Source organism: Bos javanicus, chromosome 12, assembly GCF_032452875.1.
Source record: "Bos javanicus breed banteng chromosome 12, ARS-OSU_banteng_1.0, whole genome shotgun sequence".
In the NCBI taxonomy this organism is placed as follows: domain Eukaryota; kingdom Metazoa; phylum Chordata; class Mammalia; order Artiodactyla; family Bovidae; genus Bos; species Bos javanicus.
The window spans coordinates 19,923,485-20,445,935 of NC_083879.1; the positions used below are offsets into that span (position 1 = coordinate 19,923,485).

The following is a 522,451-nucleotide window of genomic DNA, read 5'->3' on the forward strand; positions in this document are numbered from 1 at the left end:
GATTCCACATATAAGTAAAATCATACAATATTTGTCTTTCTCTGTCTGACTTATTTCACTTAACATAATACCCTCTAGTCCATAATATCCTCTAGTCCAACAAATGGCAAGATTTCATTTTTTCCTATTGCTGAGTATAAATTTCATTCTTTATACATATGTGTGTATATATATTTATATGTGTGTGTGTATATATATATATATAGGCAGCATATGTGTAAGTCTTTTGTATCCATTCAGCTGCTCTGTGTCTTTTGACTGGAGCATTTAGTCCATTTACATTGATTATTGATAGATGTGTACTGTTACCATTTTTTAAGTTGTTTTTGGGTTCTTTTGTGTAGTTCTTTTTTGTTCCTTCTTCTTTCAGTGTCTTCCCTTGTGATTTGATGACTATCTTTAGTGCTATGTTTGGATTCATTTCTCTTTTTTTGTGTGTGTATTTATTATAGGTTTTTGGTCTGTGGTTACCATGGGGTTTATATATAGCAATCTATATATACGTGATTATTTTAAGTTGCTGATCTCTTAAGTCCAAATGCATTTTAACGACTCTGACTTTTTACTCCCCTCCTCGCATTTTTACCATTCTTGACATCATATTTTACATCTTTTTGTTTTATGTCTCAACTGTCTAATGTGGATATAGATGATTTTGTTCCTTTTGCCTTTCAACCTTCCTACTAGCTTTATACGTGGTTGTTTCACTACCTTTACTGTGTGTTTGTCTTTACCAGTGAAATTTTTCCTTTTATAATATTCATGTTTCTAGTTGTGTCCTTTTCTTTTTCACTTAGACAAGTCCCTTTAACATTTCTTGTAAAACTGGTTTGGTGGTGCTGAACTCTTTCCGCTTTTACTTGTCTGTAAAACTTTTGTTCTCTCTATTAAATCTGAGTGAAAGCCTTGCTGGGAAGAGTATTCTTGGTTGTAGGTTTTTCTTTTTCATTACTTTATTTATTTTAAATTAATTTTTTTGGAGTATAGTTGATTTACAATGTTGTGTTAATTTCTGTTGTACAGCCCAGTGAATCAGTTATACATACACATATATCTGTTCTTTTTTAGATTCTATTCCCTTATAGGTTGTTACAGAGTATTGAGTTCCCTATGCTATACAGTAGGTTCTTATTACTTATCTATTTTACTATAGTAGTGTGTATATGTTAATCCCACTCTTCCCTTTCATCACTTTAAATGTATTGTGCCATTTCCTTCTGGCCTTCAGAGTGTCTGCTGAAAAATCAGCTGATATCCTTATAGGAGTTCCCTTGTATGTAACTTGTTGATATCTGTTTCATTTTCAAGGTTAAAGAAGTTTTCAGCTATTATGGTCTCCAATATGTTCTCTCCCTCTTTCTCTCTCTCTCTTCTCCTTCTGGGACCCCCTAAAATGAGAATGTTATTATGCTTTATGTTGTCTCAGAGGTTCTTAAATGGTTCTCATATCTTTTTATTCTTTTTTATTTTCAGCTTCAGTGATTTCCACTACTCAGTCTTCCAGCTTGCTGATTTGTTTCTCTTTATCACGTAATCTACTGTTGATCCCTTCTAGTTTATTTTTTATTTCAGTTATTGTATTCTTCACTTCTGTTTTGTTCTTTATATTTTTTGCTTGTTAAAAAATTCTGACTTCCTACTCTGTTCATTCATTCCTCTCCTCAGTTCTTTAAACATATTTACATTCATTATCTAGAACTCAGATAAATTGCCTGTCCCCACTTCTTTTAGTTCTTCTGTTTGGAACATATTCCTTTGTCCTCTCATTTGGCCTAATTTGCTATTTCTATTTCTGTGTATTTGGGAAGTTAGTTATGTTTCCTGAGAGAAGTGGCCTTTTGTAGATGTCTTCTGTGTTTCCTTGGAGAAGTGGCCTTTTGTAGGAGATGTCTTCTGTGTCCCAGCGGTGGACCCCTCTCTCATCACCAGAGCCGTATATGATAGGGGTGCACTCCATGTGGGCTGCATGGGTCCTTCTGTTGTAGCAGGCTGCCTACTGTGGGCAGCCTGGCAGGTGTGGATGATGCTCCACTTGGTTGGTTGCCAGGCCCTGCCTTGTATGGAGGCTGCCTGCAACTGGTTGATAGGGTTGGTCCTTTGCTGCTAGTCTTGTGGTTTTTTTCCATTAATAGTTTCTCTGTAAACGGTTGTAATTTTGGTGTGCCCATCAGAGGAGGTAACCTCTGGGTCTTCCTATTCTGCATTATTGACCACTCTTGGGTTGCAATTTCAAATGTATGGTTTGGGCTGGCTTCATTGAGGAGACTTGTGATCAACAACTTGAAGGAGATCCAGCAGAGATATTTAGTGACTACAGAATATTGTGCTTCCCTATGTTTCCCAGCCCCCTGCAATTAGGCAGCACCCTGGGACTAATTTTGATCAATGGACTGTTGATGATGATTGGGGATGATTTGGGCAGAAATACTTGAGAGTTGGTAAATGACACCCTCTTTTATTCCCTGCTGTGGCAACTGCAGAAGCCTCAAATGACGATAGCAGAACCCTAAGATGAAGCAGCCCCAACTCTTTGGCTACCACTTGAAAGAATGCCATCTTTATGAACAGTCTACATAGAAATTTTATGTGTTTAAACCACTGAGATTTTGAGGTTTGTTTGTAATTGCAGTCTAGCCAACCCTCATGAATTCAGGAGATGAGGGAGTTAGCCATGTGTATATCTCAGGGAAGGGCATTTTAGGAAGATGGGAACAGCCAGAGTCAAGGCCTCAAGGCAGGAGAATGCCTGGATGGTCTAGTGATTTACACAAGTTTAAGAAGCACTGTTTCAGTAGCAGAAGATTGGAAAAAAACTAAATGTTGTTTGCTAGGGGATTTTGAAGAAATTATGGCACATCCATTCAAGGAAATACTAAACAGCTAATATTATAAGGTAGCTTTGTAATTAATTAACAATATAACATCATCATTTGTAACTAATATTAAAAATAATTAGGTGGCCCTTTATGCAATGATCTCCAAGCTATGTAATTAAGTAAAAAATGTAAGACTAGAATGGTGTAAATAACATATTATAGTTTAAAACAAATGCCCTATTTATTAAAAAATACGGGTGTACACATCTGTATGTAATTGTTTTAGAGCAAGGTTTTGAATGTTAGAAACTCACCTCCTCGGAAATAATAAGATGTGTCACATGCAAGGAATGGAAGAGTGTCAAGGTTCTCAGCTGGGGATGACTTTGCCTCCCCAGGATCTGGAGACATTTTTGGTTATTGTGACTGGAAAGGAGATGCTACTGCATTTAATGGGTATCAGCCAGGAATGTTGCTAACATCTTACAATGCACAAGAACATCCCCCATAACAAAGAATTATCTACCCTCCAAAATTTATGGTGCTGAGGTTGTGAAACCTTGGTTTAGTGGGCTTTGAGTAAAAGATTTCAAGTGAGCTACTCTGAAATGGTGAAATATACTAGTGTGTATTCAGTTCAGTTCAGTCACTCAGTTGTGTCCGACTCTTTGCGATGCCATGAATTGCAGCATGCCAGGCCTCCCTGTCCATCACCAACTCCCGGAGTTCACTCAAACTCACATCCATCGAGTTGGTGATGCTATCCAGCCATCTCATCCTCTGTTGTCCCCTTCTCCTCCTGCCCGTAATCCCTCCCAGCATCAGAGTCTTTTCCAATGAGTCAACTCTTCACATGAGGTGGCCAAAGTACTGGAGTTTCAGCTTTAGCATCATTCCTTCCAAAGAACACCCAGGACTGATCTCCTTTAGAATGGACTGGTTGGATCTCCTTGCAGTCCAAGGGACTCTCAAGAGTCTTGTCCAACACCACAGTTCAAAAGCATCGATTCTTCAGCGCTCAGCTTTCTTCACTGTCCAACTTTCACATCCATACATGATTACTGGAAAAACCATATCCTTGACTAGATGGACCTTTGTTGGCAAAGTAATGTCTCTGCTCTTGAATATGCTATCTAGGTTGGTCATAACTTTCCTTCCAAGGAGTAAGCATCTCTTAACTTCATGGCTGCAGTCACCATCTGCAGTGATTTTGGAGCCCAGAAAAATAAAGTCTGACACTATTTCCACTGTTTCCCCATCTATTTCCCATGAAGTGATGGGACCAGATGCCATGATCTTCATTTTCTGAATGTTGAGCTTTAAGCCAACTTTTTCACCCTCCTCTTTCATTTTCATCAAGAGGCTTTTTAGTTCCTCTTCACTTTCTGCCGTAAGGGTGGTGTCATCTGCATATCTGAGGTTTTTGGTATTTCTCCCGGCAATCTTGATTCTAGCTTGTGCTTCTTCCAGCCCAGAGTTTCTCATGATGTACACTGCATATAAGTTAAATAAGCAGGGTGACAATATACAGCCTTGACGTACTCCTTTTCCTATTTGGAACCCGTCTGTTGTTCCATGTCCAGTTCTAACTGTTGCTTCCTGACCTGCATATAGGTTTCTCAAGCGGCAGATCAGGTGGTCTGGTATTCCCATCTCTTTCAGAATTTTCCACAGTTTATTGTGATCCACACAGTCAAAGGCTTTGGCATAGTCAATAAAGCAGAAATAGATGTTTTTTTGGAACTCTCTCACTTTTTCGATGATCCAGCAGATGTTGGCAATTTGATCTCTGGTTCCTCTGCCTTTTCTAAACCCAGCTTGAACATCACGAAGTTCACGGTTCACATATTGCTGAAGCCTGGCTTGGAGAATTTTGAGCATTACTTTACTAGCGTGTGAAATGAGTGCAATTGTGCAGTAGTTTGAGCATTCTTTGGCATTGCCTTTCTTTGGGATTGGAATGAAAATTGACCTTTTCCAAATTTGCTGGCACTTTCACAGCATCATCTTTCAGGATTTGAAATAGCTCAACTGGAATTCCATCACCTCCACTAGCTTTGTTCGTAGTGATGCTTTCTAAGGCCCACTTGACTTCACATTCCAGGATGTCTGGCTCTAGGTAAGTGATCACACCATCATGATTATCTTGGTTGTGAAGATCTTTTTTGTACAGGTCTTCTGTGTATTCTTGCCACCTCTTCTTAATATCTTCAGTTTCTGTTAGGTCCATACCATTTCTGTCCTTTATCGATCCCATCTTTGCATGAAATGTTCCCTTGGTATCTCTAATTTTCTTGACGAGATCTCTAGTCTTTCCCATTCTGTTGTTTTCCCCTGTTTCTTTGCATTGATCGCTGAGGAAGGCTTTCTTATCTCTCCTTGCTATTCTTTGGGACTCTGCATTCAGATGCTTATATCTTTCCTTTTCTCCTTTGCTTTTTGCTTCTCTTCTTTTCACAGCTATTTGTAAGGCCTCCCCAAACAGCCATTTTGCTTTTTTGCATTTCTTTTCCATGGGGATGGTCTTGATCCCTGTCTAGTGTGTATTACCAGTACTTTAAAGTGTCTATTTTTATATGCATCATATCAGCTAAGTTCTTCACAGGCCCAGCTGCTGGGCAGAGAACAATTGAACAAGAAATTCTCATTAGTTTCTTTTAACCAGATCCTTTTTTTTTTTCTTTTTGCTGGTTGGAAGGAAAAAAAGTACGTTTCTATTTTCTACCAAAAGCTCCATCTGTATTTGAATGTACTCTTATGGTTATAACAAATAATGTGCTTCAACAAATGGAAAAAGTGTCGTAAATGACAACAGATGTAGCTTAGTGCTGACTTTAGATGGTGGCAAGGCCTCCTATAGGACAAGTGATGCTGCGTCCTTCCCACTCAGAACCATCAAACACAGGAGTTACAAATTAGAAAGTAATGGCTATTGCTCTGCTTGTTATGATCAACCAGAAAAACAGGCTTTGGCTTATTGACTCTATTATTGAGCCCTAATTAGCTGTGGTATTTGGACATTCTGAGGCCTATGGTAAGATAAATAATATTTATGGTTTCTTCAATGTATCAAATCATTGTTTATGAAATGCAGTGTAGGATAAAATACTCGCCTTTTTCAGAGTTTAGACCACAGAGTGACCAAGAACTCATTCTGGGGTTGCGATTGAAGCACTGGAGCCCAGTGTGGGTAATCTTCGTGTAGACACTCTAACCACACATGTCAGAGTGCTCAGCAGCGTCTCGGGCCCACTCAGACTCCTCGACGGGTCCTTAACCAATGCCCTTAACATCGCCACGTGAGCTTTGGGTGGAATTGAGGAAGGGTAGCATTAAATACACTGAGTAATCTGAAAATGAAGGGTGGGGGAATTAAAAACAAGTTCATCTGGGTTCAAAAAATTTTCTGAGAATGTCAGCACTTTCTGTTTAGGGGAAAAAAGATGTCTTTAAAAACTTTTCTGTAGGAGAACTTGCTAAACTCTTATTAGTGCATATATTGATATGAACTGAAATAGGGTAGAGAAAAAAGTAAACAAAAAAGCAAAGTCTCAAAGACCTCAAATGAAATACCAGGATAACTGCACGAAGACAAATAGATCTCAGTTTCCTTATCCATAAAACAGGGAGAAAAAATATAAAATTCTTGGAACCAGATGAGTTTCAGAGTTCAGTATATTTAATATTCTATAAAAGTTATAAGATAAACGTGCATGCATGCTCAGTCGCTCAGTCGTGTCTGACTGTTTGCGATGCTATGGACTGTGGTCCATCAGGCTCCTCTGTCCATGGGATTTTCCAGACAAGAATATTGGAATGGGTTGCCATTTCTTCCTCCAGGGGATCTTCTCTACCCAGGATCCAACTTGCGTCTCCTGCGTCTCCTGCATTGGCAGGTGGGTTCTTTACCACTGTACTACCTGGGGAGCCCAAAGTAAACATACCATTTGTATATGGACCCTGAGAGGGTCTGGGGAGCTGTTCCTTCATGAAATGCATTAATATTTCTGTAATGCAATGTGTACCAAATGGGTTGAAGACTATAAGGTGCCTCACATTAGGTTATGTCAGTTGTTGCTGCTGAGTCAGTTTGCTCTAGACTTAGAAAACACTTTGAGTGTTCAGAACTTTTAAATTTATGAACTACAAATGAAGTGTAATAAAAATAAAAGGCTGTAATGGGCAAACTGTGCATAAACTGTGTATAGTGCTAGGGTACAGTAAGCATGCAGTAACAGTGGCTATTTTTAATTATTAGATTGAGTTGTATGAAATTTTTGTTTTTATAGGTAAAAGACAATCAGATACTTTAATTATAATATTATGTCACCATTGGAAGTCTTTGAGTTGATACTGATTTGGCTCTATTACTACTCCATTTCTTTTCTTTCCTTCCTTTCTGTACCTTTCCCTCCCGACCTTAAAATCCTTGCACGTAAAAAGTGATGTGAGCAGTCACCTTTGGTTGAGTTACTAAACAGGCTCTTTAAGCTTCATCTACTTATATAAGGGTAGAAGGGCTTTGCTTAAAGAATATAAAAACCAAAACAAAAATAGTAAAGCAAGCAGCAGGCATTTTACTTGTCTTAGATTTCCATGCCCTTTTTTCTCAGCACACCGTAAGTGTTCTAACCACAGTGACTCTGATGACCAGAGTTTCCAGAGAAACCTGGGACTGAGCTGAGTCAGAAGGATTTGAGTTGGGGCAGCACAGAGTCCAGGCCAAAGTCATGGTGAGCTGGTGTGAACACACAAACAGACAAAAACAACCTACAGCACAAAGCAGCCAGCTGCCAACCACTTCAGAATTGTACCAAAGTGACCTGCTGTTCATGAGTCTGTTTCTTTGCATTCCTTTCTAACTGTAGACCTCGGCCACTCAAATCACTCTCAATCTTATATAACATTATGGACCATCCACGGGGGCAGAAGAGTCAGCAAACTCATGCATTGCATTACATTATGTTTACAAGTGTATTTCCAAGGTTGATTATTTATTTGTTTGATTAAGAATTTCTCCTGGTGGCTCATGGGTAAAAACATCCACCTACAATGCAGTAGATGTGGGTTCAATCCCTGAGTTGGGAAGATCCCCTGGAGGAGGAAATGGCAATCCACTGCAGTATTCTTGCCTGGAAAATTCCATGGACAGAGGAGCCTGGCAGCTATAGTCCATGGGATCCCAAAGAGTCAGACATGACTGAGCGACTGGCCACCCACACGAAGAGAACCTTAGTAATTGAAAGCTTCTTTTATTTTACTAATTTGTAAATACTCCTGATTTTTATGGTAGAAATGAATCTAGGCTTGTCAAATATTTTCATGGTAATTCCTCTAATGAAGATCTTAATTAACCAAGTAATTTATGATGAATGTAAAGGCATCTTAATTAACTGAATTATTTTTGGTGAGTAACCTCACCCCTGCAGCAACGTGGGACCTTCCAATTGCTTTGGCTAGACTGGGATGTGCCCCTTAATGGGCTCCTCAAGATAGTCCTGGACCTGTTTCCTGTGACTTCCACTGTTTGTAAGCCTCCTCGTTATCCAGTGCATTCTCATAAGAAATTCCATCCTAATTTGAAGTAAACTGACCACTCTGCACCTTCCATCCTAAAAAAGTCCAATGTGCTCTTCTGCTTTATTCCAAAGGCTACTTTTTTCCTATAAAAAATAGTTTTATTTCTCCCAGCAAAATTGATGCATAGAAAAATTAAAAACTCAATTAAGCACAAAGCAGAAAATAAAAATTACTGGTAATCCCCCCACTTGGATAATCACTATTAAATTTTGATGTATATCCATGTAGCACTCTCTCTTTTTACAAAAGTGGGAGTACCCTGTTATGCAATTTTGTGAGTTATTTTTGCTTAATTGTTGTAAATACCTTTCCCATTTTATCTCAACAAATTTAATGATTAAACTATATTTCTATTGTGTGTATAATTAATCACCAGTGTTGGACATTTTGGTTGCTTACGTTTTTCACCACTATAAGTACTTCTGTGATAAACAACTTTGTAGCTAAATTTTTGCACACATGTGTGATTATCTCTCAGGTGAAGTTTTAGAACTGGAGTTATTGGATCAAAGTGTAAGCACCTTTTTGAGGAGTTTGATTCTTAGGGACAAATTACCTTCCAGAAAATTTGTGCATATCAAACCAACAGTCTCTGACAGTCAGTCTCTCTTTTCTGTGGCTTCTCTCTGGGAGTTTTTCACTGCTTCTGCCTCAAAATTGCTTGTCCTAAGTTTGTCAGTGCTGGCCCTGGCCATTTTGTCTCAGAATACTGCCTCAATCTCCCCTTTCTTTTTCTGCCTTTGGATCTCCCTCGATTGAATTGTCTATTGAGCAGTAGAGGGGAAGAAAAATGAGCCCGATATGTTTTTTGTTTATTTGTTTGCATCCTATCCAGCCTATGGGAGGCAGCAGTAGCAGCAAATTAAACTCAAGCCTTGCAAGATTTGCTTTCCACTGGGAAATGAAAGACCCACGAAGTTCAAGGAGCCCATTAGTGGCAAGAAAATTAAGAGCATAAACCCAAAGAATGCCCACAACTTGCTGCTTGGTATTACACAGATGCTTATGGTTCATATAATCTCTCATTGCTCAAGTGTGTTTAAAGACAGTAACAACTCTGATTACATTCCTAATATAGTCACCAGGGAAGCCCCGGGATATACTAGCTAGGGTCAACCACCTGTGGCCCTAGTCAACAATCAAAGATGGTTGTGACAAATACTCCGTGAGACAGTAACAGAGGGGAATAGAAACATCAGTGCTGCTTTTTATTCTGTAACTTTTCATCTTAAGTGTTTTGGGGGAACAGGGACTGAGACTCCTGTTTATGGGCTGAGACTCTTTCTGTGCTCTTGGTGATCAAAAGGGCTGTTGGGGGCCAGCGTGAGGCACTCTGCCCGTGGCAAAGGTCATGAGGAAGGAGGCTCGACATACGCAAAGGCGGGATCGAGCCTCAGGAGTCCCCCTGGAAATCCTCGAGCATCTACCCCCATAACCAGAGCCTGCCTACTTTACTACTTTGTGCTCTCACCTACACCTCTGACTTTACCGGGGGCTGTCCCCCACCACCTCTTTCGGAGAAGGAGTTAACCTAGAGCTCCAGTTAGTAATAATTCCTGGGCGTGATAGGAGTGTTTCAACCTACAAACTCCTCTGAAGGTTCTCTAGCCTGCCTGACAGGCTTGTCCAGCCACATGTGATTGCTCACAGCCTCCCAACCATGAGAGGCACGAGATGCTTTAAACCTTCTAAAAACAGGTTCTTTAGAGAAGTTAGAAAATTATTAGTATAAGTATAATGGGCTGATTAGAAATTGTATTGGTGAAGGGTTTTTCATTTGTTGAGCCAATGCTTACTGCTAAGTCACCACATCCCCTGCCCTTACACACATTAATGAATATATAGAAGAAATAAGTATTAACTTTTTATATTAATCACATTAGACCTTAGGCTAAGTAAATTCCTTCCTTAATTAAAACCCACTACACCCTCACCCTATAGGAATGTAACTGTATCTGGTACCTTCGGAAGGTGGCGTCTGTTTCAAAAATAATCACCCCTGGAGAAATAAGTGTTCTGGTTGACTGACCACTGTGACAAGGAGAGGGTCATAAATTGTCAGAAGGCCCCCCTGGCCAGAAGATGATGTAACACCCCTAAGACCTCTGTATACATTTGTATGAAGCACCTGACTTTGATAAAAGTTAGGACTGCTGACCTCACGTGACTTTTGCATAACATCTCGGTGTATAAAAGTAGACCATGGAAAATAAAGAATTGGGATCAGTTCCTCGAAATACTGGTCTCCCCATCTCTCTCTCTCTCTCAAACTCTGGCTGAGTCTCCGTCTGGAGCGCGGAGCCCGCCATGCTTACTAATTATGCCTGGGCTTCTAAAATCCGACCGGGGAGGCCTCAGTGTCTCCTCTCCTTTGGGAGAATGGAAGGACGCCTGCGGCCTACGTAAGTGGTGCAAGCTTCTTGTCTTGAAGTTTTATTGGTTTCCCGCGTAAACCAAGCTACTCAGCCTCTTTTCTCCACTGAATTTTCCTGCTGAGCTATCCTCATTCTATTACTCTTTATATCTTTAATGAATGTTTAAATTAAGTCGCTGACGCTGTCTCCCCTTCGACTACACTGAATCAGCCAGGGCTGGACCCCAGCAAAGGGCATTTGGGGAATTTTGCTGTTTCTTGGCAGTTCTTACAGGCAAAGGCAAAGGCAGGCTGAAGGGATAGCTATTTTTTCTGCCTGTTTGTCTCTATTGTAGGAACTTAAGAAAACTTTGAGAAGTTTGAGGCTACCTATTAAAATGTGTACATTGGCTTTTGTGGATTACCATTTTTAGCTATGTATGTTCTCCCTGACCAACTCTGTCCATGCCGTTGAGAATAAACTGCATTTTTCGTACATTTATTTATTCACTCGCTCTTTCCTTGGGCAAAAGACTTGAGGAAGAAAAGGGTTGGAGAGAGTGCTCTTTGATTAAGTAAAAAGACAAGAGTCCTACTCTCATATGTGATAGAAAGATCAGAACCTCACCCAGTATTCCCAAGAGGGTTTTTTGTGAGGATGGAAGCATGGGGACTCATACTGCAACCATGTCTTTGCTGTCACTTAGCTCCGTGGTCTCTCCTACTTCACGAGGAGCATTCTTATGTTTGCGTGGCCTTCCTCCATACTGCGTATCATCTCTTTTCCTTTATTTGCCCCAAACACAGCTAATATAAGACTGTGGCATGAAGTAGATTTTTTCTGGAAACTTATTGGTTAATCTTAAATATCATTAACTGGGGCCACACTCCCTTATTTTTTCTCTCTCTTTTTTGTTTTATTCTCTCTTTTTTTTTTAAATTATGGTTGATTTACAGTGTTGTGCCAGTCTCTGATGTACAACAAAGTGACTCAGTTATACACATACAGACATTCTTTTTTATCTTATTTCCCATTATGGTTTGTCACAGGGTATTATGTATAGTTCCCTGTGCTCTACATTGTTGTTATTGTTTAGTCACTAAGTCCTGTCCAACTGTTTGCGACCCCATGGACTGTAGCCCACCAGGCTCCTCTCTCCATGGGATTTCCCAGGCAAGAATAGTGGAGTGAATTGCCATTTCCTTCCCCAGGGGACCTTCCTGACCCAGGGGTCGGCCCTTGCTATACCTTGTTGTTTATCCATTGTAAATGTAATGGCTTGTGTCTGCCAACTCTAAACTCCAAGTCCATCCCTCTCTCTCCTTCGGAACGGCCACAAGTCTGTTCTCTACATCTATGAGTCTGTTTCTGTCTTGTAGATAGGTTCATTGGTGTGATATTTTAGATTCCACATATAAGTGATATCATATTTGTCTTTCTCTGACTGACTTCACTTAGTATGATAATTTCTAGTTGCATCCATGGTACTGCAAATGGCATTATTTTATTCTTTCTCAAGAAAATTAGAGATACCAAGGGAACATTTCATGCAAAGATGGGCACAATAAAGGACAGAAATGCTATGGACCTAACAGAAGCAGAAGATATTAAGAAGAGGTGGCAAGAATACACAGAAGAACTGTACAAAAAGATCTTCATGACCCAGATAATCATGATGGTATGATCACTCACCTAGAGCCAGACATCCTGGAATGCGAAGTCAAGCGGGTCTTAGGAAGCATTACTACGAACAAAGCTAGTGGAGGTGATGGAATTCCAGTTGAGCTTTTTCAAATCCTAAAAGATGATTCTGTGAAAGTGCTGCACTTAATATGCCAGCAAATTTGGAAAACTCAGCAGTGGCTGGAAAAAGTCAGGTTTCATTCTAATCCCAAAGAAAGGCAATGCCAAAAAATGCTCAAACTACCACACAATTGTAAAGTAATGTTCAAAATTCTCCAAGCCAGGGTTCCACAGTACATGAACCATGAACTTCCATATGTTCAAGCTGGATTTAGAAAAGGCAGAGGAACCAGAGATCAAATTGCCAACATCTGCTGGATCATTGAAAAAGTGAGAGAATTCGAGAAAAACATCTACTTCTTCTTTATTGACTACACCAAAGCCTTTGACTGTGTGGATCACAACAAACTGTGGAAAATTCTGAAAGAGATGGAAATACCAGATCACCTGACCTGCCTCCTGAGAAATTTGTATGCAGGTCAGGAAGCAACAGTTAGAACTGGACATGGAACAACAGACTGGTTCCAAATAGGGAAAGGAGTACATCAAGGCTGTACATTGTCACCCTGCTTATTTAACTTCTATGCAGAGTACATCATGAGAAATGCTGGGCTGGATTAAGCACAAGCTGGAATCAACATTTCCAGGAGAAATATAAATAACCTCAGATATGCAGATGACACTACCCTTATGGCAGAAAGTGAAGAAGAACTAAAGAGCCTCTTGATGAAAGTGAGAGAGGAAAGTGAAAAAGCTGGCTTAAAACTCAACATTCAGAAAGCTAAGATTATTGCATCTGGTCCCATCACTTCATGGCAAATATATGGGGAAACAGTGGAAATAGTGACAGACTTTGTCTTTTTGGGCTCCAAAATCACTGCAGATGGTGACTACAACCATGAAATTAAAAGATGCTTGTTCCTTGGAAGAAAAGCTATGACCAACCTAGATAGCATATAAAAGGTAGAGACATTTCTCTGCCAACAAAGGTGTGTCTAGTCAAAGCTGTGGTTTTTCCAATAGTCATGTATGGATGTGAGAGCTGGACTATAAAGAAAGCTGAGCACAGAAGAATTGATGCTTTTGAACTGTGGTGTTGGAGAAGACTCTTGAGAGTCCCTTGGCCTGCACGGAGATCCAGCCAGTCCATCCTAAAGGAGATCAGTCCTGAATATTCTTTGGAAGGACTGATGCTGGAGCTGAAACTAATACTTTGGCCACCTGATGCAAAGAACTGACTCATTGGAAAAGACCCTGATGCTGGGAAAGATTGAAGGCGGGAGGAGAAGGGGTCAACAGAGGATGAGATGGTTGGATGGCATCACCAACTCAATAGACATGAATTTGAGTAAACTCTGGGAGTTAGTGGTGGACAGGGAAGCCTAGTGTACTGCAGTCCATGGGGTCGCAAAGAGTTGGACATGACTGAGTGACTGAACTGAACTGACAGATAACAGAGTAATACTCCATTGTATATAACTGCTGTATCTTCTTGTTCTATTTCTGCTTTATTGACTATGCCAAAGCCTTTGACTGTGTGGATCACAATAAACTGTGGAAAATTCTGAAAGAGATGGGAATACCAGACCACCTGATCTGCCTCTTGAGAAATTTGTATGCAGGTCAGGAAGCAACAGTTAGAACTGGACATGTAACAACAGACTGGTTCCAAATAGGAAAAGGAGTACGTCAAGGCTGTATATTGTCACCCTCTTTATTTAACTTCTATGCAGAGTACATCATGAGAAACGCTGGACTGGAAGAAACACAAGCTGGAATCAAGATTGCCGGGAGAAATATCAATAACCTCAGATATGCAGATGACACCACCCTTATGGCAGAAAGTGAAGAGGAACTAAAAAGCCTCTTGATGAAGGTGAAAGTCGAGAGTGAAAAAGTTGGCTTAAAGCTCAACATTCAGAAAATGAAGATCATGGCATCCGGTCCCATCGCTTCATGGGAAATAGATGGGGAAACAGTGGAAATAGTGTCAGACTTTATTTTTCTGGGCTCCAAAATCACTGCAGATGGTGACTGCAGCCATGAAATTAAAAGACGCTTACTCCTTGGAAGGAAAGTTATGACCAACCTAGATAGCATATTCAAAAGCAGGGACGTTACTTTGCCAACAAAGGTCTGTCTAGTCAAGGCTATGGTTTTTCCAGTGGTCATGTATGGATGTGAGAGTTGGACTGTGAAGAAGGCTGAGCACTGAAGAATTGATGCTTTTGAATTGTGGTGTTGGAGAAGACTCTTGAGAGTCCCTTGGACTGCAAGGAGATCCAACCAGTCCATTCTAAAGGAGATCAGTCCTGGGTGTTCTTTGGAAGGAATGATGCTAAAGCTGAAACTCCAGTACTTTGGCCACCTCATGTGAAGAGCTGACTCATTGGAAAAGACTCTGATGCTGGGAGGGATTGGGGGCAATAGGAGAAGGGGACAACAGAAGATGAGATGGCTGGATGGCATCACTGACTCGATGGACATGAGTCTGAGTGAACTCCGGGAGTTGGTGATGGACAGGGAGGCCTGGCATGCTGTGATTCATGGGGTTGCAAAGAGTTGGACACAACTGAGCGACTGATCTGATCTGATCTGATCTGATCTTGTTCATTCATCTGTTGATGGACATGTAGGTCATTTCCATGTCTTGGTTATTGTGAACAGTGCTGCTGTGAACATAGGGGTGCATGTATCTTTTTGAATTATCGTTTTGTCTGTATATTCTCAGGAGTGGGATTGCTGGATCATGTGTTAATTCTATTTTTAGTTTTCTGAGGAATCTCCATACTGTTTTCCGTAGTAGCTGTACCAACTTACATTCCCACCAGCAAAGTAGGAGGATTTCCTTTTCTCCATACTCATTTCAGCATTTATTGTTTGTAGACTTTTTGATGATGACCATGCTGATTGGTATGAGGTGATACCTCATTGTAATTTTGATTTGCAGTTCTCTAATAGTTAATGATGTTGAGCATCTTTTCATGTGCTTTTTGGCCATCTGTATGTCTTCTTTGGGGAAATATCTATCTAGATATTCTGCCCATTTTTTGATTCAATTGTTTTTTGATACTGAACTTCATGAACTGTTTGTATATTTTAAAATTATAAAAGTAATGCAAGGGTATATGTTTGTTGTTCAAAGATACATTTTCCCCTCCTGCGAATCCTCCACTTAGAATTCTGGTTCTGATTCTATTCCTTGTGTCAGCCCCTTGAACATGCTCCCTTGTTCTTTTGGATCCCTCAAAGCAGCTCTACTACTACCCATAGCTAAAAGGACTGAAAGGAAAGATAGACTCCCCATCACAGAATATTTGAAGTGGTTACTCACTAGGCCTGTATATGCATATTAAAATTCTCTGAGTTGTTATAGCAGCTGTTACAACTGAAAATAATTCAGCAACTAGCATCATTTTCTGTATAGTTTATGGGCTCAGGAATGGTCCAGAAGCGCTGGTATTTGAGTTACCGTTAGTCTGCCCAGCCCATCTCCACATGTCACAGGCTGGTAATTTGATCTACAGCTCCCTTGAAGTGAGTTTGCATTAAACACAGAAAGCTCTTTTTTTTTTTTTTCCTCCCTTTTTTGCCCAACATTAAACGGACTTTTATGTGTGTCCTTTTTTCCCCTTGCAAAATCATGATTGATTCAACAAAAATATTACACACCTTCCTGAGGGTTTCGTATCCTTTTCCCACAGCCGCACATTTTCTGCAGCTGCCTGCTCTCTGTCACCAAAAGGCCTGAGTACCTAAGACGGGGAGAGACTGGCTTTGAATTACAGCTGGGCCTAAGAAAACACAGACAGCGGTGAGAAAAAATATCTTCCAGTGACCTTTCCTTTCAAGGCTCAGGAAGTTGGCTGCTTCTCAGTGCGCTTATCATTGCTGCGAACTTTTGATTTTTCCAGTCTCCAGTGGTGGTTTTCCAGGCAAATGATCAGGATGGAAGCAGTCCCACCTGGCCTCTCCTGACCACCTTCCGGCAGCCAGGGCCAGGGACGTGTCTGATGATGGAGACATTTGTAGCCATTTCAGCAGTGGCAGCTGGCACTGTGTTCATTCCATCTGCTGATATGCAGATTGTGGTGGGTGGGGCGAAGGTGAGTGACGCAATTGACTCACCACCTTGCAACAGGTAGCCTGCTTTCCAGCTACTTTGCATGATATCCAGACTTCCTGGCAGGAAGGTTGATGGTTCACAGAGCCTGAGGCAGCACCTCTGAGTTCAGTAGCTTCCGATTTTTAATGATACCCTAACCAGTGGTTGAAATACCTAAGATAATAGTAGCCACAGTGGTGTGCTATTTTGGGTTACTGAAAACTGAAATTCTTTTTTTTTTTTCCTTTTTAGCTGAAGACAGACAATTTAGTGACTTTTATATCAGTAATGTGAGGAGTCTTGTCCATCTAATCAGCCAGTTAGTTGTACTGCAAGGAAAGATTAAATATCTGTCTTCAGAGTCACTGAGTTCTTATAACATTTTAAGTTAGAAACCCAATACTTTCTTACCCAGAGATGTATAAACTTTTTTGGTCCCAGTTCGGGGATGCCAGAAGTCATTGCCGTTTAGATGATACCTGTTTATGATGGACACAAACAAACAGTCACAAGTGTACAGAATCTTGAGTTGTGGGATCTTGCTGTCTGTCTGAAAGGCCGTAGCATAAATCAGAAGTTTGTGCTTGTCTGGGGCACCCAAGGGGAGGGAAGTGGGGGGTTTGGATTAGGATAGATAAATTGAAGGGTTTCAGCCATATTGCACACTATACCCCAATACACAAAAGTACCTACTTTTTGATTTTTCAGAACAGAAATTGATTATGAAGAAGGCGAAGGGAAAAAAATGGAGGAAAGAAAGAAAAAAATCAACTCAGAAAACCAACCAAACAAAAAACCCAACCAGATATATATATGTATATATTTTCCATTTCAGTACTTTAATAGTATTTTGAGCATTTGCCTCTACTGCCTGGTAGGCAGAGCTCACTCCAGAGTAAAGGGTCTCTTCCTGGTGGGACCCATTTATAGCTCCCAAGGCCACTGGCATTGTTCCAATGTAATCCCCTTGCCAGCTCTGTGTGGGGGCATTTCCCCTATAGCCCGGCAGTCCCTGTCTTTCTTGTTGACAGAATGGTTCTTGTGCCTGGCATTTTGTGCCTCTCAGGGTGCAAGAGGAAGATGTCTAGATTCAACCCATCTCTGCATCGCTGCAGCCCCCCACACCCACTCATTTCATGGACCCAGGAGGCCATCCCAAGAGAGTGCACCAAATGGTCCAGTTGGTCCAACCAGATATTTGATTAAAATATTAATTTTGTGATCATGTCAATAAAAGTGTGTGAGACATTGTGAGTGATGTGTGAAAGTCACTCAGTTATATCTGACTCTCGCACACATTAACTAGGTCCTAACTGTGGAACAGACAAGTCTTTGGCTTTGAACTCAACTCTGCAAGATGATGTCCCCCAGGAAGGTTTGCTTGTGCCTTGACTCTTGACAGCCAACAACTCAGGGTAGGTTTTTCTGAAACTCTCCATGGGCAGAGCTTGGAGATCAGGCTCAGTGATCCTGACCTTGCTCATGCCCTTCTCCTGAACACTTTATAGAATTTTGGGATAAAATATTTAAAAGGTTAAAAAGCCTTTATAAGGGAGGAATTTCTGGTCTTTCTGTGGAAGATGACCAAATCCATATTAAAATATTCCCGTTTCTGGTAAGTTAATCAATCCCCCCAAATATATAACAGGCCTTCCATGATCAAAATCTGGATCCAGAATTGCTCATTAGAACAATTTTATCTACAGAAAGAACTCATCTATGTCACATGGCAAGGTCGTAACCATATACACAAGCAGGCTGCCACAGATGTAGGAAACAAGCTTGTGATTACCAAGAGGGAGGGAGTAAGGGTGGGATGAGGTAGGAGATTGGGACTGACATATATACATAGCACAGGGAACATGGTGCTCTGTGGTGACCTAAATGGGAAAGAAATATAAAAAAGACTGGATATCTATATATGCATAGGGGTTTCCCAAGTGACGAAATTCGCCTGCCAATGCGGGAGATGCAAGAGACTCAGGTTCAATCCCTGGGTCAAGAAGATACCCTGGAGGAGGAAATGGCAACCCACTCCAGTATTCTTGGCTGAAAAATCCCATGGACAAAGGAGTTTGGCAGGCTACTGTCCATGGGATCACAAACAGTTGGATCCAACTGAGTGACTGTGCATGCATGTATATGTATAATGTATTCACTTTGCTGTATAGCAGAAACTAACACAACATTGTAAAGCAACTATATTCCAATAAAATTAATTAAAAAATAAAATGCACTTGACAATTAGATAGTAAAAGAGAAAAAAGTACAATTGGATAATAAAAGAAGAAAAAAAAATGGAGCAAACTGCACAGCCCCAGTTTGCAGTTTGCTGTGGGAAGGAGTAGCCTCCAGTCCAGACTCTATAGTATGAAGTCAGGTAATTCAATGACAATAATAATTTTATTAATAGCTGAAGCTTAAGGGAAGTTTATAGCTTTTGAAACAGGAAATGGAAAACAATAAGTAAGAAACTATAAAATAAATTGAACACACAGCTTTCTGTTACATTTTATACCCAGTGGTACATTGCATTTACTTTAGGAAATGACAGGCTTATTTAGAAGTCCGGGGACTTCTAGAGTCTCTCTCTTTCTCTCTCTTTTTTTATTGAAATGTAAGTGGGAACAATGTTAGATACACTTAAGGCTTATTTTTTCATTTTCTTTTTGAGTTTCTAATTAGGGAGTGTTAGTATGTGTCTAAGTTTGTTTTTACCTTTAATATTTATATGCCATGTTGTGGCAAAATAAATCTTTATTGTGAATTTGAATCTGGGTATTATTAGCCATGTTTTATTAAATGATTATAGTGAGCCAGGCCCTGTATTAAATACTACAGTGCTTTAGCTTATTTAATTAATTTAACATTATGATGTGGGTACCATTATTACTTGCCTTTTACAGATGAGAAAACTGAGAATCAGAAAAGTTAAGCAACTTGCCTAGGACACAGCTACTAGGAAGAATTGTACTGGAAACTCGGATCTGACTGTCCCCAGAGCCCGAGATCTCAATCTGTTCTTCTAACTCTTAGTCTATATCATGACTTTCACAGCTGAAATTTGGGAACTCTTGGGGAGCCATGGGACAATGTTTAAGACATATTTAAGGGTGCTGTATACATTGCAGCTCCAATATTAAATCATAATTTCTTTTAAATAAATGAAAGAGGAGTCTCTGACTACTAAACTAACAAACTGATAAACTCCAAACTACCTGAAATTGTTATGTGCTATTTCTCCACCTCCTTTCCCTGGACTTCAAGGACTTTAAAAATGTCCTCCCTGCCCTCAAAATTAGAGAACTCTGAATTTCAGCATTGCTGGTGTGTATGTGTTATCTGAATAGTAAGGGTCAGGGTGTAAGGGGAAGATGATAGGAATTATAGTCTAAAGAAAATCAGGGAATCCAGTGACCCCATTTCCTTAGAGTCTTAGTATTCTCACTTTTAATGGAAATGATGTCAATACCTTTGAAATCAGAGTGTTGTTAGCATTAAATTAGACAATGCATGTGAGTAAAATTTATGGGTTACTTATTTTAGATGTAGTGAAGGTCTCCTTCCCTGTTTGACAACTTGTAGGCTGGTACTTTACCATCGTCTGTTTCTAAGACCTGTTAAAGTCATTTTTTTCTGGGAGTGCTCTATTCGTCAGGAGCTTGGCAGGAAACAGATGGTGCATTCATGCTGGGAAGAGTTTAATAAAAGAACTGTTTACAAAGGTGTGTGCTGGATTTAGAAAAAGTACCAAGGGACAAGGGACCTCTCGGTACCCCAGTGGGGCGCTATTACCTATGCTAGGTTTGAAGAGGCAAGCAGAGGGAGTGTTTATCAGAGCCTGGAGACTTTGGAGAAAGCCACCTGGCAAGAACTGCAGCCTTTGGTGGAGGGATGCAGTCAAGCCACAGAAACCTACCAGGGAGAGATCCTGGGAAAAAAATTTCCTGACCTCACATTTTTCCCTTGCTTTGATCTCTTGCAGGGACTCACACTGGCAGAATCCAAATGGAAGCCGGAAGGGAAGGGAGCTCTTGATGTGGTCCAAAGAGGTCGGCCCCCAGGGCAGAGAGCAGGTGGAGAAGAGTGGAAAGTGGATCTGGGTAAGCAGAAGGTATGGAGCACGGCCTCACGGTTTTCCAAACATGTTAACCAATAACCTCTATCCCTTTGGTCAGGTGTGGTTGAATCAATGGTGATGCAAAAATTATGTTGTCTGCCTCCCCTTCTGTATTTTCTCCGCATTTAGAAATGTTTACTCTTCACTTCCAAGCTGTCTCGTGTTCTTTCATTCCTCTAGATCTTCTTGTGAAAAAATTAACACCAGAAGTTAATTCCCACACTTAGGTGTCTTATGCCTAATTGTTGTTTGTTAAAATACATGCTGATTTTGACTCCTGGGATAGCTAAGTTGCTACCAGACTGACCTCAGATGAAAAATGCAAAGAACTACCTGAAGGCCCTGGAACGTGAACTAATGCAAGGAGATTATGAAGGGTGGTTGACATTCGATGAAAGGACAAAACAAGGAATTCCTTCCCTTATCATTTTTTTTTTTTAGCTTAAGAATTGTCTGTGGACAATGTCCATAGGTTTTCTGACCTAAAGAACTAGGAAAAAGTGTTGAGAGCAGCTACAGACATTGAAAAGTGAGGGGGCAATCTCCAAAAGGAGAGTCAGAGAGGAGAGCCCCCAATTTTGTGTAAAAACTTCCCCAATTCCTGGCTGATCCTTGAACCATGAATGTATGTGTCAGACTACAAGCAGCTCAGGAAAGGTCAATGAACTAAACTCAAGATACGAGATATTGCCCAAGAAACAGGATACTTTTTTTTTGGCAGTACTGCTGAAAGAAAGATATCATACTCTTTGGGAGATGTATAATAGAATTCAGAGTTCTCATGAGCAGTTATCCACAGTGCCCAGGATCCTGTCCAAAGTTGTGCTGTGCTTAGTCGCTCAGTCGTGTGCGTCTCTTTGTGACCCCTTGGACTATAGCCCGCCAGTCTCCTCTGTCCATGGGATTTTCCAGGCAAGAATACTAGAGTGGGTTGCCACTTTCTTCTCCAGCCATCCAAAGTTACTTGACACACAAAGAACAAAAATGAAGTTCTTGACCTATTCTCTAATATATTGAGAAAATATAATCAATATAGATCAATCCTGAGGCAACTCAGATATTAGAATTATCAGACATAGATTTTAAAGCAGCTGTTCTAACAATAACTCGGGGAAATTTTATATCTATAAGGGCCTGTATTAGAAAAGAAGAAACTTATAAATTAATGATCTAGGATATGGACTTCCTAGGTGGCATGGAGTAGGCGATGGCACCCCACTCCAGTTCTCTTGCCTAGAAAATCCCATGGACGGAGGAGCCGGGTAGGCTGCAGTCCATGGGGTTGCTTAGAGTCAGACAGGACTGAGTGACTTCACTTTCACTTTTCACCTTCATGCACTGGAGAAGGAAATGGCAACCCACTCCAGTATTCTTGCCTGGAGAATCCCAGGGATGGGGGAGCCTGGTGGGCTGCCGTCTATGGGGTCGAACAGAGTTGGACACGACTGAAGCGACTCAGCAGCAGCAGCAGCAGGTGGCACTAGTTGTAAAGAACCTGCCTGCCAGTGCAGGAGATGTAAGAGACTCTGGTTCGATCCCTGGGTTGGGAAAATCCCCTGGAGGAGGAAATGGCAACCCACTCCAGTATTCTTGTCTGGAGAATCCCCCTGGACCGAGAAGCCTAGAGGGCTACAGTCCATAGGGTTGCAAAGAGTCAGACATGATTGAAGTGACTTAGTACAAGGTACCTTAGAAATTTAGAAAGATAGAGCAAATTAAATCCCCATTCAGTAAAAAAGATGGAACTGATTAAGCAATCGATGAAGCTATGTTGGTTTCATAAAGTGCATAAAGAGATGCACTTTAAAGACAGATTAAAGTTAACTTTTGAAAAGATAAAGAAAATAGATAGACCCATAGCTAGAGTGATTAAGAAAAAAAGAACACAAATTACCAATATCAGGAATGAAAAAGAGAATGTAACTGCAGATTCCGTGGAGATATAATAATAAGACAATATGCTGACTACTGTCTTCCTTTGCGCTGCTGGGCTCTCGGAGGCCACAGTGCCTTTCAGTAGTCAGAACTGTTAGTTCAGTGGGACTCCTGCTATTTGTCTCCTGACATGAATGTACTCTTCAAGGGCTGAAACCTTCAACTCTCAGAGCCCAGAATTTTGGGGAAGGGAAGGACATTTGCAGTGATATCAAATGGGGTCTCTCTGATTTCACCCCTTTGTTACACATTTGGAACACAGAAACATTTCAGAGCTTTTTGGTTGTGGATATTTGGGTAAGGAATATTGTCATTGAGAATTCTACTTTGAAATCCCTTCCATAGATACTGATCCATCTTCCTCATCACTATGACCTGATTTCCATCTCTTTTTTCATGCTGCCACTTAACACACCTCAAAACAGACCCCTTGCTTAAATAGTTTATCTACCTACTTCCCTACCAGTTCTGGAGGGGAGAAAGGGAGTGGAGTGGGAGAAAGAACTGGCTTTATGTGCATGAATATAGTAAATGCTCACTACATTGCTTGCTCCCCTGTATTGCCCGGTCATCTTTGCAGTTAGTCATGGGCCATGTGACTGGGCTGTGTGATTAGTTCTGCTCCATGGACTGTGGGTGGATCTTCTGAGGTGAAGCAGTTAAGAGCCAGTGTATCTCCTTCATGGTGCTCTCGCCTTGGTGTGGCAACTTTGGAGGCCACATGTTAGAGACTGTGCAGCAATTAGTTGAAAGAGGCCTACCAATACATATCAACGCAACCTTTATTGTGCTAAGCTTCTAAGATTCTGGTTTATTTGTTGTGAGTGCAAGTGCTAATTACCTTGATTAAGAAATATACTCTCTCCACACCCACCAATCAGTCAACATTTTAGGACCCTAATTGTAAATGTGTTTATTCTCAGAAAAAGATTGGTCAGTCAAAACTGTATTTGCGGTTACATGCACTTAGCATTATGGCAGGTGTTCCACTATCGAGTGCCCACTCTGGGTAGGTGGAACCCTCTTTTCTGTGGTTGTGGTGTGGCCTTTCTTGCCCAGATAGAGGTTCAGATATTTTAAAAGCATGCCAGGTCCAGCTTTGTTCAGTTCTTACCAGGGCTTGGTGAAGGTTATAACTTGCCCAGATATGCAGAGAATGTACAGTGCTAAACACTCAGGGTTCTTCTCTGGCCGACTATCTAATCCCTTCTAAGTTCTATTCCTTAACTGGAACATCACCAGTTAATCTCTTAATATATGTGCACACAGCAGATTTCTTACTATGCATTTTCTGTGTAGCCATGAGTGTTAATGCTGTCATAACAGCACCTCATTTAGTTATCTGAGTCTTGGGGTAATTCGTGTGCAGCACCTACTGTGGTCTTTGGCTCTTTCTTTAGTCTCTATCTTATCAGTTTAGATGTCTTTTGCTTTGCATCCACACTTTGTGGCCTCATCCTGACAACTCTTCTAATTTCCTCTTTATCCTGTTATTAAATAAAAGTTAACAACTCTATAATCAGACCAGTAGGATTTAGCAGCAGGCACAGATACTGGGTGATTTACAGGTGTGATTTTATGTCCAACTGTGAAGTAGACTTTTAAAAATTCCCTCTTTGCAGATGAGGAAGTGGAAGTTCAGTGAAGACTCAAGAGAAATGTGATTCTCTTAGATATAATCTAGATAGAGAAATAATATGGGTATAAGAGAAGTTTTTACTAATAGCAATATTTATATACTATAAACAACTAAATCTTGCTAAGAGAAATTAGGGAGGACCTAAGAAAATGTGGATATATATTGAATTCCTGGAATGGGAGACTCAGTATTTTTAAGTTGTTAATTTTCCCAAAATTTATCTATATATTCAAAGCAGACTTGTTTTAAGCATAAATTAAAGAAGCTGATTCTAAAATTCATATAGAAATGCAAGAGACTCAGAATAGTCAAACAACTTTGCAAAAGAACAAAGTTGGAGGACTCACATTATCTAATTCCAAGACTTACTATAAAGCTACTATGATCTGGATAGAGTGGTAATGGTGTCAAGATGGACAAATGTGTCAAAGGATATAGTGGAAAAACAAATCCACGTGTATACGGTCCATTGATTTTTGATAAAGATGCACAGGATTCGGTAGAAAAAGGGTAGCCTTTTCAACAATTGCTGCTGGAACAATCGGATATCCATGTGCAAAAAAAGAAAAAAAAATCTTTGATCTGAATCTTGCAACACATACCGACCAAAAAAGGATCATAGACTTAAATGTAAAATCTAAAAGAATAGAATTTCTAGAAGGAAACATAAAAGAAAACCATAGTGATCTGATAATAGGCAAAAACTTCTTAAATTTCATATCAAAAGCATGATCCATAAAATAAAAACATAAAAATTGGACTTCACCAAAATTAAGAACCTCTACTCTTTATAAAAAGACTGTGAGGAGAATAAAAAGTTTAGCTATTGGAAGAAAATATTTACAAATCACATATCTCATAAAAGATTTGCAAACAATACATAAAGTAGTAAGAGAAAAAGCAGTCCAATTAAAAATAAGCAAAAGATTTGAACTGACACTTTACCAGAGAAAACATACAGATGGCAAATGCATATACTAAAAATGCTCAATACCAAGATTTGTTCTGAGCAAACTAAAACCGTCATGAGATACTGTTACACACCAATTATTAATAGAATAAAGACTGACCATGGCAAGTTGAGGATGTGGAGCAACTGGGAGCCTTCTTACACTGATGGTGAATATGTAAATTGTACAACCATTTTGAAAAATAGTTTGGCAGTTTCTTTAAAAGCTAGGATATACCTACCATATGACCAGCCATTTTACTCCTGGAAATTTACTGAAGAGAAATGAAAGTATTTGTCTATATAAACACTTGTACATGATTAATCATAGCAGCTTTATTATAAGAGTAAAACACAAAAGTCAACTGAAATGTCCATCAGTAGATGAATGGACAAATTATGGTGTATCTACTATACAATGGGAATGCTTAGCAATAGAAAGGAATGAACTATTGATACATGCAATGTCATGAATGAAATTTGAAGTAACAGATAAAAATGAGTCCATACTGTATAATTCTATTTGTATAAAAATCTGGAAAACTCAGACTGATCCATAGTCACAGAAAGCAGATAGGTAGTTACCCAGAAACATGGGAAGTAGTGATGGGAGGAAAGGATTACCAAGGGGCTTCAGGAAGCTCTTGGGGGTGATGGATATGTCCATTCCTTGGTTGTGGGGACAGTTTCACAGGTGTATAATATGTCATAACTTATCATATTGTACATCTGAAATATGTGCAGTAGCTCAATTATACACCCGCAAACATGTTAAGATAACAATAACAATAGGGAATATTTATTGAGAGGCGGGAGGTGATAGTGGAGAGATTGAGTTCTGGAGCCAGAATGCCTAAAGTGCCAATTCTAGCTTTTCCACTTATTAGTTGTATGACTTTGGATGGGTCAACTCTGGACTGTTTATCAGTATATACAGTGGAGAAAGTTCCTGCCTAGTGTTGCTGTGAGCATTGTTAGTTTATTAATGGAAAGCCCCTGTATTCCCTGGAATATAGGAATTATTTAACAAAGGTCAAGAAATCTTGTGCTGGGCTCTATGCTGGATGTTTTATAAGAATTATCTCATTTAAACTTCATAGTCCTGTGAGACAAGTACCAATAGTCTTATTTTACAAGTGAGGAAACTGAGGTTCCAAGAGGATATATAACCTTGCATAGGAGGCAAGTAACAGAATCTGGCTTTGAATAAAGGCAATCAAATTCTGCACATTTTTAATCCTATGAATAAGTTTTAACAGATGAGGCACTGACTCAAGTGCTAATAAGAAGGTTGTCCAGACACTGCCCCTGTTTTCTAGGATGTTATTATCTGAGACATGTAAAACTATTGAAGACCAACATGTTTGGGCAGCTTTCTGTGAGTTCTTCATGTGATTACTCTTGGCAACTGGCCCCATGCTCGCCAAACCTGTTTCTTTGTCCTGGGCACATGGTCAGATTGTGTTTCCTGGTCCTCCTGTATCTATCGAGGTCATGTGACTAGTTCTTGCCCATGAGATTTCAGCAACACTGGTGTTGTCACTTCTAGGCCAAGGCAAGCAGGAATGGGTCGGCTTTTTCTATCTCCAGTCTCCCTATTGCCGTGAACTAGTATGTGTTTAAGGTGCTAGAGCCATTACGTTGGGAGGAGCCTGATTTCTGAAAAACACCGGAAGCCGTGGTCTCACTGCTGAGCTGCAGTGAACCACTTTTGCTGCGTTAAGCCACGGACACGAAACCCTATTGGCTTTTGCTGTGTATGCTCCCTGTTTCCTGGGGCTTCCCTCATGGGCATCAACTCTAGGTATTCCAAGACTCACTAGAAACTGAGTCATTTATGGCCCTCTAAGATGCATTAATTATCTTCCTCGGTTGTTTTAAAATCTTCCATTCACATCTCAGAAACCTATTTAAAGGGACAGGTTGCTACCATCTGTTTTTCAACTGCCATTTTTACCCCCTCCTTCTTGCTCATTGGAAGGTCTGACTTGCACTCACTTTACCGACTTCCACATCTGTGCTGTGTCTTCTTTCATACTGTGTCCTGTCTGAACTATGACAATTCATGGTCTGCTGACAGTCTTCTGGTTCCTGGCCAATTACAGCTGGTTCATGACTCCATTAATCCCCTGGCACAAGAGGCTTCTCTCCATTTCTTAGGGCTTCTGAATGAGAGGAAAGAAAAGGAACACCTACTTACCCTGGCTTGAGGACCATCTGTGGCAGCCTGAACATGTGGCATTACTTTTATTATTTAGTATGTTATTATTATTTAATTTAATATTACTTAATATGTTTTATTTCTTCCTTTTCTAGTTCTGGATTAGGAAAAAAAGAAGCCTGGAGACAGTACCCTTTGTTCTGCTTGCATTTGGGAGGCTTTGGGAGAGAACATTGACATTGACAAGTTGCTCAGTCATGTCCGACTCTTTGTGACCCTATGGACTGTAGCCTACCAGGCTCCTCTGTCCATGGGATTTTTCAGGCAAGAGTACTGAAGTGGGTTGCCATTTCCTTCTCTAGGGGATCTTCCTGACCCAGGGATTGAACCCTGGTCTCCTGCATTGTAGGCAGACGCTTTACCATCTGAACCATGAGGGAATCTGGGAGAGAACAGTTGTTTGCAAAACTGGACAATGAGTACCTTGTGCCATTGTCATGGAGAAAGGGCTTGGTTCTGGGCATCTGGTTCTGTGAATCTGCTGTTTTTGGCAGAAGGTGATGACTTATCATAGCATTGCAGGGGCTATCTACAGAAGGACCATGGATGGGAAATTGGATCTTCTGATCTCACACCCTCATTTTACTGATAAGAATAAATGGGCATACTGGTGCCCATCTGAGAACCACTTACTACTGGTTGGTGGCACTATGGGTACAGAAGCGAAAGTAAGAAGCATTTTGTTAAAATACATAAGGTAAAAGGATATATTGTACAGCAGTATAGCCAATATTTTATAATAACTTTATTTATTTATTTTTTTGCATAATTCTCCCACTCTGTTGTTTTTTTTTTTTTAAACTTTACATATGGAGTATAATCTATAAAAATTTTGGGTTACATTGTACAGCTGATATTAATTTAAATTATAAGTTGACCATACCTCAAAAATAAAGAAAAATGGAAAAAAGAAGCATTTAGAAACTTTTATAATAATTTGACAGAAGAATTTTAAGTCGATTGAGACTGATAATTTAAAAAACTAGGCTTATATTATGTATATCTCTTTAAAAATTCATGTATATTTAATTCATTTTATTTTTTATGATAAGGTTATTTTTATAACAATTTTAAACTTACAGAAATATTGAGAAGATAGTACAGAGGGTTTTCATATCCTCTGTCCAAATTTCCCATATGTTTAATATATTACATTAGTATGGTACATTCATTACAATTAACAAACTCATATTGACACATAATTAACTAAAGTTCATATTTTATTTATACTTCCTCAGTTTTAAACCTAATATCCCTTTTCTATCCCAGGATCCCATCTAAGATCCCACATTACCTTTTGTTGTCATGTCTCCTTAAGCTCCTCTTGGTTGTGACAGTTTCTCAGACATTTGTTGGTTTTGGTGACTTTGCCAGCTTTGAGGAGTAGTGGTCAGAAATTTTGTGGAGTGTCCTTTGATTGGGATTTCTCTGATACGTTCTCATGATTCAACTGAGCGTGTGGGTTTTAGGGAGGTATACCAGAGAGGTGAACGGCATTTTCATCACATCATATCAAGGCTATATATGATCAACGTGACTTATTACTGTTTATGTTGAGCTTGGTCATGTGGCTGAGGTGGTGACTGTCAGTGTTCTCTACTGTGAAGCGTCTTCCCACATCCCCTTCCATGTACTCTTTTGAAGGAAGTCACTATGGGCAGCCGACACTTAGGGAGTGGAGAGTTGTAATTTATTTTATTGTGCTTTATAAAAACATAGTTTGTGATATATATGAAATATATAGAGTGTGATATAAAAAATATAGTTGGTTTGTGATAGATTGAAAATGAAAAAGGTCTTTCACCGCTGCTCATTTGAGAAGCACTGCTCTAAAAACCTGCTTAAGGGTACACAGAAGAAGAACTGGAACTGAGCCCAAGATGTGTTGGCTCCAATCCCAGCTCTTTTCATTCCCCAGAGCCCTACTTGCATATCCATCTTATTGTGGAGCCAAGAGACAAGCTGGCTGTGGAATACCATAGACTGCTCCATGATATTTCCACGGCTCTTAAGAAAGGCTTCAAGTCTTGGTGAAGTTTCTGGAATACTGGACTCACTGCGCTTTGAAATGTTAGCCTGTCTGAACTATCATTTTAAATCATGCTCCATGGCAAACAGATACTGAGATGGAGCTTTGCACTCAGGCTGTTTATTATTAGAAGTGATGAGAATGGTGCTGGGCAGAAGGAGATGTTGAAGGGCAGTGCAGTCCAAACAAAGGCTCTTATCAGTGGTACGGCTGGACCCGGGGTGGCCATGCAGTGTGTGTTAGTTGCTCAGTCATGTCCTTCTTTGCAACCCCATGGATTGTAGCCCGCCAGGCTCCTCTGTCCATGGGATTTTCCAGGAAAGAATACTGGAATGGGTTGCCATTTCCTACTACAGGGGATCTTCCTGACCCAGAGATCGAACTTGCATCTCCCGTGTCTCCTGCATTGACAGGTGGATTCTTTACCACTGTGCCACCTGGGAAGCCCATAGATACCTTTACATTCTAGAAAATTTCTTTTGCCTTTGTGTTGGGTCTAGATTCTAGGAATCAGAAGGTTGTTTGCTACACTCCTCCTTGCATTGTTAACTGTCTCTAGTGCCTGAATGCAGTAATTATACTTTGGGTATGGATGAGGTAATCCAGGAAGGGATTCTGGGAAGAGAGGCCATGTGAGAAGGTTGGTGTGGGTGTGGACACAGTGCAGAGGATTTATATTTGTGCAATCTGCCTGCTTCTGTGATTCATCTGGGTCTGTGCACCCTCATAAACAGTGGGCTCCAGTGAACTAAGTGTTGCTTTCTAAAGAAAAATTAGAGCTGGGATTTCAGCAGGGAGGAAAGTATATGCCCAATGGTAATGAGAACAAACACACAACACCAAGGAAACCACATAGAATAAAGCTGCAGGAAGATTTTTTAGAATTTTTTTCAAGGGAAAGGGATATAAGCAACAGAATTGTTTTAATTGGTCAAGAATTTGTCTGTTCAGTCTCTCGTCTCTCATAGGATCTCAAGCATGCTCTTTCTCACCATTTTTGAATGGGAGTGAGACCAGAAGAATTTTAATTACAGGGCAAAAGATGGAATTTGAAAGCAGAGCAAATTTGACAAAATTAATTCTTATGTAAAAAAAAAATGCTTCCTGTACTTGGCATCCTGTTTTCCTGACTGCTTGATGTTCATCTCTTTTATTCCTTGTGGTTTGAAATCAGACATGCATCTTCTCTTTCAGCTTTTCCCTGGATTGGAGGGTGCTCAGCATAAATGAACTCAACCTGGTTGATAGGATGATCTTACACTTAGATGAAGATGTTAGTCGCTCAGTCATTTCTGACTCTTTGTGGTCCCATGGACTGTAGCCTGCCAGGCTCCTCTGCCCATGGGATTTTCCAGGCAAGAATACTGGAGTGGTTTGCCATTTCCTTCTCCAGGGGATTTTGCTGACCCAGGGATCGAACCCAGGTGTTCTGCATTACAGGCAGATTCTTTACTGTCTGAGCCACCAGAAAAGACCAGGGAACTCGAGAGAGAGAGAAAAAAAGCTCATTTTCTTCAAAGAGGCTTTTCCACCAGCAGCCTCATGACATGACATCTACCATTTGGATTATCTGTAGCTGTGGGGCAGGAAAGGGTTAAAGGACTTAGAAAGCATTAAAAACATTTTTTTCCCCATCTTGAGATAGAAGAATGGGAACAACCACTTTTGCATAATAACCACAGACATATACTAATAGCTAACTGAGCTCTTTCTAAATGCTGGGCACTGTGCTAACACTTTATAGGCATCATCTCATTTATGTTCCTAATGATGTGACTATTATTATGAATCCCTCAACACAGATATGAAACTAAGAGTTGGAGAGATTAGATACATCGCTCAAGTGTGGAAATGGGATTCAAATCTAGGTGCCAGATTCCTGTGTACCACATCCTGAATTGCTTCAGCAGCCATGAAATTGGGAAGGGGGAGTGGTTTGAATAGGAAAACAGGAAGTGTGCTCAGAATGACTTCCTAGGTAAAAGGTCTTCTGAGGAACATCCTACTGTAAGCTCCTTCTTGTAGCTCAGGTCATTTTCTTTCAGTCCTAAATGAGAGACCAGGGGACAGTTGAGATCTGAGTCAGGACCTTAAACTAAATTTGGAAACTCTTATATTGATCTGTCAGGTTGTGACATGAAGGTGGTGATGGAGGCCCTTGGGTGTGGATGAGATTGTCCAAGGAGAGAAGGTGCAATAAAGAGGTTAAAGGGCACACGCTGGATTCCGAGAAACCAACATTTAAGGGGAATATAGAGGAAGACAAGCTAATAAGGAAGGTGCAAAAATAAGAGTCAGTTTTTCTGCCATCATTTAGGACAGGGTGGTATGGTCATTCAGGAGAGTGTGGTATGTGGTTGCCCAGCAGAGGATGGGCTAACATCTTCCAGAAGAGGATGGCATGTGGTCATCCGGAACAGAGTGCTATGTGGTCATCCAGGAGACAGGAGGCATCAGAGTGGAACGATGCAAAACTCTCAGGTTAGGTGACATCTCATCCTCTAAGAGAGTAGAGGAAGAAGGGAAGATAGGAGGAAAGGCAGATACATTAGAAAGTGTAGAGAAGGCAATGTTAAGGAAGGTTATGCCAGGGCCCGTATATTCTTATGGGGCTTCCCCGGTGGCTCAGCAAGGAATCTGCCCACAATGTGGGAAACGTGGGTTCATCTGGGTTGGGAAGATCTCCTGGAGAAGGGAGTGGCTATCCATTCCAGTATTCTTGCTGGAGAATCCCATGGACAGAGGAGCCTGGTGGGCTACTGTCCATGGGGTTGCAAAGAGTTGAACATGATTGAGTGAGTAACACTTTGATACATTATTACGGAAGTAGAATGTTCTTTTGGTTTTTCTGGCTTGATTCCTGCCTTCTTTCCCAAAACATCCTGTTAATAGTTCCTATCATGTTGTGCATGAGCAGGGTCACTTCAACTACAGGGTAACCTGCTGCCAAAATCATGGTCCCTTGTCAGGGAGGGGTGTATCTGAGCCTCTGCTAGGCCACTGGTGGCTGTAGTTGTGCTGCTGCTAGTACTCACTTGGCCCTCTTGGGTGGTTTCTCATTCCCTGAGGATGTTCTTCAAACTTTCTTGGAAACTAAAATGGGTTGATGTCACCTTTTGTCTTGGATAGAACTCCTTTCTATCCAAGTTTGGGTTCAAGTGTTTTCTGGTTGCATCCTGCCAGTGGAACATCTAGGGACAGGTGGCATGTGGATATTCAGCCGACCTCTCTTTTACGTGAGAACCTGGGCTGAAGGCAACTCTGAATGCTAAGGTGGTCAAGGGTTGGCAAACTCATGGTAAACACTGTCTAAGATCAGACTCCTGTGAGCTATTTGAGACCTGTGCTTCCTGAGCGCTTCCCTCCCAGGAAGGTCTTCCTTGCTCTTCAGTGCTCTGATGCCTAACGGAACCTTCTTGCTTCATTTGTGTGACTGTTAATTGAATATTTTGTACTTTGAAAAGATGTGGAACACACAAGTCAGTGTAGTAGGATCTTTCTCATTCTTTTTACCAGATTTCTCTCTCTTGCCTCTAGTAATTGAGGTTGTTATTGACTTTGTCTCTCCAGGGAAGGGGTCTCATAGGTTCATCCCCTTGGCTAAAATGTGTCTTTGATAATTACAACATGATTCTTGAAGTTTTAAAATTAGTGAACAAAGCTCTTCTTTCTGCAGCTAGAGAGATACCCATAAAACAACTGTCCTGGAGAAATTCAACTTATATTTGAAGCAAATTATAAAATATAAGATGTTTTCCTGGGAGCCATCTTTTAATGGAAGTGGAAAAAGATTATGGTAGTGGCTTAGTGCTGGGTATTTTGCATACTGTATTCCAAGTCTATAACAACACCGGGAATTGTTCCATTTTACTGCTCAGGAAACTGGGTCATAAAGAAGAAATTAACCCAGGTCCCTCAGGGTTCATTATGTTAATTAAGTGGCAGTACTGAATTTCAGATCTTGGTTTATCGGCCTATGCTCTTTCTACTATCCAATAGTTCTCTAACTTGACATAATTTTTTGTTTGTTTGTTTTATCGGCCTATGCTCTTTCTACTACCCAAAAGTTCTCTAATTTGACATAAATTTTTTTTTTTGAGAGATTTGTTTAAAAAGCAAATTCTACCCAATCCAAGGATTGGGTTCAGCAATTAATTAAATCCAAGGATTTAATTCAGCAAGAGTGGAGTAGGGTCAGGAATCTGTGTTTTTAAAAAGTGCCTTCACTGATTCTGGTGTGCAGCTTGTTTGGAAATACTGGAGGGAAAAATAAGAAAGAAAATGGGGTGCAATAAGGATAGATGGTGGGTTCCCCACTTTGATAGTCTGGGGCAAGCCCACTCACCCTCTGAGGCTCACAGCCTCTCTAGATCTGACCAGTGTTCTCCAACTCCAAGGACAGTGGTTTCTTCTCTGCTAGAGGAACTTGTACCAAGGCAAGGCTTCTAAGCATGGAGTTCAAAGCTGGCACAGAAGTTCCAAGTTAGAAATGTAGTTCCTATTGTCTTCTTCCAAAGGAAGGACCACTCACAATTGTACTCTAAGCCCAGAAATGGGATCTTCTTCATCTCTGGGTTCTTAGGGTCTGGCACAAGTGTGTATGGTGCACAGTGGGTGCTCAGTGTACACTGGGTCAAGAAGGGTGGCAGGCATGCTGAGTGTCCAGTCCTTGTGAGTAGGGCTAAGGGGTTACATTTTTCAGTATGGCCTGTTTGGAGGCTACACTCTGTCTGAGGGGCCAGCCCTCTGGCATGTAACTGAGGAGGGCATAGTGAGAGTCCAGATGAGCCAGATTTCTAAGGTACGCAGTGATGAGGGTGTGATAGCTTGTTTTCCTTCATGATGTTTTATAAGCTGGATCTCATTTACCTGTGGGAAAGTCCTGTGGAGATTAGATTTCTAATCTAGTCAGCCTGTAATTATTTCTTTCCTTTGGACAATTACTGATATTTCAGGTGGCTTCCTCCCAATTCAGAGTCAGCAGTGAGTACCATTGACTTGCCTTCTAGCATTTCTCCCAGATCATTAGTATGAGATGAACAATCAGGAGATTCCAAGAGCCTGAAGCTTAATCAAAGAGTCATGTCTTCTGGTTCCAAGATAGCATCCTCCATGGCTCTAATTTCCCATGCCTGCCAACCTCAAGAACTCAAGTGAAAGCCTTTGATGATTTTCAATAATGTGATTCCATGTTTTATAGGATCCTATGCCTGCCTCCTGGCTCCAGCTGTACACTAAATTTAAAGCAAGCCACTCATGCAGAGCTGACGTGAGATAACTCACCAACTTGATATTCAAAACTTTATCATTTGTACAGACTCCAGACTTGCCTCCTAGCCCATGTTGTCCAGAAAACTGAAAACAGTCCAGGCACAAATTACTGAAGGAGTTGGATGAAAGGCAACAGGAAGTTGTAGTAGCTACAGTGGCCTGGCAGGGACCCCAGAGGAGGCTGTAGTAATATTTTAGCAAAATAGGGGCTCCAAAGAGACTGGCTGTCTTCCTCCCTCCCTTTCTTCCTTCCTTTCTCTCACAAAAAATTCTTAAACTGCCCCCCTCCATATTCCAGCCGCTGTCCTTGGCCCCTGAGAATACAAAGAGGTAAATGACATGGTTTTCACATTTCGAGAGTTTAAACAGGGCTGTGAATGAAGCAGAGCGCATGTTTTCTGAGCCATCGTTTCTCATTGACTCTGAGAGTCTGCAAAGCCTGGAGGCTGCTCTGATGCATTCTGAAGCTACTGCTTGAGTGCTGCTCTCCTTATCACATGTCCCCCTCCCTGCAGCCCTTTCTATCCAAATATTTCCTCATTTATATCTGAACTAATTCTCAGTTTATGGGAGCATAGCAGAGGGAAGGGGGTTCAGAAAGGTCTCACTTCAGAGTCACTTTCCTTGGGGACAATTGGACCTCGGTTGCTGTGCAGTCAAAACAACTACAGCTCTGAGCAGCCATGGGTTTGCGCATGTGTAGCCACTGATTCTGTAACGTGGCCACTGGTGGCTAGTGTGGATAGGAACAAAGAGAGAAGAAGCCTTCATGTTGGGAAATGGAATATTTGTAATTAAAAAAAAGACCTTTTAATATTTCTAAGAAATTTCCAGGTGAGTGAGATATTCAGTTAACCGTGTGCTAGTTTGGTCCACATGACGCCGGTTGGTTCATTCACTCATCAGCCATCTGTCATGGTGGGCACTGAGTTTGGAGCTGGGTGGGCATGAACTGCAGGGCATGTTCAGTCTGGTGACTGGGAAATTGATGTTTCCAAACACTAGATCTGAGTGTCTTGGCATCATGAAGAACGGACTTGTGGCTGCATATGTCTGGTGGGTAGAGTAGATGGCTCTTGGCATTTAATCTATGCTAAAATCCTTTTCTAATACCATTTTACCAGCACCTTAGAACTGTGAAATATGTTATGAAATTTAAAAGAGAAAAATCAGAGAAGAAACTATTAAAATGTAGAGTATTTTAGCTGAAAAACTTGGACATTAAAAAAAAAAAAAGATACCCCAAATTTTAACTTGGGTCTACTTTGTCTCAAAGGAGGTTTAAAAATCTTAAAAATAATAGGAACTTCAGAGTAGGTGGTCACTTACTATATACAGGGCTTTCTTTATGCTTATAAACTTATAATGTTTGGTAATTTTTAAACGCTCCTTATTTTGGGATAGAAAAAAAAAGTCTATTTGTTCCTCAACCCAGTTGCTCAAAAGCAGGGTATGGATTCTGCTCCCATCTTCCAATGCAAGTGAGTTTCTCCTGGGTTGAGACCAAACATGGACACTTACAGCCTGAAACGATTACTTTCTGGAAATTTGCAGTGAGTGGAAACAGTTATGTAGAGGTGTGGATCTTGCTACCTGGATCAATAACTTTAGCTAGTTAAGATTCTTGCCAAGGTAAGGCAAGGAAGATCAAATTTCATAGACCTAGCAAACCCCTGGAAACTTCTTGCATGTGTGTGTTCAAGGAGCACCTTTTATGATTTATAGAAACCAAAGAACTCATTGGAATATGAGTAATAGCTACCTTTATTTGTCATTTATTATGCTGGCCACTATGCCAAGTACTTTATATACATCGACTCATTTAATACTAATGACAACCCATGAGCAGGTACTATTGTTTTTCCTACTTTACAGATGAGAAGAGGCACAAAAAGCCTATTAAATTATAAAGTAGGATCAATGTGTTGTTCACTTGGAAAATGACTCAAATATATGTGTGAATAAGTGTGAAAATTCCTATTTCCTTGTCTTCTCAAGTTTGGTGTGTTTTCTCTGTCTTTAAAGGACATTAGTGACTTCTTAGTCCTTTGAAGAAAAGTCAAAATTTGAGTGCAGAAGACAGTTTTGAAACCTGTGGCATTAACTCATGAAGCTAAAAGAAAATTTAACTCCACAAATAGGATACTAGCAAATTGGAAAAATTCATTGTGTTTGTGGACCTTTATCTTTCTGAACACCCCTTACATTTCCTTCTCAGATAAGAGATAATGAGATTCAAGCAACTAACTCATTTCCTAAGCAAATGACACATTTATCTACTCTTACATGTTTAGTCGCTCAGTCATGTCCAACTCTTTGTGACTCCATGGACTGCAGCCCACCAGGCGTCTGTGTCCTTGGGGATTCTCCAGGCAAGAATACTGGAGTGGGCTGCCATGCCCTCCTCTAGGGGGTCTTCTGAACCCAGGGATAGAGCCCAGGTCTCCCGCATTGCAGGCGGATTCTTTACTGACTGGGTCATCAGGGCTTTACCAACTGAAGTCCACCTACTCTTATAAGTCTAGGCGATTTCCTAAAGTTTAGGACACATGATATGGAATTTTCTCTTCCTACAAGATCTAGCCTTCTCCATCATGGTTTTCCACAACTCATTCTTGACAATGCTCAGGCATTACCTGACTCCTGTATTGAGGAAGTTTTCTGGGAAGTTCTTTGAAAATGGTGTTCAATCCACCCTTGACTGATATCTCAGCTCCAGCCTTTCCCCATCATGTTGTCTTCACCTACACTTTTCTGAATGACTCCAGTACTGGGCTGATAATCACTGCACTTCATTACTGAATCAATTCTGGCCACCGGTGTTCCAGTCACAATGCCCCCAGAGCTTGGACCTGCAGGAAAAATATCTATGAAGCTTCTGGTTCTGGCCCTAAGCCATGGAACCTTGGTGAATGGTACCATTTCTCTGAGACTCAGAGAAGGCACTTTGTAAATTTTAAGGCATTAACCAATTGACAGGAGAGTTCAAGGGGTTCTGCTTTACACTTGTGGGTAGGTGTCTTATTTCTTTGTGATAGCCATCATCCCTGACTTAACTGGTAGCTCAGTGGTAAAGAATCCGCCTGCCAGTGCAGGAGACATAAGAGACATGGGTTCAATTCCTAGGTCAGGAAGATCCCCTGGAGGAGGGCATGGCAACCCACTCCAGTGTTCTTGCCTGGAGAATCCCATGGACAGAGGAGCCTGGTGGGCTACAGTCCATGGAGTCACAAAGAATTGAATGTGACTGCACTACTGAGCACACAGCTATCATTGCTAGAAACGTGCCTGAGATACATGCCCCTGGACATGCTTGGGCCTTCAGGAACATGTGTCTGAAGCCAGTGTCAACAGCGTCAGCTGGATGAACATGGTTAAGGGGCTAAGGCAGCTGGAAATTAACACTATGTTACATGTCCCTTTAAACTCCTCCCCTTATAGTAAAGTCAGAGCAGAGAACTGGATGGATTTGCCCTTGGCTGCAGGATCAAGCAGTCGAGTAAATGGAAGGAGAATAATCGTACATGTTAAGGGCTGTCCACATTTGCCAAACCGTGGTCTTTTAAAAATATATACATATATTGCACAAAGGGTTTGGCATTATAAAATGGACCTTGTAAGTACCATAGTCTTTTATCCAGAATATTATTAAGAACTTTTTATTAAAAATTAAGATGCCTTAGAAACCACATAAAAATTTAAAAGGCTTTTCAAGGGCATCTCAGGAGAGAAGGCAGAATTCTCAAACGGTTGGAGAGCTCTGCAGAGGGACTCTCCACTCAGCCAATTTGTCTCCATACTGGCCCAGGGCAGCCATTCACCTCCTTGTTTTTGGGTATTTCAGCTGCTGTTAGGCATTCTCTATATGCACCTGCATCAGAGCAAGCAGAGCTCTGTATGTTCCTGTGAGCTGTGGACGTGGGACCCCCAGCCCTGTGTTGCACCTCTGTCTGACCTCGCCTAGCTCTCCTCAAGTTTTCTGTGTTTTGTATGAATCTCTTCTACATTGTCAACTTAAGTACAGGATCAGCCTCCTATTAATTCAGTGCAGTTTTCTTTGTTCAGCTCGACTCAGCACAAGTTGGGGTCACTTTGTTTTGCCGGCCTCAAGCAATCTACCCTCCTATCCCCTTTTTTTATCTACTAACATAGGGACAGTCTTTCGAAGTTTTTCCTGGACCAATAGACCCTTCTCACATCCAGGAAACTCTTTGCTGTTCTAGGATGCTGGAATTATAAGTCTTATATCCCTCCCCATCTTTGCTCATTCTACTTACCGCCTTCCTGGGTTCCTCACCTTGCTCCTATCTTTTCAGCTTTTGTTTTTCTCAGAGTGAAGAGCACTCACTGTTTGGTCTACTATAACCCCTTAAATTCCCTTTTCTTGACTGCTCTTCCATGTCTTTTTGTATTTCTCTAATTCTAACAACTAGCTTGCAGGCGCAGATTGTAAAGGCATATGTTTCCCTTCTTAATTTCCATGTGATCCCTTGGATTTGCCTTACCGTTAGCTCTTTGATTGAAGACCTGAAGACCCTGAGTTTGCCCTTTCCTGAGATTCTCTTTCTTGCTTATGGAAAAACAATAGAAGCTGAATTTTGTGGCCTTCTGCTATTGTTCTTTCATGCAGGAAATATTTAAAGACTCCCTTCCTTTTTTTTTTTATTTTTAAATTTTTAAAAACTTTTGATTGTGCTGAGTCTTTGTTGCAGCATGTGGGCTTAGTTGCCTTGCAGCACGTGGGATCTTAATTCCCCTCCTGGGAACCGAACCCTCGTCCCCTGCATTGGAAGAGAAGTTCTTAACCACTGGACCACCACCAGTAGGGATGTCCCTGGAGTCACTTCTTTATGCAAGAGTGTATTCGGTGCTGGGGATACAGAGGTCCTGTCCAGAAGGGGCTTGCCTGCTGGGGTGGAAGATAGACGTAATGACACAAGCTACCCTCTGTTGAATACCTTTATGGTAGGGTGGAGTTGGAGGAGGGTTGTATGGGATGTTCCATTCCACACAGAGACTAGACAGTCTAATTCAGCAAGGGTTGGGGTGTTAGGGAAAGTGTTACCCAAAAGTCCTCGTTGAACTGAGTTCTGAAGCATGATGAGGTGTTCACCAGGCAGTCAGCCAGGGCCTTCATGGTGGAAGGAGCAGCACAAGCAAAGGCTCAGAAAGAAGTGTGAAAGAAAATTGATGATGTCCGAGCTGTTTATGAACCTTGTCCAACATCAAAATAGTCTTGCCTTTCTGCATTTCTTGCCAGCCCTGAGAGCAGAATGTGCTTTTAGTGGGTTATCATGAGAGGTCAAAGCCTTTATAGCCAATGTGAGGGACTGGGGTAGAGCTGGGTGAATCACTTGAAAGTTTTGTGTGCTAAGACAAAGCTCTTAAAGGAGCCCTGGGTTTTTGCAGAGGAGAAAGTGCTTAAAGGCAGATTTTGCAGCCAACAGTCAGCCAGTAAAAGGTTTCACTGGGGCCAATTCTGGGACATTTTGGCAGCCCTCTTTATTAGGCTTGGGGCTCTTTGGCTGTCCAATGCCTTTGTGACTCTCCTTTCAAATGCCTGTGAGGGGGTTAGGGTGAAAATATAGAGCCTTTGAGCATTTGAATGTGATTTCAATTGCTTTTTAATTTTTAATAAAATTTTTAATAAAGTTCTGCTTTCAGAGCCACAGGGATCAAAAGATTCCATTTAATAGGGAGTCCGACATTATAGTACTGGGAGATAGATGGGTTTAACAAGCCTGTGGTACATCTCTTCAAATAAGTGCAATAAATGGTTCTGTTGGAATGGGAAGAAAGGGAGGGTGCCTACACACATGCATATATCTTTTTATTTTTCTGTGCAGCCAGTAATTTCACTCTTTGGAAGTAATTGCAGAGCTTCTGGCATCTTTGACTAATACCCTTCTCATGTAATAGTTACACGGCTCCAAAGACAGTACAGGAATCTGAGCCAAACATTTTTCTCTTTCGTTTGCAAGAATTGAACTGACAGATATACCTGTCTTTTTGGTTCCAAGAAAACTTCTTGTTAGAAATGTGTGAAAATATATTATATGACAGTCGCTGAAAATGTTTCAGATGCAGCAATAAATTAATTGTGGTTTTGGGGACCAGATGTGCACCATGTTTAGACGCATTTATTGTGCGTCTCCATATTCTAGATCCGTGCTTAAGTAAACAGAAAGAAGTACTTGGCTTTTCAGTGGAACTCCTTGTGTGAATGGATGGCATTTTTTTTCCCCATTTAGTGATGGGAAATGATAGAAATCATGTAAAATGGAAATACTCACTCTCCTTACACCCATTGTGTAATTGGTAGGACTCAAATTGTTTTGTTCTGACTCCTGTAGTCAACAGTGAGACTTTACCAGCAATGTGGCTGTTGTTGGTTAGTTGCTAATTCGTGTTCTGCTCATTTGTGACCCCTGTCCATGGGATTTTCCAGGCAAGAATACTGGAGTGGGGTGCCATTTCCTACCCCAGGGGATCTTCCTGACCCAGGGACTGAACCTGCGTCTCCTGCATTGCAGGTGGATTTTTTATTGCTGAGCAACTGGGGAAGCTCTAACTATGTAGCACTTTTGAGCTCACAAACAGACTAAAGAAATGTTCTTCCTATCTTATGATAGTATTTTAGATCCTGTCTTGTGATTGAATGTGTGATAGGACCTAATCAGCACTTGGTTAGTTAGAAAGGCTGAAGGGGACATCTGTTTGTTGCATATCCCTACAAGACTCAAGGCAGCCCTTGTTCAAGGTGTTAGAGACAGGACATTTAATTTTCCATCTGTGTCCTATAAATTATCTTTCTTATATGGAAATGGTCTGTGCATTGTGACTGATCTGCTATTTTATGCTTTCTCATTTTCCAGTTCAATCTAGAGGTATGTCTTATTTCCTCACCAACTGAGATTATGTTTCCAGCTTTTTCTTAATTCTAGGCATTTCAACAATTGCTACTGATAAGACCCCTAGTGCCTGGCACAGTTGGTAAAGAATCCACCTGCCAATGTAGGAGACATAGGAGGTGCAACTTTGATCCCTGGGTCGGGAAGATGCCCTGGAGGAGGAAATGGCAACCCACTTCAGTATTCTTGCTTGGAAAATCCCATGGACAGAGGAGCCTGGTGGGTTACAGTCCAAGGAGTCACAGAGAGTCAATCACAGCTGAATGCACACACACACACACACACACACACACACACCCCTAGTCACTGTGCTAGGCAACCAGTAGATCTGGGAACTGGTGTAGGACTTGGTCCTGCCCTCAGGAAAGCCCTAAGAGGGTTCATGAAGATCAGGAAGGCAGAGCGCTTCATATTGGAGACCTCATTTAACGCATGGCAACCCTCAACTTTGGGCTCCCCTGGTGGCTCAGTCGGTAAAGAATTCACCTGCTATGCAGGAGACCCAGGTTTGATCCCAAGGTGAGGAAGATCCCCTGGGGAAGGAAATGGCAACCCACTCCAGTATTTTTGCCTGAGAAACCCCATGGACAGAGGAGCCTAGCAGGCTGAAGTCCATGGAGTTGGAAGAGTACGGCACAACTTAGTGACTAAACTGCCAACCAACCTTCAACGTTGCTGGGGCTGTTTATTTCTTCATTTTGCAAATAATATAACTAGACCTTGGGCTTCCCTGGTGGCTCAGTGGTAAAGTTTCCACCTGCCAATGCAGAAGACATGGGCTCAATCCCTGATCTAGAAGATCCCACACCAGAATTTAAAAAAAAAGAAAACAAAAATCTAGACCTCTCTGAGCTCAAAAATTAAGCTCCTGAGCCAGAGGATGCTGGACTTTAGAGCCCACACCTTCCTTCTAGCTTACTGGCTGGCTGGTTAAAGAGTCAAGACATAACAATGAATACCAGGCTAGAAAAATTTTGAATAAGGCTAATAAAGATGCTATAGAAATAAAATACCATGTGGATTTGAGAAGGATCACTGTGAACCCCATAGTCAGTGAAAGCTTCCTGGAGGATCATCTGAGTTGTGATTGGAAGCCTGGAAAGATGAGGGTGGAAATCATGGATACAAAAGTATTTAGGGGATGAGCTTGTCATGGTGTTGACAAGCCTTATCAGATCGCTGTAGAGCTAGGGTGCAGTGGGCATGCAGGAAAGGTGTAGGATGGGAGCAGATGAAAAAGGACCCTGGATACAAATTGGAGGTGTTTAGACCCTTCTAAGAAACTGTGTGTGTGCACATTTTCATGCTAGAGAAGGTTTTAAAATGTGGAGGAAAATGCCATTTAACTAAAAACTTCAGCATTTGGGGATTGTACAATGTTAAAATTTCGCTTTGCATCAAGAAAACAAGTAGTGTTTAACAATTTGAAGAGAATGTCACTTTCCGCCCCCCGCCCCCAACCAGGGAATAAAATAAGTCAGCCTCTTTGCTGAATTGAAAGTATCTGAGAATTGTTGGCAACGTGAACAAATTTTCTTCAAGTCTCAGTGGGAGAAGGAGGAAACTGGAGAAGGGGCAAGTGGGCCCAAGAAGGAGGACAGGAGTGCAGACCACCCTGGTCTGGGCAGTTCTTCTGATGTCCTGGGGATGCCTGAACACTAGGAGGCAGACAAAAATATTAATATGAAAGAAAGAAAATCCAGGGGGAAAGGCTGATGAGCCCAGGGAACAGCAGGGAGTGTGTGGGTCTGCTCTGTGGACTTGGAGGAGAACTGGCATTTGGGAGGAGCTTATTTTCTCTCTGAGAGAATATAACTTTCTATATGTTTCCAACAAATATTTTTTGTGTGGCCAGGCACTATAGCACAAAGCTCCTGTTTTCTGTTTATAGAAAGATACAGGGCAGTATTTTGTACAAATTTAAAAATGATTATGACATATGATTTTATAATTGGGCAGAAGAAAAAGAATCTAAGACATAATGGGTGATCTAAGGGTCCCTTTGTACTAGTCATGGTAAGACTATTGGTAAGAACCCTGTTTCAAATGGGGAATCTAAATTAAAGAGAAAGGGTCACACTGAATTCACACCTGTATTTTTCTGGTGGTTTGAAAGAAAATGAAGGAATTTCATCAAGTGTTTGAAGATGATATGAAATTTGCAGTGTATATGCAATCATTTATGTGATGGAAGATTGGCTAAATGTTGGGGGTAAAAAGAGGAAGTCCAAAAAACCTGTTTTCTATTGAGAGAGGCAGAGAAATATATATACAGAGTGATTGGTGCTGTAGTACAGAGTGGTAGAAATATATTAATAGAAGAAGAGTGAGTCACACAGTCTGGGTAGATCAGGGAAGGCACTATTGATAAGATGACAGTTGAGTGGGTTTTTCAGTATTAATAGGAGTCCAGGTGAAGAGAGATGAAGTAAAGGAGAATGGTGGGGAGCAACATAACTGGAGAAATACACAAATTAAAACTGAAGCATGTTAAAGTGTACCATCTACGTAGAGAACTAACAGCCAGGCAACAAGGGTTGTACAAGATGTACAGGAAGGAAGGAATGATAGGAAATGGGCTGTAGGAATAAATTAGAGACAAATGGCAACAACTGTAAGTACGGTGCTGGTAAGTTTGAACTTTGTTCCTTAGACTAGTGGTTTTTCAGGTTTTTTGTTTGTTTGGTTTTGTTTATTAGGTGGGGTTCTCTCTCTCTCTTTCTCAATGCTAGTTGTGCAAGATGCCTTGGAAGAAAAGGGTTCCCTGGTCTTAACTTTGGAAGAGATGCTATAAATATGCATCCTTTCTCTTCAGTCAGTTCAGTTGCTCAGTCCTGTTTGACTCTTTGCGACCCCATGGACTGCAGCACGCCAGACCTCCCTATCCATCACCAAGTCCTGGAGCTTGCTCAAACTCATGTCCATCAAGTCGGTGATGCCATCCAACCATCTGTTGCCCCCTTGTCCTCCTGCCTTCAGTCTTTTCCAGCATCAGGGTCTTTTCCAATGAATCAGTTCTTTGCATCAGGTGGGCCAAAGTATTGGAGTTTCAACTTCAGGATCAGTCCTTCCAATGAATATTCAGGACTGGTTTCCTTGAAGATTGACTGGTTTGATCTCCTTACAGTCCAAGGGACTCTCAAGAGTCTTCTCCAACACCACAGTTCAAAAATATCAGTTCCTCAGCACTCAGCTTTCTTTATGGTCCGACTCTCACATCCATATATTACTACTGGAAAAACATAGCTTTGACTAGACGGACCTTTGTCGGCAAAGTGATGTCTCTGCTTTTTAATATACTATCTAGGTTGGTCATAGCTTTTCTTCCAAGGAGCAAGCGTCTTTTGATTTCATGGCTGCAGTCACCATCTGCAGTGATTTTGGAGCCCAAGAAAATAAAGTCCCTCACTGCTTCCACTGTTTCCCCATCTATTTGCCGTGAAGTGATGGGGCCAGATGCCATGATCTTAGTTTTTTGAATGTTGAGTTTTAAGCCAACTTTTCCACTCTCCTCTTTCACTTTCATCAAGAGGCTCTTTAGTTCTTCTTCACTTTCTGCCATAAGGGTGGTGTCATCTGCATATCTGAGGTTATTGATATTGAGAAAATATCAGTGACCTCAAATATCTTTCCTCTTGGATATGCACAATATTTTCCTTACACTAATGCATTTTAGCATTGCTGAAAGCTAGATATGCTTGAATAACAAGCTCTGAGAATTCCTGAGAAAGCAACACAACCAAATGGTCTAACTCTGTTTTAACCGTTGTTTCCCTTTTATGTTACCACAAGGTCCCCTTTTTGTGTAATACCTTCTCAGATTGGTATACCTGAAACTAATATCCCCCAACTTAGACTGGGAAATTACACTGGGGAGCCACTGAGACTTTTTTAGCAGGAGGGGGATTTAATCTGGAATGCACTGAAAGAAGGGAACTGGTGCTAGTGTGTAGGCTGGAATGGTGGTAGATCCCACACTGGGACACAATGCAGAAAACTGAACCTAGTCCTAGTAAGTTCTATGTCATAAGAACTTACTTTGCACTCTAATTTCCATCTCCTCCACTGACCTGTGACCTCCTTGTATCAGTTATTTTGCAGCATCCCATGCCCAGTACACAGTAGAATTAAAATAAATCTGTGTTAAAGGAGTCAAGAGAAGAGTGAGGTACAGTACTTGTTTGTTAAGAAATGTTGTTTAGTTAAGGTATGAGCCTCTTAGGGAAAGTTAGAAAAGGTGATATTCTTTGAGACTAGAAAATAAGAAAAATAAAATGCCTAAGTCAGGTTTAGACATAACTCTTAACTTCTGATATTGATTCTGATAAAGCAGTATGACTATTTGTTTTCTTAATTTTTATTAAATGTGGTATTCCATGCAGATGTATTTTCTGTAAACCACCAATTAGTTCTTTTGTCTACATTAAAATGTTTTTCCTATTATTATGAGACAATAAAATATAAAAGGGAAAGTTATTTGATATTTTTACAAAGATGGAGAAGTATCTTAAGGAGGATAAGTTATGAGACTTTTGGTAGGGACTGGACAGTTATTTAAGCAGGTAAAAAGACAAGTTTTCTTAATGTTTATCACAACTTTTATAGAAAAGGTGAAACAAGGAAAGAGGGCACATCTTCATTTACAATTTACTTTCTCCCAGATTTCACAATGTGAGACTCACTCTAAAGACAAATGTCTTTTTAAAATGTAATTAACTTATTTAATTATTTATTATTTACTTTTGACTGTACTGGGTCTTCATTACTGCATGGGATTTTCTCTATTTGTGGTGCATGGGTTTCTCATTGTGGCAGCTTCTCTTGCTCTGGAGCGTGGGTTCTAGGGTGTGCAGGCTTCAGTAGTTGGGGCATGTGGCTCAGTAGCTGTGGCTTCTGGGTTCTAGAACACAAGCTAAATAGCTGTGGCACACGGACTCAGTTGTTCTTTGGCATGCCTGTGTCTCCTGCTTGGCAGGCAGATTCTTTACCACTGTACCACCAAAGAAGCCCCTAAAGACAAATCTTAAACAAAGCTGGATAAGTGGTTCATCACACATCATCACTATTTTCACATGCGAAATGGCAGAATCACAGAGCCATCAATTTAGCTGAAGATGAAGTATACCACTGCAGCTTGGCCAGCATCATCTAGGGGAAATGGATAGTGAAATCAAGGCCTATGGCCAGAAGAAAGCTTTCTGTGGCTGTAGGGTTCTCGTGCATTGTGGCAGGGCAATATTTTAAAATATCAACTGAGGATTTTTCTAGTTTTTCCTGAGGTTGCTTGGCTTTGGCTTCCATTTAGTAACTAAGCTGGTCTAGTTTTATTGCCTTAGGGAAGTTAGGTCATAGGGTAAGCACAAGTTATGAAGTCAATCTCAGTTTTTGGGTTCTAAAATCCTAGCTCCCTCGGAAGAGAGAAGAACCTCAGGGCATGAGTAGTTGATGAGCTAGAATATCACGGGACTGAGGGTCAGCTGCACACCTGGAGGGGGACAGGAGTCCATGGATCAGGAAGCATTAGGGAGTTGTGGGGGTGGGGTGGCATTTGAAATCTTTGGTGTGGAAAACTCCTGAGAAAGAAGACCGGTATCCAGCCATTACTCAGGTCAAGCCCTGGGAAGGGGTGACTACAGAGCCTCAAGATAGATCTGTGGGAACTAGCTGCACACAGGATGTGCACTTTGCTGGTGGTGCTCAGAGGAGAATTGAATGTGTGGGAGGAAGCACCTGAGCATTAGCTTCCTATGGCCCTATGGATGATGAGAAGAATGATTCTCTGAGCCAAGTGGATGGGTTCTTGGATGACCTCACAGTGTTTCTCTGCCCAGCATGGCATGGAGTGGTAAGTGAATCCCTGGGCACAAGAGAGGAGCACAGGAGAAGCAAAAGGAGAAGCATAGATGGGAATGTGGGCTGGGAAGCAGTGAGCTTGTTGAATGATACCCAGGGCCAGGCATCTCAGAGATGCCACTGTGGATAGCTAATGATGGTGACCGGAACTCAAGGTCCACCACCTGCTTCCCTTGTCTCCTAGTTACTACTCAGCACCCCCTAGAATTCTGAAATGTGTGGACTGAGCTTCTGCCACCCCTTCAGCAAGGGCTCTCAAAACAGAAATTCAGTGTGGAGATTCCTTAACAAGCTGGAAATAGAACTGCCTTATGACCCAGCAATCCCATTGCTGGGCATATACACTGAGGAAAGCAGAATTGAAAGACACGTGTACCCCAATGTTCATCGCAGCACTGTTTATAATAACCAGGACATGGAAGCAACCCAGATGTCCATCAGCAGACGAACGGATAAGAAAGCTGTGGTACATATACACAATGGAGTATTACACAACCATTAAAAAGAATACATTTGAATCAGTTCTAATGAGGATGAAACTGGAGCCGATTATACAGAGTGAATTAAGCCAGAAAGAAAAACACCAATACAGTATACTAACGCATATATATGGAATTTAGAAAGATGGTAATGATAACCCTGTATGCGAGACAGCAAAAGAGACACAGATGTATAAAACAGTCTTTTGGACTCTGTGGGAGAGGGCGAGGGTGGGATGATTTGGGAGAAGGGCATTGAAACATGTATAATATCATATAAGAAACGAATTGCCAGTCTAGGTTCGATGCACGATACTGGATGCTTGGGGCTGGTGCACTGAGACGACCCAGAGGGATGGTACAGGGAGGGAGGAGGGAGGGGGTTTGGGATGGGGAACACGTGTATACCTGTGGCGGATTCATGTTGATGTATGGCAAAACCAATACAATATTGTAAAGTAATTAACCTCCAACTTAAATAAATTTGTATTTTTAAAAAAACACAGAAATTCAGTTGTGTGTAGAAAAATAAAGTCACATTTCTTACACACATGAATCTGGGGATCAGAATTAAACCCTGCTTTTTGTATAAAAAGGAAAAATTCCATTTGATAATGTCTAGTCAAGAATGGGCACTTCTCTGTCCTGCAAAGATCAGAATGCACTTAAACTCAAGCCAATACAAAGAAGGGTTTGTTGAAAGGATATACAAAAGTCTCTTAGAAACCAAGGGCAAAGAAGTATAGCTGGGTCCTTGGAAAGTGGAAAATGAAGTGTGTGTGTGTTTTTTTTTTAACTGTCTCTAAGTGGCTACATGAGGGCTTTCATGTCTCCCTGAGTGCCCTTCCCCTCTCTTTTAATTTCTTGCTTTGCATGCCATGCCCCCCACCCCCTAACCTGGACAATCTGTGTTGGCCCCATCCCAGATCTCTTACTAAGTTACCTACTAAGGAGTTCACAGTTCAGTGTCTGCGCAGCAAGAATCTGATTGACTCTCCTTAATCAGGTGTCTACCGTTGGTCCAATCACTGGCTGGCTATTAGTGAAGAATCACAAGCCACATTCAGAGCATCAAGGGCAGGGATGCCATATCAGATGTTCATGGTGATCAGAAAGAGGTTATCTTGTCAACTTGGGTTGTTCCTGGTTAGTACAGTGGTTTAGAGGATGTTCTTTGATGTCCAACAGACTGCATTCAAATCTCAACTCTGCTTATAAAATGCAGTACTGGTAAAATTACTTGATTTCTCCAAGTCTTGGTGTCTTCGTTAATAAAATGGGAGTGATCATTTTTATTATAAGGACTACAAGATCCAGTTCATTTAGGGAATTCAGGCTGGTATCTGGTGCTTCATAAATACCCTATGAGTTCCAGATACCATCAATTCTATTATTAGTGATTATAAACCATATAAATTATACAGTCATGAAATGTTGACACATTATATGATAAACACTTACCTGCATTCAAGGTAATTAGTATGTGTTTGGTTAAGGTCTGTGGAGTTAAAATTAAAATCAGAATCATAGTTTTATACCAAAATTGATTAACAATGACAGTTACAATGATATTGATGATGATGAAGGAATGAACCTGGATAAAATTTTGTTTCAGGATTGTGTGGTGTAGGTATGCACATATATATGATATCTGATTTGAATTTTATTTAAAATTTTTTGTTCTAATGGCTTTTTTATTTTCATCTTGACCCTATTTTGACATCTAGCAATATGTGATTTTTTTTCAAGATACATGTTTCATAAACAAAATATATGTTTATATGTGACTGTACCCAAGCTGCTAATTATGGGCATCTCTTTCTATAGCTCACTATTAAACACTCATGTCTTTGGGGTTATATAGAAAACAATTTATGTTACAAAATAAAATCCTCCCTCAAAAATGTTTGCCCTGTGAGTGAGGAGGGAGGAAATCACAAACTGTTATTATTTTCCCTTAGACGGATCTAAATATTAACATTCCCTTAGCTTTAAAGATTATTTTTATGCCGCTCCTTTATAAACAATCAAAGTACACTAACTCTTCTGTTGCCTTGGGTTCTGTCTGCAGCATACCCAAACAACCAAGCTGAAAAAATGAGAAAATCAGTTCAACAGGTTATTTGGCATTACATGCAGAAAATAAAAATGTTTGAATAGCTTAAAACATTTTAAAAAGCACAGCATATAGTAAATTGATTTGAATGTTAAACACAGCCTAAGGATCCTTTGCTCAGTGGAAGAAATTGTTTCTAGGTTTTCTTGCAGCTGTGTTAACTAGCCAACTTCCAGAAAGCCCGCAGCAGCAGTAATAGGAAGAATAGGAGAAGGAGGAGAAAGCTAGTCTGATAACAACAGCAGAAATAGTGGTCATAGTAGTAGTTGCAATAGTAGTAGTTAACACCTCAGGCAGGCAGTGATCTAGGCACTTGGTAACATTTACTCTTCACAGCAGCCTTGAGAGATAGCACTGTTAATTTCTCATGTTAACAGAAAACTGAGACTTCAAGGAGTGAAGTACCTCGTGGAGGAACCAAGAGCGAAAGAACAAGAGCAATGGCTGACACTGACGGCATGTTTTGAGTTTCTTAGTTCTTCCTGTGCATGGCCTCCACTGAATTCTCACAGCAGTCCTAGGAAGCAGCCTTCTCTATTATGCCCAGTGAACACAGGAGGAAAGGGAATCTGGGAGGCTTGACTAATCGAATGGCAGACAAGGGACCAAGACCAGAGATCCAAAGCCACAACTGCAGCCTTGCCATTTATCTTGGGGTTTAGAAGTGATGTCTTGTTGGTTCTGCTTGGACTGATTTGTTGAGAGTGAAGAACAGTCCTCTACTCTTAGAGATTCTCCCAGGATGCCACTCTCCCTGATAACGCGTTTTTCTTGAGCTGCTCTCTTCTTACCGCCTGGCTTGGAAAGCAGGTGCTCTTCTGCTGAGGGACCCTGATGGACCCCCCTTGCCCTTCACAGTAATAGGTGAGGCAGTAGGGTAGGGCAAGTGAGGCACTTGCTTGGGGCACAAAATTTAAGGGCCCACCAAAGAATTTAATCATCAAGAAAATAATACTTTTATGTATTTATTAAATATTAACAGAAATAGCTTTGAAAAATCTACATCTGAACATATTATCAATGTTTAAGATAAAGACGTGATCAATGTGGTTCTGGGTCATCTGGATGGAGACAGGATGGTGAGCCCCATGCTGGCTGTCTACTCATGGCCGCCCCTCTGGTCCTTACTCCCAAGGTCTTCTTGGGCCCTTCATAACATTTTGGCCTCTCAGTCCACCCCTCTACAGGAGTACATACACAAGCCTCCCATACAGAGTCACCGTGAAAGAGTAGAGCCTGTATGGTGGTACTTCTGTAGGCATCACCAAAACAGTACATCTTCACTCAGTGCTGTTAAAAAAAATGAGGACGGCATTTCCCAGTGATATGCTAAAAAAATTTAACCTCTTCTTTGTAGCTCAGCTGGTAAAGAATCTGCCCACAATGCCGGAGACCTGGGTTCTATCCCTGGGTTGGGAAGATCCCCTGGAGAAGGGAAAGGCTACCCACTCCAGTATTCTGGCCTGGAGAATTCCATGGACTGTATAGTCCATGGGGTTGCAAAGACTTGAACACAACTGAGTGACTTTCACTTCACTTCTTCTACCTTTTCTCTCCAAAAGTCAACTAATAGAGCTGTTTTAAAAAGAGGTAGTCAGTGCCTTTCCAATTTTAGATTTATGTATTGGGCCAGTCTTGGTTTCTTTTTTCTTATGTGCTACTTGGGGTGTCAGCTTAAGAAAACACTGGCTCCCCTGCCGGCATGTCAGCTGGGACACATGTGTCCTGCTGACCTCTTCTAGAAGCATTGAGGAATTGTCTGGTCCCAGAGGCCTTGGGCTTTGAGGACTCAACCCAGCATTCATGCTTTTGAATACGAATATGACTGCTTCCCACCCCAAAAGACATTTTATTTATTATTTTAAAAATATTTTCTTTGGGCTTCTTTAATCCTAGGGGACATTTGCTTGATGAATAGCAAATAAGTTTCCTAACCAGACTGTTGTTATAAATATCCATGGCATTAATTCAAACCATTTGCATCGGAAACTTTTCTTTTTTTTTCTGGAGGAAAAAGGGTGACTGACTTAACCTCAACATTTGGGACATGATTTTCCCTAAAATAACCACAACATCCATCATTTTTTTTTCCTGCTGGTGTGTCAATTTTTTAATGAGAGTCTGGGTCCCTCCAGTACCTTTGGTCTCCATGGTAACAATTCTACTTGTTTATTTTGGCTTACTGAAATAAAACACTGAGGAAAAGGTCAGTGACTCATTTTTGATTGGGGGTTACTCTAATTAGAGGATGATTATTTAAAAGCTGATCACTAACACAAAGTTACTATGTGTGTAGAAATAAGATCCACAGCAAGTATTTTAAATGACAAATTGTAAAACTTTTAGACGGTTGTTTCCAAACTCTGCCTGTTTATTCACAGGTGCAGGTGTTTTTAAGATTATTATTGTTTCACCCATGTATAACTAACTTTGACTTCCTGCCATTCCCTCCTGGTACCAGGATCTGAGTAATGCATTAAGTAATGGATTAAAGTGTCTAGAGTGACTAATGCAGTTATAGGAGTCTATTTGGACCTATGGTCTATACATCTGAGATGAACTGAATCAATACAGTAAAGTCTTTCTGAGGTGGCTGCATTGCTGGAGTTCCAGCCTTTTTTTTTTTGTTGGAGTATAATTGGTTTATAATGTTGTGTTAGTTTCTGCTATACAAAGAAGTGAATCAGCCATATGTAAACATATATCCCTCCCTCTTGATCTCCCCTCCCCCCACCATCCCACCCCTCTCGGTCAGCCCAGAGCAGCTAGCTGAGCTTCTGTGCTGTGCAGCAGCTTCGCACTGTCTGTCTGTTTTGCGCACGGTCGCGTGTATCTGTCAGTGCTGCCCTCTGAACTCGTCTCACCCTTTGCTTCCCCTCTCTGTGTCCACTGTCCGCTGTCTACGTCTGCGTCTCTATTCCTGCCCGGCAAACAGGAGTTTTAGTCTTGTCATCTCCTCTGTCTCTTCAAGTTGGGTTTTGAATCGGTGAGAAGGGACCTGCCATTGCTTTCTGATTGTTGCCTTGGGTTGCCACTGTTTGATTTAGCATGCCTCTCTTTCCTCACCTCTAAAAGGGGAGCGACAGAGAGTCTGCATCATACTGTGTATGAGGGGATTGATAATAAGAATAATGACGAATGCCTGGTGTTTAGCAAAGTGCAGGCTCTTAGTAAACACAAAGTTAATGTTGGCTGTTAAATTACTCTTTACTTTCATTATTAAATCAGCCCTCTGGCCTTTGGATTGAGCTCCTTGTTCACAATTAATTTAAGGCACATGAAATGTTCACTTTAAGAAGCAAGAAATCATTCTGAACAGTGAGGATATGTTTGTCTGTGAGGAATTTTACTCCCCTGAGTCTCCATGAAGCTGCTTTAACTCTCTCCTATTTAAGAAGAATGGGGTATTTTCTCCTCTTGAACCCAGGCTCTTGTGGACTGGCTGCTAGGCCTAAGGGCAAGGCTCAGGGGAGAACCTGGCCTTGGTGCCCACAGTGGTTGAATCTCTATCAGTACATACAATATAAAAATATGAGGAACTAAAAAAAAGTCAAGCTCCAAAAGTAGAACCAGAGAGTAGAAGAGTTGTTGCCAGGGGCTGGGGGTGTCAAATGGGAAGATGTTGGCACAAGGGTTCAAACTTTCAGCTATGAGTTGAATAAGCTCTGGGGATCTAATGGTGACTATATTTAATAATATTATATTGTTCTTTTTAAAAACGATTTATTTGTTTGTTTATTTTGTGGCTGTGCTGGGTTTTCGGTGCTGCTTGGGCCTTCTCCAGTTGCGGAGAACGGGGACTCCTCTCTAGTTTCAGTGGGCAGGTTTCTCGTTGCAGTGGTTTCTCTTGTTATGGAGCAGAGGCTCTAGGGTGTGCGGGCTTAAGCAGTAGTGGCACATAGGCTCAATCGTTGTCTTGTCTCCCACGAAAATAGGGGAAATACCTAAGGGTGTTAAACACAGAGGAATCTAACAATTAGGTGTTGTTTCAGTTACCTTTTATTTTGTAAACTTACTGTAGCAATTGGGGAATTTGGGTTTAATAATAAATAGCCTTTCAGGGTCTGAGAGAAGGCTTGAAGTTGTCCAGAGATGGGTTGTTGGAACTGAGGCCTCACCCTACACAAGCCTGAAGCTGAAAGTGAAGTGAAAGTGTTAGTCGCTCAGTTGTGTCTGACTCTTGGCGACCCCATGGACTGTAGCCTCACCAGGCTCCTCTGTCCATGGGATTCTCCAGGCAAGAATACTGGAAAGAGTGGCCATGCCCTCCTCCAGAGGATCTTCCCAACCCAGAGACTGAACCCAGGTCTCCTGCACTGCAGGCAGATTCCACACAGGCCTAAATCTGAGACCCTCAAATTCTTGTTCCCAACTCTGACCCTCACCCTTCTTTCACCTATTCTGTGTTTATTCAGTAAATATTTATTCAGTGTCTCCTCTGTGTCAGAACACAGCATTGGGCATGGCAAAGAAAAGACTCTGGTTATTCTCAGGTCAACCAATTCAGTGCATGGCACAATGTTCTGTAGACTGATTTCCGTCCCAACTTGTCGTTTTGGTCCTGTGAGAGTCACCTGGAGGAAGTGCTGGCCTCAGCCCTGCCACCCCTGGTCAGGCCTGGGTACACTTCCTTAGCTTCTGCTGTTTCCTCTCCTGGAAACACACCAGCGAGAGCTGCTCAGTTCCTGATAGTAGGCACACGCACTTCAGCCCTAGGAAACAGCTCTTTTAACACCCGCTTCCTGTCTCAACGCCCACCCTCCCATCCCCAAGAACAGCATGAAAAGCCTTGGAGACCCCAGCAGAGAGGGTGGGCTTTCCACACAGGTTGGCCCTGGGGTGAGAGGGTCCCAAATGTCCTGGTTCATCCTCTCAGGAGCGGCCCCCTCCATCCACTCAGGGGTCTGCAGGATATCATGGAGAACCCTCCAGAGAACCACCCCCTGAGGTAGTTTTTCAGACCCGTGAACAGTACCACACCTAAAACTGGAGGTAGAATGGAGCCCTGAGACAAAGGAAAAGAGTGGGAGCAGGAAGAACTCCATGAGCCAGAGTGTTTGCACAGCCACCCCCAGACAAGGGTTAGTAAAGTCCCCAGCTTGATGCTTTTTAAGAGAAAGACACAGAACAGTAGAACACATTCCCTCCCACTGCAGAAAGTCTCATAAAGCTGAATATAGTCCAGGGCTTACCATTGTGGGTGCAGGGGCCTGCTGGCCCTGATTCCGTGATCCCAGATTCTGCATGCCTGCTTTGCTTTGAGGCAGAGTGAAGAACTAGGAACTTTGGGGAGCAGTTCACTAACTCCACCTCCTCAGGCCCAGGAATGGAGTTTCTTCCCACAGGTGCCTTGCTGTTGGATTCCCTGAGAGTTGAACCCAAGGCCAAATTTTGCCTCTGGTGTAATTATTCATGAGCCACTGTTTATTGGTAAAAGTATAAAGGGCAGAGCTTGCCTCTCATTTCTGGGGCTGCTGGGTGTTTGGAGCATCGCCATTTACATCCTGTTTTCAAAGCTTAGGAAATTGAGCTGGTTGATAGGCTTTGTTGGAGTTTGGGTCATTGGGAGCCTTTGTTGACAACTATTTACTGTCCAGTCAAGAATATGTTTTCAGGTCATTTGTTCAGCAAAGTGGATCCCCTTTGAGATATGGGCTCATACATGAAAAGTATATTATATATTAACACATATATGTGGAATCTAGAAAAAAGGTACAGGTGAACCTACTTGCAAAGTAGAAATAGAGACCCAGATGTAGAGAATAAACATATGGATACTAAGAGGGGAGGAGAGAGTTGGGATGAATTGGGAGATTGGGATTGATATACATATATATACCCTACTGTGTATAAAACAGATAAGAAATGAGAACCTAACTGCATAGCATAGGGAACTCTACTCAGTGCTCTGTGGTGATTTAAATGGGAAGGAAATCCAAAAAAGAGGCGATAATATGTATACATGTAGCCGATTCACTTTGCTGTACAACAGAAACTCAAACAACATTATAAAACAATTATACTCCAATAAAAGTTTTTAAAAAGTTGATAGGAAAGTCCATTTTCCTTTAAAGACTGGCATCCTCTTTTTTTGTTGTTGTTGTTTTTAAAGAAGGTAGCATAGATTTTGGTGTCAGAGAGATCATATCTCTAAGTCTGGGTACTACCACTTCTTAGTTGTATGAACGTAGACCTGTTCCTTAAACTCAAGATATTGAAATTACCTCACCCTAAAGCTGAGAATGCTTGGCTTGCTCCAGTAGAAGTCAGATATGTTGGGATTTCTGTGACTTCTCTTTGTGTGTTTGTGTGCTTTTTCAGGACATTTTCATAGAAAGTGCAAAATCACATTTACTCTTAGTCTCTTTATCATCTCTGATTACACATACACAGTGATAAAGTTCAAAAGCAGACAAGGACCCTCGGGTCTGTGCCATGAGGCTGGAGGAAGTTCTTCCTAGAGAATCTTGACTGTTGAGAATCCATACTTGGAGTTTGTCTTCAAGACACTGCCCACTGATAATGTTCAATACACCTAGAAGGTAGGACAGCAATCAGAAGAAAATGGAAATATGGTTTGGCAGGGTTAAAAGTAGTACTCATTACCATCAGGCTTGTTATCATCTACAAATCACTTGTTCAAGTGATGTTCAAATGTGGAGTGAATAAATATTAGTGAGCCAGAGGCTAAGACTCATTCACTCATTCACTCATTCATCGGGATTTTGCTAAACCACTGCCAGGCAAGACTGTTAGAGGTGGCGGTGTCAGTGAAGACAGCAAAGTGCTGCACTTTCAGAGCACAATTCCAGCCTGACAGTACATGTGAGGAATTGAAATGTGACATAAACGTTAAGTAGTGACAAGGCATTTGGAAAGAGAAAAGTAAGGCAGGGAGAGGAGACAGAGTCATTTTTTTAATATCAATATCAAGGAAGATCTCTCTGAGAAGATGATGTTTGATCAGAGACCTGGATCAAGCGAGGGCATGGACCCTAGGAATACGGGGGAGCATTTTATTAGCCCATAAACCAGGATTGTCACCAAAAAACTAAAACCTTTGATTACTCTCTTGGCCCCAGTGAAGACTTTGGATTTTAGTCCAAGTTCAAAGAGAAGCTATTAAGGAGAGACATGATCTAATTTTTTTGTTTTTAAAAGATCACTCTTCCTGCCATATGAACATGGACCTTAGGAAGGCTGGAGTGGAAACAGTGAGACCCGTTTGGAGGCCATTGGAAAAGTCCAGATGTTGAAGCTGTATTTAGAAAAGGCGGAGGAACCAGAGATCAAATTGCCAACATCCATTGGATCATCAAAAAAGCAACAGAATTCGAGAAAAACATCTACTTCTGCGTTATTGATTATGCCAAAGCCTTTGACTGTGTGGATCAAAACAAACTGTGGAAAATTCTGAAAGAGATAGGAATACCAGACCACCTTACCTGCCTTCTGAGAAATCTGTATGCAGGTCAAGAAGCAACAGTTAGAACCAGACATGGAACAACAGACTGGTTCCAAATCGGGAAAGGGGTACGTCAAGGTTGTATATTGTCACCTTGCTTATTTAACTTATATGCAGAGGACATCACAAGACACGCTGGGCTGGATGAAGCACAGCTGGAATCAAGATTGCTGGGAGAAATATCAATAACCTCAGATATGCAGATGACACCACACTTATGGCAGAAAGCGAAGAAGAACTAAAGAGCCACTTGGTGAAAGAGAGTGAAAAAGTTGGCTTAAAACTCAACATTCAGAAAACTAAGATCATGGCATCCAGTCCCATCACTTCATGGCATCCAGTCCCATCACTTCATGGCAAATAGATGGGGAAACAGTGGAAACAGACAGACTTTATTTTTAGGGGCTCCAAAATCACTGCAGATGGTGACTGCAGCCATGAAATTAAGAGACGCTTGCTTCTTGGAAGAAAAACTATGACCAAATTAGACAGCATATTAAAAAGCAAAGACATTACTTTACCAACAAAGGTCCATCTAGTCAAGGCTATGGTTTTTCCAGTAGTCATGTATGGTTGTGAGAGTTGGACTATAGAGAAAGCTGAGTGCCGAGGGATTGATGGTTTTGAACTGTGGTGTTGGGGAAAACTCTTGAGAGTCCCTTGGACTGGAAGGTGATCCAACCAGTCCATCCTAAAGGAAATCAGTCCTGAATATTCATTGGAAGGACTGATGCTGAAGCTGAAACTCCAATACTTTGGCCACCTGATACAAAGAACTGACTCATTGGAAAAGACCCTGATGCTGGGAAAGATTGAAGCCAGGAGGAGAAGGGGACAACAACAGAGGATGAGATGGTTGGATGGCATCACTGACTTGATGGACATGAGTTTGAGTAAAGTCCAGAAGTTGATGATGGACAGGGAAGCCTGGCGTGCTGTGGTCCATGGGGTTGCAAGGAGTTGGACACGACTGAGCAACTGAACTGTGGTGTTGGAGAAGACTCCTGAGAGTCCCTTGGACTGCAAGGAGATCCAACCAGTCCATTCTGAAGGAGATCAGCCCTGGGTGTTCTTTGGAGGGAATGATGCTAAAGCTGAAGCTCCAGTACTTTGGTCACCTCCTGTGAAGAGCTGACTCATTGGAAAAGACTCTGATGCTGGGAGGGATTGGGGGCAGGAGGAGAAGGGGACGACAGAGGATGAGATGGCTGGATGGCATCACCGACTTGATGGACGTGAGTTTGAGTGAACTCCGGGAGTTGGTGATGGACAGGGAGGCCTGGCGTGCTGTGATTCATGGGGTTGCAAAGAGTTGGACACGACTGAGCGACTGAACTGATTGAACTGACTGACTGAGCAACTGAACCGAACTGAAGTGAACTGGAAAAACCCAGATGGAAGATGATAGTTCAGTTTTAAATGGCTCACAGCAGTTTTATTTGACTCCACCCTGAACTCATCCTGAGCATTCAGCCCTCTTATTATTCATGAAACAGTTCACTTATTCTCAATATTAAAGAAACTCTGAGGGATCAGTGATCCTCATCATCTCCCTTGCAAGAATGGTGCTGGGCTGGTGGATGTACACATATGCTCCCTCCAACATTTCACTGTCCTCCCCACTTTGCTCTTCCAGAGGAGAAAGGAGATATCAATCTCTCTTCTTGCTCTTCGTTTTTTTCATGGTTTTTGGTTCCAGAACTGAATGTCCTCTCCTCCTTTTCACTTTCCATCTTTGAATCAAAAATTTCCATTAGTCTTCTGAAGTAATTTTGAGCATGCACCAATTGCATCCATAAACAGTCCCATGAGGGACATTTTGTATTTCGTTGAAGTTGGTCCAAAGGTTATGATATATGGATTTGGAATTGTCAATAAAACTTGGAAAAGTTTTATTAGGTACATGGTGGACCTGGGAAAACGTGTTGGAACTTGTATGTTATGTAACTCTAATAGCTTAATTGCTAGAATTCTTGGGACTCTTACCAATGACTTCATTTCTCCTGAATGTGGGTTTCATGCATCTGGTTGCTTGGCTATTTTCAGAAAATAGGGGTAATAGTCACATTAATGTATCATCTTTTCCATGATTAGGAAAGAAACCTGAGAATGCTTTCCTAGCAAATATGTAGACACAGTTTCCTCCAACACCTGTTCTCTTAAGTCATGAGATGTTTGAAAATAACCACACAAGTTTCAGTATCTGATCCAGTCTTTCGAATATGTACTAGGGCAACATAAAAATTTTGCTAGTGTGAGCAAATGTCAGCATGCCCCATCTCTTGCACCCCTGCCCATGGATTTAAGGAGAGTAAATACCTATTGATTTGGAATCACCAGTGGGTGGGTTATTTTGTTTCCATGTAATTAATCAGCAGATGAAAAAACATGTTTTTAAAAAGTTAAGTACATAATGTCACATTGCTATTAAAATAAGGAGCTGGAATTCCGTACTCCAGATACTTATCCACCCTACATGCTTTTGAAAAGTTTAAAAATTATACAGAAATACTTTCTCATTGTGGAAAAATTAGGAAACACAGATGGATTAAAAAACGAACCTCAGAAAACATTTCCACAGTTCAGAGATAACCAGTGTTATCCTTTTGTTTCGCTTATTTCCAGACATTTTTGTACACAAATATAATTACAAATATCTTTTCAAAGATGGATACTGCTTTACAAATTCATTTCACCTTTAATATTGAATAATACCTTGTGCTGTGTTAATGTCTTTCTATGGCATGAATATGGGTCTGCCTGTAATTTTTAAAACTCACATTGTTTTCCATGCCAGGATGCTAGTAGTGTTTATTAAATATTTCATTATCTCTTTCCTCTTCTGAATTGGACTACAACTTGATTAACCAATCTTCCTTACTTAGGACATTTACTGAGTGCTAATGATATTTGAAGTGTACATTACATATGTGTTACATATTTGGACTTTCCTGGTGGCTCAGACGGTAAAGTGTCTGCCTATAAGGTGGGAGACCTGGGTTCGATCCTTGGGTCGGGAAGATCCCCTGGAGAAGGCAATGGCAACCCACTCCAGTATTCTTGTCTGGAAAATCCCACAGACGGAGAAGCCTGGTTGGCTATTGTCCATGGGGTCGCAAAGAGTCGGACACGACTGAGCGACTTCACTATCTATCTATCACTACCTATCTATCTTACATATGTATTTATTTCATTTATTTAACTTGCTTCCAATTTCTTAACATTACTGACAGTGATCACTTTTTATGTACATTTCTGTATGATTCAGTTCAGTTTAGCCACTTAGGTGTGTCCAATTCTTTGCGACCCTATGGACTGCAACACGCCAGGCCTCCCTGTCCATCACTAACTCCCAGAGTTTACTCAAACTCATGTCCATTGAGTCAGTGATGCCATCCAACCATCTCATCCTCTGTTGTCCCCTTCTCTTCCTGCCTTCAATCCTACCCAGCATCAGGTCTTTTCCAATGAGTCAATTCTTCGCATCAAGTGGTCAAAGTATTGGAGCTTCAGCTTCAGCATCAATCTTTTCAATGAATATTCAGGACTGATTTCCTTTAGGATTCACTGGTTGGATCACCTTCCAGTCCAAGGGACTCTCAAGAGTTTTCTCCAACATCACAGTTCAAAACCATCAATCCCTCGGCACTCAGCTTTCTCTGTAGTCCAACTCTCACATCCATATATGACTACTGGAAAAACCATAGCCTTGACTAGATGGACCTTTTTTGGTAAAGTAATGTCTCTGCTTTTTAATATGCTGTCTAGTTGGTCATAGCTTTTCTTCCAAGAAGCAAGCGTCTCTTAATTTCATGGCTGCAGTCACCATCTGCAATGATTTTGAAGCCCCTAAAAATAAAGTCTCTCACTGTTTCCATTGTTTCTCCATCTATTTGCCACGAAGTGCTGAGACCAGATGCCATGATCTTAGTTTTCTGAATGTTGAGTTTTAAGCCAACTTTTTCACTCTCTTCCTTCACTTTCATCAAGAGGCTCCTTAGTTCTTCTTTGCTTTCTGCCATAAGCGTGGTGTCATCTGCGTATCTGAGGTTATTGATATTTCTCCTGGCAATCTTGATTCCAGCTTGTGTTCTATCCAGCCTGGCATTTTGCATGATGTACTCTGCATATAAGTTAAATAAGCAGGGTGACAATATACAGCCTTGACGTACTCCTTTCCCAAATTAAAACCGATCTGTTGTTCCATGTCCAGTTCTAACTGTTGCTTCTTGACCTGCATACAGGTTTCTCAGGAGGCAGGTAAGATGGTCTGGTATTCCCATCTCTTTCAGAATTTTCCACAGTTTGTTGTGATCCACACAGTCAAAGGCTTTCGCATAGTCAATAAAGCAGAAGTTTTTCTGGAATTCTGCTTTTTCTATGATCCAGTGGATGTTGGCAATTTGATCTCTGGTTCCTCTGCCTTTTCTAAATCTAGCTTGAACATCTGGAAGTTCACAGTTCACGTATTGTTGAAGCCTGGCTTGGAGAATTTTGAGCATTACTTTACTAGTGTGTGAGATGAGTGCAATTGTGCGGTAGCTTGAGCATTCTTTGGCATTGCCTTTCTTTGGGATTGGAATGAAAACTAACCTTTTCCAGTCCTGTGGCCACTGCTGAGTTTTCCAAATCTGCTGGCATATTGAGTGCAGCACTTTAACAGCATCATCTTTTAGGATTTGAAGTAGCCCAACTGGAATGTATGATTATGCAGTGGTTATTTAAAAGTTTTTCTTAAATATTGCCAAAGGATCATTCAGAAATGCTCTCACAGTTTATGTTCACAGAGCATTGAGCATTGCAAGTGTTTATTTCTTCACCTGTACATAACCAGTAGGAGTTACCAACTTTATCAATCTTTTCTAGACTTACAGGGAAAAATGATTATCATTATTTTAGCTTTGATTTCTTTGATAGCTGAAGAAGCAAAATATTTTTTTATTGGTATGTTCATCTTTTTCCTTAAAATATTTTAAATCTAACATATTTTAAATAATAAGTATCTTAACTATATGTACCCACATGTACATAATTTGGTCAAATGCAAACCTTTAAAATTATCAGGTGCTCTTTTACTGTAAGTTTTTCTTTTTTCTTTGCTTCATCCTCTTGCTTCCTTTCACAACAGCCTCTCTACCTCCCAAGTAGCCTCTAAAACAGCATCACATGCATCTTTTCTGCACATTTTATCTATCCTCCATATAATCTTCTGTGATATATAATATGCATGCATAGGCATGTTTTATGTGTTTTTTATGGGTGTAGGATCATATATTATATGTTTTTCTACATCTTGCTTTTCTCACTCAACAATATCTCATTTGAAAATCCTCCAAGTCATCTGGTAGAGCTCCAACTCATTATTTTTAACGACTGGAATTTTTTAAAAGTCATTCTCCTATTGGTCAACATTGCTTTTTTTTCTAGTTCTTTTTTTTTTCCTACCATGACTAACCATGCTGCAACCAATATCTTTTTATATACATCTTTGTAAAGAAATGCTTTTATTTTATTGGAATATCCATGAATATTATTGCTGGGTGGGTCTGTGAGTATGTGTTTTAATTATAATACATGATGCCAGATTGCTTTTGCCAAAGGATGTAACACTTCATATTTCCACCAGCAATATATGTGAGAGAATACTTTTCATTATATCCCAGCCAGCAATAGATATTGTGGCTCTTTGTAATTTTTGTTACTCTGATGGGTATAAAGTGATAATCACTTAGTTACTGTAATCTGCATATTTATGGTTACTCCTTGTGAATTTGTATATCTTTTCATTTGTACCTTACCACAGGATTTATTTATCTGAGTTATCTTTGCCCACTATTTTATTTGGTTACCTATCTCTTTCTTGTTAATTTGTAAAATATTTTTGCATATTATTAACTTAAAATTTTATCATCTGTGTTACAAATATTTTTTCCACATGTATTCTTAGTACATTATATTTGTATATGAGATTCATTGTTATACAAAAGCTTTTCATTTTTATTTAGTCAAATGTATCACACTTTAGCTTCTGAATTTCTAGTCAGAGTTAAGAGTCGTGAATTCTAGACAATACGGAATTGTGAAGTCTCAGATTTTCATGTTTATCTCCTTCTAGATATGTATCTAGGATACTAGTACCAAACATTTTTCTTCCAGTTTTACTGAGGTGTAATAGACATACAGCACTGTGTAAGGGTATAGAATGATGATGTGAGTTATATACCCCATGAAATAAGTTAGTGAACATCCATCACAATAAGTTAGTGAGCATCCATCATCTCATACAGATATAAAATTGAAAAAATAATCTTTTTTCCCTTGTGATGAGAGCTCTTAGGATTGACTCTCATAAAAATTTTCATGTGTAACATACATCAGTGTTAATTATATTAATTGTATTGTACATTACATAGCCAGTAATTATTTATTTTATATCTGGAAGTTTGTACCTTTTGACCTTCATCCAATTCCCCCCTCTTCCCACTCTTGCCTCTACTAACTAAAAATCTGATCTCTTTTTGTATGAGATATTAGTATCTCATATGCTAATATTAGGATATTAATACCAGTCATTAAACAATCTAAAATTTTTCTATTAAAAATGTACCAGGTTTATATTAACTCATCTACACTGGGATTTATTTCTGAAGATCTACCATGTTTTACTGCTCCATTTACTTCCTCCTATTGGATTATAATGACTTTATGATATATTCTGATAATTGTTAAGGCAAATCTTCTCATATCATTTTTTCATAAGTATATATTTTTTCACATACAACTTTAAAATCATGTATCTAATTAAAAATTTATTGGGATACTCACTGAAATTTCATTTAATTTGTAGATTAATTTTTGGAGAATAACACATTTTTCTGTTATTCCCTTATAAGAGATGGAATGCATCTTCATATTTTCATAATTACATATTTTAATAAGATTCTATTTATCCTGTGACTTTTTAATTAAATTACTTAAAAGTATTTTATGGTTTTTGTCACTATTGTAAAAAGATTGGACTTTTCATTTCTTGATGTTAATTGTTAGAAAAAAGCTGTTAGAATTCTACCAAAAATTTAGAGAAGAGCTAACACCTACCCTACTCAAACTCTTCCAGAGACTGCAGAGGAAAGTAAACCTCCAAACTCATTCTATGAGGCCACCATCACCCTAATACCAAAACCTGACCAATATGCCCCCCAAAAATAAAACTACAGGCCAACATCACTGATGAACATAGATGCAAAAATCCTTAACAAAATTCTAGCAATCAGAATCCAACAACACATTCAAAAGATCATACATCATGATCAAGTGGGCTTTATCCCAGGGATGCAAGGATTCTTCAATATCTGCAAATCAATCAGTGTAATACACCACATTAACAAATTGAAAAAATAAAAGCCATATGATTATTTCAATGCTACTGCTAATGCTAAGTCGCTTCAGTCATGTCTGACTCTGTGCAACCCCATAGACGGCAGCCCACCAGGCTCCCCCATCCCTGGGATTCTCCAGGCAAGAACACTGGAGTGGGTTGCCATTTCCTTCTCCTGCAGAGAAAACCTTTGACAAAATTCAACATCCATTTATGATAAAAACTCTCCAGAAAGCAGGGATTGAAGGAACATAACCTCAACATAATAAAAGCTACATATGACAAACCCACAGCAAATATTATCCTCAATGGTGAAAAACTGAAAGCATTTCTGCCAAAGTCAGGAATAAGAAAAGGGTGCCCACTTTTACCACTACTATTCAACATAGTTTTGGAAGTTTTGGCCACAGCAGTCAGAGGAGAAAAAGAAATAAAAGGAATCCAAATTGGAAAAGAAGAAGTAAAACTCTCACTGTTTGCAGATGACATGATCCTCTACATAGAAAACCCTAAAGACTCCACCAGAAAATTACTAGAGCTAATCAATGAATATAGTAAAGTTGCAAGATATAAAATCAACACACAGAAATCCCTTGCATTCCTGTACACTAATAATGAGAAAATAGAGAAATTAAGGAAACAATTCCATTCACCATTGCAATGAAAAGAATAAAATACTTAGGAATATATCTACCTAAAGAAACTAATATACTTCCCTGGTGGCTCAGATGGTAAAGCGTCTGTATACAATGTGAGAGACCTGGGTTCAGTCCCTGGGTTGGGAAGATGCCCTGGAGAAGGAAATGGCAGTCCACTTCAGTACTATTGCCTGGAAAATTCCATGGACAGAGGAGCCTGGTAGGCTACAGTTCATGGGGTCGCAAAGAGTAGGACACGACTGAGTGACTTCACTTTCAAAGTAACTAAAGACCTATATATAGAAAACTATAAAACACTGGTGAAAGAAATCAAAGAGGACACTAATAGATGGAGAAATACACCATGTTCATGGATCGGAAGAATCAATATAGTGAAAATGAGTATACTACCCAAAGCAATCTATTAGATTAATGCAATCCCTATCAAGCTACCAATGGTATTTTTCACAGAGCTAGAACAAATAATTTCACAATTTGTATGGAAATACAAAAAACCTCGAATAGCCAAAGCAATCTTGAGAAAGAAGAATGGAACTGGAGGAATCAACCTGCATGACTTAAGGCTCTACTACAAAGCCACAATCATCAAGACAGTATGGTACTGGCACAAAGACAGAAATATAGATCAATGGAACAAAATAGAAAGCCAGGAGATAAACCCATGCACCTTTGGTCACCTTATCTTTGACAAAGGAGGCAAAAATATACAATGGAGAAAAGACAATCTCTTTAACAAGTGGTGCTGGGAAAACTGGTCACCCACTGGTAAAAGAATGAAACTAGAACACTTTCTAACACCATACACAAAAATAAACTCAAAATGGATTAAAGATCTAAACCTAAGACCAGAAACTATAAAACTCCTAGAGGAGAACATAGGCAAAACACTCTCTGACATAAATCACATCAGGATCCTCTATGACCCACCTCCCAGAATATTGGAAATAAAAGCAAAAATAAACAAATGGGGATCTAATTAAAATTAAAAGCTTCTGCACAACAAAGGAAACTATAAGCAAGGTGAAAAGACAGCCTTCAGAATGGGAGAAAATAATAGCAAATGAAGCAACTGACAAAGAATTAATCTCAAAAATATACAAGGAACCCCTGCAGCTCAATTCCAGAAAAAAAACGACCCAATCAAAAAATGGGCCAAAGAACTAAACAGACATTTCTCCAAAGAAGACATGCAGATGGCTAACAAACACATGAAAAGATGCTCAGTATCACTCATTATCAGAGAATTGCAAATCAAAACCACAATGATGTACCATTTCACAATGGTCAGAATGGCTGCTATCCAAAAGTCTACAAGCAATAAATGCTGGAGAGGGTGTGGAGAAAAGGGAACCCTCTTACACTGTTGTTGGGAATGCAAACTAGTTCAGCCACTATGGAGAACAGTGTGGAGATTCCTTAAAAAACTGGAAATAGAACTGCCACATGACCCAGCAATCCCACTGCTGGGCATACACACTGAGGAAACCAGAATTGAAAGAGACATGTGTACCCCAGTGTTCATCGCAGCACTGTTTATGATAGCCAGGACATGGAAGCAACCTAGATGTCCATCAGCAGATGAATGGATAAGAAAGCTGTGATACATATTACTCAGTATTACTAGCCATTAAAAAGAATACATTTGAATCAATTCTAATGAGGATGAAACTGGAGCCGATTATACAGAGTGAATTAAGCCAGAAGGAAAAACACCAATACAGTATACTAATGCATATATATGGAATTTAGAAAGATGGTAATGATAACCCTGTATGCGAGACAGCAAAAGAGACACAGATGTATAGAACAGTCTTTTGGACTCTGTGGGAGAGGGCGAGGGTGGGATGATTTGGGAGAATGGCATTGAAACATGTATAGTATCATATGTGAAACAAATCACCAGTCCAGGTTCGATGCATGATACAGGGTGCTTGGGGCTGGTGCACTGGGATGACCCAGAGGGATAGTATGGGGACGGAGGTGGGAGGGGGGTTCAGGATTAGGAACATGTGTACACCGTGGCGGATTCATGTTGATGTATGGCAAAACCAATACAATATTGTAAAGTAATTAGCCTCCAATTAAATAAATTTATATTAAAAAAGAAAAAGGCTGTTAATTAAAAATATTTTTTTAATCCAAAAACTAGAACAAACTATTTTATTATCCTTAGAATGTTTTGTATTAGAATTTTTTGAGTTTTCTGCTTATAAAAGTGCACAGTTATCAGCGAAAGAGATAGTTTTTGCTTTTTCCAATGTTTTTTTGCCTGATATTTCATTTGCTTCAGTATCTACTATAATACTATAAAAGTGTTATCATTAATGTGACATGGGTCATCTTTGATTTTGATTTTAGAATTTACTGCTAGTTTTTGAAAAATTATTGTTATTGGTTTCATAAGTTTTTTGTAGTGCTTTTTAAAATTAGAACTGACTATTGAATTTTGTCAAATGCCTTTTTAAGTATCTGTTGTAAGACATCTTTCACATTTTTTGCTGTACTGGTTTCAGTGGATACATTTCCTGATATTAAGCACTCTATTCTTGAAATATATACATCCTTTGATATATTGACCGATTCTCTTTGTTAATATTTTATTTAGAGTTACTGTTTTTACAGAAATAAGCCAAACTGGCTTGCAGTTTTATATTTTGCTTCTATTTTTATTAAATTTGGGCATGAAAAGTTGACATCATTAAGGAGCTTTATATATATTTCGATGGCTTATTTTAAACAATATAGGAATTTTCTGTTATTTAAAAGCCAGGTTAAAGTCAGTTATGAAGCATATGGTCCTGGTGTCTTTTTAAATGATACATTCTTAACTATCTTATGGATTATTTGGTAATTGATTAAAATTGTCTACTTCCTGTTGGGTTGGTTTTGTGATTGATATTCTGCTAGGAAATAATTCATTCTTTTGGGCTTTCAAATATTTAAAAAAATTTTATTGGAGTATTGTTGATTTACAATGTTGAATTACATTTAATGTTCTTATGTCATTCTTCAGTCTTTCCTGACTCAATGGTCATGTTTCTTTTCTCATTCGTAAACTGTATTTACTTTGTACTTTTTGTTTTTTACTGTATCAGGCTTAGAAAACATTTTCTTTATTTTACTGGTCTTTTCAATGAATCCACTTTTGGGTTTAATTATCCTTTCTTTTATTTTTTTGTTGTTTATCGTTTTATGAATTTTACCTTTTATGTTTATAAATGCTATCTTCCCAGCTTATTTTTATTAATTTTATTTTCTTATTTACTAATACAAAGTTCCTTTATAGTTTCTGCTTTTTAAAACAACTCAAGGCATTTAAAGCTATATATTCTGCCTTGAGTATAGCTTTTATTTGTGTCCTATAGGTGGTTTTACTATAAAGTGTTTTCCTTTTTATTGCCTCCAATGATTTTCTAGCAGTTTATATTTCTTTTCTTTTAGTACACATTTTTGATCACCTTCTTATTTATTCTTAATTTTTTGCTTTTATTTTAAATTGAGGTTTTTAGATTCCACATATAATTGAGATTGTATGTATTATCTTTCTTTGTCTGACTTATTTCACTTAGCACAATGCCCTCAGCGTCCATCCATGTTGTCACAAATAGCAAAGTAGCATTCCTTTTTACAGCAGAATAGTAGTTCAGTGTATATATAAACAATAATTTCTTTATGCATTCGTCAATTGATGAACATTTAGATTATTCCCATATCTTGATTATTGTAAATAATGCTGCAAATGACATGGGGGGGGGGCGGTGCTTGTATATTTATGAGTTGATGTTTTTATTTTCTTCAGATAAATACCCTGAAGTGGAATATTTGGATCTTATGGTAGTTCTTCTGTTTTTAATTTCTTGAGGAACCTTCGTATTGTTTTCCATAGTGGCTGGACCAGTTTACATTCCCACCAACAGTGCACAAGAGTTTCCCTTTCTCCACACCCTTACCAATACTGGTTATTTGTTTTCTTTTTGGTAATAGCCATTCTAACAGGTATGGGGTGATACCTCATTGTTGTTTTGATTTGAATTTCCCCGATGATCAATGATATTGAGCATCTTTTCATCTATCTTTTGTTCTTCTGTATGTCTTTTTTTTGGGAAAATGTCTGTTCATATCTTTTGCCGATTTTTTAGGTCTTCTCTGGTAGCTTAGCTGGTAAAGAATCTGCCTGCAATACAGGAGATCTCGGTTCAATTCCTGGTTCAGGAAGATCCACTGGAGAAGGGAATAGCTACCCACTCCAGTATTCTTGCCTGTAGAACCATGGACAGACCATGGAGTTGCAAAGAGTGGGCATGACTGAGTGATTTTCACTTTCACTGCCTTTTTTTTTTCATGATGGTTTTTTTACAGAGCTAGAGCAAAATTTTTTTTAATTTGCATGAAAACATAAGAATCCTCAAATAGCCAAAGCAATCTTGAGAAAAATGGAACTGCAGGTATCAGTCTCTCCAACTTCAGACTATGTAAAGAAACTATAGTTGTCAAAGCAGTATGGTTCTGACATGAAAACAGACATGTAGATCAATGGAACAGAATGGGGAGCCCAGAAATAAACCCATGTACTTATGGTCAATTAATCTATGACAAAGAAGGACAGAATATACCATGGAGAAAAGATAATCTCATCAATAAGTGGTGTTGGGAAAACTGGACAACTCTATGTAAAGGAATGAAATTAGAACACTCACTAACCCTTTATATAAAAATAAATTTAAAAATGGATTAAAGACCTAAATGTAAGACCAGATACTATAAAATTCCTTGAGGAAAACAGGTACAACACTCTTTGACATAAATCACAGCAGTATTTTTTTAATCTGTCTTCTAAAGTAAAGGAAATAAAAGCAAAAATAAACAAATGGGAACCAACTAAACTTAAAAGCTTTTGCACAGCAAAGGAAACCATAAACAAAATGAAATGACAGCCTACTAGATGGAGGAAAGTATTAGCAAATGACATGACTGATACGAGATTAATATCCAACATATATAAGCAATGCTTACAGCTCAATATTATAAAAAAAAAAAAGAATACAAATAGCATTTGTTGGCAAGAATGTGGAGAAAAGGGAACTCTAGTACACTGTTGGTGGGAATGTAAATTGATATAGTCACTATAGAGGACAGCATACACTTTTCTCAAAAAACTAAAAATAGTAAGGTTTTTAAATATAAAACTCTAGCTTTCCTTTTGTTGCGCTTCCCTTGTAGCTCAGCTGGTAAAGAATCCGCCTGCAATGTGGGAGACCTGGGTTTGATCCCTGGGTTGGGAAGATCCCCTGGAGAAGGGAAAGGCTACCCACTCCAGTATTCTGGCCTGGAGAATTCTATGGACTATACAGTCCATGGCACTGCAAAGAGTCAGACGCGACTGAGTGACTTTCACTTTCACTTTTTGTTTTGCAGGGTGTTCAGTTTTTCATTCTTTTACTTTATGTCTTTCTATCTTTTTATATTTTAGGTGTTTCTTGAAAATGTCATACAGTTAATTTTTTATCATCCAGTTTGATAATATTGTCCTTTAAAATAGAGCATTTAGTCAATTTAAATTTTAGGTGATTATTTCTACAGTTAAATTTACATCTTACCATCATATCCTTTGCTATTTGCTCCCATTTCACCATATCCCTGCTTTTAGGTAAATTGCTTTTTCTAATTCTGTTTTTCTTCTAGTTGTTTGCAAGTTAACTACTCTCTTTCTGTTATTTTAGTGATTATCTAGAAATACCATGTGCATATTTAACTTGTCAAGGTTTAAAATTAATCAACACCTTTTCCCACCTGCCAACAAACACAAAAACCTGTTAACTCCATATACCCTCTCTCAACTTATAGGTTATGGTTTTATTTTCTATTATATCTTGCATTAGAAAAACCTCACAAGATATTATTACTATTGAGTTATTATCACTACTACTACTGCTACTAGTAGTATTATACTCTATGGTTGTTTAGAATTGCCCACATATTAATTTCTCTGCTCTTCATTTTTCCTTGCATCTCAGGATTGCTTTCCTATTGCTTGGAATACATCTCTTAGAATTTTCATAAGTAAAGATTAGATAATACCAAACTTTCTTAGCTTCCCCCCACCCAATAATATCTATTTTAGTATTATTTTTGAAAGATATTTTTTACTAACTTTATGATTTGGGTCAGCTAATTTCCTTTAGCTTATCAAATATGTCCTTTCACTGGTCTATGGCTTCTATTGGGTCTTCAGTTCAGTTCAGTTCAGTCGCTCAGTCGTGTCCGACTCTTTGTGACCCCATGAATCGCAGCACGCCAGGCCTCTCTGTCCATCACCAAGTCCCGGAGTTCACTCAAACTCACGTCCATCAAGTCGGTGATGCCATCCAGCCATCTCATCCTCTGTCGTCCCCTTCTCCTCCTGCCCTCAATCCCTCCCAACGTCAGGGTCTTTTCCAATGAGTCAACTCTTCGCATGAGGTGGCCAAAGTACTGGAGTTTCAGCTTTAGCATCATTCCTTCCAAAGAACACCCAGGACCGAACTCCTTTAGAATGGACTGGTTGGACGTCCTTGTAGTCCAAGGGACTCTCAAGAGTCTTCTCCAACACCACAGTTCAAAAGCATCAATTCTTCAGTGCTCAGCTTTCTTCACAGTCCAACTCTCACATCCATACATGACTACTGGAAAAACCATAGCCTTGACTAGATGGACCTTTGTTGGCAAAGTAATGTCCCTGCTTTTGAATATGCTCTCTAGGTTGGTCATAACTTTCCTTCCAAGGAGTAAGCGTCTTTTAATTTCATGGCTGCAGTCACCATCTGCAGTGATTTTGGAACCCCCAAAAATAAAGTCTGACACTGTTTCCACTGTTTCCCCATCTATTTCCCATGAAATGATGGGACCAGATGCCATGATCTTCGTTTTCTGAATGTTGAGCTGTAAGCCAACTTTTTCACTCTCCTCTTTCACTTTCATTTGGAAAACTTTCCCTCACCTTTTTCTCTACAGCATTCCCACCCCGCATACCACTTTCTCTAATCTCACCAACTCATTTTCAGTAGTATGCGTGGGCCAGGAACTGGGCCAGTCTTTCCCAGCAATGTTAAGAGACGTCTGTTCTTGTGTCTAATAGCCCTGACATTTTATTTTCTTGAAGTAAAAGATCTTTTAAAGGCCTTGGAGCTGTAATTTCCTGCACCCAAAGGCTAGATCACTAAATCCAAATACTCTATGGCTCCTAGCCTGAGAAGTAAAGTTTTTTCCTGTCTGATACTAAGGTAAAAGCAAAAGCTGTGTTACTCTTTGACCTTTATTAATTTGCACAGTTTTAGTAGATGGTGAGGTCAAAACTTTAATTTCTCAATATAATCAGAATCTACTACACCATGCACCACCGAAATTTTCTTTTTCTTTTTTTTCCTTTCTTTTTTTTTTTTTTAAGAAAGTGAGCTTATTGTAGCACAAGTCCCACAATGCCCTCAGGTAGGGGGCCAGCCACTCCCGTTGGAATTGGAGTAACCGGCTCGTCAGGGGTTAATATTGTTGCTAAATCCTCTTACTGTTAGGCTTTTCTCAGCCTGGGTGAGACCCCGCTGAGGGCGTTTTCTCCAAGGAGCACGCTCTGCATATTGTGTACCCAGTCTGTTTTAAAAGCTCCACTGTTTAAAAAACTTTTTATCTTTTTCAGGCTTAGCAACACTTTGAAGGGCTTTGGGGGCAAAGTGGGGAACTTTTGGGCCCTGGAAGGCGCAAACGGAGGCAGCGGCTATTGCCCCAAATCAGAAAGTGGTGAATAAGTTTTTTTTAAAAAGTTTGCGCAGAGGGGGAGGTAGCTCGCCAGGGCGTCTGGCCACAGTGTCCTGTAAGTCCTCTCCTCTCTCCTCTGCTGGTTTTTTCTTCCTTTTTCTCTTTAAATCTTTCTCAAGTTTTCTTTCCCTCACTCTATCTTTTTTCCTTCCTCTTCTCTTCTCTTTTACTTTCTATCATTTCCTTCTTGTTTCCCTCTTTCATTCTCCCTTCTTCCTTCTTACTGTCCCTCTCTCTCTCTCCCTCTCTTCCTGAGTTTCTCACTTTTCTCTCCCCCTTCCTTTCTCGATACCTTCTCTTTCCTTCGTTTCTTTCCCTTTACCCTCTTTCTCTCTTTTTTTTTCCTCCTCCCTCTCTTTCTCTCTGTATCTCTTTTTCTAATTTCCTTTCTTCCTTTTTCTGTCTTGCTGCGTCCCCTGGTTCCTTCCTCCTCCGTTCCTCTCTCCTTTTCACTCTTTAGTTCTTTTTCTATCTTTAGATCTTTCTCTATTTTCTTTCCTTTTTTCTTTTTCTTTCTCTCTCTCTCTCTTCTTTTTTTTTTTTTTGCTTGGGTGAAGCCCCCCTGAGGGGGTTTTTCTGCAAGGAGCAGGCTCCATATATTGTGTATTTTTTAAAAGCTCCTTTCTTTAAAAAGAAAACTTTTTTATCTTTTTCAGCCTTAGGCAATGCTCTGGGAGGCTTTGGCTGTAAACTGGAGAATTCCTAGGCCCTGGGAGGTGCAAGCGGAGGTGGGGTAGTCGCCTTAAATCAGAAATTGTTGGATAAATTTTTAAAGGTTTGTGTAGAGGGAGAGGGGGCTCACCAGGGCGCCCGGCCACAGCATCCTGTAAACCCTCTCACTCCTCGGGAGGTAGAGCACAGTCTCCCTCCTTTTCTTCGTCAATGGCAGAAAATATGATCTGTGCAGAAGGTGGAGACCAACTACCATCCACCGCTATAGCCTCTCCCATAGGTTATCCCACAGCCTCATGACGAGGGTCCAGAACATTTTTAATCATATTTATAGGATAAGTTTTTAGTTGTGTTTTTTTTTTTTTTTTTTTTACCTTCACCCAAGTATCTAAATTAACAGTACCCTCTTTAAGTTTCAAGATTACTTGTATAAAGAGTTGCCGTTCTTAGTTTCAGTGTTATCCATGTCAGAAAATTAAATATAATAGAAGATAAAGCTTTTAGCTTTCAAAAGATCAGGCTTTTCTTTGGCCTTTTAACTTCAGAAACCGTTTTTTCTCTCTAACTCTAACTCTTTAACACTTTCAACACTTCCCACTCCTACTCGCCCTGTCTATCCTACAGGGGGGTCCGCGGCACCCTGAGTGGGGTCCTATCCGTCCCTAAAATTCAACACTGGGGGAAAGGGTTGGGGACCTACCTTTGAAGTCCCTGTTCGGGCGCCACCTGCTGGGGTCCAGCCCCGGCTGATCCAGGGTATTTGAAGCGGGGACGGCGTCGGCGAGGATCAGGATACAATAGCTTCAATTATATATTAATTAGAGATGTAAAGAGTAATAGAATGAGGATAGCTCAGTAGGAAAATTCAGTGGAGAAAAGAGGCTGAGTAGCTTGGTATACGCAGGAGACCAATAAAACTTCAAGACAAGAAGTTTGCACCACTTACGTAGGCCGCAGGCATCCTTCTGTTCTCCCAAAGGAGAGGAGACACTGAGGCCTCCCCAGTCAGATCTTAGAAGCCCAGGCATAATTAGTAAGCATGGCGGGTTCCACGCTCCAAATGGAGACTCAGCCAGAGTGAGAGAGAGAGCGACATGGGGAGACCAGTATTTTGAGAAACTGATCCCAATTCTTTATTTTCCATGGTCTACTTTTATACACTGAGATGTTATGCAAAAGTCACGCGGGGTCAGCAGTCTTGACTTTTATCAAAGTCAGGTGCTTCATACAAATGTATACAGAGGTCTTAGGGGTGTTACATCATCTTCTGGCCAGGGGGCCTGCTGACAATTTATGACCCTCTCCTTGTGACAGCGGTCAGTCAACCAGGACACTTATTTCTCCAGGGATGATTATTCTTAAAACAGACGCCACCCAAATAAATTTACATTCCTATAGGGTGAGGGTGTAGTGGGTTTTAGTTAAGGAAAGAATTTACTTAGCCTAAGGTCTAACGTGATTAATATCAAAAGTTAATACTTATTTCTTCTATATATTCATTAATGTGTGTAAGGGCAGGGGATATGGAGACTTAGCAACAAACATTGGCTCAACAAATGAAAAACCCTTCACCAATACAATTTCTAATCAGCCCATTATACTTATACTAATAGTTTTCTAACTTTTCTAAGGAATCTGTTTTTAGAAGGTTTAAAGCATCTCGTGCCTCTCACGGTTGGGAGGCTGTGAGCAATCACCTGTGGCCGGACAAGCCTGTCAGGCAGGCTAGAGAACCTTCAGAGGAGTTTGTAGGTTAAAACACTCTTGTCACGCCCAGGAGTTTTTATTAACTGGAGCTCTAGGTTAACTCCTTCTCCGAAAGAGGTGGTGGGGGACAGCCCCCCGTAAAGTCAGAGGTGTAGGTGGGAGCACAAAGTAGTAGTGGTTATGGGGGTAGATGCTCGAGGATTTCCAGGGGGCTCCTGAGGCTCGATCCCGCCTTTGCGTATGTCGAGCCTCCTTCCTCATGACCTTTGCCACGGGCGGAGTGCCTCACTCTGGCCCCCAACAAAGAGGCTTTTTAGTTCCTCTTCAGTTGCTGCCATAAGGGTGGTGTCATCTGCATATCTGAGGTTATTGATATTTCTCCCCGCAATCTTGATTCCAGCTTGTGCTTCTTCCAGCCCAGCGTTTCTCATGAAGTACTCTTCATATAGGTTAAATAAGCAGGGTGACAATGTACCGCCTTGACGTACTCCTTTTCCTATTTGGTCTTACTTTCCTATTGGGTCTTACTTTTAAGCTATTGAGAAGTTAGTCTATAATCTGCTGCTGCTGCTAAGTCGCTTCAGTTGTGTCCGACTCTGTGTGACCCCATAGACGGCAGCCTGCCAGGCTCAGCCATCCCTGGGATTCTCCAGGCAAGAACACCGGAGTGGGTTGCCATTTCCTTCTCCAATGCATGAAAGTGAAAGGTGAAAGTGAAGTCGCTCAGTCGTGTCTGACTCTTAGCGACCCCATGGACTGCAGCCTACCAGGCTCCTCCATCCATGGGATTTTCCAAGCAAGAGTACTGGAGTGGGGTGCCATTGCCTTCTCCAAGTCTATAATCTAGTACCTCTTTAATATTAAATACTTTGTTTATATACAATTATCTGAAGATTCCTTTTGGTTATCTTCTGTTTTCTTAATGGTGTCTTTGAAAAGAAAGAAGTTTTTAATTTTTGATGAAGTCCATTTTATGAGTTTTGTTTCATGAAACATTCTTTTGGTGTTTTATCTGAGAAATGTATACCAACCTAAGATCATTTATTTTCTCCTATTTTCATCGTGATGTTTTCATTTTAGGTTTTACATTTAGGACATAATTCAGTTGAGTTACTTTTTGTTTGTGGTTTGAGGTGTAAATGAAAGCTTTTTAATTTTATTCTTGTGTATGGATATCCAATTCTTACAAACACCATTTATTGAAAGACTATTGTTTCTTTATTGAATTGTCTTTGTACTTTTGTAAAAAATAAACCATCCATATATGTGTGGATCTGTTTCTGGATTTCATTCCTTGGTCTATTTTTGTACCCAAAGCATCCTGTTTTGCTCACTGGAACTTATTATATTAAGTCATGAAACTTGAGATTAGTTCTCTAATTTTGTTCTTTTAAAAAGTTGCATTTTGATGTGACTTTTAGAATTAAAACTTGTCAATTTCTAACAAAAAGGTCTATTGGGAAGTTGTTTTGGATTACATTGATCATACAGATCAATTTGGGGAGAATTGACATCTTCATAATATTGAGTCTTCCAACAAAGGGCATAGTATATTTCTCCAATTATGTAGATAATTTTTATCTTCAATTTTCCTCAGCAATGTTCTATAGTTTTCTGTGTATAAATCTTGTATATTATTTGTTAGAAGAATATACAAGTACTTTATATATTTTGATGCCATTATGAGTTATATTAAAATTTGTTTTTGTTGCTACATAGAAATATAATTTATTTTTTTGGTATATTGACTTTGTTTGTTACAGACTTACTAAATTTACTTATTAGTTCTAGTAGATTTTTTTTTATAGGTTCAATTGGATTTTCTATGTAGATGGTCTTGTTATTTACAAATAACATCAGATTTACTCTCTTTTCAATCTGAATACCTTTTCTGAAAGAATTTCTGTTGAATTTATATCACTCCTCTTAAATGTCTGTAGAATTCACCAGTGAAAGCATCTGGGCCAGTAGTTTACTTTCTAGTTTTTAAACTACAAAATTCAACTTTTGATATAGATATAGGATTATTCAGGTTATCTTTTTTTTTTCCCTTGAGTAAACTTTACTAATTTGTATGTTTCATGGAATTTACCCTTTTTAACCTATGTTTTTGAATTTGATGGCATAAAATTGCTTGTAACATTTCCTTATTATTGTCTTAATAGCTGTTAAATTTATAATGATGTCACTTTTCTCATTCCTGATATTGTTAATTTGCTAAAGTATATTTCTTGTAAGTGGTATGTAGTTGAGTTCTTTTGTCCAATATGACAGTCTTTGCTTTTTAATAAGGGTGTTTAGCTCCTTTACTTTTAATATGATTATTGTGGTTAGAGGTATATCTGTTATATTGCTGTTTGTTTTCTGTTTGCTCCATCTTTTTTGTTCCCTTTTCCTCATTTTGATCGTTAAGATACTGCCAAGCTTTAAAAGTCTTGTCTAGGCAACACGAGAATTTCAATTTTATGTTGAATCTAAAGCTTCTCCCCTCTCTCTGCACAGATCTGACCCATGGTTCAAGGGCCCTTTTATGTTCTTTGTTGCTCTTTTACTTTTTTTTTTTTTCTTTTACTTTTCTTCCCCTGCTCTTTCTGATCCTTTTGCACTTCTCCATGGTTGAGGTAGGGTGAAGCTAGATTAGAGTAAAAAAGACCATGAGTCTTTTATTCAATGGTAGCAATAGCCACCAAAATCTTTGTTTTATCTTATTTATGGAGGTCTTTGGTGTTTAGTCCATAGAAAGCTTTAGATATTGAAAAGTATACTCTGGTATTAGTCCATTTACAACTTTTGCAAGCCTGTTGGATTTAAACACAGAAGATAATGGATGTTAGAGATTGGTATACAGTTGCTTACCTTAAACAGTTATTAGTAACAATTATTCATTGAGTCTTATCATTCAGAACTAAGATAGGATGTTTATTAAGACAATAGGAGCTACTATAACAAAAAATCTTAAAAATGGTTTATTTTATCATCTAAAGTTGTCTACCTTTTAAAAGATGTCTGTCTTTTAAATAATAATCCAGGGCTCCTTCCATCTGGAGCTCTGCCACCTTTGACATCTTTCCTCTAAGGCTTCATACCCATCCACATCAAGCTGGCATTGCTTGGGGAGATGTTTTTATATACTAAAGCCTAAGGGTGGCAAACAGTACTTCTGCTCACATTGCAGTGGCTGTGTTACACTTAGCCACTGTAACAGGGCTTAGTTAGGGTGGCTGGAAATGTAGTGTGTGCCAAATGAGAACAGAAAAGATTTGGTAAAAAGCTAGCTAGTTTCTGTGTAGGGTAACTTTCCTTATTACAAAGTGTCCCATGTATTTAAACTTGAAATTAAAGCTCAATGAACCTTGGTCTCTTTCCCTTCTTCTGTGGCAGTGTGTTAACATCATGCAGCTAGGTCAGATCAGATCAGATCAGATCAATCCCTCAGTCGTGTCCGACTCTTTGCGACCCCATAAATCGCAGCACACCAGGCCTCCCTGTCCATCACCGACTCTCAGAGTTCACTCAAAACTCATGTCCATCCAGTTGGTGATGCCATCCAACCATCTCATCCTCTGTCGTCCCCTTCTTCGCTTGCCCCCAATCCCTCCCAGCATCAAAGTCTTTTCCAATGAGTCAACTCTTTGCATGAGGTGGCCAAAGTACTGGAGTTTCAGCTTTAGCATCATTCCTTCCAAAGAAATCCCAGGGCTGATCTCCTTCAGAATGGACTGGTTGGATCTCCTTGCAGTCCAAGGGACTCTCAAGAGTCTTCTCCAACACCACAGTTCAAAAGCATCAATTCTTCGGCGCTCAGCCTTCTTCACAGTCCAACTCTCACATCCATACATGACCACAGGAAAAACCATAGCCTTGACTAGACGGACCTTTGTTGACAAAGTAATGTCTCTGCTTTTCAGTATGCTATCTAGGTTGGTCATAACTTTCCTTCCAAGGAGTAAGCGTCTTTTAATTTCATGGCTGCAGCCACCATCTGCAGTGATTTTGCAGCCCCCAAAATAAAGTCTGACACTGTTTCCACAATTTCCCCATCTATTTGCCATGAAGTGATGGGACTGGATGCCATGATCTTCGTTTTCTGAATGTTGAGCTTTAAGCCAACTTTTTCACCTCTAATTCAGCCTTCAAATGGACATATCTTATAAAAATGATCACCCATCACACTAACACTAAAGCTTCTCGAAATTTCTGAACTTGAATTTTTAAGAAAATGTTTTAGAGGGACTAGGTCTTTATAATGATCATTTAAAACAGAACACTTATTAAAGTCAACTGTGATACCTTCATACTTCATCTTCAGAGGATTTTCTTTTTAAAAAGTAATTATTGAAAGTCTTTCTAAAGACATTTTTCATTTAAAAGTAACAACTTAAAGTTCTGATTTTGGGTGTTTTGATTTTGGACAAAAAGTCATTTGTATAAAGAATCTCGTAGAGTGTTTACACTTGTCTCTGTGTTTAGTATTTTTCTTGCAAATCCCAGTCCTCTGGAGTCATGGGGTACTCTGGGCGCAGGGACTCCAGTTTAACATTCATTTAATGGTTTTGACCCCTGCTCTGAAGTGGATTTATACAGAGGAGTCATGCTTTGCATGTCCTGAAGTCATTAGTTTGGCATGAAATGGTCCCGCTGCTTGTGTTGTCATAATAGTAAACAATTATTTCTGACTTGGGTTTCTGTAAAATGACCATGTCTATTTGAAGACCTAAATTATTTAAGAGCAAACTGCTTGTGGGGATGACAGTGCTTGAGGGCCAGTGACCATCTGATCTTCCATGTAGGAGTAACTCTTTCTTACCATTTAGTTACCTAGGTGCTAATCACTTAATTTGAATGGCATCCCTTTGTAAGAAAGCTAAGTATTTCCCAACATGGCTCTGGATATGGTTCTGCATGTTTTCCAATCTAACTCTGGATAATCCGTTGGGAACTTAGCATGCTTATTTTATTGTTGAATATGTTGTTTATGAAACAATAACAAATAACAAATATGAATTTGGGGTCCTAAATGTGTCTCAGGTTTTTAATATGTATTTTTCAGTTGTGATAAGATAGCTATCTTAATTTATATTCTAGGAGTCAAGACTTTTAATTGCTACTGTTTTCTCAATACAATATGGAGCAAAGCTGTCATCTGAGAGTGGGAATGGACTTTTGGAGCTTTGAGGAAAGAAGGTGTGATGTGGTTGTCTAGAAGAGAAGAGGATGGAATGGAGCAAGGAAGAGTCCAGTGATTGCTGGGTAGCATTTTGCTGCCATAGATACAGAGGACTTGAGAGGTAAGAACTGTGGTCTGTGAGATGAGTTGGGGTCAGAATGAATTTGGATTTTGTTCAAAGTGAAGTGCGCCACCATTGGAGGGTTTGTGCAGTGTCATGACACTATCAGAGTTTAAAAGAATCACTTTGATCACTCTGTGCAGAATATTCAGAGGCAGGAAGAGATTTATTCAGCAGTCTAAATGAAAGATGCTAGTAGCTTTGAACTGTGGTGGAAGTGGTGGAGGTGAAGAAAAGGGGTTGAATTTGAGTTATATTTTGAAGCTAGATCTGATGGGATTTGCCCATTAAAAGTAGAATGTGAGAAAAAGGCATCAAAGAAGAATTTAAGGTTTAATCCTAAGTAGTGCGTGGATGCTGGTGTCAAATAGATATCAGGTTTCTCAGCTCCAAATAAACGCATAAGATCAATGCCAACTACGTTGATATCCTCAGCCAAGCAGCAGAATAATCTCCATATAGACTGAGGCAACAGTGCCATTTAGGTTAATGTGGCCAATAGCCTCACATTTCAGACAAAAAGGAGGAAAATTTCTGCATGAACACACCAGACAGGCAATCTAAGACGTGTAGTTTTTTAAGTGTGTTAGCATATTTTCTTCTAATTTATAATTCAAGATTAATTAAGTAGACTAATTTAAGCTAACTTCTGGAAATATGTGGGAATTTCCTTTTTCAAAATATGACAGAATTCAGTTAGTATTCTGCAGCTTGTTAGGCTTTTCCAAACAATAAAACAAAATGCATTTATTTTAATGAGAAGCTCTGCTCTCCATTTAGTATTTTAATATTTTTACTTTTTCCTTCTTTAAGACTGAAATAAAACTATAAAAGTATGAAAGATGAGTGTGCCATTAACTTTAAAGAGAGAGATGACACTTTGTTCTTCCCTTTTAAAGAGTAGCTTGTCCCAATGTTTCCAGTCTTTATTTTTTTTGTTTTAAAATTTTATTGGCTTTTTGACTGGGCCAATCTCATTTCATACCCTTGCTACTGGAGCTACTTCATTCCTTTTTTATCAGCTCATCAGCACACTTTTTCTGGACAACTGAAAACCAACTGTCTTCATTTCCGTCCCTTAAATGTGAAGACTTCAAAAGTTTCCATAACTGCTCACTCTCCAGGAAAAACCAAACTAAAGGATGCTATTTCCCCCCAAAGTGCAGTTTAGTCATTTTCTTTATTGTGTTTGCAAACGATGTCACTGGGACTGAGGGAGGAAATGAATGTATTGCATAGGAATCTTTGTTTTGTGATTTGGGGAGATCAAGAAGAAAAATAGTACCTGGATCTTTCAGTTATGTCTTCAATTTGTTCCTTCTGGTCTTCTTATTGGGTGAATGGTTAATTTCAGGTGACAGGAAGCAAGTCCTTTAGAGCCTGTCCCCTGAATTAGAGGACTTGATGGCTACGATTGTCAGTGCTTTGCAGTGTAAACAGTTGTCAGGTTTGTGGATTGATGCCGTGGTGGGAAGCCCACTGTTATTTCAGTATCAATAAAAGCAATAAAAGTATCAATAAAATTAATGTTGAGAGCCTAGACTCTGGAATTCAACTTGGGTACAGATTCTAGTCTCACCACTCTCTAAATGGCTGGGTCGTTTAACTTCTCTGAGGCTCAACTTATTCTATGTCAAATAGGGGTAATAGTGCTTACCTTACAGAGTAGTTGGGAAGAGTAAAATAAATAACGGGTCTTATGCAGTTATAGTATAGTGCCTTGCATATAATAAATATTTAGTAGTTGGCAGCTATTATTACTTTTCAGTTTTATTAATTTGTAATTTAAGGAGAATACTAAGATTGTTATAGATCTATTATTGTATTTTATTTATATCTTATTTTAAGATAATCATACCTTATTTTATAGTATCATAAATTACTTTATTATATGTATGTATACTATTACATATGTGTGTGTGTGTGTGTTAGTCCCTCAGTTGTGTCTGATTCTTTGCAGCCCCATGGGCTATAGCCTGTCAGGCTCCTCTGTCCATGCAATTCTCCAGGCAAGAATGCTGGAGTGGGTTACCATTCTCTTCTCCAGGGAAACTTCCTGGCACAGGGATCGAACATATGAATGCATGCATGTGTGTGTGTATATATTGTCTATATATGAATAAGAAAAGGTTTAGATTAGAGAAAATAGTACTTTACTTTCTCTAGGTAGGTACCCCTATAGGTATAGACCAATAGTTATTAAAATGTAGGCTCCAGACCATGGCGTCACCTTCAACTGGGAACTTCCTTGAAAATCAGTTTCTGAGTTCCACTCTAGAAACTCAGGAAGTAGGGCTCAGCAATCAGTGTTTGAGTGAATTTTCCCAGTAATCTTGATGCCTCGTAAAGTTTGAACACTTGGAATAGAAGTGTCACCACTCTAAGTTAATGATTTTCAGTCTGGAACATACTTGGTTTAGCTGGTATTTTATTTCACGTAGTAAGTTTTAAGCAACCTGTAAATGCTGAACTGAAATCAGATGGTAATATTACAAACACAAGTGCTGGTTGAGTGCTTCCTAGATGCCAGGCATTGTACGCACATGCTTTAATGCACATTTCGTATCACAGTGTTTGACATAGCAAGCAAATGTAGGACCCAGAAGTACCATTTCTTTCTTTGTTGCTTGAAGGGTAGTGTGGGCAAGACTTTCTCCCTCTCCTGTCAAGAAGTTGTAATTGGAAGTGTTTGGGGCCAGCACCGTCAGGTTCCCCAAAACTCAAGGCATGAGACAGAAAACTGATGGTGGTGTCAGTCCTGTTGGGCCTTTACTGGCTGGACAGCAAAGGGAGACCCTGTAGGAGGCAGGGCGTGTCTGCCAGTTCCCCCGGCTTCCTAGTGGCATCCTGTGTGACCTCATCAGGTTGCACAAGGTCCCTCTTCCCCCACCAAAACCTTAATTCAGCAACATGTAAAATTTTATAACTTCCTGGGAAGAGTTGGTTCTGTATCATTATTTTTAGTATGACTAAAATGGCTAATGTTCCCTTGTATCATCTGTCAGATTAAACAATGACTACACATGTGACAGAAATATTTAGAATGAAGTAAAAAGCTCAGCGCCTAGTATAACACACTCCTATACAGTCACCATTTAGATTTAACAACTGCTAATGTTTTGACATTGTGTTAGTCAGCTGAGGTTGCTGTAATAGAATACTGTACCAGGGGTCCCCCGCCTCCGGGATCCAATGCCTAATGATCTGAGGTGGAGATGATCTAATAATAGTAGAAAAAAGTGCACAATAAAGGTAATGTGCTTGAGTCATCCCGAAACACCCTCCACCCCCAGTCTGTGGAAAAATTGTCTTTCACAAAACTAATCCCTGGTGCCAAAACGGTTGGGGACCGTATGACTTAAGAACAGAAATTTATTTTTTCACAGTTCTGAAGGCTACAAGTCCCAGATCAACAGGCTAGTTGGTTTGTTTCTGGTGACAGCTCTCTTCCTGGCCTGCAGACTTCTTGCTGTGCCTCACCTGGCCTTTCTTCAACTTGTGTGCATGAAGAGAGAGTGAGATCTCTGGTGTCTATCCTTATAAAGACACTACTTCTACTGGACAGGGCCATGACGTTATGGCTCATTGAATCTTCATTGCTTCCTTAGAGGCCCTCTGTCTCAAAACAGCCACACTGGTGATTAGAGCCTCAATGTTTTGAGTTTTAGGGAGACACAGTTCTACCTATAACAGCTAGTGGCATCAACCTTACCTGGGAACTTGCTTGAAATTCTCATTTTACCCTCCTTGACCCCATTCTTCCTTCTTCCTCCTCACAGGTAGACTTTTTGGAAGTTAGCTTGTGTTGTTCCTTTCCTTACATTACACATTTACTATATACATACACGCACATATTTTTTTCCTCCGTGAGGACTTTTATTTGAATGTATTGAAACTACATTGATTTTAGGGGCAACTGGCATCTTAGAAATACTGTTATTGCATCTTTCAATCCAAGAACATGTTTTTCTCTCCATATAAATTTATCCAAATGGCTATCTATTACGTTTCTTCAAAATTTATTTAGAAGCCTATCTTATACTTACAGATTTGCCATGCCAACAGGTCATGCCATGCTTTATCATAGACTACACTGCCTTATGTACTTGCATTCTTTCTGGGTTATCTCTGACTATTCCACTGATCCATCTTTTAGAGCCCAAACTGCACTGTTTTAATTAGAGAGGCTTCATAATGTATGTGCATGGCTTGTATCTATAGACATTATATAACTTCATATAATTTGCTTCACGCACATGCATGTGCTAAGTCACTTCAGTCGTGTTCAACTCATTGTGACCCTGTGGACCGTAGCCCACCAGCCTTCTCTGTCCATGGGATTCTCCAGGCAAGAGTACTGGAGTGCGTTGCCATGCCCTCCCTCCAGGGGATCTTCCTACCCAGGGATTGAACCTGTGTCTCCTGCACTGGCAGGTGGGCTCTTTACTACTAGCACCACTTGGGAAGCCTAATTTGCTTCATATCTGAATGATATTTGCTTTTATTCTCTCACCATTCTGTTTCTGACATTTATCCATGTTGACGCTTGTGGATTTAGTTGATTTATTTTAGCTGCTAATTGATGCATTATAGAACGAATCTATCATGATTTATCTGTCCAGAAGTAATAACAGTAGTTTCCGTTTTTTTCACCGCCATAAGTGATGCTGCATTGAGTATCCTTGTGTGTGGTTCCAAGTGCACATGTGCTGGAGTCTCTTCAGGGGATATACAGAGGTTTGGAACTCCTGGGTGGTAGGGTATATACACCATCAATTTTATTAGATATTGCCAATTTATGCTCTTAGTGAAAGTTGATGCAAATTTTAATTTCCACCAGTAGAGTTTTAATTTTACATATCCTTCATAACTCTTGTCAGGCTTCTTAATTTTTGTTTACTTCATGAGTATAAAACACTATTTTATTGCTATTTTTAAATGTACATGTCCCTGATAATTCAGGGGCTTCCCTCGTGGCTCAAGTGGTATGGAATCTGTCTGCAACACAGGAGCTACAGGTTCGATCCTTGGGTCAGGAAGATCCCTTGGAGGAGGGAATGGCAACCCACTCCAGTATTCCTGCCTGAAGAATCCCATGGACAGAAGAACCTGGTGGCGTACAGTCCATGGGGTCCCAAAGAGTCAGACATGACTGAAGTGACTTAGCATGCACACACTGATAATTCATGAGGTTAATAATCTTTCATATGTGTATTGGTCAGGCACATGGTTCCTTGGGAACTGACTGTTTGCATCTTTGTCTACTTTCTATTGGGTTGGTTGTCTTAATGTAAGTTCTTTATATAATTTTATTATTGAAATAAAATTTTTATTTATTTGTAGTGATTGTAACCATCTTCTCCTTGTCTGTAGCTTGATTTTTTTACTTCTAAAAAATAATGTTCTAATTAAATAGAAAGTGTATATTTAAACATAATTGAATGTATCATTTTTTTCTTTTATGATTTGAGCTAATTATGTCTTATTTAAGAAACTATTTCCTACCTAAGGCCATAAAAGTATTGTTTTTGACAAGTTTTAATTTCTGAGCTCTCCATTCTTTTCCATTGGTATGTCAGTCTTTTTGCATATTGCTTTAATTACTATACCTTTATATATATGAGATACCAAAGCATGAGCTTTGGTATCTCATGCACCATAGATCAAGCTTGTTCTGTTGTTTGAATCTTTCGTAACTTTATTTTTTTCCAATTTATTTTAGGAATGTCAAAATCTTTCATGTGGATGTGATTTGTCAGATTCTCTTTGTATTTCATCAACTTATGGTTTATATATTTTGAAATTATCTTGTTAAGTGAATATAGCCAAGTGGATATCAGGATGGGTCCATAGAATTAGAGCATAAGGATTTGGCAGATGTAAAATACCAGAGATAAAAACCAGAGGAGCTGGAGAAGAAAAGCTTTTTCTCAAACCCTAAGCCAAGGGTTGACATAAAAGTGCCAGGTTATGTCTGCCAAGTTCATGGGAAAAAGACTCATATCAGGGACCTTGTGCTAGATGAGCAGTGAAAGCATAAGAAGGGGGGGTCCAAGATGAAGTCAGTTGGATGTAACTCATAGCCAACTGTTTTTAACTGCTGCCATACCTGTGTATTTGAAGGAGACTAGCATTGAAGGTTGTTACTTGTCACTGAATCTTGGCAGGATGAAATTCTTTTGGTTGATTAAAACATATCAGAGCAACTTCTAACATTTAATCAATTCCCACCCACACTTTTATTTTGGAAGGATATTCCTCACTTTTGTATTCTTCATTTTAAAGTCTTAATATCACATTTCATATTCCTCCTTGCATTTTGAACTCCAGGAGGATGAATTATTCCAATTGTCTTACTTCACTGGCTGTTATTGTCTGGAGGAAGCTTAAGAGAGTTCAGTTTACCTGGTAGCCTTTCCCTCTGAGATTTTGTTTCTGGTAGACTCCATTGCTCAGCAGAAATACTCCTATTACAGTGCTCAGTTTATCTTTAGATGAAAACCTTTGCATCTTAAATAAAACGCTCAGCTAGCAGGGTCATGCGTGGGTCTGTTTCTCTTCATCAGTGCTTCTAAGTCTGTTTGCCAAGTCTGAGGTCCTGGACACAGACGTCTTGGAGGAACTCTAGGGGTAAAGGCGCTTTCCATTTAATGTGAAAAATAGCATTCTGCTTTAGGCTGTTTTGCTCAATTGCTCCAAAGTAATTTACCTTGGGGAGTACAGACCAAGACTGAGACATTCAAGCTAAAAGGAAACTAATTTTTTTAAAAGTACATATAGTTATAAGCAATCAACAAAGGGGAGTTTATGATGAAAATTATTCTTCAGCCCCAACGGGGACATGTTCTATGGTAAAAGATGCATCTCTCTCGAAAACACATGAAAATGTAATCCCTCTCTTCTCATTCCTTTATTACTTTCAGGTCTCTTTGGGGTGAAGAAACCAAGCAAAGTTAATGTAAGACTTATTTTAGTAAAACAGATGACTATCCAGAGGATTTAAGGTTCTGCCCTTCTTCAGCTCCATACAAACATTTATCTCCTATGTTTAGTTTATGCAAATGAAAGGGCCTTGTAGTGGGTGGGGAAGGCATACCAAATACCCGATAATTGCACAGTTTTAAATTTAAGTTTGTTAGTACAGACTGGAATCTAAGATGGTGTGACATTTTCAGTCTCCAGAAACCTTATAACAAGCTCTGCATATTCTGTATTTGAGTCTGCATTTTCTTTGTCGGCCATTTTCATAGCATTTGATTATACTGCTACAAATTCTACATGGTAGGTCTGGCACAAGATCCCTTCCATGAATAACTATTGCTTTGCCAGATTCAAAAATATAAAAACAAAATAGCTACATTAAACCATGGATGATCTGAGAGTTAATTTTTCAGGAGGGAAAAGGACAAGAGTCCAATTAGACAGCATTCTCTTTAGGATAATGTTTGATTATAGCAGTTCCAGAAGAATCTAACCCCACTGTAGCCTCCAGACTTTAATTATTTCTCTTTGCTAAACAAATCAGAATTAATTTTGAACTTAGATCCTTTCCTGGGTAGATCCTAAAGGCTGGGTCTTCAGGCCAACTTTCTGTTAAAATTCCCTTTACTTGACTTTTTTTAAAAAAATGGTTACTATCAGTTTTTCTCCTTCTCAGCTAAAGGTCGTATATTTACCTTGCTTATGTTGATAGAGTGTGGACCTACTTAGATTCTTAACTTGTCCATGCCACTTCACTATGCCCTGTCTGTTGAACAGAAGGTAAAAGAGTCTACAGGCTGCCATACCTTGACAGTGGATATCATTCTGTGGCTAGAGGTTGACCAGGTAAAAGGAAGTCCTTGTCCAGTATCATCTCAAAGAAAAATTATTTGTGCTACACTTCTTTTCTCAATAATCTATGAAGTTGAGGGCAATACATTTATACAAAAACAGAGGTTAAAATTTTTTTGATATATAGATGCCATAAATATTTCAAAATTTATTGAAAGCCTATAGTTTGCATGGCACTTTGCTCAACAATGGGAGAAGGCAATGGCACCCCACTCCAGTACTCTTGCCTGGAAAATCCCATGGACGGGGGAGCCTGGAGGGCTGCGGTCCATGGGATCTCTGAGGGTCGGACACGACTGAGCGACTTTACTTACCTGGAGAGTCCCAGGGACGGGGGAGCCTGGTGGGCTGCCGTCTATGGGGTCACACAGAGTCGGACATGACTGAAGTGACTTAGCAGTAGCAGTAGCAGTAGCAGTTGCTCAACAATATGTGTGATTCCACATTTTACAAATTTAGGAGGAGAGATGAACACATATGCTAGCAACTGTAATTTCAAGCAGTTATAGAATGAGAATCCTATAGAAAATGCAGATAATTGCAAAGATCACAAATGCAAAGATCAAAATTGGTGATCTTTTCTGGCCAGTGGAGGCTTCTGGAGAAAGTTGCATTTGTATTGGGCCTTAGAGATGGGTAGGAATTATCAATAGGCAGACATGTTTCCGTGGTATAAGGACTGCTTTAAATGGCACATGAGTGAACAAGACCAAGGAATGGGAAAGAACAAGTCACCCTCAAAAACAACCAAACTCAATTACATTGGGTAGAAAAGGGTATAAAATGGCACTGAAACTTTAAAGGGGATATCAGACTGTAAAAGATGGAAGAATGATAGAAGACCCAAGGTATAAGTGGGAGTCAGATTATGAAGAGTCAATGATGACTGGGCTTTATAGGCAATGAGAATCACTGAATTTGGGTAGGGCAATGATACGACAACAGTAGTATTCACAGGAGTCTTCCATGGTGACTCTGGTAAGGATTAGAACCAACAGCCTGCAGGTGAGGAGATCAGCTAGAAAGCTCTTGCACTAGTCCGAGAGTTAGTCTTGAACTGAGAACCAAATCACATCTCTACCTATCTCATCAGGGACTCATCCAGGCTTGGTGGAGAGTAAATCTTGTATGATTTTAGGGTGTCCTTTTTAGAAAAAAATAAAACAAATTTGCAAGTAAAAATTGCTTTGATAGGGACATGTAAATGAGGGGCCCTGAGCCCTCAACAATCTGGATGAAACACTGTGAGAATTTTTGAGGTAGAATGATTTGCCCCTGTCATTATTGTTAAATGCATCTGCTTGTTTCAGAGAGGGAGGTTTTATGACAATTGGCTCAAACAGATAAATAAAACAGGTTAGTCCATAAGCATAAACTGCCTAGTTGTGCAAAACCAGGGTCAAGTGGAAAAAACTTATTTCAGCTTTACAGATTTTAAGGTAGTCATTTTCATTTTCAACATCCAAACCACTTCTGAAATAAGGATTGGCTGTGCAGAGCCTTTGGTTCAAATCCTGTGTCATCTGTTTCATTTTGAAAAGTGCTTGGAATTGTGCCTGGCACAAAATAAGTGCTCAATAAAATATTAGATATTAGTTTTCATCAATGGGGACTTTAAAGGTAAAATTAATGAAAATGTGTTCAAAACAAGATGCATGTTAACTTGCTTTTAGACAGATCACTTGCCTATGGGATTGTTACTATTTGAGTCCCAAATAAATTGTCTATTTTCTTGTGGCTTTAGGTTCAAGTGGTTCTTAGCTGACTATACATTGCATTATTTGGGACACTTAAGTCTAACCTTTGCCAGGGCCCCACCTGGCCAATTTGATCAAAACCTCTGTGGTTAGCTTGGACATCAGGGTGGATTACAGGCTCCCTGATGACCTTATTATATATCAGAGTCAGAGCTGGAAGCCAGGGTGTGCAGCCTCTCAGTGTGAAGCCCAGAGCAGCCTGACTTTAGCCACAGTTGAGATTACCTGCTGCTGCTGCTGCTGCTAAGTCGCTTTAGTCGTGTCTGACTCTGTGCGACCCCATAGACGGCAGCCCACCAGGCTCCGCCATCCCTGGGATTCTCAAGGCAAGAATGCTGGAGTGGGTTGCCATTTCCTTCTCCAATGCATGAAAGTGAGAAGTGAAAGGGAAGTCGCTCAGTCGTGTCCAACTCTTCGCGACCCCATGGACTATAGCCCACCAGGCTCCTCCGTCCATGGGATTTTCGAGGAAGGTTCAAATTTTCTTTGTTCTATGTTACTATTTTATCAAAATAAACCATAACTAATTTCTAAGATAGATACTTGTTGAACTATGAAGAAGGTGATCCCAAGAATAAATTTTAAAAAATCCTTCACACTCATTCTTAACTCTATTAATTTATTCCAAAGCCCAATCTCCTTACAAATCTCTCTTACACTCTGTTACAATGGTTCTTGTCACCCCTTGCTGTTTCTTTTCACTTAAATATAAAAGCTCTTCCTGGAGCATTCATAAAACCCTAAAAACAGTGGTCCTTACATCAATAATCACACAGTGAACACTTCCTAAAGGCTGGGCCCTGTGTTAGCTCTGTATGTGCCGTGTCTCTTTGTCCTTATAACCCTCCATTTGAGACAGGCATGATTATCATCCCCACTTTAAAGAGGGAAAGTGAATATCCTTGATCACGTACCTGGTCTGAGAAGAGTTTCAGGGCATGTGTACTGAAAGGGAGGAAGAACAGAATGGTGACTGGGAGCTCCATGTAGGGCTCTGACAGACCCAGCAGGTTTTCAGCCTCTACTCTCTGCACTTTGGTTCCCTCATCTGTAAAACACTATAGAAGTATTCACCTTGTAGATTGATCATAGTTATTATGAGGGTGATAACTATAGAAGTGCTCAGAGGTGATGACTGTTAATGATTTAATGAATCAGATGTGCTGCTGTCTTATTTTTCAAATACACCCTAGGTTTTAATGGTAAAATTTTTACTGTTATTTATGATTTTACAAATAAATGCATGTAATTGTAAAAAAAAGGAAATCAAATAAACAAAAATTAAAAAAAAAACAACCCACTGTTGATTCTACAAGTGAGAGAGGATTTATTTAATTTTTTTTAATCCCTTTTATTTTTTCTCTACATTCACATACACATGATTTAGAATGAGATGGTGTACATTATTGTTCTTTTAATGGCTTTTCACTCAGTAATGTTTATATTTTCTATTTTGCTATACAGTCTTTCTTTTGGGGCTTCCCTGGTGACTCAGTGGTAAAGAATTTGCTGGCCAATGCATGAGATGCAGGTTCGACCCCTCTGTCGGGAAGATCCCCTGGAAAGGAAATGGCAACCCACTAGAGAATTCTTGCTTGGGAAATTCTGTGAACAGGGGAGCTTGGCAAGCCACGATCTATGAGGCCACAAAAGAATCAAACACGACTTAGTGCAACAGCAGCAGTTTGCTATTAATATTATGCTTGCAGATGGGTGTTTATGCCCATAGATGTTTAACCAGGCCATTACTACAGGATTGTGCATGATTCAAGGACTTGCTATATTATATAATTTGCTGTGGGCAAGGCTGGCTCTCCTTACCTTACACAGAATGGAGTTGGTGCAAAGAGGCAGGTAGAGTCTTGCCCAGGGGGAAGTCTGTCAGACATTCTCCTTGTATGGTCATGAAGGCCAGAAGTTGAGCATGTTGGGAGACACTAAGGAGGTCTAGGTGGGAGATTCCAGAGATGCTCCCACTGTAAGGGGAAGCTAATGTCAAACGGAGCCCTAGGGCCAGGACACAGTCGAATCTTAGGCTTGTGAAAGATGAAATATAGAAATGGACAATTGCTAGACCATATATAAGAACAGAACTCTGACCCACAACCTGCAGCAACTAGTCCAGGATAGTAGTGCTTCGTCTAAGAAGATAACCCAGAAAGCCAGCCTGCTAGACGTCAGGCTTGCAGGAAGCCAGACTGCCATCTCTAGTGAACAGTCCAGAAAGCTAAGCAGTAGCACCAAGGACATAATTAATAACTGACAGCTTCCTACATTTTGTCCCCACTTCCAACTTAGGACCAACTAAAGAAAGACAAACATGCACCCTGACCAGTCATACTGGATGCCCCACATGTGGTTAAACCACCTCCAGCTTACCCAGGCCAACAGCCCCCAACCAGTGCTTACTGGAGGCTTACGTTTAATCCACAGTCAAGCTTTCCCACTCCTATGCCTGCCATTGAGTCTCTGCTGAAACACCAGTGAATGGGTGCTGACAACCTTGCTATAGCAAGCTCTGAATACATAGCCTTTGCTTTTCACATTTGCTTGGTCTTCATTTATTTCCATGGGCTTCCCAGGTGGTGCTACCAGCAAAGAACCCACCTGCCAGTGCAGGAAATGCAAGAGACGCGGGTTTGATCCCTGGATCGGGAAGATCCTCTGGAGGAGGGCATGGCAACCCACTCCATTATTCTTGCCTGGAGAATTCCATAGACTGAGGAGCCTGGCAGGCTACAGTCCATAGAGTTGCAAAGAGTCAGACACTATTGAAGCGACTTAGTATGCATACACACATATATTTCCATAGTTGCTTGATGCCCAAGATAGGCTGCTTGTGTATGACCACTTCAGATAAGATCCTGTGTCTTTGATAGAACTTTATCTCTTTTTGTGAGGTACAGGCTATTTTTCTGGAAGGCAGAGATCATAACTTACTCATCTGTATTCCTAATATCAAGCATTGCCTGGTTCATAATACAGACTGCGGAAAGGAGTGGGGATGAAGTCCCACTCACAAGAATTAGGCTGTTTCTTTTCCAAAATGGAACCTGGAAAGCCCAACATGTCTAGTCTGTCTTGTTTTGTTAGAATGAAATGTCATCCCAAATTCCAGCTTAAATGTAAACCAAACTGGAATTGACCTGGGAATGAGGGGAATTTCACGGCCTGAGGGATTTTGTAAAATCTCTAGAGAACTATTTTAAAATATTTTTGGCACAGCTTTCCCCTATTTTGTTTAACACCTTCTAAACCCATGTACATTTTAAGGGAAATTTAATTTAAAAGATTTTTTTTTCCCTTAGCTAAATGGAAGCAGGTGCTATTCAGACAGTAAAGGAAACCATGGCTAAGCTAATTTGGCTTGCTCGTTATCCCTGTTTCCCAGGCAAATAACTGAAATGTGACCTGTGGCCATTTAATTGTCATTGAGATCAAGTTTCGTGAGGCTTCTCCACCATTGTGTCAATATATCTACACCAGAACCTTGACCAGAAGCCCCACATTTCAGTTATGACCCATATCAGCTCCAGGCTGCCTTCCTCAGGATGGAAATACCATTCTTGCATTAGCATTGGGACCTGGAATACTGCACTTGGCTTCTATATTGACCTTGCCTGGTGTGTTCTTCCCTAAGACACTTTAGATTTGAACACTGAAACAATTTTATTGCTTAGCTAAAACTTCTTCAAACATATGGGGAAGAAGTCCAAAGGTGACTAACTTTGGAGCAATAAATTCTCAGAAATTCTATTGAGAATATTCTAAATTTAGAATATTTTAGAGTATTCTAAAATTTGAGAATTCAATTAATTCTCAGATTTCAGGGCTGTAATGATATTGTTTTTGTGCTAAACATCCCATCTGATGGCTCAGATGGTAAAAAATCTACCCACAATGCAGGAGACCTGGGTCCCACCCCTGGCTTGGGAGTATCCTCTGGGGTAGAAATGGTAACCCACTCCAGTGTTCTTGACTGGGAAATCACACAGACAAAGGAGCCTGACGGGCTACAGTCCATGGGGTCATAGAGTTGGACCCAAATGAGTGACTAACACACTAGACTATAAGCTCTACAATGGCAGGGACCTTGTCTGTCTTATTTATTTCTGTGTCTCTTGTACTTGACATATAATAGCACCTAATAGGAATTTGTTCAATGTGTGTTGGGATCTTGGAATTCAGAGTCCTTGGCAGAAGGTGCTGAATCACAGCAGACAGCAAAGACAGAGAGCAAAGATCTTGTAAAATATATGCAAACAACAACACTATAGCAATTCTAACTGCAGAAAGAAGGCTAGTTTGGCTGGATATTTATTAACAAATAGACAACTTTATGTTAGAGTCTTTGGTGAGTCCAGAAGTTCTGCCCAATAGAATTAATTGAATCTAAGATGAGTAATCTGTTTGCCTCATTCAGAAGAGAAGGTTTAAAATAATGCCGGGTTACACTATATTGGCTTGTGGGCAGGGCCCATAATACAGTGGCATAATGAGCTCAGACCACCAGTGGGAGGAAAGCAATTCCATGTCCCCTGAGGGTGCTAAGGAGGACAAACCTTTTCTTCAATTGCTGGCTAACAGAGAGAAAGCTTCCTCTACTTGTAACCTCTCCTCCTAAGCAGCCTAGTGGAAATAGCTGTGCCAACTCTGAGCCATGTATTTGTACAACCAAATCCTTACTACATTTATCACCTAGTTTTTCCACATCTGTCTCAGCAGTCTTGGTGGGTGGGTGGGGAAGAGAAAAGGTCGTGAATAAGACGAGTCTCTTAACATTGACTTATGTAGTGGAGCAGGAGGGGTTGTCACTCAGCATGTTTCAGTCTCCTTTCACTGTGCCTCCTATGGGGCAAGGGCTGAAAAGCTAAAAACTACATTTCCCAGAAACCCTTTTGTCCTGAGTGGTGGGTGGGGTTTAGCTGCTGTCATTTTTTTTTTAATTAATTAATTTTTTAAATTGAAGGATAATTGCTTTACAGAATTTTGTTGTTTTTTTTTCAAGCATCAACATGAATCAGCCATATCCTCTTATTTGAAAGGCAAAGTTATTTCTCCTGCTGACTGGGATGATTAAGGACCTTGTGGTTTCTCTGTAGCGCTGATACTAAAGGCTCCAGGGCCTGGCCCCTAGGGTGGTCGATGTTGAGAGGCAGGTCATGAAGCAGCCATATTGCCAGTGTACATGGTCTTCTGGTGGAGTCCTGGAACCTGCAGCAATGATGGGGCTTGTGGAGGTCTCTTCTTCATGGCAGTGGGATGTGTTTGTACACCAGCTTCCCAACCAGCAGGCAGCAACCTGGGTGGCCTGGTTCCACTATGTGGCTTGGGATGTGTTTCTAGAAGAACCTAGAGTTTGTTTCGTTAGCCCTCCTGATGCCCTGTAACCATTTAACACACTGAAATAAACACAGTTCTGCTTCAACTAGCCAGATGAAGTTCTTCTCCCTGCAATGGAACCCTGACCACTGAAAGGCTGAATCAAGCTTTCTGCGTTAAGTGTTATTGAGGGTTGCCCTCTCCCATTCCTGTTGTCTTGGTTTTAGACAATTATGTGCAAAACCATTGCTGTGTAACTTTTGATTCCTGAATTCTAAGCTATTGTGCGTTTGTCCACTGTATTCTAGTAAGTGGTAGGCAATTAGAAATCCAAGGTTGTGGGGTTTATTAAAATACTGAATCTGTTATATATTAGATTCTGATTTGTTCAGAAAAATGTTAAGCTGCTAATTTATCTGTCCAGGGCCTGAGCTTAGAATTACCTTGTCTGTTGTTATTAGTGTTGCTCCTTGGTGTCTCAGAAACCTCTGCATGACATATAATATAAAAATAATACCAATGACTTATAATAAAGCATTATGTTTGTGACCTTTATTATGATTTTTGAAAATGACATAATGATCCTTCCCTTATGTCAGGGTTAAGGGAAAGTATTGCAAAAAAAGAAAAGTAAGATTCTGAGATGTATGATAATTTGTTGAAAATCACGAGGTTAGTTAATAAATAGTGGAATCAGGCCTATACCAGATCAGAAGAGCTTACTTTTGACAAGAAAAGCAACTGCCTGATGTAACAGGTTTTCGCCAATAACCAGCCAAGAATAGCCTGGGATAGCTAAAGGAGCTAGTTCCTCTTTTTAAAAAATTAACCAAAAAAGATTCGTTGGATGGTATATAACATTGCTGGTGCCCTTAAAACCGTCACTTTGGATGCAAAAGACTGAGTTATTGACAGGAGTTAGGGGGTGAAGGGCAAGAGACAGGAGTCAAGCTGAAATGTCTCCTTGCAATATCTGTGAGTGCTGAGGCAAACTTAGGTTATAGCTTTAGTCCATCAAACAAGGACGTGAAAAGCGGCCTTAAGGAAAAGACATTAGGCTGGGCTGAGGCAGGAGAGGAAGAGCATAGGGCGTCTTGTGGAGAAGGAGAACAGACTACCTGCTGGGCTTAGTGCCTCGGTTAACACTTTCTTGTTTTGTTTTGTTCTTGCTATTAATTCCTATTATTAGAGAATCCTTCAAAAGGGCCCTGTGGGTTTGAAACAGAGTGAGAGTAAAACATTCTTTTCCACCAGATATCTCTTCGTCCCTTCTAGCTAAGACTTTCCTGGACTTAGTTTTAGTGTTACTGGTACATGAGGAGGTTTTTTTTTTTTTTTTTCGCTGTGGAAGGATGTACATGTAGCCAAATGTTTCATGGTCCTATCTGTAATGTGCTTTAAAGCTTTTTCTGAAAGTGAAATTTATTTAAAGGAAAGGCTGTTTCCTACCAGTTGGAACAGCATCTAGAAGTATGACTCATGCAGCTGGTCCCAAGGGTTTTGATAGTAGAAACTTGCCACAGAACAAGCAGAAAGACATTAACCTTTATAATGCTGCAGATCTGACTTCGGCAGCTCTGCCACCAAGAGCCTAAGCATTTCTAGTGCCTTCTTTTGTTTTGCTTCCATTGGGAAGACAAGCTAGCTGGTTGATAATAGTAACTAAGTCTGTTGGGACTATCATCCTAGGAGGTAAATTGATGGTTGAGAGGAAGGTGAAGTGGAAGATTAGCTCTCCAGTTCCAGGACTTGCTTCAGAAACTCTGTCTGGTCTGTGTATGGTATCCTGACTGGAAAGAGGTTTTGGCCATATCTTTATATCATGGAAATTGGATGGGTTTTGCACATACACAGACCTGAATTTGAGTAACTTGACTAGATATTTGATATTGGGAAAATTATGTAAACTGTCAGAGTCTGGGTTTCCTCATTTGTAGAATACAGATGATATGACAATCAAAAAGCTGTTGAGAGCACTTGAAAATGCTTTAAAGGCAAGCCACACTGCCTCCTGGCACATAGTAGGTACTCAACAGATGGCAAATGACCTTTATGATTATGCTCAGGTTATTTGCTAGTTGTTTCCTTAACTCTGTGCTGAGTTTCTCTTTTCCATTCAAGTTTTTAAGTTTCCTACTCAAATCTGTCTTTCCCTATTTCTCTGTGTGTTATTAGCATGAGGTTTACATATAGTGTTTCTATTTCTGAATCTTAGAATCCTTGTATACACACACACACACACACACACACATATATTTTAAAAAGAGATCCTCATAATAGCCTGCAAAGTTGGCAGCCAGGAGGGTGTGTGTCCTTATTTCAGAGATGGGAATGAGTTGAGACACTAGGGAAAAAAAAAAAAAGGAAAGAGAGCATACAACAGGAGCACTTATTCTGGGGTTTATGGGCTTCAATTTCCTAAAACATAAATGCAAAAAATTTGTGGTACGTTTTGATCAAGAGAAGGTCTGTGGTTTTCATTGGATTCTCAGATGGTCTGGGATCCACCTCCTCTCCCCCAAAGCTTATGAACCACTGAGGTTAAAGACATAGGAGTCAAGAGAATGACTTGAAGGTGGTCCCTGGTTTCTGCATTCAGAATAGCAATGTGTGGTCGGGGTACCACTTCCATTATAGTCCCTCGGGTTGCTTTTTAAGATGCGGATTCCTCACCCTATCTTAGACTGGCAGAATCCAGAGCTAGAGAATCTGGCATTTGAACAAGTTCTCCAGGTGATTTTTATGGCTTCTAAGGTTGGAAATCCACTGATATGGTGATAAAACCTGCTTTTGAAGTCAGGCCCCCATGCATGCTCCCACACATACAGCTGTGAGACCCTGGGGCTGTTACTTCAGTGTTCTCATCTGAAAAATGGGAAGGATTATCATATTTCTCTCATAAAACATGTGTGAACATTGAAACAGATAATGTCTGTACAAATTAAGGGCTTAATATGATAATTACTCAATAAATGTTAGCTGAACTGATAATAATATTATTACCGGTGTTATTATTATCAGTGCCTTTATTAGGAAGGTAGGAGAAAATTGAAGGCCCTGACTCTGTAGGAAGTTAACGGGTGGAGCTGACTGAGTGTTTACTTCAGTTGCTTTTGTGAGTCATCTGCTTCAACCACATAATATTTGTCAGTGATCAATTCTGTATTATGAAGACTACTGAAATGAGTAAATCAGTTAGATTATAGTTAATGGGAAATTTCCTTTCCTTCTTTCATTTTAGCAGCTTCTAATTTAAAAAAATGTTTGTTTCAAAGAGAGCTTTTTATATACAGTTTACTGAAAAATAATTTACTGTTTATTATCTGTGGTAAATTCTTTAGTTAATTGGTCGGGAATTTCACTCCTTGAGCCAGACATGTGAGAGTTTGAAGTCAAGTGGGCCTTAGGAAGCATTACTGTGAACAAAACTAGTGGAGGTGATTGAATTCCAGCTGAGCTATTTCAAATCCTAAAAAACGATGATGTGAAAGTGCTGCACTCAATATGCCAGCAAATTTGGAAAACTCAGCAGTGGCCACAGGACTGGAAAAGGTCAGTTTTCATTCCAATCCCAAAGAAGGACAATGCCAAAGAATGTTTAAACTAGTGCACAATTGCACTCATCTCACATGCTAGCAAGGTAATGCTCAAAATTCTTCAAGCTATGCTACAGCAGTATGTGAACCAAGATCTTTCAGATGTATAAGCTGGGTTTAGAAAAGGCAGAGAAACCAGAGATCAAATTGCCAACATCTGTTTGATCATAGAGAAAGAAAGGGAATTCCAGAAAAATACCTACTTCTGACTGTGTGGATCACAACAAACTGTGGAAAACTCTTAAAGAGATGGGAATACCAGACCACCTTACCTGTCTCCTAAGAAACCTGTATCCAGGTCAAGAAGTAACAGTTAGAACCTTACATTGAACAACTGACTGGTTCAAAATTGGCAAAAGTACTCCTTAACTCCTGTCAAGGCTGTATATTGTCACCTTGATTATTTAACTTCTATGCAGAGTACATCATGTGAAATGCCAGGCTGGATGAATCACAAGCTGGAATCAAGATTACTGGGAGAAATATCAACAACCTCAGATATGCAGATGATACCACTCTAATGGCAGAGAGTGAAGAGGAACTAAAGAGCCTCTTGAGGAGGGTGAAAGAGAAAAGTGAAAAAGCTGACTTAAAACTCAACATTCAAAAAACTAAGATCATGGCATCTGGTCTGATCACTTCATGGCAAATACTTGGGGAAAAAGTGGAAACAGTGACCGATTTTATTTTCGTGGGCTCCAAAGTAACTGCAGACAGTGATTGCAACCACAAAATTAAAAGATGCTTGCTCCTTGGAAGAAAAGCTTTGACCCTAAACAGCATATTAAAAAGCAGAGACATCACTTTGCTGACAAAGATCCATATAGTCAAAGCTGTGCTTTTTCTAGTAGTTATGTATGGATGTGAGAGTTGGACCATAAAGAAGACTGAGTGCTGGAGAACTGATGCTTTTGAACTGTGTTGTTGGAGAAGACTCTGAGAGTCCCTTGGACTGCAAGGAGATCCAACCAGTCTATCCTAAAGGAAATAAGTCCTGAATATTCATTGGAAAGACTGATGCTGAAGCTCTAAAACTTTGGCTACCTGATGTGAAGAGCCGACTCATTGGAAAAGACCCTGATGCTGGGAAAGATTGAAGGCAGGAGGAGAAGGGAATGACAGAGGATGACATAGTTGGATGGCGTCACCAACTCAATGGATATGAGTTTGACCAAACCCCAGGAGATAATGAAGGGCAGGGAATCCTGGAGTGCTGTGATCCATGGGGTCAAAAAGAGTCAGATGTGAGCTAGCAACTGAACAACAAATTATGTTGTTTGAAAATTTTAAATTGTACTTAAATTTCTTTGGCTTAACTGACAATTTTTAGGAATCGAAACATAGTTGAAGGCCCAACTAGGGAGACATGGGATTTTTATTGCAGGTGCTAGAATTCTAGAGGATGTTGCCTAATGTTGGAATTGTTGCCTAACTTCACAAAAGACTGGAAAATTCATTTAAGAGTCTCCTTCTGAAAGAACTTACAAAACAACTGAGAAAGTCTTATAAATTACTCTCTCTCATCTTCATAAGGACATACATTACTGTCCATATATATTAACCTTATTTTTAAAAGATAAATGAATTTTTAAAAGGGAACAGGAAAATGCATCATTATAGACATATATATACATATATATGAGTGTGTGTGTGTGTGTGTGTGTATATATGTTTCAGTTTAGTCGCTCAGTCGTGTCTGACTCTTTGTGACCCCATGAACCACAGCACACCAGGTCTCCTTGTCCATCACTAACTACTAGAGTTTACTCAAACTCATGTCCATTGAGTCAGTGATGCCATCCAACCATCTCATCCTCTGTCGTCCCCTTCTCATCCTGCCTTCAATCTTTCCCAGCATCAGGGTCTTTTCAAATGAGTCAGTTCTCTGCATCAGGTGGCCAAAGTATTGGAGTTTCAGCTTCAGCATCAGTCCTTCCAATGAATATTCAGGACTGATTTTCTTTAGAATGGACTGGTTGGATCTACTTGCAGTCCAAGGGACTCTCAAGAATCTTCTCTAACACCACAGTTCAAAAGCATCAATTCTTCGGCGCTCAGCTTTCTTTATAGTCCAACTCTCACATCCATATGTGACTACTGGAAAAACCATGGCTTTGACTAGATGGACCTTTGTTGACAAAGTTATGTCTCTGCTCTTTAATACGTCTAGGTTGGTCATAACTTTTCTTCCAAGGAGTAAGCGTCTTTTAATTTCATGGCTGCAATCACCATCTGCAGTGATTTTTGAGCCCCCCAAAATAAAGTCTGTCTCTGTTTCCACTGTTTGCCCATCTATTTCCCATGAAGTGATGGGACCAGATGCCATGATCTTCGTTTTCTGAATGTTGAGTTTTAAGCCAACTTTTTCACTTTCCTCTTTCACTTTGCTCAAGAGGCTCCTTAGTTCTTTGTTTTCTGCCATAAAGATGGTGTCATCTGCATATCTGAAGTTATTGATATTTCTCCCGGCAGTCTTGATTCTAGCTTGTGCTTCATCCAGCCCAGTATTTCTCGTGATGTACTCTGCATATAAGTTAAATAAGCAGGGTGACAATGTACAGCCTTGACATACCCCTTTCCCGATTTGGAAACAGTCTGTTGTTCCATGTCTAGTTCTAACTGTTGCTTCCTGACCTGCATATAGGTTTCTCAAGAGGCAGGTCAGGTGGTCTGGTATTCCCATCTCTTGCAGAATTTTCCACAGTTTGTTGTGATCCACACAGTCAAAGGCTTAGGCGTAGTCAATAAAGCAGAAATAGATGTTTTTCTGAACTCTCTTATATATATAATATGTACAAATATTTGGATTATAAATGGAAAATCACACAGTTGAAATGAAGACCAGAAGCCAAGTCAAATGAAAAAATACAAAAATTAATAATGCTACTAACTCACATTGAACTTAGGGCTTAGTATTGGTTGCTATATATATTTTTTTTAACAAGTTGCCCATGAGAGGAGCAAATGGCAAAGTCCTCTGGTGGCAGTGAAGTACTCAGGTAAGAAAGACATGCAACAAAGGACAGCAAAACCCAGGTACATAAGCCAACGAGGAGGAACAGCAAGCAATTTAAATTCAAAGCAAATTCACAAGTCTCATAAGGAATATTTTAAGGAAACACAGCTATGAATTAAAAATTTGTGGTAACTGTTGAGAAGATAGTGAAGTGGTAACGGAAGAACCTGCTGAGAAAAGTTCTCCGTTTCTTTTCCCTCTTTCATCTTCTCTTTGACAATGAATTGTCTCAGGTTTCTCTTCAGCTCCTTATCAAGTACTGCTCTTTGCTTTATGCGCTTGGATATGGCTGCAGCTTGAATTCGTTCTTCAAACCATCCTCTGGCACTCTGAGGTTGTGTGTCATCACCAGACACTGTCATGGCCCCATTTATTGTAGGGACAACTCAGAAATGTGATTGAGTGTGGAGCAAATACCCACATGGTGTCAGGGAGCAGTTTATGTGGCTTGGGCCCATGAGATTACCAGGTCAATATGGTCCAGCTGCCTAAATTGATAGAACCACTGTGTCTCCCAATCATTTCCTCATGTAGAGCCAAAACTTAAAACTACCAGCAACAGGGAAATATCTGGGCTGAGCATGGAATCAAGCCAAGTGTGTCCACAGTCAATTGAGAAGAAAATGGCCTAATTGGAAGCTCAGGTCATCTGTCTTCTTCAGATCTAATGTCAGTCACCATAACGTCCACTGTGCCTTGACCTGAGGGAATTTCCTCTGCTCCATGTGTGCCCAAATTCCCCTGAGACTTTCCTCCCACCCCCAGTCTCTAGTTTGTTAGTTTAGCTGGTGTATTTTCACTGGTATATTCTGTCCTCTCAGATTCCAGACCTGTTCTCCAGGAGTAGGGCTGGAAAATTGCTTCATTGCTTCACTCAGATAAACCTCTAGGAAAAAGTTGCCTCTGCAGATCAAGCTCACGCTCTTATGCATCTCATTCACTGGGTCTGTTTCTCCGAGTCTCTCTCTCACATGCACATTTATGATGTTTCCATGTTCCATGTTTTCTCTGTCTTTGCTCTCTCCTTATTTTTATAAGTGTTTCCTCCTATCTTTCACACACAAGTTTCCTGCTAACTGTTATTATTTCCCTTGTATTAATATTAACTTTCATTATGGGTCCTATGCTCATGATCATCTTCTTTCATTGCCTCAATCTATTTTCAGTCTTGCTGAAACTATACTTGTGTGTGCGTGTTCAGTCACTCAGTCTTCCTGATCCAGGGATTGAACCTGCATCTCTTGCATTTCCTTCTTTGGCAGACAGATTCTTTACCACTAGCACCACCTGGGAAGCCCGTATGTATGTGTATGAAGTTATTAATATATATATATATATATATATATATACACATATTATATCGGAGAAGGCAATGGCACCCCACTCCAGTACTCTTGCCTGGAAAATCCCATGGACGGAGGAGCCTGGTAGGCTACAGTCCATGGGGTCGTGAAAAGTCGGACATGACTGAGCTACTTCACTTTCACTTTTCACTTTCATGAATTGAAGAAGGAAATGGCAACCCACTCCAGTGTTCTTGCCTGGAGAATCCCAGGGATGGAGGAGCCTGGTGGGATGCCGTCTATGGGGTCGCACAGAGTCGGACACGACTGAAGTGACTTAGCATACATATTATATACATAATGAAATTAAAAGGGAGAGCACCGTCTCTTCTGAATCAGATGTCTGTGGGAACTGTTACCTTTCTCAGCTCTCCAGTTAAAGAGTGATGTTCCTCAGTCCCGTGCAAACAGCAGTTGACATAGTATGTTTAGTCTGAAGCTTGGACTTAGCTGATTGGTATACTTTGTTGTTATTCCATTAGCTCTTGAATGACATACAAAATTTATTTAAAAAGTCGAAATCTTGTAAGGGATATTTCCACGCATTCATTTCCTATTGGAGCATTTTCTTTTGACAGAGTCAACTCGAAAGTCTCCTTGGGAGATGATAAGGTGGACTGGCACAAGAGGACAGAATGGCTGTGAATGTCAAGGTTCCTCCCTCCCACGACTCTGGTCATCAGACTGACTTTCTAGGCATAGAGACAGGTGTGTGAGTCTCTCAAAGAGCCTGAATAAATCGAATCAAAAAATGGATGAAGGTAGTAGTTCAGTTCAGTTCAGTCATCAGTCATGTCCGACTCTTTGCCACCCCAGGCTTCCCTGTCCATCATGAACTCCTGGAGCTTACTCAAACCCATGTCCATCATGTCGGTGATGCCATCCAACCATCTCATCCTCTGTCGTCCCCTTCTCCTTCTGCCTTCAATCTTTCCCAGCATCAGGGTCTTTTCCAATGAGTCAATTCTCCGCATCAGGTGGCCAAAGTATTGGAGTTTCAGCTTCAGCATCAGTCCTTCCGATGAATATTCAGGTCTGATTTCCTTTAAGATGGACTGGTTGGTTCTTCTTGCAGTCCAAGGGACTCTCAAGGTAGTAGTTTCCAGCACTCAATATCTTCTGTGGGCTAATAGGCAAAGCCAGGGACCATTTCAAACTCGAGTTTCTGCAGCACAGGAGGGTTGCATAAATAAAAGTAACAGTTAAAAGTTGGCAACTCCACTCAGGGACAATCAATCTAACATCTCAAGGGTATGGTTTGGTGAAGTGAATCCAAAAGTAGGAATGAAGTTCATGGGCTATGATTTTGGTCTTCTTCCAGGCTTGCTATTAGCATGCTATGTGACTGGGTCTGTGCCTCCGTCCCACTCTCTTAGTACTCTGGAAGACACCGCCACATTCGCTGAATTGGTGTACAAATTTACTAATGGAGGGGAAGTGATTTATAGCCTCAAATTGATAAGTAGTAGCATGTGATCATCTCACATTGTTGTACACTAGCCATACCTGACATAATGTACCTCGGTCTATCAGCCAATGGTTATTAGCAAAATATGGTTTAACAAAATATGATTGTATTTATCCTGTGTTTAACTTTAGTTGACAATGTCTGCATTGCCTTGTGCTATTTTAACCTATATATTTTCTTTGAAGTATGTCTCCAACTTAATGATTTGCATGTGGTACTCTTCTTAGATTATTTTTATGTTTTTTTCCCCTCTACTCCTTTCCAAGTTGTTCTCTTTCTTAAATGTCCTTTCTTTGTCTTTATCATCCTAGAATTTTGCTTTAGTCCTGGTATTTATTGAACCTCTTCTCCAATGTTTCATTAGCATTTCATCCATGGATTCCTTCACATAGTTCAGCCATTTTTATACTTAAAACTTTTAAACCTTTGATTAAACAAATACATACACCAAAACCCACAACATTTCTTTGACTGGGTTAAAAAGAAATGTCTCAGAAATGAATACAATTCTTATAAACATGTTTATCTACCATATTAAGTTTGAAACAGCTTATTTAACATTGCACATGGTACAAATTCTAAGTTTAATTTCTTAAAGGTTCAGTAAATATACACTCAGAGATGCCTATAATTCTTATAAACGTTCCTACCTGTCAGTTGTCAATGTCAACATTTGTGAGTTAACAGATGACATGCTTTGACACAATTACTAAACCTTGTCTGTTTATTTCTGGAGGGATCATATGAAAGCCACATCCAGCTGGACCTTGGAAAAATACACAAATTTTACATAAAAAATAGAGGTTTTTCCAACAGTATATCTGTCTGTAAGTCTTAGGGGTTTTATCCATGTCCAGTTAGACAAATTTCACCTCTTATGGCCAGTCCTATGCTTTAGAGACAGTGGCATTTGATAAAGGTTTTGGTTGTCAAAATATTTTCACTAAATGCTGCCCATTATCAACTGAGATTATGTATACACACATACAAATACATAAACAAATACATGAAGGAGATAAAAGAGAAAGCAAAAATCACTCCACATCTCACCACCCAGAGATAACCATCTAAGTTAAGATTCTGCTGAATGTGTTTAAAGTAATTTCTCTGCATGTAAGTATATAGATAACCACATAAGCAAAATTTCTACATAAATTGAATCATAATATACACGGCTCTTTGCAGCTTTCCTTTTTAATCAATAATATGTCCTGGACATTTATGCATGTCGTGGACACTGATGTTATTCAATACTTGTCTGTTTCATCAATTTTAATGACTGTATAATATTTCCATTACACACGCATGTTGAAATTTATTTAGTCATTCCTTTATTGATGTAAGCTGTTTTTAGTTTTTTCAATTTGCAAATAATACTGGCATGGACATCCTTTGTGTTTAACTCTTTCCAACTATTTCCTTAAGATAAATTCTTAGAAATAGTTCAAATGGATAATTTTACACATGATGCCAAATTGTCTCCAGAGGGGTTTTGTTTCTTGTATAAGTTATAGTATAACTTTGAAAACACTAGTCCTGGAGGACACAGGATTTTTGTTGTAGATAATAAGCTAAAGACAGAAAAATAGTGGAGGTATGATGAGTTCAGCTACCATGCATGTTGGTTTTCTGATAGTAGCCTGAGTAAGGGTAGGATTGGGGAGAATGGAGGCTTTGAAGTCATTTCTGTGGAGGATGAAATGGGAGTCAGGAAGATGTTGTAACAACTATAACAAGAATAGCAACAAAAAGCCCAACTTAAACAATTAACAACTACTAAGAATCCCATGGACAGAGGAGCCTGGTAGACTACAGTCCACGGGGTCACCAAGAGTGGACACGACTGAGTGATTTCACTTCCGTTTCAAGACTTTGCTATCTGTATTAATGTACATTCCTATAAACTTATGGCATAGCTTGGATTTTTACAGTTTTGAAGTCTTTATTTGTGTGTGTGTGGGCAATGAACAGAGGGCTGCTTTATTTGGAAGTTGAGAATATGTTTATTTGGGATTATGATAAGTAAAAGCCACCTTTATTTAAGAAGATTGATGAGGGGAGGGCACTCAGTTCTAGCAACTGGGGGGGAAAAAAAAGCAAGCTGAAGATGGAGGAGAAGACCCTTTTGATCAATTAACTATGTGCTCCAGGTCCCTGAAGGAAGACAGAGAAGGCTGCCTGAAATTAGGAGATTGCCTGGATGGAATGTGACTGATGGAGTCAATCTTGTAAAGGACCAAGGACATAGAAAGATGAGAAATTTTAGCCAAACAGGAAGTATGTTACTTGCATGGTTATTTGTCTCTCCATTCTTGATGTTCCTTCTATAGTCTGCTAAAGAAATAGTTTTATTCCATTTTTCTATCATTATGTATCTTTCTCCCCATCAGACTGCAAAGTAAAAGGGAGAAAATGAGAGGATACTTTTACATAGACAAAAAAATAAAGCAAAAATACCAAAGTGAACTCTGCATTATATTTTAAAAATTGCTGTTATCCAGTTGCTAAGTTGTGTCTGACTCTTTTGCAACTCCATGGATTACAGCATGGCAGGGTCTTCTGTCCATGGGGATTTCCAGGCAAGAATACAAGAGTGGGTTGCCATTTCCTTCTCCAAGGGATCGTTCCAGATCAGGGTTCAAATCCATGTTTCCTGCATTGTCAGGTGGATTCTGTACCACTGAGCCACCGAGGGAGCCCATATTTTAAAAATACATCATGACTAGGTATAATTTTTCCTCAAAATATAATAATTATTTGATATAAAAGAGCCCATAAATGTAATTCAAACTCTTAAGAAAGTTAAAAAGGACAAAAATCTATCTCATTGGATGTACAAAAAAAAGGAATAAATAAAATTCAGTACATTCAGAATTTTTAAAAAGTGGTCTTAAAAACGGTATCAGTTTCCTGTGGCTGCCATGACAAATTGCTGCAAACTTGGTAGGCTATATCAACACAAATTTATTTTCTAATAGTTCCAAGGGCCAGAAACTCTAAGGGGCTAAAACCAAGGTGTTGTCAGATCCAGTTCTTTCTGGACAATTTAGGGGAAACTATTTCCCTATCGTTTCTAGTTTTTAAAAGTCGCCTGCCTTCCTGGCTGTGATCTCTTCCTCCTATCACATCATCTTTCTCCCCCTGCTTCTATCATCACATTGCTATTTTTTTCCTTTAGTTTCTGTAGTCAAATCTTCCTCTGCCTCCTTGTACGTTAAATACTTTTGTGAAGTCCCTTTTGCCATAAAGGTAACATTCATGGGTTCTTGGGATGAGGATCAGGATGCGTTTGGGGCCTTTAGTCAGCTACAGTGGAGAAGGAAATGGCAACCCACTCCATTATTCTTACCTGGAGAATCCCATGGACAGAGGAGTCTGGCAGGCTACAGTCCATGGGGTCACAAAGAGTAGGACACAACTGAAGTGACTGAGCATGAACACGTGTATTCAGCTGTAGAAAGTTAAGATCACGAGTATAAATTGGTCTGTTACTTTGTAGAGGCCAAGTCTGGAGGATCTTATAGCACTGAAAGTGTACATCTTCTGTGAGGTGGGTTTTGCTCCTGGCACATGTGCAAAGGAGACACAGTCAAAGATGTTCATTGCAGCATTGTCTACATTGAAATAAAAACCCCATAATATTATTATGGGGACAGTTAAGCACAGTGTTGTAGCTAGAATATAGTTTTTGGAGCCAGCCAAACATAGCTTTGAGTCCTGGTGCTATCATTCACTAACTAAATAATGTAAGACAGAAAGTTTACGTCTGTGGTGTACCTTCTTCTTCTATAACCACATCATTGGGTTATTGTGAGGATTAAATAAGTAAATCCATGTAAAATGCTTAATTACACAATGCTTAATACATGATACACTTTAAAAATGTGTTTAACAACACCACCACTAACGAGGATAATAGTACAGGTGAAGGATTAACCTAGCTGGTTGTGAAGCAATTAAATGCTTAAGGGGACCAAAGAAAAAATTCTCTTCATACTGTATTGCTCCAGAAAACAGATCCCAGGATCTGAGTGGATATTAGAGGCTGACATATTTTAAACAAATGTAAGAAAGAACCTTCCAACACTTACGGCTTTCCAGTGATAAAGCAGGCAGTGGAGCAAAATTAAGAGAATTCTGTCTCTGGATGTTTTCAAACAGTATACAGGACTATCTGGCAGACATGTTGCCAAGGAGATTCCTGTTTCAGTAGGAGCTGGAAGAGATATATTTTCAGGTCTCTTCCAGGTCTAATAATTTAATTATATTTTATTTATTTAAAATATTTAATTGGGTTTTTCTTTGAAATTAGCGTTCCTATAATAAGCTAAACCACAAAGTAACACAATAATGAAGTTGCAAAGTCCTATATCTACTCCTAATTCCGTCCTTCTAGGGTAACTGATATTGACAGATTGGTTTGTGCTCCATTTCTAGGTTTTTCTTTATACTCACACGAAGTTAAGAAAACACACGCATGAACTCCACTCCTCCACCCCCAGCATTTTCTAATTAGAAATTTTCTAATCTTTCTAATTTTCTAATCTTAAGCCATAAGATTATACTATTTAGGCTGTTTAGCAGCTTGACCTTTTTAAATTTAATATATCATGGATATAACTGATTTTAAAGTTCATGTAGAAGAATGTGTGCTTGAAACAGTAAGACAATTTTGAAAATTGCCTTATCAGATATTAAAATTTATGATAAAGCTACTTAATCAAAACTGTGTGACACTGAAACAAAAATAGATAGATAAATCATAATAGGGAGTCCAGGAATAATTCTAAATTCAAATGGGAATTTTGCCTTTTAAATTACTAACAAAATGATTTCCAATCCTCCCATTTATGTAGGCGCTTACTGTGTCTCATATATAAAGATGATAATATAGAAATAAAAGTGAATTTAAGGAATTAAAAGTATAACATTAAAAATATTAGAAGAACACTTAGGACATCCTGTGTATAACCTTGGGTGTGTGTGTGTGTGTGTGTGTGCATGTGTGTATTGAGGTAGACTTCTAAACAACTTGAGAAATCTAGAAGCCAAGAAGATTGAAAATTTTAACCACAGAGTAAATAAACATTTTCTTGGAAAAAGAAAATAGGCGAAGTTGAAAACAAATCACGTAGGGAGAAAATATTTATAATTCATGTAACAGTCAAGGAGTTAATGTTCTCATGCCCTTATTATATTTTAAAAAATCCTACAAATTGATAAGGAAAAACTAAGTAACCCAATTTTAAACTGGACAGAGAATATGAACAGGTGTGCTAGATGGGAGAGGCAAGCAGATGAATAATCACACAAATGGAAAGATGCACACACTACCTGTTGTCAGGGAAACGCAAGTCAAAGTAGCAACAAGCTGTCATTTTCACATGCTATACTGGCAATAATGTAAAGCACTCATAACATCTAGAAGTAAAAAGAATGTGGGGAAGTAGCCCTCATAAATTGCTCTTGGGAATGTGAAATGTCCTCTTTGGAAAGTGATCTGGCAGATTAAAGTCAAAACTATTGGTCTTGCCTTTATGACTCTCTCCTACAGAAATGAAGTCATTAGAATATAAGATGACATATTCTTCAAGGATTCTTACTGTAGAATTGTTTGAAGTGGCAAAAAGCTGGAAAAATCATCAATGTGTATAATGAGGGTATTGAATGGATAAGTAATGGTACATTCATACAGATCATTTTAAAGAAGAGATACTGACTTGGTGGGAAAATCATAATTTAATTGATTAATAAGAAACACTTTTAAATTATAAAAGTGTACATAGAAAGTCTAGAAAATTAAAAAAATAAGTGTTAAGAATATAAACTTTTACGTTTCTTAGAGTTATGTTTTGGCTAGTTTTCTAGTTCTGCATGTGTATGTATGTATGTGTGTGTATGTGTCAGTGCATATGTACACATATAAATACAACATACATTTATATAGTTATATTTATTCCTACTTATATTTGAATTTTTAAGCTTAGCATTAAATGGCATTTTCTTCCCATAAAGATGTATTAAATACTATTTTAAATGCCCTAATATTAGTCCATCCTGAGGCTATAGCATTACTCGTTTTTGCCACTAGAAATTGAAGTGGTTTACTGTCTTCAGTGTTTAAAATAATACAATGGTTTACTCATACATTGCTGGTGGGAATGTATAATAGTGCAAACACTCTGAAAACATTTTGGCAGCTTCTTAAAAAAATAAACATGCAAATACCATGCGATCCAGCAGTTAAATGCTTGGGTATTCCTCCCAGAGAAATAAAAAGTTACTTCACAAAAAGCCTGTACACAAATGCTCATAGCAGCTTTATTTATAACAATCTCAAGCTGGGAAAAAACCCATGTATCTTTCAATAGGTGCACATCTACATCAGGGACTACTCCTCAGCAATAAAAAAGAATGAATGTTTGAGGCATGCAGCTTGGATGAATCTCCAGGAAATTATGCTGAATGTAAAAAGCCAGTCTCCCAGATTTCACACTGTAAGAGTCCACTGATGCAACAGTCTTGAAATGACAACATTATAGAAATAGAAAACATATAACTGATTGCCAGAGGTTAAAGAGGAGATGGGAGAGAATAGGAAGGAAGTGGATGTGAGTATAAAAGGGCAACGTGGGAGATCCTTGTGATGGAAATGTTCAGTTTCTCGACTTTATCAAGGTCATTATCCTAATTTTGATTTTGTATCATTGTTTCGTAAGATGTTATCATTAGGGAAAACTGGGGGAAGGGGACAAAGGATCTCTCTGTATTTCTTCATACAATTAGCTGCATGTGAATCTACAATTCTCTGAAAACCACAAGTTCAAATTTGAAAACATTCCGTGCAGTGAGCATTCCTATGCATGTGGCATCTCTGTTTTGCTTCTCTAGACTGTATTCCTGGAGGTGAAATTTCTTCTGCAATTGTATTAATGCTTTTAAGGCTTTTGAAACACATTGTCAAACTGCTTTTCTGGAAGCTTTGTACAGTTGAGTGTGTATATTCTGGTAAGGGAGGTTGTGGCTACAGCTTTTCTATAAAAAGGACCTAGCGTTGTGGGACACAGATGACATTTCCAGAATCAGTATTCAGTGAAGTCAGGCTTTTCCATGGCCTCTGGCTCTTTGGAGTTCTGCAGAACTAAGTGGTGAACCTAAGGCCTCATAACGTTTTGTTTTGTTTTTCCCCAAGAAGTATGCTGCTTGCTTTTAAAGAAAAAAGGTGAGGATGGTTGCCTGTTGGTGCATTTCTATTAAAGATGTCCTAATTTTGTAAATCATTGTGTCTGTAATACATGTAGTTTTGTTTTCAGCTTGTTTATAGGGCATGTGGAGTGTTAAAATAAGGAAAGGTGCGTTATGCACAGTGCTGTGTGTACTCCATCTATGTGAGTCTGCTCTTCCTAACTCTCATAAATGTGCCAAAGCTTTCATCCTTCAGTTGTTCTACTGCTGCTGCTGCTGCTAAGTCGCTTCAGTCGTGTCCAACTCTGTGCGACCCCATAGACGGCAGCCCACCAGGCTCCGCCGTCCCTGGGATTCTCCAGGCAAGAACACTGGAGTGGGTTGCCATTTCCTTCTCCAGTGCATGAAAGTGAAAAGTGAAAGTGAAGTCACTCAGTCGTGTCCGACTCTTAGCGACCCCATGGACTGCAGCCTTCCAGGCTCCTCTGTCCATGGGATTTTCCAGGCAAGAGTACTGGAGTGGGGTGCCATTGCCTTCTCCCTCAGTTGTTCTAAGTAGAGAGTTAGTCATCTTTAAGTGTTTCTTAGGAAGTGTTAAGGTTCTTTTTTTGTTGTATGATTTTCAAGTTTCACTTTATGTGCTCGGTAGAGTCTTCCAGGAAAATGACATTTTCATGGCAGTCCTTTGTTCATGTAGGGCTATATTTTACTTGAAACTACTTAATTTGATCTCTTTGCATAATTTATTAAAGTATAGCTGATAACATTTAAATTAGCTAGTACAGAAAAAAATCGGAAATCAATTTGTTTTGCTAGTCTTTTAAGACCTGGAGTTTATGTGATTTTATATAAAAAAATCATTGCCTTTAATTCAATTTAAATAAGTGCTCTTAATCAGTCTGTAAAAATTGGGTTAACATTTTTGAATTATTGTTACAATTGTGGCCATGTAGGTTTTGATGAAAGAGAATTGGTTAATTTACGTAGCGAATCAGTCATTCATTCATCTGTTTTACTTATTTTCTTCCTCCTTACACATTATTTCACATTTCTCTAATTACTCCTCCTTTTCCAAAAACAAAGTTCCAGGCTTTTCTATTCCTCTGTATGAGCAAATCCTCACCCTGCCTTGCTTCTTTTTTATTGCTCTTTTGTGGATTTTTTGTCCCTTTTGGGAGAAGATGGCCCTAAATGATAAAGATAAGTTACGGATAACTTATGAAATAGAATAATACATGCTATATTTTTCCCAAATCCTTTTATTCTTACTGCCTTTTTTTTTTTTTTTGGATTACCACTGTGTATTGAGCATACATCTTCATCAAGTTGTCCAGAAAGACGACTAAGTCTTTTTACAGGTCTGGAAGCTCTCCATGTCTTCCTCAGGGCCAATGTTAAGAAGGATTGTAAATTGCCAAAAAGCAAAAATAAAAATTCAGATGTAATGAACATCTTATGATAGAAGTGATTGAGTTCTTGGAAGTGAAAAGTAATTGGATCTAATTGTGAAGCCCAATTGTTTATAGCAGGAACATGTGTAGAATTTATGAGTTTGGATGGTCTACTCCACACTGAATGTAGGTAGTGTTAGCCCCAAGTAACTACATAAATAAAGTGTGTTACTTCACGTCACGCTTCTTATTGGGCAAACCAGATGACAGTGTTGCTGTTCCAACGGTGTTTCAGGCTCTTCCACTAAAAAAGGAGGTCTGGATCAAGAGTGCCCCATGGTGGTTCTCAGCACTGTTTTTTTTGTTATGACTTCATGCCATTCGTGTGTGTAATCTGTACCTCTCACTAGTTATTCTCGCTAGTTATTCACTTCATTGGTTCTCAACAATGGCAGGGCAAAAAGTGGTGGCAGTAGGGTGCACTGGGCACGTTTGGCAGAATGTTGGGGCATGTGCTCTAAAGATGCCCCTAGGAGATTATGATCCACTATTCCCCGCATTGCTACCTGCCCTACTCCTGTTTGAGAATAACATAGCAAGGGATATAAGGAAATACTCCGTTTTACTCTGGGCTTTCCTGGTGGCTCAGTGGTAAAGAATTCACCTACCAATGTAGGAGATGTGGGTTTGATCCCTGGGTCAGGAAGATCCCCTGGAAAAGGAAATGGCAACCCACTGCAGTATTCTTGCCTGGGAAATCCCATGGGCAGAGGAGGCTGGTGGGCTACAGTTCATGGGGTCACAAAGAGTTGGACATGACTTAGTGACTAAGCAACAACAACATTAAACTCTGTGCCAAGAAATGGAAATTTCCAATATATTGTTTTCTTAGAAAGTTATGAATTATCAAGATTGACTCTAAAAAATATTATATAGACAAATAATATGAAAAAATTTAATGTCAAAGATTTATATCCAAAAATGGAGAAGGCAATGGCACCCCACTCCAGTACTCTTGCCTGGAAAATCCCATGGACGGAGGAGCCTGGTAGGCTGCAGTCCATGGGGTCGCTAAGAGTCAGACATGACTGAGCGACTTCACTTTCGCTTTTCACTTTCCTGCATTGGAGAAGGAAATGGCAACCCACTCCAGTGTTCTTGCCTGGAGAATCCCAGGGACGGGGGAGCCTTGTGGGCTGCCGACTATGGGGTCGCACAGAGTCGGACACGACTGAAGCGACTTAGTAGTAGTAGTAGTATATCCAAAAAAGTTTTAGAACCATAGGGTTCTGCAGATAACTTCTTTCAAACATTCAAGAAAGAAATAATTCTAATGATATAAATAAGCTGTTCCTATACAACCATATAGGAGAAGAGGGCGTCAGAGGATGAGATGGCTGGACAGCATCACCAACTCAATGAACATGAACATGGGCAAACTCCAGGAGATGATGAGGGACAGGGAAGCCAGGTGTGCTGCAGTCATGGGGTGGCAAAGAGTCAGATACGACTGGGCAACTGAACAACAACAGCATGTAACCATGTGGACTTTCCTGGAGGCTCAGCGGTAAAGAATCTGTCTGCAATGCAGGAGACACAAGAGACTCAGGTTTGATCCCTGGGTTGGGAAGATGCTCTGAAGGAAATGGCAACCCACTCCAGTATTCTTGCCGGCAGTATCCCATGGACAGAGGAGCCTAAAGGGCTATAGTCCATGGGGTCACAAAAAGTCGGACACGGCTGAAGCAACTAAACACATATAACCATATATTTGTCCAGTGTTTTTTAAACAAAATGAATATGTATGCTATTGTTTGTAGGAAAAAAAACAAAGACTTCTAAACATTAAAGGCATTTATATCTATTTGGTGGAATTTGGGGTTTTATATTTTTATTCACATTTTATTTTCCAAATTCTCTACGTTGAACATGGGATATTTTTATCATTTTGTCTTTATAATTTTATAATTAATCTGTGCATTAACCTTTCTTGAAGAAAGAACGTAGATATGACTATGGTGAGTGATTGACAGGCAACCTGGACAAGGTGTGCAAAGCCTGTGACAAATACCCACCTTGCATTGAGGAGGTCTCCATGGTGCAACTTTTGTCACAGTGTTAACAGGTCTTCAGATTCCCCTAACCTGGTGGCTCTTTGTCCTGGCTGAATGTTAGAATCATCTAGGAAGCTTTGAAAATTATCTCCATGCACTGGTATATATATTTTTAATCCTCCCCAGTTGATTCTAACAGGCAGCCAGGCCTAGACCATTGTCAGAGGCTCACTGCATATGTTCTGACATTTTGCTTCATTTTAGCAGCCAAGGAAGTGGAAGCCAGGGGTCCCTCTGGCAGGATAAGCTGAGGCAAGTGAAAGCCCATCCTGCTCCCAGTCTGTTTTTTGGCCCTTTGAGTGTAGGGGCAGAGCTTGCTCTTCACCAGTGTGTTTGCCAGGTATTCAGTCTGAATATCTGTCCTTCACTGAGATACAATTTGGGATAATAGCTCTCTAGTGAAAATTACTCATTATGAGGCTATTGTTTACATGAACTCTTCAGTTCAACCCTTCTTAGGGAACAAGAGGTTTAGTTTAGTTCCTAGTGATGTACAGTTCCAAGAATTTCCATTACACCTGGCAGGGATGTCAATTCTATTTCTTATCACTCAATAAAACAATTTATTAGGAAAATAAGGTTTAAAAGTGCCAGACTACATACAGTTCAGCCCTTGGAAATCACAAATGTCCTAAATCTTGTTGGACATCAGGAGAGGCAACTTAGGGTATGTCTTTTCTTACAGCTCCTGGCTGGGAGCTGGGTCCTGAGGTCTGTGCTAGGCTGGGGAATGAGACTGTGCAGATGGTTGGAGGCCAAGTGAGAAGGGCCTGGACAAAGCCTGTTGGCTCCAGTCTGAAGTCTGGCTATGGGCTTTGGTCTTGTCTGCTCTAGGTACACTTGGTTATTATCACAAATAGGAAGCCCAGTTTCTTGGCGGTAGCCAAGGAAGAGGAGCCAGGTGGGTCCTTAAGGAGTGTGACATGAAACAGGGCTCTATTAGGCAGTTCTTGGTTTTTCCATTGAACTTTAAAGGAGGGGGCAGTAAGGATAAATGATGAGGGAAAAAATGGAGAGCACAAATTTTTCTGTCTTTCCCAAACATTCTCTTAAGTCCTGTTACTTCCCTGTCCATTTTAGGTGATTTATCTTTAAAATGTACAGCCCTCTGGAGCAGTAGGAAAATCATTACTGTACCCATCTAGCTGCAGGAACACTTAAGCCTTCACAAAGCCAGATCTCTCTTCCTTCTTGCCCTCGTCATGCAGTGAATCACAAAGATTTTGTAGATGCAAGTATTTTCCATCAAGCTTATGAATAACACCACTTGGCAGAAGACCCTGAACAAAGAACCAGACTGCAGTGTTTTGTAGTGACTTTACATACAATGTGCCTTAATTACTGGCATGCCTGTCAAGAGCTTATTCCCACACGTGTCAACACTTTCTTAATACACTGTAATTCATCATGTTAGCATGGCAGGAACAAGGTACTCTCCGTCCTTGAACTCCTCTTTCTCCCATTGCTGGTCTTGAACTGTGCATCCCCCTGCAACGTCTTCGTCTGGTGAACCAAGAACAGACTACAGCACTGAAACAGTTAGATCCCTGGAGTCCGACAGAGTCGTACATCACCAAGCACTTTCTGTAGCACACTACATCCAAGAAGCACTGCTTTATCGTCAAAAGGACTTTCACTTAATAACAGCAGTAAATCCTGAAAGGCAGTCTAATTTTAGACAGACAGCTTGGCTAAGAAGGAATCCTATCATTTACTCCTTTTGACAACTTTATTCATTGAGTTAATTTTCAGGCTAGTTGTATGATTAAATTAAGATAAAATTTACTTCTCTTTATTAAAAAAAAAAAAGAATGCCTTTTGAATTGGGAGAAGGAGGACAGGATGGGGGAAAATGAATTCTAAATAATAAACATTACAGTTCAGTTGGAAATAGAGTAATTTGTAAAGCTATATTATATTTCCTAGATCATCTCTTAACCCTTTGGCTTTTTGGAGTGAATTTAGAAGTGGGCTCTCAGCCCAATTTTAGGTGGTTTAGGGGAGAAGGGATGAATCTGAGTCTTGTCTCAGGGGAAAATTGGCATTGAATTCCAAAGCAACTGGGTTGCTTAACTTTTGCATTTCATTTATATAGCTTAGGAGAGAGAAGATAAATTTATCTACCCAGAATTTTAGATTGCCTGATGTATGTTTCACATGATCTCTTGGCTAAGACAAGCATTTTAGAGAGTTTAGAAGGAAGGGCCCACAGATCTGAGTATGGGAAGCAGAAACTTTGTTTCTGGTGCTGCTGAGGCGTCAAGGAAAGTTCTCTCTGTGTGTCCATATTCCTGTTCTTTGATGACCATTTCTTGTCTTCAACTGTTGAAGTGGAATACGTGAGTGGGGTCACTGGAGAGACCATCTGTTTTACATCAATCTTTTGTATTAATTCACATGGCATTTTTCAAAAGTTGGAGCAAATTACATGTGGTAGAGCTATATTCAGTTTGGTTCGGTTTGGTTCAGTCACTCAGTTGTGTCCGACTCTGCGACCCCATGAATCGCAGCACGCCAGGCCTCCCTGTCCATCACAAATTCCCAGAGTTCACTTAGACTCATGTCATCGAGTCGGTGATGCCATTCAGCCATCTCATCCTCTGTCGTCCCCTTCTCCTCCTGCCCCCAATCCCTCCCAGCATCAGAGTCTTTTCCAATGAGTTAGCTCTTCACATGAGGTGGCCAAAGTATTGGAGTTTCAGCTTTAGCATCATTCCTTACAAAGAACACCCAGGGCTGATCTCCTTTAGAATGGACTGGTTGGATCTCCTTGCAGTCCAAGGGACTCTCAAGAGTCTTCTCCAACACCACAGTTCGAAAGCATCAATTCTTCGGCACTCAGCCTTCCTCACAGTCCAACTCTCACATCCATACATGACCACTGGAAAAACCATAGCCTTGACTAGACGGACCTTTGTTGGCAAAGTAATGTCTCTGCTTTTGAATATGCTATCTAGGTTGGTCATAACTTTTCTTCCAAGGAGTAAGCGTCTTTTAATTTCATGGCTATATTGCTGCTGCTGTTAAGTCGCTTCAGTCGTGTCCGACTCTGTGTGACCCCGTAGATGGCAGCCCACCAGGCTCCCCCGTCCCTGGGATTCTCCAGGCAAGAACACTGGAGTGGGTTGCCATTTCCTTCTCCAATGCATGAAGTGAAAAGTGAAGTCACTCAGTCGTGTCCGACTCTTCTCGACCCCATGGACTGCAGCCTACCAGGCTCCTCAGTCCATGGGATTTTCCAGGCAAAAGTACTGGAGTGGGGTGCCATTGCCTTCTCTGATGGCTATATTAACAGTCCTTAAATTTTAATATTTGTCAAATATGGGGCATAAGAATGCCATAGTATAAAACATATGAATGCTTTTTATAAGCATTCATATAAAGTTGAGTTGCTTCTTAGCAACTCTTCAGCCCATGATAGCAACAGTTTCATCTCTCTCTCTCTCTCTGCACATAATCATGACACTGTTATAATGAAGTTAAGACATAAAAAGAACCATACTTTTTTCTGTCTTCTAGAGACTTGGAATCCAGGTGTGTGTTTTTTGTGTATGGTGAAGTGCCAGCAGCAGGGATCCTGATGGTAAATGTAGAGGCTGTGGAGGGAAGGGATGTGGGGTGATCAGTTTAGGTTCCAGGGAGGAGTTGTCACTGGAGTTAGACCCTGACTCATAAAGAGGTTTTATCAGAGCACAAGAGAGAGTGAACTCCAGGAAAAGAGAAAACATACAATAACTTATGAGGATGCAACGGAGACACCTCGAAAGAAAGTTTTCTAACTTTGTGGTGAGACGTAGCACGTTAAAATATATTTTGAATGACTTGATAGGATGATAAAACTTAATATATAGGCTTTTCATTCCAAACTTGCTTCTTTTCTCGCGTTCCTTTGTGTATTCATGGACCCAACATCCCGTCTGATTTCCAGGTTCTAAATCTCAATAGGATCTTTGCTCCTTCTCTTTCACTTTGCTTACATCTGAATGTGCAGCGAAATCCTGTTGATTGTCTGTAGTATCTCTGCAAGCCCTTCCTCCCCTCACTACTCCCTTATCCCTGATCTCAGACTAGCAATAACTTCTCCACTGAGCTCTCAGCCTCCAGTCTCCCTGCCTAATTTATTATGCTTTAGCTGTTGGGTTAGGTTTTTTGGAAGCACAGTCTTACACTCTCTGGCTCAAAAACTTCCAACAGTGCTCACTGCTTATAGAAAAATTTCCAGATTTCCTTTCCTACATGCAAGAATCGCTCCACTCTGGCTTTATAGAACTTTTTATCTTCTATAATGCAATTAATGAAATGCCACGCCATGCTTTTCTAGTTTTTAAATTTTTCTTTCTACTTTGAACTCAATGTCTCTGGTCAGTACTTAAAACATGTTTTGTTGAAAAAGAATATTGGAGTTTTGAACATTAAAAGTTAATATATTGGAGGCTTTTATGAATTGGTAATTGAAATAACATTAATAAGAATTAGATATTTATAGAAGTATTTCTATTCATATATAAGACTAACATTGTAAAAGTTTTATTCCATTTGCATTTATTCAGTGGTCCTATTGGTTACTGGTAGAATTAGAAATTCTTTGAATCTCTTCTCTCTCAATAAAATTTGGTAACCAAAAGTTCAGATATAAGATTAGAGCCAGAGAAATAGGAGAGGAAGATGAATATAGTAGAGTAATATTCTGTAATTATGTTACATTGCACTAATTAGATAAATTCTACATTCCCATGATTTAATAGAATAAAGGCTCATTTCTCACCACATAAAGTCCTGTGCAGTTCAGGCAGCCCTAGAAAGCATATCTCCTCCAGGCAGAGGCTCTGGGGTCCAGGCTCCCTCCATCTCAACACATGGATGCATAAGCACAATGGTGTTTATATTCACACAGTGTTTTCTCTCATATTCTATCAATTATAACTAGTCAAAAGGTCCTGCCTATGTGCAGGGCACCTAGGAAGTAGAGAGGAGTATATTTAATACTTGGTAAGCGCTACCATCTCTGCCACAGAAAACAAGGAGTTACTGAGAAGGATGCTGGTAGAGCCCTAAGTATTAATACAGAAGATAGGCATTTGCCTGTTGCCAGCTGTGTGACTTTTGGCAATTTGTTGAGCCTTCTGTGCCTCAGTTTTCATACATGTATATAAAATACGTTTATGATAATAATATTAATAATAATAATATCATGTAGAGTTTATAACTCCTATAAAGCAGTTGGAAGAGTGCCTGGAACATTTTAAGTTTTAGTTGATGTTAGCTATTATTATTAATATGAAAAACATGGGATAGGAGATAAAAAAACCCATGACTTGGAATAAATTTCTTAAAAATAAGCTTAGTGGGAAAAATAAAGGCATCTTTAAGCCTTGACAAGCTTTGGGGAAATAATTATACAGTTGTCAAGTTGTCTATCAGGTAATTTTCTTGAGGATTTGGGATAGAGGAGAAATATGGTTCTTTTGCTGTTATTATTTTTAAAGGAATCTTTCTGAAAATTATGCTCAGAATACCAGATTTTAAACTTATGAGAGAGATAAAGAGACTTCAGTTGACAAGACCAGCCTTTTAATCATCAGACAGTAGGATATACTGGAGGATGATTTTTCTTTTTTTGGTTAAGTTTTGTTGATGTATAGTTGATTTACAATGTTGTGTTAATTTCAAAGACAGAAATATAGATCAGTGGAACAAAATAAAAAGCCCAGAGATAAATCCACACACCTATGGACACCTTATCTTTGACAAAGGAGGCAAGAATATACAATGGAGAAAAGACAATCTCTTTTAACAGGTGGTGCTGGGAAAACTGGTCAACCACTGGTAAAAGAATGAAACTAGAATACTTTCTAACACCATACACAAAAATAAACTCAAAATGGATTAAAGATCCAAACATAAGATCAGAAACTATAAAACTCCTAGAGGAGAACATAGGCAAAACACTCTCCTACATAAATCACAGCAGGATCCTCTATGACCCACCTCCCAGAATATTGGAAATAAAAGCAAAAATAAACAAATGGGACCTAATTAAAATTAAAAGCTTCTGCACAACAAAGGAAACTCTAAGCAAGGTGAAAAGGCAGCCTTCAGAATGGGAGAAAATAATAGCAAATGAAGCAACTGACAAAGAATTAATCTCAAAATTATACAAGCAACTCCTGCAGCTCAATTCCCCAAAAATGGGCCAAAGAACTAAATAGACATTTCTCCAAAGAAGACATACAGATGACTAACAAACACATGAAAAGATGCTCAACAGCACTCATTATCAGAGAAATGCAAATCAAAACCACAATGAGGTATCATTTCACGCCAGTCAGAATGGCTGCGATCCAAAAGTCTACAAGCAATAAATGCTGGAGAGGGTGTGGAGAAAAGGGAACCCTCTTACACTGTTGGTGGGAATGCAAACTAGTTCAGCAACTATGGAGAACAGTGTGGAGATTCCTTAAGAAACTGGAAATAGAACTTACTTATGACCCAGCAATCCCACTGCTGGGCATACACACCGAGGAAACCAGAATTGAAAGAGACACATGTATCCCAATGTTCATCGTAGCACTGTTTATAATAGCCAGGACATGGAAGCAACCTAGATGTCCATCAACAGACGAATGGCTAAGAAAGCTGTGATACATATACACAATGGAATATTACTCAGCCGTTAAAAAGAATATATTTGAATCAGTTCTAATGAGGTGGATGAAACGAGCCTATTATACAGAGTTAAGTAAGCCAGAAAGAAAAACACCAATACAGTATACTAACGCATACATATGGAATTTAGAAAGATGGTAATGATAACCCTGTATGCAAGACAGCAAAAGAGACACAGATGTATACAACAGTCTTATGGTCTCTGTGGGAGAGGGAGAGGGTGGGATGATTTGGGAGAATGACATGGAAACATGTATAATATCATATGTGAAACGAATCGCCAGTCCAGGTTCGATGCATGATACAGGATGCTCGGGGCTGGTGCACTGGGATGATCCAGAGGGATGGTATGGGGAGGGAGGTGGGAGCGGGGTTCAGGATTGGGAACATGTGTACACTCATGGCGGATTCATGTTGATGTATGGCAAAACCAATACAATATTGTAAAGTAATTAGCCTCCAATTAAAATAAATAAATTTATATTAAAAAAAAACAACGTTGTGTTAATTTCATCTGTTCAGCAAAGTGAACAGAAGAATGTACGTATATATTCTTTTTCACATTCTTTTCCATTACGGTTTGTCACAGGATATTGAATATAATTCCCTCTGCTATAGAGTAGGACCTCGTTGTTTACCCATCCTGTGTGTAACAGTTTGCCTCTGTTAATTCCAGATTCGCATTCCTCCTCATTGGCAACCACAAGTCTGTTCTCCATATCTGTGAGTCTGTTTTTGATTGGTAGATATCTTGATTTGTATCATATTTTATATTCCATATATAAGTGACATCATATGGTATTTGTCTTTTCTCTTTCTGACTTTCTTCACTTAGGATGATAATCTCTAGATCCAACCAGGTTGTTGCATTTGGCGTCGTTTCCTTCTTTGTGATGGCTGAGTAATATTCCACTGTGTCTGTATGCTGCACCTTCTTTGTCCTTTCATCTGCTGATAGACATTTAGCTTGTTTCCATGTGTTGCTTATTTTAAACAGTACTGCTGTAAACATAGGGGTGCAGGTATCTTTTCGAATTATCATTTTGGCTGGGTAAAAGCCTGAGCGTGAGATTGCTAGATCATGTAGAACGTCTAGTTCTAGTTTTTTGAGGGATCTCCACACTGTTTTCCATAGTGGATGTACCAATTTACATTCCCACCAGCAGTGTAAGAGATTTCCCTTTTTTTCCATACCCTCTCCAGCATTTGTTATTTATAGATTTTTTTTTTTTAATGATGGCCATTCTGACTGGTGGTGAGGTGGTACCTCATTGTAGTTTTGATTTGCATCTATTGGATAATTAGGGATATTGTTCAGCAATATCTTTTCATGTGCCTATTGGCCATTTGTATGTCTTCTTTGGACAAATGTCTATTCAGGTGTTCTGCCCATTTTTCAGCTGGATTGTTTTTGTTGTTGTTGTTGTCAAATTGTGTGAACTGTTTGTATATTTTAGAAATTAAGCCTTTGTTGGTTGCATTGTTTATAAGAATTTTCTCCCATTCTGTAGGTTGTCTTTTTATTTCTTTTATAGTTTCCTTTGCTATGCAAAAGTTTTAAAGTTTGATTAGGTCCCATTGGTTTGTTTTTGTTTATATTTTTATTGCCTTGGGGAACTGATCTTAGAAAAAAGCAGTGATATTTATGTCAGAGAATGTTTTGCCTACGATCTCTTCTAGTTTTATGGTGTCACATCTTATACTTAAGTCTTTAAGCCATTTTGAGTTTATTTTTGTGCATGATGTGAGGGTGTGTTCTAACTTCATTGATTTACACACAGCTGTCTGACTTTTCCAGCACCACTTGCTGAAGAGACCATCTTTTTCCTATTTTTTATTCTTGCCTCCTTCATTGGAGATTAACCATAGTTGTGTGAGTTTTTTTCTGGGCTCTCGGTTCTGTTCCATTGATCCATATATCTGTTTTTGTCCTGATACCACACTGTTTTTTTAACTTTTTATTTTGTATTTGAGTTTAGCTGATTAACAATGTTGTGATAGTTTCAGGGGGACAGCAAAGGGACTCAGTCATATGTACACATGTATCCATTCTCCCCCAAACTCCCCCTCCATCCAGGCTGCCACAAAACATTGAGTAGAGTTCCCTGTGCTCTACAGTAGGTCCTTGCTGCTGTGCTGTGCTCAGTTGCTTCAGTTGTTCCGATTATTTGTGACCCTATGGACTGTTAGCCTGCTAGGCTCCTCTGTCTCCAGGCAAGAATAGTGAAGTGGGTTGCCATGCCCTCCTTCAGGGGATCTTCCTGGCCTAGAAATTGAAACCGTAAGAAAGCTGAGTGCTGAAGAATTGATGCTTTTGAACTGTGATGTTGGAGAAGACTCTTGAGAGTCCCTTGGACTGCAAGGAGATCCAACCAGTCCATCCTAAAGGAGATCAGTCCTGAATGTTCATTGAAAGGACTGATGCTAAAGCTGAAACTCCAATACTTTGGCTACCTGATGTGAAGAGCTGACTCATTTGAAAAGACACTGATGCTGGGAAAGATTGAAGGCGGGAGGAGAAGGAGATGACAGAGGATGAGATGGTTGGATGGCATCACCGACTCAATGGACATGGGTTTTGGTGGACTCCAGGAGTTGGTGATGGATAGGGAGGCCTGGCGTGCTATGGTTCATGGGGTCACAAGGAGTCAGACATGACTGAGTGACTGAACTGAACTGAACTCATGCATTGCAGGTGGATTCTTTACTTGCTGAGTCTCCTGTGAAGCCCAGGTTCTTGTTGGTATTCCATTTTAAATACAGCAGTGTATACATGTTGATCCCAAACTCCCTAGCTATCCCTTCTTCCTATCCTTCATGTTGGGAATGATAAGTTCATTCTCTAAATTTGTGTTTCTGCTTTGTAAATAAGTTAATTTGTATCATTTCTTTTTATATTCCACATATAAGGGATGCATATTTTTCCTTCTCTGTCTAACTTACTTGACTCAGTGATACCACACTGTTTTGATTACTGTAGCTTTTAAGTATTGGTGGGTGATGCCTCCTTCTTTGTTCTTTTTCCTCAGGATTGCTGTGGCAATTTTGCGTATTTTATGGTTCCATATAAATCTTAGGATTGTTTGTTCTAGTTCTGTGAAAAATGTCATAGCTAATTTGACCAGTATCATATTAAATCTATAGATTGCTTTGAGTAGTTTTGCCACTTAACAATATTAATTCTTCCAATTCAAGAGCATAGGATAGTTTTCCATTTCTTTGAATCATATTAAATTTCCTTTATTATTGTTTTGTGGTTCTCAGCATATGTCTTTCACCTCCTTGGTGAGGTTTATTCCTAAACATTTTACTTTTTTGGATGCAATTTTAAAAGGGATTGTTTGTTTACACTCCTTTTCTGATATTTCATTGTTAGTGTAAGAAGTGAAACCAGTTCCTCTATGTTAATCTTGTGTTCTGCTCCCTTGCTGAATTTGTTTATCGGCTCTAGCAGTTTTTGTGTGGAGTTTTATTTATTTTGTTGCTGCATGGATTTTTCTCTAGTTGTGGGGACAGGGGCTACTCTCTAGGCACAGTGCACTGGCTTCTCATTGTGGTGGCCTGTCTGTTGTGCAGCATGAGCTCTAGGGTGCACTGGGCCTAGTGGCAACATGTGGGCTCAGTAGTTGTGGTCCTGGGCTCTAGAGCACAGGCTCAATAGTCGTGGTGCTCTAGGTGCTAGGTGGAGCTAGCAGTAATAGAACCTGTCTGCCAATGCAGGAGACATAGGAGCACAGGTTCGATCCCTGGGTTGGGAAGATTCCCTGGAAAAGGAAATGGCAGTCCACTCCAGTATTCTTGACTGGAGAATCCCATGAACAGAAGAGCCTGGTGGGCTATAGTTCATGGGGTTGCAAAGAGTTGGAGCTACTAACACGCACGTGCACACACACACATACACACACACACGGGCTTAATTGTTCTGCAGCATGTGGGATCTTCCTGGATCAGGGGTTGAACCCATGTCTCCTCTATCAGCAGGCAGATTCTTTACCACTGAGAAACCAAGGAAGCCCTTTGTGTGGAGTCTTTACGGTTTTCTATACATGGTGTCACATCATATGCATATAATGACAATTTTATCTCTCCCCTATCAATTTGAATACATTTTATTTCTTTTCCTTGTCTAATTGTTGTGGTTAGGACTTCCAATACTGTGCTGAAGAGAAGTTGTGAGAATGGGCATCCTTGTCTTGTTGCAGATTTTACTGGGAAGGTTTTCAGCTTTTCATTTTTAAGTATTATATTGGCTGTGGGTTTGTCATAAATACCTTTTATTATATTGAGATATGTTTCCTCTGCACCCATCTTTGTAAGGACTTTTATCATGAATGGATTTTGAGTCTTATCAAATGCTTTTTCTGCATCTATTGAGATGATCATGTGGTTTTTGTCCTTTCTTTTATTGATGTGGTATAATCACATTGGTTGATTTGCATATGTCAGACCATCGTTGTGACTCTGATGAATCCAACTTGGTCATGGGTATGTCCTGAAGGATGGTCTTTATACTCTCAGCAACAGAAAATAGTAAAGGCATTCATTTATAAGGAAAAAATAAACCCATGGTTTCTAGATGAGCCTGTTGATGCAGTTCAGGGGCATGGATGGTTACAACATGCTCCCTGGAGCTGGGCAGTAGGGCTCCAAGTCCTGAATCTACCTCTTACTAACTGTGCCACCTTAATCCTCCTGTGCCTCAACTTTACTGTCTGTAAAATAGTTTAGTAACCACACCCAGGCACCCAATCAAGATATTAGTGTATTTAAAGTACTTTGTAAATGGTAGCTATAATAAATGGCTATTGTTACCTGAGGACAGTAATGAAATTCAAATTATAGTAAAGATGCTTAGGAGACTAGAACTAAAAGTCGTGATGAAAAATGGAGAAAAATGTCAACCATGCTTAGCAAATACTGACATTGAAGTATATGAAGTTGTGGAACAGAGCCCCCAAGAATGAGGAGGAGTTTCTGTAATTTACGTCATGTAAGTTCAGGCAAAATGTGAGGGAAGTATGCCACAGCAAGTGTTCTTATGTTTGCATTGTTATGGATAATATGACCTAATAGAGTACTTTCACCTTGAATTTCTCTGGTAACTTGATTAGAAAGCTGGAGAGACTATTCTTTTCTGAGAGGGAACCACTTTAAGTGTTTGTGCTAAGTAAGTCTGTGCTGATTTAGTCAGAAATGCTGATTTCTGAGCTTGGTGTTGACACGCATCATCACACTGAAAGGCGAGGACTTGTCAGGTTTCAAAGTCCAGTGCAGGATGGAGTCACCCACCTGGCTAATTTGGGCCAAAATGCCACAGCAAAATGAGAGGAAGGAAGCTTTCGAATTTAAATTATCTGGAAAATTACTTTAATTCCCACCACCATTTTGCATGTTATAAACATTTCTGACTTCTCGGTATTTTGGAAAACAGGTTTGTGGATTGAGAGGTTTTTGATGTGCTTTCGTAAAGAATGTTTGATGTATTTTGATATTTCTTGGCATCACTTTTAATGTGTCAGACTAAACACAGATGCTGTGTACATCTTCAGATAAGTAGTCTCTACTTTCAATTTTATTTTTTCTTAGTCAGGAGGAGGACACTTAGGTTCATTAGCAGAAGTAATGGAGAGGAAGTTTAGCATTCCCTACAAAGTAATAATAGGGGGTTGGGGGCAAAGTGTGTATTTGAGAAAGCCTTTTTTATAATAATTAAATACAATCAAAGATTTTCAAAATTATATTATTTACATTTGAAAATAACCAAAAACTTTCATTTTCTTAATTTAAGCTACTTAAAGATGATAAAAATTTTGCTGGATATGGAGAGGATGGAATAAAGGGAGACCTTTGTGTGTACACACACACACACACATACACACACATACTTATCTTTAATATAGTAAAGGAAGACCTTTGAGTACACACACACACACACACACATACACATATTTATCTTTTAATGAACCAGGTTCTACATCTCAGCAGAAGGAAGACCAAACATTCTGACTGGGACCATCTCAGTTTACACACAAACTAGGAAAAGCAAGGTAGTGCAGCAGAAAAGTTCTGGGTCAGAAGTTTAAGAGCTGGGTTCCTGTTGAGCTGCCATTCCAGTTCTGAAACCTGGAGCAAGTCACTCAATCTCATCAAGGCTCTCTCTTCATCTGTAAAATGGGAGTAATAAAAACATTCTTTTATGATCTGTAGAGTTAAAATAGACACATAATGAATGTCAAAATGCGAAGTCAGGGGCAGCAGCCGGGAGGAGCTACTCCATGCCCCCACACCTGAGGCCGGGGTGGCGGCCGGGCGGACCAACCCCACATCCAAGGAGCAGTGGCTGCGTGGGCGCAGGAGGGTCTAGAGGAGCTATCCCACGTTGAAGGTCAGGAGGGGCGGCAGTGAGGAGATACCCCTCGTCCAAGGTAAGGAGCAGCGGCTGCGCTTTGCTGGAGCAGCCATGAGGAGATACCCCATGCCCAAGTTAAGAGAAACCCAAGTAAGACCATAGGTGTTGCAAGAGGGCATCAGAGGGTAGACACACTGAAATCATACTCACAGAAAACTAGTCAATCTAATCACACTAGGACCACAGCCTTGTCTAACTCAATGAAACTAAGCCATGCCCGTGGGGCAACCCAAGATGGGCGGGTCATGGTGGAGAGATCTGATAGAATGTGGTTCACTGGAGAAGGGAATGGCAAACCACTTCAGTATTCTTGCTTTGAGAACCCCATGAACAGTATGAAAAGGCAAAATGATAGGATACTGAAAGAGGAACTCCCTGGGTCAGTAGGTGTGCAATATGCTACTGGAGATCAGTGGAGAAATAACTCCAGAAAGAATGAAGGGATGGAGCCAAAGCAAAAAGAATACCTAGCTGTGGATGTGACTGGTGATAGAAGCAAGGTCCGATGCTGTAAAGAGCAATATTGCATAGGAACCTGGAATGTCAGGTCCATGAATCAAGGCAAATTGGAAGTGGTCAAACAACAGATGGCAAGAGTGAACGTCGACATTCTAGGAATCAGCGAACTGAAATGGACTGGAATGGGTGAATTTAACTCAGATGACCATTATATCTACTACTGTGGGCAGGAATCCCTCAGAAGAAATGGAGTAGCCATCATGGTCAACAAAAGAGTCAGAAATGCATTATTTGGATGCAATCTCCAAAACAACAAAATGATCTCTGTTCATTTCCAAGGCAAACCATTCAATATCACAGTAATCCAAGTCTATGCCCCAACCAGTAACGCTGAAGAAGCTGAAGTTGAACGGTTCTATGAAGACCTACAAGACCTTTTAGAACTAACACCCAAAAAAGATGTCCTTTTCATTACAGGGGACTGGAATGCAAAAGTAGGAAGTCAAGAAACACTTGGAGTAACAGGCAAATTTGTCCTTGGAATACGGAATGAAGCAGGGAAAAGACTAATTGAGTTTTGCCAAGAAAATGCACTGGCGATAGCAAACACCCTCTTCCAACAACACAAGAGAAGACTCTACACATGGACATCACCAGATGGTCAACACTGAAATCAGATTGATTATGTTCTTTGCAGCCAAAGATGGAGAAGCTCTATACAGTCAACCAAAACAAGACCAGGAGCTGACTGTGGCTCGGATCATGAACCCCTTATTGCCAGATTCAGACTGAAATTGAAGAAAGTAGGGAAAACCACTAGACCTAAATGGTCTATTAGGTCTAATAGGTATGACCTAAATGAAATCCCTTATGATTATACAGTGGAAGTGAGAAATAGATTTAAGGGCCTAGATCTGATAGATAGAGTGCCTGATGAACTATGGAATGAGGTCCGTGACATTGTACAGGAGACAGGGATCAAGACCATCCCTGTGGAAAAGAAATGCAAAAAAGCAAAATGGCTGTCTGGGGAGGCCTTACAAATGGCTGTGAAAAGAAGAGAAGCAAAAAGCAAAGGAGAAAAGGAAAGATACAAGCATCTGAATGCAGAATTCCAAAGAATAGCAAGAAGCGATAAGAAAGCCTTCCTCAGTGATCAATGCAAAGAAATAGAGGAAAACAACAGAATGGGAAAGACTAGAGATCTCTTCAAGAAAATTAGAAATACCAAGGGAACATTTCATGCAAAGATGGGCTCAATAAAGGACAGAAATGGTATGGACCTAACAGAAGCAGAAGATATTAAGAAGAGGTGGCAAGAATACACAGAAGAACTGTACAAAAAAGATCTTCATGACCCAGATAATCATGATGATGTGATCACTGACCTAGAGCCAGACATCCTGGAATGTGAAGTCAAGTGGGCCTTAGAAAGCATCACTATGAACAAAGCTAGTGGAGGTGATGGAATTCCAGTTGAGCTATTTCAAATCCTGAAAGATGATGCGGTGAAAGTGCTGCATTCAATATGCCAGCAAATTTGGACAACTCAGCAGTGGCCACAGGACTGGAAAAGGTCAGTTTTCATTCCAATCCCAAAGAAAGGCAATGCCAAAGAATGCTCAAACTACCGCACAATTGCACTCATCTCACACACTAGTAAAGTAATGCTCAAAATTCTCCAAGCCCGGCTTCAGCAATACGTGAACCGTGAACTTCCTGATGTTCAAGCTGGTTTTAGAAATGGCAGAGGAACCAGAGATCAAATTGCCAACATCCACTGGATCGTGGAAAAAGCAAGAGAGTTCCAGAAAAACATCTATTTCTGCTTTATTGACTACGCCAAAACCTTTGAATGTGTGGATCACAATAAACTGTGGAAAATTCTGAAAGAGATGGGAATACCGGACCATCTGACCTGCCTCTTGAGAAATCTGTATGCAGGTCAGGAAGCAACAGTTAGAACTGGACATGGAACAACAGACTGGTTCCAAATAGGAAAAGGAGTATGTCAAGGCTGTATATTATCACCCTGCTTATTTAACTTATATGCAGAGTACATCATGAGAAACGCTGGACTGGAAGAAACACAAGCTGGAATCAAGATTGCCGGGAGAAATATCAATAACCTCAGATATGCAGATGACACCACCCTTATGGCAGAAAGTGAAGAGGAACGAAAAAGCCTCTTGATGAAAGTGAAAGAGGAGGGTTAAAAGTTAGCTTAAAGCTCAACATTCAGAAAACTAAGATCATGGCATCTGGTCCCATTACTTCATGGCAAATAGATGGGGAAACAGTGGAAACAGTGGCAGACTTTATCTTTTGGGGCTCCAAAATCACTGCAGATGGTGACTGCAGCCATGAAGTTAAGAGATGCTTACTCCTTGGAAGGAAAGTTATGACCAACCTAGATAGCATATTGAAAAGCAGAGACATTACTTTGCCAACAAAGGTCCGTCTAGTCAAGGCTATGGTTTTTCCTGTGGTCATGTATGGATGTGAGAGTTGGACTGTGAAGAAGGCTGAGCGCCGAAGAATTGATGCTTTTGAACTGTGGTGTTGGAGAAGACTCTTGAGAGTCCCTTGGACTTCAAGGAGATCCAACCAGTCCATTCTGAAGGAGATCAGCCCTGGGATTTCTTTGGAGGGAATGATGCTGAAGCTGAAACTCTAGTACTTTGGCCACCTCATGCGAAGAGTTGACTCATTGGAAAAGACTCTGATGCTGGGAGGGATTAGAGGCAGGAGGAGAAGGGGACGACAGAGGATGAGATGGCTGGATGGCATCACTGACTCAATGGACGTGAGTCTGAGTGAACTCCGGGAGTTCGTGATGGACAGGAAGGCCTGGCGTGCTGGGATTCATGGGGTCGCAAAGAGTCGGACACGACTGAGCGACTGAACTGAACCGAACTGAACCGAACTGAACAAATAAAGATACTGTTGCTACTGTGATGCCATTGCTGTTAAACCTGAAGTTAACTTAGACAACGAAGGCCCACTACTGTCAATACATGCACACACACACGTATTGTTAAATATGCCATAATGTTTCCATTTCTTTTTTACAATAAGTAGAGCTTTCTACTCTCAGTTTAGGAGGACAAGAGGTACTTTAAAAATAGGTGAAGAAAAGCACAATTACCATCTCTTTAGCTGATGTTTATCCAGCCACCCATGATTGATAGTGCATGATCTGTATAAGAAAATACTTTTGAGACCATTCAGGATTATTTTAACTTTAACCTCTCCTCTCAGGGGATGGGAATATTTAATATTGAGGTCTAAAACAATTATTTCTCTGAGAATAATGTCCTTTTGATTATTCAAACTTCATCCTCTTCCTTCTGATGTTGTTTTGGTGTGAAACAGATAGCTGGAAACTCCAGACCTTCCAGGATTTTGTCTTCTTCCTCGAAAATTCATGATTGGACTCTTGACCTTTGACCTTCTCCATCTTGCTCTCCTGAAGAGCCCTCATCTGACAGCCCGGCTGCATGAAGGCAGAGATAATTACAGAACATCAAGATATTGTACAGGCTTGTGTCTCTATGGTTAAATACTGGGTTTCTGCCTCCAAATTAGTAGCTTACTATATTTTCTTAAGTGCTGGAAATTTATGGAGTTATCATCATTGAATTCTTGTTTCTAAAACAAAAACAAAAGAAAATACCACTTGCTGATTTCTTTCTATTTTTGTGTCTTTGGATGGCTTATACCACCTGCAGCAGCAATCAAGAGTGTTATTGAGTTGTCTTCCTCGGAACTAAATTGGCTTTGGGGGGGGTGGGTATTTCATATATATATATATATATATTTTTTTTATGAATGATGCTGTCCTCAGACCCAGGAGATTACTCATAGAGAGAGTATTGTTTTTATTATGTTAAATTATTATTTCCTTGACTTTCTAATATTTTGTTTGACAATAGAGGTAATTGGTGAAGTGTGAAATCTATGTGTATACTGACAAGTGCCTAGAAGACTTAGAAAACATTTCAAATCATTTAAAACTAGGGATGAAATCTGTGGAGGGAGTGGGATTTCTAAAGCTAATTTACAGCATCATAAAAACTCAAGATACAATGGAAATTTGCTGGGGCTCTGTAACAGGGCTCTGTTAACAACCTGGAGGGGTAGGGAAGGTTAGGAGGTGGGAGGGAGGTTCAGTAGAGGGGACATATGTATACCTATGGCTAATTCATGTTGATGTATGGCAGAAACCAGAGCAATATTGTAAAGCAATTATCCTTCAATTAAAAATAAATAATTAAAAAAAAAAACCCATCAAGGTAAAAGGCACTTTTATCCCAAATAACTTATGTAGATATTTCCTCTGCCTTAAGGGTGGGGAGCATAACTCCCATTCCTAATGTATGACCCGCACACTGTTACTCCATTCCAAAGTGTATAATATGGAAATAGCCCGGGGGAGGGACTGGAAGGCGAGGAAGAGAAACTTTACTGTAGAGAAGCTTGCTATATACTACTTTCAGCTGTATGATCAAGGCCAACACTGAGAGTCACAGATCATACTGATAATATGTGCCTTTGATATATGATGAAGATGGCCTCTTCTTCCTCAGAGCCCATAACCGGAGTCTTATCTTGAGAAGAACAACACACAAATTCCAGTACTGGGGCATCGTACAACATACTTGACCAGCACTCCTCAAAACTGTCAAGGTCATCAAAAGCCAAGAATTCTGAGAAACTGTCACAGCAAAGAGGAGCCTAAAGAGACAAGACAACTAAATGGACTGTTGTATTCTGAATGGGATCCTGGGATAGGAAAAGGGTGCTAGGTTAAAACTAAGGAAATCTCAGTAGACTATGAAATTTAGTTATTAATAATGTACCAGTATTGGTTCATTGCTTGTACGATGTTGATAATGGGGGAACCAGATGTGAGTGTGGTAACTTTCTGTAGTACTCGTAGTTATACTGTAAATCTGAAACTACTCTAAAATATGAAGTCTATTTTTAAAAGGTACTTTGTTATCTGTTCAGCTGATACCTTCTAGTGATCAAAATTATGCCAACACTTAACATTTTCTTGAGTTCTTTGAATAATAGGCAACTCACCGTTTCAAAAGTGGTACTTTGATTAATGCACAGCTCTTAGTATTTTGTCTTTTTATTTTTTGGTAGGTAGCAGTAACTACCAAAGAGATTGGAAGTATTTAAGGTTGGCTACGCCCCCCACAAACTTGCTCCGTGGCTGTAATCAAAATGTCGCAGGAGAGATTCTTCCCCTGGACATTTATCGCATTGTCATTCATTAGCGAGCAAGCGCAGAGCACTTCAAAGGGTCTGTTATGCAAGTTTGATGAAGTCTAAGCACTCTTTTGTTTTGGGGACCACATCTTGTTTCAAAGATTCACTCCAAGCAGGCAGGATATTCCAGGGTCAGGATTTTGTGTCCTCATTCCAACAGACACCCTGAAATCAGAAATCATCTTAAACCAATGACTGGAATCAGGAATCATTTCTAATCATTCAGGTTGTAGGATTCATTGGATTTTCAAACTCTGTGCATGTGAGAGCATTTTTAAACTGTTTTGACTGGTTCACATATCTTGTTATTTATTTCATCAAGGAGAGCTCATTTCTAATATTCTTCATGCTCAAAAGCTAGTCACTAGTTTAGGCAGTAAAATTAGCAAAATTAGGATGCTAATTAGTAAAGTAATTTTGTTCATTGAGCTGCTGGGAGCTAAAGGACTTGTCATGTATACACTGGAGCATGGCCTTCTCTGATATAATGAAGGTGACTACCCATAAACTATGCATTCTGTGTATCATAGTAGCTAACCATCTTTAGAATTAAAGCTTTAGCTAGTCAAACATCCTATTACATTGATTACATGGAATGTTTTGAAGTAAATTATAGACATTGGTACAAGTATATTCCATTTTTTTTTTTGACCAACTCAACACAGAAATCTGCTTCTATTCCTTCTGTTCATTCTTTCATTTGAGGCAGAAAAGTATGCTTAAGTTTGCATCTGAGGTGAATATAATGGTTGGGTATGGTATTCCTAAGAGTGAACTCCAAATGTTAATACTTCCTGGGACATCATGGTGGGGGGGAGGTGAACAGAAGAGAGTGTGGGGTGAATGCAGTGTCAGAGAAGTGCTTTGAATTCACTATCAGAAAAGTACAGTGGGTAAGGCAAGCTTATTTTCCCTTAATCTAGAATGTTCTATTTTTTGATGCCAGAACTAGTTTTGAACACAATGTTTTTCAATATTTCACAGAAATAATGTTCTATGTTAATACATAGTTCTGTCCCTTATCCAACGCTATAGCAGAAGGTCAAGTCGGGAAGCCTGGAATATGTGTCCCCTTGATAAAAACAATAGAAACAAGAAACATGATCATGAACATGAACATTATTAAATAGTACCTAACATTTACTGGGCTTCCCTCATAGCTCAGTTGGCAAAGAATTTACCTGCAATGCAGGAGACCCCAGTTCTATTCCTGGGTTGAGAAGATCCACTGGAGAAGGGATAGGCTATCCACTCCAGTATTCCTGGGCTTCCCTTGTGGTTCAGCTGGTAAAGAATCTGCCTACAATGCGGGAGACCTGGGTTCGATCCCTGGGTTGGGAAGACCCTCTGGAGAAGGGAAAGGCTACCACTCCAGTCTTCTGGACTGGAGGATTCCCTGGACTCTATAGTCCATGGGGTTGCAAAGAGTCAGACACGAGTGAGCGACTTCACTTTCCCTTTCCCAGGTGCAGGTGTAACTTCTGTTAAGGGTTCTAATACATTACACATATTAACTCATTTAATCCTACAACACATCTAGGAAATCTATTTATGGAAAGCTATTATCAATAATTGGATAGACTAGATCACGTTGTATACTGGAAAAAGTTACAGTTCTCTGACAAAATGGCAAGATGGCAGAGTCAGAAAATCTAGAGCAATTAAAAAGAATGGTCATATAGAAAACAAAGAATTTAATTATATTAGCATTCATCGACCACTCCCCGCCCCGCCCCCCTGCCCCAAATTGCATGTCCCTGTAGTTAGAATACTAAAAATGCCTACAAAATTAACTGACGGCCCTTATAGGTACTGGTGCAAAGCATATTTTATTTAAATTTTTACTATCTTCTAAGCTTTTATTATCCCTTAGATGCCCCATAGATGCAGCAGTGAGATATGATCTGTGTAGAAGAAAGAACAATGATTTATTTTCAAGCTCTGTTCTATAAGAAATTAGAGAAACAAAAATTCTGGGAGGATGGCAAGAGAGGCAGTAAGTTTAGACTCTTCCTGAATCTTCTAATCAACATGGGTGGAGTAGCAAAACCCAAATGGGCAAAGATGAAGTCTACAATAAAAGAACAAAACAGAAACCCTAATAAATGTGCATTTGGGGACAAAACCCTGACAGCAAAAAGACTTGTGTGGTATCACCAAAACTGTGCAAGAAGCTGAGAGAAGGATTGAGACTTATAATGGACTTGAGAGTGGGAGATCCACATCACCAGCGATACTCACTGGAGGCTCAGTGGTCTGCTCTAAGAAGAACAACTGATTCTGGGAGTGGGCATCACAGGATCCGATTCATGGGTGAGTGCAAGGAGGCCATGGTAGGATCTGATGATGCTGTGGCTCTCTGACTCTATGAACTGTTGAAATTAACCAAGTAAGCTCACTTTCAGAACAAAGCCCTGCGCTGAGTAGAGACTATTGGGAATAGAACTTAAATTGATCAGGATGGGGACAATGGGAGCAAGGAAAGAGAAGGTTCCAATAAGAATGAGGGAGAGGAGCAGCAGCGGAAGATCTCAGAGACGATGGGGCTATATTTTGGAATCCTTCATGAACAAAAATAGAAGAGGTTGCTCTAGAATGAATCCTATATGCATTTACTATGAGAAAAAAGATAAATAGAATAATGTCTCTATAGGCAATGAAGGCATTGCCCTAAATTAGAAAAACTCAAGAGATGAGGTGATTGGAAAAAAACAAGATTCGGAAGGAAAGGATGACAGAACTTAGTAGCAGCTGTAATGATAGGCACAAGTTCTAAAATTATGATTCAAGCTGACCTGGAAACTACAAACCTGGGAAAACTGACTATCGTAAAATGATGAAGTCACTGATAAGAGAAAGGAAATCAGATTGTATAAGGCTTTCCAATAGCAAAACTCTGTTGCAAGACATTTAAGAAAATCAAGAATTGAATGGAGAAGGAAGAGAGAGGGGCGCAACCGCTCGCTAGAGGCCCCAGAGCTTTTGATGGCAGAGCCAGCACTGTGGCTGATCTCACCAGATAGGAGCATGGAAAACTAGAATCTATAATACAAAGACCCAACGTGGCAGAGCAGCTAAGCCTGTGCATCACAGCCACTGGGCTGGGGCTCATGGAGCCTGGGAGCCGCAGCTACTGAGGTCTGTGGGCACCAGAACCTGTGCTCTGCAACAAGAGGAGCCACCACGGTAAGAAGCCTACGCCCCGCCCCCTGGAGAGTAGCCCCTGCTTGCGAAACTAGAGAAAAGCCTACACAGCATGAAGACCCTACACAATCGTAAATAAATAAAATCATTAAAAAAATTAAAATATGAGCCAAAGATAGTATAATTTGTCAAACTGACATTTAACTGTAAAGATAATAAAGGAGATCAGCCCTGGGTGTTCTTTGGAAGGAATGATGCTAAAGCTGAAACTCCAGTACGTTGGCCACCTCATGCGAAGAGTTGACTCATTGGAAAAGACTCTGATGCTGGGAGGGAATGGGGGCCGGAGGAAAAGGGGATGACAGAGGATGAGATGGCTGGATGGCATCACCGACTTGATGGACATGAGTTTGAATGACTCCGGGAGATGGTGATGGACAGGGAGGCGTGGCATGCTGTGATTCATGTGGTCGCAAAGAGTCGGACATGACTGATCGACTGAACTGAACTGAACTGATGCAAAATCTCTTAGAATATTGTTTCATTGAGACTTCATGAAGACTCTCCCAAAAAATAAACTTCAAGTAACTAGAATAACTTGAAGGACTGATTGAGAGCATTAAATATATATTTATCTGAAGAATTAAGATCACATAATAATCAGAGTTCCAAAGAATAGCAAGGAGAGATAAGAAAGCCTACCTCAGCGATCAATGCAAAGAAATAGAGGAAAACAACAGAATGGGAAAGACTAGAGATCTCTTCAAGAAATATAGAGATACCAAGGGAATATTTCATGCAAAAATGGGCTCGATAAAGGACAGAAATGGTATGGACCTAACAGAAGCAGATGATATTAAGAAGAGGTGGCAAGAATACACAGAAGAACTGTACAAAAATAGCTTCACGATCCAGATAATCACGATGGTGTGATCAATCACCTAGAGCCAGACATCCTGGAATGTGAAGTCAAGTGGGCCTTAGAAAGCATCACTACGAACAGAGCTAGTGGAGGTGATGGAATTCCAGTTGAGCTATTTCAAATCCTGAAAGATGATGCTGTGAAAGTGCTGCATTCAATATGCCAGCAAATTTGGACAACTCAGCAGTGGCCACAGGACTGGAAAAGGTCAGTTTTCATTCCAATCCCAAAGAAAGGCAATGCCAAAGAATGCTCAAACTACTGCACAATTGCATTCATCTCACACACTAGTAAAGTACTGCTCAAAATTCTCCAAGCCCGGCTTCAGCAATACGTGAACCATGAACTTCCAGATGTTCAAGCTGGTTTTAGAAAAGGCAGAGGAACCAGACATCAAATTGCCAACATCCGCTGGATCATGGAAAAAGCAAGAGAGTTCCAGAAAAACATCTATTTCTGCTTTATTGACTATGCCAAAGCCTTTTACTGTGTGGATCACAATAAACTGTGGAAAATTCTGAAAGAGATGGGCATACCAGACCACCTGACCTGCCTCTTGAGAAATCTGTATGCAGGTCAGGAAGCAACAGTGACAACTGGACATGGAACAACAGACTGGTTCCAAATAGGAAAAGGAGCACGTCAAGGATGTATACTGTCACCCTGCTTATTTAACTTCTATGCAGAGTACATCATGAGAAACACTGGGCTGGAAGAAGCACAGCTGGAATCAAGATTGCCGGGAGAAATATCAATAACCTCAGATATGCAGATGACACCACCCTTATGGCAGAAAGTGAAGAGGAACTCAAAAGCCTCTTGATGAAAGTGAAAGTGGAGAGTGAAAAAGTTGGCTTAAAGCTCAACATTCAGAAAATGAAGATCATGGCATCCAGTCCCATCACTTCATGGCAAATAGATGGGGAAACAGTGGAAATAGTGGCAGACTTTATATTTTTGGGCTCCAAAATCACTGCAGATGGTGACTGCAGCCATGAAATTAAAAGACGCTTACTCCTTGGAAGGAAAGTTATGACCAACCTAGATAGCATACTGAAAAGCAGAGACATTACTTTGCCAACAAAGGTCCGTCTAGTCAAGGCTATGGTTTTTCCAGTGGTCATGTGTGGATGTGAGAGTTGGACTATAAAGAAAGCTGAGCTCAGAAGAACTGATGCTTTTGAACTGTGGTGTTGGAGAAGACTCTTGAGAGTCCCTTGGACTGTAAGGAGATTCAACCAGTCCATCCTAAAGGAAATCAGTCCTGGGTATTCATTGGAAGGACTGATGCTAAAGCTGAAACTCCAGTACTTTAGCCACCTCATGAGAAGAGTTGACTCATTGGAAAGACTCTGATGCTGGGAGGGATTGCGGGCAGGAGGAGAAGGGGATGACAGAGGATGAGGTGGCTGGATGGCATCACCAACTTGATGGACATGAGTTTGAGTGAACTCCGGGAGTTGGTGATGGACGGGAAGGCCTGGCGTGCTGAGATTCATGGGGTCGCAAATAGTCGGACACGACTGAGTGACTGAACTGAACTGAACTGAATAATCATAAGGAAGACATTTTATAATGCATAATGGCTATGTGCTCTGACGATGTATATAAGTAGAATTATAAAGAATTCGGTGGAGGAGATGGATAGATTGGGAGTTTGGGACTGACATGTACACACTGCTATATTTATTTAGATAACCAAGAAGGACCTACTATTGTATAGCACAGGGAACTCTGCTCAATACTCTGTAATAACCTAAACTAGAAAATAATTTGAAAAACAACATATACATGAATATGCATCACTCTTCTGTACTCTGAAACAACATAATGTTGTTGCTCAATTATACTCCAATGTACAATAAAAATTTTTTAGAAGAGAAAGAATTTGGAACATAATTAGGAAATTATTAATATAAGTAAAACAAGATCATTTACTGACTTAGAGGAAAAATTCTATCCATATAAATGAATGAACCTAGGCAATAATTGTTGATAGCTGTTCACATCATTAAAAGAGAGACAATTAAACATTATATATCCTTTCTGATGAAATTTCACATTACCACTGTGAAATATCCTGACCAAAAAATTGAACCTGAATCCAATTGTCTTTAAATTTAAAATCTAATTATGGTCTTATAGGATCAGAAGGAACAGCAGGACATATTCAGTGAGGCTATGGGGATATAGTTAGCAAAACCTGGATCAAGGAAAACTCTGTATGATAAGCAATCTGATAGTCTCAACAACAACCTCCCTCCTCCCCCCACCTCCCCCCTCCACCCCCCGCCAAAAAAAAAGAAAAAAAAGTGAGTGAAGTCGCTCATTCATGTCCGACTCTTTGCGACCCTGTGGACTGTAGCCCACCAGGCTCCTCCATCCATGGGATTCTCCAGGCAAGAATACTGGAGTGGGTTGCCAATTCCTAAAAAAAAATTCAAGGGAAAAAAGGAGAGAAGAAGCCTACATTAAAGACATATGTCAACCAATAACAATGTATGGTCCTTATTTGAATCTCAATTAAAAAAAAAAATGAAACAGAACTCCTCTAAACATTAAGATATTTGAAACTACAGAGAAATCACTATTAAACATTTTTAAGGTATCATAATTGTACTGCAGTTTTGTTTTAAAAAAGAATCTTTATTTTTTATCTAAAAGTCCTTAGAAATGTTTATGGGTGAAATGATGTTTTCTTGAATGTGCTTAAATAATCACGGGAGAGGGAAATGGCTTGGGGTACAGGTGAAACAAAATTGTCAATGAATTGATAGTTGTTGAAACTAAGAATTGGATACTTGGAGATTTTTAAAAATACTATTGTATGTTTGAAATTTTGTGTGATAAGTAGTTTTATAAAAATTAGGGAATGTCCTTTTTTAAAAAACACAAGTTAGAGTTTAGGTATGCTGCTGCTGCTGCTAAGTCGCTTCAGCCATGTCCGACTCTGTGCGACCCCATCGACGGTAGCCCAGCAGGCTCCCCCGTCCCTGGGATTCTCCAGGCAAGAACACTGGAGTGGGTTGCCATTTCCTTCTCCAATGCATGAAAGTAAAAAGTGAAAGTGAAGTTGCTGAGTCGTGTGTCCGACTCCTAGTGACCCCATGGACTGCAGCCTACCAGGCTCCTCCGTCCATGGGATTTTCCAGGCAAGAGTACTGGAGTGGGGTGCCATTGCCTTCTCCGAGAGTTTAGGTATAGAAAGCGTTAACCAAGCATAGAAGAACTTCTTTAAAACACTTATGAAATAGCTGGAGTCCTAAACACTATGCCAAATTCTTTCCCTCTTAGTTGACAAATCATTTGTATTTTTACAGAAATTTAATTTAGATGTTTCTACTTAGCTCATTCAAATATTATTGCATCAGAACTATTTGATGTTCAATTTCCACTCATCCAGAAAAAACAAAAACAATAACAAAACCCCAAACCAAAAAACAAACAGCAGATGCTTATCTTTTAAGTTGTGTGTAGACCATAAAAATAGAGCAAAGAGACCACCACCACCACCACCAACAAAAGCAGAATCTGCCAGACCTTTTTAATGTCTGGGCTCAGAAGTCCCAGAACATTCTTCTACATTCTATTGGTCAAAGCAGTCATGGACCAGCCAAGATTCAAGGTGAGGAGGAAATATACTCCATCTCTCGATGGGAGGAGCAGCATGTACATAGAAGGGTGAGTGGGACTGTTTGAGGTCGTCTTTGGAAACTAGCTACCAAATTTATGTGCAAAGTTAGAGCCTGCCTGCTTATCACAGCCTACCGCCCATCAGCTGGGATGATATGTATATCTTAGCCTATCTCTCTACATATGAAACACAATAAATACAAAAAATACAAAAATACAAAACACAAAAAATAATCCATAAAATATAGTATGTATTGTATATGTATAAATACAAAAAAAATATTCTTTGATACCAGCTCAGCCAGGTAGGCCCACGTGAAAGACACATAGCTCTATTTTTGCTTGAAAGGAAACATTTCTCAGTATGGGAAGAGAGTGTAAGGACCTGAATGGGAGTTTAAGAAAGCACACAGTCATATTTTAGAGCTATTCAATCTACTACACATCTCGCAGATACGGGTGCCGTATCCAAGGCAGCTACCATCCTGTGTCCGATGTGATACGTGACTTTTCTTGGGGGGAAAATGTGGTATCTTTGCTTTAGGCGTTCCTTTTCTGATTCGCCTTTTCAGTTGTGACGACTACGTTTTTAAATCCACTAAATGCAAGGAACAATGGATGTCTTTCTTAGCTACTTGTAAAAGGTCATATGGAAAACGAGCTTGGGCAGAGTGGTTCCAGCTAGACACGTAAGCACATGCATAAATGAACACATTTAGAACATTGCTTGTCAGTGTTAACCCTTTGCTTACACAGAAAAAAGGGGACTGTTTGCCTGTCTTCTGTTGGTTTTAAGCTTAATTTATGTGAAGTTGGAAACAGAAGTGAATCCCTGAAACAGATACTGATGTTTTTTAATGCTAGAACCCTGGGAAGACCCAGTGTGGAGGTGGTGCCTGAGTCCTGGACACTGGTGGGGACATTCAGGATCTTGCCTGTCTGGTCTAAATTAGGACAGTAAGTAGACCAGAGCTTCAGGAAAACTATTAAAGGACTCTAGCACTATAAAGATTATGCCCATCCAACACATGCAAAAGAGAAGTAGCAATGCACTGTAATTAAGTAGAAGATAGTAGAAGATATAAATAAAATATTCTGACTTTTATTATGATTTTTTCCATGTGATTAATAATTAAAAAAAATCATGTTCTTTCAAAGTCTTTTTTTGTCTCATGATGTAGTATTCTTGCTTCTTGGGGCCTCCATACTTGCATTGCTTTGGGGCAATATAGCTCTGGCTCAGAGCCATCTTTTCAGGAAGCCCAGATAATTACTTATCATGAAACCTGGTAGGATGGTCTGCTCACCAGCATAGTTTATTGACTGATACTTTTGCACTGATCTAAGAGTGCTGTTTACTCTTGGTTGGAATATGGCTCCTTAGGGGAGAAACTGATGAGGTTAGATCATCCTCAGATTTCTGGAAAATATTTTACTATAATAGACCTAGTCATACCAAAAAGTATTATGAGACCTCATGGATCATCTTGTGGGAAAAACCCTGGACTTCAACGCCATTATTTTAGCAGCAAACATAACAATATTTTAATCCATCTCTCACAATATAGGTTTCTAAATTTATAAAGTCTACTTTGTGAGTGCCATATATAAAGAAGGGACTTGAATACATGCAATACTGAAAGAAACTCTTTTGTAAAGCGATGTGACTAATAGGTCTGGACAAATGCTTTTGGTCGCAATATTGAGCACATGTGCAAAAAAAGGGTTTGTTTCTCTAATAAGAGATAGAGGAAAATCATGTGTGAGATGTACACATGAGAATAAACAATAGTAATAAAAAGTTCTCTAAACTCCAGCATGTCTTTCTATCAAGATGGAGCAAAAGAGTAAATACATTTTGCACATCAATAAATTCTAAAAGGCCAAGAACTTGTAGGATCTGAATTAAATTTTATGAAAATACTGCATCGAACTGATGATGATTTCATTCTGAGTGCCCAAGTCATTTTTCTGCATACGTTTTTTTCTCCTCTCTTCTTTCCTTCCCTCCCGCCCTGTGCCAGCACCCCTCCTCCTCTCTACTTCTAAAAGAAGAGAGCACTGTTCCCAGAACTCTCTCAGGCTTTTTTAATTGAAAGCAATGGTTCTGAGTCACTCCTTTATATTAAGTGAAACACTTTTGCCTGAATCTCCAGGGATGAACTGATTAGCACAGCAAGAAGCCGGTGGACTCCGGTTGTCCCTGCAAGTGGTGGAAAGAATTAAATACAATTGTGCAAAGATAACACTGAAAGAATGATATTTTCTTTCAAAACATGTCCCTCTCTGAAACATCAGTGCAGACATATGTCGAGATAGAAACCAGATCGTATTTCTAACAGTTGAAGACTCAGATTTCATCAAACAAGACTGTTTGTTCTCATGCCCAAATTGTATCCTACACTGTCCCCTTGTCTGGACTATAATGGAATATAACGTTAACTTCGGACAGTGGGGGTTGAGTTGGTGCCAACCTTGCTAATGAACATGTGGTTTCAATAATAATGTGGCTACTTGCACGTTAGGTGGCAAGGTGCCAGGTACTTAATGTCGAGAGGCAACTGATGTGAAAAGTACCATCTCCTGATATGATTGTATTTCCAAAAGTGCTCTGGGCCCAGATTGAGACTCAGCAAATCAAGGGGTGTCACTCAGTGTCAGGGAGCTTAAGGCACTGTCAGACGGGCACAAGGCCTGAAGATCTCTCTGCAACCCTGAAGCATCCTATAGCCTTGGTGATAATGGAATGGATAACAGTGCAGTGTGGAAAAACTTAGCCTGCCCCAGGAGGGGGTGGGAGGGGAAAGGATTAGGATCACTCCTTGCTTCAAGTTCCTGGTGTTTTGGACTCTGGGACTTGAGGGTCTGAAAGCTAGAAGACAGTGAAATGAATTACAGTTTAATGATATTCCCACTACACTGACAAAATGGATTCAATTACATAATGGTAGCATTAAATGTTATTAAGAAGGGATCCAGAGTCTTGAGGCCAGGCTCTCAGAAAATCATGATAAGCTGCTTAAAACAGCTGAAATAGCACATTTATGGGCCTTCCAGCCCTCGGTTTGTTGAAGAGGAAAAGAGTTACATTTGCTGAAACATTCTGCAGTGCTGGTCTGTTATCGGGCCGGCACATGATGAGGGGAGGTACTAGGATATATCTGATTTGATAATTCGATTTTAAAATATACTGCCCACCCCCCACCTCCCCGAAATGCTTTGTGAAGTGCAGAGCCAAATGGTTTACCTGAGGCCCTGGTTGCCTAGGATGACTTGGTAGGGCAGTGGTTTTTCTAAAAGGTAGGATTCCTTCTGTAGGGTGACCAGGTTTATAGAGAATGGACAGTTTTTCTTTAATTCTGTCTTCTTCTTGGAATGAAACACTTATTTTTGTTTTAGTTTAGAATTTTCATACTATAAAATTCACTCTTGGTAGTGAACAGTTTTGACAAAAGCATTGAGTTGTGTATCTATCACCATAATCAATGGAGTATTCCATTGTGTCAAGAAATGTCTTCTGTAGTCAATTTACCTACATACTTCCAATCCCTGGCAACCACTGACATTTCTCCATCTTAAAGTTTTGATTTTCCTGAACATCAGTACCTGATCTTTTGGATCTGACTTCTGTCACTTAGCAAAACTCGTTTGAGATCCATCCATGTTGTTCATGTATCACTGGATTGTCCATTTTTATTTCTGAGTAGTATCCCATTGTATGGATGTGTGTGTGCTTAGACTGTAAGTCATGTCTGACTCTTTGTGACCCCATGGACTGTAGCCCACCAGGCTCCTCTGTCCATGGGATTTTTTCAGGCAAGAATATTGGAGTGAGGTGCCATTTCCTTCTCCAGGAGATCTTCCCAACCCAGGACTCGAACCCATGTCTTCTGCATCTCCTGCAGTGGCAGATGGATTCTTTACCACTGAACCACCTGGGAAGCCCAGTTGTATGGATATACCATAGCTTATTCACTTGTGGGACATTTGTACTGTTTCCAGTTTTTGGTAAGAATTAAGCAGCTATAAAAATTTGCATATAGGCTTTCTGTGTAGACATAGGTTTTTACTTCTCTTAAGTAGAATCCTGGGAGTGAGATTGCTTGGTCATAAATATAGGCTTAACTTGACAGTAAATGGCCAAATTGTTTTCTAAAGAGGATGTAACAATTTGTTCTCACCAGCAAAGTATGAGGGTTCCATATAATCTACATCCTCACCAACTCTTGGCATTGTCAGTTTGTTTCTTTAATTTAAATCACTGGACGGAGGAGCCTGGTGGGCTGCAGTCCATGGGGTCCCTAGGAGTCGGACACGACTGAGTGACTTCACTTTCACTTTTCACTTTCATACATTGGAGAAGGAAATGGCAACTCACTCCAGTGTTCTTGCCTGGAGAATCCCAGGGACGGGAGAGCCTGGTGGGCTGCCGTCTATGGGGTCGCACAGAGTTGGACACGACTGAAGCGACTTAGCAGTAGTAAGTAGTTACTAAGTAGTAGTAACTCACAGTGAGGTTTAATCTGCATTTTTCTAACGTTTAATGAACTTGAAAATATTTTTATGTGCTTATTTGCCATCTGTTTATGTTTTTTGGTGAAATATCTGTTCAAATCTTTTACCCACTTTTAAACTGAGTTTTTTTTTTTTTAATTGTTAAGCATTGAAGGTTATTTATGTATTCTAAATACAGTCATTTGTCAGATATGCTAATTGTAAATATTTTCCCTCAATATTTGACTTGTCCTTTGATTTCCTTATGATATCTCTTGCAAAATAAAAAATTTTAATTTTGATAAAGCACAATACAATAAATATTTTCTTTTATAGATTGTCCTTTGATGTTATATTCATTGGTTAGCATGAGGCCACATAGATTTATCCTGTTTTCTTCTAGGAATTTCCTAATTTTTTGTTTTACATTAGGTCTATGATAAATTTTGAGTTATTTTTTGCATAGAGGGCAAAGTATGAGTTGAGGGTTGTTTTGTGTATACATATTCTTATTCAGTTTGTTAAAAAGACTATTGTTTATCCTTGGAATCATCTTTTTAAAAAATTATTTATTTATTTATTACTTTACAATCTTGTATTTGTTTTGCCATACATTTGTCAAATATCAGTTGGCTATATTTGTATATATTTTTTCTGGACTCTATTCTGTTTCATTGATCTATATGCCTATCCACACATAGAATGTGTTCTTTCTACAGAAGCTTTATAACAAATCTTGAGAATAGATAGTGTGATTACTCCAACTTTGTTCTTGTATTAATCCCAAAATTGTTTTGGCTATTCAGTTGATATTTATAAAAAAATTCCTATTGAAACACCGATCAAGTTTGCATGGGATCTATAGATCACTTGAGGAGAATTGACATCTTAACAATATTGAGTCTTCCAATTATAACATGGTATATCTCTACTCATCTAAAAATTTGCTTTTTTCCTATCAGTGTTTTATAGTTTATAGCATATATATTCCATACATATTTTGTTAAGTTTATAACTAAGCATTTTGAGGGTGCTGTAAATGACACTGTTTATATATTTAGAATTCCACTAGCAATCATATTGGAGAAGGCAATGGGACCCCACTCCAGTACTCTTGCCTGGCAAATCCCATGGACAGAGGAGCCTGGTAGGCTGCAGTGTATGGGGTCGCTAGGAGTCGAACACGACTAGCAGCTTCACTTTCACTTTTCTCTTTCATGCATTGGAGAAGGAAATGGCAACTCACTCCAGTGTTCTTGCCTGGAGAATCCCAGGGATGGGGGAGCGCACTGAGTCGGACACGACTGAAGTGACTTAGCAGCAGCAGCAGCAGCAGGCAGGAAACTGCATCTCTGCAGACCTTTTTCTACATATTCTTTAATTTGTGATTTCTTACTTTATGGTGTTATTCTTAAAGACCTGGGGAGAAGTAAGGAGGTGTGCTCATGCAGTTTAAATAAAAAAACATGTTTGAGCACCATCTTTATGCCAAACACAGTCCTGAAAGCTTGAGATTATGACTACAATTGTGACTGCAATTATGACTACAACTTGGCTCATCCCATTCCAAAAGTCTGTCGCAGAGAACCACGAGCTGGTAGTAAACATGATAACCTAGTTTGTATCACGATAGGAGCAGATGCTAAGTGCTTAGAAACCCAACAGAAGGACTTTTAGTTCAGTGTGGACGAGGGTGAAGTTCAGGGAATTTGTCCTGGAGGAAACCCAGGTTTTCTGTATAGCACAGAAATCATCATCTGTCCAGGAGAGCTTCCTTTGTCCTTCTGCGGTCAAGTGACAATGGATTTGGGATGAAAGAGGGAAAGACCTGGAGGTAGATGAGACAACTGTGGAGAAATACAGCACCTTCTGGAAGTTATAGTCCCTGCATTACTTCAGGTAGCTTCACATAGTCATCTCTAGAAAAATTGAGTTTTTGATTCAGACAAATCTTGGTTTGAAATCTTGCTTTCTCACTTACAAGCTGAGGAACCTTGGGCAAATTACCTTTTCAAGGTTCATTTTTCTCATACATAAAATGGTAAAGGTATTTCCTTTCTCGTAGTATTATTTTGAACATCATGTGATGTACCAGACATCTAGAAGAAGGCTCATAATGAGTAGCTATTTTTACTACTACTGTTGTTGTTGGTATTTGTGGCAATTAAATTTAATGTTTTAAAATTCTTTAGGTACTTAATGTTCAGCTCAACCCAAGGTGTTCTAAGGCGTCTACTTGGAAATGAGAAGCAGCTGTCTTTCCTATCAAAGTTCTTTCCAGAATGGTCAATTATGTGCTGGTGGTGAAGAAGCAGCTTGCAAATAACATCCCACAAAAGTAGATCTAAATACTAAACTCCTATGGGCATCTTGTACAAAAGCTTAAATCAGAGTTTTCTTCAGCAAGCTTATAGGCCCCATAGAGTTCATAACCCTGCAATGTCTTGACCAAGTGTACTCATCTGGTATACTCAGCCACCGAACTGGAATATGATATTCTGTTTTTTGGACAGAATTAAGAGTGAGTTCTCTTAGGCTCAAATGACCCCTGCAATCAGGGGCAAGAGGGCTGTAATTGAAATGTCACTCAACGAACATGCCAAAAATAATAGAAATGGAGATGACTACCTTGCCTTGTGGTGAGTTCCCTGCTGTGGGAGATTAGCAAGATGGTCAGAGGATGAGCAGAAGGCAGCGCTTCATCTCGAGCCTTGCTTCTTCCTTTAGCATATAATCTAGTTTATTTTAGAAACTGAACACCAGTGATGTAGCTATGACCACTTCTTCCATGGAAAACCAAGATTTGTCTTCTTTACAAATAGAGACTCTAATTAAGACTTATGGGCGTTAGGTGGATGAGGGGTGCTTCTCTGCTAGTGTTAATTCCTGCATTTATTTATTCATTAGTAAGATATGCAGTGCTTTGCCTGCAACTGGCTGTGCTTCAGGGAATAATACTGGATTTTTGTTTTCTTTTCTAGTAGAATTTATTGTCTTGTGGAGGGACATAGCTATTAATCAAATTATTGTAAAAAATAAACATATTTCAGAGATAATTACTATGAAGAGTTATATGATTTGGGGGTTCTGAAAAGTCTTCCCTGAGTGCGATAATTTCTGAACTAGGTGAGTTGGTGAAGGATGGGGAGAGGCGTATAGAGAGACACAGGTAGCTGGCAACTGTAGCGGCATGTACAAAGGTCCTGGGGACCCTTTTCCATTATAAGTTATTACAAAATATTGAATACAGTTTCCTGTGCTATACAGAATATTCTTGTTTATTTTATATATAGTGCTTTGTACCTGTTAATTCCATAATCCTAATTTATCCCCCCAGCACTCCTTTCCCCTTTGGTAACCATAAATTTGTTTTCTGTGTCTGTGAGTCTGTTTCTGTTTTGTAAATAAGTTTATTTGTATTATTTTTTAGATTTCACATATAAGTGATATCATATAGTATTTGTCTTCTCTGTCTGACTTATTTCACCTTGTATGATGTTCTTCTCTAGGTCCATCCATGTTGCTGCAAATGGCAATATTTCATCCTTTTTTATGGCTGCGTAATATACATATATATATATATATATACACACACACATATATATACACCGCATCTTCTTTATGCATTCGTCTGTTGATGGACATTTAGATTGCTTTCTTGTCTTGGCTATTGTAAGTATGAACATTATGGTGTGTGTATCGTTTTGAATTAGAGTTTTTGTCTTTTCTGGTAGGGTATATTGTAATGGTATACTTGGGAGGATTTGTTGAACGACTGGGTGTAGGGTATTAACAAAACTGAGCAAAGATGAACCCAAGACTTTTGCCATGAATCACCAGAACAAGGAGTTTTCATATACTGAAATGGGGTAGACAGCAGGAGATGAATGTTTGGGAGATAGAGATCAAGAGATCAGTTTTCGAATATGTTAAGCTTGATACTCCGTGAGACATCTAAGTGGAAATGTATGGATCTAAGTGGAGATTCAGGTGCTAGGACTCAGGAGAGAGATTCAGGCTGGAATTTGTCAACCAATAGATGTATGAGATCACCAAGGAATCAGGATACTTAGAGCAGTGAAGAGCATGAAAGACTAAGTCCTGTCACTGGGACATTATTTAGAGGGCAGAGAGATAAGAATAAACAAACAGAGGCTGAAGGCAGCAACCAGTGAGGTAGGGGGAAATCTAGGTGGTATTCTGGAAAATAAGCGAAGAAAGTTTATCAAGCAGAAAGAGCGATCAACTGGGTTAGAGGTTGCTGGCAGGTCAGGCAAGATATAAGCTGAGCATTGACCTCTAAATAGGGCAGAACTGAGATTACTGGAGACTTTGACAAGAGCAATTTCAGTGGACTGGTGAAGGCAAAAGCCTGAAAGGAGTGGGTTCAAGAGAGTGTGAGAGGAGAAGTCAGAACAGTGCAGAACTGCACTGTTCACTAGACACTAGGCATGGGAGTACCTGCAATGTGGTTACTCTGAATTGAAGTGTGCTCTAAGAGTAATATGTACATCACATTAGAATTCATAAAAAGAAAGTCTAGTATCTTAATAATATTTGATAACAATTACATGTTGAAATGATACTATTTTGAACATGTTGGATTAAATAAAATATATTATTAAAATTAATGTTATTTGTTTCTCTTTACTTTTTTCATGTGGCTACGGGAAAAGCCAAAATTACAAATATGCCTTGTTACATTTCTACTAAATAGCACTGATATAAGCAATTCTTTCAAACAGTCTAATTGGAACGGGATACAGATAAACAGAGTAGTAGATGAGGGTGGAGTGGGGTTGAGAGGATTCCTCTCCGTGGGGCTGTGGATTATTCATACAGAATAACAGGAGGGAAGTGATGACCTGGAAGCAGAGAGGTGGGTATTTATGGAAGTTCCTCTTTTGTTTTCTTAGTAACGTAGGAAGCCAATCTTCAGCTGAAAAAGAGGATGGAGGAGGAGGTCTTTTTTGATATGTAGGACAGACAACAGTGTTTGGCAAAAGCTACTTGATTCGAGGCTGCTTAGCAGAGTGGGGAGGCACATTACTAGGTGTTTTCTCGGTCCACAGGCAGTCCGTTGCTGAAGACAAAAAGTGAAAAAACCCATTGGAGAGCTTGTCACACTTGGTCATCTATTCTCTTTTAGTTCTTGGACTCAATTTCTTTTTATCACATCAGAAAATAAAAAAAATCCACCTTCAACCCCCTTGGTTTGCTCAGTGTTCTACATGGTTCCTCCTATGTTCCTGTGGGCAAATTTTTATTTTATTTTTTTACAATTTAGTTGCCGTAAAAATGTTTGAATCCAGAGCCTTAAAATTTCCAATTCATCATTTTGTTTCTTGTTTCTTCTACTTCTTTTTTGCATTCTTAAAACAAGCAAGAGAACAGCCCCATCTGTCTCAGCCACTCTGGAGGAGGCTGCAGGGGTTGAGAGGCAGCTTCCGCCTTGAACTTGGCCACTCCTGGGCTTGTAGTAGCCAGGCTTCAAACGAAAACCACTACTTCCTCCCCCGGCCCCAATATCAGCTTCACAGGCAGCTGGGCTGCTGAAACGTTTAAGTTTCACTTTGGGCTACTATAAACATTTGCTTTATTCCTGAAAGGATCCCCCCGCCCCCACCCCAGGTATTCTGTAGGAATATAGGCCATTTTTATGCCCCAGTACACTGCATGGTTTTGAACCTCTTTTTTATAGTTGCAATGCCCAAAGATCAAAAATAAGGGTTAAGTAAAACTGGATGAGATGCTGGTCAGTGTTGATACTGCTGGAGAGCCAGCCAAGCTGTGCCAACGACTTGAGACTCTTTGAGGTGTCAGTGACTATGCTCTGATGGGGAGAAAGGGGGTGTTGCTGAGGCTCAGATGTGGTTTAGTTCTGGCTGGGATCGAAACCTTAAAAGTGGTAGTGCGCTGAATTCTTTTGTCTTCCCTTGCTGCCTTGGAGCAAGGATCACATAAAAATACTCTCAGTTTATTTTCTGTGAAGTAGTTGTAGTTCACCTTTGAGTTGATGAGCATCTGCACCTAAAAGACCATTAAAAAATGGAAGAGTTTACAAGCCACTGTGAGCTGGCACAGTCCAGCAAAAGAGGAGAAAGAGGAGAAAGCACTTAGGAAGAATAAATATTTTATAGCACCTACATTTTCAGACTGCGTCTGCTTGAAAGGACTCCTCCTTTCTCTCTCGTGGCTCTCATCTAGTCTGCCTTCCCTTTCCTTTCTCTTGCTTTCTTTCTGTCATTCTGTTATTATTTTTTTCTCTCTCCAGATGAATTTTTCTGTTTAATTCTACATGCTTCCTCTGATGGTTAACTTGTTAGTTAGCTATTTAAACATTTTATAAATTTCTCTGAGCTTGCTTTACTTATTTTCTTGGCGGACCATCTGAAGTCATTCTATGAAAGGAGACAGTATGAACTAGAAAGACTTGAACTTTAGAGTGGGTTGAGTTTGGTTATACCTGCTGCTACAAAGTCCAATCTTTATGAAAAGAATAAGGAAAGCATGAAAAACAAAACAAAAGCCTGCAAACAGCCAACCTTAGTGAGCTACATGCCTCTTTTCTCTACCTGTTGCCAGTGTTTTTGTATCTGAGATTTGTTTGGGTTTTGGAAGGAACACCCCAGTTTACAGCCTCCAAAATCGTCACTGAATTAATTTGCTGTGAAATAAATCATACCAAGAGAGGGCTCCTATGTTGGAGAATGATTTCTTTTGCTCTAAGGAGCATTTGAATTTCAACAGCAGTTTGTTCCAAGGAAATGCTTATTTCAACAATGGAAGATATAATGGAACAGAACGTGTTTCTAGACATTGTTAGTTTTTGTTTTTAGTGTAGAGTTCAGTATTAGGCTCAGTTAAATGTTTTTGCAAATGAATGAAGTTTCTGCATTTTTATAATGCTGAAAAATTAATGACCAGATGGTAAAATACTCTGACTGTGGGCATTATGTAAGGCCTTGAAGGACACTGCCTAGTGGAGACAGACGTAGTTTTCCTCTGACTCCATAAAGGATGTGGATTTTAAAATGCAGTTGGGTTTAATATTTCATCTTAATCAGCATTCCATGGCATCATGTCAATTCACCATAAAAATTAAAGAAAGTTTCTACTGGTTAGGAAAAAGAGAGAAAGAAAGTAGAGATGTGATTGCTCTGTTGAGAAGACTAATCAAATTTATGAGGGAATAAAAATATCTTGTACATATGTGGCAAAGCTTCTTACGCAAGGGTTCTCACATTCTGCCGGAGGGTGTAGACCTGTTATGATGAAGTCACTTCAGGCAAGAGTGAGAGCTTTGCCCTTGGATAGCAAAAAGAGTTTTCTTTGCACTTTTTGCAAGAGGCTTAATTTTTCTAGAGCCTGACACAAAAGTCTGAGGGCAATTAAGAAAAGATGCAAATGTGATCATCAGAAAACTAGTTCCCAAGGTTTAATGAATATTAGGTTAATGTTTTCTCATTCAGCTGTTACATAGGGGTAAGGAAAATTAACAGTGATGGTGACCAAGGAGAGTTCTCTGAGTAGTCAGTTAAAATTTCAGTTATGTAAGATGAGTAAATTCCAGAAATCTAATGTACAGAATGATGAAAATGCTTAACAATACTATATTGTTACTTGAAATTTGCTGTGATGGGTGAACTTAAGTGTTCTGACCACCAAAGAAAGAAAGAGAGAGAGAAAGAGAGAGCAAAATGTTAATGATGTAAAATGATGGATATGTTAATTAGCTAGGCTGTGGTGATCATTTCACAATGTATACATATCAATATATCAAGTTATGCACCTTAAATATAAACAATTTTATGTCTATTATATTTCAATAAAGCTGAAAAAAGAGATATGAAAATTTAAAAATACAAAAGAAAATGCCAACAAAAAAACCTCATTGCCAAACCCAAGATCACCTAGGTTTTCTCTTATGTTATCTTGCAGAAGTTTCATAGTTTTGCATCTTAATTAAGGTCTGTGACCCATTTTGAACACATTTTTATGAATAAAGGTTTGTGACCCACTTTGAATACGTTTTTATGAAGGATGTAAAAAAAGAGGTAAAATTTAAATAAAGAACAAATCTTTCTTTTAAAAAAGAACAGACAATCCTTTGCAGGTGTTGGACTTTGCACTGGACTATGGCCATTGTATGGGATTCCCAGATGGCTCGGTGATGAAAAATGCACCTGCCAATGTAGGAGATGTGAGTTTGATCCCCTGGTCAGGAAGATCCCCTGGAGAAGGAAATGGCAACCCACTCCAGTTTCCTGCCTGGGAAATCTCATGGACAGAGGAGCCTGGCGGGCTAAAGTCCATGGAGTCGCAAAGAGTCAAACAGGACCGAGTGACAGAGGATACCCGCATGACCTTTGCACTGCATTCAGAGCTCCTGCTGGCATTACCACTATGACGGGTTGCTGGGCTGCTTGGGCAGCCGACTCTGCTACGTTGCTTGATTGTTTCCATGATATGGGCTGAAATCCACAATAGCTAGGTTGGCATCTTTGCAGTTACTTTGTGTGTGTCTCTTGTAGATGGTCATGATCTAGCCCTTCAGATGGTGCTTTACACTCAGCATCTTGGTCTCACTCTGGTGAAGTCTTTCCTTTGCTTTATAACATAAATCTGCATTGGTGATAACTAACTCTGGAATTTTTATTATTTTTCATTATGGTAAAAAATACATAACATGGAATTTACCATCTTAACTATTTCTAAGTGTACAGTACAATAGCATTATTCCCATTGTTTGTGAAACCAATTTCAAGGTCTTTTCCATCTTGCAAAACTGAAAGTTTATACCTAATAAATAGCAACTCCCCATTCTCCCTCATTGCAGTCCCTGGAAACCATCCTACTTACTGTTTCTATGAATTTTAGTATTCTAGACAGCTTATAAATGTAGAATCATACAGTATTTATCTTTTTGTGACTGGCTTATGTTGCAAAGCATAATGTTCTCAAGGTTCAGCCATGTTATAGCTTGTGTCAGAATTTCCTTTCTTTTTAAGGCTACCTAGTATTCCATTGTGGGTGTATACCAAATTTTGTTTATCCATTCAAACCTCAGTGGACACTTGGATTGCCTCTACCTCCAATTCTGCATTTCTTAGGATTCCACATAGTTTGAATGGCAATGCTGTTCTGTTAATATTTATGCAATAATCTGTCCCAGAGCCTCAATTGTCTTTCTGTCTGAAACATCTTTCCCCCAAAAGCACTTACTAATATTAAGACAAAGTTTCAACTTGAAATAAGGCAAAAGAATGGCTGCATGTCCTTTCACTATCTTACTGGAGCATTTTCTAATAGATCCATCTAAGGACTATCTGATTCTTTAAGGAAATGCACCTTATTTGATAATACTATTTGCTGTTGATTAACGCTCAGATTCTATGAAATATTAATTCATAGATTTTGTCCAGCACTAATGCAAGTGAGTTATATCCAGTAGAAAAGATGATTCTACAGGTTGCTTTTAAATAAAAGGATCGTAAAAGATGATCCTGTTATTGCTGTGTGTGGCATTAACCAGTGTTCTATCTGATCTAGCAGTCTTATTCAAACATTCATTCTCCGCTGATATCAGTGATATCAAATTTAATATCAGTGATATTTAATATCAGTGATATTAAATGAATCTTCGCAACATGCTCATGTTATATTTATATGTGAGTGCTATTTGTAACTTAAAATTTTTACAAACTCAGTTTTTTTCCTGCTGGAGAAGCCAGAGTAAATGACCACATTTCCTCATTTTAGTGAAATTTTTGTCACCAAGTTGTAGAGGAGCCCTAATGGCTTTCTCCTGAATATAATTATATAATGACTTTTTTTTCTTTTTAAAGAATACTGACCAGCAATGCAACAACAAATTTAGCCTATTTGTCCAAGTGTTTTTTTTTTTTTAATTTATTTATTTTTAATTAAAAGACAATTGCTTTACAATGTTGTGTTGGTCTCTGCCATACATCAACATGAATCAATCATAGGCGTACATATGTCCCCTCCCTCTTGAACTTCCCTCTCTCCTCCCACCCCTTCCTACCCCTCTAGGTTGTTACAGAGCCCCATTTTGAGTGCTCAAGTGTTTTAATTTAATATAAGGACAAAGTAAACCTACATGTTGCTCTTGTGCAAATAACTACTAGGCTTTTGTCCATCCAACTCAATTACGCAACATGAGTCAGAAAGCTAAAGAGGCCTCAAGATATGTTTCCCAAGAACGATGACCCTATATGCAAGACAGCAAAAGAGACACAGATGTATAGAACAGACTTTTGGACTCTTGTGGTAGAAGGCAAGGGTGGGATGATTTGAGAGAATAGCATTGAAACATGTATTTTACCATATGTGAAATAGATCGCCAGTCCAGGTTTGATGCATGAGGCAGGGTGCTCAGGGCTGGTGCACTGGGATGACCCTGAGGGATGGGATGGGGAGGGAGGTGGGAGGGGGATTCAGGATGGGGGACACATGTACACCCATGGCTGATTCATGTCAATGTATGGCAAAAACCACTACAATATTGTAAAGTAATTAGCCTCCAATTAAAAAAAAAAAAGTTTCCCAAGTCAGAGTAGCTGGGCTGGCTAAGCTCATAGGTTTCAACAAAGATATTAATAATAAATACAAGGTGAAGTTTCCATAAACTCTGCATTCTCATACCCACCTGCAGCCAAACCTCCCTAATTTGGAGATGAATACCAGGCCAGAATACTGGAATGGGTATCCATTCCCTTCTCCAGGTGATCTTCCCAACCCAGGGATCGAGCCCAGGTGTCCCACATTGCAGGCGGATTCTTTACCAACTGAAAGTTTCTGTAAGTGCTGCCTTCTCATACCCACCTGCAGCCAAACCTCTCTAATTTGGAGATAGCTTGCCATCTTTTTGCAGAGGGTTTGCCATTATGTTTCTGTTCTGCATAAGCAAAGAGCAAATAACTGTGGAAAGTAAGTCAGAGACACAATTAGCCTGTGTCAATTCCTGTTCCTTTCGACCTAGGTGTGCATGCACGCATGTGTGTGTGTGTGTGTGTGTTATTGAAGCATACAGTCGCACAGCCTGAAATTTTAAGTGTTCCAGAGGTCCGTTTATTTGACATTTACTGAAGAGCAATTGGCCCGTTTTAAATACGTATCCCTAAAGATCAGGAGGGGCTTATTCTTAAGGATGGAGGTAATATATTGGTTGCCTTCCTTTTTAATATCCGGTACCTAGAAGAGAGACCAGCATGAATTAATCAATGCCTTATGGAATTCTGAAATCTTGTTTCTTCTTTTGCCCCATGGGAGAAAGAATACTAAAGATAAATGGTATTTTCTAGACTAAAATTAAAGGAAGATTAGAAAAGCAAATGATATATTTCAGTTAGTTAGTACCAGTGCAGAGCAAATTCTGTTAAAAGCCTCCCCTACAGCTTAATCATTGTCACAGTGCAAACTCTACCTTGATAAAAAGAAAAACTTTAAATATAGCCTTCCTCAGTTTTCTCTATTGATATGTGGGAGCTCTCCTCTGTGAGATTATCTGTTTGAATTTGACTCTAAATTTTTAAATCTACCAGTGTTCCATTCTAGTTTGGTAGCCCCTTGACTTAAATGGAAGAGCTGATGGTCTCACCCTGGGAATACACAGACACCTCCCCAGCACAGCGACTTTACCCTGTGGAGTCAGCAGATGATAGATGGAGAAATTTCTCCACTGAAGTTGATGAGGCTCTGTCCATTTCTAGGAGATCTTTCTTAATTCTGGTTTTATAATTTTATGAACCTCTGCTTTACAAGCAATACTTGAGTTTTGGGTTCTTCCAATCTTTTAAGCAAATCTGGTACCCAGCTTCTTTGTGTGTGTGGCGGTGTTTTAAATTCTTACTTTGATGTCATAATATTTCAGAAATAACCACAAGCGATTCTGTAATTCTTCCAGACATTTTATTTTTAACCTGAAGAAACCGTGGTCGGTGTCAATAAATGTTTATTGAGTGTCAGCTAGGTATGAGCCCTGTCCCTGGCACTTAAGTATGCTCTGAGTAGTCTGGGTTTCCAAGATGTTCCATTATCTGATTTAGGAGTTATATATTTCCCCAGAGGGGTCTTCATTGTTTTCCAAGCTTTAAAATTATTTCCAATTTTCAAAAACATTCTCTGTAAGACAAGAGTATCCAGCAGTTTTCATTTATGAAATGCTTGCTCTGAGCCAAAAACGGTTTTACAATGTATCTCCTAATCTTAATCCTCCCCAAATTCACTGAGTTGAGGGATGGTTCTTATTATTCCCATTTTAGAGGTGAGAACACTGAGGTTTAGTGAGAATGTATCATTTGTTCTGGGCTGCACAGCAAGCGTGGCACTCAATTTGAGTCCAGGCCTGTCTGATTCCACAGCCTCTCTGCTACACCATATCCAGTTTGATGTTTGTAGCCTCTTGTAACGGAGAAGGCGATGGTGCCCCACTCCAGTACTCTTGCCTGGAAAATCCCATGGGCGGAGGAGCCTGGTAGGCTGTAGTCCATGGAGTCGCTAAGAGTCGTACACGACTGAGCAACTTCACTTTCACTTTTCACTTTCATGCACTGGAGAAGGAAATGGCAACCCACTCCAGTGTTCTTGTCTGGAGAATCCCAGGGACGGGGGAGCCGGTGGGCTGCCGTCTATGGGATTGCACAGAGTCGGACACGACTGAAGCGACTTAGCAGCAGCAGCAGCAGCAGCCTCTTGTAAATTTACACTAGCGCCATAATATTTGAGAAAGTATGAGTTGTTTGGTTCTACATTTTAAATCTTAGGAAACCAGGTCTGCATCAGTGCATGTTTACCAAGTGCCAAGTGACTCTGTACTTAGCATCATACACAACTCTCTTGCACGCTCTAGGTTTCCAAGTTATTTCATGAACTATTTTGGTCAGATGTATTTTGGAAGAGGACTTTAAGAGTAAAACTTATGTTAAATTCCCAATTATCCAGGATATGTTGTTTGAAGATGGGAACAGCTGGCTATTTTAATTCCCTAAGTGTTGAAATATTGTGGAAAAGAGAAACCCCAAACCAGCTTGCTAACAAATGACTTAGTGAATGAATCAGCAGGATTGAGCTCTCTCTGGTTCTTCTTGGCTGTTCTCTGTGTGTCCCCACAATCTGGGTGTAGTGTGATGAGCTGTTCTGCTGCGAAACCAGAGTTGAAAGAATAAACAGGGTTGACAGAATAAACAGTAAATCCTGATTGTCAGGGAAGGTTTACAAGTCAGCTTCCTTCTGCAGCTTTAACTCACATGTCTGGCCTTCAGGGAACATGCCGAAGCTTTCCCTTTGTGAACTGGTGGAAACGACTAAGTGCCTCTGATTTGTTTGGTTTCCCATTGACCAGTGCAGGGTCCTAGGCAGGCTCCAGTGGATGGAGGCTGCCATTGGAAGAGACCAGAGAGCTGGACATCACACAGTGAACAAAGCATGCAGGGATATGCTGGGGAAAGAGTGGGACACAGCATAGTGCCTGCACACACACACACACACACACACAATAACAAAATGGAAAACAAATGAATTTATTGGTTATAGATCATTATGGCTGATACCTCAAATGAAATGTCGTATTTGTCTAAAACATTTTCCATTTTATATTTGTCACGTGCTCTCCTCTAAGGAGCTTTAAAGGCATGCACCGCTTCCTATGAGCCGACCACTTGGCACTGTTAAATGAGCAAGTTGGGTGAGGATGGGCAGGTAAGGGACATTGAAGAGGGAGTTGAAAAGAAAAGGGAAGCACAGACCTCAAGTGCTGACGGTGGTCACTCAGCATCAGGAATAAGAATGTGAGGAGAGCAATGAGTCGACAGTAGAGCTCCCTTTATCACCAGGGCAGCCTGGGCACCTGAGGGGCCTGGGCACTTCTTGCTGTTCTCAGCTGTTACCTGGGAGTGAGTTCCTAAACCTTAAAGTCCTTGTCAGTGCAGCCCTGTGTTTTGAGCACGTTCCACCAGATGGTTCAGGAAAGTTGCATAGTGGAACAGCTGCACTTTGGAGCCTGGGTGGTGACACCCCACAGGTGGGCAGGCCCAGGGACCCGGTGGTTAGTGACAGGGATGCATGTGTCTCCTGGGCTGCTTTGCACATCTCAAGGGTGACTCGCAGTGACACCAGCCCCCAAGCACAGGCTACCAGTGTGCACTTGTAACCTGAGCTCAGACAGAGCTGTTGACCCTCAGGACAGCTGCAGTTCGAGTTAATAGCACATAATTCAGCCCCTTATTGAGGCTTTCCTAGAAATCCAACCATGAACTCTGCATGGATTCAGTCCAGGAAACTCCTTTCCTATCTGAGAGAGCAGAAATGCATTTTTCAGCATTTATTCATTTGCAGCAGTTGGATGAAACCTCAGTCACCAGCGTCTCTCCTTTTCTTCTTCTTCTTGCCCTTTGAATCCCTACTGCTCTTCTAAGGGAGTGCTCTTCTGTGAGACATAGTAGGGACATCCCGCCATAGTCGGGATTCTTAGCAGTAGGGTTTTCCCTTGTGGTGTAGAGAAGAGAATCCTGATTTCTAATCGATGGGGAGCAGAAGCACAGCTGAGACACAGTGAAATTTGAAGAGGTCAAGTTTTGGGGGGGAAAGGATGGAACAGTTGAGACCTCTCTGACTCAGGGTTCCTTCTCCTTGGGTGTCCACATTGTTTCAGTCACATCTCCTGAAACAGCATGAGACTTTCAGGGTGACATTTGTCTCCTTGGCACAGAAACCGGGTGTCCTGAGTGTGATGCTATTAATCAAAGCCCCGGACTAAGGAGGATGTTCTGTTATACAGAGTGCACAGAAACGGGGAGGCGCAAGGTAGGAGAGCTGCTTTTTGCATCTTTTAAGAGTACACTCATAATTTCCCCCTACATTCTTTTTCCCTTAATAATGTGCTTTGTGCGCTGAAGCTGAGCCTTCCTATTCCATCTGAAGTCAGTATTTCCTCCAGTCTTTAGGACAGCCTTAGGGATGTTCTCCTGCAAGACTATAGATGGATTTCACATTATGAAAGAAGAGAGGAAAGCCACTCCAGCACACCGTAGAATGGCCAGGGCACTATTTATTTATTCTAGAGGTGGTGGCAGCTGGGGAGGAAGGTTCAAAAGACACAAAGTTGTGTATGAATTATGATGTGATATGTTCGCTTTTAGCTCACCACCGGGCAGACCTTCAAAGTCAGTTTCCAGTGGGTTTTTCTCAAGGGCCCACACCAGCATCTTCCAAATGTGAGTCTGAAGATGCTTCCCATCTTACATCACTCACAAATAACTGCCAGAGCAACAAGAAACAAAAACTATACAATTTACAGTTTAGCCTCTTTGATGTGATGTGGGATGGGGATCAGAAAGCAAAGGCCTCTGGGTTGATTGCCATAGAGAGCAAACTCTTATTTCCTTAAGAGAGCAAGCTGCACTAGCACATTAAAATTATTAGAAAGCCTTTACCAGATTAAATGAAGCTTGATTTGGGTCAAGGTGGGGGAGGGGAAGAGGAAAGAAACTGAACAGTGTGCGCCAAGGATTTGCTGAACATGGTTTTTTTTTTTTTTTTTTTTTTTAATGCTGACGGGCATTAAATTAAGTAACAACCAAAGATTACACAAGAGTAAACACTGCTGCTAATGTTTGATTAAAAGCTAACTGAGGGCTCGAAGTGACTCCAGTTAATTTATAGATCATGCCAATAACAGCCCCAGGGGAATGGGGCTGCTCAGGGTAGAGGAGAAGTTTTATAGGCAGAAGCCACATTTTTAAATGTCGAAAAGGAAAACCAAAGCTGAAGGAATGCTTTATAAACTTCAGGGAAGGAGAGAAAGACAGAGAAAGAAAGAAAAGAAAAGGGGTGTGGGAGATAGAAAGGGAATTGTCTCTGTGACTGCTGGGCTTGGGGTAATAATAAAAAAAAAAGGATGTGTAACATTTAAATAATTCTTCTAGGAGGAGAGAGAGTGCTAGGATCAAAGAGTTAACTGTTCCTATGGGACAGGAGTCTTAATAAATTCTAGACTGTGTCAAGGGTTCCATCCACCCCAAATGAAGAGTGTAAATTCCCCTGTGTGTTCAAATAAAATTGATTTAACTTTGCAACATTTAGCTTCAGGTTAAAATTTAAGTGTACAGTCTAACAACAAATGATTTTAAAATTATAGTCCCCATTCAGCAAACCTCTTTGGATAAGTTTTAAATGCTTTTATAATGGGATGCTGGCGTGCTGTGATTCATGGGGTCACAAAGAGTCAGACACGACTGAGCGACTGAACTGAGCTGAACTGATAATGGGATGTGTCGTTTATTTAGTAACATAGCAGTCACTTAGCAGCTGACAGGCTTAGATTGGGATTTCATCTTGTACTTTAATTTTCTAGGGCACGGGGGATGACCATAATTGCTGAACAATTCAATGGAACGGAATGGGCTAATTCAGCACTTTTTTCCCCTACATTTTTCCACAGAATATCTAAAATCATCTCCTCCATCGTAGTATGTTTATGAAAGCAAGGCATTTAACCCTCATATTTCCTACGCTTAAATAGTTTCCTTAGTAAGATATAAAATATTTGCAAATTTGCCCCATTTAAATGAGCATGCCGTTCATTATGAAGGAGATAGCCCTGTTCAGCACGCCAGGGTTGAGTCCTGTCTGCCGTTGTTTGGCTACCCTTAGATACTCCAGGAAACCCAGTCTCTCTGAACACCCTTCTTTTTCCAAGTTCTGTCTTCTCTCAGACAAAGGCAAACATATCTGCTCAGCTTGGCCAGTCCTTAGTTTAATCTTGGAGTCTGAAAAACAAACAGTGGTAAGGTCTGGATAACATTGATCCACATTTGTGTGTTTGCCCAGATGAAACTTTAAAAAAAGCTAAAAGCCACCAAAATCTCTGCTCTTTCCCTTAACTACCCTAGATTATCAGACTGGAGAAATAAAATGGGCGGGTATGTTCCAGTGCTATTAAATCTTGTGCTAACTTTACCGGTCCCAGTAGGACCGGCAGCCTCTTCTGCTTTCTAGCACTCTCCAGGGACCCTCCCCACAGGTCAGAAACCCAACACCCTGTCTGCAGGGGTGGGGATGGAGCTTGTGCTCTGCAAGAGGCTGCAAGAGAAAAGTCCTGCTGTCGTATCCCCTGGGCACTGTCAGTTGACTGACTCCCTTTATGGCTTTCATTACCAAACCCAAAACTTGACAGCCGACCTGACTCAGGTCACCAGCCCCGTGAAGATATTTTAAAAAATTGAAAGTCACTTGGCATGTTCAGTTCTTACTATTTATGCGTTTGCTCAAACATTCTGGTGAGCAGTTTCAAACATGAAGATATGTGTGCCAAACCATAGCAAAACTGAAAGTGACACTTCAGAGTGACTGGAATTAGTAGACATTGGTTTGGAACCCCTTGTCTTTCATATGTGATGTTAAAACCAGAGACTGGCATCACCCACGTCGACTGGGTCAGTTTATAAAAGAAAATTGAGTGAAGTCTAAAGGGGATTGGGCTTTCATGTATGGAAATATTTTGAAACTCAAGCAGTTCACAGTAATTCATAAAAAGTTTGACATGAGGACTTCCCTGGCAGTCCAGTGGTTAAGAATCTACCTTCCCATGCAGGGGACGCCAGTTTGATCCCTGGTCAGTGAACTAAGATCCCACATGCTGCAGAGCAACTACTGAGTCCGTTCAGTCTGGAGTCTGAGAGCCACAACTAGAGAGCCCACACACAATTAAGACACAACACAGTGAAATATTTTTTTTAATTTATAAAAATATATTTAAAAGTATGACAGGAATGGACAATTCCATTGTCACAGTGTATGAACAAACAGATAGCGATGATGTGGCATTTCCTTTTTTTGTCTTTAAAAGAAAATAAGACATTATTTTATCTGACACTTTTTCTTTTCTACTGTAACCTGAAAAATGTATGCAGTTTCTCAAAATTTCAAATCACAAAGTTGGGGAATGGCAAATGGTATCATAATAGTAATGACAGCTGAAATTCACTGTGTATCTGCTCTGTTCTAAGCAATAACCATGTGGGGCAGGAACTGTTGTTCTGCTGCTGCAAAATTTTGGAAGTAAAGATACAAAGAGATCCTGCTGCAAGGTCACTTACCAGTCCGTGGAGGAGCCTGGGTTCAGCCACACTTGTCTCCATCCATCTTGGGCTCCACCAGAGAGAGGATGTCATCATTCTGCATTCCCAGGCACCCACATGTGTGTGCTCACCATTGTGGTTCCACCGAACCATGTCGTCTAACCTATCTTGTCATGCCAGACCCTTCACAATGGAGTAGGGGAAGAGGGAGTGTATTTCTTAAAGCTCAATTCTCCATTATGCCTAAAAAGTCCATCTTTTCCCATAATTTAGAACATACATTTTTTTTTTTTAAAGAGTGGCCTACTGGAAAAGAATAATAGCTTACAAGTAGCTTTCTATGTACCAGATATTATTCAAATTACATTTCTTATTCATTTTATTCTCACAACAGTTTGAGGAAGGTAGTATTTTTATTGCATTCTACAGATGAATAAACTGAAGACAGGTCATATCACTTGCTTAAAGCCACCTAGTTAGGGGGATGCAGAGATGAACTCACACCCAGCAGTTTGGTCAGATGGTTCATGATCTTAACACTCTCTCTCCAGTGAATTGAGGACTAGCCAGGCAACTCATGGGGGCTTCTCTGGTGGCTCAGAGGTTAAAGCGTCTGCCTCCAATGCGAGAGACCTGAGTTCGATCCCTGGGTCGGGAAGATCCCCTGGAGAAGGAAATGGTAACCCACTCCAGTATTCTTGCCTGGAGAATCCCATGGATGGAGAAGCCTGGTAGGCTACAGTCCACAGGGTCGCAAAGAGTCGGACACAACTGAGCGACTTCACTTTCACTTTTTTTCACTTTCTCTGGTGGCCCAGATGGTAAAGAATCTGCCTGCGATGCAAGAGACCCAGGTTCAATCCCTGGGTGGGGAAGATTCCATGGAGAAGGGAATGGCTACCCACTCCAGTATTCTTGCCCAGAGGATTCCATGGACAGAGAAGCCTGATGGGCTATAGTCCATGGGGTGGCAAAGAGTTGTACGTGACTGAGAGACTGATAGTTTCACTTTCAGGCAGTTTGAAGGGCTAGCAATGAAATGACTTCAGTCAAATAATTTAGGCTGGGTTTTATCACAGCTAATTGTGGAATTACGTTCTTTCCTGGTGGCTCAGCAGTAAAGAATCCGCCTGCCGGTGCAGTAGACATGGGTTCGATACCTGGGTCGGGAAGATCCCCTGGAGGAGGAAATGGCAACCCACTCCAGTATTCTTGCCTAGAGAATTCCATGGACAGAGGAGCCTGACAGGCTACAGTCCATGGGATCTCCAAAGAATCAGACACAACTGAGTGACAAAACAATAAAAAACAACAACAAATTGTAGAATTGGCCATTTAATCACTAATGGGAGCTGATAAACTGCCTGATACAGTCACACAATTCAGAAGGAAGGCCCTTGGAGGATCTATAGAGTCCTGGGTAATTCTCTCAGCAGCTCAGTCTGGGCCATTTCCAACTCTTACTCTCTGAACCTTGGTTCTCCTACCTCGAATATAGGTCTAACAACAAACAGTAGCCTCTTTTACTGGTGCACTTTTCCAGTTTACAGAACAATTTATCACACATTTCCTCATGTGATGTGAGCCTCAGCATGGTTCTTTAAGGTGTAATTATTCACCTTCAGGACCTTCAGAAAGCTATAGTTCACAGATACCCGTGGCCACAAAACTGATCAAGAAGGACTAGGCATAAAACCTGGCTTTCTGAGTCTAAGCCAAAATGTATTTCAACCATATCCCCAGTTCTTTCCGTGGTAGAAATAACCTCTTAGAGCAAGCTTCCTGTCGTATGGCAATTTCATTGTGAGATCTCATGAAACCTTCTCCTAGTTCCTTATATCAAGGCTCTGTGAAGTGGGCCAACCAGCTGCCCAAACTAGCTGAAGATCATCCACATGCTGCTCACATTGTATCTTGTGCTTGAATCCACTTGCCGTGGTAGATGGACATCTTATGGTGGTCAGTGGGGACATTTAGAACTAGTTATGTTTATCTACAGGCTGGGTCCACAGACAGGGCAACAAGCTCATCAACCATGCACCCACCAGTGCAGAGGTGGGAAGGGTGCTGAAAACATTCCTCATGATTGCAGAGAAGTGTTGCCTTACTGTAAAAAATAAAAAGAATAAGACCCAATGTCAGTGATTGAGGGCAAGTCCCCTGTGCTCCCCCTTTTGCCGCCACTCCTTAGGGCGTGAGACGCTGACACAGAGAAGATGAGGTGGCTGGCCTACTTATTTGTGGCAACTTGCAGAGCTTAATTGGAGGCTGGATACTGGAACGTCAGCTCAGAATTTCAGAAGAGTCTGGGCCATTTTCACAGATCCAAATCTGGAACCTGGAAGCAGGCTCTTACAACATTCTCGGATGGTATGACTGGCTGGTTCATGCACTGTTCGTAAGAAAGCCGAAATCCTCTGCTCCAACTAGCAGAAAAAGAGAAGAATTTGCAGAGAAAAAAACAAAAGGGAAAAGACTTGTAGAAGAAAAATTCACAAAGCCCCTTTCCTAAGAAGTCTGTAAGCTGGAGTCGCCCAGCAAGGCACTAGCAGACACATATGGGCAGGTTAATGTCCCTAAAATCTAGCAGGAGCCAGTAATAACACGGTCAGGCAAATAGAAAGTTCCAGCTGGTTAGGAAGTCTGTACAGCACCACACCATTACCCGCAGCAATTACCCTAGATGTAGGGCTGGCTCCCCAGTTCTGGGCACACACCCTGGGCCGGAGAAACTGGCTCTACTTCTCCTAAAGCATTCTCCTCTCACTGGGACAAATCCCTGGAGCATTAGGAAGGCTTTATGGTAAAATCAATCTCTCCCAGGTTCTGGAGGCCAGGTCAGAAGTTGCTTGTCTGATCCCTGCCAGCAGCTGGGATGGCTTGCGGGCAGGGACCTGGGGAGAGTGGTGTGATTGTGCTTTGCACGTTGCGTGGCCGTTGTGAGATGCAGTGGTGTTTGCTGCTATGACTGGAGCACCAACTGGCAGATCTGGGTGTTACCACGTAACCATCCTTGGGTGGTGTGGGTATATACCTCTTTAGGGGAACAAACTAAATATGACAAGTTTCCGAGGTTGGCAGTAGCTGCCAATTGCTTGCCTGCCTGTTGTCCAGCTCTTTCTTTTTCTAAAGCAGTAGAGTGCCGGCGTCTGTTTCATTGGTTTCTATTTCTGTGAAAAACATTTCAGAACCACCTTCCTCATCGATCCTGCTAAAAATCAACCTCCCCTTCCTTTTTGCTCTGGAAGGGCTGACCCACATTCTCCTGACCCATCCCGCCCTTGGCTGTTGCCAACCCCAGACGGGTTTCTGCCATCAGATGATGCCCTGCCCTAGCCAGGGGGACACATACCATATCCCTAAATAAGTTCTGGAGGAATTAAATACATAAACATTAAATAAATTTTTAAAAACATGAAAGAATAAACAAAATTATGGTAAATATTCATCAATTCCTGCTTCACAGAAGCACTTTTTAAGCAAAAAGGTAGAGGAAGAATTTGTGAAAAGATCAATTTTTTTTTTGGTATAAAACTAAAAGCTTGTATACATCAAAACTCATGACAAAAAAGCATAAAGCAAAGAAAAACCTGAAAAATGGCAAAATATAAGACAAAGGTATAAACATAATTGATACATGAAAAGCTTCTAGAAATCAATAATTAGAAGATAAATAATCTAAACAAAAAAATTGTCAGTGTTCACAAAAAGGCAATTTGTATAAGCAGAATTGTATATACATGTACAGTAGTCATGTATGGATGTGAGAGTTAGACTACAAAGAAAGCTGAGCACTGAAGAATTGATGCTTTTGAACTGTGGTGTTGGAGAAGACTCTTGAGAGTCTCTTGGACTACAAGATCAAACCAGTCCATCCTAAAAGGAAACCTGAATATTTATTGGAAGGACTGACGCTGAAGCTGAAACTCCAATACTTTGGCCACCTGATGTGAAGAACTAACTCATTGGAAAAGATCCTGATTCTGGGAAAGGTTGAAGGCAGGAGAAGGGGGCGGCAGAGGATGAGATGGTTGGATGACATCATTGACTCAATGGACATGAGTTTGAGCAAGCTCTGAGAGTTGGTGAAGGACAGGGAAGCCTGGTGTGCTGCTGTCTATGGGATTGCAAAGAGTTGGATGTGACTGAACTGAACTGACAAGCAGATTACAATTAGATAATAACTCAGAAAAAATTTCAAGCTTACTATTTATTTAAAAATAATTAAAGGAAGATTAGTTTTTGTTTCTCAAGTTGGCAACTGTTTTAAACAAACAAATCAGATAATTACATATTTGGAGAAAAGTTGAGGAAAAAGGATTATATATAGTGCTGGGGGAAGTATAAAGATTTTTCAAGTTTCCTTATTGTAAATGTGGCAATATGCATTCAAAGACTTAAAACTGTGAATGGTATTTGACCTAATAATTCCTCTTCTAGGAACCTGTCCTTAGAAAATATTTTTTGAGAAATATAAAGGTTTAGATTCAAGGGTGATTATCACAATGTTATTTAATCAGGGAAACATTCTAAAAAATAGGTTTAATTAATTATAGTACATTGGTAAGCACTGAAAATCATGTTCTCGAAAATACTGAAGACTTAGGAAAAAATGTAAAAAGATATTATGAAGTGGAAAAATAGGATGCAAAATTGCATCTTCTACTTTTGTAAAATATGTGAGTTTGGTTATATATGCATGTACATGCATAGGTATGCTGAAAAAAGACTGGAAGGATTTGCACAAATGATATTAATAGTGATTTTCAGTGGAATTATCACTGGTTTTAAAATTAAGTTTATTTGGTATTTCTTCAGATATTCTGCAAAAAGAATGTATTAACTTTATGATTAGAAGCATAAATATTATTTTTGTAATTTTCTTTGTTATCAAGGGCTCCCCCTGCTGCTCACCTTAAAAATCATGGAGGCTTGGCCTCCTGCTTATTTCTCATTTTCCTCATCTTCTAAAAGGCTCTATTCTTGATCTTGATGACCACCCTCTACTTCTTATTACAAGTCTCAGGAGCAGACTCCACTAATTTAAATATTTGGAATGATTTGTCAAGGTCTAGACTTTTTTAAAAAAATCTGAGACATAATTCACATACACAAATCATTCATTTAAACTGTACAGTTCAGTGTTTTGTTTTTTTTTAGTATATTCAGAATATTGTGCAGCTGTCACCAATATCTAATTCCAGAGCATTTTCATCACTTTAAAAGAAACCTCATACTCATTAGCAGTCACTCCCTTTTCCCTGTCCCTAGTAACTACTATGCTACTTTCAGTGTCTACGAATTTGCCTATTTTGGATTTATCATATAAATTGAATCATACCATATGTGATCTCGTGTCTGGCATCTTTCACTTAGCATAATGCTTACAAAGTTCATCTATGTTGCAGCATATATCAAAACTTCATTCCTTTTATGACTGAATAATATTCTATTCTTTGAATACTCCATATTTTATCTATTCATCAGTTAGTAGATATTTGTATTATTTTCACTTTTTAGCTATCATAATACTTCTATGACATATAAGATTTTTGTGGAGATATGTTTTTGATTCTCTTGGGTGTATAGTTAGAAGTGGAGCTGATGAGATATAACTATTTAACTTTTTGAGGAAATACCCAACTCATTTTAAAGGTGACTATATCATTTTATATTCCTACAAACACTGAATGACAGCTCCAGTCTCACCTTATCCTCACCGATGAGTATATACTGCCTTTCTAGTTAAAGCTGTCCTGGTGGATGTGAAATATTATCTCTTGTGGTTTTGATTCGTATTTCTCTAACAACTAATGATGTTGAACATTGTTTCATGTGCTTGCTGTCTATTTGTATAACTTCTTTGGATAAGTGTTTAAAATTGTCTTCCTGTTTTTTAACTGAGTAATTTGTCTTTTTATTGTTGGGTTATAATAGTTTTTATATATTTTGGATATTAGACCCTTATCAGATACATGGTTTGCAAATATTTTCTCCCATGTTATGGGTTGACTTTTTACTCTCTTGATGGTGTTCTTTGAAACAAAAAAAATTTTTTGCTTTGGTGAAGTCCAGTTTATCTACTTTTTTCTTTTGTTGCTTGTGTTTCTGGTGTTGTGTATAATATTAGCTATTGCTCATTCTAAGAGCTTTGTAGCTGGGGATTTTGCATTTAGAATTTTGACATTTCTTTTCTTTTTGGTATATAGAGTGAGGCAGTGTCTAATTTTATTCTTTTGCATGTGGATAGCCAGTTGTTTTGCACCATTTGTTTAAAAGACCATTGTTTCCCCCATTGAATTGTCTTGATACTCTTGTCACAAGTCAATTGATCATACATTTATTGGTTTACTTTTATACTCTCAACCCTATTCCATTAATCTGTATGAATCCTTATGCTATGGTCTTGATTGCTGTAGCTTTGTGCTGTAGCTTTCAAAATTGGGAAGTGTGATCTTGCAAGTTTGTTCTTCCTTTTCAGGTTGTTTCAGTTATTCTCAGTCCCTTGAATTTCCACATGAACTTTAGGATTAGCTTGTCAATTTTGTCCATGAAAAGACATTTGTAACTTTGGTAGAGATGGTGTGAAATCTATAAATTAATCCAGTGAGTATTTCTATCCAAATAGTTTTAAGTTTTCTAGTCCATGAGCACTAGATATATTTCTAGTTATTAAATCTTTTAAATTTTCTTTCAGTGATGTTTTGTATTTTTCACTGTATAAGTCTGACACATTTTTGTTAAATTTATTCCCAAGTATTTTATTCTTTTTAACACTCTTGTAAAGGAAATTTTCTTAAGCTCATTTTCTGATTGTTCATTGCCAGTGTATAGAAATACAACTGCATTTTCTAAACTGAGCTTATTTCCTGTAAGTTTGATGAGCTGGTTTATTAGCAGTCATAGATATTTCTGGATTCCTTAGAATTTTCTGTTTACAAGATCATGTCATCAGCAAATATAAATAGATGTACTTCTTCCTTTCTAATCTGGGTACCTTTTATTTCTTTTTCTTCAGTAATTGTCCTGATTGGAACATCTAATATAATGTTGAGTAGGAGTGGCAAGAAACAGCATTCTTTTCCTGATATTAGTGGGAAAGCTTTCTGGTTTTCAGCATTAAGTATGGTTTTAACTGTGGGTTTTCCTTAGATGCTGTTTATTAAGTTGAGGGAGCTCCTTTTTATCTGTGTGTTGTATATTCTCACATGACATTTTTATCATTTATCATTTGGCTTTAGTAAAATACTTTTTCTGTGTCTATTGAGATTATTCTGGGATATTTGTTCTTTTTTTCTACTAATATGGTGCATGATATTGATTACTTTTGGAGTGTTAAATCAACCTTGAATTTCAGGGATAAATTCCAGTCATAAGGCATATAGATCTGTAGTTTTCTTTGGTTTTGGTATCAAGGTAGCATGATCTTACAGAATGAGTTGGGAAATATATACTTCCATTCTATTTTGGGGAAGAATTTATGAAGGATTGGCATTAAGTGTTCTTTAAACACTTGGTAGCATTTATCACTAAAGCCATCTGGTCCTGAGCTTTTCTTTTGTGGAGAGTTTTTGATTACTAGCTCAGTCTCTTTTCTTATAAAGGTTTATTTATGTTTTCTATTTCTTCCTGAGTCAGTTTCTATAATTTGTGTCTTCCTAGAAATTTGTCTGTTCAGCTAGGTTATATAACTTTTGGCATACAGTTATAAAAATAGTTCCTTTTAGAGCCCTCCTACACTGCTGGTTGGAGAAGGCAATGGCAACCCACTCCAGTACTCTTGCCTGGAAAATCCCATGGATGGAGGAGCCTGGTAGGCTACAGTCCATGGGGTCACTAAGAGTCGGACACGACTGAGCGACTTCACTTTCACTTTTCACTTTCATGCATTGGAGGAGGAAATGGCAACCCACTCCAGTGTTCTTGCCTGGAGAATCCCAGGGATGGCAGGGCCTGGTGGGCTGCCATCTATGGGATCGCACAGAGTCGGACACGACTGAAGCGACTTAGCAGCAGCAGCAGCAGCAACACTGCTGGCGGGAATAGAAGTCAATGCAGCCAGTGTTCCTCACTTGCCTCTGAAGGCTTTTGACAAATATCCCTTAAGAAAAGGCTGCATTAGGTGATCTTTGAATCAGGTCAAATGAAGAGAGTCTTCTTGCAAGCGGGGTTTCCCAGGGTACCTCTAGATGTGTCAAATAATTACAATTCTCTGGATACGGATATTTGAAGAAACTGTAACCTCTTTCAGAAGTCTTAGCCTACAGAGAAGGAGGAGGTGGACTGGGCACAGTGGAAGGTGATTTAATATGAGTGATTAGTCTGAGTCTGTGTGTGTGGCTTTCCTCATGCAGGTGACTTTCTTCATTGATACTCAGTCCTTGTTTGCCAAGAGTCTTTGGCCTTAAAGAGGGTGATTTACTAGCTGTGTGACAGATTATTGGGATATGATGCCCGTTGAATGGGGAGTTTCCCTGTGGCTCAGGATGGTAAAGAATCTGCCTACAATGTGGGAGACCTGGGTTTGATCCCGGGTTGGGAAGATTCCCCTGGAGAAGAGCATGGCAACACACTGCAGAATTCTTGCCTGGAGAATCCCATGGACAGAGGAGCCTGGAGGGCTACAGTCCACAGGGTTGCAAAGCGTTGGACACAACTGAAGGGACTGAGCACACGCGCACGTCTGTGGAATGAATCCTTCGTTTTTATTCCTCCCTTGAACTGGTGCTGACACTCCCTCTTGGGCTCTCGTTAAACTCACCTCGATCATTTTAGATTTAAGGTGATCAAATCTGAGAAGTTATAAATTAATACCTTAAAATGGCAACCAAGCCCCTGCATTGTCTCTTTAAGACTATAACTAATGTAAACAATAACTGTTGTGTACTGAGTGCCTGCTTTGTTTCGTGCAGTCTGCTAAGTACTTCACATACATTAACCATTGTTAAAATAGTTGCTGTTATTTCTCTGGAGGAATAAACCGAGGCTCAGAGAGGTTAAGTAACTTGCCTAAGGTTCCATAGTGAGTTAATGGTCGGGAACAATGTGCATTGAAGGACTGCAATAAAAATTTATTATTTCAGACTAATGGAGGCAAGGCAACCTGAATTTGTGAGGCACACGCTTTTAATAAACTATATTTAAAGCTGAAGAGTTTATTGCCTTCTCAGACACTGAGTAACTTAAACTGTGTATGAAAAGAGAGCAATTGCCTCCAGGGGGGTCTTGGAAGACCTACAGATAAGCATTATTTATAATTAGCATGTCACTCTTAAAGCATTATTTATAATTAATGTGTTGGTTATTTATAGTGGAAGAAATACTTCTAGATTATTTTTTAAAAGGTTTTAAGAAACAGTTTATCTCAAGCCATTTAAATTATAGTTCTTTACATCCTTGATTTGCTTAGGATTTGCTTAGGGAGCTTCAAGCCAGTCCTGAAGACTCTGAATTGATGGGAGTGTGAAGTAATATGGTTTAATGTAGAGCCTGGTGGTCATCCTTGTTAGGCTCTCTTATTTAAAATACATGTCTTGTTGACTAGGATTGGCTGTTTGGATATCTGCGAGATTCACTCTTTGTAATGATAATATAATCAAAGCCTCTAAGGAACTGGATTTAGTTCTCAGAACCTGGAGTCTTCCTTTGAAGTGACCCTTTAAAAATATTAGCGAGTATCAGCCTTAATATCCAACTTGTATGCCTCACCGAGTTTTCATGAGATTAGCAGCCATTGCTAGTTCTTTGTCTGGAAGTTGAAATGAAGAGTTGCCGTGGACGGAGAGAACACTCCTGTTTCATGTCCGTGCTGTTTTGGTCCAAATGACTCAGATACAGTACTACAGCTGTTTCAGCATTCTTGGGTTTTGTTTGCCAGCTCTATTGGAGACTAAAGCTTATATAAGTAATATAAAACCTCAGCATTTACAACATAAAGGCACCACAAGAACTCTCAGACGTTAAGCTTTGGTAGGATTTTATTTGGAGGAATTTTATTTTAAAATGTAATATCCTTTTCCTTTCTTTGGCAAAATAGACTCAGGAGAACTTGGATGGAACTCTCCTGCTTATGAAAAGTCTCACCCTGTTCATATAAGCGAGTCTGTCACCCTTGACTGGAAAGTAATAATTCATAAAGCTTAATGTTATTATCATCCCTCTGCCTGGAGAGATAGATATTCTTGAAGCCTTTTAAATAAAAAGTTTAAAATTGAATTTGCAACTCAAAAGATTGGTGGGTTCAGATGTTAGTTTCCTGCTGAGTAACTGGGAAAACAATTCTAAAGTAGCCAGTAGTGTGTTGGGAATGGCAGTTTTATTAAATGTCTTGATGGAGTGCAATGGAAACACGCTTTCAGTGTCTTTATGCGGTCTTTCCCTCTACAAAAATAATAGTTTTCTCACAGATGTTAGTGTTTGCTTTCTCTCTACCTATTTGGTTATTCTCCCAGTTCAGGTTTTTTTGCAAAGTTTTTTAAAAGAAGATGAGATTCAGTTTTAGTAGCAGACCAATAAGCTCCTCATGTATGAGCCAATTGTCCGACACTACTCAGAGATTATGGTTTGCATTGCATCATATGATTTTGTAGGATGAGAAGTCTTAAACAATCTACATGGTCTAGAATAGGGCCACTGAGTATTTTGTTCCCATGGTGATGAGCCTTCCAACATCACAGATCTTCAATGAAGTCCTTGAAGGAGCTGGGTCTCGCTGGAAGGAAGAGAACCATCCAGTTGTGGGAAGGCCTCTCTTGTCCAATAAAAAGCCAGCAAGTTCATTTAAAAAGGTATCTTTCAATTATAAAACCTGGCAGGCATCAAAGGACACTTGGCAGTGGAACTTTGCAAAAACATTTGCACTGGCGGCTAAAGAGGACCTTCTCTTTTGCTGGTTTCGTGAAAAAAAAAAAAAAAAAGGAACATTTTGCAGTTTCACCTCAATTTCCTCTCTCCTACTTTCCACAAAAACAAAAGGTGATTTTTCAAGGTCCCTGTATCAGCATTATTTGACATCCTCATCTGGTTTTGACCAAATAACCGACCAAATCCCTCAGGATGAATATTGAAAATTTGTTATGATTTCCACCCCTCACTCCCAGTGCTGTCTCTCAGTCAATGGCAAATTGTCTGTTTTCCCAGTTTCTTTATTTTTCCCCCTATGGGCAAAACACTGCTGCTATAAAAATAAAAACAGTGAAATTCCAGTCTTGACTAAATTTGGGAATTCTCACACACATGAAAAAAATCTTTGTTTCTCCTTGGGAAATTGGCAAAGTGAAAATTGACAGCTTAGCTTTTCTCACATTGGCACTTATATTAACTGCAGGAATTGGATTTTTAAATGATTTTAAATATAATTTCAAGGGAAAAAATGCTACTTACATGTAAGTGTGGCTTATGTTTATCTTCACACCATATGTCTTGTATGAAGATCTTTGTAACCAGACCTGAAGCATCCTTTTCTTCCTGGGCAAAGATGTAGCGTTGTAAGAATGGAGGCCTCTTCCTCATTATTCCTCAAATCAAGACACTGTCTAGTCCTGCTTAGATTATCAGAGATAGCAGAGGGTAAGGCAACCTCAGACTGTCAAATGACCTCTGGGTTAAGTGCATGGACTTCCCTGGTGGCTCAGATAGTAAAGAATCTGCCTACAACGCAGGAGACTTGAGTTTGATCCCTGGGTTGGGAAGACCCCCTGGAGAAGGGAATGGCTACCCACTCCAGTAGTTTTGTCTGGAGAATTACATGGACAGTGGAGCCTGGTAGGGCATAGTCCATGGGGTCACAGAGAGTTGGACACAGCTGAATGACTAACACTTTACATGCATATTTGACTTTCTGGCAAGACATCAACAAAGTTCTCACATCAGCAGACTTTGGGTACACTGTGCCTTCAAGTATTTGTCTATGATATGAAATAACTCTGTATACTCTTATTTGTATCATTCAAATAATACACTAGTGGTTCAAGTTCTACTCTATAATTTGTGTGTACATGTATGTGTATTTTCTTCTTCAGTGTTGATCCTTAACAGAAAGAAATAGTTGCTCTAAAATCCTATGCATAAACATAGGTATAACAACTCGTGAAAAGACAAACAGCAACCTGCTCAGATTTTTAAACCCCCAAATTTAACTCTCCTCTTTACTGCACACATCTATTTTATAATTTTGTTTCTAATATCCAAATTATAAGGGATACATCGCTGTCTGCTGCAGTTTCAGTGAAGCTTTAGGTCCCGCCAGTAAGGCAGGGAGCGATTGTCTTGAATTCTGCACTTAATTGTGTCTATGGGTAGCATTAACCATCCTGCTATAAAGGAGAATGGCTAGCTGGTGGAACCGGCACAGAGAAATCCTTGCTGTTGCTCATGAAGGTCCGTATAGTCAAAGCTATGGTCTTTCCAGTAGTCAGGTACAGATGTGAGAGTTGGACCATAAAGACGGCTGAACACTGAAGAATTGATGCTTTCAAATTGTGGTGCTGGAGAAGACTCCTGAGAGTACCTTGGATTGCAAGGAGATCAAACTAGTGAGTCTGAAAGGAAATCAACCCTGAATATTCTTTGGAAGGACTGATGCTGAAGCTGAAGCTTTGGCCACCTGATGTGAAGAGCTGACTCCTTGGAAAAGATGCTGATGCTGGGAAGGATTGAGGCCAGGAGGAGAAGAGGGCAGCAGAGGATGGTGAGATAGCATCACTGACTCAACAGACATGAATTTGAGTGAACTCTGAGAAATAGTGAGGGACAAAGGAGTCTGACGTGCTGCAGTCCATGGGTTCACAAAGAGCTGCACACGACTCAGAGACTGAACAACAAGTGAAGGGGTCAAGCCATCTTGATTCACCATGATTTCCAATTCATTCCCTACCTCCCTTCCCACCTCTGGCCTCTACCCTCCATTACCTTACATGGCAAAAAGAACTTTGCATATATGATTGAGAATACTGAAATGGGAATATTATCCTAGATATTTCAAGTGGTGAAGCATAATCACAAGGGTCTTCTGTAAGAGGAATGCAGGGAGAAGGCAGTGTGATAAGAGAAGCAAAAATTGGAGTGATGGGGCTGGAAGCCAAGACAGTTCCTAGAAGGTGGAGAGGTAAGGAGCAGCCTCTGGAGTGGGAGAGCCTCCAGAAGGAACCAGCCCTGCTCAACCTTGGATTTTAGCCCCTTAACACTCCCTTTAGACTTCTGACCTCCAGGATTGTCAGAGAAAATGCTTTGTGCTGCTTTAAGCCACTTGTTGTTCAGTAGCTAAGTCGTGTCTGACTCTTTGCAACCCCGTGAACTGCAGCATACCAAGCTTCCCTGTCCATCACCAACTGCTGGAGCTTGCTCAAACTCATGTCCATTGAATTGGTGACACCATCCAACCATCTCATCCTCTGTTGTCCCCTTCTCCCTCACGCCTTCAATCTTTCTCTTCATTAGAGTCCTTTCCAATGAGTTGGCTCTTCTAATCAGTTGGCCAAAGTATGGGAGCTTCAGCTTCAGCATGAGTCCTTCCAGTGAATATTCAGGGTTGATTTCCTTTAGGATGGACTGGTTTGTTCTCTTTGCTGTCTAAGGGACTCTCAAGAGTCTTTTCCAGCACCACACTTTGAAAGCATCAATTCTTCTGCACTCAGCCTTCTTTTTGGTCCAACTCTCATATCTGTACATGACTACTGGAAAAATCGTAGCTTTGACTAGACGGACCTTTGTTGGCAAAGTAATGTCTCTGCTTTTAAATATGCTATCTAGGTTTCTCATAGCTTTTCTTCCAAGGAGCAAGCATTCTCAAATTTTGTGACCATTAGGTTTGTGATCATTTGTTTTAGCATCTGCATAAAATTAAAATACATTCCCATAGTCTCCTCACCTTCTATGCAGAATCCCTGACTTTGATACCATCTTCATTTTTGCCTTTGATACAGTTTTTCATCTCTGTTCCAGGCCTCTTGACTATGGATTTGCCTATTCTCTCTTATATCGACCATCCTCCATGCCTAGACTCTTGCACAGCCAAGGAACTTGTCAGTTTTACTGTTCAATAAGGACCTGTGGTTACAGAGCCAGAGTGACATTTCTGGAAATGTGTCCCATGACATATTGGTCTTTGAATATGTGAATACAGAGTATATAGAAAGGAAATGTTGTTTATCACATCCACGTCTTAAAGATTCATACTCATGCTTCATATTAGCATATTAATGATCCTGAGAAAGTCTATAATTTTGTTTAATGCAAAATTTTCCCAATTTATTTGGCTACAGAACATTTTTTCTTCATATGACAAATATAAACATGTCCTAGAAATGGAGTTCTGAGGAGCTGGCATGGGAAAAAGCTGCACTGGGATACACCTGGGGCTTGGGGATGCTCATATCCTTCTTGAGTGGCCTGAAGCTAATGTCCATTTGGTCTCTGGATTGAAAGGAGAGCCAGCTTCCATCATCCAGGGGCTGGGCTTTGTGGACATCCCCTGAATTAGATGAGGGATATAAGAAAATAAATCGATGGAATAGGCTTTCTGCATCTATGGCAGTTTCCTACTTGTCTTCTTGGGAAATGTGTTTGAAAGCCTTGGAGAGATCTGACTCAAGTTTCATAGATCTGCAGTGGCAGGGGGGCCTTTAGTGTATAGATCCAGTGGATTTGCCAAGCAATGGCCTGATCACAGACTACGAAAACTCTTTTAAGATGTGTGCTTAAGATCTGAAGAAGATGAGAATCCATGAGAAAGTCCCAAATGGCACAACCTTCTTTGTCTCAAATCCAGGTAGGGTACTTACTGACCTCTCTAGGGTCAGGTGACCACCCTCTACACCAGTGAACACTGCCTAAGGCACAGATCAGGTATATAGTAGTGTATGCAGTATTAGCTAACATTTATGCAGTATTTCCTCTGTGTTAAGAATTGCTCTAAGCACTTCACATATCTTGCAAGTGAAATGAAAGTCGCTCAGTTGTGTCCAACTCTTTGCGACCCCATGAATTATACAGTCCATGAACTTCTCCAGGCCAGAATACTGGAGTGGGTAGCCTTTCCCTTCTTTAGGGGATCTTCCCAACCCAGGGACTGAACCCAGGTTTCTCGCATAGCAGGTGGATTCTTTACCAGCTGAGCCACAAGAGAAGCCCAAGTATACTGGAGTGGGTAGCCTATCCCTTCTCCAGCAGATCTTCCCAACCCAGGGATCGAACTGGAGTTTCCTGCATTGCAGGCAGATTCTTTACCAACTGAGCTATCAGGGAAGCCCAAGATATGTCACCACTTTATGCAAAATTCTGGAGCATGTGGAGGTTAAAAATAACCCACCTGAGGTTACTTGTCTTATAAGTGGCATCACTGAGCTTTGAACCCAGGCAGTCTGGTCCCAGAGTCCCTGTTCTCAAACCCCTGTATTACATGCAAGTGAAAGGAGGGTGAGCCTGGAATCCAGTAGAAGTGGATTTGAACCCAGACTTCTTGCTATGATCTTGGGCAGGTCTCTTAATCTCTATCAACTTCTGTTTCCTCTTTGGAAAATCATGATATGAAAACCTGGTGTCAGAATCATATCATATACTTGCCAGTCTGTTAACATACTCACCTCTCCTACCTAACAGAGCCTCTCGCCAATCTGTTTTGGGAGAATCATGACTGTCAATAAGTGTCTGATCCCTTTAAAGAAAGAGGTTACATTCTGACACTTGAAAAACTATGCTGAGTTTAATTATTGCTTTTTCTTGAAATATTTTCTTACTAAAAAGTTTTTTCTTATTACAAAAATAATATGTATTTATGTCAGAAAGGAAAGCTAAGGAAAAGTAAGTAAAATTTTAAATCAAAAATAATTCTAGAAGATAATATCTGTTAACCTTTGCATCTTAATATTATTTTTAATGGTTTTTACTCTATATTCTCTAAATAATGTTTTCATACTGTATGCTTTTCACTCTATATCTCCTTTTTCAAATGATATTTTTCTAAAATGCAGTTTTGTAAAAATTGCTTCTTTTCATTTGGTATATCTTGAACTATTCTCGTGCACTAGATAGTCTATGGAGAAGGCAATGGCCCCCCACTCCAGTACTCTTACCTGGAAAGTCTCATGAACAGGGGAGCCTGGTGGGCTGCAGTCCATGGGGTCTCAAAGAGTTAGACACGACTGAGCAACTTCACTTTCACTTTTCACTTTCATGCATTGGAGAAGGAAATGGCAACCCACTCCAGTGTTCTTGTCTGGAGAATCCCAGGGATGGGGGAGCCTGGTGGGCTGCCGTCTATGGGGTCACACAGAATCGGACACGACTGAAGTGACTTAGCAGCAGCAGCAGCAGATACCCTATAACAATTTTTTAAATTGACTACATGATGGCTACTTAACCAATTTCATACTGTTGAAAGTTTATAAGTTTTTTTCATTTTTGTTTCTGATTATTATTGAACAGGTTACAATGAACGTCTTGGAGACTCCTGTTTTTGACTCATGATTAATAGAGTTAATCTTTTTTAAAAGTTGTTTTACTTTTATACAATTTAAAGGTTACTTTCCATTTTCAATTATTGCAAAATACTGGCTATAGTCATCGTGTTGTACAATGCATCCTTGTGCCTTTTACATCTATAGTTTGACCCTTACTCCCTCACTTTTATTTTGCCCCTCCCTACCTCCCCTCTGCTGCTGCTGCTGCTAAGTCGCTTCAGTCATGTCTGACTCTGTGCGACCCCATAGACGGCAGCCCACCAGGCTCCCTCATCCCTGGGATTCTCCAGGCAAGAACACTGGAGTAGGTTGCCATTTCCTTCTCCAATGCATGAAAGTGAAAAGTGAAAGTGAAGTCGCTCAGTCATGTCTGACTCTCCGTGACTCCATGGACTGCAGCCCACCAGGCTCCTCCATCCATGGGATTTTCCAGGTAAGAGTACTGGAGTGGGGTGCCATCGCCTTCTCCAACCTCCCCTCTAGTAACCACTAGTTAATAGAGTCAATCTTGATGGCAACATTTTGGATCCCTAGAAAGCAGGTTTATTGAATTGCAAACAGAAAGACCTGATTCATTCAATTTACTGTGCCAGGGCCCAGAAGCACATTGGGGTATAGCTAAATAAATACCTATTGACGAGGATGAATAGAATCTGTTTGCTTCCTTTCCAGCTAGATTCATGCCAGCAACTTAGCAAGTAGAAATCATAAGAGTACCTGGTTTTATCTGGCCAGTGAATGGCATGGAGGCTCATGTGGTCTCACTCTCATTTGTATCTTATTGGGAATGAATCATGACCAATAGGCCTTCCTGGTATTCTAGAAGCAATGGACATTTTTAGAGCATTGCCAAGCTTAGCTCTGCAGATACTGCCCCCAACCCATACTAGGGCTTGGTTTCTTTTGGAAATGAATGATATTACTGGTCATCAAATCATGGGGCTTTTAACTCATTTGCTGAGAAATGATCTTCTAAAGTTATTATTAATTATTTTTCCCTAGAGCTTCAAATTTTGAGAATTTTTATTCTTACTAAAATCTGTATGTTAAAATCACTTTTTTAATAATGGAATGTCATGCAGTCATCCATAAAGACATGTTAGATCTATGTTTTGACATGGAAAGATATACATAATGGTATATTACATTCATATTAAACAAATATATATTTTTATATACATATGTTCATAAGTGCACAGAAAAATCAATGAGCACGTGAGAGTTGTTAATAATTACTACCACTAAGGGGTGGAAAGTAACTTTATTTTCTACTTTTTCTTAAAGTATTACTTGAATTTTCACAATAAGTGGGAGTTTTATAGAAGTCAAAACAATAAAGGTAGTCCTGATGTTTTAGAAAAACAAACAGTATTTTTAAAGGCAGTATGTATAATTACTTATAATGATAGATTAATTTATATGCTGAATTCAGTTTTTATGATATGGGGGACTATAATATATGCTCACAGAATTTATAATATATCCTTGTAAAAGGGTGTTTCAATTAAATAAGTAAACTCTATATTGCATATGATGCCATATTTTTCTCATGTCTTCTCATAAATATATGTTCCTTAAGTACATAAAAATTATTTTGCTGGTGCATTAATTTGTTCACTCATTCATTCACTGATTCAACAGACATTTATTAAATGTTTTGTTTCTTGCACTGGCCCTCACAGGGGATATGATTGTAAACCCTCAGGCAAGGTCCTCCATAAAACATAATGCATTGATTTCAAGTGAAATTGATTTTTTCACAGGATAATGGATGCTGGACTAGGTAGCACTTCACTGATATCCTTACATTAGAACACAACTAACTTTGGAAACATTAAAGTCATGATGAAAAGAAATCAGAAAGAATCAAGTATTTAAGTATTTATTGCTTGAGTCACACCAAGTGCAAGATTCTTATTTAAAATTTTTCACAATAGACTATTAATTAAGACCCCCCCCCATATTATACTTATTCTTTAACTTCCAGTCTTGAAGAAGGTATTCTTACCTCCTTGGTGAATTCTAAATGATGCCTGCAGGAGTAGAGGTGGCCTAATATTCCCGTTTCTCCCATTCAAGTCTATGTTCATTACTAGTATGAGGACATTCCTAACATGTGGGCCTTTGAAGGATTTCCAGTTCTAAAACCAGTAAAGTTCCAGGCAAAGTGGGACACTCTTTTCACTCTGAGTAGGAAGAAGGTTGTAGATGTCTGTGAGGAGCGAAGAATGGCCTGAAATGAGGTTTAGATCTGCTCATATATATAATAATTTCAGAAGAAAGATGAAATTTCTAAGTCCTTTATGATAGTAACCTAGGATATACTTTCTCTTTAATATTTACCTGATTTTTATACACTTAAGATCTATGCATTTTGTGTAAAATATAACTCAAAGGTTTCAAGTTACAAGCTGGGAAAAATATTTACAACATATATGTAAGATGAAGAAGTAATATCCTTAAGGGACTTGCCTGATGGCTCAGCAATAAAGGATCCATCTGCCAATGCAGGAGTCTCGGATTCAATTCCTAGGTCAGGAAGATCCCCTGCAGAAGGAAATGGCAACCTACTCCAGTATTCTTGCCTGAGAAATCTCATGGACAGAGGAGCCTGCAGACTACAGTCCATGGGGTCACAAAAGAGTTGAGCATGACTTAGTGACTACAGAATAACAACAGTATCCTTAAGATGTAAAGAACTGTTATGAATCAAAAAAAAAAATGTATGGACTGGTAGAAAAATGAACTGACAAATTTACAAAAGAAAAATACACATGGTAAATTAAAAAAAAAAAAAAAGTTACCCAGTTTTCCTTTCCTACCTTCATGTCCAGCCTAGAGAAGCATCAGATATAAACAACAATGAGAGAGAATTCCAGGTCAGAAAACCAGTGAGCTCTTGGCTAATGGAAGCCATGTGTCCCTGGCAGAAGAGTCACTCCCAGGGGCTCCAGTAGGTGCCCACTGCCTGCCCAGGGATGCCAGCAACCCCCATGACAGCACACCCTCAAGAGTTTTTTGAACAAGAGCTTTCCAAAAACAATACCACAAAGTGCATCCCTCATCATCTCTTTGTGATGGTCCGTGGAGTGGCCAAGGGTGGGCTTGGGTAGCAAGAGTATAATCACTTTTTATTTTTGGAAGCAGAAAGCACATCTACTCCTTGGCAGCTAAAATGCTGGCATGGGCCAGAGGGAAAAGTTTAGATTACACAGCTTCCCAGTGCCCTTGTTTATCTAAACTAACCCCTGGGGCAATGGCTTTGGCAAATCTCTCAGTGGTTGCCTTTGAGGAAATCTACCAGAAGTCTTATTCTTTTGTTTTGAAATGTGGATATCCCTTGTCAAAAAAAAAAAAGAAAGAAAGAAATAAAAGGCAATAACACAAAACAACCTTTCAGTGACCCTGAGCTTTGCCCCCTGCTCCCCCACCACTCCAACCTGCACTCTTGTGCTGTGCCTCTGTGGAGCAGGGGCAGGGTGCCCTCAGTGCCCTGAAGCTAAATGCCAGCCTCTTCCGATGAGGCCTGATCCAGCAGGATGTGCAATGGGTTGTGGAGGACTTTTGTCTAGATTTGGTTTCTGTAAGGATTAATTGCTCCTGCCATGGTGTTATGGAGAAACCAACCTGCCTTCAACCGTGGGCATAAAGGAATTGACACAGTTAAGCTCCATTTTGCCAGACAGAACAATAAAAATTTGAATTAGCCTTTACTTAGCAGAAATGCATTTGAATTCAATTAATACAAAGTGATAACTCCTGGAATGAGTGGCAAGATCCCTGAAAGTCAGAAGACTTGGGTTCCAGACCTAGCTCTTTTCTGTCCAACCCTGTGAGCTGGGCCAGGCCCATCAGGCAGCTCTCTGGACTTCAGTTTTCCTACCAAGTAAATGAGGAATGTAGGTGGTGTCATCTTCTCCCCAAAATTAATTTGGAAAGTTGTACTCATTGACTCATTCAGTGATTCGACCTTTATTGTCATCTTCCAAGTATAAATTAAGTTTAAGCACTCTATTAATTACTCCATCACTTATTCAACATTAATCAGTGTTATTGTGCTCTGGGATCTGAGAGATGAGGAGACAAAAATGCTGCTTGAACCCTTAACAAAGAAACTGATGTAAGAAACAGACAAATTTGTTACTAATTGTATTATCCTTCACGTGCATGCGTGTGTGCTAAGTCGCTTCAGTTGTTCCAACTTTTTACAACCCTATGGACTGTAGCCCGCCATGCTCCGCTGTCCATGGGATTCTCCAGGCAAGAATACTGGAGTGGGTTGCTATGCCCTCCTCCAGGGGATCTTCCTGACCCCGGGATCAAACGTGACTCTCCTGCAGCTACTGCACTGCAGGCGATTCTTTGTTGCTGAGCCACCAGGGAAGCCCCATTATCCTTCACTGCTGCTGCTGCTAAGTCGCTTCAGTCGTGTCGGACTCTGTGCGACCCCATAGACGGCAGCCCACCAGGCTCCGCCGTCCCTGGGATTCTCCAGGCAAGAATACTGGAGTGGGTTGCCATTTCCTTCTCCAATGCATGAAAGTGAAAAGTGAAAGTGAAGTCGCTCAGTCGTGTCTGACCCTCAGCGACCCCATGGACTGCAGCCTACCAGGCTCCTCCTCCCATGGGATTTTCCAGGCAAGAGTACTGGAGTGGGGTGCCATTGCCTTCTCCATTATCCTTCACAGTTATCTTTAAATCTTACCATTTCTATATGTGTTTAAAATGTCATCTCCTCTTTACTTCCATTTTCTTTTATGCTACCTTGGACCATTTTATGTGTCTTGTCGTCTTACATATACTTCCTGCATTCTCAGTTGTTTGTATTTCTTTCTAATCTGCTCTTTCCTGAGCCCACTAAACTTGAAGACAGGTACAGAGTCTGGTCGCATTGTTTTCTGTCTGCAATGGCACTGAGCCCAGTGAGCACAAAGTAGGCACTCAACACATGTTTGTTCAGTTGCATCAACTGATGGAATCCTGATAAATGGCTTCTTCTTGTCTGTGTCCACTTGCCCTTGGTCAATGGTGCTCTCTTAGTATCCTAATGATGAAACCCCAGACTTCTTTGAGGCTGGCATGTTTACCTAGGAGCTGGAAAGAGACCTTCAGGAGTGGAGGATTGTTTTTTCCTTGAAAACAGAATACTCAACATTATTCTGGATTATGGCACAGGTGTTGTGACACCCCTTTCACATCAACACCGGTAATATTCATTGCCAGCAGCTGTAGGTTTGGATTTCCCTTAAACCAGCTGTGAGTCTGGATGGAGGTGAGAATTTGCTAAGGGCCACAGGATACCTTCTGAATTCCGTAGCCAAAATGGCAAGGGGAGCCATTCTTATTACCTGCTAATGCAGCTCAGGAAACAGATAGGATCTGGGCTTATTACATTGCACTTAGGTGCAATAACTCGATACAGACTATTTTTAATGGGTCCACTTTAAGAAGTGGCAGCAGCTATATTCTGTTGCGTGTTCACGTGTTGTATGAAAGTCTCCAAAGTAATATTACCTACTATTTATGGAATGCTTCCAGTGTACCAGGTTCTCATCATGGGTTCTACTTCAGTGAATCCTCACAATCAAAGTGTCAGATTGAAAGAAGGTACGCAGAGCAGGAGGTAAACAGTGGCTTACTCATGAGTAGGGAGTGTTTGAAACAGTAATAGAACTAACTCATACAATCAGACAGTGATCTCAATCAAAACTGTGTATGTATAATAGTTATTTACTCCAGTGTTGTCATCCAGATAATCTACAGTATCCTTACATTGATCAAGAAGATGTTGATAGGAGTAACTCACTACTTCCACCCCCCCACAAAAATAGAAAGTAAATCTTGGTGGAGAACTATAGCTTCCTGGGGAAAACACACATTTACTTTCATCATTCAATAGATCCAAGCTTGAAAAACTATCTTACTGATGATATTTGGAAATCAGCTAGAGCAAGACAAGCTTTAAAAAGAAGTATTACAAGCCTCAGAACTCCTAGCTGTGTTCCTGATAAAGGCCTCTGGGTCTTGCTTCTCTGTTCTCAGCATCTAGAGGTGGAAATTTACGTGGGCTCAGAAGCTGGTTTTCAGCAAAGCCTTTGGGAGATGGAAAGGACAGAAGGAGATGCTTCAGCGTGATCCACCCATTTCCAAACGATGGCTTTGGATCTGCACTGAAATCAGACTTTCACCCCAAGTGTGCCACTGCAGTTGGTTTACTCTTGGCAAAGCAAGATTTCCTGTTTTTCAGCAAACAGACTCAAAGAGGTTTAGACAAGAGACTCAAGAGCTTTCTTGCACACCAATCAGTTCTTGCAAAATAGCATTTTAATTATTTAAGTGCAAGTGAATCAGTAACATCTGAATTAGATTTTCTTGAATAAAAAAAAATACAATTGGCTTTTGAAACTGAAGGGAGAAAGTGCTTGGTTGGCTAAAAACAATTTAGGTTTTGTGGTAACCCCAAAGTGTTTGAAAAACAATTTACATATTTGATGAGTTCAAAATGTCTCTGGCTTAGGCCTTGTTCCCAGGATAAAATACACCATAAATATGGACATTTTAAATAGGGCTCATATTGAGTTCCATTTTCACAGGGTCTCAAATTTAGTAATCAAGAGTTGAAAGGGCCTGTCCTCATTTTTTACATGGTACATTTTCAAAACCATTAACACTCTAAAAAAATTATTCAATAATGAAAATATCTTATGAACTAGGCTTTTCAGGGTATCTAAGTAGAATAATTGGTCAAGCCATTTAATAACATTTTTGTAGCTACTTTTAACTGAGCCTGTCTTGTACAAAAGGGAAATTAATTCAGGAAAAGTCTAAGAGTATTTAGGTTCTGAGACTACAACACATTTTCCTGTAAAATGAGTCATTGGGATAATTTGCAGAACTTAGATTTATGTTCATGGAAGGTTCATACCAGCTTGGATTAATTGTGCTTATTAATCAATTTTTGTTGCTCTTGTATTTTCTTAGAAAGATTTTATTTAACCAGTAGAGATATTTTCTGGTTGATATTTATAAATCCAGTCACCAGAGCTGAGTTTTTAACTCACCAGTGGTAAAGTTTAGGTAAAAAAGAAAAACAGATGTCCATTGAGAGACATGCACTGATGGATAAGAACCCATTGATTGAAACTTGCTGTGAACTGACAATGTGATTGCAATCAAATGGACTTAAAGCTAGAAGATTTTGGTTTTTTCTTCAAGTATGTTGTGTGTGTGTGCTGACTTGCTTCAATAGTGTCTGACTCTTCGCAGCCCTATAGATTGTACCCATTCTCCTGCATTGGCAGGCGGATTCTTTACCGCTGAGTCACCAGGGAAGTTCGAAATGTGATATACTAGAAGATAAAGTCTCTCAAGAAGATGGAATGATCAGTCATGTGGAATGATGGGTCATATAAGAAAGAATTGGTTTTGCAAAAGGACTTAACAAAGGGAAAGTTACTGATGATTCTCATCAGAGTAATCTTTGCAACCCCGTGAACTGTAACCTGTTAGGCTCCTCTGTCCATGAAATTCTCTAGACAAGAATACTGGAGTGGGTTGCCATTTCCTTCTCCAGGGGATCTTCCCAACCCAGGGACTGAACCCTGGTCTCCTGCATTGCAGGCAGACGTGTTACTATCTGAGCTACTAGGGAAGCCAATGTTATTAGGGTGGTGTAAGTAAAAGCCTGACTCGAGCAGACATAGAAGGAAATAGAAGGAGGGAAATAAGAGAAAACTGATATGAATAATTCTCTCAAAGAGTTTAGCTCGAATTCTATTTCTGAAAGGGGAAATAGGGTATCTTAAAATCTTTTACAAAATCAACTTTATTGAGGTATAATTTATATACCATAAAATGTACCCATTTTGAATGTTCATTTTGATGAGTTTTGACAAACTTATATGTCTGTGAAACCACACCATAACTGAAGTAGAGAACATTTATACATGCCCCAAAGTTCCCCAGTGCCACTTCCCAGTCAATCCCTCCACTCCTGACCCAGGCAACCACTAATCTGCTTTCTGTCACTGTAGATTATATTTGCCTTTTATAGAATTTCATTTAAATGCATTCATACAGTATGTACTCTTTTGTGTCCAGATTTTTTTCTCACCCAATAATAAATTTTTAAAAAAAGATTTTTCCATGTTGTTAATGGGATCATAGATTATTCCTTTTATTTATGGGTAGTATTCTTTTATCTGTATAAATTATAGTTTGTTTATTCATTCACCTGGTGGACGTTTGTATTCTTTCCAGTTTTGGAAAATTATTAATTTAGGTTGCATGATTATTTGTGTGCACCTGTGTTTTCATTTCTATTATATAAATACTTTAGAAACGGAGTTGCTGGATAAGTGGTAAGTGTCTATATAATTTTATAAGAAATTGCCAAGATTTTTTCTAAACAACTGTATGATTTTCATACCAGAGGTATACAAGAGTTCCAGTTCCTCCAAAATATTCTAACATTTGGTATTGTCAGTTTTTTAAAAAATTTTAGTTAGTCCCATGGGTATGTAGTGGGTATCTCACTGTGGTTTTCTATTTATTCTGGCAGTTTTGGCAATTTGTAATTTGCAAGGAATTCCTTAAGTTCATTAAAGTTGTCCAATTTATTGTTCTAATGTAATTCATACTGTGCACGTACCTCGTTTTTAGTGTCTGAATGGTCTGTAGTAATGCCTTTGCTCTCATTCCTGATATCGGTATTTTGTGACTTCAATCATTTTGTTGTGGTCAATAATGATTAGTTTAGCTCGGGTCTCATCGAATTCATATTTTCAAGGAACTAACTTTATAAAATTAAAATATAATTGATGTAAAACATTATATTAGTTTCAGGTATACAATATTATTCACTACTTGTATATGGTGGGTAATGATCACCACAATAAATCTAGTTAACATCTATCACTACATATAATTACAAATTATTTTTCTTGTGATAAATGCTAAGATTTACTCTCTTAGCAATTTTCAAATATACAATAGAGTATAATTAAATATAGTTACCATGCTATATATTACACTTCCATAATTTATTTTATAATTGGGAGTCTGTATATTTTGGCTGCCTTCACCCATTTCACTGGCCTCCCATCCCTTGCTTATGGCACCACCAGTCTGTTTTCTGTATCAGTGAATTTGATTTTGGGGTTTTTTGTTGTTACTGTTTTTTTCTTTTTTTCCAGATTCCACATAAGTGAAATCATATAGTATTTTCCTCTGACTTATTTCACTTAGCATAATGTCTTCAAGGCCTATCCATACTATCACAAATGGCAAGTTTGTCTTCTTTTTTATGGCTTAATAATTTTCCATTCTCAACTTTGTTTCAAAAAGTTTTTATTTCACCTTCATTTTGAAGACTGTTTTTTACTGTTGGTAGCATTATTGGAATTGTATAGCTCTTTCCCCCCATCTCTTTAAAAATGTAATTCCATTGTCTTCTGACTTGCATAGTTTCTCGTGAGAATTTGTGTATTATTTTTGTTCCTCTGCATAAGATTTTTATTTTTTGTTTGCATTTAAGATGTTTTCTCTGTTTTAAAACTTAATTAATTTTTTTACTGAAGGATAATTGCTTTACAGAATTTTGCTCTTTTTTGTTAAACCTCAACATGAATCAGCCATAGGTATACATATATCCCCTCCCTTCTCTTTATCACTGATTTTTAGCAATTTGACTATTATATGCCTTGAGTGTCTTATGAATGTGTCTGTGTATGTATTTGGGATTTATTGTGTTTCTTGCATCAAGGGGCTTAAAGTTTTAGTGAAATTTGGAAAAATTTCAGCCATTATTATTTTCATTTTTTCTGAGACTACAATTGCAAGATATCAGACTACTTGATATTACTTCAGAGGCCACTAAAGCTCCAGTAATTTTATTTTCAACCTCATATCTCTTAGTGTTTTGTTTTGGATAAATTCTGTTGTAGTGCCTTTAAGTCGATTGACTTTTTCTTTTGTAATGTCTTATCTGTTTATCTCATTCAGTAAAATTCTCACTTCAAATACTGTATTTTTTTAATCTCTAAGACATTCAGTTCAGTTCAGTTCAGTCGCTCAGTCGTGTCCGACTCTTTGCGACCCCATGAACCACAGCACACCAGGCCTCCCTGTCCATCACCAACTCCCGGAGTTCACTCAGACTCACGTCCATTGAGTCAGTGATGCCGTCAAGCCATCTCATCCTCTCTTGTTCCCTTCTCTTCCTGCCCCCAATCCCTCCCAGCATCAGAGTCTTTTCCAATGAGTCAACTCTTCACATGAGGTGGCTAAAGTATTGGAGTTTCAGCTTCAGCATCAGTCCTTCTAAAGAACACCCAGGACTGATCTCCTTTAGAATGGACTCGTTGGATCTCCTTGCAGTCTAAGGGACTCTCAAGAGTCTTCTCCAACACCACAGTTCAAAAGCATCAATTCTTCAGCGCTCAGCTTTCTTCACAGTCAACTCTCACATCCATACATGACCACAGGAAAAACCATAGCCTTGACTAGACGGACCTTTGTTGGCAAAGTAATGTCTCTGCTTTTGAATATGCTATCTAGGTTGGTCATAACTTTCCTTCCAAGGAGTAAGCGTCTTTTAATTTCATGGCTGCAATCGCCATCTGGAGTGATTTTGGAGCCCAAAAAAATAAAGTCCGACACTGTTTCCACTGTTTCCCCATCTATTTCCCATGAAGTGATGGGACCAGATGCCATGATCTTCGTTTTCTGAATGTTGAGCTTTAAGCCAACTTTTTCACTCTCCTCTTTCACTTTCATTAAGAGGCTTTTTAGTTCCTCTTCACTTTCTGCCATAAGGGTGGTGTCATCTGCATATCTGAGGTTACTGATATTTCTCCCAGCAGTCTTGATTCCAGCTTGTGCTTCTTCCAGCCCAGTGTTTCTCATGATGTACTCTGCACAGAAGTTAAATAAGCAGGGTGACAATATACAGCCTTGATGTACTCCTTTTCCTATTTGGAACCAGTCTATTGTTCCATGTCCAGTTCTAACTGTTGCTTCCTGACCTGCATACAGGTTTCTCAAGAGGCAGGTCAGGTGGTCTGGTATTCCCATCTCTTTCAGAATTTTCCACAGTTTATTGTGATCCACACATTCAAAGGCTTTGGCATAGTCAGTAAAGCAGAAATAGATGTTTTTCTGGAACTCTCTTGCTTTCTCAGTGATCCAGCAGGTGTTGGCAATTTGATCTCTGGTTCCTCTGCCTTTTCTAAAATCAGCTTGAACATCTGGAAATTCACGGTTCACGTATTGCTGAAGTAGTGATTAGCAAATTCATCTTCTAGATACCGTTCCTTACATACATTGCTCTGCATTTGAAGTCTTCTAGACCCACTTCCAACTTATGTAAAATCTTCTCATGTATAATGACAGAGTGGTTTACTTCCATTAGTTCCTTCCTTTGTGCTTTCTATGTTTAAAGGGCTTCTGAAAATATTTGTTCTACTGATAAAATTTTCTTGTTTTCTGAAGTGTTTATTAAGATAATCCATAGTTGAATTTCTTCTGTATTTTTATTATCTTCAGATTTATTTGTTTACTTCTGTTTTCTTAGAAAATTTGCCAGAATTTTATGTTCTGTATTGATTTCAAACAACAAATTTCCATGGTTATTAATTTATTGATTTTTTATCTTCCATTTGTACTGATTTCCTTGTTATTTTCAGTTTTAGCTATATCTAAGTTTTGATTTCTAAGATTATTTCTTAAATTATTTTCTAAATTATTTGTTTTGATAACTTGACTGCTAAGTCAAAGATGAAATGGAAGGGCTTTGTGATTTCTAATTACTAAGGTTTCAAAAATGTTTTTGTTTCTCTTTTTGTCAGATTCAGTTCAGTCGCTCAGTCGTGTCTGACTCTTTGCAACCCCCTGCTGAAGTCTCAGTAAATATCTCATCATATATCATTAATTCTGATTGTTTGTGCTCATCTGTATTTCAAGTTATGAAGTCATCTTTATGCTAATTATTGTGGTCAGAATGATGAGAAATAATCAGACTATTTACATGAATGGGGAAAGAGACGAATGGATTCTGGATGGCAACCAAAAATATTCAGTGGAGTAGACACTGATTTTCCTTTTTTATTTTATTAAGAATGTCATAATGGCTGCCACATTATCTTAGCAAATGCTACTAATGATACATAAGTTAGTAACAAAAATAACAATCATGTTTGCCTATTAATTCAGTTTTAAACTCATTTTCTCCTCATACAATCCATATGAAATAATTAGGATTTATATTATTGTTCTTAGGCTGCAAATATGGAAACTGAGGCTTGTAGGAATGAAAGAGCTTCTCCAGTGTTCTAGTTATTTTGGAGGGAACTATTTCTAAGGCCTGCCAAGACAGCATATTTTCTGGCTGCAAATTCAAGTAAACACCCTTTGTCTTCTTTATCTATACTCCAACAAGTTTTTCTTATTTTAAAATTACCATATAATTTTTGGTACCAATTACCCTACTTTGAATTGCTACCAAAATACCTATCATTTTCACTATATGATTACTTTTTCTTAGGGGTAAATTATATATAGCCTTAACCTCATAATTCTGGTTAAGCTGATGTGGGTAAATAATACGATGTTCTTTCCAATAGCATTTTTGAAAATGCCATCACATTGTTTATAGCTTTTCTTCTGTGTTATTCTCCATTTTCTAGATTTAATGGTTTAAAGTCTTATTTTTCTTAAACCAATATATAGAGGTTGCATTTATATTTACTAAAATAGTGCTATATATAATCTCACAATTTGGTAACAATATTCAGTCTTTTACATTATGACTCCCTAATTTTCTACAGTTTAGTAGGGTCAAGAATATTTTCAGGTGAAACTTTTAAGCTAGGTACATGTTTGGTTTTAAGACGTTACAGTGATAAGGCAATTTTCATTAAGAAATAGATTCTTTATTCTTTAGCCCTTAATTTTATTTCCTGTGCTTATATGCATTATCATACATAGTAGCTAGAATTTATAATAGTTTGATAAACTGTGCTTTGCATTTGGCATAAAATTACAAGTCATTCATTACAAAGAATCATGATTTGATGCTTATGTTTTAGTTTAACACCATGACCAGAATCATTGAGTTTTCTACTTCTATTTCCAGCCAAATCTAAAATAGCAAAGACTAAATCAATGCCTTGGATATAGTTCCTAATTTATCATACAATTCCTAATCATGTGAGACACTCTCCTTCCTCTGAGAAATATCAGAATGCATTTCATTTTATCTGACTCAGAATATTGATGTCAGGAGTGTCACAAACTTATAAAATCCCTAATAATATGGAAAAATTTGGGAATATGAGGCTGAGTTTTAATGGTGGAAAATGACTCACGCTCAATTTTAAAATTTTATTAGAAGAGATGTCTATTTCTTAACCTTTAAATACATAAAAAAAGAAACATGATATAGTAGAAAGACTACTGGCCCTGGATTTGGAAAGTTCTAACTCTATCTAATGCTTCTCCGATGGCTCTGTGGTAAAGAATTTGCCTGCAATGCTGGAGACCTAGGTTCGATCCCTGGGTCAGGAAGATCCCCTGGAGGAGGAAATGGCAATTCACTTCAGTATTCTTGCCTGAAAAATCCCATGGACAGAGGGACCTGGTGGGCTACAATCCATGGTGTCTCAAAGAGTCAGACACGACTGAGCAACTGAACAACAGGCTGTATCTAGTATGGGCTCTGGCATGAGGTAACAATGAAATAATGAGTTAGTTTCTCTGAGCTTGTTTTCTCCTGTATTTATGGGAATAGTAATATCTGTCTGGTCTTAAAGGGTAATTGAAAGACTCAAATGAGATCACATATATGAATGGAAGCTGCCAAATGCAATGCAATATGGTGGCTGCATTAGCTTTCCATATGCATCTGTGCTTCAGTCTTGAACGGAAACAATGCTCCACCAGCCCGTATAGGGAGAGAGAACACCTAAAAGGAACAGACCTTTTATTTTATGTTATTTATTTTTTTCAGTTATTTATTTATTTGTCTGTGCTGGATCTTAGTTGTGACATGTGGGCTCTTTAGTTGCAGCATGCGAACTCTTAGTTGCAGAATGCGGGCTAATTTCCTGACCAGGGATCAAACCCATACCTCCTGCATTGGGAGTGTGAAGTCTTAGCCATTGAACCACCACGGAGGCCCCTTTATTTTAAAACATTCTTAATTTGGATTGGTCAACACATGCTCTGTTCTGTTCTGTGGAGGAAGCATCATAAATATATTATGATCATTTGTGGTGGTGTCCTTCTTGCTACGATTGAGTGATAATTCAGGGATTCTCTAGTGCTTGCTCATGACTCTAATACTCTATCAAGTGGTACTGCATCTTCTTGATATTTTAATTGTGATTGTTACAATGTAATTCTTACATTCCTACACTGATTTTTGAAGCATTTAAAATATTTTTCCTCTTCTGACTTTATTTTTCTATTTGTGACTATTATATTTGTAACTATAAGCATTATCAGTTATCTCAGTCAAATTGTCTTCATTCAGAAGATTCATTCAGATTTATTATCTTAGTAACTTCATTGTAGAAACATTTATATAGCACTTGAAATATAGGTAACTTCTGGGTACTAAGAACCGTAAGTCAAATAAGAGAGCATCTTCAGGAAATTTTAAATTTAAGTTAGGAAAATGGAAAGCCACACAGCTCTAACAGAATGTGACAAGAGTGAAATGTGGTGATATAAACAGAATGATAAATAGAGCTCTAGCTTGGACTTGACACCAGTATTTTGTTTTTTTAATTTGGTGGCCAAAAGTAGGGTACAAAGACCTGACATTTAAACACATCAATTAATTCTGTTTATCTAAAGCAAAGTTCACAAATTGTTGTCTGTAGACTAGATTTGTCTTGTGTATATACACACATATATAGGCTCATCATATTAAAAAGCAGAGACGTTACTTTGTCAACAAAGGCCCGTCTGGTCAAAGCTTTGGTTTTTCCAGTAGTCATGTATGGATGTGAGAGTTGGACTATAAAGAAAGATGAACACCAAAGAATTGATGCTTTTGAACTGTGATGTTGGAGAAGACTCTTGAGAGTCCCTTGGACTGCAAGGAGATCCAACCAGTCCATTCTAAAGGAGATCAGCCCTGGGATTTCTTTGGAAGGAATGATGCTAAAGCTGAAAGTCCAGTACTTTGGCCCCCTGATGCGAAGAACTGACTCATTTGAAAAGACCCTGATGCTGGGAATGATTGAAGGCAGGAGGAGATAGGGACGACAGAGGATGAGATGGTTGGATGGCATCACTGACTCAATGGACATGAGTTTGAGTAAGTCTGGGTGTTGGTGATAGGCAGGGAAGCCTGGTGTACTGCAGTCTATGGGGTCTCAAAGAATTGGACATGACTGAGTGACTGAACTGAATGAATTGATACTGGCTCACAGAATATTTCAAAAATTTGAAACAGCATGAAAGCATTAGATCTCATGCAGAAGTCTAAATTTCTCAGTTTCTCTTAAAGTTTTTAAACATTTGCCGTTAGTCCTTAACTAATGTCCAAAACATTAGCTTTGCTTTTGTATGTGATGAAAGCCACCCAAAGATGGACTAAACATGCCTACCTTAAATTGGCCAAGTGCTCACAAGCTCAGCACTAGCTGCCACTTCACACACTCCATGCCTGTCATTTCTGAAATACCCACATTGGCTCGCATTTCATAGCCTGTGCATTTCTTGATCTCTTGTCTGGAACTTTCTCCCCTGCCCCCCACCTCTGCCCCCACCCTATGTACCTGTTAGCTTAAGTCCTCATTCATTCAGGCCTCTAGTTCAAGGTCACCTCATTATAGAGGCTTTCCCTGACCTCCTTCCCTAAAAGAACAGTCATCACTATCTCTTTATCCCTCTTAACTGTTCTTTGAGGCATGCATGTGCATGCATGCTAAGTTGCTTCAGTCATGTCTGACTCTGTGTTTCCCTATGGACTGTAGCCCACCAGGCTCCTCATCCATGGGATTCTCCAGGCAGGAATACTGGAGTGGGTTGCCATGCCCTCCTCCAGGGGATCTTCCTGACTCAGGAATCAAACCTGGTTCTCGTGCATTGCAGGCAGATTCTTTACCACTAGTGCCACGTAGGAAGCCCTGACATTTACTGCCAAATGGCATATGATGTATTTTTTATGTGTTTACTTGTTTATCAAATACGCCCTCTGATAGAACATATGCTTTGTGAGAGCTGAGCCTTTGTTTCATTTACCATGGTTTTCCTGCTGCTTATCACAGTACATGGCACAGAACAGCCAATAAATACGTGTTGGGCGAATGCTGTTGAATGAGTGTATTGAATGTATACACGTGTATAATGTACATGACATATAACATATACAAAATGTTAAATCTGCAATATATATTTTAATGATCTGAGAAGCTGTTCTCAGGCTCTGGTTACCTGAATGGTAAACAAAGAACCTTGTTTGACCATGGCTGCTACACTTCAAGAGACTGTGGAATGCACATGATTTGGGACATACGATTCGATTTGGATCACGCTGAAATTCTGAGCATTTTGTGGTTTCTCCCTAACACCAGACATACGCTCTCCTTCCAGTGTGCCGTGCAGTTTTATTTCAGGTCATGTAAAAACCACAAACTTATGGAAGTGTGGAGGTGGGAAAAGGTGGTAGAAAATAATACATCTTAAAAGCTTTTTATTTCTAAGTGCTCATACTTCCTTTTTATTAATATAAATTTATCTATTTTTATTGGAGGCTAATTACAATACTGTATTGGTTTTGCCTTACATTGACCTGAATCCACCACCGGTGTACGTGTGTTCCATACTTCTTGTAGAGCTCTGCATCGGAAGGGAAAAAAAAAAAGGTCAGGACTATCAGGGGACAGAATTGAATAGACATTTGATAGGATAGATGGGAAGGAAATGGGGGAGGGAACATTTGAGTCCAGATAAGTTTTACCACAATGTGAAAATAAGCTCCCATAATCCTCCTGTCCTCACTGTGTCCTCAGTAATGACACAAACATGGGAAGATTTATGTAAGTCAGTGAGTCTCACACTGTTAGGAAGAAATATTGGAATGAGGGAAACCCTGACTGTGAACTTGGCTTTTCACCAGCCTGACTGTGTGGTATGTGTGTATTCCCCAAACAATTAAGAAGCATTTCATTTTGTTTCTTGGCAGATCTGCTTCACTCCCATGTATGACTACCTTCTTGTCTTTATTCTTTTCTTATGACTCAAAGAAAAATTATACACTCCCTGTTCACGATCTCTTCCCCATCTATGACTTAATGGCTCCCCATCTGTGCTTTTCTCTCTGTTTTATAATATAATCGACATTCTTATCCAAAAAATGTTTATTGAGTGCCCACTAGTTCTAGGCATTAGAGATACACAGCAGAATAGCATATGTAGCTTTAATAACACTTTCTGTGATCTAAGGAAGTACCAGGGAGAATTTTTACAGATGCTGGTTGAAACATCCATCAAAGGATATTGAAAAAAGTAAACACATGATGTTCTTTTCCTGCAAAAGACAGACACTTAATCCTGGTGTTCTATGGAAAACTTTACTGTAAGATGTGTAGGGAGGTATGTATTCCAATGATTCTCTATCAAAATAACTACAAATTCTAACACCCGAGAAGAATGTCTCAGAAAAAGCAGGACCAGATGTTTCTAGATATATGCATAAACAGCAAATATGAACATGCTTATGCATTTGATTAGCCTTTTTTCTTCAGGCTGAGATGCCTACTCATATAGGTGAGTATGCCAGCACTGCAGAAAAAGTTCTCAGCCTCTCTGATGCCTAAAGATAAAAATATAAACATTAATTTGGAGACCGACTGAGTAGGTGGCCTCCTGGGTGTGATGGATGTCATTTTTTTAAGGGAGGTTTTAATCGGCAAGTTATTGAGATGACATCATGTATTGTTTTTAGCTGAATTCTGTGGCAGAAAAGTGTGTAGGAAGAAGCCACAGTCCTGTAGGAAAGATAATGTTATTCAATGTTTCCCATATACTTTTAAGTATAAACCAAGATTGGAGCAGCAGTTTCAGTAGCATAAATACTTGGCTTTTGGAAGAGTTTTCTTTGCTCTTCCATTGGCTCCATACGTGGGCCCTTTTGGGGTTTTTCATGAGAATTGTGAATGTGGAAGTTATAAAATAGACTGCTAGGCTGTACTACTCATGTGGGGGAGCATAGAAAAGTTCCTAGGAGCACGGGGGAAGGTAGCCCTTGCTGTTTGCTCGGTTGAAGCTCTGGACACCTGGGAAGGCTAGAGAAGGCGAAGTTCCAACATTTGATTTTCTGATTAACTCTGTCATTATGAAAACTCTTAATTGTTTTCATGCTTGGGGTTGAAAATATTTCTAAGAAGTTTTCTTACTTCATAGTAAATGCTGTTTACCACTGTAATGGAGTCTTTGCTCAAAGTTAAGGATCTCGCACCCTTGGGTGCCTATAGTGGAGATCATAACTGGTTTAAATGTAGAGGAGAGGGTATCCTATAGATGGTGGATTTTGGACTAAATCTCTCGTGAAGACTTGTGTGTTGCCTTTACGAGAGATAATGATTAAGATTCTAGGTAGCTGTCTGTGGCTGTGCTGAGCCCCTCAGCCACAGGCACTTTGAGAAGAAACAGGTTCTTGGGAAGTTATTTCTAAAAGTTACATAACTGGAACTTCCTGGTGGTCCAGTGGCTAAGACTCCACATTCCCAGTGCAGGGGTCCCAGGGTTCAATCCCTGGTCTGGGAACTAGGTCCCACATGCCACAGTGAAGAGTTTGCACGCGGCAACTTAAAAGATCCTCAGTGCCACAACTAAGACCCAGCATAGCCAAGTAACTAAAGAAAAAAAATAACTAAAAAAATAAAAGTTACAAAACTAGTAAGTGACAAGGGAATAATTCAAAGCCCAAACTTTAAAGATTAACAGCACAATCCCATTTTATAAAAAACTAAGTGAGACCCAGAGAAGTAGATGAATTATTCAAGGCCACAGAACAGATTACAAACAGAGATGGGACAGATGGGCTTCTGTCCACCAGGCTGGCCTTCCTACAACACTATACATCTGGCTGTGTGTACAGCCCACCAGGGTCTCAAGATCAAATCTGAGACCAAGGAATCCCTACCATACCAGCTCCAGTACAAACAAAATCTTGTCCCTGTTTGGGGGGAGCCTTTTTGCTTCTCACTATCATATTATTTGCCCTCCTACTATATAGGCTTCCCAGGTGGCACCAGTGGTAAAGAATCCTCCTGCCAATGTGGGAGATGCAAGAAACGCAGGTTTGATCCCTGGGTTTGGAAGATGCCCTGGAGGAGAAAATGGCAACTGAATCTGATATTCTTGCCTGGAAAATTCCACGGACGGAGGAGCCTAGCAGGCTACCATCCATGGAGTCGAAAAAGAGTTGGATATGACTTAGCATACACGCCTGTTACATGGCCAGACTCTGCCAGGTTCTTCTGTGATCCTCACAATAACCCTCTGAGACAGTATTATCATTATGTTCATTTTACAGATGGGTAAACTGAGTCCTGGTTCTGTTAAAGAACTTGCTCAAGGTTGCACAGATAGAAAGAGGCTGAATTGGGGTCCAAAGTTTTTTCAATGGGACTTGAACCCAATCCTCTTCCCACAACATGCAGTGTCCCTCCCTGTTGCTCTGGGGATGGCAGGGGTGGGAGGGGGTGGTGGGTGACGGGGTGCCCTATGCAAACATCTCCTCCTGCCCAGCCCCAGAGATTACTGCCTTGCTTGGCCAGATGCCTGACACCTGTGAGCCTGGAGCCAGCTGCAGCGAGGCTTTGCAGGCCTCAGAGCCTGTGCTGGGTGGGCATGTCACTCCGCACTGTGTGAATGAGTGTTTGATTTGCCTTAGCTCACCATTGGGTGGAGTCCACTTTGGGCAGAACACTTAGTGGCTGAATAAACACTCAGAGCATCTTGGAAAGGCTGCATGTGCTGGTGGTTTGACACTGATTTGGGCTGCTTGGAGAGGTGCCACCGAAAGCCAGCTTTGACCACTGGTGTGCTATTGAGAGACCTTGCCTTCTTAGCCTCTCACTGTCCCAGTTTCCTTGGAGGTCAACCGAGGACAAATAAATCCTGTTATTTCTGCCGAGTTTCTCTTCTTCAGACAGAGGACAGAGGCAGGAGACGCCTTTGAAATGCTGGACAAAGTAAACTAAATACCACCAAAATGGAAGAGGCTGCTTTAGAACCTCACAACTGGGAGGGTGATAAAGACGCACAACCTGGGGCAAGGATGGAGAAATCTCTTTGCTTTTTATATTCTTAGAGACCCTTGGAGCTGGCCCGTTAGGAGACGTGTTTCCTTTTATTACCTCAAGGACTGGGTTAGAGGATTTGGGGAGCCTTATACTGTTGGTCCCTGCCCTGGCTCCGACTTGAATCTCAGAAGGGTGGATTGCTACGACCATGAGCCTGAGAAAAGTGCAGAAGAATGGGAGTTTGTGTGTGACTGTGAATTTTGCTGCATTAATGCTGGGGACACATGAACAGGGAGAGTGTTCTCAATGGACCAAAACAGTCCCATTACATGGAGGAAGTGGGGAAGCTTGCTGTGAATTTCTCAGACTTGAAGCTAACATGTGAACATTGGTGATGAATTCAGTCTTTCTCCGATAGTCCACATAGAGATCTAATCTACACACATGTGGAAACTCACAGGAGATCCCTAAACTAGCCTAGAAATAATGTCTTCAATATAGACAGTGTCACTTGATTATGCAAAACTGATTTTTTTTGACTGATTGAAACAAGGCACTTGGAGATTCGAGATGATTGGTGAAATAATAAAGTGCCATCATCTCTTCAAAGAAGTAATAAACAAGAGGCAAGGAGGACAAAACCATCTATGATGCACATTATGGAAATCTCTGCAAAATATATCCCAAAAGGGAGCCATCTCTAGACCTTGAGACATGCATCATTGACTGTAAAGTAGTCTTTTTTCTAGCTCTTGTTGATCTCTACCCAAATAAAATAATCATACTTGAGTAAACTATTTCTCACACTGTGTCTCATGGAGAACACTGAAATCACTGTGAAGCTGAAAAATTACTGACAGACATAGGGGACGTGCTACTCTAAGTAGCCTGGAAAGGTTTCTAAACAGGTGAGTGACTTAGTGTGATTAATGAGCCTGTTTGAGTCAACAGTAGTGGCTGGAGTTCTGAGGTCAGTTTCATTTCCTTCATGATAATAAGCATGGAATGGGGACTAGCTTAGACTTGGGAAGTTGAATTAGGGTCTGGATAATTTAGAGTCATGATGGGATAGCTCGAAGGAAAAGTTTTGCCACCTTCAACCAATTGCCAGCTTGGACCTTTTTAATTGAGTGACTATTTTGGTGGAGATAAAGGAAAAATAGCATTAAAATAAATGCCAAAGACTTCTCAGAAAATAAAAAACAGATATTTAAGGGGAAGCTAGCTACCTCTTTCTTATCTTTCAAGGGTTCAACTTAAATAACTATAAATATCTGTTCCCCCTGCCAGAAGGCCTCCCTAAACTTGTCTGGAGTGTTAGTCCCTGATCTTATTTTTACTTTATCTTATTTTATTTTTTCACGTAAAGGCATTTTATTTTAAATATAGCAGTGTGTAAATGTCAGTCTCAAACTGTCAGTCTGAAACTATCCGTTTATCCCTCCCCCACCACCTTTACCCTCAATGACCATAAATTTGTTCTCTGTATCTTATAGGTCTGTTTCATAAATAAGTTCATTTGTATCATTTGTTTTAGATTCTCCATATAAGCAGTATCATATGATATCTGTCTCTCTCTGTCTGACTTACTTCACTTAGCATGATGATCTCCAGGTCCATCCATGTTACTACAAATGGCGTTATTCCATTCTTTTTAATGGCTGAGTGTATCTCCACCAGATACATGCCCAGGAGTGGATTGCTGAATCATATGGTAACTCTATTTTTAGTTTTTAAATAGCTCCTTGGACTTTTCACAATTGTAATTCTATAGTTACTTGTGTCATTATTTGTTTAATATCTCTCTCAAGACAAAGGACTGTGTCCATTGTCTTCACCACCATATTTCCAGCTCCTGTTCCTGTATCTGGCACATGGTAGAAATTTAATAGTAAATGCATTGATAGAATAAATGAGTGAGTGAACAGCTCCTTCACAAAGACTACTACATTTTGTAATTATAATCTTATTTTTTACACACTAAGATTGTTTGATATATCACAGATTTATAGGTCAGAGCTTTCAAAGGCTAGACATTCTCTAGATGAGCTGCTGAAGCTAAAGATACGTTTTTTCCAAAATAAATTCTGGATTTCCAGCTGATAGCATCTATTTGCAGTTGTTTTATAACATAGAGGAACTCAACTGCCTTGGGTTCATACTTTTGGAGGGGAATTCCCATGTCAAAATGAGATTCCTCTTCTCTCACTTGTCAACAAGTCTTCATATTTCCTCATGATTAAGATTTATGAAAACACTATTGGGGAAGATTGTCAGAGTCACAGAAACCAAAGAATGATGGTCACTGGGTATATCTTAAATGCCATGACTATGGAGTCTTTGGGGCTTCCCTGGTGGCTCAGCAGTAAAGAATGCGCCTTAATGCAGGAGTCACAGGAGATGCAAGTTGGATCCCTGGGTGGGGAAGATCCCCTGGAGGAGGGCATGGCAACCCACCCCAGTATTCTTGCCTGGAGAATCCCACGGATAGAAGAGACTGATGGGCTACGGTCTATAGTGTCACAAAGAGTCGGACATGACTGAAGCAACTTAGCACGCGTGCACATGGAGTCTTCGCTGCCGTTCAAGGTGTAGGCCATTCCCATGGCCCTGATTTCCAGTCAGCAAGCCTCTTGGTTCTTAATGTGGGTGAAACCTATAAGTGAACATTTTTCTTGGAATCTCTCAAACTGCTTCCCTGCCCCCTGATTGAAGAGGAAATTTCCAGAATACATTTCAAACAGCCCTAAGTCAATAAGAAGAAAGGCAGAAAACTGACGAACTGCTCCTAGTTCCGTCAGGTGAGGGTGGCCTTCCGCGTCTCCTCCGAGTCTAGCCCTGTATTTTCTAGAAAAGCGTTTCTAACTCCTCCCAGCCAATGTAGGGGAGAGGAAGATGCTTAGGGCTGCAGGAAGAACCTCCGGAAAGCATATTCATGGTGTAGCCTCATGCTGAGATGCTATGCATTCGGGGGTGGCGGGGTGGGTGGGGGAGAAACTAGTCATCCCCTATGGCCTCTGATGAAGCATTTTTCCACACCCGAGATGACAGCAGAATGTTGTTGTGAAAGATGTTTTTCACTTCTGTTTCTATCCGGTTGACTTGAAACATCAGTTTTCCAGTCAGAAAGCTGTGCGCTCCGCAGCTGCAGCTGTGTGCACTCCGCAAGGCAGTGAAGTGCTCCTGGGTGGATGCTGTGGCGTGAGGACGGAAGCAGGAGCCTGGCACTGCGACCAGTCCCGGGCCCTAGCTCCGGTTTTGACAGCGTTTCATCTTAGGATTCCTGTTCTCTGAGTTTGGGAGAGATATCTTGTTAAGCCTCTAGGAAAATGGGTAAACTGAATAGATCATCTAGGTTGATCTCTAGGAGGCTTGCGTCAGGTGAGCCAGCTACCGTCTGGCAAGTGGCTGATCGGGTCCTTACTGGCCATGGCTAAAAATACTAGATTACTATACCAAGGCTTGGCAATTTTAGCTGTGTCATCAAGGCTGTGTCTCTCAGGCTGTGCTCAGTCTTACTCTATACCATTAAGAAATACAAAGAAGGAAATATTGGGGGCACAAGAATATATACACTTTGCTTACATTTGCCTTTTATAATCTGCACTAGTATGTCTCAGATAGCAATGCCTTATACTACTTAGACAATTTAAATGCTTTACAGCAATTGTGATAATTCTAGACGTCACCTTTTAAGCACATTTTCCAATATTCAACCAAAACTTTTTTCCTTAGCTAGACTCTTCTGTTAGACATTTAAAAAGCTACTGATTTGCACACAAGTTTCTAAATTATAATACTGACTCTACTCCTAACAAAAATAATGACAAACAGTTGTAGAATATTTTGCATTTCATGTTCTCCTTAGAACACATCCCACTAGAGGTGTTCAAAAAAAAACTACTGTTTCTTTCTAAGTTTGAAAGACAGTAGGCAAGTGTGAATGTTGTCTTGATGAGAAGGGAGCAGGTCTTTAGTCAGCAGGGTCTCTCACTTTGGAAATATCCACTTTGTTTTTTGCAAAAACTTGCATTCATTTGAAAACCAAAACTCAAATTTGGTTGAACCCCAAGATAGTGTTTCTAGAAATTCAGAATTTGATCTTGCTTGGTGGATTTACAATTTAAAGAGACAGGTGTGTGTGTTTAGTTGCTCAGTTGTGTCTGACTCTCACAACCCTATGAACTGTAGCCCGCCAGGCTCCTCTGTCCATGGCATTTTCCCAGCAAGAATACTGGAGTGGGTTGCCATTTCTTCCTCTGGAAGAAAACTATTAAGCTACAGAAGTGGATGTGTGCAGATCCCTCCTTTCATAAGGAAAGCAGAGAAGACTGCTTCACAGAGAGCAGAGAGGGCCATACTTGCCCCATAGCTGCCCCTTCTTAGACTTAAGTAACCACCCGAACCTTTCTCTTTTAAAGCTTCCAAGACTATCATGCCTCAGTGACAAGTGGCCCTACCAATAAAGGTCCTCTCTTCCAGAGTCTGCTTGATGTAGTGACAGCATACTCTCCCAGGTCAGCCTTTAGGTGCCCAGGGAGAAGGCAAACATGTCTTGTGTAAATGAGATTAACACTGCCCACAGGCTCTTTTTATCCTCACTATTGATAGTGTGCGGAGAAGGCAATGGCACCCCACTCCAGTACTCTTGCCTGGAGAATCCCATGGATGGAGGAGCCTGGTAGGCTGTAGTCCATGGGGTCGCTAAGAGTCGGACACAACTGAGCGACTTCCCTTTCACTTTTCACTTGCATGCATTGGAGGAGGAAATGGCAACCCACTCCAGTGTTCTTGCCTGGAGAATCCCAGGGACAGGGGAGCCTGGTGGGCTGCCGTCTATGGGGTTGCACAGAGTCGGACACGACTGAAGCGACTTAGCAGCAGCAGCAGCATTGATAGTCTGTGAAAAACAGGATGTAGCAAACATTGAAAAAGTTCACATTGCAGAAAAGCAGAGATTCCAAGTTAAGAAATACAGAAGACATGGTTTAAAAATGGGTGGTTTTTATGCTTATTCTACAAAATTCTGAACAGTAAGTTTAATACAACCAGAAAACAAAGTATTGTCCACATTAGCCTACCTATTCTGGGTAAGACTTGTATTTGTGGTCATCATTCATGAGCCAAGAACAACCTTGGAAAAAAAGTCATCAGAAACCAGGATTCACATGGCTATGATGTAATCAGCATCAAATAAATGCAGAGCTGTACATCAAATACAGCAAGAGCTGTAATGTTTCAGTACATACAGGCTCTGAAGATCCATGGTCTTGTAAGTAACAGCAATACAGCTACTTTTTTTTTTTTAATCTCATGATGGAATACATGAAGTTAGCAGTATGGGCATAATTGGCAATAAAAAACCTAAAAAGATAGTTTCTGAACTTTGAACAGGAAGAGGTGGCACTTGGATACCGTGTGAGCTGATTCAACAAACAAGTACATAAATAACTCTTCTCCAGCCATTATTCCAAATCTGTGTTGATAAATCACTGTATCTCATATGGATCTATGATTTTGTAAATTTAAAAATTAACATTAAATTCACATGAACATAAAATTAATAATTAGGGTGTACAATTCAGTGGCATTTAGTACCTTCACGTGTTGTGTGACCATTGCCTATATCTAATTCTAAATTATTATTTTTTAAATATTTATTTATTTGGCTGTGCCAGGTATTAACACAGGATTTTTAGCTGAGACACGTGAGATCTAGTTCCCTGACCAGGGATGGAACTCAGGCCCCCTGCTTTGGGAGTGCAGAGTTTTAGCCCCTGGTGGTCCAAATTATTTCTATGACACCAAAAAGAAACCTTGTAACCTCTAAGCAGTCACTCTTTTTTCCTCTGGCCAGCCCCCAGCAATTGTTAATCTGCTTTGTACCTCCATGGAGTTCCCTATTTTTCCTATTTCATATAAATGAAATCATATGATATGTGACCTTTTGTGTGTCATGTAGGAAGAATCCATAGAAATGATGTTTCTCAAAGCAGTAATTTGAATGTAGGAAGGAGCAAGACATCATGATGGCAGAGAGGCAGAAGAGTGGCCAACATTGCCAGAACAGGGCACAGAGTAGAAGCCAGGGCTTGTATGGGAAGAATTCATTCATGGAAGGTCTTGATGGCTGTAAGAAGAGTTTTAATATTGTGCAGAAGGCAGCTGGAATTCTTGTGGGATCCTTTAGAAGAGGGACAGGTGATTTTCAGTGCTGTTTGCAGGAGTGAATGCTGAAGTCAGGGAAGTTCGCAATATAGGTTATGACGGAGGGCTATGCCAAAACAGTTGAAAAGAAAGAGGCAGAAATCAGGGATAAATAATGTTCCCTCAAGGTTTGGGTATGCAGTTATAACTCTTTAGTATTAACAGTTCCCTGTTTCACTTGTAAAGTTTCTGCTAATTCAGGAAAGAAGTGAATATTCTAAGAATCCATAAAAAATATTTTAAGTGCGTGAATGCCTTAAGAAACTATCTCTATAAAAGGTATCTGTTTATTCATAATTAACTACTCTCCAGAGTCTTTAATATTCAACCATTCCATACTTTCCTTCATTCAGATTTTATTTATTCAGCAAATATTTACTGAACATGTGCTTAGGATCATACAGAGATTTAAGAACCAGAGAGGTGTATTTGGACTAGATTAGTAGTTCTTACGGAGAAGGCAATGGCACCCCACTCCAGTACTCTTGCCTGGAAAATCCCATGGACCAAGGAGCCTGATGGGCTGCCGTCTGTGGGGTCGCACAGAGTCGGACACGACTGAAGCAACTTAGCAGCAGCAGCAGCAGCAGTAGTTCTTAACAGGAGCAGTACCCTCTATGATGAATTTTAGAACTTTGGGTGTGTTTTTGGTTGTTGCAGTAATTGGGGTAAACTAGTGGCTCATGGTGGAGGTCTGGGAGGTTAAGTGGCCTGGTTATTCCCAGAACAGTCCTGCACACGGAAAAGTGATCTCATGGTCACACAGCTTCCTAACAGCTCAGATATTCAAGTAGGTGGTTCAGTTCAGTCGCTCAGTCGTGTCCGACTCTTTGCGACCCCATGAATCGCAGCACACCAGGCCCCCTTGTCCATCACCAACTCCCGGAGTTCACTCAGACTCACATCCATCGAGTCAGTGATGCCATCCAGCCATCTCATCCTCTGTCGTCCCCTTCTCCTCCTGCCCCTAATCCCTCCCAGCATCAGAGTCTTTTCCAATGAGTCAACTCTTCGCATGAGGTGGCCAAAGTACTGGAGTTTCAGCTTTAGCATCATTCTTTACAAAGAAATCCTAGGGCTGGTCTCCTTCAGAATGGACTGGTTGGATCTCCTTGCAGTCCAAGGGACTCTCAAGAGTCTTCTCCAACACCACAGTTCAAAAGCATCAATTCTTTGGTGCTCAGCCTTCTTCACAGTCCAACTCTCACATCCATACATGACCACTGGAAAAACCGTAGCCTTGACTATGTCTCTGCTTTTGAATATGCTATCTAGGTTGGTCATAACTTTCCTTCCAAGGAGTAAGCGTCTTTTAATTTCATGGCTGCAGTCACCATCTGCAGTGATTTTGGAGCCCCAAAAAATAAAGTCTGACACTGTTTCCACTGTTTCCCCATCTATTTCCCATGAAGTGATGGGACCAGATGCCATGATCTTAGTTTTCTGAATATTGAGCTTTAAGCCAACTTTTTCACTCTCCACTTTCACTTTCATCAAGAGGCTTTTGAGTTCTTCTTCACTTTCTGCCATAAGGGTGGTCTCATCTGCATATCTGAGGTTATTGATATTTCTCCTGGCAATCTTGATTCCAGCTTGTGTTTCTTCCAGTCCAGCGTTTCTCATGATGTACTCTGCATAGAAGTTAAATAAGCAGGGTGACAATATACAGCCTTGATGTACTCCTTTTCCTATTTGGAACCAGTCTATTGTTCCATGTCCAGTTCTCACTGTTGCTTCCTGACCTGCATACAGATTTCTCAAGAGGCAGGTCAGGTGGTCTGGTATTCCCATCTCTTTCAGAATTTTCCAGTTTATTGTGATCCACACAGTCAAAGGCTTTGGCATAGTCAATAAGGCAGAAATAGATGTTTTTCTGGAACTCTCTTGCTTTTTCCACGATCCAGCGGATGTTGGCAATTTGATCTCTGGTTCCTCTGCCTTTTCTAAAACCAGCTTGAACATCTGGAATTTCACGGTTCACATATTGCTGAAGCCTGGTTTGGAGAAGTTTGAGCATTACCTTACTAGCGTGTGAGATAAGTGCAATTGTGCGGTAGTTTGAGCATTCTTTGGCATTGCCTTTCTTTGGGATTGGAATGAAAACTGACCTTTTCCAGTCCTGTGGCCACTGCTGAGTTTTCCAAATTTGCTGGCTTATTGAGTGCAGCACTTTCACAGCATCATCCTTCAGGATTTGAAATAGCTCAACTGGAATTCCATCACCTCCACTAGCTTTGTTCGTAGTGATGCTTTCTAAGGCCCACTTGACTTCACATTCCAGGATGTCTGGCTCTAGGTGAGTGATCACACCATTGTGATTATCTTGGTCGTGAAGATCTTTTTTCGTACAGTTCTTCTGTGTATTCTTGCCACCTCTTCTTAATATCTTCTGCTTCTGTTAGGTCCATACCATTTCTGTCCTTTATTGAGCCCATCTTTGCATGAAATGTTCCCTTGGTATCTCTAATTTTCTTGAAGAGATCTCTAGTCTTTCCCATTCTGTTGTTTTCCTCTATTTCTTTGCATTGATCACTGAGGAAGGCTTTCTTATCTCTCCTTGCTGTTCTTTGGAACTTTGCATTCAGATGCTTATATCTTCCCTTTTCTCCTTTGCTTTTCGCTTCTCTTCTTTTCACAGCTATTTGTAAGGCCTCCCCAGACAGCCATTTTGCTTTTTTGCATTTCTTTTCCATGGAGATGGTCTTGATCCCTGTCTCCTGTACAATGTCACGAACCTCATTCCATAGTTCATCAGGCACTCTATCTATCAGATCTAGGCCCTTAAATCTATTTCTCACTTCCACTGTATAATCATAAGAGATTTGATTTAGGTCATACCTGAACTAACACCCCAAAAAGATGTCCTTTTCATTATAGGGGACTGGAATGCAAAAGTAGGAAGTCAAGAAACACCTGGAGTAACAGGCAAATTTGGCCTTGGAATACGGAATGAAGCAGGGCAAAGACTAATAGAGTTTTGTCAAGAAAATGCACTGGTCATAGCAAACACCCTCTTCCAACAACACAAGAGAAGACTCTACACATGGACATCACCAGATGGTCAACACCGAAATCAGATTGATTATATTCTTTGCAGCCAGAGATGGAGAAGCTCTATACAGTCAACGAAAACAAGACCAGGAGCTGACTGTGGTTCAGATCATGAACTCCTTATTACCAAATTCTGACTTAAATTGAAGAAAGTAGGGAAAACCACTAGACCAAGTAGCTGGTAACCCTGTTAATAATTATCCATCCAAAATCTAACTCAAATATATGTAATTATCTAAACTTAGAACCTAAACTAAAATATTTGTACACACACACACACACACAAATACTTCTTCATAGTTTCAGTGAAAATAAGATTTTTCCAAGAATGGTCCTTATTGAGGGAAGACAGTGCTTTGTTTCATTCAGCACTCGTTATGTTCACTATTTTGGAAAATGGCACCACCAATGGTAATATTTAACCTTGTATTTCAGTCTTCATCAGCCAGTCTGATTTTCTAACTGCCATATTTGTAGTCATTCTAGATATAGTTATGTTGAAGGACAATTTTTGAAAGTGCTCATAACTGTGACTTTCATTCAGGTGTAAAATGAGCCTGTGTGATGGTTAATTTAACCTTGGCTAGGGTAAGGGATGTCCAGATAACTGGTAAAACATTATTTCTGGATGTGTCTGTTGAGGGTGTTTGGGGAGGAGATTAGCACAAGATTTGAACTTGTGAAATGAGTGAAAAAGATCACTCTCACAATGCAGGAGAGTATCATTCAGTCCAATGATTGCGAGTCTAAATAGAATATGAGGAATGGCAAATATGCTTCCTCTGCTTGAACTGGCACATCCAGCTTCCCCTGCCCTGGGAACTCTGGAACATTACTACTTCTGAGACTTAGGCATTTGGGCATGGACGTAGACTAGGACTTTGCTCACCCCACCTCACCCCCCACACCCCCACCATTCTCAGATCCCCACCTCACCCCCACACCCCCACCATTCTCAGATCCCCACCTCACCCCCCACACCCCCACCATTCTCAGATCCCCACCTCACCCCCCACACCCCCACCATTCTCAGATCCCCACCTCACCCCCCACCCATTCTCAGATCCCACCTCACCCCACACCCCCACCATTCTCAGATCCCCACCTCACCCCCCACACCCCCACCATTCTCAGATCCCCACACCCCCACCATTCTCAGATCCCCACCTCACCCCCCACACCCCCACCATTCTCAGATCCCCACCTCACCCCCCACACCCCCACCATTCTCAGATCCCCACCTCACCCCCCACACCCCCACCATTCTCAGATCCCCACCTCACCCCCCACACCCCCACCATTCTCAGATCTTTGGACTTGGACTGAACTATACTACCAACTTCCACGGTTCACCAGCCTTCTTAGTTCTCCAGCTTCAGATCCAGGGACTGTTGGTTTCCATGATCATGTGAGCCAATTTCTACAATAAGTCTCTCATATATATTTATATATATATCCTATTAGTTCTCTTCTCTGGAGAACTCTGATTAACCCAGCCTGTGTCAAAGATTCTTATTTAAAGTATCAATTAATAGAATGCTGAAAATGAAAGTCATTCAACTGTGTCTGACTCTTTGAGTCCCCATGGACTGTAGCCTGCCAAGCTCCTCTGTCCTTGGAATTCTCCAGGTAAGAATACTGGAGTGGGTTGCCATCCCCTTCTCGAGGGAATCTTCCCGACCTCAGGATCAAACCTGGGCCCCCTGTATTGCAGGCAGATTCTTTACTGTCTGAGCCATAATAGAATGCTGAGATAAATTTATAAAAAGACAAATAGGTACAACCTGATCAGTATCCAAGGGAAATAATCAGTTGCACTCTACTAGACACATTTTACCTTTCTAGGGACAAGAACCATTTGCAGTGTTGCCATTTATTTATTAGTGTACAGAGTTGTTAGCTCAAAGGCAATGGCTGAAAGATAGATATATCCCAGAAAGTGTGCTAAGGCAGTCAGTAATCTACACACTGTTTTTGCCAGTTTCAAAACCTCATTTTTTCCTGATGTAGTCATCTGACTTTGTCTTCTAGGTAGTCATGCTTGAACATTTATGTAGTAAAATGTGTGTCTTTTAAAACTATAAATTATTTTCTTTTAATTTTACTTTATATTATAATTATAGAAAGATATTAATTATTTTAAAATTATGTGTGCAGGTAAATTATGTTATCTATGGAGTTAATTTTAGAATATTAAATGAGAGGTTAGAAAACATTTGTTTAAAAATAAGGCATTTGTTCTATTAAGAGTTGAGGACCACTGGACTAAATAGTCTTTAAGACCCCTTCCAACCTTGCAGTTGCTGACACCTTGATTTCAGGATGTCTAATTTTAAATTGTTTTCTGTACAGTATTTTTTGTTGCAGTTGCTCATCATCTGACCTCATAAACCCAAACTTTCAGTAAGAGTCTGCCTCTCTGGGGAGAGATGAAAGGGGAGGATGTCCAGTATAGGGGTATGTCGTACAGAAAAGGGCCAGCCCACTTCAGGGGTAAGAAACAGACAAGAGAGAGGGAATTCAGGAGCAGAAAATCCAAGCTGGAAGTTGCACCAAGACCCAAGCTCCCTACCCCTGAATCTTCAGAGATATCACAGAGGAAGCTAGATTATCCATAAGCTAGTTTATTTCTAAAGAACAGGGTGCCCCTAATCTGTTTGAGGGCTCCCCTTGTGGTTCAGCTGGTAAAGAACCTGCCTGCCAACGCAGGAGACACAAGAGATGTGAGCTTGATCCCTGGGTCAAGAAGATCCCCTGAAGAAGGAAATGGCAACGCACGTCAGTATTCTTGCCTGGGAAATCCCCATGGACAGAGGAGCCTGGCGGGCTACAGCCCATGGGACCACAAAGAGCTGGACGTGACGGTACCCGTGCACACACACAGTCTATTGGAAGACTTCAGAACTCCAGAAGGATGGCAAGCATGGAATTCCTTCCTTGAGTTTTCTTCATTTATATTAGGAGCTTCCTCAATGTGGGAAAAACTAAGCTAGATTCTTCAGAAGTAAACGTCAGCGCAGCCTAATGTGGTTTTATTTGCACACAGTGTGACTGTTCCTTAGTTGAAAGATTGCTTCTGCTTCTGTGAAGCCACAGAGCACTCACTTCGACTTGAGTCTGCATTAGCTGCATCAGCAGATATCCCGAAGACAGTATTGCTCCCCTGGGACTCAGAGCAGGGCTTTTCTTCTTTAAACTCCCCCTTTTATTTAGGTGACTTCTCTGGTGGCTCAGACAGTAAAGCATCTGCCTACAGTGCGGGAGACCCAGGTTCAATCCCTGGGTCGGGAAGATCTCCTGGAGATGGAAATGGTAACCCACTCCAGTATTCTTGCCTGGAAAATCCCGTGGATGGAGGAGCCTGGTAGGCTACAGTCCATGGGGTCGCAAAGAGTTGGACATGACTGTGCGACTTCACTTCACTTCACTTCACTTTATTTTAAGTGCTGGCAACAGGGTTATTGCACTCATCTCACATGCTAGTAAAGTAATCCTCAAAATTCTCCAAACCAGGCTTCAGCAATATGTGAACCGTGAACTTCAGATGTTCAAGCTGGTTTTAGAAAAGGCAGAGGAACCAGAGATCAAATTGCCAACATCCGCTGGATCATGGAAAAAGCAAGAGAGTTCCAGAAAAACATCTATTTCTGCCTTATTGACTATGCCAAAGCCTTTGACTGTGTGGATCACAATAAACTGTGGAAAATTCTGAAAGAGATGGGCATACCAGACCACCTGACCTGCCGCTTGAGAAACCTATATGCAGGTCAGGAAGCAACAGTGAGAACTGGACATGGAACACCAGACTGGTTCCAAATAGGAAAAGGAGTACGTCAAGGATGTATATTGTCACCCTGCTTATTTAACTTCTATGCAGAGTACATCATGAGAAACACTGGACTGGAAGAAACACAAGCTGGAATCAAGATTGCCGGGAGAAATATCAATAACCTCAGATATGCAGATGAGACCACCCTTATGGCAGAAAGTGAAGAAGAACTAAAAAGCCTCTTGATGAAAGTGAAAGTGGAGAGTGAAAAAGTTGGCATAAAGCTCAATGTTCAGAAAACGAAGATCATGGCATCTGGTCCCATCACTTCATGGGAAGTAGATGGGGAAACAGTGGAAACAGTGTCAGACTTTATTTTTCTGGGCTCCAAAATCAGTGCAGATGGTGACTGCAGCCATGAAATTAAAGATGCTTACTCCTTGGAAGGAAAGTTATGACCAACCTAGACAGCATATTGAAAAGCAGAGACATTACTTTGTCAACAAAGGTCCATCTACTCAAGGCTATGGTTTTTCCATTGGTCATGTATGAATGTGAGAATTGGACTGTGAAGAAAGCTGAGCGCCAAAGAATTGATGCTTTTGAACTGTGGTGTTGGAGAAGACTCTTGAGAGTCCCTTGGACTGCAAGGAGATCCAACCAGTCCATTTTAAAGGAGATCAGTCCTGGGTATTCTTTGGAAGGACTGATGCTAAAGCTGAAACTCCAATACTTTGGCCACCTCATGCGAAGAGCTGACTCATTGGAAAAGACTCTGATGCTGGGAGGGATTTGGGGGCAGGAGGAGAAGGGGACCACAGAGGATGAGATGGCTGGATGGCATCACTGACTCAACGGACATGAGTTTGAGTGAACTCCGGGAGTTGGTGATGGACAGGGGGGCCTGGCGTGCTGCGATTCATGGGGTCGCAAAGAGTTGGACACGACTGAGCGACTGAACTGAACTGAACTGAACACGGTTATAATGAGGAACATACTTCAAAACCATTTTTCTCCATCCCTATCTATTTCTGCAATCTTTATTTCAGTAAATAAAACCCAGGGTCCAAGTCCTGTTTTCCCCAGGACAATTTCACCTTTCACACAATAGTGTGTTTCTAAAATACTAAATCAAGGGCTGCTGGGGACATCCTTAGAGCCCAGAGCAGCATGAGTTGATGAGCTGGAGCAAACATTTTCTTATGGGAACTTCATCTGCCTCCTTCCACAGATATAGCAGAGGAAAGGTCCAGAACACAGAGTTTTTCTTCACATAGACCTCAGGTTTTCTGACATCTGGAAAAAGTGGCTTGCTAGTGGGACTTTGCAGCAAAGTTCTCTTTCATTTGGATTCACATAAGACTATACTGCTCGGTTACAGTTTGGACCATAGTGACACCTCTCCTTTCACTTGGCAGCATGAGAAGCTATTTGGATAGAAATGAAAGCCCTTGAAAAAGCATTAAGGAAATTGCCATTCTCCTGCTGGAAAGGGGTGAGAGACGTGCTTAGTCTCCTTACTGGAGCTGGAAAAGTCTCTCAGCTCACCTGGGTCATCGCCACCCTTTGAACTGGGGCCTGAACTCCTGATTTTAAGAGTTGGCATCTTTAGGGCTTAGTCAGGTAGCAGTAGTGGTAAAGAACCCACCTTGCAATGCAGGAAACTTAAAAGACAAGACACGGGTTCTATCCTTGGGTCAGGAAGATTCCCCGGAGGAGGGCGTGCCAACCCACTCCAGTTTTCTTGCCTGGAGAATCCCATGGACAGAGGAGCCTGGTGGGCTACAGTCCATGATGTCACAGAGAGTCAGGCATGACTGAAGTGACATAGCACGCACACACAAACCACGCAGTGAGGTTGCAGGGAAGCCAGGTCTGCAAAGGGCAACCTGGGATGAAAACCCCTCTGATTGGCTTAATAAGTCCCTGGGAGATGCAGAACAGTTGTCCCCACTCATACTCCTAAGCCATCAGTCAGCACCTTCCTCCCTTATCCTAGAAAGAGTTTTCCATAGAAGAGGATTTTATGGGATCTGAGGGGGGCTTGGCAAAAGAATGGAGAGAAGAAAGGGAGCGAACTGGAGAGAAAAATTATCAAGATGAAAAATGAACAAGATTTATGAAGGCAACCCACCCCTTCCCTGCTACACAGTGCTGCTCCTTGAGATATATTTTCCAGCTCCTCGTACAGACTGGTTTCAAATGAGGCAAATTAGCAGACTGCCATCACTTTCTTTGAGAAACTGTCAGCAGATTAATAGATCTTCCCAATATAGTAATTGCCCTCAAAGTGAGCCTCTATTTTCCATCACATCACTGGATTTATATTTTCCTTGGAGTAGCCTAAGCCTTTGTTTATGCCCTTTGAATGCTTGTTTCATATCCACCACTATCATATTTCCGTTTAGCAGTGTGATCTCTTGGCCAGGTTATAGAGTTAAGCCTTTGGAGTAAAGCCTTCCAACCCATAATTATTTTCATGCCTCTCTTCATAGTTCCTTTGTGTATCATTGTCTTCTTGTGCTTCGGGGTTCTGCTCTGTGCAGGGATAATGGTAGTGGAGTTGCGCTTGAACCCTGGTGCCTGGAGCAGTTTTGGGTACTTGGGGGTCTGCAGCTCTTTCTGGCTTCCGCTCTTGTTTTATGATGTGTTATTAAACCTCTAGAAGTCTAAAATTTCTTACTGGTGACAAAAGCAATTTTTACTTCTTCCCTCAATTCTTGGCCACTGAGTTCCTTTTCATACTGTGTTAACCTCTACATCCACGTCTGGAGGTACCTCATTTTCAGAGTAACATGTCCCCCACAGTCTTATGACCCTTTTGAATATGGGAACAAGATGAAGCACACAGAGAAAAGAAAAAGGACAGGTCTTTTGTGAATCTCCCACAAAGGGAAGAAGTTGTGAAGAAATACAAGTTGCCGTGTAGAACACAGGCAGAGTTTGATGTTGGCAAACAGACAGAATTTGATGCTGTTAGAATTTGAATTTCTTGAAACAAAAGTGTTGACTAAAGAGAGCGGTTGCCTCGCAGTGCACGATCTCAAGAGGCCGCACACAAGCTCACCTTTTCTGCATCGGTTCAGTCAGTGCTTCATTTGCTGTCATCAGCTTGATTTTCTGCGTCTCTGTTCTTGATTCTTTTTTTCTTTTTCCTTAACCAAACCTCAGGATTCTTGCACTGTTTTTCTCCCATATGTGCTTAAATTTTTTAAAATTCATCTTTGCCCTTTGGTTTTATAGAAAGATCTTGAGAAAACCTGAAAACCATTAAGACTTGTAGAGACCGCTTGATTAAGATGCCACCCCCACCCCTACTCCTTCATTTAAAAAGAAAAGCTCTTCAAAGTCCTGCAGCTATGAAGAACATATTTTTAGGATCCTTGTGGTTACTTTAATGTCTGACCTTGCTTTGACATCACGCTTGTGAAAGACAGGGGATATCTCCAGAGATTAAAAAACATTCAGCCCATGCCAAGTCCTAAACTGTTGACCCTGATTCATCTTGTGAGAGTGAAACGTTCCCCTTCTTTCACCCACACCCCTGGAGTGGAGCATCACTCAGACCCTTTGGTGCCCCTTTCCCCCCACCGCCCCACCTCCCCCCAGTTCATGGAATCAGAAGTTGCTCCTGCATCAAGGCACTGAGCGGTCCTGGCCTGGTACTTCATTTTTCCTGCCTGTTACCCTGATCTGCCATCTATCTGCTCTTCAGGGATGATGAGGCCTGGGCCCTGGTCTTGAGAGGGCTCCTCTGGGCTCTCCTCTGCCCACAACTGCCCTCCAGACATGGGGCCCATGAGTCTGTTCAGAGCCCGCACCCCATCTTCTAGACAGCCCCTAGAGAACTGGGATCCGGGACCCCTGATGGCTGCGCAACCGCCCAAGCATCCTTCCAGGGCCAGTGTGCAATCTGTTACCTGGCCTTGAGGTGGGGGGCTGTGTGAGCACTGAGGGCAGAGCTTGGAGGCAAGGGCTGGGCTGTCAGCTCTCTGTGATGTTGAGCAGAACCAGGCCAGGAAAGGGCAGTAGGTTGGGTCACAGGCTAGGAGCTGGGTGACAGGGTCCAGCTTTCCCTAAGCGCCCGTGTCCTGGGGACTCTGAATTCAAATGTGTACTAGGTCTTCTAGGTCTATTTATTAAGATGGAGGAGTAGACACATTTTAACAGTTTGTGTGCTTGCTGTGGGCTTCCCTGGTGGCTCAGATGGTAAAGAATCTGCCTGCAATGTGGGAGACCTGGGTTTGAACCCTGGGTTGGGAAGATCCCATAAAGAAGAGCACGTATCACTTTTAAATATCTAGACCCATACGGAGCAAGCCTCCTTTAATATTCCCTGTCCTGCGCCTGCTACAACATGTGTCAAGAGCAGGCCTGTTCAGGACGGCAGCTCGGAGTGGTCTGATTTTGTTGCTCATGCTGGAAACTGTCAGAGAGAGTTGCTTTCTGTTGAATAAAAAGTGAGGTTAGGGGCTGAATTCCCCAGCCCAGCCTTCCAGGGCTTCCTAGAACATTTCCATCCAAGTATTTGCCACTTCAAGGGAATGTAGCTTTTTGGGGAAAGAGCTGTGATAGTTCCAGAATCTGCCAGCCGTGGGGAGATGTCATTGGCACACACTCTCCTGGTGGCAGGCACATGAGTCATCTTGCAAAGCTGACGGATGATAGGGTGGTGGGCTGGTGGGCTGCTCTATTTTATTACAGTCATCACTCAGACTGAACCAAACATGTCACTTTACACCAGTACAGGTCTGTATGGAACCAGGGTTCCTTTCTCTGTTTGGCACAGACATTGGGGCTGTTTGATTCCCAAAGCATTGTTCAGCTAAAGTCCAAGTCATTTGCATCCTTCTAAGAAAGGGTTAAATATCACTATCCTCTTTTCTCTAAAATTGAATCAAAAAGCCACATCTTCAAAATGATGATTTCTTTCTTTTTTTTGTAAAACCCCCAAATAGAATTATTAAACATCTTCATGCTGATGAAATAAACTTTTCAAAGTAATATGGAAAAAATGATTTCATTTAAACACCTTTTAGCCAAAAAAACATATGCTGCTGGTTAAGCAGTGCAGGAGCGGAGACTTTCACAGTTTGTGCGTCTTGAGGTCTGTGGTTCGGCCACGGGCCGTGCTGTCAACTTGAGACTCAGCTGGAGTGGAACCCACATGTCCTGGTAGGCCCCCAGAAGGCAGGCAGGTTTGCACAGGCATGCAAGGAAGTGACTGAGCGTATGTGTGCATGCCCTGCGGAAACTTCTCAGAAGCAGCCTTCCAAGCCATGCTATAGACTCTCAAGTCTTCAAGTGTCCAGAGCGCTAACCCTTTTATGCATGCATTTTTGTGTTCAGGCTACCCACAGATTCAGGACCATAAGTCACTGCCAAAGAAGACCCTTCTCTCTTTGAAGTAATTGATTCATTTTATAGTGTCAGGAAATTTCATCACAGGTAAGCAGTATGCTGGCAACCTTAGCATTAGCTAAACTCCTCTGTAAATAAATAAGAGAAAGTGAAAATACAAACTCCTTCCAGTGACCCTGGATAGGTCTGTCTGAGTGCATTCACGTAGTAAGTATTTATTATGAGCCTACTATGTGCAATCAGTGAAGCAAAAAGGTGGGAACCACAAGGATCAGAAGGGTGGGCTGAGTTGGGGCAGAGGGAATGCTGGTCTCTTGTCCTGGCTTTAGAACATATTCACTCACCTAGTAACTGTCTTGGTGAAAGTTTTTGAATCCTCCTGCTTCTGTTTACCAACACATTCATGTAGTTTAAGTGTGCTCAATGCCTGTTGCATACTCTGGTTGAGAACAATGACAAAGAATCTCAACAAAGGAAATGGCAACCCACTCTAGCATTCTTGCACAGCGAATCCCATGGATAGAGGAACCTGGTGGGCTACAGTTCATGGGGTTGCAAAGAGTCTGCAACTAACACTTTCATTTTCTCCCTTCCCAGAACCTCAACACACCCTGTATATCTCCCCATCTCATGTCACAAAAGACATACTTTTCTTTTGTTTAACAAACACACAGCTCTTACCAGGCACTGTTCTAAGCACCTTATAAATATCCATTTAATCTTCATAGCAATCCTTTGGGGCGTGTACTATTATTCTCTGCATCTTCAGCAGGGAAAAACCGAAACACAGAGTAACTAAGTACCTTGCTCAAGGTCACATAGCTAAGAAGTGGTAGAACTGGGATTGAAACCTAGGCAAGGTGAGCGGTGATCCTGATTTGCCCAGTACTGATGGGTCTTCCAGGACTTAGAACTTTCAGTACTAAAACTGAGACAGTCCCAGAACAGGGATGGTTGGTCACCAGAGAAGTCCAGCATCAAAGAAATGTCAGTTGTTACATTTCACTACTTCTTTAATTCTTTTGAAGTCATTGACTAGTGGTCAGCTTAATTTTCCCACCTGGTTCCTGTTCCTGAAGGGTGGGGACATGAGATGGGGAGATATACAGGGTATGTTGAGGTTCTGGGAAGGGAGAAAATGAAAGTGTTAGTTGCAGATTCTTTGCAACCCCATGGACTGTAGCCCACCAGATTCCTCTATCCATGGGATTCTCTGGGCAAGAATACTAGAATGGAAAAAAAAAAAAAAGAATACTAGAATGGGTTGCTGTTTCCTCCTCCATGGGATCTTTCCCAACCAGGAATCGAACCGGGCTCTCTTGCTTTGCGGGTGTATTCTTTACCATCTGAGCCACCAGGAAAGTCCCCTGGGGAGAGAGAGACCCTGCGTGTTTTGGAGCTGATACTGGTTCTGTCAGTTTTTTCACATTAGTGGGTCCAGAGGTACTTGATCGTGAGGAAAGTGTCTACACTGTTCTATCTCCTTTGCTTATTTCAATCACAGAACAAAGGGAAAAATGACTGAAAAGATAAATCCAGTTGGCATTGATCAGTTTTGATGAATAGCAAACTGTGCCTTCAAATACATAGTCCTTGAGACCAGAAGTGATTCTTTCCAGAGACAGAGTCAACTTGGGCTGCCGTAACAGGCAGAAATAAATAACAGTTATTTCTCACGGTTCTGGAGGTTGGGAAGTCCAAGGTCAAGATGCCAGCAAATCCGGTCTCTGGTGAGGACTCACTACCTGGTTTATAGATGGCATCTTCTTGATTCACCTCACATGGTGAAGAGCAAGGAGAGGAAACAAGCTCACGTCTCATCTCATAATGGCGTGAATCTCATTGTGAGTGGTTCATTCTCGTAACATCATCTAAACCTAATCATCTCTCACAGGCCCCATCTCCATATACCATCATGCTGGGCATTGGGATTTCAACATCTGAATTTGAGGGGACAAGAACATTCAGTCCATAGCACCTTTCTGCCCCCTTCATCCCCAGCCAGTGCTAAGGAGCAATCTGGAGAAAGAACAGTGCATTCTTTGACCAGACAACTTGTCTGTGTGGTCAGACATGTCTACACTGGACCCCACAGAGCTTTAGCTCTTTATGATGGAGAAGTCGCCCTCCCCCAGCCATACCCAGGGCACAGACCCCTTGCTCTGCAGGCTTCATTGGTGCCTTATCATTAACAAGGCCCAGAGGAGTCAGAACAGAGCAGGATTTCAAATGTCCCAAATATTGTGCTGAAGAAAAGAATCATTGTCTAGTCATAAATTCCACATGTGTTCTCAATAGATGGCCATCTACTTCTCATTTCCCAATGTTCTTTTACACCACAGAACTCAGGTTCAGGCCACTTTGGGTATGAGTCCCAGTTCTCCACTTACTGTTATATGGTGCTAACTGAAACTTAGTTTCCTTCTCTCTAAAATGAGGATATTCAGGCCTACCTCATGGGACCAGCTATAATCTGGGCAATGCACCTAGCTTAGTGCCTGGCCCCTGTGTGCTGTGCTGTGCTTAGTCACTTAGTCGTGTCCGACTCTTTGTAACCCCATGGACTGCAGCCTGCCAGGCTCCTCTGTCCATGGGGATTCTCCAGGCAAGAATACTGGAGTTGGTTGCCATGCCCTCCTCCAGGGGATTTCCCCAACCCAGGGATCAAACCCAGGTCTCCTGCATTGCAGGTGGATTCTTTACCATCTGAGCTTAGTGCCTGACCCGTACCTGGTACTTAATACTTGGCATACCTTGAGGAATTTCCATACAAGAATAAAGTCTTTATCTTTTGGTAATACTGTGCATTGGTAATCCGTGTGTACATTACATTTAGCAATTAAAATGTAACTTTTTTAATTGCTCTGATTTGGTAATAATTTACATAGGAAAGATATGTAAAACAAACTCGATGAAGTCTGTCTCCTACTCATAGTTTCTAAACTCCCCTTGGTTTCTCTCTCCAGAAGTGAATGTAGTCTTTTCAGAGCCATCTTTGGCTTACATAAGCAAGTGCATACAATAGACCCCCTTATCCGCGGTTTCACTTTCTGTGGTTTCAATTACTCAGGGTCAACAGAGGTCCGAAAATATTAAATGGAAAATTCCAGAAATGAACAATTCTTAAGTTCTAAATTGCATGCCGTTCTGAGTGGTGTGATGAAATCTTGCTCCTACCCTCTGGCCCACCTGGGATGTGAATCATCCTTTTGTCCAGCATATCCTGACTATTAGTCACTTAGTAACTGTCTAGGTTATTAAATCAACTGTCTTGGTATTACAATGCTTGTGTTCAAGTAACCATCATTTCACTTAATAATAGCCCCAAAGCACAGGAGTAGTGATGCTGGAAATTTGGAAATGCCAAAAAGAAGCTGTAAAGTGCTTCCTTTAAATGCAGAGGTGAAAGTTCTTGACTGATTAAGGAAAGGAAAAAAAAAATCTTATGCTGAGGTTGCTTAGACCTATATTAAGATCAAATCTATTTCTGAAACAGTGAAGAATGGAAAAGAAATTTATGCTAGTTTTACTGCCACATCTCAGATGGCAAGAACTGCTGCCACACTGTGTGAGAAGGGCTTAGTTAGATGGAAAAGGCATTACATTTGTGCAATACGATGTTTTGAGACACATAGTGACCTCATTCACATAACTTTCCAACCAGTCCATTCTAAAGGAGATTTAGGGATTTCTTTGGAAGTAATGATGCTAAAGCTGAAACTCCAGTACTTTGGCCACCTCATGTGAAGAGTTGACTCATTGGAAAAGACTCTGATGCTGGGAGGGCTTGGGGGCAGGAGGAGAAGGGGACGACAGAGGATGAGATGGCTGGATGGCATCACTGACTCAATGGACGTGAGTCTGAATGAACTCCGGGAGTTGGTGATGGACAGGGAGGCCTGGCAAGCTGCGATTCATGGGGTCGCAAAGAGTCGGACACGACTGAGCGACTGATCTGATCTGATTGTTATAATTGTTCTATTTTTATTATTAGTTATTGTTAATCTCTTACTGTACCCAATTTACAAATTGAACGTTTTCATAGGTGTGCATGTATAGAGAAAAACAGTATATATAGGATTTTGCATTCTGCAGTTTCAAGCATCCACTGGGGGTCTTGGAACGTATTCCCTACAGCTAAGGGGAAACTCCTGTGTATTTTTTACTCTGTCCCTCCGTTTGGTACACCATGGGTTATTAATTAATTTATTTATTTTGATTTAGTATATAGAGATTATTGAATGCAGAAACTGTGTTTTCATTTATCTTCAACTTTATGGTATTCCATTGTATGGATAGCATGCTTACAATCTCCTATCTGTAATTTCTAACTTAAAAAAAAGCCTGAAGCCAAAAGTTTTCCTAAGATTGTGGCAAACTCATTTGGTGGAGAAACATAACTTGAGTTGACATGAGTTGTATTTCTCCCACTTTGTATGAATATTCATGGTTTCTCCACAGAAATATTAATGGATTTGATTACTGAGTGTTGCCTTAGAACCCTCTAGAGTGTTACATAATATATACCTACACTGTACCCACACTGTATTAGCTTTCTGAATTTCAAAACATTCAGACATGCAAACCACATCAAACCCTAGGGTTTCAGATAAAGAATTGTGGAGCTGTACCATAATTCATTTAACTGGTCCCCTGTTGCCCGCCACTCAGATTTTTAAAATACTTTTTGCTATTACAGTGTTACAGTAAATAACTTTGTACATATGTCATTTCACATGTGTAAAGTAATATATGTAGGAGAAATTCTTAGAATTGTGATTGCTGGGTCAAAGAATAAACGCATGTGCAGTTTTGACAGATGTGGTTAAGTTGTCCTCCATAGAGGTCATATACCTTTTACCTCCATCAGCCTAGTTTCCCATCTTCCCCAACATAGAATTATTCTTTTTCATTTTTTCTCATTTGAATAACAGTAAATATTGCATACTAAATACATAGAGCCATATTTAGTTCCTTTCTTATGAACTGTCCATCTGTTATGCTCAATTTTTTATGTTGGATTATTGGAATTTTTCTTATTGAGTTGTTGGGTTTTTTTATATATATACAGAAAATGAACACTTTCTGATATAATTCACAATTTCACAAATTAAAATTTTTTAATAATTTTGGAATATAGTTGATTTACAATGTTGTGTTACCTTCAGGTATACAGCAAAGTGATTGTTATACACAAAGACAAATATTTATATATTCTCTGTTTTACATTCTCTTCCATTATAGGTTATTACAAGATATTGAGTATAGTTCTGTGTCCTATACAGTAGGTCCTTGTTGGTTGTCTATTTTACATATAGTATAATATATATTTTAATCCCAAACTCTAATTTATCCCTCCCTCACTTTCCCTTTGGTACCATAAATTTGTTTTCTATGTCTGAGTCTATTTCTGTTTTGTAAATAAGTTCATTTGCATCATTTTTTTATATTCCACATTGAAGCAATATCATGATATTTGTCTTTCTCTGTCTGACTTACTTCAGTTAGAATGATAATGTCTAGTTCATCCAAGTTGCTGGAAATGGCATTATTTCATTCCTTTCTTTGGCTGAGTAGTATTCCATTCCATATATATATATATATACACATACACATTTATACACTATATATATATGTGTGTATATATATACACACACACACATATATACATACAGACATGCATGTGGTGTGTTTGTGTTTGCGATCCCATAGACTATACAGTCCATGGAATTCTCCAGGCCAGAATACTGGAGTAGGTAGCCTATCCCTTCTCCAGCAGATCTTCCCAACCCAGGAATTGAACTGGGGTCTCCTGCATTGCAGCTGGATTCTTTACCAACTGAGCTATGAGGGAAGCCCATGGCTTCAGTGAAATCATTGACTTTAACTCTTCAAATCAAAACATTAAAATCAAAATGTGGTTAACCACTTGACATTTCAACGATATGGTTACACAGGCTGTAGTAAACACATAAAACTGAAATTAAAAGGCAGTCGATCCTAATATTAGTCTACAGAGGTGCCTATTTCATTAGGGCTCTATTTGTTTTCTGCTCATCATGTAGTTCAACTTGTATGCTTTGGGCTCATGTAGTCATCATTTTCTCTTTCACTTTAAGCCTGTGGTTAATTTTCAAGTAAGAGGGCCCTAGGGGTGAGGCCCGAGAAGGGCTGGGGGTGGTCAGGAAGGGGCCCCTGCAGAAGGCAGGCCTCTGTTTATTCACCGCCAGGTGCAGGGAGGGGGCGGCAGGGAGTGCCCCTGGGGCTTTCCCCAATCAATCACCCCACCTGGGCCACTGGGCCTCCCCTGGGGGCTGCTGTGCACAAAATGTAGCCTTTCTCAGTGACATCCAAACAGGCAGAGAGGTTAGAGTTCATGGAGAGCAGGGCGTTTACTACGTGGCTGTTTTTAAGATTTAGTCCAAAAGTTAAATTGGGGATAGCATCCCAAGTGGTAAAAATCTAAATAATCTCTCTCTCCTCTCCACCTTCCCCTCTCCCTGGAGCTGTTCAAGGGTTCCTTTGACTTCCTTCCTTGAGCCTCCCTACTCCATTTGAGATCACTGTTGTTTTTCTCCTCCTGTGAAACTCTCGCTTAGCTTCCAGCCTTTGGAAGACATGGCTAATATTTTCAGCAGTGAAAACCTGTCTTCAGAAATAGAAGGTCCCTTTAGGAATGAAGACCGTAGCCTGTTCTGAAGCTGGCCTCTACCCAGACGGATTGAAGAGGAGGAAGAGGTGAAGAACTATGCAGTGTATAGTGGGAAACAAAGAAAGCCCTGAACATTTATTAAGTACACTCTTCCTCTGGGCAAAACACTATGTTAAGGATGGGGCAGGGAGAAAAAGAAGTAGAGATACACTTCGGCTTACAACCTAGCTGGAGAGGGAAAATAATGGCACATGAAAATGGTAAACAGTAAATCAGGTAGCTCATGGTTTAAATCCTAGTTCTGCTAGTGAATAGCTGTGTGACCTTGGCAGACTGTTAAACTTCTCTGAGCTCCTATTTCCTCATCAGTAGTTCAGTTCAGTAGCTCAGTTGTGTCCGACTCTTTGTGACCCCATGTACTGCAGCACACCAGGCTTCCCTGTCCATCACCAACTCCCAGAACTTGCTCAAACTCATGTCCATTGAGTTGGTGGTGCCATCCAACCATCTCATCCTCTGTCATCCCCTTCTCCTCCTGCCTTCAGTCTTTCCCAGCGTCAAAGAAAAAAAAAGAAAGTGAAGTCTCTCAGTCGTGTCTGACTCTTTATTACGCCATGGACTGTAGCCTACCACATTCCTCCGTCCATGGGATTTTCCAGGCAAGAGTACTGGAGTGGGTTGCCATTTCCTTCTCCAGGGGATCTTCCTGACCTAGGGATTGATCCCATGTCTCCTGCATTGTAGGCAGATGCTTTACCATCTGAGCCACCAGGGAAGTCTTTTCAAGTGAGTCAGGTCTTCACATCAGGTGGCCAAAGTATTGGAGTTTCCGCTTCAGCATCAGTCCTTCCAATGAATATTCAGTACTGATTTCCTTTAGGATTGACTGGTTGGATACCCTTGCAGTCCAGGGAACTCTCAAGAGTCTTCTCCAACACCACAGTTCAAAATTCCTTGGCGCTCAGCTTTCTTCATAGTCCAACTCTCACATTCATACATGACTACTGGAAAAACCATAGCTTTGAACTAAATGGACTTTTGTTGGCAAAGTAATGTCTCTGCTTTTTAATATGCTATCTAGCAAGCGTCTTTGAATTTCATGGCTGCAGTCACCATCTGCAGTGATTTTGGAGCCCCCCAAAATAAAGTCTGTCTCTGTTTCCACTGTTTCCCCATCTGTTTGCCATGAAGTGATGGGACCAGATGCCATGATCTTAGTTTTCTGAATGTTGAGTTTTAAGCCAACTTTTTCTCTCTCCTCTTTCACTTTCATCAAGAGGCTCTTTAGTTCTTCGCTTTCTGCCATAAGGTTAGTGTCATCTGCATATCTGAGACTGTTGATATTTCTCCTGGCAATCCTGATTCCAGCTTGTGCTTCATCCAGCCCAGCATTTCTCGTGATGTACTCTGCATACAAGTTAAATAAACAGGGTTACAATATACAGCCTTGACATACTCCTTTCTGGATTTGGAACCAGTCTGTTGCTCCATGTCCAGTTCTAACTGTTGCTTCTTGACCTGCATACAGATTTCTCAGGAGGAAGGTCAAGTGGTCTAGTATTCCTGTGTCTTTGGGAATTTTCCACAGTTTGTTGTGATCCACACAGTCCAAGGCTTTGGCATAGTCAATAAAGCAGAAGTAGATGTTTTTCTGGAACTCTTTTGCTTTTTCTATGAGCCGACAAGTGTTAGATCATCAGTAAATTGGGGATAATCTTAGCATCTACCTCACAGGGTTGCCCCGAGGATTAAATGGGATAATGTATTTAAAGTACCTCCCTTGACCTTGAGCAAGCCCCAGTGAATGTTCATTGGTACAAACTAAATACATGCCAGAAGAGTGGGACAGACAATAGAGCCCCCAGGAGTTCAGAAACAAGCAACACCCACCACAGATAAGATGATCAGAAAGAAGTCCTCATGAGGGAAGAAAGACTTGGCCTGGGCCTTGAAAGAAGTGAAAAATGTATATACGTGGAGAGAAGAGGAATGAAAATTTTAGCTTGGTGGGGAAATAAGTGGTGTGAGGCCTCCCAGGGGTTGGGGTGGGGTTCTCCATTTTATGTGAACAAGAAGAGCTCCACTGTTAGCACTTCATATACGGGGGAGCTGGGTCTTCCAAACAAGACTTCATTTGAAATCTGCTCATTAAAAACAGATTGAAAGCCAGTGACTCAGTGAAAGGAATTGGTTAATGAGACAAAAACTTTGTCTGAAAAGATCATTTATATTCTTTAATATTTGTTTGTTTGAGGAGTCATTTAGTAAACACTTGAATGTGCTGGGTAAGGAGAAGACACAAAGATAACTAATATACAAGTAGGTCCTGCTCCCACTTTCTGCCCACAAGGCAGACAGCTGGACAGGCAGACAGCCTGCATGAATTAAGTGATAAGCAAGGGGCTTCCCTGGTGGCTCAGATGGTAAAAAATTTGCCTGTGATGCAGGAGACCTGGGTTTAATTCCTGAGTCAGGAAGGTCTCCTGGAGAAGGAAATGGTAACCCATTCCAGTATTCTTGCCTGGAAAATCCCATGGACAGAGAAGTCTAGCAGGCTACAGTCCACGGGGTTGCAAAGAGTCAGACACGACTGAGCAACTAACACACAAACTGTAAGCAAAGGGTTACCAGGGCCTTTAAATTTGTCTGGAATTAGATGGAAAGGTCAAAATGGAAGGGTCTGGAAAGACTTCATTTTAGTAGTTTGGGAGAAGTGACAGGTGAGCTGTGTGGCTGGACATGCATGCTGCCTCTGAATGTTTCAAGATAGAGAGGTGCCTTGCCCCCTCCAAAGATACACTTGGGGATGCTCCCCTCTGTAGAAGGGGTAAGGCAGGCAGTGTGTGGGGAAAAGAGGGGAAAAGCTGAACTCAGGCAGTGGGACCCCAGGTGTGAGCAGGGGAGCCAAAGCTATGCCTTCGGCAGAGCCTAGCTCAGAATCTGCACCTGCAAAGGTGAACGTGCGTCTGGGCCCTGACTGAACCTGGGGTGGGGAGGCAGGGGAGGGTTCTTTTCAAAGAGTTGAGTTAGTGACTGTTTTCTAGAACTGTTCTGACTTGGCCTTTCTGCTTCTGCTTCCCCTTTCTACTTTAACAACCATTTCTTACATGCTTGTGCTCACAGGAATAGTCTTCTGTGGGTAGAAATCTGAGTACATCTTCAGAGGGTATACTGATCAGATGAGGATACTCAGCAGTGTGAATGAACGCAGGCCCACCTAGTTCCTCTGAGGGACTTCATTTTTATACAGCTGCAAAAGTGCATGTCTAGTATATCTTTGGAGCCCAGGGTGCCTCGCGGAGCATGGATGCATAATAAACACTTGTACCATGGAATGAAAGAAGCCAAATGGGGCATGGCTTCATGATTAAATTTACAGATGAAACCTGATAGAGATAGGATCTGGGAACAGCAGTGACAATTGAGAAACTGCCCCAAAGGGATGGAGGGGAAAGGGACTAGCTGCGTGGGCAGGAAATAACAACTGGACGTTTGACCTTGAACAATGGAAGGGTAATTCACCTAGGGTGACATAATTGAAAACACAGATATGCAGCCTAGAAAAGGCACATTGAAATCTAAAACGTTGATAAGGGCTCGGGGAGGCTAAGTAGCCAATTGGATTGCAGATTAAATCAGGACAGGGCTGCACAAACTGAACTCCAGTGAGGGGTTCTGCCAGACTTGTAGCCCTGCTTGGCTCTACTGTGGACATTGTGGGCTCGTGCAGGCAATAGAAAGCCTAGGAAGACATAAAATAGGAACACAGGGCTCCCAAGATCAGTGTCATAAATACACATAAGAGAGTGGATGGGAGATAATAATACCTGGAAGCCATTGGTTGGTGAAGGCCTGAGTTCGCCAGATTAAGTCTGTTTGGCTTGAATAAAGTTGGCAACGGCACTTTGTCCCCTTTTTGTTTGGTTTAATGTTTATTTACTTATCTGGCTGCATTGGGTTTTGGTGCAGCATGCAGGATCTTTCACTGAGGCTCAAGGGCTCGGTAGTTGAGCTTGCAGCTTCAGTAGTTCTGGCACAGAGGCTTAGTTGCTCCACACCACGTGGGAATGTTAGTTCCCCAACCAGGGGTCGAACCTGCATCTCCTCCTACATTGGAAGGCAGATTCTTAAGCACTGGACCACCAGGGAAGTCCCTGTCCTATTTGAAAGATGTGTTGGAAAGAGGTGGGGCAGGAGGCTTCAGAGAGAAGGCTGGGGGGCTGAAATAGATGAAGAGAAAATTGGTCAGGAAAGGCTGTCCTCAGCTTTGAGCACAGAATGAAGTGCACAGTGGTGCCCAATCACAATTATTAAATGGATTCTAGTTAAGAGTAACTAACCTCCACTCCCTGGGGTAAATAATACCGAGGGCTCTTTTGTGGGGTCATCCTGGGATTCTCAGGTGGTCCCTAGCTGGCACACTGTCTACTTTATTTAAGGCGTTTCAGTGTCCAAGTCCTTGGCTTTGGGCATGAATTAACTTTTTAGAGGTGTGTGTCTTTTCATTAAGTCTCATAAAAGTAGCCACATTAAATTTTTTTTTTCTTTTTGTAGGAAGCAAGAGTATGGAGATTAAATAGCATATTGGGGCCTGTTTAAATTGCCCACATGTCAAAACGATCTGAGAACCAACACTTCAGCAAAGTGTCAGTGATGCAGTTTAGAGGCGATTTAGTATCTGTTATCTTCGGGGTTATGCAGACACAAAAGTGCCGTTGGATTTCTATCCCCTCCTGTTGCCACTCGTTTTGGTGATTGACTTCAGTGGATTCTAGTTCCGTAAATGCCTTTGCAGCGGCTCATTCCCTCCCTCCGCAGCACTGACCTACCTGCCCTGCAAAGGGGCTGTGACTTCATCCTGCTCTCCCCATCTCCTCTTGCACGGCCCCCATCTCCTGAAACTGGCTTCGATTGGGTCACGCCCCTTCTCAAAAATCGTCAATGACTTCTCATTGCCTTTTTTTCCCCTCAGTATTCTCAAATCCTGGTCTGCTAGTCCAGGCTCACCTCACTTGCCCCTCTTACCTCTGCAGCTTCCTCATCACTCTACCTCCAGTACCCAAGGTAACCCCTCCCTCCCCAGGCAGGTCCTAGGCTTTTCCCAAGGATTAATTTTCTCCAGGCTTCCTTCTCTCCAGCACATCTTCCTGCCCCATCTGTTCACTCCCTCTCCCTTATCCTCAGTTCAGTCGCTCAGTCGTGTCTGACTCTTTCCGACCCCATGAACTGCAGCACACCAGGCCTCCCTGTCCATCACCAACTCCTGGAGTCCACCCAAACCCACGCCCATTGAGTCAGTGATGCCATCCAACCATTTCATCCTCTGCTGTCCCTTTCTCCTCCTGCCCTCAATCTTTCCCAGCATCAGGGTCTTTTCAAATGACTCAGGTCTTCGCATCAGTGGCCAAAGTATTGGAGTTTCAGCTTCAACATCAGCCCTTCCAATAAACATCCAGGACTGATCTCCTTTAGGATGGACAGGTTGGATCTCCTTGCAGGCCAAGGAACTCTCAAGAGTCTTCTCCAACACCACAGTTCAAAAACATCAATTCTTCTGTGCTCAGCTTTCTTTACAGTCCAACTCTCATATCCCTACATGACCACTGGAAAAACCATAGCCTTGACTAGATGGACCTTTGTTGACAAAGTAATGTCTCTGCTTTTCAATATGCTGTCTAGGTTGGTCATAACTTTCCTTCCAAGGAGTAAGCATTTTTTAATTTCATGGCTGCAGTCACCATCTGCAGTGATTTTGGAGCCCAGAAAAATAAAGTCTGACACTGTTTCCACTGTTTCCCCATTTATTTCCCATGAAGTGATGGAACCGGATGCCATGATCTTAGTTTTCTGAATGTTGAGCTTTAAGCCAACTTTTTCACTCTCCTCTTTCCCTTTCATCAAGAGGCTCTTTAGTTCTTCTTCACTTTCTGCCATAAGGGTGATGTCATCTGCATATCTGAGGTTATTGATATTTCTCCTGGCAATCTTGATTCCAGCATGTGCTTCCTCCAGCCCAGTGTTTCTCATGATGTACTCTGCATAGAAGTTAAATAAGCAGGGTGACAATATACAGCCTTGACGTGCTCCTTTTCCTGTTTGAAACCAGTCTGGTGTTCCATGTCCGGTTCAAACTATTGCTTCCTGACCTGCATACAGATTTCTCAAGAGGCAGGTCAGGTGGTCTGGTATTCTCATCTCTTGAAGAATTTTCCACAGTTTATTGTGATCCACACAGTCAAAGGTTTTGGCATAGTCAGTAAAGCAGAAATAGATGTTTTTCTGGAACTCTCTTGCTTTTTCGATGATCCAGCGTTTTTTGGCAATTTGATCTCTGGTTCCTCTGCCTTTTCTAAATCCAGCTTGAACATCTGGAAGTTCACAGTTCACATATTGCTGAAGCCGGGCTTGGAGAATTTTGAGCATTACTTTACTAGCGTGTGAGATGAGTGCAATTGTGTGGTAGTTTGAGCATTCTTTGGCATTGCCTTTCTTAGGGATTGGAATGAAAACTGACCTTTTCCAGTCCTGTGGCCACTGCTGAGTTTTCCAAATTCGCTGGCATATTGAGTGCAGCACTTTCACAGCATCATCTTTCAGGATTTGAAAAAGCTCAACTGGAATCCCATCACCTCCACTAGTTTTGTTCGTAGTGATGCTTCCTAAGACCCACTTGACTTCACATTCCAGGATGTCTGGCTCTAGGTGAGTGATCACACCATCGTGATTATCTTGGTCGTGAAGATCTTTTTTGTACAGTTCTTCTGTATATTCTTGCCACCTCTTCTTAATATCTTCTGCTTCTGTTAGGTCCCTACCATTTCTGTCCTTTATTGAGCCAATCTTTCCATGAGTTGTTCCCTTGGTATCTCTAATTTTCTTGAAGGGATCTCTAGTCTTTCCCATTCTGTTGTTTTCCTCTATTTCTTTGCATTGATTGCTGAGGAAGGCTTTCTTATCTCTCCTTGCTGTTCTTTGGAACTCTGCATTCAAATGGGTATATCTTTCCTTTTCTCCTTTGCTTTTTGCTTCCCTTCTTTTCACAGCTATTTGTAAGGCCTCCTCAGACAGCCATTTTCCTTTTTTGCATTTCTTTTTCTTGGGGATGGTCTTGATTCTTTTCTCCTGTACAATGTCACGAACCTCTGTCCATAGTTCATCAGGTACTCTATCATACCTAGTCCCTTAAATCTATTTCTCACTTCCACTGTATAGTCATAAGGGATTTGATTTAGGTCATATCTGAATGGCCTAGTGTTTTTCTCCACTTTCTTCAATTTCAGTCTGAATTTGGCAATAAGGAGTTCATGATCTGAGCCACAGTCAACTCCTGGTCTTGTTTTTGCTGACTGTATAGAGCTTCTACATCTTTGGCTGCAAAGAATATAATCAACCTGAATTCAGTGTTGGCCATCTGGTGATGTCCATGGGTAGAGTCTTCTCTTGTGTTGTTGGAAGAGGGTGTTTGCTATGACCAGTGCATTCTCTTGGCAGAACTCTATTAACCTTTGCCCTGCTTCATTCTGTACTCCAAGGTCAAATTTGCCTGTTACTCCAGGTATTTCTTGACTTCCTACTTTTGCATTCCAGTCCCCTATAATGAAAAGGACATCTTTTTGGGGTGTTAGTTCTAGAAGGTCTTGTAGGTCTTCATAGAACTGTTCAACTTCAGCTTCTTCAGTGTTATTGGTTGGGGGCATAGACTTAGATTACCATGATATTGAATGGTTTGCCTTGGAAATGAACAGAGATCATTCTGTCATTTTTGAGATTGCATCCAAGTACTGCATTTCGGACTCTTCTGTTGATCATGATGGCTTATCCATTTCTTCTAAGGGATTCCTGCCCACAGTAGTAGATATAATGGTCATCTGAGTTAAATTCACCCATTCCAGTCCATTTTAGTTAGCTGATTCCTAGAATGCTGATGTTCAGTCTTGCCATCTCTTGTTTGACTACTTCCAATTTGCCTTGATTCATGGACCTGATATTCCAGGCTCCTATGCAATATTGCTCTTTACAGCATCGGACCTTGCTTCTATCACCAGTCACATCCACAGCTGGGTATTGTTTTTGCTTTGGCTCCATCCCTTTATTCTTTCTGGAGTTATTTCTCCACTGGTCTCCAGTAGCATATTGGGCACCTACTGACCTGGGGAGTTCCTCTTTCAGTATCCTATCATTTTGCCTTTTCATACTGTTCATGGGGTTCTCAAGGCAAGAATACTGAAGTGGTTTGCCATTGCCTTCTCCAGTGGACCACATTCTGTCAGACCTCTCCACCATGACCCATCCCTCTTGGGTGGCCCCACACAGCATGGCTTAGTTTCATTGAGTTAGACAAGGCTGTGGGCCATGTGATCTGATTGGCTAATTGTCTGTGATTGTGGTTTCAGTCTGTCTGTCCTCTGATGCCCTGTCTCAGTGCTTACCATCTTACTTGGGTTTCTCTTACCTTGGACATGGGGTATCTCTTCACAGCTGCTCCAGCAAAGTGCAGCTGCTGCTCCTTACCTTGGACATGGGGTCGCTCCTCTCACTCCCCTCAGCCGCCGCCCCTGACCTCGGGCGTGGGGTAGCTCCTCTCGGCCGCACTTGTGCATCATCGCAGCCGCTGCCGCCACCGCGTTTGCAGTTCAGTTCAGTTTAGTCGAAAAGAGGAAGGCGCAACTTAATGACTAAACAATTCAGTTCAGTTCATCATTTAGTCGTGTCTGCCTCTTTTCGACCCCATGGACTGCAGCACGCCAGGCTTCCCTGTCCTTCACTATCTCGTGGAGTGTGCTCAAACTCACGTCCACTGAGTCAGTAATGCTATTCAATCATCTCATTCTCTGCCGCCGCCTTCTCCTGCCTTCAGTCTTTCCCAGCATCAGGGTGTTTTCAAATGAGTCAGCTCTTCACATCAGGTGGCTGAAGGATTGGAGCTTCAGCTTCAGCTTCAGTCCTTCCAGTGAATATTCTGGGTTGATTTCCTTTAGGATTGACTGGTTTGATCTCATTCCTTCAAGGCGCAGTCTAGACACACATCTTCCTACTTCCTCCAGCTGGAGTCTGTCTCCCTCTTTTGGTCCCCCATGACACTTGAACTTCACCTGATCCTCTCACGGGAGCTAGATGGCTCAGAGTCACTGTGTTGCTGTGTTAAGAGCACATGCTTTAGAGTTCAAAACCTGGCTCTGTCTCTTACTAAGCAGGTAACTTCTCTGAGTTTGAGCTTTCCTCTCTATGAAATGTGTATGACATGCTTGGCAAGGTGGTTGGGATGATCAGCAAGAATGCACGGCACAAGGTGGAGGGGTCAATAAATGACAGGTATTATTACTACCTACCCCTCCTTCCCCTTCTGGCTCAGCTGGTAAAGAATCCGCCTGCAATGCAGGAGACCTGGGTTCGATCCCTGGATTGGGAAGATCCCCTGGAGAAGGGAAAGTCTACCCACTCCAGGATTCTGGCCTGGAGAATTCCATGGACTGGATAGAGCATGGGGGTCGCAAAGAGTTGGACACTACTGAGCGACTTTCACTTTCAGCTAACCTAAAAGTGAAATATGTTAGGTTGTTGCGTTTATACATATTCATGTCTCACCTGTTTTTTTTTTTTTTTGAAACATTTTCTTTTGTATGGAGTATAGCTGGTTAATGGGGCTTCCCAGGTGGTGCTGGTAGTAAGGAACTCACCTCTCAATGCCAGAGACATAAGAAACATGGGTTCGATCCCTGGGTTGGGAGGATCCTCTGGAGGAGGGCATGGCAACCCATTCAAGTGTTCTTGCCTAGAGAATCCCATGGACAGAGGAGCCTGGTGGGGATTACAGTCCATAGGGTCACAAAAGTGGGACACGACTGAAGCGACTTAGCACACATGCCTGCACAGCCAGTTAACATTGTTGTGATAGTTTCAGGCGGACAGCAGAGGGGCTCAGCCATATGTATACATGTATCCATTCTCCCCCGAACTCCCCTCCCTCCAAGGGGCCGTGTAGCATTGCGCAGGAGTTCCATGTGCTAGACAGTAAGTCCTGTTGTCTGTTTTAAATGTAGCAGTGTGTACATGTCCATCCTGAACTCCCTAACTATCCCTTTCCCCCATCCTTCACCCTGATAAGTTGCTTCAGTCGTGTCCGACTCTGTGCGACCCCATAGACGGCAGCCCACCAGGCTCCCCCGTCCCTGGGATTCTCCAGGCAAGAACACTGGAGTGGGTTGCCATTTCCCTCTCCAATGCATGAAAGTGAAAAGTGCAAGTGAAGTCGCTCAGTTGTGTCCGACCCTTAGCAACCCCATGGACTGCAGCCTACTAGGCTCCTCCATCCATGGGATTTTCCAGGCAAGAGTACTGGAGTGGGGTGCCATTGCCTTCTCCGTCCTTCACCCTTGATAACCATAAATTCATTCTCTAAGTCTGTGAGTCTGTTTCTGTTTTGTAAGTTCATTTGTATCATTTTTTTTTTAGATTCCACATATAAGGGACATCATGTAATATTTCTCTTTGTCTTAAGTCTTATTCTGAGAGCTTCCTTGAGGCCAAACTGTTGACTAACTCATCTTTGTACCTTCTGCAGTACCTAGCACAGTCACTTCCCATCAACCAGGTCCTTGAAGGGTGCTTGATGATAGCCTCAATGACCGAATAAACAGAAATATAATCAATGGTACTACACAGAATGCTCTCTTGAGGCAATCATCTTGTCATTTGACTCAGTCTGACCTTTGCAGTTAAACTAAAAGTGACTGCAAATTGCAAGCATTTACAGGCACGATGGTGGAAAGCGCAAAGCATGTTGATGAGGAGGTTGTAACCTGGGGGATTGCCCACTTGGGTTATACAGTGAACTGATTGACTTCCATGCCTTATTTCCTCCCTTTATTTGACTAATCCACATCCACCCAGCAGCCAACACATGGAACAGAGCCCTGGAAATGCAGGCAGGTTTCCTTCTTTGGGTCCCCTGGGAATTTCACTACCACAACCATTATTAACTGGCTGGAAACAATTTAGCATCTGGCTCCCAAGAGGTAGAAATGTATAGATTAAGGAAAGGGGTGAAAGTACATCCCATCCTGTCGTTTAAACAATATTCTGGCTCTGAAAGGAACAAATCTAAACTATGTTTCCAAGAAAATGTGACTGTGGTCATTTTTCTTAAAAGAGCTCAGTGTTTCTGGTCTTTTGATAACAGAGACGGGCTCTAAAGAAGAGAGGTCATTTCACAGAACAAGGTCAGTCTGGAAGAATTTTGAGACGTGGCTCAGATGATAAAGAATCTGCCTGTCAGTGTAGGAGACCTGGGCTTGATCCCTCGGTCAGGAAGATCCCCTGGAGAAGGAGTGGCTACCCACTCCAGTATTCTTGACTAGAGACTTCCATGGACAGAGGAGTCAAGTGGGCTACAGTCCACAAAGAGTCTGACAAGACTAAGCGAGGGACGTTTTTTTTTTTTTTTCATTCTCTACTCTTTTTCTCCTCACCTTAGCAAGTACCTTCATGCCCTTCTGGTACCACCCTGGGAGCTTGTTCCTGTTTTCTCCTCTTGGCCATGCATGCCCTGGGTGATGCCCTGAGTTCTTTTCCTGGGGCTGGATCCTGTAGTCCCACTCTTCCTACTTCTCTATCTCACTTTCACCCTCTTTTGCTCCCAAAGTAGTCTTATGTGCTCATCTGTTACCTGTTTCATGAAATAAATGTGATTTTTTATTTGTGTGTGTGTGTGTAGGCTTTTTGTGTGAAGTAAGCTTTCAGATTCACTGGGTAAATACTTCGGAGCACATTGGTAGGTTACATGGTAAGACTGTGTTCCCTTTGTGAGAGGCTCCCAAACTGTCTGCTGAAGTAGTTAACAACAGTTTGCATTCCCCCCAGTAAGGAATCAAAGTTTCTGTGGCTCAGTATTCTCATCAACAATTGGTATGGTCAGTTGTTTGGATTTTAGTCATTCTGATGTGAGTGGTAGCTTGTTGTTTTATTTTTTTTAATTTTTATTTATTTTTTTTGCTTTTATTTATATATTTTATTTTTTAACTTTACAATATTGTACTGGTTTTGCCATATATCAAAATGAATCCGCCACAGGTATACACGTGTTCCCCATCCTGAACCCTCCTCCCTCCTCCCTCCTCCCTCCCCATACCATCCCTCTGGGTCGTTTTAAATTGCAGTTACCTAAAGACAAATTAAAAGACGCTTACTCCTTGGAAGAAAAGTTATGACCAACCTAGATAGCATATTGAAAAGCAGAGACATTACTTTGCCAACAAAGGTCCGTCTAGTCAAGGCTATGGTTTTTCCTGTGGTCATGTATGGATGTGAGAGTTGGACTGTGAAGAAGGCTGAGCACCAAAGAATTGATGCTTTTGAACTGTGGTGTTGGAGAAGACTCTTGAGAGTCCCTTAGACTGCAAGGAGATCCAACCAGTCCATTCTGAAGGAGATCAGCCCTGGGATTTCTTTGGAAGGAATGATGCTAAAGCTGAAACTCCAGTACTTTGGCTACCTCATGCGAAGAGTTAACTCATTGGAAAAGACTCTGATGTTGGGAGGGATTGGGGGCAGGAGGAGAAGGGGACGACAGAGGATGAGATGGCTGGATGGCATCACCGACTTGATGGACGTGAGTCTGAGTGAACTCCGGGAGTTGGTGATGGACGGGGAGGCCTGGTGTGCTGCGATTCATGGGGTCGCAAAGAGTCGGACACGACTGAGCGACTGAACTGAACTGAAAGACAAATGATGTTGGGTCTCTTTTCATATCGTTGTTTACTCTCTGTCGTCTGCTTTGGTGAAGCATCTGTTTCAGATCTTTGGGTCATTTTAAAATTGGGCTGTTTGTCTTCCTATTGTTGAGTTTTAAGAGTTCTTTGGGTATTTTGGATATAAGTCCTTTATCAGTCTGTGGCTTAACTTTTGATTTTCCTAACAGTGTCTTTTACAGAGCAAAAGATTTTAATTTCAATAAGTCTAACATATCCATGTTCCATTTCATGATTCATGTTTTTGGTGTTATATGCAAAAACTCAACACCAAATCCAAGGCCATGCAGATTTGCTCCTGTTTTATTTTAGAAATTTAAAAGTTTTGTATTATAAGCATATCTTCTCATTTTAAAAAAAGGTTTTTATTTTACATTTAGGTATTTGATCAATTTTGAGTTCTGTCTTGTGTAGAGTATGAGGTCTGTGTCTTGCTTTATTTATTTTTTGTTTGTTTGGTTTTTGCAAATGGTTTTTTATCAAAGAATTCTCCTAGTGGTGGAAAGATTTGGGTCCCATCTGATCTACCTTCATTTAGTGTCAGTCTTGGGACCTAGAGATGAATCTATCCGTCATTTTCTTTCACATAATCTTCCCCTGCGTGCACGTGTGCTAAGTCACTTCAGTCATGTCCAACTCTTTGCGACCTCATGGACTGTAGCCCGCCAGGCTCCTCTGTCCATGGGATTCTCCAGGCAAGAATACTGGAGTGAGTTGTCATTCCCTTCTCTGGGGGATCTTCCCAACCCAGGGATTGAACCTGGGTCTCTCCCATTGCAGGCAGATTCTTTACCATCTAAACCACCAGGGAAGCCCTTTTAAAGTAAGACAAAAAGACAAAGCAAGGTTGAGGTGGGAGATAGTGTAAATAAAAATAATAAAATACTGAATGAGGAGAACAGAAAGTCAGGAATCCAACTGAAACAAGGGTAGTCATCAGAAGAAGGATTACTGAAGTAAGGAAAACAGAAAAACCAAAAAACCACTGACAATATGGAAGTGCATCCTTCTAGAGGAAAATTCCTCCTTCAAAGGAAACCTAAGCTCTGCTACCCTCTAACTATTGTCCTTAAATGAAAAAGTGAAATTGATGCCCCAGAAAGATGCAATATATGACATCTAACATGAATTACTTTCTTTAGAACCATGGTTCACTTGTCTGGATCTACTCATTCTTTACTTGCTGAGAGCAAAATTGTGCCAGTTTTGGTTTCTTAGGTCACATTGGGTCCGTATTTACAATAGGCCCCAAATTGTTGTTCTTGGAAGCATTTGGTAGAAACTTGGTGTTTGAGGTTGTGGTTCTTGTGGCAGAATCAAGGGAGGGAAGATATTCCTCCAAGTTCATATTTTATTTTTAAAAAAGAATCATCTTGGGATCTTGCAGATCAGCATTGTTTACCTTCTGTTTTATTGATGAAGAACCTGAGATTCAGGGAGGTTATGCTGTTTTCCAAAGTTTGATTTTACACCCCTCTGTATATATTCAGGAAATTACTGCAGTAGCTTTAAATATTAGTCTAAAGTAACCAAAAACATTGTGTGAATGAATGTCCCTAAATCCATGTGTGGTAACATGGGTATAAAAGTGTATTCCAACTAAAATTAATTGTATGCTATATCCAGAGAAAAATAGACTGAAAAGAAAGACAGCAGAAGATTAATCGTGGTATTCTCTGGAAGATGCAATTATAGGAAATTATTATTTTTCTTCATTCTCTTCTCTATTTTCCAACTTTCCTGTAGTTATTGTTTATTACTTTTTTAATCAGAAAAATAAGCACTAGCGACTTACTGCAATGTATTTTATAAAGGAATAAAAGGGTGCATAAATAGTATCCACCCAAAATGGTAGAAGCCAACCAAGGGAGGCTGCATGCGTACATGCTTAGTTGCTCAGTTGTGTCCGACTCTTTGCGACCCCATGGACTGTAGCCTGCCAGCTTCCTCTGTTCATGGAATTTTCCAGGCAAGGGTACTGGAGTGGGTTGCTATTCCCTTCTCCAGGGGATCTTTCCGACTTAGGGATCGAACCCAGGTCTCCTGCATTGCAGGTGAATTCTTTTACCATCTGAACCACCACGGAAGCCCCCAAAGGAGGCTGTGGAAAATCAGTAAAAGCCAACATCTTACAGGAGAACAGACACAGACTGTTTTACTGTACCCATCTGTGGATGTTTAGGTCTAATAGAAGAGGGTTTCAACCAGGAGTCTGAGCTACTTGCATATATGGCAAAGACAGAAACTTCCAGATCCAAAGAATGAAAGGCCAGGGAGGGGAGAGCCCATGAGGATGAGGATGGTGCTGTAAGATGCCTCCCTGTGAAAATAAGGGTGCTAAGAGCTGCAAGACTTCTACCTCTGCAGGTGCAGAGCTGGCCCCAATCCTGCACCCTTGGGTGCTCACATCTGATTGAGTGCGAACAATAAGGTGTTACTGGATAAAATTCACATTCTGTGCTTGAAATTGGCCTTAGCTCTCCTTCTTTCACAGCAAAGCTAGTCTACCTTGGTTTCATGCCCGAAGGCACACAGTTGGGAGAAAGTAGAAGACTGAACTGTTAGCTCCATTCCCTTTCATCACCACATGCTCCCTCTCTTTTATTAATAAGTCATTCAATTTACTATGCACAGGTTTTGTGCCTAAAAGCAAATTCTAAATTCTATTTGCCAAGTTTAGTCTTAAGTATAGGTAGGGTAGGATTAGATGGTGTAATAAAAGCCCAGAAAGTCCATTAATCCAAAAATCTCTTTTTCATGTGGGAATCTAAATGCCTGAGAATTTATATTAGGAAATAACTCATTCCTTTGGGCTAAAATTCTGGGTTTCATTGAGTTCTTTGTGTTAAGGCCGTATGGCAGAAGAGGTGGAGGTGGTGGTTTAGTCGCTTCAGTCGTGTCCGACTCTTTGCAACCCCATGGACTGTAGCTCACCAGACTCCTCTGTCCATGGGATTTCCCAGGCAAGATTACTGGAGTGGGTTGCCATGCCCTTCTCCAGAGGATCTTCCCAACCCAGGAACTGAACTGGCATCTGCTGTGTTTCCTGCTTGGTAGGCGGATTCTTTACCGCTGAGCCACCTGGGAAGCCATAGAAGTACCACACAAGTAATAAGAGTCATGGGGTCTCATCTGCGCCATTATGAGCTATCCAGCTAGTAGTTCAAACTCTTTGGGTTTCTGTTTTGTCACCAATAAAAGCTCTTAAATACCTCTTAGTCATCAGACTGTTCCCCAGATTTGTCGTCCAGCATGAGTACTACAGAGGAAGCTGCTTTGGAGCTTTTAATGGAGGAAGATAAAGAAGAGAGCTCGGGTGCATGGGCCACACTTCACGGCGTTCAGACTCGAGGGGAGATTGGAGAGGCAGCCCTGGGAGTTGGGGATCCAGAAGAGATGGAAGGACCCCCATGGTAATACAGATCAGACTAGATTTGTGTTGTCCTTCTCATGAGGACAATAAAACTACCTTTCTTGTCCTCTCCTTACCACCTAGCACACAGTGCGTAGTCAGCAAACTATTCCTTTTGCCTGGAGCAGTTCTCTCCATTAAAGAATGTTACATCTATTAGGCCATCTCACGTCAATTATACCTAAGGCCTGACTCCAGGATTAGAGGAACATGTGGACCTGCATAAACCCCAGAAGTGAAGGCAGTGTTGTTGGGATTCTTCTCCTCTGTCTGAGAACACCCCTGATTGACTTCTTGGAAGGACCTGTTGTTCTTTAGTCCAGCCCTTTCTTCAGTCACTCAGTTCAGTTGCTCAGTCGTGTCTGACTCTTTGCGACCCCATGGACGGCAGCACGCCAGGCTTCCCTGTCCATCACCAACTCCCGGAGCTTGCTCAAACTCATGTCCATTGAGTCGGTGATGCCATCTAGCCATCTCATCCTCTGTTGTCCCCTTTTCCTCCCGCCTTCAATCTTTCCCAGCATTAGAGTTTTTTCCCAAGGAATCAGTTCTTCGCAGGAGGTGGCCAAAGAATTGGAGTTTCAGCTTCAGCATCAGTCCTTCCAATGAATATTCAGGACTGATTTCTTTTAGGATGGACTGGTTTGATCTTGCAGTCCAAGGGACTCTCAAGAGTCTTCTCCAACACCACAGTTCAAAAGCATCAATTCTTCAGCGCTCAGCTTTCTTTCCAGTCCAACTCTCACATCCAGACATGACTGCTTTCTAACCTAATCCATAGGGAGCGTCTACGCTCACCACCACAGACTGATTCAGACCCTTAGTGCCTGCCGTGCGTCACCGTCACTGGGCTTCTTTCACTGGGTTCCCATCCTGTGGTGGAGCTAAATTTGCCAGTAGCTTGAAGGGGCAGAACGAAGAGCAGCCAGACCTGAGATGATGGAGAAGCTGGATAATTACCCTTCAAGTCAATGAGCTGCCTGACTTAACTGGAATCTCGTATGCCATCGTTGTGAAAGTTCTCACCCAGAACACCAGAACCTCCCAAGAAACATATGATAATCAATTAGAGGTTTAAGCCAAGGGGGGCCTATTTCCTTCCTGCTGGAGCTAGATTTTTATATTTATAGAAAGTACTCTAGAATGTGTGCCTTTCTCAAAAAGTTTAATTCCCTGAGTTCTAAGAAGGGGAGAAACAAACAAAAGCCCCTGCCATTTAAAAGAGAGACCCAGATATTGTTTGATGTGACTGGCAATGACACCAGTGGTGAGTGCTTCTTTGGTTATAGTGTGGCCAGTAGGGCTGCTGATTAATGTTTCTCTTCTCCTGGTGATTTTCTGTTAATCTTGATTAAAGGAAAATTCCACCTTTTGTGATCAGCTTTCTAAAACTTGAAAGTTCAGACTTGATATACATTTTTAAATGCATCAAATCAGAAGGAAAGATTATGCATTTAGCATTTTACATTTTCTTAAGTGTTTGTTGTAAACCTTTTGGATGATTATAAAGAATTGTTTTTAGTATAGCTTCATCGATATATGTATATCTCACATTTGGATTTTAATTGTATGTAGTTTTGTAAACAACTTTCAGTGGCTCAGACTGTAACGAATCTGCCTGCAATGCAGGAGACCAGGTTTGACCCCTAGGTCAGGAAGATCCCCTGGAGGAGGGCATGGCAACCCATTCCAGTATTCTTTCCTGGAGAATCCCATGGACAGAGGAGCCTGGTGGGCTACAGTCCATGGACTCACAAAGATCCAGACACGATTGAGTGACTTTAATGAAATACAATAACTTTCTTACATAATATAGTATATGACAAGCATTTCCTTTTTTCAGTAGATATTCTTCTAAGGCATGTATTTATAGCTGTGCAATAGTTTATTATATAACTATAGCATAATGTATTTAACCATTTATTTAATCTAACCCCCATGGGACTGTCTTCATTTTTTCACTATTATAAATGAAGTCACAATAACTATCTGTGCATGTATTTCTTTTTCTCTGGTTCAAAAGAGTAATTTGAGGTTACCTCAAGCCATAGATTTCACTAGACACGTAAATATGAACAGATTTTCCAGTGGTATTTGCCAACTGCCATCTTCTCTTATATATTTCCTAAAATGTTCACTGCTTGCCAGGAAGCTCCACTGTGATTCTCTGTGGATATCTTGGCAAATTAAGATTGGAGGCCAACTGTGCTGGTACTGTAGACGCTGCAGCAAAAGCATGAGGAAGGGGGGATATGAGCCAACCTTTGTATTTCCAATAGCAGCAGCAGCTCCTTCAAGTTCTGCATATAACTGAGATTCTTATCTTACCCTATCAAAGAGTTGAGCCAACCATAACTAATGCAAGACATTTTAATTATTAGTATTGGGTTATATGGAGTGCTTGTGTTCTTTATTTCTCTTACCATCTTATCAATCTCTACTTTTGCAACTGGTCCCAAATGGTGTCTCCAAATCTCTGGCATTTTGCGTTTCATGGGTGAAATGGAAATGAAGATGATATCAGCAGTGATGGAATGGAATGAACTTTTCATCCAGCTGAAAAATCACCCTGAGCTACTGAAATATACCAGCATACATCATAGTCAAGTTGTCAAAGGGGGATATTTCACAGCTATGACCTCACAGCTATAAAACATAAGCTGTGTAATGTGTAAGGAAACCCAAGACAACCTTTCCAGATTTTTTTTAACTAATAAGATTACCATATGGAAAATAACTTTAACCAGTTATAATAATCTAATTTAAAAAATACTTGGAAATCGTATAGACTTTTCCATTTTCAAGGGCTGAAATTTTGTATTCATTACCTGTGGCAGCATAAAGTCATTTGTTCTCTCCACATCACATGCTCAGCCCAAGAGTGTCCAGGTTAGAGACCGAGTCTTTTTGCACTTTAGTGTTTGAGGTCCATCCCTGCCTGCCTTCTCCTCCATTGCTCACTGGACCCCAGCAGCAGGTGGGATCCAGTGAGTTAACTCCCAGCCGACCGTAGAGCTTTGCCAGCAGCTGTCAAAATCAGTCCAGGGCAGGCTTTAACACAAACTATCCTTTTGACCTTTCCCCACACAGAACTCACATCCAACTCGAACAATTCATCAAGGACTTTTGATGGCAGCTCTGTGAGTTTCTAAGGTTACTTTAGAAATCCCATTGTTTCCTTTTATTGAAGTGTCTTTGTTTCTTTTCAGAGTAAATCTGACATTTTTTTTTTCTTCTTTGCATCTCAGGTTTCTTATTTATGATTAAGAAGGCTTATGGAAAAATCAACAGTGCTAAAATCATTTGATGATTTACGTAAACACTCTCCAGTCGTTATCAGCATTCCCGCTACTACTGGGTGAGTACTTTCTTCCCCATTGTGGAAAAGCACAAGCTGGTTTAGGTGACCACTAGTGAGGAGGGAAAGGGTGAACATCATCTGGAAATTGTTGTACAAGGAATGTCAAAGCTTCAGTGAAATTTTCAATAAGCAGGTTTTTTTCCACTTCAGGTGTTACGACATAGACTTTGCATCTGATGCGAAGAGCTGACTCATTGGAAAAGACCCCGATGCTGGGAAAAATGGAGGGCAGGAGGAGAAGGGGGCAACAGAGGATGAGATGGTTGGATGGCATCACTGACCCAATGGACATGAGTCTGAGCAAACTCCGGGAGATAGTGAAAGGCAGAGAAGCCTGCATGCTGCAGTCCATGGGGTCGCAAAGAGTTGCACACAACTGAGCGACTGAAAAACAACGTTGACGTTTTCTGGTGACGTGTGTTCCTGAAGGGTAGATTATCCCTATTTCAAACCTTGTGAAGACTCCTACGTCCACACCAAGGTTTACATAAGTGTCCAAAGGGTGTACATTGCATGACCACACTTAACTCCTACGTCCAGTCTTCACTGTATCTTGTTTTCTGTTCTGTCTCATGGTTGTTGCTTAGTCTCTGCCTTTGCCATTGGCTCCAGTATTAAATGCATCCTTTCGCATGGTTTCCTCCAAAAACAAAAACCCACTTAGGAACATTATGTAAGACTTTCCTGAATGTTTGGGGAACTGGAGGGGATTTATATTGCAACAATGACTGGCATTCCTGGCGATAAAAATCCCTTGGCTCCTTTACCTCTCCTCTTAATTTTTCTCTTTGCTCATTTGCTGAGAATGCTCGCCTGACTGCTGCCCCCCAACATCTCCCATTTTCTTGTGCAAGGTCACTGGCCTCCCTTCAGTTCTTCCACAAAGGACACTGGGCCAGATGTATCCCTTGACCCATTTGAGGATTTCACTGAACCTTTGACATGTTTAAAAAACTATTTCTAGATAATATTCAACCTTGTCCCCATGCTCTCTCTAGAGAAAAGCAGGGAACAGTGCTCTATTCTCAATCAAGAGACACTTCATGAGAGTCAGCACTGAAGACCTAGTAAGTATTTACTCCATGAATCTTGCTTTACTTTCTGGAATTTTTGTCTCAGTCCCCCACAATTTGTTCTTCTATTAGTTCAATCCCTCATAGATAATAATTCCTCAAAATTGAGCCAAAATCCCTTTCCAGATTAGTAGACACGAGTATCCTCAGTAGACATTGGAGACCAAGCTGGATACACTGGTGCAGAGTAAATCACCACTCAGCTCCCCAGTGGGGATCTCATCAGTTCAGCAACAAAATGATTGATGGAGTCAGACAGGAAAATGTGCATTTTTGCTGTCCAGAAAAATAATATATAAAAATACATCACTTTTTAATGGACATAGGGGAGGTGAACAATTCTATCTGCTTAACATACGAAAGTGGCAAACTCTTACTTGGTAATCACTAAGTTATCGCTTTCAAAAACGATCTGTTGGCTTGCAATTGCCACCAAATTGAAAAGGAACAAAGACAAGATCTGTGAGCTGTAGCTGGAGTTGGGGAAGAGCAGAAAGGAGGAGGAAACTGAGATGGCTGGAGATGAATGTCTCACCTCTCGGAAAACCCAGCAGTGCTATTGAGCGTCCCCATAATTATTGCTAACATCTACTGAGTTCTTCCTATGGGCTCCATATGCGATGTCTCATTTAATCTCAAACCACCCCATAAGGGAGGCTCTATATTTGTCTGTCAGAGAGAGGTTAAGTAGCTGATATTCAGATTCACCTAGGCAGTCAGGGCAGAATCTGGCTCCACAGCTGGTGCCCTTGACCTTCGCATTATATTGCTTCCCTAAAAGGCCCAGGAGGGAATTTTCTCTCCCCACATAAAGGTGTATAAGAATTTCAATGACTGTGACCAGTAGGATACCTTTTGTGGGCCACAGAGCATTGTCTTGCCTTACAGAGGATACATGTAGAAGTGCTGTGAAAAAAGGTGAAGCGTTAGACAACTATTGCTGCACTTATCCCTATGCTTGTCATTTTAGTGATAATAAATGCTGCTTTATCTTGACACTCTCTGCCTTCCTATTAGGTAGGCAAAGAAGTTATTATTCAACCCATTTTACAGATGATGAGAATGAACATTCCAGAAGCCTTTGCATCTTGAAAAGAAAGGAGGTTTGGGGTCGTCAGAGCTTTATTTATGCACTGGCTGCGCTGTTAACTGGCTGCGGTGCCTTGGGCAGGTTATGTGCCCTCCGTGGCCTTTGTTCGCAGGTACAGAGGAGTATTCGTATCTCCTTCTAAGGCTATGGTGAGGGGCAGAGAGAATGAGCTTCAAGTGCCAGCCCCAGTTTCAGGTGTTGTTCTCTGTGCCCCAAAGGTGCGGTGTCGTCTTTCTCTTGGGTTTGAGGGGAAATGAGCTCCCTAACTTCCAACCATGATGGCTTCCAACAGGTCAGAAGCAGGAGTCAGTAATCAGTTCCTTACATGTCCCTTGCAAACAAGATGATAAATTTCCCAGTTCAGTGATCCACCCAGTTACCACACATCCATTCAGGAGAGAGGAGCGGAGAAAACCCAGAGAGGACGGAGGGAATACTCCTCCAACCAGGCTGATGCAAAAACTGAGATAATGCATGTGAAGACCCTGAGCATGGGACCTAGAATAAATTAAGTGTTTAATGAAGATCTATTCCTTTCCTTTCTGTTTTTCTCACTAAAATCTAAAATCTAGGGCCCTCTGTTGACTTCAGTAAGCATCATGTGAATCAAACACATTTGCTTTCACTGTGAACAGACCATTCATGCATCTGGGAAAGGTTTAGCAAAATCCTCCCCACAAATCAGGTAACGAGCTGTGTACAGTGACTCTCTAAGAATATCCAAGACTTTTCTCAAAAACATTGCTGTAAGAAGTGCCATTGTATTGCAGTCTCCCACATTAAAAAAAAAAAGTTTAAATATTTTTCTCCCCTGATTCCCATCCACTCTTTTTTTTCCTCCTGGAGTAATTTAAAGCAAATCCTAGATGCTTATATATTCCACTTATAAATAGTTCATTATGAATTACTTACAGATAAGGACTTTAAAAAGATAACTACAATACCATGCCTTACGAAGAAAATTAATAATAATCCCTTACTAGGGCTTCCTGGGTGGCTCAGTGGCTAAAGAATCTGCCTGCTGTGCAGGAGACATGAGTTCCATCCTGGGTTGGGAAGATCCCCTGGAGGAGGGCATGGCAACCCACTCCGGTATTCCTGCCTGGAGAATCCCATGAACAGAGGAGCCTTGCAGGGTACAGTCCACAGGGTCACAAGGAGTCAGACACAACTGAAGCAACTGTAATAATCTAATACCCATTTATTTTCCAGTTTTCTCACTTGTCTCAAAAATGTCTTCTTAGAGTTGACTTGCTTGGGTTACATTCTTTCCTTTTAAATTTCATTTGTCTTCTTAGCGTTGACTTGCTTGGATTATATTCTTTCCTTTTAAATTTCATTTCTCTTGTTTTTTCTCCCCTTCCTTATTCTAGAAACCACTTAGAGAGAGGATCTTTCAAAAATACATAGGGACAGTGAAACAAATTAATTCCACAATAAGTGAGAAAATATGGCAAAAGGGTGAATACAAGAAGAAAAGACAGATGGAGCCTAGACTGGGTGAGGACGCAGAACACCTGCTGTGAAGTTTCATGAGCCTCCCGTTTCCTTTTGCGTTTTCTAGCAGACATTATAAAGAAGACACATTCACATTTGTGGGACTCAGAGTTGATAGCTCACAATAAAATTGCTTAGGACAAGCAAGAGTTGAGAGGCATTTTCCTGTGGAACCGGACAAAGGAACATTGAGTAATCAGAAAAACCATGTTCTCCATAGACCTCCACGTTCCCCTGAAATACAAGAGCAATGAGTTTCATGAGAATTTTTTAAAATCACATCCTGAGTATTCTAATGGTACATTCTAGAATCAACTCCCTTAGAGCATAAACATTTCTTGGAGTTCAGTCATGACCATGTCCAGATCCCTGTAACAGCTGCCTCGTTGATCTTTCCTAGAGCAGCTCCTCATCTCACCCAGCCAAGCCTCCCTGGTGAAGGTCCTACAGGCTGACCTTCCTAAGGGACCACTTTCAGCCCGTTGCTCCCTTGCTCAGGGCTCTCCGGTTTTTCTTATCACCCACTGCATGTTTCAAGTTTCTCTACTGCAGTGATGCTTCTCAACTTACTCTGCTGGTGCTGAGTGAGGAGAGAATTTGAAGAAAGAAGGTTTGCTTAAGAGTTTCAAAAGCATCAGAGAGACAGAGGAAAATGAGAGCCTAGAGAGGCCCATGGATTTTGGTCACTGATTGTTCATGGAGTGATCTTGAAGAGAATATTTTCCAAAAAATGGCCAAGGCAAGACAATGCCTAAATTCAGGACCATAGTGTTTAGCGCTTAAACCCTCTTGGCTTGTTTTGTGTAGGCTTTGCCTTTGTGATCCTAGTGCCTAGATTCCAGGCCCAGACACGTCATTACTTTGGACAAGTCACCTAATCTTGCGCTACCTCAGTTTTCTCATCTGTAAACTGAGGATAATGCAATGTCCATCAACAGATGAATGGATAAAGAAGATGTGGTACATGTATGCAATGGAATATTACTCAGCCATAAAAAGGAATGAAAATGGGTCATTTGTAGTGATATGGATGAACATAGAGTCTGTCATACAGAGTGAAGTAAGTCAGAAAGAGGAAAACAAACATCATCTATTAATGCATGTATATGGAGTCTAGGAAATGGTACTGATGAACCTATTTGCAGGAACAGAGATGCAGATGCAGAGAATAGATTTGTGGACGCAGGGAGGGAAGGAGAAGGTGGGACATACATACGCTACCACTCGTAAAGTAGCTAGCTAGTGGGAAGCTGTGGTGTAGCACAGGGAGCTCAGCTCAGTGCCCTGTGATGACCTAGAGAGGTGGGATGGGGGAGTGAGAGCAAGGCTCAAGAGGAAGGAGATATGTGTATACATACAGTTGATTCACTTTGTGGTACAGCAGAAACTAACACAGCATTGTAAAGGAATTATGCTGCAATTTGAAAAAAAAGAGAGAATTTGCAAACTCAAAAAAAGATTAATACTTCTCTGCTGCTGCTGCTGCTCTAGAGCATACTTATAGAGAGACTGAGTGAGCCACACAGAGGAAGCGGTAGATGTCATCCCCCAAGGTTGAGTGCTGTGCCTCTACCTAACACAGCAAGTCTTCATGTTTATTACAGTCTGCATCCCTTGTATTTTCAATAATATAACAAGAGGAACAATTGTTAAGGTTAGTTCTTTCGATTAAAAACTATATTAAATAGTTACCAGGGTTTGAGAGGAGGAGAATGGGGAGGGGGAGGTTGGTGTTTAATGGGTTCAGTTGCATTTCTGGATGATGGAAAGTTCTGGAGATGAATAGTGGCAGTGACTACACAATAATGTGAATGTACTTCATACCACTGGATTATACACTCAAAAAGAGTGAGACTGGTGGAGGCTATGTATATTTTATCACAATAAAAATACCATAGGTAATATAGGCTAAAAAAGAATACAACTTAATTAACTCATTAGAAAATGCTTGAGAATGCATAAGCAGTTATACAACTGTAAACTTTAAAAAGCTTACTAACTCACTGACTCTCCAAGAAGAGATTTGGTCAGTGATATTCAGCAATAAGGAGCTCTTTCTAGTCACATGCCTTGTTTTAAGGTCTATAAAGAGGTACGATAAAAACCCCAGGTCACACCAGCAGATGGGCCCTCTGATACTGTTGTAAGATGTGGAAATGGGACTGGTTTGAACATATTGGAGATTTTCAAACTTTATTGTCTGTAACTCTATTTGCATTCAGCCATGACCCATGTTTCCATGAGATCATCTTTCATCAGATCATATTATTTGTGAAATCTAATTTTCAAAGAAACAGATCCAAAGGCATTCTTTGGCCACATCAAGGTGTTCAGTGGGATGGCAGAGTCAAGGCGTCTGGTCCCACTTTTCTTTTTGAAATCCACTGAGCACGACTCAAATAGTTCTTGAAAGTTAGAAAGGAAAATATACATGAAACTTGAAAACAGCCCAACTCCTGATTAACGCAGTCGGGTTGGGTTTGGTTTAGAGCGGAGGCTGAAAGGAAAGGCAGGACTCTCAGAGTTCAGGTAACACAGAGCCTGCCTGAAGTGGGCCAAGAATTCTCAGGAGAGAAACCATCGGTTTCCGTGAAGGGTGACATCTGTGTCTATGAAGGTGAATTTGGAGGTGTCCCCGCGTCACGTGAGAGGACTCAGAGCTTAAAGAGGAAGTGAAGAAACATGCTATCTTGGCTAAAAGGCAGCATAGGAGAGTGGGCGATGGTCTTGCAGCTGAAGGGAGAGGAATGCTGAGTGCCTCCCTGTTGACCATCAAGCTAGCCAAGCCTACTACTTCCTGTTGGGTGGGAGGCAAAGCTACAGGGCAGAGAGAAATCCAAGTGGATGAGTGACCTAGCTCACTTCTCTGTACTCTCTGCCTTATCATATTTTAGAAAATAGTTCACCTGTGTAAGAATAGTCCATATAAATTAATGAGAAATCTCATAGAAATATGAGTATTAATGCAAAAAAGTTTGTATGGCCCATGATACAAATATACTGAGAAAAATCAATAAATAGATGAGAGGGATTTGGCAAAAGGCAGGTTAACATTCCAGAAAATTAGACCAATTATAGATACAAATGGTAGAGGAACATTTTTCCATTAAAAATGTTTAAATATGGCTATTCTGAATAATAATTCAAAGAAGAGCTATACTGGCTCAAGTAAGAAATAGTTAAATTACAGAAGTGATTTTTAAAAAGAGAAACTCCTTAGAAAGAAATAAAGAGTAGATTTGGAAAAAAAAAATAAATGAGAAAGAATATTTAAATATTTGAAATGATTATTGAGAAAATTATGGATATGGGAAGCAGGAAAAAGAATTTCAACTTTCCTACAAATCTTGTCTCTAATAAAGGAAACAGAAAAAATATTCAGATATAACAGAGTAAATATTTCCTTAAATAAGTAAGGCCTAAATCCATAGTTTGAAATAGGCCCAGCTGTTCCAGGAAATAAGAAAAAAGAAGGATCAGCAAAATCAACACTGAAACATGGCTTAGCAAGGCTCCTGGACTTCAAAGATAAAGGAAAGAATCTAGGCCTTAAAAAAACATCAAACAGAAATAAGAGGGAAAATATAACTTTGGTTATAGGATTTTTCTTAGCAATATTAACTGCTTGAAGGTGATGAAAAAATGTTGCCAAGTTCTCAGAAAATGTGTGACCCAAGAAATTTTTTACCTAGTCAAATTGTTGTTTCATATTTCCAGGCATGCAAAAGGGCCAGGAAAAAAGAACTTCTGTATCCTTTATTTTAAAAAAAAATTACTGGAAGATGTCAATCAAGAGATGAATGGAATAGCTACGGTGGTAAGGAGAGCAAATAGTAAATCGAAGACATGGAAGCAACCCTAATGTTCATTGACAGATGAAAGGATAAAGAAGATGTAGTATATATACAATGGAATATTAGTCAGCCATAAAAAAGAATGAAATAATGCCATTTGCAGCAACATGGAGGGACCTAGAGATGATCATACTAAGCGAAGTAAGTCAGACAAACAAATGTCAAATACCGTATGATATCATTTATATGTGGAATCTAGAAAAAAGAGGTACAAGTGAGCTTATTCACAAAATGGAAATAGACTCGCAGACATCAAAACACTTATGGTTACCAAACAGGAGAGTGGCAGGATGGATCAATTAGGAGGCTGAGATGAACACACACGGTAATATATATAAAATAGATAACCAGCAAAGGCCTACTGTATAGCACAGGGAACTATTCTCAATATTTTATAGTAATTTATTAAGGAAGGTAATCTAAAAAAGAATATATATATATTTATATGTTTATATATAATATATATAAAGAATATATATATTATATATAATATATATAAAGAATATATTTTTATATATATATATTTTATATATACATATATATATATAACTGAATCACTGTGCTATATATACCTGAAACTAGCATGACATTGTAAGTCAGCCATACTTCAATAAAATAAAAGATTGGGGGGAAAAGGCATAAGTTTAAGCAACTGTAGGAATTATGATTACAGAATATAGTATAATGTAGAAATAATGATAATAGCAGTAAAGCACTAGTAATTGTGAAACAAACCAAGAATGAGAGATAGAGGGAAAAGCAGTGGAAGCATGATTTCCTCATCTTTTATAGCAGTCTCCAAACTTACCATTTAAAATGATAAACCAAGTGACAGGTGTCAGTGTATTATTTAAAAGTACAAAGGTAACAGCCAGCAATGTTAATGATGATAATATTATAATAAACCAAAATTGGGCAGTGTAGGATAGGCAAGATGGAGTAGGTGTAAGTGTAGTAATTGTCTCATCATTTTTTTTTTTAAAAAGTTTTTATTTGGCTGCAGTGGGTCTTAATTGCAGCATGTGAAATTCTTATAGTTCCTTGACTAGGGATTGAACCCAGGTCCTGTGCATAAGCTCAGAATCTTAGCCACTGGTCCACCAGGAAAGTCCCACGTCTCATCTTTTGTAGCAGTGACTCATCAGGTTCTAGTTAAGTATTTTAAAATATGATAATATATGTAAACTTATAAAGTAACAACTAAAAGATCTTAGAACAGACTATAAACCTTTAGAATGATCAGAATGAAAATGCGCACACAATAAAGAAATCAAGGACCATGTAGGAAAAAATATATATGTGCATGTCTTTAATTTGTGTGTGTGCAACATTGCAAAGGAAAAATGCAGTGAAGGATGATGGAACCTAACATTTCTCTCACATCAAGTATAAACCTATTGAAAGAAAAAATTCTAAAATCAGATTACAAAGCACAGTCCAAATATATGCTATTCTCAGACAGAAGCTGCTAAAATCATGCCAGGGAAATGCAGCAAAAGAAGCAGGGTTCCTAATACTGTGTTAGTTCAGGGTGAATTATGCAAAATTATTAAAGATAAAGAAGGATATCTTACAATGAAAGAGGATATAATACATAATGAAGCTCTAATTTTCATGAATCTTCATGTATCAAATATCAAAGCATCAAAAGTCATAAAGCAAGTGCTACTGGAAATATAAAGAGAACTTAGGAAGAACTTGCTGATAGAGGAGCATTTATTCTCTCATCCCATGAGAATAGGGAAAAAAAAGTGAGAATAAACTGGGCTTAAACAACAGAATTAATAAGATAGATGTAAGCAGTAGACACAATCTGTTTTTCTAATTATGTCACCAAAATGAAAAATGCATTTTCTTTTTAACTACAACATTTAAAGAAACTATGATAAAGGAATCCTCAATAAATCCCACATGTTGAAAATGTGTTGAATGGAATATATTCTCCTAGCTTAATGAAAAAAATATAAATTAATGATAAAAATAGACAACAATAAACTCTGTTGTTGTTCAGTCACTAAGTTGTGTCCAACTTTTTGCAATCCCATGGACTGCAGCATGCTAGACTCCTCTGTCCTCCACTGTCTCCTGGGAGTTTGCTCAAACTCATGTCCATTGAGTTGATGATACTATCTGACCATCTCATCCTCTGTCACCGCCTTCTCCTATTGCCTTTAATCTTTCCCAGCATCAGATCTTTTCCAGTAAGTTGGCTCTTTGCATCAAGTGGCCAAAGTATTGGAGCTGGAGCTGGAGCTTCAGCATCAGTCCTCCCAAAGAATATGCAGGGTTGATTTCCTTTAGGATTGACTGATTTGATCTCCTTGATGTCCAAGGGACTCTCAAGAGTCTTCTCTGGTACCACAATTCAAAAGCATCGATTCTTAGCCTTCTTTATGGTCCAACACTCACATCTGTATATGACTACTTGAAAAGCCAGTATAGCTTTGACTATATGGACCTTTGTGGCCAGAGTGACGTCTTTGCTTTTTAATATGCTGTCTAGGTTTGTCATAGCTTTCTTTCCAAGTGTCTTTTAATTTCATGGCTGCAGTAACTGTCTACAGTGATTTTGGAGCCCAATAAAGTAAAATCTGTCACTACTTCTACTTTTCCCCCTTCTATTTGCCATGAAGTGATGGGACCAGATGCCGTGGTCTTAGTTTTTTTAATGTTTAATTTCAAGCCAGCTGTTTTCACTCTCTCCTTTCACCCTCATTAAAAGACTCTTTAGGTCCTCTTCACTTTTACCATTTGAGTGGTATTATCTGCATATCTGAGGTTGTTGATATGTCTCCCAGCAGTCTTCATTCCAAATTGTGATTCATCCAGCCCAGCATTTTGCAAGAAATACTCTGCATAGAAATTAAATAAGCAGGGTGACAGTATACAGCCTTGTACTCCTTTCCTAATTTTGAACCAGTCCATTGTTCCATGTCCAGTTCTAACTGTTGCTTCTTGATCCACAAGTTTCTCAGGACACAAATAAAATGGGCTGTATTCCCATCTCTGTAAGAATTTTCCACAGTTTGTTGTAATCCACACAGTCAAACACTTTAGCATAGTCAGTGAAGCAGAAGTCGATTTTTTTTTTAATTCCCTTGCTTTCTCCATGATGCAACGAATGTTGGCAATTTTATCTCTGGTTCCTCTGCCTTTTCTAAATCCAGATTGAATATCTGGAAGTTCTCAATTCATGAACTGTTGTAGCCTGAAGGATTTTGAGTATAAACTTGCTAGCATGTGAAATGAGCACAATTGTGTAGTAGTTTTAACATTCTTTGGCATTGCACTTCTTTGGGATTGGAATGAACACTGACCTTTTCCAGTTCTGTGGCCACTGCTGAGTTTTCCAAGTTTGCTGACACAGTGAGTGCAGCACTTTAACAGCATCATCTTTTAGGATTTTAAAGAGCTCAGCTGGAATTCCATCACCTCCACTAGCTTTGTTTGTAGTGATGCTTCCTAAGGCCACTTGACTTCGCACTCCAGGATGTCTGGTTCTAGGTGAGAGACCACACTGTTGTGATTATCCATGTCATTAAGACATTTCTTGTATAGCTTTTTTTTTTTTTTTTTTGTATTCTTGCCACTTCTTCTTAATCTCCTCTGCTTCTCTTAGGTCCTGTTTCTGTCCTTTATCAAGCACATCCTTGCATGAACTGTTCCCTTGATATCTCCAATTTTCTTGAAGAGATCTCTAGTCTTCCCCATTATATTATTTTCATCTATTTCTTTGCATCATTCATTTAAGAAGGCCTTCTTATCTCTCTTTGCTATTCTCTGTAACTCTGCATTCATTTGGGTATATCTTTCCCTTTCTCCAATAAACTCTCCTATCCAGAAATTTAAAAGCCAAACAGAAAGAGCAGAATCTCCCATGGAAAAAGCATGGATAAAGGCATCACTCATCTCATGTCAGTGAGTTGTTATGTCACCTGCTGGGTTTACTATTTCATTTACTAAGCTTCTCTTCTTTCCTGCAAAAAAAAAAAAAAAGCAAGAATAAAATTAATCTCGTCAATGTCCTTTTTCTAAACTAGAAATTTCCTAATATGCATGCACAACTGCTGTACTGTGTTCATCCTAATTCTTTATTTGTGTTAGCCACTCAGTCACGTCCGACTCTTTGGCACCCCATGGACTGTAGCCCACCAGGCTCCTCTATCCTTGGAACTCTCCAGGCAAGAACACTGGAGTGGGCAGCCATGCCCTTCCCCAGGGGATCTTCCTGACCCAGGGATTGAACCTGGGTCTCCCACATTGCAAGCAGATTCTTTACCATCTGAGGCACCAGAGAAGCCACAATTCCTTATTTGGGTGTGTGAAATTTATTTAGAATTTAATTGCACTTACCATGTATTATAAGAGAATAAACTATTTTGAAATTCTTTCCTTGAATTACTGCCTCAGTTTCAAACAAGCAGGCTTATTTCCTTAGGTATTAAGACCCTGCCAATAGCCAGTTGGAGCAGCCTGACTTAGGAAGCAGGCAAGGTGAGGCTGTCATCAGCAAGGTGGACCTACCATTGTACTAACTTTGGAATCAGGGGTCAGAACTCCTGGCTTCTTTTCTGTACTTGGCCTGCCTTGGCTGTGCGCTGATGAAATGTCTGTCCTCCTCTTCTGTCCTGTATCTGTTTGTCCTTCTCACCTCTAGGCTGTGTTTCTGCTCTTGGAAACCACAGAAGCTTGGAAACTACAGATAGCCCCCTCCCATTTTCTTGCTGGATATCTAGCACTTGACCCACACGACAGCCTGTTGGATGAATAAGCTGTCATGAGTCTGTGCTTTCCTGACTCACTCAACACTCTGCCTCCTCACTTCTCTGGAAGGAACTGGGTGCCTTGCTGGCAGAGCTAAAGCCAGCTGTGACTTGGAGACACTGTCCAGATTCTCTCTTCCAGGGATCTTCACCTAGTATTGAATAATTACCCTCTTCTTATATCTTGGCATACGCACACACTTCTGTTGTTGTTCGGTTGCCAAGTCATGTCCGACTGCAACCTCGTGGTCTGCAGCTCTCTGGGCTTTTCTACCCCTCAGCATCTCCTGGAGTTTGCCCAAGGTCATGTCCCTTGAATTGGTGATGCCATCCAACCATCTCATCCTCTGTCGCCCCTTTCTCCTCCTGCCCTCAATCTTTGCCAGCATCAGTGCACGTACTACTCAGTTTTTATATTGTTTCCTTTCATCTGTGTTTACATGTAAATAAATGGTAAAATAATATCTGATTGAGGGGAAAAAATCAAGTAAGCACATGGTCCTTGAAAAGTCACCTCATTTCTGCACACTGTACTTGGTCCCAATTACTTTGTCAAAACGTGGAGTCAGGGAGAAGATTGAAGCATAGTCTCCGATGAAATTTATGGTGTTCACCACAATGTTCAAACCAGCCTTCAATATCTGGGGGAACATTCTTTGTAGTGAAATCACCCTCATGCAGTATTATGTGTGATAATGGTGAAGGTCTACTTTCTTTACAAAGGCAGCAGCTCTTGATATTTTTGTTCAGGTATCGGGGATACCAAAAGTACAAATAGATTCACATGTGTCAAGCATTAACTTGTGCATTCAAAAGGCAGGCACTGACAAGACTGAACTCATCAATTCCTTTGTAGTTGTTTGCAATGGTTCACAGAGCAAAACTTCTTTGATCTGTTTCTCCTTTATGTACATCACAAACATGGGGGCTCACTAGAGCCATCAACACTAGATGACTCAGATGAATACCTACTTTGAGAGGACTAATGTAGCTCTCTTCTGTAACCCGCTCTTTAATGAATTCTAGAAGAGATCACATCATTTTGTCAGGAATCTTGGAGATCCCATTCAATGCACAAGATTTCACGCATTTTCAATTTTTGTATGAAATTTCTTCCTCTTGCCACAATACAAATATGCAATAGGACAGGAGGCTCAGAGTAAACAAAGGCTTCTCAGGAGCCAAACCCAAATATTTCAAGACATTTCGAGAAACAGTTCTCACATCCAACTGCATAGCCTTCTTTTGTTGAAAGGTTGGACAGTTCTGATGTTTTGAATTTGAAAAAAATAAATTGCACACACACCGTGAAGTGTATAGCCACTGTATCATGAACCCTAAGTAATATATTTCTGCTCCCATTTTCTTTCTTTAATATGGCTTACCCCCAGTATATGGATATTTCTCTGAGTTGATGTTGAGTTGTGCTGAGTTAACTAACTCAGCACAGCCTGTGTAAGTGCTGTGACAGAAGGTAGCTTTTAACAAGCAGCTTCTTTGTCCCAGACTCTTTGCTAATACATGAAGAAGATAAAAATTAGAATATTACTAATTTGCAACCCCTAATGAACTTAGGCCTTGAGCATAAACAGCTTCTAATTTCACCGAAAGAGAGACAACCAAATATTATATGCAACCTGTTGGAAGCACTAACACCACCCGAGAAGAATTCTACATCTAATTACAGGAAACCCAGAGGACACAGGGCCATGTTAAACAATATCCAAGAATTCAGTCAACACAATGCAAGCTGTGGGAAATTCTACAGGATAAGTGTCCAGTTTTCTTCAGTCAGAAATTGCATGGGAAAAAAAAGTTGAAAGCAGATGTAAAAATTAAAAGAGACTTAAGAGATACATAACCAATTGCAGTGTAAGGACATTATCTGGAAAATGACTCCAAACAATAAACAAAAAAAAATTAAAATTTTGAGATAATTATAAATTTAAAAACTGATTATATAGTTGATGATGTTGAAGAATTATTTAAAATTTTTAAATGTGATAATAGTAGCCTGGTTTTATTTGTTTTAAAAGAATCTTTATATTTTAAAGATATATACTGAAATTTTCAAATAAAATGATATGTTTTCCAGGCTATGCTTCAAAATAATATGCTATGGGGTGGAGGAATGGATTACAACATAAATGAAATAAGATTGGCTAAGTTAATAATTGTTGAAGTTAAGTGAGGTACATGGGGATCCTCTACTATTATATCTGTTCTTGCAGATTTAAAAAAATTTTCATACTAAAAAGAGAGAGATTATTGATGAGATTAAGTTTTTAATGTCATAAATTTAAAGGAGATGAGCCAGGATTTGAACAAAGAAAATTTTAGTCTAGAATTTAACTTTTTTAATTTTCTACTACCTCAAAAAATATCTTTAAGGGTGAATATTAATTAAGCAATGACAGAGCTGCACAAAAACAATTTATTACTTCTGACCTCTCTATTAATACTCATTTCAGTCTAAGAACTGAATTTTGAGAACTGAGTGTTTTTCTGCATCTTTTGTTTGAGCTATAATAATGCTTCTATATTTATTTTTTCTGCAATTCCTCTTTCTCCAAGGAAGAACATCCCATTTTCCTAGAGGATGCATACATTCCTGGTAAAGAATGTCTCACAAGACAATAATTATTTTCAAAGGAAATTTAGCCCCAAGCTTTTACTTTGCCTAAAAGGTGAAATTTAATCTCAGTCATTTTACGCTTCTATGTTTCATTTAAGGATTTTCTAAGTCAATTCATGGTAGACTTGTTGACTTCTTTTCCTCCTTCTCCCTGGAACTGTATTCAAAGTCTGGGTGCCTTAAGATATCGGGGCATTGGGAGAGCACAGGTGAAGTGTCTAGTCTTGTTTGCCTTCTATCCATGGGCAATCTGCTACTGTATGCTTTAGCCATATTGGTGTCCAGACATTGGCAGATATACATATGTAAGAGCTCTATTCCCTCATCTGGTCTCTGGCCAAAGTCCAATCAGATCATTGTGCATCTCACTTGCTCCTTCAGGTCCCCTGCCTCTCACCGAGCCCAGCTCCCTTGGATGCTCTTCTTCACCACTAAAGCTGTCTGAGCACCCACTGCCCAGACCCACTGAACTGCCCAGTCTAATCTAGCGCTGCTCTGTCCCCCTAGGGGAGGAGGAGCTCTGCACCCTACTGCTCTTCTAGGATTCACTCCAGAAACAAGACAAGATGTCCTCCACTCTCCTGTCCTCCAATTGGCCAACAGTTCCAATGTTCTCGTTGTAGATTTTGACCTCAGGAGAAAACGGACTGCATGAAATATCCCTTATTAAACTCTCTTAGTATTGCTTTCCTTTTATTCTTTGTTCTTCCTCTCACCCAAGGAAATTGTATCTAGTATCCAGTGGGCAGAAAACTTGCTCTGTCTGCTCATGTAATCTTTCAACTCTTGTCTCACATCTGCACCTCAGATTTTGAGGCTAAAAGCTAAGAATTAACATTTAATTTCTGTTTTCTGCAATCAGCTGTGACCTTTGTGGGCAATAGATTATCCGTATCTATATGGCTAAATGGGGCAGGGTCATGGGTTAACAGGGAATACTCGAAATAGACCATAGCTGTTGACACATTAAAACACTGTCTTGTCACAAGGGGATAGTAATTGTACTGAATGGGCTGCAGCAGAAGTCCATAAAATCTGGAGTGCTTTCTCTTACACAGCTACTTCTGAGGGAAAGTGATTTCAGTTTGTTCTTTCCAGTATAAGCTGCTATGACTACACCATTTTTTTTTTTTAGTTTTAAATTTTGGAGTATAATTGCCTTACGAAGTTCTGTTAGTTTCTACTGTACAACAAAGTGAATCAGCTCTATGTATACATATCTCCCCTCCCTCTTGGACCTCCCTCCCATCCCACTCTACCATCCCACCATCTAGGTCATCATAGAGCACCAAGCTGAGCTCCTATACTACACTGCAGGTTCCCAGGACCTATCTAGTTTATACGTGCAAGTTTGTATATGTCAAACCTAATCTCCCAACTCAGCCTGCTCGCTCCTTCCCACCTTGTGTCCACGTATCTGTGCTCCATATCTGCCCCTCTATTCCTGCTCTGGGACTAGGTTCATCTTTACTATTTTTCTAGATTCCATATACGTGCATTAATATAGAGTATTTGTTTTTTCTCTTTCTGACTTACTTCACTCTGTATGACAGACTCTAGATCCATCCGCATCTCCACAAATGACCCAATTTTGTTCCTTTTTGTGGCCGAGTCAGCATGTGTAATCATATTGCTGAAATGTCAAGTGGTTAACCACACTTTGATTTTAATGTTTTGATGTGAAGAGTTGAGAGTTAATTCAGTGATTTCACTGAAGCTATGGGCTTCCCTGATAGCTCAGTTGGTAAAGAATCTGCCTGCAATGCAGGAGACCCTGGTTCGATACCTGGATCAGGAAGATCCACTGGAGAAGGGATAGGCTACCCACTCCAGGATTCTTGGGCTTCCCTTGTGGCTTAGCTGGTAAAGAATCTGCCTGCAATGCAGGAGACCTCAGACCTCAGTTCGATCCCTAGGTTGGGAAGATCCCCTGGAGATACCCAGTCCAGTATTCTGGTCTGGAGAATTCCATGGACCATATAATCCATGGGGTCACAAAGATTCGAACATGACTGAGCAACTTTCACTTCATCTGTAGTGGAAGCTCAGAGTCTTAACCACTGGAATGCCAGTAAGTCCCAAGCCAATATTCCATTTATATATGTCTCACATCTTTATCCATTCATCTGTCAATGGACACTTAGGTTATTTCCATGTCCTGGCTACTGTAAATAGTGCTGCAGTGAACACTGAGGTACATATGTCTTTTTGAATTATGGTTTTATCAGGGTACATGCCCACTAGTGGGATTGCTGGGGTTACATGGTAGTTATATTTTAGTTTTTTAAGGAACCTCCATATTGTTCTCCATAGTGGCTGTATTAATTTACAGTCCCACCAACAGGGCAAGAGGGTTTCCTTTTCTCCAAACTCTCCAGCATGTTGATCAGGATACAATGTTTTAGAGTAGGTCTCTGGAGCCTGTTTATCTTGCTTAACTGAATGCTTCTGGCTTGTGAGCCTCATGGTAACTCCTCATTTCCTCCTCTCCTCAGCCCCTGGCAACCACCATTCCACTCTTTGATTCCCTGAGTTTGTCTGTTTTAAATACCTTTTATAAGTAGAATCATGCCGTATTTATCCTTCTGTGACTGGTTTATTTCATGTATTTTATGTCTTCAAGGTTCATCCATGTTGTCATATCTGGCAGGATTTCCTTCTTTTTTTAAGGCTGAGTAATATACCGTTGTATATAAATACCAAATTCATCTGTTGACTGGCAATTAGGATGTTTCCACATCCTGGTTATTGTGAACAGTGCTGTAGTGAACACAGGAGTCCTAATACTCCTGTGTCCTGATTTCAGCTCTTTTTGATAAATATCCGTAAGTGGGATTGCTAGATCACCTAGTTGTTTTAGGGTTTAAAAAAAATTTTTTTTTGAGGACTTCCCATATTATTTTCTAAACCTGCTGCCCTGGTTTTCATTATAACTGACTGCGGGCAAGGGTTTCATTCCTCCACGTTCTTACTGTAAAGCACCCTTTGTCTTATTTTGGAAGTGTTGTTTAACCGCATCCTCTGTTGAGAAGTGCAGATGTATAAACTCCAAAGCACTTCTGTGGGTATCTCAGTATCAGGTTGCAAATCCATAGTATGTCCAAATTAGCCATTTGATCTTGATTCAAAAGCAAACAGTTCCATAATCACAGTATAACCCCTCTCACCCTGTCTCACTACCACTTGCCTATAAGGAAAGCTACATATTTATTTATTGAACAAGACAAAGCTCCCAGTTCCAACTAGAGGAAGAAAAGGTCAAATTGCCATGTCATGATGTAGTCAAAGACTAGTGTGAATAACTTTGAGGTGACATCTATGTTATAAAATTATTTAGAAGAACAGGGGAGTCTTAAGCAGTTGGACTGTCTTTAATGACATTGTCATGGAAAGAATGCGAGTACGTTGGCAAAGTTAATTGTATGGGGACTGCTTTTAGCCATCGCCTCAGAAGGTCCAAGCAGGCCTGAAATTGGTGGGAACTCAGAGCTTGTGCCCTTAAAAGAAGAGAACAAAGCGGGGGCAGAATAATGGAACTGTTGTTGCTGGAAGATATGGGCAGAAATTGTCAACCTCAGATCCTTTGGTTTAGGAGAGAAATTATAAGAAACAGGAATAACCTACCCCAGAAGGCAAAGAGCATATTCCCACTGGGCTCTGATGTCCCTAAAAATTGTTTCCAGATGCCTGACTTCATGGAAGGGGAGAAGAAGTGCCAGAGAGGAAAGGGGGTTGGAAGGGAAGGTATGAACCAACAACAGAAAAATAATGAGAGGAAAGTACCTTATATTTCCTCTGAAGAAATCACATTTTTTTTTTCTTTTTATTTTTTTTATTGAAGGATAATTGCTTTACAGAATTTTTTTTTTGTTTTCTGTCAAACCTCAACATGAATCAGCCATAGGTACACATATATCTCCTCCCTTTGGAAACTCCCTCCCATCTCCCTCCCCATCCCACCCCTCTAGGTTGATACAGAGCCCCTGTTTGAGTTTCCTGAGCCATACAGCAAATTCCTGTTGGCTGTCTAATTTACATATGGTAATGTAAGTTTCCATATTACTCTTTCCATACATCTCACCCTCTCCTCTCCTCTCCCCATGTCCATAAGTCTATTCTCTATGTCTGTTTCCCCATTGCTGCCCTGTAAATAAATTCTTCAGTACCATTTTTCTAAATTCCATACATATGCATTGGGATATGATATTTATCTTTCTCTGACTCACTTCACTCTGTATAATAGGTTCTAGGTTCATCCACCTCATTGGAACCGACTCAAATGAGTTCCTTTTTATGGCTGAGTAATATTCCATTGTGTATATTCCATTCTGTATATGTACCACAACTTTTTTATCCATTCATCTGTCGATGGACATCTAGGTTGCTTCCATGTTCTAGCTATTGTAAATAGTGCTGCAATGAACAATGGGATACACATGTGTGTCTTTTTCAATTTTGTTTGCCTCAGGGTGTATGCCAGGAGTGGGATTGCTGGGTCATATGGTGGTTTTATTCCTAGTTTTTTAAGGAATCTCCATACCGGCTTCCATAGTGGCTGTATCAATTTACATTCCCACCAACAGTGCAAGAGCATTCCCTTTTCTCTACATCCTCTCGAACATTTATTGTTTGTAAACTTTTTGATGATGGCCATTCTGACCAGTGTGAGATGATAGCTCATTGTGGTTTTGATTTGCATTGCTCTAATAATGAGCGATGTTGAGCATCTGTTCATGTGTTTGTTAGCCATCTGTATGTCTTCTTTGGAGAAATGTCTGTTTAGGTCTTTTCCCCACTTTTTGATTGGGTTGTTTGTTTTTCTGGCATTTAGTTGTATGAGCTGCTTGTGTATTTTGGAAATTAATCCTTTGTCAGTTGTTTCATTTGCTATTATTTTCTCCCATTCTGAGGGTTGTCTTTTCACCTTACTTATGGTTTCCTTTCTTTTAAGTTTAATCAGGTCCCACTGGTTTACTTTTGTTTTTATTTCCATTACTGTAGGAGGTGGGTCATAGAAGATCTTGCTTTGATTTATGTCAAGTGTTCTTCCTATGTTTTCCTCTAAGAGTTTTATAATTTCTGGTCTTACATTTAGGTCTTTAATCCATTTTGAGTTATCTTTGTGTGTGGTGTTAGGAAGTGTTCTAATTTCATTCTTTTACATGTAGCTGTCCAGTTTTACCAGCACCATTTATTGAAGAGGCTCTCTTTCCCCCACTTATATTCTTGCCTGCTAAGCTAAGTCGATTCAGTCATGTCTGACTCTGTGCGACCCCATAGACGGCAGCCCACGAGGCTCCTCCGTCCCTGGGATTCTCTAGGCAAGAACACTGGAGTGGATTGCCATTTCCTTCTCCAATGCATGAAAGTGAAAGTGAAGTCGCTGAGTCTTGCCCGACTCTTAGCGACCCCGTGGACTGCAGCCCACCAGGCTCCTCCGTCCATGGGATTTTCCAGGCAAGAGTGCTGGAGTGGGGTGCCACTGCCTTCTCCTATATTCTTGCCTCCTTTGTCAAAAATAAGGTACCTATAGGTGCATGGGTTTATCTCTGGGCTTTCTATCTTGTTCCATTGGTCTATATTTCTGTTTTTGTGCCAGCACCATACTGTCTTGATGACTGTAATTTTGTAGTATAATCTGAAGTCAGGAAGGTTGACTCCTCCAGCTCCGTTTTTCTTTCTCAAGACTGCTTTGGCTATTCTGGATCTTTTGTGTTTCCGTATGAATTGTGAAATTTTTTGTTCTAGTTCTGTGAAAAATGCCTTTGGTAATTTGATAGGGATCACACTGAATCTGTAGATTGCATTTCGTAGTATAGTCATTTTCACAATATTGATTCTTCCTACCCAGGTCCTACTCCTCTGTGCTCTTGCCTCCAATGCCCACAGCTATTAGAAGAACTAGTGTGCTTTCTTTTGTGGCAGCTCTCAATGACCTTTTTATATATTCCATAGACACAGATTCTGCCTAGTTGATCGTGTAGATTTAACCTGCAGCTTGTACAGCTGGTGGGAAGGTTTTGGGTCTTCTTCCTTAGCCACACTGCCCCTGGGTTTCAATTGTGATTTTATTTCCACCTCTACATGTGGGTCGTCCACTGGGGTTTACTCCTGAGGGTGCCCTGGAGGACTTGGGTTTGCCCCTGTGAGGGCCAGGTATGGAGATGGTATATGGCTCGCAGGGGTTTTGGCAGCACCAGATACTCAGGGGAGTTGGTGGCCAAGGCAGCAGGATGGGGAAGCCTGGTGAGCTGCCATCTATGGGGTTGCACAGAATCGGACACAACTGAAGCAACTTAGCAGCAGCAGCAGCAGAAGGGTATGGCAACCAGTATTGGCCAATGCACTCCAGTGTTCTTGCCTGGAGAACCCCTCCCTGACAGAGAAGCCTGGTAAGCCACAGTCCACAGGGTCCCAGAGAGTCAGACACTACTGAAGTGACCCTGCGCGCAAAGTCGCAAGACTTCTTTTGCCTGTGGCAGCTCTGCCCCAGTGAGAGCTGATGGTGAAGGTAGTGCAGCTGCTTGACTTGTGGAGACCCTGGTGGCACCAAGTGTGCAGGGACACAGACTGCCTCTGCCGCAGGAGTTATGGCCCTATCAGAGTCTTTTTTCAAGCATCTTGTAGCTGGTGATCAGAAGGCCTCTTTGGCCAGTCTTTCTCCGTAGCTCCACCCATTCAGGGACTTAGAGGGCTCCCTTGCCTGGGGTCCTTTTCTGTTGTTTGGCACGTCAGGCACTTAAAGAGGCACCCTGCGTGGGGTCCTACTCTGTACTTTGGCGCATCAGTCACTTAAAGGGGCACCCTGGATGAGGTCCTACTTTACAGATCTGAGCGTCAGGCACTGAAAGGGGCACCCTGGGTGGGGTCCTAGTCTGTAGTTCAGTGCATCAGGCGTTTGATGGACCAGCCTCTCTATTGTTCAGCTGCGGATTCTGGCGTGTGGGGGGAGAGAGGCTATGGTGATGGCTCCACCCCCTACCTGTGACTCAGCAATATGGCCCTGCTTCCATGGCTGCCAGGCTTTCCTCCACAGGCATTTCCCACCACAGTCTCCTCCCACACATCCCCTCAATCCGTCTCTCTTCAGTCAACAGCAGCCCTCACCCCGGGATTGCTCCACAATCCCTAAACTCCAGTTTCCAGCCTCTGCGCCTTCCAGGGGATCTACTTCCCTGTCTGGGGTATGTATGGCTGCAGCAAGGACTGTCTGAGTCTCATTCCATTTAGACTGCCACAGATCAGCTGTTTCACTAGCCTTAAATGTTTCTTCTCTGACTCAGACAGTTGCCCCAGTGTGGGGATCGGACCCCTGCTTCAGTTCCCCCACCTGCCTAGGGCAGGCCCAGTCCTACTAACACTCCTGTTTTTCCCTCTAGTTCCTTCATTCTACCCAGTTTTGTGTGGGTCTTTTCCTCTGGTCAGGTACTCCTGTCCGCTCTCAGCTGGTGTTCTGCGTGCACTTCTGTGTCTGAAGGTGTATTCCTGATGTATCTGTGGAGAGAGACGTACTCCATGTCCACCTACTCCTCCGCCATCTTGTTCTCTCACATTTTATTCTTACCAGAATTTGATCAGAGAAAATTCTTCTTCTGAAACAATTGGTACAACTATTTTTATGTTTGTGATTTTTTAATCTTGGCCACACCGCACAGCATGTGGGATCTCGTTTCCTGACCAGGGATCGCCTCTGCGTTGGCAGTGTGAAGTCCTAACCACTGGACCTCCAAAGAAGTCCCAGGTACAACTGTTAACTGTGTGTACAGCTTCCCCTCCTACTAGAGCAGTGAAGGCGAGTCTCTCAGTATTGACTGAGTCCGTGTGTCAGGCGGTCAGATACAAAGGTGAAGTCAAGGAACCCAGAGGATCTACCTAGTGATAGATCCCTGTAAACCATGGTGTCTCTGAGCATGACCCAGCTGGTCAGACATGGGTCTTCTAGGGCTTCTCTGTTCAAAGCTAGACCCAGACACATGGGATATAGTGACCAGCTGTGGTAGGGACAACCAGAGCCAGGGGAGCCAGGGATCTGACCTTAAACCAGTCTGGTACTTGAGCTTTCTTCCCTTGGAAGAGAAATGAGAAAATACTGGCTATGTTAATATTGAGTAATTTTAATTAAGTAAGCTTTGTTTTTATCATATTATAAAATGTTTGTTCCCAAGAGCCCTCTTATACTCTTTAGGTGGGTGGTGTGTTCTGCTGTATCAATTTGATGCCCTTATGCCAAGAGGCCAGGCTTCCCAGTTGGCCCTAGTGGTAAAGAACCTCCCTCCCAATTCAGGAGACATCAGAGACTAAGTTTCGCTCTCTGGAAGATCCCCTGGAGGAGGGCATGGCAACCCACTCCAGCATTCTTGCCTGGAGAATCCCATGGACAGAGGAGCCTGGAGGGTTACAGTCCATAGGGTCACAAAGAGTCAGACACGACTGAAGCGACTTAGCATGGCTGCACACAGGCCAGCAGGCCAACATTTTGACTTCGGCTCCAGGAGCTTTCATTTTTGCAGGTTTCTTTCTCCCTTCCATTAAATTTAAATTATATTTTTAAAGTATGTTTTAAATTTATTTTTTAAGAGTTATATTTTATCACTGCATTGGTATAAAGAAGAATGTATCAGTACTATATATCAACCTTTTGTTCAACCTAAAAGTTTATTTTTCCCATTGGATTGTAAAAGAATTTAAAGCATTCTTCTAGGTCCTTAAAGTATTGCGGCCTTAGCACAGAGACTGCTGTGTCTGATGGATAAGTTGGTCCCAGATGCCAGCCTAAACTTCACGTTAGTGCCTCCAGGGGAGGTGGCAGTAGATAGGACGGTTCTGGATTCACTGTAGCCTCATATACCAACCAGCTAGCATGTAGAGATGCCCAGTTATTTCTTTCTATGCATGCATTCAGGTCATTGCTGCTGCTTCTTTCCTGTAGCAGCTCACGGCATTTCAAATGTCTTTCTAACTTCACTGCTTGCTCTGTGGCCCACAATGGTATGCAAGGAGATGAAAAGTAAGATAGGATGAGCTACACAACAGAATAATTCAAGCAACTGAGCCATTCTGAAACTCGAGGGAGAGGGAATTGCTTACACTTACAGATGATCTGAAAATCAAACGCAGTCAGTAATCATTCAATTCATAACAAACATTGCTGATTAAAAGAATCAATAGAGAACAGCATTGACAAAGGTCAAAATTGCATGACATGAAATTTTTTGTTGCCAAATATGGATAGGAAAAGTAAAATCTTGGTAAATTTTGGATATGCAAAGCTTGACACAGGAAAGTTGGATTTTATAAAAATAAAGATACAGAACAAAATTCACTTTGTCAAAAATATTAAATACAACAGATCAAAAAGTAATCAATGAACAAAACCTTGAAAAGGTAAAAAGGCAAAAGGAAAGTAATTAACTCTGAAATGGCAACCCACTCCAGTGTTCTTGCCTGGAGAATCCCAGGGATGGGGGGGTGGGGGGGAGGGCCTGGTGGGCTGCCATCTATGGGGTCCCACAGAGTCGGACACGACCGAAGCGACTTAGCAGCAGCAGCAGATCCCAGTAACTTTCTAACATAAATGCAAAATATGAAAATATAACTGCATTGTATAGACAATTTATCATATATTAAAAATAGGTAATAGAATTCAAGTTAGAGAAAATAATCAACTTGAGGAAAATTATAATTAAAATGTTGATGGTCATGAATATGTACTTAATATGTTCTTATAATTAAAATGATGGAAAGTGAAAGTGTTAGTCGCTTAGTTGTGTCTGACTGTTCACAACCCCATGGACTGTACCCCGCCAAGCTCCTCTGTCCACAGAATTCTCCGGGCAAGCATACTGGAGTCAGTTGCCATGGAAATAACCAAAATTCAGAGTTAAAATCGTTTTAAAAAGATTTAGGATATCCCAGAAATCTTAGTGTGGTTTTAGATTATTAGAACAATTTACTTAAAATGTCTGTATTCCTGCAGTAAAGTTTAAGATGTTTAATTTAGTTATACATACACATACTATTGTAACTGCCTAGGGATATTCTAGAAGGATCGTCCCAAACAGATACCAGTGATAATCTCTGGAGAAGGATGTAGGACCATATGGGACAGAGTTTATGAACTGTTGGAGTTTCTAAGAGTTTGAGACTTTTTGTTTTTTATTCTGATGAAGTTGAAACAGCCAGTTAGGACCAAAAAGAAGCATGAAACTGAAAGTGAAGTCACTCAGTCGCGTCCAACTCTTTGCAACCCTGTGGACTGTAGCCCACCAGGCTCCTCCATCCATGGGATTCTCCAGGCAAGAATACTGGAGTGGATTGCCATTTCCTTCTCCAGGGGATCTTCCCAACCCAGGGATCGAACCCAGGTCTCCCGCATTGCAGGCAGATGCTTTAACCTCTGAGCATATTCTGTCTTAAAAAACAAGTGTCTTGTTGTCCTGCCCATTGGGCGTCCTACTTCTCCAGCAGTATTTCTAGTGTCTTCATTACGTCCATTCAACTTTTTACACACTTAGCCTCGCTCATTTTCTGGAATTGCAGAAAATTCCCCTTTAGCACTTTCCTTTCTCTCCCTCATCTAGGAGTTTCCGTCTTGACTTGTGGTCAGAAAATTTATCCAACTCTGTGGAGTAGGTAGGACAGATTGTTATTCTAATTTATAGATGAGCAAGTGGAAAAGAGTTTAAAGTACTTTTCCCAGTTGTAGGACTGGGTTTATGACCCACACTCCCAGCTCAGGGGTCCCTCTGTTGTAAGGTTACCCCTCTGAACTTTTAACCTGGCAGGTGTAATACAATAAATGTGCTACTTAAAAAAAGACAGATTCACAATCCACTTCCTAGATCAATTACCTACTATGGATCCTATTGCCTAATTAAAACAGTCCAACTCTAGATATATTGGCAAAATCGGAATAAGAAGAATTTGGAAAAAATTACAGTGCAAATATAATTATTTTCTAAATTATTCCTTTATGACTTCAATTCCCTATTGGGTCTATGTGATTATTTTGCAGTTCACTAACTATACAGGTGTATTTGGAGAAAACAAGGCAAGGGTAAGGAGTAAAATTAATGCTCTTCTCTCATTTCTGAAAAAAGATATGTAAGCTGTACCATAACCTCTTAATAAAATGAAATGCCAATTCTCTAAGAATTAAGACTGCACAGAAGTCTTGCAGTTTTACAGTCTGGGGATGAGGGGGACCCAGCACCTCTCTCTGCCTCCTGCTGTCCTCTTCCTGGGTTTCCCTTGCCAGCTGGCTCTAGAGTGTGTGACGGACACTGTGTGAGTGTGATGCGGCACTGCGTGAGTCTGTGTTTTTGTTGTTCAGTCACTAAGTCAGGTGTGACTCTTTGCGACTGCAGCACATCAGGCTTCCCTGTCCGTCACACTATCTCCTGGAGCTTGCTCAAACTCATGTCCATTGAGTTGGTGATGCTATCCAACCATCTCATCCTCTGTCGCCCCTTTTCCTCCTGCTCTCAATCTTTCTGAGGATTGGGGTCTTTTCCAATGAGTCAGTTCTTCACATTAGGTGGCCAAAGTATTGGAGCTTCAGCTTCAGCATCAGTCCTTCCAATGAATATCCAGAGTCGATTTCCTTTAGGATTGACTGACTTGATATCCTTGCTGTCCAAAGGACGCTCAAGAATTCTCCAGCACCACAATCCAAAAGCATCAATTCTTCATCGTTCAACCTTCCTTATGGTCCAACTCTCACATCCATACATGACTATCAGAAAAACTATAGCTTTGGCAGTATGAACCTTTGTCAGCAAAGTGATGTCTCTGCTTTTTAATATGCTGTCTAAGTTTGTCATAGCTTTTCTTCCAAGGAGCCAGTGTCTTTTAATTTCATGGTTGCAGTCACCATTTGCAGTGATTTTGAAGCCCGAGTAAAGAAATGTTTCGACAGTGAAGTTGCTGGCTGCTTTCCAATCTAGGAAAGGTAAGAAAAAATCACTTTGAGTTCAATCTGCTTTTTTCTTCATGGAGTCTCTGGGTGAAGACCCCTTGGTTAAGCAAGTATAAAATGAGCAGACACTGCCTGTTCCAGAAAAAAAGTGGCAAAACCTTTTCTATCACCTGTTAGCATGCAAAGCTCTGGGAAGAAGTGGAGCAGTCTCTCACCACTTTAATTAAAGCCACTATGAACCAAAGCAAAAGCCTTCCCACCAATTCTGCCAGCTCCTTTATATTCTGCTACAATTTGTCCTTCATACTATAACCAGAATGATCTTTTTAAAATGTAACTCACATTCTGTTACTATTTCGTCAAAGCCCTCCTGTGGCTTCCCACCACATTCAAAATAAGTCTAAATTCCTTCCCCTGGCCTAGAGGCCACTCCTAATCTCCTATGACGCTGCACCTCGGTTAGTCTTCTGCAGCCACATGAGCCTGCTTGCTACTCCTCACACACCAATCTGGTCCTCTCCGGCCTTTGTGCTTCCTGTTTCCTTTGCCCTCAACCCTATTCCCCAAAGCTTCACATGACTTACTTTCTCAGTTTATTCATGCCTCTGCTCTAAGTTCATCAGAGGATCCTTCCTGGCCATTTTGTTTAAAGTGGAACCTATCCACTACTATTCCTTTAGCCTGACTTTGTGCCCCATAGCATCTCTTTTTTTCACCTGTCATGTTATTTGTTTGCTTATTATCAGTATCCTGAACTAGAATGGTCACTCTTGGAAGCCAAGAGTTTTGTCTTAGTCACCACTGTATCGCTGTGCATGGAATACTGACTGGTCATTAGTCAGTGTTTAATAATATTTGTGAAAGAATGAAAGAATCTTAACCTCAGTATTATAATTTTATACATTTTCTTAGAAACCTGAAGGCAGCTTTGACACATCCCTTCAGAAGATAAGACAGTGTTTCTCCCCCGCTGTTTATTCATGGTCATTGTCAGACCTGTTTCTCTGAGATTTTTCCAAGTCACTGTTGTCTGTGGGTGTTTGTGGGCCTGGACAGAAAGCTCCCACTCAAAATCATCTCATCTAGTCCTTAAATTTGGACGCACTATTGCACTGCCATCTCTAAATTGCAGTTAGGGTTCTCATTTGATTTTACCTGAATTACTTTTCTTTCTGGATAGAGTCTTGTTAACTCCCCATTGGCTCTGTGTTTTTCTGTTCCTCTCCCCGCCACCACCACCAATTTCTCTCAGTGGGAGCTGACTCCGTCAGCAGGTGGGGATTTAGATCTCTTCATTCATGACAATTAATACCTTCTTGACTTTTTCTTTGTATCTCTGTCCACCTAATGAAATTACTGTTCTTCTTCAAAACAAGCAGCTAAAATGCTTTGATTTTTCACTGATGGATGATTTTCACCCAACTTTTTGGAACTCAAAATAGAATAACTTGCTTGAGGAGAAAGGGCCTAGACCTTGCCTTAAGAGAAAGTGAATAACCTTCCCTGGGCTTCCTTCATTTCCATATGCCTATGAAAACCAGTGTTAGCAGTTGCTGTGTATATCCCCATAACTTTTTCCACACTCACGTAAATATACACAGAGGGTTGTTACTTGATTAATTAAAGTTGGTATACTACGTACATGACTCCACTTGCTTTTCTCCCTTATCATGAACTTTGGACAGCTCTCTTCTGAAATCAATCAAGTGCTCCTTCACTGATTTAAATGCAGCAAAAGAGTCCTTGATTCAAATATTCCCACAATATTTCTCATTCTCCCATTGAAGATCAGAATTTTGCCTCCAGTGTGTCCACTGGTGGTTGACAAGCCCTACTTCATGACTGTCACCCTACTGAGCATTTTATTAATAGATAACTTGATTTCTTGCTGAATGTTTCTACAGAAATTCCAACACATCATCAGCAAATGCATATTTGCTTGAAAAGCTTATAGGTAATTTCCTTAGTGTCACCCTCCTTGCTGTTGATTTCATGCAGTAATGTGAAATCAGACATTGGGAGGTGGTGTGGAGTGTTTAATGGGATAAGGACTTTGCATGCGCTTGTGGGCAGAGAATAGGCACACAGGGAAAGCCTTGCACCCAAAGGCTGGGGGCCAAGTTCCAGTTTTAATTCCAGGATTTAACTGTGCGATCTTAATTAAATCCTTGGCCCTTTGGGTCTTACGTGCTTTCAGGTTCAATTAGGGAAGTAGGTAATACAATGCTTCTCAGTCTAGGGAACCCTTGTCATTGGAGTACGTAGCTGCTGAGGGTTCTCTGGGCTATGGGAATCAGGATGCGTGTTTCCAAGGTCTGTGATTTAAAACTTTTCTAACACAATGTTGTAAATCAATTATACTCCAATAAACATTTTAAAGAAAACTTTTCTATATTTATCATTCACGGACATCTTATGGGATACAGTGGAAAATCAATATGGATGAGACCCTAAAGAAAATCCCTAGCTGTGGTCAGCTGTCATGAGGTTGCTCTTTCCTCTCATCATGGTTTCTAAAACAATGCACTGGGTAGAAATAGCCTAGCAGGGTCTCTTCAACTCTAAAAATGGTGAGGACAGGGCAGTATTCATTCCAATTCTCTCAATTTAGGCAGTGGATCCATTTCTAAAAAAGGCTGAAAATTTTTAAATGCCCAAGGGAAAGAGTATATATATCAGTGGGGCAGACATCCAAAATCAGTCACACCTTACCATGTTGCATGAATTAGAATAATGTATTCATTTAACAGATACTTACTGAGTGTCAGCTCAAGGAGGAGTGACACAGGAGGAAAGGCATGTGAGAGACACGTGAGGCTGGAGGCGGAAGTGCGTTTAGAGGCTAGTGCACCTGCAGTGAGAGAGGGAAAGTAGTAGGAAACGAGGATGGACAGGAACCAGATTCTGCCTGGATCCTACCCTGGACCAATTCACACGTAACTGTTAGAGGTAGCACAGGCACGTGTAGAATTTAAAGTTCCTTAGATGACTTAGATACCCATGTGAGATGAGACTCGCTGATGTGGGGTCTTGATGACTTTTACCCTGAGTGAAGTATAGTCAACAGAGAAGCTTCTAAAAGTAATTTTTATTGTGGTAAATACATATCATTTAACATCTACCATCTTAACAAATTTTAAACGTACGGTTCAGCGGTATTAAATACATTCATCATATTGTACGACTAAAACCACAATCCATCTCTGTAACGCTTTTCATATTGTAAAACTGAAACTCTGTACCCACTAAACACTGACTCCTCGTTCTCCTCCCGCCTCAGACTCCTGACACCACCACTGTACTTTCTGTTTCTATGACTTTGACTAGTCTAAGTATCTCCTGTAAGTGGAAATATACAGTATTTGTCTTTCTGTGACTGGCTTATTTCATGTAGCATAATATACTTAAGGTTCATCCATATGGTAGCACGCGTCAGAACTTCCTACCTCTTTAAGCAATATTCCATTGTATGTAAATATCAGATATCTAGTCATCTGTCTATGGACTCCAGAGTTGCTTCCACTATTGTGAGTAATGCTGCTATGAATATGGGTGTACATGCGTGTACAGACTCTACTTTCGATTATTTTGGGCATATACCCAAAATTGCTGCAACATATGGTAATTCTATTTTTAATTTTTGAGGAATAGCCATATTGTTTTCCATCGTGTCTGTACCACCAATAGTGCAAAGGGCTGCAAATTCTCCATATTCTCACCAGCATTTGTTATTTTCTGTTTTTGATAGAAACCATCATAATGAATGTGAGGTGGTATCTCATTGTACTTTAGGTTTGCATTTCCCTAAGCATTGGAGAAGGCGATGGCACCCGCACTCCAGTACTCTTGCCTGGAAAATCCCATGGACGGAGGAGCCTGGTGGGCTGCAGTCCATGGGGTCGCTAAGAGTCGGACACAACTAAGCAACTTCACTTTCACTGTTCACTTTCATGCATTGGAGAAGGAAATGGCAACCCACTCCAGTGTTCTTGCCTGGAGAATCCCAGGGACAGGGGAGCCTGATGGGCTGCCGTCTATGGGGTCGCACAGGGTTGGACACGACTGAAGCGACTTAGCAGCAGCAGCAGCATTGCTGATGCTGAGAGGCTATTCATACTCTTATTGGTCATTTGTATATCTTTTTTCTTCAAAGAGTATCTGTCTATTCAAGTCTTTATCTTTTCCTATTCTTGAAATTTTTGTTATTGTTCAGTTTTTGGGTTTTCTGTATATTCTGGATATTAGTCCCTTATCAGATATATGATTTGCAAGTATTTTCTCACATTTTGTGGGTTGCCTTTTTACTTTGTTAATAGTGTCTTTGTAAAACATTTGTTTGGCTGCATCGGATCTTAGTTGTGGCATGCAGGCTCTTCATTGTGCTGCACTGGCTCTCTACTGGTATGTGCTCTCAGTTGCCCCAAAGCATGTGGCATCTCAGTTCACCAACCAGAGATCGAATCCATGTCTCCTGCATTGCAAGACAGATTCTTAACCACTGGACCACCAGGAAAGTTTCTAATAGTGTCTTTTGGCGCACAATATTTTTTAATATTCATGAAGTCCGCTTTCTCTTTTGTCATCTTGCTTTTGGTGTCACGTCTAAGACATCATTTCCAAGTTCAGTGTCTTTAAGTTTTGCTATATGTTTTCTTCTAAGAGTTTTATCGTTTAGGATTTCCACTTAAGTCTTTGATCAACTTTGAGTAATTTTTTGTATACTGGTGTTAGATAAGGATCCAACTTCATTTTCTGGTATGTGGATATCCAGTTTTCCCAGTGCCTTTTGTCCTAGACTGTCCTTTCCGCATTGAATAGTCTTGGCAGCCTTATCGGAAATCATTTGACAATACAAGTGAGAGCTCTCTATTCTGTTTAATTGATATTTATATGTGTCTTTATGCCAGTACCACATTGTTTTGCTTACTTGAGCTTTGTAGTAAGTTTTGAAAAGAGGAAGTGTGAGTTCTCCAGCTTTGTTCTTTCTCAAGTTTATTTTGGCTATTGAGATTCCATATGAATGTTAGGATGGGTTTTTCAATTTCTGCAAAAATATCATTGGGATTTTGATAGGGATTTCACTGAATCTGTATCTGACTTTGGGTAGTACTGAAATCTTAACAATACTGTCTTTCAATCCATAAACATAGAATATGTCTCCAGTTATTTGTGTCTTTAATTTTTTTCAGAAATGTTTGTAGTTTGTTATATGAGTCTTTCACCTCCTTGGTTAAGTCAATTCCTAAGTATTGGGTTGGCCAAAAGTTCTACCCTAACCCTAAGACAGATATATAAAGTATCTTCTTTGACCACAATGGGATGAAGTTTGAAATGAACAACAGAAGAAGTACAACTGGAAAGTTCACATATTTGTCTTTGTAAACCTGTTGAGACTTAATGTGTGGCCTAACCTATGGTCTGTCCTGGAAAATGTCCCATGTCCCTTGAGAAGAAAGGGTATGCTGTTGTTATTGGATAGAGTATTCTGTATATGCCTGTTAGATCTAGTTGGTTTATTGGTAATACTTAAAGATAACTATTTTCTGTCTAGTTTTTCTATCCATTGTTGAAAGTAGGGTAAGTCCCCAACTATTATTGTAGTGATATTTCTCCTTTCATTCTTTCAGTTTTCACTTCATATATTTTGCTAGTCTGTTATTAGATGCGTAAGTGTTTGCAATTGTCATTTTTTGTTGTATTGAAACTTTTATTAATATAAAAATGTCATTTTTTAAATTTTTTTATTTTTAAACTTTATATAATTGTATTAGTTTTGCCAAATATCAAAATGAATCCGCCTCAGGTATACGTGTGTTCCCCATCCTGAACCCTCCTCCCTCCTCCCTCCCCATACCATCCCTCTGGGTCGTCCCAGTGCACTAGCCCCAAGCATCCAGTATTGTGCATCGATCCTGGACTGGCATCTTGTTTCATACATGATATTTTACATGTTTCAATGCCATTCTCCCACATCTTCCCACCCTCTCCCTCTCCCACAGAGTCCATAAGACTGTTCTATACATCAGTGTCTCTTTTGCTGTCTCGTACACAGGGTTACTGTTACCATCTTTCTAAATTCCATATATATGCGTTAGTATACTGTATTGGTGTTTTTCTTTCTGGCTTACTTCACTCTGTATAATAGGCTCCAGTTTCATCCACCTCATTAGAACTGATTCAAATGTATTCTTTTTAATGGCTGAGTAATACTCCATTGTGTATATGTACCACAGCTTTCTTAGCCATTCATCTGCTGATGGACATCTAGGTTGCTTCCATGTCCTGGCTATTATAAACAGTGCTGCGATGAACATTGGGGTACACGTGTCTCTTTCCCTTCTGGTTTCCTCAGTGTGTATGCCCAGCAGTGGGATTGCTGGATCATAAGGCAGTTCTATTTCCAGTTTTTTAAGGAATCTCCACACTGTTCTCCATAGTGGCTGTACTAGTTTGCATTCCCACCAACAGTGTAAGAGGGTTCCCTTTTCTCCACACCCTCTCCAGCATTTATTATTTGTAGACTTTTGGATCGCAGCCATTCTGACTGGTGTGAAATGGTACCTCATAGTGGTTTTGATTTGCATTTCTCTGATAATGAGTGATGTTGAGCATCTTTTCACGTGTTTGTTAGCCATCTGTATGTCTTCTTTGGAGAAATGTCTATTTAGTTCTTTGGCCCATTTTTTGATTGGGTCATTTATTTTTCTGGAGTTGAGCTGTAGGAGTTGCTTGTATATTTTTGAGATAAGTTGTTTGTCAGTTGCTTCATTTGCTATTATTTTCTCCCATTCTGAGGGCTGCCTTTTCACCTTGCTAATAGTTTCCTTTGATGTGCAGAAGCTTTTAAGGTTAATTAGGTCCCATTTGTTTATTTTTGCTTTTATTTCTGATATTCTGGGAGGTGGGTCATAGAGGATCCTGCTGTGATGTATGTCAGAGAGTGTTTTGCCTATGTTCTCCTCTAGGAGTTTTATAGTTTCTGGTCTTACGTTTAGATCTTTAATCCATTTTGAGTTTATTTTTGTATATGGTGTTAGAAAGTGTTCTAGTTTCATTCTTTTACAAGTGGTTGACCAGATTTCCCAGCACCACTTGTTAAAGAGATTGTCTTTAATCCATTGTATATTCTTGCCTCCTTTGTCAAAGATAAGGTGTCCATATGTGCATGGATTTATCTCTGGGCTTTCTATTTTGTTCCATTGATCTATATTTTTGTTTTTTGAAAACTTTTTCGGTTAAGGTCTATTTTATCTGACATTAGTATAGCCACTCCTGCTGTCTTTTGGTTACTATTTGCATGGAATATCTTTTTCTGTCCTCTCACTTTCAATCTAATTTGTGTTTTTGTATTTAAGCTGAAACTCCTGCAGACAGAACATAGTTGAATCATATTTTTTTATCCATTCTGCCAATCTCTATTTTCTAACTGAAGAGTTTAATCTATTTCCATGTAAATTAATTACTGATAAGGAAACCCTCACTTCTGTCATTTGCTACTTGCCTTCTAGCTTTTTTCCCTCATTTTCTGCATTACTGTCTTCTTTTGGATTTACTTGATTTTTTTATAGTGAAATAATTCCTTTCTTCCTTTTCTGTATATACACAGCTATTTTCTGTTCAGTTTGGGGAATACATTTAACATCCTAAAGTTATAACACTCCAATTTGAATTTATACCAGCTTAACTTCAACAATAGTTTTTTAACACAGTAATAGTTTAATAGTTTAATAATTTTTAACATGCAATACCCCTACTCCTTTACAACTGTGTCCCCACTCCTTTCAGTTGTTGGTGTCACAAGATTACATCTTTATATATGTGTGCACAAAACATAATTTAATAAATCTTTTAAATGCATTAATGTCTAAAATTATGTAGAGAACAAAATGTGGGGTTACAAATCAATGTTCAATAGTACTAGTTTTTAGACTAATAATTTTTTAAAAAATCCAAGTCTCTTGAATCATGTAGAAAACATAAAATGGACTTCACACACACCATTGTTACAGTGGTTACAGTAATATCAGCTTTTGTAATTACTCGTGTGTTTACAATTATTTTCATTATTGAGACATTTATTTCTTCATACAGTTTCTAGTCTTTCTAATGTCCTTTTGTTTAACCCTGCAGGATTCCCTTGAGCATTTCCTTCAGGGCAGGTCTACTGGTAATGAACTTTATCAGCTTTTATTTATCTGGGAATATGTTCGTTCCTCTGCTCTTTAAGGGCAGTTTTGCTGGATATAGGATTCTTGGTTGAGAGCTTTTTTGCTTTGATATTTTTAATGTATCAGCCTACTGCCTTCCTCCAAAGTTTCTGATGAGAAACCTGATTATCTTACTGAGGATCACTTCATGTGATGAGTTGCTTCTCTCTTGCTGCCTTCAAAATTCTCTCTATTTGATTATAATGTGTCTCTGTGGATTTCTTTGAGTTCATCTTACCTGAAGTTCATCAAATTCCTGTAGCGTTTAAATTCATGTCTTTAATTAAATTTGGGAAGTTTTTAGCTATTCTTTTTTCCGATATTCTCTGCACTTTACCCTCTCTCTTCTCCTTCTGGGACGCCTAGAGGGCACATTTAGGTCCACATGATAGGGTTCCACAGATCCCCTGGGCTCTGTTCACTGTTTTTTCACTCCCTTTTCTTTCTACTCTTCAGACTCAACAGTTTTCTTCTCCTTGCTTGTCCTATCTTCAACTTCACCCATTCTTTCTTCTGACTGATTAAATCTGCTTTTGAATCCTTCTAATGAAAGTTTTGTTTCAGGTATTGTACTTTACAGTTCCAGTTTTCTTTTTGGTTTATTTTTAGGTTTTCTACCTCTTTACTGATATTTCATTTTTCACACATCCTTTTCTTGACTTTCTCTACATCTCCCTTTCAACCTTTGAACATCCTTAAGATGATTAATTCAAAGTCTTTGTCTAGTACAACTGCTATCAGTTTCAAGGACAGTTTGTCTTGACTTATTTCTTTCTCTTGAATGGATCATACTTTCTTGTTTTTGTATGCTTTTTGAGTTTTTGTTGGAAAATAGACATTTGAATAAAATTATGTTGGAACTCTGTAAGCTATAATGTCTCCTTTCTCCTGGGTTTGCTGGGGTTTGCTATGGTTTCTGTTTTTTTCGTTTTGTTTTGTTTTGTTTTCAACTGTTGTAGTCTGTCTCTATGCCAAGGATCATCCTGGTATAAACTTAAGATCATCTCAGGTCTTTTCTGAGCCTATGCCTTTCCCTCGTTATGTATAGTTACTTCCTAATTTTCCCCATATATGATATTGTTTTTTAATATCCTAGCCTTAATGTTTGACTTCCAAAAGTTAACAGAAGAGAATAATGAGGGGGGATGTGTTCCAGTCCTTTAAATCCCCTACAAGTTACTTTAGCCAAAGGGGAAGAGGGCTTGCAACCCTCTTGAGATATAGCAACAACGGATCTCTCCTCTTTGCATCTCTGTGATCAGAAGCAGCAATTAGAGAACAGATGCTTGATATTTGGCAGACAGGATGCATTTTGCCCACCCTGGTTCCTACAAGCTGTGTGCAAGCTGCTCCAGAAACCCATGCACAGCTGCCTGCCATACAGCTGTGGGCAGGGGAGGATGGTACTGTAGCATGAACTGAAGCTGATCAGAATTAACCACAATTTACTGTTCAAGCCTTCCCATGGAAGTTGAAAGACTTAAATAGACTCCAGGGTTACAAAATAGTTACATCAGACAAGTTCTTCCACTGCAATTGTTGTCTAGATGGGGAAACAGATTTTTGGTGATTCCTACTCTACCATCTTCCCCAAATCCTCTCCCATTGGTGAGTTTTTGAACAGAGCTCCTCTATGTCTGTGAATCACTCTGGATGCTGCATTAAGAAATGACCACAGGGAGGACAGGGTGGGTAAAGGGAGACCTGATAAGGGACTACTCCAATAATCCAGGTGAGATATGATCGTACTTGACCACCATAGGGTTGTTGTGCTGATAAATATTTGAATCTAGATATATTTTGAAGGGGGAGCCACCAGTTTGCTATTGAATGAGAGGCAAATAAAAACTCATGGAAAAGGAAGTCAATATAAGAAATGCCTATTTTTGAAATGAACAAAAATAGTCACGGAAATGTCCTAAAAGCCACAAGGAAAATTAGAGTTTAACCATTTGTTCTGACATTCCCTATCTTCTTCATTAAAATTCTTTCCACCATTTTTGGTCATGGGCACTGGTATTATAGACCCAGGCTTTTCACTCCTCTGAATTGCACTGGCATGAGTTGGTCTTACCATATATTCTCATGGATAAAGCCTGTGACCAGCCTTTTCAATGGGCCTAAAAACATTCTTTTGGCTTCAAACATGAAAGCTGTTTGCTGCTCCTCAACTTAGGTCCTCCCAGAAATGATAGCTGATATTTTTTCAGAAATAACTTTTATTTGGACACACATAAGACCACCTGGAAAAATAAGTATAGCCCATTGATGGCTCTCCTGAACTACCACTCTGCTAACATCAGACCCTCCACAATTTTAGCAAGTGTTTTAAATTGTATAATTCTGAAATTAGTATGTCCTTCCAAGAAGTTGTTGGCCTACACTCTTAATGACTGTAATATGTGACGGTAAAACACATCACTCATCTGCTTTTTCAATCTCTGGTACTCTCTATCCCTGAGAACCAGAAAATATCTTTGAGATCCTTCAAATCAGTGAGGCGCACTGGGGAAGGGAGAAGTCCCTCACATGTGACAGATATTTTAGGGGATGTGGTTATAATTATTCTTGTCTTCAGACTCCCATCAGTACAGTTCTCGGTCAACATAGCGAATCATGGAATTCTCTCATTGGTAAGCCCCCTCTCAAGGGTGTTAAATGTCTCGCTTGGCACTTTGTTTTATTTAGCTAACTTTTCAGCCTATTTTAACACGTGGAGCCTCCTGAAACATGAGCCAGAGAGCCTACGAATCTAGCTCCATTTCGTTCTGGTCTGTCACTTTGGTGTTAGCATTTTCCTCACTCTTGTTTCCAGTCCGAGTTATGAAACCATTTCAGTTCAGTTTTAATAACCTCCCTGGCATGGCAAGCTCTACTAGAGCTGCCAAACTTAATACGCTGACTCCCTGTGAAGAGGGCAGCAGCTCTGGCCAGGGGAGGACGGGAGACGGATTTTCTATAAACGCATCCGTTTTCCATTACAGCCCTTTCTGATTTGGTAGCAGACTGCCAGGTGCAGCTGGTTTCCTCTTCTATGCACAATCACTTCTGACTTTGGTTTCTGAATTTCCTTGTCTCCTGACTCACCCGTGATCCTCTGACTAAATAAACTACCTCATGATCAATCTTCCTGCCCGTGGAGTAGGTCCCAGGACTCAGCAGCTATAAGTGGGGCTAGCTTCACCCTGCAGGACGAAACTTCTGGTCAGCAACGTGTGTTTGTAGAGGCTTCCATGACCACCAGAGGGGAAGCTGCTTTTTGGGGCAGAGAATGCCGTCTTTGTGGAGTGAAGCAGGATCTACCTGCAAATGGATTTCCGCATGAACTGCAGTCATACCACTGGAGGTGTCAAAACTCTCTGAGTCAGCACCAGTGAGACCTTCTCCCGCAGCCACTCCTCTATGACAAAACAAAGATCAGGCTAGATGTCCAGGTCCATCGTCTTCAGTCTCATTTTTGCCTTAGATTCGGTGTTTATTTCAAATGAAGACATGTTCATCTCATTGAGTAAAGGGCATGAAAATTTTCACTTCTTACAAAATGTGCAATAAACTGTAGATTTCATGGGTTGGTTTACAATATGGAGATGCTCTGCTTTAAGCCAATGAAATGCACGATATTCCAAATCAATAAACAAATAGAAAGGTTAAGGCAGTATAGAATTACTTGTTTTACAAGAAGAGTGGCTATAAGAGACTTTAAGTAGCTATTCTCTGTCAGGACAATAATACACTATCATTTCTTCTTCAGATAAGGTGAGCTGTTCCTATAACAAGAGTATTCAGTAGAAAAATAGCTCAGGGACAGATCCAAAAGGCCACTCCAAACTGGTGTGTAAATTCCCAGTTGGCAACATGGCCACCTATATTTCCTTTAGAACCTCAGCTTAATCTGATTACATTTCCACTAAAACTCTCTAGGGGAATTAAGTGGTAGAAGTTAGGGGGTAAACTTTCCTTGGGTTTTAGCTGCTTCTTACCACACAAGTATTTGTGGCCTCATAGCAGAAACCTCAGCCATGCAGAGTCACCGTGTGGAGAGAGGGCAGACATCTGGGCGTCTTATCACCTGGCAGTTTCCATCTTTTCTTCTGCCACCACCTGTGATGGGGAATGACTTACTCCCACGGGTGCAGACTGCAGGCTGCTGCATCGATAAAACAGACCAGGAGTGAAGTGCAGCTCTGCAGGTCTGCTGAAGCTCTGCTGAAGCCCCACCACATTCTCCCCTGCTCAGGAGAGTGTCTTAGAGTGCAAGTGGACCACAGTGTTTTAGGAGGGGTAACTTGGGATGAAGTCTTAACTGTTTTTATGTTTATCATTGAAAAATTTGGTATCTTCTAACTATTTTTAGTAACAGTTTGCTTGTTACAAACATCCCCCCTGAGATCAGCTGTGTAATCTGCCACTATACAGATTGGAGGCCTCAAAGAGGTTGTCTGTCCTCTGAGTGTCCAGGGTCCAAGCAGACAGGGACAGCCTTCCCTCTGGACAGCTCCAGGTCTGGCAGACTTGCTTAAGGGCTGGAGCTACAGAGAGGGGAAGACTCGTGTAGGACCTGGAAACACCCTCCTATACTTTGAGTCAGACCTTGTTGCTTTAAGTGACCTTCATGCAGGTGGCTGCTCATCATTCTGATCTAGCCAGTGGTTTTTGTTTTGTTTTTTACTTTTTCTGTTGCTGATGGTCTTCAAAGCACAGCCCTTTTCTGAAATATCACAAGACATTCGAATTAGCAATCTCTGGCTGTAGAGTTGCAGCTTGTTTTGTGTGTGCTCAGTCGTGTCCAATTCTTGGTGACCCCATGGACTGTAGCCCTCCAGGCTCCTCTGTCCATGGAATTCTTCAGGCAAGAATAGTGGAGCGGATTGCCATTTCCTCCTCCAGGGGATCTTCCCGACCCAGGGATCAAACCCACGTCTCTGCACTGGCATCCCCAAATAATTAGGCTTTTACAAGCTTTTAAAAGCCAAAGTTTGTTTCAGAAACATATCCTTAATTTATTGGTCCTACATTAAATGAATAGATGGGGAAACAGTGGAAACAGTGGCAAACCTTATTTTTGGGGGCTCCAAAATCACTGCAGATGGTGATTGCAGCCGTGAAATTAAAAGACACTTACTCCTTGGAAGGAAAGTTATGACCAACCTAGATAGCATATTCAAAAGCAGAGACATTACTTTGCCAACAAAGGTCCATCTAGTCAAGGCTATGGTTTTTCCAGTGGTCATGTATGGATGTGAGAGTTGGACTGTGAAGAAAGCTGAGCACCAAAGAATTGATGCTTTTGAACTGTGGTGTTGGAGAAGACTCTTGAGAGTCCCTTGGACTACAAGGAGATCCAACCAGTCCATCCTAAAGGAGATCAGTCCTGGGTGTTCTTTGGAAGGAATGATGCTAAAGCTGAAACTCCAGTACTTTGGCCACCTCATGTGAAGAGTTGACTCATTGGAAAAGACTCTGAAGCTGGGAGGGATTGGGGGCAGGAGGAGAAGGGGACGACAGAGGATGAGATGGCTGGATGGCGTCACCGACTCGATGGACATGAGTTTGAGTGAACTCCGGGAGTTGGTGATGGACAGGGAGGCCTGGCATGCTGGGATTCATGGGGTCGCAAAGAGTTGGACACGACTGAGTGACTGAACTGAACTGAATTTAAGTTAAATGAACACAAATTCATTTGTAATGTTGAAAATTATTTTCCAATTTAGTGAGAATGTTCACTGAACTATTTTTTTCCTTACAGGGAATATAAAATATTTTAGCAACTAAAAGGGGCCTTTCAAAAATGAAAATTCTGTTGTTATTACAAATTTTCTTCTCTCCCCTCCCCTGGCCACTGGGGGACCTACAGAATTCAATTGTCTTGAAGGGGAACTGTTCTAGAGCTTGGTGTGGGGTGTGGGGGTGGTTGGTTTGGTTCATCAAAGCTATGTGTAGAGAACAAACGGAAAAGGGGAAATTACCTTGTTATACAGGGAGTGTCCTCAAGAAAGAAGCGTCAGCGGGGCAGATGGAGGCTTCTATATTTGGCTTTGCAGAGTCCGGTGTGGGCATGAGGTGAAAAGTGGAGAGGGAGAAGGGAGATGCTATGGATTGAATGTTTGATCCCCCCAGTTCATATGCTGAAGCTTTAACACACACACACACACACACTCCCCCCACAGTATGATGAGCCTTGGAGGTAGGGCCTTTGGGAGTAATTCGGGTAAGATGAGGTCATAAGGGTCGAGCCCCCATGATGGGATTGATGTCCTTAAAGAAGAAGAAGAGACCAGAGTCCTCCCCTTCTCTCCAGCAGATACAGCAAGGAGAAAGATATGCACAAACCAAGAAGAGCGCTCTCACCAGACACGGAATCTGCTACCACCTTGATCTCAGATTTCCCAGCCTCCAGGACGGTAAGAAATAAATATTTATCGTTTAAAGCATGGGGTAATTTGTTACAGTAGCTGGAGCTAAGACAGGAGGAGAAAATGTTGAGTGGAGCAAATTCAGATTTTTTTCTTCCAACTAAAGAAACTCTGCTTTCAGATAAAGAGGAAATTATCTGTTTTAAAATTCAAACTTCTGTGTGTGTGTGTGTATAGATATTCTCCAGGCTTATTATTTGATACCAATCCTCTATTGTCACTTAATGCCAAGTGCAAGTTAAAACTTGGAGGGGAAAAGTGATTATTCTCTAAAAAATAGCCCAGATTTCCTGTCTCTTAAGATTACTTACAGAGGAGGGAGCAGAGAAGAAAATGGATCAAAAGAATTACAGGTAATGAAAAAAGATGATTGTATCTCTTTTTGTATGGGCAACTGCCCTTCATATTGTAATACTGAATGATATATAATTCTAGGAACTCTTCCAGGAAGAGTTATTCAGTAAGGGGATATTCATCATTGGTGCATTCAGAAATTACAGCTCTGGTATGTTTGCAGAGAATCATCCATAGCCATGAAAACTCAAGAATAGCAAAGTCAATGAGTGTATTTAGAAATGTGTACTCCTCTTCTGTCAAAGAATCACTCTGTACATGAATGGCAGTTGTGTTATCAACCTGAGTAACTGTTTCTTCTAAGCAAACAAAATTCGAGCTAACAGACCCATAGATCTTATGAATACAGACCATCCTGTAATAGAATAGAAAGAGATGTTTTAGAAAGCTTTGGTTGTTAGTGCTGCCCTTCAGTGTCTCTCAAGTTGATAAATACTATAACATGTCCCATAAATATAGGTTGAAATGTTTTGCAGTGTTATCATTTGGAAGGAGGGAATTAGACCGAGGAATCTCTTCTCTATGCTATATTCTCGAAATGCATGTAGTCTGCTAACTGAGGAGATCTGGCTTTTATAATAAAAAGGGTACCTAGTAATACAAAGCCGGTGCCCAGCAGCGTATTGTTTCTGGACTTGATCAGAGACATCAGCAATGAGAGACTCAGAGATGGGGTGGTGGGAGGAACATGGGCTTTGGAATTTGATTCATCCAGATCTAAATCCCAACTCGCACTGGGACGGCCCAGAGGGATGGTATGGGGAGGGAGGAGGGAGGAGGGTTCGGGATGGGGAACACATGTATACCTGTGGCGGATTCATTTTGATATTTGGCAAAACTAATACAATTATGTAAAGTTTAAAAATAAAATAAAATTAGAAAAAAAAATAATAAATAAATAAATAAAATTTAAAAAAATTAAAAAAAAAATCCCAACTCTCAACAGAGTTGTCTGAGCAGTTTGTGAAGCTGCTCTGAGTCTTGATTTCCTCCTTGGTAAAATGAAAACAAAATTACATGTCTCACAAGGTCAAGTGAAATACGAAAATCATCTGGGTAAAAATGCCTTGCCCTCAGTAGCTGCTGGTATATACTGGATTTCTTCTTTTCTTGAGTCTGAGAAAGGATGTGTTAACTATCAGGAGATGGGAATCTTGAGGGATTCCACTAGGCTTCCCTTTGGATATTTTCCTGCATGGTCCAGAATGCAAGGCCAGTACTTAGAGAAATGGATGGACGTGTCCAGGTAGAAGGTAATACAGGCTGCATGGAAGTTGTTACCATTCACTAGCATCAGTGTGTTGTGTGTATCAGTACTAGCTCCCCTTGTTCAGGTTCTGCTGAAGTGTATGTGGTGTTTACCTGCCTGGTGATGGTTCTGTCCATCAGTAGTGATGAAACCATTAGATGAAGATGCTTTCAGAAGTCCTTTGAATTCCATTTCTTGGAGATGAAGTAGGGAAATATCAGTTTTCTTAGAAATTCTTGCAACCTGGCAAGAACTTTGAAAATTGATGGAGGCACTGAAACTGGCTTGGAATTATCCACCAGCTGCACTCTGTTTTAAATATTAGGCTTCCTGATGAGATGTCATTGAAGACAGATTTCTGTGGCCCCAAAGATTTTGTAAACCACCGGCTTAGTGCAGCAGAGCCTTTGTCCAAGAGTGAAGAGCCCCGTACTAGCCTGAGTTCTGTCGCTCATTCACTGAGGGACACTCTGCTTTTGTGTGTCACTTTCTTCAGAATTAGGGAAAAGATCATGTATTGGGGGCAAGATAGTAGATTTTTAAAGTCTCGAGCAGTATATCCATCACAAAGATCATCTAAACACCGCAGGTTCACTTTGTCCTCAGCAGAAGGTTTGCTGTTATTTCAATTATCTCAATATCATAATGGCCTTGGTGGCTCATCTCAAACCACAGCTGAAATTACTTAGTTCAGTGTGGAAGAAACATAACACCTTCTTGCTTTCTTATGCTTTTTTAACATTAGGCATTAAGAAGTTTCCTAGTTCTTTCAGTTAAAGAAAGGACATTTATTTTTGTACGAATTGGTTTTTCTGCCAATTCCAAAAAATACTTTCATGGAACAAATCCCAGGAATAACTAGGAAAAAAATTCCCCCAGTTCCAACTAATCAGTGTTTCCTGTGAGTTCATCAGTCCAATTCGTTTGAGGGTGAAAACCACCTCTGCTCAATTAGAGTGCGTGCAACGCTGTGCCCTCCGCACCTGCTTTTCTAGTGTGCACTGTGTGTGAACATTTGGCCAGACAGGCATTGCAGACTTGCACCGTGAACACACGTATCTCCGTATTCCAGAGCAATGCTTTATAATTAATGAGGGTGCTGTGAGCATTCATAAGAACATTGTGCAATAAACAAATATTTCATTACTTAATGTAAATGTGACATGAATGTAACAAACACTGATTTAAAAGCTGACATTAATTGCCAAGAGAAACTTAATCATAAGTTATTAATTTACCGTAACATCTGGGAGTCTTGATTAAACTTCCAATAACCCAAAGAATTGTAACCTGTTATACTCAAGTTACACCAGGCTTCCCTGGTGGCTCAGACGGTAAAGTGTCTGCCTGTAATGCGGGAGACCCAGGTTTGATTCCTGGGTCAGGAAGATACCCTGGAGAAGGAAATGGCAATCCACTCCAGCACTCTTGCCTGGAAAATCCCATGGACGGAGGAGCCTGGTAGGATACAGTCCATGGGGTCGTAAAGAGTCGGACACGACTGAGTGACTTCACCTTCACTTTGTCTTCCTCACCATGCACAGCTCTTACCAAATGTAATCATACCATGAGATACCTTTCCTATTTTGTTGAAAAGTGGCAGATAGAACACAGTGTACAGCAGGTTTCAATAGATTTGGAGCTGAAAGGAGTGCAGAAGTTTCATAAAGATCTGCATCATCTATATTTTTTTAATTAAAATGATTTGATTTGAGAAAAAATTTTAACCAACTGGGCTAAAGAATCCAGTGATAGGGGACTCTAAATGGATTCCAGTCTTTATTGGGAAAGGAGAAAAGAAGGCAAGAAAATCGCTTTCCTCATTCTTCACCCCCTGCCCACCAGCCAAAGCCCATGAAAAGGCACTCAGGCTATACCCACTTGGTGACCTCTTGACACTGGCCATTACAGGAGTCACTGATCTGATTGGTCAGAGTTTGAAACTGATCAGACCACATTTGCAGAGGGCATGGCCTGCAATGTCCACCCTCCTGCCGTTCTACCTGTGCCCAGGTGGGTCATTAGCCCCCAAGGCTGCTCCACAGGGACTGGCATGGTTCTTCCCTGCCTCTCCCTGTAGGACCCACACGGTACAGAATGCAAGGTTTAGATTCAAGGCGGTAAGCCTCACATTTGCTTTGGTTCTAAGTTTGATTTTCCTAACCAGTTTATCTGAAGTCTTGTCTTTTCTAGTTTTCAGCTACTTACCCAGATTAAGAAGTTTATATTTTGTGTCTCATTTTCCCAATTAGCATGGTTTGTGTTGTCAAAACCTGAGTGGGGAAGAAAGGCAAGAACAGACAGGGAGTGTTTGCAGGGGAGGAGAGGGAAGGATGTAGAGTACTTAAAAGAAGTCTTCTTCAAGCCCACAGAGCCCAGAAAACAACGACAAAGCATGCCAAAGAGGGACATCCTGGAAGGATATTTTCTCCTTCCCCATCCCATCTCCTCTGCACTAGCCACCTGCCGCTGTCTGTATGAAGACTTCCTGGAGTTGACAAGTGGCAGAATCAGAGCTGCATCTATAGTGCCTGAACCGCTACATGCTCTAGACAAAATCAAGCCACGAGGGAATGCGTAACTGGGAAAGATAAATTGAAAGCCATGTTTTGTTTTACAAAGTAACATTCTTTTCCTCATTTGAGGGATATGTGGAAAAGAGAAAAAAACAAAGCATAAAAAAGGACAACAAATGTCATCGGCATCCTACCAGCCAGGAAGAGTGGGGTTTTTTTCAGTTTCTGAGTTCCCCTTGGCCACCTCTAAGCTGTTGGCTGTCCCACCTGGTTCTGCTTAGACTCGGCGGCTGGTTGGAGTACAGGTGTTAAAGACCTCATTAGCACAGTTCTGCTACTCACTTGGAGAACTAAACACTCTCCAGTGACTCTTAAGTTCTCCCAGCGCAATCTGTTTCTCCAGCTGGCAAGTCCAGAGGTTTGGGAGTTTGTGCGTCGCTGCGGCCTTCTCTTGAACGGTTCTGATTTGTCCTTCTGAAAGAACACGTGTAACCGTACCGCGTTAGGCCCACCTGTTCCTGATTTCCGTGCTCCGGCTTCCTTCCGCGCACCGTATTACTGGTTTCCTTTTATTTGGGGGTCAGGGAGGTACTATCGCTTTTCTTTCTTTCCCACCACTGAACAGAGAGAAGAAGAGGCAATGGTTTAAACCCATTTCTTCACAACTCCAGTCCAAAGTGTCCAAGGAAATTAAGTCCCCACACAACGGGGAATTGTTCTGCTGGCTGAAAGACAAGAAGGGGACAGGACAGTTCTAACTGTTCAATAGAAGAGCATAGACAAGCCAGAATCCTAAGCATGGTATTTGGTCAACACACTCCAACATGCATGTGCCCACTGGCATGGTGAACATGTTTTCTCTTTAAAAATCAGGGCAAGGTCTGAAAAATATAGTTCAAGGAACAGAGAATAAATTTAGTGACTTTTCCCTCACAAATGTGTTTTCTTCCATTTTAAGCAACTGTTGTTCAATTGCTAAGTTGCACCAGACTCTTTGTGACCCCACGGACTGCAGCACGCCAGGCTTCCCTGTCCTCCACTACTCCCAGAGTTTGCTCAAGTTCATGTCCATTGAGTCGGTGATGCCATCTAACCATCTCATCCTCTGCCACCCTCTTTGAAACAATGTTAAGCAATAGCCCACATTTTTAAGCAAAAGCCCAATTTTTCACAATAGATCACATTAAGTTATATGGTCTCTTTCTGATCATTTCTCCTCTGTGTTCTTATCAGCCTCCTCTTTCTCTTCCTAATTATCAACATCTCCAGGGTTCTATCCTTGACTCTTTGTTTTTCTTGTTTACAAGCTCCCTCTCAGGGAAGTGCTAGCTTACCTCGACTTCAGGTATACCCCCTGCTCTGCAGAGAAATCCCAGGCCCTCCCTGAACTTGCCAAAAAAGTAGTGCAGCAAAGCTAAAGTGTGCATTTTCTACTGTTGTGTGCCTTTGAGAAAAATTTTCAGTCTCTGGGCCTCCACTTCTCCATCCACACAGTGGGGAGCAAAGCTTGAGGCTATATCTGAAGGCATTTAAATATTAGCAAAGCTGTGTCGGTTGTAAATTGTCTAGTTTGTTTGTTTGAAAATATCTGAATTTCATTCTGATTAAACCAACTTAGGGTCCCTTTATCTCTTGAAAAAGGAATATATGCACACAGAAAATTTTACAAGGTGTGCACACAGGTAAGTCTCGGTTAACTTCTATCCCTCAGCCACTTTCCAGAAGCAACTACTTTTTTGTGCCTCACATTTTCTAGCTGCTAGGGAAATTCTCATGTAATATCTCTTGAAATATGAAATATCTTGCTGGGTATATGACACTGTTATTCACTATCCAACTGTAAATTTCAGGTTAATTCCAATTTTTGTTATTAAAATCAGTGGTGGACATGTTGGAATATAACTAGGGATAGATATCCAGAACTGATATTGATCAGTCAAAGGAGATATGCAAATTTTGTGACTAGGTTTTTTTTGAGCTATAATTTATACACAATAAAATGAAAGCTTTTAAGTATATAGGTCTGTAGGTTTTGACAGATGCCTACAGTTGTACACCACCACCAAAATCAAGGTACAGAATACTTCTGTCACCTCAGACACTTCCCTTGTGCCTCGTGATGTGTTGAAGCCAGAAGATTGTTAAACTTTAAGGAATTTTTGAAGCCTTAGTTAAAAACAGCTATTATTTAAAATTAAATTACATATACTTATAACTGATATAATTATACTTTTTAGAAGGTAGTAAGTACTAAAAGCTCATGTGTGTGTAGTCGTTCAGTAGTGTCCGACTCTTTGTGACGCCATAGACTATAGCCAGCCAGGCTCCTCTGTCCATGGAATTCTCCAGGCAAGAATACTGGAGTGGGTTGCCATTCCCTTCTCCAGGGGATCTTCCCAACCCAGAGATCAAACCCTGGTCTCCTGCATTGCAGGTAGATTCTTTACTGTCTGAGCTACCAGGGAGCCTAAAAACTTGTTGATTCCTAGTTATTTGACATTGTACTATTACCTGTGACTGAAGTTGTTTATATCTGTTTTATCTGTGTGGTGGAAATACCGTATAATACTGTGTTCTTTTGCATCTCTTCCTAACTCCACGTTCATCACTTTGTCATCACTTTGGGAGGTTAAAGTTGGCAATAGTGGGAATATTTCCACCAGAGTAATTGGCAAATGCTACAAATCAGAGTTTTTATTTGGACAGCTTGACCATTACCTGCCTACTATGTTTGCACCCTTTTATGCCACTGCCAGACCCTGGAAGTGACTGATAAGTTTTCTGCTCCTATAGTATTGTCTGTTTCTGAATGTAGATTGTAGTCTTTTGAGTTTAGTCTCTTTCACTGAACATAATGCATCTGAGATCAGTCTGTGTCGTATCAGCAGTTCCTTTTCATTCCTAAGTAATATTCTCTTGTATGAATGCATACGCCACCCTTTGTTTATCCATTCACCTGTTGATTGACATTTGAGCTTTTTTCTGTTTGGGGTGATTATGAATAAAGTCATTATAAATATTAACATATAGATTTTTATATGAATATTAGTTTTTCTTTGTCTTGGGTACAAACCTAGGAGTGAGATTATTGGTTCACACAAGAAGTATGTTATACTTTATAAGAAATTGTCAATTGTTTTAAAGTGGCAATTTTTTTGCATGCTGACAAGTAATATATAGACGTTCTAGTTACTCTTCATCCTTGCTAACATTCATTTTGGTCAGCTTTTAAATTTTAGATGTTCTAGTGTGTTCATCGGAGAAGGCAATGGCACCCCACTCCAGTACTCTTGCCTGGAAAATCCCATGGGCGGAGGAGCCTGGTAGGCTGCAGTCCGTGGGGTCGCTAAGAGTTGGACACGACTGAGCGACTTCACTTTCACTTTTCACTTTCATGCATTGGAGAAGGAAATGGCAACCCACTCCAGTGTTCCTGCCTGGAGAATCCCAGGGGCGGGGAGCCTGGTGGGCTGCCGTCTATGGGGTCGCACAGAGTCGGACACGACTGAAGCGACTTAGCAGCAGCAGCAGCAGCAGCAGTATGTTCATAGTGGCATCTCATTGTTGCTGGAGCATTGATCTAACATAACATATTACAAGGTTCTTACAAGTATTGGGCTGACCAAAAGAGTTTGCTTGAGTTTTTCCATGTGATGTCATGGAGATATCTGAACTAACTTTTTGGCCAACTCAATATAATCCTTTAATTTTTGAAGAATATTTTCACAAAATATATAATTTATAAACTGCTCTTTTAAGAACTTTGAAGATGTTCTGCTGGGTTTTGGTTTATAATCTTCACTTTGTGAGAAGTCAGCAGTTTTATTATTGAGCCTTTGAAGGTAATACGTCATTTTTCCCGTACCTCTTTAAGAGTTTGTTTCTGTTGTCTTTGGTTTTCGGAAGCTTTATTATTATGTGCTTATATATGATTTGCTTGTGTGTTTATCCTTTCTGGGGTTAGCTGAACTTCATATATGGTTCAGTGGCTTGGTGTCTTTGATCATTTAAGAAAAAAATTCACAACCATTAGCTCCTCAAATATCACTTCTTCCAAGACTTTTTCTTTTCTACTTCTGGGGTTCAAGTTACTTGAATTTTAGACTTGTTAACCTTGTATTAGGTTCTTTTATCTATTTCGTCTACTTCTGTTTCTCTACACGCCCAGCTAGATATTTTCTCCTATTTTTCATTATCTGTGTTTTGACTCTTCTGTTAAGTCTGTTAATTGATATCTTAATTGCAGTTGTTGTTCATTTTTTTTCATTTTCATATTTGTTACAACTTCCATTCTGGCTGAAATTCTCCCTCTTATTTAATTCCTCAAAAATATTAACTGTGATTATTAAAAGTCTATCTCTATTTAAAACATGGACTTTATAATAGCTATTTTTTGTGAATCTGTTTATAGTGGCTGATTTTTTTCATGATGTTCAGTCCAGATTTTCATTTTTTGGAAGCCTTGTTACTTTTGATCGCATGTTGGACATTGTGTGTGGGGCACTGTAGATGTTATATAAGTTCCTGGATTATATTCTAATGTTATTTTGACCAGAGAGAATTTCCTTTTGTTTTTAAGAGACAACTAGGCTAGGATACAGAGAAAGCAATGGCACCCCACTCCAGTACTCCTGCCTGGAAAATTCCGTGGACGGAGGAGCCTGGTAGGCTGCAGTCCATGGAGTCACGAAGAGTCAGACACGACTGAGCGACTTCACTTTCACTTTTCACTTTCATGCATTGGAGAAGGAAATGGCAACCCACTCCAGTGTTTTTGCCTGGAGAATCCCAGGGATGGGGGAGCCTGGTGGGCTGCTGTCTCTGGGGTCGCACAGAGTTGAACGCGACTGAAGTGACTTAGCAGCAGCAGCAGCAGCAAGCTAGGATAAGCTCACCATTGTCCAATTAAGGAATGAGATGATCAAATTGAAGCTCCAATTCTTATGAGGTCTGATTTATTTCCAGGCCATCCTTATTCTTAGTGTGTCAATTTTGAGGGTCCCAAATGAAATCCAAGGGTATATACCAGCTATACTCCATCTTGGTGGGCTTCAAACTCCAATTTTCACCACCCCCAACCCCCAGCCCTGTGAAACTACTGGAAACCCCCTAACTTTTCAATCTCTCGGGCACTGATTTTAAAACTGGCAGTCAATCCTCTTGAGGGAAAAAATTGCCCCAAATGTCTGATCATGACTCCTGGATTTCCTTCTCATCTGGATCTTGGCCCTCCAAATTCTTACCCTCTTGGTAGTTTCAGATGTTTAAGCACATTTTTAAAATACATTTTGTTCAGTTTTGTATTTTCTCAATAAAAGGGTGGGACCTAAACAGGCTTATTGGTATGCAGTACTCCATCAGTCATTTCGAAAAACTTCCCAGATTATTCTGATGGGCAGCTGCAGTAACATACCACAGCACAGAGCATTAAGTGCATGCAACATTCTTCGTGAATTGATTCCTTCAAATCTGTGTGGCCTACCTACTGCCCCCCAAGCCCATACACCAACCAGCCTGATGGAGCCAGACCAGTGTTCTCTCTTACATTCAGCTCTTGTGTTTATCACCATTCCTTGACCCACTCCTTTATTCACCCTTTGTATCTTGTTTTAAGTGTTACCTCTTCATATACTTGTTACGCAGACATACTGTCATAATCAAATAGCACACGTAAGATGCTCATTATACAGCAAGTTAAACAGGTTACATCCCTGACCTCATAGAGTGCTGCTGTGCGTGTGCTCAGTAATATCTGACTCTTTGGGACCCCATGGACTGTAGCCCACTAGACTCCTCTGTCCGTGAGGTTTTCCAGGCAAGAATACTGGAGTGGGCTGCCATTTCCTCCTCCAGGGTCTCTTCCCGACCCAGGGATTCAACTTGTGTCTCTTGTGTCTCCTGCATTGGCAGGCAGATTCATACAACAATCTGCCTGTTATCTGTCTCTTCCATCAGTTTGTAAGGCTCACTAGGAGCTGTTTGCTGTTTTAAAGATAGGACTAGGTCTTCTGAGATATTCTGTCAGTCTGAAGTTCCACTTTTTCTCCTTCAATAAACCTCCCATTTCTTGATCTTCTGTCCTTCTACCATCTTATAGCCAGTCATTAGGACTGTGAGGTCACTGAAGAAAGGAACTGACACAGGTGCTTAAATAATGGTTATTGAGTTAAATTAAATGAAACATAGTTTTCAAAAGTCAAATTTCATGAAAATAAGGCTGCCTCAGAAATCTGAAGTCTGTGTTCAATTAGTTTTGATTAAATTCAGTCCATACATAGCTGAATAATATAGAGAAAATATCTGTCTCACTGTAAATGAAAATAATGTTCAGTTCCTACTCTGTTGAGTAATTATTTACTCTGTGCTGATTTTCCTGGCGATATCATATAATTAACTAATTTTGCTTAGAGCTTGATATGTGCCAGGCATGATACTATCTTTACCCATGTGTTTTCCCATTTAATCCTCACAATAGTTCTATGTAGTAGATGCTATTGTTTTTAAGACCAAGAGATACCAGGTCATCTTACCAAGGTCATATACCTAGAGGTTCGCTCATCCAGGACACAAAGAATGTATGTGCATGTGCTCAGTCATGTCCAGCTCTTTGTGATCCTATGGAATGTAACCCGCCAGGCGCCTCTGTCCATGGGATTCTCCAAGCAAGAATACTGGAGTGGGTTGCCATGCCCTCCTCCCTGGGATCTTCCTGACCCAGGGATTGAACCCACATCTCCTGTGGCTCCTGCATTGCAGACATCTTCTTTACTGCCGAGCCACTGGGGAAGCCCCAAACAAGGTATATCTAATCCTGAAACTCATGCTTGAGTAACACTACACTAAACAGAGGTAGAAAAAGCATGCCTGTACACCTACAATTGCTTTCTGCACTCTTTTTCATCGCTAATTAACAGTACCTCGTTTCCATTGCTATTTCACTGTATATCATACAACAAACGACTTAAAATTTCAGATCTCCAGTTTCCTCATCTATAATAACTGAATTCAATACTTCCCTGAAAAGTTCTGAGAGAAGGGTCAGGCATGATATCAGGTGTGTTACAAGTGCTTGCTAAGCATGATTACACACACACACATACACACAAGCACACACTTTGTCCACATCTTTATTTGTTTTTATTGACTTCTTTATACCATCTGTTATTTGACTATAACTACTTTAGTTATGCATTCTTTTTCTGTACTCTAGGCAGTGCTCACATGGTTTTAACTAACTTCATATGAATTAATTACTTACCAGTAGTGACATATTTATTATCAATTACACAGTTGCTTTATGGAGTTCTAGTGAAACATTACTTCAAGTGTAAAATATGTCTATGTTAAGAACAAATTACCCATGGTAATAAACAAATTTGATATAAGCCACTATGTACTGAGCTTAAAGCTGTGTTCATTGAAAAGCCTCAAGTCATTTCATCTTTGCTGAAGACTCATATTTAAGTAATTGTGTAATATAGTCTTCATTGCTGCCCAGCTACACTTCTCTCTGAGTTTACAACAAAGAACACAGCCCAGAATTTAGTGCATGTTCTACAGGATTATTTCTTATTGGGAAAAAAAAAAAGACAGATTTCTAAGAATCCTGGATGAAAGGAAAACATAATAGATTAATTCTGTTCAGTATATTATTTCATAAAGTGGTCAGATTTCAGCACACTTGCCTTTGGTCTGTTTGCCTAGGGTTATCTCATCACTTTATTTTTTTTAAAAAAAGACCACATTGATATTAGTTCCCTTGGTTGTTTTGAATATCAAGATCTGTTTAACAATTGCTTTCTGCACATCCAATTGGTTCACCCATGCAAGGGGTCCATCTGTTACCCTGAGGTGGGTGACGACAACTGCAGGCCATTTATAGGACCGGCCAGAGAAGCCGCGATAGTGAAGGGATTGGCTTCCTAAGTCTTTTCTGATAAGAATCACCTTGGGCACTTATTGAATGCACAGCTTTTCAGGACTTGGTCCTAGCAACTCTGATTCAGTGGATCTGAGCACTTGGAAGTCTAACAAAAAATCAAGGTAACTTTTCAAACTTACCCTTGGGTACATTTGGAAAATACTGTTACAAGTGTTATATGAGCTTTTATTATTTGAGAAAATGGATGCGTTTTATCCTCTTGTGCTTCAGTAGGTATGTATGCAGAACTCTGCAGGCTATACCTTCGAACGTGTGCATGTTTATCAATCTGCCTGTCTATAAACACATTTGTGTTGTTTTAGTTGCTCAGTCATGTCCAACTCTTTGCCACCCATTGGACTGTAGCCCACCAGGTTCCTCTATCTATGGGATGTTCCAGGCAAGAATACTGGAGTGGGTTGCTATTTCCTACCACAGTGGGTCTTCCCAACCCAGGGATCGAACCCATGTCTCCTGCAAGTCTCCTGCATTGCAGGCAGATTCTTTACTGCTGAGCCATCGTGGAAGCACAAAGTACTTTACACTAAGTTTATCTAAGGCTATCAGAAAAGGGACGGATTTATACAAAGGGCTGTAGAGAAGGAAAGGAAAGCAGCAGCTTTCCTTTGGAGCTCAAAGTCTCGTAAGTCATATTCTGGGAGGATTCAGCACTGGAATAGCTGCTTTAGGGCTGAACAAAACCCCACTTACCAACCCCCTTAAGGATTGCTACATTTTAAAGTGAAGTAGCACTCCGTTTTTTCTATGAATGACTCGATACCCTGTCTCTAGCGGGCTGAACCAGGAATCAATAGAGAAACCAAGAGTAAACCTATGTGTACTAGGCGTGTGAGAAGACAGCTGCCTTTACAAAGGCTTGGTGAGAAATTTTCTCCAATAATACCAGTTGCTGTTGGGATGGAGGTATACCAATCCAACAAAAACACCTTTTGGAAAAGAGTAAATGCCAAGGTATGAGATAGCCAAGACTTTCAAGTTCAGACTGCATACTGAATGACACTGGCCAACTGTCCTTGTTTCCTGAAGCACCAAGACCCTGAGCACCTGTAGCTACTGAGAGTCATCACTTATTATACCACAATTCCATAAAACCTCAACATAGAGGCTTTTCCCCAAAGTCATCTGTTCATGTCCCTTTCTTGCAGGCCTAACTAGCAAAGTAATATAAGCACACAATGTCTGCAACTGAGCACTGACCTTATGTCAGTCAACAGCCACAGAGAGCTGTAGGTCTTGGGAAGTTCAGCACACAGCATATGTTAGCTACTTTGCCTTTAATCTAGAAACCTGACTCTCCTGGTGAAGTTTTATGTAATTTTCAGTTTATACAATGACCAATACATCATGGCACCATCTAACCAGAACGGATGCTGGCTATCAAATACCAACTTTGTTCAGGGTTCTTAGTTGAGAACATACAATCTATTCGAACTAGTTTAAGCTGGAAGAAATTTATTTAGAGGTGCTGAAAGTTCACATACTCAGTGTGAGGGCTGAAGAAATAGACTTTGGTCACAATTTCCAGGATGTGTCTCAAAACAACATTGCAGAACTAGAAAGTCAAGGGAGCTGCCACCTCTGACATGATCAAAAGCTGAAGAGTCAGCCAACTGCTACTATAACTCCCGGCTCCAGAATCATACAGCTGTCACCATGGTCCACACAAGCAAAATAGATGCTTTGTCATCTACATCTCTCCCTAGTGTAGAGAATACTATAGTGCCACTCAAACACCTTTAAGCTCTAAGGTGTGGTCCTGAAGCATAGCCCTGGAGACGCCAGGAATGTTGGCTGCAACTCACCACTAAGAATTTCCCTTGGCCATAAAAACCACGCCTAGCCGGAGGAATGCTTTCCACGCCATTGAATGGTTGCTGCAGGGCTGCAAAGACCCAGCTTCCTCGCTTCAGTTAGGGACAACTCTGAAGAGTCATCCTGGTTACAGAGCATCTTATAGAATCAGCAGACGTCTCTTTTGCTTTTGTATCTCAATGTAGCTTCTTCTTCCCATCAAAATTATTAAATTATTGTTCATTACAATAATTGGGTACAATTATTGCACAATGAAAAACAAGGTCTAAGTGGCAGCCAGAGAGCCTGACTCCTAGAGAGCCATGGGAATGATGACTAGAACATGGCATTCCTGGGACAAGAGAGATAGATAGGCAGCCGAAGAGGGTATTTCTCAATCTATCAATCAAAAGAAATTAAAAAAAAAAAAAAAAAGAATGGTTAGGAGACTAAGAGCAGCAACCCCCAATAGGTAGTTCCTAGACTGAGCTGTGGAGAAGGCAATGGCAACCCACTCCAGTGTTCTTGCCTGGAGAATCCCAGGGACAGGGAGCCTGGTGGGCTGCCATCTATGGGGTCACACAGAGTCGGGCACAACTGAAGTGACTTAGCAGCAGCAGCAGACTGAGCTGATTCTCGTATCTGGAATCCACTGACTGGGAGAAGCTGGGTCACTAGTACAAAGGATCCCAGAGCACCAAGGTACTTGTATATGGTAATGATTCTCCCAGCTCCTCCCCAAAGGGATCTATAGCCACATGTTTGGGTGACTATCCACTAGGGAAAGGAAATTACTCAAATATTTTGAGAACTAGTGGACATGGACATACATAGCAGTTGGCAAATCTTCCACACTGGTTTCTTGGCCTGGAGTTTAGAGCTACCAGAGTGGGGAATGACAAATGGAAGGCTTTGAAACTGTCTCCCTCTTCCTGCCAAGTTTGTAAATTAAAAAATAACATCACATCTTGGGGCCAGTGACAGAGATAAATGCCAACAGAAATGCCTTGGGAGTTTTGGTTGGTCTATGAGCTTCAGGGGATAGGAGGTAACCCTTTGAAGTTCAGAGGCCCCATATCAATATAGTTTTTAGGGCCTGGGCATGCCAGGGCATCGATTCCAAAGTAGATGATGGGTATTATATCTTGTACTTCCCCTCACTAAGAAGGATATACAAGTGTGATAGACCTCTTCGGGTTCTGAGTACAGCAAATTCCACACTTGGGAATATTTTTCCAGGCTGTGCATCAGGTGACAAGTAGGCCCTTCTTGCTGGGACAGGTAGAGAAGGAGCAGGAAGGGCAGAACAGTAGAGGGATGTGCAGCAGGCCCAGGCTTCTGGACAAGCAGCCCAACCCCCTTGGCGATACTGCTGCTGCTGCTAAGTCGCTTCAGTCGTGTCCGACTCTGTGCGACCCCATAGACGGCAGCCCACTAGGCTCCTCTGTCCCTGGGATTCTCCAGGCAAGAATACTGGAGTGGGTTGCCATTTCCTTCTCCAATGCAGGAAAGTGAAAAGTGAAAGTGAAATCGCTAGGGTACCCCAATAGAGACATCTGTGGTAGAAAAACAGATGTCCTGTGGAGTTGATGGCAAATTCGTCCTTACGAGGAATCATAACACAGGCACCTAGCAAGGCACTTGATATCTGCAGCATAAAATTATATTTCATTTGAAAAACGACTTGGCCCTCACCATGGGAGTGAGGTGGTCATCCGAGCAGAGCTGTCCATCTATCAGATCCACCGAGTTATACGGTTGGTGGCCCAACAGTAATCTATCGTAAGATAGAAGCGGGGCACCTGGGGCTGGCACAGGTTAGTTGCACAAGTGAGTGACCCAGTCCGTGTGTCATCCACCCCTCTTGCTCTGGTGTCTCTTGGAGCACACACAGGGCCACATGGTAAGTCCCCTCCTGCCAGCTGACAGAAGAGGGAAAGGCCAAACTTCATCCACAGGTGAGATGCTGTCTCAGATGAGGACAGAATATTCTCAGAACCAACCAACAATATACAGGGCTGTGCCCCCAGAAGGCAGAATGCACGTGCCTAGGAACTAAGTGGTAGAAATACGAGTAGCCCAAATGTTCACACCCCCAGGGACCCATTTGGGGGAATCTGTGCTTTCTATCCCTTCACCTTTAAGCGCTATGGCTCATTGTGCCCAAAGACCAGCATTTCAAGGAAAGGAGTCATCACGCAGGTAGGAACAATTGGCCTTGGTCACCGGGAAAAGATAGGCAGCTGTTACACACAAAACGCAACACACTGCAGTTCTGGCGTCCTGATGATTAACTGGAGTTGGCATGTTTTTGTTTGACCCTGTGCAATTTTGATGACAAGTGCGGTAGTCACAGCCTGAAAAGAATATGCTGACCAGGGACTCAGACCTTCACGGGGGCGGGGTGGGAGGGGGTGGGATCTGGTCACCATACCAGTGAAGCTTCTAGAGCAGTGGACATGATAGCTAGGAGGAAAGGGAATATAGAAGGAGCAGTAGAGAAGAAGACCATGAGCATCTGCTGTGGCCTTAAAACCAGCTGCATTCATGAAGACTGTAGTTCATTAGATCAAGCTGTTTCATAAGTTTTCCCTGAAAATGATGCCAGCCAAAATTCCCAAGAAGCTGTTTGCAGATGAGGTAGATGTAGTATAAGCAAGTCGGTCTGAGCAGTGCAGTGGGTGCTCAGTAGTGAACATTAGGGGTCTGTGCTGGGCTGTCCATATTTCCTCTTCAGGACCTAGGCGCTCATTCTCCCAGCAGTCCAGAGAGTTGAATGCTGATGACTATGCCCATCTTTGAAAATAACTCCTGACCATTAGGAGCCACCTTGCCCCAGGTATGCCTTGTCCCTGGGTTGAGGGGAGGGGAAAGGGCAGACTATGTCCATTGACTAATATATACAGGGTATAGCCTTCCCTGGTGCTCTAGCAGTTAAGACTCTGCCTTGCAATGCAGGGTACTTGGGTTTGATCCCTGGTTGGGGAACTAAGATCCCACATACCGTAGGGCAGCTGAGCCCCTACACCACAACTGGAGAGTCATATGTGCCACAACAAAAGATCCCACGTGCTGCAATGAAGATCCCGAGTGCCGCAGCTGAGACCAGATGCAACCAAATAAATGAACGTGTTTTAAGATAGATGCAGGATACCGCATACTAGTCTCTTCCACCTCAGCTGAGGACACCTCTGAATGGCCTTCCCAGTGCGGAGCACTCGTGGGGTTGACTGAAGTCTGCTTTGCAACTACATCGCAGTTCAGTTTCTCTAAACTCAGTCTGTTCCTGCTTCCCTCTTTTCCTTCTAGGTGTTGTTCCCAAAGACAGTCCCTAATAAATCTTCTGTATGCAGATCTTTGCCTGTGTGCTTAGTCACTCAGTCATGTCTGACTCTTTGCAACCTCATGGACTGTAGCCTGCCAGGCTCCTCTGTCCATGGATTCTCCAGGCAAGAATACTGGAGTGGGTTGCCATGCCCTCCTCCAGGGCATCTTCCCAAACCCAGGGGTTGAACCCAGGTCTCCCGCATTTCAGGCAGATTCTTTACCACCTGGGCCATCAGGGAAGCCCATTCTTTGCACAGGAATCAGTTTTCAGGAAGTCAAGTCTAAGATACCATAAACTTGATATAAAATCTAAGATGTGGTGCATCTATTCCTGCAGTCTACATTACATGTGAAGTGCTAACTGTAAGGGACCTGGGGAAAGGAGTAGCTAGCCTTGCAAGCACTAAACTACTGGAAGTCATGCCCAGATTGGGGTGAACTGTGCAGAGGAATTGATTTGCAGTATCCAACATGGATACATCTTAGAAGCCTGTCCAGCATGTGATGGCTGATAATTATTATTTCTTGGAGCAGAGAGAAAACTTGCTTCTACCTCAACATCTTTGCTCCCCTAATTGTCAACACAGACTGGTTTCTCCTTTGGAGCTGGCTAATCACTGCCAAAAGGCAAGTAACAAATTGTTCAAATATGTGCGTAGAACAATTCTCTGTCACGTGGGCTTGAAAGCTTTGTGAAGGACATTTGATATTCACTGATGATTTACTTTGTGCCAGCCATGGCCTAAGGTGACTTCCGGATGGATTCAGGAATAGCGATTTGATGTGTTGGAGATCACCGTGTAGAAAACTGGAAACAGAAACTGGGGAGTTAAATTGGTGTTTTGTGTTATTTTGTTTTGCTTTCGTGTCACAGTGGCAGCTGTGGGATTTGAACTTTCCTCTGACTCCTAAGTCCATTCTCTTTCCTCAATACTGTGGTGTCTGGTGAAAAGCAGGGAGCAAGTCAGTCTTCCTTCTCAACCAGTCTAACTGAGCTGCTTGCTCTATGGGGCTGATGAAACAAAGGGTCATGGTTTTATATTTCCCCAAAAGCTGTGTCTGTCATGTGAGGTCCCACTGCATGGAGCATCTCCTGGGCAGCAGTCCATTCATGTGCCACTGGACATGATGGGAGTCAGTCCAGATAGACCTGAGAGGCTGGCCACAGCTCCAATGCCATCCCCATGGAAACAGCTTGGAGGTCAGGGTCCGCTGAAAGCAGGGCAGGAGGCGAGCTTTTGTGTCTTAAAGGCAGTGCACAGTCACTCCAGTGTTCTGTGGAGAAGATGAGCTTAAAGCAGAAGCGTGCAGCTGCAACATCTCACGCATCTTTATCATGCCAAAGGACAAGAGGTCAAAACCTTGGTTGGCAAATTAGAAGGCAATTTGGACCTTGTCAGTGACCTACCTGAACATATGGGAAGCATTTTTCCCATCTCTGTTCAATCTGAGTTGAGAATTGTGTTTATGGGAAAAGAACCAACATTTACTGAGTGACCACCATGTCCAGGCACTGAATTCCCTCAGCTACACCAGGACTTTGGGCATTGTGATCCAATATTTATGTGTTGTTGTGTTTTTTTTTTTTTTTTTAAAAAGGAACTTGGGGAAGTTTAGTAAATCCCCCAACATCCCCACACTGAGGAATACCTGGCTGAAACGCTAATCCAGTCTGTCTGGCCTGAAGCCCACATGTTGTCTATGATGCTGTTTAGAGAGAAGAGCAAGACAGGGTGAGTATCGCTGAGCTAGTTTCATCAGAACTTTTGCTAAAATGCATTTGCTTCGTCTGTCTTAAGAATCCAAGGTGGTTTTGCAGCATCTCTCTGGAAGGGATGTTCACAGATGGTGCATAGATATCTCAGCCAAGAGCTCTTAAATATTACGTGACTCTATTCTCCGAAGGAATTCCCTGAGCACACTGGGTCTCCGTGCCTTAGACTGCGTGGACACCTGCACACACAAAACTCACACTCAGCCCTCCGTGTTCTCACACACAGATGCACATTTTCTCCCATTCTCTCACTCGCTCCCTGTCTCACAACACACCTGTTACTGCCTCTCAACAAAGACCGTTTTGTACTGTGAAAGCACCAATTCAGAGGGAAAACGTAAACCATATGGAGGGAATGGCAGAAGGGAAGTTCTTAAGCAAATAAATAACATAACTTGTCTCATGAATTTTCCCATTTTCCCTTGGGGTGAAGATGAAGTAAAGGGAACTAGTGCCCACCTGCCCCGGTGCTCTTGCCAACTGCAGTTTGTTTCCAATTTTAAAGGCGAAAAGTAGCTCTTTCCTAGGACTAACCATCGTTGACCGAGGGAGGCAGAGCCTCAAAGTGTCAGTTGCTTAGAGGGATTGAATATAATGCTACAGATTCCAGAATATTGAGGGAAATTAGTATTGAGATTAGCTCCACATCCTAGATAACCAAGAGAAGATGTAATTTGATACCAATTCATACAATTTTCCAATGTAGTCCTACTAAATTATATGTTATCTATCAATGTGCAAGAGGTCAGGTCAAGAAAATTTTTTTCTTTATCTCAATAAGTAGAAAACACCATGTTGAATCCCAAGGAAGTTTGCTAAATTGCTTTTTACAAAAGCGTCCTGAGAAATCTGAGTGCTTGACATGAGACAATTCAAAACTGAACAATTACAAGGTTTTCTCCCATTTTCTTTTGTCTATCCTTCTCATGGAGGAGAAAGAAAACCTTAGCAAAATAAATAAAGGCAGATGAAATGACCTGGGAAGAAGTGAGAAGCATGGAGTTGGTGGAAATTAAATGAGTTTTTAGTGATCAGTTTCCCAATTTCCCCATTCCTCACAGATGTTGCCAAGATGCTTCTCCAGTATCAACAGCTAGCAAGGAGGGAGCAGGGGCAGGTTCTGACCCCATGTCCAGTGTTATTTTCTGCTATATTACCCTGCCCAGGAGGAGACTGCTAAGGGGAAAGGGGAAGCCTGGAACTTTCCCCACAGGTATAATTTGCCCATTAGACAACAGAAGAAAACAGTTGTTAAGTTGATTTCATCTTCAAAATGATCCCTGTGTCCCACAGTTCCTGCAGATGTGACTACCATGGAATAAATTTGGAGAAGTATTAATTTGCTCCCTCCTGTGCCCCCAGATGGGTTGACTGGTGCAGTGTTTTGCATCGCATGGCTCCTGATCCAAGTCCAGGGGGTGTCTTGGGTACCAACAGGGCTGGAAGCCAACCTTTGGTATTTCTGTCTTAAATTACACTTGCAGGGCCCATGAGCATCTTATTTTTCTAATTCTGTTTCGCACAAAACAAGCCAACATCTGCCTTTTGTTATTTCTAACCCTCGTTGTTTTTTAAACATTCGTAGTACGTTTTGTGGAAAAGGAAATGGCAACCCACTCCAGTGTTCTTGCCTGGAGAATCCCAGGGACGGGGGAGCCTGGTGGGCTGCCGTCTACGGGGTCGCACAGAGTCGGACACGACTGAAGTGACGCAGCAGCAGCAGCAGCAGCAGCAGCAGTACGTTTTGAGTAAAAGTGCCTTTACAAAAACTGCCTGGCGGGGCCTGGGCACAGTCACACCACGGGCAGAGGGCTCACAGCCTGCCTCTCCCATGTCACCAACACTCAGGATGCTTCCCAAGGCTATCTAGGGTTTGCCCAAAAGGTGTGAGTTCAAGATCTCTGGAAAAGACAAAAAAGAAAGTGAACCAGGCAATTTGTGGTGAGGGCGTCTTACCCAATCAGGAGGGGACAAAAGTGGGAGCCTCCTTTCCTTTCATTGTCACACTTGGCCAACTTTGTTTTTCTCCACTGAACACCAATTTTTCATAAGAGGACATTATTCCCCCATCCCACCAATATGTGGAGAACAGAAGAGAATCCTGAAAAGAAGAAGAGAAGGGGGGATTTGTTCCGCTTTGGTCACATGGAAATGGAAGAGAGTTCTAGGAGATGGCAGGAAGGTTTTGGGGAGAAGGGCTCCCAGCCATGATTCTCTTTTTAAACTAATTTTTATTGGAGTATAGTTGATTTACAATGTTGTATTAGCTTCTGCTGTTCAGCAAAGTGAATCTGTTATACATATACATATCAGTTCAGTCGCTCAGTCATGTCCGACTCTTTGCGACCCCATGGACTGCAGCATGCCAGGCCTCCCTGACCATCACCAACTCCCAGAGTTTACTCAAACTCATGTCCATTGAGTCAGTGTTGCCATCCACCCATCTCATCCTCTGTTGTCTCATTCTCCTCCCACCTTCAATCGTTCCCAGCGTCAGGGTCTCTTCCAGTGAGTCAGTTCTTTGGATGAGGTGGCCAAAGTATTAAAGTTTCAGCTTCAGCATCAGTCCTTCCAATGAATATTCAGGACTGATTTCCTTTAGGATGGACTGGTTGGATCTCCTTGCAGTCCAAGGGATTCTCAAGAGTCTTCTCCAATACCACAGTTCAAAAGCATCAATTCTTTGGCACTCAGCTTTCTTTATTTTTTTTTTCCACTTTCACTTTTTATTTTATTTATGATATTATACATGTTTTAATGCCATTCTCCCAAATCATCCCCCCTCAGCTTTCTTTATAGTCCAGCTCTCACATCCACATTTGACTACTGGAAAAACCATAGCTTTGAAAATCCATAGACAGACCTTTGTCAGCAAAGTAATGTCATACATATGCATATATCCACCCTTTTAAAGATTATTTCCCCATAAAGCTGAAAGGGAGGAGGGATTAATTGGGAGATTGGGATTGACATATACAAACTGCTATACATAAAATAGATAACTAATAAGAACCTACTGAATAGCACAAGGAACTCTACTCAATACTGTTCTGACCAGTCATGATTCTTCATCACAAGTTTGGTGAGTCTTGTTAAGATATAGCACAAAGGCTCCTTACAAAGGAGATTATTTAGGTTGCGTTTTTAATCTCTCTTTTATTCACGGGAATCAATCCACGTTCCTTTGAACCAGGTGAATCACAGTTTCTGGCTGGAGTCACAGAAAACCTGAGGCTTTGGGGGTACAGCTGACATAAGCAAAGGTACCCCTCCACACGAGGAATTGTATAAAGTTCTGTCTTAAAAGTCTTACTGCTACTTCACAAATCCAACTGAACTCAGGACATATGGAAAAAAAGGATAGTGTGTACAATAGAATATGAGAAATTACATTTGGAGTCTGAATATTTGAATTAAAATTCTGCCTGTGCTGAATTTCTGACTAAGTAACTTTCTTTGAGTGGCCTGAGTTCTGCAAGCCTCAGTTTCCTCAACCATAAATTAGATATTTGGTTGAAAATCAAATAATGTTTTAGATGAAGGCAGTGTGAAGATGCTCAGTAACTATAAAGGCAACCCAAGTGAGAGGAGTGGTCATCCATGCCCAGCTAGTGGCTGACGGGAAAAAACAGAATCCTTGAATTGAGTTTTTAGACTTATGAAACAGGGCCTCATTGTGAAATCTTAAACAAACAGAAGCTTTTCCATTCTTTCAATTGAAAACATTGCTAAAATGTTCGCTTGGCCCAATTTCTTGCCTTGTGAAGTAGCACATCAAGGATAGAGCAGGGTCTTGATTTCAGTGCTTTTAGAATCCCCAGCATCACCAGCTGGCCCTAGGGATATGAACGTGGAGGAGATTAAGCCGGGAAGGAGGCAGAGAAGAAACTCAGGCTCAGGGATGGCAGAGCGCGTCCTCTACCTGGGGTCTGTCCATGACGGAGCCGGAACCAGCTGGACTGCCAAGTGCCTGACCTCCCACCCTGCAGACCCGCTCCTCTTGCTGTCAGCCCTCTCACACTCTGTCCACGGCAGCTCCCCCTCCCATTTGCTCAGGGCCAAACCTCTGAGTCCCCCTTCCCTCCTCTGACACCCTCCACCTTCACTCTGTCAGCAAAGCCATCATTCCACATTCACTCCATTAGCAAATCCCGAGGGCTTTGCCATCTGCTATCCCAGGACCCCACTGCTCTCCACCACTTCCCACTGCTACTCCAGTCCAGGCTGCCATTGTTTCTCCATAGATCATTTCAGAAGCCTTCTTGCTTCTGCCCCCATCTCAAGGTGGCAGCCAGAGGAAGCTCATTAAACATAAGTCAGAGGGTGTCACCCCTTTCTTAAACTCTCCAGTGGCTCCTGCTTTACCCAGATGGCAGCCAAAGTCCTTGTGATGATCCAGAAGATCCTCATATTACAGCTCTTTGTTTCTCTCTGCTTCATCACAGTACTCTTTGTTCACTCTCTCCTGGCCTCGGCATCGTTCCTGAAACAAACCATGAATTCTCTTGCTCCACAGCCTTTGCACTTGTTTGTTCTCTGTCTTGGAATGCTCTTACCCTCGACGTGGTGATCTGTGTGACTAGCCGATCAGGGTCCCTGCCCCTGGAGTGATACAGATTCATTGTGCCATGTGCAAAAAGCATGCTGTTAAGTCTGAGCCCCCTCAGATTCTGTGTTCAAATAGGTCTGATGCTGCTTGGGGGCCAGGGAGTGAGGAAAGGGACAAGAGAGAGATGGGTCCAGCTCCTTGTTTTCAGAAAGCCAGTGTCAGGAACCTGGGCTGTGGCTCATGACGATGTCTTTGCTCACTCCCATGTCACTGCCAGTCACCGCCCTGTTCCAGCTCTGAAGCCAAGCCCTGTCCTGCAGCTCCGCCCTGCGTGCACAACTGAGGGTCACCAGGGAGTGGGCAGCATACAGACTCAGAGTGCTGCTGGTGGAGGATTCCAAACCCTAATGCTTGCTGCAGAGCCCAGAGTAGGAAAGCAGTCACTAGATTTATTTATCCGGCTCCTTTTTCTTTTCCGAACGGCCACAATCCTGGACTGAGAAACAGAGTCTGATCCCTTCAGCACTCTGGTAAGAAAAGGCTCACAGCCCTTCTGGGGAGAAAGAGAGGTTTATGCCACGCATCTGCTGTAATCATGATGGCAGGAGGCACCAAGAACTCAGGCCCCTCCCCCAAAGGATCTGGACAAGATTGAGGAGGGGGATGGGAGTTTCTCCACCACCTGAGAGGCGTTGCCCAGGTTACCCTGGGAGACGTTCTGGTCTTTGCAATCAAGGGCTGGGTATGGGCAAGAGAGGCCCTGTGCATGTGTTGGTTACACAAGCTGGAATCAAGATTGCTGGGAGAAATATCAATAACCTCAGATATTCAGATGACACCACCCTTATGGCAGAAAGTGAAGAGGAACTAAAAAGCCTCTTGATGAAAGTGAAAGTGGAGAGTGAAAAAGTTGGCTTAAAGCTCAACATTCAGAAAACGAAAATCATGGCATCCGGTCCCACCACTTCATGGGAAATAGATGGGGAAACAGTGGAAACAGTGTCAAACTTTATATTTTGGGGCTCCAAAATCACTGCAGATGGTGACTGCAGCCATGAAATTAAAAGACGCTTACTCCTTGGAAGGAAAGTTATGACCAACCTAGATAGCATATTCAAAAGCAGAGACATTACTTTGCCAACGAAGGTCCATCTAGTCAAGGCTATGGTTTTTCCAGTGGTCATGTATGGATGTGAGAGTTGGACTGTGAAGAAGGCTGAGCACCAAAGAATTGATGCTTTTGAACTGTGGTATTGGAGAAGACTCTTGAGAGTCCCTTGGACTGCAAGGAGATCTAACCAGTCCATTCTGAAGGAGATCAGCCCTGGGATTTCTTTGGAAGGAATGATGCTAAAGCTGAAACTCCAGTACTTTGGCCACCTCATGTGAAGAGTTGACTCATTGGAAAAGACTCTGATGCTGGGAGGGACTGGGGGCAGGAGGAGAAGGGGACGACAGAGGATGAGATGGCTGGATGGCATCACTGACTCAATGGACGTGAGTCTGAGTGAACTCCGGGAGTTGGTGATGGACAGGGAGGCCTGGCGTGCTGGGATTCATGGGGTCGAAAAGAGTTGGACACGACTGAGCGACTGAACTGAACTGAACTGATAGAGAGAATGAGCTGGTTTTAGAACGTCATGGCATCTAGAAAGCTCCAGAAAGATCTCAAAACCTGTTATAAAAGGAGTGGTAGAAAGGTCTGGGAGTTTGGCTTGAGAAAAAAGGTTTGGGGTGTCCAATAGGAGATTTCAAATATTTGAAGAGAAATTAGGTATGTTCTTCAAACTACCAGCAGGAAGAGCAGGGAGAAGTTGCAAAATGTTCGATGAGTTCTTCCTGTTTTCCTCTGAATCAGCAAGAACTGTAACACAATGGAACAAGCTTCCTCTGTAGGTAGTGAGCTTCCTGTCTCTGGAAGTGTTTGAACAAAGACTGAGTGGTTATGGAGCAGATTTGTTGTTGAGTGGACTTTCACTGGGGGCATAACCTAGATGGCCTCTTCCAACTTGAAGAGTCCTTAAACCTACGGTGGGCTTCCCTGATGGTTCAGATGGAAAGGAATCCTCCTGCAATGCAGGAGATCTGGGTTCGATTCCTGGATCAGGAAGATCCTCTGGAGAAGAGAATGGCTACCCACTCTAGTATTCTTGCCTGGAGAATTCCATGGACGGTGGAGCCTGACGGGCTACGTGGGGTCACAAAGAGTCAGCCACGACTGGGCAACTAACACTTGTACTTTCAAACTTATACCATCCCCTTTGCCTATATGACTCAGTGCCTGACTGTCCACCACTGCTGAGGCCAGGTCTCTCTCTTTCTCATATTACTCTTGAGGGAGCAGACAGGAACGATTCTCACCAGAGTGTTAATGCCTCAAAGGCTTTTCTCTTCTGACAGTAGGCATGCCTGGGCTGAAGCTTGGCTGGGCTGCGGCTCACTCCTCCCCCAGTCAGCTCTTACAGGTTAGCTCGATGTCTCAGGAGAGTCAGCGTGGTCACTCTGCAGCGTGGCTTCAAGGTAAATTTCTGGCTTTTAAAAAATAGATTCCCGAGGCCTCTGATGTGATACTGATTCAGCAGATCTGAGGTATGAAAATGTTATAAAATGTTAAAAAATAGAAAATGTTTCCAGGTGATTCTGTCAGTCAAGATTTGGGAATACTTTCCTAAACTTTGCCCCGACCAAATTCCTGAGGATTCAGCTGGGTAGGATTATTTTGACCTTAAATGTATCAAACCTGTTGATTTCTGTGGGATGTTCTTATTCTGATGCATGTGTTTGCCCAACCCTGAGCTGCCTTTGTCTTCTGCTCAGGGTCCCAGACCCACTGGCCACTGGCGTTGTGCCTTCGTTGCATCTGATAGCCAGCACTCTTTGATCCCAGCCACACTTCCCCCTGCTTTCTATAACCTACATCTTTTGAGACTACTTATTTCCATGGGCATTATGACCCTGCCCCATAAAGACAGCTAAACATTTTCAGCTATTCGCACATGATGTTCGTCTGGGCTTTGAACCTCATGTGCTTGTTGCACGGTGTGGCTCTGCTCTCTCCGTGTGTCATCCCTGCAGACCCTGCTGACCTCTAGTTCCCGAGGGCCAGGACTGTGCCTTCCTTTGTGGAATCTTTCACATCTAGCACGAAGCTAGACACAAACCGTGTGCTCAATATCTTAAGAGGGAAGGGATGAGAAAGAAGGATATGCTCGTTCGGAAGATCACGTCTAATGTCAACAAAGATTTCTCGATAAGTTGTACAAAAATCCTAGTGACAAGACGCAGTTGGGATTGGGGCAGCGTGTGTGTGTGTATGTCTGTGTGTGTGAAATGCATACAGTTTGGGGACTCCAGGTGTTACAAATGTTAATCTGTGTCTTATCAGAGCCCGATGTCATCACGAGGCTGAGAGTGCAACTCACCCATCTCACCAGCTCTCAGCCTGTCCCAACGTAAGTCTCCAAGATGTCACACGGCATAAAGACAGCTGGCTATTCTGATGGCAGTTTTCTAAAGACATTCACTGACACTGTTTTAGCAAAACCCATGAGTACCTTGAGATGAATACATTATGAAGACGACTGTCATCATGGCCACATGTGGTATTATTTACTCACGTCAGTTTGAATGATTAATGTGACAAAGTGGCTGAGCAGCTAGTAAGATGGAGGGCCGTGTAGGACAATTTCTATGTGATTTCAAACAATGCCCGCAGTGTCTACAGCAAGTCGAAGAGACATGAATCGCTGGTGCCACGGCCCCCACCTTCCACTGGCTCCCATTCTCCACTGTGTCCTTCCCCTACACTCCCCACCCCCAGAGACTCCAAATTTTCCAACTGCAGCCAAGGAGGAGAAAATGGAGACACTTCATTTCAGCAGCCTGGGGTTGTGAGCGGTGGCAGCTCTCCGGCTGACGTCACTGGTGACTCCTTAGATGGCCAGGGGACAGAGAGCCTCGTGGGGCCTTGCAGGAAAGTCCGGGACTGCCGGCTGGTCTTTGCCCCCTTAAACGAGTGACTACATAGACAATGTTAAAAACTGAATAATGGTGTTGATGTATGGCAGAAACCAAAGCAATATTGTAAAGCGATTATCCTTCAATTAAAAATAAATTTAAAAACAAACAAAAACACAAATAATGCATCATTCTGCAGAGAACCGTCACTGCAGTGGAAGAGTCTGAAAGACAACGAGGTGCTACAACAAAGCCAGGGGTCTGTTCTGTAGGCCTATTGGGTCTATAAGTATCTAGAATTCTGCTTACCAAGCACTGGTTTGATATACAGCCCCAGGGAATAAGAATTTCCCATGCTCTTTCCTTTGCGGAAAGCCTGAGAGATGACATGATAACACACTTCATCCACATCCATCTTGAGAGCTAGTCCCGTGATTGTTGCTGTTACTCCCTTTTCCTGAGAGTTCAGCCTTGAGAGCTTGCTAGAACCTTACTGAATGCCTTGAGGGCATTGGCTTGCTTTAATCTCGGGGTTTGTGAGGAAACTGATGCTCAGCGAGTTAAAATAAGCTGCTCAGGGAGTGGCAATCCAGGGACTGGCAGTTCCAATCCCTGGGACTGGAATTCAGGGCCGTGTGACTCCAGAACGTGAGTTCATCACATCTGCCTTGGGTGTGTCACCTGCTTTCGTTCCATTCCTTTGATTTTCGTGGTGTGTAGGGAAGGAGGATGGGGCTCAGCATTGTGAGAAGGAAGAAGGAGAAGTGGCAGGGCCCAGCCCCCTCCGGACTGCCCACCCTATGGTTTGATGGACAGGCCCACGGGTGACCTATGGGGATGGTGGAGCTGGGAGACGAGGCGGTAGACAAGCCACCACAGGAGACAGTGAAAAGAAACTGCTTTCTCCTTCTGTATTATAGATCATGGTGCCAATCTCAGCAATGTTGGTTGAGGAGTATTCTTTTCCAAGAATTCTGGAAGAGTTCAGTCCAGGTGTGAGGCAGGACCGCCTACTACATGAAACGCAAGATAGATTCAGCAGAAACTGAAAACTATGAGTGTCTCTTGGAAATATCACTCGTGGCTCTGACCCCTGGGGAGAAGTTTCCTAATACTCTGACAGGGATCTCCGGCAACCTTGAGGCCCACAGTGCACACGACACACACGTCTGGACGTGGCTGTGCTCCTTGTGGGTCGCTGGCCCTGTCACAGGATTCGGGTGGTGGTACCGCTTCTCGTCACCCCTGCAGACTAATCACTGTGAAGGCCCCTCGGGGCCAGGGATGGTGCTGTCTGTGGAGTGCTGACACCCCCAGTCCTCGCTGACTCCCCCTGTGGTTTGTGATACGAATGTCAGATAAGACCTGGAATCAGAGTCAGTAGCTCATTTTCCTGTTATATGGGGAAAAAAACACCTATATTTTTCATGCCAGCAGACAGCAAGAAACAAAAAGCCTCTTTTTCTAAGTTTATAAAGATTTTCAAGCAGATACATATAAGAAAACCAGAACGGAGTGACAACATTACATCTAAACATTTGATTTCTTTGTTACTAAGAACACTGACTCTTACTATGAACTTACTTTATTTCGGAGGTTTATTTTTACTCCTGTTTCCTTCCTGTTTTGACTTTTGATCCAGCGTGAGTCATGTTTGACACAGCATAATCTTATACCACCATTGCATCAATGTTTTCCTATCTTCATCCTGTTTGGGGGATAGGTACAGGAATAAATTCACCTTGAAAAACCAATTATTTTGTAATTTTCCCCCTTTCACTAGAATGTCTGGCTAGAGCTACCTGCTTTGACTTACATTTTCTATTGACGTCTTCTGCCTTGACTGCCGTAATGACAGAGTCTATATGGTGAGTGGTAGAAGCACAAGCATCCATTGGAAACTTCAGCCATAATATCAGTTGAGGAGGCTTCGTACACTCTTTACTCTTGGTTCAGTTTTGGACAACATTTTAATGAATAACGTGATCACATCTATCCATGTCAGTGATCCATTTTGATTGATAGTAGAGCTCCTTTCAAACTAATGGTGCCGAGTTACCTTGTGCCCATGATTTGGATGCAGTGTTTCTCAAAAGATGTTCCTGGAAGAGAATTGCCCAGAGCGCTGAAAAAATGCAGATTCTTGCTTCCCACTCTAAACTTACTCAAAAGGATCCTCTGGAGGAGGCGCATGCATTTAAAAAATAAGTCCTATACATGATTCTTGGGTATATTGAAAACCACTGGTTTAGATCTCAGGTACTTTGAGCAACACTTTTGGAATTTTGCATGATCAACATTAGTGATTAGGGAAGATTCAGAAGTCCTGAGAACTGGCATGCATCTTTTTTATTCATTCAGTGAGCCTTTCTTGCATACATCTGATATTCAGTCTTAGACTAAGACGATGAATGTGGGTTCTATAGAAGCCTCATTTCCCTTGCCTTTAGAATAGAAGTGTGGGTCTAAAATAGTGGTTCTCAAACCTGCTTGTATATCGAAATAATGGAGAGCTTGACAAAAATGCAGAGTCTCTCCCTACACACACACACACTCCTACACACAGAACCACCCCCACCCCCACATACATATACATACACAAGCACATTCTACAGAAACATGTCCCTCCTCACTGGTTATACTTTATGTCCTTTCTGGAATAAGATAAAGTGTTAGGTAGATGGCCTATATCTTAATTCATTACCGCCCTATTGTTGTTCAGGATGATCAAGTTCAGTTCTTAGTTTCATAAAGAATACATGCCATGTTGATTTTTTTCTGATTTTGGAATTTCCTTAGGCAGATATCTAAAAATGAATACTTCATGTGGTAACTTCTCTGAAACTGGCTCGGTTCTGCTTTGCCCACTCTCAATGCCTAAGTGGAACTATGTCCCTGAGAAAGCACAGATAGATCTATAGGCTGGTCCTGGATCTCAAACAGTGGGGTCCTTAGGGAGGAGGTAAGGTGTTATAACCAAGAAGACTCGCAGTACTGTGGTGTAAATAAGATGCAAATTTATTGCTCTCTCACTTTATTGCTCAGACAAGAATGATTCAGGGCCAGTGAGGAGACTCTGACATTCTTAACCCATGGCTTCCGTTTCTGGATTTGAAGGGACTACTCCATTCTCATTGTTTTGCAGAGGATGAGTAGGAGGAAGTCATCTGGGGGCATGCCCACCTAATTATCTTAAAGCAAGATCCAAGCATGGCGCACACCAGTTCAGACCGGATCCTGTTTGTACGGACCCAGTCACCGGTTTCATGTAGCCGCTAGAAAGGATAGAAAATGAAGTCGTTGCCTGGATAGCCAAGTGCTCAGCTAAAGGTGGGAGAAGAGATTTGGAAACACAGGTAGCAGTCAGCCGCACTTCCACCTGGGGTCTTAGAATCCAGAAAAGCAATCCAGAAGGGTTTGTGTCCTGGGGCCTTTCGTCTACGATCCCTGTCTTGCTCAACTCCGAGCCTTCAAGATGTAAGCATTAGAAACGTGAGAGTCAGATAGCGAAACCTTTGCTAATCTGACAAGGAATCAAGGTTCATTACACTCCTAAATGTGGCATTTTTATAGAGTATGAACGAACTGGAGTTGGCAAAGTGCAGATGTCATTAGCTCCAGGTTCATTTGAACTTCACGGTGCATTTTTCCTCTCTCTTTCTCCCCCTCTCCCTGACTTTGCCACTCTGTGCCTCTCATTCTCTGCATTTCCTTTCTGTTTTTGAACCCTCCTTTCTGCTATTGATAGGTACACAAGGAAAAAATTTAGGGTGTCAGTGGGGGAAAAAAAAGTTCTAAAGCAGAATTTTCAACGAGAAGCCTCACGAACAATGGTCTATTCGCACAGCTGAAAGTGCTACTCACAAATCTCTCTCTCTTTTAGATTTGTGAGGAACAAGGGGTTATATTCTCTGCATGGGATTTTGCTTCTGGGCTAGGGTTGACTGCAAGTTTATTGGAATGAGCACTACGTTTTGTTTTGTTTTTACCATGAGGGACCTCTGCAAAGAGCCTGAGTGCTTGTCATGTGTTACAAGGAAAATGGAGAGTTTGCAGAACAGTTCTTTCCCTTCATTCAAAATTAGGTTCAAGCTGAGAACCACTGGTAATTTTTCAAGTCTTGTTTTGGATGAAATAAGCAGACATATTTGAATTAATTAACGTTGCAAGGCAACTCTTAGCACGGAGACTTAGTGCCTAGAAGAAGGAGCACTGAGCCAGCAATCTTAAAGCTCCTGTCCTATCCTTGGCCTTGTCACAAACGCTTTGTAGGACTATGGGCAAGTCACCAATGCTTCTGCACCTCGTTCCCCCAGTTACATAAATTCAGAGATACTTACAGTTTTAGAATGATTAAAGATACTCGAGTCCCGCTTTCTTATGATAACAGAAAGACTGAGGTTCAGGAAGTCCTTGCTGATCATCCTCCCCTCTATGATCCAGGTAAAGTAGACCATTCCCTTCTTGGAGACCCCTGGACCTTGTTCACTCGGTCATGTCGACTCTTTGCGACCCCATGGACTGTAGCCCGCACCAGGCTCCTCTGTCCCTGGAATTCTCCAGGCAAGAGAGTGGGTAGCCATTCCCTTTTCCAGGGGATCTTCCTGACTCAGGGATCAAACCTGGGTCTCCTGCATTGGAAGCAGATTCTTTACTGTCTGAGCCACCAGGGAAGCCTTACACCCTTGCACTCTGTACATCTACTCTTGTGTGTCTTATAATATTTTATTTATGGGTCTGATTTCCCATGGACTTCTTAAAAACAGAGCTCATTTCTTACCTGTCTGTGTTGCTCTACAGTGCCTAGTCCTTAGCTGGCTCATGTACTGTGCTTAGTCGCTCAGTGGTGTCCGACTCTCTGTGACCCCATGGACTGCAGCCCACCAGGCTCCTCTCTCCATGAAATTCTCCAGGCAAGAACACTGGAGTGGGTTGCCATGCCCTCCTCCAAGGGATCTGCTCAACCCAGGAATCATACCCAGGTCTCCTGCATTGCAGGCAGATTCTTTACTGACTAAGCCACCAGGAAAGCTCAGGTTGGCTCATAGTAGGTGCTTGATGTTGGATAAATGAATGAAATAAAGCACATCCAAAGTCAGATAGCTGGCAGGATGCTGGCTAGTGGCTGTTTAGGGCTAAGTCAAGTGTCATTATTCCCAGACCAGTTTTTTTCATATTCAACCTCTTAGTACCCTCAAGAACAAAGTGAAATGTAATGTCAAATGTAAGAAGTGCTTGAGCACAGGAGATTCTGGTACAGGACATGAGTGATTTCCTCTGCTGAGGCTTGATCTACTGTTTTGTCTGTTGATCCTTCGTAATGATTTGTTCTTATATTTCTCTTCATTTTTCCCCAGGAACCTCTGTTGGAGGTGGTTGGGTAGAGGTGCATGCTTGCTAAGTCACTTCGGTTGTGTCTGACTCTGTGGAACCCCATGCACTGTAGCCCACCAGGCTCCTCTGTCCATGGGATTTCCCAGGCAAGCATACTGGGGTAGTTTGCCATACCCTCCTCCGGGGGATCTTCCCAACCAAAGGATTGAGCCCACATCTCTTATGTCTCCCGTATTGGCAGGCAGGTTCTTTATCACTAGCACCACCTGGGAAGAGGTGCCACAGGCAAAACCAAGGAGGAGGGTGTTGCACTGGGATGCAGAACACTTTGTAGGAACTTTTAATGTCAAAATCTGAAGTCCACAACATCCCCTAAGAGGAGGAATAATTCGCCAAGATGAGGCTTGCAGGAGCTGCCCTAAGGAAGGCAGAGTGCCTCTTGCCTTTGGAATGGGGCCCAAGACCACTAAGCCCATGCCTAGGGCTGTCACCCAGGCCTGACACTGCTTAAGTTAAATGGGGTCCATGCTCTGGTGGTCAAAGTAACCACTCAAGGCAGGGAAGGACATGGCCCAGAGTCTCAGGAAGTGAGAAAGGGGCTGCTTTTAGTACATGGGGAGGAATACAACAACCAAAGCTACAGCAAACAAGCCGAGGAGGAAGGAAGGCAGCTGCGGGGTCAGTGGGAGAAACGCTTCCTGCCATTGTCTAGCCTCACGGCTTGAAAATAAAAATAGGTGGAGCTTGAAGGCTGGCTGTGTGCATCTGGAGCCAGATCCACACAGGGAGTCTGTGCTGTGTTTGGGGGCCAAGGCGAAACGACCCAGGGCGTTTCAGCACTGTGAATATAGGATGTGGAGGTCAGAGATCCAAGGAGCGAGGTTGATAAACCCCAGCCATGCTCCAAGCCTTTTAGAGAATTTCTCAGCTTTTGGGTCCTCCCCAGCAATATTTGATAGAAGAGAGAGAATCATACAGTGCAAAGCACTGAATCATGGAACACTTAGGGCAAAGCACAGAGCAGCAAATCCATTTCATGAATGCTGAACAAAGGTGGAAAGTCAGGTTTTCAAGCCTTCTTTAATTCTCACCTTGTTTTCTTAAGATTTGTTGAGAGTCCAGAAAGGGGCTATTTGAGGATCTTTTTTTTTTTCCCTTCACTTTTTTCTTTTCTGCTGTTTTGTTTTAGTTTGTACTATGGAGAGTATCAACTACACATACAAAATAACATAATGATCTAATGAACTTCTATGTACCCATCAACCGCTTTCAACAATTACCAACTCATGGCCAGTCTTATTTCATCTGTATCCCCAACTCCTTTCTCACCCCACATTATTTGGAAACAAATTACAGACATTATGTAATTTCATCTAAAATGTTTTGTGTTGTATTTCTAAAACATAAGGATGCTTTCTGAAAACCATAACTATTCCATTGTGGTGCCTAAAAATATTAGGACTGTGTAAGGTCATCAGATATCCGGTAGTGTTCACCTTTCCAGCCCCTGACATCTAACTTTCCTCCTGGAAAGCAGACTTAGCCCACAAGGAAAGGAACCGTGATGCCCTGGCCCATTTGTTCCCACTGTAGTAATGCAACAAACCCACGGTGTGCTGGAAGCAGAGAGGGCGACCCCAAAATTGAAGGCAAGCGCATTGGCAACATAAAGAGAAAGTAACTGACGAATCCCTAATTCTGAAAGATACCCAGAGAGGCTGGGCCTTGAGCCAGGAGCTTAACAAGTTTCCATTGTTATTGGCAGCCGACAAATTTAGAAGCAGACAGGGGACCTTCTTATCATGGGGAATTTTGTTAGCTGAGACTGTATGCATTAAAAAACATAATCAACCTGTAGTGAGCTAAGGGATTAAACATGATTTTTCTCAACTTGAATGACCCCTCTCCCTAAATTAAGCTGCCTATTTAGCACCCTTAATAAATACATAGATAATTTAAACCATGTGGCAGCAAATTGAAAACATGGGCTTTTTGAACTATGTATTTTCTTTCTCATGTTGGAACATTTCCCTCGAGAAGATCTCAGGTCTCATGATTATGGAAAAGAAAGATCTGTATATCTTTCTGATTAAGTGTTTCGTGATACACACATACACATTGATCAAGTTTTTTCTTTTTGGCTGAAGTGAAGCATATGCTTCTGAGAGACGTGTTCCATCGACACTCCTCTGGCAGCTGCCTTGTATATTTGTCAACAAAACAAAATGTGAAAGGATTATATTTCTATAAAAGTAATTACATTTCAAAGCAGCTTGTTATTGTATACCATGTGGCATTACATTGAACCAAGATGCTATTTTCTGCCTGATCGTTAGAAGTAATGATCCGTATTCACAAGTCAGTAAAATAGTCAAGTATGTATCTTCTCCTTTGCTTCATTAGGGAAAATAATACTCTGCTGGAATACCTGGAGATCTGAACTGAAAGATTTAACATGTTAGTTTTCAGATATTCATATTAATCTACTAATTTAAAATACAGCTGACACACGCAAACACAAAATATTTATCTTAACATTAGGGATCTTGATTTGAATCAAAATTAATGTGACAAAGATTTTTTTTTTTTTATAATTTCTGTATGGTAAGATTTTCTGTTTTCCTTGAATGAATGAGTCACATCAAAGAGTGTCTCAACTTTTAAAAGCTTTGTTACAATTTGCTTTGGCGTCTTTCATGTATATCAAAAAAATTAAAAAAAGTGTCCATAAACATTTTTCCGTGCTCAGGGGGCCCAGGGGACTCATCTGGTCTCCTCATCTTCTTCGTGGTCAGAGTTCTACCCAGACAGTTTTCACTGCAAATTCTCTAGAGATAAAGTCTGCAGCTTCCTTTCTGATTCCAAGCTTGTGGCCTTCTCTAAGCAGAGAGTCTTAGACAAAATTGCACAATAGGACAAATCTTGAAATTCCAGGTTCCATCTGTACTGACTTTCTCTTGCTATCAATGTGGCAAGTGAAGGACTTGGCTTCTGCAGGCACGAAGGCTATTTTTCAAAGAGAGGATTCAGCTACTCCAAAACTGGAGAAATATTCACGTAGGCCAATTTCATCTGGTTAAAACTTTTTTGTTTTCTCTTGGAAGACAGATGTCGAAAAACAAGTCTTCGAGGCCAGACTTCAACAGGACAAAAAAGCCTAATTGTCTGGTAAAGCGTATGAGGAGACCGAGTGTTAGCCTTTTGAGCCCATTACGCACTAACAGGCCATGGAGTTAGCACCACCCCCTCTTTGAATTAGTTTTCTGAGTGTCTACTGCCTGACTTCTTTTTGGCCCTCTGTCTGATGTTGGTAATCAATGGTATCATTTGAAGGAGCCAGTCTTTCAGACAGAAGCATGAAAGCTTCTGAGGAGACCTTTATACTCTATTAATTTGTAAATCTAAATATCGCATACAGCTTTTTGTTCAACAATGCTCCTCTTTTTCTGATAGCTGATTGAAACTTATTGGATGCAGGGCACAGCTAGCTGGTGGGCAAGTTGAGATGTTTCAGTTAGCATCTAAGACAATACATGGCAGAAGAAAGCAAAACTCCCTGGCCTATTTTCTTAATGATGTAATTAGTGCATGTCTCCACAAGAAAGGAGCCAAGAGATTGGCCTTCACAGATTATTTAGAGGTTATCCTCAGCAGTAAATAATTTGTATTCATTTTAGAAATTATCTGAACAGTTCAAAAATAAAAAGACACAGGAGTATTATAGATAGCAAGTATACATTCTCATGTTTTACCTTCCTTACCAGGATTACAGAACAGATAGGTTATACAAAGCAACAGGACTGTTTGTGATAACTTTTCTGTTGGATCTAGTGTTACTTGTATAATCAAAAATGGAGGTGCTTTTTCTTTTCAGTTTCTCATGTTGAACCCCTGGTATTTACAGAATGTATATAACACAATGCTATAGCAAGTGATATATTTTGGTAGTGCAAGTGTGACCAAATCCTAGTGGAGGATGATTCAACAAGCCCCGTGAATTTAGTTTATCTAGACTAGCCTTCTAAAGCCGAGCTGTCCAACGTGGCACCCACTAGCCATCTGTACTTATATTAAAATTAAAATTGACAACTCAAGTTTTGAGTTGCACAAGCCATATTTCAAGCTACCATTTTAGACATTTCTGTCATTGCAAAAAAGTTCTTCTAGAAAGTGCTGCTCTAAAGAATCCTAAATTCACTGGGTAATTATTCCAGCTGTCCATACTTGATCTCTGCAGTTTTTCAACTGGAAAATAAGAGAGTGACATCACATAGTCTTTATGATTCTCTCATTTTTGAATCTCTCATCTCAAGCACTTTCTTAATACTTGGGGGCTAATCTGCATGACAGTTTTCAGAAAGGCCTCAGTAAGAAAGACTGCAGTATTGTGGAGAAAAACGTCTTGGAACCTACTACAGAATGTAGTAATTGCCAGCATCATTCATTCAAGCTACATAAGTCGGGAAAAGTCACTCAATTATGTCGAGTCTCTTTACTCATTCATCAAATGAAGGCATTGAGCTGAATAATGTCTGAGGTCTGCGTTTACTCTAAAATTCTAAAATATCACTGACTTAAAAATACCCCTTGCTTATGAGGTTGAATCAACCAGATTTTGGTACTGTGTAGTCTAAGCTATTTTCTCTGAAAACAGTCTGAATTCTCACAACACCCATTCAAGGAAGGGGAAACTTATTACCATTTTCCTTTCCCTGAAAGGTCTGTAGTGACGGAGTCCTCCCTGCACCCAGTATTTGGAAGATGTATGAAAAATAGCCAGTCAAACAGCTGTTTTCAATATAAAGATACTTGGCGTCTGTGTTCTGGGTATCAGAATGATAAAAGTTTTTACTTTTCTTCCAAAAATATCGGTGTCTTGTCAACTTACCACGTGAAAAATACTTAGCTTAGTATTTTAACTTGATCTATAGCTAGTATACTATGGCCATTACATTTTGGTGGCTCAGACAGTAAAGAATCTGCCTGCAACGTGGGAAACCCTGGTTTGATCCCCGGGTCAGGAAGATCCCCTGTAGAAGGAAATGGCAACCCACTCCAATATTGTTGCCTGGAGAATTCCATGGACAGAGGAGCCTGGCAGGCTACAGTCCATGGGGTTGCAAAAGAGTCAGAAACAACTGAGCTACTAATGATCTTAATATTATAAGCAATATAGAAAAAAATTTAGACACTTTATTCATTTCACATAGACACTTTTAGAGATTTCATTTGGTATAAATGTTTTCATCAGTGTGGTCTTTGATCAGTTGACATTACATGATTAATTATGAAATATTTTCATATAGTGAGTTTATTTAGAACATTAGAAGACTAAAGCTAAAATTAAGGAAAAGGATCTATAAATTTACTCAAATGATATTTAATGATCATTTTCTATATGGCAGGCACTATTCTAGAAGTTTAGCACTCAGCAGTAAATAAGAAAAAAAAAAAACAAACCTCTAAAGTTGCTGTATTCTAGTGGGGGAACTCTGGAAGACTATATAAAACATATTCCATGAAACTAGATTTTTCTGAAATATTAACAGATTATAGTCAAACAAAAACTATGCTCAAAGATGGTGAGGAAATTGTGTGCTAAACAAAATTAAAATTTTGTCTGTTTATTACTGTAGAATTTCCAGAGTATTGCCAGGTACATTGTGAATTTTCAAGATTAGAATATAATAGGGACTGTAAAATAAACTCTTTTGATCACTGAACCCTTTTTGCCTCCTAGAATACTTCAAGAAAATGATTAAAGCTCTGCTGCACAGAAGCAGCTTTATAGAAAACCTTTATCACTGAATGAACGGTTAAGTCATTAAGACTGAAACCTCTTAGAGTCCCTTAAATAGACTCCAACTGATACTTTCAATTCGCTAGTCTCTTCAGGGGGTTAGCCCTGGACACCATTCCAGGCATGTGAAGTATTTGGGCAGGCTACTGAATCCACAGCTGGTGCTTGGTCGTCATCAATAACCATAAGATCCTGAAAAGGATCATAGGGTATGGTGGGAGTTTGCTTTTTAGACCAGAGCTGTAGCAATGCCACACGGACACTGCATGATATCCAAAGTCCTTGGGCTTTAGACTTGGAAGCCCTGGGTTGAAATCCCAAGTCTACCTTTTATCTGCTAAGCATCCTCAGAGAAGACACTTACTTTTCTGAGCCCGTTTCCCTGCTTGTAAGAAAGAAGGTATCATGGCCACTCCCTGAGCTCATTATGAGCCTCCAGTAAGATCTTGTGTGAGCACAATTCATAATCTTCGCTCTGAGTATGGAACAGGCTATGCTGGCATGAGCCACGTGGTCATGCCCCTCATCCAAATGGGTATTTTGGCAAAGCAGGCAGCTGGGATCCATAATCTCTTATTATATACCTAAATGACAGAACATGACCCTTCCCCTGCTTATAAAGGATTCTTGCTCCAGCCAAAACACTCAGCACTGAAGATTCAATAATGGATACAAATTACGTTCAGATTTATATAATTTGAGTACAAAAAGTATGCTTACGTTTTCAGTACACTGTTAAATATGGCATTGCTTATATATCCCCTGGAGAAGGGAATGGCAGCCCACTCCAGTATTCTTGCCTGGAGAATTCCATGGATGGACAACCTTGGTAGGCTACAGTCCATGTGGTGGCAAAGAGTTGGTTACAACTGAAGCAGCTGACACACACATATGTATTTATGTAATTCTTCTTTTAAAAAGAGAGCAGAGGAACATGATTATCTTTGTATTAATTATGCCAGCAAGCTGATTCTTCTCAAATAGTACAATGCAGAAAAAATTGCAAAAAAAAAATTTCTTTAACCAAGATTGTCACTTGATTATTGGGAAAACTGGACTATCCTTGGATTACTCTATGGAATTTACCATCTTCCAACTGCTGTAACAATTCTTTGGTCAATAGCTTCCCACTTCTCAAGTGAGAGGCCAAGAAGAAATTGTTGAGAAAAATTCTCCTTTCACCCCAAGTGGTCAGGGCTGACATGCAGGATCCTCTGGTAAAAAAATAGTTCTCTGCCATCAACAGCTTTGAGAAGGAAAAGAACAAAAGCATGCTTTCTCCAAAAAAGGCATTAGTGGCGATTGGAAGGTCTAAGGGGAGAGATTTGCTGACTTGACAAACCATGATTACTTTTTGCAGCTCATGAAACTGTCTTCTTAAGAGACATGTTCTATGGCCTTAAGTTTATTGCCCTCACGATTTTAGAAATGTCATGTTTTGGAAACATGAGAAGCCTCAGTGAGAAAAGGCGAGATTAATAGTGGAGCTTTGCCCTGATGCTAAGCATCTTAGCATTTGTTGCCAAACGGAGAAGAGAATGCAGAATAAGTCTTCAGAGGCCCACAGGCTGGGGAGCTGTGCCATCCCTCAGCACAGATAACAGCCCCCCAATCCCAATACGCTCTTTAATAATAAAGTCTGTTGCTCTGCTTTATTTTATAAACTGATCGTGAACGTCCAGATTGAATCATGGCTTTACTCCTTATTAGGTGACCAGGAGGATATCACTTATCAACCTCCATGAGTCTTGATTCCTTCTTGTTTAACAAGAGGGTAGTAACAGGCTTCTCTTTGAGTCTTGGGATATTTGACAGCTAAGTCACATGATGTCACTCATCTACTCAAAATCCTCCAAAGGCTGCCCATATCACTCCAAGTGAAGCCTAGAATCCTGACAGTGTCCCATAAGAAAGATCGATGGAACAGTCTTATGGACTCTGTGGGAGAGGGAGAGGGTGGGAAGATTTGGGAGAATGGCATTGAAACATGTAAAATATCATGTATGAAACGAGATGCCAGTCCAGGTTCAATGCACGATACTGGATGCTTGGGGCTAGTGCACTGGGACGACCCAGAGGGATGGTATGGGGAGGGAGGAGGGAGAGGGTTCAGGATGGGCAGCACATGTATACCTGTGATGGATTCATTTTGATATTTGGCAAAACTAATACAATTATGTAAAGTTTAAAAATAAAATAAAATTAAAAAAAAAAAAGATCTTACAGTGTCTTCTGCTCCATCCTCCTCTCTGATCTCTTTCCCTATCAAGCTCCCCACTAGCCATGCTGGCCTTCTCATTATTGCTTACATAGGAGGAGGCAGTGGCACCCCACTCCGGTACTCTTGCCTGGCAAATCCCATGGACGCAGGAGCCTGGTAGGCTGCAGTCCATGGGGTCGCTAAGAGTCGGACACGACTGAGCGACTTCACTTTCACTTTTCCCTTTTATGCACTGGAGAAGGAAATGGCAACCCACTCCAGTATTCTTGCCTGGAGAATCCCAGAGACGGGGGAGCCTGGTGGGCTTCTGTCTATGGGGTTGCGCAGAGTTGGACACGACTGAAGTGACTTAGCAGCAGCAGCAGCAGGCTGGGCCCATGCTGGCCCCAGGGCCTTTGTATATGCTGTTTCTCCTACCTGGAGTGCTCGTCCTCAGATGCTGGCATGGGTTGGGTCCTTAACTCTTAGGGTCTTACTCAAATATCTTCTTCTCAGAGATCCTATCAATTCTATTCACAATTTCAAACTCTCCTCCTTCCCTGGCTTAACTTCTTTTCTCCTTCCCTACTTTATTTTTCTCCATACCTCTTATCACAGCTTAACATACATATATTGTACTCATTTTTTCTTATCTGCTTTTCTCCTCCTGAATAAAGCTTATGAGGTCAGGGTTTTTATCTGTTCACTGCTGCATTTCAACACACATAGTAAACACTAAATAAATATGCGTTTGATGAATGAGTATTAAATTATAACACCATGAAAGCAACCAGCACTGTGCCTTAGATTAAAAAGAAAAAGAAAAAGTAAAAAGATGTGAAGAGATAGGGATAGGTAGAAACATTGACTTGAATGTGTAGCATGTTAAAATTTTTATTTTACTATCTCGTGGCAAATGGTTAAAAAAAAAAAAATAGCCCAAGATGACCTGAAAGTCACGAAGGAAACCCATGTTAAAAATAGTTTTTTAGAAAGGAAAAAACAATTTTTATAGAAGATTACCATTTAGATGGAGGAATGATAGGATCAGCCTTTTTAAAGAATCACCATTTTACAGCCCCTATTGGAACAACTGATCCCAGAATGAATCATCAGTTGGTGGTAGAACTGGGAGGTGAGAAATGCCTGGGAAGTCGATAGCTGAGCAGAGCTAAAGAAATCTATTTACAGAGTTTTTACTAGTGATATAGACAGATAAATGTTAAAAACTCAATTATTTTATCCCGTTCCTTTGCTGTGTCAGGAGCCTCGGGACAAGAGCAGTGCCAGAAGGAGGCATGTGCTCCTGCATGAGCCTTCCCACCCCACCCCACTGCACCGCAGACCCCAAACCCAGGGCCTCAGTGCTCATGCAGGACCAGGCCTTCGACACGCAGCATCGCTGTGCGGAGAGCTCTGTGCTGTGTGTGTGCAGCAGCCTGCAACCTTGGACCTTCAAATGGAGCTTACCCGTGAGTTATATTCACTAATGAAAACAACGTTATGCGTGTAGGCTAAGTCACTTCAGTCATGTCTAACTCTTTGCAACCCCCGTGGACTGTAGCCTGCCAGGCTCCTCTGTCTATGGGATTCTTTGGGCAAGAATACCCGAGCGGGTTGCCATGCCCACTCCGGGGGATCTTCCCGACACAGGGCTCAAACCCGAGTCTCTTATGTCTCCTGCATTGGCATGCAGGTCCTTTACTACTAGCGCTACCTAGGAAGCCCCAGTGAAAACAGCTTTATACAGAACTTTATTTTCCTAGCTTGCCCTGTTTTCACTTCTACTTCTCCTTTCACTCTTAGACAATTTGATTCAGATTCTACTTATTTTTTTTTTTTAAAGAAGCAGTCAATGTCAGTGACTCTTCTAGGCCCCTTTGCTCCTTGTCACTTTCCTCAGATGGCAGATCCGCAGTCTGGGCTCCGCAGAAGCCTCTGGTGAGGAGAGACCTTCACAAGCCCCGTGTAGATCCATTTTCTCTGTAAACTATCATGGGAGAAACTAGAGCATGGATTAATGTTGCCCTCAGTTGTAAAACCATCCAGGAACTAGGTTTCTGCAAAGAAGGAGAAGACAGAATTCAGCTGTAAAATGACTCCCAAGAATACTAGGAATTTGGGGCCGTTAATGGAGTCATCTGGCTGGAGGCATTCTGATGACTAAGCACTCTGCAAAGGGGGCTCGCTCAGTCCCGTCTTCCTTTTCCTCTTCTCCTTTGTTCTGTTTATTCCTTTTGAAAGGAAAAGCAAAATTACCTTTCCATCCTCCGTGGGAGAGTTTATCACGGGGAATGAGATGTCAACAAGTCTTGAGAGTAGCTGGGCCCTAGACAGCATGGGGACTTGCTTGTAAGTGATAACCATTTTAAAAAACAATATGAAACTTCGCAGGGAAGCAGTGTAACATCCGAGAGCTGAGTGGAGAGAAGGACCCATGGGGCCCCGAACAGGGAAGCCTCAAGAACCACATTCCTTTTTCTCATCCCAGCCTTGGGAATCTCCACTCCTGGGTTTGGCAGACTGGCTTTTGATTAGGAAGTTTACATGTGACTTAAAAACAGTTACAAGTGCTCTACGGATTTGAGTTTGCTGGCATTAGAGAAAACAGACAAAGCGTGGAGTTGATGTTTCTGATGGCCACAGCCAAAAGGCAGTTCTGTGGTGGTCCTGAATGGTCCCCCAGACTCCAGTTCATTTCCTTCTCTTGCTTTTTGTAAGTGGGCTCCCAGTTTTTATCTCCGTGGACTTTATATTTTAAAAGTTGATTTTTCAATCATGTACTGTATCTTAAGTAACAGTCTGGATAGCCTTAGGGTTTTCATTTTGCTTTATGAAACATCCCTATCTGATGTTCCTCCTGGACGGATGGGTTGGGAAATCCATTGGGTGAGCTTCTGGAGGGCTAGTCCAAGCCTGGTCAGAGATGGGAGCTGGGGGTGAAAGAATCTACCCCATGTTTCCTCTGACCATGTCAGAATCAAGGCTCCTAGTCAGGAGACTTTGACAGGGCAATCAAGAGGATTAGCCCAGAACAGGCAGCTATAAGGTCAAAGCATAAGGTGAACAGAGTGGAAAGACTGCTGCTGCTGCTGCTAAGTCGCTTCAGTCGTGTCCAACTCTGTGCGACCCCATACACGGCAGCCCACCAGGCTCCCCAGTCCCTGGGATTCTCCAGGCAAGAACACTGGAGTGGGTTGCCATTTCCTTCTCCAATGCATGAAAGTGAAAAGTGAAAGTGAAGTCGCTCAGTCCTGTCCGACTCTTTGCAACCCCATGGACTGCAGCCTACCAGGCTCCTCCGTATATGGGATTTTCCAGGCAAGAGTACTGGAGTGGGGTGCCATTGCCTTCTCCCGTGGAAGGACTAGCTGTTGAAATTCCCTAGACTATGGTGTATCTTCCAAAGGCTTTTCAGGTGATACCCACTGCTTCAAGCATAAATGGGTGAGTAATGGAAGAATTTAAGGAAAACAGACATCTCCAGGCCCCCAAAACCGATTTTGGAGATCTGCCTCAGCCCAAGGGAACATGCAAATAGACCGTGCAACCCACACATGCCCAGAAGAACTCTGACCCACCAACTCTGCAGCAGTTGGCTCAAAATGAAGAACCTGGCCAATGACCGTCAGCTTCCCTATTTTTTGTCATCCATTTACAAATAACAACCAATCAGAGAAAATCTAACATGTTCCCCAAACGCATCCTGTAATATGCCCTGCTTCTAGTAAGCCCACCTCCAGGTTCCCCAGCAACCTCCAATCAGCATACCTGAAACCTTCTCTTTTTTTTCACTAAAGCTTTCCAACCCCTCTGCCTGCCTATGAATCTCTGCCAAAGGCTAGTGATGAGGGCTGGCTCCGTCTGTAAAAAGCTGAATAAATAGCCAGTGTGTTCCCCTTTGGGTAGTCTTTGTTTATTTCCACAGATCTATAATAGACATATGAAGATTCATTATTTAAACAAATAGCCCAGAATCTGCGCATCTAACTAGCGCTGCCTGTAATTCTTCTGAGTTATCTCTTTGAAGATTTAAGATCTTTTTTCTGATACCATCATTACTCCAAGTATTTTTAGCACTCCTTTTTCCAGCATTGAATTTAGAGTCAAGATGGGATTATAGGGTTGTGTAGGGGGCTCACTTTCCATTTTCTCATGCTTTCACAGTTTCCTTCTCTCTCTCTCATGCACACACACACACACATACCTCCCAGTACATTTCATTTCTGGCCTAGAATATGCCTTCTTCCACGTTTATGTTAATCTTACTCACCAGCCCTATCTTCAAAATGATTTTAAATCATTTGCCTAATTGACCCACTCCCCTCCAAGATTTTGTTATTTACCAAAATGATTTTCCAAAGAGCGACTCAAGGTTTTGTCATCTATTTCAGAGATTTGTCACAGACTCTTCCTGTCTGCGTTTTGCAGTTCCACTGGCAAGGGCGCATGTTTAATGAATTTTGCTTTATTCCAAATCCTCCCTAAGTCCATTCTGCACCAGGTCCTTCCTCGGATGGGAGACACCATTGGCGTGCATGCCAGAGTGGGAAGGGTAAACCCTCTTTTGCTGGCAAATCAGATGGTGTGTTTTCATTTCCTAGACACGTGCATAGGACAGGCTTTTTGGTGTCTGCTCTTGTCATCCACTGGAAACAGTATATGTCAGCATCTGTAGGTGATATCAGTTGGTTTTGGAGAACTGTAAAATTTGTAAACAAGTGGAGATTGTAAGCAATCATTGTGACTTTCATTCTCATTATGAATTCCTATGGTAAACGGATACTTGTCCCTGTATATCACTATTTTTGTTCATTAGGTTCAAACATCAGAATTCTACCAAGTGGCTCTTTCAGTCTGGGTGGGCTCAGAATGATTTCGCATGTTATAAAGAAACTGAACAGAGCAGCCCCGGGTCAGCAATGCTCAGTTCTTTGAAGTCTGGAGTATACAGATACCGACGTTAGAAACATGCTGGAGTGTTTACGATGTACTCAGGCCATGGAGCTGAAAGCCCACTGAAGGATAATTGCTGGAAATGGTCTATAAACAATTCATAATAAGCATATTCAAAACGGGCACTTTGCTCTGCAATGATAAAATCATTGAATTGTTTGGAATGCCCACATTGATCCTTTGAAATTCTTCAGCCATTCCTCCTGTGGAATGCTATGAGGTGGGGGATAACTGGAAGGATATTTCAGCGGTTTCATTCTAATTTTTCACCCTATACCAGCTGTTGGGAATGGGGGGTGGAGAGGAAGTCTTCCCAATCCTTCTCTTCTTATTCTTGCTTGTAGCTCAAGAAATTTCCTGTCCTTGTTGGTCTTCCTAAGACATTAATTACTACTTAGGGATACGTGTATTGGCACTCCCATCCTGTCTGCACAAATGACCTTGGGAGCTGACAGGAAAATCTAGGGGACTGCAAGTCCGGTGGCTGCTGTGCACGCGGTCACCTCACTGGGACACCAAGGTAATGAGGGAAGGGCGCTTCTCCACCCGTGCTTCCTGATTCAGGAATGGCAGCCATTTTTTTCAGGAGCCCACTCAGCTCCAGGGAAGAGGTCATGCCCTCAGACTGCAGTTCTTTGTCCTCTTGGAAGTGGAAGTGTTAGTTGCTCAGTCATGTCCAACTCTTTGCGACCCCATAGACTATAGCCCGCCAGTCTCCTCTATCTATCCCAGGCGAGAATACTGGAGTGGGTTGCCATTTCCTTCTCCAGGGAATCTTCCCAATTCAGGGATTGAATCCGGGTGCATTGCAGGTAGATTCTTTACTATCTGAGCTACCAGGGAAGCCCTCTTTGTCCCTTTCCGGTCCCTACCCTGGTATTAGACACCTCTTGCGCTCTGTGCTAATCTCCATCATAACAAGTAATCCTAATTGCTCAGGTACAGGTTGGTCTCCCAAGAGACTGCACATTTCTTAGAGCTGGACCTCATCTTAGCATCTTTGTGTTACCTGCTCAGTCAAAGAAGCAATAGTGAAAACAAGGTTCTATGTACAGGACAGGGGACTATGTTCAAAACCCTGAGATAAACCATAACAGAGAAGAATATGAGAAAGAACACATACGTAGAGCTGAACCATTTTGCTGCATGGCAGAAATTAACAGGATATGAATTAATTTTATGTCAATAAAATTTCTTTTAAAAGAAAGAACAAATAAGCAACAGAGAGAAGTGTCCAAAATCAGAACTCAGTGATAAACATTTCAGGCAACCAGGGAATAAAATACATAAGTATAGATACGTATATATTTGAATGACATTGTTTTGGTCCTCTGGGAATTACTTGCAGAAGCAGGAAATAAATCTGTGTAAAATAAATCAGTGACAGTATATCATAAGACTACATAGTCATTTCCAATTGACTTCTTATGAGACCCAAAGCACTTAACAGAAGTAAAATCACTTACAAACTTTTAGGCCGTAGTTAATATTATTAATAGTTCTACCTTCCCTGGTGGCTCAGACGGTAAAGCGTCTGCCTGCAATGTGGGAGACCCAGGTTCGATTCCTGGGTCGGGAAGATCCCCTGGAGAAGGAAATGGCAATCCACTCCAGCACTCTTGCCTGGAAAATCCCATGGATGAAGGAGCCTGATAGGCTACAGTCCATGGGGTCGCAAAGAATTGGACACGACTGAGCAAATGCAATAATAATATAATGTCTAAAAACCTCATCCTATTTCTCTCAATGACAGGAGACTTCAGGCAGTAGAACTTTTTTAACCTAATATTTGGAAAATATACAACTTGGTTAATGATATTTAGGCTATTCTGTCTGTCTGTGGGTTTAATCTTGTTCATCCCAACCTTTAACTTATTGATTTCTCTATATATAATTTAGATTAAACCCCATGTTTTCTTGTAGCTTTGAAATACTAGTATTATAATTTACTTATTTTGTATTTGCTTTATTTCGCTCATAGAAAGATTCATAGATGTGCAAATACAATATTATAATGTCACTCATAAACACTTCTGCATGGCTTTCCTAGGAATAAGGGTATTCTACAACATAAAGACAGTTTCTTTATTACAGTCAAGAAACATTAGCATATATAGTTTACTATAGAAAAGGTCAGTTTTCATTCCAATCCCAAAGAAAGGCAATGCCAAAGAATGCTCAAACTACCGCACAATTGCACTCATCTCACACACTAGTAAAGTAATGCTCAAAATTCTCCAAGCCAGGCTTCAGCAATATATGAACCATGAACTTCCAGATGTTCAAGCTGGTTTTAGAAAAGGCAGAGGAACCAAAGATCAAATTGCCAACATCTGCTGCATCATCAAAAAAGCAAGAAAGTTCCAGAAAAACACCTATTTCTGCTTTATTGACTATGCCAAAGCCTTTGACTGTGTGGATCACAATAAACTGTGGAAAATTCTGAAAGAAATGGGAATGCCAGACCACCTGACCTGCCTCTTGAGAAACCTATATGTAGGTCAGGAAGCAACAGTTAGAACTGGACATGGAACAACAGACTGGTTCCAAATATGAAAAGGAGTACGTCAAGGCTGTATATTGTCACCCTGCTTATTTAACTTCTATGCAGAGTACATCATGAGAAACACTGGGCTGGAAGAAACACAAGCTGGAATCAAGATTGCTGGGAGAAATATCAATAACCTCAGATATGCAGGTGACACCACCCTTATGGCAGAAAGTGAAGAGGAACTCAAAAGCCTCTTGATGAAAGTGAAAGAGGAGAGTAAAAATGTTGGCTTAAAGCTCAACATTCAGAAAACGAAGATCATGGCATCTGGTCCCATCACTTCATGGGAAATAGATGGGGAAACAGTGGAAACAGTGTCAGACTTTATTTTTCTGGGCTCCAAAATCACTGCAGATGGTGATCGCAGCCATGAAATTAAAAGACACTTACTCCTTGGAAGAAAAGTTATGTCCAATCTAGATAGCATATTGAAAAGCAGAGACATTACTTTGCCAACAAAGGTCCGTCTAGTCAAGGCTATGGTTTTTCCAGTGGTCATGTATGAATGTGAGAGTTGGACTGTGAAGAAAGCTGAGCACCAAAGAATTGATGCTTTTGAACTGTGATGTTGGAGAAGACTCTTGAGAGTCCCTTGGACTGCAAGGAGATCCAACCAGTCCATCCTAAAGGAGATCAGTCCTGGGTGTTCAATGGAAGGACTGATGCTAAAGCTGAAACTCCAATACTTTGGCCACCTCATGCGAAGAGCTGACTCATTGGAAAAGACTCTGATACTGGGAGGGATTGTGGGCAGGAGGAGAAGGGGATGACAGAGGATGAGATGGCTGGATGGCATCACCGACTCAATGGACGTGAGTTTGGGTAAACTCTGGGAGTTGGTGATGGACAGGGGGCCTGGCATGCTGTGATTCATGGGGTCGCAAAGAGTCAGACACAACTGAGCAACTGAACTAAACTGAACTGAATTGATGCAAGCCTTATTTAAATTTCCCATTTTTTCCCAAATTGACTTTCATATTGGATCCAGGATCCAGTCAAGATTCACACATTTTGTTTCTCATTTGTCTTGCCTTTGTTTTTTTTTTAATGACATATATTTTTCTGAATATTTCAAGGAATTTGTCTTCCAGAATATCCCACTGTCCTATTTTGTATACTTGTTTCTTCATGGTTGAGGTCAGCTTAAACTACTTCATGTGTGTGTGTTAGTCGCTCAGTCGTGTCCAACTTTTTGGGACCCCGTGGACTGTAGCCCATCAGGCTCCTCCGTCCATGGGATTCTCCAGGCAAGAATACTGGAGTGAGTTGCCATTCCCTTCTCCAGGGGATCTTCCCAATCCAGGGATTGAACCCAGGTATCCAGCATTGCAGGCAGGTTGTTTATTATCTGAGCTACCAGGGAAGCTCATACTTAAAAGAATAATACATAAGTGATATTGTGCATCAGTGAAATAATCCTTATTGTTTTTAAGTATTTTTAATCATATGTAATATAAATATATAGCAGAAAAATTACAAAAGAGGAAAGGAAACCACCGATCATCCCACTCTCCTAATTCATACAATAACATTTTGGTGTATTTCCAACGTTTTTCCTATTATTTTTAGCATAGTATCAATTATACTGCAGATCTAAATTTTTAGTCTGGTTATTTTTGATACAATATTGCACAATAATCATTTTCACTAGAAATAATGGCAAAATACTAACAGTACTGTTAATACGGTTTACTGAGTTTTTTGAGCACTAATTGCAGCTAGCGGCAACCACTCTCTTTACACTATTTTAAAATTTATTACAACCCTTTGAAATAAGTTCTTTTATATCCCAATTTCCTTTTTTAATTAATTAGTTTGTTTTTTATTTTTTAATTGGAGGACAACTGCTTTATAATGTTGTGTTAGTTTCTGCTGTATGACAACGGGAATCAGCTGTGTGCATACATGTATCCTCTGCTCTGGAGCCTCCCTCCCACCCAGCTGCGTGTCCCACTCCTTTGGGTCAATCACAGAGCACTGAGCTGAAATCCCTGCGCTGCACAGTAGTATCCCATTAGCTATTCCAGTTTACATCCTGTGTGTGCTCAGCCGCTCAGTCGCGTCTGACTCTTTGTGACCCTGTGGACTGTAGCCCACTGGGCTCCTCTGTCCATGGAATTTTCAGGCAAGAATACTGGAGTGGGTTGCCATTTCCTTCTCCAGGGGCTCTTCCCCACCCAGGGATCAAACCCATGATTCTCGCGTCTGCTTGCATGGCAGGCGGGTTCTTTGCCGCTGCGCCGTCTCGTTTACGCACAGTAGTGTAGATACGTCAGTGCACTCTCTCAGTTTGTCCCACCCTTTCTTCCCCAGTCGCCACGTCCACAAGTCTGCCCTCTATCTGCATCTCTATTCCTGCCCTGCAAATAGGGTTATTAGTACCATTTTTCTATCTCCATTTTAGACTTGAGGAAACTGAGGCTCCATTCCACAGCTGGTTGGGGGTAAAGAAGAGATTTGAACCCAAGTGTATATGACTCCATTGCAGCATCTGTTTCCTAGCATTTTTACTGAATGTGCTTTGATTTATCCATTTCATGTAAACACACTAGTAGATATTATCAACCTAGACATGTCCTACTTTTAAGAATACTTCCCAAGCTCTGAACATTTTGCCTACCTCCTTTGAATTATGAGCATAGCCCAGACTGGCTTCAGAAACTAGTGCTTCCTATTTTTCCCCCAGAGAACTTAATTTAAAACAAATTTGATTTTCTCAAAGTCTATTTCATTTATAAAGTGGCAATGCAATTTTTAGGTAAATAACAAAGCCATCAAGGATACCAAGTAGGGGTGAATGAACAAAAAATAAAGCAAATGAGACAGCTTCTAGGGGCCCAAGTCTAAAGTACCCCAGCCCACCTTGAGCTTTCCCAAGGGCGGATAGGCTGAGGCAAGGTTCTTTCCTAGGGCCCTGGCGGCCCCCCTTACAAGGATATTGCCGTTGACAGCAGCACGACTGTGGGTGTCTGCCTTCTCTTTGGCACTACCAAAAGACCCTGGAATTGAAGCTGCACAAGGTCATTCTGTTGTCAAGATCTAAACACACCCCACTGGTTAGAAATGTGTTTGATGTCAAAGCCCTGATAAACACGAATTCTAGTACTTCTAAATGCACTTTAATGTGGGTTAAATGCCTACATTTGTCTCACAGCCCACAGTGCCAGCTGGGGAAGAGGCAGCAGTAGCAGGAACCCTTGCCAGCCCAGCCTTTGGGAAGACTCCGAGCACAGTGGGAAGGAGCTGAATGCATTTCAACTGCAGCCAAGTTAGTGGTTTTAACTTCATAAACATGTCTTAAATGTTATGGCTCTTATCTCTATGCCATGGCATTCCTACCTCAAAGAATAACTATTAAAAATAAAACACACAATTCAGCAAATAGTTCTAAGAACTTTGATTTAAAAAAAAAAGTTGATTAATCATTTTAGGATGCTTATCTTTCTTCTGACTGGTTCCTTTAGATTCATCTCCACATCACAGTCAGGGTGCTCAATCATTTACTAAAAAGGTTAAAATAATAATAAACTCCTTATAATTAAAAATAAAGACAAAGTGAATTCTCCATAGTCTCATAGTTTTACTTGACTCAGGGGTTGGAAGTGGTGATAAGGACTTATCAGAATTTCTCTTGTGATAATTTTTTGTTTTTTAATACTTGGTATTGAGAATGAAGGTGAAAAGGCAAGTTTCATGATTAACCCATGAAACTAGCTACATTTGATTAATGTCCCAACCCTGGTAAGTTATTGCGTGATGCTGTTTGTAAAGAGTTTAACGAACCTGTACATTTTTCAGATGTGTCAACTGCTGCCACAATGATGCTGTGTAATAAACAAAAACAAAATTTCAATGGCATAAAATAAGAATTTATAGCTCCTACATTTGGAGTGGTTGACTAGAGAGTTGGTTATTCTGATCTTAGATGTGAATGTTCACTTATCTAGGGGTCGGTTTGCTGTCAGATGATCTAGGATGCTCTTTACTAGAATGACTGGGACAACTTGATTAAAGGGGTAAAAACTTTGATCCATAATTTCAATATAGCAGGTAGTTCTATGCCCTATAGGGTTAAAGTCACTATGAATAGTCTTCCAATAGCTAATATCCAGTGCAAATCCAATCATGAGGCCAAATTTTACAAGAAAAGTATGATTTGGGAGGCTGGTCTCATAATTCAAGGTAGAAGAAATGATTTGGCGTCAAAAGATGGCCAGAAAGATTCAACGTTCTTAAAATGCCAACCCTTCTCAAACTGATCTGTAGATTCAGTGTAATCTCATCAAAAATCCAGCAAGGTGTTTTTATAGAAATCCCCAAGATAATGCTAAAATTTATAAAGGAAAGCAAAGGAAACTGCCATGAAAACAATTTTGAAAAAAAAAACAAAATTGAATTCAAGACTTAAATAAACCTACAGTAATCAAGTGTGTGTATCAATGAAAGGATAACATGTAAACCAATGGGATAAAATAAAATCCTTAGCAAATATACAAATACATGCAAGTCTGTTCATAATCTTCAAAAACAAAAGAACCAAGGAATTCAATAGATATAGTTTTTCAACAGATTGTGCTGCAATTTGGACATCCATGTGTAAAATTATGTTCCATGATCCATACCTTTCAAAAATTATATATGCAAAAGTCAATTCAAAATGAAACATATACCCACATATAAAACCTAACAATATGAAAGTTCTAGAGGAAAATAGAGGAAAAATGTCTTTGCAACCAAAGATAAGGGAAAGATTTCTCAGCTGTGACACAGAATGATGAAGTATAAAAGAAACAAAATAGGCAGCAGTTTGTCAAAATTAAAAACTCTGAAAGACACTGTGAAGAAAAGGAGATGAATAAGCAAGCCAAAGACTGGGGGGAAATATTTGCAAAGTAAATTTATTACAAAAGACTTGTATCCAGAATATATTGAAAATTCTGACAAACAATAATAAGAAACAACCCCAGCAAAAAATGGGAAAAGATTTGGGCATTTCTCCAAAGACGTTAAAAAAGATAGCAAAGGAATGAATGAAAATATACTCAACATTATTATTCATTGGGGAAATGAGATTTTAAAACTGCAATAAGGTTCTAACACACTTCTATTTGACCACGAAAATTTAAAAACCAAGACTGAGAACTGATGAGAATATGGAGCAGTGGGAGCACTCATACAAAACAGTGCAGCCTCTTTGGAAAACTGCTTAATAGTGCCTTGTACAGTTAAATGTCACTTATGGGACTGAGCATTTGGGTGTTCACCCAAGATAAATAAAAATACATGCCCACACCAAAAGCTATATGTGAATGTTTCTATCAACTTTTTTCATAATCTCCAAAAACTAGGAACAATCCAAATCACCACCACCTGGTGAATATATAAACAACTGAAATGTAGGTCCAGTGGAATAGAAAGAAAAGAGCTAGCGATAGAGAACGTGGGTATTCAAGTGCATTACGCCAAGCGAAAAAATTAGAATTACAAAGCTACCTGCTCTGTAATTCCACTTAACATGCCGGAAAAAGAAAAACTATGGGGACAGGGGAGTGGTTGCCAGGAGCTAGGGGTAAGGTGTGAACCATACAAAGGAGTGAACACGAAGGTCCAAGAGGGAACTTTTGGGTGATGAAATGTTCTATGTCTTGATTGTGGTGGTGCTTATACAACTGTATGTGTTTTTCAGAATTCATAAAACTGCACCAAAAACAGAGTGAATTTTGCTGTATGTAAATTATACCACACACACACAAAATCTGACTTACAAAAAGACGGAGAGAAACGCAAATCAAAACTACAATGAGGTATCACCTCACCAAGCTCAGAACGGCAGTAATCAAAAAATCTACAAACAATTAATGCTGGAGAGGGCATGAAGAGAGGGAGCTGTCTTAACATACTGGCGAGAATGTAAATTGACACAGCCACTGGGAGAACAGTATGGAGGCTCCTTAAAAAACTGAAAATAGAACTACCATGTGTGAGTGTGTGCTCAGCCGCTTCAGTCAGGTCTGACTTTGTGTGATCCCATGGACTGTAGCCCGCCAGGCTCCTCTGTCCATGGGATTCTCCAGGCAAGAAGGCTGGAGTGGGTTGCCATGCCCTCCTCCAGGGGATCTTCCCGACTCAGGGATTGAACCTGAGTCTCTTCAGTTCAGTTCAGTCACTCAGTCATGTCTGACTCTTTGCGACCCTGTGGTCTGAATTGGCAGCAGGTTCTTTACCACTAGTGCCACTTGGGAAGCCCAGAACTACCACATGACTCATCAATCCCACTCCTGGATCATAAACCAGCAGAAAAACCGTAATTCCAAAATATACACGCACCCCAATATTCACTGCAGCACTATTGACAGTAGCCAGGACATGGAAGCAACCTAAATGTCCATCAACAGGAATGGATAAAGAAGACATGGCACATATATACGATGGAATATTACTCAGCCATAAAAAGGAACAAAATTGTTTCATTTGCAAAGACATGGATGGATCTGGAGACTCATACACAGTGAATTAAGTCAGAAAGAGAAAAAGAAATATTGTATATCAATGCATTTATGCAGAATCTAGAGGAATAGTACAGATGAACCTATTTGCAAAGCAGAAGTAGAAACACAGACATGGAGGGCAAACATGTGGACACCAAATGTGGAAGGGAAGGTGGGATGAATCGGGAGATTGGGACTGACATATATTCATTACTATGTATAAAAGAGTTAGCTAATGAGAACCTACTGTGTAGCACAGGGAATTCAGTGCTCTGTGGTGACCTAAATGGGAAGGAAATCCAAAACGGAGGGGAGAGATATATATATAAGATTCACTTTGCTGTACAGCAGAAACTAGCACAACATTGTAAAGCAACTATTCTCCAATAAAAAAAAAAAAAAAGAGGGAACTAGGAAAGCAAAATACAGAATCTTTTACATCATAAATCAGTAGGTGTGTGGTTAAAGCCTTGGATCTGACCACCAAGAGAGGCCAGGCCAAGTGGGCTCATCTCTTATTAGTCTTTTCAGTTAAGACTATTGTCAGAAGAGACATTTGGAGCCAAAAGCTTTACACATTTTAGTACTCCTTGACCCAGCATCATTTCTAGGAATTTATCCTAAGGAAAGAATCATAAATGATTTTCCTCAAAGAGAATTATCAGCCACAAAATTCAAAGAAGTTGGAAATAACCTAATGCCCACCAAGACTTCTGGCAGTGGAAGGACTGAGTGTGGAAATATTAAATAAGCCTTGGTGCATCCATGCAATGGAATATTATCCATCTATGAAAGAATATTTAATGCTCTGGGAATATATCCATGTAGTAAGGTTTTTTTTTTTTAAGTCAGATAACAAAAAGAGGATGGCATGATCCCTCTTTTTTTTTAATTCCCATATTATTTTTTATTTTTTAAATTAATTTATTTTAATTGGAGGCTAATTACTTTACAATATTGTGGTGGTTTTTGCCATACATTGACATGAATCAGCCATGGGTGTACATGGGTCCCCCATCCTGAACCCCCCTACCACTTCCCTCCCCATCCCATCCCTCAGGGTTGTCCCAGTGCACCAGCTTTGAGTGCCCTGTTTCAAGCATTGAACTTGGATCCCTCTTTGGAAATATATGGAGAGAGAGACTGGAAGGGTCAATATGCCCAACTGCTAACAATTATTGCCTCTTGGTAATGGACTTGTGAATATTTTTTTTCCTACATTTTCTAAGTCTCTTCTGATGAATATATATTTCTTTCATACTAAGAAGCAAAATAACCTCATGTTATTTTTAAAAAGGCATTTGTATATTAAGCCAAGTGAATTTCACTACACTTACTTGCTCCTCCTGGATGTCCTAAAAATTTGTTTAGTTTTCATTGAGTCCAGTCAAACAACTGAACCCTACATGTTAGCTGACCCCCTGAGAGGAAGGAAGCATTTGACCTTTTTAAGAATCTTGGAGCCCTGCCTTAGGTCTTCTCCTGTCCACAAAAAATGTTAAGTCCTAATGAGAGAGAACCAGGTGCAAAGAGATGTGTTCATGAACCAAAAAGATTTCAGTTGGGATAGAGGACTGATAAACTAGCTTTTTAAAATCCAGCACTGATCTGTTATGACAATATTATGTTTGTGAGCAAGACCTGTGTGATGGTAGACAGGAGTCTTTCCTCTCTGGGTTTTACCTGAACTAGGAAGTCTCTGAAAATCCACTCTCTTCCAATTTTCTGGGATTTGGGGGTGGGGTGGTTGAACCCAGACCAGGATGGATTTCACCATTCCTTATGTATTTGCATAAGTTCATGGCACTGAAGCCTGTTTTGACTGCAGGAAGAAGGAGATTATTCCTGTTTTTTATTTTCTACGATGGGAAGGAGAAACTGAGTGAATGGAAAGAGCAAGTTATCTATTTCCCCCAGGATCCCTTGTATTCAGTTGATGATTGCTGAGAGAACAGTTGAGGCTGGAAAGTGACTGAGGTTTCCTCATGAGAGGCTTGGAGGTCCTCGGGCTCCCTGGTCCTACTGTGGGGTCCTTGTGATCAAGGGCAGTGCTGGGCAGAGAGGCACTTCTCCCACCCTCCAGGGAACCAGCACTCCTCTGGCTCCCTGAGGACCAGTGGATTTGGGCTCTTGGAGAGAGTAGCCCTGTATGAACATTAGTATATTCTAGATGGTCCCATCAACACAGCCAACAGTTTCACCACATCTGAAGCTATACAAGCTATGGTTATGAGCAAGGGCTGCTGGAAGAAAATAGCAGAAGGTATACAGTTCGTGTCGTCTTCAGGCTTGTGAGACATATAAAGCACTGTTTGAAGACTTCTAGAAACAGCAATTGATTTTTTGATGATTTTTTTTTATAATTTGTAGATGTTAAGTGCTGAGGATGCCTCCACTGCCACTCTCTACATCAGCAAGGGTAGCAAAGACTTACTCTTTGAGTAACCAGGTCGTGCGTCTAACCTCCTGTTTCCTATGAAAAAAGATATTTTCAGGAAGCAGTTTCTCTGAGTTGATTGGCCTCAGGCTGTGTATTCCAAGCCCCCCGCCTGGAGTCAGAATCTCTGAATTGATAGGAGAATTGATTATCAGGGGGATGATTATAAGATGATCGACATCAGACTGAATAGACTGCCTGGGTCTGCACATACAGGCTGTCTCTCTGGCTGTCCCCTCAGAGGTCAATGGCAGCTTAGAAGGCTGCCTTTGGGGAAATTTTGGTCAAAACAAGTCACATACTAAATAAAGGAGTGGTTAACTTTCAGAAATTATCAAAACAAATTTTTCTCATTGCTTAAAAGCCACTCAGTATGATTACTGGGCTTCCCAGGTGGCACTGGTGGTAAAGAACCCACCTTCCAATGCAGGAGACATAAGGGATGTGGGTTCAATCCCTGGGTTGGGAAGATCCCCTGGAGGAGGGCATGGCAACCCGCTCTGGCATTCTTGCCTGGAGAATCCCATAGACAGAGGAGCCTGAAGGCCTACAGTCCATAGTTTGAAAAGAGTCAGACACGACTGAAGTGACTGAGCACGCATGCATGTGTGATGGCTAACTCACCACACAGGAACAGCCCGAAGGAAGCCATGACCTCTCCCAGATACCCGTGGAGAGCGATCAGGGATCTAGTCTAGACACCCACGCCCCGCTTAACAACCAAGAATTTACCCTCAGTTGAGACTTGGCTTTATGGCAGATACTGGCGCTCGTACTAGGCGTGTGTGTTTGTGGGTTGGTGGGGTGCCTTTCTTTCTAAAGCTTCAGTCCCATTGGAAGGTAAAACCACTGTGTTTCTATCAATCCTGAACGCCTCCTTACTGTAAAGGAAGGTCAAGGTTTATTTCACTGTAAAGGAAGGTCAAGATTTATAATGGTTGTTTTCTGAGGACCTTTTAAAAGTTTTGGAAATCACAGAACCATATACTGTCCAGGGAAGAAAGAAAAGGAGAAAGAAAGCCAAAGGTGACTGGCCAACTGACTTCTTTCACAGATGAGTAAATAAACCCTCAAAGCTGGCTTTTCTCGAAGTGATAAAGCCAGGAAATAGCAAGTGTTGCTATTCATTAAGCCTCCTGATATCTGGTTGTGTGCCCTACTACAGCAAGCCAGCTCCAGACCAAACTGAAGTCTTTTGCTTAAGAATTTCCCTAAGAAATACATGGATACAACACATACACATAACACATGGAGAAGAATATAATACATTGCAATTTAAGCAATTCAGGTCAATCCTTCTCCAGTTAGAGTTGTTGTCAGAAGTAAATAGTAGAAAAGAAGAAAGTCACAGGCCCTGGAGTGAGACCACTGGGATGCCACGTAATCCAAGGCTCTCTCGGTTTCCTCCTTTGTACGGGAGGGACAGCAGTAACGCTACATTGTGAGGCAGCTGGAAGTACTTAATCAGTTACTATGCACAAAACACTTAGAATAAAGCCCGGATCCAATCTCTGGTTGGGAAACTAAGATCCCACAAGCTGTGCAGAGCGTCAAAAAGATAAAAGCAAAAGGGAAGAGAATTACAACAGAGGGGTTAGTGAGCTAAGCTGTAGCCCCTACACAACAGCTGGTCCTTAGGTCATAAGCGATAGTCATGATCCAAGACATTCACATCTGTAGAGCCTGAGACCCTTGAATTACCTCACCTCAAGGACCCAAAGAGACAATCCGAATCTTATTCTAAAACAACCAGCACAAGCTTTCTGCATTTGCCCATTCAGTTATTACTGGGTATGGCAGCACCAGTAAATCCCGCTAAGATCCAGGGATGCCTCCCTTGTGCCTTCATGGTATAGCAAGAGGCCTATCTCATCATGGTAACAAGGTAGCTTCTTTCTTTGCTTGCTACTCTCTACCGGCATGAGGAACTCAGAATACAAATGACAGCCATCATTTTAGGGCCCCTCCAGGAAATCCTCCCAACCCAGGGATTGAAACCGTGTCTTCTGTGTCTCCTGGACTGCAGGCGGATTCTTTACCACTTGAGCCATCAGGGAAGCCCAGGGTTAACATAATGCCCCCCCAAATACTGTGTCCTGGCAGAAGACTTGCCAAGTCCCACTGGAAACCAGAAGCTCTCGCCCAGCGGACCCTAACATTGTGGGTCAAAAAGCAAAATTCCCCAAGAGGATCAAAGAAGGGTAGTATCAGGAGCCATGCCCTACTTCCACCTCTTGGTTCCCAGCCCCACAGATTCTTCCTGTTGAGAGTTTGTTGACTCACGCTATGTACTACATTTCAAACAGCATACTCACATCCTACAGGCACCATCCTCAGGCTGGTACCTGAGTTGCACCCTTAAAAAGTGTAAAGAAAGTGAAAGTGAAGTCGCTCAGTCATGTCCGACTCTTTGCAATTACATGGACTGTAGCCTACCAGGCTTCTCCATCCATGGGATTTCCCAGGCAAGAATACTGGAGTGGATTGTCATTTCCTTCTCCAGGGGATCTTTCCAACCCAGGGATCGAATCTGGGCCTCCCGCATTACAGCCGTCTGAGCCACCAGAGAAGCTCTTAAAAAAGGCGTTCCAATTCCTATCAGACTGGCTGTATTGAAGTGATATTGTGTATACAGAACCAGCTGATACCATGACATGTACCAGATGTTATAATTCTTTCCCTGGGAAATGAGTCCATTGGACTCATCATAGGAGTACTATGTAAATCAGACACTCTGTAAGTGCTCGAATATCTTTAAATGCCCTTGATGTTACACAAGCCAGTTCATCTCTAACCCATTCAGATCCATCATTGCTACTACTGTACATGAGAGTTATCACTGTCCATCTGTTGTTGTTCAGTTGCTAAGTTGTGTCCGACTCTTTGTGATCCCATGGACTGCAGCCCGCCAGGCTCCCCTGTCCACGGGATTCTCCAGGTAAGAATACCGGAGTGGGTTGCCATTTCCTCCTCCAGGGGATCTTCCTCACCCAGGGAACGAACTCACATCCCTTGCATGGGCAGGCAGATTCTTTACCACCTGAGCCACCAGGGGAGCCCTCCTTCCATCTGTAGCCCATCCAAATGTATCCTTAATGCTACTGTATACTGGGGCTTATCAGCACACCATTTACCACCGGCACTGGGATCCGTTTAAATGAGGTGGTTCCAGAATCCAGCCTCATGACCTGCTCCTTGGAACCTCTGCTCATACCAATGACCTAAGCTCGTGTTCCCCGAGAAGCAGATGCTGAAATAAGTTTCTGAACACAAGTAGTTTAGCATGGAGTTGACCCCAGGAAGTATTGGTAAGAAAGTGGAGAGATGAGACAGGCACAGCAAGGCTGCCAACATCGTCAAACAAGTTATAATAACTAGAGCAACTGGAGCTAAATCCACTGAAGGAACTCTGATAGACCACACAGGACCCACTACTGAGGTTTATGCCTTCTGAATGATGAGGAAGCTGGGGTATTGGTCCACCAACTCCCATCTATTATTGGGAGAGAGAAGGGCTGTTAACTCCCTAGCACTGCCAGCTTGCCATGGATGCATAGGGACAGAAAAAAATGAGTGTCAGAGAGAACCCTCAGGCAAGAATCACAAATGCTAGCAATTACTCGAAGCTGATGCAGCATGCACACACGTGGGAGAGGTTGTGGAGCTACGGGAGCAGTCTGCTACAACCTGGAGGAATGATATCTGAAGAGCAATTAGTAGCCAACATTTATTGACTGATTAATGTGACCCAGGGGACTTCCGTATACGCGCTGTATGTACTTTGTCTCTGGCATTTCTCACAATACTTCTATAAGTAGGATCAACCTATTACTAGCCTTATTTTCCAGGTGGAGAAACGGAAACTCAAGAGATGTTAAGTCACTTTCCCAAGGTCTCTCAGGTAGTTGTTGGAGGCGCTGGGATTCAAAACGAAGCGCTCTTCGCCTTTCCAGAACACGGAGGATTGTGATGCTGTTGACAGAACAGCATAGAGGCAGTTGAACAAAACAGAAAACCACACAGCGTGCTCTTGATTGTATGTACTGGTGTCCAGAGCGCCTGAGTTCTCACGAGGAATCACAGCAGGAAAGAACACCAGCTAGAGTTAGGGCTCCAGCCGGCGTGACGGGCTGTACTCCACATTCTCTAGCCTTTTTCGGAATCTCTTCCCTCCACCTCCCATTCGTACCTTACCTACATGATTTGAAGGTTTCTAGCTATGTTACTGGCTCATTACTGACGATTGATTGTGAGACTGGACAAATCAAATGTCAATTTTCCATGTGGCAACACTCAGCAGGCTTATGTTTCAAGCATGCCTGAAGTTCCTCCTGCAAAGGGAAAAAAGAGAGAACTGAAGATAAATCTTTTGAAGCCAAGAAGGCTTATAAGGCAGTGGTCCCCAACTTATTAGTCACCAAGGGCCAGTTTCATGGAAGACTATATTTCCATATATTGGGCATTGGCGGGGATGGCTTTGGGAAGATTCAAGTGCATTACATTAAGTTTGCACTTTATTTCTGTTATTTCATCAGCTCCTCCTCATATCATCAGGCATTGTATCTGGGAGGTGAGGGACGCTGGTTATAGAGGACAGAGTATGAACTACAATCTTGACTGGTCTCAGGGGCCAGGCAAGCATCATAAAATGAGGAAAGCAGGCTCAGTGCAAGACAGTAGGGAGTGATGAAGCCTGTAGTGAACAGGCCAGCACATCCCCTGTCTAAAGGCAGCACTAGGAGCTACTCAATTCAGTCCATTATCATGTGTGCTCATTGCTCCTGGAGCTCCCAAAGTTTCAAAGGAGTGAAAAACATGGATTTTGATAGGTAATTTTCCAAGTTTTAAATATCAAAACCTGATTTCTAATTATTTAAAATTACCCTGCTGGCTAATCTGTGACTCTTGCCTTAGTGTTTGTAATGGAATGTTTGCAACGTTTGCCTCTGCAAGTGGGATTCTGCTTGGGTGTGACCCTGAGTGACAGAAATAGGAAGAATGAGTGGAAATTTCATAGAAACAGGCCTTGATCCAAAAGAAGAAAACATTTTCTTATTCAAAGATAGAAACAGGACTTTAATTCAAAGATACAAGAGCCAACTCTAACGGAGCAAGCTGCTCATTTCCAGTATCAATTGTATGATCTTTCTGCCAGAACAGAGTAAAGGAGATCCAGGCATCAGACGGATGAGATGTTAGGCTTAATATCTCCCTTCCAACCCTGGGCTTTTCTGAATCAAAACCACTGTTTCCTTCATTAAAGTTGCAACCCAAGTTGAATTTGACCCTCAGAGTGAGCCTTTTGGTTTTACTTACTGTGTCGTTCACAGCACACATGTGTGTCTCTTCTCATCTATTAATGCAGGATGTTATTGGGATGTCTCTTCCAAAGGAAAAGGTTTCCAAAGCTATTTATTACTATTTTATACTTCCTATCTCATGAGCTTGCCTTGCCCTGAGTTGGCCTATGTTTCCGCAAACCTAACCAGCAAGGCTCAACTTGGCTTAGCTGTGTCTCTGCTGGTATTATTATTATTTTTTTAATGGAAATAAATGCACACAGACTCTGATAATTTACACATGTTCAGAAGTAGCCATAAGGAGAAACCAACACTTTCCTATGTATATAAAAATTGCTGTAAATCTGAGGTTTGGAAATGAATGATTTCTCTTCCTCTGAACACATGTATTTGCCACTGTTGGCATTTTCTTCACTCTTGAAAGCAGTAACTGTATCAATACAACACTGAAATATGTGAACATTTAAGCAAAAATAATTTGACCAGTTAAACCAGATACATAAATTAATTCAATGACAAAAATAAGTCAAACGCTCACTTAGCTTTGGCCTCACATGAAGGCATTCAAGATACCATCGTCCACTTTATTTTTGACAGCTGCTTCTGGTCCTCATACAGCCATCTAACACTTTCAGTAGAACTTGACCTCAGTATGAAACTTGTCCACGTTTTCAGATCTACAAAGGACAGATTTTAACCATTATTCGGAAATGCTTTTCCTTCCATAAGAATATGAAGAATTAAAAAAAAAAAAAAGAAAGAAAGACTGTTTTACATTAAACTGCTTGTTTTAGCCATGAAGATAAGCCCTTCTAGCCATTCTCCGATGCTGAAATGTTCTGGTTTGGAACATCTTTACTGCTTGGTTCTTGGCCTGGAGCCTCATCATTCTACGGAATTTGTTTTAATGCTCTGTTTTTCAAATTGTTTGTTTGCAAAGTCTAATCTGAGGTATGGAACTGGTGTCATTATTAAGGATCTTTTATGGTCAAGGCTTGTGCCAGGCATTTAACATGTAGCATCTCATTTAATCTTCACAGCGACCCAGTGGTTGCAAGCACTGTTTTGCACGTGAGAAAGTAGGGTCAGGGTATGTAAGGATCAGACCTAGTATCAAGGACTCAAGTCAGCTAACTCCAAAGTTCACACATTTTCTTCAGCATCACAGAAAAATGGTGGGGCAAAGGAGACGAGAAACCCGTCATAAATTTAGGTAATCCAAAGTTAAAATTCTGCGAGACAGCAAAAGAGACACAGATGTATACAAGAGTCTTTTGGATTCTGTGGGAGAAGGAGAGGGTGGGATGATTTGTGAGAATGGCATTGAAACATATATAGTATCATATATGAAACGAATCGCCAGTCCAGGTTCAATGCATGATACAGGATGCTTGGGGCTGGTGCACTGGGATTATCCAGAGGGATGGTATGGGGAGGGAGGTGGGAGGGGGGTTCAGGATGGGGAACATGTGGACACCCATGGCGGATTCATGTTGATGTATGGCAAAACCAATACAACATTGTAAAGTAATTAGCCTCCAATTAAAATAAATAAATCTATATAAAAAACAATAATAAATAAAAAATAAAAATCATAACATTAAACATTAAAAAAAGGTTAAAATTCAGAAAATCAAATCTCTGAAACTATCTCTTTGAGTCATAATTCAGTTGCATATTAAGTTAAACTGGAGGGAGACCTGAGTACAGACATCTGTCGATTAGCCTTAAAGTAAATCTGTGCGATAGGAAGTCACTGAAGTTCTTGCATAACAGCCTGCACTTGCTTCTAGCTTTGGCTTTTAACTGTTAGATTGATCATTAGCAAGTAACAAAGGGGGCATGTGCTGGTTCAGCCTTGAGTAAACTTTGGGGTTTTTCTTTCTCTTGATTTACACAACTTGTGTATGCCTTTTGTGGGATACCTATAGTGCTCAAAGGTTGACATGCCCACCCGAAGGTTGATATGCTCCTTCTGCATTTTTCTCCTTGAAGTTTAAACCATATGTGGAATCAACATTTCCTCAAGATCTTTTTTAGCACTTTCAGTTCAACTTTCTCTCCCCATTTCTTTCCCTTCCCTGGTTTAGTGTGTTAAAAAAAAAAAATCCTTTTGCATCAGCATTTATGCAGCATCTTTTTTTTTTTTTTACTCTCATCCAAAGGCACATTTGGATTTACTATTTCTCTTGAACAGTTGGTGTTCACTGGCAGCAACAAGAACAAAATTTATAGCAGCAAATGGAAGCTGAACTTGCATGCTGGCTCTGGGCTGGAGCGCTTCGTGTTTGCCATTTCCTAATTGTGAAAACAATATGTCCAAGGTTTTGCAGTCATCAGCATTCTAATGTAACGATTTCCATCTGGTCAAAGGAGGAAACTCAGAACCTCTATCTCCTTGAATTTAATTCCACTCCAGTGTAAAGGTAACTGGCTTAGAAGAATGTGGAAAGACAGAAAAAAATTCAGACAAAATATGTTCTGAAAAGTGTCTGTAACATCCACTTATCCACAGGATAATTTTCCTGAAGGACAAACAGGGGTAGAGAGAGAATTTGCCATGATCTTCTTAATGCAAGCAGCTCTAACTGGAGCAAGATGACAAGATTACTTGGAGGTGAGAGAGGATAAAGAAGGCAGAGTGATTTGTGGGGTGTTCCAATTGGAGGTAATAAGGAGTCAGAGATCCACAGAGACAAAGCAGTTGGAGAATAATACTGAGGCAATCGAGGCCAACAGAGTGGTAATAAGAAGCGGTTTTAACATCTCATCTCGTCCCATCTGGCCTTAAGAATTTGGCACTGGCTGTTGAAACATGAAACTCATGATGACCCTAACACTCTTCCAGTGACCTCCCGCACACATTGGTGTGGAGGTGGAGCTGAAAGAAATGTAGCGCAATATTTCAAATGCTTGGTTTGCATTTTTCCATATTCATTGATTCAACAAATATTTATTAGGCAGTACACTATATGTCCGGAGAAGACAATGGCACCCCACTCCAGTACTCTTGCCTGGAAAATCCCATGGACGGAGGAGCCTGGTGGGCTGCTGTCCATGGGGTCGCTAAGAGTCGGATACGACTGAGCGACTTCACTTTCACTTTTCACTTTCATGCATTGGAGAAGGAAATGGCAACCCACTCCAGTATTCTTGCCTGGAGAATCCCAGGAACAGAGGAGCCTAGTGGGCTGCCCTCTATGGGGTCGCACAGAATTGGACATGACTGAAGCGACTTAGCAGTCGCAGCAGCAACAACACTATATGTCAAGAATGGCTTTGGGTGCTGGGGTTATGGATCATAAGCATCTCTTGGCTGTCCATTATAGATAATTAAATGAGAAACATAAAATATACACAGTATGGTCCTACTTTGAGGTGTTTCAGCTGAAACAACCCACAAGGAAGACTTTTCTATATGTTAACCTTTTTTCTTATACTTTATATTCATCTTTTTCTTCCTGAAATTAGTATGGAAAGGAAATAGGATGCTAGAAATTACCCTACAGTTGACCTTCACTCTATATAGAATAAGCGAGTTCTTGTTAGGAAGAGGGGTCTATCCATGATCTCCCAGTTCCTAAACAGCAGCAGCATTGCAAACATAGCCAACTTCCAGAGTTGAGGCCAGAGCCTAGCACATTCAATGAAAAGGTGTCAATTGGCCAAACAGAGGACGCTTGACTAGATGGTTAGAGTCTGCGAAATCAAAGCTCCAAAATGATTTTTAAGGGCAGTGGAACAGGACAGAAACTATGAGATTGTTGTCCTCCTCCTCAGATACACATCTATCTGCAGATGTGAAACAACTCAGCTTGTTCTCAGCGCACGGTCTTTAGTTCTGGACAGCAGGGTCCTACCCCCCTGCCCACAAGCAGACCATGGGTTCTGTCACAGAACTGCCACTCTGTCCCCCGCTTCCCTCCTCTCCATGTTCTGCTGGACATTCAAGCTGTGCAGTCACAAAACTCAGAGAGGAAAGAAAGGGTCAACTTGTACTAACTCAAGCTACAGGCGGTACTCGTGGTGCAGAACCTGCCTGCCAGTGCGGGACAAGTAACAGATTCAGGTTCAGTCCCTGGTTCGGGACAATCCCCTGGAGAAGAGAATGGCAACCCACTTCAGTATTCGTGCCTGGAGAATCTCACAGACAGAGGAGCCTGGTGGGCTGCAGTCCGTGGGGTCACAAAGAGTTGGACATGACTGAGGCAACTTAGCACTACACGCTCAGTTACATAGCCCCAGTTCATTCCATTCTGGCAGAAACTCCTGTGGGAAGACATAGAAATGGTGCTTACCTGGGAGCCATCCCTCATCCAGAATCACCAAGCCCTCCCCTGTCTCCTCCGACTGCTGCATCTACCTAGGGTTTCACCAATCCCCAAGTCTAGGGCTAGAAGCCTTGTTTCCTCCACACTAACTCACATGTTGGGCAACGTTGGTTCTTTTTTTCTTGTCTCTCATCCCATCTTGACAGTGACCTCTCTGGGATCTCATCTCCCTCTCCTGTTATTCGTCTTTATCAGAGCAACCCCAGTCTATCCAACATGTTTCAAAACCATTGAACCTGAGGAGGAAGGCAACTCTCCTGATATATACATGTAACATGATGTTAAAACAAAACTTTCCTGTTGTCTTAGTGTTAGCTGAGGCCCTAGAGCTAAGAATGAATATTGTTAAATACCCATCTATTCTGAAGAGACGTAACTTGTGCAGGGGTGACCGAAAATGGGTCCAGGAACACTTAGCCTGTCCCATAACCTCAAGTATGTATATTTAAGGAGAGGCCTATGAATTAATATGGAAAGCATGGATTTCATCAGAGACAATTTTTAGGTTGCTGAAATGTTTCCTCTATTTTCCTGGTGTTTTTCATCTTAAGCAAGTGAGAGGGGACTTCAGAAACTCGAAGAATGGATCTACCTAGGGTGTATTCATTTCCTATGGCTGCTATAACAAATTATCACAAATTTAACAGCTTAACACAACACAACAATAGAACCCCTGGTGGCTCAGATGGTAAAGAATCTGCCTGCAATGCAAGAGACCTAGGTTCAATCCCTGAGTCAGGAAAATCCCCTGGAAGAGGAAATGACCACCCACTCTAGAATTCTTGCCTGGAGAATCTCATGGACAGAGGAGCCTGGCGGGCTACAGTTCATGGGATCACAAAGAGTCAGACACTGCTGAGTGACTAATACACACATTTATTGTCTCACAGTTCTGTAGGTCAGAAGTTCAGAGGACTCGGCTGGATTGTCTGCTCTGTGCCTTACTAGGCTAAAATCAGGGCTTCCCAGGTGCTGCTATGGTAAAGAACCCTGCCAATTCAGGAGACTTAAGAGATGTGAATTCAATCCCTGGGGTCAGTAAGGTCCCCTGGAGGAGGGCATAGCAACCTACACCAGTATTCTTGCCTAGAGAATCCCCATGGACAGAGGAGCCTGGTGGGCTGCAGTCCACGGGGTCTCATAGAGTCAGACACAACTGGAGCAACTTAGCATGCACGCAAGTATGCACAGGCTGAAGTCAAGGTGTTGGCTGCACTGTCTTCTCTTCAGGAGGCTCTAGGGGAGAATCTGTGTCCAGGCTCATTCAGATTATTGGCCAAATTTAGTTCCATTCGGCTGCTGGACTTAGGTCCCTGTTTCCTTGCTGGTTGTCAGCTGGGGACCACCCTTGGCTCCCAGGGCTGCTCTCTGGTTCTTGCACTGCTGCTGCTGCTGCTGCTAAGTTGCTTCAGTCGTGTCCGGCCCTGTGTGACCCCATAGATGGCAGCCCACCAGGCTTCCCCGTCCCTGGGATTCTCCAGGCAAGAACACTTGCACAAGGGCCCCTATATCACAGAGCCAGCCAGAACACATGGAATCCTCCTCATGGTGCCATATCTCTCTGACTTCAGCCAGGAAACGTTCTCTCCTTTTAAAAGCTCATGTAATAATACTGAGCCCCTCTGATAATCCAGGATAATCTCATCTTAAAATTCATAACCTTAATCACATCTGCAGAATCCCCATTGCCACATAGTGTAAACTATTCACAGGTTTTGGGGATTAGGGTTTGGACATCTCTCGGGGGGATATTATTCCGCCTATGACATAGAGAGTGGGACCTGAAAAACTCAGAGGCTCAGAAGCTAAACAGAGCAGCACGTGGCAGCCGAGTGAGAAAGGGACCAATTGATGGAGTCAGTTGTACTTCCGCTGTTGCATTTCTGCTGGTCATATGGCTTGTGCCCTGTGAAGCCTCCGGGGAAGAGATCTGGGCTTGGTAACCTTGAACTGGAGCATTCCCCAAGAGAATCATCAGGAGCCACAGGTACCCAGCAGAATGAAGTTAGAGGTGAATCACAGGAAGCCAGGGGCTAAGGGGAAGTAACAGCAGCCAGTTGGAGAAGACACGTGTGTGTGCCTGCTAAGTCACTCAGTCGTGTCCAACTCTTTGTGACCCCATGGACTGTAGCCCATCTGGCTCCTCTGTCCATGGGATTCTCTAGGCAAGAATACTGGAGTGGGTTGCCATGCCCTCCTTCAGGGGATCTTCCTGACTGAGGGATCAAAACAATGTCGCTTTTGTCTCTTGCATTGGCAGGCAGGTTCTTTACTACTAGAGCCACCTGGGAAACCCAGAGAAGACACGTGTACTAGGAAACCATGCTGGGAGTTCCCCAGGGCCCAGAGGAGATGTTTCTGAGGAATGCTAAAGGTGCCTTATTAGAGAAAGCATCAGCCTTCAGATAAAGCCACATCCAGAAAACTCCCTCAGATGAAAACCTTGCCTTTCCTTCCCACTGTTGTTCCAATGCTTGTTGTTCAGTCACTCAGTTGTGTCTAACTCTTTGCAACCCCATGGACTGCAGCATGCCAGGCTTCCCTGTCCTTCACCATCTCCTGGAGCTTGTTTAAATTCATGTCAGTGATGTAACCCAACCATCTCATCCTCTGTCGTCCCCTTCTCCTCCTGCCTTCAATCTTTCTAAGAATCAGGGTCTTTTCTAATGAGTCAGCTCTTCGCATCAAGTGGCCGAAGCATCGGAGCTTCCGTTTCAGCATCAGACCTGCCAATGAATATTCAGGATTGATTTCCTTTAGGATTGACTGGTTTGATCTCCTTGCAGTTCAAGGGACTCTGAAGAGTCTTCTCTAACACCACAGTTTGAAAGCATCAATTCTTCAGCATTCAGCCTTCTTTATGGTTGAACTCTCACATCCATGCATGACTACTGAAAAAACCATAGCTTTGATTAGATGACCTTTGTCAGTAAAGTAATGTCTGTGCTTTTTAATATGCTGTCTAGGTTTGTCATAAATTTTCTTCCAAGGAGTAAGCATCTTTTAATTTCAAGGCTGCAGTCACCATCTGCAGTGATTTTGGAGCCCAAGAAAATAAAGTTTGTTACTATTTCCATTGTTTCCCCATCTATTTGCCATGAAGTGACAGGACTAGATGCCATGATCTTCGTTTTCTGAATGTTGAGTTTTAAGCCAGCTTTTTCACTCTCCTCTTTCGCCTTCATCAAGAGGTTCTTTAGTTCCTCTTCTCTTTCTCCCATAAGGGTGGTGTTGTCTGTATATATGAGGTTATTGATATTTCTCCCAGCAATCTTGATTCCAGCTTGTGCTTCATTCAGCGGCATTTCGCATGATGTACTCTGCATACAAGTTAAATAAGCAGGGTGACAATATACAGCCTTAACATATTCCTTTTCCAGTTTGGAACCAGTCTATTTTTCCATTTCCAGTTCTAACTGTTGCATCTTGATCTGCATACAGATTTCTCAGGAGGCAGGTAAGGTGGTCTGGGATTCCCATCTCTTTAAGAATTTCCCACAGTTGGTTGTGATCCACATGGTCAAAGGCTTTAGTATAGTCAATGAAGCAGAAGTAGATGTTTTCCTGGAATTCTCTTGCTTTTTCTATGATCCAGTGGATGTTGGCAATTTGATCTCTGGTTCCTGTGCCTTTTCTAAACCCAGCTTGTACATCTGGAAGTTCTTGGTTACAATACTGGAGGATCCAAAAGCAGCAAAAGAATCAAGAGGAGTGGGAAAGCAAGGAGTGGGGAGAGGTGGGCCTACCCATGCCCCCTTCATCCACAGTGGTCTCCTAAGGCAGGGCTGAGCTGGAGGAGGGAGGACACTTCAAACTGAGTAAGCAATTGAAGCTTGTCTATCAGACTGGACTGAAATTTCAGCATCTCAAAACACAAAAGTATTTGTTAATACCTGATAGTCACATAAAAGTTATGGATCTGCCTAGGATCCCCAAAACGGAAAACAGTTTCATCAGTCAGTTGCAGCAAAGAATAATGTTGCTTTCTGCTTGCTCTTGTTTAACAGATAGTTACATAAATTACCCAGCCCTTCTCTAGCAACCTTTAAGGTCTGCTTTAAAGCCATCTCAAGGGAAGAACCACATAACTCCATTAACAGAAACTCAGACCCTTGTTGAATTAAAATCTTTGGTTATACTTTATCAATTTCAATTGCAAAGCCAAAATACTGAGTTTTTATGTGATATATTATTTATGTGAAATAATACTTTGTTGCTACTGTACTAAACATAATAAATTCTCTGAGAAATGACAGAGTATTTTAATTAGTCAAGAAGGCTATTTTTTGATCTGTGATCCTTTGGCTACTTTTTCTGTGGTGTAATGGAACAAGTATTAGACTAATTGTTCTAGAATTAGGTCTTTTACTAACTATATACACATGGGCAGATCATTTCACCTCTGTGAGCTTCAGTTTCTTTCTGTGTAAATTGTTTAACAGGAATGTTTGACTGCCCATCTCATGGTATTTTAAGGAGAATCAAATGTCATAATGCCATGAAAGCACATTTCTAAATTTTAATCTATAGGATTTCTATATATGCCATAATAGGTAATACCTTATTAAGGAAATCTAAGATTCCTAAGCCATGAAATTAAAAGATGCTTACTCCTTGGAAGGAAAGTTATGACCAACCTAGATAGCATATTCAAAAGCAGAGACATTACTTTGCCAACAAAGGTCCGTCTAGTCAAGGCTATGGTTTTTCCAGTGGTCTGTATGGATGTGAGAGTTGGACTGTGAAGAAAGCTGAGCACCAAAGAATTGATGCTTTTGAACTGTGGTGTTGGAGAAGACTCTTGAGAGTCCCTTGGACTGCAAGGAGATCCAACCAGTCCATCCTAAAGGAGATCAGCCCTGGGTGTTCTTTGGAAGGAATGATGCTAAAGCTGAAACTCCAGTACTTTGGCCACCTCATGAGAAGAGTTGACTCATTGGAAAAGACCCTGATACTGGGAGGGATTGTGGGCAGGAGGAGAAGGGGATGACAGAGGATGAGATGGCTGGATGACCTCACTGACTCGATGGACGTGAGTCTGAGTGAACTCCGGGAGTTGGTGATGGACAGGGAGGCCTGGCGTGCTGCGATTCATGGGGTTGCAAAGAGTCAGACACGACTGAGTGACTGAACTGAACTGAACTGAAGATTGCTAAATGGACTATTAATAATCCATTGTATAATAGTCTATGCTTAATGGGCTGTTTCTGGAAGGACACATAAGAAACTTGTAACAGTAGTTGCCTTCAGGTAGAGACTTGAGTGGTGGGGAAGAGAGAGACTTATTTTTCACTCTATTCCTTTTTTATATCTTTTGAATCAATACCATATGTATACATCATGCATTGAAACCAAATTTAACAATAATTTGAGAAACTTAAGAAAGGAGATATGTTTATTCTTAATAACAAATGGGGTATAATCTAATCTTTCTGTAAAGGACTTTTTCAGCTCTGTAATGCTTCAGGATTAAATACAATCAGCACAGAACTTGGCACATAGTAGTGTTCAGAAAGTGGTAATGCCCTTTCTCTCGAGGTCATCCTTATGACCAGTAACCTCTGGTGAATTAGCTATACACAAGGACATAGCTAATGGGATACTGGATATTAGAAACTTTATTGGATTTTGCTAGGATATTGGACACAAATGCTAAGTAGGAATGCCAGAAAGCTGATGAATCATCTGGTAAACCAGTGGAAAAGGTGAGTGGAGCCAGAAGCAGACCAGAGAGGGCAAGGAAACAAACAGATCTGGAAAAAGGCAACTGCACTCATTATATCATGTAACCTGCTTTGCAGTTGCTGATGTTCCCAGACTATTAAGTGCATTTTGCAGATTGGAGTTATTCTAATCTTCATGGTATTAAGTTCATTGAATAACAAATAGCTTGAAATCTCATTAGACTATGGACCTTTCTTTTTGAATTTATTAATACTCCTCATTTTATGATGAGGAGCAGTGAGTCCATAAAGCAGAATGCTTTATGGGAAGCTGTAACACCTAGCCCTAACGCCAAGACTGAGAACCTGATAGTGAAGCTGTTAAACATGAAGACTCCTGCTAACAGGAATGCCCAAGGCAGGCAGACACTATGTCTCCCTTTTTGTTTTAATGTAGCTGCATCAATTCCCCTATTCTATTATAAATTAAGCACCCAGAATGACACTTAGGAAGCAGGCAAAATGAAAACAAAACTTAGAAAAATTATCCCATAGAGAAATTGCCAGTGATGTTAAGGAGTTATTGATGCTGTTGTGGGGACTATGGGACCATTTAGAAGCTAGATCCTCAGAGTGTGGTTCCCAGACAGCAAAATCAGGGAGCTCATTCTCAGTGCAGACTCCCAGACCCTCTCCCAGGACCTTCCAAGTCAAAAACTCTAGTTTCACAAGATCCCCAGGTGATTTCTATAAACATGAAATTTTCTTTAATTTATTTCTTAATTAGAGTTGATTGCTTTACAATGCTCTGTTAGTTTCTGTTCTACCACAACATGTTCAACTATATGTGTACATGTATGCCCTTCCCCTTGAACCTCCCTCCCACCATGCCCCCCATTCCCCCCGCCTTGGTGGTCACAGAGCCCTGAGCTGAGCTCCCTGTGCTCTACAGAAGGCTCCCACTAGCTATTTATATATGTCAGTGCTCCTCTTTCAATTCATCCCAGCCCCCCGTGCCCCCACCCCATGTCCACAAGTCTGGAACGTGAAAATTTGAGAAGCATCAATTTAGGTGTGCATGCATTCTTGCTCAGTCTCTCAGTCGTGTCTGACTCTTTGTGACCCCAGGGACTCTAGCCCACCAGGCTCCTCTGCCCATGGGATTTCCCAGGCAAGAATACTGGAGTGAGTTGCCGTTCCCTTCTCCAGGGGATCCTCCCAACCCAGGGATCGAACCTGCATCTCTTGCATCTCCTGCATTGGCAGGCAGATTCTTTACCCCTGAGCCACCAGTGAAGCCCAATTTAAATGTAGCATATATTTTAGCTTAAAAAAAAAAAAAGGTCCTAATTTAAAGACAACATTCATTTTATCTCAGTGAGGAAAAATGGTCAATTTTGGATTGTCCCATGAGAATAAATAATTAGTAAATAAATTCAGTCAAAAATTTAATACAGAGGCACTTTCCAAGGAAAGGCTTTGGGACAGTGGAATCATCTGAGGGCCATGGGAACTGAAAGAAGAAAATAGATAGAAAACAACAAGCTCAAAGATGAAGGCTGTAAGTCTGGCAAAGGATTGAATGTAGAGTCCAGTCTCTGCAGACTGGTGGATAAGAGAACGAGGAGGCTTTTCACTGAAGAAGATAATCTACTAACTAGTGAGATGCCAATGAAACAAAGCTTGCATTTACAACCAAGGACATTTAGGATCTGGGACATATTTTTTACAAGATTGTTCTTTGAATCAGTGATTCTGTTTGACACTAAGCATTGCTTCTGCTGCTTTCTGTCTTCCCAAATGGATACTTGATTTTTTAAAATTTGTATTGGAGATAGTTAACTCAGACGGTAAAGAATCCACCTATAGTGCAGAAGATTAATTTCTGGGTTTAATTCCTGGGTCGGGAAGACCCCCTGAAGAAGGGAATGACAACCCACTCCAGTAGTCTTGCCTGGAGACTTCCATGGACAGGGGAGCCTGGAGGGCTACAGTCCATGGGGTCGCAAAGAGTCGGACACGACTCAGCAACCAGCACTTTCACTTTTCATAGCTGCTTTACGATGTTGTGTTAGTCCCCCCTGTACAGCAGGGTGAATCCGCTGTGTGTATACATTATCCCCTCTTTCTGGATTTCCTTCTCGTTCAGGTCACCACAGAGCACTGAGTAGAGTTCCCTGTGCTACACAGTAGGTTCTCATGAGTTCTCTATCTTATACATAGTAGTGTATGTATGTCAGTCCCAATCTCCCAGTTTAAACCCCCAGACTCCCCCCTTGGTGTCCATACATTTGTTCTCTATGATGCTTTATTTGAAAGGCTTCCTCTTTCACCCTCCATTCATATGTAAGAATATTTTCCTCTCTTTTATTCATAAAAGTGCTACTGTGAGATAATGCGTGTTCCCGCTAGGGTTGCTATAATTTCAGCAAAAGCAAAGAAACTTAATAACTTAATTGGTGTATAAAATTTCCCATATATGACTCAAACAGGGGCTCTGTGACGGCCCGAAGGGTGGGATGGGGAAGGAAATGGGAGGGAGGTCTGGGAGGGAGGGGACATGGGTGTACCTATGGTTGATTCTTGTTGATGTATGACAGAAAGCCACAAAATTCTGTAAAGCAATTAAACTTCAATTAAAAAATTAAAAAGATATTTAAAAAATTTCCCATTTATGATTTTGATTGGAAAATAACTCAAGAACTTACCATGAGTGTGACTGTGAATAAGAATCCACTGCACACCCAAGTGAAGGTTCCCAGGCTGGATGGGAAGGAGGAGAACGGGGGGCAAAAATGTGCGCAAAATTAAGAGAAATTCTTACTGCCTCACTGTGAGCTCTTCCCATTAAAGAATTTAGTGAAAGGAAATAGGAATGAGCATATATACTTGGGAATGCTCAGACCCGTCCCCTTGCCAACAAACTGCGGAAATAATAGACATCAGCAACCAGCTGGTGACTTTTACTTTGACTCTTATAATAATAAATTAGTGGAAAAGCTTCTGAAATATCACTTCCAGTGTGGAAGACCCTCATCTTTCTTACTGTAGGGGACCAAGTTATAATGTTATCTATTAGAATGAATCATTTCTCTTGGAAAGTCCCTATGTGATAAACCAGACTGTCGGGACACTAGCCAGCTTTATGTTTTATTTTTGGTGATTTAAGGGATTTATTACAACAGATGACATTTCTGATAGTGGAAATTTACCTGCATGTAGCCAAAGTCTTGACCTCTTGAATAAATTTTCAGTTGGCAGAAGTGGAAAGTCTTCTCCAGCTTTGAACTATAGGGATTTTCAGTAAGGGTTCAATCAACAAAAATTCAGATACTCTTTCTTAATGGGGTAACTTTAAAGGTACATTAACTAGATAAAAGAGAGTTCTGTGTGGGCAAGTTTAGAGAATAACATAGCAGCTGATATGTGTGGGTGATTATTTGGGTCCTAGCTTGAACAGAAAGCAACGTTTACGATCTGTTAAGTGTGCAAATCTAGGTGAAGTCCTCTCAGTTTTGAGTCATGCTTGTGGGTTTCCATGTGTTACAAGGATCGGGCGAACATGCTACCATGGTTCAGCGTTAATGGGAATTAATATGTGGTTTATTTAGCAAGTTAAAACTCTTCCACATTAGAAAGGACTTTACAGCAGACAGTTTTATAAGGAGAATGGAATGAACTGAACACAGTCACTTGAATTAGAATATCTTTTATATTCTCTGTGTCCCCTCAGAGTTGATGACAAACCTAGAGAAGCATGCTAGAACAAGCAGACCAGAAAATTAAATTCTTCTCATTCTCACTTCGTGCAGTAGGCACGATTCAGAGCGTTTAGCCTCAAACATCTTTCTGTGTGTTTTTCTGTTTTCCTTTCTTCCTTTCCTTCTTTGTAAGTCAGCCAGACTTGGTAAGGTCATTAAAATTGGGACTTTGGCAAACTTGATGAAATCAGGAAAAAATTAGCCTGGAAAGATCCTTGGAGTGAGTCAGGTCCGGTGCTTTGTCTTCTGGCGCCTGACGTCTCGGGACTGTGGGAACCGACTGTGATGGTGAGTGTGAGGGCGCCACTGCAGTGCGGCGGGCGAGCTGTGCGGAGGTACACGCCGTTATCGTTATGGGTCCGGCACCAGGTCATCCTGGATCATAGAAAGTTTTGATGTTTAAAATAAATTCTGTTTCCATATCTGCCTTAAACGAATTCACCTTTAATCATATAGAGCTATTCCCACACTCATTTGTTAACAAAGAAGGAGACGAGCTGGTTGCAGTCCTATCTAGAGACACCTTGATTTGACAGGAGGAGTTTTTTAAAATTATGAAAAGTAACTCCCTAAAAAGGTGGGGGGTAGTTGGGGGCGGGGGGGGAGGAAAGAGCAAATTACTGTATGAATCAGGATAGGGAAGCCTTTTCTAAGTAACATAATACCAAAGGCAGGAACTTTGAAAGAAAAACTTCATAGATTGGCTGTATATAAATTTTGCACTTTTGTGTATTAAAGACCACCATGTTGTTCAGTCACTAAATCATGTTCAGCTCTTTGCAACATCATGAACTGCTTCATGGCAGCCTTCCCTGTCATTCACTATCTCCCGGAGCTTGCTCAAACTCATGTCCATTGAGCCAGTAATGCCATCCAACCATCTCATCGTCTGTCGTCCCCTTCTCCTCTGGCCTTCTATCTTTCCCAGCATCAGGGGCTTTTTCAATGAGTCAGTTCTTCACATCAGGTGGCCAAAGTATTGACGCTTTAGCTTCAGTATCAGTCCTTCCAGTGAATATTCAGGGTTTATTTCCTTTAGGATTGATGGGTTTGATCTCCTTGCTGTCCAAGGGACTCTCAAGAGTCTTCTCCAGCACCACAGTTTGAAAGCATCAATTCTTCAGCGTTCAGCCTTCTTCATGGTCCAACTCCCACATCAATACATGACTACAGGAAAAAAAACATAGCTTTGACTATACAGACCATTAAAGACCACCATAGGAGAAAGCAAAATGCAAGTTATACACTGGGAAAATAATAATATTTGTAATTCATATGGACAGATAAAATTATGTTATTTATTTACTGTATACATGTTATTTATGTTATTGCCAAGATGTCACTAAAATGAAATGAAAGGAATAAAAGCAATATAAAATCACAAAGAGAATGAAAGAAGAGACAAGAGCAGACAAGGAATAGCAGCAAATTTTTGAAAGATGGAGAGCTGATGGACAAATCAGCAGAGCTGACCAATCTGAGCACCAAGTATCTGCAAAGGAAACGAGATGTGAGCCAATCCCTGCAAAGCAACACTAGGAAGTTCAGGGATGGGAAGTACCAACTAGTGTGGGAGGCACCATAATTTACAAGAAGAATGCAGTATCCAATAGTACGGTCACTGTTTCCAAAACCACTAGAAAAGAAACACAAATTTTGAAAGAGATTAATATCAGATGGAAAAGGCTTAAAATACACTCACTCTTCAGCATTTGTTCATTCACCAAACATACACTAGGAACCTCAACTATACTCTTGACACTCTTCTGAGTCTTCCAGATAAAGTAACAAATAAAATTGTCCTACTGCAAGAAGACAGATCCGTAACCCAGGGAGATCAGTGGGTGAAGGGGGAAAGCCAGCAGGACCTAAGCCTTTCTTTCTCTTTCATTCTTCATTTCTGTGCATTACCATGCTTCCAGCAAAGAGCACATCACTCGCCCTTTACTGCGTGACAATGCAGAATATGCCCTAAGCCCTGCCACCCAGTAGCATGAGCCGGATGGGACTGACCTAGCACAGCAAAGGAGACCCAAAATGAGAATAAGACAAGGCACAGTAGAGTGAGCTTATTCAAGACGACGCTGTAATTAAAGAGAGAGAGAGAAAAAAAGGAAGTACTTATAGCTGAGAGGGAGGAGACAGAAAACTAACAGATCCTGTCAGTTGGTTAACAAGGCTGGTTAAAGAAAGAAACAAGGGTTCCTATTTTCTGTGCTGTGACTGTGAGAGGCCTTTTCCAAGAAGAAGAAGAGACCCAAGGAGGTGGGGAGCTTACCAATCCATTTTCTAAGGGAAGAACAGTTCAGGCAGAAGGAATAGCAGGTGCAAAGACTCTGAGCAGGGTGAGTGTTTGGATTATCCAAGAACAGTAAAGAGGCCCGGGTCACTGAAGTCACAATATGTGGGAAAGAGTGGGAGGAAATAAAGTCAGAGAAGCAGCCAAGGGCCAGGTCATGTGCAGCTTTGGAGGCCATAATAAACAATTTGACTTTTATGACGATACCAGAAACATTCAGAGTTTCAAGGAGGAAAATGATAGACTTTGAATTGTGTTTAACAAGGATCTCTGACTCCTGCATGAGACAGCATTTTGTGGCGGGAGAAAGGACAAGAAGACTATTGGTTTGGAGACTATTGACATAATCCAGCAAAAGATCATAGTAAATAAAGGGATGGAGGGGGTGAAGGAGGTAAGAAGTCAGATTCTAGATACATTTTAAAGGTTGGGCCTGTAGGGCTTGAAGATGAACTGGATGTGATGTGGGAGAAAGACTAGAGCTGAGGATAATCATAATTTATTTGGGACCTGAACAACTGGAAGGATGGAGTTGCCACATATTCAAATAGGAAGACTATGGGAGGAGTGCCTAGCGTCTGTATTATGATAGCTGTGGTTGTGCTTGTGGGATGCAGAATCGGGAGCTGGGTCTTCCTGAGTTTGAGATGCCTTCAGGCATCTGAGAAGAGATGCTGTGCAGGCAGTCTGGGGTTCAGAAGATGGGTTGGGACGAGACAAATCAACGTGCTCATCAGCACATGGTGTTTATTTTGAGCCATGGCACTGGGTAATCTTCTTCGAGAGTGAGGGGAAATTCAAGGTCTGAACTAGTGGGCGCTGGAGCACTGAGGCTTCCTACAAGTTAGGAATATAAGGAGCACGTAACTGAGAAGACGGGAAAGGACCAATCAAGAGAGTCAAGAGTGAAGGTAGATCTAGCCAGAGAAGGAAAACCAAGAGAGAATGGTATTTCCAAGGCAAAAAAAAAAAAAAAAAATGAGTTTTGAGACAGAGGGAATGAGCAATTATGCCAAAAGCTGCTGATTGCTCAGGTAAGATGAGGGCCCGGACTTGAGCACTGGCTTGGACTAAGTAGAAGTCTTTGAAAGAGCAGGTTTAGTGCAGTGGTGGGGAAAGAAGCCTCATCACAGTGGGTTTAAGACAAATATGAAGGGAGGAAGAATTAACAGCAAGTAAAAACAACAAACAGAAGACAGAAAGATCAACACTGTGTGATCCCATTGTCTTGTAGGAGAGGGAACCGAAAAACAGTCAGCAAGCAGCCTGATGGCCAGCACGCGCCTCACTCCTGTCCTGTGACCTGTGATTAGGTGACGTGGCCATGCTGGCCTCTGAGGTGTTTTTCTAAAAAAATGTATTTACTTTCAATTGAAGGATAATTGCTTTACAATATTGTGTTGGCTTCTGCCATACATCAACATGAATCAGCTATAGGTATTTTAAACTTGTGAGGTCCTAGCCCAGCTCACCTTCCCCAGCTCAGCACTCTCTTATTTGCCTCCTTTTACCATTCCCCTGGGCAAGGTTCCCATCCCTTTTCCTACTCTCCTCACACCCCCACCCACCTTCTCATCCAAAGACAATCACCTCTCCAACAGCTTTTCCCGAATCTATCTGGGAATCAGCCAGCCTCCTCCTCCCTCTTTGTATACAGCAGAGGCTTCCATTAGAAAGACATGTTTTTTTACTTAAATTTCCCTTGAAAATACACAAGGGTTTAAATTAAGGGTAAAAATTGCATTTTTGAATCACAAAAGTTTTTGCCCAAATCCAAAATGTTTGAAAAAATAGGTCAAGAGGCTTTCTTAAAGCTTCAGGTTTTCCCATCTGTGGTTAGATTCATGGATCACATGTGAGGCCCTTTCGTGTGTGGATGTCATCGTTCCAAGTCTTCTGACTGGGCCTTTTATTTCTCCAGGCAGGGGTGGTGAGCCACGGGGTGGGCTGAGTACCTGTGAGTCTAGGCAGCAGTTCCTAGAGAGGGCTGTGACCTTGAACTTGTTTCCTAACTCTCTGTGTTGTGCTCAGCTGTTTCAGTTGTGTTGGACTCTTTGCAACCCTGTGGATGGCAGCCCGCCAGGCTCCCCTGTCCATGGGATTCTCCAGGCAAAAATACTGGAGTGGGTCGCTGAGCCCTCCTCCGGGGGATCTTCCTGACCCAGGGATCCACATCTCTTATGTCTACCTGCACTGGCAGGCAGATTCTTTACCGCTAGCACCGCCTAGAGAGCCCCAACGAAAGCTTCACCTAGATACTGAGTCAATTTGGAGGTAGTCTGGGATGAGGCCTGAATTCGCATCTGCATGGAGTCAGTATTTTCTTTTCCACTGAGTTGTTCACCTGGGAGAAGTGCCCATTAGAGCACTTTTAGAAGTGGGCATTAGAGACACTGATGCCCAACTGTTCTGGGGTTCCACACCATGAAGAGCTGTTTTGATGTTCTTGCCAGACTCCCTTGTGAGGCTTGGGCTCCCAGCACCCCCCAGGACTCCTGTGTCTGCTGGCCTCAATTCCCTCAGCCAATTCTCCTTTCACTTATCTGAAAACATTTGAAGTGACTCCCTTGACTTTTCTCCAGTTTCACCCCTACAGCAACCCCACCCTGAAAATGTGTAGAGTGATCCTCTACCTTAGGGTCCAGTTAATTAACTCAGTGTCAAAGCTGGCTCTGGTCCACTTTCTTCCAGGACCAGGGCTCTTCTCCCAGCTTCAAGCCCTCTGAGCTTTGCTCACTGCCGTGTGCTTTGCACCAAGCTCTTTACACTTTAAGGTGCTAGTAATCACTTGGGAATCTTGTTAAAATGAAGATTCTCTTTCTGTTGTGGAGCCTGAGGTTCTGCATTTCTAACAAGCTCCCATGTGAGATGCATGCATATATGGCCTGGGACCTGCTTTAAGAGTGGGTCTTCAAAGTGTACCTGAGGCTGCACCTGTTGGTACCTGGCCGGGCCATGCATCATGCTAAGTCTCTCAGTCATGTCCAACTCTTTGTGACCCCGTGGACTGCAGACCACAAGACTCCTCTGTGGGATTCTCCCAGTAAGAATACTGGAGTGGGTTGCCAGGCCCTCCTTCAGGGGATCTTCCCGATGCAGGGATCAAACCTGCATCTTCTACATCTCCTGCGTTGGCAGGCAGGTTCTTTACCACTAGTGCCACCTGGCAAGCCCATGGCAGGGCCATATCGTCAACCTTTAAGTAGATCTGGCCACAAAAAGGCATCCTTCTCAGGAGATGGGAAGAAGCCAGTCCTTGAACTGGAAAGGAATCACATTAGCCTGGGCTTTGGGAGGAAAAAAAAAAAACAGGAAAATGCATCTTTTTCCAATTACAGATAAGAAACTAGTTATTTTAAAGAGAAATGAGAAATGTAATAGACTAAAATTGCAGTTCCCTAGGTATATTCTAGGAAGTATTGGTCCTGTGGGATGTTAACAGGAGTTGTGTGCAAAAGAGGTTTCTATGCTCAAATGAGTTCTAGAATCTAGAATGTAAACACGGGGTTAAACAAAGTTGAATAGGTTTTCTTACCACAGAACTTTTCAGAGGCTTTTATAAGTTGATGTGCGTAGTAGCTGTCCAAGAAGGACATAAAGCCTGCAACATTCTCCAAAAGTATTTTCTAAGAAAATCCCTAAGTTTTGTGTGTTTTTTTGTTTGTTTGTTTTTTAAGGAGGCTAAACAGTACTAAATCTCCATGGAATTCTCTTTGGGAAAGGGTAACATAAGCGCATACCCAGAATCAACTGTATCGACCTTCCCACTTCTTCCTTTGCCTGCCCCAGAGATTACAAAATGGAAAAGTGTTTGTTTTCTCAGATTCATTTGCTAATAACTTTGTCATTGTTTAGTACATTCACGAATCCATAAACATCTGTTATTTAATTTTTTTCACAAATGTCAGGTACTTCTTATAAGTGCTATGGCTAAAATGTAAAAATCATGACATCTGTTCATCTCCACGTTCTATCAAGACTGAAAGGTACCCCTTCTGCACTCTTTCCTCTCCTTACTACTAACAGAAGTGTTGCAGGAAGGGGCCCCTTTTAGGGCCCGACAGTGGGCCCTTGTCTAACACTCAGAAATGAATTGTCCGAGGAGACACGTGTGCTAACAAAACAAGAGATTTTATTGGGAAAGGAGTTCCTGGGTGGAGAGCAGTAGGGTAAGGGAACCCAGGAGAACTGCTTTGCCACATAGCTTGCAGTCTTGGGTTTTAAGGTAATGGGATTAGTTTTCAGGTTGTCTTTAGCCAATCATTCTGACCAAGAGTCCTTCTTGGTGGTGCACGCCTTGTTCAGCCAAGATGGATGCCAGAGAGAAGGATTCTGGGAGGTGGTCGGACAGGTGGTGTCTCCTTTTGACCTTTCCCAAACTCTTCTGGTTGGTGGTGGCTTATTAGCTCCACGTTCATTAGGACATTAGGACATCCGTCCTAAAACAACTCATGCAAATGGTTATTATGGTGCCTGGCCAGGGTGGGCAGTTTCAGTCAGTGTGCTTCCCCTAACAGAAGAATTGGGGGAGGAGCTGTAGGATGGAGAGTATTTAAAATGAGAAGAGGAAGACAGTCCTTTCATCTGTAATTTGGAAAGCTGAGAGGGCTTGATTTGGTTAAACATGTTTGAATACGCTTCAGAATTTCTCCTTGAGCTTTAGGAGTTTGTCTGAACGGGTAACAGGAAAATATAGGATAAGTAGACTGGAAGGCGGAGAAGGCAATGGCACCCCACTCCAGTACTCTTGCCTGGAAAATTCCATGGAGGGAGGAGCCTGGTAGGCTGCAGTCCATGGGGTTGCTAAGAGTCGGACAGGACTGAGCGACTTCACTTTCACTTTTCACTTTCATGCATTGGAGAAGGAAATGGCAACCCACTCCATGTTCTTGCCTGGAGAATCCCAGGGACGGGGGAGCCTGGTGGGCTGCCGTCTATGGGGTCGCAAAGAGTTGGACACGACTGAAGTGACTTAGCAGCAGCAGCAGCAGACTGGAAGGACCATGCCTCCGCCAGATTTTGCTGAGGGGTCTGCATCCTGGCAAGTATTTAGTTGCACATAAAAGTTAAGATACTCTCTGAAAGTGAAGGAGGCATTTGGAAGTTCTGTGTTTCTGTTGCAAACAGGCTGGAGAAGCATTTTACACGGTTATGGCCACAAACCAGGATGCAGAAAGGGCATCTGGTTCATGTAATAGCTGCGTCCTCAACCAAAATTCTTTTAATCGTCTTTGGGGAAAATTAGATTGACGGGATGAAGCAATGAAGAGGGCTGTGTGTGTCTGAGGCAGTAGTAGGTAGCTGGAATTGGAGATGGGTCAATTTACAAATTAAATAAAACAATAATATTGTACTTAAAAATAGTAAAAGTGCAAAATCTCCCTCTACCGTGATAGCATTTTCCTCCCCCGCCCTGGGGAGGTGTTGGACATATCAGAGCCTGTATTGTTGGGGTTGCTGTGGCAACTGCAATACCTCCACTTTCCTCTAAAAACCTCACTAGCCCAAGAACAAGCCTGGGCAAGTTCACAATTCAGCGGCTTATGAGCACTTTCTTATCCTAAAATAGTGCAGTGATAATTGCTGAGAATCATAAATAGAAGAAGGGGAAGTTATTTGTGCTTGCCTCATCTACCTACTTGGGCTTTCCTCACATAATGTTTCTGGTTTAGTCACTAAGTCATGTCCAACTCTTTGCGACCCTATGGACTGTAGCCCACCAGGCTCCTCTATCCGTGGGATTTCCCAGGCAAGAATACCACAGCAGGTTGTCATTTCCTTCTCAGATCTTCCTGATCTAGGGATTGAAGCAGGGGCTCCAGCATTGCAGGCTGCCCTTTCCCTAATTGTCTGCATATCTAAACACAACTTATTTCCAATTACAAAGCCAATGTCCATTTTCCAAAATTAAGGGGAAAAATGTCTGCCAACTTGAACATATAAACTTTTAGGCATCTAAGTGGAATACTTAAAAATCTATTTACAATATTTAATTTATTAATTTCCATATATGTATATGAATGGCATAAAACTAAAGAGAAAATAATATTCACTCTGATCTGGAAATACTGCTCTACTCTGGCATTTCATGGCTTCCCTGGTGGCTCAGTGGTAAAGAATTTGCCTTTGATGCAGGAGCCAGAGGAGACTTGAGTTCAATCCCTGTGTTGCAGGAAGGGAGACCCCTTCCAGGGCCCGAAACTGGGCTCTTGTCTAACACTCGGAAATGAATTGTGCGAGGAGACACATGTGCTGACAAAGCAAGAGATTTTATTGGGAAAGGGCACCCGGGTGCAGAGCAGTAGGGTAAGGGAACCCAGGAGAACGCCTCTGTCACATGGCTTGCAGTCTCGGGTTTTATAGTGATGGGATTAGTTTCCGGGTTGTCTTTAGCCAATCATTCTGACTCAGAGTCCTTCCTGGTGGTGCACGCCTTGTTCAGCCAAGATGGATGCCAGAGAGAAGGATTCTGGGAGGTGGTCGGACAGGTGGTGTCTCCTTTTGACCTTTCCCGAACTCCTCTGGTTGGTGGAGGCTTATTAGTTCCATGTTCCTTACCAGGACCTCCTGTCGTAAAACAACTTATGCAAATAGTTACTATGGTGCCTGGCCAGGGTGGAAGATTTCAATCAGTGTGCTTCCCCTAACACCTGGGTCAGGAAGGTCCCCTGGAGGAGTACATGGCAACCCACTCCAGTATTCTTGCCAAGAGAATCCCATGGACAGAGGAGCCTGATGGGCTACAGTCCATGGAATCGCAAAGAGTTGGACACAACTAAAGCAACTTAGCAGCAGCAGCTGACACTTCATGAAGCAGTTTGATTCAAATGTGTCATGTGTATCTTGGCTGTCAGTGAGTGTGCTGTCACTAGAAATCTCTTTTAGTTTTTCAACAATTTTCCCAAACATGCTGTCTCTCTGCCCCCTCAAGTTTGACAGCACAGTCATTTTTAAACCCAGATGTGATACCATCACCGGAAATGTTATTCCATACCTCAGGTACCCGTTTCTACAACAGTAGGATGGACTTTCCTTTTCGTAATTCATCTTTCATGGGTTTAGTGATCTCTATGATGTGACCCCTTATTGTACTGCCTTTAAAAAAAAAAAAAAGGTGTTTACAATGACATACAAAACTTGAAAAATGAGGTTGAACCACCTAAAGTAAAGATGATTACACTCTGTTAAATGTCTCTGACTCCTTTTCATTAATTTCAACTTAATTTGATTAGTTGACCTAACAAAATAGTTTCAGTGACAGCCATAGCTAACACTTGCTGAGCTCTTAGCACTTGCCAGACATTGTTTAACCAAGTTATGCACAGTAACTTATGTAAAGGCCTCAGAGGGTGGCAGATGAAACTTCCAGTGCAGATACAGCTGTGGAGCAGATGAAAGTGTCACTCGCTTAAGTGTGGAAAGCATCACCCACAAGTCATGTAGAATGGTTTCCACTTGTGTGTGCGTCACTGCTGTTTAATCACCTGGTTACCCATCACACACACACACACGTACACACACACACACACAGAAAATGGCCATCCTCTCCTTTCCCCATGGAGAAATACAAAGGCAAGATCTTAACAGCATGCCTTGTTTTAGATTAGTGGTTCAACCATGTCTGCACATTTGCATCATCTGAGAAGCTTTTAAAAGACACTGATGATGCCCAGGCCTCACCCTAGAACGAATAAAGCAGAATCTCCTGGATGGAGTCAGAGCATCAAAAGTCTTTAAAGTACCACAGCTGATTCTAATTTATAGCCAGATTGTGAACCAAAGTTTTAGCTTATTAGACATCAACCAAATGTCCTCATATTTCTACCTCGATAAAGGAAACGTCCTCATATCTCTACCTAGGAAGTTGGGAGGCGCTCAGTGTACTCTTTAGTGTTCTGGACAGTTTCAGAAGTTCTGCTTGCGCATGAACACGTACTTGCACTTTGTTTTCTCTGCTCCAGCCTTCCTTTGCCCCATCCTTTAAAACACCCACCTCACCTGTGCACTTAGAATATACCAAGTTCTCCTGGCTAATAGTGCCACCCAGAGACTGGTACAGGGAATTTATCTCCCCACCTGCTCCTTCCCACTCACTAAGGGGTGCACACCCACCTCAACTCCATCCCGTTTCTCTGCACTCAAGCACACATTTTGTGTCTTCCAGTCTTCAGCTGATAACAATAAAGGCATTCTCTTTCTTATGTAGCAACTTTCCTTCCACATTATTCTTCCAATAAGGCCCACAGGACAAAACAATAATAATAACTTATTTTTTGACCTTATTATATATAATATCATACATTGTACTAAGCATAATACATAGCTATCATTTATGCCTGACAGCAAACGTAGGAAAAATCCTTCTGCAGATGAAAACACTAAAGCTTGGAGAGAAAACGCACCCTGCTCAAAATCAACAAGGTAGCAAGTAGTGGGTGTCAGGATCAGATTCTGAAATATCTGGCTAGATGTTCTGAACTCTACCATTACCATACAAGCCTCCCTACACACCAGCCTCCCTGACATGTAACTCGGACAGTTACACAGAGCGCTATGCTCCGAGAGGGTCATGCTCAGTTTAGTGCTCTCTGGGACTGTCTTGAAATTCTTAATAATTTTTGAGCCAGGAAATTATTCACATTTTCATTTTACACTAGGTCCCACAAATTTAATCGCCAGTTCTATTTTCTGCTGCTGCTAAGTCGCTTCAGTCGTGTCCGACTCTGTGCGACCCCATAGACGGCAGCCGACTAGGCTCCCCCGTCCCTGGGATTCTCCAGGCAAGAACACTGGAGTGGGTTTCCATTTCCTTCTCCAATGCATGAAAGTGAAAAGTGAAAGTGAGTCGCTCAGTCGTGTCCGACTCTTAGCGACCCCATAGACTGCAGGCTACCAGGCTCCTCTGTCCATGGGATTTTCCAGGCAAGAGTTCTGGAGTGGAGTGCCACTGCCTTCTCCAGTTCTATTTTCTAGGCTCTGTCAAAAATAAATAAAAGCCAGTCACTTCATTTCCTTTGGTAACCAAAACATACCCAAAATATGGTCTATTTATGGGGAAAAAAAACTTCACATTTAAAACAAATCTGTGAACCTGAAGATAGATCAAAATTATTCAGTCTAAAGCAGCAGTCCTCAACCTCTTTGGCACCAGAGACAGTTTTCATGGAAGACAATTTTTCCATGGACAACGAAGGGGGGTGATGGTTTCTGGATGATTCAAGTGCATTATGTTTATTGCACACTTTATTTCTAACCTAATGTCACTGCTGATCTGACAAGAGGTACTGCTCCTCAGCCCAAAGGTTGGGGTTCCCCTGACCTAAAGAACGGAAAAGATAAAAGAAGAGAAAGAAAAAGATGAACAGCAAAACAAAAGCAACAATGTCTCAGGAACGTGTGGTCCAAATTAAAAGTTCCAATGACATATCATTGGAACTCCAGAAAGATAGAAAATAAGGGGATAAAACAGTTATCTGAAAAAACAATGTGCAAAAATGCTAAACCTTTGTGAAAGAGAATTTTACAAATTGAAGAAGTTCAATAAACTCTAACCAGGATAAATACAAAGAATATGACAACTCTGTCTATAAGAGATAAAATTTACATCATCTAAAGACACAGGTAGACTGAAAGTAAGTAGATAGGAAAATAAATTCCATGCAAACAGTAAGCCTAGGAAAGCTAGATGGCTATGCTAAAGTTACTAAGTAGCTGAAGTAGCTATGTAAAGTAGATTTCAAGAAAAAGAGTTACGAAAGTAAAGAGGGATGTTTCATAATGCAAACTATCCAGCTGATCTGTAGGATGTTTAGATATGTGTATGTCTGTGTCTGAAAACAGAGCTTCAAAATACATGGAACAAACAACGACAGAATTCAAAGGAAAAATGAGACAACCCCACAAGAATAGTTGCAGAGTTTAACATGCTTTTCCCAGACATTGATAGACTAGTTAGACAAAATAGTTCAGTGAAGACATAAAAGATATGAATAACATTATCATCTTGACCTAATTGATATTTATAGAGCACATTATTTAAAATAGAATAGACATTTCTTTCAAGGGCACATGTTTACCAAGAGAGACCATCTCTTTGGCCATAAAACAAGTCTCAATGAGGTAAACATTTTCAAATCATGTAGAATATGTTTTTTATTACTATGGAATTAAAATTAGAAATTAGAGGTCAATAACAATGATATTTCTTGAAAACCCCCAAATTATTGGAAGTTGATTTATGAATCAGAAAATAAATTATAGGAAAAATTAGGAAATACCTACATCTGAATGAATATAAAGATGTGTTGAAATTGTGAAATGCATCTAAAGCAGTTTTTAGAGGAAAGTTCATAGCTTTAAATATTTATGTTACCAAAGAAGAGTGGTCTAATATTGGTTGGATAAAAAGGCTAATGGTCGCCTAAGATTCTACTTCACAAAAAGAGAAAATAAGAGCAGAATAAACCCAAAAGAAGAAAGTAAATAATAAAGATAAAAGCAGAAACCAGAACATTAAAAAAACAGACAACAGTGAAATTTAACAAAGCCAAAAACTGGAAAATACCAACAAAATTGATTAGTAGCTGAGGAGGGGCAAGAGAGAGGCGGAAAGTGAGAGGCAGAGAACACAAATTATTAATATCAAAAATGAAGGAAGGGGAGTTCCCTGAGGCATAAGTGATTAAGACCCCACCTTCTGATGCAGGGGGCTCAGGTTTTATCCCTGGTCAGGGAACTAAGGTCCTCACATGCCACAACAAAGATGAAAGATCCTGCGTGCCACAGCTAAGACCTGGCACAGCCAGATAAATATAATATACAGAATGAAATATATATAATATAATTAATATAATTATCAATACATTAATTATTATATTAATTATATTATAATATATCCATAATATAGTTATATTAATATAATATATATAAATAATATATTATTTTAAAGAGTGAAAATGAATAGGCCTGCCACAGACTAGTAGAAAATATTTTCTAATGTACGTCTGAGAAAGTATTAATATACAGGAAGGATATTTATCTTCTCCATGGTAATAAAATAGACAAACAACCCCATTAAAATGGGTAAAGGATGTGCCTAGGCACCTCACAGAAGATATATGAAGACCCAATAAGCACATGAAAACATATTCAGCATCATTAATCGTAAGGTAAATTCACATTAGAGCCACAATACTTCTGCTAACTCATTAGAAACTAAAGTCAACAACACTTCTGAAAACAGCAAATGTTGGCAAGCATATGGAGCAGCAAGCATTCCTGTAGCCTGTCGGCGAGACATGAGACAGTGAAGAGGTACAAAGGGCACAGCCACTTTGGACAAAGGTCTTACCATTTCTAATAAACCAAAACATGTTTACACTACTAGCAGCATTCTACTTGTGGGCATTTTCCAAGAAAGATGAAAATATGAATCCCTAAAACAACTTGTACACAAAAATGAATGGCAACTTTTGCTTCTAACAGCCATAACCCAGGAAACAACCTCGGCGTCCATACACAGGAGAATAAACTGTGGAATATCCATACAAAGAAACGTTACTGAATGGGTCGCTCAGAAAAACAACAGATACCAGAGAAACTACAGGTAAATGCAATAAGGCGGTTGAATTTGAAACGTTGTGGTGAGAGAAAGAAGCCTTGGACAAGAGTAGCTCTTTATGATTCCATTTGTATGGAGTTCTGTAATAGGCAAAACTAATCCGTTGTGAAGAAAATCAGAACAGAGGTTTCCTCTGGAGAGATGGGGAAGGGTTTCCTGGGAAGAGGCATAACAGAATGGTTGGGATAATAATCATTTTCTGTATCTTGTTGGCGGTTTGGGTTACATGGGTGTATACATTTGTCAAAACTCATCAAATAGCGCCTTTAGGATTTATGGATTTTATGCTATGTGAATTTTACCTCTAGAAAAAAAATAGCTTTAAACAAATGGTAAACTCTTTTAAATATGTAATAACTCTGGTTTATGATGCTCATACTGAAATATTTAGGGGGTAATGTACTCAGGAATGCATCTTACACTGAAATGTATCCAAGAATTGATTGATAAATAGAAGGATTGATAGGTAGATAGATGAAGTGATGTAACACATTAATTTTAGAATCTAAATGGTGAATTTTCTCTGTAAAATTATTTCAACTTTTCTATATATCTAACATTTTTCATAATAAAATGTTGGGAATCAAAAGCCTCATGATCATGGTAACCGCAGCAATTGTTTAGAACCTAGGCCTACAAAAGATTCTTCCAGGGAGGAATATTTTATCACTGACATTGTTTAGGATTGCCAGCACATAGTGATAATAAGAAGCAGATTGACTTTCAGTTGGGTTTATTATTGTTTTTAAATTCTCGACAGCAAAGCACCCCCTTACTGCCTGTACCCATTGTGAGTCCTCCCCCGCGTACGTCCCGGGTCCATGGTTAGTGTCACACAGTTGGAAAAGCACAGTGACAGGGATCAGAGCCAGATCTGCCTGATTCCAAAGCTCCTTCCACGCCAGCAAACTCTTTTCACATTATCTTGCTAGTTACGCTGCAAATTATACAAGAATGAGAAAGTCGTAATTCTGGCCTACAAAGCGATCATAGTGTAGTGGAGACAGATCCACACTTAGATGTTTCTAATACAGTTGCTGGAGGAAAATGGGAAAGCTTCTTAGAAGTAGGGTCTGAGGAGTACTTTGCTCCCTCTTTAAACTCATTTGGCGTCCTTCCATAGTTCATAAACTCAAGTCCAAAATCCTTAACATGACCTACAAAGATCCTCCATGATCTGGGCCCTTTCTCCTTTTCTCTCCTCATCTTGGGCATGGCCCAGTAAGCCTGCCTCCAAAGATAACACACTCTATAAGACTCTGGCTTCACTGGCCTGCTCTTCTTCTGCATCATGTCCCTCCTGGCCTTGTGGTCTTACCTAGGCAGTGCCTTCTTCATGGAATGCTCTTCCCTTTTTTCCTCGCTTCCTCCCACTTCCAACTTCACCTAGACCAATTCTCTTCATTCTTCAGGGCTAAGATAAAAGGTTGCTGTCTCCACTAAGCCTTCCCTGATCTCTCAGGCTGAGTGGCCTGCCTTTCTCCTGTAAGATACAGAACACAGCTGTAATTACACCATGTCTTATGTAAATTTGAATGTGTTCTAGATTCTCAGATAGTGTGGTTTGGAACCATATTTGACTTGTTCCAACAAATCTTTGTTGAGTGAATAGAATTGAATGACTCATTAGGTGACTCTATGAATAAATGAAAGGTAGGACTTTAGCGCCAAGTGATGGAACGGAGATGGAGGGAAATAACATACAAAGAGAGGTAGAACCTTGAGCCAAATTCCAGAATGAGACGGAATGAGAAGAGATGCCAAGACCTGGGTGTTGGGTACTTTCTGAGGTTGTTTTAAAAGGGAATTTTAAAAAGTCAATCCTCAAGAAGTTCCTGTGCTTGTTCTGACTAGGAACCAGACATAAATTACATTTTGTACAAAGCAGGTAGATTTAGAGGCATTTGGGGGAAAACCTGAAAACGTCTCACCAGCCCTGTCTCTAATTAGAGTTTCTGGGAATTGTTTCTTTTCTACTGTATCTCACAACTCCAAAAAGATCAAAACTGAGATATGATCAGGTCCCTGGGAATTCCCGCTCATTAGTGTAACCCAATCCCACCTAGTCTTTTTTGGCCAAATGCTTAGATACATGGTGACACTAGACTCTTTCTTCAGGGCATGTGAAGCTTCCCAAAGAAATGATTCTAAATGCCTTATTAAATCAGCAAGTGGCGAATGTGGAGCATGAGTTGAGAGAGAAAGTGTAGGGAGGTGAATTCTGCCTTGTTATTGAGACCACACTGATTTCTTGTTGATTTCTGCACCGTTTTTTTAGTTGGCTGGAACACAAAGATGCACTTAGCAATTTAAATGTTCCTAAAAGAGCTTAAAAATGTACAAAGATCTTTATTCCCAAAGGTGCTCACACAATTTTTCCTGCACTATTTAGGCTTCCATTTATTGATCCCTTGGTACGTTCCATTTTAATGATGCACGGATAGGGAAAGGATGGACTCTAGAGCAGTTCATACAACAACCTCAAACCATAATAATGTAATGGTAAACCCTTCTCTCAGCATCTGGAATCCTGAAGGCAATATTCCTATAAAGGAATTAAAGAAGTTATTTCAAATCCATGTCCGCACAAAGATTTACAAACCATGGACTTATTTTTCTCAATCTTCTCTGAGATTTTTCTGGGAGTAAATCTGAATTTTAAATCCCTTGTGTGTGCAAAGTTATGTTATTTGACTAATAGAGTTTTGGCTGCTCCCTTCACAGACAGAACAGACATTGATAATGACGCACAGAATCCTTTGCAACTCAGTGTACCAGGCAGTCACTACCAATTAACTGGAGACTGCACATGGGTTGAAATTTATTTGCTGCCTGAGAACTAGGACATCTCTTAGGCTTCCTATAGAAATCAGGATCTCACATACAGTTGTTTACTTTCCACACAATTTCATGAGAACATCCAGTTAGTTAAGTGAATTTAAGGAATATTTACTTTGTCCTTGATGTTCAAAGAAGTATACTAATAAGTATATATTAATACTTAAAATATACTTATTTTCTCAGAATCTCAATTTTCTCCATTGGTAAAATGGGTAAAAACAATACTTATCCTTTTGTGAGATAGTTAGGGAATTTAAAGTCCTGCTGTTGCTGCTGCTAAGTTGCTTCAGTCGTGTCCGACTCTTAGCGACCCCAAGGACTACAGCCTACCAGGCTCCTCCGTCCATGGGATTTTTCCAGGCAAGAGTACTGGAGTGGGGTGCCACTGCCTTCTCCAATTTAAAGTACAATGGATTTTTAAAATTTTAGAACACAAATAGTAGTATATAGATATATTTGTATTTTTAGATCATCTGGGAAAAAATACAACAGTAGATAGAAGAGCAAGATTAAAGAGCTAGATTAAAAATGAGTTGCCCTTTGTGTGTGTGTAAAAGCATTTGGTGGAAAGTTTATTGTTCTCTTTGAAACTGAAGACTTTGGCCCTGGCTGGTTTTTGGGTTTTTTTTTTCTTTTTAAAGTTTAAAGAAACCCTAAAATGACTTAAATAATCACCCCAGGTCCTTTAAAGATCAGACAACACTTTCAGCCTGCCCAAGGAATATGTATTTCTTGGAGAAGGGAACACCATTTTAAGGCTAACACAGGAAGCCACACTCAGGATTCAAAGTCTAGAGTTCGTATTTAGTATGGTTTTGCAGCCTATTTTCCGTACGTGGTGATGACTGAATAGAAACTCCCAACCCCAAGGCACAGAGATGGAGCAGCCGCAAACCCTGATGAGGTGGGCAGGAGATAATTTAGTCACTGGTCTGTGTGGACCAGGGGCCAGTAAACTTTCTGTAAAGGGCCATAGAGGAAATACCGGACTTTGTGGGTCATTGACAGATTGCAACGAGTCACCTCTGCTGTGTGTGAAAGCAGCCACAGATGGTAAGTGAAAGAATGAATCAAGCTGTGTCCTGATGAACTAGTTCCTATAGAAACAGGCAACACATGGGCTCCAGTTTGCCAACCGTCAGTTGAGACCGTGAAAGCCTTCTGGGGTGAGAAGAACCCCAGCGCAGGCAGAACCTGTGTTTGGAGGTTCAGAGTCGTCAAGGATGCGCCCCTCCATTGCCTCAAAGGTAGCAGAGATTTCCCGCCTAAAGGGCCACAAAGTAACCAGTTCAGTTGTTTTCCATAGGGTCTAATTATTTCTTCCCTTTTAAATGTTTCTATGGCTGAAATGTGTTTAAAAGAGAGAAGGAGGGAAGAGAAAGGACAGGAAGTTAGTACAAAGGAAAACTGGGTTATGCAAGGAAATTGACAGATTCTACTGGACAGACCCTTGAGGCCCGAGAAGGTTTGCTGACAGGGCAGGTAAGACAGAAAAGAAGGCTGAGAGAGGCCCAGTGAGGGTCTTTTAAAACAGTGGACATCCCGCATGAAAAACTGAGATTTGTGGTTGAGAGCGGGGCTTCTTGAAACGGATCTAAGTTTTAAATCCTGGTTCTACTATTTACCGGCTGTCTGACCTTGAGCTTATTTCTTAACCTCCAAGCCTCAGTCTTCTCATCTGTAACATGGGAATAAGGATACTTTAATTTGCAGCATGTCTGTAAAGAATAAAAAGTATGTTGAACCCTTAACACAAGTGCCTGGTAAATGGAAACAACTCTAATGAATGAGGTTTTGAGCAGGAAATTCATATTGAGAGCAACTAAAATTAAAATGGAATTAGCATCCCAGGTGAGTGGAAAACAAAGCAGTAAACACAAGCGTAGCTCTTCTCTTCTAGGATTCTCTTCTCTAGGTTCATTCGTTTTCCATTACAGCAGATGTTTCTCATCGCTTACTGTGTTCTTGGTGCTGTGGTAGTTTCTGGGGCTACGAAAATGAGCAAGGTTCTTCACTTCTGACAATAGAAAGTTGAAAGAGCCTTGTGGCTTGAAAAGGCCACGTAGCCTAATAGCTGACTTGTTGTTAAGGTATTGTCTTTGGGCTGTAAACCCACCCTTCCGTCCTCCACTTAGTGACCCTGAAGGTAACATTCTGGAAACCACTTCTCCCCTTTGCCAGTACTGTACAGCTTAGTAACAGTCTTCTATACCAAGGCCATAGAGAACTATGCTCCATAAAGTGATCTGCAGGCTTCATTTTCCTTGTTTGTACAGCATAGACTGTAACAGCAGATGCCTCTGAAGGTCTGTAGGAGATTCAGGCCCTTGGACTAGTACCTGGCACACACAGCTCTATAAGTGTTTATTAAAACAGAAAATGAATATTTGTTTATTTAATAGCAGTTAACACTGATTATTTCATTTTACAATCCAGTTTCATATCCATTAACTCATTTGATGCTTAAATAATCCCACAATGAAAGAAAATTAACTCTCCAAAGGCTCAAATAATAGTCACACAGCTCAGGTCAAGCAGAGACTCTGTTCACCTCACCTTGCCTTCTTTTGCCTGCAAATCAGCTATTAATATAATGTGGCTTTATTCTTCCATCATGCGGTCAGTGGATAAATTTGGCTTCCTGATACAATGTGCAAGCTTTAGAAAATTCAGTAGTTTTATTTAAATAATTCACTTAGTTAATGAAATAGAAAAAGTATTAGCCTTTTCTCATGTCCTTCCCTCTCGAGGTATTAGTCACTTTTCAGTATTACACACATAGATACATATAGCACTTTAATCAGTGTAATTTTACTTTTTCTAGAAAAATTCTATTTAGGCCCACCAAATTTTCCACTGGATTTATCCCTTTACAAGTAAATCTGTCTGCTTCCACCCTGATTTCAAGGACCTTCCAGTGATGATTGGCAGGAAAAAGAAAAGGGCACCTAGTAGACAGGAAAAGAATGAATTTTGACTTCAAAAGGATCTATAGATTTGCCACTTAGCTGCAAGACATTAGGAGAGTTACCTAGCCTGTTCTGACATGAAAGCATTCAGCACAATGGATACTCAGCAATATAAATACAAATATTTACATTAAATATTTAATAATATTTACATTAAGTGTTTATGTGTAATATATGTAAGCATCTACTTGTGGAATATAAACCTTACAACTGCCCCCAGACATAAGTGTTCACGTAATGTAGCCCAAAGAAAATGATAATAAAAATCAGAATACATTATAGATGGCATTTCGATTATTCCAAACTGAGTGACAGTTGTTGTTTCTAAGAAAAAAGAAAAGTAATCATGATGATTAATGCTTTCTGCGGTTAATTCTCCAACGACTGTAGTTATGCTGTCTGTTGGCAGGTTGGGCTATTGCATTAAGGGATAAGGTTGGTTTTGTCTATACACCTCACATAGGGATGTGAGGCATTCCGTTTATGCTCTCAACCAACAAACATTAAGAAATAAATACAGCTGTATGTATATGCCTGGGCATACCACATGAGTGTATTGAGAGTGCGTTTTAGAATCACAATCTGGAGGCTGAGAAGCACCCGCTGGAAGCGCTCTCTCGCCCACTTCATTTTACAGATGAAGAAAACCTCAGTATGTCACAAGTCAGGTCAAGCATCTAGTTGGTGCCAGCGGGTCACTGAACACAGCTTGTCCTCACCTCCCCCTCCGCCACCCATCCATCTCCCTTTCTACTGTCCTTGCAAGTCCCCGTTACCGCTCAGCCTGCAAGCCTGTGCTGTGATTCTGTGAGCAATAATTTTCCGTTCGCACTTCCCAGGCCTGTTCCAGTTGGAAAGATGAGAGTTGTAAACTTTGACTTATGCAGTTGAATGAGACATTGTTTGATGGAAGTGTGTGGGCGGGGAAGCTAACAAACCCCAATTGCCAACTCTTGAGGCAAACATGCTCCCTTTATCCCCCAATGTCGTTTTTGACGTAATGAGCATGGCTTCCAATTTTCCTTGCAAATCAGCACACTGGTGACCATGGCAACTGGCATGCTCAAAAGATGCTCTGTCAAAAGGCTTTGAAAGGCCTACAGACATTTGTATTAGGTGGGCACAGCCACTCTGGCCAGCACCTAACAAACACCCAACTAGACCGTGCTCCTCAAAATGAAGCATGCAAACATTTGTATTTCATTAAACAGAAATTAATAAGACTCCAATAGGAAGAGGCAAAGAATTTTTTTGTGTGTATACAGCTGTGTTATGAAGTCATACAGAGAATGCTCATATGAATAATGATTGCACATGTGTATTCAATTTATTTCTTTTACCTCTTACATGGTCTCCTTCAACTTTTTTTTGTATAGGTTTTTCAGAAATCGATCACACATTTCATAGCTGGCCAGGACAGTTCTCTTGAAATCTCTTTTTACACAACAGGACCCCGATAGCACTTCTATATTTAAAAGCCACCCTGGATCATAACCAAGTTATACTTTTGGAAAAGGTACATGTTCTCTCCTTGATGACAAAGGGACATGAGTCTATTGTTTGACACTATTAGAGGAGAAAATAAATGTTGAAGTCCATGTCTAAAAATAATGAGCCTCTACATTAAAAAAGTAGGATAAGTGTGGTTTTTAGTGCAATCAAAGACAGAAGGACTCACAAGAGAGGCAGTGTTCTCTTGTGACCGTCCCTCCTCTGGGCTCCACCCTCATCTTTTGTTTGCATCCCCATAAAACAAAAGAAGGCTGGTGCCGGGGAGTAGTAAATGTTTTGAAGGGGAAAATGGAGGGGAGAGAAATAGAAGGCAAAAAGAAGAAGGAATGGGAGGAGGAAGTGAAGGAGAAAAAGAGAGAGAAGAGAGAAAAAGAAGAAAGGAAAAAAGGAGATATTGAGAAATACCTCAGTATGCTGATTGTGCATGCTTTTTGAGGCTCTGGAAGTCTCATTTATTCAGGCACGTCCATCTAAATGCTTGTCTTAAAAGAAATTAGCAACATAAAAAGCAGGGGTGGAGGGACTCATTGGATTTCTAACCCAGCACCCAGATAAAGATGAGCTGTGCTTTAGTCATAAAAGTGTTAGTTGCTGAGTCATGTCTGACTCTTTGGGACCCCATGGACTGTACTTCACCAGGCTCCTCTGTCCACTGAATTCTCCAGAGAAAAATACTGGAGTGGGTGGCCATTCCCTTCTCCAGGAGAACTTCCCAACCCCAGGATCGAATCCAGGCCTCTCAAATTGCAGGAGATTCTTTACCATCTGAGCCACCTAAGAACCTTCAATTCAATGAACCTGCATTGGTCACAGCTTCTCATGATGTCTTCTTGTTTAATATGACATTCATTGATAGATATGGCGTTCACTGATAGACATGCAGCTTGATCACAGCTCTCTTATTTAGGCTTCATGACACTTTGGAATTTCCCCACCTGCAAAACCTCCACAGAACTTTACTTTCTAAACTCAGCCTTTAGGGCAGCTGTGTTTCCTTCTGGCTGCAGTTTGCTATTCTTGTCACACAGGAGGCAACTTCCATTTTCCTCTAAACCTCCATCTTTCAGGTTGAATTTGATCACAGGCTGGGTGGGTGGGAGGTAGAACATGGAAGTATTTCTCTTTCTAGAAATGATTATAAAACAGGAACTTTCATGCCTTGTGCAGAGCCTATCCCTTCAAATAAACAATGTGATGTCAGCAAAAGTACAGGAGCTCCTTGAGGTCTGACCGATGTGGGGGATGATCCCCTGGAAAGAACAGTGGTACCCTGGCCCAGACGGTGGTTCACATGGAAAAATACCAATCTCACCATGCCTTCAAACAGTTCTAGACTTTGCACCCAAATAGGATAAGTTGCTGAAGTAATTTATGCCTGGCTTGGTTCTCAAGTGTTTTTCCTCATTATGAAGATGTATTCTTAACCACAGTTAGGGATGAGCAACACATTTAAGGGGATAAATGAAGTTTTTCAAGTTTGTGACTTGCAACCCTATTGTTAATGGCGATAAAAGATAAAATCCTAGTTGTCCCCCTCTGTTCTGGGTGTAAGTGAGGAGACTGAATACAAGTGTCTTCTCCGTTGTGATGGGGGCTGATGCGGAGGGAAGACATCAAGGGAATTAAGCAAAATGCCGGATGCAACCAATCTTTCAATTGTTTTATTTTTTTTTCTGTTATAAAACTACAAGCTGTAGATTTCTTAGTTCTCACAGGACTCATTTTAGACCCACTTTATTTTTTTTAAAAAAGAAATTCTTAAGTAGGCTATTTTGTGCTGTTGCTGGACTCTCTTCTGTGATGGGTAATGTGTTTGATTATTTTAGATTTTGTGTTTTAAAATGTAGTACTTGACTTTTTGCCAAGTAAAAATAAATAAATATTATTCCAGTGGTGGGGGCGAGGCAGGGGAATCTTTCCAAGGTTCATCTTCAACACTGTAATACACATTGGTCAAAGTGAGAAACTAAGCAGCTAACTATGATTTCTTTTATCCTTATTTCACCCTTGTATTGCAGCATAACAAATTGCCCCAAACTCAGCAGTTTAAAACAACTCTTATTTTTTCACAGTTCTGAGAGTCAGGGAGCCTTTGGTTCAAGTGCTTTCATGAGGCTGCATTCAGGCTGTCACTGAGGCTGGGGTCTCATCTGCAGACCCCACTGGAGAGGGTCAAGTTCCAAGCCCACTTGTCTGGTGGTTGTCAGGCCTCAATTGCGTGTAGGCAGTTAGGTCTCTTTCCTACTGGCCATTAGTTAAAGATCTCCGTTAGTTCCCTGCCACACAAACCTCTCCACAGGGCTGACTAAAAACATGGCAGCTAGCTTCCTGCAGAGTGAGTGATGAGGGTGAGCAGGAGAGAATGTTCAGGACAGATACCATAGTCTTCTTATAACTTAATCTCCATTATACTCTGTTGTATTTACGCACTAAGTCACTTCAGTTGTGTCCAGCTCTTTGCAACCCCGTGCACTGCAGTCCACAAGGCTCCTCTGTCCATGGGATTTTCCAGGCAAGAATACTGGAGTGGGTTGCCATGCCCTCCTCCAGGGGATCTTCCCGACCCAGGGATCAAACCCAAGTCTCTTACATCTCCTGCATTGGCAGGCAGATACTTTATCACTGCGCCATCTGGGAAACCCTCAGAGGTCTACAGTGAAGGTTAAAGGGATGAGGTCTGGGGATTTTATAAAGCACTATGTACATTGTAAAGTGCCATGCACATGTAAGTCTTATTGTTATGTAGCCTTTATCTTAAAAGGATCAGGACAGGACAGAAGGTAATGAAAATAGCCTGCAGCCCGTCAGCTCGTCTCGGGTGTCTCTCCGTGTGTCCATTTTTTTCACAGTGGGGAAATGTCAGCATCTGTAAGGAAGTAAGAGGGGAAAACAAGTGGCCTGTGCCCTTCACACTGAAGTTTCACTGTAACGCAGTCACGGTGTGCTGGGCGCTTAGGAGGGCTCTCTGACTAGTCTGGCTTCCCGTGATCTCTCTTTGAGTCTCTCTGGTGCTTCATCCAAAGCAAGAGCCTCTCTCCTGGAGCCTCTCCTGCAGGTTCTCTGTTTCCTGCACTGTCTCTTTACTCTGCTTTCTGTCCCTTGGACACTTTCTCTCTGAGACCTCACTATCGCTTGGGTGGTGACTGCAATGTGGGACGTCAGTCGGTGTCAACTCCACCTTCTCCCACAGCAAATCACAGCAAAAGTATGAAGCCTTTTCAGTATCCTCAAGTATACATCTAATACACAGAAAAGGCCTTTCAGAGTTTAGGCTGGTTTCCAAAAAGCAATATTAGATTTATTAAAGTTATATTAAAAATACAATTCCTCTTTAAGCTTTTGAATACATCCTATATAAATCACATTATTTTATTTGTAAGACTACAGGTTTTAACAATGATTGTTAAGGTTCCCTTGATTAATACATGGTCTCATTTTATAAACCAAAGTAATTAAACACCTTTGAATGTTTTTGTTTATTAATGTATGTATTTTTAAGTATACTTGAAATGTCTGATGACAAACGTCTTCATGCATCTACGTATTTCCCATGAATCTAATCAAGCAAGTTTTAAAATGTGATCAATATTAAGTTCAATAAAATGTTCCAATATTTTTTATAGGTTCAGTAAACATGTTAGTATATGTTAGGCTATGATAACAAATGAAATGTGAGATCTTGGTGGATAACACAATGAGAAAAAAATCAACCAGACACCATTAGCAGATTTGTTTTTTTGGCCTTCACCACCCAGAGTGTGGGATCTTAGTTCCCTGACCAGAGATCGAACCCATGCCCCCCTGTATCCCTGCGTTAGAAGCATAGAGTCTTAACCACTGGACCACCAGAGAAATTCCAGCAGAAGTCTTTATTCAAAAATCCAAGCACACAGAATTTTCCAAATGGGATTTCTAACTTAGAGAAGGAGGGCAAAATGTTTCACAGGCTTTAGCAAGAAGGGATCTGCCACTATTCAGTCAGTTTCAGGAATAGTTGTATCAAGGAGAGTTTTCAGAAGAGAGAATTTTATTCTCTCTTCTGCGTATGTATATTAACAGCCATGGTTTGGGCATTTGGATATTTTATCAAAAGGGGTGAAGATTAACATGTGCTAGAAGGGGCTGAGGGGGCATATCTATTGGGAGCAAAGATATGTGAGAGTCACAGTGAAAAACCATCTGTCTTCTATGGTCTTTCACAACACAGTCCAGATACTTCCCCTTCGGGTGGAGGGCGGAGCCCGCCCCGATCTAGCAGCTACACCAGCCAGGCCATCTGCTTCCAGGGCACCTTCACAAGAAAACGAAGAATGGAGGAAACAGCCCTACTCTGGCCACTCCTATCTGACATAAATATTAAATAGAGATTTCTTAATGTGAAAATATGAATGATACAATTTTAGTTCTTTAAAAGATTCCTATACTTAGTTCTGTGTCTTCCCAGGGGCTTCTTTCTGGCTGTGCAATAAAAGGTATTTGGGGATTTACTTTCTGAGACTGAATCACAACTGGCGGTTTTAGCAAGGATGCTTAGTTTATGAATTCATGCCTGTAATTGGAGCATTATAATGAAAAAACAGTCCTGTCACCCTCAAAACCCACATAGCCTGTGTCCATGCCGTCCATACAGCCATATCCATCCATGCCCATGTCCACAGAGCATTCATGGAGTAGGGCAGAGATGGATTGTTGCCTGTCCTGACTGCTCAGTTACCTATTTAGAATTTACATTTCTTTTTTTTTAAAAAGTAATTTTGTTTATGTATTTGGCTGTGCTGTCTTCGTTGCTGAGTGGGCTTTTCTCTGGTTGCAATGCACAAGCTTCTCATTGTGGTGATTTCTCTTATTGTGGAAGATAGGTTCTAGGTACATGGGCTTCAACAGTTGAGGCAAGAGGGCTCAGTACTTGCGGCTCCCCAGGCTCTAAAGCACAGGCTTAATAGTTGTGGCAACCGTGCTTAGCTGCTCTGAGGCATGTGGGATCTTCCCGGATCAGGGATTGAACCTGCGACTCCTGCATTGGCAGGTGGATTCTTTACCACTGAGCCACCAAGGAAGCCCTAATTTGCATCTCTTTGACTCTTAAGACACACAAATGTCTTCATCTAATTCAAATACCTTTGAACTTGATGTAAACCTGCATTCTTTTCATAAAGATTTATGAGTATTACAGTGTTAAACAGAAGTGTAATAAGGTGTATTCATCTTGAAAGGGAAAATGTGAGCTGCTCAGTTGTGTCTGATTCTTTGCAACCCCATGGACTGTAGCCCATTAGGCTCTTCTGTCCATGGGATTCTCCAGGCAAAAATACTGGAGTTGGTTGCCATGTCCTTCTCCAGGGGATCTTCCCAACCCAGGGATTGAACCTGGGTCTCCCACATTGCAGGCAGATTCTTTACCCTCTGAGCCACCAGAGGAGCCCCATTTATCTTGAAGGTAGGGGATAAAGATGGAAGATGCTACCAAGATGGTTTAAGAATGGAACCCTTCTGCCTACCACCCAAAAAACAAACGAGCAAATAAAAACATTCTCACACTACAGAGCTTGGTCCTATGTATTTTATGTGCTAAAAAAAAAAAAAAACAAACACATCAGCTGCCTCCCCATAGTTACAGATATATATATCTTTCCATATACTTGGAAAGATCCCAACCAGGATGGGACATTCGGTTTGGCAATAGAATCATAGGCGAAAAGGTAAAGACCTTCCCACAAATATGTCTTAGTCTGGTGGGGCAAGAGGGACCTGCAGCCAACAAGCACACACTCATGGGAGCCTGGGAAGCAGGACAGGAGACGCTGCTAGGGAGGTGGGAAAGTGAAAGTTGTTCAGTCGTGTCTGTACAGTCCATGGAATTCTCCAGGCCAGAATACTGGAGTATGGGTAGCTGTTCCCTTCTCCAGGGGATCTTCCCAACCCATGGATTGAACACCGGTCTCCCACATTGCAGGTAGATTCTTTACCCACTGAACCACCAGGGAAGGTGAGGAGGCATCCGTATTTGTGGTAGTTAATTGGGGAGAGAAGAGAGAGCTGCCTGCAGGCAGGACAATGATGGGTAAAGATGCCAAGAAGCCTGAGAGCAAACAGCAGTTCAGCACTGCTGTGAAATGGTCTGGGAAGGATGAGAAGCCATTAGGATTCTGGATTTAGTCCGAGAGCTAATTGGGAGGCACTGACAGATGTTAAGTAGATAAATAACATGATTAAAATTTCATGTAAGGAAAATCAGTCTAGTGTAAACCGGTAGGTAGGGGGAGCTGGCTGAAAATAGGGAGACAAGTCAGAAGGCGGTTGCATTTATTTATGTAAGACATGGTGAGGGCCTGCATAAGAAATTATACATGTGCAGATGGAAGAAGAAAATGAGTTCTGCTTTCAGGAGATAAACATCAAAAGAAAAGCAATTCTTTGAGTAAAGGAAGAATTTCCAGAGTCAGGAGCTAGAGAATTATATGAGGGCCCTAAACAGCAAAATGAGAAATAGACCTGCAATTCCCAGAGAACAGAATTCACCCTCTGTACTGAAATGCTCAACTGGCCATACTACCCTCCCAGCCCCATTCCCTTTTCCCTGCCTTTCAGCAATCTGAACTCCCTAATCTGCCCTACGGGCTGCCCAGTAACCTGGCCCATGGCCCACGTTTCTTCTGGAACCAGCTGACATTTGCTTGCTTTCTGACAAAGAGACACTCCCATCACTACTCCAGAGCCCAGATTTCACATCTATAAACCATGAGCAATAATACTGCTTCCTGGGGTTGCTGTGAGGACTTGAGATGATGTTTGTGCAAGTACCTGATAAATGTCTGTAAAGCATTGTACCAGTGTGAGGTGTTGCTGCTGACAGCCAAATAAGAAAGGGAGGAATGGTAAGGCTGGAATGCCAGAGGAGAGAGGCGAAAGTGGATGGAGCGTTGTCTGGAACTGGTCACTATATACAGAATTCAGTGCAGACTGCGCTCACAGTCCCGCAGTGAGAGTCAAGCTCTGTAAACAGAGTCGTGTGCTGGAAAGCACGTGGACTTGGCAAGCCTTCAGTTTGAATCCTAACATCACCACTGGCTAACTGTGTGGGTGTCAACAAGTTACCTAACATCTCTGAGCCCTCGTTACTTTATCTGTAGTATAAGATAATATCTCCTCGCTTACAGTGAGTTTTTTTAAATATTTATTTTTATTTATTTACTTGACTGCACCAGGTCTTAGCTGCGGTACGCAGGATCTTTAGTTATGGCATGCAAACTCTTAATTGCGGCACAGTTCCCCAGCCAGGGATCAAACCCGGGCCCCCTGCATTGGGGGTGTGGAATCTTAGCCACTGAGCCACCAGGGAAGTCCCCCGTACAGTGTTTTTATGAGAACTGAATGAGTTAACAGAAGCTGGGTAGTATACAGAAGGGGATTGAAAATGTTGGTTTCCTTCTCCTACTTTCTTTCTTCCTGAAAAGTAATATAGTTTCAGGAGAAGCTCAGCTTTTACGAGAGCTGCTTTCAGAAGGGAAAATAATGCCAGCCTGAATTTTGTCCTCTCCCTTCTAGTGCCAGGAGTGGTGAACTATCAATCAGTGAAATCTCCGGATGGCCGGAGGGGCTAGATTATTCAGAAACATGTGAACTGGTGATGAGAGTGCAGTGAGTCAAAAAATAATGGACTCAAGTAAATCAAGTGGCTTCTTGTGTTACTGGAAATACATGTATGTGAATTTAAAACCTCAGTAATTTGGGGCACAGTTGTTATCTATAACGTTTGCTCATTGTTCCATAGGAGATCTGGCAAATGTTGCTTTCGGAGGGGACTTTGGTCAAATCTCTTCAGCCCTCAGGGCATGAGACGGTCTCCCAAAGTGGTCTACCTAAGTGGATGGGATGCAAAGTGGATGGGATGCAATATTCTTCCTAAAGTTAATGTATTCACTACTTAGGAATACGGAAGGATGAGGTGTGTTAAAGGAACAAAGGCAGAGACCTGGTCATGATGGCTGAGGCTCTCACAGGCAAGAGTCAAGGTTGGGAAGAAACCATGAGAAGGCCAAGAAAACCTGGCATTGCATTGACTATTAGGAGGCTCAAAAGGGGTCAAGTGCTTCTTTTCTAAGCGCTTATTGTGATGAATTCCCTTTCATCTAATGTGGTTTCTATTGACATTAGCTTTCAGACTTTTCTAAAAGATTTCTTAAATGTACTGTTTAGCAGGGAGGCTGGGGGAGAAGCGGGGAGAGGTGTGAGTCTGCATCTCAGCGAGTTTCGTTCCCCCATCCAGACAGATGTTGTCTGGTGAGAGCAACACAGCATAAAACGTGACTACTGGATTTGGCATAAAATGGACCAGTTAACCTTTGCTGATTGAATCCTGCAAAAGTAACAAGACTGCATTATGGCTGGATGCTGTTTAAAAAAGCACAGTGTCAGCCAAATTGCTCATTGCCTGTCATGGTCACCAGCATATTCTGAGCAGCTGGACGGCTCGCGGTCCCCTCTGTCTGCCTGGAGCCCTGCAGGCCTGTGCTGGGCTTTTAATGGGCTTTAAACATGAAACTCTCAAGGTGAACCCCACTCAACTGCTCCAAGGATTTCAGCCTTGGGTCTGGAATAATGAAAATAAAAGGACAATCTCCTCCTCCTTTTCTTCTCATATCACTTACCAGACTTGGGGAATCTCTCTTTTCCTTTCTCATTACTGTTTCCTTCTTTGCTCACAGCTTTCCACATTTTTAGCATCCTCTCCTATGCTGGTGATGAGTGAAGGGGTTCCCACACTCTTTAGGTCTAGGACAGTGAGTCTCTGTTCCTGAGAAATCCCTGGAAAGCTGGTTAAAAACTCAGGCAGGCAAGCCCCAATATCTATGCATGTGTACTAAGTCACTTCAGTCATGTCTGACTCTGCAGCGACCCTATAAACCGTAGCCCACCAGGCCCCTCTGTCCATGGGATCCTCCAGGCAAGAATACTAGAGTGGGTATTCCCTTCTCCAGGGGATCTTCTCGACCCAGGAATCAAATCTGAGTCTCTTACATCTCCCAGGTTGGCAAGCGGTTTCTTTACCACTAGCACCACCTGCAAAGCCCCCCAACATCTATAATTTCAATGAAATAAATGTGAAGGAGTGTGGTCTGGAAATCAACGCTTTTAGCCCCAACCCACTCCTACCCCTTCCATGTCAGGTGATTCTGACACAGATAGACAAAGCACCAGAAACGTGTGACCAGCATGGCCGGCATGCGCAGCTCAAGAGAGAGTTGAGTGGAGACCTGACACCCACATCCTGCATTTCCTCTGATCTGTCTGACTCTTTGCATTGGCTCCTCTTTCTGGAATCAGGAAGATTCCCAGGCTTTCTCAGAAGGCTCTAATCCTACACACCCTCTCTGATTGGTGTGACTGGGAGTCAGACTGAGGACTGCAATGTCTTTAGTCCGGATCTTGCTTCAAAGCTCCAGACAGTGACATCCACCTGGAACTATCCCACAACTACCTCAGTTTAACATGCTCAGAACTTAAGTCATGAGTGTTGATTCTGGATAAGATGGGTAAGCACTCTCTGCCCCTCTGACTCTCTGAATGCAGCTCTAAAACCCAGACCAGGTATTTGAGGACTCTGAAAAACGCCAGGCAGGCTAGGATAGAAGACCAGAGAATTCAATATATGTACCCCTGAACTGGTGATGAGCTTCCCATTTTTCCTCCCGTGTCCACTAACCTGGATACAAGACAGCCTGAAAGCCAGAAGCAGGAACCAAATGTACAGAAGGCACACCCTTGACTCTGGCTTTGTTGTTCAGTCACTCAGTCATGTCTGACTCTTTTTGACCCCATGGACTGCAGCATGCCAGGCTTCCCTGTCCTTTATTATCTCCTAGAGTTTGCTCAAACTCATGTCCATTGAGTTAATGATGAAGTCCAACCATCTCATCCTCTGCCGTCCCTTTCTCCTCCTACCTTCAATCTTTCCCAGCATCGGGGTCTTTTCCTAAGGGTTGACTCTGCATCAGGTGGCCAAATTATTGGAATTTCTGCTTCAGCATCAATCCTTCCAATGAATATTCAGGGTTGATTTCCTTTAGGATTAACAGGTTTGATCTCTTTGCTGTCTGGCTTGAAGAGTGGGAGAGGGAGCTCCTGCAAGAAGACCTCCTGTTGTTTCTCCCCTGCCCGTTCCCGAGACCCTGGCTCCAAGCTATCCTTCCAGAGGTGGAAGCAAGGACTGTGTGTGCAGGTGCCGTGGGGGTAAATGCTTTCTGACTTTCTGCAACTTGCTTTTATTTTCCTAACGGTGTGTTTTGAAGGACAGATGTTCATGTTGACAAAGCCCTGTGTCTCTTTTGCGTGCTAAGTCACTTCAGTAGTGTCTCTCTCTTTAAGACCCTATTGACTCAAGCCCACCAGTTTCCTCCATCCATGGGATGCTCCAGGCCAAAATACTGGAGTAGGTTGCCAATGCCCTCCTCAGGGGAACCTTCCCAACCTAGGGATTGAACCCACATCTCCTGTGTCTCTTGCACTGGCAGGCGGGATCTTTGCCGCTAGAGTAGATTTGCTCAAGTGTTTATCATTTTAATGTTCTTCATTTCCTCCAGTAGATGTGAATTTCTACCTGTTAGTAGTTTTCTTCAACTCGAAGAATATCTTTGAGGATTTCTTACACTGTGGGTCTGCTGGCGACAAATTCTTTCTGCTTTGATTCACATAAAAATCTCTTTATTTCACTTGCATTAATTTTTTTTCTTTTTTGTTCTATGTATAGAATTTTGAGTCAGCAGTGTGTTTTTTTTATCATGTTGATTATACCATGTCTTCTAGCTCTTTTTTTTTTTCTTATGAGAAGTAGGCATAATTCATAGAATTATTCTCCCTTATGTAGTATGTCTTCTTTCTTCGGATGCTTTTAATATTTTCTCTTAGTCTTTGGTTTTCCACAGTTTGACTGTAATGCGATTAGTTATGTCTTTATTTGCACTTATCCTACTTGGGGTTTGTTGAGCTTCATAAATGTCGGGACTACTGTTTTGAATCAAATTTAGAATGATTTCAATAATATAGTTGCAATATTTCCTGCTCCATTTACTCTCTCCTCTCCTTACATACATCTTAGTCTTCTAGTGACAGTCCTACAGCTCAGTGTCAAAAAGTCTTTTTCTCTCTGACTTTCAGCTTAGCTAACATCCATTGGTCTGCCTAGTGACCTATTTTCCATTTCTGGTGACCTACTGACTGTCACTGCTCCTTTCACTGGCTGTGTTTATTCTCCCGTCAGTCATGGGAAATGAATATTTCCAGATACTGGGTTTTTCAGTTCCTGGATTTAAATGTGATTCTTTTTTCAATTTACATATCAAACCTGACAATTCCCTACCTTTTCATCCATCATACCCATGCATTCCTATAAATTCATTAACATATTTACCATAATTATGTTAAAATCCTTATCTGTTAATTTCAACATCTGGTTGGCCTATGGGTCTCTTTCTATAATTGACTTTTCTCTTGACTATGTGTCATATTTTCCAGTATCTTTCCATGCTGCTGCTGCTGCTGCTAAGTCGCTTCAGTCATGTCTGACTCTGTGCGACCCCATAGACGGTAGCCCACCAGGCTCCCCCATCCCTATTTTATAATATGTATGGTGGCTCAGATGGTAAAAAAAATCTGCCTGAAATGCGGGCAACCCAGGTTTGATCCCTGGGTTGGGAAGATTCCCTGGAGAAGCAAATGGCAACCCACTCCAGTATTCTTGCCTGGGGAATTCCATTGACAGAGAAGCCTGACGGGCTAGAGTCCAGGGGGTTGCAGAGTCAGAAACCACTGAGCAACTAACACTTTTCACTTTGAGACATTGTGGGTGAAACTTTGTAGATACTTTGAATTCTTTTCTTTCTGAAGAATGTTGACTTGTTTTAGAAGGCAGTTAAATTACTGGCAGAGAACCTTGATTTTTGGAGTTTGCATTTAGGCTTTGTAAGGGTGATTCCATTTCAGTTTTGTGACTGCCATAGGGTGAATTATTTAGTCCCAAGTCCTAGGGTATGCCTTTGGGTTTTAAATTTTAAAAGCTTGAGGCATATTTTTCAGATCTGCTTAACTTGGCGGGATTTGAATTCCAGTGTCTGTAACAGGCAGCTGCTGAAACCTCTGCTCAGTTTTTTCAACTTTCTTGCTGTTGTTTCTCCCAGAGCATCTTGGAGACTCATCCCATGCGTATGCAGTTTAGGAATCCTCTGAAGGTGTGACTTGAGTGTCTACACAGACTTGGGGGCTTCCCTAGAATTCCCCACCCTTCTCAATTTTAAGCCTCTCTGGCAGTCCCGAACTCCTCCTCATTCCTCAGTCCTATGTTCTATGGCTGAAAGCCTGCCACTGTGCTTCAGCTTCTCCTGCCCCACTGATGGACCTGAGAGTACCCTTGCTGCTGCTGCTGCTGCTAAATCGTTTCAGTCGTGTCCAACTCAGTGCGACCCCATAGACGGCAGCCCACCAGTCTCCTCTGTCCACAGGATTCTCCAGGCAAGAATACTGGAGTGGGTTGCCATTTCCTTCTCCAGGGGGTACCCTTAGGTAGGGCGAAAAAGCATGGAAATGTGGATCTCACTCAGTGAGGATCGAATCCGCTCCAGTTTCTGCCAGCTTTTGTTTAACTCCCAGTTGTTTGTTCTCCCCGCCCCTCACTTTTATAATTGTTATTGGCAGGAGAGGAGCCAAACATTCCACTGTGCCATTACTCTTTTTTTTCGTAATTTTCATCTGTTTCCCCTCTGTGTTATGGTCTGGATAATTTCATCACATATATCTTTCCATGCATTAAATTTCTCTCTGGCTTTGTTTCAGTGGCTATTTAATCTGTCAATTGAGATTTTAATTTCAGTGACTGTGTTTTTCATTTATAGAAATTTTATCTTTTTCACATCAGCCTATTTTTTTCCCCAAGGGCTCTGTTCTTTTCTTATGTTTTTAATTCCTTCTTAAGTTCCTTGTCATTTCAACCATACTTACTTTATAGCCTCTATCTGAGAACTGTATTATCTCTATATTCTGCAGGATCAAATCAAATTACTTATTTGGTCAATTGACTTCTACTCATGGTGGATTGTATCATTATATATTTGAGTTTTTGACTCATATTTGGATTTCAAGTTTATGTTCAGCCGAGTTTTAGCTGTGGAGATGATCTGTGATCCTTGGTGAAGGGTATAGCCCTGCCGAGAGGTTTTACATTGAATTGCCAGATCTTCTGGTTCTATTAGGGGCCTGGATACAGTTTTCAGCTAATTTCTTAATGTCAGGGTTCCTGTACCTTGGCAAACTTTTTTCCAACCAGAGTCCAGATTGAAATAGATAATTTTCCTTGACAACTCCTTATGCTGATGGGTAGGTATATTTATCTGTGCTGGTGCCCAGTCGCTCAGTCGTGTCCAGCTGTTTGCGACCCCATGGACTCTAGCCCACTGGGCTCCTCTGTCCATGGGATTTCCCAGGCAAGAGTACTAGGGTGGGTTGCCATTTTCTTCTTCAGGGGATCTTCCCGACCCAGGGATTGAATCTGTGTCTTCTGCATTGGCAGGCAGATTCTTTACGCTGAGCCACCAGGGAAGCCCCAGATATGTTTATCAGTTCAGTTCAATCGCTCAGTCGTGTCTGATTCTTTGCAACCCCATGAACTGCAGCATGCCAGGCCTCCCTGTCCATCACCAACTCCCAGAGTTCACTCAAACTCACGTCCATTGAGTCAGTGATGCCATCCAGCTATCTCATCCTCTGTCGTCCCCTTCTCCTGCCTGCAATCCCTCCCAGCATCAGGGTCTTTTCCAATGAGTGAACTCTTCTCATGAAGTGGCCAAAGTACTGGAGTTTCAGCTTCAGCATCATTCCTTCCAGTGAACACCCAGGGCTGATCTCCTTTAGAATGGATTGGTTGGATCTCCTTGCAGTCCAAGGGACTCTTAGGAGTCTTCTCCAACACCACAGTTCAAAAGCATCAATTCTTCAGCACTCAGCTTTCTTCACAGTCCAACTCTCACATCCATACATGACCACTGGAAAAACCATAGCCTTGACTAGACAGACCTATGATATGTTTATAGTTCTCCATAAAACTCAAGCCTCTTCATCTCACATCCATGACAGTAGCTATAATTAAAAAAAAAAAAAAAAAAAAAACAGAATACGAAGGTGTTCACATGCATGTGGAGGAACTGGGACTCTTATGCACTGCTGGTGGGAATATAAAATTGTGCAGCCACTGTGGGAAATAGGATGGCATTTCCTCAGAAATTAAAAACAGGCTTACTATTTGACCAAGCAATCCCGATGCTGGGTATATACCCAAAAGAATTGAAAGCAGGGAATTGAGGTAAAACTTGTACACTCATATTCATTCATAGCAACAATATTCACAATAACCAAAATGTGGAAACAATCCAAATGTCCATTGATGAGTGAGTGTGTGGGTTAACAAAATGTGGTTTTATATGTATATAAGTATACTTACATATAAATTATAAATAAAATGGGATTATTATATAGAAAATAAATTCATGTAAATATATAATATTATTCAGTCTCAAAAAAGGGGATAAAACTCTGATACATGCTGTAATACAGATGAACCCTAAAGATGTTATACTAAGTGAAATAAGCCAGTCACAAAAGAACAAATATTGTATGATTCCACTTACATGAGGTATGCAGAGTACTCAGACTTATAGAGTCAGAAAGTAGAATGGTGGTTGCCAGGGCCTTGAGGGAGGGAGGTGTGGGGAGTGCAGAGTCTCAGTTTGGGATGAAAAAGTTCTAGAAATGGATGATGGTGGTGGATGCACAAAGTGTGAATGTACTTAACGCTGTTGAATTGTGCACTTAAAAGATGGTTAAGATGGTAAATTTTATGTTATTTCTGTTTTCCCCAGTAAAGGAATAAAATAAAATAAAACTCAATCACCTTAGTTTCTAAGACTGAGAAGTATCCCCAGACCCAGGGGAGGCACACTGTCAGCTCACAGGCTCAGTACTCTAGAAGTGAACTGCTGGCCACTCAGTCGTGTCCCACTCTTTGTGACCCCATGGACTGTAACCCACCAAACTCCTCTGTCCATGGGATTCTCCAGGCAAGAATACTGGAGTCGGTTGCCATTCCCTCCTCCAGAGGATCTTCCTGATCCCGAGACTCAACCTGGATCCCCTGCCTTGCTGGCAGATTCTTTCCCTTCTGAGCCTCACTACTTTAGGGATTTATCTTACTCTTTAAAGAGGTTAACTATGTATTTAAACACTACTTTTAGCATTTTATTTAAGCTGTTTTGTTAAAGAAGAGTTTGTATTATTTCTCTATTTTTTCATAAATAGCCTCATCAAGTGAAGATCCTAAACAGAGGTTGCAAACTGGTGACTTACAAATTTTCTTGTTTGTTTTTCAGTTGGGACATCTCACCAAAAAGTCAGATTCCCACCTTCTCTTGAAAATTGTGAAGCTTGTCCATTACTGGGCCACATTCTCACCTGGAAATGGAAGGTCCCGCTAAGTACTGACTCCTCTTTGAGATGGAATAAATGCTCTGGAGCTTGCCACACCTGAGATCTAAAACTGACCTGTTTTACTTTCGCAAGTACAAAAAAATATTAAAGTTTGCAACCGTGGGACTAACAGGACTCTATCAGGTTTTTATGTGCAAACAATTTCTTCTTGTAGGGAGCCTTTTTAAATTCAAGCACATAACCCTCTCTTTACAGTAGTCTCTTCCTCTTATGGCAGGAAAGAATTAGACGTTTGATTGAAGGTGTCCCTAAGAAGCAATGAGGTGGCATGAAGTTTTGGGCAAGGAGGGATCTTTAGTCTGTGCAGCATCTCTCATCTGCATAGACCTACCTTCACCCTTCTAGTCTTCTCCATCCCACGTGTTCGCTTTGACTAGAAGGAACAGGATAATGTATACAGAACACTGTGCCTGCAGTCACAACACAGGTATTCTACATCCAGACCTGCCTTTTGCTAGCTGGGCACATCACTTCCAGAAAGACCAAGTGACATCTAAATTCTTAACCTCCATCTCTGATTTCTTCATCTATCTGCTGCTGCTTCCTCATTTTATATCCCATAAATATGATGGATCATGTGTCTATTAAGCTAACAATGGATCATCTGCTCTTAATCTAATGTGCTTCTTTCAAGGGCACAGTTGCTTTGGGAGAACTTAAAATATTAGAAAAACTAACTAGATAGCCAATGTCCCTTGTGAAGAATAATTTTAGGAATTAAAAAACAAACAGAAACTAGTCTTCATGGCTGTGCTTGTGGTAAAGAGTCCACCTGCCAGTGCAGGAGACACAGGAGACACAGGTTCCATCCCTGGGTCGGGAAGATCTCCTGGCGTAGGAAATGGCCACCCACTCCAGTCCTCTCGCCTGGAAAATTCGAAGGACCAAGGAACCTGGCAAGCTGCAGCCCATGGGGTTGCAAAGAGTTGGGCATGACTGAGCGACTGAGTGCACACACACACATATCAGAGAATAGCATAATTATCTCTGCTCTTAGTTGCCACTTCTTTTAACTTTTAAGGTAAAAATCTCCTACTTTTGCAAATGCTGTCAACTAATTCATTTAAACAAAGGCTTGTGTGGGCAAAAGAAAACATACCTATGGACGAAATTTGGCTTATGAGCCACTAATTTAGAGGAGGAAATTCTAAAAATAATGGAAAAATTGTTTTAAGATTTATGCCTTTAATAAGTTGGATATAGTAAACCTCAAAAGTTGCACTTAATTTTATATCATTTTATGGCCCCTAATGATTTCACACATAAATCTCTAGCCTCTTGTTAGTCCCCTGGGAAATCAAGCCATTTACTGATGTGTATTTCCACATAAGGACCTAGCAGGATGTCAGATAAAGAACATATGCTTAGTCTGGCCAATGTTTTCATGAAATTGTAGGTTTAGGAAGTACCTCGTGAGCTTCAAGTCCCTCCTGAGCTTCTTGTCCAGAGACGGCAGATAACGTGGTCCCATATGGAGCCACCATTCCCCATCCTTACGACAGACGTTGCCAGGCAAAGCACCTGAAATCCCCACCCTTAGCGTTTCTTATTCACTTAAAGTGAGGCTTAGAATTTCAGTTTGAAGAATAGCGTCTCCAAACTTGTTTTCCTTGAACCACTAGTTTTAATGGATATCCTTAAGTAGTCATTAGTGTTTGTGGTTGTAGGAGTCAGAGTTTAATTGCAACCTGGATTCACTCTAGCTAGCTTAAGTAGCAAGTTATTGCTATTATGGTTGTTGTTAGTAGTAGTAGTAGTAGGTATTATACTCTGGGAGGCCAGACTTGTATGTTACTCAGCCAAAAATAACACAGCTAAGGCCAGCAATAGGCAAAGAACAATGTCCGACCTCACCACAGCACCTTTCTGGAAGAAAAACCACTGCCTGAGAGTGGACACCGGGCCCACCACCACATCCCCTCTGGAATACTAGATGCCCACAGCACTGTTCTTGTCAAGAGACGCAGTGTTCACCTAATGTACTGACTTCCTCTAGGAGGTAGCCCTGGGCACACATTTGACTGGCCCCATCTAGGTCATGTGCCTGCATCCAACCTCCAAAAGTGTTCTGGGAAGTATAATTTTCAGAAGAGGGAGGTGCACACACCATAGGGAAGTTGGAATGGTGGGGACAGGAGGTGAGTGAGTCAACCCACAGTATCTGCCAACTTGAATTAGTTTAAGCTGAACTGCTGTCTTAGTGGAAAGTTTTTTCAGAGCTTTTAAAATGCTAACGTTATTCTAAGAGAGGGTTTGTTTGTTTGTTTGTTTGTTTAGCTTTCTAGTCTATCCATTTATTTGCATGTGTATCTTTTTTTTTTTTTAATTTTAATTGGAGGCTAATTACTTTACAATATTGTGGTGGTTTTTGCCATAAAGTTATGTTACCAGGAAATATTTTTTCCTAATCTTTCGGAACTAGTATGTTCTATAGAACACAATTTGACGATTACTACAGTATGCCATTTGTATATAAAACATGAGTGTGTGTTTATGGTAGCAAGCCCTTCCCTGCAAAAGCCCAAGGTCTTGGCAAATTTTGATGGACAGATAGGAGAGGGGTTAGGAGTCAGGGTCTTCAAGATGACAGACTTGGGTGTACAGCCCTAGTGGAGACCCAGAGCCTCTCTGGGCCTCTCAGGAGAGGATGACCTGGTTGTAAATCCTGGGGATAAAGAATCACTCTGTTGGCATCACCCTCGGGTAGCAGTGTCTGTACCCCACAGATATTTGCTCCGTGTGGACCAGTGAACTGAGCCCGCCAAATGGATTGCATCAGCGACCTTTTGATTTAAAACCTGTATTTGACAACATTCCCAAATGTGAAGGGTCATTTTCTCTTCTCACTAGTGACTCACTTGTTGAGAGCAAGCATTTGTTTGCAGATTACCAAAAAGAGCATTTACTAGTAATTTGCAACACATTATCATGTGGGAATTGGATTACCATTTAGGATTCCCTCATAAAACAAGCTTTAAGATTTACTACATTTCTGGAGAAATATGTGTGTTCCTTGCATCTGTTAAGGATGCAGTTACAGGTCTTATGTGGGTTTGGGGTCAGCAGAGAATACCATCTTGATTCTTCATGATGGCCGAGATGAGTAAACTCTGTGCAGAAGGTAGAAATTAGCATGCGTCCTTTTGCCAAAGGATTCCTGCAGCAGTGGGATGAGCCACAGAGCAGAGGGAGGACAAGAAGGCGTCTGGTTGATCTCATGAAAGTGGAATCTGTGGGTCTGCAGAAGGAGCAGTGAGAGTTTATGGCCAAGCAGAGACTAGCCAGGGAGTCAGTAAACACAGTGCCTTGTCTTCCTCTCCACTCCAATCTTTCGTTTTCTTACTGATGGGTCCTCATTTCTCCTACCCAGGGTTAGCACCTATGATGGTTAATTTTATGTGTCAACTTGCCTGGGCCACAGAGTGTCCCCACACATGGTTAAACATTATTCTGTGTGTGTCTGTGAGGATATTTCTGGATAAGATGAACATGTGAATCAGTGACTGAGTAAAGCACATTTGTCTCCCAGGTGGGGGTGGGCCTTGCCCAATCTGAGGAAGACTTGAGTAAATCATAAAGACTTGAGTAAGGGAGAATTCTCCCGACCCCCTCTCATTCTCTTGGTTCCATCTCTATGGAGAACCCTGACTCATACAGCACCCAAAACTGGCTTTCTTCAAATATGTTCCTAGCCCATCCCCCTTTCTGTCTATTCCTTGGTTTTGTCAATTCTCTGGCTTATCTGCCTTAGTTTTCTCATCCATATAATTGGGGCAATTCTTCCTGTATTCCTTACTGAAAACCCCTTGGCAATTTTTCCAAATCAAATCAATAAATATCTATAAAGCAGTGGTCCTTAAAACTTTGAGGATCTCAAAGTTTTGTTTACATGGAGTATACTGAACAATATTTACAATGTTGTCTATAAGCCACTTTAGAAATTAATTAAAAATAAGAAACAAGTGTTTAAAACACCAGAATGAAAAAGCATATCTTAGCAATTGTGAAGAAATTGTCATCACACATCATTTAGCTTCTGGACAACTCCTCTGTGCAGCAGTGACAGAACGAAAATCAAGACAAATACCATCTTTTTAAACGATTTTTATCTATGTGTTTATTTTTTTATTTTTGGCTGCTCTGTGTCTTCCTCGCTGTGTGCAGGCTTTCTCTAGTTGCAACGAGCAGGGACTACTCTCTAGCTGCAGTTCGTGGGCTTCTCATTGTTGTGGCTTCTGGTTGCGGAGCAAGGGCTCCAGGCATGCCGGGGTCGGTAGCTGTAGCTCATGGCTTAGTTGCCCAGTGGCACGTGGGATCTTCCTAGACTAGGGATCAAATCAATGTCCCTTCCATTGCAAGGCGGATTCTTAACCACTGGACCATCAGGAAATGCCACCTTAATATTGCCACGAGGACCTCCCTGACTTCCAGGGAGGTCTTGGGGACTTCCAGGATTCCCAGACATCTTGAAAATCACTGCCCTAGAGCATCTTCAAATGGTCTTCCTGCCTCCTTCCCTGGATCCCTGATCCCACCATCACTGCCTCACCAATCTTCCTAGACACACATTTGATTGGGACATTCTTCTACTTAGAGCCCTTTCTGTAACTTCTCATGACCAGTAGGATAAAGTATAAATGGCACACAACAGCAGCCATGATCTGGGTCATACCTAGCCTTACCTGAAAAACACCTATTCGTCCTTTAGTCTCAGCTCATATAACTAGGACATTGTGATAATTTTAACACATTTGCCTAGGTTAAAATAGAATAAGTGAAAAATTGTACAAAATTCTTTTATGTATAGAGTTAAATTTTTTTAATTGGAGGATAACTGTTTCACAATATTGTATTGGCCTCCACCACATGAATAGATTTTAAAAAAATTTTATTTTTAGTTGGAGGATAATTGCTTTACAATGTGAATCAGCCATGTGTATGCATATAGCCTCTCCTTCTTAAACCTCCTTCCCACCACCCACCATCCCACCCCTCGGGGTCATCACAGAGCAGAGCTGAGCTCCCCGTGCTTACAGCAGGTTCCACTAACTATCTTACACATGGTAGTTTTATATATCGATGCTACTCTTTTGATTCATCCCACCCTCTCCTTCCCCCTCTGCGTCCACAAGTGCATTCCCTACATCTGCATGCTATTCCTGCCCTGCAAACAGGTTCATCAGTACTGTTTTTCTAGATTCCATATATACGTATTAATATACAATATTTGTTTTTCTTTTTCTGACTTACTTCACTCTGTATGACAGGCTGTAGGTTTATCCATCTCACTAAATTGGTTCCGCTGAGTAATATTCCATTGTAAATAGGTACTACAACTTCTTTATGCATTTATCAGTCAATGGACATCTAGGTTACTTCCATGTCCTGGCTATTGTAAATTGCACTGCAATGGACATTGGGGTATGTATGTCTTTTTAAATTGTGGTTTTCTTAGAGTATATGCCAAGTAATAGGATTGCTGGGTCATACAGTAGTTTTATTACTAGTTTTTTAAGGAATCTCTATACATACAGATATTTTGAGGATAAATAATGGATTGGATGTAAAGATTTTATATTAGGGGTCAGAAAATTTTTAAATTTGATGCCTGGTGTCCATTATACACTTTAAGGCTCTTTTAGATATTAGTACTCTTTTTTAACTTTTGGTAAGTCCTTTTACATGTACATCCAAACTATGGTTGTATTTATATACATAGGGTTTGCCTTCTAGAATAAAAGCATATCATCTATAATTTTTTTAAACTTTATTCAAATATCATCTTATACCTTCCTTACCACTCTTTCCCTCCTCTGAGAGATGTTCCCATGAGCTCTTTGCATACCTGAATGTTCATTTTCTTCACAAAGAGCCTATAAGCCCATTGAAGACATAAATCACGTTTCACAGGTCTTTGTAACTAGATTTCACTATAGTGACCAGTGTGGTTCCTGAGATTCAGTAGAATCTCTAAAAATATTTATTAATTAATGGTTAATGGAAATCAGGCCTGTATATATACTGCCCATGGTAATCCTTTTCCCAGCTTCCATGCTATCTTCCAAAATGGCTCTTCTCCCTAACGTCCAAAATTCTGTCATAGGTGTCAAAACTCCATGTATCCATGAATCCTTCCTCACTCTCAATTCTTTTCACCAACTAGCTACTGAGTCCTCTTTATTTCTGCAGTGTCTCTCATATCCACTGTCTCCTTTCTATCATTTCCTGCCACAGATTTAATTAACTTCTGCATTATCTCACTTGAGTACAGCTTCCTCATCTTCTGACAGCAATAGCACTGATTTCCAGACAGGGAGCCTCTAGAGGGCAAAAGATTTAGCCCTTACCATACTCCTGGCCAGAGAAGGCAATGGCAACCCACTCTTGCCTGGAAAATCCCATGGATGGAGGAGCCTGGTGGGCTGCAGTCCATGGGATCGCTGAGGGTCGGACAGGACTGAGCGACTTCACTTTCACTTTTCACTTTCATGCATTGGAGAAGGAAATGGCAACCCACTCCAGTGTTCTTGCCTGGAGAATCCCAGGGACGGGGGAGCCTGGTGGGCTGCCGTCTGTGGGGTCGCACAGAGTCGAACACGACTGAAGTGACTTAGCAGTAGCAGTATACTCCTGGCATATTGCACAGGATTCGAAAACTGTTTTGTTTTTTTTTTTAATAAAACGTGAACTCCCACCTGTTATATATACTGTATCCAGAAAAAAATATTTTCAAAGCAACTTCTAATCATGTCCCTTGGCAATTCAAAAACTTTTCTGTTTCCCATGAGTTACCAGGTGTAAAGGATGCCATTCGTTCCCCAGGCCCACGTCTCCTCACCTCCCAAGTCTACGTGCAGCCCTGGAGTACAGTCCCAAGACAGTTTTTCACCTCAGAGTCCTCAGCATCCTCTTTTCTTCCTAGAAGTGTTTCCACCATTACAGGAGCTTGTTCTACTAAAGGTATAATCTAGAAGCTGAGAAAAGTCAAAACCCTTGAAGGCAACTCTCACCAATGTGATTTGGGAGCCATTGGCTGAATGCCTCAGTCTTCTCTCTCTTTAGTAGGGCTCAGTTTCTCAGAGAGCCCAGTGCCCACAGTGGTAAATCACTCACTAACCCCACGCCCAAGATAAGAGAAACCCAAGTAAGATGGAAGGTGTTGCAAGAGGGCATCAGAGGCCAGACACACTGAAACCATAATCACAGAAAACTAGTCAATCTAATCACACTAGGACCACAGCCTTGTCTAACTCAGTGAAACTAAGCCATGCCTGTGGGGCAACCCAAGATGAGCGGGTCATGGTGGAGAGATCTGACAGAATGTGGTCCACTGGAGAAGGGAATGGCAAACCACTTCAGTTTTCTTGCTTTGAGAACCCCATGAACAGTATGAAAAGGCAAAATGATAGGATACTGAAAGAGAAACTCCCCAGGTCAGTAGGTGCCCAATATGCTACTGGAGATCAGTGGAGAAATAACTCCAGAAAGAATGAAGGGATGGAGCCAAAGCAAAAACAATACCCAGCTGTGGATGTGACTGGTGATAGAAGCAAGGTCCGATGCTGTAAAGAGCAATATTGCATAGGAACCTGGAATGTCAGGTCCATGAATCAAGACAAATTGGAAGTGGTCAAACAAGACATGGCAAGAGTGAATGTCGACATTCTAGGAATCAGCGAACTGAAATGGACTGGAATGGGTGAATTTAACTCAGATGACCATTATATCTACTACTGCGGGCCGGAATCCCTCAGAAGAAATGGAGTAGCCATCATGGTCAACAAAAGAGTCCGAAATGCAGTACTTGGATGCAATCTCAAAAACGACAGAATGATCTCTGTTCGTTTCCAAGGCAAACCATTCAATATCACGGTAATCCAAGTCTATGCCCCAACCAGTAACGCTGAAGAAGCTGAAGTTGAACGGTTCTATGAAGACCTACAAGACCTTTTAGAACTAACACCCAAAAAAGATGTCCTTTTGATTATAGCAGACTGGAATGCAAAAGTAGGAAATCAAGAAACACCTGGAGTAACAGGCAAATTTGGCCTTGGAATACGGAATGAAGCAGGGCAAAGACTAATAGAGTTTTGCCAAGAAAATGCACTGGTCATAACAAACACCCTCTTCCAACAACACAAGAGAAGACTCTACCCATGGACATCACCAGATGGTCAACACCAAAATCAGATTGATTATATTCTTTGCAGCCAAAGATGGAGAAGCTCTATACAGTCAGCAAAAACAAGACCAGGAGCCGACTGTGGCTCAGATCATGAATTCCTTGTTGCCAAATTCAGACTTAAATTGAAGAAAGTAGGGAAAACCACTAGACCATTCAGGTATGACCCAAATCAAATCCCTTATGATTATACAGTGGAAGTGAGAAATAGATTTAAGGGCCTAGATCTGATTGATAGAGTGCCTGATGAACTATGGAATGAGGTTCATGACATTGTACAGGAGACAGGGATCAAGACCATTCCCATAGAAAAGAAATGCAAAAAAGCAAAATGGCTGTCTGGGGAGGCCTTACAAATAGCTGTGAAAAGAAGAGAAGCAAAAAGCAAAGGAGCAAAGGAAAGATATAAGCATCTGAAAGCAGAGTTCCAAAGAATAGCAAGAAGCGATAAGAAAGCCTTCTTCAGCAATCAATGCAAAGAAATAGAGGAAAACAACAGAATGGGAAAGACTAGAAATCTCTTCAAGAAAATGAGAGATACCAAGGGAACATTTCATGCAAAGATGGGCTCGATAAAGGACAGAAATGGTATGGACCTAACAGAAGCAGAAGATATTAAGAAGAGGTGGCAAGAATACACAGAAGAACTGTACAAAAAAGATCTTCATGACCCAGATAATCACGATGGTGTGATCACTCACCTACAGCCAGACATCCTGGAATGTGAAGTCAAGTGGGCCTTAGAAAGCATCACTACGAACAAAGCTAGTGGAGGTGAAGGAATTCCAGTTGAGCTATTTCAAATCCTGAAAGATGATGCTGTGAAAGTGCTGCAGTCAATATGCCAGCGAATTTGGAAAACTCAGCAGTGGCCACAGGACTGGAAAAGGTCAGTTTTCATTCCAATCCCTAAGAAAGGCAATGCCAAAGAATGCTCAAACTACCGCACGATTGCACTCATCTCACACGCTAGTAAAGTAATGCTCAAAATTCTCCAAGCCAGGCTTCAGCAATAGTTGAACCATAAACTTCCTGATGTTCAAGCTGGTTTTAGAAAAGGCAGAGGAACCAGAGATCAAATTGCCAACATCTGCTGGAACATGGAAAAAGCAAGAGAGTTCCAGAAAAACATCTATTTCTGCTTTATTGACTATGCCAAAGCCTTTGACTGTGTGGATCACAATAAACTGTGGAAAATTCTGAAAGAAATGGGCATACCAGGCCACGTGAACTGCCTCTTGAGAAATTTGTATGCAGGTCAGGAAGCAACAGTTAGAACTGGACATGGAACAACAGACTGGTTCCAAATAGGAAAAGGAGTACGTCAAGACTGTATATTGTCACCCTGCTTATTTAACTTCTATGCAGAGTACATCATGAGAAACGCTGGACTGGAAGAAACACAAGCTGGAATCAAGATTGCCGGGAGAAATCTCAATAACCTCAGATATGCAGATGACACCACCCTTATGGCAGAAAGTGAAGAGGAACTCAAAAGCCTCTTGATGAAAGTGAAAGAGGAGAGTGAAAAAGTTGGCTTAAAGCTCAACATTCAGAAAACGAAGATCATGGCATCCGGTCCCATCACTTCATGGGAAATAGATGGGGAAACAGTGGAAACAGTTTCAGACTTTATTTTTTTGGACTCCAAAATCACTGCAGATGGTGATCGCAGCCATGAAATTAAAAGACACTTACTCCTTGGAAGGAAAGTTATGACCAACCTAGATAGCATATTGAAAAGCAGAGACATTACTTTGCCAACAAAGGTTCGTCTAGTCAAGGCTATGGTTTTTCCTGTGGTCATGTATGGATGTGAGAGTTGGACTGTGAAGAAGGCTGAGCGCCGAAGAATTGATGCTTTTGAACTGTGGTGTTGGAGAAGACTGTTGAGAGTCCCTTGGACTATAAGGAGATCCAACCAGTCCATTGTGAAGGAGATCAGCCCTGGGATTTCTTTGGAAGAAATGATGCTAAAGCTGAAACTCCAATACATGGCCACCTCATGTGAAGAGTTGACTCATTGGAAAAGACCCTGATGCTGGGAAGGATTGGGGGCAGAGGGAGAAGGGGACAACAGAAGATGAGATGGCTGGATGGCATCACTGACTCAATGGACGTGAGTCTGGGTAAACTCCGGGAGTTGGTGATGGACAGAGAGGCCTGGCGTGCTGCGATTCATGGGGTCGCAAAGAGTCGGACACAACTGAGTGACTAAACTGAACAAATGTTTCATTGGCTTCTCTCCTTTCCCTGTCTCATTCCCTCACTTCTTCCATTGTGACCCTCTATGATCACCTCCCAAATAAACTATCTGAACTCAAACAATGACACTGAACAAAATTTAAACTTCTTGGCCTGTCATTCAAAGCACCCCATAACTTGATGATAATCTATCCTTCCAAGCTATGTCATCTCTTCCTTACACGTACCTCACCCTCTGGCCTCACTGGTGCCCACACCACTGCACTCTAAGTCATAGTCACTGTGCCTTTTCATGCAGTAGTAATGGAGTGAGATCACTATGATTCATTTAGACCAATAAAGTTTCTCTCCCTGGTGTAGTGAAGGGCCTCACCTACCTTAATGGAAACCTCTTAGGGGAAGGGGACTACACTGTAGGGCTTCTCAGGTGGTGCGAGTGGTAAAAAACCCACCTGCCAATGAAGGAGATGTAAGAGACACAGGTTCGATCCCTGCGTTGGGAAGATCCCCTGGAGAAGGGCATGGAGACCCATTCAAGTATTCTTGCCTGGAGAATCCTATTGACAGAGGAGCCTGATGGGCTTCAGTCTTGGGCTCACAAAGAGTTGGACACAACCGAAACAACTTAGCACGGAAGCAAAAGAAAATGGTTCAGCTGATGGACTGACAGCCAATAGTGTCTGCCACAAACAGGCGACAGGAAGGTAAGAAAGAAAATAGGTGTGTGCCAAACTCTACCAAAAAATGCTGGAGAAGTACTGGTGAGCTGTAGGGAGTAATCTGACATATACTCCAGTAGCAGACACTTGGTAGGTGCCCACAGACCCAAATCCATCCCTTCTGGCCGCCTCCCTGACCCCTGCCATAGGGCCCTCCCAATGCTGGCCCATCCTGTGTGCAAGTGAGCATGTGTGCAGACATGCCAGGACCCCTACGCCTGTGCTGGGACCGCTTCTGCCAGAAAAAGGACCGTAAAACTACCACCCACCGTTTTTCAGAAGTTGCCACCCCCTGCTGTAAAGACTGTCTGCAAAGCCATAAGCTCCAGCTTCAGCTTCAGAAAGCCATTCCTTTTTGCTCATGGGTTTCTGTTCAACTAGGATGCAGAGAATTTCCAAGTGTGCTCCGGAGCTGCCATGGGTTATGAGATGTTAATCAAACACCCACTTGAAGTGCTTTGGAAGCACCTCTGGTTTTTGGGTTATTGATGTACTCATGTTGAGTGAAGGTATATTTCTGGTCCAATCATGAGTTCATTTCAAGACACATTAAAGAAGGATTTTTCCTTACTGCTGACTTCAGGATATTGGTCCCTAGAGACCAGGTGCTTTTCACAGCTCCTCAGAGGCCCCTGAGGAGTGATGGAAAAATGCAGCCAGGCATTGCGCATGGAAGTCAAACATACTGGAATTCCAATTGCATACTGCCTTAATTCAGCTGTTATTGATTCTCCTGGGGAGCCCACTTCACACCTTCACACGTCTCCCTCAAATTGTTTCCATCTCAAAGGAGGAGATGAGATGGGAATTTGGAAGCACATTTTCTTCAAGACAGACATTCGTGCCCCCACTAAGTAATGGGCATTTCCTTCCATGAAGCATTTTTCACTATGGAGGAGTGTTCAAGCACATATTCCCTTTTTTTTTTTTCATATATACTCTCCTTGCCAGAATATTTATTTTTTATTATTTTTAATATAAATTTATTTATTTTAATTGGAGGCGAATTACTTTACAATATTGTATTGGTTTTGCCATACATTGACATGAATCTGACACGGGTATACATGTGTTCCCCATCCTGAACCCCCCTCCCTCCTCCCTCCCTATCCCATCCCTCTGGGTCATCCCAGTGCACCAGCCCTGAGCATCCTGTATCATGCATCAAACCTGGACTGGCGATTCATTTCACATATGATAATATACATGTTTCAATGCCATTCTCCCAAATCATCCCACCCTCGCCGTCTCCCACAGGGTCCAAAAGACTGTTCTATACATCTGTGTCTCTTTTGCTGTCTCGCATACAGGGCTATCATTACCATCTTTCTAAATTCCATATATATGCATTATTATACTGTATTGGTGTTTTTCTTTCTGGTTTACTTCACTCTGTATAATCAGCTCCAGTTTCATCCACCTCATTAGAACTGATTCAAATGTATTATCTTTAATGGCTGAGTAATACTCCATTGTGTATATGTACCACAACTTTCTTATCCATTGGTTTGCTGATGGACATCTAGGTTGCTTCCATGTCCTGGCTATTATAAACAGTGCTGCGATGAACATTGGGGTACATGTGACTCTTTCAATTCTGGTTTCCTTGGTGTGTATGCCCAGCAGTGGGATTGCTAGGTCATATGGCAGTTCTTATTTCCAGTTTTTTAAGGAATCTCCACACTGTTCTCCATAGTGGCTGTACTAGTTTGTATTCCCACCAACAGTGTAAGAGGGTTCCCTTTTCTCCACACCCTCTCCAGCATTTATTGTCAAGCACATATTCCTACAGGCACAAATGGCAGCCAGCCCTGGAGATGCTTACAAGGATATGACATCACTATTGCACGTGACAGCCTGGACCCCCATCCCTGATCTGCCACCTCTCCCTCGAAATGACCTCAGACAAGCCATTTGAATTGTCGGGGTCTCCTTTCTCTGGTCTGCAGTAGTAGTAGGGATCAGTCTAGCCCTTCAGCCTCCTTCCCTGGATCCCTGCCAAGTTATCCCCGCTCTGGGTCTGTGTAAACAGTTAAGCATTTTGTGAAAGTAAGCGATTCAGATTCCTACCTGTCCCTCAGATCCAGGTAAACTGTTCCTCCCTAGAGCTGTCAGTCACCAACCTGAAACTGGCAGTATCCAGATGCACAAATTAGCACTTCCCTAGTGGAGGACTCCTTGTTCTCCAGATTAAACGTGATTGTGCTTCTGCTCGGGCCAGGTATAGGAGTAACAGGAATGACCCCTCAGTTTATGTTGTTCGCTGCACAAGCACCATGACTCTTACGTTTGCCCGGGGTCCCCTACCAGGTGGCCTGTGTCAACATTCCTCCTCGCTGATTCAAGCTGAAGAGTCGCATAACCATGATACTGAGTCATTTGGAGGAAACCCAAATTCAACAGGCACCTTGAGTTAAATAAGTGAGATCCAGAGATGGATGCACCAGGAACCAGGAATGAGGCTGGACACTCACCAGTATTTCAGTCATTTAACATCTTGAAGCATTTTAGCTCAAATCAGAAGATGTGACAGTTAATAATAATAGCAGCTAGCATAATGTTATCATTTCCTTAAATTTTATTGGGGTTTTTTTTTGGGGGGGGGGAGATGCGGAGGAGATGAGAAAAGTTTCTTCGCAGAGTTTTGCTGTTTTAGAAGCCAAATATGGTAATAGATGCTGGAATTAACATAACCCACTGGAAACTGGAATGCAGAAATTGGGGCAGGGAATTGTCATCACAGCCCCACTGCCAACTATAGAAACAATCACGTAAGGCAGCTTAAAGGATTGAGAGGCTGCAAAATTAAATGGCAAATGAGGCAACTTCATCACTGATAGGCAGACTTTCTGGGGAACATGCCTAGAGTATCACTTCCTTCCTTTCTGGGATGCAGGTGAATTTTCTGGCTTAATACTACCAAATGCAGAGGGAAGAAGTTTTTTTCTTCAAGAGCAGAACATTTATCAGCAACACTTAGTACTTGCTGAATTTCTCATGGAACAGAGAGTCAGTATTACAGGTGTGCCAAAGTTATCATGGTCCTTTTATTCTATGATTTTGTCATATAAAGGAAGAGACGCGGGTAGAACAGCTGTAGAACATACTGACAGCCAAAATGGAAGGAAACCACCCGTTATAATTGCTTGGAAAGATTCTAGCATAAAGAATCCGTGTTAAGATGAGAACAGGGTGTGGAAACTAAAGGAAGCCATGAGGTGATTTTGAATCAGACCGTGGATGATGAAAATTTGGCAGAAGGGAACCTTCATATAACATATTTGCATGTCCAGATTTACAAATATGAATTCCATGGCCCAGAGTTCTGGAAGAAAACCAGCTGAAGAAACAGGTTTGAACCCTCGGTGGGAAAGATCCCCTGGAGAAGGAGATGGCAGCCCACTCCAGTATGCTTTCCTGGAGAATCCCATGGACAGAGGAACCTGGTGGGCTACAGTCCATGAGTCTCAAAGAGTCGGACATGGCTGAGCAACTGAAAATGCATTAGAGAATAAGATTGTTGGGTTAGATATCACCTGGTTAATATTCAACATACCATAAATTATTGGGGTTATGTGTTTCCCTAATGAGAAATTATTTTTAAATCTCTTAATCAAAGTCTTCAAATTAACAGGTGGCTTCCTTAAGTCTGAGAACTTGATTTAGGATTAAGCAGCAAGGCAAACCAAAGACATTCCTTGAGAAAATCCTTGGGTGGCCTTCACCCTCTTACACTGAAAGGATGTGTCATCCACTTTCTTGCCTTCATGCTAAATTTTGGATAATTTTTCCGACATTACTTGTGTTATTGGATTGTTGTGAAGATTAGATGAGTTAATACATGTGAAGTCCTTAAAACAGCACCTGGCCTTTACTTTGCAAATGCTATTAAAATAGATTTGACTCTGAGTTTGCACAGTTAAGTCAGGTCCACTTAATAATAATACCCAGAAAGCATTTAGAGCAAAAATCAAAAATGCTACTCCTAACAGCATTACCCTCCCTTCACCAGGAGAGACTTCCCACTGTTACAGCAGAAGAGAAATGAATAGCAATAGCTGTTGTAATTAACACTGAAAATTAGCACTAGGGGTGGGAGTGAAATGGAGCATGGAGGGGGGCGCAAACAGAGACTCAAAGGCCAAACCCTCAGCTGCCACATCCACAGGGCCATCAGATCCCTCGAGAAGCCTGGAAACAGCCACCTCCTCACCATTCACTCTGACGTCTGGTGTGCAGAGTGTCGAAGCAGGTTCCTCACGGGGCTTCTCCCTCCTGCTGTTTCTCTGCCCTCCCTTCATCCTGTACAGCCGCCACCAGAACCTGCTGCCTAGAACGTGGGTCCAATCCTGTCACTCCCCTGCCCCTCAACCTTTAGCAGTGATCTGCTCCCTGGGTGACTTCCCACCATCTGTTCTCAGCAGACCATCTCCACCCCCGTGTCCCCCACCTGGCTCTGTAACCCTCATACCCTGTTGACAAGGGACCGCCTGGCCCCCCTCCACCACCCATACCCACTGCTCCTGCTCGCCCTCACAAAGCCGGAGCCACCCTTCACAGACACACTCAGAGCAATCTCTGCTGTGAAACCTTCCCAAAGCTCAGAGGACAGCCACCCGCCCCACCTCTACCCTTGTGCCATTCTCAGGACTCACAGGGACTCCCCGCCAGGATGTGTCACATCCTTAGAGGCCTCTCAACTATTTGACTTCACCTCTTACTTCCCGCCTCTGGTCCAGTGCACACACCGTCTCTGGTAGTAAATATTCATCTGCCGAGACTCCAACACTTTTCCTGGGGCAGAGCCTCACTGGATGCTTAGAAAACCTATTTCCCCTTCTATCAAGGTGCAGAGTCTACACTTCTTGATCAATCCCAGGCTGTGTGCATAATTTCAGGCTAGCCCAGGACATCTCCCATATATACTAGAGCCCGAGGCCCTTCCTGTTTGTGTGTGTGAGAGAGAGAGAAAGCAATGAAAAATAATACTAGAGCTGAGAAAGAAAAAACATAAAGGCAAGAAAAGCAACTCCTAGCATTTAAGCATTTGATAGACTTTCATTGTCAAGTACACTCTTCAAATCTTGAGACTCCACTGTCCGTCTGCTTTCCCCTCTTCAGCTCTAACACATTGCTTAGGACTCAGGACTACGACCTACCATGCTGTTCTGTTTCCTGGAGTGAAAGCCAGAGCAGAACTGTATCATTTTCCAAGGGGTCAAGAAGTGAACATATTATAAGGGAAGACCTACTTCCTGAGAGGAAAGTAAGGTGAAGAACCCTAGCATTGGGTTTTCAGATGTGGAAATGACACATGGGCATGATAAGAAACACTGGGTGCAGACTCCTAGTTATACTACAGACTCGCCTCCTGTTCCTGGTGCAAGTCATGTGAAGAAGGGCGATCTGATGCTGTTCATTAGGGTTTTCGCTGAAGGTCAAAGCACAGGGAAGAAGATGAGGAAGCAGATGTCCTGCGTCCTGGGGGACACCCTCCACCGAACACTCCCGGGGTTTGTGGAGACAGCCACTCCGCCAACTGGGCCTTATTTCCAGCCGTAAATAGAGAAGGAGAGCCTGGGGTGTATCAAAGAAGAGAGTAGCTAGCTACTCAGAAGTCTGCGGCAGAGTGAGGCTTATTTTTCCTTTGTATGTCTGTAAATAAATGGTTTTAATTTGGGGAAACATACATCTGGAGTGTCGATGTATTGCCAAACAGACAGAGCCTCGTCACAATATGACAACAGCATCCAGAAGGCTGTCTGCTTTCCGTGAAATGTTGCCCAGAGGGTGCTCGGTGTCTCGGAGCTCAGCGCGATCAGTGGTTGGCCATCACGGGTCGCACGTTAACCCATTCATTCTTGGAAAGAATTAACCCGAGAATGACACTTGTGATGCTGGGGTCAGGTGTGGGAACCTAGGGTGTTCAGAATTCTTGCCTTGGTCCCGCCGCTGCCTTTACTTCATAGCAATCCCATTTAACCTCTTTGTGCCTCAATGCAACCCTTGGAAAGGGAGATTCGGTGTAGGGCAAACTCCCAGTGTGACTATTCCTTCTTTAAGAAAATTAAACTTGACATACTAGATAAATAAGGTCTGCTAAGAGCTTCATCATGAGGTTCTTGAAGGCAGAAAACTCCATGGTATACATATAAAATAGACGTTGATTCATTTAAAAATATACTTTCATTCACACTTTCAAGAAACAGTTGTTTCTCACAGAAGAGTGCTTTTCTGAATTACATGCCCTGTTGCTGCTTAAATCAATGCCTGCTGAGCCCACAGCACTTACCAAATATAAAACAAAAGAAGTGTTAACTATATAGCAAAATACTGCTAGCATCATTAGTATGAAATCATGGTGGCTCGGGTGGTAAAGAATCTGCCTGCAACTCAGGGGACCTGAGTTCAGTCCCTGGGTCGGACATATGCCCTGGAGGAAGGGATGGCTACCCACCCCGGTATTCTCACCTGGAGAATTTCACAGACATAGGAACCTGGCAGGCTACAGTCCATGGGGTCAAAGAGTCGGACACGACTGAGCGACCAACAGTGTCCTTAACACATAGTATGTTAGCCCTAAACAATGATCTTGGAGATCATTTTGTTCTATCTCTCCATATTATAGCTGAGAAAACTGAAACCCACTGAAATAAATTACTGGCCATTTCTGATATTTCAAAATATGTCACCTGTGTAAAATTTTTCATAATGTTAAAGTACAGATCAGTTAAATTGAGACATCTCAGAATGAAATAGCAAGTATTTCCACAAATCTCTGTTTCCCAAAGTTATCTATTCACATGACTATTTGTGTGTCCATTACCATTAATACCTTCTACCTTGTTTTCTTGGGGGAAAAAAAAAGACAAGATCTAAAGAGGGGAAAGAGTAGGAGTTGTGAGGGAGGGAAGTTTTTTTTCTTTCAGATCTTTTCTTATTGTTTTCATGACACAATGTGGACTTTGAGATTCCCTCTTAGACCCACAAGGATCTAGTGTGAACCAAAATAAGGCTCCCTGTTTAAGCAGACACTTGCTTTTTCTTGTTATCTACGAGGTATTTACCATGAAGTCTCACCATCTTGGTGTTCAGAGAGAGCTTGGAGAAATTCCTGGTCTCCCAAACACGAGTGAGGAGGAAGCTCATTTCAGGGAAATTTGGAATGGCAGGGAGTGTGGATGGCCAGGCCATGATGGTTAGGCTGGTGTGGTTGGCCTGGGGTCGCAGGCTTGCTAGTGAGGGGATAGAGAGGACTCTGCCAGAGAGATGGACACTATCATTAACCCCCTTTACGGAGGAGGCCGTAGCAGCTAGAGAGGCTCCCTGTAGAGGTCAGCCATGGATTTTGTCTCTAGGTTCCCTGGCATTCTGGAAGGAACAACCAGGACTACCCCTCCTCCATCTGAAATGGTGACTCTGGACAGTGCCTGTGACGCGGAGAGGAGTGGGAGAGGGGAGGGACATGTAAGGACACGAAAGGAGAGTCGATGAGAGATTCTGGGGTTTCGGGGTAAAATTCACCATAACTGTACCCAACCTGGATTCCATGAATCACACTCCTTATTAAATCAGCCTATGAGTGCCGTCAGGAGAAGGAAATGGCAACCCATTCCAGTATTCTTGCCTGGAGAATCCCAGGGACAGAGCAACCTGATGGGCTGCCGTCTATGGGGTCGCACAGAGTCGGATACGACTGAAGCGACTTAGCAGCAGCAGCAGCATGCGTGCCGTCAGGATTGCGGAGATTTCTGCTGCAGCCCATGGGGTCGCAAAGAATCGGCAGGACTTAACGCCTGAGCACGCAAGCACGCACTGTTGCCTAGATACAGCCCTGGGCGTGGCTGGGCTCTTCCTGAATCATTTGAAGGGCCAGGCAGGGCTGTGCCTACACCCGGGACCACCAACACTGTCTCCCACTGACACATTCAGCACCTGCCCAGGGCTCCGACGCCACTCCAAGCCCCAGAGGAGGTGACCACATGGGGTCAGGGGATGTGGGCAGTGAGCCCTGCATCTCCAGAAGAGGCAACTCCAGGGCTACCTGGGGAGTGGTTGGACAGGGTGAAGTAAGATACATGTGTGTGTGCCAGTGAGTGTGTGTACTTGTTCTTAGAATTCCAGGAACACTCGACTCCAGGAACATCTGACACTCCCTATCATCTCCCCACAGGCCAGTTGCAGGGGTGGATTCAAGTTTTGTAGAGCTGAAAGTTTACACAATTGGAGGGCTCTCTTTATGAAAAATAATTACAAAATTATGAATACCATTTTGTGTGAAAAAAATATTTATTTAGAATGAGAAAAGAAACTACAGCAAATGACAATTTTAAAGATCTGACAAGTGCCAGAAACATTGCAAAGTCTAGAAACATGTTTTGATTCATTAATAGCCTGACACCTTTACATGTTTTTCACATTTTCTTGGCTGGTCTTTGACCCACTTTTCTTCTGACGATGATATTGTATTACCATTTTCTGCAGAGAATGGACAGAAGATTCAATTTCAATCTCTGCTTTCTAGCTGAAAACTTTCAGCTTCACAATTTCTCATTGGCAATGTTTTACATCTTGTCTTTTTAGAACTGTTGTCAAATGTGGGGAAATCTCTATCAAGTTTCTTTCATATATGAGCTGCAGGATTTAAGGTTATTTTGACTTTTCTAGCACAATGACTAATCCTAGATATTCTTTAAACTGATAACATTCATTAGCCAGAGAATCATATATCGTATATTGTAGTGGTGAATATGAGTTTCCTGTTTTCTTCATTGAAGTCAATATTTTATGTTAGATCAGCAGGAAATGAAAACATTTTTCAGTGTGTTCAATAAATCATATGAATGATTTACTTTTTTCATTGACTTATCAAGTAATCCAAGAATCTGCCTATTACAGGCATACCTCATTTTATTAAACTCTACTTTATTAAAATTTGCAAATACTGTGTTTTCTATAAACTGAAGGTTTGTGGCAACCCTGCATTGAGCAAGTCTTTTGGTGCCATTTTTTCAACAGCATTTGCTCACTGTGTGTCTCTGTGTCACAGTAGATAATTCTGGCAATATTTCAAACCTTTTCATTATTGTTATATTTGTTATGGTGATATGTGATCAGTGACCTTTGCTATTACTACTATGGCTCTTTGAAGGTTCAAATGATAATTAGCACTGTCTAGCAATAAAGTATTTTTTAACTAAAGTAGGTACCAGTGCTTTTTAGACATGCTGCTGCTGCTGCTGCTAAGTCACTTTAGTCATGTCCGACTCTGTTCGACCCCATAGACGGCAGCCCACCAGGCTCCCCGGTCCCTGGGATTCTCCAGGCAAGAACACTGGAGTGGGTTGCCATTTCCTTCTCCAATGCATGAAAGTGAAAAGTGAAAGTGAAGTCGCTCAGTCGTGTCCGACCCTCAGCGACCCCATGGACTGCAGCCTACCAGGCTCCTCCGTCCATGGGATTTTCCAGGCAAGAGTACTGGAGTGGGGTGCCATTGCCTTGCTACTAGACATTTAATAGACTAAAGTATAGTGTGAATATGACTTATATATGCACCAAAGGAGAAGAGGGCATCAGAGAATGAGATGGTTAGATAGCATCAGCAACTGAGCACACGTACACACACACACACACACACACACACACACATCAAAACATTGCAGTGGCTTGGACCCAAGCCTGAAATAGCTTTGAGATATGCCTGTATTTCTGTTTCTGGAAGATATCTCTACACACAAAATGTATTAGCCCAATAATTATATGAAGAAATGACTGTATGTCATGTATATACCTCATTAAACCCAAAATAAAGAAATTCCCAATGCAGGTGCCCTTTATTCCCTAAAATGTCCTCAGACACTCTAACACAACTGGACAATAGGGAGAAGTGAGATCAGAAACAGACAGCAGTCTTAACTGGTTGCAATAAAATATGTGTCTTTTGCAAATTTTACTGAAACATATGGACCATGTGAACACATTTCTCCTCCCAGGGTCTTGGTGCTAGAGCTTGTGCTGAGTCATGTTCAACTCTTTGCAACCCCATGGACTGCAACCTGCCAGCCTCCTCTGTCCATGGAATTTTCAAGGCAAGAATACTGGAGTGGGATGCCCCTTATATGGGACAGTCCTAAACCACAAGCTCCCCTGGCTTCCTGGGGAACCCTCCCCCAGCTGGCATGTAGCTAGTATAAGCGATGGAGCAGGTACCTTTGGGTAATGCATCACGTAGTCAATACAGGCAACCCAAAGGAAGGAAGGGAGGGTTGGAGGCAGCCTTCCTGAAACGAAGCTCACATTTCTTCCTGGGCCCTAGAAGTTGTAGATCCTGTTTAAACAGTAGTTCCACCCAGGTTCTAATAATGGAAGACAGTTTATCAACAAGCAGAATCTAATGCCAACACTTTTTATGAAACACAGTAAAACTATTTGATGAAAGCTAGGCTGACATGATCTCTAACAATTAAGTATTCTGTCACCCACAATCTGGCTTCAGTATTAAACCATCCTATTACTTTCTCTTCTAGTATGTTTTAACATTCTAGAAGTTTGTCACAACTACATAGACCCTCTACTATAGCTTACATCTGTGCTATTTAACCCTAATATTGACTATGCCAAAGCCTTTGACTGTGTGGATCACAATAAACTGTGGAAAATTTTGAAAGAGATAGGAATACCAGACCACCTGACCTGCCTCTTGAGAAATCTGTATGCAGGTCAGGAAGCAACAGTTAGAACTGGACATGAAACAACAGACTGGTTACAAATAGGAAAAGGAGTACGTCAAGACTGTATATTGTCACCCTGCTTATTTAACTTATATGCAGAGTAGATCATGAGAAATGCTGGGCTGGAAGAAGCACAAGCTGGAATCAAGATTGCTGGGAGAAATCTCAATAACCTCAGATATGCAGATGACACCACCCTTATGGCAGAAAGTGAAGAGGAACTAAAAAGCCTCTTGATGAAGTTGAAAGAGGATAGTGAACAAGTTGGCTTAAAACTCAACATTCAGAAAACGTAGATCATGGCATCCGGTCCCATCACTTCATGGGAAATAGATGGGGAAACAGTGGAAACAGTGTCAGACTTTATTTTTGGGGGCTCCAAAATCACTGCAGATGGTGACTGCAGCCATGAAATTAAAAGACGCTTACTCCTTGGAAGAAAAGTTATAACCAACCTAGATAGCATATTGAAAAGCAGAGACATTACTTTGTCAACAAAGGTCCGTCTAGTCAAGGCCATGGTTTTTCCAGTGGTCGTGTATGGATGTGAGAGTTGGACTGTAAAGAAGGCTGAGCGCCGAAGAATTGATGCTTTTGAACTGTGGTGTTGGAGAAGACTGTTGAGAGTCCCTTGGACTGCAAGGAGATCCAACCAGTCCATTCTGAAGGAGATCAGCCCTGGGATTTCTTTGGAAGGAATGATGCTAAAGCTGAAACTCCAGTACTTTGGCCACCTCATGTGAAGAGTTGACTCATTGGAAAAGACTCTGATGCTGGGAGGGATTGGGGGCAGGAGGAGAAGGGGACGACAGAGGATGAGATGGCTGGATGGCATCACTGACTCAATGGACGTGAGTCTGAGTGAACTCCGGGAGATGGTGATGGACAGGGAGGCCTGGTGTGCTGCGATTCATGGGGTCGCAAAGAGTTGGACACAACTGAGTGACTGAACTGAACTGAACATAGTAAAATCACTTAAGTAACTTTATAAAATTCTGTTGCCAAGACTCCACCCTCAGTGACTAATTGGCCCAGGGAGTAGGGTCCAGGCTTCAGTATCTTTTTAAACTCCTAATACGTACCCTGGAAAAAACAACTGGATTAGATTTCAGTACTCACTCCCTTAGTATCGCCTTGTGGGCCACTCCTAGAAGCTCACAGGTAGCTATTGCATACACATAATGTAATTTTAAGGAGCTTCCCTCATGGCTCAGATGGTAAAAGCATCTGATTGCAATGTGGGAGACCTGGGTTTGATCCCTGGGTGGGGAAGATCCTCTGGAGAAGGAAACGGCAACCCACTCCAGTACTCTTGCCTGGAAAATTCCATGGATGGAGGAGCCTGGTGAGCTACAGTCTATGGGGTCACAAAGAGTTGGACATGACTGAGCGACTTCACTTTCACTTTCAATGTAATTTTGACTGTTAGTTTGTTTTGTAAATTGATTTCTCAAACTTTGAGAAGTAAGATCAATTTGTTTCCTTACCTAAGTGCAGAAATTAAATGGCTGTATAAAATAATGGTCATTTTATTTGCTTTTCCTTGGCCACCTGATATCATAAGCAGATGACAGTGAGTGACACCCCGAAGATGGGTGGCCCGTAGGCTGCATGGCCATTTGTGACAACCCTGGTGAAAATAACATTTGAGCCAGAAATAAATGTGAATCTAGCCATAAAGAGATTGGCCTTCATATTTTCTCCAGATACAGTCTGATTACGTGGTCAGCTCTTTTAGGAGCAATTGACAATTTCCTAGCCTGGCCTTAAGGGTGGAGAGCTCTGAGAACAAAAGGTAGCACTGAAATTGATCGTTATTTATGTAAAAGGTTCCAGACTCTTCCCACAAAGGAGGTTTGGGGGAGCGAGTGCTGTAGCTCACTTCAAGTGAAAAAAAATCCAGTTATTTTTGCTTATATAATGCCAGTGACCTGCATCAGATTTTTGTCACCTCCTTAAATGAAGATTCCAGGCAGTGAAGAACAGAATCAGGAAATAACGTAGCCATTTAAATCTCGGGACTTTTTTCTGTTGTTTTTTTGAAACATCCTTGAAGAAATGTCATCTTGGTATTTCTTAATTTCTTAAGGCTTCCCTTATGTAGGAATTTTATTTATACCACAGCAGAGAGGTAGACACTGGCAGAGAGGAATGGATCTCAGGTTATAGGATACACTTTGGCTGGAATCTGAGCCACTCCCACAGCATGAGGAAATGAAGTTTCTATATCCAGGTGAAGGGTCTTCCTGTTTCAAAGGAGATCCCAAAATAGAAAACACCAGAGTTTGTCTGGAATGGACAAGAAGACTCTTGTTCTTTTGCCACACTGATTCCCATATGAGGGAACAGAATTTATCTGGGAATTTCTTACTAACCTTGGAAGATCTTACTTTGTTCCATTAATTTGATCTCTTCATAGATAACTGTCAGATCAAACCCAGAGCACTGGGAATGTGTGATCACTGCCTAACTTAATTCTTCTTTTATTAAAAACAAATCTGATCTTTCATGCTTTTATAAAAAAAAAAAAAAAAATAGACCATGCAAAATGGTCCCAAGCTGTGATGTCCTTGGCTTGCTTTGTGACTCACCATTAGCTAAAAGATTAACCAAAAGCTAGAGATGGGCTAGCTTGTATCATCTACAGGAGATCTACACATGCTTTCCTAGAGGAAGCTGACCTAAGCAAATCAGCCTGTGGTCAATGGGTTCTACATTTCTTAAACCAAACAGATCCTCCTGGCATTTAGTGTCCTTCTCTCTGTAGTCCCTGGCTGTGAGACTAGGGCCCACAGTAACTTCAAAGAAGCAAATTTACCTTGAAGCCAGGCTATGCCACCATGGTCATTCACTGCTGGCCAGGTGCTTGCCTGCTGTCTCAGTCAACAAATGCAGCTTCACAGGAAATGGAGAGTGGAATGTGGCCCCTCACCTCTGTTATCCTTGTTCCAGTTCTCAGTTCGATTCCTTAGAAGAGAGTGATAAAAATGATGCTGAAGGAGTGAGCTCAGGCTAGATTGGGAAGGAACATGGCATTTGTCCTGTTTAGTATTTTTCAACTCAAATGATAAAGTATTTATAGTCTCCTTTCTGAACCATTCAATACTACATGTGTGTTACACATATTTGGGTTCCTATTGAATTCATTAATAGATAGCAAATGTTATTTAAATATTCTTTCAGCAGTTTAAAAGTTTCTATCAGCAATCTAAAATGTTTCTGCTGCTGCTAAGTCACTTCAGTCGTGTCCAACTCTGTGTGACCCCACGGACGGCAGCCCACCAGGCTCCCCCGTCCCTGGGATTCTCCAGGCAAGAACACTGGAGTGGGTTGCCATTTCCTTCTCCAATGCATGCAAGTAAAAAGTGAAAGTGAAGACGCTCAGTCATATCTGACCCTCAGCGATCCCATGGACTGCAGCCTTCCAGGCTCCTCCATCCATGGGATTTTCCAGGCAAAAGTACTGGAGTGGGGTGCCATGTTAACCCTCACAAAAAATGAAATTATTTTAAAGCAGTCTACAGAATTGAGATCAGGTACATAAGCTGGAAATTGATTGATCTCTGTTCACTTGTATTTCAGTTCTTGTATTTAGAAAAAATATGACTGCAAATAAGAGTGGGGCTAGATCACTTTTGCCTGATCTACTTCAGTTCAGTTCAGTTCAGTTAAGTTGCTCAGTCGTGTCCGACTCTTTGTGACCCCATGAATCGCAGCACACCAGGCCTCCCTATCCATCACCATCTCCCGGAGTTCACTCAGACTCACGTCCATTGAGTCAGTGATGCCATCCAGCCATCTCATCCTCTGTCGTCCCCTTCTCCTCCTGCCCCCAATCCTTCCCAGCATCAGAGTCTTTTCCAATGAGTCAACTCTTCGCATGAGGTGGCCAAAGTACTGGAGTTTCAGCTTTAGCATCATTCCTTCCAAAGAAATCCCAGGGCTGATCTCCTTCAGAATGGACTGGTTGGATCTCCTTGCAGTCCAAGGGACTCTAAACAGTCTTCTCCAACACCACAGTTCAAAAGCATCAATTCTTCAGCACTCAGCCTTCTTCACAGTCCAACTCTCACATCTATACATGACCACTGGAAAAACCATAGCCTTGACTAGACGGACCTTTGTTGGCAAAATAATGTCTCTGCTTTTCAATATGCTATCTAGGTTGGTCATAACTTTTCTTCCAAGGAGTAAGCATCTTTTAATTTCATGGCTGCAGTCACCATCTGCAGTGACGTTGGAGCCCAACAAAATAAAGTCCGATCTACTTAGGGTGGTATAATTTGCCTTCCTGGAGAAGGAAATGGCAACTGACTCCATGGACGGAGGAGCCTGGTAGGCTATAGTGGATGGGGTCACAAAGAGTCAGACATGACTTAGCGACTGAACAACAACAGCAATCTGTCTTATGCATAAATAGACACTTTTGACCTAAAAGTTTTAGGAATTATGTATCTTTGGTGGTGGAAGTTAATCAGTCACACCTTCCATTTGTGGGTGGTTATATAACCGAGTTCTGGTTGGTAGACTGAGCAGAAGTGAGAAGTATCTGCCTAGGAGAACCTCCTATGTCCAATCCTTGCCCTTCCACCATCCTCTGGTTGGATGATGACGTCTATAAAGAGCACAGCAGTCACCAGACAGAAGGAAAACAGGTCCCTGAGAGACTACCTGGAGGAGAGCCCCCACACCCCTTCTGGCATGCATTGAACTGTGTTGTGAGCAAGAAGCAGAATCCTGCACGTTAAGTAGCTACAAATTCGGGATGGGTTGTTAAAGCAGTTAGCTCAGCCTGACTAACACTCTAGACAGAATGTGCTTCAGACAAGCAGAAGGAGAGTTCTGCAGTTGAAAATGGGGATCCGTTAAGGGTTTTGAAATAGACTTGGTTCGTGATCAGGTTTGAGAGGATGTAGGACTTGCACATGGAGTTCACTGGATGGAGTTGGTTGTTCTGGGACAAGCAGGTGGCGATGTGGGTCCAGAGAGTAGGTTTAGATCCTGGGTTCAGCCCCAGAGAAGCAGTTGGCGTTCAAATCCTCCTCCCAGGAACTGGGGCTCCGTGGTTAGAATCCCCACCAGGAGTCCAGGGCAGAAAACTCGGTCATGGTAGCGGGGGGACCATGAGGGAGGAAACTCAGCCAAAGTCAATACTGAGAGACATCTAATCCTTTTCTGAAGTATGCTAATATAGTACAGGCTCCAGACACAGGGACTTTGTATCATGCTTTTAAGGCTTTACTCACTGAGCGATACTTAAAGAAACAGTTTTTTTCTTTGCAAGTTTTTGCATTTTAATAAGAGAATCAGAAAGCATTTTGAAGTAGGAATGGGTGATGGAAAAAGAGTAGGTGTTCCTGATGGAAAAAGAGTAGGTGTTCCTTTCTTCTTAGTCATATCTAAAAAGCATCTGTGTGTTTTCTTAGGACTTGGATTCAGTAGCAATTATTTACTCTCAGGGCAGGAAAAGATAATGAAAAGATTTAAGGGGTTTGTCTTGCTCAGATCTTTAGACACATAACTATGGAAAACAGTCAGAGATGCAAATTCACTTCCGTTTGGAAAATGCCGAGGACACTGAACATCCCTCTGATGGCACATTTTTCTTTCTTGTTATTACTGTTTTGTTGTTATTACTATTTCATTCCCTCACTGAATGAACCCTGATTGTACCCCCAAATCTGCCAGAATCTAAGGGGGGCACACAAGAGAGTTGTAAGAATGAACCATGGTCCCCTCCCATTGGGAACATTCTTGAACTCATTTGGTCAATGTTTCGTGAGTGTTTATTCCTGCCTAGGAGAGCCTCCTGTGTCCCAGCCCCACTTCTGGGTCACGCTGTTTTCGGCTTTGGGAAATGATGATGACTTCATGGTGTTCATGGAGTTCATGGTGTTAACAGAGGGGTGGGCGAAGAATGAAGGAATTGTCTGAAACACCAAAATTCACAAAACTCACTGCAACCTCTGTGCCAAAAATAAATGGATTACTCACCTTAGTTTTAAAATTGAGTGCCCTTTTGGCCAAATTGGGCATAAACTGAAACCTGGGAAATCCTGATTCCACCTAAGTTTGAGACAGGGTGGAGTGGGCGAAGGGGTCCCAGGCAATGCCAGGACTCTCAGAGGATGTCTGGTTCTTCATCATCCCCTGATAATGCTGGCTTCCGCTGTGATAGCCACCATCTATCAGGGTCTCAGCCCACAGCCCCTCAATCATGCGTGCAGGGCTTCATCCAGCCTGGAGCCTCCTTATGTAGGTGTGGGCCATTCTTGAGCCCCTGAGAAATTATTCAGCAGCTCCCAGGCTGCACCAAGGCATGAAAAACTCTGAGGCTCTCTAGGTCCCATCTCTCCTCCAAGTCATGACAGAACTTGTAAGCAGGACAGTGTTACCAGTCATTCCCTACATGAGAGTACTAGTGACTCCCTGGGACTGTCAAAGCCCCACTGTTGCTTCTCTGGAGTCTTCCTGCTGCCAGGATGCTGGGAAAGCCCTTACTCATGATCCCACACACCTGCGTGGGCATCTGTCCGACCTTACCCACGCCTGCAGAAAAACACACCCCTTGTGGAAGCACTCTATTTCCCCTCCAACTCTTCTCTTTCACCCAAGCTGAGGAAGTCAGAAGCTCTACTTTTCACCGTCGCTGCTTTTTTTTTTCCCGGGCTTTGGTTTTGGAAACTCAAAAGCCAGACGAGGCTTCCCTTTCTCTGCTTTTGGTTAACACATCCTCTCCCTGAGTCAGTAAAACCACAAACAATGAGCTTTGTCTGGTTGGGAGTGAGGCAGCAGATGGGCCAAGATGTAACGATACTGTTCTATTCTGCACGCACACATACGTGTCCTCCAGCCTCCAAATTACACAGAGATAACTGCTGCCTGGATTCACTCAATGCCCCTCTTCTCTAATGCACTGATAAAATCTGCACCGCAAACGGCTGGGTAACACACCTTGTCCCTGTCTGGATTCGTGTATTCAGTTTCACGGTTCTGTGCTGTTTGCTGATGCTCTTCTCTATTTCACTTTGTCTGTGTCCCAGCTTAACCTGGAAGACTGGTCAGATTAGTTACTCCCAGAGCGATTTTATTAACTACAGAGAACTCTGTCTGCAATTTTAAAAAGCTGTTCTGACGTGACAGTTTAGATTCCAAACATGAGATTCTTTAACAACTACATTTCTGTAGCGCTGGCTATTCCCATTCCTGGTTGAAACTGCACACATCTGGGCAAAGGCAGAAACTTAAGATGATTTTGGTCTCCTCTAAAATGGGCTCCATAAAATGACTACTCCAAACTGTCTCATCTTCTCTGCACTATTATGGAGGGGAGTGGTATTATAGGCCCCGCTGGTTTGGGGACAGCAGTTGAAAATTATGTTTAGAAATGATCTAGAAAAACTGTCTCCTCATTTCTCCACTTCTTTGGAGTCATTTCCTCTTCCCTTGCAGCTCAGCTGGTAAAGAATCCGCCTGCAATGCGGGAGACCTAGGTTTGATCCCTGGGTTGGGAAGATCCCCTGGAGATGAGGCTACCCACTCCAGTATTCTGGTCGGGAGAATTCCAGGGACTGTATAGTCCATGGGGTCACAAAGAGTTGGACACGACTGAGCGACTTTCACTTTGACTCTATGATTACTGCCTGTGCTGCATTGTCTTCATTCTCCCAATGGCAGCAACAGGGGGGTTTGATGATCTCTCTCCTGCATTGCTTAAGTTTTTTTATTTAGCTGTTTGTCCACACATATGTGTGTATACACTATCAAAATGCCCCCTAACACTCTTTGAGGGGGAGGATGAGCAGGGAATGATTTAATTTTACCTGGAGGGAAAAAAAAAAGGCTGGACAGGGACAGTGAAGGCCTTATGCAAGAGGTGACATTTGAAGGTCTGAAGAATGAATGGAATTTCACCGTTCAGGAGAGATGGCTGGCTACCTTGGGGGCTGTAGGTGGTAGAGAACACAAACCAAGGAGTGCGGCAGACAGAAAGTAGCAGGAACAAAGGCGTAGGCGCTTGGAAGACTGCGGTGGGAAAAGAACAGGGGCAGCTTCTGCTGATTAAAGGACATGGAAACCACATCAGAAGAGAAATATCTATCATCAGTGTTCAGCCCTGGTTGGCCGTAAAAAAAGAAACTGAAAGTCTTTAAAAATAAAACATACAGGCATGTAAAGAAGGATACCAAATCAGAAAAAGCACTCCTTCCGCTGACATTTCAAAAACTGCCCTTTACTTGTCGGACCTTTGTGCAGGAATCACCCTCTCCGAGGAATAAAGAGCACCCAGATAGGGAACTGTGAGTAACTCATTGCTACAACACCCCAGGCATGAACAAACAGAGAGAGCTTCTGTCCATCGTCCTTAGCGGCCCTTTGATGAAGAAAAAGAAGCATCTGAAGGTATACCCACTACCTACATGATGTTAAACCCACATAAAGGGGCTTTCCTGCACACCGAAACTTCTGCCTGGCCTCCAGTCCAGCCAATCACTTTAATAATGACAACCAAAATGACTGTGCTGAATGAAACTCCAAGGGCTTCAGTATTTGATTTGAATAAATACTCCACTCAGTTCCTCAAATTCTCAAATGATGGGGATAAAACGTACGGCCATTAAGAGAATTGAGGTGAAGAGACACAAGAGTATCAGTGGCCTCTTGGAGTTTTTTGCCGCCCCTCCCAACCTCGCCTCCAAGGTTAGTGGATTCGTTTTGGAGTGCACCACCCCAGGCTCCTCCCTCATACTCTCAATTTCTCCTTGGGCAATGTCTAGAGATTAATCAGGGTGGCCCACCCAGAGAGTGACCACGAGCGAGCCAGCAATGGGCTGGACTCCCTGTTTGGCAGGAATGTTTGAGAAGGCTTTTTAAACTACAGAAATAAGGATCATGACCCTAAGAAACATGTTGCCTGCAAGTTTACCCTTGGGAAGCAACTTCCAGCCTCTCCTAGTTTTTAAAAACTTACTGAGATAATGAAGAGATCAGCATACTCTCTTGGGATCCCAGAATGTCTCAGCTGAGAGAGCTTCCAGGAAGCAGTCAGTTTAAAAGACAGGGCCAGCTCTGGGTACACGCTCAGCCCTCCACACAGCTTGTCACTAGGCAGCTCCCAAGCGTGAGGCTACGCCCGGCAATCGTCCTTCAGCAGCACAGAGCTGCTCTTTACACTTCGACGTGTGTCTCGGGCCCACAGTTTTCATCTTGGAGTGTCCTTTCTCTTTCTTCTAGGAGCAAGGTAACTTCTGCTTGTCTACTGTGGTAACTTCTGTATGCAGTTAGCACGGGAGATCAGTGACTCAACACTGACCTCCACTGGTTGGCGTAGAAATACCTAATCCCTTTCTCTCCAGGCCTTGCACATTTTCACAGGTTGGGCCCTCTGGCCCCTCGCTTGCATATGCTAGCGTTTCAATGGTGATTGAAATTTTCAATGAGTATGGACCTACCTCATGGGGTTACATGTGCAAATTCTGAAAACTTCTGGCCCAACAACATTGAATCTTGGGACCACAGACCTTGAATTGCCTCGAGGCCCCTGCACTGCCACACACCAAGCAGGATGCCGCACTGTTTTGCTTGCCAGATGTGGACGGTCAAGGTTCCGTTCACAGCGATCCGAGAAATCTAGATCCATCTATTCCCCTGGTGATACTAATAACTTCTCAGTTTCCAGTATGGGCTTTGCAGGTGGCTCAGCGGTAAAGAATCCATCTGCCAGTGCAGGAGACCCAAGAGAAGCCAGTTCAATCCTTGAGTTGAGAAGAGCCCCTGGAGAAGGAAATGGCAACTCGCTCCAGAATTCTTGCCTGGAAAATCCCATGGACAGAGGAGCTTGGTAGGCTACAGTCCTTGGGGTCGCCAAGAGTTGAACACAACTAAGCATACTCACACACAGAGTTTCCAACTCATTTATTATTATCTTTTAAATGCTATAAACTCACTTTGGCATTGGTACCCCATTTTCGATAGTACAATAAACTTACCTAGACTCACCTTGTGCCAGGTACCATGTTATCAATGCCTTCATTATCTGCCAGGATGCAGTGAGATCAGTGCCCCCAAGTTTGGGCTGTAATTCTCCTCACAGGGGTCATCAGGGTTTGGAACCAGCCAGCCATGGTTTTCTGGAAAGATGGAAGGCAAAGTCAACAAGGGGATCTCTAGACCCTGAAAACGTGCAAGCCCACTATTTTTCCTGGAAATATGTCTGGAAATATTTATAGTACATCCTTTAAGTCCAGAGCAGCCCCTCAGACACTGAGGCTCTTGCTGATGCTGATGGAAGGCTAACGGAGGCCTCCCACTCAGGAGCTTACAGTAAGGGAGCAATTGGAAGAGGAGAATCTGATTTGGAAATAACTGCCATTTGGTCCCACTGAACAGAGGTCAGAAAGGTCTAAGCAAATAATATAACAGGTGTTCCTGACTGCTAAGAAAACCAGAGCCAAAACCAAAACTTTAGGAGAGCAAACCTGTGTTACTTGGGTTGGTGCCTGCATTTGGAACAGGATGTTGCCTTAACACCACTATGTCAAGATGAATTTTAAGCAGAAGTTTTAAAAGATACATTTGCAATAGATATAAAAAGTTGAGTGAAATAGTCTCAATGGATATCGTTGTTGATTCAATGCCCTTTAATATATTTAAATATTTCATATAAATTTTGAGTAGGTAATATATTGAGCGGCCATGGGTACTCAGTTGCTTTGGCGTGTCCAACTCTTGGCAACCCTATGGACTGTAGCCCACCAGGCTCATCTGTCCATGGGATGTCCAGGCAAGAATACTGGAGTAGGTTGCTAATTCCTTCTCCATATTACTATATAGGAGGAAATTCTGTCTATAGGATCTGTATAGGAAATCCTACTATAAGGATCAATAAACTACAGGACAGCTCCTTGTTTTAATAAATAAAGTTTTGCTAAAACACAGCCATGTTCATTTGTTTACATATTGCTTTATGATGGCAGAGTTGAGTAGCTTCAAGAGAGACCGTATTGTCTACAAAACCTAAAATATTTACAATCTGGCTGTTTAAGAAAAAGTTCGCTGGCTCTCGTTGTAAAAAGTTGGGTTTACATTTCAATATGTGTCACTGAAGACTCTTACAACTTTTTCTCATCTCAGCGCCCACGGGCATCTTCTTTGTGGGGCCTCTTGTTTCCTTGTTTGACCCTCTCTGATTTTGGAAGACGACTTTCTCATTTTTCGTTTTGGGGTCTCTGTTATTTCCTAGTTTTACAAAGGATAAGCTTTGTATTACTATTTTCCCTGTTTTCCTTTCTGTTTTTGGGTGGTTTTCCTGAGAAGTGAATGAGAAAATGTTGAATTTGCTCTGCATATTAAAATTAGAATTCCTCAGATGATATTCCAAGAAATTGTTTTTCGTTTGCCTCTTTGGCTGGCTCTTTTGGTCATTGAAGAGAGATCCTAGCTTACTAGTTGTCTTTGTCCTAAACACATCTAGACATTTTCTTTTTAATTGTTTGTATGAGTTTTATAATTCTCTTTAGGTATGATTTAGTTCTCAGTGGAAAACATAAATACATATTTAAAATCTTTAAATATATAAATACGTAAGAGAAATTTTATAATTTTATATTTTCTGTTGTCCTAAATCCTGACTCATATGGGATAGTTCAAAGTGATATTTAGCGTTTTAAACTTCGGAAGTTTAAAAACCTGCTATAAATATTTTAAAAAAGAGATGGAAATAATATGCTTTAAAGCACTTCCCAACTTCACCCTCAAATTTTACTGCTATCTAAGTCTTATTTAGTTACATACTGGGCTTATTTTTAAATTATAACAATTTTTTAGAACTTTAATATATTTGCATATTTTCCAAAGCCGTTGTGTCCAAATATCTTCCCTAAATTTAATTTCATTTTTACTTATAAATTTAATTTTTAAAATGAAGTGAAATTTTAGTTACATTTATACAATTCAATAGGAAGCTTCTCTGGTGGCTCAGATAGTAAAGAATCTGCCTGCAATGCAGGAGACCTGGGTTCATTTCCTGGGTCGGGAAAACCCCCTGGAGAAAGGAAAGACTACCCACTCCAGTATTCTTACCTGGGGAAATCCCATGGACAGAGAGACAAAAACTTTTTCAAATAAAATACTATTCAGTATTTTATTTCTGTCTGCTTCTCTGCCTTTTATTTTTAAGAGTAGTCTGTTTCGGCAGACTTTGTTGTTGCTATTGTTTAATCTCTGAGCCACATCTGACTCTTTTGTGACCCCATGGACTTCAGCCCACGAGGCTCCTCTGTCCCAGTTTCCCAAGCAAGAATACTGAAGTGGGTTCCTGTTTCATTCTCCAGGGGATCTTCCCAACCCAGGGACTGAACCCACGTCTCCTGCATTGGTAGGCGGATTGCTTACCAGTGAGCCACCAGGGAAGCCCCTCTGCAAACTTTAATGAAGTATTTATTAATGATACTTCATGGGGAATTCATGCAAGGAGAGAGTCTTTTGGAAGAAACGCACTTGCATGTAATTGCTGTGAAAACAGTTCCATATCTATCTTGTACCCGACTGTGTCTCCAATACCTAAAGCAATGTGTGGCATATAGTAGACACCCACTATTCATGTGTAGAGTGATGAATGGACAGGAGACCCTGATGCAAGGTTTCTTCTGTTCTCTTGCTGTTGACTAGGTAGAGAACCAAAAAGTGAGACAGGAACTCCAGGAAGGGGAGTCAGTCTCGGTGTAGGTAAGGGTGAAAAGGATGACTGATTTAAAAACTGGGTTTAGGAATCAAAAGTTAAGGTCCAGCAACCAGGAATAGCATTACATCTTCAAATGAGAAATTGTTGATATTCTTGCAAATTGCACTTTTTCTATAAAATCATGGAATTAAAAATCTTTCTTCATTTCCAAAGAAAAATAGAAAAGTCAAGGGCAATAACCAGAGGAATAAAGTAAGCCATAAAGGGAACTACTGTGGTGTCCTGGGTACATTTTAAATTAGAAGGCACTTTAGCAAAAATCTTTGTGTTGAAGACTTTTTAAAAATTGGATCAATTCCCAGTTTCCCAGGCAATTTACTGTTATGAAGCTTGTCTACGTGACTGACCCAACCATGAAAATGATAATAGCAACTTGATGAACTGTCAGATAAAGCTTGGCGACTTTTCCTCACCAACCACTGGCCCCATAGGAAATATTAATCACTGCAGTTTTTACCTTGTACCAGATATTTAAAAACTAAAACCTAAGAAATTCATTTCCATGTGTTTAAGTAGGAAAAAAAAGAGAGAGACAGAGAGAGAGGTTTCACTCAATCTATTCCAGAAATTATAGCTGCCTTGGGACTAAACAGTTCTTTCAGCCTTAGCCCAGAGGCAATCATATGGGGACACTGTATGCATTTGGGGTGATAAAAATTGAGCTGTGGTCTAACCTATTGCATAATTTTCGTTCTAAAATTACTTTGCTCTGGACATAATGACCCTATCAGTCAAGCTATCATCTGGCTAGTTAAATGAAGTCAGAAAATAATCTCAGCCGGTCTCAGAGGAGTAGGAATTCAACTGCCTGAGGGGCTGAGATTTCCTGAGAGTTTGTTCTAGATCTATTGGGCAGGCATTTGGTCTTACCTTCAGTCTCCACAGCGAAGGCCATTCGGGCCAGGGAAGAAGCTGCTTTACACGAGGCCTCTAACCCAAGATGGAAACACTTAACAGGGCCAGACTTTTTTTTTTTTTCTTTCTTCCTTTCCGATCGAATGCATGAGATTGTTCCTAATTAGGCAGAGTCTGCCTCGAAAAGTACTCCCTCCACAAATGCAGGAAAGAGCTCTCCTTTAAAAATGTCTTCGAAACAAAGATACATCAGGCTTGAAAGTCCGTTTTCATTTAAGGAATCACAGCTGCATAAACAATGTTTGTTCGCTACAAGAAGAAAATGTCTCATATTTGTCAGGATAAAGTAAGCACGTCGGGGACTCTGTTAGTGACATGGTGTCATCCTGCCTGGTCCTTTGAGACAGCAGGCACTAGAACAGTTCAACGGAGGCAGCTTTCATGTCTCACATTTCAGAACGATCCTGCATTCATACCATCTAAATTGCTTTAAGTGCTGGGAAAAGAGGGTGAGGGACCATTTACCATCCTTATTCTCTATACTTTCTGGAAAAGAAGTTCTTCAAAAAAATAAAATAAAATTCACATTCTTTGAAGAATTTCAGTGGTTGCAGGCATTCACTCCTCGTCTTAGGGTCTGACCCAGCCTTACAGCAATGTTTTCCTGACTTTAAATTTCTCGGAGAGGTAAAATTGGTTTTAAAACCAATACAGAGTTTCCATCTTTTAATTTTATAAAGAGAAAGGTCCTTTAAACCAAACAGAATATGTCTGTCATCCATGGGCCTCACTTTTTGTAAAAAATGAACATTTTTAATACCAAAAGAGAGAGGCAAGAAAAGCAAAAATAAAAATCTGAAAATAGAAGACAGAGCCTGCCATACATTTAGCTGTATGAGACGGTTCAGTCTCTTTTCTTGGTCCTTCTTGTCTCACTACTGAAGTTGAAGACTATGTCAACAACTGGCCCTGGCCCACAACTGGCATTTGGAAATTACTCCATTAGGGAAAAGACCACAGAGAACTTCTGGTGCCAAGAACTGTAGAAAGAGGAGGTGTCTGGTTGCACGCTGTCTGTGCATAGCCCTTCACAGTCATCCATCACGACCTATATCTCAGCAATCTGTAAGTGTTCTAAAGGGGCCTGGGGGGGAATCAACTGTTGTGAATTTTTTAGTTTATTTAAAAGTTTGGCAAAACTTACATTAAACACCGCAAGAGTCTTAAATCTTTAAAGCCCTGTGGAGTTTCAAAGAGCTTAATGATGTTTTCTTTTTAATGACCTTGACCCTAGAAATTAATTTTTTTAAAGTAGTGTTACTGTATTATAGAAAGGGTTCTGAAAATTTTCAAGACATCGTGCAGTACCAATGAAAACACATAGACTTCCTGGTGGTTTCATGCAGGAAAATGTATACGTGTGTGTGTGTGTGTGTGTGTGTGTGTGTGTGTCTGTGACTGGTGTGGAAGCTGGAAATACCTTCCAGGAAGAGCCGTGCTTTTATTTGTCAGGGCCCCAGAAACTTGCTGTGACCCCAATAAACAAATTCCGAAATTTCGGTGTTTTATGCTGCTGCTGCTGCTAAGTCACTTCAGTCGTGTCCGACTCTGTGTGACCCCATAGACAGCAGCCCACAAGGCTCCTCCGTCCTTGGGATTCTCCGGGCAAGAGCACTGGAGTGGGTTGCCATTTACTTCTCCAGTGCGTGAAAGTGAAAGTGAAATCGCTCAGTCGTGTCCGACTCTTAGCGACCCCATGGACCTACAGCCTACCAGGCTCCTCTGTCCATGGGATTCTCCAGGCAAGAGTACTGGAGTGGGGTGCCATTGCCTTCTCCATCAGTGCTTTATAGGGGGCTTCTAAACAGGAAAAAAAGCAGCTTATTAATAGAAGAATGCAGGCAGAAACTGAATGTCAAGAACCCAGAGAAAGCATTTAGAAAGGGAAGCAACCAGAGAGGTTCCCGGAGGAAGACCATCGAGGGAGGGAGTGGCCCTATCAGACCTCTAACAGAGTGTCCTTGGGCCTCTATGGACCCATGGTGGTCCTGACTGGAGCCTCATAACCTCTCTCTTTTCTGTAGACTCCTTCCTCTTTAACAGCAATGCTTATCATTGGCTGGAATCTTCTATCCCAGAAAGGATTGTAACAACTGGCATTTCTGAGAGGGAAATCTGCACACCTGTGAAAAGCTCCTGGCAGGCATCTCTGTGGTCAGGCCCATGGAGAAAATGGACCCCCTCCAGGGAGCTGAGCGTTAATGCCCCTCTCACCTTTCATCAGCCCTTCATCTGAGCCTGGTAGCCCCAAGCCAAGTAGAGAAAGACTAGCTTCTCCAACAGCCTGTGTTTTAGCCATGAGGCTTAACAGCAGGAAGACTGAATGAAGAGTCGGGAGAACTGGATTGGTCTCTGTACCTGCAGAAGAGTTGCCCAGATTCTCTGGCCTCGTGTTTAAAAAATCTGTAAGATGAAGAAAAATGGTGTTTATCTGTTTTTTGGTTTGCTTTTTATTCATTTCTTTATGGTATTTGTGTGTTGTTGTTTTTTCACTTTTGTTTTCAGTAGTGGAACCCTATTTTCAATAGAATTGCCGTTTGAAAACTGATGTAAATAAATGAATGTGAAACTGGCCTGATGATCTGGAGGAAGGCAGGGGTTATTGGGTTGCAGGAACTCAGACCTGAGGCACACCCCTTGGGCTGGATGGGCCCACCTGCTCTGAGAAGCTCCTGGTGAAGCCACAGGATAGTGGGGTTCAACATCCTTCCTGCCCTTCACAGCTACTGACTCTATGCTAGAACTCTAGAAAATCTATTTGGGTGTATACACATAGATGATGTTTTCAAAGATGAGTTTTTGTCTCTACATAGAGATGTAGGTGGCGCAGTGGTAAAGAATCCACCTGCCAATGCAGGAGACACAGGAGACATGGGTTTAATCCTTGGATCAGGAAATGGCAATCCACTCCAGTATTTTCACCTGGAGAATCCCATGGACAGAGGAGCCAACATGTTGGGCTACAGTCTGTGGGGTCACAAAAGAGTCAGACACGACTTAATGACTAAATAAAAAAAAAACAAAAGATGTAGGGTAAAGAACAAGAAAGGCCATGGTGAGATAAACAGTTTACTTCTGAGCACAAGAAAAGCAGTTATGAAGGACCTAAGGTCTATTACAGGACACTGCAATCAGCCAGTTCAGCAGAAAGGCATAAACTTCAGCCTGCAGAATTAAAAACAAATGCTTTTCCATCAGTCACAGTTTGGATTGAGGGTGTACGTGGCTTGTTGATATACGTGAATAGTTGTATGTAGTTTTACATGTGTAACTCTAGTTCATAGATAAGTAGATATTTAAAGTAATGGAGAAAAACCTTGAACATAGCAAAAGCTGTAGAATGAATGAGAAAATATATATATATATACCTTAAAACTTCTGTTCAAAGTTTGATTCAACCTATTGCAAGTGACAAGCCAAATTCTCTAAAAGATAAAAAACTAAATGAATTCTTTTATTCTCAGAGTAAGCTACAGCTATCAGAACTCTTCAGATCGGTGGTATGATAGCTATGTCATGTGAAACGTACTTATACTGATACGTCTGAGTTTGACCAAAATTGCTGCAAGCCTTGGAAAGGAGGATAACTCTGAGTTTAAATATATTCCCTTTAACAACTGTTAGTTAGTCAATAGTCTCTGACTCTTTACAACCCTATGGACTTATAGCCCACCAGGCTCCTCTCTCCATGGAATTCTCCAGGGAATAATACTAGAGTGGCTGGCCATTTCTTTATCCACGTTAACAACTGAAAAGTCTCCATAATTTTTATCCAGCATAAGAATATATAAACACTTTGGGGTAAATGATAGAGGTCTTAATTTAAATATTGACGAGATCCTGAAATTACATGGTAAAACAAAGAAGTGCTGTGTTTTATGGCTCAGCCATCTTATGAGATATGCATTACTTTGTATAAGTTCTATTTATTTTCCATGATTTACTTTTTTTATATGAATAATACCAATTTTCTCTCTAATTAGCTTGAAATAGAATTTCTAGGAGATATTTCTTTCTATAAATGTGTTCTTACCAATTTTAAAATGAAATAGCAAATGTCATATTTTGATCTTTGAAATGAACAGTTTATATTAAAGACCTTGAACTTCTATATTTAACGTCTAGAATGACAAAAAGAACACAAAAGTGACATTTTAAGCAATATATATTTAAATTGAACTTCAACATGGAAAGTTTTTAAATTAGCAAACATCTACACCTGATAGAAGACCAAATGAGCAATATTTTACAGTCTAGTTTAAGATACAGAAAAATGCATTAGAAAGGGAGAAGACTGGCTCTGCATCTATTTGAGTGAGGTCACTGTCACCACTATATTTGAAGGGGTCTGTTGTGAAGTGAAAATAAATGCATTCATTTAAAGGGACAGAGGCGCATTTGGAAATATTTACCTCTTGATTTTGTCATATGGATTTAAGAAAAGAGTTCACATGTGGAAATTTCATTCTGTCAACCCAAAGTAAGAGAATGCTCTTACTTTGATGATTTTGATGAAGATTTTCATGGCGGTCATTTTTGTCACCAAGAGCTTATCAACTTGGCAGAATGTCCAGATATGAACATTGAATGGGTTTCACAAAACTTTTTTATTTAGAAAATGAATTTTGAAGACAAGAAAAAGAAACAAATAGAAGTTGACTCCATGAGTCCTTAGCTCTCCTCTACAAACCAATCTAGTCTTTGGTTAAACAGACCAATATTAGTGGAGCGCCGAGCAACCAGACCATCTATCCATCCATCTGTCCATCCATATATATATTTTTGAGAACTAATATAGTTCCTGCAAGTAAATTGAACTTTAATTTAGTCATATAAATTATGTTATTTTTTTCATATAAGTGAATGTTTATTGGCATGTTCATTGGAGTAATGCAACGGTTTGTCTTTTTTTATTGGAGTACATTTGATTTACAATGTTGTGTTAGTTTTAGATGTACAGGAAAGTGATTTATGACTTAAGTCTATTTTTTTCAGATCATTTTCCCATATAGGTTATTACAGAACATTAAGTATAATTCCCTGTACTAAACGAAATGTCCTTGCTGATTATTTTGTATATAGTTCAGTTCAGTTCAGTAGTGTATATATATTAATCCCAAACTCCCTTTTGGTAACCATAGTTTGTTTTTTAAGTCTGTGACTCTATTTTGTAAATACGTTCATTTGTATCATTTCTCTAGATTCCACATACAAGTGATAACATATGATATTTATCTTCCTCTGACTTAACTTCACTTAGTATAAAAACCTCTAGGCCCACTCATGTTGCTACAAATGGCATTATTCATTCTTTTTATGACTGAGTAATATTCCACTGTATATATGTATCACATTTTCTTTATCTGTTCCTCTGTCAACAGGCATTTAGGTTGCTTCCATGTCTTGGCTATTGTAAACAGTGGTGCAATAAACATTGGGGTGCATGTATATTTTCTGAGGGTAATTTTCTCCAGATACATGCCCAGGAGTGGGATTGCTGGATCACATGGTAGATCTGTTTTTAGTTTTTAAGGAGCCTCCATACTGTTCTCCATACTGGCTGTGTCAATTTACATCCCCACCAACAGTGTAGGAGGGTTCCCTTTTCTCCGCACCCTCTCCAGCATTTATTCTTTATAGACTTTTTGATGATGGCCATTCTGAGCAGTGTGAAATGATACCCGCTTGTAGTTTGGATTTGCATTTCTCTAACAGTAGTGACACTGAACATCTTTTCATGTGTTTTTTGACCATCTGTATGTCTTCTTTGGAGAAATGTCTGTTTAGATCTTCTGTTCATTTTTTGATTGGGTTGTTTTTTGCTTTAGAGTTGCATGAGCTGATTGCACATTTTGGAGATTAATCCCTTGCATTGTTTGCAAATGTTTTCCCCATTCTGTGGGTTATCTTTTCATTTTGTTTATAGTTTCCTTTGCTGTGCAAAAGCTTATAAGTTTAACGAGGTCCCATTTGTTTATTTTTGTTTTTATTTTTATTACTCTAAGATCCAAAAAGATATTGCTGCAATTTATGTTTTATAGTATCCAGTCTTACATTTAGGTCTTTAGTCCATTTTGCATTTATTTTTGTGCATGGTATTAGAGAATTCTCATTTCTTTCTTGTACATGCAGCTGTCCAGTTTTCCCAGCATGACTTATCGAAGAGACTGCTTTTTTTTCCATTGTATATTCTTGCCTCCTTTGTCATGAAATGAATGACCATTGTTGTTCAGTTGCTAAATCATGTCCAACTCTTTGCAACCCAATGGACTGCAGCATGTGAGGCTTTCCTGTCCTTCACTATCTCTGTGAGTTTGCTCAAACTCATGTCCATTGAGTCAATGATGCCATCCAACCATCTCATCATCTGTTGCCCCCTTTTCCTGTCACTCTCAATTTTCCCCAGCATCTGGGTCTTTTCCAGAGTCAGCTCTTTGCATCAGGTGGACAAAATATTGGAGCTTCTGCTTCAGCATCAGTCCTTCCAATGAATATTCAGGGTTGATTTCCTTTAGGATTGATTGGTTTGATCTCCTTGCTGTCCAAGGGACTCTCAGGAGTCTTCTTCAACTACACAGTTCAAAAACATCAATTCTTTGATGCTCAGCCTTCTTTATGCTCCAACTCTCACATCCATACATGACTAGTGGAAAAACTGTAGCTTTGACTATACGGACCTTTGTTGGCAAAGTAATGTCTCTGTTTTTTAATACATTGTCTAGGTTTGTCATAGCTTTTCTTCCAAGGAGCAAGTGTCTTTTAATTTTTTGGCTGCAGTCACCATCCACAGTGATTTTGGAGCCCAAGGAAATAAAATCTGTCACTATTCCCACTTTTCCCCCTTCTGTTTGCCATGAAGTGATGGGACTGGATGCCATAATTGACCATAGGCTCAGGGGTTTATTTCTGAGCTTTCTGTCCTATTCCACTGTAAGTCCATCTTTGTGCCAGTGCAACATCGTTTTGATTACTATGCCTTATAGTATAGTCTGAAATCAGGGAGCCTGATTCCTAGAGCTCCATTTTTGTTTCTCGAGATAGCTTTGGCTATTTGGGATCTTTTATGTTTCCACACAAACTTGAAGATTTTTGTTCTAGATCTGCAGAAAATGGCATTGGTAATTTGATAGGGATTGCATTGAATCTGTCGATCACCTTGGGTAGTATAATCATTTTGACAATATTGATTCTTACGATCTAAGAACATGATATATCTTTCCATATGTTTGTGTCATGATTTCTTTCCTCTTACTGTGTCTTATAGTTTTCAGAGTACAGGTCTTGGAATAGTTCTGTTTTGACTGTAGTGGTTACAGAAATCTCTACTTAGAATCAAATTCCATAGGACTACTAACTACTACTGGACACGACAGTACATGTAGAGACTGATAAAAACTGAATAATGTTTGTAATCTGGTACTGGTTACAGTACCAATGTCAGTTTCCTGCTTTTGCTTTTTTTTTTAAGCCAAAAAGTATTATTTAGGAAGAGAGAATGTTAAGAATGTTACCAAAAAATTGGAAAACATTGTAAGCATCACAAAATCTGGAATTATAGCATGACATAGTTTTTCTATAGTCATATAAGATTTCACCATGGGGAAAACTGAGTGAAGAGTTTATGAGACCCCGTGCAATATATTTAGCAACTTCCTATATGAATCTACAGTCTTTGAATAATATATTAATTTATAATTATTTTAAAATAAAAGGTTAAAAATAAGTAGATGCATATGTAACAAGTTATTGGGATACATATAAAAGCCCCTGAGCATTTTACTTGGCAAACTCTATTCTTCACTGGTTTTACTGCTTTACCAAGGCCCACCTTCATTTTCCCAGAAACTCATTTATTTGCAATGAACAGTTTTAAAACCTTTAATGAAAAGACCTCTGGAAAATTATGATGTGATAACTAGTACTCAAAAATCCCATTTAGGAACAGGTTAGGTATGTAATCATTACTTTCAGTGGGTGTCATCCTGGAATTTCTGGTTTTTCTGGATACCCAATGTAGTACCCTTGCCTGGAAAATCCCATGGACGGAGGAACGTGGTAGGCTACAGTCCATGGGGTCGCAAAGAGTCCACACAACTGAGCGACTTCACTTTCACTCTCATTATTAATAGAGGGCTTCCCTGGTGGCTCAGTGGTAAAGAATCCACCTGAAGTGCAGGAGCCACAAGAGATATGGGTTCAATCCCTGGGTCGGGAAGGTCTCCTGGAGGAGGGTATGGTAACCCACTCCACTATTCTTGCCTGAAGAATCCCAGGGACAAAGGATCCTGGCGCACTACAGTCCATATGGTTGTGAAGAGTCGGACACGAGTGAAGCAACTTAGCCTGCACGCATTGTTAATAGAAAAATACCTCCACTCAAAGATCTTTTCAACCTATCGATATTAAACTACTGAAATGGGTAAAGAAAAGTGTGAGGGGACACTTGGAAATCACATGTTTATTGATACAGGAAATCACGCACACACACACGCACACACACACTCCTGCTAAATTGATTGGATTTGTTGTCAACTCTCTTCCTATAATTTCCATACTAATTAGATCAACTATTGAGCCGTTTCAGTCATCAAAACACCTGGAAACAATGGACCCATTGTCTCTTGCATCTAGACTAGATGGTGATTTGCACTAGAGTTAGGCCCAAGTTAGATAAGAATGTATCTTTATTGATCCTTTGGCTAAATTTGAAGTAAATAAGCCCATGGACCCACTTAGAAAGAGAAAGTGAAGTAGTTCAGTTGTGTCCGACTCTTTGCGACCCCATGGACTGTAGCCCACAAGGCTCCTCCATCCATGGGATTCTCCAGGCAAGAATACTGGAGTGGGTTGCCATTTCCTTAGGCTGCACCTAAGTTTGTGAATGTTTGTGACTTGACATTGCAATATTTCTTCCAGAAGAAGCAAGACCTGGGAACAGGAGCAGAACAACATTCTCATGGCAGTAATTCCAGCCCTATTAACTTAAGCACTCCTGATACTTGAAAAACAGCAAAGCTACCTTTTTAATGGAAAATTCAAAAATTTAATTTCAAAACAGGAAATATTCTTGAAGTTGCTACCAAAAAAAGCATAGAATTTCATAATATAGGGTAGTATAGGTATTGTATCAACTATTTAATTTTAATCAAACAAACAAAAGTGTGAAGAAAATTGCATCAACAAGGTTTATCTTATTCTTTTTGTCTTTCGATCAAAATTGCCAGCAGACAGGAAAATGGATAGAAGAGCTTTATTCACATTCTAAGTATGACTATTCACCCTATGTGAGTGTAAACAGTCTTCCTACTATATACACATTTAGTTCAATTCTGAGTTACACAGGAAATAGATGTCTAACAATTATTTAACTGAGACTCTAAGAGAGGCAAGGAAACCCAAGAAAAATCGAGAGACAAGAATCAAAGACCAATAGCTCTTAACTTTAGTTATATATGAGAATGTTTAGATACAAAACATTATACAGTTAATAACTTTATGAGTTCCTTTGACCTCAAAATCTATGCATGATGGTCCAAGACCTAGCGAGAGGCTGAGAGGTGAGAGGAGATGGAGACAGATTTTGAGGACAGTGAGACTGTGTATAAAATAGCTGTCACATCAACTATATGCAGATAATCAAACGGCATGAAAGGGATTTGATCAAATCAATAAACCAATCAAATTCATTTGATGACTTCTTCATCTTCCAAATTACCCCACTGCTTTCTTTGTGTTTAGGCTTATAACACCAGGCCCAGGTATTCTTCCTCCCCTGACCTCCCTTCCTCTGGCCCAGACACACACACACACACACACACACACGTTCTAAGCATGTGCTGCGCCCCTATATGCCTCCATTACATCTAGAACTAGATTACACAGGCAGGAAAGGGAAGGGCATTTATGTAACCTCATCTCTTCTCTCTGTAACAACTTAAGCCAACACTGTCTTTGGCCACATGTTTCTCAGATCCCTGTGAATTTATTTTTCCATCAGATACCCTCTACACTCCACAGACATTTCATAATGCTTCCTTAAGGAAAAAGAAAATGAAGCCATGATGATAACGAAGTCTTTATCCAGGCAAGAGGAACAAATTAGTGTTACTTCTGTCCTGGGAAAGATTCCTGTCAACCTTGAAAGTGTCTCCTGACTTATGACTGTAAGTGTGGAGTAAGTATGAACTTGTCTATAAGAATAGAAATTTATAAACCAGGGCTCAACTTTAAATATCACTTCCACAGAAATATAGATCAATGGAACAAAATAGAAAGCCCAGAGATAAATCCACGCACATATGGACACCTTATCTTTGACAAAGGAGGCAAGAATATACAGTGGATTAAAGACAATCTCTTTAACAAGTGGTGCTGGGAAATCTGGTCAACCACTTGTAAAAGAATGAAACTAGAACACTTTCTAACACCATACACAAAAATAAACTCCAAATGGATTAAAGATCTCAACATAAGACCAGAAACTATAAAACTCCTAGAGGAGAACATAGGCAAAACACTCTCTGACATACATCACAGCAGGATCCTCTATGACCCACCTCCCAGAATATTGGAAATAAAAGCAAAAATAAACAAATGGGACCTAATTAACCTAAAAGCTTCTGCACATCAAAGGAAACTATTAGCAAGGTGAAAAGACAGCCTTCAGAATGGGAGAAAATAATAGCATATGAAGCAACCGACAAACAACTAATCTCAAAAATATACAAGCAACTCCTACAGCTCAACTCCAGAAAAATAAATGACCCAATCAAAAATGGGCCAAAGATCTAACATTTCTCCAAAGAAGACATACAGATGGCTAACAAACACTTGAAAAGATGCTCAACATCACTCTTTATCAGAGAAATGCAAATCAAAACCACTATGAGGTACCATTTCACAAAAAAATAAATAAATAAATAAATAAATATCACTTCCATTGAGCGCAGCAGCACAGAAGGCATCAGATAGAAGCAAGCTCTCTGGTAACATACACCAGGACTACAACAGCCTCGACTTTCGGTTCTGATGTGAGCTAAGTGAAACCAGGACGGTGGTAATTTTTTGGCTGTAGAAAGGAACACTGGGATCCTTGATGCGGATACCCAGATTATACAGAATACCTCTTATTCAAAGTTCTGCTGAATTTAATGTGTCTTGGAACTCGTGAATCCACAGAACTGACACTCCTCTGAGATAGATTTACTGCATAAGTATCTGGAATCAGAACATGAGGAACAATGGAGAATGGGGCCAACTGTTTCAGAGACTCTTTGGACGTGAAAGATGTGATTCTTATAGTCTTGCGTTCTGCACAGAGCAAGTAACTGAATGATTTCCTACTCTTTAGTGGCCTTCATTTAAACCAAGGAAACTAACCCACTTTGGGGAGAAGCTGTAAGAAGAGTAGGAGCAGTTAAATGAGAGAAGAGAACTGATCCTGAGGAGGCCAAAGAAAAAAAAACACAGCCAGAGGAACATGAAGATAGCTTCTGTACGAGCATAAGGCGTGTGGTCAAAACGCTGTAGGATCAGGCCAATCTGGTACCTGGCAGAGCTTCCAGAAAAGCAAAGAAAAGAGTGAGGAGAGTATCTAGGGACAAGAGAAAGCATTGCAGGTATGACCTTGTCACTTGTCTGCCCAGCTCTGCTTAAAGTCCTCAACATGGCCCCTATTTTTATTCCACAAGCAAATATGCTTCCAGAAATCTATTGCTAAAGAGCATACAAACATAAGAGTCCAGGGGAATGGGAGGGTTCAGTATCTAAGGAAATCCAACAAAGAAATTATCAGATGACTCAAATTTGTCTCAGTATTATGAAGATACCCTCAAACAGTCCTGATGCAAGTGTCACTCTTGTTCAAGGTGCTATATGGTATGAAATGAGACACACACACACACACACACACACAGAGCCTGGCTCCAAGATGGCCAAGTGTCCCCCAAATTTTGCCGGAACCACAAAAATGTAGAAACTTCTATTAAGCATGATGATGGTGCCATGGCTGTAGAAGAAAATAGTCCACAATAATAAAGTTTTAAAATGTGCTTTTAAAGGCACTTTTATGCAGCTTTAGGGTAAAGACCCTACTCTTCTGAGTGTCCTAGGCTGGCCCAGTCACTATTAAGATGATCATCCTGGTTGTTCTTTTGTTGTTCAGTCACCACGTCATGTCTGACTCTTCACAACCTCATGGACTGCAGCACTCCAGGCTTCCCTGTCCTTCACTATCTTCCAGAGTTTGCCCAAGTTCATGTCCATTGAATCCGTGATGCCATCATAGTTATTAATGGTGATCATCATAGTTATTAACCATTTATTTAATGATAGCTGCATAATTTTTAAACTCAACACCTGATCAAAATGTGCTGATTGTTTTAACCGTTAATACTGTCCTTTTAACTTTTTTCTCAGATAGTAAGGAATCTGCCTGGGTTCAATCCCTGGGTGGGGAAAATCCCCTGGAGAAGGGAATGGCTTTCCACTCCAGTATTCTTGCCTGGAGAATTCCATGGACAGAGGAGTGTGGTGGGCTACAGTCTATGGGGTCACAAAGAGTCAGACACGACTGAGCAACTTTCACCTCATTTTAACTTTTTTCTTTGAATTTAGATATTTACCAAAAGATGCATAAGACTTGGGGGATTTCTGGAGAAATCAAACTCCTCCATGAAAGCACAAACAAAGCAGCTGAGAGGACTAACCACGTGACTTGTATGTCTTCATTCATCAGACATTTACGGGGCTGCTGCTCCGTACCAGGCTTGTGCAGCACTGGAGATATCGCCATGCACGACATCCCGGCGCTTATATGCCAGTGGGGAAAGGCAGGTGTATTCATTTCTTATGACTGCTGCAACAAGTTATTACAAACTGGGAGCTTTAGAGCAGCAAAACTGTATTCTCACAGTTCTGGGGACGAGGAGTCCAAAACCCAGATGTCAACCGGCAGCTCACCCTGTGAAGGCTCTGATTATTACTATCACCTAATTTTTTAAACGGGGCTTCCCTAGTGGCTCAGACGGTAAAGAATCTGCCAGCAATGCAGGAGACCCAGGTTTGATCCCTGGGTTGGGAAGATCCCCTGGAGAAGGAAATGACAACCCACTCCAGTATTCTTGCCTGAGAAACACCACGGGCAGAGGGGCTAGATATAGTCTTACCATACAAACCCAGTTTACAATTCCTTCAGAAAATAAGTTACATGTATACATTACACTCTTTTTTTTTTTTTTAATCTAAAGCCGTTTCTGCTAAAACTTGAAGAGAAAAGCAGCATTTCAATTTACTTTTGTTCTCAATACAGTCACCATTAAAAAATGGAAAACTTAGTTTTCCCTAAGCACATGCAGGGGACTTCCCAGGTGACTCAATGCCAAGCAGGAGATGCTGGTTCCATCCCTGGGTTGGGAAGATCCCTGGAGAACGAAATGGCAACCCACTCCAGTACTCTTGCCTGGGGAATCCCATGGACAGAGGAGCCTGAGGGCTACGGTCCACGGGGTCGCAAAGAGTCGGACACGACTGAGCGACTAAACAGCAACGGCAACACACGTACAGATCATTGTTGTTGCAAAAAAAAAGTCACTCTCTTTTCCTAGGTCTAAATGTTTAGGGAAACTTGCTAGTATATCCACTCCCTCCTTTTTTTCACCAGAATTTCCTACTTCAATGGGAATGTTTAGGAAGAGCACGAGGAGCTAGATGTTTTCACATGAGACTTTAATAACACTGTACTTTGTATTTACATGCTATATCGTCTCGGTACGTCATAGCTCATTATCGTTTCAAATTTAGAAACCAGTATATGAAAGCACAAGTTTTAGAAGCAGCTCTCCCCTGCCCGACAGCAAGTTATTCATGCCAGGATTGGAACTCAATTACTGACACATGTGTTTGTAGTCCTACAACTTTCAAAGATCATTTTCATAACATAAAATGAAGTGTTCAGTAAGTAGGACATATCAATTATCAAACATTCCGTTTATTCAAAATAATGCTAAGAACCATGGCACTTTAATCATACAAATAACTATATTAAATCCCATGTGTGTTCAGTCACTTCAGTCGTGTCCAACTCTTTGGGACCCCATGGACTATAGCCTGCCAGGCTCCTCTGTCCTTGGGATTCTTCAGGCAAGAATACTGGAGTGGGTTGACATTTCCTTCTCCAGGGATCTTCCTGACCCAGGGATCGAACCTGTGTGTACTGTGTCTCCTGCATTGCAGGTGAATTCTTTACCACTGAGCTATCAGGGAAGCCCCATTAAACCTCATAGGCCTCCATTAATATGAATATAGATTAAAGATGTCATTCAATTAAAATTAATATTTAATATAGATTCATAAGTGTATATACATATATAATCTAATTAGCTCCACAAAGTGGAATGTATTTCAATCAAAAAGTCAGCACACGTGTTAGCACACTTAAAAATGTGAACTACTGCTTTAAAAAATTTTCACCAACATGCAGTAATTCCAAAGGGCACAAATGCCGCTGGTCAGATTGCTATGTATGCTATCAAGTGTCTCCTCACTGGAATAAAAGCATCCACTGTCTGCTGATTTACTCAGGAACTAAGGTATCCAGTTCTCTAAGCAGTGCTCACTGTTGTTTTAATTCCAGCATCTTGAACACTCATATGTTGGGGAGATTCTGTAAGATCTGTCTCCAGGAAGCACAGGCTACCATGTGGGCATCATAAGGAATATTAGCAAGTGACTGAGTCAGCTTCTTGATTATTGTTTTCAAACACTGATGGGCAGCATTCAAATCTCTGTCAAACTGCTGTCCTTCAGTTTGTACAGCCAAATGACTGCAGATGTTTCTAAACTCAACACTGTCCTGAAGTGAAGAGCAAACACAAACAAGCAATTAGGTTACAGAGGACAGTTTTCACTCCCATCTTTTCTGATAACAGAATCTCAATTTTCTTCTCAGAGCATCATTTTCCTCCATTCTCAGCCCACATAGTTTGACCAAAGCTAACCCTACTCCACAACTCCAGGGGCAAGGTCAATCAGAGCACATCATCCCTCAGCCACTTCGATTGACCAGGGATGGGCAGATGACCTAAGATGGATCAGCAAGCCACAGTCCCAGGAGATTGCTCAACTGGGAAAGAGAATTTCTATTTAACTGGAGCTGTTGGAAAACATCTTGCTACCATAAGGAGAGAATTCAAATGAAAATAAAGCCAACACATTAAAAAAAAAAAGTAGAAACAAGAGATTAAAAGAGACTGACTTCAATTACATTTTCTGAGCATGTCAATATATCTGTGCTTGGACAATAAATCCCAGGATTTTTTAGCTATCTGAATCAATAAATATTTCTTTCTACTTAAGCCATTTGGAGTTGAATTTCTCATGTGTGCTAAGTTGCTTTAGTCATGTCCAACTCTTTGCAACTCTCTGGACTGTAGCCTGCCAGGCTCCTCTGTCCATGGGATTCTCCAGGCAAGAATACTGGAGTGAATTTCTCTTATTTGTTCTTAAAAGAGCTTTGATGAATACACAGATAGACTCTGTTCCTTTTATTCCACAATTACTATCTTCAAGATTCCAAAAACAGGATTTGGTATTTAATGAACATGGTCCCAAGAAATATTTGATGCAAATCTAGAAAGAGTTCACAAGTAGTTTTAAAGAATGAACTAATTAAATAGATCTTTAATTTTCAAATATTTCACATTCTAAAATCCATTGCATGTAAACAGTACACGGAAATTATTCCCCATCAGAGATAATGTTGACTATATGTTTTATTTTAAATACAGTTGACTCAAACAGCACAAGATTGAACTGCACAGATACATTTATATGCAGATTTTTTCCAATAAATATGAACTACAGTACTAGAGGTTCAGACAGTAAAAGTCTGCCTGTAATGCAGGAGACCCACATTCGACCCTGGGTCAGAAAGGGCCTCTGGAGAAGGGAATGGCTACCCACTCTAGTATTCTTGCCTGGAGAATTCCATGGACAGAGAAGCCTGGCAGGCCACAGTCCATGGGGTTGCCATGGCTGAGCGACTAACACTTTCACACTATCCATAGTTAGTTGAACCCATGGATTCGGAACCCTGGAGCTGGAGGGCCAGCTATAAAATTATACACAGATTTCTGACTGCTTGGAGGGCGAGCACCTCTAACCCTATCCTTCAAGACTCAAATGTACATGAAAATGACTCCGCCCAGACTTCTGGTTCTGTCACTTGGCACATACAGTTTCCCTATACGGTCTTGCTACTAAATTCTAAGCAGTAGAACAAACATCCTTTCTGAGCTTGCAAGGGAGTAATGGAAACTTCCAAGGGCCAATTATAAAAGAAAGGCAAATTACTTTAGCTGCGTGCCAATACCTATCAAGAAGAGAAAGTTGGTTTCTCTTGAGCTGGGTTTGGGGTAGAAGGTAAAGTTGTCCTTATGAATGTGCAATGGCAGACCTGTGCATACAGTAGTTCCCATTTGGAGTTGCCCTCTATACCATATACATGTTCGTAGAGCACTCATGCCAAGAAGTTAATTTAAAAATTGGAACTGGTCTGAAATATCCATGGACACACGGCAAAAGCAAACAAAAGCCTATTCCACAGAAACCTGTTCACAACCCATGCCCCACAATAGTACTGCCAGAAAATCTATTGAAGACAAACTTAGAATATGAAATTTAAAGTACAGTCCACCCTGATATAGTATATATAATGCAGGGCAGAATTAGACTCCAAGAATTTCAGGTATAAATTACAAAATATATGTATCACGGTTAAAGATATAAAAGAAAAAAGTCAGAAAAAACTCCCAAGAAAAAAACAAGGTTGAAAAAGAAACTAATCCCACTTCTGGAAATGACAACTATCACGACAAATTAAAAAACTCAATGGGAAACACATTAATAAACACAGCTGAGGAGAAGATTAGTAAAGTGGATGATAAGTTTGAGAAAATTATCCAGAATACAAAATAAAGACTTTGGGAAATATGAGAAGTTAACTGACATAGACGACAGAATGACAAAGTATGACAAATACATTTTCAGGAGAGAGAAGAAAGAACGAGAGAGAAGCAGCGGTCAAAGAGAATAATGGATAAAAATTATCCCAAATTGATTCAAAATGTGAATCCTAAGATTCAGGAAACAAAACAAGCTTTGAGCAGAAAAAGGTAAATGAGATGCAAATCTAAACTCATTAAGGTAAAACTGCTCTTAAAAGCAACCATATAGGAAAAAGATGGCACTCAGTCTGGATAACCAAACAGCTAAGTTCCAGCCAACTTCTAAGCCACAACAATTGAAGATAAATTCTTCAAATAACTGTCCACCAAGATTTTTTTTTTAATTCCACTGAACTACCATTTAAATCTCAAGGCAAAATAAACGTGCATTCATTTCAAAGCACAAAAGGAATTATCACAGTAGACATTCACTGTCAGGTCTTCTTAAAGATAGAATTCAGAAAGAGGAAATTCAGAGAAAGAGATGTAAGACGCAACAGTGAACAAAGAAACTTACAAACACAGCATAAATCTAAAGATTTGGTTAATCAAAACAAAAATTTTAACAACTTGGGTTTCACGAAAGCAAGACGGTTGTAAAACACTGAGGTGCAGTCCCACGTAGGATGCGGTGGCGTTCTAAGGCATTGCATCATTGAAGACAAAAGTGGCAAAGGTGATCGGTTTTAGGCTTGTTAAGTATGCCTGTGAGAAATGTAAGGATCATTGTTAAAAGGAGAGAAATACGAGGCCAGAAAAGTGGTGCCACGCAGGATGGAGCAGTAGTGTTCAGATGCCCCTTCCCAGACCGAGTAAAGCATCCCAGGCTTTGAGGCCCCTTTCCTGTGGCTGCAGCAGACTTCGACCATGTCCAGAAGATAACAGTGCTGGAGTTTCTGTCCATGGGAAACCTTCTGTGGTATACAAATTTTTTTCAAGTATAGAAATAGTACATAATATTTCAGAGTCAGCAGAGGGAAAAGATACATCGAAACTTTATTGATCCTACTGATAGAAGGTAAAAACGGAGAAATAAAGGATTCAAACATAAAGCAAGATGAATAGAAACTAAAATGTGGCACAAATAAACCTATCTACAAAACAGAAGCAGACTCAGACGTAGGGAAGAGACTCATGGCTGCCAGGGTTGTGGGCGGCAGGGTAGAATGATGGTCTGGGGGTTTGGGGTTGGTAGACGCAAACCATTATATATAGGATGGATAAACAACAAGGTCCTACTGTAGAGCTCAGGGAACTGCATTCAACATCCTGTGATAAACCATAATGGAAAAGAATATAGAAAAGAATGTATGTATGTGTAAAATGGAGTCGTTTTGCTGTACAGCAGAGATTGGAGCAACACAGCAAATCACCTATACTCCAAATGAAAAAGCACCAAATAAGTCACTTTTTGAAATACAGTGGTTCCCAGGTTGGATATTCAAATTTTATCTGAATGCTACAAGCAAAACATTTAAAACTAAAAACATCCAAGATTGAAAGTAAAGGGATACTAAATATATACCAAGCAAAGTAAAAATAAATCCAAAAAAATCATTTTTAGGGATAAAATAAACTGCAACATGGACTATTGCCCAAGAAGACAGTTTTGTACTTGTGTGTGTCTAATATGATAACCTCACCTTACACTCAATCCACAGACATAAAGACTAATTTTAACTCATCTTTCTCAGAAACTGATCAGACAACAGGACAATCAACCTAGAGAGAAAAGACTGAAAATCTTTTCTAATCATAAGCTTGGTCTAATGGAGACAAGCAAATATATGTTATTCTCAAACATCTATGGATTACTTATGAAAGATGAAAGTGAAAGTCGCTCAGTTGTGTCTGACTCTTTGAGACCCCATGGACTATACAGTCCATGGAATTCTCCAGGCCAGAAGACTGGAGTGGGTGAAAGTGAAGTCGTTCAGTCGTGCCCAGCTCTTTGCGACCCCATGGATAGTAGCCTGCTTCAAGCTCCTCCATCCATGGGATTTTCAGGGCAAGAGTACTAGAGTGGGTTGCCATTTCCTTCTCCAGGGAATCTTCCCAACCCAGGGATCGAACCCAGGTCTCTCACATTGTAGACAGACGCTTTACCATCTGAGCCACCATCTGAGCTACTGGAGTGGGTAGTCTTTCTCTTCTCCAAGGGATCTTCCCAATCCAGGAATTGAACCAGGGTTTCCTGCATTGCAGGCAGATTCTTTACCAACTGAGCTATGAGAGAAGCCCTATGACTTTATGGTAATGCCACAAAAAAAAATCTCAATTAATATCAAAGGTTATATCATTCAAATCAGAAAGGAAAAAAATGAGAAACCAATAATATAGATAACCTTTCCCAAACAAGTGTGACTTAAAAATCCACTTCTAAATAACTCATGGGTCAGTGAAAAAAATAATTGAAACTTTAAAATGCTCTATTTGTTGTTGTTCTTCAGTTGCTAAGTCCTGTCCAATTCTTTGCAACCCCATGCACTTCAGCATGCCAGGCTTCCCTGTCCTTCACTGTCTCCCAGAGTCTTGCACAAACTCACGTGCATTGAGTCGGTGATGCCAACCAACCATCTCATCCTCTGTTGCCCACTTCTCCTCTTGCCCTCAATTTTTCCCAGCATCAGAGTCTTTTCCATTGAATTGGCTCTTCACATCGATGGCCAAAATATTGAAGCTTCAGCATCAATCTTTCCAATGAATATTCAGGGTTGATTTCCTTTAGGATTGACTGGTTTGATCTCCTTGCTGTCCAAGGGACTCTCAGGAGTCTTCTCCAGCACCACAGTTCAAAACATCAAGTCTTGGGCCTTCAGCCTCCTTTATAGTTCTGCTCTCACATCTGTACATGATTACTGGAAAAACCATAGTTTTGACTAGATGGACCTTTGTTGGTAAAGTGATGTCTCTGTTTCTTAATGTGCAATCTAGGTTGGTCATAGCTTTTCTTCCAAGGAGCAAGTGTCTTCTAATTTCATGGCTGCAGTCACCATCTGCAGTGATTTTGGAGCCAAAGAAAATAGTCTGTCACTGTTTCCATTGTTTCCCCATTTATTTGTCATGAAGTGATGGGACCAAATGCCATGATCTTAGTTTCTTGAATGTTGAGTGTTAAGCCAGCTTTTTCACTCTGCTCTTTCACCTTCATCAAGAGGCAGTTTAGTTCCTCATTGCTTCCTGCCATTATAGTGGTATCATCTGCGTATCTGAGGTTGTTGATATTTCTTCTGGCAATCTTGATTCCAGCTTGTGAGTCATCTAGCCCAGCAATTAGCGTGATGTACTCAACATAAAAGTTAAATAAGCAGGTTGATAATATATAGCCTTGATTTACTCCTTTTCATACTGAACAATTATGGAAATAACATATTACAATTTGTGGGATGTAGCTCTGATGATAAAAGCATAGACTTAAATGCTTATAGAAGTAAAGAATAACCACTTAACCAATGAAAATCCATGAGCTATGCATTCAAGGCAATAACTTAAGAGAAACAGATAATGAAAAAAAAAAACAAACCTAAAAGTTGAACAAAGTTTGACAAGGAGCTAGTTTTTTTTTTTTTTCCCTAATTCTGTGTGAAAAGGGAAGCTATTCTTCTCCCTAATAAAAACTCTTTCTGTTGGGTGAGAAGAACCTGGGTTTCTGGCAAAGTGTTTACTAGAAAACATTCTCCAAGAAACAAAACAAACGTCCATTCATTCCATTCAGCAGACAACAGCAGCAGGACTCCATGTGGGCTAACACAGCATAGTCACCTTCAGGAGTATTCACAGGTTACCACCCTTCTAGAATGCTTTTCTCCTTAAAGCATTCTTGTTTCCCTGCCTTTGTGTGTTGCTTATTTATTTTCTGCTCAGAAGGTATTAAGGGGCCCTGTAGATAATCTGTCCCACAGGTTTTGGAGTAACCTATATTGCTGGAGCATGTTGCTTGGAAATGAGAAAGCAGAGGGAAAAAATGACTCTGGACTGCTTTCCCAAGATCCACATCAAGGGAAATTGTCCAGTTGCTTTATAGAAGTAATCCAACTCTAAGTACAAAGTGGAAGGATCAAAGACAACGTGCAAAAGGAAATTTAAAATAAAAGGAACCACCAAAATGTGTGCTGACGTGTGCCTATTACCCAGTCTGCAAAGGCATTCATCACCCAGAGAAGATTAAAATGCCTTTAAAAACATATTTGTAGGCTGAAAATCTGAAGCCAATTTCACATTTACTGTAAAGAATCAAAGAAGGCATCTTTAGGGAAAATTATACATACAATAAAATTCTACTGCTGAGCTATACTGGTCCCTGAGGCCCTAGGTAAACTTCAGATCTCTGGCGAGCTTTGCAAAGTCTCTTTATTTTACTATTTTAGTACAGTATTTCCATTTAATCCTTTCTCAAATATATTAACAGTCAAAGAAAACAAATTAATAGGAATAGGCTTTCCATGGGACTCTTAAGCCAAGGAAGGGAAAAATAAAACAGGTGGTTGCTTCCCTTCCTTTCTGGAAGGTCTGAAGGCCAACTATGGATCCAACAACCATGACCTCCAACCCAACCTCTCCTGCAGAAGGCAGGGGCACCAGTGACAGCCTTAAAGACACAGCATATAAAATGGCACATGGGTTTTCAGTAGAAACTCACATGATCAATATCGGTGATGATTTCACTTATGGTGCTTTCCACTCAATGACAGAAGGCATCCTCCCAGCAGCTTTTATTTAGCAAGTCCCAGATGCTTCCAGAAATGACATAATATCCTACACGGTGCTTTGAGCGCTTTGCCAGAATTAGAACACGATGGTGGCTGAGCAATCAAAAAGCAGGTTTTGGAACGTCTAAAGCCTTGTGTAATCTCAGATTTTGGATATGAAATGTATTGATTGCTACAGTGGTCCAAATCGATGGCCAGCACTTACATTTTAAAATGAGTTGAGATAATCTCTCATGACTCAACTAATCTACTGGGACAATGGCCTCAGTCTGTTTGCCTGTTAATAAATCTGTTAAATTTATTTCAAATGTGTACCTAGCCTCTAATACATAACTTATTACTACACTGGATAAAAGGCAATAAGACATGGCACTTGACCTCTAAAGAGCTTATAACTTAGTAGAAGGAATCACACACATACGGCATATCTCCCAGTGTCCAATGAAATGTGATGAGTGAGGGATATGGTAAAAAAAAAACAAAAAACATAAAAACCCAGTCCTACAGAAGAACAGACATTTATAGACTCATGATCTAAACATTGTACACAGTTCATTCTGTGGGGAAATGCTTTCAATAGCATACCTGATGTGTGATTGCCCAAAATTTGCAAGATGCGCAAGACGAAAAAGCTATAAAGATTGTCTGAACAAAAATGTGAATGTACTTAACACTACCCTTAAAACAGTAAATTTCGCTTTTTTTTTTTTTTCTTCCTACTACAATTAAAAAAAAAATAGTGGTTGAGACGATCAGGTTACTGCCAGCCTTTGTAGAAGGGAGTGGAAATTTGGATGAGGTATCAGCGAAACGGTAGGTGAGAAGGACTGCACAGTTGCTATAAGAGAGATGGTGTTGGGGAAAGCAGTATTTGACTCATAGAGGAAAGAGATGGCCCAGAATTAGAATGAATGATACTGTTATTGAAAGGTGTGTGGTCTGGCTGCTTACTGCTCAAAAGCCAATAAACAGGCCAGACTGGTGGGAAGGAAAGTCTGCTTTATTTCAGAGGCCGGCAACTGGGGTGGGGAGGGTGGCAGACATCTGGAAGGTCGACTCCCCCTCCGCCACCCCTCCGCATTGGCAACCAGCGTGCAGCTTTTATAGATAGAAGTGGGGAGGGGGCTACATGCAGGAACAGCACAGTCAGCTCTGACAGTCATCTTCAAATTGGTCATCAGGGGTCTGACCAGCATTATGTTGGTTATCTAGGTACAGTTATTCTTCAGTTCCAGGGTCCACTTGTTCCCATTTTTTGCAGTCAGTTCTCGGAATTGTGGCAGCTCATGTCCTGAGTACAGTCTGGTCATCATGTAGTTAACTTGTCCACCTCGTGTTTTAGTATCTATGAGACAGCTCACAGGATATGGCTCAGAATATTATCTATAGCCCTTAAGAAAGAACTAAAGGTCCTTGACTATTGTTAATAACTACATTATTATCATTTAGTCTCCTTTGACTCTTTTTTCTTTTTTTTTTTTTTTGACTCTTTTTTCTTTGTTTCCATGTTTCTCATTTCTCTGATTAAATTTATTCTTTGACTAAAATTTTCCATAGACAAAAGGCAAACATAGGTCAGGGGCCGGTGGGGGGTGGAGGCAAGGACCGTAGTGTCCTGCTCAGTTTCAATAGCAGCGAAAACCTGGAGCCAAGTCGGGCCTGGGACTGGGAGGAGATCAGTCTGAAAAAACAACAGAGCATCATGTTACCTATTCAGAATAAGCTGGTGCAGAAAGCCTTGAATGCCAGTCAAGTCCCTGGAACTTCTGAGCATGGCAAACCAGCATTTGAAGAACACTGGTCAAGCCTATGAGCCTGAGCACCTATTAGGCGCCAGGCTCCAAGTGAGGCTCCTTATACGCCATATTTCACTCAGCCCTCACAATCATCCAGGAATTAGAGATGAAAAGAAATGCTGCTTGGAGAAATTAAATGACATCCCTAAATCACACAGCAAGTAAGTGGCAGAGCTGAAATTTACCTCTCTCTCAAAACTCAAGTGTTCATCAAAGACTCACCCCACATCAGAGCCTGGGCCAGATGCCAGGGCGACAGAGAGCAGAGCTCGCCATCCAGTGCTGGAGACGGACCAGTGAATGGGAGGGGCAGAGCTGCAGATGCCACTGTCGGGTGAACAGGGACACCGTGGAAGCCAGCTAAGAGCACCCAACTAGCTTTAAGGGAGGAACAAAAATGTCTCCTTGTGAATTGTTACATGTTTCTTTTCTGGCTATATTCATGCTGTTTTTCTTAAGGTTAACTAAGCGTTACGAAGCTCAAATTGGCGGTGCTCATATCCAAACTGAAGACTGTCCCGTTGGTCCTGCCCTCTTCTCTGCAACATATTTGAGACGGCTTGGTTATCTGGAAAGGATTCAAGGCATGGAAGCTTCCACGGCCCATGTAAAGCCAACTCCTAGCTAATCAGAGACCTCCTGGCCAGAGCTCTCCCTTCCTCTGCTCTGTTCTCTCCCACCCAGTGTCAGGGAGGTCTCTTACAAAATCCACCCCACGTGTGCTTCTCTGCATCATACACTGTGTTTATTAAGAATGCACACGTCTGGAACCTTTGAACAACTGAAAATGCACCTGCAAAGTCCAGAAAGGGAAGAAAAGCTAAGCTCCTTTTTAGCTTTTTACTGAAAATAAACACTCCCATCAAAACCAAAGGCTTGAAAGCAAAAAGAATCTGGCAACAGGAGTCAGTTTCAAAGCTTGTTTTCTGAAACCAACACCAATGGATAATAAAGTCAAAAATAAAAAATGACTTTATAGGTTCTATAATACAGATAACTTTTAAACAATACACAAAGGTTTTTTTACCCCCCCCCCACCACATCACCTTCAAAATCATGTCTAGATCTTCATAAACTATAAATCAATTCATATTCCCTTCACCTCTGGCTTTAAGATAAGTTGGTTCTTTCCCAAACAGTCCTGTCTTGAGCTACTTGCTCTTATAATGGTCTCCACAAGCTTGTTTCTTCTCACATTCTCCCTCCCACTCTCCCCAATGCCTAGCATCTTCTGCAAAGAGTATTAATGAAAGAGCTTCTCCCTAGCTCTCTGTGATAAGGCCTGACCTTAGTGAACTTTGGCCTGGACAGCCGACCACTCTCCACTAAAGCTGCCCAGGGGCTGGCCCTACAGGGGAACACGGACCCCTCCCCTGGACCCATCAGAGTACTCCACATTGGATACGCATGTAAAATGGGACTGTCGTTTCTCTATTTTAGAGGGATGTTATGAAAACCACACTATCAGGAACAGTATACTACAAATTGCCCCAGCTGCTCCTCGTTCATTGGTATCTGGCTTTAAACCACAAATTCACAGGGCCCAGAACAGTCACCAGTTGCCTAAACTCAAGGTCAATCTCAAGTAGATACTAACTGCGTATTAATAAAACACCCAATGAAGAACCACGGTATCTGCCAGTCACCATAAAAAGTCTATCGTCCACAGGAAATTAAACATTTTTACTTGTGGTGTACCCAGTGTAAACGCTCACAAGTGACTATGGTTCCTTATGCATTTGCTTTGGGTACAGTACCATTTTCATTAGGCAAGTCCAGTGAAAAGCACTTTGTGATGGATACAAGCACTCGATTCAAGTGTGCTCACAAGGCAAACCCCAAAATCGTAAAATGAAGCACAGCCGCATTTCCACACGACATTACACATTTAAGTATTTAGTTTTGTTTTAGGGCCATCTTGCAATATCTTTCCCCAAATGTTGATTTCGGAAAGATATTACATCCTGGTTTTCACATCATTCACCTTATAAGGAAAGACAAAGCCACAACGAAGCTACTTCTAGGGCTGCTACTGAGCCTTTCCTGACATAGACATGCAATTTTGTCCCAAATAAAGAGCACTCCCCTGGCCATGGCTACTAATAATATAACCATGAGAATTTACTTATTCAATTGGAATATTAGAAATTTGTAAAGACGCCATTCTCAAATTTGCAGAAACTGGCTTTATTAACCAATATTTACAGGGGGAAAAAGCATTCATCATCAATGTCTTCCTCTGAGTAACTCAATATTCACACAGAATTTGCAAAGAGCCTTAGCAATTACTGTGAAGCCAAAGCCAACGGTTTTACAACCACTACTCTTGCTCTGTGGAATGAGAAAACCAGCTCAAACCACTGAACGTGATGAAATTATTGGTACCATAATTAGTTGAATTCATAGGCAAGTTGAGCTCATAGGCAAGTGAGCAAAGGCAGGCAGGGAAGTTTTTCTGCCTCCAAAAGCTGGCATCAACCATAGTTTCCATGAAACTTGCTTCAGAACAGAACTCTTGGAAACCATAAATGTCTTCAACTATCAAAGGAAGATAGACAAAACTCAATTAGAGTGATTTCATGATTGGCTGAGTTAACGGTCTCTATGGGTTGGTCACTTTTAGCAGTTTTTAAAATCCTAGACTGGCTTCCTTCTGGTGCTCCACACATTTCTATGCTCCCTTTGGATGGACAGTATTAAAGCCTCTTTGCTAGTATTACTAGTTTGATAATGATTTCCCACACTTCTCTGGGCTTTCTGTCACTATGTAAGGTAACCATGAGAACTTCCCTAGTGGCTCAGTGGTAAAGAATCCTTCTGCAATGCAGGAAACACAGGTTCGATCCCTGGTCTGGGAAGATCCCCTGGAGAAGGAAACGGCAGCCTGCTCTAGTATTCTCTCCTGGAGAATCCTACAGACAGAGGAGCCTGGTGGGCTACAGTCCATGGGGTTCCAAAGAGTCAGACACGACTTAGTGACCAAACAACAACAAAGGTGACCATGATTTAAGGAGACACAAGTCATTCAGTGTTATGGACTGAACTGTATTTCACCAAAATTCATGTGTTGAAAAACTAACTTGCAGTTTGACTCTATTCAGAGATAAGATCTTTAGGAAGATAATTAAAGTTAAACTAGGCCATACCCCTTCTCCAGTAGGATTAGTGTCCTTACAAGGATAGGAAGAGACATACGAGATATCTTGCCCTGCGCCCAGAGGAAAGACCACACGACGACACAGTGAGAAGGTGGCCATCTACAAGCCAGGAAGAGAAACATCCCTGAAACCAAACTTGCTCTTAAACTTCCCAACCTCCAGAACAGTGAGAAAATAAATGGCTATAGTTTAAGCCACCCAGTCTGTGGCATTTTGTTATGGCAACCCAAGCCATAAGATACTTAGTTACAGCCTTAGATACCAACTAAGATACTTAGTTACAGCCTGACTGTTGTGACCCAAGCTGTGTGCAGATGCACGGCAGGTACGACCATGCCCTCTCAACTGTGCACACTCAGGTACTTGATTTCTGTGTGATGTTCACCACACCCCCATGAGCTAGCACTGTGAAAAGAAAGTGAGAGTGAAGTCGCTCAGTCATGTCCAACTCTTTGCGACCCCACGGACTGCCTACCAGGCTCCTCCATCCATGGGATTTTCCAGGCAAGAATACTGGAGTGGGTTGCCATTTCCTTCTTCAGGAGATCTTCCTGACCCAGGGATTGAAGCCGGGTCTCTCGAATTGCAGGCACACACTTCATCATCTGAGCCACCAGGGAAGTCCAGCACTGTGACTGGTATCAATCGAAAGAGTCAGACAAAGCCACATTTGAATCATGGGCTACCACTTCTTGAGCAAAGCTCTAAATTCCTCTGAGCCTCAGTTTCCTCCCATAGTAAATTTTTTTTCCATAGTAAATTTTTATTAAACTGGTTAACTCCATCTTCTCCACCAAATTTAACAAGACTCAGTTTTGTTAAGCATTTTTTCATCCACCATGAAAAGACTCACTTCATGTTTTGTTTTGTTTTTTCACATGAGTTTGATGATTTCTTCCCTGGTCTCTCAGCAGTAAAGAATCCACCTGCCAATGCAGGAGATGTAGGTTTGCTCCCTGGATCGGGAGAATCCCCCCAGAGGAGGAAATGGCAACCCACTCCAGTATTCTTGCCTGGAGAATCCCATGGACAGAGGAGCCTGTTGGACTATACAGTCCATGGGGTTGCAAAGAGTTGGACATGACTTAGTGACTAAACAACAACAACAAAATACTCAAAAGGAATATGAAGTGCTGGCTTCTCTAAGAAAAGAGTAAACTACTATAAGGATATGTATTATTATTGTGGTGTGGGTTTCTCTCCTTTCATGCCTGGAAATTTCAGTCCCTTAATTCTGGTGGTTTGATAGGCGAGTCACCCGGTGGTCACAGCTCTCAATCAGTCATTGGCCATGGACTAATGCTGACCTCTGGAAAGTCACTTCCTAGAAATGTCTTTGGGTCATTCTAACTGTTTTTGTCAACAACCTCAGAAAAGTAAATACAGAGTTTATAAGTCAGATCCATCAATATCAAGAATGAAATACAATAATCAATAGTCAATAAAGACTACTAAAGAAGATTGAGGCATCAGTCTGTCAATAATAACACTAGTAAAAGTTCAAAAGTATTGCAGTTTACCATGAGCAGCCAGTAGCTAAGACTTTATATGCATTATCTCAATAACCTTTATAGGTCAAATACCACTGTTCCCACTTTACAGGTGAGGAGACTGAAGCACAAGAAGGCTAAATGACTTGGCCAAGAGTCTACAGCAGGAAGCAGCAGAGCAGATCTGAAATGCTCCATGGGACCAGATCACTGTGCTGTTCATCCTCTTCCTCTCTGTGGCAAGTAACACTGTGGGATGGATCTGATGTTGGGGAAATTTCCACACACTTTTAAGTGACACACAAGTGTTGTTTCCTTTAGCACAAATCCTCCTGAAGCCATTCTGGTGTACAGAATCAACCTGCATGGTCTTAATTTAAAAATATAGAAGACAGGCATCCAAATCACTTGAGTCAACACTAGTAATGATGATGCCAAGTCTGTATAACCAGCCCCCCCGGAAAGACAGACTGCTATGTCCTTGAGTCTAAGTGCTTTGTAATCGTTACCCTACAATCCAAACTGAGATACCGCCTTCTCTCCTAACAATAAACCAAGCAAGATGCTAGCCAGGAGACAAATCATCCAGAGAAACCACTTCTCTCTCTTCTGAAAGCACTGGCTGTTCTCAGGAGCCCTGAAACTCATTATTCCCCTGAATGTGAACAGCAGAGTCCAGTTTGCAAGCAAGTTGAGATCCCTTGTTCCTAATGAGGACTCTGGATGCCTCTAAAAACACTGGCAGCATGAACCCAGAAGTCTGCATGTTTGCTTGCGATGGAGAAGAAAGGGACCAGGACTCCAGGGGTTGGGTGAGTGAGGGAAGATTTGAGCATATTTATGGATCAAGAGAACTGGCAGAGGGAATGCATTGGAAAATACAAGGTGAGAGGAGAGAATTGAAAGAAAAAACTCCAGGGGTAGAGGAAAGATTTGCTCCAGCACTTAAGAGAAAGAATTTATTTGGGGGGTGGGCAAGGGTGGGAACCACACAGTTTTTCTTTATTAGAGGCAAAAAAGAAGATAATTGGAAATGAAATCTTTTAGGTAAAATGAAAGATATTTGTGTCAGATGGCCTCAATTTTCTCAGAAAAGGAGTGAGAGGGCTGGGGTTTGGATGAAGAAAGTTTGCAGAGAATAGAAAATGTTTAGGACAAAAAGTCAAGTAGAGAGGGTTAAAAGGATTACCAAGTAGAAGTGGCAGCTGTGTTAACCTCAAGTGGCATGAGCTGTAGTCCAGAGCAGAGGGCGGCCTTGCTGTTAAGCTGGGTCAGGTCCTCCGACAATGGTTTCTGGCCTGACCTTGCCTCTGTGATTTATCAGGGTCCTCACTTCAGTCATTTCAACAGCTGCCTTTTTGCCTGCAAGATAATCCAAGGTCCTCAGCGTGACCCAGAGGCCTTTTGCATCTGACCCCTAACTCTCCAACAACCTTTTTTTTTTTTTTGCCTTCTGCCATACTGAACTAATTTTAGTTCCCCCAAAGCCCTAGGTCCTTTCATTGCTTCTGGGCCTGAAACCCCACAGCTCCTCAGAAATATTTTTTCCCTTTAATGCTTGGAGAGTAAACATTCTTTAAAAAAAAAAAAAAAAAAAAAGGTTACCTCCTCCAAGAAGCCTTCCTGGATCACCTAATGTAAAACTGATCACTCAGCTTTTCCTTTTGTCAACCCACCTGTGCCCTGTATAGGTTCCTGGCATGACAGAGTACTTCATGTTTCATTAATTCTAAGATGCATGTTTTTTCACATTTCAAAAATCTCTGAAGTGAGGATATGTCTTATATTTGATAGTGTGTCGCAGTTTAATTGGTAGGGTTTTTATTATTATTATTGTTATTTCTCAGTGGTACCAAAAAAGGTGCATCTTACCTCAAGAGCATTGGTGAAATGCAGCTTCGTTTTTAAAAACTTTTTAGAATGAAGCAGTGATTTGCATATGGAGGTGATCTCGTTTTCCCTCCCAGCACACACACTTCAGCAATATTTGGTTCTGTCCACTGGTGGGGAGGGTATGCTGCTGGCATCTACTGGGTAGAGGCAGAGAATGCCCAGGACACCCCTCCTCCACCCCCATACACGCATACAAAGAATCATCCTGTCCAAAACGTTAGCAGTGTGAAAGTTGAGAAACCCTAGTCTAGGGTGACAATATTTATTCGGGTATATGCTATGCTTTATAATATTTGATTTTAAATCAATCTTCTAAGAGTATAAAGTTCAACCTAATGTATATCAATGTTTTCCAAACGTTGGCATGTAGAGCAAGAACATCAACTCTTGAAAAATGCCCTTTCTTCATCACCCCTCCCCCATGTCCCTCCACTAGACTCCCCAGAGAATGAATGAAGCAATATTAGGGATCAAAACTGGAAGGCCAGAGGGTCTAAAAGAGATCTGTGACCTTAAACAAATTAGGAGAGTTAACAGCAAGGCCAAGACTGGATTCCAGACCCCTAGATTTCCCCGCTCCCACGCAGCCTGGGAGGCAGGCCACTCTGCTCTCTGCCTAAGTTGGCTAACACAGTTTGGTACCTTAAGAGGAAACCTGTGTCCTTCAAATATGAGCAGCGCGACTTAGCAGGAGTTTAGCCTGAGTATTCACGCTTCAACACCCAGCACCCACGCCACTCTGGTGCTACTTTATGAGAATTTAGGTTGACTCTGTAAGGCCCCCTGAGCAATTGGATTTATGCAAAAATAACTGCGATTCATAAGTGTGAAGGAACTTCAAATACATGTAGGTGATTTCGTCATACAAACGGCAGAGGGAACGGAATACGTGTATTTGAGGCTGTAGGGGAGCGGTTATTAATTTGGAAAGAGAGCAGGAGGAGCCGTCCTCCACTGCACGTGTGAAAAGGGCTCGAACTGGAGCTGGAAGCTGATTCATGTGAGCGAGGGAGGCGTCCCAGAGGAAGGTTTTGGCAAAGCCTTTCGGTGTCTCCGTGCTGCAGTCAGGTGGGCCCCGATTGCCCACTCCCCCGAGCACCACCTTCCTCCTTCCCACTCCGAGGGCTGGATCACTGAGGGAGGCTCCACTCTGGATCCTGTGGCCCAGCCTCGTGTCCGCCAATCCCCTCTCCACCCTGAGCCGCCGCAGGGGGATGGATGCCGGAAGCCAGGCTCACCTTCAGGCGGATAGGGAAGGACCGCTCCTGCTGGAGGGGGCCCAGGAGCCTCTGTCTGCTCCACTCTGACCAGCTCCGAGGGCCAGCTCGCTGCACGTCGCCATCCGAGCCAGAGTGCGGGGCCCGCGGCCCCCGGGGAAGGGCAGCAGTTCCGCGCCCCCTTCGGCACCTCGCACAGCTTCCACCTCGGCGGAGCTCGCCTGCGTCCTCGGACCCCAGATTCCTGATCCCCCGGCTCCCGCCCTCCTCTTCGCGCCCTCTCCTGGGCCCTGCCAGCCCTGGGCCTGAACAACACGCTGGGGCGGTGGGCACGTGGTCTAGGTCATGCGGGCTCCGGGGGGCGCCCGGACGGTCCCCCGAGCCCTACTCCTGCTGCAGCAGCTGAAGGGTGTGCAGAGCCACCATCTGATGGCCGGTGGAAGCCTCTAAGGGCGCGGGGCAGGCCCTCGCCTCTGCCGCCTGCTCGTTGCGCTCCACCCGGGCAGGTGCAGCCGCGAGCGATGGAGGCGGGGGCGCGTGGGGTCGCTAGGGTCATTTTCCCAGCCCGCCGCTCCTCCGCCTCCCGGCCTCTCGGCATGTGGGGCCGGCCCCACCTCGCGCCCGAGGTCAGCGACCCGCGCTGGCCCCAGCATTCGGTTCGAGTCCTAATGGGCTTGTTCTGACTCGAGACTGCCTGAAGTCCTGCTCCCCACCACCGTGCACTTGAAAACCGGCCAGATGCTGCGCGCTGGTTCCGCCTCCTCTCCAGGGCTTGGCTGGGACAACCTGCCGTTTTATGCGGAGGCATCTATCCAGGCATATCCTGCCCCCGTCTCCTTTGAAGAAGGCCTACCTGAGATCCTTTTGGGGCTGGGATTGGGGTGCACGAGTTAAAGACCCACCAGGAAACGAAAAGTGTGCAGGACCAGAGAAAAGCTCACGAAACCAAGACGGTGCGTGATCCCCCTCCCGCCCTTTCACAACCCTAGGGGAATTTTCAGGGACTTCGTGGAGTGGCCTTCAAGGCCCCTATCCCCAAACACAGAAGAAAGGGACTGTGTATCTTCTCAGGCCCCTTGTGCTGGGAGGGCCTGACTGCCAAGGGCAAAGTTGCCTCAGGGCGCAGCCAGGCCTGCTTGCATAGCAACTGGGGAAGCAAGGGCTTGGCACTGCCTAGATGAGGAGCCTCAATGTTTTTTTGTGAAACTCCCGAAGGACTTAGGCAGCAGAGTTTGAAGCTAAATCCTTTTACCAGCCATGAACCCGGGACAGCTGTACAAATAGTTGCTGGTTTTAATTAAACCTAACTTCAGCTACTTCCTTGACTTAGGAAAAAGGACTGGCAAATTTATGCTTTGATAAATTGGAAACTATTGGTGTGTGATTACACTTAAAAAAAAAAAAAAGACATTTGAAGGGACTGGTAGGGAGGACTGTCGCAGAGCAGAGTGGTTTCCACTCTTTTCTTGCATGGGAAACAGTTTAGCATTTAAATTTTAGATAACCCCACAACCAAGTAAAATGGGACAAGGGTGCAGGCTCATGGCAGACAAGTAGACCCTAGCAGACCCAAAGGATGGGGTTTCATTCTTCCTTTAGAAGGGAAAGTCCATCTTTGAGGCTGTGAAGTAAGATTCGGGGAGGCCCTTGTATGGTAAAGTTTCTCCAGGGAGTCCATTAGTCTAGAAGTGTAGTCATCAGAGATACAGGGAGGGATTGGGGGTCCTTGAAGGTCTCTTTAACTCTGGGATAATATGACCCCATATAATCCTCCCAACTCTCCAGTGAAGGTTCCTTCTCATTCTCAGTATTTTCTTCGCCTATGAAAACAAATCTGAATGCCAAGGTAAAGAAAACCTTTCTTAAACAAAAACAAGTATGTTCACACTAATTATAACTCAGTGAAAATGCATGTCTGTGCATTGACAGAGAGGAAATTACTTTGGAGGGAGGTAAATAGTTTAAAATTGATTAGATTCTCTTGAAGTTACTTAAGTTCACAATGAAAAAGAGAGAAATTCTTCTTTATCTTTTTTGTTTTTTTTTTTTAATCCTCTAACATTGAACTACATTAGTTCCCAGAGACTAACTGGGAATAGCAAAAACTAACCTCTAATTTTCACAGAGCATGTCAGGTCTCCAGGGGTGCTCCTCTTTCCAGATATGCAAGAAATCCCACTGTTCCACTATCAAATGACTGACTGTGAAAGCTTCTTGACAGATGGAATTCCAGCCAACTGCAGAATTGAAATCACCCAGTGGAGACTGACCTGAGGCCCCACTGTTCAAGATACCAGGCTGACTCTGAGAGCCATAACACCAACTGAACTGCCAGAGCTAAGAGAGATGGGACCAGAAAACCATGGGCCTGGCATAGGATGATACATGAGGCTTCATGAGCTGCCGATGTTTTCCAGTATCCATTAGAGAGCACTGGATTATCTAGAAATTCAAAGCTTTGTCTGTCTTTGGAAAGGAAAAGGCCATGACACCTTTTCCTTTGCCATGACCTTGAAATGGCTGATGATATGAGGCCCCAACTGAGGAAAAGGATCCATAAACTATTGAGGTGAGTCCATAGCAGAGCAGATCTACCTTTGATCTAAAACACTTCCAAAGTTATATATGCTGGGCTACCAGACCAGGTAACTAATTACACAGTCCCTACTCACTGTTCAAACAAGTTAAGGCCACTGGACAATAAAAGTCACATCCAAAAGGATGAAGGACTGGACACCTGGTATTTTTGCTTCACAGTATCTACTTCACTGTTTTATATAAGCCATACCCTAATTTCCCAGTGGCTAGTCTTTCTCCTCTAGGTTCAGTCCATGTCATCAGGTGGGATGAACCCATTCCATACAAGTGGGCTGGAGCATCTAGGCAGAGGCCAATCACACATCAGTCCAAGTCCCCACTGTGAATGGTCCGGACTGGGCACATGACGTGACAGGAGCCAATGACGGTATCATTTAGAATGCTTTTAGCTGAATGTACCACATGAGAGAGAGTAATGAAACTAGAATAAAGTCCAGGCCAAACGATGAAACAGCAAAAAAGATGAATCCCCCTGCAACAAGAAAGCTCCATATAAAATAGTTTAATCCATAAGTTACTGTCTCAGATCACAAGTCTTAAGATAGGATGGCTCCAGGGTTGAGTAATCTTCGTGTCAGATATCCAGGGGTCCTCCTCTTTCCCGAAACTCTGGAAATCCAGCTTTATGAGGCTGGCACTCCTAATATCAAGTGGCTGACTGCAGTGACCCCTTGCGGATGTGAAGCCAAGATGTAATTTGTGGAGCTTCTGCAGCCATCTTATGAGTCTGAGGAGAGAGTCTGCCTGTGAATGAGCAGCACTAAAGAGAGCAAAGTCAAGAGATCTGGAGAGAGAGACTTGTGGTCTTATAACACCATCTGAGCCCCATATTGTGCTGCATAAGAAGAGAGGCCCATCTCTGAGCTTTTCAGTTAATTGTTGTGTTGCTCAGTCATGTCCAACTCTTTGCAAACCCATGGACTGCAAAACACCAGACTTCCCTGTCCTTTACCATCTACTGGAACTTCCTCAGACTCTTGTCCATTAAGCCAGTGATACCATCCAACAATCTGAACCACTGTCATCCCCTTCTCCTCCTGCCTTCAATCTTGCCCAGCATCAGGGTCTTTTTTAATGAGTTGTCTCTTCGCATCAGGTAGCCAAAGTATTAGAGCTTCAGCTTCAGCATTAGCCCTTCCAGTGAATATTCAGTCCTTTAGGATGGACTGGTTGGGTCTCCTTACAGTCCGAGGAACTCTCAAGAGTCTTCTCCAATGCCACAGTTTAAAAGCATTAATTCTTTGGCACTCAGCCTTCTTTATGGTCCAACTCACACATCCATATATGATTACTGGAAAAACCTTGGCTTTGACTATAGGGTCCTCTGTCGGCAAAGTAATGTCTCTGCTTTTTAATATCTGTGCTGTCTAGATTTGTCATAGCTTTTCTCCCAAGGAGCAAGTGTCTTTTAATTTCATGGGAGGCTTCCCAGGTGGCACTAGTGGTAAAAAAAAAAAAAAAAAAAAAAAGGCCCTCCTGCCAATGCAGGAGACATAAGAGACATGGGTTCAATCTCTGGGTTGGGAAGATCCCCTGGAGAAGGGCATGGCAACGCACTCCAGTATTCTTGCCTGGAAAATCCCATGGACAGAGGAGCCTGGCGGGCTATAGTCCATGGGGTGGCACAGAGTCCGACATGATTGAAACGACTTAGCAGCGGGGGGCGGGGGTGGGGGAGGAGATGGGAAGAAGTAATGTTTAATTAGATTGCAGCTACATGCCCCAGCACTTTTTTTTCAGTTATACAAACCACTGAAATCTCTTTTTGCTTTAATTTGCTTTAGATTGAGTTTACTGCCTCTTGCAGCAGAAAGTCACAACTGAAGCAAACTGCTTGAATTATATTATGGAGTGATCCTAGGATCCAGTGTTTCTTGGGCAAAACCCTGCTAAAAGCTCCCTCCAGCCATTTCCAGCAATGCTGATTCATTTACCTCATCTCTCTAGTACCTCAACAGTTGTGGGAAAAGATAATCTGAACAACTCTGGTCGTTCCTAAAGACTGACAAGAGCATTGGAAAATGACTAGTGGAGACACTTATGACTCACGATAATGTGGGATGGAAAAGGGAACAGAATAGAAAAACTCAGTGAAGTAATAAGCATTTTTCTACCCATTAATAGACAAGGTCAAGGGTTGTTAGGTAAATGAGTATTCTGATGCTTATTTTATTACAAAGGTTCTTTTTCCACATGAACAACAGATATGATCCCTTATGTGGAACTATGAGGAAGCCAGGCACAGTGAGAACAGAAGGGAGCTGGAAGAAGGTGCAGCTATGTGGAGCCTTTCTCAAAGGCCTTGGCAGAGCCCAGATACATCTGAGCCCTCCTTATATACTTTGGCAGTTTTCTCCAAAAGGGATCCAAGAAAATTCCAGAAATGGGGCCGTTAACCTTCAACACACTCCAGTGGAGTTCATATGTGGGGGCAAAACAAAACATGTCCAAAAGAGACCAAAGAGTTATTATTCTTGAATGAAAATCATGATTGAGGAGAAACAGATGCTTTAGCGATATACCAAGATATGAAAATGTACTATAAAAGAGAAAACAATGGAACTAGGGAAAAAATGGAAGCCCAAAGAAGAAAGAGCAAAAAAGATCAAATTCCCTTTTTAAACACACAATTGTAATGTTTGAATATGCCAAGTGATAAAAATGCACATGCGATTCTAACTTTGGCCTAAACATTTGATTTTCAAAAAAAAATGCAGTCCTGCCACGAAACCTCTGAGTTGCCAAAAACAATTGTTTACACAGGGCAATGTGTTTTCAGGACGTCTTATATGTGCTACCTGCCCAGGCCCTGTTAAGCTGGTGAAACTAAGTGAAGCTTAGTAAAACTAAGTGTAGAAAAATAGGGAAGTCTAGCAAAAGGAGGGAAAAGAGAAGTCAAAAATGTTGAACCCCACCTGCTTGTGCTGACATAATCTGATATGAAATTCACCTCCTCAATATAGAAAACACAGAATGCCATTCCTTCTGGACACATACATCGTTTTACTTGGTTCTGTCTTAATAAGTTTATGTCCAGGAAGAATTTCTTGATGTTGGCAAAAAATAAATTCAAAAGTGGATTTTAAAAGGGTCAATATAACTTTTCTTAATTCTTGTGCTTTCAATAGATGGTTTCCTGCTTAAGGGTAAGAGGACGATCATGGATTTTCCTGCTGCTTGCACCTGATTCCAACAAGACCACCCTGCTGTGGTTTCCTCTGTATTTCTGATTATAAGATGTCACCCCTGAAGAATATCCTTTCTCTTTGTGGGAAGAATTAAAACGTGCTTTAGTTCCTGAACTATTGGCTTAGCCAAAAAGTTCATTTGGGTTTTTCTGTAAGATGTAATGGAAAAACTCAAACAGACTTTTTGGCCAACCCAATATTTCAATTATATGTGTAGATGTGACTTGTAATACTGAAACTGGGGGAGAAATAGTAATAACTGAGAAGGGATAAACATGGGGAGTGCTTAAATCGGACTAAATTCTAGGTTCTTTTTTTAATTCCAGATTCTTTCATCTTAATGGAAAAAAAATGTCACCACCCTCATCATTCTTCATGATCACCCTTATTTTCAAGCTCTGGTAGTACCCTTTTAATGCAATGAGGGGAAAAATGCTTGACTTGAATTGATATATTTTTAAAAATTTAATCTTCCCTATCCCTTTCCTTACATTCATCCTCATACCCTTATGCATTTTTTCTCTAAGAAATTATCTACTCCAATGTCTTTTCTGTCAGGCTTCATGGTTGAACAGACACTGGGGTTTTAGCCACCCTCTCATTTTCTCCTCTCTTCTTTCTATTTTGCCAGTGATCCCTTTCCTATAGTAATTATAATAAAAAAGGGGACGGAGAGAGGGGATTCGGAGCCCCATGTTTTTTTGTTAGTTTTCTCTACAAGATCACTATGCCTGTGTTTCCATGAAGTCAAAACTTCATACTGGGAGATTCAATTTGGTCTCCAACTCTTTTTTTCAGTCTCCAGCTCTTAAACCCTGGGTGCAGCAAGGGAGAACTAAATCCAGTTTAGAGAGCTGGATTAGTGCCTTCCCACACTGGCTGTCTGTGCTAGGAAAACAAGAGAGGCCAACAGAGCTGCTTGCTTGCTTTGGTTATTTTAATCATTTTGTTTCAAAGTATTATTGAGAATGGTCTGAAAAGTTGAAATCAGGTAAAAATCACTTAAAAATAAAGACCTGCTGACCATGATTGAAATGACCCATATTTTTCCTTGGAGGAAAAAGATAAAATACTTTTAAGATGTATGTTTACATAAATATATGACATTACATCTTTTAGTGTAAAGACTGTTTTTCAATTCTTATCATATGGTTCTCTGACTGCTCCCTGTTAATTAGCAAGTGGGCTCTTATAGATGCTAATCTGAACATAAAGTTCAAATATTCCATAGAAGTGATCAAATTTCCAAGTATTTGTTCAAAAAAAACTACATGTAAATTTTATTTGGTCTGTGCTTCCCATTTGAAAATTGAAACCGCATTCAATAGGATCCTTAATGCCCTATTCATATATCTAAGCATATCTAAGCTTCCTCAGAAGCTTAAATTGTAGCCTTTGATGCCTCTTTCTTAGATAATGGTAGATAATTTGTTAAAGAAACATTAAAGGAATTCTTAATGTCCTACTCTTTAGCTAAGAATAAAATCTAAAATGTTAGGTGAATATTATTTTAATACACAATTCTGTTTAACAATGCCTTATTTTTTTTTTTAGTTTAATGACTGTTATTCCAAAGCCAGGGTAAAATATAAAATACCTATAATGGGCAAGAAGTATACCTTGAAATCTCTCTGTTCTTGTTGCTGTTGCTCAGTCGCTTAGTCGTGTCTGACTCTTTGCGACCCCATGGACTGCAGCACGCCAGGCTTCTCTATCCTTCACTGTCTCCCGGAGTTTGCTCAGACTCATGTCCATTGAGTCGATGATGCCATCCAAGCATTTCATACTCTGTCACCCCGTTCTCCTCCTGCCCTCAATCTTTCCCAGCATCAGGGTAAAATCTCTTATTTACTGAAATTTACACTATGTTTTAAATTAAAACTTTTTTAGCTCCCATAAATGTCCATGCTAATATTTTAAATTCCCAAATTTAACACTAATAGGGGAAGGGAAAGTAATGTAGTATGGAAGCTAACAGATTGGGCTCTAGTAGATGATAAAAACATCTACCTAAAGAATTTTAAAAAATTAACAGAAAAACTATACGAAGAAAGAAGAATTGACTTTATATACATATATAGAAAACATATAAAACCTGATTCACTTTCCTATGCACCACAATGGACGATTCGAAATGTCAGGGGGAAAATGGCCCAATTCTTAATAACAACAAGCATATAAAATAGCTGGAAATATACTAAACAGAAGGCAATGGCAACCCACTCCAGTACTCTTGCCTGGAAAATCCCATAGACGGAGGAGCCTGTTAGGCTGCAGTCCATGGGGTTGCTAAGAGTTGGACACGACTGAGCAAGGTCACTTTCACTTTTCACTTTCCTGCATTGGAGAAGGAAATGGCAACCCACTCCAGTGTTCTTGCCTGGAGAATCCCAGGGACGGGGAGCCTGGTGGGCTGCCGTCTATGGGGTCGCAAAGAGTTGGACACGACTGAAGCGACTTAGCAACAGCAGCAGACATTTTCAAGACTTATGATTAAAACCCCATGTAAAACAAAATTACCTCAAACTATAAAAGAAGATGTAAATAAATGGCGAAAAATATTCTCTTTCTGATTAAACAGTCCATATTTGCAAACTATCAATTTTCTCTAAGTTAATCTAGAAACCCAATGTAATTCCAGTAAAACCTCAACATAATCTTTATGAAACTAAGCAAGCTCATTCCCAAATTGATCTTCTCAAGCTGACCTAGAAGAGAAAGCATCAAGATAGTCAAGAAATTTTTCAAATGGCAACAATTAGGAGGAACTTTCTCTGCCACATATCAAAATGTGGCATAAGCTATACTAATTTTAAAAGTGTGATAACGGTACTGAAAATGGACATGTAGATCAATAGTCAAAACAGTGTATGTGTGTGTGTGTGTGTGTGTGTATGTGTATACACACTAGAAGCATAATCTATATATAAGTATAATTTCATTTATGTCATATCAGTGAAGGTAATGGTATGCAACTGGCTATCATCCATTTGGATAAAAACAAAGTTAGATCTGTTCCAACTTCATATGCAAGCATAAATAATAAAATGCTAAATGCTTTAGTTAGAAAATACTATTTGAATGTTTATTGAGTGGGAAAGGCATTTCTAAACACAATATGATATGTGTACATCATAAAGGAAAAACTGGATAGATTTTATTACATAAAATATTGAAATATTAAAAATTTAAATATTTAAATTTATTAAATATAAATTTGATGCAAGACATCATAAATAACATTTAAAAACAAGTGCAGAAAATATTTTGAAACATAAGATACAGGCAGAGGATTAATATATGAATATATAAAGAATAATTATAAACTTTTTTATGAGAGATTTTAATTAAATATAGGCAAAGGATATACAGAAAATCAATGGTCCAATGGATATATGAAAAGATAATGAACCTCAATGGTTATCAGGAAAATGCAGATGAAATCAGCATTCAGGGTACAACCACTATGAAGAACAGAATGGGACTTCCTTAAAAACTGAAAATAGAAATACAGTACGATCCAGCAATCCCACTCCTGAGCATATATCCAGAGAAAATTACATAATCTGAAAGGATACATGCACCCCAGTGTTCACTGAAGCACAGTTTACAATAGCCAAGACATGGAAGCAACCTAAATGTCCATCAACAGAGAAATGGAAAAAAGGATGTCATACATATATATATATGGAATATTACTTGGCCATAAAGAAGAATGAAATAATGCCATTTGCAGCAACATGGATAGACCTAGAGATGATCATATTAAGTGAAGTGAAAGAGAAAGCCAAGGGTGGAATATCATAGGTGGAATTGAATTTTTTAAAAAGACATACAAATTAACTTATTTGCAAAACAGAAACAGACTTACAGATATTGAAAACAAATTTATGGTTACCAAAGGGGAAGAGTCAGGGGGAGTGATAAATAAGGAACTTGGGATGAAGACACACTACTATATACAAGAGAACCAGCAAAGACCTACTGTAGAGCCCAGGGAACTCTGTTCAGTATTCTCTGATAACATACATGAGAAAAGAGTGGTGTTAGTATTATCCTAACATCAAAACCTGCAAAAGACAATAAAGGAAAACTATAGACCTGTGTCCTTCAAAAACAAGCCCCCAAAATGCTGATAAAATTTTAGCAAATTGAATCCAACAATATATAAAAATTTACTACATCATGGTCAATTAAGATTTATTCAGGAATACAAGATTGATTTAATATTTGAAAATTAATCAGTGAAACACACTGAAAAAGAGAAGCGATGTCATCATATCTATAGATACAGAAAGGTGTTTGACAAAACACAGCATCTCTTCCTCATAAAAACTTGCTGCAAACTAGAAATGGAAAGAAACTTCCCCGATCTGGAAATGCACAACTTTGGAAACCATACAGCTATACCATACAAACGGTAAAAGACTGAATGCTTTTCTCCTGAGATTTAGGACAAGGAAAGAATATTCACCATCACCATTTTTATTCAACTTTGTTCTAGCAGATTCTAGCCAGTGGAAAAAAGAAAAGAAAAATAAATTAGGCATCCAGATGGAAAAGAAAAACTACCTTTTTCAGCATTCAACGTGATTATTTATGTAGAAAATCCAATGAGAATTTATTTTAGAAAATCACTGGAACTAACAAACATAGCATGTTTGCAGGAGCTCAATATTAAAAAACCAAAAAATTCGAAATTGAAACTTTAAAGAAGTTCCATTTATAACACATCAAAATGTAAGAAATAGGGATACATATGACAAAATATGCACAATACTTGTATGCTGAAAATAATAAGAAATTGCTGAGAGAAATTAAAGATTGAAATAAATACAGAGATACTCCATGTTCATTGATTAGACACATTCAATTTTAAGATGTCAATTCTTCCTAAATGGATATACAGATTCAACGTTATCTCATTCAGAATTTCAGAAGGCTTTTTGGTGTAAGATGACAAACTGACAATAAAATTCATATGGAAATGCAAAGGCCGAAAATAGTCAAAAGAACTTGAAGGAGAACAAAGTTGGTTTCAAGACTTTTTATAAACCATAGTAATCAAGATAGTCTGTTGCTGGAATAAGCAAAACAAATAGATCAATGAAACAGAGTCCAGAAATGTCAATCAATTTTTGAAGAAAATGATAAGGCAATTTAATAGGAAAAGAAAATCATTTCAACAAATGGTGGTAGAATACTTGTAAAAGATTTAGAATAATGAGAGTTATTCTGAAAAAGAAGAATGGAGCTAAAGAACTTTATCTATCTATCTATCCAGATAAGGTCTGTCTAGTCAAGGCTATGGTTTTTCCAGTAGTCATGTATGGATGTGAGAGTTGGACTATAAAGAAAGCTGAGTGCAAAAGATTTGATGCTTTTGAACTGTGGTATTGGAGACGACTCTTGAGAGTCCCTTGGATGCAAGGAGATCCAACCAGTCTATCCTAAAGGAAATCAGTCCTAATATTCATTGGAAGGACTCATGTTGAAGCTGAAACTCCAATACTTTGGCCACCTGATGCGAAGAGCTGACTCATTTGAAAAGACCCTGATGCTGGGCAAGACTGAAGGCAGGAGGAGAAGGGGACAACAGAGGATGAGATGGTGGGATGACATCACCGACTCAATGGACATGAGTTTGAGTAAACTCTGGGAGTTGGTGATGGACAGGGAGGCCTAGCGTGCTGCAGTCCATGGGTCGCAAAGAGTCGGACACAACTGAGTGACTAAACTGAACTGAACTGATCTATCCAGATAATTTTTGCCAAAAATCAATGAATGGGGGAAATGGAAATCTTTTTAATAAATGTAATTTTATTGAGAAAATGATTTGCCAAATCACAAACTGGAGAAAATATTTGCAATAAATATTAACATCTGACAAAGACTATATCTTAATATACACAAATTGATAATTGAAAAAAAAAATCCTGGTTTTAAATGAGCACAAAATTTGTATAGACATTTCACAAAAGAAGGCATATGAATAGTCAACAAACAGGAAAAGTAGCTGCACATCATTAGTTATCTGAAGAGACGAATTAAAACCACAGTGTGCTGCAATTTCAGTCAGTAGAGTGGCTTTAAAAAAAGAAGACTGATGACAACAAATGTAGGGAGGACGTGGAGCAATTGAAACTCACACGTCGCTGGCGGGGCACAGGCAACGTGGAGAAGTATTTGGCAGCTTCTTATAAAATTAAACATACATGTCCCCTATGACTCAGCAATTACATTCCTAGGTACTTAGCAAGAGACGTTCGAACATATGTTAACTAAAGGACTTGTAAAACAATATGCATACGATTCTTACTCAGAATAGCCAAAAACTGGAAAAACATACATGTCAGTCAAATAGGAAAGTAGATAAACAAATGATCATATATTCACAGAGTAGAGTGTTCTCCAAGAAAAACACTTAAAATGATTGATAATAGCAAAACAAGCCTGAAACTTACAGATACTAAATAGACTGCATTAAGTGAATGAAAAAAGAAAAAGAATCTTTACTGCAGGTAGCAAAATTTTGGCCTCATGACTTTGGTCATGCTGTTATTCCTGTAAATATGTTACATGACATAGCAAAAGAGACTTTGAAGATGTGATGGAGGTTATCAGTTAAAATAGATTATTCAGGATTATTCTGGGGGGTGGGGGCTCCACTTAATCATGTGAATCCTTGAAAGCAGAGGCTGAAGGGGAAGTGAGAGTTACTGAAGCTTGAGAAGAACTCACATTAGTTTGAGGATCTGGAGAAGGCCATGTGGAATGTGTGAGAAAGAAATGGATTCTTCCAACAATTAGTGCTTAGAAGATGACCTTGAAACCCCAGCTGAGACCCTCCCCTCAGCCAATGCTTGATTTTGGCCTTGTGAGATCACGGGCAGAGAATTAAGCCATGCCGTGCCAGATTTCTGATCTATAGAAACTTCGAGATAATAAAGATGTGTCATTTAGGCTGCTAAGTTTGTGGCAATGTTTTACACAGAAATAGATAATACACTATATGATTCCATTCATTTTAATCATTCAGTTCAGTCTCTAAGTCATGTGCAACTCTTTGCGACCCGGTGGACTGCAGCACGCCAGACTCCCCTGTCCTTCACCATCTCTCAGAGCTTGCTCAAACTCATGTCCATTGAGTCAGTGATGCCATCCAACCACCTCATCCTCTGTCATCCCCTTCTCCTCCTGCCCTCACTCTTTCCCAGCATCAGGATCTTTTCCAACGAATCGGCTCTTCACATTGGTGGTCAGAGTATTGGAGCTTCAGCTTTAGCATCAGTCCTTCCAATGAATAGTCAGGGTTGATTTCCTTTACGATTACTGGTTTGATCTCCTCTCTGTCCAAGGGACTCTCAAGAGTCTTTACCAGCACCACAATTCAAAATCACAATTCTTCAGTACTCAGCCTTCTTTATGGTCCAACTCATATCTGTACATGACTACTGGAAAAACCATTGCTTTGACTATATAGACTTTTGTTGGCAAAGTGATGTCTCTGCTTTTTAATATGCTGTCTAGGTTTGTCATAGCTTTTCTTCCAAGGAGCAAACATCTTTTAATATCTTGGCTGCAGTCACCATCTGCAGTGATTTTGGAGCCCAAGAAAAGAAAATCTGTCATTGTTTCCATTTTTTTCCTCATTTACCATGAAGCAATGGGACTGGATACCATGATCTTAGTTTTTTGAATACTGAGTCTTAAGCCAACTTTTTCACTCTCCTCTTCCACCTTCCTCAAGAGGTTCTTTATTTCCTCTTTGCTTTCTGCCATTAGGGTGGTGTCATATGTGGTTGTTGGTATTTGGTCATATCTGAGGTTGTTGATATTTCTCCCAGCAATCTTGATTCCAGCTTGTGCTTCATCCAGGCTGGCATTTCCCATGATGTACTCAGCATATAAGTTAAATAAGCAGGATGACAATATACAGCCTTGATTTATTCCTTTCCCAATTTTGAACCAGTCCTGTGTTTCATGTCCATTCTAACTGTTGCTTCTTGACCTGCATACAGGTTTCTCAGGAGGCAGTAAGTGGTCTGTTATTCCCATCTCTTATAAGAATTTTCCAGTTTGTTGTGATCCAAACAAAGGCTTTAGCGTAGTCAATGAAGCAGAAGTAGATGTTTTTCTGGAATTCTCTTGCTTTTTCTGTGATCCAGCGGCTATTGGCAGTTTGATCTCTGGTTCCTCTGCCTTTTCTAAATCCAGGTTGTACATCTGGAAGTTCTCAGTTCACGTACTGTTGAAGCCTAGCTTGAATGTCAATTATTAGCACAGCCAAAACTAAGCTGTGATAATAGAAGTCAGAAAATAGTTATCTGTGTGAAAGGAGAGAACTAATTGAAAGGGGTACAAGGGAAATTTCTGGGGTTAATAGAAATGTTTTATATGTTGTTATACATGGTGATTACATTGTTTATAAAATCATCAAAATTAAGTACACTTTATATCCCCATCAAACACGAACAAACACAGTGAGACACCCTATATGCCCACTAGTCTGGCAAAAATAAAAAGGACTGACAGTAAGTGTTGGCTAGACTGTGAAGCAACAAGAACTCTCATGTACTTCTGGTGTGGGTATAAAATGGCATAACCAGCTTGGAGATGTGTTTGGAAACTTCTTATAAAGTTAAACTTACATTTTCACCATAACCCAGCAATTCCACTTGTAGGAGTTTACCTAAGAAAAATGAAAACTAGGTTTACAAAAAGACTTGTGCAATAATGTTCATAGCAGCCTTATCTGTGATGGCCCTAGTTGGAAAAATAACCTAATGTCTGTCAAGAGGAGAATGGAAAAACAAATTGCAGTATATCCCTACAGTAATACAGTGTATTGTTGTTGTTTAGTTGCTAAATTGTGTCTGATTCTTTTTGTGACCCCATGGACTATAGCCCACTAGGCGCCTCTGTCCATGGAATTTCCCAAGCAAGAATACTGGAGTGGGTTGCCATTTCCTTCTTCAGGGAATCTTCCCAAGCCAGGGATCGAACCTGTGTCTCCTGTTTGGCTAGCAGATTCTTTGCCACTGAGCCACAGAGATGCCCAATACAATGTATACTCAGCAAAAAAAAAGTAATGAATGATACTCATAGAAACATGAGTGAATCTTAAAAATATTATATTGAACAAAATAATTTCTGTACAAAAGAATGCACACTGTTGATTCCATTTATATGAAGCTGGTGAACAGTAAATAAATAAATAAATAAGTAACTATGGTGATTAGAACCAGGAATTGGTTGCCTCTGGATTTGGGATGGATGATTAATTGGAGAGGGTCATCACTGTCTGGGGTGATGGTAATATTCTACAATTTGTTTCAGATGGTGATAACACAGGAGTAAGTAATTGTCAGAACTTATTCAACTGAACATTGGAGTCCTGTGCATTATATGTAAATTTGTCGCTTTGTAAATGAAAAAGAAATCCTAACAAAGTGGGAATACTATTTATTTGGTCAGCATTTACTCTTAATGTAATGAATTAAGTGTCTTATCTACTGCACACCTGACCCTGTGCTGACCCCTCATGCTGGAAGACCATTTTGTCTTGATTTTATCTGTTTATTATCTTGACAGATGTGCTTCAGATGCTTCCTTAATGACAAATTTCACAAGTTCAAACAGGCCTTTATTACATTAACAGTGAAAAGTTCCATGCAGTTGTCCACAGATGCTCCATGTACAGTGGTGTGGTATTTGCATATAATGTACACACACCCTCTCATATATCTTAAATCATCTCTAGATTATGTAAAATACCTACTACCATGTAAATGCTATATAAATAATTGTAAATACAATGTAGATGCCATGTGAATAGTTGCCAGAGTGTGGCAAATTCAAGTTTTGCTTTTTGGAACTTTCTGGAATTTTTTTTCTAGATATTTTTGACCTATAGTTGGTTGAATCTGTAGATGAAGAACCCACAGATAAGGAGCATTGACGGTATCATAATTGCATCCCATCCCCAAAGCCAGCAGTTTTAAGGGTTCCCTCTTACTCGTCTTGCTGCTGCTGCTACGTCACTTCAGTTATGTCTGACTCTGCAATCCCATGGACTGTAGCCCACCAGGCTCCTCTGTCCATGGAATTCTCCAGGCAAGAATACTGGAGTGTGTTGCCATTTCCTCCTCCAGGAGATCTTCTCAGCCCAAGGTTCAAACCAAAACCCCCTCGCCCCAACCCCATCTCCTGCATTGACAGGCGGATTCTTTACCACTAGCGCCACCTAGGAAGGAGGACTGACTATTTAATAGTTACACTATTAGCCTAATCCTGAAAGATGATGCTGTGAAAGTGCTGCACTCAATATGCCAGCAAATTTGGAAAACTCAGCAGTGGCCACAGGACTGGAAAAGGTCAGTTTTCATTCCAATCCCAAAGAAAGGCAATGCCAAAGAATGCTCAAACTACCGCACAATTGCACTCATCTCACATGCTAGTAAAGTAATGCTCAAAATTCTCCAAGCCAGGCTTCAGCAATACGTGAACCGTGAACTTCCAGATGTTCAAGCTGGTTTTAGAAAAGGCAGAGATCAAATTGCCAGCATCCACTGGATCATGGAAAAAGCAAGAGAGTTCTAGAAAAACATCTATTTCTGCTTTATTGACTATGCCAAAGCCTTTGACTGTGTGGATCACAATAAACTGTGGAAAATTCTGAGAGATGGAAATACCAGACCACCTGACCTGCCTCTTGAGAAATCTGTATGCAGGTCAGGAAGCAACAGTTAGAACTGGACATGGAAAAACAGACTGGTTCCAAATAGGAAAAGGAGTACGTCAAGGCTGTATATTGTAACTCTGGTTATTTAACTTATATGCAGAATACATCATGAGAAACGCTGGACTGGAAGAAACACAAGCTGGAATCAAGATTGCCAGGAGAAATCTCCATAACCTCAGATATGCAGATGACACCACCCTTATGGCAGAAAGTGAAGAGGAACTCAAAATCCTCTTGATGAAAGTGAAAGAGGAGAGTGAAAAAGTTGGCTTAAAGCTCAACATTCAGAAAACGAAGATCATGGCATCCAGTCCCATCACTTCATGGGAAATAGATGGGGAAACAGTGTCAGACTTTATTTTTCTGGGCTCCAAAATCAGTGCAGATGGTGACTGCAGCCATGAAATTAAAAGACGCTTACTCCTTGGAAGGAAAGTTATGACCAACCTAGATAGCATATTCAAAAGCAGAGACATTACTTTGCCAACAAAGGTTTGTCTAGTCAAGGCTATGGTTTTTCCTGTGGTCATGTATGGATGTGAGAGTTGGACTGTGAAGAAGGCTGAGCGCCGAAGAACTGATGCCTTTGAACTGTGGTGTTGGAGAAGACTCTTGAGAGTCCCTTGGACTGCAAGGAGCTCCAACCAGTCCATTTGAAGGAGATCAGCCCTGGGATTTCTTTGGAAGGAATGATGCTAAAGCTGAAACTCCAATACTTTGGCCACCTCATGTGAAGAGTTGACTCATTGGAAAAGACTCTGAAGCTGGGAGGGATTGGGGGCAGGAGGAGAAGGGGACGACAGAGGATGAGATGGCTGGATGGCATCACTGACTCTATGAACGTGAGTTGCAGTGAACTCCAGGAGTTGGTGATGGACAGGGAGGCCTGGCGTGCTGCGATTCATGGGGTCACAAAGAGTCAGACATGACTGAGCGACTGAACTAACTGAACTGAACTGATTAGCCTAAAACGTGTATTTCCAACAACTATAGCATGAAACACAGTGTAGCTTATTTTCATAGGAAATGGAAAATTATGTCTAAGGAATAGTTTGATTTAGAATTCTGAGTCCACCCAAACCTTATGGAGTTGAAAGCTTTGAGATTAAACTGAAGGAAGATATTGAGATTTACATTTCTTTTTCACTTATTTCTATTATGGCAGTATTTGTTTGCTTTGGATTATTTAGTCACTGCTTTAATTCTTGTTGATACCATACAAGATATGTTTTTAATATTATGCTATGGTGAGTATGAAGATTTGAAGGTTTTATAGAGAGTAGAGGGATTATTATAGAGATATAAAATTTATTTTAAAATTTCATTTTGCCCTTGCAGAGCATTTTGCTTCAAAATTTAAAGCAGTTCACAAAAGGAGAAATACAAATGATTAATAAGCATATGACAGAAGTTAAGCCATTCCAATAATGAAAGAAAAAGAAATTACAAATTAGATACTACGCTTTTGCTTCTCAAATTACCAAAGATTTATATAAGTGATGTTATCCAGGTTTGCCTGGGTCATAACATGGGTTGATGGTAGAAATGTAAACTGGTAGAATTTTTGGAAAAGTGATGTGGCTTTGTGCATCAGTACCCTTACAAGTATAAGCAGCCCTCTCCTTGCATGGTGCCATGTTTAACTGAAACTCATTCATATCAGAACCATGCAAAGTAAGGAGTGTCTTTATGGCTTTAGATATAATAATTCTGCCTCCATGAATCTATTTTGAGACAATAAACAGAGATGCCTAACAGATTAACATATATTTATGGGGCATTATTTATAATAAAATGAGAAATAATCCACATACTCAACAATAAGGAATTGGTTAAATAAATTATGGTGCTTCCATATAGTGGAACACTCCGCTTCCATAAAAATGATGTTTTCAAACAATAGTTAAAGACATTTGGAAATGCTTATGATATAATATTCAATAAAAAAAGGAGAATGCAAAAATTACATGCAGAATGAGCTCAATTTTATGTGCATCTGTGCAGCCATGCTCCCAAGAATATACACACATGATTCTAGTTTAAATTGAACCAAAATGTTAAGAAGGCTCTTTCTGAGTGATGAGATTATGGATAATCTGTAATTTTTTTTAAGTTTTCTGTACTTCCCCCAATTTTGTTATAAAACTATTCATTCTTATTTTATATTTTAATACTTATAATAAATATATTTTATAGTACATTTTTAAAATCTGAAACTGTATAGAGTAAAAAGGTAAAGTGCCCAGTCTGTTTTTCTATACAAATGTCCAAACCATTTTCTATGCCCTTGCATAATGATAAAAGCATTATCCAAATTAAAAATGACTTCATTGAAAATTAAGTTACTAAAACAACAGAATGGGAAAGACTAGAGATCTCTTCAAGAAAATCAGAGATACCAGTGGGGGAGGAGCCAAGATGGCAGAGGAGTAGGACGGGGAGAACACTTTCTCCCCCACAAATTCATCAAAAGAGCATTTAAAAGCCGAGTAAATTCCACAAAACAACTTTTGAATGCCGGCAGAGGACATCAGGCACCCAGAAAAGCAACCCAAGTCTTCAAAAGGAGGTAGGAAAAAATATAAAAGACAAAAAAAGAGACAAAAGAGGGAGGGACAGAGTTCCATCCCGGGAAGGGAGTCTTAAAAAGAGAGAAGTTTCCAAACATCAGGAAACCTTCTCACTGCCGAATCTGTGCCAAGCTTTGGAAGCACAGAGGGCAACATAACAGGGAGAAAAAATAAATAAACAATTAAAACTCACAGATTGCGAGCCCTACGGTAACTCCCCCAGCGGAGAAGCAGCGCAGACGCCTGCACACGCCATTAGCAAGCGGGGGCTGCATTGCTTAGAGTAAGGACCTGGCCTGAATACCCTGAGCACTATCTGAGCAAAATAATCTGGGCTAGCAAATCAGACTGTGGGATATCTATCACGCGAAAAGTCAGCCCTAACCTAAGACACCTCCAGGCCCGCGCATGGAACAAAGGACTGAACAGAGATAGCCAGCTGCAGACCTTCCCCCTCCGGTGACACGCAGCCAGAGCCGGAAGAGGGCAATTGCAGCCCCAGAGAGACATTATCTATAAAACTGTAAGCAGGCTTCTTTGCTAACTAAAACTTCTTGGGGGTCTGGATGGTCAACATCTGCCTGAGAAGGTGCGCTGGTTGTACACCTAGATAACTGAGCGGCAGGGAGGCGATAAGTCGCAGCAATCGCGCTCGCTAAACACCTCATCACCTGAGCTGCTCGGACCTGGGAAGGGCACAAAACGCAGGCCCAACCGAGTGTGCGCCTCTGAGGACTACCCGAGTGCCTGAACCTGAGCGGCTTGGACATGGGAGGTGCAGGCAGCCCAGGGCCGGCCACGGATGGTTCCCAGTGAAGCAACCTAGAGCCTGAGCAGTGTGGGCAGGGAGGCTACACGCCCCATGAGCGGGGGCAGACCCAGTGTGGCTGAGGCACTGCGAGCACACGCCAGCGTTACTTGTTTGCAGCATCCCTCCCTCCCTCCCCACAGCGCGACTGAACAAGTGAGCCTACAAAGAAAAAAAAAAAAGTGTCCTCCACCGTCCCTTTTGTGTCAGGGTGGAAACCAGACACTGAAGAGACCAGCAAACAGAAGAAGCTATAACAGAGGGAACCGCCTTGGAAGCCACAGGCAATAGATTAAAACCCTGTGATTACTACCGACTACATAGGAAGGGGCCTATAGATCTTGAGAAATAAAAGTCGGACCAAGGAACTAGCCAAAAATGAGCTGAACACACAATAGTCACAACAAAGCCAGAGAAAGTCCTCGATATATTTTTACTATTTTTACGATCATTCTTTCTTTCTTTTTTTTAATTTTTTAAAAAAAATTGAAGTCCTCTATTATTCCTTTAATTTTCACTTTTATAACCTATTGCTTTGCAAAAAAAAAAAAAAAAACTATTTTTTTTTCTTCAGCAAACTTCATATATATATATATTTTATAATTTTTTGACCTTTTTTTTTTTCTTCTTCTTTTCTTTAACATTGTACTTTTGAAATTCCAAACTCTACTCTAGATTTTTAATTTTAGCTTTTTGGTATTTGTTATCAATTTTGTACCTATAGTTTTTTTATAATTTCTGTGACTTTTTTTTTTCTCTGTTTCTTTCTCTTCTTCTTTTATATAACATTGTATATGTGAAATTCCAAACTCTACTCTAGATTTTTAATTTATGCTTTTTGGTATTTGATATCAATTTTGTACCTGTATTTTCTTTATAATTTTTGCGACATTGTTTGTTTTTGTTTTTTCTCTCTTTCTTTTTTTTTCTTTTTTTTAACACTGTATTTTTGAAATTCCAAACTCTACTCTAGATTTTTGACTTTTGCTTTTTGGTATTAGTTCTCAATTTTGTACCTATATTTTCTTTATAATTTTCGCGACCTTGTTTGTTTTTGTTTGTTCGTTTTTTCTCTTTCTTTTCCTTCTTCTTTTCTTTAACATCGTATTTTTAAAATTCCAAACTCTAGATTTTTAATTTTTGCTTTTATGTATTTGTTACCAATTTTGTACCTTTAAGAACCCAATCTTCAGTACCCATTTTTCACTAGGGAACGAGATTACTGGCTTAATTGCTCTCTCTCCCTTTGGACTCTCCTTTTTCTCCACCAGGTCGCATGTGTCTCCTCCGTAACCCCTCTCTATTCTACCCAACTCTGTGAATTTCTGTGTGTTCCAGACGGTGGAGAACACTTAGGGAACTGATTACTGGCTGGATCTGTCTTCCTCCTTTTCATTCCCCCCTTTTATCCTTCTGGCCACCTCTGTCTCCTTCCTCCTTCTTCTCTTCTCTGTATAACTCCGTGAACATCTCTGAGTGGTCCAGTTGTGGAGTGCACATAAGGAAGTGATTACTGGCTAGCCCACTCTCTCCACTGTTGATTCCACCTCATCTCATTCGGGTCACCTCTAACTCCCTCCTCCCTCTTCTCTTCTCCATGTAACACTGTGAACCTCTCTGGGTGACCCTCACAGTAGAGAAACTTTTCATCTTTAACGTAGATGTTTTATCAATGGTGCTGTATAGAAGGAGAAGTTTTGAAACTACTGTAAAAATAAGACCAATAACTGGAAGCAGGAGGCTTAAATCCAAACCCTGACTCCAGGGAACTCCTGATTCCAAGGAACATTAATTGACAGGAGCTCATCAAACGCCTCCATACCGACACTGAAACCAAGCACCACACAAAGGCCAACAAGTTCCAGGGCAAAACATACCAAGCAAATTCTCCAGCAACAAAGGAACACAGCCCTGAGCTTAAAGACACAGGCTACCAAAGTCACCCCAAAACCATAGACATCTCATAACTCATTACTGGACACTTCATTGCACTCCAGAGAGAAAAAATACAGCTCCACCACCAGAACACCAACACAAGCTTCCCTAACCAGGAAACCTTGACAAGCCACCTGTACAAACCCACACACAGCGAGGAAACGCCACAATAAAGAGAACTCCACAAACTGCCAGAATACAGAAAGGACATGCCAAACTCAGCAATTTAAACAAGATGAAGAGACAGAGGAATACCCAGCAGATAAAGGAACAGGATAAATGCCCACCAAACCAAACAAAAGAGGAAGAGATAGGGAATCTACCTGATAAAGAATTCTGAATAATGATAGTGAAATTGATCCAAAATCTTGAAATCAAAATGGAATCACAGATAAATAGCCTGGAGACAAGGATTGAGAAGATGCAAGAAAGGTTTAACAAGGACCTAGAAGAAATAAAAAAGAGTCAATATATAATGAATAATGCAATAAATGAAATTAAAAACACTCTGGAGGCAACAAATAGTAGAATAACAGAGGCAGAAGATAGGATTAGTGAATTAGAAGATAGAATGGCAGAAATAAATGAATCAGAGAGGATAAAAGAAAAACGAATTAAAAGAAATGAGGACAATCTCAGAGACCTCCAGGACAATATTAAACACTACAACATTCGAATCATAGGGGTCCCAGAAGAAGAAGACAAAAAGAAAGACCATGAGAAAATACTTGAGGAGATAATAGTTGAAAACTTCCCTAAAATGGGGAAGGAAATAATCACCCAAGTCCAAGAAACCTAGAGAGTCCCAAACAGGATAAACCCAAGGCAAAACACCCCAAGACACATATTAATCAAATTAACAAAGATCAAACACAAAGAACAAATATTAAAAGCAGCAAGGGAAAAACAACAAATAACACACAAGGGAATTCCCATAAGGATAACAGCTGATCTTTCAATAGAAACTCTTCAAGCCAGGAGGGAATGGCAAGACATACTTAAAATGATGAGAGAAAATAACCTACAGCCCAGATTATTGTACCCAGCAAGGATCTCATTCAAGTATGAAGGAGAAATCAAAAGCTTTTCAGACAAGCAAAAGCTGAGAGAAATCTGCAGCACCAAACCAGCTCTCCAACAAATACTAAAGGATATTCTCTAGCCAGGAAACACAAAAAAGGTGTATAAATTCAAACCCAAAACAATAAAGTAAATGGCAACGGGATCATACTTATCAGTAATTACCTTAAACGTAAATGGGTTGAATGCCCCAACCAAAAGACAAAGACTGGCTGAATGGATACAAAAACAAGACCCCTACATATGTTGTCTATAAGAGACCCACCTCAAAACAGGGGACACATACAGACTGAAAGTGAAGGGCTGGAAAAAGATTTTCCATGCAAATAGGGACCAAAAGAAAGCAGGAGTAGCAATACTCATATCAGATAAAATAGACTTTAAAACAAAGGCTGTGAAAAGAGACAAAGATGGTCACTACATAATGATCAAAGGATCAATCCAAGAAGAAGATATAACAATTATAAATATATATGTACCCAACACGGGAGCATCACAGTATGTAAGACAAATGCTAACAAGTATGAAAGGAGAAATTAACAATAACACAATAATAGTGGGAGACTTTAATACCCCACTCACACCTATGGATAGATTAACTAAACAGAAAATTAACAAGGAAACACAAACTTTAAATGATACAATAGACCAGTTAGACCTAATTGATATCTATAGGACATTTCATCCCAAAACAATGAATTTCACCTTTTTCTCAGGTGCACATGAAACCTTCTCCAGGATAGATCACATCCTGGGCCATAAAGCTAGCCTTGGTAAATTCAAAAACATAGAAATCATTCCAAGCATCTTTTCTGACCACAATGCAGTAAGATTAGATCTCAATTACAGGAGAAAAACTATTAAAAATTCCAACATATGGAGGCTGAACAACATGCTGCTGAATAACCAACAAATCACAGAAGAAATCAAAAAAGAAATCAAAATTTGCATAGAAACGAATGAAAATGAAAACACAACAACCCCAAACCTGTGGGACACTGTAAAAGCAGTCCTAAGGGGAAAGTTCATAGCAATACAGGCATACCTCAAGAAACAAGAAAAAAGTCAAATAAATAACCTAACTCTACACCTAAAGCAACTAGAAAAGGAAGAAATGAAGAACTCCAGGGTTAGTAGAAGGAAAGAAATCTTAAAAATTAGAGCAGAAATAAATGCAAAAGAAACAAAAGAGACCATAGCAAAAATCAACAAAGCCAAAAGCTGGTTCTTTGAAAGGATAAATAAAATTGAAAAACCATTAGCCAGACTCATCAAGAAACAAAGGGAGAAAAATCAAATCAATAAAATTAGAAATGAAAATGGAGAGATCACAACAGACAACACAGAAATACAAAGGATCATAAGAGACTACTATCAACAATTATATGCCAAGAAAATGGACAACGTGGAAGAAATGGACAAATTCTTAGAAAAGTACAACTTTCCAAAACTGGACCAGGAAGAAATAGAACATCTTAACAGACCCATCACAAGCACGGAAATTGAAACTGTAATCAAAAATCTTCCAGCAAACAAAAGCCCAGGTCCAGACGGCTTCACAGCTGAATTCTACCAAAAATTTAGAGAAGAGCTAACACCTATCCTGCTCCAACTCTTCCAGAAAATTGCAGAGGAAGGTAAACTTCCAAACTCATTCTATGAGGCCACCATCACCCTAATACCAAAACCTGACAAAGATCCCACAAAAAAAGAAAACTACAGGCCAATATCACTGATGAACATAGATGCAAAAATCCTTAACAAAATTCTAACAATCAGAATCCAACAACACATTAAAAAGATCATACACCATGACCAAGTGGGCTTTATCCCAGGGATGCAAGGATTCTTCAATATCCACAAATCAATCAATGTAATACACCACATTAACAAATTGAAAAATAAAAACCATATGATTATCTCAATAGATGCAGAGAAAGCCTTTGACAAAATTCAACATCCATTTATGATAAAAACTCTCCAGAAAGCAGGAATAGAAGGAACATACCTCAACATAATAAAAGCTATATATGACAAACCCACAGCAAACATTATTCTCAATGGTGAAACACTGAAAGCATTCCCTCTAAAGTCAGAAACAAGACAAGGGTGCCCATTTTCACCATTACTGTTCAACATAGTTTTGGAAGTTTTGGCCACAGCGATCAGAGCACAAAAAGAAATAAAAGGAATCCAAATTGGAAAAGAAGAAGTAAAACTCTCACTATTTGCAGATGACATGATCCTCTACATAGAAAACCCTAAAGACTCCACCAGAAAATTACTAGAACTAATCAATGATTATAGTAAAGTTGCAGGATATAAAATCAACACACAGAAATCCCTTGCATTCCTATACACTAATAATGAGAAAACTGAAAGAGAAATTAAGGAAACAATTCCATTCACCATTGCAACGGAAAAAATAAAATACTTAGGAATATATCTACCTAAAGAAACTAAAGACCTATACATAGAAAACTATAAAACACTGGTGAAAGAAATCAAAGAGGACACTAATAGATGGAGAAATATACCATGTTCATGGATTGGAAGAATCAATATAGTGAAAATGAGTATACTACCCAAAGCAATTTATAGATTCAATGCAATCCCTATCAAGCTACCAACGGTATTCTTCACAGAGCTAGAACAAATAATTTCACAATTTGTATGGAAATACAAAAAACCTCGAATAGCCAAAGCGATCTTGAGAAAGAAGAATGGAACTGGAGGAATCAACCTACCTGACTTCAGGCTCTACTACAAAGCCACAGTTATCAAGACAGTATGGTACTGGCACAAAGACAGAAATATAGATCAATGGAACAAAATAGAAAGCCCAGAGATAAATCCAGGCACCTATGGACACCTTATCTTTGACAAAGGAGGCAAGAATATACAATGGATTAAAGACAATCTCTTTAACAAGTGGTGCTGGGAAATCTGGTCAACCACTTGTAAAAGAATGAAACTAGACCACTTTCTAACACCATATACAAAAATAAACTCAAAATGGATTAAAGATCTAAACGTAAGACCAGAAACTATAAAACTCCTAGAGGAGAACATAGGCAAAACACTCTCTGACATACATCACAGCAGGATCCTCTATGACCCACCTCCCAAAATATTGGAAATAAAAGCAAAAATAAACAAATGGGACCTAATTAACCTTAAAAGCTTCTGCACATCAAAGGAAACTATTAGCAAGGTGAAAAGGCAGCCTTCAGAATGGGAGAAAATAATAGCAAATGAAGCAACTGACAAACAACTAATCTCAAAAATATACAAGCAACTTCTACAGCTCAACTCCAGAAAAATAAATGACCCAATCAAAAAATGGGCCAAAGAACTAAATAGACATTTCTCCAAAGAAGACATACAGATGGCTAACAAACACATGAAAAGATGCTCAACATCACTCATTATCAGAGAAATGCAAATCAAAACCACTATGAGGTACCATTTCACACCAGTCAGAATGGCTGCGTCCAAAAGTCTACAAGCAATAAATGCTGGAGAGGGTGTGGAGAAAAGGGAACCCTCTTACACTGCTGGTGGGAATGCAAACTAGTACAGCCACTATGGAGAACAGTGTGGACATTCCTTGAAAAACTGGAAATAGAACTGCCTTATGATCCAGCAATCCCACTGCTGGGCATACATACTGAGGAAATCAGAAGGGAAAGAGACACATGTACCCCAATGTTCATCGCAGCACTGTTTATAATAGCCAGGACATGGAAGCAACCTAGATGTCCATCAGCAGATGAATGGATAAAGAAAGCAGTGGTACATATACAGAATGGAGTATTACTCAGCCATTAAAAAGAATACATTTGAATCAGTTCTAATGAGGTGGATGAAACTGGAGCCTGTTATACAGAGTGAAATAAGCCAGAAAGAAAAACACCAATACAGTATACTAACGCATATATAAGGAATTTAGAAAGATGCTAACAATAACCCTGTGTACGAGACAGCAAAAGAGACACTGATGTATAGAACAGTCTTATGGACTCTGTTGCAGAGGGAGAGGGTGGAAGATTTGGGAGAATGGCATTGAAACATGTATAATATCATCTATGAAACGAGTTGCCAGTCCAGGTTTGATGCACGATACTGGATGCTTGGGGCTAGTGCACTGGGATGACCCAGAGGGATGGTATGGGGAGGGAGGAGGGAAGAGGGTTCAGGATGGGGAACACATGTATACCTGTGTCGGATTCATTCTGATATTTGGCAAAACTAATACAATTTGTAAAGTTTAAAAATAAAATAAAATTTAAAAAAAAAAGAAAGTAAGAGGAAAAAAGAAAAAGAAAATCAGAGATACCAAAGGAACATTTCATGCAAAGATGGGCTCAATAAAAAACAGAAATGGTATGCACCTAACAGAAGCAGAAGATATTAAGAAGGGATGGCAAGAATACACAGAAGAACTATACAAAAAGATCTTCACGACCCAGATAATCATGATGGTGTGATCACTAACCTAGAGCCAGACATCCTGGAATGTGAAGTCAAGTGGGCCTTAGAAAGCATCACTATGAACAAAGCTAGTGGAGGTGATAGAATTTCAGTTGAGCTATTCAAAATCCTGAAAGATGATGCTGTGAAAGTGCTGCACTCAATATGCCAGCAAATTTGGAAGACTCCGCAGTGGCCACAGGACTGGAAAAGGTCAGTTTTCATTCCAATCCCAAAGAAAGGCAATGCCAAAGAATGCTCAAACTACCACACAATTTCACTCATCTCACATGCTAGTAAAGTAATGCTCAAAATTCTCCAAGCCAGGCTTCAGCAATATGTGAACTGTGAACCTCCTGATGTTCAAGCTGGTTTTAGAAAAGGCAGAGGAATCAGAGATCAAATTGCCAACATCTGCTGGATCATGGAAAAAGTAAGAGAGTTCCAGAAAAACATCTATTTCTGCTTTATTGACTATGCCAAAGCCTTTGACTGTTGGATCACAATAAACTGTGGAAAATTTTGAAAGAGATGGGAATACCAGACCACCTGATCTGCCTCTTGAGAAATCTGTATGCAGGTCAGGAAGCAACAGTTAGAACTGGACATGGAACAACAGACTGGTTACAAATAGGAAAAGGAGTACGTCAAGGCTGTATATTGTAACTCTGGTTATTTAACTTATATGCAGAGTACATCATGAGAAACGCTGGACTGGAAGAAACACAAGCTGGAATCAAGATTGCCAGGAGAAATCTCAATAACCTCAGATATGCAGATGACACCACCCTTATGGCAGAAAGTGAAGAGGAACTCAAAAGCCTCTTGATGAAAGTGAAAGAGGAGAGTGAAAAAGTTGGCTTAAAGCTCAATATTCAGAAAACAAAGATCATGGCATCCGGTCCCATCACTTCATGGGAAATAGATGGGGAAACAGTGGAAACAGTGTCAGACTTTATTTTTCTGGGCTCCAAAATCAGTGCAGATGGTGACTGCAGCCATGAAATTAAAAGATGCTTACTCCTTGGAAGGAAAGTTATGACCAACCTAGATAGCATATTGAAAAGCAGAGACATTACTTTGCCAACAAAGGTCCGTCTAGTCAAGGCTATGGTTTTTCCTGTGGTCATGTATGGATGTGAGAGTTGGACTGTGAAGAAGGCTGAGCGCTGAAGAATTGATGCTTTTGAACTGTGGTGTTGGAGAAGACTGTTGAGAGTCCCTTGGACTGCAAGGAGATCCAACCAGTCCATTCTGAAGGAGATCAGCCCTGGGTGTTCTTTGGAAGGAATGATGCTAAAGCTGAAACTCCAGTACTTTGGCCACCTCATGCGAAGAGTTGACTCATTGGAAAAGACTCTGATGCTGGGAGGGATTAGGGGCAGGAGGAGAAGGGGACGACAGAGGATGAGATGGCTGGATGTCATCACTGACTCGATGGACGTGAGTCACAGTGAACTCCGGGAGTTGGTGATGGACAGGGAGGCCTGGTGTGCTGCGATTGATGGGGTCGCAAAGAGTCGGACACAACTGAGCGACTGATCTGATCTGATCTGATCTGATACAGTAAACCACATCCATTTGAAGTGTACGGTTTAATGAATTTGACAGATGCACCTCTCTGTTAAACTGGCACCATAATCAGAACATAAGACATTCCCATCACCCGCAGAAGTTTGGTCATGTCACTTTACAGTTCAACACTCCCTCCATTAGTCAATTTTTGTTATCTTATTTGAGGACTTTATATAAATGGAATTATATAGTATTTAGTCTTTAGTCTTTTGCTTATTTTGCTCATCATTATGGTTTTGAGATTCATCCATGTGGTGTGTATAGAAAGAGTTCCTTTTTTACTGCTGTAGTATTTAATTGCATATATATAAGAAATGCTGTTTATATATTCACCTGAAAATATTTGACTTATTTCTAGTTTTTTTTTACTATTACAGATAAATCTGCTTTTATCATTTGTACATAGTATTTGTGTAGACATAACATTTTCATTTTTCTTGGCTAAACACCTGGGAGTGTGTATTAGTCTGGGTTCTCTGGAGAAAAGGAACCAAGAGAATATATGTAATAAATATCTATATAGATATTACATAGATAGATAAATATAGAGGTAGATAGAGAGACAGAAAGGATTTACTATAAGGAATTGGCTTCCTTGACTGTGAGGGCTGAGAATTCCTAAAATCTGCAGTTAGTCAGCTGGAGACCCAAAAGAACTATTGGTATAGTTTCAGTGTGAGTTCAAAAGTCTGAGAACAAGAAGAGCCTATGGTGTAAATTCCAGTCTGAGTCCAAGTCTAAGGGCAGGAGAAGACTAATGTTCTAGCTCAAAGACAGCTAGACAGAGAGAGTGAATTCATCCTTCCTCCGTCGTTTAGTTCTATTCAGGTCCTCAACTGATTGGGTGAGGCCTACCCTTAACAGAGAGGGCAATCTGCTTTACTGTACTGATTCAAACATTTATCTCATCCAGAAACACCTTCACCGATACACCCAGAATAATATTTGACCAAATATCTGGGCTCCTAGTGACCCTATCAAGTTGACACATAAAGTTAACCATCACAGAGTAGAATGAATGAGTCATAAGGTAAATGTATGTTTTACATTTTTAAGAAACCATGAGAAGTTTTCTGCCGTGATTGGGCCATTTTCCTTTCCTACCAGCAATATATGAGTAGTTGCACTTTTTCCACATCCTTTCCAACACTGGTACAATCAGTCTTTTTAATTTTAGCCGTTCTAATAATTGTTACTTCACTATGGTTTTAATTTGTGTTTCCAGAAGATGTAAAAACATCTTTTCATGTGCTTATTTGCCATATGTGTATGTTCTTTGGTAAAGTGTTCAAATATTTTGCCCAGTTTTTAATTGGATTGTTTCTGCCCTTACCACTGTGTTTTAAAAGTTTTGTATATATTCTGGATACAAGTCCTTTATCAGATATACACTTTATATTTTTTCCTAGTCTGTGGCTTAACAGTGTCTCTCCAGGAGCAGAAGTTTTTTGTTTTGATGTAGTGCAACTTACAATTTTTAAATTTTTTTGCATTATGCTTTTGGTATTGCAGCTAAGATCTTTGTAAATGCTGATGTAATGTAACAGGTAACAAAGATTTTCTCCTATTTTTTTCCCAGAAGATTTATAATTTTACATTTATGTATGTGATTCATTTTGAGTTAGTTTGTATATATGATGTGAGGTGTGAATCAAAGTTCTTTTTTAAAAAATACAGATGTCTGATTGTTCCAGCCCTGTTCCACTATTGTTGCAGATACTATCCTTTCTCCACTGAATTGCTTTTGCGCCTCTGCTAAAACTCAGTTGTTCATCTATGTGAGAGTCTATTATTGGAGTATCTAATCTGTGTTATCATCTCTTTGTCTATCTTTATGCCAAAACTGTATCATTTTGATTAAGGGAGCTTTATACTCGGTTTTGAAATTAGGTAGTGTTAATCTTCCAACTTTGTTCGTATTTATCACATTTAATTTGATTATTTTAGATTCTTATTTCCTACAGAAAGCCCTTTTGAGGCTTCTACTGAGATTGTCATGAATCTATAGATCAGTTGGAGACAGCTGACATCTTAATATTGAATCTTTCATCTATCAACATGGTTTCAGTATGTATCTATATCTATATTAATCTATCTATCCTAAACATTGCTGAAGCTTACAGACATTATTAATATGTATATCAGCAGTGCACACACACACACACAATATTGTTAAAACCATTAAACACTGCTGAGATATATATCAGGGCCTTGTGATACAGGGATAAAAGTCCCAAGACAGTTAAGATCCTAGCAGACTTTGGGAACAATAGAAGGATCATAATTTAGATGTGAGCACTCCCATGATATTCAAGTTCACATAGTCTAACATTTGAAACAGCTATTTCAGGAGCCAAATTATTAAGGATAATTTATTCCAGATCTCTGCTGGAATAAACAATGCTTCTGAGTTCTGTACAGATGTGTAGCCAACAGCGAACCGCCTGACTGCATCAGTTTCTAGACATCTTTCAGCAGAGTCAGAGCTCCACAAGGAAAGCCAAGTATTCAGGGCCTCTATGCATTTTCAGGCTCACCCTGGGGCCTCAGTCTAATAAGGGGATTACAGTCTTCTCTGTGTGTAATTTTTTCACTGGTGACAGATTTAATGTGGATAATAATGCTCACTTAATATAGCAGTACAGTATAATTTAACAGAAGTTAGTAATTCAAGTTAAAATGAATTTTCATCTACAATTTTCAGAGCATCATGTGTGTATGATAGAGAAGAACAGTGGGTGAAGAGCTAACCTAAAAATAGAAACATCCTGAATTGTGTGTTAGTGCATTCATTTCTTTTACTTAAATAGTTGAGACTATGAAAAGTGGAAAAATGTATGTCATGGTAGAGACAATTTGCATAAATAATAAGAGCTTAAACCAAAAGATTATACCAGTCACCTAACATAAGACATGAAATCATGTTTACTTACATTTTTAGCCTATCAACTAAATCAGTGTTGGCAAATGTTTTCCCTAAAAGTCCAGACTGTGAATGTTTTAGACTAAGCAGACTATCCAATTTTTGCTGCAACTACCCAACAACTCTGCCTTTGCAGCCTGAAAATAGCCATAAACAATAGGTAAATAAGTGAGCATGGCTGTGTTTTAGTAAAACTTTATTTACAAGAACAGGTAGCCAGTTGAGTTTGGCTTGAATAAAAAGGTGGGAGCAGAGGAGCTGAAATTAGACTCTCTACAAGAAATTATAAGTTGTGCACAAAATGTGTTGATCTATGGCTGGCTCCGGGCAGAATTAGTTGATCTACAGCTGGCTACAGGCTGTGTGTTATGCATTAATTATGCTGCTGCAGCTGCTGCTAAGTCGCTTCAGTCGTGTCCGACTCTGTGCGACCCCATAGATGGCAGCCCACCAGGCTCCCCCGTCCCTGGGATTCTCCAGGCAAGAACACTGGAGTGGGTTGCCGTTTCCTTCTCCAATGCAGGAAAGTGAAAAGTGAAAATGAAGTCGCCCAGTCGTGTCCAACTCTTAGCGACCCCATGGACTGCAGCCTACCAGGCTCCTCTGTCCATCGGATTTTCCAGGCAAGAGTACTGGAGTGGGGGCATTAATTATGACTATCATGCAAATACAAGATGAGACTTATGTGTGGGTATTATATCAATACATCATGACCATTTTCCTCAGGGTGGTCAGGGAGATAGATTCTCAGTGGACTCAGTAGCTTTCCACTGAGTGGGAGAAGAATTAATTAGATTAAGATCATTTAAGTTATAGATGTTTTCAACACCACTCATTCATTCATCCCACACTATGTTGTTCATATCTTGCTAGGATCTGGGAATACAAAGATAAATAGAAAATAATATCTATTTCCAAGGGCTCAGTCTAGTTATAGAAAGTGATGAAAAAATAATTAAAAGGATTTAATAAATCTCATACCCGGTAGCCCAGTGATAAAGAATCTGCCTGCAATGCAGGAGATGCAGGTTTGATCTCTGGGTCGGGAAGATCCCTGTGAAAGAAAATGGTTACCCTCTCCAGTATTCTTGCCTGGAAATGTTCATAGACAGAGGAGACTGGCTAAGCCTATGGGGGTCACAAAGAGCTGGACACGACTGACTGACTGAGCAAGCACAATCCGTAGTAAAAGCATGGACAAGGGACTCTGATGTGGGGAAAGAGAAACTCGCAACTTTTCCTGAAGCTGTTAAGGAAGGCTTTGCAGAAGAGATGTCGTTTATTTGGTCTTCAAAGACTAAATGTCTGCCAGGCAGACAGATAGAGAGAATTCTAGGCAGACAGGTAATTTCATTTTACTTTCTTCATTTTATTCTTAACCTCTGGTCATCAGGCTTCTGCCTCCACAACTTATTCTCTCTCTCCTGTCAGCTGTTTCTCAGGCTGTATATTCTTACTTTTTTCAAGGTTTCTGCCTTATGTCACATTGTTTAATCACTGTCTTCTCCTCATCCATTATTTTTTTTCCCCCTCCTTCTTTTTTTAAACAGATACATACTTTTGGAAAATCCCTCAGCTTGAAATATGGAATATAGATGGTAACAGGCAGACTGGTTACAATTTTATTGTGTTAATTTAAGTAAGAAATGATAGGTCTTGACCTGAGTCTTGGAGTGCTAATTGAGAGAGGGGAAAAGATTCTTGAGGTGTTAGGAAAATTGATTCCTAACAATTGAGTAGGGACTGATCAGATTTGGCACTGTGAGAGGTGAATAAGGTATGACCCATGACCCCACCAGACTGAACTTGGTGTGTTAGAAGCTTGAAAAAGCAATTGACTCCTGTCTCAGAAATACTATCACCCCTGAACACATATAAAACAGATAGATAATTTTACTTGTTTCTTTGCATTATTTTTTAATTGTCTTAAAATACACATATAAATGTTACCATCGTCACCAGTTTCAAGTGTACATTTCAGTGGCATTAAGTACATTTATGTTGTTGCGCAACCATCATTACCACCCATTTCCAGAACTGTTTCATCTTTTGTGAAACTGGAAGTCTGTATTTATTAAACAAAACTCCCGTTTCCTCCCCCTGCATCGCTGGCAACACCACTTACGTTCTGTCTCTATGGATTTGATTACTCTAGGTACCTTGCGCAAGTGGAATTACACAGTATTTGTCTTTTAAGGAGTGGCTTATTTTACTTGGCATAATGTCCTCAAAGTTTATCCATGTTGTAACATATGTCAGAATTTCCTTTTTAAAAACTGAAAAATACTCTATTATGTGTATATACCATATTTTGTTTATCCATTCACCCATTGATGGATACTTGTGTTTCTCCTAGCTTTTGGAAATTTACTTACTTTCTAAAGTTTAAAATAACATTGTAAGATGCTTTTCAAACTAAGTACTATTCAAGTACTATTGTACCTACTATTTCAAACTAAAAAATCTGCAAATTATCAACATTTTCAAAAATACATGATTTTTTCACTAATTAACGTAGTGTAAAAAAGAGAGGAAAGCATAAAACTGTTCTTAACTGCACAGATATCTCAAAACTCTTCCATCTTCTATATACTGTTTTTGTGATTTTTCTCTGCCTTTCCCTTTCTTCCCTTTTATGATACAGTTAAGAAGAAACTGGCTGTTAAATAACCCTTAGAATAGCCAACATGTATAATGATTACTGTTTGGTAGTCAGAGCTTGTTTTGTTTTATTTGCACCTTTGCCAAATAAAGCAAAGATGTATTGCTTCTTACCTCCCAATTCTCTCATCTGGTTTCAGTATTCTGCTTCCTGAAGAACATAATTCAGTAGCTCTTACAACAAGGACCTAGTCGATTTCTCAGGCTTTGTTGCTCTGAAAGTCTATTTTGCCCTCACTCTTGAATGAAAGTCGGAGGACCATAGTTAGACACATCACCGTGAAACCTCAGGATACCAAGGAAAGATAAGCCTACTAACTTAACTTAGATGTAGACATTTGGCATATGACAGAAGCAGCATTATAATTAGTAGTCTTGGGAAATTTGGCGGCTCAGATAGATGAAAAACCTAAATTTAAAAAAAATGCAATATTGTAAAAGTTTGGAAAAAATAGAAAATAATATCTTTATGGTATTGTAATATAGTTATTACTATATAAGATTCAATAACATAAACTATAAAAAAAATAAACTTAAATATCTTAAACTTTAAAAAATCCTCATACAATACCTTATACAAGGTAGAAAAGCCACACACATGGAAGGATATTTGCATAGCACACAGCAGACAACTACTGTTATGTAAAGAATTCCAAGAAATCCATAATTAAAAGTGAAAATAGAAAAACTGGGCAAAGAATGTGAATAGGCAATTTATAGAAGAATAAACCTGAATAGCCAGTAAGCATGTGAAAAGATAGTCTCACCAATAATCAGAGAACTTAAAAATGAAGAAACATTGAGACGGTCCCTTACACTCACTGGCTTGGCAAGGAAAATATTTGAATCTAACTACACAGAATGTTGATAAGGACATGAGAGAAAAAGAACTCTTAAAAAGAGTGAATTGCAAAGTGATTAACTTTGAAAAATTTACTGCTGCCAGTGGCTCAGTAACTAAAAATTGCCCTGCCCCTCCAGGAGACATGGGTTCAATCCCTGGAGAAGGAACTGGCAACCCACTCTGTACTCTTGCCTAGAGAATCCCACGGACAGAGGAGCCCGGTAGGCCACAGTCCATGGGGTCACAAAGAGTCAGACATGACTTAGCGACTAAACAACAACTACAACAATAAATTTGAAGGCACACGTAACCTACAACCTGGCAGTTCCACATCTGAGTGTCAATTATCCATTTAATAAAATACTATAAAACAGAGATTCCTTTTCTAAAATAAGGTGTAGGGATACTCTTAATGTTATGTTCTACCTTATGAATAAATACACTTAAAAAAATCATTTTAGGATAAGAGTACTTAGGGTAAGCCTACAGCCAAATACCTATCAAGGTAATGCTTTCCACAAAGGTTTTAAAGTCCTTAATCGTTAGAGCAGGCAGATACACCTGACTGTAATGTATAGATTGAAATATTATAGCCTATCATCATTAAGCTTAAATCAAAAATAAGTAAAGATTAGCATCTTGGTACAACCGCTCCTCACTCAATGAGTGACAGTTATTTTCAAATTATTTTCCTGCAGTCTTTGGCATCTGTGCTGCCCTGCACAGCACCCAGCCTCACCCACCACTGGATAAGCCAGGAGTGTTCCTGGACAGTGGAAGAGGTGCTGGGGATGTGCTCACAGTCTCCTGCTCTTCCTGATGGTAAGTGGATGCTTAGATGCAGTTCATGTGACACGTATCCCCCTTCTTAGTAACTCTTATTCTATAAAAGGAGAAAGAGTAAAGGAGGGGAGAGGGAGTCTAGGAGACGAAAGAGAAAAGCAAGAATAGAAGATGAATTAGAAGGGCTGTGGTTTTCAAACACAAGGCCTAAATAACAGAAAATGCAAACAGAATAAAAAACTTAAGGCTATGGGACAAAGGAATATGAGAAATGAAATCTTTAATCTGAAAAAAAAAATGTTTGATGATAACAAGCAACAGGAGTCTTAAGAACATCCTGAAGTGTCCTTGATTGTACTAAAGGGAGAACTGGACTGAAGTGTTTCTCGTGGTCATTTAATGTCTGTAAGAATGGTAGGTGTACATAATGTACATGATGTAAATGTAAATGATGAAAAACAATTTTGTAGGGGAAATCAAAGCGCTCCTTTGGTTTAATATGGCCCGAACAAGCTAAATACACCCACTTTATTCAAGGGCTTTGCAGCAGTCCATGGACTTTTTCGATTCTATGAGACCCTGGGGATTCCAGCCATACTTAGGATTCACTCGCCTTGTAGTTTTGGTACCAAAGCCTTACAAATGCTGTTTGTGTAGAGAAATCAGTGATGTTAAAGAAAGCCATCATTCATAAGAAAAATTCCAAAGGGAGCAGTAACACTAAATGGTGAAAATGCCAAAGATATGAAAAATAAAGACAATTGTTACAAGACACAATAGCTCTGAATGTTTGCTTTTATGTGACAGATGTTTTTAACCAAAGCTCAACGTTGGCAGTTTAAGTACACTTGTGATTTTAATTTGTATTCTATCCCCTTTTCATATTGATGTCTACTTAAAACATCTGTGAAGGCTCTGTAACCTGAATTTGACAGGCGAAAGCGAACAGACTGCCTTTGGAGTATTTCCATTAAGTCCACGTATTAGAATGTTAACAAAAATCTTAAATAGCTATTCTAATCATCAACAGCAATCTTACACAAATTAAATTAGACCCAAAGGGCCCGATTAACTTTAAAATGCCTTACAGGCATGTAGCATAAGTTCAACTCTTTTTCCCTTTGGAATAGAATAGGATTGTTCGGTGTGTGTCTGATGTACAGTTTAAAAAAGAAGTTAGCGTGCATGTCGGATTCATAAGGACTCAAGACAGAGTTTCGTTTTCTTTATCAGGAAACCACACTTCCGTGCCTAGAAATTCAGTTACACCACAGCCAAGCTCCCTGTTTACATGCAAAGTAGATGCTTTGAAAGAGGTAGAGAACACAGCTCTTCTAATAAGCTCAAGGAGGTCTTGCTGGTAAAGAAAAGAAGATATAACAATAGGCATTAACATTAAAATGATGCCATCAGCAGAGGTTAAAGCTGAGCTAGAATTTCTGTAATTCAAATCCACCTATCAAGAAATAAGCTGGATTCATGATGTGAAGTATAATTATACTATGAATCAAGGAAGAACCGTTGTTATAAATATCTTCCATTCTTTGCTTTAGCCAGTTCCGCAGAGGCCTGTCCAAATGTACTTCTTGAATTTTCACTCATCTCAAATTCCAGCCATCATTTGTACATTTTGGTATAGTCTCCAGTCTTCATGGATAGTTGATAACTTCATGTAGGCACCTTCCTTCCAGCTGCATGGAACACGTAATTTCTGCCCAAATAAATAGCAGTGAATGAGAAAGTCGATTCATATTAAAGAATGTTAACCACCCAAAATTCCCAAAACTCCATATGGACATTTGAGGAAGATATGGCCTTTCGAGTCTTACAAAGCTATCACAGACACCCACACTTGTCAACACCCCTGTGTTCTGGGACCCTAACAGTAAGTTTTTTCACCCACTTAGGAGTTGTTCTCTGTGCCCCATCTCCCCAGACACTGGATCAGAGTCACGCAAAATGTCCACTGCCTGCAGAATATTCATTAGTACCTTAAAGAACCAAAACACTCTCCCTTTCACACATCTCGGGATTTAATGACCACCTAGATCACCAAGGATAGACCCAGATTCATTCAAGTCAATGGCAGTCCCCCAGCCACTGTCACTGGGCCAAGGATGGGCATATGATCTGAGGTGATATAGGCAAGGAAGAAAGAAGGACTCCTATTAATATTTCATGCTTCAGTCTAAACCAGGAAGTGCATAGCTCCCACTGCCACTGGCAGCCAAACTGTGAGCACGAAGAGAACCAGTCCTAGGATGAAAGTGATTATGCTTTACCTTTGTGAAAGTGTCAGTCGCCCAGTCGTATTGACTCTTTTGTGACCCCATGGACTGTAACCTGCCTCTGTCCATGGAATGCTCCGAGCAAGAATACTGGGGTGGGTTGCCATTCCCTTCTCCAGGGGATCTTCTTGACCCAGGGATGGAACCTGGGTCTTCTGCATTGCAGGCAGATTCTTTACTGTCTGAGCCACCAAGGAAGTCCTGCCTTTGGGATCTAGTTATACAAAGAAATTTTCTTAGTGTTTATGCCAACCTGAGTCAGGGATTTTAATTCCCTGTAGTTGAAAATACTTAACTGATTTAAGGGGTCTTCTGAGAAATTTGTATTCCAATGTCTCTGAATTTTTCCTAGAATTCAACCTCCAGTTCATGAGGGCTGGGCCAAGACGCTGTGAACGGTAGTGTGAGCTCCATGCCTTCTCTGTTCTCCAGGGCTAGAGATCTGGTTGTGAACCAAGCATGTGCTTGGCTTTCTAAAATGGGTTTATCTCCCAAGAGAGTTCTATCCTCATGCAACTAGACTCTTCCTACCCGCCTGCCAAGTATGTTCAGGTATGCCGTAAAATATATCAGGCTAGGCTCAAACTAGAACCTTTGTTACATAAATGCGTGTATTTTTTATTCAGTTCAGTTCAGTCGCTCAGTGTCTGACTCTTTGCGACCCCATGGACTGCAGCACGCCAGGCCTCCCTGTCCATCACCAACTCCCAGAGTTTACTCAAACTCATGTCCATTGAGTCGGTGATGCCATCCAACCATCTAATCCTGTTGTCCCATTTTCCTCACGCCTTCAATCTTTCCCAGCATCAGGGTCTTTTCTAATGACTCAGTTCTTTGCATCAGGTGGACAAAATATTGGACTTTCAGCTTCAGCACCAGTCCTTCCAATGAATATTCAGGACTGATTTCCTTTAGAACTGATTTGATCTCCTTGCTAAAACCCACTTTCTTAGTTTATCTTCACACCCCTCAATTTTAGATGAAACCTGGAATGAGGAAGGGGTGGCTCAGACAGTAAAGAATCCTCCTGCAATGCTGGAAACTTGGGTTTAATCCTTAGGTCGGGAAGATCCCCTGGAGGAGGGCATTCCAACCCAATCCAGTATTCTTGCCTATAGAATCCCCTGGACAGAGGAGCCTGGAGGGCTACAGTCCGTAAGATTGTAAAGTCAGACATGACTGAGTGAGCACAGCACACAGGCTCCAGCTAGAACACTTGTTACATAAATAAATGTATTTTTTATTCATTTGTGCTAAAACCCACTTTCTTAGTTTATCTATCTCCACATCCCTCAATTTTAGAAGAAACCTGGACTGAGGAAGGGGCCAGACTCAGGAGAACAGCTGAGGAAAACCAGAGCTGGGACTGACCTCACATCCCTGCCCTCAGTTCAGGGCTCTGCCTGAGGCAGACATGCAGCTTTCCAGGGCAACCCCAGTGCCCTTCCCCAATGGCCTGGGAGCGTAACGTATGCATTATGCTGGGGATTTGGAATAAAACTTGAAATTCTATATTTAAGAAGTCTGAATTTTTTATATCGGCCAAATTAGCTGTTTACATGATTTTTGCTATTTTTCTTGAAATAAGGCTCAGGTGCAGTGAAAATCTAAAGAAGAACCAACCATTCAGAAGGGCTCTAAGCTCCAGGTCAAAGCTCCACAGATGCCATCTGACTGATGATAAGGTTCGTCCAATTACGCTTGCCCTTTTTTCCATAGGTGTGTTTTAAATTAATTGAATGGTCATTTAACAACAAAAATTTTATATTTTATTTTATTTTTTATGGTTCTCCAGTAATAATTTTATGGGGTGTTGATTTTTACATGTGTACAGCTTCTCTAGATCAGATTGTTTTTAACTAATTTTCCCTTCCTTGAGTTTTACTTTTATATAATTTGTTAAAGTAGAATTTTAAAATTTCTAGCTACTTCTTGTAATTAACTTTCTTTTTTTTTCCGTTTCTTATATGATATTATTCATGTTTCAATGCCATTCTCCCAAATCATCCACCCCCTCCCTCTCCCACAGAGTCCAAAAGACTGTTCTATACATCTGTGTCTCTTTTGCTGTCTCGCATACAGGGTTATCATTACCATCTTTCTAAATTCCATATATATGCGTTAGTATACTGTATTGGTGTTTTCCTTTCTGGCTTACTTCACTCTGTATAATAGGCTCCAGTTTCATCCACCTCATTAGAACTGATTCAAATGTACTCTTTTTAATGGCTGAGTAATACTCCATTGTGTATATGTACCACAGCTTTCTTATCCATTCATCTGCTGATGGGCATCTAGGTTGCTTCCATGTCCGTTAAAATATAAAATTTTTATTTATTTATTTTGTTTATAAAATTTTGTATTTTAACAGAAAAAAAGAAGTAGACTTTTAATTTTCTGCATGTGGACCTTTCATTTCATGCCTTGTGCTCGTGCTCAGTCGCTTCTGTTGTGTCTGACTCTTTGTGACCCTGTGGACTGTACCCGCCAGGCTCTGTCCATGGGACTCTCCAGGCAAGAATGCTGGAGCGGGTTACCGTGCCCTCCTCCAGGGGATATTCCTGACCCAGTGATCGACCAGTGTCCCCTGTGTCTCCTGCACTGCAGGCAAATTCTTTACTACTGAGCCACCTGGGAATCCCACTTTATACCTAATTCATATGAAATACTTGATTGTAAAAAATTGCTACCAAACAAATCTGGAAACGTGGTTTACAATATATCTCTGACCTACTCAAGAATACACACTGCTTCTTTCCTTCTTTCCCTCCCTCCTCAAGTCTAGAATTCTCTGGCTGATTTTCAAAGCATTCTGTGACCACACACCACTAATCAATTATTCCACTTCACCACCTCCCGTGCTCTCCAACATATCTGCACTATAGACAGATTCAGCAACATACTCTGATACTCGATCCGGTTTTAGCCCCCGTTTAGAAAACATCTGAAATGCCCTCCACCCTTCTACAACTAACCCCAAGAATCCTCATAACCCCCTCTTCATTACTGGTGAGCCCACACGCTTTGCTGTGGCTCAGCCTTATCCATTGCTGTGTCATGTTTTTCTAATTATTTCTTATGTGTGGGCCTTTTCAAATTTGATTGTACACATTTTAAGAATAAGCAGTGATGGTATTCTTTCCTGTATTCATTCTGCAGAGCACCTTACACAGTGTGGAATGTGAATGATCCTCTACAAATGCTTGTTGATGATGGAAAGAAATAACCTGGAATACAGATGAAAAGGCACCTTCCCCTGCATCACTGGCCCCCAGAGCCTTGGTTGCCTTGGTCGTGCTCAGGTACCACTAGCATCTCTTATGTTATAAGCTCTTATGAGGACTGATGGCCAAGCTTTCTTGTTCTCTTCCTCAGTGTCCTTCTTTCTTTGTTGCACATTCTGAGTAGATCAGTAAAGATTAGTAAAGAGTAGATCATAAAGATCAGGTCTATAGAGTTGGTGGACAGAATCTCAAATTTCAGAGGACATCTGTGACATGGGTAATCCCTTCTAGTTCCAAGTAGGCTAAGCTGTTTCAGCAAAGCTCTTATTCTCAAAATCCCCAGGCAGTCCTGAAAGTCTTACAGAGATCTGAAATTATTTCTTATGTCTAATCCAAATCTCTCTGACCTCAACTGAAGTCTCTTTCCTTTATCACAACACTAAGGATTGATAGAAATAGAGACAGGGCTTTCTTTGCTGAAAACCATGTCTACACCCTAAAACTGACCAAAAAAAAAAAAAGTATTTATCAGGCTATCTTCTTTACAACATGAGCTGTACCTTTTCAGTCTTTACATAATATCTATAAAGGCTGTCTGTTTGGAATAGTGTAGGTGGAGACTTGAAGTGTGAACCCAGAGTGCAGTGTGCCCTGACTCGCTCCTTACTGGCATAGCCAAGAGGGATCTGGAGGACGAATGAGAGGCATGGCCTCAGTGAGGCTTAATTTATTAAATAATTTAATAACCAGTGGGAATTTGGGCACAGAAGATGAAATCAATGAGTAGTCACTTCACCAAGACATTCTAAGAATTCACAGAGTATCAACAAATTTTTGATTCTTGAGAAATTATTATTTGGATTCAATAGGTTGTCCTTGAAAAGTTTAAAACCTTTAGATAAAAGTATCTTTGTTAGCCAAAAGAAATCATAATTAATACTCACTGATGAATTTTCCCTTCATAATTATTCTACAGCAATTATTCTAATTTTTAGACTTCAAAAAATTTGCTTATTCATCCACTAACAAGAATTTACTGAGCATTGATTATGCACCAGACTCTGTGCTGTGAGGAAATAAGACAAGATAGATGGGTCCCTGCCCTTATGGACCTTACACACCTCAAGGAAATATGTCACACAGGGACAAGTTTAATTCGTACTGTGACAAGGGCCCTCCAGCACCCTCTTCCTCTTCTTCACACATGTGGCTCCTTTCTTCCTTCAGGGTCTCAGTGAAACTGTCATATTCTCCAAGAATCCTCTCCCCACCAGCGACTATGCTCTGGTCCAGCTCAGACCCCTGACTATCACTACTTACTCTCCTGTGGGTGTTTTTAGACAGTCTCTCATCCTAACTAGACTAAGAGCCCCACAAGGACACAGAGCCTGTCTCTTGTCCTGTCATCTTTGCTGACCCTCCCCAACATCTAGCACAATGCCTGGCTCACAGATGGAACTCAACAAACTTGCGAAGTGAGTGAATGAACACATGAGCCAAGAAGAGAAGGAGATCTAAGAAATGAGCTGGCTTCGTCCAGGAAAGGAGGACATGAGAGGAGTGTCGGATGGGAGTGGAAACAATTTCCTGGCAGAGGAAACACGTGCCTGATTTTTGAGGCTGGAAGGAGCATGGCATGCTGCAGAGGCAGAAAGAAGACCAAGAGACTGGAGTTGCAGGGACCTAGTAGGTAGTGGGCAGTGGCTTCCCTCGTGGCTCAGACGCTAAAGAATCTGCCTGCAGTGCAGGAGACCTGGGTTCAGTCTCTGGGTTGGGAAGATCCCCTGGAGGAGGGCATGGCAACTCTCTCCAGTATTCTTGCCGAGAGAATTCCACGGACAGAGGAACCTGGCGGGCTACAGTCCATGAGGTCACAAAGAGTCATACATGACTGAGCTACTAACACACACACACACACACACACACACACACACACAGTGTTGGGCTGGGGTTGGTTCATCTTGGCTTTGAATGCCAAGCTGAGGATTTTAAATTTTGAAACGTTGTTGGAAACCGCTGAAGGCGTTTAGGCAAGGCAGTGATTTGTTCAGGTTTTCACACCATCCGCATCAGTGCTCAAAAGCATAAGTGGATAGTGGCTACCCTAACAGAGAAAAACAGCTATAGAGCGTTCCCATCATTGCAGAAAAATCCACTGGGTAACACTGTGGAAAAAATTGGCCACTCTTGCTGTGTGGTCAGTCGATTGGAGGGGACATATCCAGTGTACGATAAAACTTGAACCTATCCAGTGACAAATCTAAGAACTTTTTTCAGTGGCAAAAAAAAAAAAAATTTTAAGTACAACCTTGTTGAAAATGAATTCCGAGTTTTGAAAGGGCAATTTAACGGTTCAGAAAAGTACCAGTGCTTATATATTCATAAAACCAAGCTGTTCTCAAACATTTTGAAAAACTTTAAAAAGGTTTTTGAGATCTAGTTCTAAAATTTGCACTGTTTTCTAAAACAACTATATCTAAACATTGGTCTGGAGATAATGAACAGAAATCTATTAGCAAATTTACTAATTAGGGTCATGTCTACACTTTTATGGAAACATTAAATGTTTGTTTATTTGAAGTAAAGTCTCTTTAGTCAGCTACCATAAATATTGGCTGCCTGTCAGAAATGATGTGCCCGAATTTCACATGTTTTACATTTCCTAATAGTGACCCAGCTCACACAATATTTTTATATGACTACAACTGTTATGAAAGCAGAGTATCCTATATATACATTGACTTTTGATTAATGAGCTAATGGTGGTTCCCTGTTGCAAGTCATTAGGCCTTACGTGTGTTCAGCCAAAGCTCACTCAGAGTTGACAAAGATGTTGATTATGTCATCCACATGCTAGGGTGTAGCCAGAATGATCACATTACCGATTAGCCATGCTCTTTTAACTGTACATTGCAACCCATTACTAGGTTGTAAAATCAACTTAGTTGATGTTACCAGGAATAAGGAAAAGAAACCTAATAGCCTAGATTTAGAGTCCACTGAACATTGATGTGTGTAAGTTTTGGTTGGTGTAATTTTTATTTGTATGTGTGATGGCTTCATGCTGTAAAATATATTTCTTATTGTGGATGACCGTGGAAATATTTTGAGCAACACTGAGCTTTTCTGTCGTGTTTTTAGTTGCAACTATTCTTGATTGTTCTCCCCTTTTCCCTTTTCTTATCCTTTATTACACTCTTTTAGCTTTCCTTGGTCAGCCCTCTGGAGAATCCCATTTTATCTCTTCCCATGGCATATAAGGGCTTCCCTGGTGGCTCAGACGGTAAAGCCTCTGCCTGATCCAGGTTCGATCCCTGGGTTGGGAAGATCCCCAGGAGGAGGAAATGGCAACCCACTCCAGTACTCTTGCCTGGAAAATCCCATGAACGGAGGACCCTGGTAGGCTGCAGTCCATGGGGTCGCAAAGAGTTGGATGTGACTGAGCGACTTCACTTTCTTTCTTTCTTTCTTCCTGGCATATAAGGTCCTCACTTCTCCATACTTGTCTCCTGCTTCTCTTCCCCTTGCTCATTTCGGTCAAGCCACACAGCCTTCTTTACTATCCTGTAATATGCCGTCAAAGCTGTGGGCTGGAGCTTTTGCACTGGTTGTTCCCTGTCCCTTCCCTCAGATATATACATACCTAACTTCCTTTTCTCCTTCAGGTCTTTGCTCAAAGTTCACCTTCTTAATGAGGCTGACACTGACTGTTTTATTTAAAACTGCAACCCTCCTCGTCCTCATGAGCCCCTTGCCCTTCTGTACTTCTTTCCTACAGAGGACTATGCTATGCTAAGTCACTTCAGTCGTGTCTGACTCTGTGCGACCCCATGGATTGCAGCCTAACAGGCTCCTCCGTCCATGGGATTTTCCAGGCAAGAGTACTGGAGTGGGGTGCCATTGCCTTCTCCGCCTACAGAGGACTAACCCCCTTCTATTAAGGTCAGACAGACTGAGCGACTTCACTTTCACTTTTCACTTTCATGCATTGGAGAAGGAAATGGCAACCCACTCCAGTGTTCTTGCCTGGAGAATCCCAGGGATGGGGGAGCCTGGTGGGCTGCCGTCTATGGGGTCGTACAGAGTCGGACACGACTGAAGTGACTTAGCAGTAGCAGCATTGCACTATAAAATCTATTTATTATGTGTGTTGCTTGTCTGTCTCCCTCCACTAGATGTAAAATACAGGAAGACAGGCATTTTTATTTATTTACTGATATAGCCCAAGGCACCAGAACAGTGTCTGAAACAGAGTAGATATCAGCAATATTGTAGAATTAATTTAGATTTGCCCATGCAGGGAGAGAGAGAGAGAGAATGAGAAGGACCAAGCATCAAAGTAACCAGGAAATTGCGTGCGTGCTTAGTTGCTCAGTCATGTCCAGCACTTTTGCGACCCCATGGACTGTAGCTTGCCAGGCTCCTCTGTCCATGGCATTCTCCAAGCAAGAATATTGGAGTGGGTAGCCATTCCCTTGTCCAGGGGGTCTTCCCAACCCAGGAATTGAACCCGGGTCTCCTGAATTGCAGGCAGATTCTTTACCATCTGAACCACTAGGGAAGCCCCTAACCAGGAGATTGTTATTGCATTATTAGGTCATTTCCTGCCTTTTATCAAAACTTTCTGAACACTGATGCTTGTAAGCACTTTTAAAGGACAATTGCTTTATGACACTCTTAAAGAACTGTTGTTTAGTCACTAAGTTGTTTCTGACTCTTTTGTGACCCCATGGACTGTAGCCTACCAGGCTCCTCCGTCCAAGGGATTTCCCAGGCAAGAGTACTGGAGTGGGTTACCATTTCCTTAAAGAATTAGGAATACTTAATAAACTAATGAAGAAGACTCTTAAGTTTTCAGCAACGTTACATGGTCAATGTAGCTACTAAAGTCAATATGAAATTGAATATTATTCTGTTGAAGATGCAGCAGTTCTTCCTTAAATAGTCAACCATTACTTATTTTTCTTTTGAAAAAAATCAGGTGGAATTCACATTACTAAGAAAATTGTTAATCTTTTGCAACAGATCAGCCATATTTAGCAATTGCATTTCCTATTTTTTGCTAGTTTGACAGAATGAATTAATAAAGTATCACATTACTATTTGAAAAGTATTTTATTTGTAGGGAGAGAACAGCAGAAATGTACTGCTTAGATGTTATAAATGAATGTGTATCTTTTTGTTGTTCAGTTGCTCAGTCATGTCTGACTCTTTGTGAACCTATGGACTACAGCATGGGAGAATTCCCTGTCCTTCACCATCTCCTGGAGCATCCTCAACTCATGTCAATTGAGTCTGTGATGCCATCCAACCATCTCATTCTCTGTCGTCCCCTTCTCCTCCTGCTGCCTTCAATCTTTCCCAGCATCAGAGTTTTTTCTAATGAATAAGCTCTTCACACCCTGTGACCAAAGTATTGGAGCTTCAGCTTCAGCATCAGTCCTTCCAATGAATGTTCAGGATTGATTTCCATTAAGCCTCTTAATTGAGATCATCAGTAAAAGTTATCAGAACTAACCACATGAGAACCAGAATGTTACTGTTTTAGTAGCTAGGAGGAAGCACAGAGTTTAAAAAAAAAAACTAGAAATGAATAATATTGCTATTATCAAACTAAAAATATTAACTGAACAATTTTTAAAAATATATCAAAGTAGAAAAAAATGATTAAAGGACAACTGCGGTTAGATGTTAGTCACCAATCTTTTATTTTTATCATTCTTCTTAGTTGTAATCATGCCCTATATACAAGTTTGTATCCTGCTTTTGAAAATTAATATTTAACTGAAAAATAGCCAACATTTTGGCATTTCTCCATTTCTCCTTGTCAGATAACTCATAACTTAAAAGATACATCTCAAAAACTCTGCACTATATAAAATATTAAAAGCACATATAAAAGCAAAGTGGGAATAAATAGAACATCAAGTTACTGAAATTTTCTGAAGTGATTGCTTAGGCTGTCAGGAAGCAAAATATGTAATTATTCGACTGTCTGCTTCACTTGAGGAGTAGGAAATGGCAACCCACTCCAGTGTTCTTGCCTGGAGAGTCCTGTAGATGGAAGAGCCTGGCGGGGCTACAGTCCATGGGGTCACAATGAGTCAGACACGACTGTGCAACTGACCTACTGCTTCACTGAAGCGTGGCAAGCCTAGCTCTATAGGTTGCAAAAGTACATTTTGGAGCTTAAATTGCCTGAATTTTCATACTACCTTAATTTTACATAAATATATGTAAGGTTTAGGACTGTATGCACACACAGAGAGGAAGTGTGTAAACACGGTGTCAAGCTCAAGTTTAGCCCAAGAGCAACCTGCGGTTGATCAAGCAGATCCAATACTCAATCGAAGGAGGCAGAGCACAGGCCATGGGAAGTCAGGGGTGTTGGGTAGGAGGGGCTGGGAGGAAGCTTGGGAGCGTTGGGCTCTGGCTGGCTGACCTGGGGAGGGTCTAAGGGCACAGGGATCCACTCTGGCTCTGGTGCTATGAGAAGACAGGGCAGTTCTACCATTGGTGTCTCCTCTACAAGGAGGGGAAGCTGGGAGAGGATGAAGCAGTAATTGCAAAGAAGTAGCAGTCACTCATTTCGGCTAGGAGAGGAGGTGTTCAGGATTTTGCAGGTCACCCAGTGACCTGTTTTTGTCTTTGCTTCCCCCAAATCGTGAAGCGGCCTTACTCTCTCATTTTATCGTGGTCTCAGGGCAGCCTTGTCTGAGGCTGGTATGGTCCTGGGAGAGTCACGGGACCCAGGGGGGCCAGCTTCTGAATGTCTGAGGCTGCCGTTCTTTCTCTCTCAATAGCTTTAGTCATTCTTGTTCTATAACTGGCAGATCTCAGTTTTATATGTGGGTATTTGCATATAAGATATGCAGCCTTTTGCAACAAGTACGATCCTGTTGGGTTGAATAAGAGAGTGAATATAAGAGGAAATATTATCCCCAGAAAGAACAGCTCAGTACTACTCTTTGGTCTCCCATCTAAACAGTTGGCCCTTTTGAGAACTGGTGCCCTTCTCCTCCCCATCTTTTGCTTGGGTACCACATTGCCTTCCTTGTTATCCCTAGATGAATGTTTGGCAATGGACAAAAACACAGCAACAATCCTTTCTCAGGATAAAAATGATGATAAACTAGGATTTTCATTCTCATTTTGTTTTGAAAGAAGAATTCTCATAAGTGTTTAATAATTTATAAGAGGAAAAGAATTTTATTTCATTATCAGTTCAGACTCTGTGTTCTGATCATTACTAACCATTGCTAGAGGTCACTGGACTCTGAACTGTCTTTAAAAAAATTTTTTTCCCCAGTTCTTTTTTTTTCTTCCACTAGAAAACAAACATTTCTTATTTCTGGTATTTAGAAGAGTTTTTTTTTGTTTCCCTACTCAGAGGTATTAATGTTGCTGTTCCCTTCTTACTCCTTGGAGAATGACCTGTTGGTCTCTTTGTGTGTCAGTATAACTAGTACAAAAATTAATTTATGGAATATTTTATGATATACTAAATATAATCACATTGTTCTTGCTTATAATACTTAGGAATGCCACACTGACTTTTACCATAACTGCCTATCTACCCACATGCATGTCTACTCAGAAAATATTTGTGAGGCATATGCTATGTGCCCATACAGCTTTGTTCCAGGCATTGGGACACTAAGGAAGGAGAGAGGGGAGGCCAAGAGTCGAATGTCTGGGTTGGAATTCCTGTTCTGCCACTGCTGGGTAATTAGTTGACCTCGTTAAAGTTTACATTCTTTCTCTGTAAAATGTGGGGATCACACTGCTACTTCCCCTTAAGACCACTGGGAGGACTGAAAGAATCAGTTACATGTTCACTGCCGTGCTTGTCACAGTATGCGGTAAAAGTCATCTCCCTCTCTCTCTCTTTTTTTTTTTTTGAGGATAAATCGTTGAATTATTAGATGCTGTCCTTCTTCAAGGAACTGACTGAAAGTCAGGCTCACTCCCTTGTAAGGGGGCATCTCACTCATTCATGGGGAGGGTGTTTGGAGAGAGGAAGAGGAGTCCTAATGAGAAGTGAGCCTGATGGGTGAGGGTCCAGGCTAAGTGGAGAGTGAGAGAAAAGGCAGAGTTGAGAGCTTAGTCCATAGTTGTGTGTGTGTGTGTGTGTGTGTGTGTGTGTGTGTGTGTTAGTCACTCAGTCATGTCCGACTCTTTGTGACCCCATAGACTGTAGCCTGCTAGGCTCCTCTGTCCATGGGATTTTCCAGGCAAGAATATTGGAGTGGGTTGCCATTTCCTTCTCCAGGGGATCTTCCCAACTCAGGGATTGAACCTGGGTCTCCTGCATTGCAGACAGACTCTTTACCATCTGAGCCACCAGGGAAGATTTAGTCCATAGTTGAGAGCAGCTCAGTTCCAACATGAGGGACACAGTGTCAAGTGCTGACAGAGAGCAGTTTCTTAGGACCTGCCAGACCGTGGTCAAGGTGGGGAGGGAGGGAAGCAGTGGAAACTGACGGGAGGGGCATGTGAGGACCAGATCTCATGGGCCATGTGTTCCAAGCTTAGGACCTTAGACTTTACCCTGAGGACAGTAGGCATCTGGAACCCATCTGGAACATCACCACTTCCAAGAAGGTTGTTGTTCCGTCACCCAGTTGTGTCAGACTCTTCACCACCCCATGGGCTGCAGCACACCAGGCCTCCCTGGTGTCCCTCACTGTCTCCTGAGTTTGCCCAAGTTCACGCCCTTTGCATCCAACCATCTCATCTTCTGACGCCCTCTTCTTCTCCTGCCCTCAGTCTTTCCCAGCATCAGGGTCTTTTCTAATGAGTCATCTCTTCGCATCAGGAGGCCAAAGTAGCGGAGCTTCAGCTTCAGCATCAATCCTTCCAATGATTGGCATGTGAATGTGAAGTCACTCAGTCATATCCAACTCTTTGTGGCCCAATGGACTCTAGCCTAGCAGGCTCCTCTGTCCATAGAATTTTCCAGGCAAGAGAACTGGAGTGGGTTGCCATTCCCTTCTCCCTTCTTCCTTGAGGATCTTCCCAACCCAGAGATCGAACCCGGGTCTCCCACATGTGGGCAGACACTTTACCATCTGAGCCACCTCAGAATAATCCAATGATTATTCAGGGTTTATTTCCTTTAGGATTGACTGGTTTGATCTTGCTGTCCAAGACAGCAAGGGTTCCAAGAAGGTACTTAACTAATTTTTTAATGGATAAAGGAAATTGCATAGAGATGTTTGTTTCAGCACATTAAAAAAAAGAAAGTTTTCAAACTTGGACCTACAATGAATTATACTCTGATTCACAGGACATAGTGACAGTCATCCACATGCCCCTCCAACCCCTCTTTTGATATTTCTTGCCTTCTCATTCCTTATCCCATTCTTTTGCCGTTTAAAGACACCCATTTCTTTCTTGTGTGTTTGATATGTGGCCTTAAATATGCATGTATCCTTCTAAAAGATATGTTATTTTATGTATTTTTAATTTACCGATATCTTTTTTCTGCCCTAAATCTTTTCCTACTTCTTTTTTTCCCTCTTGATATAAAGCATCCACGTTGCCATGTGTACATTAGTTCACCATGTATACCTCTAGTTCATTGCTGGGCTCAGTGGGTAAAGAATCTGCTTGCAGTGCAGGAGACTCAGGTTTGGTCCCTGGGTCAGGAAGATCTCCTGGAGGAGGGCATGGCAACCCACTCTGGTATTCTTGCCTGGAGACTCCCATGGATAGAGGAGCCTGGTGGACTATAGTCTATGGGGTTGCAAAGAGTTGGACACGACTAAAGTGATTGAGCACACACTCCCACTGCATAGTCCATATATAGTATACATTATAGCATTGTTCAGAATAACAATTTGAAATAACCTAAATATTGCAGGTTAAGGAATGGGTCAGTAACCATGGTACATTAGCACTGTGAAATAGCCTGTCTCCAATGATGGTTCTGGATGCCATGGGAAAGGTATTTATGGCAATGTTAAGGAGAAAAGCAGACAAAAATAGTTTTGTACTGTCCTTATTGCCAAATTCAGACTCAAATTCAAGAAAGTAGGGAAAACCACTAGACCATTCAGGTATGACCTAAATCAAATCCCTTATGATTATACAGTGGAAGTGAGAAATAGATTTAAGGGACTAGATCTGATACATAGAGTGCCTGATGAACTATGGACGGAGGTTCATGACATTGTACAGGAGACACGGATCAAGATCATCCCCATGGAAAAGAAATGCAAAAAAGCAAAATGGCTGTCTGGGGAGGCCTTATAAATATCTGTGAACAGAAGAGAAGCAAAAAGCAAAGGAGAAAAGGAAAGATATAAGCATCTGAATGCAGAGTTCCAAAGAATAGCAAGAAGAGATAAGAAAGCCTTCTTCAGCAACCAATGCAAAGAAATAGAGGAAAACAACAGAATGGGAAAGACTAGAGATCTCTTCAAGAAAATTAGAGATACCAAGGGAACATTTCATGCAAAGATGGGCTCGATAAAGGACAGAAATGGTATGGACCTAACAGAAGCAGAAGATATTAAGAAGAGGTGGCAAGAATACACAGAAGAACTGTACAAAAAGATCTTCACAACCCAGATAATCATGATGGTGTGATCACTGACCTAGAGCCAGACATCCTGGAATGTGAAGTCAAGTGGGCCTTAGAAAGCATCACTATGAACAAAGCTAGTGGAGGTGATGGAATTCCAGTTGAGCTATTTCAAATCCTAAAAGATGATGCTGTGAAAGTGCTGCACTCAATATGCCAGCAAATTTGAGAAACTCAGCAGTGGCCACAGGACTGGAAAAGGTTTTCATTCCAATCCCAAAGAAAGTCAATGCCAAGGAATGTTCAAACTACTGCACAATTGCACTCCTCTCACACGCTAGTAAAGTAATGCTCAAAAATCTCCAAGCCAGGCTTCAGCAATATGTGAACCATGAACTTCCAGATGTTCAAGCTGGTTTTAGAAAAGGCAAAGGAACTAGAGATCAAATTGCCAACATCCGCCGGATCATGGAAAAAGCAAGAGAGTTCCAGAAAAACATCTATTTCTGCTTTATTGACTATGCCAAAGCCTTTGACTGTGTGGATCACAATAAACTGTGGAAAATTCTGAAAGAGATGGGAATACCAGACCACTTGACCTGCCTCTTGAGAAACCTATAAGCAGGTCAGGAAGCAACAGTTAGAACTGGACATGGAACAACAGACTGGTTCCAAATAGGAAAAGAAGGACGTCAAGGCTATATATTGTCACCCTGCTTATTTAACTTATATGCAGAGTACATCATGAGAAATGCTGGGCTGAAAGAAGCACAAGCTGGAATCAAGATTGCCGGGAGAAATCTCAATAACCTCAGATATGCAGATGACACCACCCTTATGGCAGAAAGTGAAGAGGAACTCAAAAGCCTCTTGATGAAAGTGAAAGTGGAGAGTGAAAAAGTTGGCTTAAAGCTCAACATTCAGAAAACAAAGATCATGGCATCTGGTCCCATCACTTCATGAGACATAGATGGGGAAACAGTGGAAGACTTTATTTCTGGGGGCTCCAAAATCACTGCAGATGGTGACTGCAGCCATGAAATTAAGAGACGCTTACTCCTTGGAAGAAAAGTTATGACCAACCTAGATAGCATATTCAAAAGCAGAGACATTACTTTGCCAACGAAGGTTCGTCTAGTCAAGGCTATGGTTTTTCCTGTGGTCATGTATGGATGTGAGAGTTGGACTGTGAAGAAAGCTGAGCGCCGAAGAATTGATGCTTTTGAACTGTGGTGTTGGAGAAGACTCTTGAGAGTCCCTTGGACTATAAGGAGATCCAACCAGTCCATTCTGAAGGAGATCAGCCCTGGGATTTCTTTGGAAGGAATGATGCTAAAGCTGAAACTCCAGTACTTTGGCCACCTCATGCAAAGAGTTGACTCATTGGAAAAGACTCTGATGCTGGGAGGGATTGGGGGCAGGAGGAGAAGGGGACGACAGAGGATGAGATGGCTGGATGGCATCACCGACTGGATGGACATGAGTTTTGAGTGAACTCCGAGAGTTGGTGATGGACAGGGAGGCCTGGTGTGCTGTGATTCATGGGGTCGCAAAGAGTCTGACACGACTGAGCAACTGAACTAAACTGAACTGACTGTGAAAACAACCACATAAAAACACATATTCAAACAGCCAACGGCTGGGAAGGATCAGAGAAAGATGAAGATAGCTCGAGAGCAGTGCTGCTCTGCTGCCTGCCCCAGAGCTGGCCTCCGGGTGCCCCTGCTCTACCAGAAAGGCTTCCTCTCTGCCAGGTGTTTCTTGCAGTCACCTTCAGTTGCATTTGTCTGCCCTGGTGGGAAGTAGGATAGAAACAGAGAATCTTTTCAGAAGGCCGAGATGATCTAGTGCTGCAGCATTTAACTGTCTTCAAGATTAAACAAAAAACGTTAAATGCCTTAAGAGCTATGCATAGTACTCTTTCATTTGTGCAAAGAGTAAGACACAGGAACTTGTTTGTGAATGGAAAAATTCTGGAAGAGCAGATAAGAGACTGATAACAGTAATTACCCCGGCGGAGGGGGATTGGGGATCTGGGGAAGCAGGGTGTCAAACTTATTCTTAAGTATGAGATACACACTTGGTACCTTTTCTAAAACCGTGTACGATTAAAATTTTATTTTTGAGAAGTTTAAATACGTAAATATCATGACTCTGACTTTGTAAACATCGCTTTTTAAAAATCTTGACTTTAACTCGTTACAAATCAACGTCTTCCAAAACAACAAATGTACATTTTGGGCCTCAAACTGTGCCCCTCTTTGGAGTAATGAGGACTAACCACAATTTGAGGTCTGCTTTGCATGCATTTTGTCATGAATCACAAAGCACACCAGATTCTGGCATTAATTCCAACGCAGATGCAAGCGCTATCCAGAAACGTTGACGGGAAACAGCGGCAGGAGGATTCGGGTGTGACGGTTCTTGTCCTCAGAACGGATTTGCGCCAGGCTTTGCGCGCTGCAAGGTGTGCGCGCGTCCGCC

The 522,451-nt window shown here is 41.0% G+C and overlaps 1 protein-coding gene and 3 long non-coding RNA genes across 6 annotated transcripts; 2 read left to right on the forward strand and 2 right to left on the reverse strand.

Moving 5' to 3' along the window:
• Window positions 1-17,907: 17,907 nt before the first annotated feature.
• Window positions 17,908-249,609, forward strand: LOC133258258 (uncharacterized). Of its 2 annotated transcripts, XR_009739889.1 has the most exons (6): window positions 17,908-18,013; window positions 20,584-20,712; window positions 80,876-81,078; window positions 246,376-246,485; window positions 246,639-247,555; window positions 248,615-249,609. It is a non-coding gene; the product is annotated as an uncharacterized LOC133258258 (long non-coding RNA). The 2 variants fall into 2 exon arrangements; XR_009739890.1 differs by lacking the exons at window positions 246,376-246,485; window positions 246,639-247,555; window positions 248,615-249,609 and adding an exon at window positions 107,564-107,950.
• An 18,654-nt stretch (window positions 249,610-268,263) lies between these two features.
• On the forward strand, window positions 268,264-401,095 carry LOC133258259 (uncharacterized). 2 transcript variants are annotated; one of them, XR_009739892.1, is made up of 4 exons: window positions 268,264-269,141; window positions 287,823-287,925; window positions 306,716-306,849; window positions 400,869-401,095. It is a non-coding gene; the product is annotated as an uncharacterized LOC133258259 (long non-coding RNA). The 2 variants fall into 2 exon arrangements; XR_009739891.1 differs by lacking the exon at window positions 400,869-401,095 and adding an exon at window positions 339,392-339,767.
• Window positions 363,643-432,063, reverse strand: LOC133258260 (uncharacterized). Its single transcript, XR_009739893.1, has 3 exons — window positions 431,794-432,063; window positions 425,641-425,789; window positions 363,643-365,384 (listed from the first exon to the last, which is right to left on the reverse strand). It is a non-coding gene; the product is annotated as an uncharacterized LOC133258260 (long non-coding RNA).
• An 18,986-nt stretch (window positions 432,064-451,049) lies between these two features.
• DLEU7 (deleted in lymphocytic leukemia 7) lies at window positions 451,050-468,398 on the reverse strand. The gene is given in 6 exon segments (XM_061434417.1): window positions 451,050-451,330; window positions 467,767-467,814; window positions 467,816-467,846; window positions 467,848-467,975; window positions 467,977-468,291; window positions 468,360-468,398. Coding segments are annotated over 6 exon segments (768 nt in total). The 3' UTR covers window positions 451,050-451,123.
• Window positions 468,399-522,451: the final 54,053 nt, after the last annotated feature.